Consider the following 546,225-nt stretch of genomic DNA (forward strand, 5'->3'; position numbering starts at 1 on the left):
ATCTTTGCGACCCAGGAATTGAAGCTGGGTCTCCTGCATTGCAGGCAGATCATTTACTGTCTGAGTCACTAGGGAAGCCCCGATCCTGGTTTAATGGGGACAATTCTTTCTCTCTGAGAGAGCAGCTGCAAGTGTAAGCAGGCTGGGGTGGCCGTGGTCGCCCCAGTCAGGGCCCCAGGCTCCTTCTGTAGCGTTGATCTTCCTCCCCGAGGGCGTGGCCCTTGTCTCCAGGGGCCAGGAGAGCAAACCACTACAGCCCTGCTCCAGTCCGAGGGAAGGAGGACAAGTCAGGAAGGGGAGAGCATGCTTCCTTCCTAAAGAACTCAACTGAGGGGTTGCTGAAATCACCCACCCACATCCCGTGCTCTGAATTTAGTCACATTGCCACAACCAGCTGCAAGGGAGTGTGGGAAATGGAGTATTTATTTAGGGCAACCACGTGTCCAACTAAAAATCACAGGTTCTATTAATACAATAGAAAGTATAACTGATAGTGGGGGACAATTAGCTGCTGCATCTGTCACATCCATCCTAAAAGGAAAAACTGCCACAAATTTCTTTTCTCCCCACCCCTCTCCCACACAAAACTAATCTGTAAGTACTAAATTCTGCTACAGTTTGCCACACCAGAGCCAAAAATTTTGAAGGGAGATAGTGGTGGGTGGAGCTTCAGACGGGAAGCAGATCTGTTTCAAGAATCTAAGGGTCTTAATAAGCATCACTGATAAGGAAAGAATTCTTTCGCGATGACTTATCAAGCTCCGAATGATCATAACTTATCACAAAACTTATTATAAAGGGATCATTCAATAAACAACTATGGAGCACCACTCTGTGGCTGGTTAACGTCCTTGTTTAAACCCTTCAATCTGAAAGCTCAAGACAATAGTTTCCATTCCCACGTGGCCCAACCAGCTCTATCTCCTCCCACGGCTAAAGGCGATTCCAAAACACACATCAGTTATCTCCTGTGCATACAGTGCTGGTCACAAAAGGCAATGGAAGGACAGATAACAGGAGACAGAGGCAGGAAGGAATAAATGGCTGGGATTCAGAATGCTGGACAAGCAGGGCAAATCCATTATTACTATGTGTCTACTGTATCCCTTATGTTACAATACAGAGTAGCCCCTACTTTGCACGTGATGTTACCAGGCAATGTGAGGGGTACATAAGGAACAGAAAACATGACCATTCATTTAAAAAGTATCATCTGTTTAGAGGGTATCAGGGTTTGTTACACAAGTTGATTTCTAGGTGATCTGCAAACACAGGTGGCATACAGCTGACTGGATGCATACGTGCCAGCGAAGTTCAGAAAAAGGAAGGCAATTCCATGCTGCTCTGTTCCTGGGAATGCTTCTCTGGCCTGTCTGCTTCTCTGATTTACCCCTGGTGAGGGGTAAATCCTCTTCAGCCTTCGGGACACACACAAGCATCACCTTTCCTTCCGACCTTGCCTATACCATCTTCTGTCGCTTCACTTTTCCTGCTTGGCCACTGAACTGTCTGTCTCCCCTACTGAGAGAGTGGAAGCTTCTTGAGAGCAGGCACCTCATTGTTTCATCCACAGCTCATGACAGAGTTCTGGTCCAGCACCAGCTTGGAGGAATAAAGAATCTCTCAGGGCGGCTGTGGGAGGTAGTGCTAAACTTGATGTGAGGTGTGACTGAATCCAGCTCCAAGACTATACAGAAGATTATATGTCCCAAGATTATTTAGAAACCTAACGTGAGATGAAATCTAATCTCAGGTAGTTTTTTTTTTTTTTTTTTTGAGAAGGTGACTTTTAAATAAATCATCTTTAATTTGATAGAATTTGGATGAATGGAGCATAGGGCATCCCAAGAAGAATAGCCTCCAAGAAGAATAGCCTCTCTTCCTCTAATAGAAGAGGAAACTGGTATTGTGTGTGTGTGTGTGTGTGTGTGTATGTGTGTGTGAGAGAGAGAGAGATTCAGGAAGGGCAGGGGGGTGGGGGAAAGAGCAGAGTTAAAGGAAATGGCCTGACTAGACCAGCAGAATTACTCAAAAAACTAATAAAGGAAATATTGAATAACCAAAGTAGAATCACATGATGCAGGGCTTTACATATAGGGAAGATACATTTATATTTTATCTAATATGCAATAAGACATGGTAGGTCCTTAAGCAGAAAAAAATGGTATGAACATAAGCATTTTAGAAAAGTTACTTTGATAATTCTATGGAGAAGCTATGATACAGGTATCAAAACCCCTGAATAGGTCAGAACAGCTTTAATCCAGGAATGGGATGATGGTTTGGTGGTTGAGGGAGCCTAACCAAGTCTCAAGAGTGAGAGTAACTGTCAGGTCAGTGTCAGGGTGTAACGACTGCATAACCATGGAGCTATCTCAAGGGCTAGGAAATGGAATGAAGAAGAACTGGAAACTGAAGAGGCAGTTGATAGACCGAACTGAACCTGGGGACAATCCCAGAAAGGCCTTATGAGGGAGATGGAAGTTTGACTCCAAGACGGTTTCCTCTCACTGATACACTTGGAGATGGTGCCCCTGATAGAAACAGGCAGTCTTTCAGGGGAGCCTGCTCCAGGCAGGGAAAGAAGAGATGCTCGATTTATACACAGACCTGTGGGATCTGTCTGTGCTACAAACACGTATTTGCTGAGAAGATAAAGGGTGGAGCCATGAGCCTGGAGAGAGACCTAGTGGCCTATGGTAATAAGAGGGAGAAAAAAGACTTACTCAAAGTCAGTGGCACCATTTGCAGACAAAAATGATAAAACTCCTTTAAAATCTCCCTTACTCATTGCAGGACTGTATTTGACAAATCCTTTCATCATAGATACAGCAAAGGGAAATGTCATCCCAAACCACATGGAATTACGATGAATTCCAAATACACAGGGCCAACAAAGAGTGCAAATTAATCATGTTTTACTATATTTCAGAAAAGTTTTTCTTTTTAATGGTCCTTGTGACTCTAAAATGTAAATATCTTGCTCATTCCATATTACGAACAAGACAAATATCTATGTAATAGCAGTTATCTTTCTTCTGGCAAAGAGTTACACGGGATTTCTGATGCTTTCATCTTCAAAACCAATACTTGTATCAGGATCAATTTTATTCTCAAGTAAGCTAATCTTTACGATGTCAAATACCTGTTAATGACTTTTATTATTAGAAAATTATTTTTTGCTAATTCCTAGAGATAAGTGCACTAGAATTTGAATTTTAAAAGTGGGGCACATTATCCCATTTTAACAAATTACTCAGAAGTTTCTCGTGTATGTTACTGAAACACAGAACCATCTAACTGATTTTTCCTTCAAGCCGTCCAGAACCTTTTCAGAGGTTTTTTTCTCTTTGCTATCTTAATGCAAGTAAAAATGGACTCTTAGATTCAAAGGCACTTCTAAATTAAAGTTGATGATTCTCGCGGAGACCTACAATTCACATGCTTTGTTAAAAACCACCAAGACCTAAAAATTAATTCTATAATGAGTATGGCCAAGTCAGTGCTCATCTGACAAGTGAGTGGCTGGCAGCAACGTTACCATCTGCTCTTCATTCATGGGTGACAGACACAGAGGGGAAAGTTGATGGAATGCTTACCAGGCTCCAACTGCCTGCTGGTGAGAGCTGCCTTTCCTCACAAGGACAAAGCTCTCTTTGTCATTTGTTCTGCCAAAATCATAGCCACCAACACAGAACGTGTTAGGAGAGGGTCCTGGGGCCAGGCTCAGAGAACCAAGCTCAGCTCCTCCACCAGCTGTGATATCTTGAATCAATTATTTTAAGGTCTCTAAACTTCAGCTTTTGCATTTATAAAACAGTAGGTGGTAACAGTAACTATCTTCGACACTTGGGAGGCTGGATGAAGTTGTGGCCGGTATTATGGTGCGTTACGGAGGGGTAACGACTGCCACTATTTACTGAGTGACAACCAGGGATCAAAATGCTTTAAATGTCTATTTATTAACTTAGTTACTCCTTATAATGACTCTGTTATTAGCTCCATATTACAGGGGAAGAAACCGAGGCAAGGTAACTTGTCTGAGATCTGATAAAAGGCAATGCCAAAATTTTAACCCATGCATTTGGCTCCACAGTCCACGCTCTGAGCTGTTACACCATATTGCCTAAAGGCACAACAGAAAAGTTCTCAGCCGCCTAAGAAGCAAACCCTGCCAGTGAGGGCTTAGAATATTAGCTTGCCCCCAGAGAGAGAGTGATGACCTCAGTTATTTCTTAGTTACTGTCCTTACCAGAGACAACAGAGACAGCCAGCTACCCAAAGACTATATATTGACAGATGTCATGGTGACATCCTTCTCCCTTAAGAGATATGAGGGCAGCTGGCTTTAAAAACTAAAGGGACTATCTCACACCTATTAGGATGGCTACTAGGAAACAACACAAAACAATACCAAAAATAACAAGTGTTGGTGAGAATATGGAGAAACTGGAAGTCCTGTGCACTGTTGATGGGACAGTAAAGTTGGGCAGCAGCTGTGGAAAACAGTATGGAGGACCCTCGAAAAATGAAAAACAGAATTACTGTGTGACCCGACATTTCTAGTTCTGAGTAGATACCCCAAAGATCTGAAAGCAGGGACACAAAGAATTATTTGGCATGCTCCAATTCATAGCAACATTATTCACAATATCTAAAAGGTAAAAGCAACCTCAATGTTCTCTGAGGGGTCAGTGGACAAACAAAATGTGCTATATACATATAATGGGATATTATTTAGACTTCACAAAAGAAGGAAATTCTGATACATGTTACCTCATGGATGATCCTGGGGGGCATTATGCTAACAGAAATGAGTGAATAGCAAAAGGACAAAAACAGTATGATTCCACTTATGAGACATATAGAGAAGTCAAATCCAGAGACAGAGAGCAGAAGGGTGATTTTGTGCTGGGGGGGAGAAAGGGATGAGGAATTATTGCTTAGTGGGTGTAGAGTTTGTTTTGCAAGATGAAAGGACTTCTGGACATGGATGGTGGTGATGGTTGCACTACAATGTGTATATATCAAATGCCACTGAACTGTAAACTCAAAAGTAGTTAACATGGTAAATTTTATGTGATGTATATTTCACAATGGATAATAATAATCTGGAAAAAAAAAAAAAAAACCTAGAGGGAAAACATCTGTTAATAGGACTAACCCATGATGTGGGAGGTGACTGAAAATGACCTCCAGCAGCCTCCATTACCAAAGTTCACCACAGTGTTCACCAAAAGAGTAAGGAGTCTTGGCAGTAGGATAGTGGTGGTCCAGAAACCACAAGCAGAAGTCCCAGCCTCTCCCAGGGAAGTTCTGCAGACCGCCACGGGCCTGGCACCTACTGCATTTGCTCCACTTCAGTGGATGTGACCTTCTAGGGAGCTTAAGACCAGCAGCCAGAGACAGACAGTCCACTTTCACCCAATGACTCCAAAGGGCAAACTAGAATTGTTTCTTTTTAAGCCTAAACATGCAGTCTCCATGGCAATTTTCTGGTTCCAAAGGTGAAGTTAAAGAGCCTATGTTTCTTCTAAATGAGGGGATCTTTAGGGCTCACACATATTCAAGATACGCACTCTTTTTAACTGTAAGGTTTACTTTAGCCACTTGACTTCACCAGGCCCTGTGGGGAAAAAGATGGAAAATTCATTTCAACTCTAAGTAGGGTTCCCTGCAGGCCATAAGAGATTGGAAGCAAGCATGGTTTCTGCAACTTACAGGTTTCCCAAGGAACAAGGTCTCCCTCTTGTGGCCAGAGGAGAAACAACGGTTCCACAAGCAGGTTTTTTTCCTTACATGAGAAAAGTGGGTCTATAATTCACTTCTGAGGACAAGAGTGGGGATGGTTTGTTTCTGCTCCATGATGTCTGGGGCTACAGCTGGAGGGAAATCAACAACTGGGGCCTGTAATCATCTGAAAGCATCTTCATTTACAGGTCTACCTGGAGGTCCACAGGGACCTCAGCTGAGCAGCGGGCCACAATATTTACATATGTTCTTTTCATGTGGTTTCTCTGTGTGGCTTTCTCACCATATTACACCTGGATTCTGAGCACATATTTTAAGGGAACCAGGTGAAAATGCGTGGGATTTTTCAAGATTCAGCTTCAGAAGTCACAGAATAGCTTTCCTACCATATTCTATCAGTTGTTTTGCTGTTGTTTAGTCACTAAGTCATATCCAACCCTTTTGCGACCCCATGGACTGTAGCCCACTAGGCTTCTCTGTCCATGGAATTCTCCAAGCAAGAATACTGCAGTGGGTTGCCATTCGCTTCTCCAGGGGATAGTCCCAACCCAGGGATCGAACCCATGTACTGTGCATTGGCAGGTGGATTCTTTACCACTGATCCACCTGAGAAGCCCAAATGCTTGTCCAGATTCACAGAGAGGGAACTAGACCCTGCTACTCAATGGAAAGCACATCAAAGTCACATTGTAAGAAGAGTATGTGGGATGGGAAGCACTGGTGGCCTTCTTCATTAAATATAACCAGCAGTATGTCTTCCTGGATATTTAGTGTCTCATCTGCAGCGGATACTCACCAGTGGACCTGGACGTGGGACACAAAGATGCACACACTTTTGCCCACTACCTGGTTCCCTGCACATGTCTCTTCCCAGATCTCCTTGCTATTGAACTTCAAACATTATATCTTCTAGGCCCCTGGCCCACTCAACCACACAATTCACTATTGCTCAGGGCTCAATTTATCCTGAGCTCATGCTCTCTCTCTCCCCATTCAAAGGAGATAACTAAATGTACACCTTGAGGTTCTGCCTACGGGAAGGATTCGCCTCACTACTATCCTTCAGGACCCCTCCCTCGTGGGCTGCAGTGCAGTAGCAGTCCATTTTCAGCTCTAATAACATATCAGGCCTGAATCACTTGTGAATATTTCCACCATTATCATCAGCTGGTCACAGGGAACACCTCATGAAGCGATAGGCACGAGTAAGGAATACAAGACACAGAGATCTTTGCCACCTGTTAATGTAAATTACAACCTCTGGACCTGCTTAGATATGATCCCATGTATAGCATTTCTGTTTTTCACTTACAAAACCTAGGTCCAGAAGGGCAGCTCTGGTAATCTATTCATTTGATGCCCCACAGTCAAATGCTTAGTTTCGGCTAGAACCCTGTATGTCAGTAGCTGCCTTCTGAATAGTTGGCTGATCAAGGCATCACTTCAGATCAGTTCAGCGGCTCAGTCTTGTCCAACTCTTTGCGAGCCCCTGGACTGCAGCACGCCAGGCCTCCCTGTCCATCACCAACTCCCAGAGCTTACTCAAACTCATGACCATTGAGTCAGTGATGCCATCCAAGCATCTCATCCTCTGTCATCCCCTTCTCTTCCCGCCTTCAATCTTTCCCAGCATCAGGGTCTTTTCCAATGAGTTAGTTCTTCAAATCAGGTGACTAAAGTTTTGGAGTTTCAGCTTCAGCATCAGTCTTTCCAATGAATATTCAGGACTGATTTCCTTTAGGATTGACTGGTTTGATCTCCTTGCAGTCCAAGGCACTCTCAGGAATCTTCAACACTACAGTTCAAAAGCATCAATTCTTCGGCACTCAGCTTTCTTTATAGTCCAACTCTCACATCCAAACATGACTACTGGAAAAACTGAAGTCATGACCATACTCTAAAACCCTAGGAGTTGTGCTGTGGTTCTCCTTTCAGGTCCTGCCAGTCTCTACACGGCATCATTACCTATCACCCAGCACCATGGAATCTGCCATATCATTATGAACTAAGGAGAAGAGCAGCTTGTTCACAGCCAGGACCAACTGCTGAGTTTTCTCTTCTTTTGCCCTACTCAAAACTGGCAGCCTTTTGACTCCACTGATAAGTGAGTTAGAGCAGTATTTCCCAGTATGGCATAGGTTAGGTGTAAAATCTAAACAAATGCACCAAATGCTGTTTTCTATTTCTTGCATAGGTAGTAGGTGGTCAATAAAAGATGCAGTAACTTTTCCTAAATCAAATCCCTTATACAGTGGAAGTGACAAATAGATTCAAGGGATTAGATCTGATAGACAAGAGTGCCTGATGAACTATGGATGGAGGTTTGTGACATTGTACATGAGGCAGTGATCAAGATCATCCCCAAGAAAAAAAAATGCAAAAAGGCAAAATGGTTGTCCAAGGAGGCCTTACAAATAGCCTAGGTGGCGGGGGCGGGGTGGGGGGGAGATGCGAAAGGCAAAGGAGGAAAGGAAAGATATAACCATTTGAATGCAGAGTTCCAAAGAATAGCAGGGAGAGATAGGAAAGCCTTCCTTAGTGATCAGTGCAAAGAAATAGAGGAAAATAATAGATTGGGAAAGACCAGAGATCTCTTCAAGAAAATTAGAGATACCAAGGGAACATTTCATGCAAAGATGGGCGCAATAAAGGACAGAAATGGTATGGATCTAACAGAAACAGAAGATATTAAGAAGAGGTGGCAAGAATACACAGAAGAACTACACAAAAAACGTCTTCATGACCCAGATAACCATGATGGTGTGATCACTCACCTAAAGCCAGACATCTTGGAATCTGTAGACAAGTGGGCCTTAGGAAGCATCACTACGATTAAGCTAGTGGAGATGATGGAATTCCAGTTGAGCTATTTCAAGTCCTAAAAGATGATGCTGTGAAAGTGCTGCACTCAATATATCAGCAAATTTGGAAAACTCAGCAGTGACCACAGGACTGGAAAAGGTCAGTTTTCATTTCAATCCCAAAGAAAGGCAATGACAAAGAATGTTCAAACTACCACACAGTTGCACTCATCTCACATGCTAGCAAAATAATGCTCAAAATTCTTCAAGACAGGCTTCAACAGTACATGAACCATGAACTTCCAGATATTCAAGCTGATTTTAGATAAGGCAGAGGAACCAGAGATCAAATTGCCAATATCCGTTGGATCATAGAAAAAGCAAGAGAGTTCCAGAAAAACATCTACTTCTGCTTTATTGACTACGCCAAAGCCTTTGACTGTGTAGATCACAGCAAACTGTGGAAAATTCTTCAAGAGATGGTAATACCAGACCACCTGACCTGCCTCCTGAGAAATTTGTATGCAGATCAAGAAAAACAGTTAGAACTGGACATGGAAAAATAGACTTGTTCCAAATAGGGAAAGGAGTACATCAAGGCTGTATACTGTCACCCTGCTTATTTAACTTATATGCAGACTACATCATGTGAAATGCCAGGCTGGATGAAGCACAAGCTGGAATCAAGATTGCCCAGAGAAATATCAATAACCCGGATGTGAAGATGACACCACCCTTATGGCAGAAAGTGAAGAACTAAAGAACCTCTTGATGAAAGTGAAAATGGAGAGTGAAAAAGTTGGCTTAGAACTCTACATTCAGAAAACTAAGATCATGGCATCCGGTCCCATCACTTCATGGCAAATAGATGGGGAAACAATGGAAACAAGGAGAGACTTTATTTTCTTGGGTTCCAAAAGCACTACAGATGGTGACTGCAGCCATGAAATTAAAAGACGCTAGCTCATTGGAAGAAAAGCCAAGTCCAACCTAGACAGAATATTAAAAAGCAGAGACATTACTTTGCCAACAAAGTTCTGTCTATTCAAAGCTATGATTTTTCCAGTAGTCATGTATGGATGTGAGAGTTGAACCATAAAGAAAGCTGAGAGCGTAAGAATTCATGTTTTTGAAGTGTGGTGTTGGAGAAGACTCTTGAGAGTCCCTTGGACAGCAAGGAGATCCAACCAGTCCATCCTACAGGAAATCAGTCCTGAATATTCACTGAAAAGACTGATGCTGAAGCTGAAACTACAATACTTTGGCCACCTGATTTGAAGAACTGACTCATTGGAAAAGACCCTGATTGATGCTGCATGGCAAAGATTGAAGGCGGGAGGAGAAGGGGACGTCAGAGAATGAGATAGTTGGATGGCATCACCACCTCTAAGGACATGAGTTTGAGTAAGCTCTGGGAGTTGGTGATGGACCGGGAACCCTGGCTTGCTGTAGTCCATGAGGTTACAAAGAGTCGGACAAGACTGAGTGACTGAACTGATTCTGATTCATCCTCATCAAATTGAGAGTCTCGGTCCTTTCTGAGAATGCATTCCCATCATTAGCTTAGACCTTTACTCTTACATGCAGTAGTTTCTCAAGTTGGTGAACTCTGGAAGGCGGGATCATATCATATTCATCTTTAAACCAGTATTCAAAACACAGTGCCAGGCACACCGCGTGTATTTAATGCATTTCTGTATGGCTTTCACCTCAGTGTCTGTCCTGAAAAGTATCGTCCACACTTAGTTTCCAGCTGGCCCCAGCACAAGGCGCCAAGCAGCCATCTCTGCCACTTCAGGACGTGAGACCAGCATTGTAGGTCTCTTACCCAAACTTGGGCAGCAGTTGGCTCCTTTCTTCTTCCCTTGTTTCACAAAACCGAGAGGGGTCGGCGCAACCGAAGGGCATGTGGGGAAGTCGACTCTGAAACCCTGATTTCTCGGGTCTGTCCGTGGGCAATCCCTTCTGGACCAGGGAACATTTTCTTCCCTCATACCGTATTAAAAAACAACAACAGTACTCTCATCTACCACAAAGGTCCAAAATTCATGGTCATGACTTGGGTACGTTTTTCAAAAAAGCAAACAGTGCAAAAGACAGACGCCCAAACTGTAACACACGGACGAAAACACATCCACGTGCTACGGTCTTCTCCCGCGACCCAAAGCCTTTGAAACTGAATGGAGAAAAACTGTCTTAGCATTCTGTCTCCCACATTCGACAATATCTATTCGGCAGGAATAAAACCTAAACAAAAAGTTTTAAAATAAGAATTTAAAAATCTGATACAGTTTTATTTTTATTTACGTGTCTTCTCTTCTTTTGGCTTTTGTAGGGGTTTATTTTAAGTCTTCAAACTGATCCTGCTCCTCCACACTGGTGTAGAAACTGCGACGAGCTGGACTCGGCGGCCGGGGAGGCGGGGCCGATGTTATGACGTCATCGCCACGGGGCGGAGGCGACCGTGTCTGAGGAGAGGCTCCGCGTGCTGCAACGCCCGCTTCCCGGCTCTGAGGCAGCGCGAATCCCGGCTAGCGCCTGCTCGTCCCTGGTGGTCCGCCCCGGCCGAGTCCCGCGTGGCGATGGCAGACGACCTTGGAGACGAGTGGTGGGAGAACCAGCCGGCAGGAGCAGCCAGCAGCCCAGGTACCCACTCTGCCCGCGCTCCTGCGGGGCCTCGCGCACCCCCAGCCCTTCCGTGAGCCTCAGCCCGCGCCGGCGCAGCCGCTGGCGGTCGCCGCGGTCGGTCCCGCGGCGGTGCGCGCCGCTGTGGGAGCGCGCGAGCGCTGCGGAGCAAGTGGGGCAAGAGATCTACTAACACGTGAAACACACAAGAGTGACAGTAACCCAGATCTGCCCTCTAGCCAGGAGGAGTCCCTTCCCTAGCTGTTTTCTGTTTTTCCTTATTTCTTAATGGATAAGACTGGGAGTTTGAGCGTAGCGGTTAGGGGTTAACTCCTGGATTAGATTCAGGCTGCTTCTGTTAGGTCGCTCCTACAGCCTTTTAATACTGTTTCACTTCCTTTCCCTCATCCGTAAAATAAGGGTAATGATGCCAGTTTTGTACGATTGTCGTGAAGATTAAATGAAGATAACACAAATGATGCCCTTTAGCACAGTGCCTGGTACATAACATGTGCGCAGTAAATAAAAGCTTTAGGTTTTCTTGCTATCATCATCATCATCATCATGTAATTTGGACTCTTAGAATCATCATCATCATCATCATCATCATGTAATTTGGACTCTTAGAACCTGCGACTTGGAGATTCGCTTGGACTCACGCATTTGACAGCTGAGGAACATGAGACCTAAAGATGTCAAATAACATGACAATTTCACAAAGCTGGTTGGTGTCAGAAACAAGACTAGAATTCAGTTAACACAATTTGAATAGTGTTTATTATGTTGTGTGTACCCACTGCCAGTGCAGTGAACATTTTATCCTTGAGTAGATAGCATCAAATAAAGCATTAAATAATTTCTAATCACAAGCTGGCCTTGAGTTTTTCAAGTCCCTGGCTTAATATACAATTGTTTTTTAAAAATCATTCTTCAAGGTCTGCCTCTCTTCTTTACTAGATTCTAAGATTTTTTGAAGAAAAAGCCAAAGCCTGATTTATGTCTGTAGAGTCCACAGGGCCTTGCACGTGATTGACAGTTGATACATAATTTGCTACAAATACTAATGTTGAAATATCAGTTGAGAAATAGCCATTAAAAACAACAGAATTCTGTTTTCTACAGCATTGTTTCCAGAAGGACAGGCTTTAGGTACATCCAGAGCAGATGGCATTTTTACAAAGGTTGACAGTATAATACTTCCTTGATTAAACTTCTTGACTCTTTTTGTGGCTTTGGTTTTAGCAGATGTATGTGCTTGAAAGCACAGATACCTTTTTTTGCCTGTTGTGGTATCTCACGTTTAATAACCCCTGCCTCTCATAACTGAGGTGTTAAAAACTATATTTCATGGCATGATTCAAGGATAAAGGCTAATTAAGAAGTAAAAATTTTTTGAGTGGTGAAGGGGATCTTAATTCTTGGTTCTAGTCCTTTCTCTTGCCCATTGCCAGCTATGTGTCTCTGAAGTTAGTCACCCTTTGAAAAGAAGGAAATTAACATGTATTGAGTATCTACTGTATGCCAGATGTTTTCATAAATATGAATTCACTTAATCTTCATAACATGCTTAAAAAGTAAGCATTTTCATTTAATATTCATAACATGCCTAAAAGGTAAGCATTTCAATTTAATATTCATAACATGCCTAAAAGGTAAGTGTTACCTTCATGTTTGAATGACAGACAAGGGAGAGATCTGGCAAGAGGTTAGTTAAGAGCACCTGACTTTCAAGGTCACACTTTTCTCACGTTACTGTGTGGCTTCTCTGGTCCTCAGTGTCACAAACTGCAAAGTGAGGGATCCTTAGAGATCACCTTTTTAAGGATCTTACCAACCAAGAGTTTTAAACTTTGAACCTAGATAGAACTGTGAAGTGCTACAGCCTCTCTCATCTAAGTTGCCAGGATTCCCATCAAGGTATGTTGCAGTCTCCAGGATCACCCTACTTTTTAGGTTCCTTCTAACTGTAAGTCTGAGCTTTGAAAATTGCCAACGTTAAATTTACCAGAGGCCTTTGCTTTGTTACCTGCTCTGAAGAATGGTAAGTATATGTGCTTCCTTGAGATCTGCTTGGTTAATTAGTTATTGGTGATTTGTCTAACTAATCTGAATAATGTTTCTGATTCAGAAGAAATCACAGGTTTCAGGTTTCCTAATCCTACCAGTGTTAATCGAGGAACATCAGTCTAAAATGTGTGAATTATATTTTGTTTTGAAACTCAAAAGAGAAATAGTGCCTTAAGTCACAGAAAGAAAAGATAGTTGTAATATGCCTTTATTCCTGTATGTGTTACACTGTGTGTATGCTCAGTCATGTCCAGCTCTTTGGGACTTCATGGACTGTAGCCTACCAGGCTCCTCTGTCCATGGAATTTTCCAGCCAAGAATACTGGAGTGGGTTGTCCTTTTCTACTCCAGAGAATCTCCCCAACCCAGGAATCGAATGCGCGTCTCCTGCATTGGCAGGCGGGTTCTTTTTAAAACTGATGTGTTATGCTACTTGTCTATAAAAGTAAACATCTTTCCTTGAAGATCCCCTGTTCCCAGTTCATGCTTATGGTGGCAAGGTGATGGAGCATTTACTCATTTATTCAGAAGTCCACGTTTATCTACCACAAAAGCCTAACATTCGTGGTTATGAATTCTTATGTACATTTCCTAAGAGGAAGCTATATATACACATGGATGCCCAAACCCTGACACATACTGCATAAAATACTCATCCGGCTATCTGTTGTCAAGTAAATAAACCGTTTTTGCTGTTTTCATGACTTCTTGGATGTGCTTTGTAATTCAGAGTCCATTACTAAAGATCTTGATCTACATATGACCTTTTTTTGCATACATCTTTTGGCTTTTCATGGAGAAGGCAATGGCATCCCACTCCAGTACTCTTGCCTGGAAAATCCCATGGATGGAGGAGCCTGGTGGGCTGCAGTCCATGGGGTTGCAAAGAGTTGGACACAACTGAGCGACTTCCCTTTCACTTTTCACTTTTCATGCATTGGAGAAGGCAATGGCAACCCACTCCAGTATTCTTGCCTGGAGAATCCCAGGGATGGAGGAGCCTGGTAGGCTGCTCTCTATGGGGTTGCACAGAGTCGGACGCGTCTGAAACGACTTAGCAGCGGCAGCAGTTTGACTTTTCATAACCTGTTGTTTTTCTAGAGTCATTCCTTTTTTTTGCACTTTGTCGTGCTTCACAGATACTACATTTTTTTAAACAATTGAAGGTTTGCATTGACCCTGTGTTGGTTAGCCTTTTTTGGCAATAAATTATTTTTTACTTAAGGTATGTACTCTTTTTATATGTAATGCTATTGCACACTTAATAGAGTACAGAATAGTGAAATGTAACTTTTATACACACTGGGAAACCAAAAAATTCATGTGACTGTCTTTATTGTGATACTCACTTTATTGTGGTGGTCTGGAACTCAACTGAAATATCTCCACGGTATGCCTGTGCTAGAATCCTGAATCGTACTGGAGCCCAACATGGGACCTGGCACTTGGTAGATGTTTAGTAGATATTAGCTGAATGAGTGAATGCATGCTACAGGACTTCTGGTGATAATGCACACAAGTAGACATACAATTTCTCATCCAGTCTAGACACTTTTGAGAGTGGAAAGCCATGCTCTTAGAATTTTGCTGGGACTGCCTACTTGAGATGTCTGGTTACCCTGTTGGCATCATCGTTGGGGATTGGAGTCATGGCCCAGGACAAGGCAACCGAGAGTTGGCTCTGCTGAAGTGGGTGCTGCGCAGTCTGCCTCAGGCAACAGAACCTAGGAATCCTCTCGTGATTTCTGATGTTTCATTTCACTTATTTCCTTCTGCTCTGCTTTATTCCTTGCCTACCTTAAGAAATTATTGACTTGCATGCTATAGTCCCTGGGGTTGCAGAGTGGGATACGATTTAGTGATTAAACAACCATACGTAATCCTACATAACACATAATTACTGTAATACACACAGTAAACAGTACATGCAGCAGAATCGTGGCTCCAAAACATTAGTGCTAAAGTGGCCGGGTGCAGTTGACCAAACCGGGCCCTTTCTCAATGTGAAGCTGAATGTTACTCACATTACAGTTTTTGTGACTTACGGAGCAGAGCAAAGAATTCCTGCTGTTGGAAGCAGTCAGTCATTAACTTACTGAAGAGAACACTGATTGTTTTCCCTTTTTATTCCAATAATATGCTCACTAAATTATCAAGTCAAGAGTCCAGTGGACAGCTGGGTTTATGAGTCTACAGCTCCAGGGTTGCATCTGGAGACATGCATTTAGGAATGACTGGCACATATATAACTTACTTTTAAAGAGAATATTTTTAGCAAACTGCAGGACTCTTCGCTTCCACTTCTTTTGAGGAGTGTTTTTTCTATGCTTCCCTGGTTATTCTAAACCTTTGATGCCATCTTACTCAGCATCTAACTAGAAAACTGAAGTATGAAGACATTTCTGTGTATGGTGCAGGGAGATCGCAGGTAACAATACTGATTTGCACTTGTTGAGTGGTGACTCTTTGCCAGATACTGTTTTGATTGCATTCCATGTACTGGCTCATTTAATCTTCACAGATTATTCTATAACCATGATATATAGGTACTATTATCTCCTTTTTTTTTTAAGGAGGAAATTGAGGCCCTAAGTAGTTAAGTGATTTGCCCAGTGTTATTCAGTTGGTAAGTGGAGAGGCAGAGATTCATAGACAGGCAGTCAGGAAGCCAGTCTGTGCACTTAAATTTCTCAAAGTTATTTAATTATCAATGATAATTTCATCTCTAAAATAATAGTTTAAAAAACCTTTTGTTTATATATGTCATTGTTGTCAAATTATCTGTTAACTCTTAGTCTTGCCAAGTGTACTGTTCTAAAGATCACTGACTACTCTGAGATGCAAATAATCTGGTTGCACCATTGGACTTTTCAGAACAGTCTCTTCCCAGATACTCATACTTGGCCCTAGAACACAAGGCTCATATACCTGGCTGTCTTCTTGAAGTCTTTACTTATTTGACGAAAATGTTAAATGTAAATGAGGCCCATCTCCTGAAGTTTTCCCCAAAGCTGCTTTTTCTCCAGACTTCCCTATCTCAGTAAATTCAGTCACCAATTAACCAATTTCACAAAGGCCTAGGAATATTCTGATTTATTCATTTACTTTTTTCACCTGTTATATCTGATCTATCCAGTCTTGTCTCTGTCTCCAAAACACATCCTGAATTTATTTTTCCTTTTATTATTATTTTTTTGCTTGTTTGTTTACATCATCTGAATATGTGCTGTCATCCTCACTTGCCTAAACCTCTGCAGTAAACTAACAGGGCTCCCAACTTCCATCTTGTCCCTCTGTTCTTCGCTCAGCAGCTGCAGTGATCAATCACATCACATTCCTGCTTAAACCTGTCAGTGGCTTCCCCCCTGGATTGCTTACCGTGGTTGCTATCTGCTGGAACCTACTTACTCTCCTCTAGGTTATTCTGTACCAGCCACACCAGCCTTCATACTGTGCCGCAACTGACCAAGCTCATTCTGTCTTATCCATTTGCAGTAGGTATTACTCTTCCTTTCTGGGCTGTCCTGAATTTTGAATGGTTGGCCTTTTCTTGACATTAAGAGCTAAGTTCAAACATACTAAATAGGAAGCCCTTCCTGATCAGTCAGTCTAGAGTAGCTATCCACTTACATTATCATGTTACAGTAATTCTCATCAGAGCATTGGTCACCAACTATTATTTTCCTTATTAAATTATTGCAGTCTCCCCACACTAGTACATAAGCACCATGTGAGCAGAGGTTTGTTTATCTTGTTCTTTGCTGTATCCTCAGGGCCTGTAGTAGTATCTGGGTACTTAGAAGACACTCATTAAGAATTTGTTCATTAAGAAATTGACTGTTAGTATTTCCCAGCCACATCTTGGAGACTTTAACATAGGATTTCCACATCTAAAGAAACTTGGTCCACTGGAAGGGTTGTCAACATCTTGCTCAGGCTTTTGTTAAACTTGGCAGATGTTGTTTTTCTCTTTCTGAAAACATATTAGAAGTTGGTGTTTTACAACTGTGTCTACTACCGTTTCATTCTAACCACATTTGGGTTTAGTTTTTAACTTATGTTTTTAAATTCTGTATTTGAAAGGACAGAAGACTTTTGCTTTGTAAATGAGCTGATAATTCCCACTGGTGATGGCTTTTATCACCTAAAATCTTTGTGAGTGTTCATTTTGTTTGAAATTACTGAAGTAAGCATTATAAATATTTTTGTTGTAATATTACTTTATCCTTTAAAAAATCACATTGCTTTATGCTAAGTTCCTTCTGGAAATGGTGAAGTTGGGGCACACCTTGGATTTTTTAAGCGTAAGTAGCTTCAGTTTTTGTGGGGTTTTTTTGCTTTTCTAACACCAAAGTGAGGCCTTACAGCATTAACTTTACCTATAGGCATCCATGCATGGTAGATATTATAAAGCATTGCCTCTGCATGTAAAATTCAGACTTGGAATATTTACAGTTGATGTTGATAACATACATCACAGGATCAATATCAGAGCATGTTGTTTTCAAAATCATTTATTGAGCCCTCATGCTTGGCCCTCTTTTAGTAATTGCAATGGAATTAGAGGAAAAAACATAATCTGTTTACCTTATGAGAGTTACACATTGATATGGTTCAATCAAAATGCAAGTAATATTATTTTAAGACAGATGTTTAAGGGCAGAAAACAGGGGTAGGATAAATTATAAAAAGAAAGAGGAGAGAGCATACAACATTTTTGTTCTGTACTTGAAGATTGTAACAAATTGACCAAGTTTTACTTGTGGTGGTGGTGGTGGAGTCGCTCAGTCGTATCCTACTCTTTGCGACCCCATGGACTGTAGCCCACCAGGCTCCTCCGTCCATGGGATTTTCCAGGCAAGAGTACTGGAGTGGTCTGCCATTTCCTTCTCCAGGGGATCTTCCTGACCCAAGGATCGAACCCGGGTCTCCTTAATGGTAGACAGATGCTTTACCGTCTGAGCCACCAGGGAAGTCCATAAGTTTTACTTCACTGTACACAATTTCTGTGATTCTTGTAAATGATTGAACAAGTGGTATGCGTATGTATGCATGCATGCTCAGTCATGTCTGACTCTTTGAGACCCCATGAACTGTAGCCTGCCAGGCTCCTCTGTCCATGGAATTTTTCAGGCAAGAATACTAGAGTGGTTTGCCATTCCCTTCTCCAGGGGATCTTCCCAACCCAGGATTGAACCCATGTCTCTTGCATCTCCTGAATTAGCAGGCCAATTCTTTACCACTGCTCCACTTGGGAATCCCTAAAGAAGTGGTTCTTGACAACAATTATGAATATTTAAAGGTGCAGATTTACACATCTTTCTCTAAATAACATGTATAGTAGTTCTGCTGTCTTAGAAAATACCAGGTATTTAGAAGGCCTAGAAATAGTTTGCTTCCCCACTCAGATTCAGCAGTTGCACATTACATTATTTTGTGACATAAATCCTTTGACCTGTTCTTATCTGATGTTCTTTAGTTGAACACTTTAGTGCAAATGTGGAAGTATACATTTTACAAAAGATATCACAAGCAAGCTTGAAATACAGTTTTTTCATTTTCATCAGCTTTTATGGAATTTTTAGTCACATTCTTAAATTGCTAGCATTGCTTTTAACAGTTAGTTGATAAAGCATTTCTTAAGTTGTTAAGTTCCTTTTTAGTCTAGATCACACTAGAACAGCAGTAAGGAAACTCTTTTTGTAAAAGGCCAGGTAGTAAGTGTTTTAGGCTGTGTTGGCCAGTGTCACAGCCACTCCACTTTTATGCTATCGTGGCGTAAAAGTGATCCTATAATCAATATGTAAATAAATGAACGTGCTGTGTTCCAATAGAATGTCATCTATACACAATGAAATCTGAATTTCATGTAATTTTCACATCTCACAAAATATTCTTCTTTTGATATTTTTTCCTATTTAAAAATATAAAAACTATTCTTAACTTGGAGAACATACAGAAAGACCGTGGGCTGAATTTGGCCTGTGGGCTGCAGATCCCTGCCTCTGACTCAGTGTCAGACCCCCAGTGTTATGACACATATCATTTGAAAAAGGTCCCAAAGAAAATTCCAGCATCACATCAGTTACTCCATTACTTAGCCCATAATTGCCAGTCATGTATTAGATCAATCAGTTTCCTGTTAAAATCAGACACTTGATTCTAAAAAGTTATAAGGAGATCAGTTCAGAAATCATTGAAGTTAAATAAATGAAGAGCTGAGGAAAGACTCCAGCATACAAATATCAGGTTATTAAACTTTTTTTCACAATTTGAATGTATCTTTGTTCACTTGTATTTTTATCTGTTTTTAAAAATTTAACCTAATGAAAGCACTCTAAAATTATTAGGATAGCTTCTTTTATTTTTATTTTTAGAAGAACCATATTTCTGCAGAAACAGGATTATGCTCAGGAGGCAGAATTCTTTATATTTTGGTTGTGTTACAGGTCAAACACCATTTGTTGAACTTTCCCTGGTTGTAAGTTGTTCATGCATTTTTGCTGTATTACACATTGCTTTAAAATAAGAAGTATAGTTTTTGGCTGGTAATCCTTTTGTTAGAATAGATTTTGTTATTTTAAAGACCTGTCTAAATAGTATTCTGTTCAGTTCAGTCACTCAGTCGTGTCCAACTCTTTTCGACCCCATGGACTGCAGCCTGCCAGGCTACCCTGTCCATCACCAACTCCCGGAGCTTGCTCAAACTCATGTTCATCGAGTCAGTAATGCCATCCAACCATGTCGTCCTCTGTTGGCCCCATCTCCTCCTGCCTTCAGTCTTCCGCAGTATCAGGATCTTTTCCAATGAATTAGTTCTTTGCATCACGTGGTCAAAGTATTGGAGCTTTAGTTTTCGCATCAGTCATTCCAGTGAATATTCAGGACTGATTCCCTTTAGGATTGACTGGTTTGATCTCCTTGAAGTCCAAAGGACTCTCAAGAGTCTTTTCTAACACCACAGCTCGAAAGCATCAATTCTTTGGCACTCAGCCTTCATTATGGTCCAACTCTCACATCCATACATGACTACTGGAAAAATCATAACTTTGACTATACAGACGTTTGTTGGCAAAGTAATGTCTCTGTTTTTAATTTGCTGCCTAGGTTTGTTATAGCTTTTCTTCTAGGGAGCAAGTGTCTTTTAATTTCATGGCTGCAGTAACTGTCCACAGTGATTTTGGAGTCCAAGAAAATAAAATCCATTTAAAGATGGATTTCTGCTGTTTGCATGCTCATCCTCAAAGTAAAATATTCACAGGGTGTTGTGTTTTTCTGTGACTACTGTTGGTGCTTGTTTTTCCTGTCTTGTTTCATGCTTCTTTCCAGTCTGTTTGGGTTCCACCCTACGAGGTTCAGTGTTTCCTCTTTGTATTAGCATAATTATCAGTGTTGAATGTTATGCAGCATAACCGCTTTTCCAAACCCTGTCATGTACCATTGCCATCTCTTAGCACATTTTCTCACTTAATTCTTGACTAAATGGCTTTTCTGTCCCTCATTCACTCATTCTCTGTTTGCTGAATATTACCTGCTAATATCAGGCACAGTCATAAGCACCCTCCACTTTTTCCCACTTCACCATCTCCCTATTACTGCCCTGTACTTCCTTCTGAACTGTCTCATATTGTTGTCATGTCAGAGGGTTATCAGCTTTTGTAGTTCATTCCTTCCATTGTTCTCTTACTGCTTTCCTTTAACTTAGACTTTTCCACTTGGTGTTTTTAATCCAATTAACCCCCCTACCCTCCCCTTATGCCACTTGCCTGCTGCCTGCTGCACGTCATCCCTCTTTTTAACTTGCATAGCTCAGTGCTGCCCAGGCTTTCAGCTCCTTTTCCTCTTCCCTGAAACTGAAGCGGGCCCCAGGGGCATTTGTATACTGACATCAGTGCGCTGGAGCGGGCTTGGCTGGATGAATGTGGAAATGGAAGTTCCCTTGCTCCTGCTCGGCTGACTGCATCCCAGGACAGTGAGCTAAAGCACTGTCCTCAACCAGGAGGGTTTCTTCCAGGATCATGCCTCCAGTTCTTGGTGCCAAAGTATAGAAAACCTTGGGTCATTCTCTTCTAGAATTTATTTATTTATTTATTTTTTGACTGAAGCTTTGTGAGATATCTGTGCCCCATGTCAAAAACACCTTATTTGTCTTAAAACATCATTGTGTCACTCTGCCCACACTAAATTACAGACACACCTTTCTCTAGACTCAGTGAGTTTTTAGTGGGAAGAAAATAACTAGTTTACTGCCAGGAACCTGAGCTCTGCCTCATAGATGATTGGTTGGATTCAGTATTCTGTAGTTGGATGTAGTCATGGATGAGCAGAACTTGAAGGAACCAGGGGAATTATTTAGCTTTTCTGTTTTTACATTCTGGAAACTCAGGGCCTAGTTTAATGAATGCCAAGCTCTGTCAAATGAGTGAAAAATTTGAATTGGAACTTGAGTCTCCTGATCACAAGCTTTTGTTGGATCAAGTGATTTTTCTACAGTGTTGATTCAGATGTAATTTAAAAATGTCATATGAGATGATAAATTTTTTTTTAAAACATCTAAGACAGTGATTCATATCTCCCTAAAAGATCGCAGAATTAGTGACCTTTGACTCTCAGATGTCCTGATTACTATAGAAAGTAGAGATGTCAATCTAAAATGGTTTGCTTTATAAGCCTAGCAGTGAGATTCCATGGCCTGGTATATACAGGGGGGGCAACTTACTAGGAAAAGAAGGACAGAAGACTGAGTGCCGGCAGCCAAGTATACACACCACCCCAGCAGTTACCAGGCAGGCCACAAAAAGGGCGTGTTTGGCTGTTACTCATTTTTGTTGTTTCTTTCTTTCTTGTAACTAAGAAGAACCACTTTTTTTTTTCTCCTCCTGGGTCAAAAGAAGTCATATTTTTAGACCTTAAAGTATGATTTAATCAGCTTGCCATTTTGATGAAGATAATCTGACTTTCTTGAAGCAGAGTAGGAATTCTTGCTACCACATATTCTTAGCAAAGTTCTGTGGAATGAAGAATTACTTCTGGGTTCGCCAGAAAATTTTCAAACTATTCCAACACATCCAGTCCTGTTTTGGGCTAATGTCCAGCTTTGGGTTGCATTATAAGAAGGCTGACGAGTTGGGAGGATTTGGGGTGTGTGTCTGGGTCTGTGATTTTATGTGTATGTGTCTGCATATACACACAGAGGTGCAAGAATTGTAGTTGTGCTGCTCCTTCAGGAAGGTATTCACCTGGCCCAGCAACCTGTGGATGAACCATCTGTCTGTCTGCTGCTTCACCATTTCCTGGAGAGGTGGCCCTTCATCTTTGTCCTTCCATGCTAATAACTCCAGCTTCCCAGATATTTCTGTCATGAATGTATCCAGGCACTGCATTGGCATAACTTACCTTTTCCCTCCCAAGTGGAGGAAAGTGTTAGAGGTGACAGTCCTTATGATGTGTAGCTTCCCACAGCCAGTCTTATCCATAGGTCCTGGGGGAGCTTTAGGGGAAGGCTTAGTGATGCCTGTAGATTTTGGTTTAGGGATCCGTGTTGGAATTCTCTGCTTGCATACCTCCTTAATCTTGAATTAAACAGAAAAACAGAAGGTAGTTAATAGTACAGTTGGTAGAGAAGCAGACATTGTTCAGGACATAGAGTCAGATTGGAGATTCTGGCTTTTTTGAAAACACTAGGTTCTAGGGACATATCAGATTAAGGATTGTCATGTTGAAGAAAAAAAATTCAGTTAAACAGTTCATCAACATGAGTTAAGTGTGTGCTGTGTTCAAGACCCTCAAGTGTAGATAATGTCAGATACAGAGATAAATAGGTTATGTTTCTTGCTTTTTAGCAATCATGGTATAGTGGGAGATAAACAAGAGAAGTGTCCCAAATTCATCTCAGAGTTTAATGAGATTGCCAGAGAAAGGTGAATTTCAACTGAGGGATCTAAGAGAGCTTCATTGAGAAAGTAACATTTGTCTTGGGCCTCCAAAGACTAGGGGCTTCCCTGGTGGCTCAGAGGGTAAAGCGTCTGCCTCCAATGCTGGAGACCTGGGTTCGATCTCTGGGTCGGGAACATTCCCTGGAGAAGGAAGTGGCAACCCACGGCAGTACTCTTGCCTGGAAAATTCCACGGACAGAGGAGCCTGGTAGGCTAACAGTCCATGGGGTTGCAAAAAGTCGGACATGACTGAGCAACTTCACTCACTCCAAAGACTAGTAGGATTGTTAACAGCAGAATGGGAGAGCATTCCAGAGTAAAGGAATACTTTTTTGACAATGTTCCTGAGGTAGGAAATTGGATACAGTTGAGAAGTGGAATGACTTTAAATTAGATTGTGTTTGAGAAACAGAATGGGAATGTAGACTAGGGCTAGATAGGGAAAATTGTACCTGATTCTATAGACTCTGTGTGTGGGGGGGGTGGTGCGGGGGTGATGGTGGTAGGGGAATAGTAAGGACTTAAGTTGAGGGAAGACATATTGTGGAGGTACAATTGAATTAATATTTATCCACAGCATATGAAGGGTGAGAGAGGAGTCACAGGTTGAATGATCTTGACTGGGAAAGTAGGTTGTGGAGTGTGAAAGAGTTAAAGACTTGACTTAGTTCATATTTGCTTAGAAATATACTCTTACTTATTTAGGAAAAATATTCTTGATTAAGAATACATGTTGGTAAAGAGATGGGAAAAAGGTCTCAGGTAACTGTAGTTCTCCCATTATAACCCACAATGATGATGATGATGAAGACAACTTCCCCCATTTTGTTGCATTGTTCCTCCCTTGCTGTGACCTCAAAAATAGAAATCTTTTAAAAATCCATTGTATTTTTCATCATAGATTTCAAATAGTGTTCTTATGGAAACCCTTTTTGTGTTGTTTTTTGTTCTATAGAAATCTGTTTACACATGTACTGATAAAAGTACAGTAAAGTCCCATGGTCTCTTTATGTAAACATTCACATTTTAAATGTCCCCTAACTATTAATAGCAACCACATTTAGGTTTTCAAATAAATACTACACAGACTTGGCTAGAAAATGTGAATCCTTCAATAAAGTATAAACTATATGAGGACTATGCTTTCTTTTGGTACAGCCTTCTCTATGCCTGGGCACGAGGAGAGTTGTTAGGCTTTGGTGTTCGTACTGACATTTTTGAATACTTAATCCTAAGCATGGCAACCCACTCAATACCTTGCCTGCAGAATCGCCATGGACAGAGGAGCCTGGTGGGCTACCGGCCATGGGCTCGCAGAGAGTGGGACACGACCGGGAGACTGAGCACAGCGCGCAAGCACAGCACCGAAATAGTGGTGCTCTGATACCAGTCTCCTGCCGGGAAGTGATCACAGATGCAGGCGAGGCACTCTGTTTTAGCATTATTTGTAACAATGAAAAACGGACAGAGTTTAAGGCTGTAAAAATCAGTGTAGAGTAAATGAATTACACTGTAATCACATGAAAATATTATGCTGTCTTTAAATAATGATGCTTTTGAAGATATAGGAGAGTGTTTACTGGAAATGTTAAAAGCAGGCTTTAAAACTCTATACATGCTTTAACTGTGTATATTTGAAGAGAAAATACTAGGAGAAAATACACCAGTGGGGAGATCAAACCAGCCAATCCTAAAGGAAATCAACCTTGAATATTCATTGGGAGGACTGATGGCTGAAGCTGAAGCTCCAGTACTTTGGCCACCTGATGCGAAGAGCCAACTCATTGGAAAAGACAGTGATGCTGGGAAAGATTGAGGGCAGGAGGAGAAGGGGATGACAGAGGATGAGATGGTTGGATGGCATCACAGACTCAATGGACATTAGTCTCAGCAAACTCCAGGAGATAGGGAAGACAGGAAAGCCTGGCATGCTTCAGTCCCTGGGGTCACAAAGGGTGAGACACAACTAAGTGACTGAACAACAACAAATCAGTGGTTAACTCTGGTTAGTGGAGTTATAGTGTTTTTTATTTTTCTTATATCTTCTATACTCCCTACGTTTTCTGTAATTAATAAGTATGTAATTAAAAAAGCACACTAAGTTATATTAAAGGATAAAAAAGGAAAGAAATACTTAAAGGGTCAGGACATTTCTGTGAATATCAACATATTGTGCAAACCATGAGTAAGTCAGCTGACCTTATAACCACAGCATTAATAATAGCCTCTACAAAATAGGTTTCAGTGATGTCCTTTTACTTTGTCAAGATTTAGATTGGTTGTCCTGTCTAGTGTACAAAAATCGGTGTTGGGATTCTACTTAAATTGTGGATTCTTGGACGTTACCTCTGGGAACTGTAATTCATTTAAATGTCTATGAATGCACCCTGGAATCCACATTTTTAATAAACTCTCAAGGTGATTTATCTGATGCAGGGTGGTCAGCCTGATATACTTTGATAGACACTGCCATAGTTGAGTCTCATTTAGATACAAGCTTTAAGGTTTCTTTCTACCTAGAACTCTTGTCTGCTTGGCTGTGGGAGGTTTCGTACTGTAGAAGGCCAGTGTTTCATGGCCCGGTGGTCCTAGATGCTCATCAGAACCACCTGGGGGGCTTTTAAAGCACTGCAGATGCCCAGATCCCTTCTCAAAATCTCCCGACTCAGATTGTCTAGGAATGTGGAATGAGCACCACAGGTTATTCAGAACTGAAATCTGTCCAATAAACTAGTCGATATTGAAGACAGTATTGATGGGTCCTGTTTCTGGTGAGCTATACTGATACGTGTTTGTAAAGACAACATGACTTGGAATGGTCATTGGTAGGCTCAGCTGCCTGGAAGTTATTGGGTTTCCATTGTTTGTATACCATTGATGCTGCAAGTTAATTTTGGTTTTCTTGATAACTCTTGATCTCACTTCATAGTTTTTACCTTTAGATGGCAGCAGAGGCTAGTTGTATTATTAGGACAACTCTAAATTTCATTCCCAAATCTTAAAAAAAAAAAAAAGAAGCAGCAATTTTTTGTTTGTTTGTTTGTATGAGTTTTATACTTGGACATGTTTCAGTAAATGAGGTAGAGAGCTTTAAAATGTGTCATCTCTTGGATCATTTTTATAGAACACTATGTCAAATAGCTCCAAGAAAACTTTACCCAAATTTGGAGACCATATTGCAAGAGGAATCGATGCATATGGCTCTTTTAAGACCACACAGTGAATAAGAATTGGCGGTTTCTGGGTTTCATCAGAAAGCAGATGTCTTGGAGGAGATTAAGCAAGTTGGAAAGCTCATTCATAGAAGAAAAGTTTGTGGGTTTTTTTTTTTTTTTTAATGTTTAACTCAGTTTAACATGGAGATTGGGGTTTGGAATGGATTGCAAGTTTGAAAGATGCTAAGTTCAGTGAGGCAGAGGCCTCACTTATATTTAGGTAACAGTAGAAAGAAAAGGAGAATTCGTTAAGTTCTTAAAATTTTACCTTGTTTACCCTGTAGGTTCTTAAAAGAAACCGAGCTGTCTATATGATTGTGATTATAGCAAGTTATTAGATGGCAGTGAGCCTTAGTGACCAAAAGAAGTACTGAAAGGTGAAAATGTTTTATTCAAAATCTCAATTCTGCAATCCAATTTCTACTTGATCCTTGTTCTCTTTCACACTATCTTGGAGGGCAAACACCAGAACAAAATTAGTTTCCTTGTATGAGGAAACTATCAGATCCTAGTTTTACAGCTGGAGTCAGGATGTTTCCTTTCCTCTAAATGAAATTAATTTGTAAGTACTTTGAACTTTTTGGAGATGTATTGGCAACATATTGTATAAGAAAGCTGTGTTCCCTCAGGAGTGTTCTTGACTCCAGGGACTGCAGGGCCCCTCATTACACCTTTAACTCTAGAGGTTGAAAGGCTCAGGACTTGCAGAGACCTTGAGTCGTTTTCATCTATGGTCACTGGGGTAGACAAGGGAGGGGCGGATTCAGGGCTGCCTGACTCACTTAGGGACCCGGCTCTGGAATGCTTGGTCAAGGCCCTGGTGTTATCAGAATGGCAGTGTTTTGTATTTTTGTTTTTATCTCTGTTTATGGGAAAGTACATAAGTAATGATGATGGATATGGTGATGAAAAGAAGGAAATGCTAAATTGAGAAAAAATGTCTTTGGAATATTATTGCCTTATTTTGTCTTTTGTATTGTTTGGTAAATCATTGCCAATTTTTTTTTTTTTTAAAGGAAACAACAGATAATGAATCTGGCAGATAGCCCAGAATTTCATATGCTGCTTTGGCTTTTTTCTCTTGATTTTCTGAGAACTTCCTCATTATACAATAAAACTTGGTCACTAAAATTTTAGTTTTATATGGCAAACGGTCCTTCAAAAGGATACTCTGTAGTTTCATTAGCTCATTCCCACTAATGTCTTGTGAGAGAACATTTGGTTTTAAATAGAACTACAGTGCTGTGACTTATATTTAAGAGTTGTCCAGTTTCTGAGGTGAAGGCTAGAGGAAATTGATGCCTTCATTTTATAATGTAACATGGTTTGTGGTTGTACCTAGTCACCTCCCAGTCTTTCTGTGGTAATTACACCATGGGTAGTACAAGAATAAGCATTGAAGTACAGTTTTCAAAAATCCTTCCCAACCTAGTTACTTCCATTTTTGTGTCCAGACACATAGCCTCCCATAACAGAATGTTAAAGTATACTAACCTGGAACTGTTTTATTTATCCGCTTTCTTTTTATTCATCTGTCAGGCTTTTCACCTCAGCTCTTTTTTCTTTTTCTTCTGTTTTAGTATCCACTCCCCTCTTTCTCATCCCCTCATATACACCCATGTAACTTTTAAAATCATTCTCCAGCTTGTATTTTACAACAGCCTTGGGTTAGTGACTAGAGCTGGCTGTGGAGCCAGATAGACCTGGGTGGGTCTCTTCTGGTCCTGCCACCACTGTCTGTGTGTTCTTGAACAAGCCTGTCAGCCTGTGGCCGACCTTAGCTTCCTCATCTTGTAACCCTTAGGGTTAGACGGCCTACTTGCAAGTTCCTTAGCGGGTAGAGATACTGTGTAGGAAAGTCCCTGGCGCGTCCAAAGTGCCAGTTTTTCCTAATGTCAGCATTATTATCTTTGCTCTTTTCTTTTTTATTTGTCTTTTTCTTTATACCTGTTCTTAAGGTACTCATTTCTTGACCATAACGATAACTTGTCCTCTGTGGTTATTTCACATTTCTTCTTTTTCGCTTGGTCCCCTGCTCCCCCACTTCTCCAGTCAGTCCTTGGACACACACTGCTCAGCGGCCGCAGCGGCTGACCGGGCAGTGCCAGTTACTGGGCTGCGTTTCTCACCGCCCCTGGCCCAGAAAACCTTCACCATCCTTTTCTGTCCTCATCCGACTTAGTCTAGTCATTGTCTTTCTTTTTTAGAGTTTACTTGAAAACATATTCTATCCTGTCCTTTGCTTTTAATTGTTCAAAAAATGAAGCCGTTATACCATCTATAAAGTCCTTTGGCCCTGACATTCAGTGATTCTATGAAAACAACGAATGCAAGTCCACTGTGGCCCCCAGGTGTGTTGTTAGACCTGTGCGCTTTTGCTCAGCACCTGTCGCCAGCAGTGCGTAAGCCCTGGATAATGTAGCTCAGTGGTCCTTAGCTTCCATAAGCCCAAGAGTGAGCCAGGCAGCTTGTTAAGATGCGGATCCCTTGCTTTGGGTTTCACAGGTCTGCGTGTGCGGAAATCTGTGGAGGACTTGGTAATTCTGATAAATGCGATCAGTGACTGCATTTTGAGAAATATTGATATGAGAGTTTCAAAAAATAAATGACAGCTTATTCTTACTCTCAAGAGATTATAGGATTATAGTGTAAGAGGGGTGACAAAAGACTATAATGAGGCAAAATTAAGTGCTATAATAAAAGTATAAACAAATGTTTTGGAAACTCAGAGGAAAATTGAGAAAAATAATTTTCTGAAGGGATTGACACTTGAGGTAGGAGGAAGACTTCAGTAAAGGAACAAAGAAAGAAGAGCATTATTGTCCGAGGAAGAGCATAAGCAAAGGCATAGTGTGAGAAGGCCTGATGGTGTGTGAGGAGATGATCAGTGCAGTGTCCTGGGGAGGGCGCACATTCTGTCCAGAGTTTCAGAGGGAGAGGAGGTGACAGGTGGAGGCCTGACTGGAAGTTTGGATTTGGGCCACTCAGTAATTTAAGTGCCAAGCAAGTACAGTTTTGAGGTGAGGGACTGGAGAATTGCCTTGGTCAGGACAGTGTTGTAGATAGATCACCAGCAACACAAGTGAAGGTTGGATTAGAGGTGTGGGGTTAAATGCAATAGTTGAACTATTTTACAGTAGCATCTGTTCTGAAGTCTGGTTTTGGGGAGTACTAGCACAAATAAAAGAGAGAGGGCAGAGGGAGAAATACCAGGGCAGAGTGGTCAGCTGGATCTAGAGGATGAGCAGAGAAGTGGAGAACAGGACTCAGATGTTGACCCTGGGTGACAGGGGAAGGTGGTGGACCACTACCAGAAGTGAGACAAAGCAATCCAGAGAGTGATCCAAGAGGGACAGAGCCCAGGCTTGTGGGCACATGCCAGGTTTGAAGTGTAGTCCCATCTTCCATGTGCAGCTGTTTAGTAGGCATTGAAAACTTGGAGATGCTGCTTTGAGAATCTTCCTAGAAAAACTGCTGATACCATTCAAGTGGTTGAGACAGCCCAGGGAGAAAATGTGATTCCTCTTCACCTGCCACTTTTTCCTTCTCCCACCGTGGGTACTTCTGTATACTTTTCCCAGAGTCTGAGAGGTGAGTTTTATGCCCACATTCCCTCTACAAGGCTGCTTGTCTTACTAATTGGTAAGAGTGTGACTAGTTCTGAGAGCAGCCCTCTAAGGAGATGTTTCTTTCCAGTCCTTGAACAATGCACAGTGATTGAGCCATTTTCCAAGCATTGATTGGCTCTCTGAGAGGAGGGAAACCCTGCCCCTCTCCTGTAGTTACCAGGCTGGCCCCTGGGCCATTATGTTTGGGCTGAACAGACAGATTACTTAAACTTGCAGTCTCTGAGGAGGTCTGCCACTCCTTAGCACAGGGGTGTTCAGTAATTACAGGATGGTCCCCCTGTAGCGCATTTCCTTCCTCATTGGCAGTCTGAGAACGCCTGGAATAGAGCCATAGTTGATAAGTTGGCCTAAGAAAATAGTACTAATTGTCCATTGTTCTCCCTAGTCCTCTCATTATGCTTCTTAGAAGCTAAAATCAGCAACTCTGGCAGCATTTTTTATATTTTCTAAAATTTTTGCAATATATATGCATTATTATAATCAGAATAAAGTTTTATATAAAAAATTGTGCTGCTTGTGTCTGTCACTGTGAGAGAGATCGTCCTTCTCAGAGTGATCCCTGCTACCCTGAAGGGACCCGTCACGTGTTTAAATGTTTGTCATGTAATGGACTCTTTAGGGATCTGTTGCAGTTTTTCGTTAACTCCTCTTTCTATAAAATGATACTTCTCTGAGGCCTCAAAACTGACTGGTATCAGTGAATTTAAGCAAGAACACCATTAAAAGACAGAAAACAGAAAAGTAATAGCTCTTTTTTAAAGAATAAAGAGAAGGGGCAAAAAGCAGCCAACTGACTACATTGTAAAGGCTGGTAATTTGTTCTTGAGGAGTTGCTTTGAGTGGCTGCACTGAAGCAGGTCTTTATGTGCACTTATTGTTTCCAGGGGCTTCCCTGGTAGCTCAGCTTCCCTGGTGGCTCAGATAGTAAAGCGTCTGCCTGCAATGCAGGAGATCCGGCTTCAGTCCCTGAGTCTGGAAGATCCCCTGGAGAAGGAAATGGCAACCCACTCCAGTATTCTTGCCTGGAAAAGCCCAGGGACAGAGGAGCCTGGCAGGATACAGTCAATGGGGTTGCAAAAAGAGTCAGACACGACTTAGCAACTAAACAGCAATTGTTGTGAGAGATACTTGGAGATCAACTTGAAGGTTTTTCTCTAAAATGACAATTTTGTTTGTGATAACTCCCTAAGTTTACAGTTATTTAATTCTGAATTGGAAGCAGAATTTAGAGACTGACAAGGTTGAACCCTGGGCTTCCCATATGGCTCAATGGGTAAAGAATCTGCCTACAGTGCAGGAGATGCTGGAGATGTGGGTTTGATTCCTGAGTCAGGACGATCCTCTGGAGGACGGCATGGCTGCCCACTCCAGTATTCTTGCCTGGAGGATACCATGGACAGAGGAGCCTGGCAGGCTGCAGTCCATGAGGTCTCAAAGAGTCGGACATGACTGAAGCGACTGAAAATGCACGCGTGCAAGGTTGAACCCTAACATTTCTCCCTCTGAGCTCAAGAAATTCACAATTCTTTTTTTGTAAAGTGATTTTGGGACCTTAAGTCTTTCCTTGTAAGTCATGATGCTGCTTGAGAAATGTAAACCCTAAATTAGGGTATGCCATCCCAGGAAGATTTTCTAGGGTTCTGCAAAAGCAGAAGTCTCACCGCCTCTGGGCTAAGCTGGTGGTGCTTGTCTTTTTGATGACTAGACCTTGATCCCTAGATTGCTTTCTCTGGACGTTTTGGGTCACTGTCAGGACTGTCAGTGTGGCCACCTGCTTATAAACTTTGATGTGTGTGGTTGTGATGTTGCTTCTGTGGATCATTGTCACTCATTTCTGATGCTTTTCACTCCAGCCACGTCTGAGGAGATCAGGTACCTCTGTTCTTCACAGACTGATAGCCTATGCAAATTCATTCTTCACTCCTGGAGTTTGTGCCTTTGCTTACAGACACCTGTTTTAGGATAGAGTGGGCTTGGACTGCAGCTTTAGTGCTCCCTGACAACTTGTACCTCTCCTTGGTCTTGCTTTCTCCCATCTTCTATCCACAGCATCATCCCCAGTCAGTCTTCCCCATGCCTGCCCATTGGTGTGGGGCTTGGCTTTCACCTTCATTATCTCTCAACAGTGGTCTGCAGATGGGAGGAGGTGAAAGAGGAGGCAGATTGCTGCTCTCATCTGTAGTGATCCTGGAAGGTTTCAGAAGGTCAGGCTTGAGCCAGACCTTTCGCTGTAGATCACTAGATTGGAGCAGAGAATTCTCTCCAGGTAGAGCAGCGGAGAGGAGGCAGGGTGTGTGTACACACAGACATGTGTGTATGCAGGCGTGTTCCCAGTGTTCTGGCTGAAGTGGCAGACTGTTAGGCAGAGCGCAGGCAGCTGATGTTAGTTGCCCTGTCTGTGTTCTGAGCAGGATTAGATGTGATTTATTATGCTTCCCCCTTGCGCTGAGACAGCTTCATCTCTAAAATTGTGATGATATCCACTTTACAGGGTTATTATGAAATAAAATAACAGTGTATAAAGCATTAGTTTTCTCTGATCTCACTACCCAGAGAACTTCTTTGAGGACAGCGTGCCCCTAGCATGGTAGTCAAGGACCTTCAGGTTCTGACAGTACTGTGCCCTTTGCATCTTGTTGTTCAGTCGCTCAGTTGTGTCCAACTCTTTGTGACCACTCCCCAGCCGTGCCGACATCAGCCACACTTCATCACTCACTGTTCCTTGAATGCTGGTTTTCTGCTCTCCTGCCTGCCCCCGTACCTCTGCTCTGAGATCCTCCTAGAATCTCTATCCCAGTTTTCCTTCTCTCGCAGACAGCTACCTCTCCTCCAGTCAGATCATATCTGTGTCTGAAACCTGACCTGTGAGCCCTGTCCAGGGTAATCTCCTCCTCCTCCAAAGGCCTGTAGAACTTGCTCTCTATAGGATTCCTTTTCTGTGGTGTGCTCTTAAGTACCTTTTAAGGTAGTTCTCAACTCTTGCCTTAGATTCTAAGTCTCATCACCTGCATAGCTGTCTTGCACAGCAATGAGTAAATATTAGGTGTTTCATAAATGTCTGTGGGTTCATTCTGTAAGTGATTTGTTGAGGAATGAATGGTGCTTGTATCCTCATAGAAGACATAGAATCACTTGTGATTATAAGCTAATACAAATGGGACTGAAACTCCTCAGAGGAGACTTTAGAAAGTTCTAAACAGTAAAGGGTTATTTCCCAAGTTCTTAGGAAATAACCTAAGGGTTATTTCCTGCTGAAACCCACCTTTCCCCCATTTTGCCAACCAAAGCAAAGTTGGTTGGTTGTCTAGTGTTCTCTCTATTTCTTCCAAAGGCATGTGAAGAATGGAAAGCTCATCTGAAAATGCTGGTTTGTAGTATGGTATCTTTGAAAGAGACAAAGGTAAAAGGTATTAATACAAATAAAAATGTTCAAATATGCATGTGCTCCAGGCCTATCTATCAAATTAGTAGAAGCAAGCCTTTTGCAATGAAACTCCTCAGTGCAGATTTTTAAAGTTGCTTTGAGGCTTGTTTTAGTCTGGTTCAAGATTCTTATCTCTGTATTCCAGACGTAGGAAGCTCTTGGAGGACAGTGAATCTTTCTCCTTAGTACCCGCCCCGTTCCGTTTGTCACTGTCAGTGGATTGATGCATTGTGTCCCTTGTGGTTCTTTGAAGAGGAGACACTAATGCTGAGATGCTGTGCATGTCACTGAGACAGGGGTGCTATGTCAGTAAACCTACTCTACCCTTCCAGAGGCCTGAAGAATGGCAGAGAGTGAGACAGCCTTTGTAGGTCTGTAGGGCCTATTGTTGATTATTCAGAGATGACTAGCCTTTGAAAAAAAAACAAAACTGATAGGCTAAAAAAAGGGTCTGTTTTAGGTAACCTCACAAAAATATCATACAGAACCATTTGGCTATGGGGGAGAAATGAACTCACTAAAATAAAACTTTCAGGCTTTCAAAAAAATTATCTCACATAACTAGATAAATTTTATTTCTCTTGACCAATAATTTTGTGACAAAAATAAATTTTAAAATGAGGCCACAAGAGGATTATCTGTCAGATTGCTGACTGCAGTGCTAAAGGTTAGCCCAGATTACATTTTTATGGCACTATTCTAACTGTTATAAAACCTGGTATCCTGATAGAATATTGACAGATTTGTATGTGTTGCCATATGAACAGCATTAATTTATTATCAGATTATAAGGTACTTAGAAGTGTGTTAGCTGGTTGACTTGCTCAGCTCCCTAAGGATTCTTTATCCTACAGCCGTGCCTTTGGGGGTGCCTGCTCTGACTGCACAGTAGAAGGATCCACCAGTTGCAAAGGAGAGGACTTGGAGCTTAATCTAAATGAAAATGAGTTTTAAGGAGTTTTAAGGTCTGGGGATTTTATTGAACCACTTATCTTCCTTATTCTTTCTTGGATTTGCTTCACTGTGGCCTAAGGTGAATGGAGTCCTTTGTTTTGGCTCATCCAAACTGCTCTCTTTAATGTGTGTTCTGGACCATTCCCAAGAAATGCTTGTAGGGTTATGTTGAGGCCCAGGGACCTGAAGGTGAAACAGAGCTTGTAGTTGTCAGACAGCCTGCTACTGCTCAAAGATTCAGACATCTTTGCTTTGCTACTGTTGTAAAACTGGGAACCTTCCCACCTTATAAGATGGCAGTTTCTATTGAGCTCTTCTTTTGAATAAAAAGAAAACCTGGAGAATAAGCCATCTGTTTGTTATGCCAGCCACTAGAGGGTGGAATGGTCACACTTCCTGAAACAGGTGTAATTCATTCTGATAAGAGCAAGACTAGAGTCAGAAGTATTTGCTAGTGTTTATCAATATATCAATAGAAATGTCGAAAACAATGGAATTCCTTCTTTGTGTGTGTGTGTGCTGAGGGGCTTTAGTCATGTCGAACTCTTTGCAGTGCTATGGACTGTAGCCTACCAGGCTCCTCTATCCATGGGATTCTCCAGGCAAGAATACTGGAGTGGGTTGCCTTGCTCTTCTCCAGGGGATCTTCCTGACCCAAGGATCAGACCTGTGTCTCTTATGTCTCCTGCATTGGCAGGTGGGTTCTTCACCATCAGTGCTGCCTGGGAAGCCCAATTCCTTCTTTAGGTACATAGTAATCAGCAGAGGAACTTGTTAAACAATGCAGCTTCCTGGGCTCTACCCTCAGAGATTGGGATTTGATAGCCCTGGGTGGGACATCAGGGGATTTTCATAATGTGTTTTGAATTTTACTTTGAGAAATGTAGATCCTATTGTTTTGGGCATGCATTATTGCCTAATTACTTTCTCTCTTAGGATTTCAAAGCAAAATGATTATCTGGAGGAAAAGACAACATCAGAGGCCAACATGTAGGGAAACTAGTGTGTTATTAAAGCTCTCTCCCTGCCTTTGTCTAACAAGTTTCAAAGGAGACTCACTTGGTAAAGATTAAGAATCAAAACAGCTGTGAAAAATGTTTTTGTGTGGAGTTATATTTTAGTCAATAAAGATCACAGAATCCTTATACTTCAAGTCTAAAAATTTTAAATTAAATACCCCTTTTATGGTCATCTCACAGTGCAATCTAGTTTATCCTTTGCCTAATGTCGTGGCATTCTGAAATGTAGTTGTAGAAACTCTCTAACTACTGATAGAATTTATATAATCCTGTCATCATCTTGAACACATAAAGAGACTTTCCTTTGTATATAAAGATCCAGTTGTAATGTACAATGTCCTTCTTGTAAGGATGAGTTAGCAGTGGCCTCCTTGGGAAAGCTTTGCAAATGGTCTTAAAAGGCAAGAAGAATGTCATTAAAATAAAATGACAAAATAAAATAAAATGTCACAAAATAAAATCATTCAAAACTGTGATAGAATGCTGCAGCGCAAAAAGTTAAAAGGATCAGGGACTGAGTAAATGAATCTTGGTTCTGAAGCTAGGACCTCAGATGAAATGAAAGGAAGATATTTTTTCAGATGTTTATAGAAATAGTCATGTCTCCTATGACCCTCTTAAGGGCCTTCTTTTCATCAAGAACACAACCCTCCACTTTCACATATCTCATATGAAGATTTTCCAGTGACATTTCCTCTCTCCTTCCTAATTTTCAGGGTTTGTCTGTGATTTTATGTGAAATAAAAAGAAAGTCCTGGAACTCACATACACATACGCACACACAAGCACACAGAGTTGTGAAGGAGTATGTTTGAAGGTAAAGCCCAGTAATCTAGTCTGTGTCGCTCTTTGCATGACTTTATGGAAAAGAAACTTTTTAAAGAGATGATGCTCTCTTTACCATAAACTTTGATTAGTAGCACTTTTAGTAATCTATATATGTTATTAATACAACAGTGTTAATAAATTTTCATGTGGATATGAATTGTTACACTGAAGTAGTCCTAGTAGAGGAACCTCTAAAAGAGGTTCAGCTCCTTGAAAGTCAGGTGGATTTCCAATAATATTAAATTACTTGGGAAGCCTATTTGTAGTTAATATCTGGAGCAGGATGATGAAATGAGAATTTGTGCATTATAATCATAGAGCACAGGACTTGGGATATTAACTTTATTATATAAAATCCTTACAAGACAGTGCAACTAATGAATGGTCCAGAGCCTCTCAAACTCTTAGTTACAAGTGTGCCAAAAATGGATCTTTTCCTCAGTACTTGGGGCAGCTGGGAGGAACCCAGGGGTGACAGGAGTCCCTCAGGTCATCGCCTCTGCCTCTTCATCCATCCAGTGTGTTTTCTGTTCGTGTCATTATGTGACAAAAGCTGGTAAGTGCTGGGAAGACTTTGTATTTTAATTCTTTCCAGTTTCTGTTTATTATTAGTTGATTATAAACTATTTCTGTTTTTTATTAGTTGATCACTGTTCACCAAAACTGTATATGTACTCTCTTTATTATTATCTTAAAAGATATCCCATGTAGCAACATTATCAGTGTCTACTTTAAAAGATGTAAAATAACAGTTGTAGTTTCTTCTAAAGTTCTAATCCAAGGTAACTTAAAAATAAAAACAGTTTTGGAAAACATTTAGACTGTCATGTATTTTGTAATACAGTTGGGTCACTGCCGATTCCCAAGATAAATGTGTTTAAACAGAAGCTTTCTCATTCATCACTAACCTCAGCTTTCATCCAAATTTATTTAATGATGATGCAAGCCCACAGTGTTGGTGTTGCAGTTCATCACCATGGAAGTGTTTCTGTCAACAAATCCTTGCTTTGCTATCATGAAATTGATTTTGCAGAGAAAGGAGGATAATTGTGAAAGATGCCTCTTACTTCTAAAGATCTTCACAGTTTTCCTGGGTGTCTAAATGAATTGTGTTTAAAATCAATAACTGGCAATAAAATTGACCACACTGAATTAACAGTTATGAGGTTGGAAAAGGGAAAATGGCAGTGAGCTACTTTGTCTGAAATCATGTTTTTGGAATGTGGCTTGGGGACCAGATTTGTAATATGAAATGTTCCTCTGAAAGCTGTTGTTCTCTGCTACAGAGGTACAGATTATGCTGACAGTCTCAGTATCAGAATTCCTAGGATGCTTTTATTTTTTTTTAAGGATTACTGAGTATTTCTCACCTACCTTGAAAATCACGTAACAATAATCACAGAAGAAACTTCCTCAACTAACATGCAGTATTTTAAAAAATATGCCTTTTCTATAACTTATGTTTGTAACTATCTTTGCTTTTTATTTGCTTGTTGGGAGGTTAAAAAAAAAAAAGTGCAACAACCTACAATTAAGTTTAAGCTTCTGAATGCAGACCACTAACAAGCAAGGTAGGAAGCAGCTACCTTAAGTAATTCAAACTGTTCTGGGAGCCAAATAGAAGAAAGGAACAATAATGACATTTTTGGTTCGAAGCAGAGTGTTCAAGAGCATGTGTTTTAGTGGCTGATTCTAGGTTTAGATGTAGACAAACATTTTAAGGGGATTTTTAATGTATGGTAGAAAGACAGTCTACTGTTCATTGTCAAGGTAACTTGTGTTTGCAAATGTGCTTTTTCTGGCTTCCTAACACACTTTTTACTTTCACCTGACATGCCTCAGCTCATACATGTTCACAAAAGCAAATTAATATTATTTTATTCAGCAATTATGAGTAAGCATTTTATTAAGTTCCTAAATTCCTAATATGTGCTAAATACTGTGCTGGGCACCAGGGATATTAGGATACATCTCAAGCGTGAAGTCAAGTTTGCTCCTGTGAGATCTTGTAGTTCACCTTGAAATCAAAGAGCCATAAAATTTTATTTATTTCAACTACTTCCTTCTCCTCTAATACGTGATCAGAAGTTGACTATAAATGGGAAATAGATCCTGTTTGTTTTTAATGAAGAATGAATAGACATTATAAACAGGAAATAAAATTCTATTATACATGCAAAAAAACACACACACACAGAATGACCAAAAGAAAATTCAGCAAGCAATGGTAAAAATAACAAATTATTTACTGCTTTATAATGTTAAAGTATTTCACCAAGACAAGTTGCAGTCAAATTAATGTGAGTTATGGAAAATGAAATACATAAAGATGTATTTAAACAAGTGCAGACTAAATATTTTCCATACAGGGTATGTAAATGAAAAGATACACAGTAAGTGCACACTTGATATGACTATGCAGGCAACACTTAGTTAGTTTCAGATACTCTTGGATAGTTCATGCATAAACCTTCCCAAAGTACAAGTTCAGCAGTCTTTGGGGGGATGTGGAGGGATAATTAAAAAGGACTGAGTTCCTTGCAATAATATCAGTATAAACCGGATAAGGAAGGGTCGTCAGTTATATATGTTACTTACTGTAATTTGTGATTGTCGAGGAAGAGGTGTGGCTGTTGGTGTGATAGTAATACTGCTGGTGACTTTATTGGTGGCTTTGTTTAGTGCCCCATTAGTTAAGCCTTGAGTTCTGTTATCCTGCAGTGGTGTTGAAGGGCTGGCAGGTCTCACGGGGCTGGCTACAGCTTGCATGTAAGGACTTCCTAAGTGAATGTGGATTTTATTATCCTCAGTAGTTATCACACTTGAACTGTTACTGTTTGAACGTTGAAACTGCCATGATGACTGCCGGTCAGGGGAGACTCTGAAAATTGCGTGCTTGGCACTGATTTCTATCGGCTCAGGAGAGCGTCCCTGCTCAGGGGAGCTAGCTGAACCAGTAACAGCCAAAACCTGAATAGGTGACATTGTCCTTTCTGGAGTTATAGAACCACAGGACTCTGGGGTCTGTGCCCTGGCAAAGGTTGCCATGGTAATTGGGGACATGCCTTGCTCTAAATTCATCAGGCCTTCAGCAGAGGTTTTTGATTTCACTGGTGTTATGGAGGCATTTTGGAGGATGGTGATCCTTTGCTTTGGGGTGCCACAGTTTGGTATCACTGCAGTGCTTGTGTAAGAGTGAGGACCCTCTGTGGTCGGACTTGTGATTTCAAGAGTGGCTGTGTTTTGGACATGGTCTGGAGTAACCTTTATGTGAAGTGGCTGCCCAGGTGTGTGGCTGAGGACTAAATCTCCGGGTTGCACGAAGCTGCCATTGGGTTTAGTCTGTATTTTGCCATTCTGAGGATGGCCCTCCTTGGACTTCATCCAAGGAATCCAGAGCTTCCTGTTAACAGGACAGGGAGTAGATGAGTTGCATTTGAAGGAAAGCACAGACTCTTCCTCATTAGGGTCCTCATCCTGGTCCTCACTCTCCTCATATAACTGACCATTGATGACTGCTCGTTCCAGAGGAATGAGGCTCTTATAATCAGGTGGCTCACTGTCTACTGCTTCTGTCTGAACTTCTTTAGAAAATACTTGAGGGTCAGAGATTCTTCTTCCGTTGAGACTGGGCCGGAGGCTCTTACTGAAGTGACGATACCGCTCTAACTCTTTAGTGAGGTTTTCAATCTCTCTTCCTAGATCTCTGTTCCTGTTCTCTTGTTGGTTGAGCTTCTTTTGCAGAACTGAGTGATCTCCCTGGAGGTGACATATCAGGTCCTCAGTCGCCATGTATTCATGAATTTTCTCTTTCAGTGCATCCACTTCTCTTGAGAGGTGACCTGACTTAGCTTCTTCTTCTTGAAGCCTTTTGAAAAGCCATTGTTCATGGCTGGACTCTGTCTTTTCTGCTAACTTGTACTTGGCAAGTTCCATTTTAACATGCTCCAGCTCTTCAGATAAAAATTGAGCTTTGTCACGTTCATTAGCATACCTTCGTTCCAGAGTCTCGTACTCATCTTCTGTTTTCATGAGGTCATCCTCGATGGCTTTCATATCCTTTAACTTCAGTTTCAGTCTATCCACTTCTTGAGAAAGCTCTTTAATCTTATTGTTCTCTTGGTGTAATGCTATTGTGGATTTACCAGAATCCTGATTTAATTTGTTTTTTGGGAAATCTTTCTCAATTGCTTCCAGGGATTGAAGCCTATTTTTCAACACATTAACCTTGGACAGGAGATCATTTCCTTTCTCTTCTTCTGCCTTCAGTTTGTTTTTTAGATCATCTCTCTCTTTGGTTACACTGTACATTTTCTCTTCCACGTCAGTTTTGGACTTCAGTGCCCTTTTAGTTTCCTCAATTAACTTCTCAGTAACTGTTGTCACTTTATTTTGCTCCACTTGAAGCTGAGAAGCAGCAGCTTGTAACTTATCTTCAGTTTGCTTTAATTTTTCACTCATTGTTTTCCGTTCATCTACCAGCATCACAGTTAATGTTTTCAATTTAGTTAAATCCTCTTTTAAGGTGAATTCTGTCTTTTCCAGACGACTTTCAATGGCTTCCAGCTCTTTGATCCTTATCTTTAAACTCTCTAGTTCCTGAGACAGTTGCTTTGTGGTCATCCTTTCTTTTTCCAAATTGCATTTCAGCGAGTAGCACTCTTGTTTGCTTTTGCTGAAAGCATCTTCTAATTTTTCCAGAGCCATAATCCTTTTATTGAGTTTTTCAACCTCAATTTTAAAGTCTTTACTCTGTGATGTTTCCTTTTCTAGCCTCTTATTGAGATCTCTGCACTGCTCCTCCATTTTTATGAGCTCTTCATCCTTCCCTTCCATTTCTAGCACACGTTTCCTGAGCTCCTCCACCTCAGCCATGATACTAGAGTTTCCATATTCTCCCTTGTTAATTTTTTCTTTTATATCTTGCAGCTCTTCTTCTGCTTTTCGTAAAGACCTGTTTGTCTCTTCTAACTCATCAATTTGCCGGCTGAGTGCTGCCAGCTTTTGTCGAAGCTGGCGATTTTGGCTGTCCTCATTGGTGAGCTTCGCCATAATTGTTTCTTGGTTCTGGTGAAATTTTGTGGTCTGCGTTTGCAGTTCGTTCTCTAGTCTGGTTGCCTTCTGTTCTTCTTCCTGAGCTCTGGCTTCAGCAAGGGCTAGTTTTGCATGTGTTTCCTTTGCACTTGTGGTTAGGTCCTGGATTTTCTGTCTTTGCAGGGCAAGTTGTGCCGTCAGCCTTTGTTGTTCGTCCACCACCATCAAAGCAAAAGACTTCAGTTTGGTCAGCTCCTCTTTCAGGGCGGTGACCCTCTTCTCTTTTTCTTGCTCCTTCTTCTCCTGGGACTCAGTTTCTTGGTCAATCAGCCTTTTTAATCTGAAAAATACAAGAGCGCATTCTATTTTGTAACTGGTGCTTTAGTAACTTATGGGCTATGAGTAAACATGTATGTAATTTAGACAGTATCAACTCATACAGTAATGGAAAGGAGTTCCTGAATTTGATGGGGGTGGGGAATCTTGGCTCTTTTTTTTTCACTTCCTGCTTTCTTCCCACCCCTCATTGATTGCTAACAGTTTTAGTTCACCAGGAGCCTTAGTAAAAGAGTAAGGACAAGAATGTTTGGTTTAAATTGCTTGTGTAAAATATAATCAATAGACACTGTAGCCTGAAGGTTGTAAAAATAAGCATAAGCTTGAGACTCACTTGCACCAAGCTTCAAGACTGGCCCTCCTCATACCAACTAATTAACCTGGGCAGTTATTTAACATCCCCTGGGCTTCAGTTTCCTCTGTGAAAACTGGAGGTGATAACTTTATTATCCAGGGGCCATTTGTGAAAATTAAATGAGATAATTCATCTAAGATTCTCACAGTGCTGACCCATAAGCATTTGAGTTTTGTTGCTGTTGATCTGCTTTATTAATGTGGTTATTATTTGTATTTATCAAATGGTTTGCTTGAAACATTATGTGATTACTAATGTTTGATTGGCTTCCTTATTCTTAGTTAAGATTAAATTTATCCACATTGCTTATAAGTTAGGCACTTTACTAATGGACCTATTTGCCAGTTTAAGCTTGGTTTACACTAGCCTGCCATTGTGTCAGGAACCCATACACATCTATGTTTGTTCCTACAGTGGATGGTAGCTGAAGGAGAGGAACTGACGAGTACCTGAAGGGGGTTAGGGTCTTCATAACATACGGGAGAGCGTGGGCTTTGATACAGAAGAGCTTGATGAGTGTCAGGTGTTAGACATGATGAAGGAAAAGATCTCATCAGGAACCTTTTTGAATCATGAGTCCTTTGAATGATGACTTTGATAACATGTTATTTTTTTTCTTTATGTTTTAAATTTGTCAACAAAACATGGAAGACATATTGCATGCAGTATAAACTCTCTTCCACACACTTTTTCCCTCAGTATTGAGGTCACAGTTTTAAATTTGTGGCACTCCTAATTACACTGGGAATGGCCTGATTATAGAGGATGTAATTACAGCTTTGCAGTATTGTTATAGAGAAGCTAAAATAGGATGGAATCCCTGAAGAATTTAACTGAAGGACTTGTCATGGGTGAAAAGTTGTAAATATTTGTTTTTTTGATCAAGCATAGAGAGTTTTAGTGTATCTTATCTACTAGGAATGAGTTAATTATCCAATGCAAGTCTTTAATCCTTGCCACAGAACTTTCTTTTTAAAATTGTTTAAGTATGTGAGAGAACATTGTACAGGGAAATTAACTTGGGGTATTCTTGGAAATAGAGTCCTTTTTGAGATTCGAATCTGCTCTTCTGTAATTACACTACGCAAGAGGCTATGTGTTTAAAATAATTGTATGATGTAAGAACTTTCAAACTTTTTTGCGGGGAGGATCCACTTTTAGTTTTTCCTGTTTTGAGAACCTGACAGGCTGGCCCAAGGGCTGTGGCCTGTGCAGTTCTGAGGAAGCCGGGGTGGGGTAGGTTGATGATCTAATCCACACTCTTGGCAGGAGGCTTGCCCAGGGCTTCTGGCCCTGTCCCATTCCCATCTGATACACATGGGAACCTGAGAAGAGAAGCATGGCGGCTCCCTCCTGAAAGGTAGTGGGACTTCACAGCTCAGCGGCAGAGTCCATGGTAAACTGTGCCGGTGGTGAAGTCATTACAGAAACTGGCGAAGTTTCCTCCCACATGAGCATTAGGATGATATTTAACAATGCTGCAGTGAAATATTTTCCCCTCTCTACATCACAGTTCTTAGAATTTTATTAGAGAATAGTTTCACAAAAGCTTTTCAGGATTTCTTTTCAGCTTATTAAACAATGCCAAGTGCTGTTTCATTTTCATAAGAAGAAGGTATGTTTTCTTAGGATACAAGGAAGGGAAGATTGTGTGGAGTATGAGGAAAAGAACCTTAAAACTGAATGGCCATCAGTGGATCCTGGCATTGCCAAAACTGGCAAAAAAGAGTTTAAAGACATTTCAGTTGTTTCCACTGTGTTCAGTGTTTTCTTGGAGCAAGCATGATGCATCTTTTTCAGCATGGTGCAAGTTCATTTATTGTTTTCTGTAGTTTCTGAAAATCAGCTAGTATCCCCATCTGTTTCCAAGCTCCATTTTACATGGTTAGATACATAAAAGTGGCAATGTGAATACATATGTCTCAGCATTTCCTTACTACTTGTTTCTTAACAACCTGCTATTTCCCTGGACCAGTCCCATGAGCACACCTTAGGCTAGTCTGGTAAAGCCTTTCAGGGAAGAAGATAGGAATTTATATGCAGAAAGAGTTACACCCCCAACCATCAACCAGTTGAGCCCATGTTAGGAGGGAGGCCCTGATGGATCCATCCCAGGGCCAGTTGGGTGCCTGTTAGACACTGTGCTTGTTACACACCATCAGCTAGGCAGACCTTTGAATACTTCCATCGTGAGCTACCTAGACATGTGCACTAAGTGGGGTAATTAAGATAATGAATAGCCTTACATCTGTTCAGGTTTCACAGACAAATTAGTTTAGGTAAGAAGGTTTGCTGTCACAACTTGGCAATTGAGGGTCCCCTGAGGCAGCTTCCTTCCTTGGGATTTAAACCAAACAGTAATAGTTTTGTTTCTTTTATCTTTCTTTGCATGTTAACCGGTTTTAGGTATTGAAGCTGACTGACTTTATATGTAACAAGGTTATCATTGACTCTGGTTTTACTAGTAACAGCAGGGAAGTAAGTCTGAGAGCTTTTAATCAGGATACTCATAATCTTGAAAGCAGCACAGATCTTGAGATATCCAGATAGGAAATTCTTCCCGTCAGAACTGTGGGGTCAAATTATGGCTCCTTCTCCCATGAATAGTTCCAATTAATATGCCTTAGTGCCTTTTCCAATTGAGAGGTTTGTGTCATCTATGCTAGGGGTTCTTCATCTTCAGCACTACATTTTGGGCCAACTCATTCTTTATGGTGGGGGGCCTTGTAATATGTTTTAGCGGCGTTCTTGGTCTCTCACCAGTTGTGACATCCAAGATTATCTCCAGACACTGCCCAGTGTCTTCTGGGGTGCAGAACCACCCCCCCGTTGAAAACCACTGTGACCTACACCTGTGTGTGTGTTGTGTGTTTATAGACATGTGCATCTGTCAGTCTGTCATTAGAAGTTAGGCTCTCTACCTGTTCTTTACCAGTACTTCTGACAGTTTAACATTCAATTGAATCACCTAGGAATCTTGTTAAATGGTGAATTCCAATTCTCAAGGCAAAGAGTGGACCTCAACATTCGCATTATAACAAGTTCCCAGGTGATGTCAGGACTGACTAAGACTTTACTATTTATGTGTCAGATGTTTTCTAGTAATGGTATTCTGGCTGAATATTAACTTACCCAATTGTTCATTATTAATAATATCCCAAACTGTGGGTGGGTACAGCCTGTATTCCTGACCTACAGGGCCATCCATTTTTCTCACGGAGAACATCCAGTAGGACTAATGACTATCTAAATCTGTTGTTATTACTGGAAAAAATGACTTAAAATGCATATCAGAAGTGTTTGAGTTAGTAACTAAGTTTTCTCCTTTAAAAAAGGCAGTAAATAATTTTAGTTTCAACCCAAAGACTAAAATGTATGAGACTGTATAATGGCTACCTTTTAGGGCTGGTGACGTGCTGCCAAGCACTGAGCTGTCTTTAACTATAGCTGTTGGTTCTGATTCTCATGGTAAGCCTACAGGATTTGAGATTATTCTCTATTTTACAGAGAAAATGAAAATGGAGAGTCAGAAAGATCAGGAAGGGGCAGAGCCTGTTCTCTTTCCCCAACCACACTGCCTCTCTAACAGGAACACCAGCTACTTCATGGACCTGCTCCACATCTGGTGTCTTTCTCAAGGGACATTCTGTGTATTAGAGAAACTTACCAGCCTAAATAAAAATTCTCATTTATCATCGTGCTTACATTCTTTTTAGTTCATATCTCATAGAGCAGTGGTTTTCAAATGTTTCCTCTTATAGCTCCTAAAATAATTTTCTATTATGTACAATTAATTTGTTCATGTAAAGAATAATGATCTTGTTGTTTAGTTGCTAAGTTCTGTATGACTCTTTTGCAACCCCATGGACTGTAGCCCGCCAGGCTCCTCTGTCCATGGGATTTCCCAAGCAAGAATAGTGGAGTGAGTTGCCATTTGCTTCTCCAGGGGACCTTCCCGACCCAAGGATCAAACCTGTGTCTCCTGCATTGGCAGGTGGATTCTTTACCACTGAGAGCCACCAGGGAAGCCCAATTATAGCACTTTCTTTTAGTGAATGCTCTTTTTTACTTACTGAGGCATAATTGAAAGGTAATATCTAAAGCATGCAATGTGGTGATATACATATGAATTATGAAAGGATTCCCGACAGTAGCTCCATCACCTCACATACTCATCTTCTGTGTGTGTGTTACATACTCATCTTCTGTGTGTGTGTGTAAAAACACTCAGTTCTACTCTCTTAGCAAATTTCAATTATAAAATATGGTATTAACTCTAGTCACATGTTATACATTGTAACCTCAGGCCTTATTCATCTTGTAACTGTAGTTTTACCAGCTCCTTCCTATTTCCCCCATTCCCATAGTCCCTGGAAGCCACCATTCTACTCTGTGAGTTCAACTTGTTTTTAGATTCCACATTTAAGCAATTTCCATGTGCCATATGTCTTTCTCTGCCTGGCTTATTTCACTTAGCATAATGCCCTTTAGATTCATCCATGTTGTCACAAATGTCAGGATTTCCTTCTTTTTTAAAGGCTGGCTAATATTCCACCATATATATGTGTGTGTGTGCATATATAAAAATGTATTTGTGTACTGTAGATATATGTTATATAGTGTATCATATGTAACATATGTGTCCATCAATATAAATGTTATACATTTATTTATATTTATATACATTTTATAAAATGTACTTTACACATATATATGTATATATGTGAACTGTTTGCATATTTACATATGTAAAATACATTTGTATTTAAACACAAATACATGCCACGGTTTCCTTATCCACTCATTCGTTGTCAGACACTGAGGCTATTTCCGTATCTTGGCTAGAATAAATAATGCTGCAGTGAACATAGTTATAGATATCTCTTCAAGATAGAGATTTCATTTTGTTCAGGTAATTTTGTTTTTAATTTCTTGAGACACCTTCATACTGTTTTCTATATTGACTGTGCCAGTCTACATTCTCATCTATAGTGTACAGGAAATGTTCCCTTTTCTCCACATCCTCTCTAGCATTTGTCATCTCTTGCTTTTTTGATAACAGACATCCTCACAGATGTGAGATGATATCTCATCATGGTGGTTATGCATGTCCCTAATGGTTAGTGACGTTGAGTACCTTTTCATACACCTGCTTATTTGTGTATCTTTTTTAGAAAAATGTCTATTTGGGTTCATTGCCCATTTTTTAATTGGGTTATTTGGATTTTCTGCTGTTGTATGAGTTCGTATATTTTGGATATTAACCCCTTATCAGATATATGTGGTTTGCAAATATCTTTTCCCATTCCATAGGTTACCTTTTCATCATGCTCATGGTTTTCTCTGTGTGCAGAAGCTTTTCAGTCTGATGTGATCCCATCTGCTTATTTTTGCTTTTGTTACCTTTGCTTTTGGTATCAAGTTTAAAAACTCATTGCCAAGACCAGTGTCAGGGAGCTTATCCCCTGTACTTTTTTCTAGGAATGTTAGTTTCGGGTTTTAGGTTCAAATCTTTAATCCATTTTGAGTTTACTTTTGTGTGTAATGTAAGATAGGAGTCCAGTTTCATTCTTTTGCATGTGCATGTCCTGTTTTTCCAGCCCCAGTTATTGAAGAGACTGTCCTTTTCCCCTTGTATATTCTTGGCTCCTTTGTTGAAGATTAACTGACCATACATGGATGGGCTTATGTCTGGGCTCTCTTTTGTGCTTCACTGGTCTCTTGCGTCTTTTTTATGCTAACACCAACTGTTGTCATTATTATAGCCTTCTGGTATACTTTGAAATCAGGATATGTGATGCCTCCAGCTTTGTTCTTTCTCAAGACTGCTTTGGCTATTCAACATCTTTTTGGTTCCATATACATTTTAGGATTGATGTTTCCATTTCTGTGAAAAAATACATTGTAATTTTGATAGGAATTACATTGAATCTTTTCATAGTTTGGGTAGTATGGACATTTTAACAATATTCTTCCAATCCATAAACATGGAACATCAGTCCATTTTTCTGTGTCTTCTTCATTTTATTTCATCAGTGTCTTACAGTTTTTAATATACAGATCTTTTACCTTCTTGGTTATTAAACTTCTAATTATTTCATTTTAAATGGGGTTTTCTTAACTTCTCTTTTGATAATTTGTTCTAAAATAATTTTTTAAACTAAGTACCACTTTGCTGGAATCTGGAATTTTGTATTCAGGGTTTAAATAACTGCAGAAGATACATATTAACATCTGCCATATAATCTAAAAGTCATCATTGGCAAACCAGTCAGCCAAACAGGCATTCAGGAAAAGTCTGGCTTTTTTTTTTTTCAACTTAAGCCAATGTGTAAATGCACATCCCTCTGGCAACCACTTCATTTGTGAGAGAGATGAGGCCCAGATGAAATGACAGATACTGTTATTTGCGTATTTCCATCCAGTGGTTGGTCCTGAAGCTGCTGACGCTCTGCTCTCATGGGACTGTGTAAGAAGTAAGTGTTCCTAGAGTTGTCCCTACGTCTGTACCATTGAGGGTTTTGCAACCCAGGAAAATGCATTCGGTGAGATTCTGTTAAGTATGACTTTTTTGAAAAGGAAGCTTTTAGAGCACAAGCATTTTTTTTTTTTTCTCCTGGCAGATCAGTCTTGGAAAGCATGTGTGAGAACTGCAGGTATAGACACTGATTCCTTCATGTTCTTCATGCTTGTGCTCTGAAAAATTCTTGTGTGCATGCTCAAGAGTATATGTACTCCAGTTTGAAGAATCTTTTCTTGGAGTACTCATATTCATGTTGAAGGACTGACACAAGAAGATTATAGGAACAGTCACTGAATCTTGTCCAGTGAAAACAGATTGTAGAAGCTGGTTTTATGGACGCAAATGCGAGGTAGTTAAATCCAAACTGGTTTACAGCAGTGGCTTATGACAGTTCTTCTTTAGAGTTTCTCTTATGGCTTGGAAATGTTATAATTTGCTGCGGTTTATCGCTATTATTATGTGCAACGCCAGCTCCTTGTTTTTTCAAAAATAATCACATCTGTCATCTTGAGTGTTCTTTGGTACTAGCCATAATGCTGGCTCCTTATTATAAATTATACATTCAGAGCATCTTTGCAGTTTTTATTTACACACAGACATGTCAGCACACATGTATGACTGTATTTTATCTCCTCTATGTAAGACTGTTAGTAATTGCATCACATAAGACATAGGAAACAGATGGTGTGTCTAAATGCTATAATGCCAGTCATACCCATAATGATTTATATATAATTCTCATCACTTTTTATTTTTGTTTTATTTATGTATACTACAATCAACACTATTAAAATACAAGCTTCTTAAGCACAGGACATATGTCTGATTGATTCATTTGTGTCTTCTACAGTGTCTACTACAAAGCCCTTACATGTAGAAGGTACCAAATGAATGGTTTTTTAAATGAATGAATGAACATTTTCCTGTGGAAAATACTGTACTATTATCCTAACTAATTTTATTCATTTTTAAAAGAAGGTGCTCTGGTGCTTACCATGAGCATGGTTTTAGGTATTTAGAAAAATTGTGTATGATTGGTTGAGTACCGTGTCCTCTGGAAAGAATCGAGACGGTTGGAGTATCTTCTCTGCCTCCTTGAGAACCCTGTGTTAGGACTCTGTGTGCTCGCTTGTCTGAGAAGGGAGAGGCTGCCAGTGTCCACATCCTAGTCCCTCCCTCTCCTTGATAATTTCATCTCTGCACACAAAGGGGTGGCTCTTTTTATTTTTCCTCAGAGCTAGAGCTCCCCTGGACAAATATGCTTGTTTACTACACAGACAACATTACATCAACAAACAAATGAAACTGAAAAGGAAATAGTCATCTCTGACCTGACCACCCTAACACACCAATTCTGGCTCTGCTTTTTCAGATTCTTTCCTAATTTTTCAGACAACCGGCCCATATAAATAAGCTTAGCATGATTATTGACCAATAAAACCAGTTTCACAAGCCATTAGTGGTACTGTGTTGTTTCTGGTAGCTGCAGAAATCAACCTATAAGTAGTGAAAAACTTCAGAGTCAGCTTAGCTTCTCATTTGTCATCCTTTAGGAGACAAATATACTGTGTGGATCTTAAATGTAAAGTTTTTGATGTTATGAATATAGCAACACTTTTGTTCATTTAATTTGCAAACAACAAAGGAATATAATACCGGGCTATACTGAGATGAAGAGGGGAGGATCCTGTTCTCCAGAGTTTGTAGGCTCTTGGGAAAGATGAGCAGATAATTTCAGTGCAACTCAGTAAAATCTCCATAGCAGCGGTTCTTAAAACTTCTTGGTCTCATGACTCCTTTATACTCTTAAAAATAATTGAGGACTCTGAAGAGCTTTTGATTGTGTGGGTTATGTCTACCAATATTTATAGTATTAGCAATTCACACCAAGATATTTTAAAATATTTATATATTCATTAAAATAGTAAACATTAATAACGTATTTTTTTTATGAAAAATCACTTTTTATAATGCCAAAACTTGGTGGAAAAGACTGTGTTGTTTTGTATTTCTACAAACTCTAATACCTGGCTTAATTGAAGGCAGTTGGATTCTCAGATCTGTTTCATACATCCGTCAGCTGTCAGAACAATGACATCACCACACATCACATCTCTGGAATACTCCTTGTGAGGGACTGAGTGAAAAAGCTAGTGTTACTGTGAAAATAGCTTTGACCTCATAGACCTCTTGAAAGGGGCCATCCCTTGAGAATCACTCTTTACCTCGAGGATAGGTGGTTGAAGCATAAATGGCAAGTGTGTCTTTCTCTGGAAAAGTCTTTGGTTTAGGCTGTCACTTCTGCAGGCTGTTACTGAGTGAGCCCTTCGCTTCATAACACACTGATGAAGTCCCCAGATTCACTGGCCTAGTCACTGCTTCAATGTTTATGTCATTAATTAAACTAATTGCTCCCCATAACAGCTAGGTGGAAGATTCCCTTCCTTCAGAAAATACCTCTTTCCCAGTTCTTAGAAAAATCCTAAATGACAAAGCTCTCTCCATAAGACATCATGTTTTGTTTCAAACCACAATTTGAAATAAGGGCATGGAAACCACTGAATGACCTGGTTCTTAAAATGGGTTCATCCACAGTGCTGTGCAGGTCAGCTGACAGTTAACTCATTTCAGACTTTTATTATACCACTGTAGTAAGCAACTACTGTGTGCAAAGTACCGTGCCTGTTATTTAACAGCTTACCTTTTTTCTGTTAAAACCTGCCTGTATATTTGCAGATATCACTCTAGTCAGAATTTAAAATAGTTGCCCATCAACAACCAGATAGTGTGATGATACCAAATCTTGTTTGGTCTTTTCTGAAGATAGACAAAATAGTGTATCTCTCATCCTAGACCTAACTGTGTAACCTCACCTTGATGGCTCTCAATGCCTATATTTGCTTTTCATTCTTTCCATGCTAGTTTAATACATTACTTTTTCTTCTTGATTTAACAAGTTAACTGATAAGCAAGAAACTACATACTCTGCTTTATTCAGTTTTATGTCTGCTCTCATGGCTAGACTTTGATAGTCTGCTTATGATGATGACCCCCTATATCTCTTAGCAATTTTTATCTAATATGTAATTTTAATTGTTGCATTGTATTGATAGCAGCTGGGTTTATGGCTAAATAACCACAGAATTCTAAGTAGTTTAGAGTAATTACATGGAATTTGTTAGAAAGCTTCCTTAGGTTGAGATAGGTTCTTGGTAATCAACCAGTAATTTGTGTTTCCTTGCTCGACTCTCTGCTTTTTCAATGGGACTTTTCACTGTTTAGTCTAATTTTTAAGAGCACTCATAAAAATAGCTACGACTAGTCTTTTTTATTCTATGTAGGCTGCTTCCTTTTATTTCTCTCAGAAGTCAAAGGTTTTTAAAAAAATTACAGCTCCAGCATACCATAGTCATAATGTAATGCTTGATTCATTTGACTTGGTCAGCAAGATATAGAAGAAACAGTAACATGTTTTTTGGCGTCTTCTAGCCATGTATGAGTATAAATCTGTGTCTGCTTTATGTCCTTATTACTGAAGATACTGTCATCATCATTGAGATCACTAGGAGACACCATAAATGGGTCCAGATCCAGGAAACTGGGTTGCTATTTTCCTTCACTGTGAAACAAGAATTGGGGCAAGAGGTGATAGAGAAGGCTTTAGTTGGTGTCAGAGAAATATAAAGTAAAAATGGGGCACGGTGAGTCAGGACTCTTCAGCATCTGAACAGTCTTGTTTGGCTCCCCAAGGGTCATAGGAAGTGAATTAATAAGATGCAAATAGTTGAACAACCTATTAATTATCAGGAGGTTAAGGAGCTTTTAGCAGAGAAACAGGATCCTAAGAGGAGCTTATAAAATCCTCAGATTGAGCAAAGGGACCAGCATTGGGAGAAAATCTTTAAAGAAATTCAAACAAAGAATCTCCTAGAAAGAAAAACTAGTGAAAGGAAAAGTTTCAGAAGCAGAGAAAGGTCCGCCTAAGAGCTCACCGGCACAAAACTTGAGGAGAACAGTCTCCTTCTGAGGCCGTGGAGTCTGGTCTAGGAGACACGGCACCCTCCAACAAACGGCCGGGCGGAGACTTAAAAAGGTGCTCAGTCTAGGGCCAGGGGAGGAAACGGAAACTTGAGGAGAACAGTTTCCTTCTGAGGCCATGGAATCTAGTCTAGGAGACACTGCACCCTCCAATCAAACGGCCGGGGGGAGACTTTAAAAGGTGCTCCGTCTAGGGCCAGGGGAGGAAACGGAAACTAACAAGGGAGTTACGATAAGGATAGCGTGTGCAAATGTGTACCAGCATAATTACTTAGAGCCTGAATTATATGTTGTTACTTCCTCAGCGCTATGTTGTCAGTTGAGTCACTTTCTAGAAAGAACTATCGGGTGATGGATGTTCATTGAATACCAGTAAGCTTGTGCTTTCTTGACGCCCATTTTAATTTTTCATATTGAAAAGTGTCTTCTCAGATGAATTTTTCTTTTCGCCATTTGCTGAATAGGTTTTTTTTTTCCTTTGCTTTGAATATATTATAGCCATCAAGAAGAAACTTTAAAAAACAATTACTTTGAGTATGCACTGAAGAGCCATTCACGTTTCATGTTCTCCCTCCCCACCGCTCTGAATGTGGTTCTTAATTATTTGAAAGCAGTTCCTCAGATCAATATTTTAACATTTTTTTCTTCTCCAGACTTTCCGTTTTGATTGCTACACTAAAAAACAAACTTAGGGAGGAAAAGGCAAACCAGCCTGTCTTTTAACAGACTGAGACTTCAGGTGCTTGGCCAACTGAAAGTTTCACCTCCCTGATCTGTCGAGGCCTGCCTGGGGCTCCCACAGGCATGGCGCCTTCCCTGGCTGCCTGTTTCTTTTCTAGAAGCATGTAAAAAAGTCCCCCAGCATGTGATGCCTTGGATTGTCACAGACAGAACTATGCATCTGTATTCCCAAGAGCACCTTGCCTGGTAGACAGCATGCAGAGCCATCTTTAACTTGATGGTAATGATGATATTGGCTTGTCCCCAGGTTGCTAACACTTTGACTGTGTATCATTCTTTCCATTTCTTCCTCCCCTCTCTGTGGGTGACTGGGTACCCGCTGTGATCTGTGTTCTTCTGTATCTTATTGGCTCCACGATGGCAGTAGCCTGCTTTAGGATAGGAATGAGGTCCTCTCTGCTGCCTGTTCCCTACTGCCCCAGCAGCAGATGGCAGGAAGCAGTGCAGGTGGCTAAGGGCAAGGGGCAGGCAGGATGACTGACGGAGCCAGTACACCCCCCAGCACTGATACACCAACGGGAAAGAGGCAGTGGAATCCTGTGGGAGGCAGGGTAGTGCTGGGGGAGAAATTGAGATTTTGGAGTTCAGTTTTCAAAGCTGAGTCAGTTTCCCCACTTCTACCCAGGGTGACGGAGCAAGCAGTTTAACCTCTACAGGTCTCATTTTCTTCATCTGTGGGACAGAGTTAATACTGGAACCTCCCTCATTACAGCACTGTTCTAAGGGTTAGGTAAAACAATCTACACAAAAGCACCTCGCACACTGCCTGGCACAGCACACGTACCAGTTGTTACTGGAGCAGGAAACCGACGATGAGGACAGTAGGGGAGAGCATCTGGGGGCAGGGAGTTGCCGCTGGTAACCACCACTTTAGGGCATAGTTGATTGTTTTTGAAAACTTACGAATGTCAGAGACAACAAAGAGATCTAACATTCATAACTCTTCACTATTTGCTTCTGAAATATATTTAGGATCAGTATTTTCCATTTCTCTTTTGTTCACAGGTCTACACCACAAGCTCTTCTCCCTTCCTGGAAGAGTACGATACTTTGAATGTGCATTATCCAGTGACATGCCAGCATACCACAATGGATGCTAATAGCTGATTCTCCCAAAGCCTCTTTGATGTTCTGTTCATGTTTCTCCTGTTCCTCGTTTCTTGCGTGTAAATGTGCAGTGCACTTTCTCTGCTGAGATAATATGCTCCTAGACAAGTAGACTTGTCTATTGGGGGACTCAGCGGTGGGGTGGGCTGACAGATCTTTTTCTGTATGTGCTACTGCTGGGTTTAGTTTTCATAGTGGAAAATGTGAAGAAGACTATTGATGATATTTTCAATTCTTTTTGAGCATTTCATTAAAAAAAGTACAGACAGGTTGAAGGATACCCAGGTTATCTAAGAAGGAGGTCATTTGAGGTTTTCATACTGTTGTATACTTAGCTTTGTAATTAAAAGTTTTCTTTGCTCAGTCTTAATTCTTCACAAGTCTGAATTTCAGTCTTTGATTTTAGATGAGCATTCCTAAATATATAAAATACATTTCAAAATATGTATATAAAGGTACAGGATCCCACGTCATCCTTCATCTACCAGTTCCTCTTCCCCAACTTATAACCACTGATACTAGCTTCTTACATGTACTTCTATAGTGTCTTTATGAGTAAACAAGAAAATACAAATAAAGATTCTTATCTACCCTTTTTTATATAAAAAATAGTTTATTCTTTATCCTTCACCTTGATTTTTGCAGTTAAGCATTTTTTGGAGATCTTTCTAGTAGATCAGTGTTCTTCAGCAGGGGCAGGATATGGGAATAAAAATCAACATGGCTACTAAATCTTTACAACTTCATGCTTAAAAAATTAAAATTTGTAGGATTTTTGAGATGAAGTAACAGAGGAAGAGGAGTCATATATTTTTGCAGTTTTGCATTTTTAACATTAAGATAAACTGTAATAGTAATATTCTTTGATTATCATGTTATGACAATAGCTTAACTGATTTATATCTGTTTTTATAATGTCTGTGTGTAGCATCTACAATTTCCTTAGTTAGGAAACTGAGGCCCAGAAAGATTAAATACCATGCAAGGCCATTATTACAGTAACCCCGGTACTGGAACACCGACTCCGATTCCCAGTCGCTGTCCAGGGTGTGATTTAGTTTATAGCAAAAAAGAAAAAAGCATGTTGAGGGTCTAGTCTGTGCCTGCTGATCTTACTTGATCCTTAAAACAACCTTATGAGGTATTATTCCTGTTTTACAGATGAGGGTAAGGACCAAAAAACGAAAATATAGAGAGATTAAATAGTTGCCAAATAGCACAAATAACCAAGCCAGAATAAAAAGTCACTGTCTGCAAAGCATGTGCTCTTTCAACTAAAGAGTCTACGCGTTCGAAAGCCCAGACAGTACTGACCTCACAAGCTTCCTCTTTCTCTCGCCTCATGCTCTCCGAGTTCGTTTGTTCACCCCCGCGCTGTGTCCCTGTCCCGTCGGCCCCCCGCGCTGTGTCCCTGTCCCGTCGGCCCCCGACCCTCCCTCGGCTCCGTCTGCTCCAGGCACACTGTCCCCGACACGGGGGCCGGTGGCTCCCGCGCCCCCGCCTCCCCAGGGGAGGCCCCTCCCCAGTGCTTGTCCTGCCGCTGGCGTGCCTACTGTCTTTCTCTTGCTTGATCACTGGCTGTCTCTCCTACTAACTGAATGTAAGCTTTGTGTGAGTAGGGAGGTAGGGATGTCTGTGTGTGTGTGTGTGTTCAGTGACAGCTCAAGTACTGGCCTGTTTTCTTCAGGGCTGTATTTTCTAGCTCAAGAACAGTGCCTAGTATGCATTTGGTACTCATTAAGTATTTGTTACATATTTGAACAAATACCTAATAGGTAGAAGTAGAGTTTACTTTTGAACTAGAGTTTTGTGACTGTAAGGAATAGACACACAGTGCTGCCACCCTCTATATCTGTGGAAGTAGACCCCACCGGTAAGGAGGGCTGACCATACTACACCATTTTATATGAGAGACTTGAGCATCTGCTGATTTTGGTATCTGTGGGAGTCCTGAAACCACTCCCACTTGGATACCGAGGGATGACTGTTAATAGTTCCTTTCTTCTACAATCATTGATTAAGCAGTTAATCATTTATTGAGCAATTACTACATGCCATGTACCATACTAGTTCTGAAAACAGTCATAAGAAGCAACTATTATTATTCTCATTTTACAGAAAAGCAGTTTGTCACCACCATGACATACATCCACACTTCCTATCTCATATGTACCATCCTCTTCAGTGAATATATGTATTGTAATATTCTGCCCATGAAAGGCACAGAGAATCATTACCACTTGCAATCTACTGTTTTGTCACTGTTATTCTCTATAAGCTCTCTATAAGGCTACTTTGAGCTTGATCATGAGACATTAGCAAATATTCCCTTAATCATTGTAATAATAAAACACGTTTAGTCATCTGGCATAAATTCATGATTATTTTTGGATAGTTTAAAAAAATTGTGACTTTGCCAGTAATAACATCTCATGTTCCCTAGAGGAGGTAGGTTTGTCATAAATACCATTTCCGTAGAACATTTCAAGGAACTTAAAGTTCTCGGAAAATATTTTTAACAGGCAGCCTTTTCTCAAACAGACTTCAAGGGCATGATGCTGTATACCCTTAAATGTGTATTGTATGTATTTTATCTTATTAATAATATTTATATGTATTTGTCCTATTGCAAAGTCCATTTATATTCAGATGTTCCTTTAGTGGATTGAGGAAAACAGAAATAAATTCTTTAGAAAAGCATTCTGATGTAGCTGCAGAATTTTGTTTTTAGTCTCTTTCATCCCTTTTTTCTCTTCCCAGATCACAGGTTATTTTCATTCATATATTGCAAATTGGTATTTTGCAAGATTAGTATAATTCCTTTCTCTTAAAGCTTATTCCTTGGTAGGTTGTTTTTCTTTCTTTTATTCTCTTTTTTAAAAAGTCACAAAGAATAATCCTTTTCTGAACCTTACTCTGAGCCAAAAAAAAAAAAAATTTTTAAGCCCCTAGTTCCTATAAGTTTTTTTTTTTTAAAAGGTCTTCCTCTTTTATTTGGCTTTCATACTGAATTCGCTGGCATTCATATTTAACATAAAAGGCCAAAGCATGGAGCAGTCATGTGCCAGAGTGGATGAGTTCACTGGTTTTCACCTCCCTGCAGTCTGGCTGCCTGTACAGAGGCAGCGGCTAACATGGTATGCTTGGGAAACCAAACGTTTCCTAACTTGTTAGTGGGAAATTTAGACTTCAGAAATTTAGAAACCACAACAACAGACGCTTATGTTTTATTGTGACTACTGAAGTCACAAAGCTTGCCGTGAGAAACAGGCTAGACAGGAACCCCGAGAATGTAAGATGTGAGACATGGTGATCCCGAGAGAACTTCCGTCTTTCCCCTTTTCCATTTTAGCTCCAGTAAATAAGTAAGTAAGGAAGGCAAAGGAAGTAGGAACATTTAATACCATTAAATAGTATTTGGAGGTCAAAGCATTTGGAAGATGAGGCTTGATGCTTGGCCTGACTGCATGCTGAACAACTGACTCGTGAAACACAGTGAACATCCTCCATCTACCCTTACTCACTTTTCCTATTAATAGTTCCTGAAGGTGATTGGTTTCTGTCTCCTACATGATGTTTGGATGAATCTGGGCCACATGTAAATTTTAATTACAGACAGGTGGGAAAGTTTCTGTTGGAATATAAAAGACCATTTTTCTTGTGGACTGTGCATGTCCTCTTGCATACATTTTAAAAATTAAAATTATTTTGGTCATCTAACCTTGTTTAATTTTCCATAACAATTCAGAGCATTGGGTTGTATTTCCCTTTTCTGCCACTTTTGAGCATTGAGAAGACAGAAAGCATGAACACAGAGTTTGATCCTATTTTCTCTCTTAGAAGTTGGGTTCTTTTAAGATGAATGTATTCTAGAGAATATTTAGCTTGTGCAGTACGGGGCAATTCCATCAAGATGTTACAGTGGTTTGCAACAGGACTGCTAGAGGTGAGAGCAGTGACTTAATACTTTACTTCCCTGGGCCCCGGGCCTGTTGGCAGTGGGTTTTGTCCTTGGGCAACAGTGTCCCCATTTAGTTATATTTATCTGCATGAGAAATTCTGTTTGTAGCAGAATTGAAGAAAAGGCTATATAGTACACCTCTGCGTGTGCTATATGAAGACCAATCTGTTTTGCCCTGACCATATCTTACTTTCGAATTTTATTTCATTTTAAGATTTGAATTTTGAGAAAGGGCAAACTATTTCACGCTTGCAGTAGTTGAAAACAGTGTCATTGTTTTTTCAAGTCATTGAAAAAAAGCACTCACTTCACTCTCCCTCACTTTTAAAGTTCACTCTCTTAAAGTTCACAGCTAAAAACAAAGAAAAAAAGCAAAACCCCAATTCTCAAACAACAGACAAGGCACTTTCGGAGGAGCCATGTATTCAATGGACAGGAATATTTGACCAAAATCTGCCATCCACTTAACTGTGTGACCTTGGCTCATCTGCGTGCTACCTCAGCTGCAACATGGGGAAAGTAATACACCTTCATCTTGATGGTTTACAAAGCCTTTAACGATCCTCAAATCCCAGTTGCACATGATAAAAACCACTACCAACCTTAAAGGGCTTTCCTCATCGCTCAGTTGGTAAAGAATTCACCTGCAATGCGGTTCCATTCCTGGGTTGGAAAAATCCCCTGGAGAAGGGATAGGCCACCCATCCAGTATTTTTGGGCTTCCCTTGTGGTTCAGTTGGTAAAGAATCCGCCTGCAATGCAGGAGACCTGGGTTCAATCCCTGGGTTGGGAAGATCTGGAGAAGGGAAAGTTTACCCATTCCAGTACTCTGGCCTGGATAATTCCATGGAGTTGCAAAGAGTCCAACTTGACTGAGTGACTTTGACTTTCACTTCATCAACCTTTAAAGTCCTTTCCCTCCTTTCTTTCCTATATAGCACTGTACACAAATTCACATGTCAAAAATGTATATTCCATTCTATCAGAAGAGATTTTGTGACTCATCTGATCTGTGGTTCATAATAGGGGAACCTTTATTGGAATTTCATGGGATTCACATTTATTTTGGGTTCTTTATATGTCAGGCATTTATTGTAGTTAGGTTATAAGTGTGCTGTAAAAGTACAGAAATAAATCATTTTAGTGTCTGACACCTAAAATGTTACGCTAAATTGAAAGTATAATTAAACTGCAAATTGAACACCTAAGAAGTATTTAGTAGTTTTTGAAAGGGAATCTTTATTGTCTGTGGCTAGGACATAATATATGCTACTTAAGCTCATGCTGGAACATCTGTCTCACCTATTTGTGTTATATGTGTGCCTCTCCAGCCTGGTAGGACTTTCAAGGTAAAACAGGGAGATTCCAAATTAGCTTTTAAGCCTTTTGCTCTCTCTCCTTGATCCTTTATTCAGTGACTTGGTTTTTATTTCAGGTGACTGCAACTTCTTTAGGAAAGTTTAAGTGGGTTTCTCATACTAGGGATTCCTTACCAGCAGAGAAATTAGGATAAAGGATAACCTCATTTTTCAGAGTGGCTAAAGTTAAGCACTAGAGACATGGATTTTCTCCAATAAGCTTAATGCTTTACTTCCCCCATGGCTGGATTACAAAACCATGAGTTCTTTGGGACTGCATCCTGCAAAGTACCTCCTGTTTGGCCCTAAGGCAACCCCTTGCACCTCAGCCTGGTGGACCCCAATAGCATCAGATGCCGATTGAGCATCATTCTTATGAGCAGACTGGCATAATATCTAGAATAGTAATAGGTACCATTTACTGAGTGTCTCCTATGGGTCTGGCATTGGGCCAACTGCTTTATCATCACTTTTAATCTTCATTTTAAGGATTGAAACCACTGTGGGGGTCCAGGTTGTTCTAAAGGCCAAACGATGGAATTAAAAATCTGACTTCGGGTATTCTGATGCTGGGTCAAGCCTTCTTTCTCTTTTTACCTCAGATTCCCTTTTCAGGGTAGACTTCCAAGGAATAAATCTGTCATTTTTTAGAATGCTACATTTACATTTCATTTTATATCTTTTCCATGAATGTTCCCTAACTTGTCTGACCCTGGCTGAGTTCCCACAGCTCTTAACGGTTTTGTGGCACAAATACTGTGTATCATTTTATACTACTTTCTAGTTTGTTATGTTGTATTAGTTTTGCTCTTGAACAACTATAACTCCTTAAAGATTTGATACCTCTGTGTTCTCCACATGGGTCTGAACTTGGTACATACTGGATGACCAAACGATTTGAGAGGTAAGAAGACCCATTTCTAAGGGGAGCATGACTCCGTCTTAGACTGAATGCCACCTAAAGTTCTCAGAGTTTACTCTAATTATTATTAGAGCAAAAGAAAGAGAAGTAGAATTTTGTTCCTCTTTTTCCTGTCACTTTTGAGGACGGAGAATCATTCAGTGACATGAAGTCACTTCAACACAAATTTAAATCAAGTTCAGATGTGGGAAAACTAGCCAGAGAATGTTAACTTTGTGTTTCTTTGCATCTTTGCTCAGGCCAGTGAATTTTATGGGACTGTTAGAAGATTACTGTGTAGCATAATTTTAGGGGACATGAGTAGAACCATAATCACTTAACAAAGTTGTTCTCATCTTTATCTAAAAGATCTTGGTCTGCCCCAGGTAGGCAGTTGTATGAAAGCCTGAAGGATAATATGGAACCTCAAACATAATGTATTTCTTTTAACAAAATGAGTGTTTAACTACTTTGATGATAAATGAATTGATATTATTCTTAAAGAATAATTAATCTCATTAGCGGCAAAGGATTACTTTTCACAAAACTCCACAGAATGATTGACATCGTCTGCCATTCCCAATTAAGTGACCAGTCCCTGTTGAGGCTGAGGGACTTACACAGTGTCTCACTGCAGGCCCTTTGTCTTCAGCAAGAAGGAACTTTCTTATGCTGTCCCCAAGCAGCTCCTTCCTTTTCTTCAAATGTAACAGCAGCGGTCACTTATGTCTTGTCAGCCCAAATGTGATAAATATTTTACATTCCTCTTATGATTCTGCTCAGAGCTTTGTTTTTGTTTTGATTCACTTAAAAAAGAATTTTAAAAAGAGAGAAAAAAACTTGGTTCACCTTTAAACTTTTGTTCTGAGACTGGCGGGCCATGAGATATGACAAATCTAGAAGGTTCACTCTTGTCAGAATCACTCATCTCGAAGGTCTGACCTCATCCTTGAGGCTGCTCTTGATAGGATGATTCGGAGCTCTCACAGGCTCAGGGCTATAGTTATGTGAATCTTGCTTCTGGCTTTAGATTGGGCTTTTCCCCTCACATTCTTCCCATTTTCTTTAGCTGATTTGTCTCTGTAATGAACGATCAGTGGGTTGTATTTTTATAGTCTTTGGCTCTACTGGACCAGAATTCCCTCGGGGCTGACTGCACACTATTCTGTCCTTTACCTAGTATTGAGAGATGCTTATAGTGGATGACATCATGTCCTTTTATAAGTTAATGGAAGCCAAGGCTACAGGAGGTTTATGCAGAGCATGGATGGCAGAGCCAAGAAGAGTAGAACTTGATTTACGAACCATCATTCCTACTCTGTAGTCTTAGTGTTGAGATAACACTATTTGTCTATCAGTTTAGTGTCACTAGTAAATAAGCTTGGAGATTGACTACATTTGTGTTGTATTCTTCTAAAAAATAGTCCCACATGGTTTATCTTTACTTAATTTTTATGTACAGCTGACCTACATTATCTTGTATTGCTTTATCAATTCAATAAAAAAAGAGCCTAAACAGGACAGTGACCAATGATTGAAACCATTGTGCAAGAGCTACTGACGATCTTAGCCCTTGTCACCGATGGTAGGTGTGGCTGTGCTAGCGACATGGTGTGGCGTGAGGAGAACTTAGTTGCTGGGCTTGCCCAGCCTTGCACTGAGCCCAGTGCCTAGTAGACACTCAGTAAAAGTTTGGCACTGATGAGGAGTCACAAGCCCTAGGCTGGCTTCACTGGTGGACACTGGCATTACCTAACTTTGAAACTACAGAAAAATCATTCCTTTTCTGTAAAACCTGGCAGATGCACTGGATAATCCACAGAAACTCTGGAATCAAAGTATATATTTGGGAAATGGGAATCTGCTAATTTCTAATCACAGTAAGGACAAACTGTTTGGTCCCCATGAATGCAGTAGGGGCGGGCATTCAGCTGAGGCACAGAGATGAGGGGGAAACAGAGGAATACCCTTCATTAAAGACAAAAGCACTGCACTCTGCTCTTTCATGTTTTGCTTCCCGTCCACTCCTTGCCCAGAGGCAATTCACCTGGTACTGTTTCAACATCTTCATTCTCATTATTCTGGGGAGGATGTTTAAGTGAAGTAGGTAGAGGTGGGTCGGGTCGACAGAGAAGCATCTGACTTGAAGTCTGCCTACACAGATATAATGTACGGTAAAAGCAGACTGCTTTGACTTCACCGCCTTGACTTAATCTGAGCCTAATTTGTTTTCTGGTTTTTGTTTGTAAGTCAGTTCTATGTGGTTTGATGAAACAGTGGCAGAGATCTGTTTAGGGCTTCTGCACAGAGTCTGAAGGGACCCTTCCTAGTCCACTGTTCCCAGAAATCCTCTTTTCTTACCAAATAAGAAGTTTCTAGGTTGTAATTTGTTCATATGTTCATTCAACACCCTTCTTGGCCTTGTGACATACCTACTAACTTAACTAGGTCTGTCTTTTCTCCAGGTGCTAGGCACAAAGTGGTAGCAAAACTCACCCTCGAGGGATTTATAGTCCAGGAGATAGATGATAAACAAATTAGCAGTTAATGTGCAGTTTAATGTCATGAGAAATGCCTGCTATGAAGGAAAGAAAAGCAAATATCACTGGAGCTTAAAGCCCACAGTAACTTCCTCTGAAAGTTTTGGGAGGGTTGTTTCAAAGGCATTGAGTCACTTTGGGTTTTTAAAGGGAACCTGCTAGCAGGGGAGGTATAGGGAATGCAGAATGCTTAGCTGGAAGGTGCTGAGAAGAGGTCACTATCATGTTAGTGGTTCAGGCCTAAATGACTTTAACTGTAAAGCATACACACTCTTTGCAGGGCACCTCTCAGCTTTTGGGCAGACAGCGAGCTTTGCCACTCAAAGGACCTGTAAGTACATTTATTATTTGTTTTCTTTGTTCTCCCTTTATCACCTCCCTTCCATTGTTGTAGCCTGGTTAAACTGTATTGATTTTCACCTCCTTCCTCTTTGTCTTCTTACTACTTGTACTTATCAACAAGAACTTTGAACCTTTCTACTTTCTTTTTTAAAACGGATTTTATATCCAAATTAACACCTACAGTACCAAGGCTTCTTCTGGGGCTTCTGTTCTCATCTTTTCCTGCCCTTCATTTAAGGGGAAACCAAAGGCTGCAGTCTAAAAATGCAGGCGGCCCTGGCTCTGCCTCTGAGCAGCTCTGTGTCTCTGAGGCAAGTCACACAGTGGACATGAATTTCTTCTGCAAGGTGAGGCATTTGGGTCGGATGGCCTCCAAGGCCTCTTCCAGGTATCAAGTTCTGTGGACATTCCCTGCTAGGGTGTGTGTGGGTGGGTGTATATGTGCACGTGCATGCATGTGTGTGTGGGTGTATATGTGCGTGCGTGCGTGTGTGTGTGTGTGTATGCACTCACTCTCTGGGGCCTGGGGCATCCCACAGTCCATAAGAATTTATCAAGGCACGTCTCAAACCACATCTGTGGGATTGAGTGCTATTCTGACATAATACACACTCTCTTTTACTGACAGTAACTGTCCTTTAGGCTGGAATCAGTAGCTGTCATAAACAGAAACAAGGAATTTACACTTCTCCCTGTCCCGGTGGTAGATACACTTAGCTACCTACTCCTCTGCATACCGTCTTACCCTTTCCCCCACACAGAGACATATCATTTCCTAAGCTACTCTTTAAAAAAATAATAATTGTACCTTTAAGAGTTAACCTTATTTTGAAACCAGTAGGGCAGAGGAATGTGAGGATGGTTAGACTGGAGAAAAAACGCTGCTAATGTGTTATTCTCTATTCTTGGGCTCAGAATGAAAACTGCTGCTGTCCTATCTAACCTGCTAAATTAGAATCTCCTGGAACAAGGATGAAAAGGGAATCCTCCCATATCTGAAAAAGAACCAAGTGACTTTCCTTGGAGAGCCTTCCCACTTTTACTTGTCTTGCAGCTTTCCCAGTCAGAGGTAATGTTAGAAGGCCAGGGGAGAGAATCTCAACTCTGTTTTTAAAAAAAGGAATGCAGGAAGACTTAGGACATTGGTGGTGATGATCTGCTAAGGAATTAGTGCACCTAACCCTCCAAGCAGAAACTAACTGGCCAGTGGATTTTCTAAGTCTTTGCAGCACACATGAAAGAAACATAAGTGATTGAGTTGGTGGCCCGTATAGACTGTAGTGATGGCAGAGGCAGCCATGAAAATGTTTCTCTGAAAGTCTTATGCTGCATATGCAGTGTCTCTTCATCTTCAAATCCTCATTTAAACACAGTTTACAAAAACTAAATCAGTTTTTATTGAAGCTAAATTCACAGTCAAATGTAAATTAAACTCTAAAAATCATTTAAAATTAATGATAAGCCCAAGAAGATAAGGTGTGTTCGATTTTTCCAAGATAATGATTGTCTATGTGGATAACAGATTTCAATTCCTGAAGCAGGTTGAGACCAATATTGCTTTACATACCCTGATATTACTTCATAATATCCAGTCTTTTATAAACAGTTCTCTTCCTGCCCCCCCTTCCTTCTTCCTTTTAATAGGAGGCTGTATTTTCTTTTCTCCATTCACCTTGTAAAAGCATTCACTTTGCCCTGAAGCAATAGATATAGATAGAACATGATCTAAGAAGAATTAATGGAATTTTATTCTTCCTCTCTCCCATTTTCATTTTTTACCTCAAAATCCATTTATTACTAAAGGCAATTTTTGGAGGGGGAGAGGTAGCAAAGAATCCTAAAACAAAATTCACAGCATTTTGAGAAAGCAGATTAATGGGAATTCCAAGTGGACTTGAGAAGTTCTAAGCTTGACTTGTATTTTCATATTGACTGTTACTACAGACTTCATTACAGCATTAGGAAAATATCACAAAAATACCAGGACTTAACAGGTAAGGTTAATCACCATAGAAAGGTAAATGAGTTTATTAATTATAAAATTAATGTTTTATTGAAGATGTAAAAATTCACACTGATTCAATCCAAAACATTTTTTCCATCATACAACTTGTCTCAAGGACTAAGAAATGCTCACTAAGAGAGTACACTGTGAGATAATGTATCCATGAAAAATCTCTTTTAACTTTCAATTTTAAAAGGGATTTTAACGGGTGATTGTTCTTTGAACTGTGCTTTAAAGTTAATAGATGGAAAATAGTGTGGAATATTGAAGTGTGTCATTTAAAATTTTTTTTACAAATTGATGCTTGCCTGTTTTAAAAAAAGTAAAATGCAGACTCTGGAAACACAGCTGTTAGAACTTTGATAGAGGTTATGATTTTCAACAGTTGAGCTATAGTTTATGATACAGATGGTACTTTGGGTAAAGCTAAAACAATAATTGATGGTTTCTGTTTCCCTCCTCCTCTATTAGATTCAAAAGAGTGGAATACCTTTTTCCCAAGACAGGAATCTTTTTCAGTTTCCAATTACAGCATATATCAAGTAAACAACTTTGCTGTTGCATATTCTGTACTTCTCTCCAGTAACCTGGGTGTTGTCCCCACTCTCTTCTCATTATGGTAGGCTTCCCTAGATTTGAAATAATAGTTTTGAGGAAATCCTGCTTCTCAATACTAACCTGCAGTTTATAAAGCCTATCTTCAGGCCAAGGAACATATAATTTTTCTTTTAGAATACTAAAACCAAAGGCCTGCATTGCTCCAAACAAAATTAGCTAACAAAACAAAAATCCTCTGAAGCAAAAATGGCAGGCACCAATGTCATATACTTTAAAAAAACTCAACCACAGAATTACTAGAAATACAGATATATTCCACATTTTGACCAGGTTAAAAAAAAAAATCTATGTTTCAAATGATAAATAAAACAAAGACTATTTTACAAGGAAAATAATTCTTTCACACACTTTTTCTTAAGTTTTGTTTTATAACATATGTTCAGACCAAATAAAATTTAAGTGATAAATCATTTTTTCATCTCATATTCCAGTGTTTTTGACATAGCATATTTTAGTTTTAATTCCTCTGATTTTTATTCTGAAAAATAAAGTAAAATAAGTCGATTTTCAGCATCTGCCACTTGTTCAGTTATCATAGTGTAAGGATTCATTTATAGCAGTAGTCTACTCGAGGTCTAGAGGTAATAAATAATGGCTCAAAATGCCACTGATTAACAAAATTCTTCTATGGGCTTTACTTTTTAAATTTATTATGTATTTCTACATCATAAACTACTGTGCAACATATTACTGTACAGAAACTAGCTTTATGTTTCATTGCAGTGCAGTTTGTCATTTACCCATTGACTGGAGTTGAAGTAAAAAGTTAGAACACAAAACTGTGATAGTTACTTTTTTGTACTAATTAAAACTTGTTTTTAAGACAGATTAGCATTTGTAGGAGTTTTCTGAATCTTAAAAAGTGCTTTACTTTTAAAGTTAGATCCATCCTAATTACAAGATATATTCCTAACAAGAGTTTTCTAGTCTTTCAGATGAAGATTTATAAAAGAGAGAGAGGACACTGGGTGGGAATCATATCCACTGCCCTGTGGTAGGTAGGTTTTCGCTTTGTGCTCTTGTAAGTCCTAAAGGACTTTGCGTCCTAAGAGAGATAAGACCAGGAGAGTTGTTGTATTACAGCAAATCCCGCACCCCCCCCCCCCCCCACCAAAGATTTCTCAATAGAGGCAGAACACAGTGCATAACTTATTTGGAAGGCGTCTGTAATACATAGTCATCCCTCACCTCTCCACATTTAAAAATAGATCCCAGATCTGTATTCTCCGTCAGAGAAAACTTTTTAAGTTTTGTGTAAATTGGGAAAGGTTTTGATTCTAGAGTTCATTGGACGCGCTTTTCGAAACCTGTTTGCAGTTCGTGATGCTGATAACTTTAAAAGCCACCTACAGACTGCCTGGCTCTCCGCTCCCCTTGCTGGAGCGGAGCGGCTCTCCCGGGCTTACCTGAGTCGCCTGCGCCGGGGCCGGGCGGGGACCGGGCGGGGGCCGCAGTCGCGCGGCGTCGCGAGCGGGCTGTGCGCGCTCCGGGAGTCGCCCGAACAATGCGAGCGGGGCGCCGAGCGCGCCCGGCCTATGGGCGTTACGTCACTGCGCTGCCTTATAAGGCGCTCCGCGTGTGCGGCGCGGGCGGCGGGGGCGCCGGTGACAGCCAGACCCGCAGCGGCGGCGCTGCAGCGCGCCCCGGCCCCGCCGACGCTCGGACCGTGTGAACGGCCCCTCGGTCCCGGCTCCCCGCGGAGGGGAATGGGCGGCGGGCCGGGGACGCTGGCGCCCTCCTGCCGGGCTAATCTAGTCTTTGGGGGTCGTGGTCGATCAGCTTGTAACTTTTATTCCTCTGGGGCGCTAAAGCTGCTGTTGTTGCTTGGGATTCTTAAATATACATCATGTTATTCTTATGTGTGCTTTGTAAATACGTTTTTCTTAAGTTTGTTTTTTGCTCGCTGGGGGCGGAGGCAGGGTGGGGAGGCGGGAGAGGGAAGCGAGAAGTCTCTTTTTTTGGTGGTGGGGCAAGACATCTCCGGGAGTGATTTAGACTTCAAACCTTCTCTTTCCTCTTTGTAAAGAGTTAGGGTCCTCAGAGGATAGTATTTTATTTCCTGATGATGTAACTACCAAACAATTCTTCAAGTGATGATGGGAAGGCCAGATGAAATCTTATTTTTTTCAGTGTTTTTCCTGAGAGGAGAACCTCATTCCTCATTTCTGCATGCCTGTATTTTAATGAAAGTAGTTAAAACTAATCAGTTTATTTGGCAGGGACAGTATTTATTAAAGAAATTTAATGTTTTGTGCTGTACTTTCAAGATAGTATAAAAATAGAACTTCAAAACTAGTTTTAATTCATCTGTTCTTTTCTACAAATTAAAACAAAATGCAAAATACCTGAGAGGAAAAAAGAAACTGACCAAGTATGACTGAGTTAAGCTTGCTACCCTTTACTCTGGGACAAATTTACTTGTTTAAAAACTTTTTCTAGTAAATGAGGATTAACCTCCTAATTGCTTTGCACATCGATAAAAGAAGTAATCTCAAAAAGTCCTAGCCAACTATATGAATCTGCTAAGTAAATTAGAGACGTGGCTGCCTCATTTATTTGTGAGTTTCAAATAAACTGAGTAGTTTAAATAACTTGAGTCTGTTTAATTTTTAAAATTACATTAAAATAGGATTGCTTCCTATTATGATGTACAATGTCTATGGAATTATTGTTTCCATATGTTTTGTCAAACAGAAATAATAAAAATAGTCTGCCTGTTTCTTTTCTTTAGCATGGAGTGGAGAAAGGCTGCTTGCAGAGGATTTATAGTTAGTGAAAATGGTGTGGAGAAAAGATGCAGGGCCCCAAAAGAAGTGTGTATCATCTTTAATAGTGGGCTCACGTTGACAGTTCTAGGTCACTCTACCTGTCTACTGAGAGGCATATTAAACTAAACCCTGCTTTTCTGTATATACTCATTTAAGAGCTGTGAATGACCATTCACTTCAGCTGAACTTAAATTTTAATATTTGATTTGCAGTTTTGTATTAACAGATGTTAGTTTGTTGGTTTTAATGGTTACTTTGCCTTCTGGTGTGTGTGTGTGTGTGTGTGTGTCTCAGTCCTGTCTGACTCTTTGTGACCGTGTGTGTGTGTGTGTGTGTGTGTGTGTGTGTGTGTGTGTGTGTGTGTGTGACTCAGTCCTGTCTGACTCTTTGTGACCCCATGGACATGTGTGTGTGTGTGTGTGTGTGTGTGACTCAGTCCTGTCTGACTCTTTGTGACCCCATGGACATAGCCTGTTAGGCTGTTCTGTCCATGGGATTCTCCCAGCAAGAATATTGGAGTGGGTAGCCATTCCCTTCTCCAGGGGTCTACTGGACCCTGGAATTGAACCTGCGTCTCCTGCATTCTTTACCACCTGAGCCACTAGGGAAGCCCATGAAGTGTATTTAAATCTTTTTTTTTTTTTTTTTTGGTGTCCTGTGCTTACCTTGTACTTATTAAACATACTTTGAGATTTTTATACTGTTACAAATGAGACAAAATGACTGTTAGGAAAGTTGCATGAGGCACAAATTTCTGAATCTCAGTTCCAAACTGGTAAGGTAAAGTACCTTTACTCAAAGCTAGCATTTTTATGACTTGTTCTGCTTCCTTTCCCCTCTGATAGATACAGAGACTTCCTCACATTTGACACTGCCTTTTATTTCTTTCTTATGTTTTTGTATTTCTGCTTTGCATTTATGTCTATGCTTTTGACTTCCCAGTTTCCCTGTAAAACTTGTCAGGATTATTTTCTCCTTTTCTTTGGTTGCAGTAACTGAAGACTAGAGAAGTTAAATGGCTGCAAGACTTGTGTAGGATTCTTGGAGCAAGAGGAAAGAAGATGAGTGCTCCTACTCCCGTTCCTTGCCTATGCTGTTGCTCCCTGGAGCACTGGTCCCTGACACAGCTATGACTCAGCCTTGCAGCTGAGGTCATGGTCTGTGACCACTCTCTTCAGGAACCAGTGAGTGACTCTCGTGGGTTGAGCTTGTAGCACACACCAGCCCGTCTTAGTGCTCTGCACGCCCGCCATCCTTCAGTCTGCATAACATTCTGAGGTGGTTTATCCATACTTTTCAGATGACAAAACACATTGGAAGGGGTAAAATTGCTTGACCAGTCACACTGCTGGTAAAGTAATGAAAAGAAAAATTTGAAGCAGTGTTTATATGTACACAGGCTTAGTCTTACCCTCCCTTAGGGATTTACTCGGAATCTCTCAGAGGTGTTGTTAGTAAAGAAATAATCAGATTTAACTGAGAAGTTTGTGTCTTTATTTTCCAGACTGAAAGTTGAACTGGGAAAGCTAAAACTCTTCAGGGTCTACACACCAAAGCCTCCCTGATTGTGTGCTGATTAACCCCCGGGAGTGTTTACATCGGAGACATTGTGGATTTGTGTATTTACTAAGATAGTTTTCTTGAGGATGCTGGCAACATGTTCTAATAAAGTTAGAATATTGTAACAGTTCTCCAGCAGTTGAAAGTCGAACATTTTGAAGAAGGAGCATCTTTATCGAACTGACACCAGGGCCCCCTGCGTCTTATAGTGCACACTTCAGCCAGCCATTGGCGTTGTGTTCCACTGCCAGATGTCAATGAGTAGAGTTTTATCTCCTTTCTTCCTTTCAGCATTTTCTTTGTGATGTAATTTTTGTTCTTTTAGCTTCTAACGTATATTTATTATGAAAAGAATAGAGATGTGACCATTGTGCCACAGTCTTGGCTAAGAAAGTTGTTACTTCCGTTTTTACTGAGAACTTTACCGCCCAATTCCCGTATGACTCTTCATTTTATAATCAAGAATTTTGTACAAATAAGTATACCTACAAATAAAAGTCCTTTCTACAGTGAGTAAGCTGATTTATAATGTAAATCAGCGATAGTTTAAGTTATCATTTGGAGATGGCACAAAGGAATTTTCCTAAGCTAATTGCTGTCTAATGTGAAAGTAGGGTTTGTAGGCAGCAAGGCTGGAAACTAGGATATATTGATTTGATTGAACTGTGTGAGGTCACTTTTGTTGAATAGTCAGAAACAGTTGAGTATCAGCAGTTTCCCGTGGGTTAAGCCACTGCCAGGGGGTTATTACAGTGACCACAGCAGCCAATGTTATTAGTGATGTCCACAATGTCATCATTACTTAACTGTTTTAAAATACCATTAACATGTTACCAAACCCAGCAGCCAGTTTCTCTTTGTGAAGTGACTGCTCTTTCTTTCTTGCCCTGTCTCTGTGCCATTGTTTCTTCTTGTGATTGGTAAAGTCTTTTAGTCATCCGAATCAGTGCCAGAGAAGCAGGATTCATCATTAGCTGAACCTTTTCTGGAGCCACCCACAGTTTTCGCTGTTGGCTCTTTAATCAGGTAAGGGGAGATGTACACTGTTCTGTGAGGCTCTGCTGTAAGCTCTGGGATGGTAACGCTAACTTTGAATGGGACACATTTGCCCCTTTGCCTCTCATAGAGTTTACGTGGAAACACTGTAACAGGCAAAGAAAAGCAACAATTTTTATTATGGGCATGGGCCTGTTATGAGAAGCTGAAGGGAACGGGGACAGATCCAGGATGGCATGGGGCGAAGCAGAATGCTGTGGTTCTCCATTGCATCAGGCTGCTGTTGGGTTGGCCAGAGCGTGAGTCTTTGGTGCTAAGACACTCCTCCTGACAGAACATTCTAACATCTCACGGGCAGACTTCATGCCACATGGCTTTGCTGCTGAGCATTGGACAAGCCTGACATGGATGTGGTACTGATGGCTTATCTGCTGCTCCACAATTTAAGAGGAAGGCTAAGGGGACTGAGCCCCACGGTGGACAGCTGTGGAACATGGAGCCAAAAGGGAAGTCTGAGGGTGAAAACGGCTTCTCTCCATGTCAGGGACAATCAGTTTTCTGACCTACCTCTTTCTTTTTACCCTTCTTTCAGCTTTCTGGTGATATCTGCCTTACTCTGTACACATAAATGCCCACATGAAATATCCCACATCCCCAGGCAGCCCATCATTTAACGTGTACACGGAGAGCTTTCACCAGCAGTTAATGGGCTGCAGTGAACTTCAGTTTACATGTAGGTCGTCTCACTTTTACCTGCAGCCCAGGTCTCCTGTCCCAGGCCTCCATATGCGTGCATGCTTAGTCACTCAGTCCTGTCTGACTCTGCAACCCTGTGGACTGCAGCACACCAGGCTCCTCTGTCCATGGGGATTCTCCAGGCAAGAATTTTGGAGTGGGTTGCATTTCCTTCTCCAGGGGATCTTTCCCACCCAGGAATCGAACCCACATCTGCTTGGCAGGCAGGTTCTCTACCACGGAGCCACCTGGGAAGACCATTCATACTTTAGCTGACTTTGACTTTAAAAAGGGACCAGTGCCTTTGAGAAATAACTTGGGCTGATAGCAACAGTATCAGTGCTAATGTTAGGAAATGGGAAATCCTTTATTCACATTAAAATGAATGCTATTTTGTGGCTTTAAAAATTAATTTAAAAATAGTTCAGTGCCCATGTCATAATTTGGAAAATGCAAAAAAGTCAAAAAGACATTTTACAACTAGTCCTACCACATGATTACTGCCAGCTATTAACAATTCCATGTACTGTGTTTCCTTTTAGTCTTTTTCTAAGCATTTGTAAAGCATGATTGTTTTCATACTGTGGGATATAATTGTATATTGTTTCTTACTCTTTTACCTTTTTATATCTATATTTTTAATTATGTTCCTGTCTTTTCTGTAGGCATTGGGTCATTTAAAAGCATTTATTTATGTATTTTCCCTAGAAATGGTGGGTCACAAAGCCAGCCACTGACATCACCATTGTTTTTTCTTCAATAAGTAAAACAAGGTAATGTGTAGTTAATGGTGACGCCTCTGCTTCAGAGACCTCCTGTTCTTGGTTTACGTGGGATGCTGTGGGTTGACTATAGGATACTAGGGAGCATGCCAGTTAGTGAGCAGGATAACTTGGAGGGGATGAAGTATTGATAATATGATGCCACCGTAAGATTATTAAATGGGAAGCAGGAAAAGCCTGCTATTTAGGTCCAGTCCTTTTGCTTATTTATTCCTGTAACATTTTGTGTTTCCTTGGTAACTAATAATAGTTTTGAGAAATTGTTGCACTCACAAGTATTACTGCAAGAGTAAAAAAAAAAAAAATCCTCGAATCACAGAAATTAGACAGAAAAGACCTATTAGGTCATCTTCATTGTCCCTTGCCAGTACAGATTGTTCTCAATACTTTGTTCAGTCCATTTTTTTAAAGGGACCTTGTAAACTAGTTTATGCTTCATGTCTTTTTTTAAGTAAGGCATTTTAAAAGCAACTTCTCTGACAGATTTTTCTGTATCATTGTGAAGCTTGATTTCAGGCTAAGTATTTTTGGAGGAAGACCTATGGATTCAAAGTCAAAGTACAGTTAAACAGGTTTTTTAGTTGAAACTCATTGGAGCAGTTCAGGATGTTACTAGAATAGTTGACTAACTAAGGATAAAACAGATGGGTGAGTTGAATTTATGTTTTCTTTTATCCCTGGAAAGTCAAATATAACAGGGCATGAGGTTAAACTTTTAATTACATAAATTCATTGAAATGGGTCTAGAAGGCCTAAGGAAATAAAGCATTTAGGAAATAAAGAGGAAATAAGAGTAAAATGGCTCATTCTAAGGTTATTTTTATGAAAGAGACTTTTTATGATCTTCCCGCCTGTCCCTGATTCTGCTTTGTCCATTATTTACAGTTGATTATTGCTTGTTGTGAAGGTGGCTTCTGGTTGTTAGATTCTTTCCCTCAGTAAGGCAACTTTTTCCAAACCATGGAGGGATAGAATAAAACTTTCTCATGGAGCAGTCAGTGGTAGTGGTACAGACTAAATGCTTCACTTCCCTACATTATGGCTAAAGATAAGATATCTTCAGCAGGATAAAATGGCAGACAAATTAAGAAATGAGAAATGTGCTTTGAGTTTTACTAGGAAGGATGATTATTTCATAAAATCACGTTTTATAGTGTAAAAGACCTCAGAAAACATCTACTCTGCTTATTACCACTCTTTGTTCTCCCTCTTTAAGTGGATGAGATAACTGGAGCTCAGAGAGGTTAAAGGACTTGCCCCAAGGTCAAACAATGAACTGGTGATCCAGCCACTGCGTTTTATGGGTCTGCATGCCTCTGTCGGGAAACATGAAAAATCAAAAGTGACTAACTAAATAATGTGATTAGAACTGTCAAAAAGAATGTATCTGAAATCCTAGTTATTGTAATACTAATGTAATCTACCATGGCTTATACTAACTACAGAACTAATATGGAACATTAATGAGCAAGTTATCTACTTTATGGATTAAAAATGCAATATTTTGTTGCATATCTTTTAAATTAAAGATCTGTATAATACTGGTAATCAACCCAAGCCACCAAGATTGGTAATGGATTGACAACCCTGGTCAAAAATATCTGAACTTTTAATGTTAATACTGCGTTATCATATAACAACATTGTCTTACATGCTTGCCAATTGTTTATTCTGTACATGAGAAATCCTTTTATAATTTATGCCACTAGGCATCCAATCTGCATCATACAATACAGGTTTGGGAGGCAGATAAAAAGTTCTGTGTTCACCCTTAAATTGGAATCGCTCTCAAGTGAGAATTTCAACCTTCTTCCCAGTAATTGGTGCATACACAGTTCAGTTGTAACTAGAGCTGAAGAGCCCCAGCAATTTGTTACTTCCTCAACAAGTCCACTCCATTCCAATCTAAAAACTGGCTTTTTCCAGCTTCCACTGACATTCCTGACCTTCCCGTGGAGCTGTGTTGAATAAGCGCATTGCTTTGACGCGACGGTTTTTTTTAAGTATTTGAAGACGGTTGTCCTCAACTGTCAGCTGTGCCTGTTTGATATGAGCCCTCTCACACCTTGTCTCTAATGGTTTGGAGCTCAAAATGAGCAGTTTACTTCTGTGTTAGGATCATCTTCCTCTTCATCGACTTACAGACTTTGTGTGTATACCTAAATTATCTAAGCATTTTAAGATAATTATCTAAGACAACGTACATCAAACTGCTGTGTCATTGAGCTTCCTGATCACCAGCCTCCTAATGAACAACCTCACACTTAAGTATTTTCATCATGCACTGCTCCTGTGATAATCTGGGTTAATCACTTCTATCCTGTGTTGGTTTTGTTCATATCTTTGTTTAATAACAACAATTATATATAACACATTTATTATTTAATGGATGCCATGAAGTGTATGCTTTACATATAATTGCAACTTTGTCCACATAATGACTCTGTGAGTTAAATAACTGAGGGATAAGCAGAGAGGTGAAGTAACTTATACAAGATCACAAAGCTAGTCAAGAATGGTACCAGGATTTGAACTGCAGACTGACTTCAGCAACCTCTGATATCACACTCAGTGTCTTTGTAGTAGAATTTGGTCTTGGAGGCAAACAGTACTAAGCCTGGAGTACTAAGCCTTTGTATCTCTCTTACCTGCCATCTAGTTCATTATTGCCCTGTAGGGTAGCAGGGGCTTCCCTGATGGCTCAGAAGGTAAAGAATTCACCTGTAATGCAGGAGACCCAGGTTCAATACCTAGGTCAGGAAGATCTGGAGAAGGGAATGGCTACCCACTTCAGTATTCTTGCTTGGAGAATTCAGTGGACAGAGGAGCCTGGTGGACTACAGATCATGGTTGCAAAGAGTTGGACAGGGCTGAGCGACTGACACTTTCACTTTCGCTTCATGGGCTAGTAGAGTGAGAATGAATCTTGGAGATCATCTGGTCAGCTTCCCTCATCTTGTAGTCTGTATAACTGAAACTCAGCTGTGCCGCAGCCTGTTGAGGGACAGGCAGAGGGCACAGTTGAGGCCTGTGTGTGCACCACGCTTCTCTGCCGCAGAACTCGGAAGTGCTTCTGCTCTGTGCAGTTTCCTCTCTCTTCTTCCTCCCTTTCCTCTTCCCTCTCTTCCTTCCTGTCTTCTTCTCTCCCTCTCCAATTATTTTTGGCATTGAAGCATTAAAACAATAACAGTAATACAAATCACATTGAAAGGACCACTTAAAAATCCTACCATACTGTGTTTTAAACTATTTTCATTTATTGCCAGCTTCTGAATCTGTAAGTTCTTTATCTTTTCAGATTATGACATAGGTTAAGAATCTTATCAAATATATTCTTAGAATCTCTCTGACTTAAGTTTCATAGTTCAAAGAAGATTTAAGGAGTGGGAAGGGAATGGCAAGGAACTGCTGTCATTTACTGAGAGCCTCATAAGTGGTGATTACTCTGCCCAGTCCTCTACCTTGATGTCTCAAACCTGCTTTCCACTCTCTGAGAGTCTATATGAGGACTGGCACAATACCCTGCACGGGGTGAGCATTCCACAAGCCTGCTGAATGAGGAAATGACTGGAAAGAAGTGCTTTGGATCCAGCAGGAGAAAGAGAAAGAGATGCTGATCATGTGCACACTATTACCACTCATTGACTCTTAGCTTTTGCATCATTTTATGTGCCATTTATTTCACATCTGTGAAGGCACATGTGTGTGCAGGATGCTATGGGATCTTATTTGCAGTGATAGATTTTGGCCTTGTACTTTTAACTCAACATGATACTGATTAAGTCTTGATCCAGAAGCTATTCTTTATTACATTTAATCAAGTTTCTTTAATTTCCTTGATCACAAATATCATTCGATAGGGAAGTTCCCCCATGGGATTGTATTTAATCATGCAAGTAGGGAAAAGTCTGTCATGATAGTGCAGACAGCCCGAGAACATGAGGAGTAAAAACTGCAGGGACAGAGTTTCCTCCTAGCACTTGTCTCTTGGCAAAACATAACTCAAAATTGAGCTGATTTCTTTTTAAATATAATAAATTCTAATGAAAACTGATCCAGTTGAGTTTTGAAACACAGAATCAATTTTCAGTTACCATGAATGGCTTCTGCCCTAGTGATGCCAGAATGTCCGTCTTCTAACTCACTCACACTGGGAATCTGGAGAGTTGCTGGTGTTGACTTTGCGTGACCTTAAATTTGGACTCTGAGATTTATCTCCAAGTGCTGATCTACTCTGATAAGATTGACAAAAATGATACGTTTATCATAAGGTTACTTATTTGTCTCATTATTAGTCTATGCCACTTAAGACAGTGCTATAAATTAATTTTAAAATAAATCCTGTGAATAGCTCAATTCTATTTCATTACCTGACCTTTCATTACAAAAATTAAAAGTTCTTTCATAAATGCAAGTATTTTAAATTAGTATGAGTTCATAAACTTATATTGGCATTTCTTCATTTCCTCTTTTTAGTATATTAGTAGGTTCAAAACATGAAAATGGCTTAGATCTTGCTTCATCTCTGATATGTGCTGAACAACTTTTGGTTAAAAGCAGACTATCCAATCATCCATCCTCTATCTATGGCTGCTGTTTGCTGAAACCTTATGGAACAGATGTCTAACTCTTCTTTCTTCCCTCCTCATTGCTTACAACCTCTTTCCCCTGGCCCTAAAACACGCACGCACTGTGTGAGTCCACATTCTGGCTTTTATGTGTGCTCACTCACAGCTACAAGAGAAAATGAAGAATAATAAAGTTCAGCTTTTTCGGTCAGGAATGAAAATCTACTTCCCAAAGGCTGTCTGTGTTACTTTTTTTGTCCAGTGCTGCTGCTGCTGCTGCTAAGTCACTTCAGTCGTGTCCGACTCTGTGTGACCCCAGTGCTAGTGACCATCAAACTGTTCCTAGGAAACGGAATTTCCTCACATTATATACTTACTCTTTATAGATGCTTTCCACCTAAATAAAGTCCCTTTATATTCATATAGCTGTATAACCTTTCTTTTGATTAGTAGCTGCCTGATAATGTCTCTTTTTCCATATAGTTGGGAATTATTATTGCTAGAATTGCTTTAATCCAGCCTGACAATCTTTGTCTTTTAATGTATTTAGTCTCTTACAGTGATTATTGATGTTTTTGGATTTACTTTTGTCATCTTATTTGATGGTTCTGTTTTTTACCACCTTTTTTTGATGTTGTTTTGTCTCATTTCTTGGCTTCTTTTGGATTTTATTTTTATTCATTTTCGCCCTCTCTACTTGGAGTTATACACTGTTTCTATTCTATTAGGAATTAATTAACCTATACATTCTGCCTCACAAGTTAAATTATCAGAATCTAAAGCTAATCACTATTTTAATCCCATCAGAAACTTTAAGGACTTCAGAGCACTTTTAAGCATATCTTCCCAATTTTTATATTATTACTGAAATACCTTTTAAACAGTTCTTTTTTTAAATTCTGTAAGATATCATCATCATCTATTTTTGTTCTTTTAGTCAATGTTGGTTTAGATGTACCAACATATGTACCACTTTCTTTGCTCATCATCCCTTCCTGTATTCCATACTTCATCTGGGATCACTTTCCTTCAACCTAAATACATACTTTTAAAGTTTCTTTAGTGGAAGTGTGCATTTTTCAGACTCCGTCTTTTTATTTTTTTGAACATGTCTTTATTTTACCCTTGTTCTTAGGAAGATTTTTACAGCAAATAGACTTCTAGGTTGACACCATTTCTGGCAGGACATTGAAAGTATTATTCCACTGACTCCCATGTTACTGTTGAAAAGTCAGTCATCAGTCTAATTGTTACTCCTTTTGTCTCTGCTTTTGTGATTTTTTCCTTTGTCTTTTGTTATTCTCCCATATGATATACTGAAGTATAGATTTCTTAATTTTATACTTTCTGGGCTTCATTAAGATTCCTATATGCATGAATCGGCATCTTTCCTGACTTCTAGAAAATTCTCAGTCAGCGTTAACTTGTCAAATATGACTTCTAAATAACTTTTTGTCTCCTTACCTTTTAAAACTTAGACACGTTAGACTATCTTACTCTATTCTTCATATCCCTTAACTATTCTTTCACTTGTTCCATCTCTTTAGTTCTTCAGGCTGCATTTTATTATTTCCTCAGATTTTTCTTGCAGTTCACTATTGTGGCTCATGTGGTAAAAAATCCATCCACAGTGCAGGAGACCGGGATTCAATCCCTGGATCAGGAAGATCCCCTGGAGAAGGGAATGGCTACCCATTCCAGTATTCTTGCCCGGAGAATTCCATGGACAGAGGAGCCTGGCAGGCTACAGTCCATGGGGTCGCCCAGAGTTGGTCATGACTGAGCGACTTACACTTGACTTGACAATTCTCTTTGCTGATCTGCAGTTATAATTTTCATTTCCAAAATTTTCTTTTTTTCCCCTAATTTATCTGATTTTTTTTGTAGTCTGTTACTCTTTAACTAGAAATTTCAATCTCCCTTTTTAATATATTAAGTAGATTTTACATGCTATTTGATAATTTAAATATCTGAGGTCTTTAAATATCAGCAGCTCTGATTCTGATTTCTCTGGCTTTCAATCATTATGCATTATTTTCTAGTGTGTTTTTGGATACTTTTAAAAATATGAATTTAAACACCTTAGACTTTTGTATGTGGGAATTCTTTGAACCTTGGGTTGAAGATGGCTTCCTCTAAAGAGGATTTACATTTATTTTTGCCAGGTGCCAGGGGATATTGTCAGCCCAGAATCTGTAGGCTTTTTATTTTTAGTTTTTGGACCACCCAGGTAGAGTGAATTTGGACTGCAAATTCTCATGTTGGGTAACATTATTATAAGTACCTAATGGAGTTTATGTCTTCACTTCCTCCCAATGCCATAGTTTAAGAAAAGTAGTTTTTCTTATCATTCCTAAAGGTTGGTTTTGTTTCTTAGTCACCTTTACACCGATGGCTTAGCTCTTTGCAATCTCAACTTTATGTGGGGCTGGGAGGACCCTGGGCTTTGTCATCTGTGCCCTCGGTGCCATAAAAAAATTTGCAGCATTCAGTGTTCTCCAAGCAAAAGCCAGCTTGGGTTCCCTGTCATAGCATTCAAACAGTGCTCTCCAAGCAAAAGCAAGCTTTTGTTCTTTGTGCACCCCGCTATACTTCTGATTTAGAAAAAGTTCATGTAATAAGCTTCCCTATTTCCTATCTCCCCAGATTTTCCCTTGCTCTTAATTCACTATCATTCCTTTACCCTTAAAAATGAAAACTAGTATTGGAATAGAAACAGAAGTAATGAAATTGAAGAGTTTGAATGGATAGAAGTGTTATTGAGGGTTCTGTTGACAGTGTTTTCTGATTTTGATAAAGCCTGAACTGTCTAGTCGGAAAAAAAATAAAAAATCATTTGCCAAAGACTTTTTGTTGAGATGTTACCATATTTTATTGCTAGATCATTGCTCTTTTTGATACGATATGGTGACTAAGTTTGTTTTAAATATCATAGGGGCTATCATTTCTGTTTGTGTATCTTTAGTTAGGTGTGAGTGCCTGCATGTGTGAGCAGGTGTTTGTTACACTAGCTGCTTGTGTGTGCATGTGTTTTCCTTATCACTGTATTGCAGGTGCCTTGTCCTCAGCTTAAGAATTGAGGGAATGAGATTCTGAAGATGGTTTTCAAGAAGGAATGATTTGAAGTCTTTAACGGTTGGGTGAACAGGTTTGCAGTCCTCATCCCAAGTCAGGTCTTCATGTTCTGTGGCCTTTGTCCGTCTTCTACGGGCCGTTCCCGGAGAAGACCGAGTGGGTGAGGTGGGCAGTGGTGACTGCGGCCCAGGGCTGGCGATGCCTTGTTGGGACGGATGTAGCAGGCTCTGTTCTGTCCCTTCAGGGCATTCCTGTGAGGAAGTCTGGGACTCCCAGGACACATCCTTCTGCTTTCAAGTATCTCCATCTTCAGAAACAGTATTTTTAGAGTCTAGGTATTTTTGAATGGGAAGCACAAAAATATTGTCCACTTTTGTAGAATCTCCACAGCTCTTTATGCTCTATAGATAATTACTTTATACTTATCACTATAAAATAGAAGTAGGGTTCCATGCTAATTGAGAACAGTTTTTGTTTGCCAGCATCCATCATAGAATATGTAGATATTTTATAGTTAGATTTTACCACCAACATCAAATGCATTTTGAAGGTAAAAAATCTGATTACCTCTTTTCTGAATCCACAAATGTTTCTATCAGATTCTTTACAGTTTTCTTTTTATTGAAGCTGGGTGAGTAGACATTCAGCTTTCATTTATTAAGTACCTGCCTAACTTAAATGACACAAATCTGAGGGAAGAAAGACATTTGACATGCAACCAGGATGTAATAGGCTCCTTTCCTGTGTGCTTTTGTAGCCAAAGTTTTGTGCTATATGGTGGAAAATAAGACAGATTCCTCACTTCAGGGAATTTACAGCTGGGAGTTGGTTAGGGAGGTATTAATATGGAAGAAGAGATAGACTGGTTAAAAGCTAAGTGAATTACACAAGGTGCTGTACTAGAAGTGCCTTCATGTGCAGATGAAGAAGTTAGGCATCTGGGAAGGTGTGAGTCAAGGTGGCGATGAGGAGCTGAGGTAAAGTTCCACCCACTTTGCTCCTCTGTTGCGGCCACGTAAGATGTGCAGCCTCTAAGGAGGAGCTGGCCTGTGCCAGGTCTGGGCCAAGAGGGCTGGAGGGCAGAGTTAGCATCCACATTACTCTTGTGTGCTCACATGCTGCTCTCTTCTTTCCACAGACAACCATTGCTTGCTTTTTTTTGCTTTTAAAGTCTGTGTTGCTTATGGTTTTTTTGCTCATGGAAGAAACCTGGGACAATGAAGAATTTATGTCGATTTTAGGGCAACTTGGATTCTTATAGCAAGAAGTAAAGTGAATATGTTCATCTTCCAAATGTAAGAATTGCCCCATTTTGCAAAAAGATTATTTGAAAGGTTCATTTGTAAGATCTTTCCCACAGAAACAATATTATTAAGTTACAAACTAGAGAATTGGTTCCCAGATTAGCACAGGGAGATTTACTAAACCCATAATAAAGCTGAAAACCTGTATTTCGGAAACTGTGATAGTATGGTAATATTGTACCACAGTCATATCATAGCTCACAAGACTTACATGTAATATGATTATTGTAGCACGTAGTGGAGAACAATATGCTTGCAAATGATAGAAATTTGAACTATATTTTGGGTCAGCTAGCTTTTTGTGGAGTAGCTGGGAGCCTGTGTTTTACATAGAACATAATGCTTATTAGTAAATGCATTCCAGGTTCCCACTTAGGATTCTCAGTGAACACTTCCCTGCCAACGTCCATGGCAGGCCCTGGCCAACTAGCCTGAGGAAAATGAAGTAGCTCTGGAAATACTCTTGCTCTCCAGGTATCATCCTTTTGAGCCGAATGTAGGTTGGCTTTTTATATAGAAGGAATGTTCACGAGTCAGGTGTTCATAACCCCGAGAATGCTGGTGTGTATTTTATGTGACTTGGAGGGTTAAGTTTAGTATATTTTATTCTTAACTCTCCCAGGTTCAAGGATGACAACATGTTCTTTTAAGCAACTTGCAGTCACCCATGTTCATGACTGGAAAATCTGAAAACATCCCCCTTTAAAGAATGAATCATAATTCAACTAGCTTTGCAGTTGGTTTCATAGATTTAATGGGTTGTGTTTTGCCATATCCCATCACATATGAATCAGTTCAGTTCAGTTCAGTTGCTCAGTCATATCCGACTCTTTGTGACCCCATGAACCGCAGCACGCCAGGCCTCCCTGTCCATCACCAACTCCTGGAGTTTACCCAAACTCATGTCCATTGAGTCAGTGATGCCATCCAACCATCTCATCCTCTGTCGTCCCCTTTTCCTCCTGCCCTCATTCTTTCCCAGCATCAGAGTCTTTTCAGATGAGTCAGTTCTTCACATCAGGTGGCCAAAGTATTGGAGTTTCAGCTTCAACATCAGTCCTTCCAATGAACACCGGGACTAATCTCTTTTAGGGTGGACTGGTTGGATCTCTTTGCAGTCCAAGGGACTCTCAAGAGTCTACTCCAACAACACAGTTCAAAAGCATCAATTCTTTGGCGCTCAGCTTTCTTCACAGTCCAACTCTCACATCCATACATGACCACTGGAAAAACCATAGCCTTAAGTAGACGGACTTTTGTTGGCTAAGTAATGTCTCTGCTTTTTAATATGCTCTCTAGGTTGGTCATAACTTTCCTTCCAAAGAGTAAGTGTCTTAATTTCATGGCTGCAATTTACCATCTGCAGTGATTTTGGAGCCCAAAAAAATAGTCTGACACTGTTTCCACTGTTTCCCCATCTATTTGCCATGAAGTGATGGGACCAGATGCCATGATCTTAGTTTTCTGAATGTTGAGCTTTAAGCCAACTTTTTCATGCTCCTCTTTCACTTTCATCAAGAGGCTCTTTAGTTCTTCTTCACTTTCTGCCATAAGGGTGGTGTCATCTGCATATCTGAGGTTGTTGATATTTCTCCCAGCAGTCTTGATTCCAGCTTGTGCTTCCTCCAGCCCAGCGTTTATCCTGATGTACTCTGCATAGAAGTTAAATAAGCAGGGTGACAATATACAGCCTTGCCGTACTCCTTTTCCTATTTGGAACCAGTCTGTTGTTCCATGTCCAGTTCTAACTGTTGCTTCCTGACCTGCATACAGGTTTCTCAGGAGGCAGGTCAGGTAGTCTGGTATTCCCATCTCCTTCAGAATTTTCCACAATTTATTGTGATCCACACAGTCAAAGGCTTTGGCATAGTCAATAAAGCAGAAATAGATGTTTTTCTGAAACTCTCTTGCTTTTTTGATGATCCAGCAGATGTTGGCAATTTGATCTCTGATTCCTCTGCCTTTTCTAAAACCAGCTTGAACACCTGGAAGTTCACTGTTCACGTATTCCTGAAGCCTGGATTGGAGAATTTTGAGCATTACTTTACTAGCGTGTGAGATGAGTGCAATTGTGCAGTAGTTTGAGCATTCTTTGGCATTGCCTTTCTTTGGGGTTGGGGTGAAAACTGACCTTTTTCAGTCCTGTGGCCACTGCTGACTTTTCCAAATTTGCTGACATATTGAATGCAGCAGTTTCACAGCATCATCTTTTAGAATTTGAAATAGCTCAACTGGAATTCCATCACCTCCACTAGCTTTCTTCGTAGTGATACTTCCTAAGGCCCACTTGACGTCACATTCCAGGATGTCTGGCTCTAGGTGAGTGATCACACTGTCGTGATTATCTGGGTTGTGAAGATCTTTTTTGTACAGCATTCACATATGAATAGTGGTAGTATTTTGTGGCATTTTCAAGGTACTGTATTTCCTTTCTGCTTATGGACAAGAGCTTATTTTTTCACCGACTTTTCCACAAGAGGCCAAGTTCCTGGTAGAGTTTGCCAGATACATAGTTCAAGGAACTTAGTTCAACAGTAGCATAACTATTAATCCATGGCAGTGTTTCTTGGTCTATAGATTGGTTTCAGTAAGCCAGAAGAAGATAATCAATACAGAATGAAATAGCATTCATTTCTTTTTACTGTACTTCTAACACCAGACTTCCCCACTTTATCTCCATAAATTCCCTTTATCTTTATTGGAAAACCCCTTCTTCTTAACTAATCTCCGTGTCATTTTCTCCTCTTGACTCAGGGCAATTGATCACCTAGCAACCTGAACCCATGGAGCAGGTGCCTTGTTAAAAAGACTGAGGCTAAATGTTGGGTAAACTCTAGCAGTGATTACTGGAAAAGAAAAGAATGTTGATAGTCGGTGAGGGTTTGACAAAGAAGCCCCTCGCCTGTGTTTGTCAGGTTGTAAGCTGTAAAGATAGGCTTTCTGCAGCAGAGCCGTGCAGTGCAGTTCTGTGGAAGAGAGAACTGTTTGCCTCCACAGGGGATTGCTGTGCTTCCCTATTCTAAAGTATGAGTCACGGATGTCTTTATGATTACACATCCCTCTTAACATATGAGGAATAAACTATGGAGAAAAGGAAGTTAAGAGAAAACAGAAGTGTGAATAACTACTAATGGTGCCGTCTCTGGCTCCGTTCCGTCTGCCATTTCATCATACATAAAGCGGGTAGTTCAGAGATTCCTCTCCTGGCAAATAAGTGGCAACATATGTTTGAAACAGTGAGTGGAAACTATAGGGAGAAAATGACAGGCATATGGCAATAGGAAGGTAAGGGAAAATTTGTGGCACTAACGTTCAGTTTAGTTCAGTCGCTCAGTCATGTCCGACTCTTTGCGACCCCATGGACTGCAGCGCTACCGTTAGCTGCACAGTTGGTGTGCTCTTCCTTCGAGGGACTGTTTTGCTTTAAAAAGTCTGCATGCCCCATTAGTACATCATTTCTGTGTATGGAGTGTATAGGTTTTCTAGGATTTTCGGTGGTGGTGTCTTTTTTTTTGTTAATGGCATTCACCTTAAACCTTCTCATTCTATACAGAGGTCTTGAGAGAAAGGTTCCCAGAGGGGAAAGACAGAATTTAATCAGGAAATAGGACGTTTTATTAAAATACCAAAAATGAAGTGTGGGAAAGCACTTTGAAACAGTCACTTTGAAGACCTGAGAATAGAAGAATGGGCCCCAAATTACTGTCTTCAGGCATCCTCTTCTTTTAAATAATTCTGCAGTGACAGTGTTTAGGATTTATTTGTTGCCATAGCAACTAAATCTGCTCAGTAGTTTGAGATTTCACAAGTTACCTTAAAGGGAAAGTGTTTGTTGTTTTGATTTCACAAACTATGAATTAATCAATATTTACCTTCTAACAAACCGAAAGCATAATAACTTACTTTGAAAAAAGTAATTTTCTCAATATTAAAGAGAAATCTGTGTATACTAAGTGCACAGAAGCCCATTTCCAATTGTGTATCATACATGACTAATAAATAAGAACTGTGCTTTAAGTCTCTAAAATTTAATTATGGCTTTTTGTTATATTAGAGATAAATACTAGAGAGAGAACCCTGTAGGAGGAAATGGTCACCCACTCTAGTATTCTCGCCTGGAGAATCCAATGGACAGAGGCGCCTGGTCGGCTACAGCCCATGGCGTCGCAAAGAGTTGGATGTGACTGAGTGCGCACACGCTAGAGAGAAGCATAATTTGTTTCTCTGCACAATTTTTTGGTTTACTTTGTTTGCATAGAAATGATTATGGAAAAAGATATTACCAACTTTTATGTGTCTAAAATTTAATTAATTTCTTAATAAGACTTAACTTCAGTTGTTCAGATTCTGGGGAATAAGCCATTCGTGTTATTATTGATTTGGGCCTTGACAATGAATAATACTAAGATGAACAAAGAACTTACTAATATGTATATATATTTGTAAATGTGTCAGTGCTACAGAACCCAATTATTCTGTACCTTCTCTCCAAGTATCCTGCTTTATTATGATTGGTATCAGTGATACATTTTTTTTTATGTCTGGTCTCATGCTTTAAAAATGGATGCCTAAGAAGCTAATGTAAACAAAGTGTTTTGTTTGTAGTCAGAAATTTCTTTATACATTTACATGTATAAGAAAGCAGGGCATGGCAGAGAGAAGACATGACTAAGCTTTATAGCCTGCCCACTATCAATTTTGGTATCAAGTTAAGAATGGTTTTTATATTTTTAAGTAATTGGAAAATAAGAATAATATTGCAAAATAAGAATAATATTTGGTAATATGCAAATGCAAACATTATATGGAATTCAGATTTTAACATCCATAAAGCTTGATTGGAAGATAACCACACCCATTTGCTTATATTACTGGTTGCTTTCCTGGTATAATAGCAGAATTGAATAGTGGAAACAAGACCATCTGGCCTACAAAGCTTCAAACACTTATTACCTGTTCCTTTACAAAAGACAGGTTGCTGACCACTGTTCTATAGCTTTGGCAATAAGTACAGTTCAAAATGAAACAAATATGTGGGGGCACCTGCAACTTTGGCTCTCTGTATCTCAACTAATTTGTGTTCATTTGCCCGACACCAAATTTTAAATTTTCTGTACTAGTACTTTTTTTGATCTTCGATCATTTATATTCTCTGAAGATTTATTAATCCATTATTGTCAAGATAATGGATGCCTTTTGGTGGAGTATTGCGGTGATGTTGATGTACCTTTGAGGAGAAATCTATTGTAGAACAGTGAAAGTAGAAAACCAAAGTTTTGTTTCTGAGACAAATGGGAAGCTGTGAGGTTTTGAACTGGTTCTATTTAGTTTCATATGTTCCAGTCAGATCACTTTCTCTTATTTTACCTTTTCTAGAAGGGGATGTCTAGAATGAGTGATGGAGATTATAGGGGAATTCTGTAAGAGACACCCCTGTATTGTGTCAAAGCTTTCTGCTAAAGTGTACATGGCAAAACAAGCCACCAGAGAAGTATGTGATGCTCATGACTAAACGAAGTTTTCCTTATTGTCTCATCACCATAAGTAAGAGTGTTAATAAAAGATAGCCTGATTCCAATTTGGAGTCCTCATACTAGTGTTGTAACTATTGTTCTACCACTGGACTTTTTTATACCTGAATAGTCATTAATATGTATTTCTAAATAGACTTAATATAATTTGTCAGACTCTCAGAACAGAAGGAAACATTCAAAAGAAGTCTTGGTTGCTTATTTGAGAGTTTAGATGTGATACATTATTATTTTTGTTTCATATTTTGTTTCATATTTCCATATTTCATCTTTTGTTTCATATTTTTCATATTTCATTGCACTTTTAAAAGGTTGTTAGACAAAGACTGTATTTCTATATTGTAGATAGCATTATTTTTAGAGGTATGTCATGTCATAGGCATATGGATTGAAAGATGTTTCAGGTAAATTGTTTTATATGGAATTACGCAATGCCCAGGGACCACGTTTGCTCTGGTTCTTTATGTCCAATCTCATCCTTTTCAAACTCACTTCCTTTAAAAATAGAAACCTAGAAATTTCAGCTAAACAAGATTTTTCTTTGCTAGTGACAGATTTCTTACAGATCAACTGTTACCATGCACACCCACACATAAACACATATATGCATTTTTCACATTGTCCTAGTAGTTTTGTTTATTTTAATAGGACTTGGAATATCACACAAGAATGTTGGAATAAGGTACAGTTAAATGAGGTGTATTCCATGAACACAGAGTCTACACTATAGAAGTTTAAGTATTCATTTCAAGCTATTCTCTTATTTGAAATACCAAGAGAAATCCAATGTGTATTAATATTATTTATTAGATGATTGTTAATATTAATTCATACACATTGGATTTCTCTTGGTATTTCAGACCACCTGAAGAAGGCTGAATATATGTAAAGAAAAAATATGAACACTCCTTTTTATTTAGGGCCTTAGAGACAGCTACAATAGATATGCTTTGGTTATATTAGATGAAAATTTTATGTGTGCATTTATTTAGAGGCCTCAACTAAAAACTCATTTCTTTTCATCCAAAAAAACCATTTTAGAGAAGGTAGATTCTGGTGTTCATTAATGTTTATATCTATAAGAAGTGTGTTCATTGGTTATGGTTTTTCAAAGCAGATTGCTGGCTTCTGATACCAAGTTATTACATTTTGCAGGTGTTTTGGTGGTTTCTTACTGTGATATATCCTTTTAACCTTAATGGGCATTAACAACACATATTTTAAGACCATATTAAGAAGTATTCCAAATAATTGTGTCTACAAAGAAGTTCTCAGTAAATTATATCGACTGTATAACTAAAATAATTAAAAGTTATTGAATATAAAGGTTTTAGGTTTTTGTGAAATCTATGTGGTAGCTGTTGTGATTACTGTTGTTACTTTTTTTTTCTAGCAGCTTCCTAGCCCCTCTTACATTCTTTAACAAAATATTTCTAAGATAAAGTGTGAGGAATAACATAGAAGGTGCACTGTTTTTAAAATTATTATGATGGACATTTTGGATTTCCACTTCCATCTTGACTATGACTCCGCCATAGTTCACCTTCAGGGCATTTTTCCTCAATGCACGTTAACATCTCAAGGGTGATAAGCAAGGCTCTGAAATCAGACTTGCTGCATTTGATCTTAAGCTCTTCATTTATTGATTTTATAACCTCTTTGTGCATCTGTTTCTTCTTCTGTAAAATGAAGACAGAGTACCTTCCTTATAGGGTTGTTGAGTATTAAATGAATTATGGCTTGTAAGTGCTTAGAATAGCACCTAAACATAGTAAGTATTCAACTAGTTGGGCTTCTCTGGTGCCTCAGATAGTAAAGTATCTGCTGGCATTGCAGGAGACCCAGGTTCAATCCCTAGGTGGGGAAGATCCCCTGGAAAAGGGAATGGCTACCCATACCAGTTTTCTTGCCTGGAGAATTCCATGGACAGAGGAACCTGGTGGGCTGCAGTTCATAGGGGTCACAAAGAATCAGATACCACTGAGTGACAAACGCTTTCACTTCCCTTTTTTTTTTCCATTCAACTATTTAGCTCTTATTATACATTCTTAAGATGCCATCTGTGGTGTCCTGGTTGTTTTGGATCTTTGAAACCCTTTTAATTCTAAGGTCAGAATCAACGTGACAGTATTTTGTTGTTAAGTCTCTAAGTTGTGTCCAACTCTTTTGCAACCTCATAGACTGTAGCCTGCCAGGCTCCTCTGTCCATGGGATTTTTCAGGCAAGAATAGTGAAGTGGGTTGCCATTTCCTCCTCCAGGGGATCTTCTCGATGAAGGAATCAAATCCTCATCTCCTGCTTGGCAGATAGTCTGACTCTTTACTGCAGAGCCATTGGGGAAGCCCTTGACAGTATTTTAGGATGAAATAAATATTAATAAAATGTTTATAAAATTAAAGGATTAATTACAATTGAAAACATTATACATAGTGTTATGTTAAATTGAGCATATCATAAACATTAGTGATGTCATTCTTAAAATTTTAAAATTCATAATGAATAAATTCTGGAAATGAAATCCATTCAACTCTTTTACATTTAGGTGAGATTATTCATCTGTGTAACATAGATGATAATAAGAATATTAATAACAACTAAAATATATTTGTGTAAAATACTGTTCTAAACATGTTACATTTATGTAGATTAATTCATTGAATCTTTATAGCAGCCTATAAGGTGAGTACTATTATCCCCATTGAATAGGTAAAGAAACTGAGTCTAAGAGATTAAATTAACCAGGATTCGGCCCAGAAAGTTTGGCTGTGGAATCTGTGCACTTAACTCTGTTGTAAATAAGTGATAGTTTCGTTATAGTTATTTAGTGCAGCCTTTTTTCTCCTGATTTAATGTTCATCCTAACAATCATTAAGTACCAAAGGTGTTGATCATTGCTTAGCTCTGCCTCTTTCTGCTCTCCTGTGCAAGACTAAAAGCACTGATCCTCAAACGGGGCTGCACACTGGAATTACTTGGAGAGCTTTCAGCACTATTGTGCCATGAGCACTGGGAGTTTTTAGAGCTCCTCTAGTGATTCTGATATCTAGCAAAGTTTTAGGTCCATTGATCTAAAGGAAAATGAAATTTGTTTGGACCGGAGAGCATGTCTGAGGGGTAGGGCCTGGAGGTAAACAGGGACCTTGGGGCATGCATGGTGTCTTGTTGAGGTTTCCTTCCTCTGCATGCATAAAGTGGAGATACTAGGTAACAATGAATTTAAAAGTTACCCAGGGATTACATTGTATATGTTGTTCTTTTAACTTGTTTTTTTAAAAAAAATCAGTTAAGCTTTCCTATTGCTTTAGTCATGGGGCCATACATGGCTATTGAAAATGTTCAGAAAACATTTGGAAAAAAACAAAATTGCTATAAGTGGGAAAAGGATTGTGCTTTCCTTTCAGGTTATAGTTTTTGTTCCAGTGAGAAGAGTAGACTGACTTTACTAAACTGTTTAGGAAAATTGATATTTATTTCAAATGTTTATGGTTTATTGTCTCAGAAGGTTAATGCCAAATCCTCAAAAATGTAGTGACGAGCAATGACTCATTTTAGCTCATGTCGAAACAATTCACTTTTGTAATTTTCCTGTCCCTGGAGAAGCTATTAAACACTAAACAAAAATGCCTCAGAATGAAACTGATTGAATGTTTTAAATTAGATACTTTTGCTTGGCTATTAGCCAGATGTTATTTGGGAAAGCTTACTGCACATAAAGACCTGTGATTTGCGCTGACAATGATCCTACACAGTTTACGCTGCTTAAATATCAGCAGTGTGTATTCTAAAGCTAAATAGTCGAGCAAAGCTCAGTCTTTTTGCTTAAATAATTTGTGTAACTCCACTCTCAGACAAGTGATTTTTATCTTTGTTAAACTCTGGGCAGAATATACCTAACAAGTAAAGTACTTTTCTCTACATTATGTTATTGGTAAGTAACACAGATTCCAAGAAGCCTAAAAATAGTTTTCTGTGTGTGTTGTATGTATACAGATATACACATATACATATATATACTTTTAAAAAAGGTTAATATATTTGTTTCTGTGTAAGTAGTACCAAATATCTTGTCCCCAGAGGAGCTCAATGTAATGTTTTGTATGTAGTTTACATATGTATATGTGTGTGTTGCTGATAATATATGATACCGATGAACAAAACAGAACATTTTCATTAATGTCCTATGGCCTGTCTGCCAATACTATATGAGCTCTCTTAAGAATCAGCATTAAGCTAACAATATCATATTTTTTAGGAACAAGATACTTAATGATAGGCTTGCTTTCACTGACTTCCTAAATAAAGAGGATATTTACAATGTTAGATGAGACATTTTTAGGAAACATTTTCATCAGTGTGATTGACCGAGTATTAGTAACCGAGACTTTCTTAGTACCATGTGGCATTTTCTGAATAGGCATTTGGGAGCACGATCTTCTGGCAACCAAAAGTATGGGCCTACTCGTGAAAGTCTGTGGCATGCCCAGCACCTAGGATAGAGTGGGTGCTCAGTAGGTGTTTGTTGAACAGACTTTCTACTCATACTCACCTCTTACATGATTAGAACCAATGTTTCAGGTGTAGTTCCATGAGAGGACATGGAAAAGGTAGTGAAAACTAAGTACCTTCAGAGTGATTCTGTAACAGGGTGATGGACCATCATTCCCAAGGAAATTATCCTCATTCATAAGGATATCTAGCTATTAGCCTATTCTAAGATGGAAAATGGTGTGAGGAGTGGTAATTCAAGCTGCATCTGAAAACTATAGTTTTGATCTAGGGAAAAAACTGGACAGCCAGAAAGGGCTAACAACAAAATGGGAAGGGATTCACACTAAATTAATAGTGTGATCTTATTTTTTATTTAAAATGTAGCATATCCAAATGTTATGTTTTCTGTCATACTAGTTTTCTGTCCTGAAAAAAGGTTTAACAAGAGTTGGAGGTTTCATGTAAGTGCAAAGTGGTAAGCTACCATTCGATTTGCAAAGTGGTAAGCTACCATTCGATCTAGCAATTCCACTCCTGGTTATTTATCCAAAGAAAAAGAAAGCATGAATTCAAAAAGGTATATGCACTCACATATGATCATTGCAGCATTATTTACAATAGCCAAGATATGGAAGCAGCCTAAGTGTCCATCAGTAGATGAATGGATGAAGAAGATGTGGTATATATACACAGTGGAATATTACTCAGCCATAAAATGAAAAAGAATGAAATCTTGCCATTTGTGACAATATGGATGGACCTAGAGACTATTACAATAAGTAAAATACGTCAGACAAAGAAAGATAAATACCATATGATTTTGCTTACACTTACATGTGGAATCTAAAAAACAAAACAAATGAACAAATATAACTAAACAGAAGCAGAGTTACAGATACAGAGGATAGAGGAGAGGGACGTGGGGGAGGAGGAAAATAGGTGAAATAAGTGAAGGAGATTAAGAGGTATAAACTTTCAGTTACAAAATGAAAGAATCACATTATATAAAATGTACAATATGGGGAATATAGTCAATAATTACATAATGTCTTTGGTGATAGATGACAACTAGACTTATGGCGATCATTTAAAAATATACAGAAATATCAAATTTCTATGTTGTACACCAGGAACTAACATAGTGTTGCTCAAAAACAGAGAAAAACACTTACAGAAAAAGAGACCAGGCTGTGGTTAGCAGACACTGTGGTGGGGTGGGGGGGCCGGGGAGTTGGGAGGAGGGGAGTTGGATGAAGACAGTCAAAAGTGGAGAGAGTTGGGCCATAAAGAAGGCTGAGCACTGAAGAATTGATGCTTTTGAATTGTGGTGCTAGAGAAGACTCTTGAGAGTCCCTTGGACTGCAAAGAGATCAAACCAGTCAATCCTAAGAGAATTCATATTCATTGGAAGGACTGATGCTGAAGCTCCAATATTTTGGCCACCTGATGTGAAGAGCTGCCTCATTGAAAAAGACCCTGATGCTGGGAAAGATTGAAGGCAGGAGAAGGGGACGACAGAGGATGAGATGGTTGGATGGCATCACTGACTCAATGGACATGAAGTTTGAGCAAACTCCGGGAGATAGTGAAGGACAGGGAAGCCTAGCATGCTGCGGTCCCTGGGATTGCAGAGTCGGACACAACTTAGCAACTGAACAAAAATAGTCAAAAGATATAAGCTTCCAGTTATTTATCTTGTAAGTACAAAGGATATAATGTACAGCATTACAAATTTAATTAACACTGCTGTATGTTGTATATGAAAGTTAGAGTAAATCCTGAGTTCTCATCACAAGGAAAAAATTTTCCTATTTATTTAATGTCATATTTATATGAAATGATGGATATTCACTAAAGTGTTAATTACTCAGTTGTTTCTGACTCTTTGTGACCCCATGAACTATAGCTTGCCAGGCTCTTCTATCAGTGGAATTCTCCAAGCAAAAATATTGCAGTGGGTAGCCATTTCCTTCTCCAGGGCATCTTACCGACCCAGGGATCGAACCTCGGTCTCCTGCCTTGCAGGCAGATTCTTTACCATCTGAGCCACCAGGGAAACCCAGGATGTTCATTGAACTTACTGTGATTACCATTTCATGATGTAAGTAAGTCAAATCATTATCCTGTACACCTTAAACTTACACAGTACTCTATATGTTAATTATACTTCAGTAAAACTGGGAAGAAAAAAGCATATGACTAAAATGTATGAAATCATAAAGAGTGTGGCAGGGCAAACACACTTGTTTACCCAGCCTAGAATTGTAAGAACTAGAACCTTGAAGGAAATGCATTTACTCAAAGAGCAGTGCACTAGAGCGCGTGGCCGCCTCGTGGTTAAGAATACAGACAAATGGTCAAACTGCTGGGTTCAGTTCAGCTCCGTGTCCGTTTCTAACTCTGTGGCCTTAATCACCTTATCGTCTCAGTCTTTAGTTTCTCCACCTAGAAAATGCTGCCGATAATAGCACCGATCTCGTACAGCTGTTAACAAGGATTGAAGATGAGGTGACAAGCACGTAAAGCAGCTGGCATAGAGTAAGCTCTGTGTGTGTGTGTGGGTACATGTGCTCGTTTTAAAGCACTTGCCATATAGATCAGGTGGGTTAAAAAAATAAGTAGCTTTAGAAGAATTACTTACATTTGAAACCCAAAATTGGCTATTTAGAGTAATTTATTTTTTAAGGTTGCATCCTCACAGGCCCCTAAGAGGTTTCCATAAGAAACAGGAATCTTGGAGTGGTTGGCTGGTTTGATCAGTGACCTGACCCAAAAAGTATTTGTTTCTGTTCTTACTAAAATGCTTCACACAGAAAACCGCGCAGCTGTTTCCCAGGCTGAAATAATGAGATAAAGATAAAGCTCTCCTTCCTGCCGCTTCATTTGCTCGTACTAATTTGTCCTAAATGAAAAACTCTTCATTTGGTAATAAAAAAGTATGACTTCCAGTAATAGAAACAAGCCCAAGCTAATTGAGTTAAGCAAGATCTTTGGCCAGGAAACGTAACTATTGAGATACGCATCTTGTTTTTCCAAGCAAATGCTCCTACTTTGGAATCTGAGTGGGCTTTAATCTGTTTACCTGGCTTGAGTTGCCCAGTTTTCAGACAAGCACTTTGCATTTCTGGCAGCAGTAAGTGTGATGAATGTTTTTGTTATTGTTGCTCTAAATGATAAGTGTGTGGTTTTTATTCTCACTAGAAAGAAGGGTCTGTAAGGACCATAGGCCAGATTGTTTAACCATTAGAATGTGCTTATTTTGTTATTTCCATCATTTGCTAGTATTTTTGTTCTAATCTTGGAATAGATCTTTCAGTACGAAGAGAAAAACATTGTTTTCCAATCAAATATTTATAACTTCTTTAAGTAGTAGAACCTGCCTGGTAAAAGTGTATTTCGTTTCTGTTAAGGCAGTTTTTTTTTGGCACTGGCATTTTTTCAATGACCAAATTAAAATAGGACCTTTTACAAATATATTGAACATGCGCCTTTAAAATAGGCTATTCCATTAAAATGAGGTCAAAGAACCTTCCGAACATTAATTTTTGTTAGTTTGACATCTCCCTGTTCTAACCCTAAGAAGCTTAGAGGTTTCCATAGTTTTCCTTTGCCGTTGTTTTCATGACTGCTCCTTCCTTCTCAGTCAACCTGAGATTCATGCTTATTTTAACTCCCCATCAGTGTCTGTAGTAACTATCTCTTTCTTGCCTCCCACGCCCACTTGTCTTCCTTGGGACTTGACTCTAGTCATCCTCTCTTGTTTCATCATCTTTCAGTCTTAATTGGCCCCTTTCCTTCAACTTTGCTATTTCTACAAGTGAACAGCCTTTTCCCTTCCCATCCCTGATGAATTTCTTGAAAAAATATCACTATACTCAGTGTGTCTACATCCTAACCATGCTCTGGTTCCTTCAAATCTGGTTTCGGCACCTGCCATTCTGATGAAATTATTCTCAGAGGTCATTGGCGATTTGATCATCAGGTCCAGCAAACTTCACCTCTGCTACTTCTCTCAGACATCGACTCCTTGAAATTCTTCCTTTGGCTTCTAAGACACTGGGCTCTTTAAATTCTCTTTCAATATCATAGACTGCTTCTTCTCTATTTTCTGTGATAGCTCATCGCCTTTTCTTATCCTCTGAATGTAGGCATTTGCTAGTACAACCTAGCGCTTCGCATTCCACGCTCCTAGATACTCCAGTCTGCTCCGAGTGTTTCAGTCCGCCTTTCCGTGCTGGAATTCCCACATCTCTGACTTTAGCTGCTGCTTGCCTGAATTCTCTCTGGTCCCATGTGTGCAGTTACTCCTAAATGTCTTCTCAGTTTCTCAAGCGCAGCATCCCAAGGTCAAACTCATCCGCCTCTCCGAATCTTCCAGTTACTGTTATGAGAACCAGTCTTCTTGTTACCAGGCCAATAAGAGTTGCTGAGTTCAGTCATTTCTACTTCTTGCACCTTCAGAATGTGTAGCATATCTCATTTCACAACTTAGAAGTAGTGTTTTTCCATTTTTTCCCTTATTGAGGTATACTTTATGTTTATTAAAGTGCACACATTAAACATGCAGGTTAGTGAGGTTTTATAGATGCATATACTTGTATAAACACTATGCATATCAAAATGTAGAATATGTCAGAGTCTGCCGTAGACCTCCTTTGTGCCACCTTCCCGCTGATAGCCACTTTCTTCCCAGGAAGTAACCACCATTTTGACATCTATTACCACGGTTTAATTTGTTTTCCTGAACTTCATGCAAATTCACTCTCATATTAATGGAAATTCAGCTTCATATAAATGGAACTTATATTGCTACCAGAAATATATATATAAGTTCCAGTTGCTCTACTTCTTCAGCAATACTTGATATTGTCCTTTTAATTTTAGCCTTTCTGGTAGGACTGTAGTGGTATCATTATAGTTTAGTTTGCTTTTCTCTGATGTATTAATAATGTTGAACTTCCTTTTCACATGATTCTTTGGTTATCCAAATAAGTGTCCTTAAGTCTTTTCCTTTTTTATATTCGTTTGCCAGTCTTTTCTTTTTAATTGATTTTTACAAGTTCTTTGTACCTTCTGGATGTTAGTCTTTTGTTGGTTATATGTATGCAGGTATCTTCTCCGGATCTGTGCTTTGCCTTTTGTAGAGGAATAGTAATTAGCCAAGATGGTGATGGTCAGGCTCTCTCACCCCACTTCCTGTAAACAATGACTTTGCATGGTTATGTAACAGCTGAGGTCATCCACAGCACTGCGCACACACATCGTGATGTAATAGCTTGGCAAATTGCCACCTTTGTTCACGTATACCTAGATTAAACCCACCTGAAACAGCCCTTTCTGGTGCGTCAGCCATTGGTGAATAAAGCATGTCTGCAGTTCCTAGGGCTTCTCTCATTTTCTTCTAGCTTCCCAGCTCACACCTTGCCTACCATGGGTTCAGCGCTTGACAAGACACCTTTTCATCTGACTATTGTTATATTTAGATTAATTTATTAATTTATAATGAATTGATTAATTTTAATAAAGTCTAATAATCTTTTATGATTAGTGCTCTTGCGTCCTTTTTAAGAAAATGTTACCCTCTTCAAGATCATGAAGATAAACTGAGGCACAGAGAGGTTAAGTGGTTTGTGCTGAGGTTGGGGTGGACTTGTTAGTTATCTTTGAAACATCGATTGGCTTTTTTTCCTTCCTGGGCTTATATGGCTGCCCAGCCAGACATTTCTACCTCTCCCTGCATTGAGAAGAGGCTGTGTGAGTTTGGATTCGATTAGTGGAATGTGAATAATAGAGATGGTCAACTCCAACTTGAAAGCAAAGTACTTTTCATGTATTTTACCCTCCTTTCCCATCCTCTCCATCCTCCATGCTCTTTAAGAGAGACATAGTGGGGTTTCAGCTTTGATCATGCAGAGGAAGACAACATTCTGAATGATCTCATGGCACTGAGCATACTTAAGTTTACTTAAATGATGTTTTCAATTATTCAATAAAGGTAGCTCAAGTGCCACTTTGTCCATGAAACCTAATCTTGTCCCCTGATTAGTATTCACCTCTTTTTTCTGCCACCTGAATGCTTTTCTGCCCCTGAGGGAAAGGATCATTTTTGTGTTTTAGTGCCTTGCACACGTTAGACACTCAGTAACTGTTTTGAAATTAGTGGGTAAATTAGACAAGTGAATTTTTCAGGATTGGGAAAGGAGTACAGCAAGGCTGTATATTGTCACCCTGCTTATTTAATTTGTAGGCAGAGTACATCATGTGAAATGTTTGGCTGAATGAAGCTCAAGCTGGAATCAAGATTGCCAGGAGAAATAGCAATAACCTTGGATATGCAGATGATACCACCCTAATGGCAGAAAGCGAAGAGGAACTAAAGAGCCTCTTGATGAAGGTAAAAGAGGAGAGTGAAAAGGCTAGCTTAAAACTCAGCATTCAGAAAACAAAGATCACGGCATCCAATCCCATCACTTCATGGCAAGTAGAAGGGCAAAAAATGGAAATGATGACAGACTTTATTTTCTTGGGCTCCAGAATTACTGCAGGTGGTATCTGCAGCTATGAAATTAAAAGATGCTTGCTCCTTGGAAGAAAAGCTGCGAACAACCTGAAGTGAAGTGAAGTGAAGTCGCTCAGTCGTGTCCGACTCTTTGAGACCCCGTGGACTGTAGCCTCCAGGCTCCTCGGCCCTTGGGATTTTCCAGGCATGAATCCTGGAGTGGGCTGCTATTTCCTTCTCCAGGGGAATCTTCCCGACCCAGGGATTGAACCCGGGTCTCATTGTAGGCAGATGCTTTACCATCTGAGCTACCAAGGAAGCCCGTGAACAACCTAGACAGCATGTTAGAAAACAGAGACATCACTTTGCCCACGAAGGGCCATCTAGTCAAAACTATGGTTTTTCCCCTAGTCATATACAGAGGCGAGAGTTGGACCATAAAGAAGGCTGAGTGCCGAAGAATTGATGCTTTCGAACTGTAGTGCTAGAGAAGACTCTTGAGAGTCCCTTGGACAGCAAGGAGATCAAACCAGTTAGTCCTAAAGAAATCAACCCTGAATATTCATTGGAAGGACTGATGCTAAAGCTGAAGCTCCAGTCCTTTGGCCACCTGATGTGAAGAACCAACTCACTGGAAAAGACCCTGATGTTGGGAAGGATTGTGGGCAGGAAGAGAAGGGGTCAGCAGGGGATGGGATGGTTGGATGGCATCATTGACTCAATGAACATGAGTTTGAGCAAGCTCCGAGAGATGGTGAAGGACAGGGAAACCTGATATGCTGCAGTCCATGGGGTCACAAAGAGTCAGACATGACTGAGCAACTAAACAACAACAAAAACTATATATATAATATTAGGAAATGTTGATCTGGTCATTTAATGAGTGTAGCCTCACTGGAAATTTAAGCTGTCTCCACACTGGTTCTATGCCTTCTCTTTGCTGTGGTTCTGACTCAGCAGTTCTGAATCAGTACTTTTGCTGTGCTGTATCACTCTCACCTTCCATAACCCAGCCTGTGTAGCTGGCTGTCCAGATACTAATTGCTGTCATAGTGTGACCATGACTTCATTTGACCTTTCAGCAGACAAGACCTTTCTCATTGCTATATAGTGAAAAGTGGTTCACATGGTAAAAGAGATGCTATTTTCTTTTCAAAGCTGATGATTTGACATAGACAACTATGTGACAACTGGCTTCACTCAGGTTCTCTTGGCATCTTAACAGAACATTTAAACCATGTTTGAGATGCCATTGTGTTCCTGTTTCTAAATGCTCCCATTGGAGATTCTGATTCAGGATATCTGGGGCTGGGCCCAGAAATCTGTACTTTTAAATTGTTCCCCTGGCAACTTTGATGATCACTTACTTAATTTTGGGAACCACTCACAGAGAAAGGTTAAGAACTCAGATTCAGGGGTCAGATAGACTTGAGTTATAATTCTTCTCTACAGTTACTAGCAGTAGTGTAACTTTGGGAAAGTTATGTAATGTCCTTAAGCTTCAGTTTGATTATTTGAATATTATGTGGACAATACCAGTCTCTACTTTAAAAGATTGTTATGAGGATTATATGAGATAATGCATTTCTTATACTAAGGACAGTGTTTAACAGTAAACATTAAATAAAATATAACTATTGTTACTATTAGTATTATCACTAATTATTGAGTTCTTTATAAAGAATTTGTATTGTTTTTATATAAAATGTACAAAGTAGAATCTACTTGTCTCTACAAAAAAAAAAAAAAAGATTCGTGTTATATGTGAGTATGTGTGGTCTTTAATAGAGTTCTTAGTTTCAGGCATTTATTTAAAAGAGTATGTGGGATTACTCTGATCCCAGTTACTCATCATGAATAATTTACCGTTAGCCACCCCCTACTGTTTTTTTGTGTGTTTTTTTTTTTAAGTACTGAGGGACTATTACTCTGGGGTTGTGTTTCTGCCTGTATAGGGGAGTATTAGAAAGAAATGCTTTCCTGGAATGTTTAAGAACTGAACGTTAATGCTATCAAAACTTGGGAGCTCAAAGTTGAGGCTTTGGCTAACAAGTACAGAGTCACCTATTTCAAATTCTGGTCTCTGTTTATAAAATTCTCTATCTGGTCCAACATCAGAGAATGGAGCAGAGATAATCTGACCTAGGGTTTGGTGATGCTAAAGAATCCACCTGCGATGCAGGAGACCTGGATTCGATCCTTGGGTTGAGAAGATCCCCTGGAGGAGGGCATGGCAACCCACTCCAGTATTCTCGCCTGGAGGATCCCCATGGACAGAGGAGCCTGGTGGGCTACAGTCCAGGGGGTCACAGAGTCAGACACGACTGAGCAACTAAGCACAGCACAGCAACTTCAAGGTAACCTGAGTTCTGGGATGTGTGTTTCATATATCAGTGGAGGAATGATGGGTATGGAATCCTTGGAGCAAGAGGGAGGGACTGGGATTAGTGAGCGTTACAGCACCAAAAGGTTTTCAAGCCACTCCCTTGTACCTTAGTTATTGTTTAAATTTACTCCCCAGGGTATCAGTGAATAATAAGTTAAACTTTGGAGCAGAAACAAGAAGATTTCTTTTTAGGTAAAGCAGAAACTTTCTAGAACAAAAGAATGAATGGATTTATCTTAACAGTCTTCTTTGCATAAAAAGGCAATGCTATGGCTAAAAGTAGGGTGTTACAAGGGGAATAAACTGTTGACCCTTGAATAACACAGGGTTGGGGGCACCAACCCTCCAATACAATTTTTTAAAAAATCCCTCTATAGGTTATAGTCAGCTATTTCTACATGTGGCTCATGCATTATATGCCTTTGATCTATGTGGATTAGTTAGCTCTTATAATAACACTATTGCTGTCATTTCTAGTTAGATAATTGAGATTGACTTCTATTTTGCCATGTTCTGATTCTGTTTGCATTCAACTGCATATTGAATTCTCAAATTGCCTGGAGAATAGGTGATGAGAGCCATGGTCTATGACTCTCACTTTAGTAAACCCTTCACAGAGTTCATTTATCACTGTCAACAAAGAACTGTTGTCATCTGACCAGAACAGATGAGAAAAACTTTAGTTCTTGGGGTAAGACCTGTATTTAGAGCTGAAATTTTAATTAAAAACAAGGTTTATTAGTTAACAGTTAAAGGCTTCATTTGGGGTTCAGATTACCCTCATTGCTCTCTCAAGCATTAGACTTTCTTAAGTTATCCAGAACCTGTGGGATTCTTAATAGAGTTAGTTTATATATAATTTCTACTCTTTGACTCATATGAACTTAAATCTTGTCTAAAAACCTATCTGGATTTCAGAGGCTTAGAGAGGATTAAAAAGGCTATAAAATTTTAAATAACTTCATCCAGTGAGCATGTTTACCTAAATGTGTCATCAGACTTCTCAGTTTTCTGGTTAGAAAACCGGTTTGGGACAGACTGACTCACCCTGTCAACTGATAGAATACAAACACATTCAGAATTCTCCTGGCAAGACCAATGCAATAAAAACAGACTTCTTTGAGCTTTTAGAGGTGAAGTGTTTCATTTCTCTAATAAATCTTCCTATCACTAAGAGCTTTCAAAATAAACAAATTCATGTCTTTACAGTTGTTACGTGCTAGAGAGGTGGCATAGGCATACTACCGTATCCCTTACCTCTTTGTGGCTCTTAAACGGCACAGTTTTTTTTTTTTAATTCAATTTCTATTTTATGTTGGGAAATAGTTGATTTCGGCTGTTAACCAAAAGGTTAGGGATTCCCTTGTGGCTCAGATGGCAAAGAATCTGCCCTCAATGTGGGAGACCCAGGTTCGATCCCTGGGTGGGGAAGATCCCCTGGAGAAGGAAGGGCATGGATACCCACTCCATTATTCTTGCCTGGAGAATTTCATGGACAGAGGAGCCTGGCAGACTGCAGTCCTTGGGTTCACAAAGAGTTGGACACGACTGGGTGACTAACACTATAGTTGATTTACAGTGATGGGTTAGTTTTAGGTGTACTGCAAAGTGGTTCAGCTATACCTATACATACATGCACTCTTTTTCAGATTCCTTTTCCATATAGGTTATTGCAGAATATTTACTAAGAGTTTCCTGTGCTATATAGTAGGTCCCTGTTGATTATGCATTTTATATATATTACTGTATATATGTTAATCCCTCACCTTTGCCCTTTGGTAACCGCAAATTTGTTTCTGAATTCTGTGAGTCTGTTTGTAAATAAGTTCATTTGTGTCATCCTTTTAGAGTCCACATATAAGTGATATCATATGATACTTCTTTCTCTGTCTGACTTACTTAGTATGATAATCTTTAGGTCCATCCATGCTGCTGCAGATGGCATTATTTCATCCTTTTTATGGCTGAATGATATTCCATTATGTATATGTACCACATCTTCATCCATTCATCTGACAGTGGACATTTAGGTTGCTTTCATGGCTTGGGTGTTGTAAACAGTGCTGTAGTGAACACTGGAGTGCCTGTATATTTTCAGATTGTGGTTTTCTCCATATATATGGCCAGGAGCAGGATTGCTGGATCACATGGTAGCTCAATTTTAGTTTTCTAAGGAACGTCCATACTCTCCTCCACAGTGGCTATGCCAGTTTACATCCTCACCAGCAGTGTAAGAGGGTTCCCTTTTCTCCAGACCCTCTCTCTGCAGCATTTACTGTTTATAGACTTTCTGATGCTGACCATTCTGAACAGTGTGAGGTAATGATACTTCATTGTAGTTTTGACTTGCCTTTTTCTCATAATTAGTGATGTTGATCATCTTTTCATGTGCTTTTTGGCCATCTGTATGTCTTTAGAAAAATGTGTGTTTATATCTTCTACTCATTTTTTGATTGGGTTGTTTGGTTTGTTTGATTTTTTTTTTTTTTTGATGTTGAGCTGCATGAGCTGTTTGTATATTTGGAGAGTTAATCCCTTGTCCATTGCTTAATTTGCAAATATTTTCTCCCATTCTCTTGGCTGTCTTTTCATTTTGTTTATGGTTTCTAAAGAAAGTAATTTTTAATAATTTTAAAAAATTTATTTAGTTTATTTTTGGCTGTCCTGGGTCTTCAATGCTGCAGGAACTTTTCTCTATTTGCGGAGAGAGGAGGCTATCCTCTAGTTGTGGTGTGCAGGCTTCTCATTGCCGTGGCTTCTCTCATTGTGGAGCATGGGCTCTAGGGCGCTGGCTTCAATAGTTGTTGTGGCATGTGAGCCCTCGAGCACAGGCGCAGTCGTTGTGGCACACAGGCTTAGTTGCTCCATGGCATGTGGGATCTTCCCAGATCAAGGATTGAACCTGTGTCTCCTGCATTGGCAGGCAGATCCTTTACCACTTAGCCACCAGGGAAGCCCCTAAAGGAAGCAATTTTTAAAGGTTATCTGGGAAATATTAGTAGTTAGCCCTTGGACTGATAATTCCTATATGTAAATAAATATTTCATTTGATTCATATTTCACTTCTGGTCCACAGATCTCAAATTCTTTGCCCAAATAATTGTCCTTATTTTTCTTAATTAGCCCTCATGCAAGAAAAGTGGTCTGGAGAAGGAAATGGCAACCGAGTCCAGTATTCTTGCCTGGGAAATCCCATGGACAGAGGAGTCTGGCAGGCTACAGTCCATGGAGTCTCAAAGGGTCTGACATGACTTAGCAACTAAACAACAACAACAAGGGAAGTGGTAGGTAGGAAGACTATTTCTGCTCATTTTGTAGATGGATACATCAGCCCAGAACTCAAGTTTGTTTTTGTTTTGTTTTTTATCAAGTTTGCTCAGGAAAATTGGGACCAAACTCAAAAGATGGCCAGAGACAGGGATATTCTGTAAGTAAGGTTAGCTAAGTAACTCTTTTCAAGGATGAAGGGATGAAATTGGAATGTTTTCTTGGCAGAGCTCAGGCTACATTCAGAATAAATAGATGCTCCTGTTCCTTTCTGTTTTCCAGTTAGTTCTATCTCTGTGCCATTTATTCACATATTGCTGTAATTAGCCAAGTTTAGGCCAGGCAAAAGGGATTAGCTAGCATATTACACACCCACATCTCTCTTCCTGGGATTTAGGATGGAATGAGATTTATTTTTCCATGTGTTTTAGTTAAATGAGCATGTACTTCTCCAATCCCATTTTACTGTTGAGTCTTTATCAGGAAGTTGTATAGCAACTAGTAACGTGGAATCCAGTTCTCAAGAGCCTTACCCTCTTTGGTGTTTGACTTATAGTAGTAGTTTATGGGTGGTGGTGTTAATATTTGTATTACCATATGTTCTTTCCAAATTTGACTCTGAACACGCCTAACACAGTGTTTTGTGAATGCTGTAGGTTCTCTGACAGATCACCCATGTCAAGTTGAGATTTTTCTTGGGCTCAGAATAAAGGGGAATCCCAGGGTAATGGCACATAGGGTGTGTATACCCTGGCCCTAAACTACTCATCTTCAACAAGACTTAACTCCACAGACTCCTCTTCTTCAGTCTTTTTGTGCCTGTGGGTATAGTTTTCTGCCTGGAATACCATTTCTTCTCTTCTCTGCCGGATAAGAGTCCACTAGGCCTTCAGGCTAATTGCTCCCTGCTGGGATGCTTTCACATTCCGTGCAGAACTAATCCATCCCTCAAATGGGATCCTGGAGCACTCTGTGCATGCTTTCATTGCAGCCCACAATTAATTACCTCATCCTACTTACGTTTTCTACTGAGACCGCAAAGACAGCCTCCATATCTTATTCATTACTTTTTCCTAAGTTCCTGGTTCCATGTATAGTGTTCAGTTAAATGAATGTCAAATGAGTGAATGAATGGGTGGTAGATATCCTCATTGTCCTTTTTTTATTTTTCCTTCCATGTAGAACAAAAATCTTTCCCCCGCACCCCCCCCACCCCACCTCCAGCAAATATTCATTTGCCTTTGGGCACTTCCCTTTGGTATATCCCCATTACCTTATTTTCAAGTCTTTGCCCTTTGGTTCAAGAGTGTGATCTGGCATTAAAAGGCCTTCCTTGTAAAATTTTAAGAAAACAACTAACCTATGACTCATGAGAAATATCTATTGTCATTAATAGTTTTATATCTATCATATTGATCACTTAGATCAGTCAAGTTTTATCCACAAAGACCAGGAAGGGTTTTATTCAACCATAAAAAGGAATGAAGTGCTTTTTAGGTGCTATAACATGGATGAAGCTTGAAAACATTATGCTAAGTGAAAGAAGTCAGATACAAAAGGCTACATATTGTATTCCATTTATATGAAAGGTCCAGAACAGGCAAAACCATAGAGACAGAAAGCATATTAATGGTTTCCAGGGGCAGGGAGGGGAAATGGAGAGTGACTGCTAACGGACACAGGCTTTCGTTTTATTTGCCAAATAGTAGTCCATTGTGTGCATATACCATAGGTTTGTTGATCATTTATGTTGATAGACATTTGAATTATTTCTGTTTGGGGCTATTTTGAATAATGCTGCTATGAATATTCATGTTTAAGTTTTTGTGTGGGCATATGTTTTCCTTTCTCTTGGAGTGGAATTTCTCTAGGAGTGGAATTGCTGGGTCATATACTAATGTTATAATTGACTGTTTGAAGAATTGACAGACTCTTTTCCAGAGCAGCTTCATCATTTTACATTCCTACAGCAGTATGTGAAGGTTCCAATTTCCCTACATCCTCACTAACACTTATTATGATCTATCTTTTTTATTATTATCATCCTAGTGGCTATAAAGTATGACTGTACTAAAAAAGACAGATCATAACAAGTGTTAGTAAGGATGTAGGGAAATTGGTCTATCCCTGGGTTAGGAAGATCCCCTGGAGTAGCAAATGGCAACTCACTCCAGTATTCTTGCCTGGGAAATCCCACGGACAGAGGAGCTGGGTGGACTACAGTCCACAGGGTCACAAAGAGTTAGATACAACTGAGCAACTAAGCATGCACATTGATTGCAGAAAGTAACATCTCATGGTTTTTATTTACATTTTCCTAATGATTAATGATATTGAACACCTTTTTCTGTTCTTATTGCCCGTTTGTACATGTTCTATGGAGAACTGGCATTATAGATACTTTGCCAATTTTTAAATCTTTTTTATTGTTGATTTGTTAGAGACTTATTTATTCTGGATACAAACCCTTTATCAGATGTAGGATCTGTAGATATTTTCAATCTTGGGCTGACTTTTCACTTTCTTTATGGAGTCCTTTGAAGACCAGACATTTTAAATTTTGATGATGTTTGTCAAATTTATTTGTTTTTGGTGTCATATCTAAGAAACCGTTGCCTAATCAATGTCACAAAGATTTATGCCTCTGTTTTCTTCTAAGAGTTTTACCATTTTAGGTGTCATATTTAGTTGGGTCTCTGATCCATTTTGAGTTAAATTTTGAATATAATGTGAGGTATAGGATCCAACTTTACTCTTGCTTGTGACTAGCACTACTCTTTTGTAAAAGTTTTTCCCCCCACTGAATTGTCTTGGCACACTTGCTAAAAATCGGTTGACCAGCAGCATAACAGTTTATTTCTGTACTCTTAATTCTATCCCACTGATCTATTTCCATATCCTTTCACCAATACCATGCTGTCTTGATTATTGTAGCTTTGTAGTAAGTTTTGAAACTGGGAAGTATCAAATATTCAACTTTGCTCTACTTTTTCAATACTGTTTGGGCTATTCTGCGCCCCATGAATTTCCATGTGAATTAAGATCAGCATCTCAATTTCTGTAAAATAATCATCTGGGATTTTAATAAGTATTATGTTGAATCTCTAGATCAATTTGGCAAGTATTACTAGCTTAACAGTATTAAGTCTTGATTCACTGACGTGGGATGGATGTCTTCTTGCCATTTACTTAGGGCTTCTTTAGTTTCTGTCAATGTTGTTTTGTAGTTTTCAGAGTTTGTCTTGTACTTCTTTTGTTTATTTCCAAATGCTTTATTTCTTTTTGGTACTATTGTAAATGAAATTGTTTTCTGAGTTTCATTTTTAGTTTGCTCACAGCTACTATGTAGAAATACAGTTGATTTTTGTGTATTTATCTAGCTTGTACTTTACAATCTTGCTGAGCTTATTTATTAGTTCTAGTAGTTTTCTCAGTGGGGTTCTTAGTGTTTAATTGTTACTACTATTATTATCATTGTTATCAGTTTAACAAAAATGTTCCAAGATTGTTCATCTTTCCTAAAAAACATTGATATTTGATCTGTGCCTAGATCTAAGTTTTTATATGACCTTGTGAGCTACTTTTGGCTTTCCAGGTGGCATTAGTAGTAAAGAACCCGCCTGCCAATGCAGGAGTTGTAAGAGACATGAGTTCAACCCCTGGGTCGGGAAGATCCCCTGGAGGAGGGCATGGTAACCCACCCCAGTGTTCTTGCCTGGAGAATCCCATGGACAGGGGAGCCTGGTGAGCCACAGTCCATAGGGTCACAAAGAGTCAAACATGACTCAAGCAACTTAGGTGCTGCTGCTGCTAGGTCACTTCAGTCGTGTCCGACTCTGTGTGACCCCATAGACGGCAGCCCACGAGTCTCCCCCCGTCCCTGGGATTCTCCAGGCAAGAACACTGGAGTGGGTTGCCATTGCCTTCTCCAGTGCATGCAAGTGAAAAGTGAAAGGGAAGACTCTCAGTCGTATCTGACTCTTAGCAACCCCATGAACTGCAGCCTACCAGGCTCCTCCGTCCATGGGATTTTCCAGGCAAGAGTACTGGAGTGGGTTGCGATTGCCTTCTCCCAAGCAACTTAGCAGGGATGCTTTATATGTATATATCATCTGTCTTAGTTTTATAGTTTGAAGAAAACTTTATTCCACCTATAAGCTGTATGAGCATACATTAACACTATTATCTGTTGAGATTTATAGTATTTTTGTAAAACTTAGTTTAGAAAAGAAAAAATTTCCTGTATCATTTTCTCTGAAAGAAGAAAGTGGCCATAGATTACAGTGGCTCACAGGTTCATATTAGTTTTTATCTCTTATTTTGCTTTATTTCTGATTTTCCAGAAAATTTCTAGGGACAGTTTGGAGTTCATGAATCATGTCCTTTTCCCCTCACAGGCAGTGCCATATCCAAATAAGTAGCATTCCTTGTTTTGGGGACAGCATAAAGAAAGTATATGTGGGCTTTACTTCTACAATCTGTTACCGTTGATGCGTCTGTGGTCACTTTGTTCACTGCATCAGGCAGATACTACTGCAAATAAGTACAAATATCATTTGAACTGCCTGAGCTTCTGCTCTTGCATCAAATCCCTGCTCTGTAGCTTTTACAAAATGGCAACCCACTCCAGTATTCTTGTGTGGAGAATCCCATGGACAGTCCATGGGGTCGCAAGACGACACAACTTAGCAACTAAACCACCACCATCACCTGATAGCTCTGAAGACCTCTTGGGGAAGTGCTGACAAGTAAATGAGTGTGGTCTGTGGACCTGACTCTGAAAGTGTCATCTCGTGCTGTCCCTGTCCTCATCCCCACTACTATCTTCTGTGATGTCTTGAGCTTCCCATGCAAAGGCTTCTTTTCTTGTGTGTTTTAGTTCTTCATTATGCCAAAAAAAGAAAAAAAAATGCAAAGTTACTAATGAGTAACTTGTTTCTGAAAGAAAGTTGGAATTAACCTACATCTGAATTTATTGAGAGTCAATTGACCGGGCAATGTATGGTAGCAAATAAAAGCAAAAAGAATACTATCTAAAGCCTGGCCAAATGAATTGCATCTCTAGAATGAAATAATATGCAGCCACTTTTTTTTTTAAGGTAGAAAGATCTCTTTTATGAATTACTTATGATATATGCTTACAGTAAATTTTTAGAAATATACACGGAAACCTATTAGCTCCAGTTTACCTTTGGGGAGTCGGAAGTGAGGAAAAGTCAGAGAAAGGTTAATTTTCATTTTACTTTTATAAATCTTCACTTTATACTTAATTTTTATTTTGTGCGTTTCTGTTGATTTAAATTTTCTAACTACGTTCTTGTGTTATTGTTTGTTCACTTCTGTGTCATTTCTAACACATAAAGATGTGGAGATGATAATATGATGAACCCCTTTGGGCCCCCCTTACAGCTTCAGTAACTAACTCTTGGCCAGTCTTGTTTCTTCTGTATCACCCTACTGAAGGGTAGCAGAATATGCCACCAAAAATATATCTCCTTAGTATAAGAAATGTTTTGAGCTGACTGTTTAAATAAACAGCAGGTATAGGAAAAGTTCTGAAAATAAGAGTAGAGTTACTCTTCTGTAAGGGAAATATACGTTTATGAAGGAAATCTCTGTGTAAGGGTATCTCCAGAGAAGGATGACTAAATTATAAGAGAAGCTTATCAGCAAAGAAGGCACCAACTTAAATCTGAATAACAACCATACACAAGCTTTTTCTGGTAACTTCCCGTAACTGGCTACCCTTTTCCTCATTCCTCACTACTCTTCTTTCTTTTGTCTTTAGATGAAGGTGGTATTTAGAATTGTAGTTTAGGTCATCTTATAGAGTTTCTCATTTTCCCTGGGTATCTCCTATGTATACATGAGGTATATATGTTAATAAACTTCTGTTTGGTTTTCTCTTCTTAATCTGTCTTTTATTTCAGTGGGTCTCAGCCAAGATCTTGAAAGGGTAGAGAGGGAATTATTTTTCCTCCACTATGCTATGCTTCTCAATCTGGATTATTTTGAAGCAAGTCCCAAACATCCTATTCCTGTCATTTTCCTTACTGTGCTGTCCCCTGAAGGCATTCGAGGCTGTAACACTGCCCCCACCCCATGCCTTTTTATGTTTACCAGGCAGTAAAAAATCTGCCTGCCAATGTAGGATACCCAGGTTGATTCCTGGGTCAGGAAGATCCCCTGGAGAAGGAAATGGCAACCCACTCCAGTATTCTTGCCTGGGAAATCTCATGGACAGAGGAGCCTGGTGGGCTGCAGTCTGTGGGGTCACAGAGTCAGACATGATTTAGTGACTAAAGAATAACAATCATTACATATTTTAAATTAAAATATTGTTAATAAGACACTATCTGTAAGAAAGTATGAATTAGCTATCACTATTTAATAAAAAGGAGAATTTGAACATCTGAAATCTAAAGAAACTTTCTTTGGGTTTTTTGCATGATTTGGTGAGTTGTGAGCATTCAGTCATGGTACAGGAACAATTCATTCTGAAGCCACAAACCTCTTTGGATTCCTGAGGCTTCTTTTTGGAACTGGAAGTGGGAACTGACTGACTGCCCCACATGTTCCCTAACAAAATAAAATCAATTTGAAAGAATACAGACTTATACAGAGAAGACAAGGAGACATGTTTCAAGATTAAACTCTTCCAGTCTAGAAGAGAATTCATTTGCTGCCATCCAGATGTTTTTTCAGGATGAAGTTTTCTCTCATTTCTCTGCTTTGTCATCATTGAGGCATCCTCACTTAGATTTCAACACAGGTGAAAATTAAGGAGTGATTTCTCCCTCTTCTAGCATTTTTGTTGTTTTGTGCTTCTTACTTTGTTTAATGATAAAATCTTATCCTTCAGAGGAACGGTGAGAGTAAGCCACTGAATTCTTCTATATGAAGAAGCCACGCGAATTCTCTATCTTTGTATCCACAAATAAACACATGAAAAGACCATTCATTTAATCTATGTGCTGTCCTAATGGCTCAATGCTGTCATGCTTGGAAGTATGTCTGTAAAACAGCTGGAGTGTTCTTGAGAAGATTATTAAGTGGAGTTTTGATTAATTGACAAATATGTTTAGAGTAAGAAGTAATTTGACATAAACCAAATGACAGATGAGCCTCACAGGGAAATGGTCTTTTTATGGCCATTTGTATTTGGTCCTCACTAATGCCATTACTGATAAATATTGCATTTTGAGATCACCTGCATATGATTCTCTTTTCCCCCAATTTTTTCTTTACATATATATGCACACATATATGTATACATATGTTTGTATACATACATATATATTGCAGTGTTTGTTATGACATGAAATGCTTTGAATGTCGTATGTATTCAGAACAAAAAAGTGAAAGTCACACAGTTGTGTCCGACTCTTTGCGTCCCCACAAACTATATAATCCACGGAATTCTCCAGGCCAGGATACTGGAGTAGGTAGCCTTTTCCTTCTCCAGGGGATCTTCCCAACCCAGGAATTGAACCAGGATCTCCTCATTGCAGGCGGATTCTTTACCAGCTGAGCTACCAGGGAAGTTAGAACCAAAAAAAAAAAAAAAAAAAGGCGTACTATGAAGTGACAGACTATATGGTAGAAATTACTTATATTGAAGAAGCACATACTCAGCCTCATAAATCCTGCAAATATGTTTCTTCTGAAACATTTTCTGAAGATATAAATTATCTGTTCACCAGGCATCTCAAATATTTCATGCTGTCATTAGGCAAGTCATGGAAATAAATGAGAAAATGCTATGGTCATAATGTATTATGCATGATAAATAGGGAAGATACGTGAGGAAGTGAGAATTGGTGGGTAGAAATTGAGTTAAATAGGAGAAATTGATTGAAAATTCTCACATACTCCTAATCAACCAAATTATTAAAAAGGGAATTTGACAAAGTGTGCTTTGGATTCCACAGAGTTAGCAAGTCAAAGTTGTCTGTGGAAGGCTACTACTATAAGCAGTATGAGCTACTGCCAGATTTGTCATGTGGTAGGAAAGGTGAGCCAGGTTCCTGACTTGGGACTTTACAGCTCTTGTGGGATTGTACAGACCTTTCAGAGAAAGAGCAACAGAAGCAGTGTTTCGGAGGATTGGTGCTGGTAGGCTATTAATTAGAATTTGAATTTGATGAGGAAAAGGAAATACACCGAAATTATATTGACATTGGCAAAATATTCCTTCAAGAAAATGTTATGTTTGAGTGTGTTTTTTATGATATGTCAGATTTTTTTTTTTTTTTTGTCAGAAGTAATACATCTTTAAAATCAAATTCCAAGTCAGTGGGAAAGTCTGATTCGGGTTATGAACATTCACTCACTTTACATGCTTTTTAACATGTTTTAAAACGAAATCAGATTCAGGATTAGTCTCAGGCAAAGTTATAAAGTAAGAAATGGGTACTCTCCTTCATTGAAAGTGATAATATAAATGGTCTATTTATATCAGTAGAATGTAACTTAGCTATAGTTTTTAAAATCCTGAAAAGTTTTATAACTTTTGACCTAGCATCGAAAACTTTATTCTATGGCAACAGTCAGGAAGGCATAAAAATTAACCGGGGTGTGAGGCTTTTCTTCATAGTGTTCTTTATAAAAGTGAAAAAGTAGAATGAAGCTAAATGCCCACAATAGGGAATTTAAATAAATTACATCTGTATGACAGTAGTATTCATGTACTTAAAAATTATAACATTCAGGAGTAGTTGGTGATTTAGGAAAATGTTCGTGTTTTCGTCAGTGAAAAAAACAAGATACAAAAACTATGCAAAGTATGAGTTGAGAGAGTTATTTTTAGAGTTATTTTTAGTTTTTTTAAATAGTTAATATTTCTGATGTTCTTAAACCAAAATTCTACCTTTGGATGGTTCTCTCCTCCAGTGCCTTGATAAAGGACCCATCCTGTTTTATATCTGCTTTCAGTAGAATAATCCCAAAGCTCTCAAGCATATTTTGCTTCCTCTACCAAAATTGACTTGTTTTATATATTATTCTCTACAGCTGGGCTAAGTGAAAAGAACTAATCTAGAAGATAATTTTTGAGAAGATATTAATGGAAAGTACTAAATTCAAATGTAACAACTTTTTCTACATTCTAGTCACTTTTTCAGTAAATATTTATTAAACTTCTCCATGCACTTGGCCCTATAGAAGGAGTTGTGAACAAAGTAAATCAGAAGCCCACTTTCCTTACTATGGGAATATTTGATTTTTTATAATTCCTTTAGTCAAGATGATGTGTTTAGTGTGGGGATCTTGTGACACTGTCTTGCCCGAGGACCAGTGGAGTCTGTTGGCGCACTTAAAAACCGTCATTTGAGGTTAGGCTTCATTTTGAGTATGTGATAGACTGTGCTTTTCATAATATCATTGCATTAACCTTTCTGTTTATGATTTCCATAAGGGGGAGATAGGTCTCCATGGTTTAGGAGATGAGGGGGAAATTATTGAGTACTATGGTGGCCAGCTCAGTGTTAAGAGTTAGATCCTTAGGACGTTCAGCAACACCCCTATCTAAAGGGAATAAGATACAACCAGGCCTAGAAAATTACCCCTTATTTGTGCCTGCTCTGTATTCTCAGCTGTCATTCTACGTGAAACACAACATGACACTTGTTTTTGTGTCTTTGTTCCCCATACCAAAGGGTGTGTCCCTTGGAAATTCTTATTCATCATCACATCCTTAGCACCAGCATAGGTTCCAATTAGGTTTCTTCCTAGCGATCCATAATCTGCCCAGTGGTGTAGTAAAGCATATGCAAATGAACTAACTTGAAGAAAGGTAAATTTGCAGAAAGATGCCAATGCATACTGACTGTCAGCCACCATACTTAGCACTTCCTATGCATTGTATAATTTAGTAATTTCAGCAACCTGTGAGATCCGTATCATTTTATTAACAGATGGTAAAATTGAGACTTAACAGAGACTAAGTACTTTGTTCAAGGTTAAATAGCTAGTAGGACCAGATGAGAGGATCGGAGCATGGTTCAAACTCCTGTTGGTTCTGATTCCAGAGCCTATGCTTTTGACCCAGTACTATATGTACACCCTTCTAAGGAAAGGCCTTCCTGTACACTGATATTTACTCATCATTTATGCCGGGCATTTCCTATTCTCATGGCTGGCCAAAGCTGTTTGGCTTCATCTTCTCATGAGATATAATATATTTGCCAGCAAAGTTTACCTATAAGTTGGAAATTCAGGATACAGCTTATTTCTAATGTTCCACCTTGATTTCCATTTATGAGGCAGAATTTTCCATTTTGACATGGCTTAATGACTCTTCTTCCTCTTGGTATTTTATAGCCAAATGGAACAGAAGTTTGGGGCTGCCTTTCCACATTCAGTTTTTGAATTCCTGTCTTATAGAGCTGTTAAGCTAGTAGCTATGGACCAGTTAGATATATTTATCCAAGACTTACTGTATGTCCTGCACTTTCCTGGAACTGTGTGGGTTGTTGGATAATTATACTTTTTAATATCCTTTTTGACTGACCTTTCATAATGTTGCAACACCAGTGTCAGTACCACAGAATGAACACCTGCATCTTCTGTAGATGTTTTATGAAGGTCTTATCTTTTCAACTGTGGTATAATTACGTCTTAACTTTCTTTGGAATAGTAGCCACAAGGGTTGAGCACCTAGTAATGATTCTGGGGAGAATATCACTCACTATGTTATCAGAGCTAGCCTCTGGTCTGGCCCTACTTCTGTTTAGCAGCAAGATTAGGGGTTTCTAACTGAGTCTTGATAGGCCTCGCTTTTCACAATTCAGAAATGAGAGGACTGGTCTTTATTGATAGATCTTTACTCATTTAAATTTAGGATTGAGAGATTTCTGTAATCTTTTATGGCTGTCTCATAGATTGATTCTCTGTGGTGGAATAAACGGAATAGAAAGGCTGTAAATTGACCTGAATTTGCAAAGGTGATATTAAGTTCAGTTTCTAATATATAACATTCAAGAAGCGATAGGATGTACCTAAATCTAGATATCCTCTAAAAATGGAAACACTGCTGACGTAGATTTGAATCTGGTGGTTGAGGTGCTATCATTCTCACTGACCTGTGTTGCTAGTGTGGCTTAGAATAATAGGATTGAAGTAAAAGATACTTATTGATAATAGTATCACGTAATCACAGTGTTTTAAATCTGAAAGAGACACACAAATATAGCCTGTTCCATTTCTTTACATACAAGGTTGGAGAAATGGAATGTGCCCAAATCTGGTCTAGCTGCAGATCCAGTTTGCAGACCAGCATCCCCTTTCTCCAAGTTCCCAGTTCATCCCTCTCTGAGCTTGTTATATTTCCTTTTAGACTGCTTTTTAACATTTGTAGTATTCTTTTGTGAGCAGTAAATTCATGAATCGTTGTACATCTAAATACCCACCCGGAATTATTTGTAAAATTTTGTTCAGCTTTCTGGGAAGGAAAAGCAATCAAATAGCATCATCATTGTAGCCGAGTTTTGACCTCTATAATTAAATGGTGTTGTATAGAAACCACTGAATTATGCAGTTACAAGGGTATGGTTTTGTGACATCTGCTGAAAGTTAAGTCATGATGTACAGTCCTAAGTGAATGGGTTTTTTGGTTATCCTCGTGAGGATATCTCTGCATCCCTACCCTTACCTCCTGTTAGATCTGAGGTATATGAACACTGGGCTGATCACACTGTGAGTCTCTGTAGAGTTGCAATATAAAATATGTTTGTGGTGGTCTCCATTTTGTTCTGACAAAGGTCAAATGGAGATCTGCCATCCATTCCACTACTTGCAAGACATAGCCTTGAGAATATGTAATACATATAACTCCTTGCCAGAAAACTGAAAGGAAATGATTGCATTTGAGTACAATGCATTCTACAACAATAGTTTAGTGTGCATGAAATTTAAAACTGCTGGCTTTCCAAATAGGATTTTTAAAAAGTAGACTTTAGCTTATTTATTTTTTTAAAAACATTATGCCCTCTGTGTTATGCTTTGTGGGATATTTTTAAAAGCTGGGATTTAAGACCAAAAAATTTGAAAATCCTAATGGTAATAGTTGCAAGATACTGGATCCTCTTAAAGTACTGTAGTTTAATGTGTTTATTGAATTCTCCTGACTATTTTATTTTCATGAATATTTAATGTATTATGTTTTTGTACCATACTGATGCTTTTTGTCCCTACCCATCATGATTTCATGGTGCCCTGAAAGCCTTGGTATCAAATCATAAAGGCTACAGTGGTGTCTCTTGTCTTACACATGCACAAATGAGTTGGGGTTATATGCCAGTGAGTAACTCATCTACTTCCTTCTCCTAGTATCTACTGTAGGACCTGGCATGTAGCAGGCATTTAATTAATTGGGGTGTTTTTGGTTTGGGTTTTGGATGGTTTTTTTTTTTTGGTATTGGTTTTGGTTTTAGTTTTGGTTTTAGTGAATGAGTAAGTGGCTGGCAGCAGTAAATAGCTAAGTAACTAGTTTAACTAAAAAATTAAATAGATTAATACACTCATTCATTTACATATATTTCAAGGGAGTATTCAAAACCTCTAGAAAGAAGATTTGATGTCTTTTGAGAGAAGTCTTTGAAAGTAATCCAATACATTCAGTTAACAGGAAAGTCAAACATGGCTCAGTGTTTCATTCACCTTTCCTGGTGTCCATCTAGAAAACAGGCCTGTCATAGTAGAAAAGAGTTAATGATAGAAATCTTTATAAAGTTGCTTCAGCCAAAGAGAAATATGTAAATGCTTTGTTCTTTACTAACGACTTAACCCAAGGTGTGGTCAAGGCAACAGCCTTGAAGCTGGTTCCTGCTGACTTTACTGCAAAGACCCTTCTGCCCCCGGAGCCACTGTTCTGTCTAGTCACACTTGGGCAGGACAGCAGCAATAAATTAATTCTGCCTGTGACTCGTTCCTTACTACGTGGCTTTTGAGAAGCTACCATTTGAAGTCCTGCTTTATAAGATCACAATTATCAGTGCTAACCTTCTTGGCCAAGATATTATGAAAAGTAATTTAAGGTTTTCAAAAAATCCATAGTTGAAGTCACAGTTTTAGACAGAGTTGCCATAATACTATTTGTTTCCCACTTCAGTGGTGGTTTCAAGGCCAGAAGTGCAATAATATATATGATTAGTATACATGGTTTGCTTTAGTGTTCTAAGAAAGAAAGTATGATTTAAAAAAAAAAAATAGGAAACATTTTTTTTTTCTTTACAGCCTTTTCCCCCATTGAAACTGAAAAAGGAAAAAAAAATTATGCAAGCTATTTTGAAAGTACAAACAAAATTGGCATTTCACTTATGGGAAAATTTTGCAAAACTGCACTGACTAAAAGTGATTTTTGTTTTGGCTTTCCTGTGAAGCCCTCCAGAAAGGCCAAAACTTACTGGCATTGCTTTTGTATAAAACCTTTCACATAGACTCCACTTGTAATTCAGCCAAGTACGTAATTCAGGTCATCAGTGACACACATATCCACACATTGGAGCTGGTTGGTGAACAGAAAGTTGTCATGAAATGTGGACATAATATTATTTTATGGACAGACCAAACTGCACAGATTACAGTGAAGGAAACTTTGTATTAACACACTTGGGAACAGGGTTTCCTGAGCTGTTCCCCGCCCCCACCCTTCTGCAGTGGGAAAGCCAATTGTTTACTGATTACAACAACGACATCACTTGGCAGACATTTTGGCCTAAACTCAGTGTGTGACATCAGCCTCCTTTAGGGTTTTCCACATAAAATGAATTCTCCAAAGAAAACACAGAAATGGAGCCTGAATTTGAAATCCATTATTACACCCTCTAAGGTCTCATTAACTATCTTCATCATGTATTTCTTAATTTTTATTTAATTTCCAAGTAGAGGTTATCTAACACTAAAAATAGGAGCTCTGAACGTTCACAGTGTTTTTTCAGAGTTCCAGTCAGAAACTATGTTATAGTTATAGAGCTATATTTATAGCTGTATTCACTCAAACCACTTTTATGGGGGTTATGATTTCTTTGTTTCTTTGTACTGAGGGTCGCTGATTCGGGGGTGGCTTACATCACTCTGTTAGAGAAGGAAGTAAACATTATTCTTTGACTTCTAAGAAAAAATTAGTCTTGTTTTTGTGAGGGGTGGCTGTATGTTTGAGAGGAAGTACTCTCACTAAAGTTAGGTTTGTGTTCTGTCATTTGTTGTCATAGAATGAGACATGTGAATGGTACTTTACTCTCTTGTGCAAACACCTCCTCAGTATATATTTACCTGAAATTGCTAGTTCCCCCATTTCCTCTTCATGAGGTGGTGTTCATTTAATATTTTTATGCACATGGCCTTAAAGCAAGTAGAAGTCAGTTATGCCTTATGAGGCCCACAGTCTCCCTGCTACAAGCATGGTGGCAGGAAGGGCCAGTGAACCAACACCGCCAAGCTACGGGAACTGTGATGTACAGGCGGAGCAGAAGTATTGTCTGTGTTATCGTGTGAGTTGAGAACAGGCTTAACACTTCCATCTGGAAGCTGTACCTGGGCAAACAGAAATAGGTGAATATTCCCATGTCTTCTGGAATGGCTAAACACGGAATGAGAATCACTGCAGTCATTTTTTTCCAATTTTGGGGATTAATAGCTTGTTTGCTTTCATTATTCTTCAAGAGAGAAAAACTTTGTGTCCTATATGGCTAAGAAAATATGATCTTTTAAAATTCTCCCCCTTAAACTACTTTGATACATGTGGAAATACCATTTTTAATATACTGAGTCCATGGTGTACAATTTACATTCATCTCACAGTTTTCATTTGCTCTAGCCATAGCGTTTATTCCTATTGCTCTTGTGTTCTCATTTCTCAGTGCTTCCCTTTTACTCTCTATTGACCTGAATAATCTTCACCATCTGCCTCCCAACTTTATAGTGTTACTTCTGGATAGCCCTTCTCAACCTTCCTTCAGAAGACATTAGAGACACAACCGTGAGCATTAGGACTATACCACCAAGAGCCTTCCACATTTCCACGCTAAATCTGTATCCTCTTGTCTTCTCTGTTAATGTTTGGTAAGCCCCTGGGGCAGGGCTTTACCTGCCTACTTCTTTGTTCTGTGGTGGGCAGCACTCTGACCCTGGTGAATAAATATTCATAATAATGAGAGATGAAAGGAAGTGTCTGTGTTCAACAAGTCAGTGCCAAGTAAGTGTGGAGGCCAAACGAGGCCATGGCCGCCAACCCACAGGGGTTCGAAACAGTATTTAATATGACATTGCCTTATTGAATACCAAATTGTATACTGTAATGTCTTAATCAAATCTTCCCTCGGTGCCAGACTTCTTTTGCTCGTTTAACTTGCCCCTGAAGATACTTCAGGTTCATGAGGGGCAAAGTAACAAGACCCCTGTCTATGTGGTGAGTAGAAAACAAACCCCTGGTGAATGTAGAGGAAGAAACTGGATGGGAGGGCCATTGATGTAATTTGGATACCTCGCTAAAATATGAATTGTAAGTAGTCAAATACAATAGTTGAGACTACTAGTATTTTAGAAAAGGGAACTCACAAGTAATTATTTTTTCTGTATTTTCCTGTGATTGTTAGAATCTAGCATCATTAGCCCTGTAACTTGTAAGAGAAGTATCCATGGAATAACAAAAGTGAAATGAAGATCCAGTAAAAATTTGAGATTGGTTATTTTCCCTCTTTGCAATACTAATAGAGAAGAGTCATTGTCCTTTCAATTTAACAGGGATGTGCAAACTTTTTAAGGAGATTCAGAATAAAGAGTCAAAGTTGAGCAAAATAATCTGCCTTCCATATGGTTATAAAATATTTACTAACCGTTTTCTCCCTTCTCTAAATACTAGTTCACATTCTAAGCTTCTGCGTTCTCATTTCTTATTTATTCTTCAGAGTGTTGTGATTTGGCTTCTGCTTTCACTGTTTTATTGAAATGCCTCACTAAGTTCTTCAGTGTCTTCCTTATTGCCCATCCTTTTCTATATTATCTGGTGCTGTTTGACTGCTCACTCTTTCTTGAGAGTCCTTTCTAGTTTGGCTCTTTGCTTTCTCTTCTGATTCTTCTAGTCCTTCACCCTTCTTTATTCTTTCTCAGCTTCCTTTCTTGACCCTTTTTTTTTTTTTTTTTTTTTTGGATAAAACCCTAACTTGATGGGTTGTTGTGTTGTTTTCTAGAGTTCCCATCTCAATATTCTCTCCCCGCACCAAACCAACACCCATAGCTTCAGCTCTCATCAGCTGCAAATACACATCACCAGCCCAGCCTTTCCCAGACCTACATTTCTAACCATAGATTGTCTATTTAGATATATTGTTCTCCCTACTGGACAGTGGAACACTCCAGGTTCTTCATGCTCAACTTGTCTGAAGCAAGACCCCCTTCCCCCTTTTGAACCAGAAACCCTGCAACAAGGAAAAGCTGTGCGCTACGCCTACATTGTGTACCCTGGTGAATAACCAGGAGTGTAACTTTCTGTTTTCCTTGCTCTGCTCTCTAGTCACATTGGTCACGACTTCATATTGACTATACCTCATAAATAATTCTCGTTACACCCTGTTATCCCTAACCCTCTAGCCATTGGAACACATATCGGCCTCCAGGTTAAAGCTCCTCCTGTCTTTCTTCTATCTTTCCTTAATGGTTCATTAAGAAAGCATCCCTAAGCAACTCATTCTCCTTCTCATAACTTGTCATTTGTTCCTTCTTGCCAACAGTATAAAATCCAGCGCCTGTGGCCAGCCTTTCCATTGCTCACACCCGTGCTATAGCCATATGGAAAGCTTGCGTTCCCTCAGTACGCATACTCTTGTCTTATCTCCATGCTGTGGCACTTATTTCTGCTGTTGCCTCGTGTGTGGTTTCCGTTCTTATTTGTGTAAGGACTAGACCCATTTCCTCCTCTCTGCAGCTTTCACAGGCACCCCCCCGAAGCAACAGGTGAGGTGCCCAGCACTTACATTTCCACAGTCCTATCACACCTGATTATTCTTGTGTTACATTGATACTGTTTTTAAACATATCCTTTTCCTCACTCTGTACCATGAGGTTTCTGAGACCAGAAGCTTCATCTGCATTGTATGTCCCTGTGTCCCTTGGTATAATGCCCAACCCACAGGGAGAGGTTAGGAAGAGTTTGCAGAACAGTTCACTATCGTCCAAAGAAGCCTTACCTTTCACATTCCTGTTCTAGCAAGCTTATGAATTCATCACTCTTCTCCATGTATTCTTTGTGTTTTCTCTTTTCTTCCTCCAATTCTACTATGGTTTGCCTGTGAGATTTTTCTACCATTAAAAGCTGTTCCAGGATTCGTCTGTGTGATTCTTTATGTTTTTCCATGACTTTGTCCAACTACAAAAGAAAATACATTAATAATCTTAAATAGAAAGCATTCATAAAACTGCCATCTCTCCTGCTTTTAGAAATGTCCAAGTTTTAACAAATTCAACAATGGTTTTCTGATTTCCTTGTTTAGCTTTTATCATTACTCTTCTTAATTTCGATACTTTTTGGTATGTTTCAACACAAGTGTAACCTTCCGTCATTTTTTTTTCTTTTTGGCCACACCACATGGCTTCTGGGATCTTAGTTCCCACATCATCATGTTTTTCTTAACCAAAAATAAAAATCAGTGCCTCTGTAGATATCTGAATATCTTTCTGCTTTTTGCTCTCCAGAGAAACCATTTTAGAGGAATGATGGAAAGTGAAGGACAGTGTTTGATTCTGCCACTCCCTTAGCTGATGGATCCTTCCCCAGCCCTCCCTAAAGTTCTCTGCCCATGTATGTTTCTTGGGTCCACAGTCAGTTTTTCACAGCATTATGTATGAAACTGTTGGCGCACTCTTTTGAAATACTTGAGAATCAATTCTCTCATGGTATAGAGTGTGAATGTGACCCAATGTAAACAGACACCAAGTCCTTTCTGTCTTACATTTGTCTGCTCTACTGGACTGTGAACTCCCTGAAAGCAGGGCCTACGTTCTATTTTTCTTAAATTCTTACCATCTAATAGAGTGATTTGCCTACAGTAGGTGCCTAGTATATGGTTACAGATTGAAAACAAAATAAGCAACAAGGAATCAAGAAAGAAAAGAGGGTTTTATCATAAATGGGTGTTGAATTTTGTTGAAAGATTTCTCTGCATCTATTGAGATAATCATGTGGTTTTCATCTTTCAGTTTGTTGATATGGTGTACCACATTGATTGATTTGTGTATATTGAACCTTCCAGGAAGTAGGTGTAGGAGGAACCTACCTCAACATAATAAAGGCCATATACAACAAACTCACAGCAGACATTATTCTCAATGCTGAAAAACTGAAAGCATTTTCTCTAAGATCAGGAATGCAAAGGTACCCTCTCTCACCACTATTATTCAGCATAGTTTTGGAACTCCAAGTCACAACAATCAGAGAAGAAAAAGAAATAAAAAGAATCTAGACTGGAAAAAAAGAAGTAAAACTCTCACTGTTTGCAGATGACTTGATAACTATATGTAGAAAACTCTAAATATTCCACTGGAAAATTACTAGAGCTAATCAATGAATATAGTAAAGTTTCAGGATATAAAATTAATCAACAGAAACCCCTTGCATTTCTATACACTAACAGTGAAAAATTAGAAGTTAAGGAAACTATCCCATTCACCATTGCAACAACAACAACAAAATACTTAGGAATAAACCTACCTAAAGAGACAAAAGACCTAAACTACTAGACACTAATGAAAGAAATCAAAGATGACACAAACAGATGGAGAGATAAAGAGTCACTATCGTGAAAATGATTATACTATACAAAGCAATGTATAGATTCAATGCTGCTGCTGCTGCTAAGTCACTTCAGTTGTGTCCGACTCTGTGCGACCCCATAGACGGCAGCCCACAAGGCTCCCTCGTCCCTGGGATTCTCCAGGCAAGAACTCTGGAGTGGGTTGCCATTTCCTTCTCCAGTGCATGAAAGTGAAAAGTGAAAGTGAAGTCACTCAGTCGTGTCCAACTCTTAGCAACCCCATGGACTGCAGCCTACCAGCTCCTCCATCCATGGGATTCTCCAGGCAAGAGTACTGGAGTGGGGTACCATTGCCTTCTCCATAGATTCAATGCAATTCCTATCAAACTACCAATGGTATTTTTCACAGAACTAGAACAAAAATTTTAAGTTTGTGTGGAAACACAAAAGACTCTGAATAGCCAAAGCAGTCTTGAGAACGAAGAACGGAGCTGGAGGAATGACCTTCCTGGCTTCAGACTGTACTACAATGGCAACAGTCATTAAGACAGTATGGTACTGGCACAAAAGCAGAAATGTAGAGCAATGGAACAAGATAGAAAGCCCAGAGATAGACCACACACCTGTGAGCATCTTCTTTAACAAAGGAGGCAAGAATATACAGTGGAGAAAAGACAGCCTGATGCTGAACTGTACGAGCTGCTTATATATTCTGGAGATTAATCCTCTGTCAGTTGTTTCATTTGCAATTATTTTGTCTCATTCTTAGGGTTGTCTTTTAATCTTGCTTATTGTTTCCTTTGCTATACAAAAGCTTTTAAGTTTAATTCAGCCCCGTTTGTTTATTTTTATTTCCATTAGTCTTTGTCTTCTTCATTGGCAGACAGGTTCTTTATCACTGGCACCACCTGGGAAACCCAGCACACACTCTAGGAGGTGGGTCAAAGAGGATCTTACTATGACATACGTCAGAGTGTACCACCTGTGTTTCTCTCTAGGAGTTTTATAGTTTCTGGCCCTACATTTAAGTCTTTAATACATTTTGAGTTTGTATGCTGTCAAGAAGTACTCTAGTTTTTTTTCTTTTACACATAGCTGTCCAGTTTTCCCAGCACCGCTTAATTATTGAGGAAATGCAAAACAAAACACCAATGAGGTATCACCTCACACTGGTCAGAATGCCCATCATCAAAAAATTTACAAGCAATAAATGTTGGAAAGGGTGTGGAGAAAAGGGAACCCACTTGCACTGTTGGTGGGAGTGTGAATTGATGCAGCCACTGCGGAGAACAGTGTGGAGAGTCCTTAAAATACTCATAATAGAACTACCGAACGACCCAACAGTCCCACTGCTGGGCATATATCCTGAGGAAACCATAATTGAAAGAGATGCATGTACCCCACTGTTCACTGCAGCACAATTTGCAACAGCTAGGACATGGAGGCAATCTAGATGTCCACTGACTGATGATTGGATAAAGAAGATGTGGTACATACATGCAGTGGAATATTACTCAGCCCTTAAAAAGAATACATTTAAATCAGTCCTAATGAGGTGCATGAACCTAGAACCTGTTATACAGAGTGAAGAGAAAAACAAGTATTGCATATTAATGCATAAATATGGACTCTAGAAAGAGGGTACTGATGAGCCTATTTGTAGGGCAGCAGTGGAGACACACACACCGAGAGCAGACTTGTGGACGCAGTCGGGGAAGGAAATGGTGGGATGAATTGGAAGAATAGCGTGGAAACGTATAAATCACCGTCTGTGAAATACATAGCCGGTGGAAGTTTGCTGTATGATGCACAGAGCGCCAGTCTGGTGCTCTGTGACAACCGAGCGGGGGGGATGGGGTGGGAAGTGGGAGGGAGGCCTAAGAGGGAGGGGACTCCTGTGCCTATGGCTGACTCATGTTGATGTATGCCAGAAACCAACACAGTATTGTAAAGCCCCAATTAAACATTTTTAAAAGAGAAAAGAAGGAAGTAGACTGATTAAAGCAAAAGTAGCGCAGGAGCTTTGGCCAGTGATGAATTCAAATCCATATAAGACCATGGTTTTTGAAAGCATGTGGCTTTCTAGATGAGCTAAACACAAAACTATAACCCATAATACTGATTAATTTTGCCATTTGCTTTTATCATAAAAGATTTAAAATTTGTGACTCTTGAATTTGAAGCCAGTTTAAATTGTACATCCTTAAAAAGCATGTATTTGACTGGGCATCCAAAGCACAAAAATGGCCAAATCATTTTGGAAAAAGAAAGGAATATAGGTATCCCAGCAGACAGAATCAGCTGACCTCTAAACGTTTAAGCTGGCTGTCTAGTTTCTAATATGAGTTTATAATGATGATTTAACACGAAAAAAATTACTTCATGTCATACAGGTGTTCATGACTTTTAATAAATGTGACCACACCTTTTGTGGAGCTGAAATTGCTTGGTTATATTGCCTGCTGGCAGAGTCACTTTTAACTAATGACCACCTTCTGAGAGGGAGGTTGTAGTATTAACTGTCCTGGGTCTCAAGAAACAATAGCTCTCTGAAAACTCCTTCCAGTTGCCCAAACATTAGACTGCATTATAAGGGAAATTCAAATCAACTGCTTTTAGAATTTGAAAGTGAAATAGTGATAGAATCAGCCTTCATTTGGAGATCTTGACATTTGACTTAGAGAAACATTCAGTTTATCACAAGATTGGCCCTAAAGTTAATAAATGAATAATTATTATTGAGGTATCTGTGTTTAGTCGCTTATTGTGTGCGACTCTTTACAACCTCACGAACTGTAGCCCACCAAGCTCCTCTGTCCATGGGGATTCTCCAGGCAAGAACACTGGAGTGGGTTGCCATGCACTCCTCCAGGACATCTTCCCAACCCAGGGATCGAACCCAGGTCTCCCGCATTGCAGGCAGATTCTTTACCATCTACGCCATCAGAGACGCTCACAGTAGGTATTTTAGTAAAGCATAAATGAATGACAGGGCAGCTTCATAAGAGAAGCTTCCTCAGATAGCTTCTTGTAGTTAAATGGACATGAATATGAAACTTTGTTCAGCCCAAAAAAGAAAAAAAAGAGAAGCTTTAGTTCATCTATTATTACCTTCCGTTGTGTTTTTCCCTACTTAGTTTGTTTGTAGGGACAAGGAAGGAAGATTGGAAAGAATCATTACCTGTTATTTATTACATAACTGTGTAAGGGCTGTCCCTTCCTTCAACCCACTGCCCCCCGCAGGCCTTCCTCATCAGTGATAGCATGATCTTCCACTGGTGGTGTAACTCTGCTCTCCCATTCAGGGCTGAGCATCTCTCACCATCTGGCCTCCTGACCTTTCTGCCCCACCCTTATTCCGTGCTTTCCCCTTTCTCACTTGGTCTTTAGCCACACCAGGCTTCAAGGAGTTCTTAAGGTACACGGCGGTGCTTCGGTACTGCTTTTTTTCAGTGTTGGAACATGGAAACCTTTTCCGCCTTCCACCCCAAATTTTTCCCGTTCTTCCTTTATAACTTTCTCTGCTCACTCCCGCGTAGAATTGTGTGTTCCTTCATATCAGTGAAATGTCGGATTCTCTGGGATTTCCTTCTCTCACCTTCCATGACTCTTGAAGGAAGGCCTAAATTTACTGCATGCTGTTTGGTGCATCAGGTAAGGACCTCATGCTGGTCAACAGCAGAAATTGGAAAGGTGTTGAATAGTGACCTTGCAGAGGGAAAGTTCCTGAAGGAAGTGTAAGTGATCCTAGAGCTATTTTAGCTTATGCTTGAAGTTTTATTCTGTTCCTTCATTTCTCCATACCCCAAATGCTTCTTAGAAATATGCCACTGGTTCTCAGTTCAGTCTCTTCTTCATTCCTGCCACATCAGATGATAGACCTGAGCTCTTCTGAACTCATTTCATTTCACACCAGTTGTGTGTGTGTACTTGCTGAAACCACTTAAGTGTTCTGTACTTCTGGGTTTTTTTTTTTTATTATAAATTTAGTGATTGGGCTTGATTTCTAAGAGCAATTGTATTGCCACAGTTTTCTCAAGGTAAAAACTATTTATTAAGTGCCTATTATGCTGTATGTACTTAGTACTATGATAGTTGCCATGGGAGAATTTTAAAGTCTCAGTGCTTATACTCTCACCAGACAGATAAGATATACACATGAAACAATTAAGAGCAGTGTAAGGTGGTGCATCCTTAAGCACTGTGGGACTATCAGAGAACCACTGCCCCTTTTTGATCTGGCCCCACTTGCAGACTGCATGAAGCCTGGGGAAGAAAACAGGAAGACTTAGTCACTTTAGGGGAGTATCAGGTGCAGAAAGATTAACATTGGCTCTTTAATGTTTACCATGCAGTGACAACCTTCCTGCTTATCATTTTAGTCTCCTTGATGTCATATCCTGCCCGCAAACCCTAACACGATCCAACTCCTTGCCAGGATGAAGAAAATTCAGTGTGTTCCAATAGGTTGGATTGTCCCAGTGGTTAAGCAGAATGAAGAACAGAGAATTTGTCAATCTTTTTGCTTTTGGTCACTTAATATATGCTTAGAAAATAATGACCTTTGTTTTAATAACTCCTGAGTCACAGATCACCCTAATTTGGGATTTGATCTTCTTTCTGAGCTATGGCTTTGGTTCTCTTTGTTCTTTTTGGTTGGCCCTTTGAAGATTGTCTTTTTCTTTGATTACCTTGAATGTAGTGGTAGAGATAAAGCTAGTTCAGACAGCTGAGAAGTTATTCAGCTGTTTTAGTAGATCAAAGGTAACCAAATATGCTATTCATAAAATGTGCCATCTTCTTCTCTGTCTTTACTGAAACCTGGTCTTCTTGGATAATAGTAGAATCCTAAAATAGAGACTGCTAATTCTCCCATTGCCTCAGGATCTGAGGCGCTGGGAATGGGGGCATGATTCTCATGGCTCTGCACCACCACTGCCAGACTCTGCTGAAAGCCCTTCCTTGTCTTATTGTCCTCTGAGTGGTGATGGTCCACTGTCATTCGTGTGCAGTCAGCTATTGAGCTTCAGGTCACTCTTGCAATCTACCTTTCTCCTGTCAATCTTGGAGCATTCTGCGTGTGCCAGCTCACCCAACCACCATCAGAAATGAAAGACCAGTATATTGCAAAATGAACACTGTGTGTCTTTTGGCTCCTAGTACTGGAAGTGTGTGGATTGTTAAAGAGAAAGGTTCAAAATATGTGGAACCAGAAGCTAGTCTCTGGAAATTGCCCTTTTCAGTTCCTGGCTTCAGGATTTCTCTAGCTCCATGTAAAGCTCATCCATGCACGTGAGCATATGCTAGATATTTTATCTAGTGTTTTTATGTATTTTTTAGTGATACGGTTTCCTCATATGTCATCCACAGCGTTGCTGGAAGTGGAATTTCTTTATGCTGTACCTGACTAACCCCTGCTCATTCTCTGGTGCTTGGCTTTCCTGATTCTCCTAACTAAACTCGATCCCCTGTTAAACTTTCTCATACTGCCTTGTGATTTTCACTACAAAAATTAACATTGTGTGTGTGTGTGTGTGTATAAAATATACTTTTTGTATGATCTTTTGTTGTCTGTCACTCTTTTAGACATTAAGCACTCTGAAGACAGAAACCACAACTATTTTTGTACAGTGAAAATTATAAAATAAAATTTAAAAGCAAAATTATACAGTTGCTTAAAATAAGTACTTTAAGAATTACCTTAAGGTAATGCTAATAAGGTAAGCATGTTGGAAAGAAATAGGAGGTTGAAACAGTCCTGGACTCGGTATTCTTCCCTCACTATCTCCCTATCCATACCCTTTGTGGGCCTATCTTGCAGACCTCCACCTTAAGTCAGTGTTCCTAACATGTGACGTAGCTGAGAACAGTTTGTTTTTCTGAGATATTTTGCATTATGAATAGATAAATCTCCTCTAGTTTGCCCTAGACATAGTTGAGATTTTTTACATTTTTTTAAAAGAACATTATGGCGGGGGGCGGGGGGGGTGGGTGGGGAGGAGAAGGATGGACGAAAACTAAATAATAAATTTTTAGTATGCACATCCTTATCCTGATGTAATAATTACAGTGCTCCCTGGTTGTAGTGGGAACACTTGTCCTCCTTTCTTTTCTTCAGCCCTATCTAGGGACTCATTGTCATACTTTTCCTTTATTGTTTATTGTCTAAATATCTCCGTCATCCATCACTTCCTAGATGGAGGAAGAGGGCAGGCAGCTGGGTGTATATGGTCTTCAAGGAACTGAAAGAGTCTTGTAGCTGAGGAGAGAAATCTATAGGAGGGACGTAGTAGGCAAGAGAAGAAAACGGACAAATCATAGATGTGGGAATATAAGATGTGTGTGTGTGTGTGGTGTATGTCAGGGGGAGGGTATTTCTTGGAAGAGTAATCAGGGAAGGTTGGACTTATAAAGCAGGGCCAAATTATGATTAACTTTCAGGGACACTTTGCAAAGTTAGGATTGCAAGCATTTGCAGAGAGGGTATTTCCAGTTTTGCAGTGTGCAGTAGTTTTTGTAACTAAAACTTTTTCCTACTGATTTCAAGATAAGTTTGAAATTATTCTGTTTCATTTTACACTGAAGTGTTGAGGGGCTATGCCATTTGTGGAGTTCTATGAGGATATGTTCAGTGATCATTAATTTGCATTTGTGAAATTTGTGCTTAATGCTGTTTCACAGTCACTGTGTTGGGAGCTTGGATACAGTTTTAACACTATTGACTTGAATGCGAGTTTGGCTCCTCTTGTTTAAAATTTGGATTAAAGCTCAATCAACACACTTTGGGTGGTCTCATCTTCACCCCTCCGAGAAGCAGATCCATATGACCAAACTCCTTAACAATTTGGCAAGACAGTAGGCTTCTCTCATGAGACACCCAAGACAAGAATAGCAGGGACATTAGAGGTCATTCCTGAGGTAGGTTGCCAGACCATGGGGGAAATTTGTCCAAAACTTGCTTTCACTCTCTTTAGCCTTAGCTTATGCTCCTAGTTGTTTCCTTTTTATAAAAATGAAGAATTATGAAATTTTCCATCAAGGTCTCAGAGGAAAATGGAAGAATAAACTAAGGATGCAAAGGAGTTTCAGAAATGTCAGCAAGTAAAAGAGCAAGCAGTGCTGTATCTGTGCAGCGATGGCCATGCTGAAACTGTTCATCTTTGCCATTGTCCTTGCTGGGCATACTTGGTGGAGGGCAAAGTCTTCACTGTCATTAAACTATTGAAAGAAAAGGAGGATATGGACTCATCTACAATGTATACTTCCTAAGACTCTGTTTCTTGGACAGTTCTTCAGATCATTTCCATTCATGCTCAGAATTTCTATGACATAATACTCCAGTGTTTTCAAATAAATTAACCTCCATGGTTGAACTTTATCTGTTTTTTATTATTGCCTTCTGATCTCTAAAAGAAGTACAGACCCGTGTGTGTGTGTGTGTGTGTGTGTGTGTGTGTGTGTGTGTGTCTGGGTCCAAGTGTCTGTGTTTCTTTGCATGTGTGTGTGTCTGTGTCTGTGTTTGTACAAGAAGAAGAGAGGGGGAGAGAGAAAGAGGGAGGAATTCTCTTGCATTTATTAGGTTTTAGTCTGATGTCAAGAAACAAACCCAGTGGGAACATCCTGCTTCCCGTCCATGATTTATTCTCCTTTTCTTTCCTGTAGAGCATGTAGTGTTTATCTACCTTGGGTAGGTTTTAAACATACAACTATAAATAACCGAGAAAGGAGTTACATGTCCTGCTCACCTGCCAGGCCCAGTGCTTTACTAGCTGGGGCGCTTACTTCATCTCCCTAGGTGCACACTCCTGATTACAATACATACCTCATTCATTGGTTTCTCGTAGATGTCCTCCTGCCAAGGGGCAGATTTTGCTTGAAAAGCATCTCGCTGGAGAGCTTCTAGCACCTTTTTTGGAGTGACAAACCCATACTGAGCTTCCAGCAAAGCCAAGTCCATTTTTTCAGCCTTTAAAACGCCTATGACTTCATCTCGAGCCTGTAGGAACAAAAGGCATTTCAGAAAGCCCACTTTATCTACGAGCAGTCTCTGCAAGTGATTTCTTGTGTTGAGTGTTTTTTCTTTTTTCTTCTCTTTCAAATATAAACATCGTATTCCGTTATAGCACCTTTTACAAAAGGTAGCGAAACCATGTCCCTTTATCCTTCTTACAATCTAGTTACACATGAATAATGCTTTTTATTGTGGCAACTAGACAACATGGAGAGAATTCTACATTTTTCGTTGTGTTTGACAAGTAGATAACATGATATTCCTCAGTGGACTGGTATTTTCATATTCAGAAATACGAAATAAGATTGTCCTGTATGTATAGCAGCTGTTTATTTTGTGTAGGTTAATGCTGGGGCAAATCTAGGAGCCAGTTCATGTGAGGTATAGAAGCACCTACTGTCATTTAAAACTGACCCAGAAGTCATCAGCTATTACTGTTACCCTTCCGTGCCTGTGTGCTGAAGCAGCGTGAGTGCAGGATGTGACCTTTCACATGTGCATGCCAATCGCATGTCATCATGACAGCCCTTTTAGATGTGATTAATTACTCTTCGTGTTGCCAGAAGGGAATTCTGGGTATGTGTCCTTACACTTTGCTTTCATGTGCATACAAGTATGAAGCACAGATAGCTACGTCTGTGGCCGCCTAGACGCCAAATTCATAAGCAGCCTTCCCCTGGAAGCATGAGGGTGATAATTCTAAGCCAGCTGACCTGCAGTTCTCCCTCCAGAATGCTGAGAAGAAATAAGAGGTCATCTCTTGAGAGGTCTTCTCCTTGGTGGCCATTGCCACTGTGTGACTTAGGACATGGAAGGATTGCACCCGACTCACTGGTGGGGTCTTTGTCTTGCTGTCTCTGCTGCTTGTCCTCAGGCCCTTGGAGACTGTGATCTTTTCCAGGTCTTGGGAATTGCTCTGGGGCGGAGCCCTCCTTGTCACTGCTTTTGGAACGCATTCTTTAAGGGCTGGAAAGAAGAAAGACAATTTGCAACGCTTAGTGGAAGTGGAATTTTAATAAGAGAACCTATTACTGCTTTGACAAGTCTGCACTCATGTTATATTTACCGAAGCCAAAGACTCAATCTTTCTGAAGTCTACAGCAGAGAAGGGTATTAGCAGATTCATAAATCACAGTCTTATTTACACTTCTGTTTTTAAAATCAACATTTTAAAAAATGTGTTCTGCTTTGATTAAGGCCACTTATGTCCATGGGTAAACAGACTGTATTTGAACTTCGTCCACCAAGCATTCCACCTGAGGGACCTGGGTCATACCTCCAACCTTGGCTTAAGTGCCTACTTAAGACATACTTAACATAATTATAAAATGGTAAATTTGCTAATTATTCTAACTTTCTGCAGATTCACATTGTGGTTCCACAAGGAAACCCTTGTGTAACTTAAAAAATGTTTTTAAATTTCTTAGCCTTTGGTGCTTTAAGATAGAATTATAAGAATTACTGCTACAAAATACTTGGGGTTATTTTGTTATGATGGTAAAGTCTAATATTAAAGGAATGAAGGCTTGGTTCCTGGCTGCATCCCTGACATTCTGCTAAAATTCCAGAACTGTCCTTGGATAAGTCAAGGTTTTATATTTAGAACCCTTATCTCCAAAATAAGAACCCTAGTGCCTATGGTAGTTGATTTTTATGAAAACTATATAAAATAAAGTAATACTTGAGGGACAATTTTAGCTGTACATCTTAGTATATAGGTATTGAAATTAATTTACAATAGCACAATAATTTGTTCCACCTTTGAGGTTTCTAATGAAAAAGGAAAATATAAATTGAACTTACAGTCTACTTCAGTGATGTTCAAAGAGATTGTTAGTTTTACTCATTCCTACAAGTCAAAAAACTATCATCATCATTGGTGCCTTGCTTTTCATTTGTAATAATATTTCTTTAAAAATCAGAAGGGGTGGAACTTCCCTGGTGGCCCCGTGGCTAAGAATCTGCCTGCCAATGCAGGGGACATGGGTTCCATCCCTGGCCTAGGAGCTGAGATTCCACATGTTGCAGGGCAGCTTAACCCGCGTGCCACAACTACTGAACCCGCGCACTGCAGCTGCTAAAGCCCGCTCACCTAGAGCTCGCTCTCACAATCAGATGAGCTACTGCAATGGGAAGCCCACACTACCGCAACTGGAGAGGAGCCCCGCTCACCACAGCCAGAGAAACCCCACGGACAGCAGTGAAGAGCCGGTGCACTGCATCATAGACCCCTACAGCCAAAATGACATTAAAAAAAATTCTGGCGGGAACTCCCTGGTGGTCCAGTGACTGGGGCTCTGGCGTCCACTGCAAGGGGGCACAGCTCTATCCCTGGATGGGGAACTAGGAATGGCCAAAAGGAAAGAAAAAATCTGGAGAAGTTCAAGCATACAGAGAGGTGTGAAAATACAGTGAATCACTACGTGCTACCACACAGATCTGTAAAATCTCTATTTATTACATATTTGGGTAATATCTTACAGATTAACCTGAACAATCCAATACATTAGAAAATAGTTTTTTAAGCAAAATATTATAGATAGAATAGAATCCCCTATGTATGTCTTCCTTAACTCACTTTCTGCATATCCTACCCCATAAGTAACCGTCTTGAATTTGGTGTTTATTCTTCCTGTGCATGTTTTATACTTTATATTTTTAATGCATGTGCATATATTGCTGAGCCATTTATAGTATTACTTTGCAGATTTTCAAACCTAATGTAAACATAGCATATTGAATGTAGCATTCTGAAAGTTTTTTTGTACTATATTTTTGAGATTCTTACTTGTTCCATTTTACTTATTTTACATATTTGACTGTTATATGGTATTACACTGTATGAATAATCCACCATTTACTTATCCATTTTACTGTTGATGGATATTTAAATAATTTACATGCTTTTAGTGTTAGAAAAAAATGCAGCTGTGAACATATTTTTACATTTTCTTCCTGTGTACATGCAGTTCTTCAGGTATTCTTTATGACGTTAAGAGTGGGATTTTTGGACTCTGCCATATTGTATTCTCCACATTACTAGGGATTACTGCTCTCCTGAGTGGAGTACCAATTTATAACAGAGTATAAGTGTTCTCCTTGCTCCATATCTTCAACAACACATGCTATTATGGAATTTATACCAATCTGGTAAATGAAATGGTATCTGATTTGCATCCTGAATTAATAAGAGCAGCATCCTTTTATGTGTTTAGATGCCATTTGAGTTTCTTCATAAATTGGTTGTTCATAGTCTTTGCCCATTTTCCTTTTGTAAATATTAGTTGTGTTTTTCTTCTGAATTTATAGGAACTCATTACATATTCTATAAGTTACTGTTTTGTTGATTAAATGTTTTGCTGTTATTTCTTCTGATAGTAGCTTAAACATTTTCACTTTATGTCTTTTGTGGTAAAGAAATTTTCAACTTAATTTAGTCCAGTTGATCGGTTTTAAATCAGTTTTTTGTTTTACAGTACTGTGTTGGCTTCCGCCATACATGAGCATGAGTCAGCCGTAGGCACACTGTCCCCTCTCTCTTGAACTGTGCCCCCACCCCACCCCACGCCTGTAGGTTGTCACAGAGAACTGGGTTTGAACTCCCTGCATCATACAGCAGATTCCCACTGGCTCGCCATCTGACACGTGGTAAACTATATGCTTCGGTGCTACCCATTCAGTTCTTCCCACCGTCTCCTTTCCCCTCTGTGTCCACAAGTCTGTCTCTATTTTTGCATCTCCATTGCTGCCCTGCAAATAGGCTCATCAGTACCCTTCTAGATTCCATATATGTGCATTAATATATGATACTTGTTTTTCTCTTTCTGACTTAACTTCACTCTGTATAATAGGCTCTAGGTTCATCTACCTTATTAGAACTGACTCAGATGCGTTCCTTTTTATAGCTGAGTGATATTCCATTGTATATATGTACCACAACTTCTTTATCCATTCATCTGTCAATCGACATCTAGGTTGCTTCCATGTCTTATCTGTTGTAAACAGTGCTGCAATGAACATTGGGGTACCTGTGTCTTTTTAAGTTATGGTTTCCTCAGGGCATATGCCCTGTAGTGGGATTATTGGGTCATATGGAAGTTTTATTCCTAGTTTTCTAAGGAATCTCCATACTGTTCCTCTTAGTGGCTGTATCAGTTTATATTCCCACCAACAGTGCAAGAGGGTTCCCTTTCTCCACAGCCTCTTTAGTCTTTACTGTTTGTAGATTTTTTTTATGATGGCCATTTTGACTGGTGTGAGATGATACCTCACTGTAGTTCTGATTTGCATTTCTCTAATAATAAATCAGTTCTTTTCTTTATAATTTGCATTGGAAACCAAAGTTTGAGCAGTGGCAGTATAATAGAATGGTTAAGACCATGAACTCTGGAACCACTCTGCCTGAGTTCATACCTCTCCTCCATTACTTACTGGCTATAAAACTTTGGCAAATTACTTGGTACCTCTCTGCCTTTCTCATCTGTAAAATGAGGAGATAATAGTAGTATATTCATAACCTAAAGTTGCTGTGAGGATTAAATTAGTCAATACATGTCATATGTTTGCCACATGCCTAATACAATATTATCACCAAATAAACATTATCTTTTATTATTAACATTATTAACTTTTCTTTTATTCCCTCCAATTTTATAGTGATTCTGTATTACCTTTATAGTTAGAAAAAAATTTAAGAACTAAAGCAAGTTTATTTGATTATCTATTTTATCTAATGAATTGTGAACCATGAATTCAGGGAGAAAGAAAAGAAGTTTGAAAGAATGGTTTTGTGTCTTTCCTGGGTACTCTATTGAAGAAGTGAGTTCCACCTTGCTGGCACCACTTGAGAAATCAGAGTACAGAAGAGTTTAGGAACCTTAAGGACTTCATAACTAACCAGCTAAGCCTCTATTCATCTCTCCACCCATCCTTCAACAAGCATTTATTGAAGGCCCACTGTGTTTCCTGCACTAAATTGGTTATTTATGGTGTGACTGTCTTAATTTTCTTAATACAGGTGGTACACTTTCAAGTGTAAAGTTTATGGAAATAGTTTGTAAATCTGGGGTCATGAAAAGTGCACTGAACTAGACAGAAGTCAGGTGAAAAGAATTCTATCACAAATCAGTTGTGGGACTTAGTTAAGACGTGACCCTCCCTGAGTGCAGTGTGTGGTTTGTGTGATTTGTGAGGTGAGGGGGTGAGGAGGTGATCTCTATGGCACCCTTTCTCCTAGGATATATAATGAGTCTTGCCACTGTGCCTTTCTTTTAGCATAGATTGTCAAAAGTGTATTTCAAAGACATGAATTTGTGGGTCTGCATCCTATAGGAAATCCACAGAAATCTAAACGCTGCATATGGATATGCAGTAAACCTGTGACTAATGGTTTTCACCAGAGTAGAGATCACAGTTAAAAGACAGCGCTTAAGGAAAGAGTCCCAGAATTAATTTTCAACTGAGAATTGTTCAGTAGCCTCATCATCATAATCAGGCTGTAAAAGCAGAACTTGAAGGTGTTAGTGGCTTACCTGTTTATTATGTATTTTGTCAGTAACAAACCAACTGTCAAGTGATACTAGTGGGACACCCTGCCTTAACGTTACAGTGTCCATCTGGGGAAATTTAAAACATTCACTTTCAAAGTTTTAACAAGTCATGTAGTATGTTTTCTCTATAATTCGTGTTCATTCTGACTTTCCTCCATCACACATTTATTTCCTCTGTTAGCTGCTAGAGATCAACAGTGATGGTGGTGATAGTGGTGGTAATGTTGATGATAGCTAATACCTAATGAGTAGTTACTACATGCCAGGCATTCTTCTAAGCATTTTACATTTATTAACTCATTCAGTTCTCCACAACAACCCTATGAAGTGTGGGGATATTATTATCTCTATTTACAATGAAGAAATGGAAGCACCAATGAAGGCTGGAAGTAAGTGGAAGAACTGGGATTTGAATCCAGACGACCCAGCTTGACTAGCTGTGCTCTTAAAAAATCGTGTCTCATGCTATCATACTGTACTGGATATAAGGCTGGATATACTGCCAAGGACAGGTGCTTATAAACGCCCTGTCTGAGATGGGTACAGACATCATGTGTGAAGAATGCTTGTAGCCTTGCTGAAGAGATGACTCATCAATAATTACAGTAGAGGTGATCAGTGATTTGTGGCAGTAGTTGTCCCTGACTGTCCACTACTTGGCCTTCCCTGGTAGCTCAGCTGGGAAAGAATCAGCCTGCAGTACAGGAGACCTGGGTTTGATCCCTGGATTGGGAAGATCCTCTGGAGAAGGGAACGGCTACGCACTCCAGTATTCTGGCCTGAAGAAGTCCATGGAGGGTATAGTCCATGAGGTTGCAAAGAGTTGGACATGACTGAGTGACTTTCACTTTCACTCCACTACATATAATAAGTCCAGGAAAGGATTTATTTATTTGAGAAATGCACAAGCATAAAGGGAGTATATTTTTATGTAGGGATGGAAGGTTAAGATATATAGAATTTTTGACTGTAGAAAGCCCCATTATGTGTATATTTGTGTACTAATAAATAATGTTCCTATACTAGCATATTAATAAATGCTGTGTTCCTTATGAAAACATATTCAAAAATAAAAAGGAAAAATATTAACAAAAAATAAGAAATCCAGTTTTTTTTCTCCCACCCCATTGGATTATCTTGATCACCTCAGGGAGATCATTACTCTGGCCTATAGGCATAATGGAAGGTTGTTAATGTAGAGTAGATATGTTTAAAACACTTAAATATTATGTACCACTTTGTTTATATAAATGTTCTCACATGAAAGACAGGCCTTCAGTTTCTTCTATCTAATATTAATAGTCTCCACTCATGTGTCCCATGGGATTTCTGACCTGGTGTTTCATACCTAACGGCTATTCAAGAAAATGACTGATTTGTTCCTTCTACTTTGTGGGCTATCCACAATTTAGGTAACATTGCTAAATAACTGTGGCTTAAAACTCTGTAGGTCACTGCATTTTCAGTCGTCTTGTGGCTCAACTGGGTGTGAATGGGCTAAGATGGGCTCACTACATATCTGACTCTCAGCTAGACAAACTTGATCTCAGCCAGATCATCTCATTTCTGCTCCACGTGGGCTTTCAGCCTCTGGTGGGCTAGACCAGGCTTCCCCATACAGCGGACTCAGGGCAGCATCCCAAGAGTATGATGAACAGTGATCTGTGGCAGTAGTTGTCACCGACTCTCCCCTGCATCGCTTATTCTCCCCTACTCCAAGTCTTCAGGTTTTTTGGTAAAAGAGCATTACAAGGCCACCCCAAATTCAGGAAGTGGGGAAACAGATTCCATTTTCTGATGGAAGGAGCTGCAGAGTCACATTGCAGGGGGCTGGGAAGAATTAACTGCAGCCATCTTTGAAAAACGCTTCGTCCGTCACACTGACAGATTCATATTGCTGTGAAAATCAAATAGAAGCCTAGTTTAAAAGAGGTCAGATGTGTTTGGTTCTTTACTTCTTTTAGTTTGAAGCTTAGGGTTATTTTTGTGACTTCTATGGTGCATTTCTGTGCTTTCGTCTTACCCAGGTAGTCAAATGTGGAACAATGGCCTACTGATAAGAATCAACTTGTATTCTGTTACTATTTAGTAAGGATTCCTCTGTCACCATTAATCTTATCCAAGGTATGCCTTCCAGAATTCCAAGATAATGTAAGTTTCTGTTTAGCAGGGTAGCTTGCTAAGCATTGCTCATAAGCAGTGCTCGTTGAGTTTAAGGCAACTCTGAACTACCACAGGGCTTCCCAGGAGGCACTCGTGGTAAAAGAACCCACCTGCCTGTGCAGGTTTCACGTACCAGACGCAAGTTCCACCCCTGGGTTGGGAAGGTCCCCTGGAGGAGGACATGGCAACCCACCCTAGTATTCTTGCCTGGAGAATCCCATGGACAGAGGAGCCTGGTGGGCTACAGTCCGCAGAGCTGCAGAGTTGGACTCGACTGTAGCAGCTTAGCATGAAGCACAGGCTGCTACAGAAAACTGAACGGATCTCCATATACACACTGTCTTCCCTCACCTCTCATTCTTTTTTTTTTAATTGAGTTATAGTTGATATACAATATTATATGTTACAGGTGTAAAATATAGTGGTTCATCATTTTTAAAGGTTGTATTCCATTTATAGTTATTATAAAATATTGGCTATATTCCTCCTCACCTCATTGTTAAAGTGAGTTGAGTGAAATCCTCCAGGAGTGCACAGATCATCTGCCAATGATGATATTTATAAGTGATTTTTTTTTTTTAAAAAGGAATGAGCTGAAACGTTTTTATGTTACGTTTATCCTTTTTAAATTGTTTAGAGCTTTTCTGAAACCATATATCTTCTTTGGGGACTAGGGAAAACAGCTTCAGCATTCTTGCTGGTGCTCAGTTGAGTTTGTGAGCAGACCCTTCTTGTGCAGACTTTGGGTTGACTGAGGAGTGTGTGTCTCCGCGTGTTTACAGTGGTGGAGTTTCCTTATGTTTCTGCCAACAACCACAAAACGACCAGTAATGAGAAGTAATTAAGTATTGAGAGGAAGACAACAAAGATGTGGATTTCATGATTCTCTCATGCTTTGTATTATCACTGACTTCATTGTTTCTCTTGGCAAATTTTTTATGCATCTGGGCTTGGCCCAGGGGTGCGTACTGAGGAAAAGAAAAACTTTGTAATAGCAGCAGTGGTTTGGGATTTTCAGGTTGCAAAGGGAAAAAATGGAATGGAAAATTGCTTTTGTTTATAACAAATTATGATGCCTTACTCTGCATAACTGTCGCTAGTGACATCATGCCTAATGGTTTTGCAAAGAGGAAACCTGCCTAGCTGTCAGGTTTAACACAGCCTAATGTGTTGATTATCTGTGACTCTCGGAGCCATAGAATGGCAGCCTTCAGAAATGTAAGAGAGTGATAGACTGGGAATCAGGAAACAGGACTTCTGATCTCAATTCTGCTTTTAATTAGCTAGGCTCTGGGTCGTAGCTCGTAAAATAAGGATATTAGGCTGGGTTGGCCCCATGAGGTCATTCAGGATGAAATAAGGTTTATTTCCTTTGACCTCTACCCTGGTCCTCACTCCCTAATGGGCCCCCCGTACTACAGAATCTGTGCCTGAGACTAGATGATCTCTGAGGTCCTGGGACTTCCCGCTTTAGAATTTTGTGCTTCTCTGTTGTCTTGTATCTATGGATACAAATACAGTGCACTTGGCCCTGAGAAGCAGATTCTGCTTTGTTTTCCTGCGCAGTGACCTCGGTCAGTTTTTCTTTGGCGTAAGCTGGTTGAAATTGTGATATATTTTGGTAAGGATGTGTTCATGCAGAAGAAGGACAAATAGAATTTTTTGCAATTATTTACTTAATTTAGTTACAGGAAATAGCCAAATGTCATTTGAGGCCCATGTTAACTACCACCTCCCCCCAGCGTACAAGCCCCTACTCAACTCCTTATTATAAATGTTGAATTTTCTTAATCATTCTTTCTTTGTATAACAAAAACTGCTTATTCGACATAATTGGATGCTACTTAGACATAATTTAGTCTCTGCATACCTGTGTATTTCCATGTTTGAATGGTGAAAAGAGGTTATTTGGCTGTATAAAAGAACTTCAAAATGCCTCAGTGAAAGAAATTGGTTGTGGTCTTGATCATTTACTATGATATCGGGTAACCAATCAAAACTACTCCAGTTTAAAGAAGAAAATAACAATGATAACTTACAGTAATCCAGTACTTAGCAAATAAATACTAAATGCTTTCTTTTGGTTAACTCCTTTAGTCTTCTCAAAAACTTTTTCTCTGTTTTGCAATAGAGGAAACTGAGGCATAGCTGCTAAGTAACTTGCTAAAGGTCATACTGCTAGAAAGTAGTGAAGCCAGGTCCCAGCATGGGCGTCTGGCTTTAGAATTCAGCAAATCACCATGCTGTATCTACTTAGGGTCTCATAAGAAGGTATACTTAGTAAAGGAAAATACCCTGCTTCAACACTGTTATTCAGTAAACATTTATGAAGTACTTAGTGTATCAGTTATCATATTTGCTAATTTGTGCAAGCTTATTTTTGTATCTGGACTAATGTCTGTTTTGTTGATGTGTTTGTACAGTTTTTTGTACAGTTGTATGGTTTTTTGTACAGTTTTTTGTACAGTTAATTCTGGCTACCCAGAATTACACAAAAATCTGAATATTAATGAATTCACAACTTCTGGCCCTTTCAGCAATCGGTCTATTCAGTAGAGATGTTTTGTTTTCATGCATCATTTATGTGCAGAAACTAAGCCACAGAGTGACTTTTCTCAGACACTTGGCTGGCATCTTGGGTGTGGGCAGAGGGGGCATGGCAAGAAAGACTGAGATTATGGGATCACATGGATCTGGATGTGAATCACTACTCCAGCATGTTAACTCTGTGGCCTTGAACAACGTACTGTACCTCTGTGAGCCTTCAGACGTAAAATGGAGATAATGCTACCTGGTCATGAGTTTATTGTTCATACTCTGTGAGCTTAGGGTCCCTGTTGTTCATGTCTGTCGCTACAGTGTTCAACAGAGTTGGACCTCAGCAGGGATTCATTGGAATGACTGAATCATGCAGTCCTCAATAGAGTTGATTGGCTATAAGTATCAATAGGGACTGCCTCATAGTAAAGATGAGTCATCTGTGAACCCTGGGCTAGAAATTCAGAAAAATGGTACTGAGAATCTGATAGAAGCAGCTAATGTGTATAGACCTCTTACCACATGCCGGGTGCTATCTTAAATGCTTTGTGTAAGTCATCATTTAATCTTAAAGAGTTTGACCCTTAGTAAAGACTGTAGGAAAGGGCATGGTGAAGCTAAACTAAGGGTGGAGACTCTCAAAGACAAAAATTAATATCAAGATGAGGGTAGTCCCCTTCATGAATCACAGCCTTGTAGCGGCAAAAGGACGTAGTGCTGTGCATGGCCATCTAAGACAGATGGGTTATAGTGAAGAGTTCTGACAAAATGTGGTCTGCTGAGGGAGGAAATGGCAGCCCACTGCAGTATTCTTTCCTGGAGAATCCCATGAACAGTATGAAAAGGCAAAAAGATATGACCCTGAAAGATGAGCGCCCCAGATCAGAAAGTGTCCAATGTCCTACAGGGGAAGAGCGGAGGACAATTACTAATAGCTCCTGAAAGAATGAAGCAGCTGGGCCAAAGTGGAAACAACACTTAGTTGTGGTGAAGGTAAAGTCCGATGCTCTAAAGAACAATATTGCATAGGAACCTGTAATGGTAAGTCCAGGAATCAGTTTACCTACTGGACGTGGTCAAACAGAGATAGCAAGAGTGAACATGGATGTCTTAGGGAATCAGTGAACTGAAATGGACAGGAATGGGCAAATTTAATTCAGATGACCATTATATCTACTACTGTGGGCAAGAATCCCTTAAAAGAAATGGAATAGCACTCATAGTGAACAAAGAGTTTGAAATGCAGTACTTGGGTGCAATCTCAAAATCAGCAGAATGATGATGATTCATTTCCAAGGCAAGCCAATTCAACATCACAGTAATCCATGTCTATGCCCCAACCTTTGATGTTGAAGAAGCTGAAGTTGACCAGTTCTATGAAGACCTACAAGACCTTCTAGAACCAACACTAAAAAAAGATGTCCTTTTCATCAAAGGGGATTAAAATGCAAAAGTAGGAACTTAAGAGACACCCGGAATAACAGGCAAGTTTGGCCTTGGAATACAACATAAGTAAGGTAAAGGCTAGCAGAGTTTTACCAACAGAACACACTGCTCCTTGGAAAGAAAACTATGACAAACCTAGGCAGCATATTAAAAAGCAGAGACATCATTTTGCCAACAAAATTCTATGTAGTTAAAACACTGGTTTTTCCAGTACCCATATACAATGTGAAAGTTGGACCATAAAGAAGAATTCCACTGAGCACCAAAGAACTGTTGCTTTCAAATTGGGGTGCTGGAGAAGACTCTTGAGAGTCCCTTGGACTGCAAGGAAATCAAACCAGTCAATCCTAAAGGAAATTAACGCTGAATATTCATTGGAAGGACTGATGCTGAAGCTGAAGCTCTAGTACTTGGGCCACCTGATAGGAAGAGCCACCTCATTGGAACAGACCCTGATGCTGGGAAAGGTTGAAGGCAAAAGGAGAAGGGGGCAGCAGAAGATGAGATGGTTGGATGGCATCACCTCACCAACTCAGTGGACATGAGTTTAATCTAACTCCAGGAGATAAAGAAGGACAGGGAAGCCTGGTATGCTAACAGTCCATGGAGTCACAAAGAGTCAAACACAACTTAGTAACTGAACAACAACAATCAGGGTAGTGCGGGTACCTCCACAAAGTTTAGTGTGTGTGTTTGCACACATGTGGGTGGAGACGGGACACTCGGTCCCCAAGACTGACTAGAAAATTGCAGTTAAAGTCACTGAATTCTCAGAACCTTTATCATACATACCCTGACCCTTGGTTCCACCTCACCCTCACCTCCCTGATTACAGGTTCACATGCGTAAAATGAGTTCAACATCCGCCACACCCCTTTTTATTTGACGGCACCTTGAACAGTCCTTAGTCCTGTTTTTATGTCTGTGACATAATGCAGTGCCATTTAAACTCATTTGTAGGAAGTTTGGGGGATGAACTGTTTTGATGGCAAGATGGCTGCATAACGCACAGTCAGTCTGTGCCAACTGGAGGACGCTCTTCGCCAAGGGACAACCTTGAAAGTGATTCAGTGCCTTAAATTTGAATGTGTTTAACATTTAGGGAGCAGACTGTTGGCTGGCTTTACATTTCCACTTGGATTTCCCCCTCTCTCTGTGTGGATCCATAAAGCTATAACTTAGTTCCCTGAAAGGAGAATGGAAAGAGAAGTAGTAAGATTATGGGGTTCTCAGCAGAGCTGGTTGAGCCCTTAATATTAACTGTCCCATGGTAAATGTGATTCATCTATGAAAATACTGGCTATAAATAGATGTTAATAGTGCTCAGTTGCAGATCAGCCAGGTTGTGCTTGCATGGCCACATTTGGGAAAAAAATCCTGTTGAGTATTTTATTGGGTTTCTCTTAAAATGAAAAAATAAAAGTTTGTTTCCTTTTATTGCCCTAGTCACCCACATTTGAAGACACTAAATTCAGCCAGCTAAGCAGAGCTATCTGATGGCTAAAAAAGACATATTGAAAACCAGATAACCTAATTTAGCAATGGCCCCCCTTTATCTTTTTCTTCCATTTTCAGTAAAAGTCATTGACACATTCCCTTAAAGGTGTTTTTACTTGTAGGGAAGGCATGAACAGGGCTTCATGAACAGAGAAGGGAATAGAACTTGGGGATCTGTGATTCAGGTCCATATTCTTAAGAATTCTGATTCCTAAAAGAAATTCAGGGTTACTTTAACATCAAGTGTGAGGTTCAGAAGGCAGTGTAGTCATCTCATCCATCTCCCATAGTATCAGTCAGTTCAATCAGTTCAGTCGCTCAGTCGTGTCCGACTCTTTGCAACCCCATGAACCGCAGCACGCCAGGCCTCCCTGTCCATCACCAACTCCCGGAGTCCACCCAAACGCATGTCCGTCGAGTCGGTGATGACTTCCAACCATCTCATCCTCTGTCGTTCCCTTCTCCTCCTGCCCTCAATCTTTCCCAGCATCAGGGTCTTTTCAAATGAGTCAGCTCTTCGCATCAGGTGGCCAAAGTACTGGAGTTTCAGCTTCAGCATCAGTCCTTCCAATGAACACCCAGGACTGATCTCCTTTAGGATGCACTGGTTGGATCTCCTTGCAGTCCAAGGGACTCTCAAGAGTCTTCTCCAACACCACAGTTCAAAAGCATCAATTCTTCGGCGCTCAGCTTTCTTTATACGTCCATACATGACTACTGGAAAAACCATAGCCTTGACCAGACGGACCTTTGTTGACAAAGTCAACGTAGTATCAGGCACTAGGTATTTTCTGTGCCCATCTACGCCATTGTTACACATCGTCCTCTGCCCATCTATGCCATTGTTACACAGCCTTAAGTGTCTGAGGGCTTCCCTGGTGGCTCAAATGGTAAAGAATCTGCCTGCAATGTGGGAGATCTGGGTTTGACCCTTGGGTTGGGAAGATCCCCTGGAGAAGGAAACGGCAACCCACTCTAGTATTCTTGCTGGAGAGTCCCATGGACAGAGGAGCCTGGTGGGCTACAATCCATGGGGTCGCGAAGAGTCAGACACAACTGAGCGACTAACACACACAAGTGTCTGAAAGTGCTTCCTTGTGAGCTGAAATACAGCTCCCAGGATCTTTATTCATTTATCCTTCTCCTGCCTCAGGAGCTAAGTCAAGCAAGGCTGCCTCTCTTGCCACATGGTGGCCCTTCAGTGGGAAGTACTCTGTTCTTTTTTCCAGATGTAACACTCACCACACCTCACGTTGTGTGGTTTAGTCTCCCTCATCCAACACACCATCTCACCACACATTTTGATTACACCCCATTTGAATTACACTTCATTAGGTTAGGTGTTTCTTAAAGAAATGCATAGAGTTGGGCATGATTTCCCAGATAATAAACACAACTAAAGTAATGAAATGGTAAGAGTAAATACTTAGGGAAGACCTCAGTCTTCTGATATTGGATCTCAGTATAGATCAGATAATTTGATAGTAGGCATTTAATGAAGACTTATTCCAGTTTTGCTTATCAGATGAGTGCTTGTAATACCTTTCATGTGTACATTGCTCTTTATATCAGTAAATAGGTATTCACCCTGTTTTTTAAGATAGAGAGTTTGAGGTTCAGAAAGCTTAAATAACTTTGGTTAATAAACCTTGAGCCAAAACTGAAAGCTCAGGCGTTCTGACATCCCTTTCTCTCCATCTCATGCTAGATTTCTCAACACTGTGCTTTTTATAAACTTGAATATGTTCTTTGGTTGCTTGTCCACAAAGTGCTCGAGTCAGAGAAGCTGCTATGCTGTAGATACAGAATAAACAGCCTGCCAATGGGGTCTAATAGAGCAGACTTACATCATGGCTTTTCTTAGCTGTGTGTTCTGAAGAAAGGACAAAAAGAAATATAAAAATCTCTGAGTATAAATAGTTGATTTATCCAAGTTTTCCATTACAAATCAGTGGCTCTTTAAATATTCTTTTCTCGTTTAAGGTTGACACAGGACTGGGAATGTTTTCCAGATCTTTGTGGAATAGAACAGAAGAAGAAAATTATTTTCATATAGTCCAAGTTAACTTTAAGTGCATTTTAAAATGCCACACTCCCAGCACTAGATCAGCGCTCTTGAAAATCATATGATTCTTTTCACAGTTTTCAAACTACATCACTTTTCATATTTCTTCCAAGTCTGCTCTCTGTTTTTTCTTAGAAGCATGGTGATATTGAGCCAGTCACTTAACCTTTCTATTCTCTTTGAATTTTTGTCTCTTTGGCTCTTGGAACCAGTTTCTTCCAATCTCCTTCTTCTGAAACCCACTGGAAATTAATGTGCCCATGGTCATGACCAGATGCAGACCCAGAAGCCAGAACTCTTGCCTACAGCTCTGTTGCTGTTTCCATAGCAACGCTACATGTTCAACAGGCCAGCCCCTACTTCTTCAGCCCTAGAAAGATATGAATCTTAAAAGATAAAAAATGCATGTTTATAGAACCCAAGTTCAGTTCAGTCGCTCAGTCATGTCTGACTCTTTGCGACCCCATGAATCGCAGCACGCCAGGCCTTCCTGTCCATTACCGACTCCCGGAGTCTACCCAAACCCATGCCCATGGAGTCAGTGATGCCATCCAGCCATCTCATCCTCTGTTGTCCCCTTCTCCTCCTGCCCCCAATCCCTCCCAGCATCAGGGTCTTTTCCAATGAGTCAACTCTTCACATGAGGTAGCCAAAGTATTGGAGTTTCAGCTTCAGCATCAGTCCTTCCAATGAACACCCAGGACTGATCTCCTTTAGGATGGACTGGTTGGATCTCCTTGCAGTCCAAGGGACTCTCAAGAGTCTTCTTCAACACCACAGTTCAAAAGCATCAATTTTTCGGTGCTCAGCTTTCTTCACAGTCCAACTCTCACATCCATACATGACCACTGGAAAAACCATAGCCTTGACCAGACGGACCTTTGTTGGCAAAGTAATGCCTCTGCTTTTTAATATGCTATTTAGGTTGGTCATAACTTTCCTTCCAAGGAGTAAGTGTCTTTTAATTTCATGGCTGCAGTCACCATCTGCAGTGATTTTGGAGCCCATAGAACCCAAAGTGTCCCACAAATTTTTGTTGACTTTCTCAACCTCTTCCTCACCCATTAGTTGACAGTAAGTCACCCTGACTGCCTTTCGGCCTCCTCTTGGCTAGACCTACCTAGTGTAATAAAGAGCTCAGAGATGAATGGGAGATTTGAGATCAAGAGTTTCCATCTACAGATTCCAAATGACATCTTTCCTTTTTCTTCTTTTATCTACTGACCTGTGACTGGAATAGAGTGATAGTGTGTTACTAAAACAAATGTTGCAGCTGGTAACATCCCAGAGCAGTACTCAACCTTGCAGCCATTTTATTTCTCCTTTCCCACATCTACCGTTACTTAGTCTATCTTCCTGTACTGAGGAACAGGTCCCAGCTTGCCTTCTGCTTGCTAGACATTTGCGTCTAGTCTGGCTCATGTACACTTGATCTTATTAGGGGAAAAGAAGGAAACTAAATTTGTAAAACTCCGATTATTTGCCAGATGATATGACTCATGCTTTCTATTCTTTACATCTCTTTTTTAAAAAAATTCAAACACATGGACTTGATATTATTCTCCTTATTTTAAAGATGAAAAAACTGACATTGATAAATTCACAATTGAATAGAAATATAGGTTCAAGACTAAATACAGAATACCAACAAATGCTGTAAATAATGTCCAATGTACAAAGTGTGTTGGGAGTATTTGAGAGGAAATGTCTAACTGTGCCAAAGATTGGTGAGTGAAAGCACCTCAGAGATTAAGTTGAACCTTGGAGGATAAGAGTAGCTGGCTCATATGTACAGGCTGAAGGTGGATGAAGAATAGTGTGTGGCAAATATCGAGTCATTCCTTATGGCTGAAGTAAAGAAGACCAACAAGGAAATTTGAATGTGTATTCTATGTATTAGATGTTAATAAAAAGTTATTGTTAATTTTGTTAGCTGTATTAGTGACATCATATTTATGTGAGAGAATGTCCTTTTTTATTTTTCTAGATATGTAGCGAAGTATTCTACTGTGAAATGATATGATGTCCTTCTCATATGTTCACATATGAGAAGACTGCAGGCCTAGGGTTGCAGACTCTAACACCTATGGAGGACAGACAGGCCTCAGACAGGAGTGACGCATGCACTTTACTTTGAAAATATTTCAGGAAAAATAAAGGCAGAGAGTAGAGGCAAAATAAGTTTGGCAAAATATTAATGGTTGTTTAAGGGTGGGTGAGTACATGGTCTTTGTCATATTCTTTTTACTTTCTATAAATTTGGAAATGTTCATGACTAAAGATTTAAATAGACACACACCAGAGACATAGTGTTGGATACATAACCTTTTAAGAAGTTTAAAGAGGAGGGGAGCAAAAGGTGCAAGGTAAAGAGAAAGAAGACACTAATTTCGGGGTGTCTGCCAGAGACAGAGAAGCAGAAAACTGAGCTGTGTCCCAGGAACCAAGAAAGAAAATGATTTCAAGGAGCAGAGAGCTGCTGTGACTTTTTTTTTAAACAACATTGCCACTGCTCAGAACAGTTTTGGAACTCTACTTTTGGAGTTTTCTGTTTTTTGGAATATCTCTCAGCCATGGCAAAATCTGGTTTGTTGAAGGTGAATTTGACTTCTTACCACAGGGAAAAGTTCCTTGGAGCCAAATCTAGTGAATGAAGTCAGGATTTGGGTCAGGAACAACAGACTGGTTCCAAATAGGAAAAGGAGTACGTCAAGACTGTATATTGTCACCCTGCTTATTTAACTTATATGCAGAGTACATCATGAGAAACGCTGGGCTGGAAGAAGCACAAGCTGGAATCAAGATAGCTGGGAGAAATACCAATAACCTCAGATATGCAGATGACACCACCCTTATGGCAGAAATTGAAGAGGAACTAAAAACCCTCTTGATGAAAGTGAAAGAGGAGAGTGAAAAAGTTGGCTTAAAGCTTAACATTCAGAAAACTAAGATCATGGCACCTGGTCCCAGCACTTCATGGGAAATAGATGGGGAGACAGTGGAAACAGTGTCAGACTTCATTTTTGGGGGCTCCAAAATCACTGCAGATGGTGACTGCAGCCATGAAATTAAAAGACACTTACTCCTTGGAAGGAAAGTTATGACCAACCTAAATAGCATATTAAAAAGCAGAGGCATTACTTTGCCAACAAAGGTCCGTCTGGTCAAGGCTATGGTTTTTCCAGTGGTCATGTATGGATGTGAGAGTTGGACTGTGAAGAAAGCTGAGCACCGAAAAATTGATGCTTTTGAACTGTGGTGTTGAAGAAGACTCTTGAGAGTCCCTTGGACTGCAAGGAGATCCAACCAGTCCATCCTGAATTAGATCAGTCCTGGGTGTTCATTGGAAGGACTGATGCTGAAGCTGAAACTCCAGTACTTTGGCCACCTGATGTGAAGAGTTGACTCATTGGAAAAGACCCTGATGCTGGGAGGGATTGGGGGCAGGAGGAGAAGGGGACGACAGAGGATGAGATGGCTGGATGGCATCACCGACTCAATGGGCATGAGTTTGAGTAAACTGCAGGAGTTGGTCATGGGCAGGGATGCCTGGCGTGCTGCGATTCATGGGGTCGCAAAGAGTCAGACACGACTGAGTGACTGAGCTGAACTGAACTGAAAACTGTTTTTGGTCAAAGAACCAATTGTGACCTTAAAATAATGAAATTGGGTTTTGTATGTGGTCTTTGAACCAATTTTGCAGATGTTTCCAAAACCTGTCAGCCATGACACATTATCAGAATAAGCTTCGTATAGAAAAACTTTGACAGAGTGACACAAATGGATTTATAACTTGGAGCTTTTGTTTTGTTTTTAATATTCCATCTACTTTGGTTATATGTCAGATCTTTGGTGTCCAAAGCTTCCGGACAAGCAAAAAAGTCGGAGACGACATGGTGTGTGGCAGGGGCAGGAGTGCAGGCCCTGGAGCTGGCCAGCCCCGCGGCGGGCCTGTCCCCATCCCTTCACGCTGTCCAGTGCGGGGCAAGTTACCTCACTTCTCGGGCTCCGTGTCTCTGCAGGGATGTTGGGAGGGTTTGAGATCATATGTATAAAATGTTGTGTGTACGACAGGGACATGTGACTTATCTCAGTAGGGACATAGTGATACAATTTTATCTCTTGATTCATCAGACATACCTTTCCTCTTGGGACATCCAGTGAGATAAGAACATAACAAATGGATTTTTGCCTTTTAGCATCATGAGGAGAATATATTACTCAGCCTTACATCGCTGAAGGCAAGGGGAGTTCTTTCAGTCACTACTAAACCTGTATTTTCAGAAAGTGTGTTATTCTGTTCGTTGCCAAGACGGAGATTGGCAAGCTGAAGAAATTGGAAATTGACCAAGAACCAGTGCCTGTTATTTAGCAGAGAGGTAATAGGGAACCATGACCCTGCCAGTCTGGAGGGACTTACATGAAGTGACTAGCTTCTCAGTCCAAACTGGCGTAACCATCCCAAACAAGATGACGAAGGCTGCTGATTCAAAGGGGCAGGCTCACCCAAGCTCTCACTGGTGTGCCTCTTCCACCAACCAAGGCGTTTAAATCTGTAATACCACGGCAACATAGAACTTCCTGTCTTCCTGGCTGGGCACTCTGCTAAAGCACTTTAGATATACTATGCCCTGATACTGGAAACAGGCTATCAGCAAATACTACTATCAACCTGTGCTTTATTGGAAATTTAAATTGAAAGAGGTAAAGTCAGTCTGCCCCTAAGCCACAGAACACTACACCAGGGCAGGAATTCCTGCTGGCTTTAGAACCCACCTAGTCTTTGCAAAGCTTGTGTTCCATTGCCTGAGTTCTTTCTCACTCGGAATAATGATCTGTGTAAAGGGGGAGGAGAAATCTCTTCAGTACTCATGGCATAAATTTGACTACACTGGCAAAATAAAAAAGGGTCAGAATCCTTTCACCAAAGACCTATATGATGAAGCAGTAAGAGAAGAGAACATATCTCCAGGGAGTAAGAAAAATTACTTAGGCTAGGTCAGATCTCATTTTGGAGCCCAGTGTGAATCAAGTTCTTGTTCCTTCACAGTTCTCCATTATTCAACTCAGAGCATCTGCCTACAATGCAGGAGACCCGGGTTCAATCCCTGGGTCGGGGAGATCTCCTGGAGAAGGAAATGGCAACCCACTCCAGTATTCTTGCCTGGAAAATCCTATGGATGGAAGAATCTGGTAGGCTACGGTCCATGGGGTTACAGAGTCGGACACGACTGAGTGACTTCACTTTAACTTTCACTTTTCTGAGTATTAGCTTGGGAGTTATGGAGCAGTTATGGATGCTTCCTGACTTCTTCTTTAGTCAGGAAGCATCAGGGAGCATCCAAAAGCGTCCAGACAACCACATGCAGCAGGGTGGACACGCAGCCTAGATAGTGTGACTGGCCTAGATCCTATGAGCTTGGGTCAGACTAATTATCAGTGTTCTTCTAACTGGTGTCAGGACTCTCTTTGTGTCCTCTAAGAAGGGTTCACCAAGCCCCTAGTCCCATTAATCTTGTGAAAGTATACATTTCCAGCACTTTTTAATTAGGGGAGACCCCTTCCCAGTCCTATTGAATAGATTTGGACCTCAGACGTGAGGACACGGGACTGGGATAGATTGAGCTCGGAGGTTCTACCCACTGTGTGTGGTTCCATGTAACCCTTAGTTTGAAAGTGCCTAAGGCAGCCAAGAGTGTGTGTTGACCAAAGAGGGTGGCTTCTGCTAGGAGCTATAAGTAAATAAATGGATGTCAGAGCTTACAATTAAGAGGGGAGGGGTGGGGAAGAGACAAAGAATCACTACCCTCCCTTGAGCATGTTGCTTTCGGTATTTTGATAATGATTGTAAAGCATTAACACAGACTAAACTAAGCTCTTTGTGTTCTTTGCAAGATGGAGAGCTTGCCAAGTCAATTTCAGCATGCAAAGCCCAGACAATTATTCTTTTGGCATGTAGGGGCCACCCTTGTTTTTGCTGGGGGGTGCAGGCGGATCGCCTATTGACACAGGAAGGCTTTATAAGGAAAAAGAAGGCAACTAAAACCCTGCATTTTTTAGAAAAGAAGTTCCCTGTCAGGGTTCTCAGCCCCTACCCACTATGCTAAACCTCTGCCACAGAGCCAACAGAAGCACCCCTTGGGCTCAGAAGTGCCACACACACTTCGAAGCCCTCAGCATGTTACTCATTCGTGACTGTTTTCATTTCCTCCACTTAGCACCTCACCATGAAATCGTGTATTTCTTTTGTGAGTGTGTGCATGAAGATGGTTGATAGCTGTATTTCCAGTGACAACCACTGGAAAGATAAAGTTCTTGAGATTCTTTATGTAACATATGCTTTGCAGTAGTGATTCTCAGCCTATGAACCCAGAACCCCTAGGAACTTTCAAAGTTGTCTAAGGAGGCTTCCAGTCATCTTCCAAAAGCATTGTGAGAAACCAAGTGTGCTGTCTCTCCAAACTGGAGGCTGTTGTGATTGAGAGCATAGAAGCCATTTAAAGGTTTTCTGAATTTGTTGTAGGCTTGTGTGGTTATGTCTGTCTTCATTCTGTGGATAGGAAAAGCTACAACTACTGTCAGTGGGGAATTAGGAAACTTTTTTTATTATGGAAAAGGAATTATCCTGGAAAGGATGAGTAAAAAGTATGTGAACTTTTTTGTAGCAGCTAAGCTCCAAGCTCCTGTTTTCTTGTTACTGAACCTTCTACTACTGTGTTTCCTGATCCTACATTGTTTCACATCTGGATCAGAACCCCCTGTTGGTTGCATTTGAAGCTGAGAAGTGGACTGAAGACATTTGGTCTTTCAAGTTGTTGATCTTAAAAACTATAAATGAAGTTTGTTTTAGTATAATAAGAGAATTCATGCATCTCCTCTCTTTAGTACAAGTTATCATACACAAGGTAATTACTTTCAGGTGAGAAATTATTGCAGTTTAACTTGGTGGTGGCTACATGCTGAGGACTGGATCCAGAGTATTCTTATTTTTAGACTTTAGTAGGGACTGCTTCTTCCAGCATGTTGGCTATAGTTTTTAAAATAGAAGTTTGCTGGCTCTATAATATAAAGGACCAAATTGCCGAGCATAGACACTTTCTTCATCAGGGGGTTATAGCATTCATTGCATAGGCGCTGACAAATGCCTGCCTTCTGCTCTGATTGATTTATTATTGTTGTATATTTCTCTTCTTCCTTTTCTGTCAACATTTCCCTTTTCTAAATAAAGAGGAAGAAAAAGAAATGCTATGCCTGATAATAAGCTCTTAATAAATATTTGAGAATTTCAAAATACATGATTAATAATAAAAAATGAAAATAGTAACTTCAAAATAAAGAAAGAAAGAAAAAAAGTCCTAATTAAAAAGCAATATATGTTAAGCACTGAAAACAGGGACACAAACATAAAGAATAAAAAAATTCATCATTAATCCAGCTGAGCTCTTCATCTTTTAGTGTAATTTCTTCCGCACTTTCTTCTCTTCTGTATCTATTATAACGCGCATGTTTGTTCATTGTCGTTTTTCCAAGCCGCAGTTTTTAATGGTTGCATTTCATTATACGACGGCGTCATTATTAATAACCATTCTCCTCCTTCTGGATATTTAGTTTACCATCCTCTTTTGAGTCCTTCCTTCCTACTCCCCAACCTTCACTTTAGAAGCCTTTATCCTGTGGATCCAGAAAGGATCCAGAACTAACAAGGATCCTTGACCACTGTCTGGATTTAATGAAACTGGCTGGAATCTGTGAAAACTGGCTTTGGCTCAGAAAAATCTCTGTTTGTGTTTTAAAGTCATGATTTTGGCCTCTGCAGGATTTAATCACAGCTCATAATTGTTATTCTATCTCCCCTCTAAATTCTTTCCCCTTTACCAAATTAAACAAGAAAAATGTTTGAATACTTTTAAGAAGGTAAAAAAAATATAGAAATCATTAGATACTGTTAGAGTAGACCACTCTACCACCTTTTCAGGCCCTGAAAATTGAGAGTTTGAAGATGAAATAAGAATTGAAATAATTTATTCAAGTAATTCATCTTTAACAGTTGAAGGATATTTACTTTCACAAATGTTTTCTCCTCATAGAAGAGGCTACTATTTTATTCACAATTTACTTTGCTACGTAGACTTGAATTCAAAAAAATGAGAATCAGGCTTGGGGAGTATATTTCATAAAGAGTAGAAGCAAAGCTGACTAGAGACTGGTGGTGGTAAGATAAATATTTTTTCCTTTAAAACAACAGCATTCTATTTCTGATCTTTGGAGTGAGTGTGTCCTCATTTTAATATTCCTTTGTTACCAAAAGACAGTACTTTGTGCATAAATATGGTTACCAAGAAATGTACCAAATATTCAATTATTTCATGACTTAGGATGTGCAGAGAAGTACCAAAATGGTCTAGAAAAGAGTCTCAGAATCATAAAACATAAATCATAAAACAGCATTGCAGTGGGAAGAGCTGGGAGATGGCCTTGCCCAGCTCTTGCAAGCAGGCAGTGAGTGGGGAAGGGACACCACTCTGGCAAGCACTTATCCTCTCTGTGAGCCTTCATTTCTCATAACTCTGTGCTTTTAGAAAACGTAGCCAGTTCTTTCAAGATGTGTCCAAAATATTTGTGCCATTTATACTTCCTATGGCACTCTTATTCACTGAATGCCACCTGATAATATAAATTATGCTGAGTAAATTTCAAGGAAGGAAGATTTCCTAAATATGAAAGATGGGGAAGATTTCCCATAAACTGAGCAAGTAGCCAGAGTGATTCTCATTAAGGATATAATTAAAAGAAAATTTTGACATTGTAAGTTCCTGGTTCTAAAAATGCTATCGCTCAGCCTACCAAGAAACTTTAGGCTGTTTCCCCAAATTCTGTTTTGGCATATTGGTACTATTCAGTCTGTTCGTTTTTAATAAAGTAACTTTAAATAAAACCTTGCATAATTGACAGCTGGCTTCCTGCTGAAATATTTAAATATGCTTTCAGTTTTTGTCCTTGAGCTTTGTCTGAATGCTCGGCTGTATGGCACGGTTTGAGTCTTCACTTGGGGAAGCCAGAAATCCATGACTGTTCATGCTTCCATCTATGATACCACCTTAAATAAGCCACTTCATTCTCTGTGCCCTTCCTTAGTTGAAAGAATGAAGAACAATCCAGTAGCAACCTTGGGCTCCTTTTCAGAGCACTAACTTGGCTACATTTCAAAGCACTTAATGTTTTCCTAAAAGGTACAAAGGACTGCATGGTGCTTACATTAGCATTTCCTAATCAAAAGGTATAACACACTTAAAAGATGGTTAGAATTGCACAATAAGACAGCTATAGTGGTTCTTTAGGCCATTCTATGTCTAAAGCATAATTTTTACTTTTTAGTTCTTCTGAGTTCTGAGATTCAGAGTAAGACTGATTTCATGTATAGAAATAATTATTTCCGTTGATAATTGTACCTTAAAGTCAATCACAGTGATTACCAGTGACATTCTTACCAGTTGGGTATGCAGATATCATTTTCTTTCTTTCCTGATAGTAAAGTCTATTTCTGATATATATTATGGGACAGAGAAACCAGGGTAAGTAGTAATAGAAGATACCGATAAGGAAGTAAATGTGGAAAAAGTCTTATCTGTAGTTATATTACATTACTTCATGTACAGTGACATGGCAGCATATGCACACGTTATGAAGTTGGGGGGGGTGTCAGACTGAGTTTTGCTGTTGCTGTTTTTTAATTTATAAATATGCCCATAATAAATTAATTCCATAAACAAAGATACATCTCTACCTTTGACTTTATGGTTTGTTTTGTTTTTTTTTTTTACCTACTTAATAGGATTGGAAATATGGTCATTTTAAGGTATTAGTCATTTTCAGTCACAAAACTAGAGAACAAAAGTCGGTAAAGGTTACAAAGCACTATAAACCAACAAGGAAGCCATGTACTATAACTACAGATAAAACTTTTTCCACCTTTACTTCCTTATCTGTATCTTCTATTACCACTTACCCTGGTCTCTCTGTCCCATAATATATATCAGAAATAGACTTTGCTATTGGGAAAGGAAGAAAATGATATCTGATCTCATACTAAGTATTAGAAACGTTTGCATGCATGTCTGTGTGCTAAGTCACTTCAGTCATGTCCAACTGTGTACAACCCTGTGGACCGTAGCCCACCTGGCTCCTCTGTCCATGGGATTCTCTAGGCAAGAATACTGGAGTGAGGTGCCATACCCTCCTCCAGGAGATCTTCCTGACCCAGGGATTCAACCCGTGTCTTATGTCTCCTATACTGGCAGGCAGGTTCTTTACCATTAGCGCTATCTGGAAAGCCCTGTTAAAAACCTGTACATTATCTGACTTAATCCTCATAACAACTCTGTGGTGGACACCTGATTATTCTCATTTTTACAAATGGGGAATCCAGAAGTCAAAAAAATGAAGTAACTTACCCGAGATCAAACAGTTACTAAATGACTGAGCCATGGTGCAAATGCCTTGTTCCCAGAATTTTTTTCTCTTTTTGGTATTACCTCCTATTTTCAATCTCTTCTGGTGCCTTTCTTTGCCTGTCAGCTACAAAGTACTGTTCATCAAATAGTATAATTGAAGTTTTAAAATTCGCTATTCCCAGCAGAAGCAGCCCCTGGCTAGATGAATATTCCTACCCACTCACCTCCCCAATTAGAAAGAGTGATGGAGGTAGCCCACATAGTTCCCTTTATGTATTATTAATATATTCACAGAAAGCTCCTGAGTAAATTCTTGTTTTTGTTTTTCAACTTACTATTTCTCCGTTTTTTTGAGGTATAGGTGATATATAGCATTGTATTAAAGATGTGCAAGTAAATTTTTTACTATTTGTCCCCTCCCCCCTTTTTTTATGCCCATTGACTATGATGAAGACTTAAGTGAATATTCAAAATAGAGTGTCTTTTGTCTCAGGATTTTAAAAAGAAGGAAAGGAGAAAAAAGTGGGAAAAGGAGAAAACTACTCCCTGGTCAAGAAAACAGAATGGCCCAAGGGAGAAAGACTGTCACACAGGAATTACTAGGTTTAACCCTGGTTAACTCACAATCTGGCCCACAATTTCACCTCATTCTCCTCCCTTCTTCACTCTTTCTGCTCCAAATATGCTGGCCACTTAGTACACCTTTCTACCTCCCACCTCCAGGCCTGCCCTGTGCTCTCCGCTTGGACGCCTTCCCTCCACTCGTCACCCAGTTAGCTCTTCCATCTCAGCCCTCCACCCTCTGCACTAGTGAGGGTTCCTGAGGAGCCCTCTCTGACCTTTCTGACTAGGTCATGACCCTATTAGACACTTTAGTGGCACTATGACCTCTGCTGTACCAATTAAAATAGCAATTTTATATACATCTGTATTAGCTAGAGAATTTTGACCTCCCCTACTGAACTGTGAGTTCCATCAATACACACATAGTACGTTTACTCGTCATTATGTCCCTGGTACTTTGCTCATAGTATGTACTCAGTTTTTTGAATGACTTACTAAATACCCGAATGAGTTTGTTTCATCATCAAAGGACCAGATTTTTAGTCCAATCTTTCTGGCCAGATTCACAGACTTGACCTAGCAGAATTCATGTGTTACAAAGCAGTTGGATATAAAATGGAGAAAGATGGGAAAAAAGCAATGACACGAGTACTAACAGGGCACTCTTTCTTCTGATACTTCACCCACCCCCCACCCCCCACTATATTTAGCTTGGCTACATGACATCTGTCTCCTAACGACATTCAGTCACTAACTGGGCAACAAATGTGTGGCCATGGCTGTGTTTCAATAAAACTTCATTTACAGAAACAGCCATGTTTTGCTGTTTTTGCTGACCCCTGCTTTAGATGATATTATGAAGCAGTCATGAAGGAACCTACAAATAAGTCAATCTGAAAGAATGATTCTCCACCCCCTTAGATGAAAGTTATTCACAAAGTCTTTATTTGTTCCTTCAGGATGTGTATAACTATGCGTAAGACCTAGGGCCAACTATGAAACTGTTAAATAGATGATGTAGATGTGGCATGGGCATCACCCAGGGTTGTGAGAGCTGTGATGTTTCATAGACCATTGTCTCCTGTCAATGCGATTCTTTTTTTTCCTCATTGATTGAATAAGGGAAATAAGGGGCAATTTCTATTTGAGATCTGATGTAGTCTCTGGTCACAAAATCTGTGTCTTAAACAAACAAGGGCAATTTCAGTGCAATTATTTTTGGCTTTAGCTAGATGTCTAAAGTGTCTTCATAATGAGCAAATTATAGTATTGCACTACAGAATTTGAACATTTTCCTCATCTGTTCTTGAGTAGTCATTCTGTCTTTTCAAATCCTGGAAACAAAAGAATTTTCTGGCTCATCCTACACACAGCTCAGAGATTTCGACTCTTAGAACCTGTGTAAAGAATTTAGGATCTATGTGGAGTTCATTCATGGTTGGTTTGGTCATTGTGGAATAAAAGCCAAATGAGATGGATCATTTATTTTCTCAGTTCCTTAAACTTCTGGTGCTGGAAAACACTATGCCACAGTTCTTATAGAAATAGATACACTGCTTTTTAAACTCACACACACACGTAAGAGAGCTATAGAAGAAGCACAGCTTTCCTTCTCCCACCCCAGATTCCCTTACGTCTTTATTTACTAGTTTTGAATGAAGAAGAAAGAAAACAGAGAAACACTTACATTTTTTATTAAATTGCTCATTAATATTCCTAAAGGGAAATACAAGAAATTTTTTCTCATGTATTTAATTTAAATTTAATTTGAGGTGGTTGAGGATGTTAATCTTTATATTTTAATTGATTTTCTGCTACATAGTGACAAAGTATACACTATAGAAATGTATTCCCAAAATGGGCAATAGCATTGTAGGTTGGTTTAGAAAGAATCCACAATAATATTTTTTTGATTTGGTTTTTGTCATTAAACCAGGTTGTCAGCAAAGGTAGGTTTTCCCACAACTGTCTACACTGTCAAGTGCCAGAACTTTTTAAAAAATAAAGTTTAAAGTTTGATAGATAATTTTAAAGGTAAAGCCATACTTTCCTGCTTATTTGCAGTTCACTGTTAGTTATATGAACAGCTACTGAAGTATTAAATTTTAATTTTGTTTTCTGCCTCCTCTGTATCATATTATAACCAGTCATTTATTTGCTCCTCTTAACCTGCTTCTACCTTCCACCTGTATCTGGTTTTTGCTTTTAGATCTACCATGGGCTAAGAAATCAGGTAACTAGCAAGGTTCTAAAGGATGAAGTAATGTTTTTGGTATAGAAGTTCTGAGAGTCATTTGAAGTGCAGATATCTTTACATCTTTCTATCTAGATTGAAGTTGTATAAAAATTGTGTCCCAGGAAGATGGCAGTAGATGTGTGTCTGTATCATGACATAGTGGACCATATTACCTTTGAGTAAGGTCCTAAATTTCTACATTTCAAAAGAATAAATCCAACCAGTCTTGTCTAAGGTGACTTTATAGGTGACTATCCAATTGTCCTGCTCATAGGAAGATGCTATAAATATCTTTGAAACACTTCTTACTCATCATTTCTGCTGGAATGTGCTTTTCATAGATGTGAAATCACACTGAGAGTCTTCCTAAGAATTCCATTGATGTTGATAGAGAACTGCCTGAAGCAGTCCACGTGAGCAGTTAGCTAGCTTGTTCAGTTATACCCATTTATGGGGACTCCTGTCTCCTCTTTGATGCCCAGATAACCTGCCGATGCTGGGATCAGAAGGCAACAAGGAACACCTTCCATACTGACCCACTCTGTAGTTGACCAGTGCATCCTTTCCCACATAATACTTCTCTTAAACCTTCCTGCGGTCTTCTTAGAAGTCACATTCCTCAGTTTTGTCATGCTCTTAAGAGAGTTACTATGTGACCCTCAAAGAAGAAAAGGAGATGGCATTGCCGTTTGTAGCAGCCTGAAGCTAAGCAAGCTCTTTGTGAGAGATTATCTCACTTGATCCTTCAGTAACTTCATGAGGTATTGTCTTCATATTTTATAGATGAGGAAACTGAGGCTCAGAGGAGTGAAGTACATGCCCAGTATCACATATCCTAACAAGAAGCAGAGCTGGGCTTTGCGCCCAGATCTTCTGATTCCACAGCCCAAATTCTCTCTAGTACTCCCACAGTCCCTCCAAGAAGGAAAATTAGATTCATGGCAGACATGCTTTGGGCCGGTGTGCTATGTAATCCTCCCATCTACCCTGTGAGGTAGGTATCATAGATTATTCCCAGTTTACTCACAGACATCTGAGTTTAGGTAACCCGATGACAGTCACACATCAGTTAAGGGCAAATTCGGAACAGGAGCTCTAACTCTTAACTTCTCTAAGCCTTAATTTCCTCACTGTAAAGATAATAACAATAATGGCACCAGTCTCTCAGGACAAAATGAGATCACTCTTGTAACGTGCTTAGCATAGTGCCTGGCACATAGTAAGCCCCTCAATAAATGTTAGCTATAATTAATTCAGCATAGCAAAGGCAGAATCACTTTGAATAGAAAAGTCCTGTTATTCCACTATCTATCTCAATATTACAAAGATTGTATTATATTAATGGTAAACGAAAGGGTGCCTTCTCTCATTTAAAACAACAAGTTAGATCAAGCGTTGGGTAATCTGTCCTTCATCACCTAAGCAATTACACAGGTGGCTTTGAGGTGTCTTCCAGTTGTGTAACTATGCCATTCTAGCAATGGAGGACCGCATTTTCCTTTAAGAAATTTGAAGTCGAACCTCCAGTGCTCTCCACAGTAAAGATGTCGTTTGCTTTCACAGAGGATTGAACAGAGCCCATTAGCAAAGCTGAGTGCTGGCTTTGATTTTCAGAGTTGTAAATGACAAGGAGTATAAACAGTGAGGACTTTGGGAGTATTTGTTTCTCATGGAAAGATAAGATACCTACAGCATTTTAAGATGGAAACAAAAGCCAGATAATTGATTTTTTTTTTTAGCAAAGGCATTTAAGGAAATATTTGCTTTGGGCTTGGCTCCAGGGAATAATAGAATATAAGTAATTATTAAACCGGAATTTAGTAGCCCAAGTTGAATCAGGAAGCCAGTTCCCCAGAACAGTTTCCAGCAAAGTTTGAGAACTCTAACAAGATATTCAGCCACAGCCAGACACTCTGTTGCTTGGGAAAGTCTGTGAAAGTTTTTGTTTTGATCATAATCCTAAGGAACTCCATCAGTTTAACTATTGGTGATCATGAAATTACATCCTCAAGCACCGATGGTCAAGATCCCTCAGTGCTCATGTGTGGAATTACTTGGTTTCACACGGGGTGTGGTTAGATACCTTCCTCATTAGTGTATCTAGGAGGATAAGGAGATGACATTCCCAATGACCCATCCTTCGTTCTCAACAGTTTATAGATAGGACTGTTTTAGTAATTTGCAACTCCCCCTCTAGGAAACTATACCCCTGGATTAAATGCATCTTCTCCCTTCTCCCGTGTATCCTATGTTGACTTCTAACAAAGAGCTTGCTATATTGCCTTGTGGTTTGTGTTCTTGCCCGACTTCCCGACTGGGCCCTGGAGTAATTCCTGGCTACAGCTGCACGGTGCCTGCACCTTTGGAGCTGCTCAGTAGATGTTCATTCACCAACTGACTGACCGACTTAAAGAACATGTTTTTAAACTTCCAGCTTCTGTGGACCCTTACTATCAATAATAGGTTCATTCCTTCCTTGTTGCTGGAATCTGTCTCGTTGCTAAACTGTGAGTTCACATCTTTTCCGTTCTTCCCACTGCCTCCCTTCTGCCCACTTACTCACCTGTCTTGCCCAGTTCCTCTGCCTTCAAAGCCTCACCCCTTCTTTAGACGTTTTCTTCTTTTCCTGTCTTAACAGAATATTCCTCTTGCTTTCCAGATCCTTTCCCTCATCTGAGCTTTGGATCACAGGCATCACCTCTGGAATCTTGCCCCTCAGATACCTCCTTTCCCTTGTGTACCTATCATTTTTTCTCACTGCTGATAATTTTCTGTAACTTCATAACTTGCCCAGTTGCCCTTTTTTCTAATATCTTGGCTTTCACTGCTACCATAGCTAACTGCCAGTTTATCTCCTGTGTTCATATTTTGTGACCTCATTCTGTTAGCCTCTTAACTTCCCACCCCGCTATTTGTCATGTAGCTCCTGTCCTCACCAGTGGCTTCCGAACTTCCAGATCCAGGAAATTCCTTTTGGTCTTCATGTTCCAGCCCAAGCTTCTAGCTGGATTTAATTATGCTCTTTTCCCCAGCTATCCAGGCTAGAAATCTTGGTGTCATTTTCTACTTACCCCTTTCCCCTTAACATACTCCCCTCTATGAGAATAAAAAGACTTGTGTTTATATTTGTAAGTTTATTTTTTAGAAGGTATACATCATCAATGCAGTGGACATGATTTTGAGCAAACCTCAGGAGATAGTGAAGGATGGGGAAACCTGGCATGCTGCAGTCCATTGGGTTGCAGAGTCGGACATGACTTAGCAACTGAACAACAATACAACAAAAGATAATGTATAAAGCAGAGGAGTGACTTAAAAATATTCATCAGAGTGATCTCATTTGGCAGTAAGATGTTGATAGAAGCAAAAGGCCAAGCCAGTGAGAAAGTATGGAAAGCGGTAAAAGTCATGAATGAACCACATGCATTGTATGCATAGCAGTGTATTCTTAAAAATTCTGATTTCCACATTCTAAGCACTGACAGAGAGTATCTAGTTGAACAAAGGCCAACCCAGCCAACACTTTGAGCCAGAGTGTTCTGGTTTTTCACAGTTATGACATTTTTTTGAAATACCAGCACAAAATTTATGTATTTGCTTATGTATACAAGATCCTCATTAAGTTTCTGTGTCACGTTATCATCAGAAGTCTGTAAGGAAGAAAGCAGTCTTTTAATCACTTTTCTGTACTGTATAGTTGGAATGCCCTCACTTGGGTGCCAACCGTGAACCTCTCGAAACCTATTCAGTCCTTGACCTGAAAGTGAAGCTATAGTGGTCAGCCTGCATGCCATTCTCCCTCTTCCTTTTACAAAACTGTCATCTGCCCCTTTGACCTCGTTTTCCCCATACCCTATAAGTCTGGTGTTTCTCTGTTCGAAGCAGACTGAAGAAGGTTTAATTTGGATTTGGGGAGTAGTAACAAAAAAGGAGAACAGTCAGCTCCCCAGAGTGTGTTTTCAGGGTGTGTGACTGTTTTCACCCAGAGCGTGTTGCCCTGCTGGGGCAGTCATGACTGCATGGAACTCGGGCTCAGCACAGCACACTTGTCAAAGCACGTGTCACTGAGGCCCAGTGGGAAAGTGCTTCCGTAGGACCCCACCCTTCCTTTCACAGAAGTTAACAGAGTGGAGAGGTTTTGTGCCAAGAAGCACTGTGCCAGTTGCAGGTGCCACGGAAGAGTCGGCGGGGCCCCTAGGGGAAGTTGTCATGGAGCATGGGGGACTGAGAGAGCATTTCAGAGAATCCTGAAGTGACGCTTCATGGGAATCTCAGTGTCTGTGCAGGGGAAGGAGGTTGCTGGGGGCAGAGTAAAGCCTCGAGGCAGGAACCAGCAGAGCTGGTTTGGAACTGAGGAGCAGGGTGTGGAGGGGCCCGTGATACAGAGGAGGCCCAGGAGGAGCAGGGGAAGATGTCAGAATGAACTGGAGAGAGGGCCATTCTTTGGGACTAACCTGTCATCTTCAGTTGTTGTTTCCTTTTTGCTTAAGGCAGTGGGAAGTCATCAGATATAGTCTTTTTTATCTGTGAGAAGGGGATAATGACCTCTGCATTACTGAGATCTTATGGGTAATAGTATAGCAAATTGTCATGCCTTAATAGACATTTCATCTTTTTTTTCTGTCAGATAAATTACTGGAATATATTATTCACAGGGCACTATACTCATCTCGTAATAGCCTATGAAAAAAAATCTGAAAAAGATTATAGATATGTGTGTATACCCCTTTACTGTACGCCTGAAACTAACATAGCATTGTAAATCAACTATAGTTCAATTTTAAAAAGAGAGAAATAGTGCTTTTTAAAAAGAATATATTATAAATCTAATCTAACTAGAAAGCATATTACGGTATGATCATAATTTTTAAAAATATATTGTATAAATGTTCAGGCAGTCCTAATTCATTATAGGGGCTGTATCAATTCTGTGGACTTTCCCAAGCCTTAGTTTTCCACATGTAAAATTTCTTTTCCAGACTGATAAATCGAATTTAGTAATCCATAGATCAAAATGTGACAGCCCATAAAGAGGCTTTAGAGATGGAAGAAACAAAATTAGATTTAATAGAAGCACTTTATTTCTAACAGACTCCAGAGATAGAATAGTAGTGGGTCTCCAGTGAGCTTCCAGATTAACTCCCAGAGGGTCTGGGATAATTGTGTAGAGAACAATTAAAGGAAAGAATTGTACTAATATGATTCTTTTAGAACTACCTAACAGTAAGATGATGAACATTGAACATGGTTCTCTGGCCAAGACCTCAAGCTCATTCACTGTGGTAGTAGTAAGACTGAGACCACCCCTAGGAAGTGCAGGGGAATGGCCTTGAGGGTTCATGTCTGTTCCTCTTGCAGAAAGAAGTGTTGGGATTATGCCTAGTTCCTTCCTTCACCTTTCATCTTCTGGCTCCCTCCTATCATCACACCTTAATTGTCTGCAGTGTGTGTAGCATCATGCCTCTCGTATTATACTGATGAGCTTCACTCTGTCCTGGGCTGAGTTCAGTTTTGGAAAAACAGTGATAGCTCAACCTGTCAGGTACCAGAGAGGGAAGTAGTTCTTTTCTCTTTGAACAGACAAATGGAATCATTGAGGGATTCTGTATTTTTCTAGTTAGATTCTTCACTTTTGCATATCTGGTTTTAGTTATTCCTGTCAAGGTTGTAATGAGGTGGGTTTTAGGATCCCCATTTTAAAGATGAGGAATAGCAAAGAGCAGGGAAGCCTGGCGTGCTTCAGTCTCTGGGGTCACAAAGAGTTGGACATGATTGAGCGACTGAGCAAGAACAACAAGGCTTAGAAAAGTTAGTGGCAGGAACTGGGTGATAATAGTAATACCAGTCCAGAGACTGTGACTCCCAACCCAGCTTCCTCTCCACGGCTACTTCTCAGTTACAACACCCTCGTGTTTGAGCACTTGGGATGCAGTGTTTCTAGTAAGGAATAAAAAAGCCCGTGGGGCTGTCCAAGCTTACAGTGTGAAATGAGGTTGTCTGCTTTTCTGCCCACCTCCTGCAGGTCTTTCCTCTTTCCCTCCCTCATTCAATCATTTTGCCTGCCTCCTAATCATTACCTTGCCCTCTGGAGTGGGAGAGTTGGAGTACTGAGGGTGGGGGCGGGGGGCGGGAAGGATTGCTTGTACATGTAGGGCTATTGTTCCTGCTTCCTTTTGGATGATGTAGTAGTTTCTCTTACTCATTTTATGTTTACTTACCATCTCAATCCATGTCAATTTATGCGCCCTTGGCTCTGAACCACCGTTTATGTATTTTTGTGTTGTTAATATTTTTAATTGGTGTTTTTAAAGTAGATGTACTCTGCTTGTTTGGCAGACCAACAAAGTGGAACGGAAAAAGCGTCGATTTTTTAAAGTAACCATATAAGGTGAAAAGTCCCTTTCTGTGTGGGTGCGTGGGTGCAGATTACAGGTTTTATCAGGCCTACTCTTCGTTAATATTTATTGTGACAGTTTACAGTGCAGCCCCTGGAGTCTCTCTGGATTGTGCACAGCCCAAATGACGTAACCTTGGAAAATGCAATAAATCTAAAGTTAAAACCGCTTCTAATGGGAAGTTTCTCGAAAGTTGTAAAGTTAAATTGCCTCCTCCAGGATGAGGGAGGTGGTGTGGAGAATGCCCCAGGGGGCCTGGCTTTGCCCTCACCAGGCTTGTCCCCTGGGTTGGAATGCTGGCTTTGGGTTGGATTACTTTGTTTTATTTAAACTTCTCTAACTATTCCTTTGCCCAGTACTCGATGGTGTGGCAGTCTTGTGGTAACATTAACATATAACCTTTGATCTCTTTTATATATTCAGCATGACTCTTATCCTATGCATGCATGCCCAGGTGCCCAAAGCAGAATTTTGTGAATCAGATTCTTAACTTTGCAAGGAGACTAGGCATTACCCAGTTCATTTTGCCAGCTCCTATATAAACCTGTCCAACTATATGCAGCTGAATACTGACCAGACTGTCTCACACTTGACATTTTAGAAAGTTGTTTGTTGTGTTGTTTTGACATATGACTCCCCAGAGTCTACAGTGTTGCTCTGGATGTCTCTCTCTGAAGCTACATAAAAGAAGTGTTCTTCTCTTTCCATGATATTTGTAGGTGTTTGAAGACAATGACAGTGATCTTGCCCCATTCCCTTTTTAGGTGTCACACATCCATACGTCTGTGAAAGTATTACATTATAGTTCATTTGTCCGTTTGTAGAGTACAAACTATGTATATGTTAGATGCAGAAACTAGGGAAGCTGTGCGAATAAAGTAGGCTGTGATCTCTGCCCTTAGGGAACTTGTGGTCTAATTAATTATAGAGTGATAAGGGCTATAGGAGGAGCACCAAATTCAGCCTTGCTGATTGGAGATTGAACTTATCAAGGAGAGTTCTCTGGTGAGGCATTGTGTAACTGAAGGCCAGAAGAGTACAAGGAGTGTCCCAAGGAAGCAGTGTGAGTGAGGCGAGGAAGGGGGCTCAGGCGAAAGAACCAGCTTTGCCAGAAAGGCCGAACGGGGTTCAGGGGGGTGAGAGTAGTCCCCTCAGGTGGGGCCGTAAATGGGGAGGTGGTGAGCGGGGATGAAAATGCAGGAGCGCTGGAAGCGGAAAGCAGGGCTAGCAGACGGAACGGTGAGGGGACGGAATCAGACACGACAGGAGAGATCGTCCTGATTAGGAAGACTATTTATTGTTCTCTTGGTTACCCAACAACTATGGGAACATAACAGGTTCTGTATGAGGTCATACAGGTTTGGAAATATTTTGTGCATTATGTTTTGTTGTTAGAGAAAGAATGTCATCCGTCATCAGGATTAGACAGGTATGGATCTTTCAGTAGCAAGACCATTTCTCTAACTGGATTTGGAGAAACAAGAGGAGGAAAGAGATAACACAGTTGTAACATTCTTATGACTGTGAGAAAATGTGGATGACTCTTATACATAGGACAAACAAGAGTAATCATAGCAAACACTTCTATATTAGTATGGGCTTGGCCCTGTTAATAGTAACAAATTTCATGCCCACATTAACTCTACAAGTTAAGTATTATCCCTAGATACAGAGAGTTTAAATAACTTACCAGAGGATAGCAAGCTAAGTGGCCGAGATAGGATTTGATTTCAAGCCCTAAGAACATGTGGAGAAAGATGGAAGTTCTAGGTAAAGGAAGTTCACTGAGCCCGCACAATTCAAAACATCTGTGGAAATGGTTCCTGGCCGCTGTTGATGGTCACAGCCACACACTTGCTGGTGTGCTCATGGCCAGAATAAACAGAGCAAGTATTCATAACTCCACATTTCATACCTAATCCACAGGCATTACTGTATGGAGGAGACCACTCTCCTGTTGGCATTCAGGGATTCGCCCTGAATGTGTCTCACTAGAAGTTACGGTTGCCCGCAACCTCAGTTGACCTCCCTGCCTCCTGCCACTTTCAAAGAGGGCTTAGCCTGCCTAGGGAGGGAAGGAGAGCTCGGGTAACAGTAGGGCTTCCCTGGTGGCTCAGAGGTTAAAGCGTCTGCCTCCAGTGCAGGAGACCTGGGTTCCATCCCTGGGTCGGGAAGATCCCCTGGAGAAGGAAATGGCAACCCACTCCAGTATTCTTGTCTGGAGAATCCCGTGTACAGAGGAGCCTGGTGGGCCACAGTCCTTGGGGTCGCAAAGAGTCGGACACGACTGAGCGACTTAACTTTCACTTTCAAACCAGAGAAAGTTTGAAATACCCTTAATTGTAAGGCTACAGAATTCCCAGGCCAGGCCGTGCTGGTAACCGTGAATGTATAGCTGTCCCACTTTTCTAGCATGCATGATTTCTTTGTTAAACTGATTGATTTCATGTTGAATATGTGCAGACAAGTGTTTCTTGGGGACAGAAGGGATGAAAATAAGTAAAAGAGAGGTTGAAGTGATGATGCATCCAGCCTGTGCTGGACAGGAAAAGAAGTGAAAATAGGTGTGGGCTGGTGCGTAAGGATCTAGTGGAGGGACTGGGGTCTCTGGGTCCGGAAAGAAGTAACGCAGGAGCAATTGCATGAAAGGACTGGAGAAATAGTGACAAATGTTCTGTGAACAGGATGTTTAAAATGTTTAAAATTTTTTTCAGAAGAGGACTCTTGGCACTCATCCTTGACTTGGTCAGTGTTATCTGAACATATACCAGTCTGTTAATAACTTAATTAAAGTATGTCTTAATGTCATATGACCTATTTAAAATAGGTCAGGTCAGAGCTCCTAGGTACAGCCAAGGTGAAGCTGATCTTTTAAGTTCATGTGACTTTGTAATCTTGGAGCACATGTTTGAATATTTGAACATGCTGTTTATTCTGTTGCATGACAAAATAAAATGAAAGGTCATAGACTAGTCTGTGATGTAAATTTTACTCTATAGATTTATATGCCCAGTGGAAAGTGCCGTTGAGGTATTATAAGCCATGATAATTCTCAGGCCTCGAAACTCATTATAGTTCAGTTAGATTTTATATTTACTCCTTGCTGTTTATCTTTATTAATGATCTTATCTCTAGCTGATTACAGCTTCCTTAAGATCAGAGGCAGCGTCTGTGTCTCCTCTGAGTTTCCCCCTACCACACCTAGCCCAATACAAGGTTTATGGCGCTCACCGTCACAGGGACCTAGGCCAATCAGCTTATGTTACAGCTGAAGCAGTTGAGGTCCTGACATTTAAAGTGATCTGCTAAGGCATCAGGGCTCAGCAGTGAGGAAGCCTGAGCCACAACCCAAGTTTTATTCCCACCTCAGCTCTTTACACCCTATCATGCTGACACAGCTAATGAGTCAAGTTCTTGCAGTGACCTGGGTTTGTGCCAAGCACCCATAGGAAGCCCATGTTCACTAAGCTGGTGCTTCCCAGCCTGTATTTCCCAATTTGGCTCACAGAGAAAATGGTGATGTTTATTTAGGACATTAGGGTAAACAATGAAGGCTTTTGGAGGGCAGCTGAAGCAAGGAGCCCTTAAGGACGCTCACTGGCCCAGGCACTGCCAAGCAGATCCAGGGATCAGATCTTCATACACTGCTCTCTCATCCACTGAGTTTCCAGCAACAGTTGGAAACCGCTTCCCTAAATTAACATTACATCACTCGGACCCAACTTTTCTGGTAAATGCCTTGAAAGATTACATTGGTTCCAGAGACTATGTTTTCTGAAGAAATTTATCTTTGACTGTACTGGGTCTTCATTGTTGCACACCGGCTTTTTCCCTAGTTGCAGCGAGTGCTGGCTACTACATGGTTGCGGGCTTCTCACTGTGGTGGTGAAAAAATATAAATCCTACTGTCCACCATGAGATTAAGGGTGTAAGCTTAGATTGTGAAACAGCAAATACCTGGGTCAGTTATTTTTCTTTCGAGGCTAAGCAGTTCATGACCTGCTTTCTTGTGTTCTTCATCTAGGGGGGCACTATATAATTTTTTTAGTCTGAGAAGAAAGGTTAGCACTCATTTTTTATCAGTGCAGGCTGCTGCATTTATCTGTGTTGCTCAGTCGGGTAAGTGGCACATGCTTTGTCCAGCATCGTATGTGTTCTGTGGATGTAGGACCTTATTCTTTGAAGGTCGTGACTGATTTTCCAGACCTTTAGAACTGAGATAAATAATAAATTTGTAGCTCTGAATTCGTCTCAGGTACTTTTCTGGATCCTTTTGTATTTTAACAGATAAATGGCTATTTATAGGGATATCTCTCCATGATATCTCTTAAGACAGCTAAATAAAATTTTCACAGTTTATAGGATATATGAGTCCTTAGAGAAATTGTAGATTGAGAGGACACCTAAGCCAACTGCAGAGGCTGGGCTTAGGAACTTGAAAGGGGCTGGGAGTTAAAGGGCAAATCTTCTGGAGTGAAGTAGGTTCATCCACCAGTGGCCCTTCTTTCTGCCTGCTCCATCACACACCTTGACTGAAAATCTGCTGATACTAAGAATACTGACTCACTTTAAACCTTGAAAATGGCACTTAAATATGCTGGCATCTTGAATAGGACTGTAAATAGAGAGGGAAGGGCATTGAAGAGCAGTAATAATAAGAGCCCCATTTGCCAAAGGTTTATAAAGTTAATGGGACTTCCCTGATAGCTCAGACGGCAAAGTGTCTACCTACAATGCGGGAGACCAGGGTTTGATCCCTGGGTCAGGAAGATCCCCTGGAGAAAGAAATGACAACCCATTCCAGTATTCTTGCCTGGAAAATCCCATGGACGAGAGTGTGGTAGGCTACAGTCCATGGGGTCACAAAGAATCAGACATGATTGAGCAACTTCACCTTCATCTATAAAGTTACTAGTGATCAGCAAATGCAGTCTGTTATTCAGCACCCGGATGTGAAGTCTCTCTTCCCGTGGAGGGTGGTGCACATTACTGAAGGTCGTTGGAGGCAGAGAAGAGGGTAGAGAGAGAGCCACAGTGAACCTGGAATAGCTGTTTCTTATCTTGGTCTGGGGTAGGGTGGGAAGAGGACAGCGGGGAGTGAAGCAAGGCACGGCATTTCGGTAAACATGGATCTGGATCACTGCCCCCGCCCCCTGGCATGCCAAGGGTGTGAGTCCAGTGGTATGTTGCAGCTGGTCCTTACTGACTCACAACTATTCAGTTTTTAAGAACTATGTAAGCTTTGTTAAGCACAGTCATTATTAAAAATTAAATAATTTTAATGTCAGATAAATGGGCAAATTCTTGAAAACATGGCTAAGAAATGCTCAAACTCGTCACTTATTAATAATTACTACACTGTGCTCTCAAGGTTATTTATGCCTCTTCTCTTCCCAGCTCTGTATTCAGTGATGTCATGTTGATAGCTTGAAATCAGCCATCATGGGAATATTTGCACCATGGAAATCAACAAATGTAGCAAATCAACTTTTTCCCAGAGAGCCAGTTGTTAACCATTTACCATCACACCAGTGGATGTTATGACCATGTGCCAACAAGTAGGAAGGAGGGATGTGGTGTTTATCCTGGTGAGACCAAGTGTGTTGTCTCTAGGTTACATATCTTCATCTTAGACAGTGCTGCCTACTTGGGTTGAGGTTAAAAAAGACAATATGCCATGCTCAGGCACTAAGTCATGTCTGACTCTTTGTGACCCCTTGGACTGTAGCCTGCTAGGCTTCTCTGTCCCTGGGATTCTCCAGGCAAGGATACTGGAGTGGGTCACCATTTCCTTCTCCAAAACAGACAAAGTGGAGGCATAATGACTTTCAGATTCCCTCCTCTCTGTTTCAGTTGTGTACAAAAATGCCTAATGGCAATTAAAGCTACCATCTCAGTGAACAGTAATAGTTCACATTTCTATTTATCTTTGTATCCCCAGTGTAAAGTATACAATGGGCCCTTAATAATTTATAAGGAAATGATATGTGTGCCCTTCTCCCAGAATCTAAACATACCATTGATCAACTATAGCACTTTAACACTTTAATTTCTGCAACTCTTCTTAAATATAAGAAACAAGTTATCAGCTTTTTTGTTGTTGTTTTGTTGTTGTTTATTACCAAGAAAAGTGTTGTTTCTCTCATCTTCTTTACTTTTTCCACTTTCTGTTCTTTTTCCTTCTCAGCCTAAGGCCTGAATCCTTCCAGACAGCAGTGACTTTTTTGACTATGTAAAGTTTTGAGAGCATGGATCTAGATATAATTCAGTCTAGCAGATTTCTACTTCCCCATAAATGATTGCTATTGTACAGGGCCCATCAAAATAGTTCAGAGACTTGGTCAGAATTGTAATAAATAAATAAATGTAGTGTGTCAGATTTGAAAAGCTGTTTGGAGAGTGGGATCGCTGTTAATTTATGCAGGCCACCTGCATGAGATGTAACTGAAGGATGAATGCAGTGGAGCATGCCGCACTTGCACGACAGAGCAATTTATTAGAACTGAATTAACTCAAGCTGGCAAAGCTCTGAGCTGCCTTGATTGGGAGCCCTGGATAAGAAGTTAAATGGAGTAAGCCTGACAGACTGTCTGTATTATACCAGATGCTACACAGGTGGGGGGTTTGATGACTGCTAGGTGACCATTGCATTCTCTTTTGGTTCCCTTTGGAGAAGGAAAATTGATAAGAAGGGAAGAGGAATAGGGCAAAATCAGTCAAAAGAAGCAGAGATAAAGTTCTTAGATTCCCTTCACACCAGAAGGAACACTTATTGAAAAGCTTGGATTAAGTCTGGCAATAAACATAAGCATAGGACTCTTGGAGTATGTTCTTGGCTCTTACCACTACCTTTGACTCGGAGCAAGTCAACTGACTTATCCACCTGTAAAATAATATTCCCTCTGACATTAATACTTACCTCATGAGGTTATCTAGAGGAGAATGTTAGTAATAATATCTTGTATTTACGTCATTCCTTTCATGGAGAGCTCAAAGCATTTTATGTATATTGAGAATGAAGCTTCTTGTGAGAAATAAATGCAAGTATTCATTTTTTGGAAATGAACTTAAGTCATAAGAGTCTGAATTTAATGTATTGCAGGAGGACATATGGTACATAGTGATCCAGTGACCAAATGAGTTTTTATTCCATAAGAGTTCCATCTTTCCTCCTTTTTTTTGTGAATTGAGAAAGTACAAGAGTCTGTATACAAGATTCTATATATGCTGTCTGGAGAAGGCAGTGGCAACCCACTCCAGTATTCTTGCCCAGAGAATCCCTTGGACGGAGGAGCCTGGTAGGCTGCAGTCCATGGGATCGCTAAGAGTCAGCCACGACTGAGCGACTTCACTTTCACTTTACACTTTCATGCATTGGAGAAGGAAATGGCAACCCACTCCAGCATTCTTGCCTGGAGAATCCCAGGGACGGGGGAGCCTGGTGGGCTGCCGTCTATGGGGTCCCACAGAGTCGGACACGACTGAAGTGACTTAGCAGCAGCAGCAGCGTATATGCCATCAGAGTGGTCTCTTGGGACTTATCCAGACCTTGAAGGACAATCAAAACACATTTGATAGCATTTTGGGACCTTGGTTGTGGCAGAAAGACACCTGGAAAATCTTAGCCCTGGAATACACAATGCCACTAAAGGGTTCCAGAGATAGAAAAGGATAATATGAGAATGTTTTCTCTGTTCATTTCAGCTCAATTCAGCCATTGTTTCTTGAGTGTCCATTATATACATCATTTTGAGGAGTGTAGAGAACGAAAGAGGCTCAGCGTACTCAAGAAGGTTACCTGGTATTAACAAGGGGTGGAGAATGAGATTTACAAGCTGATATGTGCAGCCATACTGGAGAGCTGGAAACGCATCACAGTATTTCAGGTGTTTGAAGAGGGGAAAGATTGCATTTAGCTGAGTAATCCCAAGCATTTATCTCCTATGTACCAAGCATGTTCTCTGGAGAGCCATCATTCCTGCCCTGAAGATCCAGTGGGGAACACATATGCAAATACCTAGTTTTAGCGCACCCTAGCCAATGCTGTGATGAAGGGCACTTAGCTCAGGTTGGGAATTTAGAGAAGGCTTCTGGAGAGCAAGACTTCTCTTAAAGTCTTAAAAATTGAAAACAATGCAAAACCAAAATTCCAGGCTGGAAGATTCAGAGGTCCCCAGTGTTTAGCCTTCTTTCAACAGAAAATGGCAGACCACAGAAAATCTGGTATCATTATGACCTAAGGGTTAATTAGGGCTTCCCTGGTGGTTCAGACGGTAAAGAATCTGCCTACAATGTGGGAGACCCGGGTTTGATCCCTGGGTCAAGAAGATCCTCTGGAGAAGGGAATGGCTACCCACTCCAATATTCTTGCCTGGAGAATCCCATGGACAGAGGATCCTCGCAGACTACAGTCCATCGGGTAGCAAAGAGTCAGACATGACTGAGTGACTAACACTTTCATTTTTCAAAGGTTAATTGGAAGTGGGAGTGAGAAACAGTGCTTAAGATAAAGGGTCTATCTTGCTCTTATTTACTACTAAATACTAGTATGAAGTGTGGGTCGTCAATAAATATTTTTTTACAGACCAAATGAAAAATATGTTGGGTTTAAGTCCCTGTGGGCTTTCCAAGTAAATAAATGTGACAGGCATTGGAAGAGACTCTGGACTAGAAATACAGATTTGGAAGTCACCACTTATCAATGATATTTAAAATCAGGAGCTAATGAAATTATATAAGTAGAGTATGTAGAATGAGCAGAGTAAAATACCAATGGAGAAGCCTTAAAAAATGCATTCAAGGGCAAACAAAAGAGGAACCAGACTTCCCTGGAGGATCAATGGTAAAGAACCCACCTGCCCATGCAGGGGTCTTGGGTTCAATCCCTGATCCAGGAAGATCCCACATGCCATGGAGCAACTGATCCCATGTGCCACAACTATTGAGCCTGTGCTCTAGAGCCCAGGAGCCCCAAGTACTGAGCCCACACACCACACCTACTGAAGCCCGAGCGCCCTGGAGCCAGCCCTCTGCAACAAGAGAAGCTGAGCACCACAACTGGAGAATAGCCACAGCTTACTGCAACTTGAGAAATCCTGCAAAAGTTAAAAGTAAATAAAATAAAAAATTTTTAAAAAGAAGAAGAAAAGGAACCCATGAGGGAGAGTGGAAAGAAAAAGCAGAGAAAACAGACATTTGATCCTTGTCCATCAGGATGGCATTATGAAGTTCTTTGGTGGGCTCATGAGAAAAGTTTTTCAGCCCAATGGACAGGGCAGACGTTAGACTATAGTTTGTTGTAAGATAAATGGAAAGAGTCAGGAAATTGAGATAGTGAGTGCCGACCTCTCTTTCAGATCACTTGGAAGAAAAGAGAAGGAAGGGCATGGTTCCTGGGAGGGGCAACCAGGTTCAAGAAGGAGAGAAAATTTAATATGATGAAAGATTTATGTAGGCTTCTAGGCTTAAGGGAAAAAGCAAATAGGTTGAATATTTAGGGAAAAGGGGAGATGATTGATAGAACAAGATCCTCAGAGAGATGAAAGGAGATTGGGGCCATGTGTGGAGAGCAGAGCCTTGAAGCAGAGTAAGGGATACATCATCTTCTCAACAGGAAGAAAGAGTTTAAGAATGGGTCCAGAGATATCTAGGAAGAGGCAGATGCTGACCTATGTGTGTGTGTGTTTATGTGTATATGTGTAATTGTCTCCTTGAAGTAGAAGGTGATGTCATATGCTGAGAGGGATGTGGCTTTGGCTGGAGTCTTGGGCATAATGACAATTTTGATATGTTGCTAAGTAAAATAAAAGCAAGCTAAACAAAGATGAGTGAGAGACTGAGCAGAGATTGAGGGCTGCAGATTTATAGTGGCATCAGTCTGAAAGCTGATTTTCACCAACTGTGTTTAACAGCTGGGTCATGAAATATAGAAAGTATATTTTTGAATTGATCCTGTGTTGAGATTTTGTTAAACATGTGAAGTGAGGTCCAATGTAGTTGAAGCTTTCGGTGGGTGGTTCGGGTGACGAGCCAGGCTGTCCCAGTTGAGTAAAGCAGTGAGGCCAGGAGAGGGGTCAAGAAACTGTGGTTCTCCAGGGACTGAAGAAAGGAGGTAGTTAAAGCCGAGGAGGACTGGAAGGATCAGAGATTGTCATTATCTCTGGATATGGGATGGCAAGTGAGCCCCACCTGATGATTTATTTCAGGTGACCTTGATGTGGGTGATGCTGGAGCTGAAGAAGGTAAGGAGTTGGATAGGTTTTCTAGATGAATACTGAAGTCATCCAGGATATGCTCTGACAAGGGACATGTTAAAGATTATAGCCAAGTGGCCTAGTCTTGTTTTAAAGGAACCAGCAGATTAGTAAGAGGACATCCTTGAGAAAAGACCATTGGGTGATATAAATCTCAACAGCTCATTTAGAAGCATCTATGAGAAGAAATAATCACATTTTTGGGGTGTGTACTGTTCATTAGACATTATTTTAAATGTTTGGTTGAACCATATGCACTTGCTGAGATTTGGGCATTTTGATCTATAAAAATGGTAATGTTCATGCAATAACCTCATGTGCTGTACTGTGCTTAGTCACTCAGTCGTGTCCGACTCTTTGCGACCCCATGGACTGTAGCCCACCAGGCTCCTCTGTCCATGGGATTCTCCGGGCAAGAATACTGGAGTGGGTCGTCATGCCCACTCCTCCAGGGGATCTTCCCAACTCAGGGATCGAACCCAGGTCTCCTGCCTTGCAGGCAGATTGTTTACTGTCTGAGCCACCAGGGTAATTTCATACTGTTCAGCCTCATACTGTATATGCATTAGCTCATTCATTCTCACAGCCACCTTCTAAAGTAGATTACCAGTTAGCAATTAAACATATTTAGCAGAACCACAGGAGTAATAAGTAACTTGCCCAAGGTCATCTGATAAGTATTAATAGCAGTGGTGGGGATAACTGGAGAAGAGAAGTTGACAGAAGTTGAGCCCAGCTAAAGACCTTGGCAGCCTGGCTCCAGAGCTTGCAGTCTATCTCTCAGTAGAGAATGCCCATCCTTCCCCCACTGCCCTTTAAACCTGAGCAGGGAGTGAGATATATGAGACTGAACTCTCGAGTGTGTAATAAACTGAGATAAATGCCATAAAGCAGCAGTCCTGAAGAAGGAAATAGCAACCCACCACAGTATTCTTGCCTCAAAAAATCCCAGGGACAGAGGGGCCTGGCGGGCCACAGTCCATGGAGTCACAAAAGAATCGGACAGGACTAAGCGACTAAACAATAACAACCAAACAGTCCCCAACCTTTTTGACGCCAGGGACCAGTTTCATGGAAGACAGATTTTCCCCAGCTGGGGGCGAGGGGTTGTTCAGGATGATTCAAGCACATTACATTTATTATGCTGCTGCTGATCTTACAGGAGGCGGAGCTCAAGCAGTAATACGAATGAGGAGGAGTGACTGTCAGTAAAGATGAAGTTTTGCTTGCTCAGTCACCGCTCTGCAGCCAGGTTCCTAACAGGCCATGGACCAGTATGGATCCTTGGCCCGGGGGCTGGGGACCCCTGCCGTAAAGGCAAATGAGCATAGTCTAGTCCTTCACAGAATCTCATACCAACATGCTCTGGGCTTCCCCACCCTTTCTACTGTGTTCTTCTTCACTCCCAGACTCAGTGGGAGAGTGCTCTCTCTCTCCTTAACTGAAACTAAAGTGTCCCTGGTTTTCTAGTAAACTCGAAGGGGTTTACTAGTTGACAGGGAGGAGAATTCCAAACATCTTATTTACTGGGTCATAGGAATTTGAGAAAGAGCAAAGAATTCATTCAGAAAATGACAAGGCATACTGTATTATAGGACATCAGTCAGGATAGTGGGAGAGGTAGAGTTTGTAAGACGGAGTGATAGAGGTTAAGCCAGAAGCGGGGGTGGGTCTTGAAAGACTTTTTGCCAGTTTGAAGAACTGAAACATTATTCTCCATGTTGTAGCCAACCATCGGAAAGATTTTAAGCAGTGAAATACCATGAACAAATTATACAGGTGCTTCTTGAGCAACACCGTTTGAACTCCCTGAATCCACTTATTCATGGATTTTTTTCCCAGCAGTAAGTACTACAGTACTGCATGGTCTGCAGTTGGTTGAACCCACAGGCATAAAAAGGTGGATGTGGAGTGAATACAAATATGGAGGGCTGTAAGGTAAACACAGATTTTTTTACTGTGGGGAGGGTTGGTTCCCCAAACCCCCACCTTGTTCAAGGTAGATAAATGTAAAAATGCAGTTTATGGGGGGAAAGACTAGAGGTGGGCAATTAATGAGGAAGCTGCTGCAGTTATCCATGTGAAGAAATACCTGAGTGCTCAGCTGCTCAGTTTGTGACGCCAAGGACTGGAGCCCGCAGGCTCCTCTGTCTGGGATTTCCCAGGCAAGAATACTGGAGTACGATTGTCACTTCCTCCTCCAGGGGATCTTCCCAACCCCGGGATCAAACCCATGTCTCCTGTCTGTCGAATTTGCAGACAGATTCTTTACCACTGAGCCACCTGGGAAGCCCGTGTGTGAAGGAATAGGGCTTGGCAATGATCTTAGCTTTGTAACTAAAAGGGAGGGGTATATTCCCCGAGGTACTTAACAGCAAGAATGGGCAGATTTTGGTGCCTAAGAGAGTGTGGATTCCTGAAATCAGCAACTAAGGTCACCATGCAAGAAAAGTTGATTTAGAAGGAGTCCTCTTTTTCTGTATGTTGAGTGCAAGATGTCTCTAGAATCCAAGTAGAAATACAGATCTGGGATTCAGGAACCAGGTATCATAGGAGATGCAAATGAAAATATGTTAGTATTCCCTGGTATTTCTGAGATTCACTTCCAAAATTGCCACTACCTCCATCAGTATCTACCCTGTGGCCATTCCTTGATCTAAGTACCAGAATGTGGAGACGGAGACCTGAGTGGCCTGTCGCTTTGGGCTAGGTGCCTTCCTCAGGGCCTCACCCTGTGGAATCATGCAAGGGTCCAGGGTAGGGTCTGGGACACCCAGTAAACCTCCAGCTGCTGAGAGCAGCTGTCTCCCTACAACATCATTCCCATGAAAGGGGGGAAGAGCAGCTTCCTAGTGCCTACTGAAAGAAAAATGTGCAACAGGAAACTTGTGAGTTCAGGTTTTATTCAGGTTCTTTCTGAGCACTGTGGCCTGAGAAACAGCCTCACAGATGGCTCTGAGGGACTCCCCCAAAGAGATAGGGAAGGAAACAAGTAGTCAAACACGCATCTCTGATAAAAGATCACTGCTAATCAGGAAAAACAGATATCTGAAGTTAATGATTTTAGTACTTTTCTGTGTGTGTGGGAAGATGCAAGAATCTTGGGTCATTGAAATTCCTCCTGAGATATGCATCTTAACTATCTAAGAGCCTTTTATCCTTAGCATGAAATACCTCAACCTGTGCCCCCCTTCCCCACCCCAACCTGAATTCCCCTCAGGGAGCAGTGGGATGAGATTTAACCCTTCACATATTTGGATGATGAGCAACACTCTGTTTTTTTGGGGTTTTTTTTTTTTACACTAGCATGAATGAATCGGAGTCACTGAATTTAAGTCATCCTAAAAAGCCACCTGTGTACTATTTTGGTGGGTCTGGTACAAGTTAATTGTGTAGACCTAGTTCCTGGCGCAGGTTTTGTAGCCTAGATGGAAACTGTGAATTAGGCATATAACTAGCATACCAACAAGAAATATAGTCAACAAATGGGTACAATGGTAAAATACAGATAATGCAGTCTAGCTGAGAAGTGAGTGAATCAGTGCTAATGTTATTAATGGGAAGGGGCCTGGTTCTGAGAGGAACAGAACAATATTGCACAGACATATTAAAAATCAACGAATATACAAAGCATGGGGAAAGATGCCACTCAAACAAATCATTTCATGGGCTTAATAAACATGGTAAGGAACAGGAAGACAACCAGTCTTAGGTTTCCCTGAGGTTGAAATAAACTTGGCCCAATGGAGTTCCCTAGTCCTGTTCATTTGCAGAGTTGACTTATATTCCAAGGATTTGCATGTGGAAAACTAATGCCATGGTGGGATTACCAGACTGTAAATTCATCAGGAAGCCTGGTGATATCATAAACTGTGAGAAGCCAATGTCCTGCAGCAGCATCAGAAACCTCCCAGTTTGATTTAGCACTGGTAATCCATTTTATTCCTCTCCATTAGTTATTACCGTAATAACAGATTGGCAACACAGCCCCGTTTTCTGCCTCGAGTGCTGTCTGCTGCTGGGCACAGCTGCTCCCAGTCATTCTTTCCAGTGTAAATAGTGGTTCGTGTTTCCAGGGCTGTCGCGAGATGTTGCTGTACTTGTGAAATGAGCGCATGTCACCACCCTGTTGGGGAAGATTGAAGTTACGGGTGAAGCCAAGGAAATCCCTGAGAGCCAGAGCTGCACCCCCCTCCCTGAGAGGTATATTTTGCTCTGGAGGACTTTTAGGTTGACTTTATATTAATGATGTGAATTTTCTTGAGGATGGGGCAAGCAAATTCTGTCACCTGCATCTGTCTGATGTAGGCCTTTTACTTTGTAACTTACTCTTTCATCTTAGATGTAAATAAAGAACTCCTTTGTTGTGAGAGGATGTGTTACAGGGCAGTAAACACTTCAGCAGAGAACATCTTTTGATCTTCACGCCTTTGGCAATCAAAGCTGAGAGCCAGAAATTGGCCAAAGAATTTGGGGCAGACACCACTAAAGGAGTCTCTTTTACCTATTCACAAAATTGGGTGCAGAACTATAGGCATAGTGGATGAAATGACAATTGTTAAGAAAGTTGAAGGGCAAAAAGAGTCCACCTGAATGGTAAAGCTGATTTGGAGATCGGTATTAGAACTCAATGAATTTCATGAGAATTTAGGAGCATTATGTACACATAGCATAAAGGAAAGAAATAAAAATGTTCTCTATCTCTCTTCCTGTGATCTCTATAGGAGTTAGTGGGTGTGTTAATAAGTTTTCAATACTCATTTGAGAACTCCTTATTGAGATCAGTGGGTAGATACTCAAATTGTATTGCCCAGTCTTGGTAGACATCTGTTATCTGCTATATTGTGTAGGACTTATCAACATCTCCCCTCATGCCTTATAGAATTCATATTCGCATCCTGTAGGTAACTCATAGATTGAAAAGCAAAATCCCACCATGGTAAAGGGAGTAGAGAACACACTACACACATTATAAGAGATAAATGGACTTATACTTAAACCTCGTTTTCAGTACACATCTTTCCCAGTTTGGGGAACAATGAGGAAAACAGAGATTGGGGATGCAGGTATCCTGTCACATGTTTGGTACCTCTTTTTCTAGGCCTAGTTTTGTGGTCCAGGGAGGCAGAGAGCAGGTTTGCTCAAAGTTTAGCTCTCCTTGACTGATAATATGTAATTGTTAAGCAACTGTTAATTGCTTCCCTTCTCAAGGGAAGCTATAAGAGGGCTTCCCAGTAAAGAATCTGCCTGCAATGCAGGAGACCCGGGTTTGATTCCTGGCTTGGGAAGATCCCCTGGAGAAGGGAATGGTAACCCACTCCAGTATTCTTGCCTAGAGAATCCCATGGACAGAGGAGCCTGGCGGGCTATAGTCCATGGGGTTGCAAGAGTCGGACACAACTTAGCGACTAAACCACCACCACTCCAGGCAACTGTTAAGAGATCCTGCATAGTTTCTCATTTTATTTTATCCCTTAGTGTCTTGTAGTCTGCAGTTGTAATAGCTGGCTGAATTGCTATCTGAAAACGTACCATATTCCTCCCAAGCTCTAAGACCAAGCAGGTTCTATGAATATTTTTTCAGAGACAGATTGAGGGACTGTGCTCCATCTTAATGTCCTTTTAATTTGAAAGTTAAACTCAATCCTTCTAGTTGCTTGTAGGTATTGGACAATTTGAATATTTCCATTGGATAATATGGAGAGGACAATTTATCATTGAAGTACTTGTCATTTTTATCTTAGCTGAATGGGGTGCCAGTATATACAGTTTGTGCTTTCAAATACAGGGTTGATTTATTATGGTATGGACCTGCAGTTTTTAGAGGGTTTCATTAAACTGAATTTTTTTGGTAACTTTAGTAAAGTCCTTTTTTTTTTTTTTTTTAAACCTTGTTGACTTTAAAGTTATCACTGTCAGCTCAAACAAGTTAGAAACAAGAATAAAAATCCAAATTTAGAGTAAAGAGCCTATTATTTTATGACATATAATAAAAAATTCATTCAGTTTTATTCAACTAAAGATCAATTTAGCCCTCAGGAAGCAAGATGAAGTAATGAATGCATGAAGCAAACTTCAAGGAAATAGACAATCAACAGTTCAGTGCTCTCTTTCCCACCTCTGGGTATGGGCTCTGGTGCCTGCCACATCTGGGTGGATTCAGCACAACCACTTCCTTACTCTGTAAACATGAACGTGTTGTTGGACTTTTATGAATTTGCAAAACCAGAAAATGGTCCTCACAACTTTGTTAAGAGGAGTTCATGAGATAAGGACAGTTGGTAATTATAACTAATAATATTGAATGTCTGCTAATGCTCCACAGACTATGCTGGACATCTTAGCTGAAGGCAGTGAAGCCCCTTTCAAATAGCAGGCATTCACCTTCTACCTACTTCTGCTCTTTCCCATCCCAAGTTTACCAGATTCCTCAGGCAAAAGGGATTATGCTTTGTTCGTTCATGTATTCCCCCATTCATTTGCGCATGCTGTTTCAACAAATACATGGTGAATTCCACCTAGTTCCAGGAACTATTCTGAGTGCTGGAGATACAACAGTGAGTGACTAAGAGAGACAAGGTCCCTGCTGTTGTACATGCCAGCACAGGAGACTGACAGTGGACAGGTAAATATATTTAAGACATTATATGTCATGTAATAATAAGTGCTATGAAAAAAATAATAAAATAGAGTAAGCAGATAGAAAGTGACTGCAATACCAGGAGACATGGAAGAGGAAGAAAGTTCTATTCTGGATAGTATAATCTAGGGAAAGAGACATTTCAGCAGTCTGAGTATCAGAGTCATTCCAAAAGTAACATTCTTACTCAGATGTGGAAATCAAATATGCAGTGAGTTGTAGAAAGAAAGGTTAGAAAAATCAACAACATATATTAGTGTATATTTTCTTTGGGCTAGCATGCGAACAGTAATACTATAGTGTCTCTTATTAATATGAAACACTTAGAAGGAGAACATGGTGAGGCTCTGTAAGTATGTGCTGTTTTTAGTCTATCTGAGGATAGTACAAAGATACTCTAACCTACATACACTACTCATCTCTGTTTATAACTAAACAGCAATCGCAAGAAACCATACATATAGAATACAGTTGAATGGTAATGTGGTAATATGAATTCCCTGGTGGCTCAGCAGTGAAGAACCCACCTGCCAATGCAGGAGACGTGGGTTCCATCCCTGGTTTGGGAAGATCCCCTGGAGAAGGAAACAGTAACCCACTCCAGTATTCTTGTCTGAGAAATGTCATGGATAGAGGAGTCTGGTGCGCTACAGTCCATGGGGTCACAAAGAGTCTGATGCAATTTAGCAACTAAACAACAGCAACACTGTGGTATTGTCTATTTATTGGATATTTTAGGTAAATCATTAAGCCATGTCCAAAGCAAATATATAGACACAGGAAAAGTAACTCCTCATGAGAAGTGCAGCCGGATTACTAGTAGGACTCTTGTTGGATCTAAGCTGTGTGTGCACACTCAGTTGTGTCCAACTCTCTGTAACCCATGGACTGTAGCCAGCCAGGTTCCTCTGTCCATGGGATTTTCCAGGCAAGAATACCAGAGTGGGTTGCCATTCCCTTCTCCAGGATCTAAGCTAGACTCCAAGAAAAAGTCTTAGCCTAGTGATTTTCTTTCAGCACTTTAAAGATGTCACTTGATTGTCTTCTGGCTTGCATAGCTTGTGGCAAGAAGTTTGGTACAATTCTTTTGCTTGTTCCTCTCTATTCTTTTCTTTGTTCATGTCTTCAAAATTTCCTCTTTATTTTTAATTTTGGGGAATTTGAATATATGATTTTGTAGTTGTTGTTATTTATCCTACCCAGGGTTCTCTGAGTTTCTTGGACCTGTGGTTTTATGTCTTTAATTCTATGGTGGGGGGAGCGGATTTTGACCATTTTCTTCTTCTTCTCTCCTATTCTTTCCCACCCTTCCCCCATCCTTCTCATGAGCACCTGGTGGAGAGTGGGTTTGAATGCCCTGGCGATTGCAGCTCCCAAAAGCCCTGTACTCTCAGTCTAACCGACACTTGTCCTTTAGCGATTTCTTAGCTATTTAGCTGATTTCTTCTTAACTGTGTAGTGTGTGGTGTCTCTGTGATGCCACAAGTGAGCCAGTCTACAGTTTCCAAATTTCCTTGGAGGAGCCTGTTCCTTCTTGGATTTCAGACTGCTTACCCTGTTTTCTGAACTTTCTGGACTCAAATATTATGTTTTTATGTTTTATTCTACTTTTTCTTCTTTTAATGGTGAATGTGTCACTCCAGCTTTCTATATGCTGGGTGGAATTAGAATCCTAATCCAGTGATTTTTAAATTATTCTACAGATGTGCTTTAGGAGTTCCACAAACATATAATTCAAATTTTATTTTATAAATATTTTTTTAACTGTCTAAAAATTGTAATAAAATAAATCACTAAAATGTCTTATATTCCAAAGTCACATTGGAGAACTGCCAACTTAAATAACTGTGTTGCTCTGTTAACTATTTTTTTTCAGACCTTAAGAAGTCTCTTGTCACCACTTCACACTGTCTTTGAACTTGTAGTACCCATGACATTGATTAGGAAGGGTATGACCTTGCGTATCCAAGTCCAGCCCTGTTCCCGTCTGCACATGTACAACTGCAAAGGCAGGGCTTACTCTTGGAAGCACACATACACAGCGGTCAGTTAAATGCCAGGCAGCATCAGTGACACCTGTCTTCACTGTCCCCTGGTTAGTTATGCAGGAACAAATGAATGGCTAGCATGCTGCATCATGACTCTATGTTACTAGCGCATATTGTTCTTTTCTTGATTTATTACAAGGAGTGTAAGAAGTTTTTAAATATTTCTCATAATTCTACTTGGAAAAAAGTTCCTTCTATTCCTTTGTCAACCCCTTGAATCAATTTCATTGAAGACTTTAAAAAAAACAACTACTTATCTGTGTAAATCAAGCTTGTCTTGACATGGTGCAACAAAAATGAAATATGAGAACAAGTAAGATGGAAATTGAGGATAACTGAAGTTTGTGACTATCATTTTACAAATTATAAGTTTTTATGACAAAACATCCTCTTTATGAACACAGTTAACTGTAGACTGCATCGTACATTCTAATGTATGAGATGATTTTTAAGTCAGAACTCCTTTTATCTGCTTCTTTATTGGGGTTCTGCATATTTGGTTTTCAGTAATTCCACTGCCATATATGCCTGCCCCAAGAAATAAATTTAATTTTCACTGATTTAGTAGAAAGAATAATAATATTAGCAAACACTTAAATAGACCTTACAATGAGTCACCTACTTTTCTAAGCATTTTACACATGTTTTATTAATTAAATCCTTATATCAACCCTATGAAGTAGGTACTATTATCATTCCTATTAATCAGATGAGGGAATAGATATATGGTATATATGAGATAACACAGTCCCTGGGTCGGGAAGGTGCCCTGGAAGAGAGCATGGCAACCCACTCCAGTATTCTTGGAGAATCCCATGGATAAGGAAGGGGTCACAAGGAGTCGGGCGTGACTGAAGAGACAGCACGGGCATGCAGAGTCAGTAAAGGGCAGACTCAGGACTCACAGTTAGGCAGACTGGTTCCAGAGTATGGATTTCAAACCGTGGACCATGCTGGTAGTTAGAATGTTTAAGTGGGAGTCTAAATTCATTGTGAAATTTTATTTCTTTTCCTATACAATAGCGGTCTCTGTGTGTGTGTCTGTCAATTTCGCCTTTTTTTCCCTAGCTATACTTTCATTTTTCCACTTATAGATTAAGTGATAATTATGCTATTACCCTTCAGGATGCAATGAGACTTAATATAGTAAATATTTTTAAAAATGCTTTAGGAGTCGGAAAGTAAAGGCCAGACGACTGTAGCATAATTATGGAAAGCAGGTTTGTTTTGGTCTATTTCTATTTTCTTTTCAGAGTAAATTTAGGATAGTGTATGTATCAACAGAGTCTTATTCATTCCACTACCTCCACTTGCTACTGCAGACATTTTCATTCATTCTTCATTGAACATATTCTCATTGAACACTTACTGAGTGCCAGAGGCACCGAGCAGCAAGGTCTGGAAAATTAAGTCGCTTAAGATTTGTTCCCTTACTGGTAGGCATTCCTTGTCTTGGTGCTCACAGTTGAGGCATTGTGTATGCTTATTAAGTGACAGTCAAAAGTCTTTGCTGTAGAAGAAAAGTCCCTAAGGGATAGTATTTAATTTTAATGGTTATAGTTTTGAGGTTGGGCTTTTTTAAATGGAAAAATAATATTTCTAGGGTGAAGAAATTAAGCAAAGTGCTTTTTTTTTTTTTCCTTTAAGTAAAGTAGCATTTCAGGAAAGCCAAGTCATTGAGAATCAAATTAAACTGTGGTTGGCTGGGGCTTGAAAGGACTTTAAAATCATTCATGCTTTGAAATATGCCTATCAGTTTTATTTTTGGTAAACATGGTATAATGGACAGGCGAGGAAGCCACATTGAACCTCCTGCTATCAGGTATTTCTCTATAGTTCTAGACATCTTCATTCTGAATGAATGGTGGTTTATCCTTGATAGAAAACATCACAAAGTAGTCAAAAATGGACACTTTCATAGAAAGCTATTGAAATCTCCATATCTTAGGAGACTGGATTTACAAGCTTTAGTTCATAAGGGTTAGATGGTAATAATAAAAATAAAGATATACTTAGAGAAATCATATTTCTTTCAAAAGATTAACTCTTATTATTTGGTATATATAGCATAAATTGAAGATATTCTACACATTTTTAAGAAACTTCATTTATAATTTGACAATTTCTGCTGTAGAGCATGCCTCTTTGTTGGCTAACATTTTCCATAGGAAAATTTGGCTGAAATTTTTTCTCCAAATAATGATTTTAAAAAGCTACACTGTGAAACTTTGTTAAATGAATGAAAAAAAAATGAGTGTTTTTATGGTAGTGTGATTTGTTACTGTAGAGCATTTCAGAATTTTTTGTGCTGAATACTAAACCCTGGGTTAGTTTTAGACAAAAGCAGTGTTATTTCTGGTAGGCTTCTCCTAAAAGTCATTTCTGATTAAATGTTTGGATTACAAGCACTAATGAAGGTAATCCTAATGAGTTTTCATATGGGATAGGGACCAACAGAAGTTGCCATGATGACAATGATATGAATCCAGGGAAGCCAGAGATTGGACCTCTTGTCAGTCAGTTCAGTCGCTCAGTCGTGTCTGACTCTCTGTGACCCCATGGACTTCAGCACACCAAGCTTCCCTGTCCATCACTAACTCCCAGAACCTACCCTAACTCGTGTCCATCGCATCGGTGATGCCATCCAACCATCTCATCCTCTGTCATGCCCTTCTCCCGCCTTCAATCTTTCCCAGCATCAGGGTCTTTTCCAATGAGTTGGTTCTTCGCATGAGGTGGCCAAAGTATTGGAGTTTCAGCTTCAACATCAGTCCTTCCAATGAATATTCAGGACTGATTTCCTTTAGGATGGACTGATTGGATCTCCTTGCAGTCCAAGGGACTCTCAAGAGTCTTCTCCAACACCACAGTTCAAAAGCATCAATTCTTCAGCGCTCAGCTTTCTTTATAGTCCAACTCTCACATCCATGCATGACTCCTGGGAAAACCATAGCTTTGACTAGATAGACCTTTGTTGGTAAAGTAATGTCTGCTTTTTAATATGCTGTCCAGGTTAGTCATAGCTTTTCTTCCAAGGAGCAAGCGTCTTTTAACTTCATTGCTGCAGTCACCATCTGCAGTGATTTTGGAGCCCCCCAAAAAATAGAGTCTGCCACTGTTTCCATTGTTTCCCCATCTATTTGCCTTGAAGTGATGGGACCAGATGCCATGATCTTAGTTTTCTAAATGTTAAGTTTTAAGCCAACTTTTTCACTCTCTTCTTTCACTTTCATTAAGAGGCTCTTTAGTTCTTCTTTGCTTTCTTCCATAAGGGTGGTGTCATCTGACCTCTAGAGTTGAGAATAAATGTTTACCAGAAGCTCCACACCAACCAGTGCGTGCATGCGTGCTAAGTCACGTCAGTCGTGTCCAACTGTTTGCCACCCTACGGATTGTAGCCCGCCAGTCTCCTCTGTCCATAGGATTCTCCAGGCAAGAATACTGGAATGGATTGCCATGCCCTCCTCCAGGGGGTCTTTCTGAGCCAGGGATCAAGCCCATGTCTCTCATGTTTTCTGCATTGGCATGCAGGTTCTTTACCACTAGTGCCACCTAGGAAGTCCCACACCAACCAGTGCCAATCAACAAATGTCAAGAGAGCTCATTAAATGTTTAAATTTGCTGCTATTTCTTGTTTTCTGGGTGGAGAGAACAGGCACACTGGCGTGAATTGCACACAGTTTCATTATAAGGAGCGTCTAACTAGGTGAGCAGGAAGGCAGCTCAGCATGGGAAGAAAGTATGCCACACAGTGCAGCTGACCATCTCAGAGACGATGGGAAGCCAGGGAAGAGACTTAAATCAAAAAGCAACATTAATGGGTTCACATTTTAGAGGTCATTCTAGCGTCTAAGTGGAGGACAGCTTAGGAGGGTAGAGAGACCCAGGGCAGGAAAAGCAAACTGAAACTATATTCCAGTGGTTCTTCAGCATGATATGATGAGAGCTGGTAGGCAACAGCAGCGAAGTCAGAGAGGAGGTAAATGGGTTGAATATGAGAGATGCTACGGAAGATAGTGTGTGCGTGCTCAGTCGCTTCAGACATGTCCAATTCTTTGTGGCCCTATGGACTGTAGCCCGCCAGGCTTCTCTGCCCGTGGGATTTTCCAAGCAAGAATACTGGAGTGGGTTGCCATGCCCTCCTCCAAGGGGATCTTCCTGACCCAGGGATCAAACCCAGGTCTCCTGTGTCTCCTGCATTATAGGCAAATTCTTTACCACTGAGCCACAGAGGAAGCCCAAGAAAGTTAGTAAATATACCCAAAATAATTTGTTTTCATAGGATTTTGACTTTAAAAGGAATAAAATTCTTCTTTGGTATTTCCATGAAATACATTTCAACAACAGAAGTAGTTGATTTTAGCATAGAGGCTATAAAATGTATATCACAAATAGTATATTTTAACCAAGTTTATTTAACTTCCAAATTTTTTCAGAAAAATTATAGAATGGAATCTTTTGAATGGAGCATGAGATTTCTGAGATAAGAACTGTTGGATGGATTTCTTTATGAAACAGTTTGCTTATTTTGTTTGATGGCCTAATCCTAGCCAGTCATACACTAGAATGTAAATGTAGATGGAATAAGAGGAATCCATTGCCATTGCTAGAAAGCCAGTTCAAAGCACATAATATCCATATATACATCATTAACCTAAAAGAAAAAATTGCAAGGAAAATAGGAACAGGCCAAAATTTCCATGTACAAATTATTATATCAGCTGGTCCTTTTTAAGATTATTATTCCACTTTGAAGCCCCTCATAATTCCACCTATAGCCATCCTTTACATTAAATATGAAACAGACATTTCAAAAGCAGATATTTTTAAGCCCTACCTCTGGAAAATATTAGAAATAAATTCTTAATAGTAAAGCATTTAGAATTTGTATACTCAGAATAGAATATAAATATGAACTGCTCCTTTCAATGATTCCCTCTGCCAACCAAATTCATCAAAGTGGAAAGATTCTAATAAGATGCTATATCATGTTCATTTTCCTAATAGGATAATTTCTTCTTGGGAACTAAAGTTTACAGTGACGAGCCAGCATTAGAGTCTAGATGTTCATAAGTAGAAATGGTTTATTTTTCTTTCCCTGTTTGGGGGGTTTTGTTTTGCTTTTTTAGTTCAGTCTCATAAGAAACAGGAGAAAATTCTTTCTTCATGAAAATTCCACTTGAAGATGGTAATGTTTTTAAAAGAGAAAGGTTAAGTCTGTCATTGTGTGAGTGTTAGAACATCACCTATGTACATCAATATGAAACTCGTTAATTAAAATATGGTTAGCTTTTTATTCTTGCAACCAACATTTATGGGGCAATGATAATATCCGTAGCACTTGACTAGTGCTCTGGAGATATAAAAATGAATGGGACATGGTTCCTGCCAGCTCTGAGAGGGCACAGTTTGTTTGGGACACGGGTTCACAAATAACAGTGACATGGAGTTGAGTTTGTCTGGGGCTCAGGGATGTTGTCAGGCTCAGCGGCCCCCTCCACCTCCGGTTCAGCTTCCCCGAGGTGGCCTCCTTCTCAGGGCACCCCAGCACCTTTAGGCTTCCTCCCTCCTTCCCCTAGCTCAGCTGCAGGAGAGAATTGTCTCCTAACAAAGTTCCATTCAAGGGGCTTCCCTGGTGGCTCAGATGATAAGGAATCTGCCTGCAGTGCAGGAGACCTGAGTTTGATCCCTGGGTCAGGAAGACCCCCTGAAGAAGGGCATGGCAACCCACTCCAGTATTCTTGCCTGGAGAATTCCATGGACAGAGGAGCCTGATGGGCTACAGTCCATGGGATCACAAGGAGTTGGACATGACCAAGCGACTAAAACACACACAATGCCTGGAAGAAAAGAAATACAGAGTACTATAAAGAGTGAGATACTAAACTCGTTTGTGGCTGAGGGAAACCAGACCATTATCTTGACGAACCTGACATTGAAGTTGAACCTGAAGGGATGGGAAGGAAGTATTAACGCGGCAACGGAGTGAAGGGGAATCTGAGCCAAGATTATGTAGAAGTTGGAACGCAGAGAATATGTCTTAGAAGTGATGAGAGCCTATTTCAGATGAAGCAATAAGAATAATAAAGTGAGACTTAACGGTACCTTATAGATGTCTTTGGAAGTCTTTGGAGTTTATTGGACACTCAGACCAAGTTTAACTAAAAGGTTAAGAGAGTCTAGGAACTAGTCAAATTGCGTGGGTTTGAGACCTGGGTCTGCTAAATATTAGCTGTGTGACTCTGGACAAGTTACTTAACCTCTCTGTGCTTCAGCTTGCTCATCTATGATAAGAAATAAAATTCTTATGTCAGATGTTTTGAAATTCAGAATTTTTCAGAAAGATTATATTCTATAGTGATTAGAGGTCTTAGATAACTTCCCCAACAAAGTCTCAGGCAGTGCCTCAGAACCAATGCATTTGTGTTTTCACAGCAGGCAATATGGGAATTTATAAGTGGAATAAAAATGATACATGGCCTTATATGCATTCAATTCAGGTTTTATCCAAATGAGTCTGCTACAAACTAAGGGAAAACTCCTGGATTTCAGTGCTTTTTAGATCTCAAAATTATGGATAAAGGATTAGAGTCCTGTAGTAGTACCATCTCAGAAGATTATTGTAAGACTCAAATGGAACAGTATATTTGAAGGGCTCACACCCTGCCTGGTACTTGGTAAGTGTTCACTGTTACTCTTTGTGCATTCCTAGTTACAAGTGGCATGAGAGAGTAAATGACATTTCCAAAGTCTCTAGCCAGGCTAGAGTCAGGTAGTTGAAAGCGTTTGACACTGGTGAAGTACATACTGTGTTTGCTGGACAGATGCAGTCCTTCCAACCAAATTACATGTAATGAACCTGGGAGAACAGTGAGAACAAAGAGACAGTGGACTTGGTAGAAGATATGAGGGTGAAGGAGGAAGTAAAAAGGACCCCAAGGTTTGGGAAACAAATGACGTTGCGGGTTTTCATGGGTACACCATCAAGAGCTTTGTCCCATGCATTGCTCTGGTGACCCTCACAAGCATCTGATGCTGGAGTGTGTTGCTTGTAGTTTTTTGGCACCCGACCTTGCCCTTTCACACCTCCTTACATTTAACCGTGTTACCTCTGCTGCCCCAATCTTTACTCTGCCCCCAGCCTCCTGGCCTACTCCTACTTAATCACTAGGGACAAAGCTTGGATGTTACCTCTTCAGTGAAGCCTTCCTTAAATGATTTAGGAAGAGTCACCCCTTTCTTCCTCCATCCAGGCTTCTGTCACAGCATGTTGCCTTTGTTCCTCATCTGTGTGTTCGAACAGTCTTCCCATTCCCATTAGTATTCCCAGCATCCTCAACAATACACAACTGACATTTAATACAGATTTAATCACTGTGTGAATCTCCACTTTCCAAGTGGAAAAGTCAGAGACTTTCAAAAACATTGTGCAGTCTGGTTGGAATTGGGGTTTAAACCAGGTATGCCTGTTTGTAAAGTCCATTTTATTTTCTCATCTTCACCTAACGGATGAAAAAAATGTGTATAGATATTCACTCACACATGTACATGTGTGACTACTAGTGAAGGTACATGGTAGAGTCTTATAAAGCCAAGTATGTTTTTTTGTATTGTACTTCCCTGCAGTACAATATGCCCTTTTAGTCATTTGTAAATATAAGTAGAAGTTTATGCTTTGTAACAGTTGTTTCTTTTCTTCTTCTCCTACTTCCTCTTCCTCTTCCTCACCTTCCCCTCCTCCTCCTCCTCCTCCTCCTCCTTTTTCTTGCCACTCCACATGGCTTGCAGGATCTTAGTTATCCAACCAGGGATCAAATCCCTGCAGTGGAAACATGGAGTCTTAACCACTGGACCACCAGAAAAGTCCCTGAAATAATTGTTGACTCCTAACCTGTCCTTTCACACCTCCCTATATTTTTGTAAATCTAATATGAGCATTAGTTTAAAACACTAAAACAATATAGAGAAATGGGAAGAAGTTAGTAAAAACCATGCAAGATCCACTACCCAGAAATAACCTCCTATTGCTGGTTTTAGAAAAGGCAGAAGAACCAGAGATCAAATTGCCAACATCCGCTGGATCATTGAAAAAGCAAGAGAGTTCCAGAAAAACTTCTATTTCTGCTTTATTGACTATGCCAAAGTCTTTGACTGTGTGAATCGCAATAAATTGTGGAAAATTCTTCAAGAGATGGGAATTCCAGACCACCTGACCTGCCTCTTGAGAAACCTGTATGCAGGTCAGGAAGCAACAGTTAGAACTGGACATGGAACAACAGACTGGTTCCAAATAGGAAAAGGAGTACGGCAAGGCTGTATATTGTCACCCTGCTTATTTAACTTATATGCAGAGTACATCATGAGAAACACTGGGCTAGAGGAAGCACAAGCTGGAATCAAGATTGCCAGGAGAAATATCAACAACCTCAGATATGCAGATGACACCACCCTTATGGCAGACAGTGAAGAAGAACTAAAGAGCCTCTTGATGAAAGTGAAAGAGGAGAGTGAAAAAGTTGGCTTAAAGCTTAACATTCAGAAAACTAAGATCATGGCATCTGGTCCCATCACTTCATGGCAAATAGACAGGGAAACAGTAGAAACAGTGGCTAACTTTATTTTTCTGGGCTCCAAAATCACTGCAGATGATGATTGCAGCCATGAAATTAAAAGATGCTTACTCCTTGGAAGGACAGTTATGACCAACCTAGACAGCATATTAAAAAGCAGAGACATTACTTTGTCAAAAAGGTCAATCTAGTCAAGGTTATGGTTTTTCCAGTGGTCATGTATGGATGTGAGAGTTGGACTATTAAGTAAGCTGAGCGCTGAAGAATTGATGCTTTTGAACTGAGAAGTTGGAGTCCAAATGAAGTTGGAGAAGACTCTTGAGAGTCCCTTGGACTGCAAGGAGATCCAACCAGTCCATCCTAAAAGAGATCAGTCCTGGGTGTTCATTGGAAGGACTGATTTTGAAGCTGAAACTCCAATAATTTGGCCACCTGATGCGAAGAGCTGACTCATTTGAAAAGACCCTGATGCTGGGAAAGATTGCGGACAGGAGGAGAAGGGGATGACAGAGGATGAGATGGTTGGATGGCATCACAGACTCAATGGACACGGGTTTGAGTGGACTTCAGGAGTCGGTAATAGACAGGGAGGCCTGGCGTGCTGCGGTTCATGGGGTCACAAAGAGTCGGACACGACTGAGTGACTGAATTGAACTGAGCTAAAATATAAGATGTTAGTGAGCTTCATTCTAGATATTTCTCCATGCACGAAGACCTGTGTTCATAATTTACATAAGTGGGGTTTTATGGTGTTTCAGACGACAAAGAATCCGCCTGCAATGCAGGAGACCCAGCAGACTATATCATATATATAATATATATGAACTGATAAATTCTTTAGTGATCTCAGTAATTAGAGCAGCAGATATCTTCATTTTTTACTGAAAAGACAACGAATCGTCCTGCTGTTCCTGTATGTTTCTGAAACTGGCACTGTTGGGAGATTGCTACACAGAAACTGAAGTTTGAGATTGTATGAAATATGTTTCATATCTGAACATATCCCATGCTAAAACGCTTCATGGATAATTAAAGCTTTTGTCCTGTAGACATATCAGCCTTTCTGGAAGAATTCAGAGATGAGTGCTCAGGTCAGTGATGTTTACGAGCAATTCATTCTCCATGTTTTATTCTAGTGCTAATTGATAATATTTGTTGTCTAGTTTTAAAGATTCTATTCCTATGAAGACATGTAGAAATTTGTGGTGGTACACCATAGAAGTATTTTGATATATGTACTGTAGTATATGTGCTTCCCTAGTGGTTCAGATAGTAAAGAATCTGCCGGCAGTGCAGGCAGGTTCTATCCCCACGTCGGGAAGATCCCCTGGAGAAGGGAATGGTTACCCACTCCAGTATTCTTGCCTGGAGAATTCCATGAATAGAGAAGCCTGGCAGGCTTTGTGTCCATGGGGTCACAGAGTCAGACATGACGGAAGCAACTTAGCACGCATGCACACACACACGCTCTTTAATTGTATAGAAGTACAAATATTACCTTTTCTTTGTTGTACTGTCTGTTTTTCTTATGCCAGTCATGCTTATTATACATTTTGCAGCCACCAATTTAATCTGAGACCTTATTTTTATGAGTGAGTGCAAATTTTTGTTCAGGTGATTTTTAAAACTATTTTGAACCATTAAGTTGTTTAACCATGGAACTATCCAGACCACCACTCATTTGTATGATTCTGTAATGCCATATGTAGTATTTCATAGAAAGATCCATCCTCAGTTTTCAAAAATGTGCTTATAAAATTTGTGATGACAATTGAACAACCCAACCCTATGAAATCGTAATTTATGCAGCAATAAAAAGATAAATAAATCCATGTAATGTTGGCTTGCAGCTGAAGGCAGCTGTGTTAAGCATGTTTTTTAGTCTCTTACATCAAAGTAATACATACAGTGCTGTTTGAGAATGTGTAGGGAGGATGTCTTTGAAGTACCCCCATATTAGCCGAGCTTTTGTACCCACTCTACAAATATGAGGGAATTCATTGTTCTGTGTCCATGAGGAATGAAAAACACGATAATGAACCTAATCAAAAATGCCTTTCAGATGGGTCAAAACCTTTTTTACAGCAATTGTGTTTAAAGACTTTTGAAAATAATTTCTCAAGGATATTTTTCTCTGACTTCTCTGAGTTATTGAAGTAGCCAAGAAAAATTTCTCTAGTACTGATATAGAGAAATTGAAGCATCCCATTGTTCACCTACAGTCTCCATTATCAACTGTTCAAAGCAGTTGGATCCTACAGCAGTTACTGAGAGAAGTAAAATCAGAGGATGAAAGTAAAGAAGAGACCATCTGATGGAATAATTTCAGAATGTAAAATAACTTGCCAAAAGAAGTAAGAACGTGGATTTGGTTTGAACAGGCTGGAGGAAGGCCAGATGGGGAAAAATTCCTGTACTACATGATATAAATCAGTTACCTAATAGATTTTCTTTTATTGTTTTGTTTTCTGTGATATGTTAATCAGAAGGAAAAAGATATATGTATTGTGTGTGTGTTCAGGTATAAAACACAGGGAAACATAAAACTGAGTTTTACCAAATGTTGAGGTATAGTATGATTGATCCATACTTCTGGAAGTATATCACAAAGTGACTTAAGCAGATTTTTATATATGTATATAGTGAAATTGGAATGTGATTGTTTGGGGGCCAAAAATGCATTCTTTGAGTGCAATTTTACTAGTAGCTATTCATTTATTTATTATGTAGGATGTCTTGTCAAATCAAATTAAAGGTTATATTTTGTCTTCTCCATGAGTAATCTAGAGCCAAGAGTGAAAACCACATAATATATTTTTAGGATTAAACCATTTATTACTGATAGATAATGGCAGAGCAGAAACAGAAGGCACCAGTTAGTCTGCATTAGCTCATGAGCCCTGGATAACTTTTTTGTGAACTCTAAAGGTTTGTGAAATTCTATCACTTGCATTAACTTTCTTGCAGCTTTCTGATGTGGTCAGTTGTCCTCTATCCCTGGTCACTGCAAGGGGCTTCTATTCTCAGGATCTTTGCCAAGAATTTCCTCCTTTGGGTTTGTTTTAGAAAGAATAGGTCTCCTCTCTGGCCAGCCATTTTAACCACTATGGGGACAGAATCCCAGTGTGTCGAAAGGAAAGGCTTGTGTAGTAGTAACAGAAAAGTCTATTTTCTATTCAGTATCCTTCCTGGTTGAGAAGCTCAGTTAAAGTCATATACAGCTAATACTTATTGAAGACCTTCTGTGTTGCCAAGTACCAGCCCAAGGCATAGTGTACAGAATAAATACTGAAGTGAAAGTAGCTCAGTCGTGTCTGACTCTTTGCGACCCCATGGACTATATAGTCCATGGAATTCTCTAGGCCAGAACACCGGAGTGGGTAGCCTTTCCCTTCTCCAGGGGATCTTCCCAACCCAGGGATCGAACCCAGATCTCCTGCACTGCAGGCGGATTCTTTAGCAGTTGAGCCACCGGGGAAGCATAAATACTGAAATCATCTCTTAATTCAGTGTGCATATGAAATAACACATTTTGATCTGGGTGCCATATTTTAAAAGGTATATTAACAAGCCAGTGACCACAGTGACAGGGACTTTGTACAGCTAGGATTCCAGAGTGAAGTAAATTGTGGGTTTTGATTGTGGAAGAAAAAAATTAGTGGGAACAAAATAAATCTAGTTAAATACAAATATTTAAGGTGATTGCCAGAAGGAAGGTATAGGGAGGTGGGAGTGCAGGACATATATGTAGTTAGAAATAGCATATTCAATGCCTTTTTCTGTGTAAAACATGAGTGCCAAAACTAAACTCAGTAAGACTTGGGTTAATTGAAGTACAAAGAGAGTTGAGTGAGAAATCCTAGTAGGGATCATAGTTGTTGTTGTTTTTTTTTAAGGTTAAGAGACATTGATTCAAAATATTTAAAGAGCTCCCAAATGGAATTGGTTGTCTAGTAAGATATAAGTGCCAGGAAAGTAAGCTAGCCAAACCGTTCTTTTAAAGTAAGTCTGAAATTTCCCTTCAGCCTTCTAAGTGTGTCTTATAATCATAAGAAAAGCTTTGTTTCAGAGGCCATTTCTAAACTCCTGTTGCATATATCCATGAAGCACATTGAAGACCTAAAGCCATTGTGATCCCAGGACACATTTGTATCACAATGCTTTGATACTAATTGTTGTTATTATTCAGTCCCTAAAGCCATGTCCAACTCTTTCAGACCCCATGAACTACAACATGCCAGGCTTCCCTGTCCTTCACTAGTTCCCTGAGTTTGCTCAAACTCAATGTCCATTGAATCACTGAATCCATCCAACCATCTTATCCTCTGTTTTTCCCATTCTCCTTTTTCCCTCAGTCTTTCTCAGCATCAGGGTCTTTTGATACTAATACGACCTTAATGAGATACAGTTTGCACATAGATCTAAGTCAATAGCAAGAAATGTATTCATAAAAGATATTATATTCTTTTATATCTGTTTTGAGTTTTGTAACAGGATACAAAGTAGAAAACTCTAATCATTTTTATTTTAATAAGAACCAAATATGCCAAATGTATTGAGATTATAAGACATACAGATGGCTTCCATCAACAGAGTGCTTGATGGATGGTGCTTAGGCATCAGTGTGTAAGTTGATTGTGATAAATACATCTTGGATTAGGGAGTCTTTCATGAAGCTTGGTACACTAAATATATGGCCGTCCCTCCATCTCATGATCATAAAGACATACCATTGTAAAATAAAAAGAATAAAGATATGTGTGTGTTTGGTGGTTTTTGTTGCTTTAAAAAAATAATAAAGGAGAAGTATATCACTGGCATAGGTTATTTTTAACAGCTGAGTTTAAGTGCTGGTGAACGTTTGTCTTCCTAAAAATTTCTAGTGAAAGAGAACAAGAGGAGAGTAGCTACACGAGTTATAGAATTTACTTGAGGTTGGCTGGTTAGTATGTTTACATTCGTTTAGTGGGAAGATTTGAGATGTTCGTTTGTCGAAGAGAGAAAGCACAGGTGGCAGATGGGGCAAGAGAGACGTACTAGGAAGAAATGAAGTGGTCATGGGTGTGGACCCAAGAACTCAAGTCGAGGGAGGGGAATGGGTCTTCCTCTGCTGAACGGGGCATTTGGCATGGTTACTGCTAGACATCCTACAGTGCACGGAGCCGCCCCTCACGATAGAGCATTATCCATTCCAAAACATCTGTAGTGCCAAGGCTGAGAAAGCTTGATCTAGTTGAGAGAGCAAGAATACACTGGGGGACTGTACAAAGGAATCTTGAGGTGCAAGAAATTCAAACTGAAGAAGCCTAAACCCTGAGGCCTTATTAATCTTATTAAAAACAGAAAGCCACACTTTTGACAAGCCTAATAATTCTGTTATTAACACAAAGTCAGAATTAGTTTAGCACAGTCTTGAGACCTCGGTTGTTCTCTTGATGGGTGCATGTAATAAAAGTATTTTGAAATTCCATTTTAAATTGCATGCGTATGTCCAATGAGCAAGTCAGCAAAAATGCTTTCTTTTGTTAACTTAAAAATAACACTCTAGCAGTAAACATTTCATTAACTTGATCTGGCAAACAATAATGCACATAGTTTTAAAATAGAGCCACCAATGTCTCATCCTGTTAGATTCTTAAAAGATTTCAAGGATCATATTCGTCTAGGTCATTAGTCTGTTTCTGAGGAATATCTATGTTTTGCTAATCAAATTAAAGTTAAAAGCTGGTACATCAGAATGCAAAGATGGGTTAATTTCGTTGTTTGTCAATACATGCTCATAATAAGTTTTTTTTTACTATTGTTCTATTTTAACTTTTTTTATTCCTATAATAAATGAATAAAAACTAAAAGCATTGTTATGAGGCCTTTGATTTTAATCCAAACCATATGTTTTCTCTTCTTTAGAAAGTCTGAAATTTCAGTCTTCTGAGTTTCTCTTGTAAGAAAAACTGTTTTAAAAGCCATTTCTATCAGTTTAGTTCTGACTGGTAGCTAGATGGTACAAACAAACAAAAATAACCCTTTCTGTTAGCTTCCTCAAAACATGAATACATGGAATTGTCTCGATTAGCTCTGTCCTTTTTACAGGAACACTTGTTACATATGTATGCACTTTAACTCGCACTAATGGCCAGTCGTTCGTTGTAGGGACCAGTACTCCCAGTCAGTAATCCGTGCCTTAGTCCTACATCTGGCAGGTGCCTTCACTCCCCTGGCTAAAAGCAGCTATCTTGGTTTCTATTAAAACTTATTTCATAGTACCAAGTAATTGGAAACTTTCTGTGTTTTCAGATTTTTGTGTGGGATTGTTAGTAATGTGGTGTAACTATGATTATACCTCTAGCACAGGTACATTTTCTTGTGGATTGCGAAGGAGAAATTAGTGGTGATTTTTTTTCCTCAACAAATTCTTTAATCTAACAGTGAGAATAACATTTACCTAATGATTCACAGTTTACAGAGCATTTTCCTATGCATTTTCTTGTCTGGATCTAGCAACAACTGTATGAAGGGACTGTTATCATTATACTCTTCTTGGAGATAAACGAACTGTCAATTTAAGTGAGGCTTACGGCTCAGAAACTCACAAAGTCCCAGCTGAGCCTCCGGGAGTTAGCAGCCAAGTGCTCTGGTTCCTGCCTTTTGGGCTCCAGTCCTGAGTTCTGCTCTGCCTTCTCAGGGACTCCAGGCCATGTGTTTGGGACTATAGGCAGTTCAGTAGGGGGCAGGGGAGTGGGGGGAGACAGGGGCGGCAAGGGGACAAACCAGGGGAAACCCCCTGGTCAAGAAGAGCATCTCTTCCTATGTAACAGCCTGTTTCTCCTGAAGCCCCAGTACTTTAGCACTTCCGTTTTACCCAGTTTCTCCAGGTGACTCCAGCCCTCAGTTCCATTCACTGTCCTAAGCTGCGACCCTGTCCTCTTAGTCCTTCTGTTCCTGCATTTCACTGTTCCTGCAAGGCATTCTGCCCATATAATGAAACACTTTTTAAATTGGGGAATTGTTACAGCCAAAGCAGTTTCTTTTATTAATATTCAGCAGTTTATTCTCCTTTATATCTTTTCTTACAGAAAAATAGTTAAGGTGCAAGAGTAGTCAAGTTTTAACATACTAATATGGTATTGGTGTGTTACTATTAAAAGTTAGGCATTAATGTGAGAGAAAATAAAGTAGAAATAACAAACTTTGACTTGTTCAGATTAGTTTTAGCAAGACATATTATTCATAGTCAATGTTAAGATTGACTCTTTGACTCTATGTTAAGACTGACTCTATGTTTCAGATAGTTATAGAAACTGGGGTAGTTCTTCCCTTAGTTCTAAATCATCTGGCACCTTCTTGCTAGTGGAAGAATGAATTTTACTTTACAAGAGCAGAAATGCCAGTGTTTTGTATCTGGATGTAATATTAAGAAGGCTGGGTCTTAAAATCTCATAAAAGGATTATTTTTGCAATTCCTTATTTGCATTTTATGTTTATATGTGAGAGAGAAAGAGAAGTATATTGAACTTATATTTTCTGAGTGTCTATTATATGCCAGATGGGACCTCCCATGTGGCTCAGTGGTGAAGAAAGTGCCTGCCAAGCAGGAGTTGCCCGTTCGATCCCTGCGTTAGGAAGATCCCCTGGAGAAGGAAATGGCAACCCACTCCAGTACTCTTGCCTGGAGAATCCCATGGACAGAGGAGCCTGATGGGCTACAGTCCATGAGGTTGCAAAGAGTCTGACATAACTTAGTGACTAAATACCAACAGCAAATATATGCCTGATACTATTGTAAGCCCTAGAAATACAGTGACGAATAAATCAGAAAGTGCCAGCCCTAATGACAATTCCACTGGGAGGCAGGAGAAGGAGGTCAAGAGAAGAGAGAAAGGTAAAAACAGAAATAGACACAGAGTTTCCATATCAGAACTTGAACCCACAACCGCGGTGGAACTATAGCATATCAGAGAATTTAACATTGATCTGTTCACCTACCTGCTTACTGTCCCACCAGAGTTAAACAGAGCTGCTGCCATCGGGGCAAGTGTTCCACCCCCCTAATCCCAACCACACCTCTCAACTTCTTTATTTAGTGAACACCTATTATGTGTTCCTATAGGTTTTCACTCCTGGCTACGATTAGAATTACAACAGAACCATTTAAAACAAACAAACAATGCTTATACTCCTTTTGGGCTTCCCTGGTGGCTCAGTCAGTAAAGAATCTGCCTGCCATGCAGGAGACCCGGGTTCAATTCCCGACCTGGGTCGGGAAGATCCCTTGGAGAAGGGAATGGCTACCCACTCCAGTATACTTTCCTGGAGAATTCTATGGACAGAGGAGCCTGGCAGGCTATAGCCCGTGGGATCGCAAAAAGTTGGACATGACTGAGCAACTAACACTTTCCCACATACTCCTCTTAAAACCAACTAAATCAGAACTTGGAGATGATACCCTGGCATCAGTATTTCCCCAAAGCTCCCTGGTGTGATTCTGGTATACCGCCAGGGTTGAGAGTGCATCTCCCATCAGGTGCTCAAACCGCCAGGGTTGAGAGTGCATCTCCCATCAGGTGCTCAAAGGGAGAAGACATTAAAAAATAAGAAGAAAAACCCATTCATGTTCATAAAAGGCAATACCTTTCTGGAATTCATGAAGAAGGTGGGGGAGTAGACACTTATTTTTCCTTCTATTTTTATCCAGTAAATAAACATTTGACTCCTTCTGTGAATGGAGGGGAGTTGGAAAAAGTATAAAGTATGCCCTTTCACTCCAGAAGCAAGAGAAGATGCTCTCATTAGCAATAAATATAACCATTTCAAATGGCTGATCTATTAATACCAATTTGTGAATTGTGATATCTACTTGCAGGTCACATGCCTCTCCAAAGGCTGACAACAGTCAATGAATGTTCCCAATGATATTTTTAGAAATAAATAGGAATTTATTGAAGAATATAATAATAACAGGTTTGATCTCTGGGTCAGGAAGATCCCCTGAGGAAGGGAATGGCAACCCACTCCAGTATTCTTGCCTGGAGAATCCCATGGACAGAGGAACCTGGTGGACTACAGTCCATGGAGTCACAAAGAGCCAGACATGACTGAGTGACTAAACTTTCACTTTCATAATAATACTTATAAATAGGAATACATTTATGAATATAATAATTATTTCAAGAAATATTCCTACTGTTGAAAATATAAGAAGTGATTTCACATATTATTTAATCCTCAACAAAGACATTATTGAGAAAATGAGCCAAGTCACTATTAAGTAACAAATCTAGTTTTTGAGCTTAAGTCTTCCAAGTCCATTGTTCTTTCAAATATCCAGTGGCCTTCTGTCTTAAGTACACCTCAGATTACTCAGGGAACTTTTTCAAAATTACCAGGGACCAGCTCATCAGTATTGCCTGTAATATATGGATGGAGCAGTGGGAGATGAAGACAGGGAGGGCAGCAGGGAAATAACATAGGTGCTTCAAAAATATGTATCATTTCAGTGAGCCTTAGTGTTACCTCCTTTGAAGTGAACATTAGAATAGATTAGTTAATAGTTTAAAACTTTGTATATAGCTATAAAACTAGAGAGTTTTTATGAAGAGATAAAATAAGGGTAGCATGAAGTAAGAGACTTTTGATATCCCATACATACCAAATGTCTGGTAACCTAAGTCACAAGTCACTCTTTTATTATATAAACCATATTAAAATATAAATTAAATGTAATGTATCCTGAAGAAAATGGCTTTGACAATGTGGGCTAAGGCTTTCCACATCACGAGTCAAGATCAAATTGAATAAAACTTTTCAGACCAATCACTCCAGGCTCTTGCTAGACCATAGAGTTGAAACCAGTTTAGTCTTGTATGGAAATTCAGAATCATATTGCATTACTGAAAAGTATTTAATCAAAAAAAAAAAGAAAGTATTTAAGCAAGATCTGTTTCTATCTGAAAAATTACTTAATTTCATAAAATAATACTATTTGTAAAGTATAGATCTAGCCTAGATAGTCCTAGTTTAGACTAGGACTATAGGTCTAAAAGGGTTTTTTTTTTTTTAGGTGACATTTTCTATCATGGTAGCCTATTGGAAGCATCTTTAAATAAGATGAGTTATAATCCATTTTGCGTGTGTTTAAATGTGTGTGTACCACCACAGTCTCTAAATATACTCTATAAATGGAGAGGAAGAGCTATATTTATATACATATCCAGAGAATGTTCATCTTTTAATTAGACTTTTACCAACCACAGTTTCCAAGGGAAGTAGGGTTTATGGGTGGTGCTGATTTTCTCAGGGAAAAGTACAGCCTATTTACAATTTTTTAGAGTTTAGTTCTCCTGTGGATTATGTAGACCTTTTGTTAGCCTCTTATTCCTTTCATCTCCTGATGTCTTTTGATCATATAACTTACTGAGATTTCTTTGGGCTAATTAAAGAGAGATGAAACTCAACGTTGTTAGTCTTCCTAATAATCACTTGGTATCCCATTTCTAGAAAAAGAAGGGTTCCTTCTCCTACCCACAGTGAGTTCATTTCATCTGTAATCAGTATTCTCAATTCCATAACAGCTGATTTATTCTAAAACAGACAACTTCAAGTTGGCCTTCTCACCCATGTAGCTTCAGCCTCCTCTTTCTTCCCAACATCCTCTCAAGCTAAAAACATGGCTAAGACTTTTCCATCTTAACACTTGAGCTCCCACCATACAGGTCACCTCTAGTATCCTTGTAGTCACAACTAGTAGATACTTTTTACCCTTGTTTGTCTTACTTCACCGTTTAATAACATTTATTAATCATACCATAGACCACTCTGTCCATCTTGAATTAATTCTTCCCTTGTCCTCTATAACTTCTTTTGCTCCTGTTTTCTCCCTACTCCTATGTCTGCTTTTTCTCAAGTCCATTTGATGGCTCATCTTCTTCTGTCCATCTCGTAAATGTCCGTACTTCCCAGAGTTTTATTCCCAGCTCTCTTGCTTTGCATTTAGTCCTTGGATACTTTTGTTCATTTTTGGCTTCAGTCAGTGGTGTGTTAGAGCCAGTTTGTAAGAACCAGTTGTGCACATCTCGTCTCAACTTTTTGTTCAGTAACCATCATCTTGGTAGTTTGAAATTGGCCCATGTGGGAGGATGAATGCCACAGAAACAGGCAAATGCTACAAACCGGGGAGGGGGGATTTTTTGTTTTATTTTCTGAGAGCTAGTTTAACAGCATACCACTAGCTTCAGCAATGACGTGTATGCTGCCAGTTTCCAAACCTGTGTCTCACACTTTCTGAGCTCCAGCCATTATTTCCAGCTGATTTCTGGCCAGCTTCTCTTGAATGCCCAAATGGAACTCATTATCTTCTCCCAATCCAGCGATCTCCTGCCCTAGTCCATGCTTTGGCTAACAGCCCCACCATTCTCCTATCATCCTTGCAGAAAGCCTGCACTTCTGCATCTATTGATATATGGATGTCTCCACCGTGTCTCACAGAAGATTTAGTCAACGCAACAATATGTATATAGGACAGGACAGAATAATTTCTCTCACAGTGGTAGTAAAGGAGGGGATCTGGGCAAAAGAGAAATAAGGACAAGAAAAATAGATGAACTCAGAAGTGAGATAGGTACACAGAACACATGCCATGAAGTCCAGCCAGCTACATCCTGCCAGTTAGTTCAACATCCTGAATTGCTCTGGATTCTTCTTTGCCAGCAAGGCAATATCACAGCCTCTCTATTCACCCTCCCTGCCCCAAACTGACTGCTTTCCCAGCCTCCCATTCACTTCCCACAGTGCTTCCAGAGAAATGATTCTTAAAATCAAATCTGATTACACCACACCATCTTCCCCTTCACCTTAGAAACTTTCAGTAGTTCTCCACTGCCTTTGGAACAAAGTCCAAACACCCTCTGAGAGGAAACCTCTGCTAGAAGATTTTTGGTTTATCCTTTAAGGTTTTTCTCAGACATCACTCCTCTGTGAAGCCTTCCCTGGTTCCCATAGGCACATTTTCCACTGTATGTATATCTATATTGTATAATCTTGATTTGATCACATGTTTGTGTGTATATACACACATGCATATATATATATATATATACACACACACACACATATATATATATACACACATACACATTGGATTCAGTCCACAGTTGTTGATTGCCTACTTTATGCTGTGAATTATATTTAGCATTAAGAATACCGAATGAGATAGCCCTTGTTTTTTTAAAGACCTCTAGCTGAGAAAACATATTTAAGCAGATTATAGAAAGTGTGATAAGTTTTGCATTGTAGAAGAGAAATTACAGGGAGGAAGAAATAACAGGGAGGAAGACTCGGAACACTGTCTCATAGCTCATGTTACAATTTTTTGTGATTGTTACCTATGTTTCCCAGTGGAACACAAGGCGTGCATATCCCATACATCACAGTGGGAAGTACAGAGTAGGTGTGCAATGGTAGTTATATGCCAGATGGATGGATGGATGGATAGGTGAATGAAAGGAAATTGCAGCAGCTGCCTAAAATTATTGAGATGATGGTCAAATTCTCGTGATCCTTACCCTCCTTGTCATCTGTTGCCAAATTCATTGAGAGTTAGGTGAACAGGTTAGTATGAATATGAGCATGTGTATGTCCTATCACTCTATAGGGTAGATATTTGCCATGGGAACTTCTTTTTTGCAGTTCAGCCAGTTATGAATCTGTTAGCCTTCAGGGAGGAGCTCAGGGCCTCGCCTTTTCAGTCAGCCCTTTGCTAAGTACATCAAAGGCTGTCCCTTGATGGTTCATTTGCTTTACAGCTTGCCAGAGGCCCAGGCAAAAGGTCCCAATTAAAAGATCTATGTATTGCTGTGGTCTCTTACTCAACGGTTAAGGGGAGAATCCCCAGGCCTTCATCACATGGCTGAACAATGTATCCAGTTAATCTTGATAGGTTAAAACAAAGCAGAAAAACACCCACACCATTCTAAAGGTTGCCAGGTGAGTTTCACCCATACTGTTGTTTGCGCTAATCTCTGAAGGCCTCTGCTCTTGCTGACATAGAGGTGTCTAGACTCTAGAACAGCAGTTCTCAGTCCTGGCTTTAAAAAAAGGAAAAGCAATACCTGACCCCACCTCCAGAGAGTTACTGGCCTGCAGCAGTGCCTGGGCATCAGTGTTTTCTGAAAGTGCCCCAGTTGCTTTTACTGTTTAACCAGGATTTGGCATGTGGTTCAGGCCAGAAAACCTGACACTTAGCTGGGAGTTTACCTCACATGACTGCCTCCTCCTTTTCCTTCAGGTCTCTACCTAAGTGTCAGCTTTTCTGTGGGCCCCCTCCCTTACCCTGTGGCTCAGGACATTTACCATAATCTGAAAATAACTTACGTATTTATGGATTTTTTTTGTTGTTTATTATCTGGCCCTGTTGCTAAGTTATGAACTTCTTGGGATATTTATTGGCATCTACTGTTAGAAGAGAGTCACAGTTGGCCTTCAGTAGATGATATAAATTGCAATGCCAAAGATTACCCACTGTGACCACTTCTTTATAAAAGAAAAAGAAAATACCTTTTTATTCACTAAGTAGTATATAGTGGTTACAAATTCAAGCAACACTGCTAAAAGTGAAACTTCTAACCCCCATTCTCCAGGAGTAACCATTGTTTGTAGTTTAGTGTTTATCATTTAAAGTATTTTATAATATGTACACAAATAGTATACAAGCTGGATAAAACAGAACTGAACACTTTAAAAAATGTATTACTCAGTAACTGTGATGTATGTAAACATGTAGTTAAAGCCTGGAGTTGCCCTTTGGCAAGACACCTGTCAGGGTAACTTGATTTTGTAAAAATAAAAAACCTAAGTTACTGAATGATTGAAAGTGTTCAGCTTATCTTGATTCATCTTGTATTTTACACACACACACACTTCCTGAAAATGAGTTCTTACTGTACCTACTAATAATGAAGGTTATTTTAAAATGGGTTCTCTGAAAATTGAGTCTTAGCTTTAAATTATATTAAGGGTGGTAAGTTTGGTAGTACTTCCTCAGTTTATCACAGGTTAGCTCTTTGGAAACATACTGGTTCAAAGATCAGTGAACCATGCAGCCTAAGTCTAACCCTTTGCCTGTGTTTGTAAGTAATGAACTGTGCGCATTCATTTACGTATCATCTATAGCTGCTTCTACACTGTAATGGTAGAGGTGAATATTGTGACAGAAATCACAGAACCCACAAAATCTCAAATATTTACTGTCTGGTTCTTTGGGGGGAAAGTTGGTTGATTTCTGCCCCAGTTGATTAAAAATATTATACAATCAGAAAACAATCAGAATAAGCCACAGGAGCCCAGTGGGTAAGAATGTGTTGATGGTTCTGAGGTTTTACATTTCTAGCTAAAGAAAGAATTGACTGTATATGTCTGTCCGCTTTCTGTAGCAGGGAAGTCTGCCAGAGGATGGGTGAGTGATAGGATAGGAAAGGGGTTGGGAGGCATGTTCTGTCTAGCTGGGTCCCATTTTCCTGTCAGGCAGGTCACATCTTCTCCTTTCCTACTCTCTCCCCTCCCAAGGAGGACAGTACTTGTTTACAGATGTGCCCAAAGTTTTCAAAATACCTGTAGGTTGGAGCCTTTGAATTTAGACCAGCCTGCCCTGTCTTCGCTGCCGAGCCTCATAAATCATTTGGCTGAACAGTTACAGGGCCGGGTGCTTCATTGAACGCTGCTCCAGGTGCAGCGCCCCGCACCCACCCCACACTCAGCATGCAGGGTGGGCCCCACACAGTGTCGGCTGCAGGGAAGGTCTTCGGGTTCTTTCTTCACTGAGCTTGTCCACTTCCCCCCAGATCAAGTTTGTTGAAAATGCGCCTCTCTGGAGATTCCGTTGAAAATCTTGCAGCGATAGGTCTTAAAGTGTTTGCACTGGTCAGTTTGGAAGGACGTGGCACCATGATGGAAAGCATTGTGGTGGGACAGGCTCACCAGGTCCTCCTGGTTGCTAGTGAGCGCCGCCTCTGGACTGGCGGTGTGTGAGCTTACAAACCGATAGCTCCTGACTAAATCGTGTACTTACTGGCCCTGCATTTGGTTTAGAGTTAGGGTTATAACATCTCTTTTAAATCTGAATTATCTGGAAGCTAGACTGCCCATTTTGTACCCCTGTTTCTTGTTGCATCCCTTGTGACTCTTCTTTTTTGTTTAAACCATCGCCCCTACAGAAAAGTAGGTGTTAATGCATTATATCCCCTGAGGGGCATTTACTTTTACATTTATGTGATTTGGGGGACCTCCCTAGTAGCTCAGCTGGTAAAGAATCCACCTGCAATGCAGGTAAGCCTGGTTCGATCCCTGGGTCGGGAAGAGCCCCTCGAGAAGCGATAGACTACCCACTCGTGTTCTTGGGCTTCCCTGCTGGCTCATGTGGTAAAGAATCCGCCCGCAATGCGGGAAACAGGCTTTGATTGCTGGGTTGGAAAGATCCCCTGGAGGAGGGCATGGCAACCCACTCCAGTATTCTTGCCTGGAGAATTCCCGGCCAGGCTCCCCTGTCCATGGGGTCACAAAGAGTTGGACACAACTAAGCGACAAAGCACATTACCTCAGGTATGAACATTCATATTTTCTGAACCACCAGTTCCTACCCACCAGTTTTTCTGTGCTTTAACAAGATTTGTACATAGCTACACACTCTTTCAGTATTTCAGAATGTTGATGGAGGTAGCCAAATATTTGAATGACCTGTCTGGCTGAGAACGAATAAAGCTGACTTATACAGCTAAATGTTTATCTGCCTATTGTATGGGTGTGATTGGCCTGGATTTTTAATGATGAAATCACAGAACTGGGAGGGACCTTGATGATCATCTAATTGTACAGATGTGGAAAGGGGCTAGAGACATGGAGTGACTTGTCTGAAATGATGAAGCCTAGTCCTTGAGGCCTTCAGACCAGATGGCTTAACCTGTAGTTACACATCCCACCCATAAGACTTCCCCTCTAAAGCATGATTTAAACAAAAGGAAATGCCAGAAGCTTTAGCTTGGGTTCATATTGCTCTCCGTGATGAGTATGTGTGTGTTCTAAGGCTCTTTCTACTGTCTGCAAATCAGACATTCTTGCTGGGTTGCATCAGAGTCCAGGCGACGTGATTGATGAAGAAAGGGCCGAGGAGGGATGACGTTATGGCTCATGCGGCGTTTACCTGAGAATTATCTCTAGCGGTGTACTGCTCTGTGTCCGTGTGACTCACGTGTGAGGCACTGCCATCCCTGTTGGCCAGCACTGGAGCCTCACACTTACCTCACCCTATGTTTCTCTCCTTTCCTTGCCAAATCTGATTAGAAGCACTTTTGTTTTGAGCCCATGTTTATGAAGCCATAACTGGACTTGTACCGATGACCATGTGGAGAAAAAGAAAAGAATGTTCGAATAGGAAAATTACGTACTGACTTGGTCAGATCAGCGTGATCTCTCAATAAGAATCGTTAAATGCTTACATAGCACTTACTCTGTGCCCTATAGTGTTATTGCTGATGGTTTTCTTCCTTAGGTGGCTGTTTTGTCTCAGCTTCAGTTCAACAGATTCACAGCGAACAAACCCACAGCAAGTACCTACCTGTGTCAGTGACTATGATGCATACTCTACGCTTTTTCTTGCAGACCTCAAAGCAGTTACTACTTGTACTCGGATTAGAGGTGAGGACACTGGCCCAGTTCAACTAATGTGTGTCAGAATTGGGATTGGAATCCTGGTCTCTTGACACCAAATATAGTACTTTTCCTGCTACTTAACAAATGACTTTTATTTATATAATCAAAAAAATTTTTGCCAGAAAAATATCCAGTTCTGTCTGGTTGATATTCATACTTGATCTAGTATCCACCCCTGTTCTTCTTCCTTGGGATACTAGAAGTCAAGAGAGTAGGCATGTGTATATTTACCAAAATAACCAGCCACTCAAGTCATTTGGTAGAGTTGTAGCATACAAACATTAAATTTGCATGGATTCAACTATACCTGCTCAGCAAATGAATATAAAAAGAGGAGGAATAATAATTTACATTTTGCAGACAAGTCTACTCAGGTATAAGTTACATTCAATGAGTCTGTGCCCAGGAGTGAACCTGAGATGTATATTGTTTTTTCTCAGTCCATGTCTGTTCCCGTGTTCTCTCGCAGGGTGAGTATCTTGCCTTGCTCAGTGTCCTGTTTGGTATAACCTGCATCTTAAATACAAGCCAACTATTCCATTTTGTAGTCAACCAAAGACATAATAATGTATACCAACCCCATCCCCACATGGATGGGGCCTACTGAAAGACAGTATATTGGCTTCCAGCATGGGGCCTTCCTTAGGGTATTTTCAAAGTAATTTTGACACAACTTGTTTGTTTGTTTTTTCTCCTTACATATTATTTAAAAAACCCAAACCCCGAGTAAAATGCAACTCCTCTAGGTTGACATTGGCTTGCATATAATCAGGCAGGGAATTCTTCTTTAGGTTGAGCTGACACTGTCTTGGGCTCATCAACATAGTACATATTGGTGGCTAAACATATCTTTCATTTTCTGTGTATTGTGCCAGGTTGGGAGGATTAATACCAAGCAGATCAGATGCTCACTATGTCCATGAAAGAACTGTGTTGTCAAGAGAATTTTGTCATCACTGAAATCAAGGGAAGAGAATCAATGGAAGGAAAAGTATGATGGGGTCACTCAACACAGTGGTCAGTGGTGGAGAGAGAGAGGATTAAGAAAAATCCACTGAATTTAGCCACTGGTTACCTTTGAGAGAGTCATTGTGACCAGCCATAAGGTCAGAAGCAAGATACAAGGAGTTATTGTTGTTTAGTCATGAAGTCGTATCCGACTCTTTTGCACCTCCTTGGACTGTAGGCCACCAGGCTCCTCTGTCCGTGGGATTTCCCAGGCAAGAATACTGGAGTGGATTGCCATTTGCTCTTCCAGGGGATCTTCCCGACCCAGGGATCGAACCCATGTCCCCTGCACTGGCAGGCGGGTTGTTTACCGCGGCGCCAGCAGGGAAGCACAAGGAGTTCATCGTCATCTAACAGTCGGGCAAAGTCGTCAGCAAGGTATGGGCCAGCAGGGAGTCAGGGCACAGGGTCACAGAGCTGAGGACAGGAGGTGCTGATGGTAGTACCTAAAATGTAGGATTTGGAGGTTAAAAGCAGAAGCACATGGTATCCTCAAGAAGAATCCTGGCTTCTGGGTTTGTCTGAGATTCCCCGTGTAGTGCTGGTGGGCAAGCACTGAGCCGGGGGGAGCAGAGGCAGGGAGTTTTTGGTGTGAGCTGACAAGCCGCTTCTTGTCGCTTTCTACCCCCTGCACTTTGGATCTCACACACAATTGCTTTTCTAAGTAGTTAGGTTCCAATTTGCTTGCAATTTGAGAAATCAAAGCTGGCTGTGCAAGGCTCTCATTGGGTTAGGGAAAGGGGTGCCAGAATGCAGCATACACAGCTGGAAGGCCAGTAAAGGCTCAGCTCTCATGAATAGAAAACCAGCTCATTCATAATACCAACCCTCATCACATTCAAGGAAGTGGAGTTAAAGCGGGGACACCTCCCTTTCTGTCCTGGGTTTGTGCAGCTAATAGCACCTTGCATTGTGAAAAGTGAAATCTGGCTGTTGGTCATTTTCTTTCTCTCGGGTTGCTCACTTTGTATTTTTGACTCAATGTTCTGTGTGGACTAGAGGAGATTGCTTGCTTGACTACTGCCCCTAAGAAACAGGCTGCCTTGGAAAACTTGAAGCTGGGAGGCCAGGATGCCCCAATGAGGACAGGGCCTCTGGGGGCCCCTCAACCCCCCCCACCACTGTGTGTATGAGAATCTCTTATTAAAAATGTAGATTATTAAAATAATCTTACTAAAATGTAGGTTAAAATTAATAATCTTATTAAAAATGTAGATTCCAGGGTTCCACTCTAGACCAACTAAATATAAATCCATGATCAGATGTGGCTCAAGAATATGCATTTAATAAGTGCCCCTGAGGATTCTTATGAAGCCTAAAATGTGAGAACCACTGACCTAGGAAATATATCTGTGGCATTATAAACCAAATTCTTAAAAAGTAACATTTTAACAGACTGAATTCCCGTTACTCTAAAGTTAAATTTTATTAATATAAAAATATACCCAGGCATATTTGTTTCAATGAAAATTTATAAACCTCTTTGAAACTCTTTAAGAGAAAAATGTTAATACAAACTACATGTAAAATGTTAGCAGTAGTAATAAATTAAACATGTGGGTATGAAGAAAATAAGATTGTTACAAATTCACAAAGACTGTATGTTTTGTAAAGTTTCTGTCTTTTCCCAAGAAGGGGAAGAGGCGAAAGGAGGGAAGAGCAGAGGGAGAAGCTTTCCTTCGCTTTGAAGATCCTGATTCTTTGTTCTTCTTGCTCTAAAGTACAGCTGCTTCCTACTCACTGTCCTTTTCCACAAGCCAGCTGTGTCCCATTCATCCCCACCTCCACTACGGCTTTTTCAACCCTGATGCACCAGAACTGGAGTGGATAATACTGGAACAGAGAAAAGCAATTTGATAGGAAATAGAATTGAAGTTGTATAAGTTATAGAAAGGAGGGAAGCAAGATTTCTAGTTTCTAAAGAGACTTGAAGCCTTAATTAAGCCAGAAAGCCCTTAGCCATAGCTCTTTGGATAAAATCGTGTGTTGTGGTTGTAAACTACATGGGATGTAGGCGTTTTGGGGAAGTGCTAGGGGTAGAGGCAATAAGAAAGACTGGCTCCAATTCCACTGCTCCTGTTGATAGCCTCAGAAACTAACCCAAACTAATCTCTTCCTCAACCCTCCTCAGTTCTTTGGCTCTTATTTTAAATTTTGCTTTTGTTGTCTTTGATTATTACCTTTTTATAAGTCATTTCCCTAAATAATCTCAAAGTTTCTTCAAATTATGTAGCTCCTTTGAAAACATTCAGCAGCATACTCCTTTCCTCGTTCCTTGTAATCAACATCCTTAACAACCCACAGATTGGTCAGTTTGAGTCCCTCCTTTCACCCCTTTTCAGGGGGTAATCATCTACAATTTTCTGCTCTAAAGGCTCCTTTTAAAATAATATTTATTCTACCTAGTCATGGCATCCATCATCCAAATTCCAGACATTTTAGTTTTACCCTTTTAATTTTATATTATTAAAACTTGGCTTTGGAATGATGAGAATTCAGCTTGTTTATCTTATAATTTCTCTTCCCGTAAGAAAATTCCAACTTTAAATGCACTCAACCCTTAGCATGATAACTCCTAGAATTTGCTCCTTAAGCGAAGAAATTAAAGCTAAGAGCAAGTGTTCCTGACTCTGTTTAGCATCAGATAATCAAATTAATAATTGCAACATGTCAGCCAAAGTGAGCAAGCGTTCTTGTTAGGTAGAACCGTGATGCATTGTCTTGAGCTGTTTGATTACTAAACCTCTGCAAGCTGTTAAAATTAGCTCTAATGTGCATTGTGAGAAGCAAAACAAAGCACAGACTTGTTGTTAAAGTATTTTTGTCTGGTCTCATTTTATGTACTCTTTGTTCATAACCTGAGCATAATCATCTTAATTACCTTTTCAGTATTTACTGACTTTCGTGGTGCCTTAGCTAGTATTTTTTCATATGAAGTTTATACCATCTTGTGGCCTATAATTCTCTGACTCGCTGTGTCTCTTGTGCCCTTGGCAGCCGTTACCCTACTGTCAGATGTCTGTAATGGGGGGAAAGAAGAAATCACCTGTTGTTTTCTGCTCTAAAGGCTTTACTACTTTTCCTGTTTTTATCCTCATGACCGTGAGAGTAGATAATTTGGGTTTCTTAGGTTTAGCTTTTTTATCTTTGCTTACCAAAATCAAAATGTCTTATTGCCTGAGATTTTCATTTAACTAGAAGACCATGGAGAGTAGACTGACTTGTCCACAGAAAAGTTTTAGCTGTATTCACTGATCCATTTTGTGTGAAATACCAAATCCTGAAAATTTATGCTTCTACATCTCCCACCATAAAAAGTTGGTACAATGAGACAAATCAAATGATGAAGGAAGCAAAAGTCCAGTCAGGAGAAACTAATGAGAGATCCAGTATGCAATGCAGAAAGGAGTTAGGGACAAATATACTCAGTTGGATGGCTGAGGCACAGTAAGCCTAGAATTGACCCAGAATATATACAGATTTTGCTCTTGTTGCAGGGCTTCCTTGGTGGCTCAGACAGTAAAGAACTTGCCTGCAATACAGGAGACCTGGGTTCCATCCCTGGGTCGGGAAGATCCCCTGGAGAAGGGAATGGCTACCCACTCCAGTATTCTTGCCTGGAGAATTCCACGGACAGAGGAGCCTGGCAGCCTACAGTACATGGGATCGAAAAGAGTCGGACACAACTGAGTGATATACAAGGCCAACCTCTAAGTACTTTAAATCAGACCAGTGCTTCACTGAGGGAAGCTAGAGTGTCCTACAGGCAAAATGGACCTTGTTACCTTGTTACTTTGACAGCCACCGTGATGGCTTGTCATGGGGCGGACAGGAGATGTATGAGTCATCTGGGAGCAGTAGGGAGTTGGCAAGAGCTGGCCTCTGAGGGAATAGAGGCAGATATCAAGTCATATCTATTGGTAAGCAGATTCTTATGGCCCCCACCCATTGGTTACTACTTTACTGTGGGTTAATTGGTTTTGTAAGTAGTTAGGTTCTTACTTTCTTGCAGTTTGGGCAACTGAGGCCTCCCTGGGACTTCGGGTTAGAGCTGATTTTCCTAGCACAACCTTGCCATGGGCCCTATATAACAGGGTGTTGCCCTTCTCATCCACTAGCATAATATTTTCCACCTTCCTAATCTTTGTACTAACATAATTACAATAAATTGTTGCTGCTCTTGAAGATAATCTCTCTTCTCATATCTGGGTTTAAGTCTTTCTTTAAGTAAAGCTACTTAAGCAATGGGGAGGAAAGAGCTTTTCCATAAAGTTAAGGTCTTTCCTGATAAAGGTAACGACTCCACCCCTCCTTCCCAGTTATATCCCCTGCCAGCAATAGCATAGACTTGAGTGAGTGCCAAATGTTTTAATGCCATAAGGACTCACTTGATAAAGGCTATGCATGGCAGAGGAAAAAACAAAATTCCCATTTTTTTTTTTCAAGATTTCTATATGAGATGCAGTTAGGACACCCTTCATCTAATAGTTACCCTGTGTTTGCCATAGTCATTGGTACCCTGCAATTCTCATTCTTCAGCTCTTCTAGAGATTAGAAATTATAGGAAGTGCTAGCCATGTCAAAATGGACATCTACTCTAGCTACAGAGAATTTGACAGAAAGGCAAAGACGGAGCAACGATGGGATTAATACTGCGATCATTCCCAATAATTGTCTGTTAGCAGCATTCAATGTTGTAGTTCATTGCTACATTCATATCTTGTGTGTGCTAGTTAGCTTTGCCTCCCTTATTGTTATGAAGTCTAGATAGAAGCAGCACTGTGATCTTGCTCTGGCCCTTATGTTTTGCATAAAAAAGAGGGTAACACAGAAAGTGCCAGCACAAAATAAACAGCTGCTGGGGAACTGACTGGAGGGAGCAGAATGACTCACAGATCCCTGGGCAGAGGGAAGGTTAATTAATAATCAATGATTACAAATGTTCAGACCATCCAGAAACCTGGAACACCTACCCATAAATACAAGGAAAAGGTGTTTTTTTTCTATTTGGCTGACAGTGATTTCCAGTTCTCATATATAATGACAGTTTTAGCCTCAACATCCACCAAACCTTTACCATAGTTGCTAATGAGTAATAGAGTTGACTGGCTTATGGTAGACTCAAAAGAAAAATAAAAGATCTGTGGCCTTTAGATATTAGGATGCCCCTGAGTGGGAGTTCAGATTGAGTGCAGGTGACTGAATTTAGCAAGACCTGTTTCAGTTTGACCAGTCAGGACTTTCACTTTTGTTTGAAGAAATTACGGGATTTTTAACCAAACCTGCAATTTAGTTAAGAATACAAGATTCATCTGCAGTTTATTTTTCTGTTATCCTAAAACAAAATGATGGCTGATATAAATTTCCACATAGTTAGACCTCACGGTAGTGGTAACAATAATGATAGCATTAAAAGCAGGAACAAGATTGCCTGCCCCTGTTAGCAATGTGAGTAATCAAAGGCATTAATGGACCGTGAACACTGGAGCGCTGGGGTGACCATGGGTCAGAGCTAGCACACATAGGCAAGCACAGTGTAGGGGAAGCTTTCATCACCTCAGCTACACTGAGCCTTTTCTCTCGATAGAGCAAGCTCTTAATTTCCCCTGGTTGTTAATCTGGCACCTTTCATGAACATCAGTGTTCGCTTTGGAAAATAAAAAAGCAAACACCCAAAACATCTAAGTGTTAAGAGGGAAAGAAAATCAACAGAGGGAACTACAGTAGCACTTGATACAGTGGCACCATTTTCTTGAGTCATAGGAGGTGAAATTTTTTGAAAGTTTGTAGCTTTGACAGTCTCTCTTTAAGACAGTAACCAGAAGTCTTGGGAGAGAAAGTAACATGCCGATACCGTCACAGTTTAGCTATGGCATTTATACACATATGTGTCCACATTTTCCAAAACTGACCTCTTAAAATATATATGAGTCAAGTGATTTGAAAGTAGATACCACTCCCTTTCTTCATTGCTTTTGCTCCCTGTTTGGCATTTCCTTTCTAACATTAATGACTTTTCTGAAGGAATTGGTGTTTCCTGACCTGGTATACTTTCTATTAGTTTTGGATAGTCCATCAGTTTAAGATAACTGCCATGTTTTTTAACTCTAGTCTACTGAGGGTTGAATACAATACTAAATGCTCACTTTCTTCTAACACTTTTGTTTTTTAGGTAAGTCATCTGATTGGAGAGACATTTCATTTGATGGAATTTTCCATTTGGTAAAGTATTACTATTTTTATCAAATGATATGAAGTTTGGTTTTTGTGATTTCTCAATTTGTGTTTTCCCACAACATTGACCTTTAGAATATGCTCTGTCTTAAGGACAAAAAAATTTGAGAGAGAGAGAGAGAGAAAGGGAGAAGAACTAGGAAATAAGTGAAAAGGCAAACAACTAAAGATTATTTCTATGTCAAAAAAAAACCCCACTGTTGAAAGAAACCTACATCTTTATAACTACTTTCATCAATTTTGCTCATTATAACTTCAGGAATTGAAAGAGTTATTATATTTAATTGTATTTGGAAAAGATTGGGCTTACTTCAGACAATTCAGTTGAGTTTTAGACCTGTAGTTTCTTGATTATATTTGGTGAAAATCTGACATTCCTCAAAATGTTGATCGACATCTTGGGAAAGTCATTCTGTATCATCAGAGAGCTTTTCTTTTGAATCAGAATTGTAAGTCTTCAGAATCTGTTTCATTTTAAAACATTATTATTAAGTAGAAGGAACAAACATATAATTTTAGAAGCATAAAACCAGGATTCTGTGGCACAGAGGTGACTTTCTGATTTTTCATTGTTAGTGTATAGGAATGCAAGGGATTTCCATGTATCAATTTTATATCCTCCCACTTTACTATACTCATTGATTAGCTCTAGTAATTTTCTGGTGGCATCTTTAGGGTTTTCTATGTATAGTATCATATCATCTGCAAACAGTAAGAGTTTTACGTCTTCTTTTCCAGTCTGGATTCCTTTTATTTCTTTTTCTTCTCTGATTGCTCTGGCTAGGACTTCCAAAACTATGTTGAATAATAGTGGTGAGAGTGGGCACCCTTGTCTTGTTCCTGATTTTAGAGGAAATGCTTTCACTTGTTTACCATTGAGAATAATGTTTGCTGTGGGTTTGTCGTATATGGCCTTCATTATGTTGAGCTATATTCCTTCTATGCCTACTTTCTGGAGAGTTTTTATCATAAATGAGTGTTGAATTTTGTCAAAAACTTTCTCTGCATCTATTGAGATGATCTTATGGTTTTTTATCTTTCAATTTGTGAATATGTTGTTGTTTACTTTCCAAGTCATGTCCAACTCTTTGCAACCCATGGACTGCAGCACACAAGGCTTCCCTCTCCTTTACCATCTCCTGGAGTTTGCTGAAACTCATGTCCATCGAGTTAGTAATGCCATCCAGCCATCTCTTCCTCTGTCACCCCCTTCTCCTTCTGCCCTTAGTCCTTCCCAGACTCAGGGTCTTTTCCAGTGAGTCATCTCTTCTCATCAGATGACCAAAGTATTGGAACTTCAGCTTCAAATCAGTCCTTCCAATGAATATTCAGGGTTGATTTCCTTTAGGATTGTCTGGTTTGATCTTTCAACCCAAGGGACTCTCAAGAGTCTTTTCCAGCACCACAATTTGAAAGCATCAATTCTTTGGTGCTCAGCCTTCTTGAGGATTCAACTCTCACATCCGTACTTGACTACTGGAAAAACCACAGCTTTGACTATACCAACCTTTGTTGGCAACTGACTATGTGGACCTTTGTCGGCAAAGTGATGTCTCTGCTTTTTAATACACTGTCTAGGTTTGTAATAACTTTCCTTCCAGGAAGCAAGCATCTTAATTTTATGGCTGCAGTGATTTTGGAGCCCAAGAAAAGATCTGTCACTGCTTCCACTTTTTCCCCTTCTATTTGCCATAAAGTGATGGGACTGAATGCCATGATCTTCATTTTTTGAATATTGAGTTTTAAGCCATCTTTTTCACTCTTCTTTTTCATCCTTGTCAAGAGGCTGTTTAGTTCCTCTTTGCTTTCTGCCATTAGGGTGGTCTCATCTGCATATCTGAGGTTATTGATGTTTCTCTTGGTAGTCTTGATTCCAGTTTGTGATTTATCCAGCTTGGCATTTTACATGACGTACTCTGCATATAAGTTAAATAAGCAGGGTGACAATATACAGCCTTTATCTTACTGTTTTCCCAATTTGGAACCAGTTGTTCTATGTCTGGGTCTAACTGTCGCTTCCTGACCTGCATGCAGGTTTCTCAGGAGATACCTAAAGTGGTCTGGTATTCCCATGTCTTTAAGAATTATCCACAGTTTGTTGTGATCCACACAGTTGAAGACTTTGGTGTAATTAGTGAATCAGAAGTAGTTGTTTTTCTGGAATTCCCTTGCTTTCTCTATGATTCAGCAAATGTTGGCAGTGTGAGCTCTGCTTCCTCTACCTTTTTTAAATCCAGCTGTACATCTGGAAGTTCTTGGTTTGCATTCTGCTGAAGCCTAGCTTGAAGGATTTTGAGCAATATCTTGATCACATGTGAAATGAGCACAGTTGTGCAGTAGTTGAACATTCTTTGGCATTGCTCTTCTTTGGGATTGGAGTGAAAACACCTTTTCCAGTCTTTTGGCCACTGCTGAGTTTTGCAAATTTGCCAACATATTGAGTGCAGCACTTTGACAGCATCATATTTTTTTAAGGATTTTAAGTAGCTCGCCTGGATTTCTGTCACCTCTGCTGGCTTTGTTCATAGTAATGCTTCCTAAAGCCCACTTGACTTCACACTCCAGGATGTCTAGCTCTTGGTGAGTGACTACATCATCATAGTTATCCGGGTCATTAAGAGCTTTTTTGTATAGTTCTTCTGTCTTTTCTTGCCACATTTTCTTAATCCCTTCTGCTTCTGTTAGGTCCTTACTGTTTCTGTCCTTTATCATGCCTATTCTTACAATAAATGTTCCCTTGATATCTCTAATTTTCTTGAAGAAATCGCTAGTCTTTCCCATTCTGTTGTTTTCCTCTGTTTCTTCACATTGTTCACTTAAGAAGGCTTTCTTATCTCTCTTTGCTATTCTCTGAAACTCTGCATTCAGTTGGGTATATCTTTCTCTTTCTTCCTTGCCTATCACTTCTCTTTTCTCAGCTATTTGCAAAGCCTCCTCAAACAACCACTTTGCCTTCTTTTATTTCTTTTTCAATCACATTGATTGCTTTGCATATATTAAGGAATATTTGTAACCCTGGGATAAAGCCCACTTGATCATGATATATGCTGTTTTTAATGTGTTGTTGGATACTGTTTGCTAAAATTTTGTTGAGGATTTTTGCATCTATGTTCATTAGTGATATTGGCCTGCAATGCTGGAATTTTTTAATGGAGAACTTCCCATTTTAGTCATAGCTACATTACGTTCAGCATATCCTTTTGTGTGGATTCTTTCTCATATTGAGATTCTGGTCATTCCCTATCAATAAGCATGTACCTAAATTAGATGTGTTTTGAAAACCTCTGTGAGAGGAATGTTAGGTGAGGAGCAGGAATGGATTTAACTCAAAGTATTCAAAAAACAATTTAAGCAAAACCAAAATGTTGGTTGATTCTATACCTAAGTTGAATTTTTAACATCTTCATTTATCTTCTATATTTCAAAAAGATAAAATATCTAAAAATTCTGTCTGGTCCCTTTATTAGAAAGAAGATTGGTAGAATTACTATCTTGTCAACCATTCATAAAGTCTGCTAGATATGAGTTGTATAAATATAAATTAATTTCAATGCTGTTTCCCCTTTTTCTTTGCTGAGAATCTCTCTGGTTTCTCATTAATATTATTAAAAGCCTAAAACCAAGAAAATTATTTTTGCATTTCCAAAGAGATTGGTCATCCAGAGAAAATTCCAGTGTTATAGCTTTAGAGAAAAACAGAAGCCTTTTGAAGAATATGTGTCACTTAGCAAAGGGTTAGAGCATCCAGTGATAAGAATCCTTCCTAATACTGTGAAGACTGGGAGAAGTTCTATGCTTAAAGAGGACTCCAGATTCCCCACCCCATGCCAAAGTAAGTATGCACTCATGAAGTAGACACTCAGTTCAGTTTCAGCTCAGCTAAACTGCCCGCGGTGGGGCGGGGGCGGGGGGGGGGGAGATGTATATGGCTGATAATTATGAAATGAGTTGATTTATCTACTCTTATCGAGACTAAAACACCAGTGGTGGATTGATTTCTGTATCCACTAAGCAGATTTTGGGGCTTCCCTTGAGGCTCAGCTGGTAAAGAATCCTCTTGCAATGAGGGAGACCTGGGTTTGATCCCTGGGTTGGGAAGATCCCCTGGAGAAGGGAAAGGTTATCCACTGCAGTATTCTGGCCTGGAGAATTCCATGGACTGTAAAGTCCATGGGGTCACAAAGAGTCAGACACGACTGAGTAACTTTCACTCCACTCCAAGCAGATTTTGATAGCAGTCCCACGTCAAGATCAATAAATTATATATGGAAAATATTTGAAATTAAATTTAATAGAAAATGGAATGACCATATTCTTTGTGTTTAGAAATAAGTTATTTCTAAACATTTGAAAAATATTTTTAAAGTATTCTCAATCTCAAGTGCATTGCTTCTGGAATTCTAATGGTCCTTGAAACTGAATGCTGAGATTATTGAAGTAAAATTTGCTGCAGCTATGACTGACATTAGAGAAATGGGCTCTTACGCTCACTGGGCCAAAGCCGCATGTTTAGAGATGTCTCCTTTTGTTCGTTTCTGTGTCTATGACAGTTGTCTTACTGCCAGGTCACAGGAGTCACTCACTGAGTATCTGATAGGTGAGAGGAGGTACCATAAATGTAAAATAATGTCAGCCACATTGGTGGTGGTTTAGTCGCTAAGTCATGTCTGACTCTTGTGACCACATGGGCTCCTCTGTCCGTGGAATTTTCCAGGCAAAAATACTGTAGTGGGTTGCCATTTCAAGAGTATGCATATTATTTTAACTGATTTAGATGAAAATTTTTCTAAAATATTGCCCTTCATGTGCCTTAAAAGAACATACACTAACCATAGTTAAACTTTTTTTGATATCTCAAGGTCATAATTCAGTTCATTTCAGCTTGTGTTTATTTAGCACCCCCTATGTGTGATGGCCCTCCTAGCCGCTTTTGGAAACATAGATCTTTTTACCACTATACTACACAGCTTCAGATTGCTGTGTTTTGGGACTGTCGGTATGAAGACTGGCATATTCCTGTGAGGGTAACTCTCTGAACCTTCCTCACTAGTCTATACTTCTAACCTTCTGTGAGTGTGAAGCTAAAATAATCGTTCATACAAATATGCATATAAATTAAGCCCAGACTTAAGAGGCTCTCTAGTATATGTAAATTCCATGAAATTTGTAGATTATGCTTGTTCAAGGCTCCTTTTTATCCTTTTGCTTATTTCTTGAATCGTTTGAGGTGTTTTATGTGAAATGTTGCTATGAGTTTATGAAGCACACATTTCCTTTATTCCCTTTCTTAATAGTGCTTCTAGAAACAGACTCAGGTTTTACAACACCTTGGCCTTTGTTATCCAAGGACCAAGTGAGCATTACTTGTGTCTAAAATATTAATCCTAGTGTTCTCATCAAGTTATTATAGTCCACATCTTCCTTATGAACCATTTCATATTTCCCTGAGACTTCTTTTAATTTTGAGCTACAGTGGAGACTTTTAAGTGAGTTTGTATTCATTTTTCAAATTCACAGTTTGTGAGACTGTGTGTGTATATTCTTAATAAAGGCTTTTGGGGGAGAGACAAATTAGAAGTATGAGATTAACAGATACAAACTGTTGTATATGAAATAGTTGCGCAACGTGGATATACTTTATATACAAGGAATTATAACTATTCCTATCTTGTAATAGCCTATACTGGAGTATAATCTCCCAAAATACTGAATTACTATGCTGTCCACCTGAAATGAATATAATATTATAAATCAAATACACTTCCATTTTTAAAAAGGCTCCTTTAAGAGGTTCATTTTGATTTTCTCCTTTGTCAAAATGATATGTCCTGAGAATATCTATCATTAAAAAGCAGTATTTACAGACTATTTTAAAAATCTTATGGCTCTGAATACCAGTTAAGCTGAAAATGAAGCAAGTTCTGGGGAAAAGTCGAACTCAGTCTATATATTATACAGAGCTGAAAGAACTAACATGTTAGATCAGCAAAGGATTCTGAGGGTCTGATATGGTTTAGAACAATAAAAAAAAAAAAGCTAGATGAGCTTTTTAACGTATGTTAATCATGCTGCTGTTGTTTAGTCGCTAAGTCGTGTCCAGCTCTTGCAACCACATGGACTGCAGCCCACCAGGCTCCTCTGTCCATGGGATTTCCCAGGCAAGAATACTGGAGTGGGTTGCCATTTCCTTCTCCGAGGGATCTTCCCCACCCAGGGATTGAACCTGCATCTCCTGCATTGGCAGGCGGGTTCTTTATCCCTGAGTCACCAGGGAAGCCCTCATGTTAATCATGACGGTACTGCTATTGTATCACCGGTCACTGCTAACTGTTGGTTAGCGCCTCGCATCTCTTCAGCACCTTTGTATCCTCTTTAACCCTCTGTCCTATTTGTATGCTCAAATCCACCTGACACCCACACCCACCTTACCATATGAGAGCAAGAAGCACCACAGTAACTGAAAAATGAAATTCCTCTGTATGTACTCTGTGTAACCAGCAACACGTGTACTGAGGTCTTTTCTGAAGAGTCAATTAATAAAGAAACCTGAGTCACGGGTCATCTGCCGTTTTTGTATTTTGGTCTACTTAACGACCCGTTTTTCTCTGAAATTATTTCTAGATTTCTTAACTGTAATGTTTGAATGTCTCTTTCCACCCCTTTTCTATTTAAGTCTTCTCTTTTTAAATGATATAAAGGTAAACACATGAGGGTGTAAGAGTGCCATTTATATTCTGTGGGAGTATAATCTTTCTTTCAAGCTGTTATCACAGCCTTAAAGAGTAAGAGAATTTTCATCATATTGTCATCTGATTTCATGGATTATTTTCATTTTTTTTAAATTCACTTGGAATTTATGCATAAATCTCAGAAAGCTACAGTGTTTTTTGTTTTGTTTTGTTGTCTCAGTTAGAGGAAGTGGCTAGTGTGAGATTAAGGGCAGGGGGAGTGTGGTACAAGGAGACTGGCTTGAGATGCCTGTGTATTATATGCAGTTTTATTTTCTGAGTAATATCTCTGATTCAGTAATCACCCCCTGGGTAACAGCCATACAGGTTTTCTTATTTCCTGGAAAGCCTTACTATAATGGATAACTTTGCTAGCATATCATGTACCTTGTAATTTTTATTTTCTGAAATCGTGGCGTTTGATGTCTTCATTTCCCCATGCAACCTTTCAAAAACCTTGTATCCTCATATATCTTATTTGCTCCTACACCCTCTTCTCTATTTCAGACAATTCTTTGCAATTCACTTTTCTATTCTTCAAGTAAATCTTAAATCATTTGCAGATTTTCTAAAAGCGGAATCATCTCACTTAATGATCTAGTATCGTGGCTTCTTGGTGAAAGACAGCTTTATAGCCAGAAACTGTAAGTTCAAAATCTGTGAAAATTTACACTAGAAAGCCAAAATATTTTCTCTTTGGCCCCTGAATTTCCAAAGGAAGTTAGATGCCATTGGCAAAGAAACAGAATTGATTTATGAAGCTCTGCAGTATTTTGAAGGTCTGATACGGAGTTTGTGAGGCCCAACATTGTTTTGGCCATTCTTTTTTGAGAACTGCAGATGGGGTGGTGTCTTTGCCAAGGCCTAAAAGACATAAACATGTAAATTAAAAGAGGAGCCTCTCTCATCTGTCTCTCACCAAGGGGGACATCAGGTTAGAGTTGAAGAGTAACTGATAACATTTTTTGCACATAAGTTTTAAAGTGTTTTAAAACTGTTTTTTTTAATGACTTAAAACTTACTAAGTCACTAAATGTATTGCTATTTACTTACGAAGAGCTGTTTTATTAGAAGGTAATGGGGTTTTCTTTGTATCAATATGCTCTATTTTTCAAGGCCTGTCGATTGCCTAGACCTCAGATGCCAATGCAGAATTCCCCAGCTCACTGCTCTCGCCTAGAAATCCAGAACAGTCAGCCCTTGCCACTGCTTTTCCTGGGGACCAAACAAAGCTGTTACAAGTACTTGACGTACTGGTGGCGTGCTCTAGAGCTCTCCTTAACGTAGTAAGTTCTTTATGCTTTGGAGTTTCCAAGAAATGGGATGTAATATGTTTATACCCTCAAGTCTATCCCTTTTGATTCATTTGTTCCTTCCAAGTTAGGCATCTCAACCACCTTTACTTCCAGAAGTAAGCTAATGGTACACAAGATTAAGCAAGAAGCTTCAAGAGAAAAGGAACCCTTTTCCAAATTTCAGGATTGCCTCATTTCAAAGAAAATTTGTAGAACATTTTGTTTTATTTGAAGAGTCTAAGTATTAGAGAAAACAAAGTGGTTGGAGAGGAGCTCTCTTGAGCTCTCGAGTTTGAAGCAAGATCTGCATTATGACCCTACTTTAGAAAAGTGCTGGCCGTCCATTAAGCAACAGTTTGAACAAATCAGTATATCAGATATCTTTGGTTTGTATTTTTAAAATCTCAGAACAGACATAAAGATAATTCTATAGATACGATTATTTGTAAGTTAAAGAAAAAAAAAATCTGATACTTTATAAAACTCTTATCATTTTTAATGCAGAAGGAAGTATAGCTTGGCTGCTAGCTCTGTATGTGTGTGTGTATATGTGTCTGTATTGGTCCCTTTCAGAAGGTGAGAGAAAGAGAGCAGACATGAGACAGACATAGTTCTACCCATCCTCTTTTCCTACAGAGAAGCTGTAATAGCTTGCAAACTAAACATAATCAAATTCACGTGGGGATTTTAAATAAAAATAGAGAGGGAAGACCAAGGGGAAAGAATGCTATTAGAATAACTTCGGGTACCTCGGGAGTCCTACCAGGAGTCCTACAGGTCTTTTGATTCAGGTTCAGTAGCAGTAACGTTAAGGGGGGTCAGGTGCTGTTCTGCTCTGAGGAGTAGACTTTCATAGGTCCTCCCATCCCTCATCAGCCCATGGTGAACCAGGGCCAAGCCCACTGTCAGCCACTGGCTTCACCGGGCCTGTGCATTCTCTCTTGTTCCTCTGGCTCTGCCTGCATGCTGGTGGGCCTGGCTCTGCCGGAATGTTCGTTCTGTGGCTGTGGGAAGGCCTGCAGTGTCTACAGTTGCACATCCTGTTAGGGGAACAGCACTGAGCCTAACTGGGGGGAGGGGAATCTCCTGTGCCTCTTACACTGAGCCTGAGTACTCAAGAGTCCTTCAAAACATCATTCTGTTGGCTTCACGGGTGCTTCCATAGGACAGACATAGGTGAGGAACATGGAGAAACTGCCAAAACCCAGGGGGAAGGAAAGAGAGAGATTCCATGCTGCCTGAGTCAGCTGTAATGGGTAGAAAGCCTAAAGGTCTTTTTTCTTCAATGATCATCATTTGTTTTCATTTGTTCCCATGGTTATCTTCCACTGTCCAATTGTTATTTTTGTACTTCTTTTTAAAAAAAGCATCAGTGAGTGAGCCTTAAGAAACAAAGAAGATTGAGGTGCTCTACCAGACTCAGAAAATTCAAAGTTTGCGACTAAGGTCCCACCTCTGAGCTCCTGTTTCTGCTTTGTTTCTAACTTGTATCTGGCTGATGATCTGACACTAGACGCACTGTAACCATTGGAAAGGCAGCACAATCTCTTGCTTCCTCGATCACCACTGGCATTTTTGCCTCTTAGAGTAACCACACTTTTCCATGAGTTTCTGGTGTTTTATCCATTTTGAAAGAAGAGGAGAAGGGACAAGAAGGAATTGATGATAAAGAGATGACGCCTGGAAATGGAAAGTTCACAGCTGAAAGTGCAGTACGTGTTACCTTCTGGCTCGGGCCGGGTGGTTGGGTGTGGCTGTCCTGTGCGTCCCCCATGCAGTTAGCTTTGCACTGGTAGTTCTCCCAGTGTAGCCACTCTGGAGTACTGTTCCTTGTTTTTCTATAGTGCTTGTCAGAATGCTATGACAACTGACTGGTTTTATGCAAACAGAGCCTGGCTCTCAAGAGACAGTGTGTCTGAAAGTCAAACATGGATGGCAGCCATTGGCACGCAAAGGAGTCAGAAGCCACAGATTGTTTTCTCGTTGGATGAACAGCTTAAAGCAATGTAAAGTTAATTGAAGAATTCCTTGAAAGTGAAGTCAGACTAAAAGAAATGCTCTAAGTCTATAATTTACTAAATGTGAAAGGTCTGTAAGTGGTGGTGAAACTAAAAGAGTTTTTTGGGGGGAAAAGAACGTTTTTGTAAACAGATCTGGCTTGTATTATTGCCTAGGCAGTTTTAATTATTTGCTCTAATGGTGTATTGAATAGATCTGCAGAAGAATCTCTAATTAGGTAAATCTTGATTTATGGAGTTGGCCTCATGTAAACCATGATGTCATAGTGTGCTGCAGAAAATTATAGGCCTGGTCTTGCTGTTGAAAACTATTATTTCTACCTAGGACTACTCACACTCCGCATGTCTTACTCTTACAAAACCAAAGCATCTGGGGTTCTTGTTCTCAATGCTCCTTTCCCAAGTAAATTCAACTAACATTATTACTCATTAATTTATCAAATATATAATTTTAAATTTTGAGAATGCAGGGGCAGAGTTTAGTTACTCACTTTTTACAGTTAATAACTTTTAACTAAAATCTACTAAGGTTTCTAGTTAAAGAAATCTTTACTTGGAAAGGTGGTAGAGATGAACCTGTGACTCTCTGAAGAAGTGGATCAAGGACATGCCAGACTGTCAAAAGTAGTGTCTGTGTGTCTGTCTGCCCCAGCTTCCCATGACCCTAAGCCAGTCTTCCCCTTTCCCTCTCCCTCCATAGCCACTTACTGGAAAGCTCTTTCAGTGTCGTCATTGCTTATTTCATCTGGTTTTAAATAAGAACGTGGGGGTTTGGTAGCATTTCTCCATGGTTCTTATTCTTTTTTCCATTGTAGTAGAAACCTTGATGTAGGGTCAAGACCTTTTCTTCAATTATAGATCTGCTGATTATAATTTCCTAACATTTTCCTCGCATTAATTATACCTTACTGATTGCATTTTCTGTGGCTTCCCATACCAATTTTGTAAAGTAGGAAAAGGCTTTAGAAAGAATCCTAGGTTTTTACAATGCGTTTTCCATTCTTGTAGAATTGTCTGACCTATATCTGCCTTGATAGCCATTTTAAGTGATGTGCCTTTATCAGGTCTTCTCAATTACTACGTGTAGTCTGTGTGGAAAACAACTCTGCCTTTCACTGTCATGTTTCATCAAATACATAATATTTGATTAAATTATGTAACTGAAAGTTCAACAGGCATTACCAGCCTTGGGAGCAAATACCACTCTTTAAACAGTTGGAAGAAGTTGCAGGGGGTTCAGTGGAGAATAGCCTTCTACGGAGCCCAGGGAGGGTAAGAACCTGCCCGGAGGCCCCGGCTGCGTGTCCCCGGGTATCGGACCCTTTCCGCTGCTACTGGAAGGGGGACGGACTTAATCTCCTTCTCAGAGAGCTGGGTGCTGGTGACAGAAGGGTCAACAAGGCCTGCGTGTCGCTTCTGTGCCCTGTACTCTGGTGAAGTTCTAGCCTCCAGCATTCAGCATGTGTGGGCTCGTCCCTGAGTTAAACAAAGGGACCAAATGTTATAAGTGGTGCTGTAAGGTAGGAAAACTTCTGTGTCTATGCTCTTCACACTCTCTTCATTTTACAGACAAGACCTGGCCTGGTTACAGGACTTCTGCAAGGTCACGAGACTAAATGGAAGCTGAGCTGGGTGTCCTGACTCCCAAGCCACACTTCTCCGGTGACACCAGAGGAGAACTGATATCCAAGCCCTTTGTTGTGCTTGTCCTTCTGCTGGCCGAATGCAGCTTTATAAAGTGCATTTTGATTTATTACCACAAAGTATCTGTCTTGACACTTATGTTACCCATAGTTTTGGGGTTACTGATTAGCACATGTTTTTCTTTAAATTCTCCTTGATATCAAAAATGATCCTTCTTTATTATAGGGAGTTAATCCGTGTCATGAGATTTATTGTTTCTGTGTCTAAATGACCATAATTAGGTAAGAGAGAGAGAGGCTGTGGGGAAGAATTTTCCTGGCAGGACTTACCCTCCTCCCCAATCTACAGCCCTGGCCTGTTCAGGACTGCTTTTGTGAGACAAAGCTGCTTTGGGGTTGAGGCAGGGCAGTGAGGTTTATATTATTTGATCTCTTTCACAAACTTATATATGCTACTTTTCTAATATCAAATAGGAAAGTTTTTTTTAATCACTTTCCTTTTCCCCACCCTTCCTTCCAGTGCTTCCCTCCTGCCCCACCCCCTATCAGGAAAGATTTGGTGTTGCCTAGAGTCAAAATGGCAGAAAGTGAAGACGAACTAAAAAGCCTCTTGATGAAAGTGAAAGAGGAGAGGGAAAAAGTTGGCTTAAAGCTTAATATTCAGAAAACTAAGATCATGGCATCTGGTCCCATCACCTCATGGGAAATAGATGTGGAAACAGTGTCAGACTTTATTTTTTGGGGCTCCAAAATCACTGCAGATGGTGACTGCAGCCATGAAATTAAAAGACGCTTACTCCTTGGAAGGAAAGTTATGACCAACCTAGATAGCATATTAAAAAGCAGAGACATTACTTTGCCAACAAAGGTCCGTCTGGTCAAGGCTATGGTTTTTCCAGTGGTCATGCATGGATGTGAGAGTTGAACTGTGAAGAAAGCTGAGCGCCGAAAAATTGATGCTTCTGAACTGTGGTGTTGGAGTAAACTCTTGAGAGTCCCTTGGACTGCAAGGAGATCCAACCAGTCCATCCTAAAGGAGATCAGTCCTGGGTGTTCGTTGGAAGGACTGATGCTGAAGCTGAAACTCCAATACTTTGGCTACCTCATGCGAAGAGTTGACACTTTGGAAAAGATCCTGACCCTGGGAGGGATTGGGGGCAGGAGGAGAAGGAGACGACAGAGGATGAGATGGCTGGATGGCATCACCGACTCGATGGGCATAGTTTGAGCAAACTCCAGGAGTTTGTGATGGACAGGGAGGCCTGGTGTGCTGCAATTCATGGGGTCGCAAAGAGTCGGACACGACTGAGCGACTGAACTGAACTGAACTGAGAGTCAAAAAGTGCTTAGAACTGAGCAGCTAAAACTAAAACCATTAGGATGAATATGAAGGAAAGGGGAAAATGTTGTACTTAAGTTAGTATTGTTGTTTCAATTATTGTTGGACATTACATTTAGCTCTGAGCTTCCTGATAGATAAAGCAAAACAAGATGCTTGGGCTCACCTTGTTTTTATTTGCTAAAGGGAAACACAGCGGGTCTTGCGCAGAGACTGTGTCACCAGGCGCTTTATGCTAAGCCAGTTTCATAGATAGGAATCTGAGTAAACTCGGGGAGCTGGTGATGGACAGGGAGGCCTGGCGTGCTGCAGTCCACAGGGTCACAAAGAGTCAGACACGACTGATCGACTGAACTGAACTGAGTGAAATAGGTAATAATCATAGAACATGTTTATGGTGAATCTAATTTACAAATAAAGAGAAAATATTCATAACGTGTCTTAAACATGAGGAGGCCTTATAAATGTATGCTGCATTGAGCAAAGATCATATTGATGCATTTAAATAAATCTTACTCTTTTATGGTCAAATTCTGAATTATGATCACTTTGAAATTGTAATTTATGGGTAGAGTGAGATGTGGTACTTGACCTGGTATGGTGCAGAACCATATGAACCAGAGTCACTGCTGGGCACTGGAGCCACAGACAGTCAAGTGAGTGGCATTTAGACTTGAAGTCAGAATATGCAGAAGAGGATTTTCTTCTCTTTTCACTGAGAAGAGAGACAGAGGGTAGACCTCTGTCCCAGGTTGCTATCAAATCACTAGTGGAGGGGAAAGCTAGAATAAGAGGTGTGCTGTTTATACCCTGTTTTTAAATAAATACTTTCTCAAAACTTCACTTTCTTCAGTCAGAATTATGGGCAAGTTTACGGTGTATTTTTGTGACAGTAGAGTTGTGAGACAACTTCGGGCAGAGGTCCCAAACCCAAGCTATCTGCAGCAGTCAGGCTGGCCCAAACAGCTGCTCATACAAAAAGCCAGGTTGAAGAAAACAGGGAGTAAGACCTATATGCACCAAAGGGCCAGTGGCCCCTCTCCAGGGACCAGCTGCTTCCCAGCTCCAGCTGACTTTCGTCTTGTGAAAAGCGCAGATAGACCGTTGACCGCATCTTCTAGTGTTTTGAGGGAAGATGGAAGTGTGGATTGTTAAGCCTCCTCATTTTGAATGTTGGCAACTCCTTTCTTCCACTTGCTTAAGCCAGAAACTTTTTAGTTGCCCTTGACCCCTCTCTTCCTTTCAAAACCCACATCTAATCCATCTGGAAATCCTGTTGGCTCTTCCCTAAAAATATATTCAGAATCTGATCACTTGTTAGTGATTTCCTGTTGCACTACTGTAGCCCAAACCGCCATCATCTCTCTCCAGGATTACTGCCGTAGTCTCCCACGTTTTTTTCCACCCATGCTTTCTCTCTTACAGCCGGAGGGATCTATTTACTGAAGCACAAGTCAGATCATGTTGCTCCTCTGCTCACAAGCCTCTGGCTTCCCGTCTCACTCAGAGTGAAAGCCGGAGTTCTCCCAGTGCCCCGTGAGGCTCTCTGACGTCATCTCTGCAGCCACAGTGGCCTCCTGCCAGTTTTGCTCAAATATCCCAACTCACTACCTCATCAAGACCTTCACCCTTGCTGTTCCCTTGCCTGGAATGCTCTTTCCTCGGGTATTTCTGTGACCCATTCATCCCTTCCAACCCTTTTCTGAAATATCACCTTCTCCGTGAGGCCTTCCTTGGCCACACTTTCTAAACCTGTAGCCACACGCACACAGACTCACACCCTTGCTTTCCCCCTTGGCTTTGTTTTTAGCACGTATCAGGATCTAATGCACTACACATTTTTCTTGTTTGTTACCTGTCTTCCACATGACTGTAGATTCCAAAAGGGTAGGAACTTTGAATATTTTTCTGTGCTTGGTCCCTGCTGTATAGTTAACATTATGAAAAGTACCTCAATAAATGGTAGATGCTCAATAAATGTTTGATAAATAAATGAATCTTAAAAAGACAACAGCAGGAGAAGGAAATGGCAACCCACTCCAGTACTCTTGCCTGGAGAATCCCATGGAGGGAGGAGCAGAAAAAAAAAAAAAGACAACAGCAACTTTTTCAACTTCTCAGTTCAGTTCAGTCACTCAGTCGTGTCCGACTCTTTACAACTCCATGGACTGCAGCACACCAGGCCTCGCTGTCCGTCACCAACTCCCAGAGCTTTCTCAGACTCATGTCCATTGAATCAATGATGCCATCCAGCCATCTCATCCTCTGTCGTCCCCTTCTCCTCTTGCCATCAGTCTCTCCCTGCAGCAGGGTCTTTTCCAGTGAGTCAGTGCTTCACATCAGGTGGCCAAAGTATTGAAGTTTCAGCTTTAGCATCAGTCCTTCCAATGAATATTCAGGACTGACTTCCTTTAGAATAGACTGGTTGGATCTCCTTGCAGTCCAAGGGACTCTCAAGAGTCTTCTCCAACACCACAGTTCAAAAGCATCAATTCTTCGGCGCTCAGCTTTCTTTATAGTCCAACTTTCACATCCATACATGACTACTGGAAAAACAATAGCTTTGATTGGATGGACCTTTGTTGGCAAAGTAATGCCTCTGCTTTTGAATATGCTGTCTAGGTTGGTCATCGCTTTTCTTCCAAGGAGCAAGCATCTTTTAATTTCATGACTGCAGTCACCATCTGCAGTGATTTTAGAGCCCAGAAAAATAAGGTCTGTCACTGTTTACATTGTTTCCCCATCTATTTGCCCTGAAGTGATGGGACCAGATGCCATGATCTTCATTTTTGAATGTGGAGTTGTAAGCCAACTTTTTCACTCCTCTTTCACTTTCATCAAGAGGCTCTTTAGTTCTTCTTCGCTTTCTGCCATAAGGCTGGTGTCATCTGCATACCTGAGGTTATTGCTATTTCTCCTGGCAATCTTGATTCCAGCTTGTGCTTCATCCAGCCCCGCATTTCGCATATGTACTCTGCATATAAGTTAAGTAAGCAGGGTGACAATATGCAGCTTTGATGTACTCCTTTCCTGATTTTCAACTTTTAGCCAGACAAAACTCTTCAGTGGGCCAAACACAAGTCGCCTTCTGACGCAGGGTCAAGAAGAGAGACTTCTTCAGCTGCATATAGTGGCTTGGGGACAGGTTTCGTGACTGCATCACACCTGCCCCGCCCAGAAAACAACAGAAGCGTCCCTTCATCCCTGCACACGGTGTCCTCCTGCTCCACCCCGCTGAACTTCAGAGCTTGCTTCTTCTTTTACCCTCAACACTCTTTGTCCTGATGCACTGCTGTTTAGAATCTAGAAAATGGTAGGTGGATTAGTTCAGCTTCCTGTGTGAACTTCCGAACCTCTGAAGGTAGGAAACATTTAAACAGTTTTACTTGCTTTTTCACAACGGAGTTTAGAGTTGTACAAGCAATGATTTAAGAGGAGGAGCACCATGAACTGAGTGCATGCTAAGTCGCTCAGCCTTGTCCGACTCTTTGTGACCCTGTGGACTGTAGCCCACCAGGCTCCTGTGTCCACTGGATTCTCCAGGCAGGAGTACTGGAGTGGGTTGCCACGCCCTCCTCCAGGGGACCTTCCCGACCCGGGGATCGAACCCGCATCTCTTACGTCTCCTGCATCGGCCAGCAGGTTTCTTACCGCTAGAGCCACCTGGCAAGCCCACGGGAACAGAGGGAAAATCATATATAAAAACACATGGGCAGAAAAAAGTTTGATTCTTTGGAATAGATCAAGTGAAAGTTAGAGTAAGTAGGGAGTGAAGGAGAAAAGATATAGGAAAAGGTATTGGAGAGGCAGGCAGGGTCAAATCTTACAGGCCGTGATAAGGAGTTTTGATTCTTCAGCTCAGTGGGAAGACTCAAAACTCATTACATCACTGTAAACTGTTCAAAATGGTAATTTATTTGATGCAACTTTTTACTGAAGTATGGCATATTTATATCCTGGTGATGTTTTTCAAACAAGTCAGTCAATTGTTAGCAGTCATTTTATCACCTAGACTCCATTCCTTTTGCTTTAAAAAAATTGTTTTTGAACTTAAATAGCTGAGAAAATATTGTTTATGTTCACATTTATAACTAAAATATTGAAGTTAATTTTTAAATATCTTACTTCCATAACTAAATGTATTTATTTAGCAAAAAAATAAATTTGGTTTTAGTTATATAACACTGTAGATATGGGTTATAATGGTTGTTTAGTAGAGGAAGTTTCCCCAGACACATTTAGTCTTTTTAACTCTACCCACTCTAGTTACAAAAAGAAAATGCCGAATAGTCATTCTCCTGTTGCATTTGCAACCTTTGCCAAGCTACTATCATATTAAAATATACAGCATTTTTGCTTCCAAAAAAATTTTTATATATACTTAGACTATACCAAATGTACATTGTCATTTTTATAAAAAGTATAGCATTTCTTTGAGCTCACAGTTTTTTCTGACCCATACGTTCTCATCATGAAAAAAAGAGTCAAATCAAATATTGAGCAGTTTACTAACAGTCTGTTGAAGACTGAAGACATTTTTAGTTTTGTTTAAGAACAATAAAACATTTCTCATGATCTTTTGTTTTTGTTTTTTAACTTCAAAATTTTGCAAGACAGACTAAGCCACATGGAGGGTTTTGTAGTTAAGCCTTGACTATTGAGTGACTATAAAAGGGCAAATTCTAAATCATGGTAGCATTGAGATATAGAAAATGCATGAGATAGGAGCTCTGATTAGAAAAATCAAGCTATAGGCAAAATCTGGAAAGCTGAGGTAAAGACAAAGTGTTAGGATGAAATTTAGAAAGTGTTGGAATATACAGAGGCAGCCTAAGTTTGACATAAATAGGAAATGTAAGAAGAAAGTCTACAGCTCTTTGTAGCTTTCATTTCTATAGCATAAGGTGCACATTATAGACACAGGGAAATTCAGAACTGGAAAAGGCCAGAGAGAACTGGAGAAGACCTTATTTTACAGTGAGGAAACTGAGGTCCAGAGAGCACCGGAGACTTGCTTGGTGCCACACAACTAGAGTTAATGGAGACTGAATTTGGAATTTGGAACTCCTATTTTCTGTTTCAGTATTCTTTTATCTACTTTCTTGTGCATTTTTGACTGTGTAATCACTGGAGTTGTACCAAAAGGGAGTGCGTTGGTATGCATGAGGAAGGGAAGAAATGAATAATGAGGTAGAAACTGAAAAATGGCTACCTGACATGCATGTTGACTTTCCATGAAGGAAACTTGGGTTCAGAGTCCTTTAAAAACTTTTCCAACTCTATTTTAATGAGTTTGGGTGATTTTAATAATACTTGTAGCAGAGTATTTATTTGTCCTCCGAACTTACAAAAATTATTATTCATTCTCATCTATTCTTTTTTTTTTTTTTTTTTTTTTAGTTGGAGGCTAATTACTTCACAACATTTCAGTGGGTTTTGTCATACATTGATATGAATCAGCCATAGTATTCTCATCTATTCTTGTGTCATTCACTGTAGCCTTTTCTCAGAACCTGCTTTCCCTTTGAGAGCACCTGTTCCAAAGTGACTTAGTAATGCAGTGTGACCAGAAGGAATGCCAAGACTCCCTGCCCTGTTCACCACTTTTAACGATGAGTAGTCATTGTGCCCATAACTCATTTAACCTTTTACATTAAACTGCTGCTGCTGCTGCTGCTAAGTCGCTTCAGTCATGTCCAACTCTGTGCGACCCCATAGACGGCAGCCCACCAGGCTCCGCTGCCCCTGGGATTCTCCAGGCAAGAACACTGGAGTGAGTTGCCATTTTCTTCTCCAATGCATGAAAGTGAAAAGTGAAAGTGAAGTCACTCAGTCGTGTCCGACTCTTAGCGACCCCATGGACTGCAGCCTACCAGGCTCCTCTGTCCATGGGATTTTCCAGGCAAGAGTACTGGAGTGGGTTGCCATTGCCTTCTCCTTACATTAAACTAGTATCCAATAATTAATGATTTTTTCTATCACACAGTATACATTGGCTGGATAGTTAGCAAAATGAAAATCTATGCAATGAAATCAATCACCTCTCCTACTCTATAGCAAGGAATTGGAATGATAAAAAGTTTTGGGTATTTCATAACCCAATAATGTAAAATGTATTTTTTAAATAGATGATGGTAAAAATCTCTTTACTGTGCAGTTATATAGCCTAATCTTAGCTTAGGAATGATAATGTGTAGATTCTCATTGCAGTAGAAAATGCATGAGATAGGAACTCTGATTAGAAATGTATTTGGCGTTTGATGATATCTGTATGAATGTACATATGTCTGCACACGGCTCTACTGTGAATATAAAGTTATCTCTGTTCATCCCATCACCATCCCTTTGTCCAGCTTTAGATCTGTTTTTATGCTATAATTTAGAAGATATTTTCTCAGGTATCAATATTTTCAGACTATGTAGATAACAGTCATATTTATAATAGGGAATTTCCAGAAAGTTTCATATGCCCTAACTATTGCCATAATACAGTAGAGACCAAGGTGAATTATTCGTTGTTGTAAGTATGTGATTGGGGGTTTATCTCCATAGGCTTAAAACTGAGTTTTAAACTTCCGTCCCATAGTCCTCTGGGAATACTTCATTTCCTTGGATTCTGCTGACCCTGGATTGATTTGAGGAAATGGAGTAAGGGAGGGGATGAGGGTAATATTTCACATATTATCCTGGTGATTCTGTAAGGCAGTGAAGGACTGACTTCTTCTCCAAACAAACTGAACACAGCAAGAGAGAAGCCCTGTTATAGGTCTAGGGAAGTTGGGTACATGATTGTTCAGAACAACCATAGAAATAAAACCTGAGACCCATGTCTCATGTTTCCTATGCCAGTCCTTTTTTTTTAATGTCCCATTCCACCCTTACTGAAAAGTCAGGCCTTTCCAAGGCTGGCTAGACAGGGAGGTCAAACTTATGTGTATTTGCCTCACTTTCTTTCAAGAGAAAGACCTCCTAAGGCAGTGTCAACAAATTTCAGGTGTAAAAGGTCAGATGTAAATATTTTAGGCTTTGCCAGCCATATGGTCTCTATAACAACTGCTCACCTCTATCACTGTAACACAAAAGCAACCACAGATAATATGTGAACAAATGAGCATGGATGTGTTCCAATAAAACTTTATTTATGGTCACTGAAATTTCAGTTTTGTATATTGCTCACATGTCAGGAAGGATTATTTGATTTTTTTTTTCTCAACTGTTTAAAAATGTAAAAATCATTCTTGTGGGCTATACAAAAAAAAAAGATTGTGAGCCATATTTTGAACCACTGGCCACAGTTTGCTAACCCCTGCCCTTGGGGAATAAATAATAAAATACAAGGAAGACTATAGGTGTTAAAACATGAAGAGACAAAATATGATACCTGAAGGACAGATGATTTAAATGTTGTCAGGGAAATGACTGGCAACTATGCATATATGGAGATGCGCTGACCCTTGATTCTATTTTAGGTATTCTTGGTTGGTATTTGGTCAAATTCCAGGTTGGTTATTTTGATTTACTCTCTTACGATTTGTGAAAGACAAGTTTTAACTGGCCTTCGAGAAGAAAGGCAGAAATAAGAAGAGGGCATGTGACTTAGAGTTTACCATAAGGTATGTAGCTCCAATAGACCATTTTATTAGGAATGGCAGCTGGTGGTTTTCATTATTGGTGAATCATTGTGAAATCTGTCTGAGGCAGGGAGGAAACAGCTAAGTGTATTCTTCTTTGGCAGAAACTAGTTCATGACATTGTAAAACTCACAGAATATGTTTTCTACTGTGTTGAAAGAACCCATAAAAATCTCTATTTTAATGACATAAAAACTATACTGATAAAATTTAAATTGAAAAATCTTGTAAACTCAAAACCATAAAGGACCTTTTTAAAAAACAGTATGAATGATTTACATGCTGTTGAATACAGCTTTTCTAGCTCTGTAGGTCAGCTTACTGATAGCAGCTGCATAGGTGGTAGTGGACTTATTACAACAAAGGAGCATCAATTTTATGATAATGGTAATACATACTTTTTTTTGAGCTGCTGTTACTACCTACTGCTACCTAATATACATTTATTCCCACAACAACCCTGCAAGATGGTATTACTCCCCTATTGAAGAAGAAATTGAGGCCAGGCCACACACACACGAAGTAGCAGGGCCAAATCTTTGTCTCCCTAACACAAAAATTGATGCTGTTTCCACTGCACCATTACCATGATGAGAAATGGTGTCCAAAAAGAACAGAATTTGGAAAAACCATCCTCAACTCTGTTGTTGACTATTATTATCTCATGTTAGTTTTACTCTGCATGGTTATTGTACAGTAATAGAATGGTTTCAGCCCCTTAAAACCTTCAGAAATCAAACCAATTGTGTCTTTTAACATTTGTGTTTTGCGTGTCCATTTATTGCTGCAGCCTTGAACTATTCACTGTCTGAACTTGCCCTCAAAGAATTCTTCTCCAACCCTTCCTCTATCAAGTGACAGCCAATGCAAAACCCACACGCTCGGCAGCTGCAGCTCTGGAAAGCTTCCATCGAAACGCTCATTCCCACATCCCCTTTGAAAATCACAGTTCCTAGAGCTTGCTGTTATCTTGAAGGTTATGACTAATGCTTGTAACGTTGTAAAACTTCCCCTGCAAAACACTGTCTGCAAGACCAGGATTCCTTAACTTGAGCTCTGTGTTAACTTTTCCACACCAAGACATTTACTGCCCCTCAACTGCTAGACCCTAAATTTTTACCCAGTAGTCTGGAGAGCCAGCTATTAGGATGAGAGTATTTCAGATATTCAGTAGCAAAGTTGGAAAGCTTAATGAATTTCCGATAGTGCCTCTTTGACAGATCAGAATTAAATAAAAATCCCTGGTGTACCAAGAATATGAGGTGATTTAGCCCTCTTCTTATCCCTCTCAATTTTATTCTTTCTACGAATTATGGTCAGGATTCAGGTGTCCAGTATACATGTCTCAGAGCAAGCAATTTCATTTTCTCTAAATGTGGCAATATAGTACAAAAGTAGCTGTTTTGTGTATGACTGAATGAAACCAAAGTCCAGTTTTTAGCAGTCTTTTCATATGTGAATTTTGTTATTTAATCCAGATTTCTTTGAAACTACAACCAGACGTATAGTATGTATATTCAGTTGAAGAAATATGGTTGCTGTTATTCACCCTGCCATGCTTTATTTTGCTTAAATTCAGTTCAGTTCAGTTCAGTCGCTCAGTCGTGTCTGACTCTTTGCAACCCCATGAATCGCAGCTTAATAACTTATTAATACACTTAAGAAAAAAAGTATATTTGCATCATCATCCATTGAAATTGGCAAGACTGGCTGCGGGTGATTACAGACACAAGACTCCATCAGGAGATAATTTCCTGATCTGTATGTATCACAACACTGATTTTTCTAGACTGTCCCACTAGTAGGTCAAGGAAATCAGGGAGGGAACAACACCTGCAGCTGGGGGACAAATGCGTGCTAGTGCCACTTGCTGTCTGGAGAAAACCCATGCTCATGGCAGCAATAAGAAGTTATTTGGTCTGTATTTATTTAAAATGTGCAAGCTACAGAATGTGAGCATTCTGATTGTACCCAGACGGAAAGAATTCACTAGCATTTTAACACTAGCTTTTGTAAGGAATGCACCTTTTAAATCAACATTGGAGAAAAGGTTGTCATTTAGTTTCAGAACCCTAAAAGGTTCTTTCTGTTGCCTGAATAAAGGAAAAAATGATTGGGGACCTCAAATCCCATCTGAATTGGCTATTCTTGGTCACTTAAGTCTTCCTTATCAGTCAGATTAAGCAGACATGTTGTTTTAAATGTAACAGAAAATATTGACTAGTAAGTCAGTTCAGATTTATGATGGATAAACCAGCTTTCTTGAAGTTATGCTGATCAAGAATATCAGTGTCAGTTTTCCTAACAGGAAGGAGCACTATGCTTTACAAGCCAAGACTTCCTGTTAAATAAGCAGCCTCAGGAGAATGTCCACACTCATCAGCGTGTGTGTGTGTGTGTGTGTGTGTGTGTGTATCTGTCTGAGGTGGCTGTTTTCACCCTAGAGTAGGGTATCTAAATGACTGTAGTTTTCTACTTTCTGGTTTTAATGTTTTGACTATCAATTATTTAAATTATATATAGGTGTATATATACACACATGCATACATACATACAGTGGAATATTACTCATCCATAAAAAATAAAGAATGAAATAATACCATTTGCAACAACATGAATGGATCTAGAGATTAAAGTGAGGCAGACCGAGAAAGACAAATATTGTATAATATCACTTATATATGGAATTTTTAAAATGACACAAATTAGTAAGATTATGCTCAAATTCCTTCAAGCTAAGCTTCATCAGTATGTGAACTGAGAAATTCCAGATGTACAAGCTGGATTTAGAAAAGGCCAAGGAATCAGAGATCAAATTGCCAATATCTGTTGGATCATCAAAAAAGTAAGAGATATGCAAAAAATGCCAAATCTACTTTTGCTTCATTGACTACACTAAAGCCTTTGACTTTGTGGTTCACAACAAACTGTGGATAATTCTTAAAGAGATGGGAATAGCAGACTACATTACCTGCCTCCTGAGAAATCTGTGTGCAAGTCAAGAAGCAACAGTTAGAACCAGACATGGAACAATTGATTGGTTCAAAATTGGGAAAGGAGTACATCAAGTCTGTACATTGTCACCCTACTTATTTAAGTTATGTGCAGAGTGCATCATGTGAAATGCCAGGCTGGATGACTCACAAACTGGAATAAAGATTGCCAAGAAAAATATCAACAATCTCAGATATGCAGGTGATACCACTTTAATGGCAGAAAGTGAAGAAGAGCTAAAGAGCGTCTTGGTGAAGGTAAAAGAGGAAAGTGAAAAAGCTGGTTTAAAACTCAACATTCAAAAATCGAAGACCATGGCATCTGGTCCAATCACGTCATGGCAAATAAATGGTGAGAAAGGGAAAGTGGTGACAGATTTTATTTTCTTGGGCTCCAGAATCACTGCAGACAGTGACTGAAGCCATGAAATTAAGACACTTTCTCCTTGGAAGGAAAGCTACGACAAACCTAGACAGCATATTAAAAAGCAGACCCATCATTTGCAGACAAAAGTTTGTATCGTCAAAGCTATGATTTATCCAGTAGTCATGTACGGATGTGAGAGCTGGACCATAAAGAAGTCTGAGCACCAAAGAATTGATGCTTTCAAACTGTGGTGCTGGAGAAGACTCCTGAGAGTCCCTTGGACTGCAAGATCAAACCAAGCAATCCTAAAGGAAATCCACCCCGAATATTCATTGGAAGGACTGATACTGAAGCTGAAGCTCCAATACTTGGGCCACCTGATGTGAAGAGCTGACTCACTGAAAAAGACCCTGATGCTGGGAACGACTGAAGGCAAAAGGAGAAGGGGACATCAGAGGATGAGGTGGTTGGATGGCATCACTGACTCAATGGACATGAGTTTGAACAAACTCCGGGAGAAATGTTTGTTTATACCCGTAGCATAAAAATCTGTGCTTCAAGATTCGATGAACTCTTAGAAAGCATTGTCTACCTCCTAGTGGTTGTGGAAGCATTTTCCCTGCAAAAAGCTACTGAGATGCTTAAAGAAGTGGTAGTTGGTTGGCGAGAGGCCAGGTGAACATGGCAGATGAGGCAAAATTTCATAGCCCTATTTGTTCAACTTTTTGAACTGTTTGTTGTGCAACGTATAATGGGGTGTTTTCATGGAGAAGAGTTGGGCCCATTACATTGATCAATGCTGGCTACAAGCTTTGCAGTTTTTAGTGCATCTCATCGATTTGCCAAGCATACTTCTCAGGTGTAATGGTTTTGCCAGGATTCAGAAAGCTGTAGTAGATCAGACAGGCAGCAGACCACCAGTGACCATGACCTTTTTGGGGTACAAGTTTGGCTTTAGGAAGTACTTCGGAGCTTCTTGGTCCAACCACTGAGCTAGTCATCAATGATTGTCATATAAAATCCACTTTTGTCCCACGTCACAAACCAATTGAGAAATTGTTCATTGTTGTTGCATGGAATAAGAGAAGATGAGACTTCAAAATGATGATTTTTTGGATTTGTGGTCAGCTCATGAGGCACCCACTTATCAAGCTTTTTCACCTTTCCAATTTGCTTCAAATGCCAAATGACCATAGAGTGGTAGACATTGAGTTCTTCAGCAATTTCTCATGTAATTGTAGGAGGATCAGCTTCGATGATCCTCTCAGTTGGTCATAGTCAACTCCCAATGGCTGGCCACAACACTCCTCATTTTCAGGGCTCTCATTTCCTTTGCAAAACTTCTTGAACCACCCCTGCACTGTATATTCATTAGTAGTTCCTGGGTCAGATGGATCGTTGATGTTGTGAGTTGTCTCCACTGCTTTATGACCCATTTTGAAATCGAATTTAAAAATTGCTATAATTTGTTTTTTGTCTAACATTATTTCCATGGTCTAAAATAAATATAAAGTAAACAGCAAGTAATAAGTCATTAGCAAAAAAAGATAAAGCGAGGGAATGTGCATTAAAATGATGTAAACACAACCACATTTAAGAATGTACTCCAATGTTACATGCCAAGCTCAACGATGCAAAACCGCGATTACTTTGCACCAACCTAATAACATCCATGGGGCATAGTAGCATTCGAGTGGAGAGGCCTGGTAGTCACACCTTAACCAAGTGATCAAAATTACATTCACCAGTAGTCGAACAAACTGACATCATGTGCCTCTTGATGTTATGCATTGAGAAAGACATCTGTGATATCCTTGCTCCCCCAAATGCAAAATTAATGTTAAGGAAATATCAGACAAATGCAAAGTGAAAGATGCTCTTCAAAAGTGTCAGTGTCTGGAAACCCAAAGAAAAGCTGATGAGCTATTTCAGGCTAAAGAAGACCAAAGAGAAAGGAATATTTACACGTATGTTTGATCCCAGTTTGGATCCTGGACTAGGAAAAAAGTTGCATTATTGAGATAGTAAAAATTCAAGTTAATTTTGTGAATTAAATAATAATAATGTGACTATGTAAGTCTCCTTATTGTTATTGTGCTGTCATAAACTAAGTGATTACCTTTGTTCTTAGGAAATATATATTGAAATATTTAGTGGCAAAAGAACATGATATCTGCAACTCAGATGGCTTAGGAAAACAATGTATGTATGGAAAGAGAGACTAAATTACAAAAGAAGCAGATTTTTACCACTTGGTGAATCTGGATAGAACATGGAAGAGTTTTTTATGCTATTCTTGCAACTTCTCTCTTAAGTTTGAAGTTGATTCAAAATTTTAAAAATTTAAATGCTAAAACAAAGCAGCTACACACATATGCATACACACAGGCACAGAGAGTTAGTTGTCTTCACTTTAAATAAAGCTAATTCAAAATATGGAAATCTGAAATTCATACTAAAAGATGAGCTGAGGAATATAAAGTTTTTTCTCCCAACAAATTTGCTACAGAAATCATTTAATAATTTTTCTGTTAAAAGCATAAAATTTTTAAAAATGTAATGAATATCGACAATTTCCCAAACCCCATCTGTAAAGAAAGGTATAGCTACATTTCTTTTAGCTCTCTTCCACTAAGAGTTGCTGTATCTGGCTGGCTTGCTTTGTGAAGCTCCTCACAACATAGAGTTGGTTCTATATTTGTGCTTAAATGCTTTTGAAGAAAATGAGTGTGTTTGATAACTTGCTCCAAAATACAAATTAAGGCTTTTGCAGAGCTAAGGCTGTACCTCAGATTTCTCTTTTCCAATTACCTGAGTAGTTTTTTTCAGGTCATTTGAATCCATGCCTTAGGAGAGCTGCTGTTTCCACTAACTAGCTCTGAACTTCTTGAGTTTTCCCTTCTTTCTGTCTTCTTCTCATTAAAATATAACTGTTACAGAAATAATAAGAATGGTAATGAGATAACATGTCTATTATTTTAAGGCTATCCTAAAATTATTGCTTTACTAATCACAAAAAAGAGTATGATGTTATCCAAAAACCGATTAGCCAAGACCCCGTCTTGCCTCTTCCTCTTTTTTTTTTTTTAGCTTATTTTCTGTTCATAGAGAATTGGGTTAGGACGTAGCAGCAAGCAAAAACTCATAAGACAAATGTATTTTCTTATAAACAGTTTGATTTAATTTAAAGATTAACATTGTCATAGCAAAAGATTGGAAACAACTTAAATGTACTTTGATAAGGATGTTTAATATTGGTGGAATACAATAAACAAAGACTGGAAAAGTCTTTATGTATTGATACAGAAAGTTCTCCGAAGTATAATGCTAAGTCCAAAAAGCACAGAGAGAGCAGTGTATCTTGAGTGCCACTATTTGCATATAATAAAAGGAGGAAAGAATATGTATATGTGCATATATATGTGAGTGAGTGAAGTCGCTCAGTCGTGTCTGACTCTTTGTGACCCCGTGAACTGTAGCCTACCACGCTCCTCCATCCATAGGATTTTCCAGGCAAGAGTACTGGAGTGGGTTGCCATTTCCTTCTCCAGAGGATCTTCCTGACCCAGGGATCGAACCTGGTCTCCCACATTGTAGGCAGACGCCTTACCGTCTGAGCCACCAGGGAAGTACCTATGTATATGTATGTTTGTCTGCATATGAATGAAATGTCTCTGGAAAGATACATACATACAAAATTATTTGCGTAAGGAAGTGAGAATTTGATGTTGGGGAACAAGTTCCTTAATTTCAGCATTAATGCGTGCCCAGTCACTCAGTTGTGTCCGACTCTTTGCAACCCCATGGACTGAGTCCCTCAAGGCTCCTCTGTCCATGGAATTTTCCAGTCAAGAATATTGGAATGGGTTGCCATTTCCTCCTCCAGGGGATCTTCCTGACCCAGAGATCAAACTCATGTGTCCTGCATCTCCTGCATTGGCAGGTGAATTCTTTACCACTGAGCCGCCTGGGAAGCCCAATAGCATTGGTGAGAGAAAAGTGAAAGTGTTAGTCACTCAGTTGTGTCCGACTCTTTGCAACCCCGTGGACTGTGGCCCTCCAGACTCCTCTGTCCATGGAATTCTCCAGGCAAGAATACTGGAGTGGGTTGCCATGCCCTTCTCCAGGGGATCTTCCCGACCCAGGGATTGAACCAGGTCTCCTGCATCGCAGGTAGATTCTTTACTGTCTGAGCCACCAGGAAGCCCTATAGCATTAATAGATGTTCCTAAATTTAATACTTACAGAAGAAAATAAGAAGTGGTACTTTTCACCTCTGTTTTATTGTTGTGAAAATTGCTGTCTTAAAATGATAGTTTATCAAAAACGTCCAGCTCTTTCACTGTAATGATGCAAATCATTATGCTTTTTGTCTGATTCAATTATTTCAATTCACATATTAACTTGATTGCAAAAAAGACTGATCAGTTTTTGTTTCTTAAGTGTTTTTGGTCACAGGAGTACATCCCATGAATGAACACACTCACAGGACTATTAAGAGCTGAAAAGTATAAAGCTGATTTAAGTGGGGTTCTACCAAAATACCAATTTGGTTTAATACCCCATGGGAAGTATAGGGTAAAATTTATTTCAAATTAATGTAAGGTTAGTGTAAGTAAATCAAAGAAGCCAGAGACCAAATAAGACCTAGAAATTTTTTTAGGAATCCTGAAGACTCTAGAAGAACATCCTCCCTGGAGTTGATATTTTAATATATCACCAATTTTTTTTCAACCAAAATCTCATGCTTCCCTTAAACAGGGTATTAAGTGGCACATACTAATTTTTTCCCTAATGGTTCTCTTTGCAGTTAAAAGCTTTCTTTATCAGTCCACCTGCATTTTATAAGTGGATAAATACAATTATTCCAAGCTGTCTGAATACATTTTTAGTCTGCATCTGCCAAAATCAGTGAGAAGTAAAACCTAAGACACTCTCTGGAATAGGTAGCCATCTGTTACCACTTACAACATAAAAACAAAGAGAAACTCTTCTCTTGTGGCTTATTTGCATACTTCATGGTTCTCCTGTTGTAACTCCCTCTTCTAAAAAAAAAACAAAAATCATTATTATTGAAATAAAGACTACTCATCCAGTCCATCAATTGTATATAATAAAACTTTTTCCACTGAAAATTATTTGTATAGTTCCAGTTAATAATGCGTTTTTATAGGGAAGACTACACAGATGTGGCAGTGGTTTTAGAAACAACTTAGGTGACATCAGAAAACATCTGCGCATTTCCCAGCAGCCTGAGTAACTAAGCAGTGATGTGCACAGCCTTCCTTGCATCTGCTCTTCCCTCTCTTCCTTTTTCAGCACGTCCAGATGATTCATAAACTGAACTCTCTGTATATGCATTCTGACAACCATGGGTACTTGTGAAGGTTGAGAATACACACATCACCCTGTGTTGTTATCATGAAACACCTCACTGGATGCCCTATACCAGGGCACTGTGGCCTTTGGAGAGGTTGGTGGTGGGAGCTTTGTGGGCCTCTGAAGTCAGTAATTTCTCAGCTCATAGTCAGCGGCTGGGTCAATGTCCGCTTCAGTGTGAGTAAATCAGAGAGCCAGAGACCAAATAAGACCTAGAAACTTTTTAGGATTGTACATTTAAAGGACTGATTCTTTTAACTTTGGGAAGAGAGTATAGTCTCATCTTGAGTAGTACAGTCTCATTATGTTAAAATGTAAAAAGACAGTCTTAACAGCCATTTTGTTCATTCCGTGAGTTCTGCTGACAGACCTGTCCTAAAGCATGTCTCTACTGCCAGATCCCAAGTTTCACAGTACCAAAGTTGACTCTGTGTGACCTGTTACATTTTCCATAGACCCTTGGATGCGATCACAGAAGGATGATTGCCAAGCTTTTATTTCAACTCAGATATGACTAAACGCAAGAAATCACTTCCTGACACCTTTATTCTGTCTGCCCCTCCCTAAATCACCATTTTGGGAAAAAGTTATAAGATCTACAAAACGGGCTGCCTGTGTTCCAAGTGAATTTTGAGAATGACTTTTTATGTCTGGTTTATAATCTCTTTAGAAAAGCAGAATTACGATGGAAACACTGTGACATCCTAGGCTGTAACAAATGAGCTGTTCTTAAAGATAGATGTAACTCCCTGTCTATAAAGCTAAATGTTTACTTTCCAGATGATTTAATGTATCTTTGTTCGTTTCCACCCTGAGTTTTCTCTTTTGTGTGCATCCCTTCATTTCCAAGCTACTTTTTTGTAACTGTTATATCAGTGTTTTGTGATGTTACAAAAAAGCAAAGAGTGTGAGGTCAAATTTTCCATTACATATCTCAACAGGAATGCCAGGGAACCTAGCCAAACTAAGTCTACAAAAAATAAAAATTACAGGAAAGATGATTCATTAATCAACAATTGCCCTCCCAAAAAAAAAGAAAATAGAATTTGTTGTATGTATTCATTTTGGGGAGTGGGGAATGAGTGCAGACAGCCAAGCTATGGGACGAAATGGAGTATTTTTCTGGCTACATGGCATGCTTTTAAGTCTTCTGGGGATCTTTTTAAACTATAAAATTCAGGGGAAATCTAATTCACTTTGTGCCTTGGTTTCTCTCAGCCTTTTCTTCTTTTCTCTCGTGTACACAGATCCCAGCTACAATTTGATTTTTAAAATAGTGGCCATGGAAGATTCAGTGGGAAGGCAGAGCCTGCAACTTTTGAGCTGTGAGGGCGTGAGCCCTTCCTTCCTCTGTTCTCTGTTCCAGCGTCTCCGTCGCTTCGTCTAGCGTGGGTGTGCTCAGTTGCAACGCCGTGGACTGTAGCCCACCGGGCTCCTCTGTCCATGGAATTTTCCAGGCAAGAAATAACTGGAGTGGGTTGCCATTCCCTTCTCCAGGGGATTGTCCCAGTCCAGGGATCACCCAACCCAGGGATAGAATCCACGTCTCTTGCATCTCCTGCATTGACAGGTGGATTCTTTCCCACTTGCGCCACCTGGGAAGTGCATTCTTTGTCACTTCTTCCTCTAACATAGATCTCCTTCTATGTCTTTTTTTCTCTTGCCATAAGCCCAGGATCTTGATCCTTTCCTAAAATGTTGTCGGATCAATAGAATTGCTAGACCTTTGTCTTTAAAGTTATTATCAAATATTAAAGGAGCTGAAAAGGGCAAAAATCATGACACTGAAGGAAAAAAACTTAGTCACTGAAATCAGAAAATACCCCCAAACCTTGAAACAAACAGAACTATCCAATTACAGAACTTAGTACCATAAATGTCAAAATCAATGTATAGCTTCATTTTTTTTTTTTGTATTCTAATAGAAAACCAACTAGTAGCAAATGCAGTTGGCTCTGTGACCAGCCAATAACAGATACTGTAAAGTCTGTTATCTAATGTTTCATTAGCCAGCCACTAAGCACAATCATGCAGTAAAATGATCAAAATGTTCAAACTACAGGATCTCATGCACCTTCTGATTCATCAAAAGATGACCTTAGAGTCCTGTGTCGTTTTACTACTAAGTATATGTTATTTTAATTCTTTGAACGTTGGTGCTCCGTGTGTGGTTGAGACACTATTAACCAGAGTATGTAATTAATCAGAGCAATTTCAACCATGTTGGATGACACTGAATTTACTGAAGAGTTTTGTTACCTTTTATGGAGAACATAAGGAGGAAATGGAGAACAGATTTTTTTTTTCTTTTTCTTTTGCCAAAAAGCTGATAACCTAAGTGTTATCACACCATTTCATCCTCACAAAGGGACAGCAACATGAGAAGTAAACTTTCCTAAAAAGTTCCTAATAATTGAAAACTTGGGAGAAGCTAGGACAGTTCAAGAAAATAAAAGGGTTGTAGTCGAGGAACAAAGCCAAAGTTCCCAGACCTTGACAACTAGGGCAAATGTAAGAAGTCCACATTCATTGTCGAAAAATGTGAAGTCTTGCATTTTTTAGAAGAAAATTGGATTGCATGACCAGACTCAAGGAATAAGGGCCTAAATACCCTGTGTTGGTCTTGACAGCCCACCAAGCAGAAAACATTTTTAGAAAAGTATTGATAGAGGCAACTATCCTAGGTCTCAGATGGAAAAGAAATATTCCCCATTCCTCAAAGGTCAAAGAAGCTTTCTTCAGGCATTCCCAACAGTCCATTCTTCATCCTCTTTTGCTTTATCTGTACCACATCCTACACACACACACACACACACACACAAGGAGAGAAGATATGTGCAAAAACAACCTTCAGTAATTTTTCTTCCTTCATAAAATATGATATTTTGTCTCTTCAAAATCTTCCACCTTTGCTCTTTTCAGCCTTCTTAAAGATTTGTTCCCTTGATTTTAAATCTTTTTTGTTCAGGCTTGTAGCAGCTTAGCAATCTCTAATGATCTCCCTTCTCTCATCCATACTCTCGTTTCTCTATTATGATTACTCATGAAGGTCGGTAGATGTTTTTATGTCATGTAGACTGTGGGAGGTAGTTTCCTCCCAACCCCACCTTATTCCCAGGCCCCATTCCTTTCAGCCATGTAACCATCCATCCATCCATCCGTTTCAGTCAGTCAGTACTTTGAGACTTGGGAAATTTACATCCCTAAAACTGATTATGATATGTTGAATTTATAAAGTCCTCTTTTCTGCTTTGCAAGGTTTTCAAAGAGAATGCACTTTAGGACAGAGAGATTTGGGTTCAAATCCTGTGACCCTGAGCAAGTTATTTGCCTCTTCTATTCATTTAACAGATATTGTTAATGTTCCAGGCATTACATTAGGCATGATGAATGCAGTTGTTAACAAGACAGGTATGGTCTTTCTTTACCTCGTTAAGTTTATACTCCAGTTGGGAAAGCCAAAGAAGAATAAGTTTTCAAATAAATACTTCAATAATAGTAAATATAAAAAATAAGAAACACACAGGATATTTAATTGAGTCAAAGGAGCAGGGAAAACAATTTTGTGAAGTAATATTTAAGCTGAGACTTAAATAAGTAGGAGTTGGCCAGATGAAAAGGCAGCATAGGAGCATCGCGGGCTGAGGGCCAAGCGTCCAAAACCAGAGTCAAGAAGGAACTTGATGCAAGAAAGGGCTGAGAGAGGACACGCCAGCCTAGAACCCGGTGAATGAGAGGAAAGTGGAGAGACTCCTGAGTGAAGGTGAGGGCTGGGGGCAGGGGTGTTACAGAGGGCCTTGCAGGCACTGATGAGACTTCGGGTCTTTTCTAATAGCAAGGAGGAAGCATTGAAAGGTTTTTTGTAGGGGTGGGAGGAGGATAAACATGATCATATTTATGTTTGAATCGATGGTGGCAGTCAATGGCAAGATCGATGGATTCAAGACAGATTTAGGAGATAGAGTTTACCAGACTTGATGGCTCCCTGGATTGGTGGCACTGCAGAAGACGAGGGTGTCACCGATGACTTCCGCTTTCTGACATGAGGTGCTGTTTCCTGATGTGGGAACTTTTGGAGTAGAACCTAGCCTGGGGGTGGGGTGAGATGGGGGAGGTGGGCAGGAGTAGATCCCACATTCAGTTTGAGGCATGTTTGATCTAAAATGTTTATGATTCATCCTAATGAAGATGTCGTGCAGGTATTTAATTATAAGAACAGATTTGGAGCTCAGAAGAGATGTCTAGGCTAGAGATGTAAATTGGATAATAGCTTATAAATGACATTTAAAGCTATTAGTCTAAACAAGACCCCTGAGAAAGAGTGCTTGCTTGGAGAAGAGGACCTAGGAAGCCTCTCTGAGTCTCAGCTGTCTCGTCTGTAACATGGAAGTAATGATCTGTCTGTGCAACGAGGTTGAGAAGCATGCATTTAGCACGTAGCGCTATGTCCAGCTCATAGTAGGCACGCAGTGTATGGTAATTGCTATTCCCACTGTGTCTCATAAAACCTCACAGCCTCATTCTCTGGAATGCGTTAGCACGAATGAACAGATAATAGTGTGGAGAAGAGCGAATGAGCCCATGAAGAAATGCACCTGGATCTATAGGAATGTGCCTGTGAAAATAGCGGTCATACATTACCTTCTATTATTGCCTGTATGTTAGATTTCTTTTTCTCATTTTTATTTTCTAGGCAGCCCTCCCCTTGCAGACAAGCTCTTACATTTTCTTAAATGGGAGTTTTGTACCCAAATGACTTTTGAGGCTGCCACCAGGTTCATCATCCTGGCAGGTTCTCTTCATTGTTGCTCCTGTCACTGATGGATTTGTTAAGAAATATCTAAATAGTTTTTTAGTAACACTATTTTCAGGAAGGCCAAGCCTTTCCAGTTCCAGACAGCAGCCTGGTTGTGGATGTTGGGAGACCGCAGAACTGTAACACAGTGCCCATGTGGATGAGGCCATCTGAGCTTCTTGGCATTCCTCATGATAATGATCCCACTTGGTGCAGGCAGACCCTCCCTGCAGCTGGTGTCCTTTCTGCGCAGGGATGAGGTCATTTGGTAGGGAGGGGAAAGATGGAGCTGAGCAGGGAGGATGAGGGAAGAGAAGGGGAAGAAGCTTCACATCTGTATTCTTGGTGGAAAAATAGAAACACATTCGCCACATGCTTGCTTTGTTTATTAAGAGGGAATGGAGAGACTAGGGGATGGTGAGGAACTGTTTCATGGGAGGTTCCCCTCTGCCCCCGCCCGAAGCTGCACAGTTACTAGTATTCACAGTAACAAGCGAATCAAATCTCCAGGGTACTGATAAGCCTATGAATCTAATCTCTAGAATATTTGAAATTGCTCAGCACAGGATATTACAGCAGCTTAGATCCCAGTAACTACTTTAGAGCTGTATAGAAGCCTAGTTCTAGACACTCCGCCTCTTCTCCAGCTGCTGCTGCTGCTAAGTCGCTTCAGTCGTGTCCGACTCTGTGCGACCCCGTAGACGGCAGCCCACCAGGCTCCCCCGTCCCCGGGATTCTCCAGGCAAGAACACTGGAGTGGGTTGCCATTTCCTTCTCCAGCGCATGAAAGTGAAAAGTGAAAGTGAAGTCGCTCAGTGGTGTCTGACTCTTCGCGACCCCATGGACTGCAGCCTACCAGGCTCCTCCGCCCATGGAATTTTCCAGGCAAGAGTACTGGAGTGGGGTGCCATTGCCTTCTCCATCTCCAACTGTCTAAAAAAGAGAAATTGAAAATCATCGTTCTTTGGCAAAGTAGACAAAAGTGTCAGATCATTCTTCATCTGCTTCTCAATGTCGTCAGCAAAACCAAATAAACAGCCTTTTTGTTTTTCTTAATGTAGCAGTAGTAGTCCAACTGGTGTGCCATAGGTGTATTTCTAGAACTTGTCTACACAAAGACTGTCCCAGGTTTGGAGTCCATGTTACAGTCTGTTGTTGTTGAGGGTTTTGTGAGGGGAGAGCTGAGCGAAAGAGGGGTCACTTAGGCTTCCCAGGGAAGGATCCTGGCTTGGGCACGGCCAGCCAGTCATGGTGAACCATTTGGCCATATCTTCTCAGGGTAACAGAAGTGAGTCAGCTCTGATTGAAAATACTAAAGATGCTCTCAAGATGGTTTTGAACCCATCAAAGGCAAGCTGGCTCTGATTAGCCTCTGAGGCCTCAGTGCCTCAGCCAAGGCCTGAGACAGAGTAAGTGCTCAGTGAGTGGTGAGCGTGCCAGCGACCCAGTTTGCCCGCTCCCCACGGCTCAGGAGTCCTGCTCTTACTGACTACAAACGACCGTGAGTAATGATGTGAAGGACAAAAATGTTTTCTTCTAAATGCTGGAGAGAGAGGTGGAATTATTTAGGCAAGTGTGATAGTTGACTCTGAACAGTGCTCCTGACCTGAGTTTCCAAGATATAAGAGTGCTGGAGGAGGTCCGACCCTCTAGCAAGCCCCTAAAATTTCTCAACCCCAATTTCTTGATCAGTGGGCTTCCTTGATGGCTCCGCGGTAAAGAATCCGCTTGCAGGGCAGGAGACGCAGTAGGTGTGGGTTCGATCCCTGGGTCAGGAAGATGCCCTGGAAGAGGCCATGACAACCCACTCCAGCATTCCTGCCTGGAGACTCTCATGGACAGAGGAGCCTGGCAGACTACAGTCCGTGGGGTCACAAAGAGTCGGACACAACTGAAGTGACTGAGCATGCACGCATGTGTACAGAATGGGACTAATACTTTCTCAGCCTGCCTCCTAGAGCTAGTTTCAGGATTAAATCTTATTCAGAAAGTCAAACTAATAAGAACCATGGGAGGTAAGGTGTTGTTATTGGTTCATTTTGAGAATACTGTAATCTTAAACATTTTTAGAAGAAAAAAAGATTTTTAGTTCCTTGAAGAAAAGATTCTTCAAAAGCATATTTATAGGCGCCATTGTTGTTAACTGGTAAATCCCTCCTTAAGCTTCATTCATTTAAAAAATAATGACAACCGTACGCTTTTTCTGGAAAGTATTTGTGACTTACCTCCAAATGTCATGTGTTTTAAAATCTAAAGTATAAAGTCAGTAGCTTCCTAACCCTTGCTGGTTTCAAAGGTTATTAATAATAATGGTATTTTTCAAGGTGATGAAGCTTGACTACTGACTACATACCAGTAAGTGGTCACAAATAAAACACTGCTTTTACCACATGTAAATTCTTCCCTGCGGTTTGGGTCTCTGCAGACAGTGATTCAGCTACAGGTGTATCATAGGACAGTAGAATTTTGTCCTGGAAAGAGCACAGTATGTAAAATTAAGAAACAATTAATTCCTGGGTCATTTTCTAGCAATGGCCTTAAATCATTTCACCTCTCTGAACCTCACCTTACTCATTTCTTCACTGAGAAAGCATTCACCAGGGCTTTCCTACTCTCCCCAGAAGGCATTTGAAAAGAGGGAGGACATTTATGCTTGTCAAAATGACAGGGTGTGCAAAAAATGATAGGGTGGAGGGAGTTAAGCTGTTGGTATTTAGTGGACAGAAGTAGGTCTGCTAAATTTTCTACACTGAGCAAAGCCGTCTCCTGAAAGGAAGAATTGTCTCCGTCCAGCACAAATGCGCGCTCCTAAGAAGCACCGAGTCAGAGCTGTGGAGAGTAAAAGGGAGACAGTTAATAATGCCAGAACTGTCTCCGGCAGACCGGGATGTATGGAGCACCTAGCCACAGTCCACGTCCACTTTTGTTTCCGTTGCCTTCCCCCATTCTTGTCCTGTCCTCCTTTCAAACACTGGAATCCCAAGCTCTGCTAAGCAGCCCTCGTGGAAGCAGACAGACAAGTCTGGACCGCATACCTTCTCTGTGGTCTCAGTTTTACCAGGAAGACTAGCAGCAGGGTTACACTGAGCTCACGTACCCGTCCCCGAGTTGGGTTTTGCCTTAGTCACAGAGCTCCCCTTGTTTCCCTCCTTCCCTCATCTTCAGAGCCTTGGGCTCAGCCACCAGCCCTGTGTGGCCGCTGCCTGAAACTTTAGTTGGGGGGGTGGGCGGGGGTGCAGGGGAGAAGGAAGGGACAGTGGAGCCGGCTGCAGAGAACCAAAGCAGCACGTTCTTAACTCTACTTTCTTGGACCCATTTAGACAGGGAAAACAAAACCCAAGTCAGGAATCCATTCCTCTCTTTGACATATCAGCTAAAGGCAGCCTTCAAGTCCAGGTGGGTTTTATGCTTCTTAACTCCTGTACGTGAACAGAGACTGGGTTTCCAGAATTTCCTGGCTAGCCCCCTGGGGTTTTTCTCATAGTAGTTAAGCTTACTTTCAGCTTCTTAAATTGTATCTTACTCTTTAAAGAAAATCCATTGTGCAGAATTGTATAAGGCTTGACATGATTGTCTAAACTAATTGCTTAAATATGGACATGGACAATTGTTGAAAAGCACTTTTGTTTGTGTCTTGGAATGAAAGTTACCACATACACAATAGTCTATTTTGAAACCTAAATGGATTGCATCTTAAAGAGAATCAAAGAGCACAGAAAAAAAAAAAAAACAAGCATAAATTTGTTAGACCAGAATTAAGCTGATGTCTACATTCAGTGGGAAAGAACTGTAGAGAGCTGCCTCTGATACAGTTCTCTCTCCTCTTTTCGTTTCTCTTACCTTCTCACCCTGGTGTTTAAAGTTAAGCCTTTGGGAACATATGGCTTATGTACACTATAGGAAAGTGGCAAATATAAGCCACAAGAGCAAACAGCTCAATCTCTTGTTTCATTTAATACTGCTTCAGAGGAATAGCCTCCCTTTTGAGGGACAAGCAGATCCAACAACGATCAGAGGCTTAGGCCATTGCTTTTCTAACTTTCCCATTAAACCCTAGGGTTTTCTAGAATTTACCAAAGATAGAATGGTTAATCAGGCTTCCCTGGTGGCTCAGACAGTAAAGCACCTGCCAGCAATGTGGGAGACTGGGTTCAATCCCTGAGTTGGGAAGAACCCTGGAGGACATGGCAACCCACTCCAGGATTCTTGCCTGGAGAATCCCCATGGACAGAGGAGCCTGGTGGGCTACAGTCCATGGGGTCACAAAGAGTCAGACACAACTGAGCAACTAAGAACAGAGCAGAATGGTTAATTTAGGGAGAGCTCTTTAAAAAAAAATCACTGAGTGTCATAGGAGAGGTTAGTAAGGTGTTATGGTTTTAAGAAAGATTCTTCTTTTTATTAGTCTCTTTTATACCTCACTTCTAAAGAACATACAATACAGAAGAATAAGATAAGTAGTTGAGGGAATCAGTAATTGGAATATAAAACCAGAGATGAGAATGAGAAACCGAAATATACTGTCTGGTCCTTTATGTTTGTTAGAAGTAAATCACAAATTTAGCTCTAAGCTTCCTAGTGGCCTAAGTGAAAGGGAGCATACCATTTTAATCACCCAGAGTCATCCCGTGAAATAAATTGATTAAGGGCATCACAGGGCAATGTTCAGGAGCAGTGGTTTTTTATCCGTTCATTCATTTACGAACATTCCTTGAACACCTTCTAATGTGTTAGGAGCTTATAATGACAGAGCTCTCAGGCAATTTCAGAGAAAGGCATATCTTTATTAAATTTATGTGAAGTGCTCTGTATGTAAATGTAAAATCTCTTAAAATTGATTTTAGCCATGTTTTAATGCTAAAATGGAATGTTTACCTATTTATGGATAAATCCAAATTAGATCAGGTACATTTTCATGATTTTCTTTTTTTAAGAGAAGTCTCTGTAAATTCCCCCTGTCCTCCCCGGTCTTGTTAATTATCACATAGGACCTTGGAAGATGCCTCTCTGAGACTTATTTCTTGGAACATAGAGGTGGTTCCTTGTGGATGAAAGTGTTCAGAGTCAGAATTTGGTCCAAAGGCAGCAAGGGAATGCCCTCCACAAAACATTTTCAAATGTTCTAGGGAGCAAGATTCTTTCCTCCAAACAGTCATCTACCTTCAACATACAGAATACATGTAAGTGATGTTTTATTACTCTAAATTTAATTTTACGTTGTCACAAATCTATTTATTTTCAAGACAGTTGTTGAAACCACTGAAACCCTTTCCACAAATCAGAAATTTGAATGGATATCATTCTCTGTCAGCCCCAGTATTTTATATATCATGTATTTATAAGCATATATTTTGTTTAATGATATTTTCATGATATTAAATATCAAATATTAACATTTATACATATATATTATAAATGTATAATAAATACAAATATATCACACAGGAAGCACACACAGTTTACCTATACACCCTTAAATGATCTGTAGTATTATCATGACATATGTGTTATCTGTCATGTCATTTAGGCTATCAGTAGGCATAACTTGTGATCTAAGGTGTCAGCTCTCACAGAGCTGGCCAGGATCATATGATATACCCCTGTAAATAGGTGGATGTGTTTAAACTTTCTTGATATGTAACGGAGTATGGTGCACATATGTTATAGTTGCGTAGTACCCAGGAGTTTTACATGAGCAGACACTCATAGTCTAGAAATCATTCAAATATGATATAGAGCAATACCCTTCCTAATGAACAGCACTTTTAAAAGACATTCATTTACATGTACCAAAATTGTAAGAGAGGCTTTTGGTCCAAGCTCTGTGTGGGGGTGGTAATTATAGTTGGTAGTGATAATGTGGATGAGTACATCTAGTTGGACTATAGGCCTTAATGGCTTGGTACGTGTTACTGTTGTGGTTTTATTAATTGAACCTCTAAGTGAGGTAAATGAAGCCTCTCCTTCCTTTCCCTTGGCATAGACTAGCTGATATAAGAAAAGAAGTCTGAGACATGAAATACAAAACCAAAGAAAAGTAACACTGTGAACCCATAGATAAATCAATACTATGTTTATTTCTAATATAACCAGATTTTAAAATAACTATAGTTTAAATTTTTACAAAGGCAAATGAAAAGCACCCCACCCCTCAACAATCATGTAAGTGTATATTAGGAAAACTTTCTGCATGTGAAGTGGGATAAAGTTATAAATAACTTAATATTTAATCTTGTTCTTCTGATATGTAAAGAACCTAAAATGACTTGTAGTTCTTTTTCAGGGCTTGTTTTTTTCTTCACAGAAAGGAAACTAAGTTGGAAAAGGATAAGATGACTAGAATTTTTTAAATCTGTAATGTGTAGTTTCCCTTAAATGAAATTAAATTTAGTTCAACTCTGGGATAAATGCCATGTATAACACCATTGGAACTGGAAGTTCTCTTGTTCTCTATTTGGTTACTAGTCATTATTCCTCATTTCCATTCTTTCCTAAAGCAAGGGTTTTCATGCTCTGTTGGCAGAATGTTTCCTGTGCCTTTATCTTGTACCCTCCATATTGCTCTAGTTTGGGGCATAATTGTAAGTCATTGTATAATCCACCACAGCAAGCTTTTCATTCCAGAAGTAGCTTGAAAAAAATCTCAGTTTCCTAGGGCTGCTATAACACATTATCACAAACTGGGTGTTTTATAATAATAGAAATGTGCTCTCTCAGTTCTGGAGGCTAGGAATCAGAGTGCCAGCAGGGCCATGCTTCTTCCTCCAAAGGCTTGCAGGAAGAATCCTTCCTTGACTCTTGGGGAATTTCCTGGTTGCCAGCAATCCTTAGCATTCTTTGGGTGGTGGTGGTGGCAACTCCAAAATCTGCTTCTGCCATCACATGGTTGCCTTCCTTCAATGTGTGTCTGTGTCCAAATTCCCTCTTCTTATTAAACACCAATCATTGTATCAGGGCCCCCCGCCTCCGCCCGCCGCGTCCATTATGACCTCATCTTGTTTGTATCTGGAAAGACCGTATTTCCAAATGAAGTCAGATTTACAGGGTCTCAGTGAACATGAATGGAGTGAGAAGGGGAGACGCACTAATCAACCTGGTGTAGGTGGTAGGAATCTAGTTGAATTTTGTCACTCCTCTGAGCATTTAGGGGGTCTGCACTTAAGCACCTCTACTTTCCAACCTGAAACAGAGCAGTCTTGAGCTTTCCATCCACTTGGGACATGGATAATTATATTCACTGTAATATCTCTCTTAACCTGGAAATGTATCCAAAGCCACAGAAATCCTAACTAATCAGTCCTCTGGTCACTACCATGGTGTATGCTAAGTCTGTATTATTTTGTAAAATTGCCCCCAGGGGCAGGTTTTGTTCTTCAGTATTCAAGTGCAACTTTCTACTAGAAAATCGCGTGCAGGTGCTTTCAGGCATTGACTCTGGCCCACATTTAAGTCATTCCCAGATTCTATACTTTGTTCTTTGTACATCTGGACATTAGGCTTACTTAAACTTGTGTAATTTTCTCCCCAAGGTATTAGCAGTGATGAGTTCCATTATACCAATTTCTTTTGCCGCTTGAGTGTCCCTAGAAGTCTCAGGACTGGCCAAAGGTCAGATATTTGCGTGATTTCTAGATAGCATGTCATGTTTAAATCCATTCCTTAACCAAAGTTGCAGTTGTACTGAGGAAGGGGTCCGGGAATGGGTCGAAAACTCGCTCAGACCCCAACCCCATGTTCCTCCCCATGTATGTTTTCTTTGACTTACTCAGTGGTTTTTTAGAGATTTGATTAGTTACTAACAATAACATTTCTCAGAGAAATCCAGATATCTGGCTTTTCTTGAAAACTCAGACTTGGCAACCCTGGGCCCATATTTCCACAGCTGTCCCTTCAAGCAGAGTACGATAGGCTCTTGCCTACACTGCAGACCACTCTGGACTGGACTACTTCATTTGTTCATGTCACCTGTCTGACCCAAAGGCTTAGGAGTCCAGCCTTCATTTCTTCCTCGTGTTGTTTGAAGAAACTATATGGAACACACGGGGGCAAAGGAGGGCAAATCACTGGTTTTCCCTCCCTCTGTTTTGCACCGTCTTTTGGCAAATTTCCACTAATATCCTTCAAGGACGCTTCAGTATCCTTTACAGGACCTCTGGATTCCATAGCCTTCCCACCCTTATTTTTTCTCACCATCTGTGGTGTTACAGTTGAATTCATATGCAAGAACTGAAATTTTCAAATTCAAATTAATTTCAGATTCAACCTCACATTTCTCTAATGAAGTTTGGACTTCATCAGTTACAGCATAGGCCCTTCTAGACACTTTTAAATGCCCTTTTCTAGCCTGTGGACCCTCCTTTGGCCCTTCTTACTCATCCACACTGCTTCCACGCTCCACTCTTTACCCCTTGCCCCACAGTACTTTGACTTTACGTCACAACTGTCTTTCTGGAAGTCTCTTATCTCAGACTCTTACTGGTGTCTTCCCTGCAGAACATGTCTGGTTTTGGAGTCTCCCGTTCTCCCTGTCTTGTCACCAGTTTCTTTTTGTGCTCACAGCCCTTCAGTAGAAGCCTGTTACCTGAGGCACTGACCCTGGAGTCCTGAACAGTGCCTCTCTTGCTTTCCCCAAAAGTGTCGATAACACTAAAAGATTCAGTTATTCATTATCCCCAACACCACTGGCGTGCTCGATCCCTACAGCCCATGGAAAATTGTATTTATTATATGATTTTTGTGACCACATACTCCTCCTAGAAATTCACAGGATATATTATCATGTTATGGCAATCACCAGCTGATGTTAGAAGAACCCTAATTTGTCTTTCATCAAATGTTTGGAAGATCTCATCTGTATCTTTATCTTACAGCTTCTTGGAATTTCTTTCTGCTTATCAGAGTCACATGTTCACTGTAGAGGGTGTGGAAAATACACAAAGATGCAAAGAAAAAGATCAAAATTACCCGTAACCATAGCACCTAGACTGCTAGCATTTTGATATGTTTGTTTTTATTTTAATTTCATCTTCACTTTAATCTCTTTTACATTTTAATCTCTTCCTTTCCCACTTCTTTAGTCCTCAAATAATACTAAAGGAGGGTCCACAGGCTATCCTTGAGAGAAGGATAATTTCTGTGATTAGCCCAAAAATTTAGAAGAAATAGTTATGTAGCTCGAGAAAATTCTAGCCTTAACCATTTCAGAATGTTCTCAACATTATATACATTCTTGCTTGTTTTATGTTAAATTATTTTAGCCTTCCACAACATGAGTCTAGATTTTTCCTGACTACCCCCAAGGAGTCTACAGAGGATCTGTGTAGTCCTCTCGTTTTCTGGTGTAGGATAGATTGTATCATGGACAACCCATGTGTGTAGAGTCCTGACTTAGACTTAGACCTCTGTTATAAACCAAACCGTGCTCCCCTCCCCAAGTTTGCATGTTGAAGCCCTACCCTCTTCCTGAATGTAATGATGTTAGGAGGTAGGACCTTTGGAAGGTGATAGAGATTAGATGAGGTTATGAGGGCAGAGTCCTCATAAATGAGATTAGTGCCCTTGAACGAATCATGAGAGAGATTCCTTCCTCTCTCTACTCTTCACTGTGGAAAGATATGAAAAGTCAGTGATCTACAATCCAGACAAGAACCCTTACCAGGACATGACCTTGCTGACACCCCAAGCGTGGACTCCAGCCTTTAGAACTGTGAGAAATAAAACTCTGTTGTTTGTAAGTCTCTCAGTCTATGGGATTCTATTTGAGCAGTCTAAACTAAGACAGTATTCAAGAAAGGGATCCTGACTAATCTGGTTGTGGATATAAGAAGATTCATGCTTGAGAAAGGTAGTATGTAGAACCAGATGCATGGTAGTGTCAGCTATGATGGACCAAGATCTTAAGGTGGGGTTTCAAGAGAAAAGGCAGGGAATAGAGAGAAAAGCCATTTAGGTGCATTTTAAATAGAAAATGTTAGGGTACCAAGAATTATTACTGGCTGAACGTGTGACATGACTGGTTACTGTGGTGAGTCTCAGTCCAGTCTGTCTGCAGCAAAGTAAGCAGGCAGTGGAGATGTTGCTTTAAGGAAAGATGACGTGATCTCTAGTTCCGAGTTTCTTGTCCAGCCTTAGATTTGTCAGTTTCAGACACTCATTACATCATCAGGGAAAAAGGCCAGTAAAAGCCCAGACCTCTCAGGCTGTAGAATCTGCTTATAAATTGGAATGGACAGAGTAGCTGTGTTTTTTCCAAACTCTGAAACATTACATGTTCTTGGGTCTTACTGAAATGCATTTTGTGTTCTGCATCTTATTAAAGTGTTCATGCTATGTCCCTGTAAAAGTCTGCTGGTCTTCTGCAAGTTGGGAGCTTGCCTTTGATTATCTCTTACCAGTTAGCTCCACTAGGTAAAACTCAGGGCTGTGGGACAGGCCCCGTGTGGGACAGCTGGCTTCCCCCAGAGCAGCTTCCCCTTGCCTGGCTGGTTCAGAAATGCATATATCTGATCACAGAGGGCAGAGGTGTGAGCGTGGCCAGCTCAGCATAACCTCCCTCCTACTGGAAAAATCACTTCCAGCCCAAGTTCTGACAGGAGTTACTGACCTCATCCTTGTTTAGAATTACGAACTGTGAGCAATATGCCCAGCCAATTTATGAACTCCTCGAAGATCCTGATGACCTTTCACCCAGCTGACCATCTGAATTTTCCTGTTCTGTGAGAGACCCTGATGAAAACAGCATGTTCGGGGTGGCCAGCTCCCTGCAGGGTGCTGTGACAAGCCGTCTGCACACGCTCCTCACTCACACCTCAGAGTCATCCCATGCAATTGTATTATTTTTATTCTCCTTCTGGGGGTGAGAAAAGTGTGGCTGGAAGAAGTTACCTGACTTTGCTAGGGCTGCAGATCCTCTGACTGGCAGAGTTAGGGCTCCACCCCAAGTCTTGCCTGACCCCAGAACCCATGCTGTTACCGCCACACTCTGCTGCCTCTCAGGACACCAGGATTTTGGGAGACTATGATAAGCCCCCGCCTACAGAATGAAAGTTTGCACAATCTGATGCTTATAAGTGGGTATGGGTTTTAAGTTGTAATTTCTTGAAATGAAAAAATGAGATCGCCTCAGCAGGCAGACTGAAGAAAAAATTTGACGAAGAGTCAAGTGAGGCAGATGTCTGTTCTTGGATGCCTCTACACATCTCCCATTAGTGAGTTCCTCTCTCCCAGCAGCTTGAGATACTCACATCCCAGACCTAAAGCTTTTCTCAGCTTTAGTTCCTCAAACTTCTAGCTCAAACACGAACTCTCATAGTGGACAAGTTGAAGTCTCTCCGCTTCGTCTCTACCCAGCGCCTCAGTGCCAGCTCCACTCACTTCATGCCTTCGAACCCAGAGGAGTCGAGGCATCAGTAAGACCAGTTTCTCCCTCCTGTTCCCTTCAAAACAGAGTTCAGAGACTTTTTAGAGAAGAGGAAGGCTGTAAAACCTCCGGTGTTAGAACGCTGAGTTAAGGCCCAACCTCTCTGGAACCACAGGTTCATCTGTGAAGTTTAACTTCAAGTTCAGTCATTGAATGACGTGTCCAGTATTCTGGAGCCCTGCCCTTCCTAATCTTCTGAACTTCACTCTCACTTGAGTGGAAAGGGGCAGCTTGGATGCCACCCAGGAGGAATTTGGTGCAAGTTCAGAAAAACGTCCTTGGTAACACGCATCTCTTAAACAGTGTATTTCTTTTGAGATTTTGTAGACAGATGTGAAGTGAAGGCAGCCTTTAGGGTCATTTCTCTTACCTAGTCAGCAGTACAAAGTAAGGCTTAAAGTTTTGTGGTTTTTCTTTTAAGAAGGACAGACTGACTCATTTCACTATTGACATAGTAAAGTACACTCAGAGCTGAAGAGCCTCACTAGATAATCTGAGTTTCTCTTGTCCCGCTTCTGGGAAATTATCATTTTAAAAACAAGGTACCTCTTTTTATTTTCTAAAAGAGCTTTATGAATCACTGCCATTTGAAGCTATAAAGGGGGTGTTGGGGTTATTTTCTGGTAGGACTAACATGTCACTAAAGCAGGACTTTTGATATATTAAAAAAGATTTAAAGCAAAACAGTTTGGATTTTAATCATATTTGTAGGATTTCTAAAGTCTTGGTTTCACATCCTTTTTGAGGCCCTGGAAAACACTTCATCATTTGTCCTTAGCCTTGGCCTCCTTTAGCCCTCATCTCCCTATCACTTTCATCTGCTTCTTCAATTCTGGCCTTCCATTCAGGAAGTATTTTTTCAGCACCTGTTATGTAAATAACAGTGCCTCGGTTCAAGGCACTGAGGAGGTGAGGAAATGAAGACAAAGACCGTGTCCTCCAAGGACATAGGGTGTAGTTCAGAGGTTGCAAGTTTAAATGACTGCAGGAGACGGGAAGGCCTGTGAGATCAGGAAGGGGCCTGGCGCAGGTCAGAGGCGTAATTCGGACCCTGCCAAGGTGGAAGGGACACCACCACTCTGAAGGGACCATCATGACTCCACTCGCAGCTCCAGCTGATTGGAGCCATCCTAGAATACCAGCCCAGCATTGTCAGAGCCTCCGGCTTGTCAAGAGAAGTCACAAAATCAAATTTTTATGATATGCCATCTCCTGATTTTTAAAAAATTCTGGCAACTAATTCAGATTCTTCAAAAACATTGTGTGGGCCAAACAAAACGTGTTGGTGAGCTGAATTCAACCCATGGGCCTCCAGTTTGGGGAGTTCTGGCCTGGCTAGTGAGATAAATCATACATGTATGAAATCATTAATTTAAAATGTGGCTTCTATGACTAAGGCCTAATGAGTGACACAGACAGTGCCTGCTGGAGAAGTTCAGAGAAAGGAGAAGAAGGACCAAGGAGAGGGGAGAAAGAGGGCCCCGGGGGCTGCAGCAGGCAGGTAAGGGGCGTGAGGAAACCGGGGTGTGTGTGTGTGAAGGATGTGGAGACCCACTGTTGCCGTGTGGAGGTGGGAGGCCTCCAGGGCCAGGCTGAGGAGCTTGGACTCGACTTCCCAGGTGCCAGGGAGCCACCGAGGATTTGTTGATGTGCTGTTTCAGAAAATGAAAGCCGTCGGCGAGTAAGGGGTAAAGTGGCATGCAAGAAGAAACCATCAGCAGACTCTTGCCATCGTGCTTTCCTGTTCTCCACACCACTTCCTCTTCCACCTCTCTGCACACATCCCCAAACTGTCCACCTAATGTACTTCTAAGAGAAGAAGCCACCCTCTAGCAAGATAGCTTTAAAGTATGCCAGTGCCCTAAAGCAGAACAGGAAAATGAAATCAGACCAGATAAAATGGCACCCGCACCGAGGATAAAAAGACACACTCTAGCCACCGCCTCTCCCTAAGGGGGGCGGGGAGGGGGAACACGGTTTAAAAAAGAAATGGGGCATTTCTCTGAGACACAGATCTATGTAATAAGCAAGGCCTACATGGCTCTCAAATGGGCACGGGAAGGTACAGACCTGCATTCTCATTGGGTATACTAGCTGATCAGGACTAGCTCAGCCATAGCCACGGTCGGAAACCACCTAACATGTATTAGCAAAATTTTCTTACTTAAGTGACCAATAGATGTGCGCACAGAATACAGAAAGGTGCCATTATAAGAGGGGAAGGCACCCATTTTCCGATGTTACAATATATAGCCATCTTGCAGATAATCCTAAAGTACCAAAGATGAGTCATCGCTAAGTACAGAGTATGTCTGTGAGATGACGGGCTCTTCTTGTACATCAGTGGACCGTTCCCTGTGTCCCACCTCGGACACTCGGCGTTGGTTAGCTCAGATGGGGCCAGGCTTGTGGACTTTTAAACATCTTCATAGCTGGTTCAGGACCCTACACAATTTTGCTTGGCGGTTGGAATCTAAATGTCCAGTTGATGTAGGCAGTTGTTGGTTATTCCAGATTGGATCATGCATGGTATTAATTTTCTGAGGCCCTTATTTTACTTATCCTTATTCTTTCTGCTTTACTTCACTTTAACCATCTCTTTTGCCTGCCTAATGATACTTAGAGATCTGAAACAGTCCACCACACTCTGTGGTAAAACTGTCTTCTTTTAATACAGAGGATTTAATACTTACTATTATTAGCATCCATTCCTCCCCAAACCTGCCCTCTGAGCCACTGTGTGCTTTACAGTCAATCCCTCACAGAGTCACACCAGCCCCTCCAAGCTTAAAAATGCCCCTACCTCTTCCTAGGGCTTCCCAGGTGGCACTAGAGGTAAAGAATCCACCTGCAATTCAGGAGACGCCAGAGACAAGGGTTCGACCCCTGTGTCAAGAAAATCCCCTAGAGTAGGAAATGGCAACCCACTCCAGTATTCTTGCCTGGAGAATCCCATGGACAGAGGAGCCTGGCAGGCTACGGTCCATGGGGTTGCCCAGAATCAGACACGACAGAGCACTCACACACACACCTCTTCCTAGCAAATTGTGTTGGCACCTGCACAGGTATTGACAGCTACACTACCTCTCCAGCCTCTCTTTTAGTTAACTGGTAACCTGCATCCTGATCGCCAACTTTCTTAAACTATAGAAGTTTAAAAGCCATGTATCTTAGGTTTGAGGAAATCCAGTCTTCTTCCAGGCCAAGGTATCACTTGAAGTAGCTTTGCACTGGTCCCTCAGCATTCCCCCTACCTCCACTCTGATCCAAGCCTCATCTCTCCAATCTAGATTACTGTCATAACCGGCCTCCCAGTTCTCAGTTGCTTGGACCAACTAGACATCTTAAAACCTGGTTCTGGTTCTATAAGCTTGAGCAGCTCGTTTAATCTCTCTGAGCCAGTAGGCAGTTTGTTCAGCAAGAGAGGAGCATAGAAATAGATGTTTCCTTTTGAGTCATGAGACTAAGATTCTAGGAGTTCTCAAGCATCTTCAAGATGGAATTTGGAGGGCATTGCCGTCAAAGTCAGAAGAACTTCAAGCTAGAGTTAAGTTTCTTTGTCGTTATGGTACCCCTTAGTACCCTGTTTACTTTACTGCCAAAATACCAGTGCCCTTACCTGCTTGTTGGTCGCTGAAAACCTGTTTACCCCGAGATGCTCTCTCTGTTCTCTTTATTCTCAAATAACCCCTGGTATTTCTTCTCCTTTCCCCCTGTCTTCCCAGTTTAAAGCAAAAATTTTTAACAGAAAATTTTAAAATTGACTTCATCCTTAATAATGATATCAGTCAACCAGTATGAATCTGAATGTCTTATTACTGTATATCTGAATAGTTGTATTATTACTGTGAATATAATTATTGTTACTGTCTTATTATTTTTACTATTGTCTTATCCAAACAGCTTACTACTATAATTCAAAGACGAGAAGGAAATGGCAACCCACTCCAGTATTCTTGCCTGGAGAATCCCACGGACAGAGGAGCCTGGCAGGCTATAGTCCATGGGGTCTCAAGAATCAGATACAACTTAGTGACTGGATCATCATAATTCAAAGAATGATAGTTTTAATTTTCCCTGGGCGAATTTGGGGGGGGGGGCGGTGTGTATACACATCCATACATATAGTTTTATTTTTAAAGCAACTTTATAAGCCAAATTTTAAAACTCTTGAGCTTCTACTGTACCCTGAACAACTAGCAACTAATGTACAGAGAGGAATACTTTCTTGTCCAGAGTTTGACAGTCTTTAGAAGTTATTTTAAGGATCATTTTAATTTGGGGACTTTACTTTTCATTTTAAAAAACTTGATTAGCTAGTTTTTGTTTTCTAGTTTACACGGTCATAAGAAAAGTCCGTCTGCAAAAAATCTCATTAAAACTCTGGGCTTCGGGGCACAGTGGGAAAAATAATTTTTAAAACCATCTCATTCCTTCTATCTGTAAAGAGGGTTCCAGTTGAAGAGAGAAACCGGTCTGTCCTGTTGTTTGAAGCATGGAGATGAAACCTAATCAAACGTTAAAATCTCTCCACATGTCCCCCCCACCTCCAAGATCACTGCAAATCGATACTATCAATCATAACCGTTGCTGGTACTGAGTGCTCACACCAAAGACTGGAGAAGTCGCTTCTAGTCCTGCTCTCACACTCGACTCCTGGACCTTCTGGATTCAGGTGGTAGAGTCCTTGGTGTTGTCATTGTTGTTATTTGTTTTTTGTTTTGTTTGGGTTTCGTTTTATTATTTCTAATGTCAGAGATCCCAGAAGAGTGGAATTTTATTTTATTGTTTAAAAAAATTTCTTTTAGTAAGGGAGATTTTGAAAGTGGGTTTCAGTCTGCTTTAAACCTTCTAGGCTCTTCTCTTCTGGAGTTACAGGATTTTCTTCTGAGAATGTAGTGGACTGGGAAGACAGAGGATATACCAAAGTAAACATTATACGAGCTTCTGCTTTGCAATTTACTTACTAAGTAGATAAAACCTCAGACTATTTCCTGTATATCTTAAGGAACAAATTTGTCACCAGCTCCCCAGACCCACTGCCTGTCTTTTTTCAACTACTCACCCATCTGACCCCCCACTCCACACACACACACACACACTTTTTTATGTTTAACATTAAAGCTCCTCCAGAGGCGACTTTAACATTAGAGCCACTCCACTGGTATAAGCCAGTTTTCATTCTTTACGTTTTGACATATGCAGCCCAGTATTAAATGCAGAGAGCTGACCTAAAGACCCCTTGGTTCTCTGGGGCCAGAAGGCCCTGGAAGGGAGGGAGGCAGACCCTGGCAGAGGGCTTGGAGAGTGCTCGCAGCCCCAGTGGGACTTGTGGTCTCCACGGCTGGCTTTCTTCAGCCTCAGATTCACTGAGGGCGTTTTGGCAGATCACACTCGTAAGAATGCTTTTAATAAGGTCCGTGTTGCCATCTACCACATAAGGCTGATTTTTCCAAATAACTAATTTTTTAAGAACTTCAGCGGTTAGATTTGTACGCAGTAAACAGATTGGTAGAGGGCAGATTTGAACCAAAAGAAACCTAAATAAACAATATGTTTATTCTTGTTGCTTACCCATGTATGCAGGATGTATCAACCCTAGCATACGTCATGCACTCAGCCCTGTGTGTGCATAGCAAAACACTATTCTAGACATTGTGTTTGATATAGGGAAGAAACAGACGCAGTTCTTGCTTTAGGATAAGTCTGATAGGGATGAAACCCATGAGCCCAACTGATGAAATAGAATGTGGAAAGTGATATAATTGAGATATACATTGAGAAATCTGCTTGGTGTGGTGTTTGTGGCACTGGAAGTGGGTTGCCGCCCCAGCGCTACTCAAAGTGTAGTCTTGAGAGCTGTCTGTATCAGCATCGGAGATGCAGATTCTCAGGCCCAGTCTAGATCTGCTGGTTCCGACTCTCTGGGAAGGGGATGGGCCAGTGATCTGTATTTTAAGAAGTTTTTATGTTTTAACAAGATTCCCCAGGTAATTCTTTTGCCCTCTGAAATTTGAGAACCGTTGCTCCAAGCCTTAGTTCCTCAGGCTACTCTAATTCTCCTGGTAGTTATTATCATCCAAATCACAGGTGAGGGGAAATGGGAGTGTCAGAGATTAATTTTGCCAAAAGTAACAGCTGATATTACTGTTAATAGTATCAACAGTATTAATATTGTTAACACAGTTCTGGTTCTCAGAACCAGTTCATAGAACCATATACATATGTACAGTTCATAAAACCAAATCTATGTCATGCGGTCTGTAGACCTCATGCCACCACCTGCTGTCTCATCCTAGAAAGCATCAGCCATGAGAAACATTCTCTTAAAGAGTTCTTTCTTGGTTTTCCACTTTTCATGTTCCTCTTTCTGCCTACATAGAAAGCACCGACTTTAATAACCTTGCCACTGCCGTAGTGCCCCATAGCTGTCGTCACCGTGAGGCCAAGGTACAGATAACACTTGAGATTTGTTTTCCCGGCCACGTAATCATCAGATGATCAGCTGACATCTCCAACAACTACATCCTTGTGCCTGATGGGTGCACCAGCATGTCCATACAAATCAGATTTGGGATGAGGAAGAAAACCTTATTTTTGAAGATGAATTCGATTTAATCATCATACGTTTATATATATATTCCACCTACCATTTGCCTAATGGTGCGCTCTGCATTATAAGGCAGAAGGCAATGGCACCCCACTCCATTACTCTTGCCAGGAAAATCCCATGGACGGAGGAGCCTGGTAGGCTGCAGTCCATGGGGTCGCTAAGAGTCGGACACAACTGAGCAACTTAACTTTCACTTTTCACTTTCATGCGCTGGAGGAGGAAATGGCAACCCACTCCAGTGTTCTTGCCTGGAGAATCCCAGGGACGGGGGAGCCTGGTGGGCTGCTGTCTATGGGGTCACACAGAGTCGGACACGACTGAAGCGACTTAGCAGCAGCAGCAGCTCAAAATGTGGTCCCTGGACCAGCAGGATCACCTGGGAGCTTGTTACCTATGCACATATTGGGCCTTACCTGGGCCTTCTGTCAGAAACTCTGGGGATGGGGCCCAGTAGCTTGTTCTTAAAATTCTTCCAGATGACTCGAATGCATTCTAAAGTTTGAAAACCATGAAAAACATTCTCTTGAAGAGTTCTTTCTTGGTTGTCTTCCCAGATGGTGCTAGTGGTAAAGAACCTGCATACCAGTGCAGGAGACGTGGGTTCGGTCCCTGGGTCGGGAAGATCCCCTGGAGGAGGGCATGGCAACCCACTCCAGTATTCTTGCCTGGAGAAACCCATGGACAGAAGAGCCTGGCAGGCTACAGCCCATGGGGTCACAGAGAGTTGGATGCAAACTCCCGGAACTTAGCACGTGCACACACATGCAGCACTGGAAGGGGTATGAGAGGTTAGAGACCTAGTCTTCCCTGAGAAAGATTTTATATGTGTTACCTTGCCCACCTGTGAATGGCTAAATTCAAATTGGGATTTCTGATAACTAAGAGCTCACGGGGGAGTTATGATTTTGCTTTACCAGTTTTGCTTTACTGTGTCTGCAAGATTCAGAAATGCCTTCTGCAGCAGTTTGCGGGGTTTTTTTCTTCCTCTTTTAATGAGAGTCAGTCACTTATTTATAAAACCAGTTACAGAAATTTCAACATGTTTTAGATGACAATTACACTTTTTTTCCCCTCTCTCCATGGGTCTCAATTGCAAAGAATTCTTATAGAACTGAATTGTTTTGTTGTGTAGGCGGTCATTTGCCATGTGGTGAGCTTGAAAACAGACTAAATAAATGGTCTGGATGGTGACATCATGGACAGTGAGGATTAAAGCAAAGATAATGCAGAAGGCTGTGCTCCCTAAATAACCTGAGGCCAGACCAACTCCTGAAATCCTGGGTCACAGTTAAAGATTTTTGTTTGATATATTTACAGCCAGTCATTGCTGGTTTTTTCTCAGGATATTATATTTCAAGAGAAATCCGTTTGTCTTCTTCAGAGAGACACCTGAAAATGTGGATCCCCACAGATTCCCACTCAGGTGGGCTTCGTATACAGAAGAGCAAGCCTGGACTGTGACTGGGCTGCCCAACACACGGGCTCCACATTTCACACTCCCAGTCCCGTAAGTTACAGCAGTTCTGCCCCCCTGTCGCCCTGCCTGCGTTTATGAAATAGAGAAATTGCCAGTGCTCACAGTTGGCCTAACGTGGGAGATTCTTGTTCAGACTGATTTACACTGACGCTTTACCTTCTTGCCCTTTCTCAGCATTTTCACAAGTTATTTATGGCTCTCCTGTGGAGCAGGTCAGAGTATAGAAAGAATGTGACACTCATACATTGGAAAGCTAGTAGCTATTACCCTGCTGAGGGTTTTATAAGAAAGAAAGATGACGGCTTTTGGAATGTTGTTGAATCCCTGGGTCTGGTTCATCCCATTCTTCCTTGGGTGTATATGACTGAGAATAGTGTGTGATTTGCAGGTGAAGTCTGACCTCAGTCAGTTTATCTAAAATGCTGTCATATCATCCGAGCTTTGTATTACAGGTTTATTTAATGCCAATATAAACCCATATGGGGAGGGAGGAATGTCTAGAACTAATAAGATTATCTAGCCTATCCAACAAGTCAGTGGTATACTAGTTTTGGTTAATAAATTAATGATTAGCTAGTTTTAAAACTATGTACCTTGCTCTGAGTGCTGATGAATAGTAATATAAAATACATTCCCCGGGGCCTCTCCCCAAGCCTTAAGCCATGAGGGCTGCCATTTCAGAGAGGTTTTGTTGACCCCCCTGGGAAGCCCCCAGGCTTAGTACGGCAGAGAAGCGCCGTATAGAAGCACAACAGTGCACAGACACAATCAAAGCTGTCCGCACAACTCCTCCTGCCCTTGTGTTCCAGAGACCCCGCTCGCCTCTGGGGCCCCTTTCAAGCCCCTCTGCAGCGCAGCTTAGGATTCACGGAAGGAGTCTGGAAGAACATTAAGCTCTGAAGTCAGACAGACCTGGATCTACTGCTCATGATGGAAAGTTCGGAATAACTGCTTCACAAAATTATGGAAGATTGCCTGGAGCCCGTGTAAAAATGCAGGACAATCAGAGAAATGCACGTTTAATCAAGGAAATAGCCTTTTTCGAATTTCAACTGGGTCGAATTTTGTTACTGTCATTCCTGGCATTGATGAAGGTACAGGAAATGGGTGCTCTTGCACACTGCTGTTAGTGTCAGTTACCTTAAAGGCGGCTTTGCAATGTTAGCTTAAGCCCGGATTGAGGGATGGATGGACGACGATTAGGCAGTTAGTCTTTTGATCCAGTAATTATATTTTAAGTTATTTATCCCAAAGAAGTCATAAGGGACATGTATAAAGATTTAGCTACTGCTTATCACACTACTGTTTATAATATTGAAGAACCGAGAAGCAGTTAACACAGGACTGAAACTTTGTAGTCATTGGATGAATGCTGATTCACTCCCACCTCTCCTGGAACCCCCATCCTCTGCCACTCCCACCTCCATCCCCACCACAGTGCAACCAGCAAGAAAACCAAGGCTAAAACTAGTAAGTAAGGGCCGCAAAATCAAATAATCAAGATAAATGCCTGGGTTTCAGCGTTCTAAAGGATTCCTTTCTGCTGCTTTGCCTCTTTTTCATTAAAACCAAGACTGACTTGCCACAGGTCCATAATCCTTTATCCTCAATTCTGAAATTCAAAAAGTACCCCAAAGTGCAACTTGTTAAGTTTTACACAGACTCATTTGAAAACAAAACCTGATCTGAACTGGCACAATTCTGTTTAGAGTCTCTAATCATTGGCTGTGAATATTCATTTATCTCACTGCAGGAATATTAGTGAGTCCTGCCCAAGAACCCGCTGGAAGTGTTATATAATAATGTATATACTATTTTACTTTTCTAAAATCTAAAAAATTCTGAGATTTTTTGGTCTAGGAGTTTCTGATGAGGCATTTGGGGCCTATAGCTTCTTCAGCAAGGAGAAATTGACATCTCTGTTCAAGGTTGAACAATAGTGCTTCAGACATGGATTAACTTACTTTTAACATTCCAAGTGTGGAACCCAGTGCTCTGAGTGACGGTGAATGTTTGTCTAGCCACAGCTTTTTCCTTAGTTTCCCTGAGGTTAGGTCTTCACTATTCATATGTTGAGGCTGGATATTAAATGTTCTCCTAAAGAGGGTTAGTGGCGGTTTAGTCTCTAAGTTTTGTCCGACTCTTGCGACCCATGGGCTATAGCCCTTCAGGCTCCTCTATCTGTGCGTTTCCAGGCAAGAATACTGGAGTGGGTTGCCATTTCCTTCTCCAGGGGATCGTCCCGACCCAGGGATCAAACTCTGGTCTCCTGCCTTGCAGGCAGATTCTTTACCAATTGAGCTGTCAGGGAAACCAAAGAGGGTTAATTATGAGAATAAAATTAACTTCATCTGGAAAGAACACAATGCTCTATTAAAGATAATGAAGAAAAAACATTCCTATATTAAAGGTCATGATTCAGAAGACCTGGTTGTTAAGACAGGCATGTAGTTAGTCAACATGCAAAAGCCCAAATTTTATGTTCTTGGTTTTAATGCTCCTGTTTCCTGTTTGGACGCTTCAAAAGAAAACATCACTGGACTGTGGGTGGCTAGGACAGCAGCAAAGATGAGCAGAGCTGTCCCCTTCTTTGTGAACTTGCCTCTGTGGAGAGCACCTTCCCAGTGTTTGTATACAGGGGAAAGGGTGAAGACTTTTCTTCTTTCTTTGAATTCATTATCAGTCAGTCAGTTCAGTTCAGTCACTTGGTCGTGTCTGACTCTGCGACCCCATGAACTGCAGCATGCCAGGGCTCCCTGTCCATCTCCAACTCCCAGAGTTTACTCAAACTCATGTCCATGGACTTGGTGATGCCACCCAACCACCTCATCCTCTGTCGTCCCCTTCTCCTGAATTCATAGGTTCTTTACCAATCCAGGGAACAAAGTTCAGCTCTTTCCACCCTCCCCCAGCAGGTGGCGCTGTGAAATAGAGGGATATGGCAGTGCCGTGAGCTGCCTTTCTGCTCCGCAAACCCAGTTACAACCTTAGCAAGTACCCACATGACTTTGGCACTTAATAACATGTCAGTTGAAATACTTGAAAGTCTCCTGAAGGTCTAGTGCCTCAAACAAGTTCTGTTTAGTCTCCAGTCTTCTGTAAATCTCCTTCTTCCTTTAAGATCAGCTGTGTGAAGTGCTCACAGCACTGTGACTCTAGCCTTCACCGGATGCTGAGGTCCTGTGAAAAGGTACAGTCCTGGTTCTGCCCCGAACGTTAGAATGGATTCTCTCTTCCCATTGTGGAGAAGGCCACGCTCCCCTCTTCCAGGTGTAGGCCTTATTCCCCCTCCTGCTTGGGAAAGGATCCATTAACTACTTGAATGAAATAATTGGTGTTTCAGCCTTGACTGAGCCAGTCATTACCAGCTGCCCGCCCAGATACTCGAAGCAAGCAAGTGGTTAAGAGAAAGGGGGAAGGAGCCTGTTGTGCCTCCCAGGCCTCTCCTTTCGGAAGGGCTCTTCCCTCCTCTCCTCTGATGCTTTATTTTGGAGTTCCAGTGTATCAGCCAGTTGAATCAGTGTCGTAGTCTAAGACCAGTGGTTCCTTCAGGCTGCAGTCTTCTGGGCCACCAGACAGTTTATGCTCATAATAACTTTCACTTCTTCTTCACAGGCATTAATAGTTTCCTGGCACTGCCTTTCAGGAAATGTCGTCATGGTCTGGAGGAACCAATAAAAATACAAGTAACGTGTTTTGACAGATCTCCTTTCTGCCAGAGATTTCAGACTGGCATGGGGGTGGGGCAGTGGCACGCCAGTCCACCTGTGGGTGCCTAGGAAGAAATCGTACGTTTGCCGAAAGACTGAGAGGTGATGCCTGCCCTGAGCATGAGCTGTAGATGGCTCTAAAGCTATAAACAAATTCCAGCTCGTTCTGGCAAACTTAAAAAAAAAAAAAAATCCGATGTGACAAGGCAACTCAAGTCTATGGTTCACTGGGAGATTTTTTTTTTTCCTCATTTTTCTGCCTTCTTAGTTCAAACACAATTCTGAACTCTTTTGATCCTCAAATAGAAAACTCACGCATTAAAAATTAATAGCATTTGATTATGGATGCGCATGTGGTGCTGCCATAAGGTATGCATAAAAGAGGCCACGGCTTCGGATAATTATTACCAAATGGCTAACTCCCGGCGCTCTTTGCTCACCCCTGTTATGGCCAGAGCACAGATCTGAATCTCATTAATGTAGGAGATATTGAATGTTGCTCTAGGACACTGATTGAACTTCGTTTTTGACTGTGGTAGGGATGCTCATTGCTTTTCCCATGCAAGTTTTTGAGGGAAGTTGATCACCGTAATACTAAAAGACTGTGGTCAAGACTGAAAAACTGATAAAAGACCTCAGAAAAGATTTCTGCTCTCTTCTAAACAGTGAATTAGAAGTATTTTTTCACACTAGCACTGATTTCAAATACTCTGCATGTTGCTTTACTCTCCTAATCTGCTTAAACGTCAGCCTAAGTACATCACAAGGTTATATAACCTAAAGATCAATTGTGCCAATCTAAGAGACTATATGGGGTTGTGATAAGTTACTACCCCAAACCTGTCAAAAGTTGCCCATGAAAAAATATGTTATACCAGTAATATTGTGGTTTTCTCTCTTTGTGAGTTTGCTTATTAAACTCTCTCCTATGTAGTACCCCTCTCCTAGACTTAAGAAACTTCTGTTTTTAAAGATACTAGATGCACTAACATTTCTAAACTCCCTTTCTATGTCAAGTCCTTATGACTGCCCCTGTTTCAGATATATCACCATCAATTTACGTTGGAGAAATAGGGGAAAGTATATTTGACCCTGATTTCCTCTCGCCCATTGCATCTTTTAATTAAAATCTTGCACTTGTTACACCGCTAGCTGGATATAGTGGAGAAACGCATAGGCCCAGAAGATAGTCCGGAATAGGGCTCTTCTCTGGGGACGAAATGCCTCAGCAGGTGTTCAGTCCCTGTTAAGACTGTCGACCTCTCCCATATTGCCCCCCCTGAGCAGAGCACTCAGAGTGGACATTGTTTCAGCCTTTTGGTAAACCTTCCCTGGCTGCAAGGCATTCATTAAAACCTCCTTGGAAAGGGAGATAGAGGAAGTTTAGAAAAGAGCAAGGGCGTCAGCCTCCAAGTCCTGCTTTCAGTCAGAGCCCAGCCGCGTCTTTGATGTGTGTGTGTTGGGGGGAGGACAGGCGGCCCTGGAGGCTGACGCTGAACAAGCCTTGCCTGGGCCCTGCTCAGGCCTCTCTGTCACTCTACTTCACTATCCCAGCCAACACTGTTTCTCCCTGGGTGATCCATGTCTGCCTTCCCTATGATTTCAACTCCTGTCCTCTTCTTCCTGCCCTCGTCTCTCTTTCTCTTAGCTGCCACTGGCTCTTGGTTTCCTCTAGAAGAGTCCCTGTGACAGCTTTCCATCTGGAGAGGTGATTAAAGTTCTCACACGGATTGGGCCCCCAACTGGATTTTTTCCCAACTGTGAACCAGTGAGCTATCAGTCAAGTGCCTTCTGGAGGGCTTTGCCAGATCAGCTAATTAATTACGTTTTTATAACTTGTTATGCAAGACCGAAACTTGATCCACAGACCGAAGCTGAAATACAGAGTACTCTTACCTGCAGAGGTAGAGGACTAGTCTTTCCTGTGGCAAGCTAATTAGCACATGTCAGGGTAAAAATGTCACCCTTAAACTGTCACTCTTTTAGATAAGCAAGTTGAGTGTTGCCCGGACCTTATTTTAGGACCGAGCACTCGGCAGTAGTCTGTAAATTAGAAGTTCACTGATCTTAGCCTCTTCAAATCTCATGTGCAAAGATAACTTCACCTATTGTTTCCACAAACCCATGCATTATTCAGCTGTGAAGGGAATGTTCTTAGAGGTGGGAGACAGTTTTCTCAATGGCCATCTGCCCTAGTTGATCCTCTGCATTTCCAAATCCAGACTCTTAACTTGAGCCTGAATCGGAGAGCTCCCTTTGGCTCAGGCTTGGGAATTCTGACAACAGATTTGTCTCTGGCTGGTATCTCCTCTACTTCTGATCCTAACTAACTGGTTTCTCTTTTTTTCTTGTGACTCTCACTTTGTCAACTCACTCTTTTGAATGATGTAGAAAAAGTTTGCTGACCCCTGATTGATAGAAAAATGAAGCAAACTTTCACATCACTAAAGTATACCTGTAAATACAGATGAAATAGCTTTCCTCTGCAGCTTTCTGGAAAATATTGGGGTCGGGGAGGTGAGGAGGAAGACTGATAAGCCTAGGTCAATAAAACAGAAATCTTGAGGTTTTTCCTTTAGACCTTACGTGCAAAAGCAAATAAGGAATTTGGGCTCAGGATGCAAGAAAGTGAGTCCTGTGAGCAAATATCTTCATTTGGCACATTTTGTTAGGGCTTCTTGAAAGCCAGGAAGTTTTCAGTGCCAAGCTGATCCCTCAAGGGATCCTGGGAAATAGCCTGCCTGTCTCCTTAACCTGACAGCCGGTGTTCATTCTGACATTCAAAGTGAAGAGCAGGGGGCGTGTTGACAAGACTTCCCAATTGGTGTCTCTGGGTTTTGGCACCAAGAAGACTTGATTAGGAACCCTTTCTGCTCACTCTTCTTAGGCTTTTCTTCACAGTCTGTGGGGTCACGAAGTCCGACACGACCGAGCGACTTTGAAGCCCTCGAGTTCATTCAGCATTACCTTTCTCCCTCTGATTGCTCCCTGGTGTTCTCACACACAGAGGAAGTAATGCTTTTCCTCTTTCCTTTCTGGAAGTAGTTTCTTTCTGTTCTGTGGTTCTCCCTTCTTACCTTTTTTTAATCTTGCATGTGGGTCAACTGTCTTCCATAGTCAACTGCAGGAATAGGTTTATGGGCCTTTTTTTTTTTTTTGGCCTTCCCTTCTCCACAACTGGAAAATATGAGGCAGATCCTGTTTATGTATGCTATAACCTCAAAAGGAGCTGATATGCTGTTGTCATTAAAGAAGAATTTGGAGCTGTTTATCCTGCAGAAGAGTACCAGAGCTCTAAATCGGAAAGCCCCCCTGGGCCCTCCAGGCCAACTGTGGCGAGCTCTGCTGCTCTCCCAAGGCTGTTCCAAAATGTAAGGCAGAGACTTCTGCTACGGAATCTGCCTCCTGCCCTCCAGGAACAGACAAGATGTCAGACTTGTGCCTTTATAAGTAATCAAGGGTCCTCTTCCTCTGTATGAATATGTTCTTTGAGATCTGTTTTCCGGAGGCCTTTTGTACTCTAAAATGTAACTTGAATGCATAATCTTCCTTCCATTATTTTCTCTATAGATCTTTTTATCATGTTACAGAAATCTTTTCGTAAGTCCATTTTATAGTCAGTAAGTTTGGCAAATTGTAGTACAGTGAGCTTTCTTTTTTCCTGAAAACTAATAAAAACCGTGCCTTTGGTAATACATCTTTTAAAGTTCAGGTTACAGTTTTTTTAAATCATCTCATTTTCTATGCATGTCAAACATAAGGTCTCTGATAATAAGTGTTGTTTTTTTTTTTTTAATAAAGCTGTTTTAACCTATTGTATTTTTCATGATTTATGTTATTGATCAATGTTACTTCACTTTTGTTTGTTTTGGTTTGCCTTGGGGACAGACCCAGACTCCCATTATAGGATTAGAAACTGTCAAACCAGAAATGGCCAACCTGGAAATTCTCCTTGGCCAACTCTTGCTTCTGATGCCATGTCAATGCAACACGATCACTTTTCAAATAACAGGCCCCTAATGAGATGGGAGAACTATCAAGAACATGCCAATCGCTGCCACAGAAATAGTAACAGGGATAAGCCACAATCTGCGTCTTATCCCTATGACCTTCACCCCATAGGAGCAAAAGGTGTGTGATTATAAGGCAGTGTTTTCATTTTTTTTTCCTATGTTCTCTTTCCATGGAAGCTTTATTACACTTAAAAAAAATTTTTTTTTCTTGAGAAGTTAAAAGCTAATATAAGTCAGAAAATCTAGAAGGTGGTGGAATTCTAAAACTGTCATGCGATTACGGGAACAGGAAGATGGGAGGTTTGATTTAATTTCTTTAAAACTTTGGCCAGTAGTTCTTGAGTTGTGGGAACAAGTCTGTGAGAGTTGAAAAACTATAAGAAAAATCTTTGACTGCAGCACATCATCTGGTTCTGTCTTTGTGTGTTTTACACAGCACTCTGTGCTTAGAAACAATTTAGGATTGGAGAAGAGGGCCTCATAGTACCACCCCTGTGTGGTAGCCCATCTCGTGTCCATCTCTTTCAACATAACTTGGACAAGGCCCAGAGGATTAAGCCAAAACCCAAACCTATTTATTAACCTCAGGTTCCTTTTAGGGCCAACTTCCCTCAGATGTTTTTCTTCTAAGTGTGTGTTTTGGTGAGGGATGGGGGGAGTTAGTTGTGGAGTGGATGGAAGGCCTTTCTGTTCAGACTGTGATTTAACTTCACCCATGTAGATATTATGTCATCTTCATCAGAGACTCTTTGTGATTCCTGCTCCTGCCTGTCTGAGTTTTTCCTTTCTGCCTCCTACCCCAATCTTTGTTCTCTTATTTTCTTTCATCTTCCTTCCCGTATTATTTGAAGCAACATCTAGAATATGAATTATAAATTATATTTTCAGAAAATTGCATAATATGATAATAAAGACAAGTTACAGATTCAGGAAAGGTTCACCCCCAAGTGGTGGTAACAGCCTTGGACCAGGAACCAGGACTTACTGGTGCCTGACCTTGGGCAGCTTACGTGTCTGGGTCTCAGTTTCCTTATTAATAGGAAGAGACCCTTAAGTGCTGCAAGCTTTTTAAGGCAGTTCTTCAGTATTAGGATCCAGGAGGGCTGAGTAGGAGCTAAGAAATAATTTTTAACAGGTTCTCCAGGCAGTTCTGAATTAGGTGGCCCTCAGACCTTGCCTTGAAGACAACAAAATAGATCATCTCTCACATCCCCTTTTCTGTAAAATTCTGTGATCCTGGGTCTTCTTTCAACTGCATGGCTTTGTACAAGGCTGCTGCTTCCCATAAACTCACTATTTTGTCTGCCATATGTATAACTAAAAAATATATTTATTATCTTACCTGGAAAACCCTTAAAATGTAAATAACAACTTTTATCAAAGTTAAGTACCCCTTTTGGTTATTACTCATCAGAGCTTTGTCTGATTTCTTTACTCTCTCATCATAAGCTTTGTTGTTGTTTAGTCACTAAGTCTGTCCAACTCTTTGGCAACTCCATGGAGTCCACCAGGTTCCTCTGTCCATGGGGATTCCCGGGCAAGAATACTGGAGTGGGTTGTCATTTCCTTCTCCAGGGGATCTTTCAAACCCAGGGATCGAACTCATATCTCCTGCATTGGCAGGCAAATTCTTTACCACTGAGCCCCCAGGGAAACCCCATTATAGCTTATTTCTATTTTAAAAAAAAAAAAAATCCCTTACTTCTTTCAGGCACTTTCATCTTCCTGAAAGACTGTTTAAATCCAAAACAGAAGTCCAAGTGCTCAGACTCTTGTACCCAAGAACTGAGTTCTTTTACTAACTTTTTTTCTCCCCACCACCACCATCATTTGTTGAGGCCCTCTGACGGAAAGCTTGTTATAAACTTCATACTTTGCTATGTCCATTACACAGCAAAATCCTATCTCTTCTTTGGGTTATAATATCTATCTAGTTCTTGACATGTGTTTGAGGTTCCGTCTACCCAGTGAATGTCAGTCTTCTGTGTTATTTTTTCCTGATGCTTGTACTTGACTGTGTTTTTGCCAAACTGAACTCACGGTGTACTTTACGTAGCCCATAATCTCCACAGGTCCATTAATATTATTTGGCCTCACCTCTGTCTCCTCTGGGCTTCTCTTGGGCTCAACTGTTAAAGAATCCACCTGCAACATGGGAGACCTGGGTTCCATCCCTGTGCTGGGAAGATCCCCTGGGGAAGGGAAAGACTACCCACTCCAGTATTCTGGCCTGGAGAATTCCATGAACTGTTTAGTCCATAGGTTCGCAGAGTCGGACACGACAGAGCGACTTTCACTTCAATTCTGCTCCTTTGCCAACTCTACATTTAGTGCCATCGGAGGGACTTAATATTGTAGCATCCACTCAAGCTTCCAGGTCATCAGTAAAGTTGTTAGTGAAAGTGTTCCGCAGCTTGGACATCATCCAGACTCAGTGTTTTACATCTCTGCTATTGTTTCTTGCCCAGCATTTTGTCCTGTACAGTTAAGAATAAAATCCAAAGGGTACTCTTCAGATTACAGTTCCGACAGGAGATGCCTCTTTCAAGAAGATCCTTTGCTGTCCACAAGAGAAATCAAAACCCTCATTCACATAGGCCTTTCAGTTCAAGGCTGACCAGTGTATGCTTACGTAAGCTTGTTTGCAAATTCTGGTTAGGTCTCCCAGCATCACAGACAGCTGTGTTTTGAAATTTGGGCCCTTTGAAAGAAGAGTAGATGTTGGAACAGCTCTTATTTGACATGCAAAGACCTTAGGAAAACCAGTTATGCACACATTGTTCGTAGATATATAGGTTTGTGGGAGCAAACGGCAGCACACCGTCATGCAGAGACCCTGCCGTTATCCTGTGGGCGTGAGATTTTTAAGAAGCAGACCGCTAGGAAAGTGCCAGTGTTGCCTCTCAGTTACAGTCTGAGAAGCAAAGTGTATTTTCACATCCCTAGAGTGTTTCAGGGCAGCTACTGGACTCGGCAAATGAAAGCTCTTAAACATGGAGGTGTTTAGCCACTAGACCACGGCTGGATTCCGCCTTCAAGGAGTTCATTGTGTAAAAAGTTAATACAAGGCAGTGCATATTAAGATAAGGATGATTTAGGCAAATGAAGAGGGGAGAATAACATTCCAGGTAGAGGAATTACAGAATAACCTGTATTCCTGAGTTAACTTGCTGTGTAAATAATACAGAATGAAGTAAGTTTGTTAACAAGAATAAGGATTTTTTTAATAATAAGGAATTATTAAAATAGAAATTGGATAAACGTGCTTTCACTCATTCAGACTCTAAAATAGAATGTCAGTCGGTGGTTCAGATGGTAAAGAATCCACCTGCAATGCGGGAGACCTGGGTTCAATCCCTGGGTTGGGAAGATCTCCTGAAGGGAGGGCATGGCAATCCACTCCATTATTCTTGCCTGGAGAATTCCATGGACAGAGGAGCCTGGCGGGCTGCAGTCCACGGGGTCACAGAGAGTCAGACACACCAGAGTGACTAAGCACAGCACAGTGTAATGACCAGCTAGAAGATTATTGATTATACTAGCAATATTATTCTATTGATAACTTAGAATCGGGCTTTTTTTAAGATGGTAATAAATACTGGTTTGATCATTTCATCTCAGTATTTCAGGAGATAAACATTATATTGGTGTTAATATATTTAGACCCACTTCTCAGTTGGAACAACTAAAGAAAGAGAAAAATGAACTTCTCAAAGTCTCAGTATATTGCAGAGAAGATTACAGTTCTTAATAAAATTAAATGCTCACCAGAAATAACAACCTTTCATAGTTAACATATTTTTATTTTAGCTCACAGTAGATTAAATCAGAGCAAATATGAAACATTTGTCTACTTTTTTCTCTGTTTTAGTTCTGAGACTGGGAGCAACAAAGAATGAGGTCCATGGTGGTTATTTTAGTTCTCTGTTGCGGCATAGCATACCACTCCAGGTGTTTAGAGCAACAGTTTATTTATTGATGGGGCTAAGCTAGGTGGCTCTTCTCCACATTGTGTGGCCATGGTCTCTTGAAGTGGTGTTGAGCTGAGACTTCAGCTGAGGCTGAAAACATACAAAATAGCCCCTCCTCCTCCAAGGACTCTATCCATATCCTTCTCAGTATCCAGTGGTCTGCAGCAGATTTCTTCACAGGGTGGTGATTGGCCTCCAAGAGTGCAAAAGTGAAAGCGCCAAGCCATTACAAGGCTGACTTACGGGAACTTCCCTCGTGGTCCGGTAGCTGAGACTCCACAGTCCCAATGCAGGGGGCCCGAGATCAGTCCCTGATCAGGGCACTTAGATCCTGCATGCCTCAATGAAGACGGAAGACTCTGCAGCCCACAGCTAAGACTCGGTGCAGCCAAAAAAAAAAAAAAAAAAAAGGCTAACTTATAGCCAGAAACAGCTGAGGGTCATTTTTGATGCTTCCTATTGGTCAAAGCAGTTAAAAGGCCAGCCTAGATCCAAGGGGAAAGGAAATATCCAATATCTCTTGACATCATGAATGGCAAAGAATTTGTGGCCATCTTTAATTTATCATATGGTTGCATAGTAAATATTTGTTGACTGACTATATGAATGTTATATTTGAAGTTCTTAATGTCCTTGGTTGCATTTGAGGTGATGCTTATGTTGTCACTTTGTAGGGGAAGAATTTATTTTGTATTTCATGAAAAATCAAAATTATTTCAGCATATCAGCAAGAAAGTAGATTTTTAAAAATTTTGGATAGCTACAGCTAATGTCACTTCTGGTTATTAAAATTCTTATAAGTGTGTGGAATGAAAACAGTCCTCCAAATTTTTCTGATTTTCTCTTCATTTGCAGATTCTATTACTTTTAGTGAGATCATGTGAATTCCCAAAATATTAAATACCTATGTTCATATTTCACAACAAAAATTAATTCCCTGATGAAGCCCAGACTGGGGTGGTTACTGCCATTTTAAAATTTCTATGGCTTATAACCTTTATGTTAACCTTAAAAAATAAAAATCAAGGTTTGCTATCCCCATTATTTAAAAAGAATTCACACAGAATAAAATGGACATGGTTGTGGTTTTCCTTTTTTTTTTTTTTTACTTTATTAAAGTATAACAAACTCCCTTGTTGGTGTAATATAATCTCCATCAAAGATTCCCATGGTATGTTGAGAAAGAGTAGAATCTTGGCGTGGATCAATCAAGCAACCATGTGAGAAATTCCATTTAAAAAGTGATAGTCTCAGCTTTGGGTCTTCCACAGTATTTTTTAACCTTTACTGCATCCTTCTCCTGAAATAAGTTGGCCACTATCCTTAAAGCTCTCATAACCTAGCTTAGAGGGGAAAAAAAAAAAAACTTTTTATAATTCTAGGGTTCTAAATCTCCCTGAGCAGACTCTCTCTTTACAAAAATCAAAATCACCAGGGAACATGTTAAAATGTAAATTCCTGGAAGGACCCCCACCCGCCACCCCACCCCAGACAACTCCAGTTCTGTAGTGAGAAGTGGAGCCCAGGAATATGAATGTAATCCTTCAGGTAATGCAGGTAGAGCTAATCTGTGGGCCTCATTTTGAGAAATCCCTCTGAAATTTCTCCCTACCAGTCCTAGAAAGACTGAAACTGGTGAGGTTTGGAAGGTAGATGCCTCTTTCTGGTCCCTCACTGACAAGATGCAGTTAAAGTGGCATGAAGACAGAGTATGGGTCTATGAATAGTTACAATGATGTCATTTCTTGGGCTAACTATTTCTTGGGCTTCTTCACCTAATTATTTATGTGCATTGGAGCTGGAAGGCTTGTGAGAATAGATAAGGAATGCTGTCACTTATTACCCAAATAAGGCACAGACTGGATTTTCTTGCTTGGCCCTGTTTTGGGGTACATATGTATGCTTTCCCACCGTGGTTCCCATAGCAGTCCACATGCAACTGGCTCCTGTTGCTGTCTTAAAATACGAGTTTCGACCACAGATTGCTTTTAGGTTTGTTTGCAAAAGATAGATTCATGTCTTTCTGTCATTATTATTTATTCAAGACATTTCTGTTGAGCATTTTGTATGTGGAAGGCGTTGTTTAGGTGCTGTGAACAGCCAGTGTTTTATTCATTAAACTTGCTGTTACTCTGGGCCCTCATCTGATACTCCCTAATTTTAGGGAAAAAGTTGAGGGACTTCACACCACTTCCATGGTACATAATCTGCTCCTAAAGTAAACCTTGCCTAAACTACCCAAGAGTCCATCTTCTGCTCCTAACATTTTCAAGAGATGAAGATTCTTTAGAACAATTTACAGTCTGACATTTTTCACAATCTCTGCCTGTCTTCTACTAATCTTAATCTACATTGATGCAACTAAAGAAGACTTTCTATTTTTTCTCAGCAATAACAGTGGAGAACAGTGGGTCACCTTTCATATCAAGCAAGTTATATAACCACCTTTTATTATCATCCAGCAGATATGCTGATAGTTAATTTATGTCCTTGGAAACCTAACAGTATTCTTTGAAAGCCCAGTGTCACACTCTTGCTCAGACTAATCTTATCTCTCAATGTCAACCCCTTGAAAGAGTACTTGGCACCCGTTATCTTCCATATATATATATTTGTGTAGAAAGATCTCTGTGGGTAGCTTAGGGATTAACTGCTCATGAAGATTTCTTGGTTTGGGACTGAAATCTTGTAGCTTGGCCTCTGCACCCTAACCGTTGCCTCCTTAAAGCCTCTGTGCCAGTGTAGTTTGATTTTATTAGTGTGACTGTCACCAAAAGTTCTCTAGGAAGTGTACTTTTTATATACATGAACACAAGAAAATAATAGAATCTTTAGCAGGATGGTCAAGCTGGTGCTGTTACTACATTACATCATGTTTTTTAATGATGTCGTCCCTTAGTTGTTTTAGAGCAGAGTTGGTTTCTCAGCAGCAGTGCTGTTGACATCTTGTGCTCAATATATCTAGGTTGTGGGGGTAGGGGAGTTGTTCTGTGCATTGTAGGATGTTTAGCTACATCCCTGGCCTCTACCTACCAGAAGCAAGTAGTCCCCTCCCATTGCAGCAATTAAAAATGTCTCCAGATACCACCAGAGGTCTGCCACGGACAAAGTCACCTGCAGCTGAGAACCACTATTTTAGAACATGAAGCATGGCATATTTAGACCTAAGGCTATTGGAAAAAGAACTTACTATATTCCCTCTCCTTCTTCAAAAAGGTACTGTGTAATGTTCTGAAAGTATTGTTACCCAAAGATGGCATGCTTCTAGACTTTTTTAGTTCCACTGAATCTTTAGAATGGAGGTGCAAAATACAGTACCCTCTTGATTCTTCATCATGTTGTTTCTAACACGCCAAGAACATTCTTGTTAAACTAAGGAGCCCAGTATCATAGAATAAAGTAGGCCACATGGAATTCTTAAAATAGTGTTTGTTTTTGTTTAACCCACTGAAACTGCACATGTAAAAAGTAAATATTACCTAGTAATCATATAACTCATGGGCAAAAATTTACAAATACAGTATAGCAGAAACTTAAAGGAACTCTTCTATACTGTTAGGGAGAAAAAATTTTTTTATCATTACAGATGAGAAAACTCATTCATTAATAGCTTAAGGCTGGTAATTAGTTAATGGTTTTTATTCCCTTCTATCAGCAAAATATTATTCATTTGCAGAAACGTCTCGGAGAAGATGGCCCATAAAATCTGGCTGAAACATGAGCCAGCTAGGAAGGCCTGTAATAGCAACATGGTATCCACGTTTCTGGTCATAAGAATGAGCTCTGGGAAACAGTTCCCCAGAGTAGCCACTTTTTAGTTACAGTCAAGCTCCAACAAATTTTCCTTAGGGAAACTTTATAGACACCACACAAACACACCTACTTTTTTATACCCTTGCTTAAATTTATTGTTATGTGTTTCTATTTCTGTGAGGTCCATAAATGTCACAAAGTCTGCTTGTCAGCATGATATTCAAAGACATCCTTGTTGACTTAAGACACCACCTAGTTTGAAGAGATAATTCACCCTTTGGGGTTTCTTTTGTAAGAATGACCCATCGTACATTCCACGATCTGTAGGATTGACTTGCCTGTGGTTTTGAAAGAAGAATAAATGGAGAACTCCTTGCCCTTGTGGTTTTATTTACTGTTTAGAAAAGTTCACGTTTAATATAGTAATTTAGAATGTATACATCTGACTGGCTACATTTATGAAATTGCAGTTCTTTAGCAGCAATTTAAATCTCTGAAAAGTTATGTGGGTTTTACTGTTCAGGGTCAGACATGCTGGTAGTCAGTGCCTTACCGGGGTCAAAGTTGTCTAGAAAATGATTCAAGGATAGGATTTTTACTGAATCTCAGGGGTGCTTGAACCTGTAGCTGCTTTAAAAAAAAAAAACAAAAAACTTTACCAACTAGTTAATTGCAAGAGGCTTACTGTAGATGAACTGTTCTCAAAGTATGTTACTTCCAACAGCAGCATTAACATCACCTGAGAACTTATTAGAAGTGAAAATTTCTGGACCCAACCCCAGAAACTCTGGGGTTGAGAGCCAGAAACTTTTTCAATTTAAAAATAATTTTTATTTATGTATTCTTATGTATGGCCATGCTTGGTCTTCACTGCTGTGCAGGCTTTTTCTCTTGTTGCGATGAGGGTGGCCCCTCTAGTTGCCGTGCTCTGGCTTCTCATTGCAGTGGCTTCTCTGCAAGCACAGGCTCTGGGTATGCGGGCCTCATCAGTTGAGGCCCATGGACTCAGAAGTTACAGCTCACCAGTTCTGGAGCACAGACTCCGTAGTTGTGGCGCACCAGCATAGCAGCTCCGGGGCACATGGGGTGCTTCCCGGCCAGGGACCAAACCCGTGTCTCCTGCATTGGCAGGGGACCATTTACCACTGAGCCTCCAGGGAAGCCAAGAACTTTTGTATTTTAACAAGCTCTTTGAGTGGTTCTGGTGCACACCAAGATTTGAGAACCATTGTTTTAGACTGTCAAAATCAGTGTGACTTTTTTCCCCTACCTACTTGATGGTCATTCTCTCTGATGCTATAAAAAGCAAATTTTTATCAAGAAGAAAATATAATTTACTTAGAAGTAGATCCCTTAGAGAAGGGAATGGCTACCTACTCCAGTATTCTTGGCTGCAGAATTTTATGGAGAGAGGAGCCTGGTGGGCTACAGCCCCTGGGGTCATAAAGAGTTGGATACATGACTGAGCACACACACACAATAAATGAGGTCTACATTTACTCTCATGTTTAAAAAAGATACTAGAATAATCAGTCTTAACTAAGTTCTGTTTTCAACTTTACAAAAAACGTTAAGCATCACCATTTCTTTGATTCTGCCATACATGATCTTCAATAGCTTTTTGAACAAAAGTATTACGGTTCTGAACAGAATTATAAAAATTATGTATTCTGACGCTGACAACTCGTTTACAAGGTTCATTTCACTAAGTGATAGATAATTTGTGTTACTCCTTCCTTTCCTAAAGTTATAAGAATAGTGCTTGCATTAAGGATCCAGTTACTTCATGCCAACAGAAAGGTGCTCAGTTTGGGGGGTTTAGTTGTTAAAATTATTTATTTATTTATTTGGCTGCATCGGGCCTTAGCTGCAGCACGCAGGATCTTTTGTTTGACACATGGACTTCTCTCAAGTTGCGGCGTGAAGGCTCCAGAGTGCGCGGCTCAGTATTGTGATGCACGGGCTGAGTTGCTCCTCAGCATATCGAACCTTAGTTTCCCGACTAGGGATCAAACCCACATCCCCTGCACAGGGAGGTAGGCTCTCAACCACTAGACCACCATGGAAATCCCAGAAAGGTGCTCAGTTTTAAAGGAAAACTTTGGACCCTGAGATCCATCTCATTCACTGCATGTCTGGGCTTCCAGATTCTTCATGTGTACCAAAAGCTCCATATTATTGTTTCATGCACAGGTATAAATAGTTTTAATGCAAACTTTTTGAATGGCTCATTTTTTAAAATGCCTTGTTACTTTCCACCCACTATTTCTCACTATGACATTGGGTAGAGATTTTTTTTTTTTTCATGCTACATTCTTTCAAGTATGCCAGCATTGATAAACTCAGATCAACCTACCAGGTTAATTTGGTCCTAAATGTGAATTCTGATCAGGTTGCTTGCAAATTCACATTTTGGGTTCACTTTGAGATACAAAGAAAAACGCACAGAATAGTTAAGATTTTTAAAGATTCAAAGGTTTGCTTCAAGGAGGCATCCTCCTCTAAAAACTGGAAGATAATATGATATTATGGGAAATAAGAACCTTATGGTGACTGTGTCTATTCAAGGAAGCTTTATAAACAGGAACTGCTGTGGTTTTACTCTATATTTGCAAGGGATTTGGTTATAAAAATCATAAGTTAGAGAAATCATCACTTATGTATAAACACAAGCATATGGCTATACAGGTGTTCTTCACTTTTTCCACTTAGATGTATTCCTAAAAAGTCAGATAAAAACAATATTTATAAATCAAATCATAGTTTTTAGTTGGCTCATATTATCATCTTATAGATGCTGTATCTTCCCTTTTGCTAGCTTAGCTGGAATATGGCAGCTAAAACACCTATCCCCAATTATCCCCAGCTTAGCATTAAGTTAGTGAACTATAAAATAGCCACTATATGAAGGGCCACTTTTAAGGAAAGAATCCAGGAATCATTTCATAATGTAGAAGTTTATTCCCTGTCCATTTCTTTAGCTTCAGAGTTGATCATCCTATAATCAAGTCTTATCCCCTAAAGCGGTTCACTGCCCAGACTACTCAATTGAATCACTAGAGGAACTTTGGAAACTGCTGGTGTTTGTACACAATCTGGATCAATGGCTTTAGACTCACTGGTGGTGGAATATTTTTAGGTGTTTAAGGTGATTCTACTGTGCAGGCAGAGTGGATAACTGTGCTTGAACAGAACATGGATTTTTGGAGGGGATAGCTTATTATAATACTTGATGTGACTGTAAATTAATGAGAGTATACCATAGCAAGACAGATGATGTCGTGAGTTCTCTTTAAGAATTCATTTCTTACTATGTTTTCCTCACTTAGGGGAAAATGACTGAGTTTTACGATATAGAGTCTTTTTCATATATATGTTGCCCATTTGGGACTATGCTTTTTATAGGCATTTATGATTTCTCAAAACTATGTGTCAGTCCAAAGTTTCTTTCCTCTTTTGTTCAGAAGCAAAAATGTTCCTATTCCGTCTTCCCTTATCACCAGGGCCCCTCTATGGTCCTCTTCTATCCTGCATGTCAACACAGCCCTAAGATGCAAGCAAATAACCTCCTCATACATGGGCCTTCGAACTCTCATGAGGACACTGGATGCCTTTCCTCCAACTGAAGTGTTTCTGAAGTATTCTTCAGACACCTCAGTGTCCTGTCAGTTTTGTCTGTTACCTGAGAATCAGAGCTCCATGTGTTGATGACCCCCTTCCTAAATGGGCAAATAAAAGAAATTACATATGTCTTTTATTCATTTGGTGTTTCTCTGGAGACCCCCACTAGCAGAAACAGAGGAGGTTACTTTTTCGTGAAGAGTAACATAGTCCCAAGTTGGATTTTAGTGGATAACTTTGCTCTGGGTTAGATTCTTTGGCATAAAGATCACTACATTTAATATATAAGGTCATGAGCTTTGTCATTGGACAAGTTAATCAAATGACTGCCATAGTTCAAAAGTACATCTGCATTTGGATAAAATACGATTCGTGTTAGAGAGCTAAACTTGACATTTGGTTTCCCCCAGGTAATAAAATAACTTTTAATGAAATAAACGTGTACCTTTCTGCAGCAGACCAGCGTAAAGCACATAGCGTAGTTACTTTTCTTTACTGGCATTGGCAGGAAATCTTTAACCTGCCACATGCTGCTTTATTTTATTCAGTTTCACATAGTTAACCTGTTGAGCTGATTAGCAGAACAATTCATTGTCAGCACTACAGATGAAAGGGAGCAAAAAGCCATGAAGTTGCCTGTGCTTGTTTGGACATCAACAACAATGACTGTATCATTTCAAGTTTGGTTCTAGAGAAACACCATTGACTCAGCTTCCCCCCTAGTCCAGCACCTTCCAGTTCTAACACTGTACAAGGCCCCAAACAAATCCTATTCATGGCTCTATTTGTACCATTTAATAACAGTACCTGACCCCTAGCCGACACAGTGAGTACTTTTTTTTTCAATTTAAATAATTTTTTTTAAATTTTAATATATTACCCAGCAGACTGTAATCCAAAATATGATGTCTGCTCCTATGGATCATTACAGCCATTTAGTGTAGAACCTCTTAAAAATATTTAATAAATTCACTGGAAAGTTGAGAGCAATGGGTAACTCGTCTTTTCACTTTTTAAAAAGTTACATAGACTTAAATTCACTTTATTATGTGTAGTTCTGCGATATAGACGAATGCATACTGTGATGTGACCACCACCACAATCAAAATACAGAACACTTTGATCACACCCAAGAAATTCCCTCTTGCTGGCTTTTTAAGTCAACCCCTACCCCCACTCTCAACCCTTGGCAACCACTCTGTTTCCTCCTACAATTTCACCTTTTCCTAAACGTCACATGAATCAAGTAATAGCATTTTTAATCTGGTTTCCTTCATTTAGCATAATGTACTTGCAATTCACCCAGGTTGTTATGTATACCAATAGCTTCTTCCATTTTGCCACTGTGTAATATTCCATCATATAGACATACCATAGTTTTCTTATCCACTCATTGGTTGAAGGACATTTGGGTTGTTTCCTGTTTGGAGTCATTATGAATAAAAATCACTATCAATGTTCATGAACAGGTTTTTAAGTAACCATAACTTTTATTTCTCTGGGGTGTTTCTCCGGGAGTAAGATTATTGTATTTTGTTGTAAAATGTACGTTTAACATTTTATAAGGATGTATCCCAAAGGGGCTGTAGCATTCTGCATTCCCACAGTGTATGAGAGTTCCAGTTACTCTACATCCTCACCAGCATTTGGTATTGTCAGTGTTTGGTTGTTTGGTTGGTTGGTTGGTTGGTTGGTTAGGTTTTGTTTGTTTTCTCTTGTTTTAGCTATTCTACTCTGCAAAGCATCAGTATTTGAAAGCGCCATCAAGGATTCTTTTACCCATCTTCTGCCAGTAAATATCCCAGTTTAAAAATTTGTCTGATATCATTAACATTAGGTGTTGCTGACTTAAAGGAAAACATGCAGCATGATAGTTGTGAGTTTAAGCTTTGTTCAAGGTCTTACTGAGGACTGTAGCCTGGGAGACAGCCTCTCAGCTGGCGCTGAGTAAACTGTTCCAGAGAAGTAGGGGAGGAACCAGTATGTATATGAATTTTTTTTGGCTCCGAAAAACATGTAGTGGAGCAAGTGTCTTGGTAAAAGATTACTGCTGTTCACAAAGAGCAGATTTCTCAGGTGGACACTTTAGTGCTTTTCTTTGTATGGAAAGATGCAAAAATCTGGAGTCACTGAAGTTCTTCCTAAGATCTGCATCATAACTGTCTGCGGGCCCATTTATTCAAAGCACTGCATGCCTCATCCTGTTTTTTTCCATCCTGAGCTCCCTTCTGGGGTGCACTGCCCTGTTGGTGGGTAGCGGCAGTGGGTTGTAACTTAACCCTTTGAGTTTCTGGATGGTGAGGGACACTCTCTTCCTTCTTTTATTTTTAACAGTTTCTAGACATGATTACTTTGTTAATACATTCCAGTATCTAACCCTTATTTTCAGGAGTTTAAAGAAATTTAGTCATTTTATTGTTTTGCTTTCCAATTTTCTGACTACATTTTCTCGACAGAAGTTTTTTTTTTATTTATTGAGCCTCAGTTTCATTTTCCTCATATTACTGCATGCATATCCACAGTCTAAACCATCCAAGATGTTTACATGACTTTCCAATTCTTTCCTACTTAATAATGGCTAATTTCTTAAAAACTAAATCTTTTTAGTTTTACTAACTTTATACAAGTTAGAAAAGGGGGGAGAGTGAAAAACCTGGCTTAAAACTCAACATTCAAAAAACGAAGGTCATGGCATCTGGCCCCATCACTTCATGGCAAATAGATGGGGAAACAATGGAAACAGTGACAGACTTTATTTTCTCAGGCTGCAAAATCGCTGCAGATGGTGACTGCAGCCATGAAATTAAAAGATGCTTGCTCCTTGGAAGAAAAGCTATGACAAACCTAAACAGCATATTAAAAAAGAGACATTACTTTGCCAACAAAGGTCTATCTAGTTAAAACTATGGTTTTTCCAGTAGTCATATATGGATGTGAGAGTTGGACCATAAAGAAACTTGAGCACCAAAGAATTGATGCTTTTGAACTGTGGTGTTGGAGAAGACTCTTGAGAGTCCCTTGGACTGCAAGGAGATCCAACCAGTCCATCCTAAAGGAGATCAGCCCTGAATATTCTCTGGAAGGATTGATGCTGAAGCTGAAGCTCCAATACTTTGGCCACCTGATGTGAAGAGCTGACTCTATGGAAAAGACCCTGATGCTGGGAAAGACTGAAGGCAGGAGGAGAAGGGGACAACCGTGGATGATGTGGTTGAATGGCATCACCGACTCGATGGGCATGAGTTTGAGCAGGCTCCAGAAGTTGGTGATGGACAGAGAAGCTCGGCGTGCTGCAGTCCATGGGGTCGCAAAGAGTCGGACACAATTGAACAACTGAACTGAACTGAACTTTATACAAATAATGAAGTAACCTAATTAAAAGCATTAAAGAGGAAATGGAGATAGGAAGATTTTTCTGTGTTCACTTGTAGGTCAAAGCCTTATGTCAAGCAAAAAGCATGTGAAGCAGGAAACATTTCTAAAATCATCATGCTTTAGTTTAACAAAGTGGAATTCAGCATTCTTCATTACGATTCTTTATATGGTCTTCTATGACTGCAACACGCACTTGATATCTTACCCTTGATGGAAAAGATACCTCTCTATGCAAGTAATATAAATAGTATAAACATCCATTTCATTTATATAAAGTAATGTTTCATTGTTCCTTAGTAATCTGGAGGAGAAAACACTTGGTGCAAAATTAAGGCAGATTTGGGCATGTTCTTTAAGTGGCATGAGCCGTAGAAACAGCCAGGTTCTGGTCTCCATTTTGCCACTTACTAACCAGCTGGCTAGCTGCCCTAGGGCAAGTCAGCTAGGCCTTCATTTTACATTTCCTCAGTTGCGAAATGTAGGAAGTAAATTCCATGATCTTTAAGGTCTCCTGGTTCTTAACAAAATTCAAGGAGGGTGGAAGTCACACACTTGAGTTTCCTACCCTACACCCACCCCAAAGCCAGCCATTGTTTCTCATCATACAAGTACAGGTGCGTGTGGCCACAGAAAACCTTCACATTTTCTCAAAGCTCTTTCTGCTCTGCTTTTTCACTGTGGGTGCCCCCACTGGAGCTCCTTTCACGGAGGGCTTGCTGCAGGGCCGTGGCTCCGAGGACCGGGCAACGCTCTGTGAGGGCCAGTTCCAGTCCAGCCGCAGGCGTCTGTCTGCCCAGGGCCACTGTGCAGCTGTTCTGTAAGATTCAGATTTAATTGTCCTGTGCTTCTAAGACTTTAAGATAGTCGGGGGAACATTAGCTCACTGAAAATTATTGAAAACACCTTTTAGGAAAGTGCACCTGGGAATGCAAGCATGCGATTCTGTCATGCTGAGCGTGCTTTTTCAAGGAAAAGGTTATTTCTGTACCTATTCTGTTTCTCTGTTTCTCTAATGTTTTCTAATAAATTTAGAGAAACTTCCATCTCGGATTTTCTGAGTCACAGACTTCGAGAGTAAGGCAGGCCCTAGAGATAGGTGACTTGCCCAGGGCCTCTGGGACGGTAGGTTGTAAAGCGGTTCTGGGACCTCCGGTTGGCCCCTCCCCGTGGGTTACCAGTCTCAGCCTTTCCAGAGCCACGGCAGACTGTTTGGGGGTTGCAGTCATGTTCCCTCTAGCATTTCCCACTGCCTTCCCTGCCTCACTTTGAGCATGAGTTTTGTCAGCGTGAACAACGAGATCTACATGATTAGCCTGTCTGAATGCTGAGAAAAACTTCTCTAAAGGAAACACAAAAGTTGTCTCACTGCACTCTGAGCAGAGAGGGCTCCCTGCCGGTGTACCAGTGTGATGGATCAGTCTTACCCCAGGTGTCCCCAACCCTCCCCAGGCTGGCCTACTTCATCCCATCCCACATAGTCTAAAGTATATCTTAAAACTTGAACTTAGTGTAGAGGTTAAACATTTGCAAAGAGACTTGGGCTTACAAATAATTTTAATCCATGGTCATTTGGAAAATGCCATTCTTGGTACCTTGTCTTTAAGGGGTGTGTGTGTGTATGTATATGTGTATGTGTGTGTGTGTGTGTGTGTGTCCACTTCCCTTAAAACAAAATACTTTCATAAATGTTTGTGGAATTTGATTGGAAAGACCTAGTGTTTTGTAAGGGAAGAAGCAAAGTGTGAAAAATGTTAACAAGAAAAGAGCATCCAGTTTTAAAGATACTTAGCATGTATGGCTTCTTCCATATCCCCAAGTAATAAGCATCACAAGTTATTCTGTCACCAGAAGTATAAACATGTTTTAACTTAAGTGCCTGGCATGTTTGAAAAACACATGGGCCCCTCAATTTTCCAAATAATCCTTGTATTTGAACCCAGTTGAGTATCCCAAATTCCTGTTTCCATCATCTCTGGAAGAGACGAGTAATTTTGGAAAACTAACAATTTTCTACCAGTATCATTAGGTACGAGTTAAACTTCTCTTTATGGACATTCTCCAACTTTTCCTTAAGAAAGAGTCTTTTTTTCAGTATCTTCTCTCATGAATCAGAGGTACACAGTTCTGATTCCGTGTCAGGCCTGAGTAAATATAATTGAAACCCTGAAGATAGTATGTCTTGTGGTTAAGAGCTCAGGTTCTGAGCCAGATTCTACCAGTTAGAATCTTAACTCTGACCTTCAAAAGCTGTGTGTTCTAGGGCAAGTTGCTCAACCTCTCTGGGCTTCATTTACGCTAGTTCTGTAAAATGGGGTTGGGGATATTTATATCTTATCTATTTATATTTATATCTACCTCATAGACTGTTATGAGTAGAGGTCTTGAAAATGTACTCTCAAAATAAATTTTAAAACCCGTATACATCCTCACACATTTTCAAGTTGAGATCTAAAACTTTTCATCATAGGTTTCAAAGCGTATTTTTGGTAAGAGGTAAACAGGCTTCCCAGGTGGTGTCAGTGGTAAAGAACCCACCTGCCAATGCAGGTGGACAGTAACAGACCTGAGTTCGATCCCTGGGTTGGGAAGATCCCCTGGAGGTGGGCACGGCAACCCACTCCAGTATTCTTGCCTGGAGAAGTCCATGGACAGAGGAGCCTGGGGTGCTATAGTCCACAGAGTCGCAAAGAGTTGGACACGACTGAAAACAACTTAGCACGCACACAGAAAGGAATATAACATGAACTAAGACGAGATTTGATAAGGCTGAAATAGTTAACATGATTTGAAAAAATGTTTGACCTACTTTGTTGAGTAACTCAGAGAAAACTGGAAAGAAATGAAAAAAGGTATTCATATTTTTTAAATCTGTATTTGAGTAATTTTTCATTCTCAGAAATTATACACACAACATGTAAAAAATCTGCATCTTTTACATATTCTACTCTGGCCATTGTTAAGAATTCAGAACACCTCAATATTGACCAAGTCTCACACTTAATAAAAATGAGTATGAGATAGAAGACAGGACGCTTGCTAATCACAGCATGTTTGGATTCCAGAGAGTTTGTGCACTCCAAAGACAATGCAGCCCAAGGCAGTAATTATAATACTTGTCTTGGATGAAGCATTTGCCGTTTAATAAAGAGAAAGGGCTGATATGAATGCAAGGTGAATTCTCAAGCAGTTAAAAAATAAAGCACAAATGAAAGTTAAGGTCTGGAGACTAATTTCTTTAAAATACCCTTGCCTGTGAGTATCTCGTAAAATATTTGCATATCTAGTACCTCGGTAGGAAGACCACAAGTTGGTTAAATGAATCAGTAAACGTTAAGCTCTTAGAACATTTCCTGGTATCTAATAAGCCCTGAGCAAAAAGTAAGTTATTGTAACTATTATTATTGTTAGGTTCCCCCTCCAGAAAGAATTATACCTACTTACTTTGAGTTTCTACCTTGTCCTCAAGCCTTACCTGTCTGCATTCAACATCTTTTAGAGTTAAGCCACTATCAGAAAAATCTGTTACCTCTATTAGGATCACAGTTTCATTCTTCTCCTGAGACATACTCACTCCAAGTATAACTACTGGAACTTTCTGGTCGAATTCCATTTAGTTTGGCTATTCATAAGTGTTTTATTCTCCTAGATACACATAATTTTCTTGATGTATGGATCCAGCCTAATGCTAAAAGTACCATAAATTGGGAATCTGTGAAATTTCGTAAGTACCTTAATAGATTAGATATTACCGGATAACTGAAAAAAATAGAATACTGAATAGAAAATATTGAAATGTGAAATTTAAAAAAGAAAGCTTGGCTCATTTTAAACGAGACCCTTTAAAATCTCAAAGTCAAGGCAAAGACCCCTGGTCTAACATATTACCAAGTACTCCAAGTTGGACAGCTTAAGACATAAGAACTTAGTTCTTTCCTTACAGCCAATGTCTTCCTTTTTAATTAATCAAAAACACTAAACAATTAATGTTCATTGTAGAAAAAGTCAGATAATGCAAAAGAAGAAAATAAAAGTCACTGGTTCACCACTACCTAAGGGTAAAGATTCTGATACATAGCTTCTCATTCTTTTTCTTATTTAAAAAAAATGAAATATATACTTTGATATTTTTAGTTAACTTTCTTACTCTGAGATCATTACAGATTCACATGCTGTTGTAAGAGTGATGTGGAGAGACCCCAGGTGTCCTTTACCCATTTCCCTCAATGGTAGTATCTTGCAAAGCTGTTGTACAGCGTCACAACCGGGATGTTAACATCGATGCCGCCAGCATACAGAACGTGACCTTTTATAGTTACAATCATTCCCCTGCCACCTCCACTTCTGAAATCCTAGCACCCAGTATTCTGTTCTCTATTTCAGTAATTTTATTATTTCAAGAATGTTGTGTGAATGGAATCATGTAGTATATAACCTTTTGAGATTAATTTTTTTCCATCCAGCGTAACCTTCTGGAGATTTGTCTAGGTTGCTGTGTGTCTTGATAGTTTGTTCCTTCTATTTGCCAAGTAATGTTCTATAGCGTGGTTATAAACCGTACTGCTGCTGCTGCTAAGTCACTTCAGTCATGTCCGACTCTGGGCAACCCCATGGACGGCAACCCACCAGGCTCCCCTGTCCCTGGGATTCTCCAAGCGAGAACGCTGGAGTGGGCTGCCATTTCCTTCTCCAATGCATGAAAGTAAAAAGTGAAAGTGAAGTCGCTTAGTCGTGTCTAAGCGACTCTTAGCGACCCCATGGACTGTAGCCTACCAGGCTCCTCAGTCCATGGGATTGTACTGGAGTGGGTTGCAATTTCCTTCTCCAATATACCATACTACCCACCTTCGAAGAACATTTGCATTATTTCCAATTTGGGACTGTTAACAAATGAAGCTGCCATAAACATTTGTGTATAACCTGTAGTGTGAACCTAAGCTTTCATTTCTCTGGGATAAATGCCCAGAAATGCAATTGCTGAGCCATATTTTAGTTTTAAGAAACCCAAACTGTTTTCCGGAGTGGTTATACCAATTTACATTCACACCAGCAGTGTGAAGTAATCTAATTTCTCTGAATCCTCACCAGCATTTATTGTTACTATTTTTTTTAATTTTAGCCATTCTGAGAGGCATGTAGTGATACATCATTTTGGTTTTAATTTGCATTTCCCTAATGGTTAATGATGTAGACTATCTTTTCATATGCCTATTTGCCATCTGAATATCCACAATGATGAAATGTCTGTTCCTGTCTTTTGCCTATTTTCTAATTGGATTGTATGGCTTTTTACTGTTAAATTTTGAGGCTTTATATATTCTAAACAGTAGTCCTTTGTTATATGTGTGGTTTGCTTTTTTTTTTTCCCTTCAATCTCAAGATTCTTTTCATCCTGTAAAAGGAGTTTTTCACAGAGCAGAAGCTTTTTCATTTTTATTAAACCTGATGTCTCTATGTTTGCTTCTATGCACTGTGCTTTTGGTGTCAAATGTAGGGGCTCTTTGCCTAGTCCAACCCCAAAGATTTTCACTTACTGTTTTTTCTAAGAGTTTTATGGATATATGTTTTATACTTAAGTCCGTGATCCATTTTGAGTTAAGTTTTTGTGTAAGGCAGTAGACTTAGGTTGAGTTTCATTTTTTTTCCTCTGAATGTCCAATTGCTTCAGAACTGTTTGTTGAAAAGGCATATATTTTTGTTGTTGTTGAATTCCTTCTTCGCCTTTGTTGACAATCAGTCAGTCATATTTGCATGAGAATATTTCTGGGTTCTCTGTTCTGTTCCATTGATCTGTGTGTCTGTCCCTCCCTCAATACGCACAGTCTTGATTATTGCAGCTATATAAATCTTGAAATTAAGTACACTGATAGCTCCCGCTTTTCTTCTTATTCAACAGTATCTTAGCTTCCTGGTTTCTTTACCTGCCCACATAACTTTTAGAATTATCTTGTCTGTATCGACAGAAAAAAAAAATGTGTTGAAATCTTGGTTGGAATTGCATTAAACCTGTATATCAATTGGGGGCAAATCAAAATATTTGCAGAGCTTCCCCTGTGACTCAGCAGTAAAGAATCCACCTGCAATACCGGAGATGCCAGTTGGATCCCTGGGTGGGGAAGATCCCCTGGAGTAGGAAATAGCAACCCACTCCAGTATTCTTGCCTAAAAAATCCCATGCACAGAGGAGCCTGGTGGGCTGCAGTCCATGCAATCACAAAGGAGTTGGCTGAGTGCTTAAACAATAAAATATTTGCTGTATTGAGTATCCCAATCTATGAACATAGTATGTATCTCTGTTTATATAGATCTTTGATGTCTTTCATCAGCATTTTGTAGTTTTCAGGGAGCAAGAACTTTACATACTTTGTATACATCTCAGTGTCTAACACAGTACCTTCCTAAGGGATGTTGAATTTCACAAAAATCATTGCCATATACAGGAGTGGAATCTTACCGTGAAAAGAACCCATTAGCTATAATCCCTTTTTTTAAGATGGCTTCCTTAAACTAGGAAAATGCTTTAAAGATAGCAAATGGCCCAGATAAGAAAGACTTTTCATTCACTGCCTGAAACTAGATACTTTGTAATTTGGGATTGTAAATCAAATTCCAGTTAAGAACTTATTGGATTCAGCTGTGTGTGTGGGACGTGGTGCAGAGTGGTTCAGGAAGCTGTTTTTGCTTTGCCAATTGCAGAACTCATCTTTATATATTAAAAGAGAGTTTTCATATTTCTGCCAATGATCATTTTTCATTGGTAACCAGAGGAGTTTTGAGTTGTCTTTTTGTGGGCTTTATCGGGGAGCTTAAATCCAGGATTGAATTAATCAGAGGACGCAAGATTGGGTTTCTGCATTTTCCAGTTTTGAAATCTACATAATGTTAGTAATAGACTGAACATTTATCATGTTAGTGTTCACAGTGGGGCAATGAAATATAACATTACATAATTCTTTAAAGAAGATCCTGAGAGTTTAATGTACAGTCTGATGGCAGGAGACCCTTGGGAACACAAAGAGACATTCTTCTTAGAACTGTTTGTATGTACCTAAGATGAACAAGCGATCGTGTTTCCAAATTTTCTCTTAAGTTTTCAAAGGATGTAAGTACACAGGAGTAAGGAAGGCAGGGAAGAACAGGACTGTTTTCATTGCTAGGATGGCAAGAAAAGCCCCAGCTGGCATCTATGGGCTATAATAAATAGGTATTTGTTGTGGTCTAACCAGGTAACCTTGAGTAAGTCATTAGTTTTTCTGAGCCTCATTTCCATATTTATACAGGGGGATTGTGATCATGTCTCTGCCTTCCTAAAATGATGATCAAATAATATAATGGACAGAGAAGCATATTGTAAGCTCTAAAAAAACTATACAGATGTACCATGTTATTCATTCCATAAATATTTATTAAACACCTACTGTGTGTAGACACCTACTGGGTACCAGACACCTACTGTGTAACAGTTCACCAAGGAGAGACACACGGGAGCCACTTAAGTACATTGAAACATCACACGTGTGCAGAGGTAGAACATTCCAGGGTTAGCAGTGGAACTGAATTACCGAGGTGCAGCGTGCCTTTGGAGTTGAGAAACACTGAAGACACATGATTGTAAAGATCATCTATGTTCAAGTTGAAACTACCCTCAACGTGGAGGGAATTAAGAGGAAAAAAAGCTTGATCCAGTTGCCAGTCCTTATTAAATAGGTGGAATGATGAAAAAAAATCGGTAGATGGCAGAACTGGGAATTGGACAAGCGTGCATGGGCAGATGACGTGAACCTCAAGGGAAGCGGGTGGCCGATGATGTGAAGATGGCAAGGAATGGCGAGGAAGCATCACTGTGAAGCCTGGAGAATGGTACTGCCCCAGGCTTAGTGTTTGGGCTGTGGGAGTATGACCAGTCTTCTCTTGAGGGGCTGGAAGAGTATAAGTCCTGGCGGAAGAGCTGGACAGCAAGTGGAACAGGAGGACGGAAGACGAGTATGTAAGAAGGGTAAGCGTGTGGCATGCGTGTGCATGCCCAGTCACTTCAATCGTGTTCAACTCTTTGTGACCCCACGGACTGTAGCCCGCCAGGCTGCTCTGTCCATGGGATTCTCCAGGCAAGAATACTGGAGTGGGTTGCCGTGCCCTCCTCCAAGGGCTCTTCCTGACCCAGGAGTCAAACCCTACTTTCCTGTGTCGCCTGCATTGCAGGCAGATTCCTTACACACTGAGCCACCTGGGCGGCCCTTGAGCATGTAGGGCTTCCAGTAATAGCAATAACTGCTGTTTATTGAGCACCTAGGACGTACCAGGCGCTGTGTTTGGCTGTTTTGTACAGTTAGTCCTCACAGGATGCTACAAACTAGTTCCTGTCGTCTGGATTTTACAAATGAGGACATAAGGTCCAAAGAGGTCACATGTATCATTTAAGGTCACACAGCAAGTCCACATTAGAATCTCCGTACCCAGATCTGCCTGACTGCCAGGCTGAGCTTTTGTACCATTTCACGTGTCTTCAGAGAGGTTCGGAGAGCACCATGGGAGGGATTCGGAGGGAAATCAGAGAAGGGAAGACCCCAAGGGAGGAAGCAGAGTCACATGGGAATGAAGATACAATAGAGGACTGTCGCCTAGAGATGCTTGCGTTTTTGCTGGTGGCTGAAAATGACAGGGCTGTGAGGATGAGAGCCACTGAGACCTCTGGCAGAGATGAGGCCTGGTGAGGCTAGTGACTGCCTTGCTGCAGGTCCCGGGGGAGCACTGCGGTCAAGGTATTCTAATGTCTTTTGAAGAAAATTCTCCCAGGCAGATAGTGACAAAGGTCAACCTCTCCTGGCTCTTTTACTCCCGGCGGGGTGGTCAAAGAGGCTTAGCTTCCTAAGTGAACAGTCTTGCAGCCCAGACAATGGAGGGCAGAGAAGGGCATGTGAGATGACCTCTCACTTGCATGCAGGGTGGGAGCCCATCAGATATTGAGGTGCCTTGGCCACTTTGTGCTTGGGGACCTCTGGAGCTGTGTGAGGCAAGCTGGAATTTTCATTAGACTATGGTGAAAAGCAGACACATGTGTTAACCTCTCCCAGGCGGCAGTTAGTAGTTACTGTCCAAGACAGCTTTTTAACAGAGTCTAGGGAAGAAAGTATTCTTTTCCTTCCTCAGCATCCTGGCACAGCTAATGTCCTACTTTCCTTTACTAGGGGACAGTTAATGCTGCAGCTAAAACAGCAATCCCACGTGTAGTATTATACATTGACATTTATGGGCACAGGCCAGGACCAGAGACTTTGCTGGAAGCAGGTTTTGATACCTGAGGGGAGGGGTGGCAGTCAGCTCTGCAGCCAGGTAAGAGTGGCCTCAGGTGAGAGAGATCAGGTTAGAAGACCCAAAGAAGAGCAAAGAGGACAAGTAAGTAACTGAAGAAGAGTTATGAGTCTCACAACCTTGCTTTCAGTTAAGGTCTTCCTGCTGGAATTCTTGATGGAAGTAAAAATAAACATGCCCTTCACAGTAACACATGTGCCGTCTGATCCCGTTCATCACAGGAGGGGTTGGGGCAGTGAGAACATGAAGAAGTGCCCTCAGAAAGGGGATAATAAGGAAACAGAAGTGGAAACAGCCTTAAAAGCCTGTGCTTGGCATAGGCCGCTTGCAGAAGAAGCTGGATCCTTGTTGTAAACGTGATTTCTGCTTCTTCACAGGCGGAAGGTTCTCTTTTCCCTTGAATCATGCTGGCACTTTATCTCCAGCTCTGTTGTGACATGTTTCACCTTCCACACTCTTTTGAAGTTTTTGTTTTTTCTGCTTCTACTGACCTGGTGATTCTTCAGAGGCAGCGATAGTACGCTTTCCATTTTGTACCATCTGCAGCACTTTGCATTCAGTAGCTCTTCGGTGTTTGACTGAAAGAACGAACCCAAGGACACTGTGATTCCTCTAAATTTCTTTACTGAACTCTTTACTTGGCCACCAAAGATGACACCTGACAAATCCAGCTTTCTCCTTTTTCTAGGATCAGGGACTAAAGTAGATAAAAAGTGTGCTATAATGCTTTGAGTGTGCAGAAGAGATCCTTTCTGTTTAGGGAATGTTGCTAAGCCCTCTCATCAAAAATAGCCTTTCCATCTACGTCCAAGCTCCGTCAGGGCAGAGCATATTGGCAAGGGTGGTTTCAAAGGAAAAAGCAGTGTAATGCCTTCTGCTCACAGCAGCGCAGGTGCCAGGGGAGGAGGAAAATGCGTGTGATCGCAGCTCGGGATGCTAAGTGCTGTAAAAATGGAGCCGACCGACCAGCCAAGCAGTGTGCAGAGATCTACGTGCGTCTGAAATACCTTCCCCAGGCTCCGTATAGTCCTGTGTACTCGGTGATCCCAGGCTCAGAGTCTTCCGAAAGCAGCTGATGACTAGAGGTCTCACTGTATAAGCAGAGTGAGCGGCCCATTAAGAGGGACCCACTTAGCCCAGGGAGATGGCAGACGCTCAGAATGGCAAGAGGAGAGGGAACGGGGAGAGCCAGCCAGAAGGACACACGTGGAGCCCCAAGTCCTAGGCAGAGCAGCTCCTTCCTGAGGGCTACTGTTGCTCCTTCAGGAACTGCTGCACAGACATTGACAGGAAACCAAATCAGCGACAGGACAGCCGTTTTAATGTTGGCAGAATCTACTCTGAGCATGAGTCCCTCTGTGAAACTAAAGAGCTAGAGTCTTTAGGGGTTTTTCCCCCTCAAGTCTTGAACCTGGCCTTTCTTGGAAAGTTGAAGCATCGATTGGGCAAGTAACCACAGTCATCCTGAATGTCCAGCGGAAAGGAGGGATGGACAGTGAAGGACTGAAGTTGGGATGGGGAAATGCGCGTTGCCTGCAGCATGCGTTGTACAAGAAGCTCCAGGATGGTCATACCCAGTGGTTGCTTGGGTTTGGGTGGCCTGGCTTTGGGGTAAGCATGTTTGTCCAAATAATAGATTGCTGCACTAAGATGGATCTGTCTCATCTACCCTAAAGAAAAGAATCTTCGTACCCTGTGTGTTTAAGGCATTATCAGTGATCTTTATATAAAGATCAATGTCTATTAATAAAAGCCATGAGCAGGACCCTGCCAAGATTTCCATAATTTGTTTAATCAGCTGCATCAATGCACCGGTTTTCAATTAGTAGAGGTGTCCATTTGTACCTCTTATTTGCTTATAGGTACAGAGGCCAAATCACCAAGTTGGGGCTCCTTGTGATCCTCCACAAGGAGCTGGCCTCTCACTTGCCCAAAATGGAGATAACCGCTGTGTATGTGTCTAGGTAGGAGGGGGCAGGCTCCAGGGAAGGTAACCTCTCTGCCCACCCCTCCCCACCAGTCCTGCCGAGGTGCAGGGCAGGGGCCGCGTAGAAGCTTGCTCAGGCACCTCCTGAGCGGTGGGACTATCAGAGGCTCCTTCACTGCGTGGCCACCCTGACCTCTGCCCAAAGCAAGAAAGAAAAGACAAGCTGACAGAGCTGTGGTCACACAAAGCCCGTTAACTATATTGGCTGTCTTTGTTTATTTGGGAACTCTGGACTTCTTTTTTTCTTTTTTTTTTAACAAGAAATTTGAACCACATTTTGTTTGAGATATTCCAGAAAGATGTAACAATGTGGTTACCATTTTATAAACTTTTAAACAAAACTGTTAGCGGTTCACAACTTTGTTTAAAGAACAATGGCTTTGGAGCACAGGCCAGTCTTCTCAGGACCCAGAGGACAGTGACCAAAGCAAAGAAGAATCCAGTTCAGAGCTGGCTGGCTGAGACCTGCTCTGGGAAAAGCCGGGAATCCAAATGTTACCACTGAGGGCCTCTTCCCTTTCTGCTGGGATGGCAGTGAGTTTGGCCCTGTTGCTTAGCTGATTTACACCAGTGCCCTCAGCTTGTTAACTCTCCTCAAGTGGAAGAGAAATTCAGGAAAAGTGGGGATGAAAACAATCACTTCTGGTATTTTTCCCTTACCTTGAGACCGAGCCACCGATTTTAGCATAACTAGTTCGCTACCCGACCATTGGCTTCCTCGTTTCTTGTATGCTTTCCGCTTCTGTCATCACTTTCTGTAACAGCCAGAATCTCTGCTATGCTTTCATTCTAATATTTCTATTAAAATAATCTCCCTTTATCTAACTTTTTCCTCAGGAGGTAATTTACATTTATAGGAAATCTATTTATGAGTTTTTTTTTTTCCTGCTGTTGTTGACTGTAGCTATTACTCTTTTTAGCCTTTTCTTGGAGTGCCCTCAAGAACATTTAACAGGAAGTATTATTTAAGTCTCTTAAACATTTCTCTAAAAGTATACAAATATTTATGCCTATATCAACTTTTCAAGACATTTTACAAAGCTGATTTAGTAGATGAAGTATTCTTCTGCCAAAGATTAAAATTGAAATAGCCCATAACTGGAGCTGACCAACAATGCAGATTTGGGGTTGGCAACATTCAGTTTCCAAGTACATAAGACACATAGGAATTACAAGAATTTAGTTTGGTAGAATCCCTTTTTACATGTGTTTTTGAAAACTCAGTTTACCCTCCAGAAAGACATTTCTTTTGGATCAATTGCAGTCCCTATTTAACAACGTCACAGCTTACATGTTAAGACTTTTAATTAAAATATTAAATTCTGGGGCAAAGAGACTTCCAAGAAGAGTCCGTAATCGTTGAAAAGGGTAGTTAAAGAGCTGTACAATTAGCCATTTTTAACCTTAAATATAGCATTTCTCATGTATCCTTCAGGCAGTACTGACAAGGTATTTCCCGGAGATTAATGACACTCTGGGTTAATGGGCTGAGGGAAGGTCATTAATCCTTACACAAAGGTAGCTTGGAAAGTAGGAATGAAAAACAACTGCTGGGTCAAGATGATACAGTCCCAGGAGACGTTTCAGAAGATGTTACCTTTGCAGAAGCCCATACTTAACTACTGTTCGTATCCCCCTTCTCCACAAACAAAATCTTTTTTTATTAGTTGGCTTCCTCTTCACACTCTTTCTCAAATGCAACTCATCTTGGAAGTCCTTTGTTTTCACATAGCTTCTCACCATCAGACTCATTTATTGGTGTGAACAGAGTTGTGCTTGGGAGTCTAGAAATCCAAGCGATCAGAATATATTTCCTAACGTTTTAGTTAAATAACATATCTGTGCATTCAAGGCATAAGATATGCAGGAAATATGAAGTTACTGTCAGTCAGTTCAGTCACTCAGTCATGTCCAACTCAATCATGACCCCATGGGCTTCAGCACACCAGCCTTCCCTGTCCATCACCAATTCCTGGAGCCTACTCGAACTCATGTCCATCGTGTTGGTGATGCCATCCGACCACCTCATCTTCTGTCGTTCCCTTCTCCTCATGCCTTCAGTCTTTCCTAGCATTAGGGTAGGATATTTTCAAATGAGTCGGTTCTTCACATCAGGTGGTCAAAGTATTGGAGTTTCAGCTTCAGCATCAGTCCTTCCAATGAACACCCAGGACTGATCTCCTTTAGGATGCACTGGTTGGATCTCCTTGCAGTCCAAGGGACTCTCAAGAATCTTCTCCAACACCACAGTTCAAAAGCATCAATTCTTTGGCGCTCAGCTTTCTTTATTGTCCCACTCTCACATCCATACATGACTACTGGAAGAACCATAGCTTTGACTAGATGGACCTTCGTTAGTAAAGTAGTGTCTCTGCTTTTTAACCTGCTCTCTAGGTTGGTCATAGCTTTTCTTCCAAGGACTGAGCGTCTTTTTATTTCATGGCTGCAGTCACTGTCAGTGGGAGGCTAGGGCTAATGGAACAATCAGACCTAGACACCACCTCAGTAAATCTGAAGAGGTTGATCACCATAGGACACAGAAACAAGTCAGTCTGGCCAGGATGCTGTGACAGGCAGAGTACCTGCTTCCAGACTGCAGAATACCACCAGAGCTGTGCCCTTGCAGATAATGCCAGACTTGGTGGAATCTCATTTCTCCTCCAGGCCAGTGTAGACTAAATCCATTCTGCATGCCTGCTCACCTGGATCTCTTCTGACTATGCTCCCATCTGGACAGATTCATTAATTTCAAGATTAAGCAGGGTTCAGTGTGACTTCTAGGACTGTGGTGGAGATAGTGAGAAAGAATGGCAGGAAATCTAGAGCTACCTGGTGAAGGATTCTTCCAGGAAGCCCTACTTTGGCTTTTTACCCAGAAAAGAGTTAAAAGCTAGAGAATGCTCACTGAGTTGTGGGTTTTGTTGTTGTTGTTTTTTAAGTTCTGCCTTCATGCACAGGCATCATCTTCTGTAACTGTGTGTCCTTGTGAGAGCGGCTTCCCCTGTGACTCAGTGGTTAAGAATCCACCTGCAGTACAGGAGACGCAGGTTCAATTCCTGGGCCGGGAAGATCCTCCTGTAGAGGGACATGGCAACCCACTCCGGTATTCTTGCCTGGAGAATCCCATGGACAGAGGAGCTTGGCAGGCTACAGTTCATAGGGTTGCAAAGAGTTGGACATGACTGAAATGACTTGGCAGGCAGGCACATCCTTGTGAGAGTTCTCAGTTCAGAAGTTTGTACCCTTGCTTGTGCTAGGGCGTGTTGCTCACCTTTCTGCTAGGAATGCTCGCTTCCTTTGGAATCCTTTAGACAAGTTCAGCACCATCTGATTCACTCAAGTGGTGTCTGGCTGTTCTATAATCCCAGGTTGATACTCTGATCCCCATAGTATGTTTTCACATGTTTGGAAATTTTAAAGTGCCAGAGGTTATTTTACTGTTAAAAAAAAAAAAAAAAACTGCTGAAATTTAATAAGATACCACAAGTATACTAAAGGAAACTCTAAGGAAAATGTTTTTTGGTCACTAGGGCAATGGGTTGAAATGCAAAAACCCCACTAAGATGGTGGCTGGCGTTTTGCCACTGACTGTATCTGATCTAACCCTGAAAGTATTAAGTTCTTACGGATTTTGTGACAGAGTCAAGAGAAGTAAATCTGTAGCTCCCAGTTAAGACTGAGCTACTGTTTTAGTGCTGCAAGTGCAGGTGGAAATCTTTATATTCTTCCATCCTGTTTTTAAAAAAAAAAAAATCCTTGTTTATACACAGATTAGTTCCACTAGACCTAGCTGAACTTTTGGAGTTCTTTTTTTCAACTGAAATTTCCTTGTACAAATGAACTATCCAGATGTGGATGGGAACATAATAATAGAATTACGTGCTGAAATAACTGAGATTATTTAGGTCATGATTGCAGTTTTATGATGCCATCTGGGGAAATTACTAAGTGCATGTGAATTTGAGGTAAATTGAAGTTTTTCTCCCTTCAGTAGGCATTATGGCCTCTTTTGGCACTTTTTTGGTATTGGAATTTGCTGCTTACTTTGCTTACTTTAAGAGTGATGGATCTGCAACTCTGTCACAATTTGAACTGGAGTTTTCCTTTCACACAAATGGCAGGTATTTAATGTGTCAGGACAGTCAGTCTGAAACCTGACCTAACCACTTAACAGTAAAATAGTAAAACTTGCTATTCTGTGTGTACAAATGCTGTCTTTCCAAATTAGGAAAGAAGATATAAAACCCTGTAGAAGTGCCTTTGTTTTAACAGGAGAAATTTAATGCTCTACCATTAACATTCTCCCAAGGTAATGTTACATAAATAATTACTGCCACACCGGAACAGTCATTTCCCATTCTTGGAATAATTTGCACACATTTAGGAATTTCATTGTCTCCTCAAAATCCTCTGGGCTGTGGGCCCATAAATTATCACATTTTTGATGGAACTTCCATTACACGATCTAACTTTTATGGAAGGAGAGAGCAAGAGAATTGCAAAAAAGTAGTGACTTACATATGGTTAGAGAATCTCAAGGAAAGGAAAAGAATATTCCTGCTTCTTTAACATAGGTCAAGGAAATTTGTGGTTTACTTTCAATAATCAACTTTCTGGAAATTTTTTTATGCCCAAACCACAAAATTTGGCATTTTAAATTCATACCTGTCTGTGGGCATGTAGTATCTAAAGCAGTGGTTCTTAGGGTCCCTAAGAAAATACATTATTCAAATACCAGTTCCCTTGGTTTTTAGATGACACTTCTAGCCCAAGACTTCTTAATTTGTTTCAAGGGGCCCAAATTTTGTGTCTTTGTGTATCCGGGATCTTGTAATGTTTACCAGCTTTTCAGGAAGACATTACATGCCACATTTTCAAGACTGAATTTTGTTAGACCCAATCTATAACACTGGGAATTTTCTATATTATTAATAATGATATTAATGCTGCTGCTGCTGCTAAGTCACTTTAGTTGTGTCCAACTCTGTGCATCCCCATAGACGGCAGCCCACCAGGCTTCTCCGTCCCTGGGATTCTCTAGGCAAGAATACTGGAGTGGGTTGCCATTTCCTTCCCCCAACGCATGCATGCATGCTAAATCACTTCAGTTGTGTCCGACTCTATGTGACCCTATGGACAGCAGCCCACCGGGCTCTACCATCCATAGGATTCTCCAGGCAAGAGTACTGGAGTGGGTTGCCATAAATATATCCTGATTATTGAGCACTTATTATTTGTCACTAACTATAGTTAACACTTTATATATTTCTCATTTATTGTTCCCCAGAAGACAAATACAGTTATTATCTTCATTTTATGAGGAAACTTAAAGCTTTGAGAAGCTAAGTAACTTTTTGGAGATTAAAACCCATGATGTCATCTGGAAAAAATCCATGCTGTTAGGCATTAGGCGTTATGCTAAGGAGTACATCCATTTGCTGGTTTTGTAATAACTGGCTTTTGTTTGGTATTGGTATATTCAGTTCAGACAGCCCTTACTCTGTTCCTACTCTGGTCTAGAAGTTTGGTGGACTGGTACACTCTATGCACTGTTTCCCCTTGAATTTGTGTGAACATGTGTATGTTGCCCTTGTAAAATTTTAAACAAAAACTGTACCTGTGGAATGCCTGTATAATCTTGGAGTCTTGGTTGTTTTTTGGTGGGAAGCTGAGCCAATTCACTGGGAAACTTGAACTTCCCAAGCTTCAAGATGGCACTTTATTATTATGCCTTCTGATCTCTTCTTGTGTTAGGAAGGGTGAGATTCCATAAACAGGTGAATCTTATGACCAAACCTCTCCCCACATCTTCCTAAACAAGGAGTCTGCCATGTATACGGTGCCCCAGACAGAATTAGGACACCTGGTTTCTATACCCCAATCCTTTACAGCAGTAAGGCACTATAATTTGATCATTTCAGTTGTGTGTTCTCCATTCAGGGTGACCCACTGCCCCAGTTTTCCCAGGACAATCCTGATTTTAGCGGTGAAAGTCCTGAAGCCTAGAAAATTCCTCAGTTCCAAATACAATTTGACCAATGATTGTCCTACCTCCTTTATTTTTCCAGAGCTGTATCCAAGCCCCAGATTCCAGCACTTCTGCTTTGTTGAATCTCCTGAAGAGTACAAATAAATCTTTTAAACTAACAAATTGGGAAACTCTGGCTCAGATTCATAAGTGTGTAGTGTACCATTAGAGATACAGAACTTGAACAGACCAAGAAAGACCTATATAAATTTTGGAGGAATTTTCAGATACTTAGCTTAGAAGATTTGTAAAAGAAATAATTTTTTTGTTTTATATTGCCTTCACTTTTGTTTCAACTCTATCTCTTGAGGGAGTAGGCTGAGTTTTAGAGGAAACCTTTCTCTGATTGTCAAAGTTCAAGTGGTAAATCACCGTTTGAGATTGTCAGACCATCATAAATGTCCCTAATATACAAAGATGTCCTTATCAGCAGTATTCCAAGCATAATAAGTAGAATGTAGGGTTAAATTGAGACTTATCAAGTGGTTCAGTGGTAAAGAATCCACCTGCCAATGCAGAAGACGCAAGAGATGCAGATTCTGTCCCTGGGTGGGGAAGATCCCCTGGAGTAGGAATTGGCAACCCACTCCAGTATTCTTGCCTGGAAAGTTCCATAGACAGAGGAACCTGGCAGACCACAGTCTATGGGGTTGCAAGAGTTGTACATGATTGAGCAACTGAGCACGCTGAGATTAATGGACAGTAGCACAAATAGTTATGTATTGTCTTGACTTTTCAGTTTATTTCAGTTCCGTTGCTCAGTCCTGTCCGACTCTTTGCGACCCCATAGACTGCAGCACACCAGACCTCCCTGTCCATCACCAACTCCCAGAGTTAAACTCATGTCCATTGAGTTGGTGATGCCATCCAACTATCTCATCCTCTGTCGTCCCCTTTTCCTCCCACCTTCAGTCTTTCCCAGCATCAGGGTCTTTTCCAATGAGTCAGCTCTTTGCATCAGGTGGCCAAAGTATTGGAGTTTCAGCTTCATCATCATTCCTTCCAATGAATATTCAGGACTGATTTGCTTTAGGATGGACTGGTTGGATCTCCTTGCTATCCAAGGGACTCTCAAGAGTCTTCTCCAACACCACAGTTCAAAAGCATCAATTCTTCGGCGCTCAGCTTTCTTTATAGTCCAACTCTCACATCTATACATGACTACTTTAGGCAAATGATTTTATTTATTCTTTCATATTTTTAGCCAAGTTTGCCAAACAAGAATTATAATGGAAAATGCTAGTGATTTTTTTAAATTTAAGTTCTAAATACTTTTAGTTTTATTTAAGAAACAAGTCTCCGTCTCAATTACATAATTTTTCTCCCCTAATATGAAGTTATTTTTGCATTGATTGGGGATAAATACAATAATAAGTTTTTAAACTCTGAACTACTAACTGCACCTGCTTGGGATCTAAAACTGAAATGGAAAACACAAGGCTTAACCCCACATGCTCCCTGATCAAATGCAAAGGTTCTTAAAATAGCTCCGGGTGAAGATGTTTGGAGCAGCTGAAAACCAAGGAGCTGGTGTCCCTAGTCACAACCTGGCAGTTGATACCATGGCTCAGAGGCAGCTGCCTCTGTCTCTTTCTGTCTCAAGGCCTGGAGCAGCAGCTCCTAGAAGAAGCGCAGAAACAGACTCTGCTTTACCCACATTCCTGTCCTCCTTGAACTCTACTTTCCTAGTCAGAGGATTGTCCCTGGATCCATCAAGGGGATCTAAGACATTCTGTCCAAGCCACTAGAGCAAAGTATTGGGTTGGCCTAGAAATTCATTTGGGTTTTTCCAGAGGATGTTACAAGAAAACCCAAATAAACTTTCTGGCCAACCCAATAGCTAAACACCTCCAAACAATTATAATAAACCTTAAATAGGTACACTGTAAATTCCAGGAAAAAATGTAAGGAAGAAATAAAGTGCATTTGATTGATCACAGCTAGTAGTAACAGAGAATGCTAGCTATGAGTGGTACCCTACACCCTCTTATCTTCAGTATTCCAGTTACCAGCAGATCAGTTTACTGTCTTGAAATCCATCAGGAAGACCTTCACTCAAGACTGCTTTGTTCAGCTCTGCCTATCTTGATAGAGCTCTCAGTTAGCTCATATGTCTCAGTTGATATAGCTGTCAGTTTACCATTTTCCCCCATAATTTTGTCCTGTGATATCTTCACTTGCCATTGATAAACTGCTTCTCTCAAGGGCCCACTTATGCATCCCCCAGTAGCAGGATCTGGGCTGGGTGGACAATTGATCTAATCGGATCTGACGGCTTTTTATGTTGCCAGACTTTTGGCACTAACCAGCAGTTTAAAATTCTATTTGCATTCACATGTAGATGAGTATACTATTATACTATCCTGTTCCCATCGTAAAAAGAAGAAAAAAGCAGTAGCTTATATCTTGTTTAGAAACTACACTATTTTGAGGGCCAGAGGAAAGGACTGTTGGGTGAGTGTAGAAGGGAAGTGGGGGCAGGAAGACAATGGGGTGCGGGAAAGCCTGAAACTCTCCCATGGGCAGCTTCCAGTTGGCCACCGCCGCCTTCAACCAGTGCTCAGAACTGTGGGTACTCATGTTGAAAACTCAGAATTTTTCTAGACTTCATTTGAGAAATTATTTAAGGAGACTGCATTAGAGGGAACATTAGCTGGGATGGTTCCTTAAAGTTCTAAAGCCTGGTTTTTCCATCAGCCGAACAGGGAATAATACTTGCATTTCCTATCACGCAGGGTCACCTTGGGATCAAGTGAGTGACTGATACTTGAATTCTGTACACAGTGTAGGACACCTCCCAGGTGTAAAATGACCCTGTGGTTACGAATAATGCCATTATACAAAGATTCCTCAGCCACAGTGAGAAGCACAGTACTGCCCCTCTTTCTGTCGTAGCCCCCGGTGATTGACTGCCTTTGTCAGACAAATTAGACAGACACATCTTGAACTTTCATCAGATTTGAGCCCCAGATAGCCATGAGGCTATCTAATACAAATTTTGCTCTAATGTCCTCCTTAGAGACATCTTGTCTATCCCAATTCTGAAGTTGCAAACTATCAGTATGTGAGCCTTTGTCTGACATCTGTAATTTAGAACAGAAATGTTAACATCCCTCAAAGAAGGCTCAAGTAGTTTCAGTAAAATGTATATTCCAATCTGATTATTTGGTCCCTGGAATTCTCTTCCTATCTTGCAGACACTAAATAAACCTTTATAAGTAGGAAATTTTTTTTCTAGTCTTTTAATTAGAAACAAAGGAGAAAATATCATAGTAAGCAACATGAACAGTATTAAGGTTCAAATCACTAATAATTGGCCCCTCTGTAAAAGATCTCTATACTCAGAGAATATGGAAACCACTCTTCCTCCATTCACTGCTGTATCTCTGGTAACCCAACATGTGGTAGGCACTCTAAACATTTGTTGAATGAATGAACAAGTGAGCAAACTAATTAAGCCCTACCATAAGAGTGTTTTACCTAATTATAATGAAACAAACAAAACAAAAAAATTATGTTGTTCTCTGTATGAATGGCTATTAAATGCTGGTGGCCACTTAGTTCTGTCCAGAGGCAAATAAAAGCACCATTTTTTTCTTTACATGTTTTTTAATGTAACATATTGAAGAGGCGAGGCATGTATTTCAGTAGTAATGAAAATTTTCTTTTACGTTAAGACAAGAATAACATGGCCTTTCTTCTGAAGAATACAGGGCCCTTTACTTCTGTTTTTCCCCATCCCTGAGGCTCATCCCCATCGCCCCTGAGCTCTTGGCACATTGCAGCATCTGTCCCATACAACAGGTAAATGGATCATCATTTTGAAGCCGCAGTAAATTATCTATATCTCCAGTGACAATGTCAGTACATAAGACCAATTCTTGGCTAACAAATTTTTTTATTCAACAACAGTTTAAGTGAAAAAAGAAAGCTACATACAAACTTTAACAGAAGCTAAACTCTTTAATTTTTTTTACACTTTTTTGTTTATAATCAATACTTTCTTTGTCCTAGAATTTTACAGAATATTTTTGCATTGGTAATCTTAAGAAGCCAAACTCAACATTGCTCTGGGAAATTACCTGAAAAACTCTTGTAAGCATAGACTTGTCTTTAATTGCCCAACGTATTTGTTTTAAAGAAATAGAAATAGCCATGAATATTATTGCTGCCTTTAGAAATTTTCAATAGCAAAGAGCTCTTCAAGTATTTATGCTGATTTTTAATTAAGTATAATATGAGTTTCATAATAGTGTCAACTGATGACTGTAGAGATGTATTTACTTGGAATATTTGTTTTGGGAGGATAGAAGATTGATGTATTAGAAAGTATCATCATAGGAAAAGTATTTTTAGTTGAAGCAAGAGGAGCATTGCCAAAGGTTGGAAAAGTTTTCACCAGTAGTACACTGCCGCTTGCCCTCCTTTATTACAAGTCTAATGCACACATAGAACATGGTGAATGTAGCCAAGCAGTGTATGCATTGCATTTCTTGCAGTCCTTCGTAAGACTTGCATAGATACTGAAGAAAGATGTGATCATCAGGTGTAATGAAAAAGAGTGATTGAATGTGTCACAAAAATTTTAGCTGAACACGTATCTCTTGAACTGGATCTGTATTCAGAACTATGCATTCACCCTAAACACTGACTAATACTCCCACTGAGCAAGTCCAGTGAGCAGAACCTTCTCTGGTGTCGTTTGGCAGCAGTCAGGCTTCGTTTCCCATTGACACCGAGGTTAGCTGTGCCTTAAGCATATCCAGTCATGCTTTGGGGTGATAGGTATCTTCCCAGACCTTCCAAAAACCCCACCTCAAGAATCTGCTTCTCTTCTCTGGCCCCCATTCATCAGATCTTGCCCGTTCATCAAATCTTTAGCACCAAAGATATATGAACAAAAGAAAACGAAACGGAATACCTCTAAGTTGCCATTTTAAGATGTCAATTTCTTCTGTCTTTCCATAAAAAGAAAATGCCTCCTAACCAGTCTAGCCTATCCAATACACTTCTCCATTGTTACCACATTTGGGATGATTTTCAAATTATGCATTGATCATTTACATCAGTTTGCAAAATCAAGCTATTAGCAAGCAAAAGTCATCTGCCCAAACCATTTAAGAATTTTTGACCATTTGTCTTACTCTAAAGAGGATAGCAATTTAAGATTTTATTTTGGTCTCCTTTCGTATCTCCTGTCAGGATAGTTCCTCTATTTTGCAAGCAGCTCTTCTTCATGTTAAAAAAAAAAGTCATCACCCTTCACAAGCCCTTAATCATGCCTGAGATTTACTCTCTTCCCTTGCATAACGCAGTTCCTGGACATTGGATGTCACAGACAGGTCCCCAAAGCCTCCTCTCAGTGGCACTGGGGACACTTACCTTACCGTGCAGGTGCTTCTGCTTGCTCACACCTGCAGGTCCTCTCTTCTCATCCCCACCAAATCCGACAGTGGAATCCAGGGACCAACAGCGTTTTCTTCTTTTCTTTTTGGACAGTCTCTCAGTTTTTGTTTCGTGGGCTTCAAAGTCAAGGAGAACTTGCAACCAGGGTCCCCTGGCAGTTCCGCAGAGGAGAGGCAGTGGGGAGCCCAGCAATGCCTGGGCCCAAACACTAAATATAACCCTCCTCCCTCTCCAGGCAGTGTCCTTCATACTCAGAAGGCAGGCGACCTGGCTGGATCCCTCACCCCACAGCTTGCCAGCCTCCGCAGAAGAAAGGGTCTAACTGGACTGAGGTGCAGAATGAGGCGACCCAAGACCCGGGAGCCATCTGCCCAGAGCAGACAAGTAGAGGCAGGTATAGGCTCCGTGAGGGTGCCTGGGTGTGTGTGTGTCTGTGTGTGTGTGTGTGTCTGCATGCCTGTGCCCAGCAGCTGCTCTCCAGATTAGAAGACACCACTCTTTGGCAGGCAACTCTGAAACCACCCTCTTGGGTGATTTCAAATTTATGTGCACATCTTGGCCGAGAGAAGGAACCTCCCAGGCACAACCTGGGCCCCCTTCTGTGCCCCGCCACTGCCCCAGACACAACGGTGAACCACAACAGACAGCGGTGCCAGCATCTGAGGAACAGATGCCCAGATGGACGTTAGACCGCACCTCGTTTTGTACCCTGCAACCAAGAACTGATGCAAGCCCTGTTTGAGATTTAAGTAACAAGGGCATGCCCTCTTCTTTGACAGTCACGACCCAAGGCACTGCAGAGACTCGCTGTTATTAACGCTGTGTTGAACTTCAACTTGAATGCCTGCCTGTTCCATTCAGTGTCATATGAGACATGAGGGCAAAATGCTGAGGAAACCTAAGAGCAGCATTCAAATGTATGATGATATTTATTATGACTAATCAAGGTTTCTGTTTTGTGTTATGCAGATGTTAAGAAAAATCTCATACTTCGTTAAAATTTGTTCGTTTTCTCTAAGTGCTATCACTTAATCTGATTGGCGGGGAGGGGCAGGAGAAAGGAGCTTGTTCATTTCTTGAGCAGGTATTTACTTCCTCACCAGTGAGGTATCAGGTCCTCTGCCAGGCAGACTGACCACTGGCCAGGTGCTCCATTCTATGTATTATTTTCCTTAATCAGCACAGCATCCCTTTAAGTTAGGCCTGTGCGTGCATGCTAAGTTGCTTCAGGCACGTCCGACTCTTTGTGACCCTATGGACTGTAGCCCGCCAGGCTCCTCTGTCCAGACAAGAATGCTGGAGTGGGTTGCCATGCCCTCCTCCAGGGGATCATCCAGACACAGAGACCGAACCTGCGTCTCTTATGTCTCCTGTGTTAGCACGCAGGTTCTTTACCACTAGCGCCATCTGGGACGACCAAGCTGGTCCCGAATTGGTGATCAAATGAGAAAACCAAAGCTCATGATAATTAACTCCTCCACAGTCTCCTGGGTGATAAATATCAGACTTGGGATTCAAACTTGGATCTGAGTCACACCGAAACTCATGCTCTTTATTTTTAGCTATTATCACTGAAATAATTTCAAACTTACAGAAAAGATACATGAATAGTAAAGAACTGTATACTCTTCACTCAGGTTCTCCAAATTTTAGCATTTTGCCATGTTTGCTGTCTCTCTCCCTTTTTTCCTCTAATCTCCCTCTTCCCACCTATCCCTTTGTGTTTATATATGTGTGTGTGTATGTTTTTCTGAATCAACTTATGTGCTTCAGTGTTACTATCCTAAAAGCAAGTACACTTTTCTGCATAACTATAGTATGACTATCAAATTCAGTATATTAATATTGATACCATATTATTTTCTAATCCATAGTCCCCATTCAGCTTTTTACCAAGTATCTCAAAAGTATCATTTGCAGAGGGAAATTTTATTTTTTCTTTTGTTCCAGGATTATGTATAGCATTTAGTGGTCATGGCTCTCCCTCAATCTTGAACAGTTTTTCAGTCTTTCTTCGTCTTTGGTGACGTCTTTGGTGATGTTTTTGAAGAGTTGTCTGAGGAGGCTATACAGATAGCTGAGGAAAGAAGAGAAGCTATAGACAGAGGAGAAAGGAAAAGATATACCCAACTGAAGGCAGAGTTTCAGAGAACACCAAAGAGAGATAAGAAGCCCTTCTTAAATGAACAATGCAAAGAAGTTCAGTTCAGTTCATTTTAGTTGTTCAGTCATGTCCAACTCTTTGCGGCCCCATGGACTGCAGCACACCAGGCCTCCCTGTCCATCACCAACTCCCAGAGCCTACTCAAATTCATGTCCATTGAGTTGGTGATGCCATCCAACCATCTCATCCTCTGTCATCACCTTTTCCTCCCACCTTCAATTTTTCCCAGCATCAGGGTCTTTTCAGATAAGTCAGTTCTTCGTATCAGGTAGCCACAGTATTGGAGTTTCAGCTTCAGCATCAGTCCTTCCAAAGAATATTCAGGACTGATTTGCTTTAGGATGGACTGGTTGGATCTCCTTGCTGTCGAAGGGACTCTCAAGAGTCTTCTCCAACACCACAGTTCAAAAGCATCAATTCTTCAGAGCTCAGCTTTCTTTATTATCCAACTCTCACATCCATACATGACTACTTTAGGCAAATGGTTCACTGACCCTGAGCTTCAATTTCCCCCTTTGTGAAGGTTTTGGACTGAAAGATCTTGGTTCTAGTTAAGCACTAATATTCCATGAGCCTGTCAATTGATGACCTGAAAATGATCCAGGAAAACACTAACGCTATGCCTTTTGCTCAACTCTTACTAATAGTTATTATTGTGGATGTCTGCAGGGTATTGAGAGATGTATCAGTATCAGTTCTTAAAAATATAGTGAGATTTAAACTCTTCTAAAACTGTTTGTCCTTTTTTGTCTGTTTATTTCTGTGAACTGTGAAAAGAAGTGCAGGGGTATCAGCAGCAGAGCTGGATCACCGGGCGTCCGAGACAGTGTTCCCTGGGCATGCCTCACTTCATGCTGACTCACATTCCAGACCCTTCCTTCCCACTGTCCTCTCCCGGTCCACGTGGACTATGTTCCTCCCTGGTACTCCCAAGGCGCCCAGAGCTTAACTGTACCTTACCCTCAATCCCAGTTTCATTGCAACTGCCAGCACAGTTGTCTCTCCCCCTCCCCTCTGGGAGTTCCTAGAGCGGAGAGCACCTTCTAACGCTGCAGCCGCAGCCCCGAGCACAAAGTCAGAGCTCAGTGAGTATATATACTGCATGGAGCCAGCACCGCCGGCCACGTCGGTGGATGGAGGAAGAAGCAACCTTCAAATAAAGCAGCTTTAGAATAGTGTCTCAGTGAGCTGAAAGGTCACGAAAGAAGAAAGCTCACATATTAAACCTATCAAATCAGTCATTTTTAAATTCCAGGCTTTTACGTTTTTTCCTGGTAGACATTTACCAGCAGAGAAATTGACAGATTTAAATTTCACATATTATCCTTTCTTTCATCTTCCCTAAGGGTTGGATTAATGACTTAATACATAAAAATAAAAGATCTGTATAACATGTATAACTGATTCACTTTGCTGTACACTTGAAACTTAACACGTCATTGTATAGCAGCTGTACTCCAATTTTTTAAAAAAATTTAAGAGGTGGGAAAAAATGTTCTGGATAATCCACAAAACAGAAGAGTACCTCCAGCTAAACAGGCCTGTTTAGGAAAATCTGGTACAGTGAAGGGCAGCTCTCTCTTCTTTTGAAAGCCACCGTAGACAATGTTCTAGAATTATACGTATTTTAGGGTTTCACATTTTTCTAAAGTGAGAATGATGCTAACAGGTTAACTTTTTTTAAAAGATGAGGAAAATATACTTTTGACTTCAGAATGTCGTTGTTACAAATAATTTGTACTTTTCAGTTTCCAGGTGCTATTTCTTCATATACTTCAAGAATGCCAAAATATCAGGTGACAGTTGTCTTAGTTCTAAGGCATTCCTCAAGTGTCCTACTTTAATGTCATTCTGTAAGGTTTCTCTCTTGACATAGCTATATCATCATTTAATAGCCTTGTTTATACATATCGCAGCATTGCTGTCTTCACTTTTACATCCCCATTACTTTTCCCAATGGATACTAGTTCTCCCAAAACTAGAGGAAAAAGGAGAGAATTCCAGCAACATCTCAAACTGAATCAATGTTTTCTCCTTGACTAGAAAATTCCTTTGTGAACAGGAAAATGCCTGAGTTAGAAGAATCCCTCCCCTCTCAGCCCTTCTTCTCCTGACAATGTTGTTTTAGTCCAGTCTTGTTTTCCTTTCTAATGATACATCTTACAAAGACATGTCATATCAGCAAAAAGTTGATTCCTTTCTCAGCTCAAATCTTGGCTGAGTAACTTTTGTCTTTAATAGCCAGTTATACAAGTGTGAGCACACAGTTTTTAGCCCACTTCCACAGACATCTACTGAGTGCCAGGAATATGCCATGCAAAACTCAGAATGTAGGAGGAGAGACAGTCATCACAATTATAATTTTGATGGGCTGTGCATTGTCATATAGGGCTTAACATAATGCCGTCTGAGTCTACTCAAACTGCAGTCAGGGAAGCTGCATGGGGTGGAGGCGGGGTGGAAATATTTGACCTGAATGCCCTGAGGGAGGAGGAGTGGGTTTCTGCCAGGGGCAGGGTTAAGAAGGAGAGCGTTCTCAACAGAGGACACAGTGTGAGCGCAGGCAGGCTGGCAAGAGAGCTGCTCCCATGCCCCGAGGACAGGGGTATGGTGTCCAGCCTTGTCTTAGGTAAAGTAGAATCTTTATTTGGGTCCAAAATGTTAAGAGCCTTGATGCTTTGATGCCAGATGTTATAACCGCACAGACAGTGGGGAGCCACCAGAAGCATTTTAGCAGAAAATCACGGTCAGAGAGGTATAGTGGGAAACCTTCAGGATTTGGATCTGGAAGGGCTCTGTGTGGGACTCCGGGATGTTTCTCCTGAAAAGAAGCTCAGTGCTCATCTAATTTTAGCCTCATGTTTTATTCATGAAAATTGTGTAACTCAGGTTTAAATTTCACACCCCGCGTTGCCCTCTACTTGACATGAAGCCTTAAAGAAGCCACTACGTCACAGATTCCCCAGAGTCATTCCTGGGTTTAAACAAGGTTGTCCCTGTGACCTGAGGGGACCACTAATGTCACCTCTGTGCACTTGACTGATGAAAGATGCTAGGACCTCTGCGGGGCGGAGAATGAGGAATGGGGAGGCGGCCCCAGCGTGGGGGCCGGGCAGGGTACCTTACAAGTGCAGTTATTTCAGCCCTGCCGGGAGAAGCTGGGGAGGCGGCTGCAGCGTGGTGTCAAGTGAGCTGCCTGAGGTGGGACCAGATCCCAAACAGCAGCTAGGGAATGGGGAGGAGGAGACAGGGAAAGACAGGATCTGTGCAAGGAAGCCGAACCTCATCCAAATAACTAGGTGTTGAGGGCTGTAGTCCGAGCAGAAAAACCAAATACGCTGAGGAAACCAAGGAGAAAATTTTATCCGAAGGAAGGGCTGGACCGATCAGGAGGTGATTGGAAAAAGTCTGCTCTACATCCAGTGGACGAGGAGCTGGGGCCACTGCAGGCCCTCCGGGGAGCGTCCCCAGGCAGGAAGGCCATTCTAGGCTCCCTTTCTAGTATGGCCAGACCAGTCGTGGTTCTTACGCGCCAAAGAGCCAGACAGAACAGTCCTGATATTATTTTCTAGTCACTGGGCAGAGTTGGGGAGGAAGTCCTGCTACCTAGGGTCCTTCTGAGTTTCCAGGCAGCTCCGTGGTTCAGCATCCCAGGCCAGGGCCACATGGCAGGATGACAAGGACATTCCACTCGGACCCGCTTCTTAGCAGCTTCCCAGGAGTGCCTTGTACCATCACCACCCTTACTGTTCCGGGCCTGACTCTGAGGTTCTTTTGTCATGTTTCTTGAGGAACACTGTGCTGCATGCATAATAGCAGCTCTGCTTTCAACCACAAGTATCTCTGAATCAGAAAGGGCTAATCCCCTCTTATTCAAACTGTATTGTCTGCCAAACCTGGTGCTATAAAGCAATCATTTTGAAACTTTCTAATTGTAGCCATAAGTTAGGTCTCCATTCTTTTCGCCTCTTAAGTTCAGTGAGGGTGGTCCTGGTTAAAATGAATACATGAAAAACCTCAAACAAATCCAAGATTTGCAGTAGTATAGCAGTATTTATGGTAGTAAAAACATAAAAAGATGACCCTCTTCTATTGTTTTTTCCGGTTTACTATTTGCAATTATATTCACTTCATTTGTCCATTCGACAATTACTTATTGCCTTTCTGCTGTGTCCAGAGACTATCTTGAACCCTGCAAGTATAACAGACAGACACACACAAAAAAACAGATGTTATTGGCTCCTGCCATCTTGGAATTTAAAGTCATGGTTGGATCAAATCAATAAATCAGGTAATGACAACTTGCAGTAGTGCTATGGGAGAAAATAAGAGAAAATTGAGGCAGAGGAGAGGGCCCACTTTGGATGTCAGAGGAGACCTCTGAAGAGGTGACATTGAAGCTAGACCTGAGTATTGTGAAGGAGCCAGACCAGGAGGAGCAGTCCAGGTGTGAGAACAAGAAGCATAAATGCTCCAAGGCGAAAAGGGGGTTGGCATGTTCCAGGAACCTCAGGAGGTCAGTGTGACTGGGGTGCAGTGGACCATGGAGGAGACCAAGGGAGGCAGAAGGGGTAAGTGGAGGCCAGGCATGGCAGGGCCTGTGGTTTGTGGTATGGAATATGGATGTAATTCTACGTGTAAAAGCAAACTTCTGTGGAGTTTTAAACTGGAAGATTGTATAGTCCTGTTTATGTTTTCAAAAGGTCTTTCTGGCTTTCATGTATAGAATAGAAGGGGTCAAAGTGGTTAGTGGGGGATCAGGCAAGGTACTGCTGGGTCACGCTCTGGGGTTTTCCGGAGGGTAGTGACCTGAGATCCCATGGACTCTAGACAATATCATTCATTTTTCTCCAATATGCTTTTCCTCCAAACACCCAAGCCATTTCTTTCTTTGCCTAGAGGTTCACAGATGAAAAGATGCCAGAAGCACTGTCTTTTAGGTGAGTCAAACAGTCAGATAGATGAGCTATTCAGGTAGGGTTCTTGACCTAGCACTGTTTTATAGGAATCCTCCATGTCATTTTCACTTTGCAGGTCAGTTAAATTCATACCAACTTTCCCCTGTTCTTCAGCTTTGTTCCCAGCATGCACAAAGTATTCAGTAAATGTTTTGTCTGTTAGATTGATTTGACTTGGATTCCCAGTAGTGTGAGTAGAGTGAGAATTAGAAAGGCCGATGTGGTCCTCTTTACTTCCTCTCTGGAGATGGTGTATCACTAGGGTGACAGGTCTCTTAACGAGTTAGTATTGTCAGTCTGTGGTGAATACCATTCAGGGTGAAAGAAAATGACTCCTCTAAAATAAAAGGTGCTGTGTACGTGTAAAGTTTTTTAAGAGCATCTGGTTAGAATTTAATATGACTGAAAAGCATGGCTGTTTTCTTCATGTTTCAGTTACCCAAATATGGCTAAAAGTGTGCTTTGGAGATTTTCCAAAATAAAAACTCTTGAGGTGAGAGAAATTTCAGCCCCAACAATAACTTGAAAATTGGAAGTTGGAATAGCAACTGTTTTTTCAACTGTCTTAACTCTGTCACCAACACTATGATGATTTGATTACATGTGACAAGTCTGGTTTCTGGCCATTAAACTGCACACTTCAGCTATAGGCATCAGTCTTTCCCTTCTTTTCTTTCACCGTGTGTTGATTTAGGGGCAGAAACGAGAACGATGGGAGAAAGAAAGAGGTTGGGGAACTCTGGCCTTCCCATCAGCCCCCAGGTCACACAGCTGGTGACCTTGACTCTCTCAGCAGCCTCATGATTCAGGGCCAGCAGCAAACCAGTCATGGGGTAGATGTCTCCTTTCCGTCCACCATTGTTATTTAGGTGCCACTAGCTTGTTTGAATATCAGGGACATCCCGTAAGAGGAGAAACATCCCCAGATGGCAGAATGCCCCCTGGTAGCAGTGTGGGAAGGGAGGGGACAGCACTCGTCAGCAAGGTCATAGACATAAAGCTCTTGGTGCAATGCCTGGCCCAGAGCAGTCAGAGAGCGTAGGGTGACAGCACCTGCTGACGCCATTATTTTTATTATTGATGAGTCTCACGTGGTCAGGTTCCAGCTTTCTGATCCTGTTTCTACTGTTTGTTCTGCACCCTCATCAACCCCTCGGGCAGCTGTGTGACACCTCCTTTAAGGAAGGGCTGTTGTCCTAATTTACTCCCTGTATTTGAGTCATTCCTGTTCATGCTACTCTCATTAATCCAACGTTTCCATCCGGAGAGTGCGTTCCTTTTTACTGCCACTCTGAATGTCTTTATTGGGGGAAATACGTCTTCAGAAGTCAAAAGATACATACATCCACCATTCCATTCCCACCTGGCTCCCTCCTCTTTGCCTTACAAAGGGTGGTTTTGTTAGCATCTCAGCTCTGGGCTTCTTGCAACAGAATACTGTTTCTTCAGGCATCTTATCCACTGGCTAAAGAGTTCCTTGATCTCAAGTGCCTCATTTTGCTGGAAAGGGAAGAGCATGACACATCTGATCTCTCACTTTAGAAAGGAAGGTAAATTGTTTCAGTTAGGGACCTGGGAGACACATCTATTTGTCAAAGAAAGGAGCTGCTCTTTCTCTGAATGTCTGCTTCCTTCCCTCTGCCCCCAAGCCCACACTTGGAAGTTGTGGCTGGGCATCTTGCTCAACGAAATAAATATTGGGTCAAGTAATTAGCAGGCAGAATTACATTTGGGGTGTAACCTGACTCTAATCGCTGACCTCAGAGAATTAATTTCATATGACATAGCACCTTCATGCTGGCTTAGAAGTTTCCACTCATCTTTGCCTTTCATCCAGATTGCTTTTTCTATTTCTGGGCTTGTCGTGTCAATGAGTCAGGTGGCTCCAGACTCTTCTTGTGTATGCAAGGGATATTCCAGACCTGGATTTATTTTTCTGCATACATAAGTTATAGAAAGGAAAAACTCTGTGCTTGTTCCTTGTCATAAAAGTAAGGGAAACTGGATGGTTGAGTGAAGAAAGTATAAAATAACCAATAGAAATAAAACCTGGCCTTGGGACCTGAAGGCACAAGATGCCAGTATAGAAACTGGCAGTCCCGCATAGTCATCATTAGAAACGTAAGAATTAAAAAGGTCATGTTAATATTTGCCACCAAGTGCTAATCATGAAGTTAAAATAATTTACAAAATAAGATGAACTATCACTACGAAGACCTACTTATTCCTGTAGCCTGGTAGGTAAGTGGGTTTTTTTTTTTTTTCCTGTCTCTTTCCCTTAGCAGGTATGGAAATAGTCACCCTGCCTGTCTCCCTTGGTCCTAAAGCTGTTTCAACAACTAATGAGTTCACTGGGGTCTCACCTGCTTTGGTTTCTGTAAATAGAATTTGCTACAGGAGTTCAGAGAGATGGTCTGAGCTTCTCATGTTCTTTAAAACATGACATGGTGGTTTCTCTTGTGTGAAAATCAGAATTACCTTTTAAAGCCTAGTTGTGTGCATGCTTAGTCAGTCAATCGTGTCTGACTCTTTGTGACCTCATGGACTATAGCCCACCAGGCTCCTCCATCCATGGAATTCTCCAGGCAAGAATACTGGAGTGGCTAGCCATTCCCTTCTCCAGGGGATCTTGCTGACCCAGGGATCAATCCCAGGTCTCCCACATTGCAGGCAGATTCTTTACCATCTAAGCCACCAGGTAAGCCCCCTAAGGCCTAGTTCAAAGCTGTTAAATTATAAAGGAAGTTGCTATGCATTTTGGCTTGTGTTGTAATTAAGAACCCAAAGCCATATTTCTAAGGAATTGATTGTTCTGCTGCTGCTATTAGTTTTTAGCCAGTGGCCACTCTGAATAGTGTTATGGTTTCCTTTTTTCACATTGACAACTAGAAACTTAGAGTCCAGTTTGTGCCCTATCAGTAACAAATATATATGTCATTATAACATCTTTAGTGTAACTCTTGGATTGATTTCGGTTCTAATACTTATTTTTCTTTCATATTCACTCCCACTTTTATACTATCTTTTTTTTTTCCTTTTTGTAACCTTGTAAGCTGCCTTGAAGAGAAGGAAATGGCAACCCACTTCAGTACTCTTGTCTGGAAGATACCATGGATGAAGGAGCCTGGTAGGCTGCAGTCCATGGGATCGCAAAGAGTCGGACACAACTGAGCAACTTCACTCACTCAAGTTGCCTTGAATCCTTTCTAGAATAAGATGGCCCATAGTTAACTCAAATAGCTAGATATTTTTTTAAACTGAAAGAAGGAAGTTAGGAAGGAAGAGAACTAAGGAAAAAAAGAAGGAAAGCAGGCAAACCATGCAAGTATTAGCAGTTTAACCTCCTTAAGCCTCAGTTTCCTCATCTGCCCTCCAGCATTTTCTTGGGCCTCAAAATTATTTTTAGATAACGAATGTAAACACACTTGATAGGTTACAGAGCTCTTGAAGCTTTATTGTGATTATTTTAAATCCATTATCAATTAAGGCAATTCTCCAATGCCAGTGCCAAGCCCTCTCAGTCTTCATCTCCACCCAGAAGGTGGTGCTTCTTAGGAAGTGTCTACTCTGAGATCAGAGCCTTCTTGGGATTCCTTACAGCAGAGAACCATAATCCTTGAAGCACCACAGAGGCAATATCCTCTCTTCAAGGATGTCTCTCACACCCCGAGCCTGACAGAGTTCCATAGCTCAGATGGGCCAGGGGCCAGGACCATCTATATCACCAAGCCTGGAAAATAGCTGATCAACAAATCCACTTACCTTAGGATCTCAGACTCTGCACAGAATTCCCCAGTCCCATCCCCTCCACTCCACACATGTTCCCATGTAGATTTGCAGATTCCAAAGATATCCCATCTCCCATTTAAAGACTTATAGAGCGATCATCTTGTTGCTGACCCAGTCCCCAAATTAGAACCTCTTGGCGGGGGAATATTTGTAGAATGGTGAGAAGGGCATGGAGACAGCCTTTCGTGATCACTGCTTAACCATCATTACTAATGATATTAAAAATAGTTCTCAAGGGAATTGAGGCAGGGGGAAAAAATACTGAGAACCACGGTTCAAATGATGCATCCTTGTGAGAGGCCTGTTATCTCTGTAAAGCAGATTCTGGGCAAGTAAAAGCTTCCATTAGGTCCCATCAGTGTCATAATCAAGGCCAGGCTTCTCAGGGTGGGGAACAGGAAGCAGCGCACAGCTGAGGATGAGAGTGAAAGCTGGAGCTGGGCTATCTGTGTGGGAAGGCTAACGGGCAAGAACCCTGCGTAGAGCCCTGCACCTCGCCAAACCCCGGTTCTGAAAACTGGAGATGGTTGTGGTTAAATTTAACTGTCCACATAAAGTGCTTAGCACTAGTGTGCTAGAGGGTGGCGGAGGGAAGGGGGTGGTCTTTATGGTCCGGGCCCAGCCCTCCTTTACAGCTTCATGTCCCCTGAGTGCACCTCACCCAGAAGGACATACCCCACCCTCATATCTGTGACTTTGCACATGTCATCATGGAAGGCCGTTCTTTTCCTGGTCTTTGCATTGAGCATTTCCTACTCTTTCTTCAGCATCCCGATGAGATTCACTTCTTTCTGAAGGCCTTCCCGTAACACATCCTTAACCCAGCAGAATGCAGGGTTCTGACCTCCTTGCCCTCCTACTGCTGCATACTCTGCACTTGCATTTTATGTTTGTCGTGAGATTTACTATTGGCTATTATATTTATTTCATTAAGAAATCAAAAGGAACTCTAATTTGCCTTGAAAAGAAAGTGATAACATATAGTAGACAGGTTGTTAATGTTTTCTTTTTACAACTTTAAACAATTATAAATTCTGTGTTGTGAAAGAGAAGTCAAGATAGCTAAATGCCTATTTTTTACTGAGGTGTGTAATTTACGTATATTAAGGTTCAGTTTTGACCCAGAGCATTTCAGTCACACCTGAAGTTCCCTGAGCTCCCTTCCCAGTCAATACCTGCCCCACCCTCACCCTCCCTACCAAAGCCAACCCCGATCTGATTTCTGCCATCCCATTTTAATGTCGCCTACTCTAGAAGTTTATATAAATGAACTCAAGCAGGCTGTGTTTCATTTATCCTATTTCTTTCATTCAACTTTCACTACATGCTTTCGGAGATTCATCTCCCTTGTTGCATTTATCAATAGTCCATTTCTTTTATTGCTCATTAGCGTTCCATCATACAAATATACCAGAGTTTATTTATCTCTTCTCCTTTTGTTGAACATCTATTATGTTTTCTCATCTTATTTTTTAAGTGGTTGTACAGTAAGATTATCCTTTTTTTCTTCTGACATACAGGTCTGTGAATCTTAACATGCTTACAGACATGTTATGACCATCACCACAATCAGTATGCAAATAGTCCTGTCACCTTAGAAAACTCCCTGGTGCTCCCTTTATAGTCCTACCCTCCTCCCACCCCAAATCCCTAACCACATTGCATTTTAATTGCTTATACACATGTCTGTTGTTCTCACTGTACTATCAACTTCACAGAGTAAGGATCCTACCTTATTCCTCTTGCCTCATCTGTGCTTAGCATAGTACCTGGTACATAAGCAGGTGCCTATTAATTACTTGAAGGATGAATGAATTAATGTCCATGTAGCCACATATGAGGGCTTCATAGCTCAGTTGGTAAAGAATCCACCTGCAATGCAGGACCCCAGTTCGATTCCTGGGTCAAGAAAATCTGCTGGAGAAGGGATAGGCTACCCACTCCAGTATTCCTGGGCTTCCCTTGTGGCTCAGCTGGTAAAGAATCCACCTGCAATCCACCTGGGTTCAATCCCTGGGTTGGGAAGACCACCTGGAGGAGGGAAAGGCTACCCACTCCAGTATTCTGGCCTGGAGAATTCCATGGAGTATACAGTCCATGGGGTTGCAAGAGTTGAACACGACTGAACAGCTTTCACAGCCACATAATGAATCCTCTCATAATTCTTAAGAGGCAAGAGTAAATAGAAAGCTGAAGAAAATCAATATTAACTCTGTTCTTTTTAAGAAAATCTTTAGGTCCTTTTTTCATAGCAATAATAATTTTATAATTTTACAAAATTCTAAAGAGTGCTGCCTGGTAATTGGCCACTTGAGAGAATATGTTGAGTCACACAAATGAGTAATCACCCCTAAAAGGAGTTCAACAAATGTTTGATTATACTGAAAATATTGCTACAGGTTAAGTTTAAACATGGACATTAAAAGGAAACAGTTAAACATGCTTCTTTGTCTATTACCTATCTGAGGGTATTTCAGAAGTCTAAAATTCTTCCCAGAGCCTTTAATATATTTTCCAGGTATTCTTAGGTCTCTAGGTATTCTCTGCACTGTATTTAGAGAAGCTCAGTATTCACACTATTACTTGTGACTCAAGTTTTGGTTTCCTTATTTTCCACTAAACCAGTGTCACCTTTATCTAAAATTTATTTTACTAAAGTCATTATTATTGCAAGTGATACCTGGTTCCTCCAGCCAGTTGTCTTCCCTGGAGTATATTCAGTTCTTTTCAGCTTAAGCTTTGCTTTTCTTTTTTTCCCTCCAGTGTTTATTGGTGTTTCCTTTTTCATTAATCACAGTGCTGAAATGACTCTGTATATATCCTTCTAATACTCTTAATTTTACCCACCACGACATTATCTCTTACAAACTGAGCCCTTTGCCAGCTCCATGTCACATTTCTTTAAGCAAATAAATTTTTTCCATATGCTTACCATATACCCCTGAGCCCTGTAGCCTATTCCTTTTTAAGGCAGAAATGGGGAAACAGCTGTTTCTCAATTCCTATAAAGTGTGTCCTGTTTTATAGATCATGCTGGACAGCTCTGTTTTGATGTCTGCAATATTACTTGGTCCTTGAAATTACGAATTTCCTGGACCTGAGTTTCCCTTTCACATTTGGGAAAGAAAGATTAATTCTAGTAGGCATTTCAGTGTGTTATACAGGCCATGAGGTCTTCTCTGTCGTTTGTTTTGGTAGCTACTGAAGGGTCCATGTGGAAGAAGTGCCTTCTTCCTCACAGCACAATAAAGTTTCTAACTGTTAAGATTGATAGTACACGCTCATCTCACGCAGTGTTTTCAGTAGACGGTGATTTACTGTAGCAGCCAGATGCTACGCTGCATTCAGAGCATGCAAGGCTGGAAGGACACTGGGCTCTTGGGTAGCCCGCAGTCCAGAAGGGGGTACAGACACTGCGTGATGAGTAGTCTAAGTAAGGGATACCTGAGCTGTAGCAGCTACTTAGAGGAAGAGTTGAAAAACTCTGGTCCGTTTTCTGACTGCCTGTTTCTATGTACAAAGTTTTGTTGTAACAAAGTCATGCCCATTCATTTACATGTCTTCAGTGAATGTTTATATGATTCAATGTGTAGTTTTGACAGAGACTGTAGAGTCCACACGCCTAAAATATTAACTATCTGATCCTCTAATAAAAATTTTTCCAACCCCTGGCTTAGAAGAAGGAACACCGAAAAAGTGTATGGTCACCAAAGAATAGGGTAAGTGGAGGACACCTCAGAGAATGCCAGCACTTTACGAGATAGATGAAAGAAGAGAGAGCAAGAAGTGATGCATTGAGAACCAAAGCATAGTGTGCCAGGACACAAAGGAGAAAAGGGTATCAAAAAGTTGAGGGTAACATCAGTGCCAGATTCCCCAAGGCAGTCAGGTAAGATGATGGTTATAATGACCATTTCCTGAGAATTTACTTGTGTGGTAGACTGTGCACCAAGAAATTTACGTTTATCATGTCAGGACTGTGCATCAAGCAATTTACATTTATTGTGTCCAGACTCCTTGTAATACCCCTGTAAGGTTGGCTCTATCAGTATTCCCATTTTATGGATGAAGAAATTAAGGCACAGAATGAGCAAGTAACTTTGCCAAAGTCACACAGCTTTAAAATGCAGAGGTATTGTTTTAATCTGGGCAGCCTGATTCTAGAGAGCCTGTCTTTTTAATCCCTGTCCCCTGTTAATTTGACAATTAAGGAATCATTGATGTCCTTAGCAAGAGTAACGTCAGTGGCATGATGGAAGTGGACAGTGTATCAGTCGCTCAGCCATGTCTGGCCCTTTGCAACCCCAAATACTCTAGCCCCTCAGTCTCTGTCCGTGGAATTCTCCAGGCAAAAATCCTGGGGTGCTTTGCCTTCTCCAGGGGATCCTCCCAACCCAGGGCTCGAACCCGAGTCTTCCACATTGCAGGCGGATTCTTTACCAGCTGAGCCACCAGGGAAGCCCGATGGAAGTGAAGATAGCTTCAAATAGCTAACAATAATATCTGCCATGAGCTATGCGTTGTCCTAAGAGTTTTACACTAATTCATTTAACCTCTTATCAACCTCATCTTACACATAAGGAAATCACGGCACAGGAAGGTGAATTAGCTTACCCACAGCCGAACAGCTGTGGAGTGACAGAGGTGTGGTGTCAGATTCTGGAGAGAAGCAGCTCAGCCTCTGTCCCTGCGTTCTGACTGACCTCCATCACCCATGGCGCTTTCTTCCTCCACCAGAGGTTTTGGCCTGAATCTGGTGCTCCCTGTTTTGTTACTCCCTGCACCCCAATGTTTTAGCCACTTAGAAAACTTTTTAAAAAGCTCAGTATGTCTTTTAAAATAACATGATGGTGTGGTACCTATAGAAGACTCACATGCAGATCAACAGAACCAGACCCAAGAATGTGTATGATTTGTGTTTTGATTAAATGAAAGTGCTAGAATAAGATGATGAGAGAAAAAAGAATCCTTCAGTAAGAGGTTAGGACAACTGATTAAATATGTGAAAAGATAATACATTTAGAGCTTTACTTTATATTATACAACAAAATCTATATAGGATTTAAGTTAAATGTTTAAAAAAGGATCAAATAATTTTTTTAAACTAAATAAAAGTATCTACTTTAGGGTGAACTTTGCAAAGCATAATTGCAATGAAGAAAGGTGACATATTTGATCTCATTACAACTGATAGCATCTCTAGGTCAAAAATAATTTTAAAAGTTAAGAGATAAAACAACTTCTTAAGTTAACCTTAACATTAAATGATTTATACAAATCTTTCAAAAATTTGTATTTTGTATTTCAAATACTAAGATTTATACAAAGAAAACATTAAAAGCCTTCTTGACAAGTGAACAGAGGTGAAGACCAGTCTATTCCTATAAGATATACACAAAGCTAATAAAAAGAGCAAAATACTCTCTCTTGGTCATGTCAAATGAATGCAAATTAGAATACAGTATCATTTTTATCTCTTAGCAATGTCCAAAAGTTGAGTATTTGCTGTAGTGTGATGCAAAAAGTGTTTTTATACATGTTGATGACTTTAAAATTGACCCCACACCATCTGAAAAACAGTTTAGAAGTTGTTAAAACCCTTAAGAAACGTGCATACTTTTTCACAATGTGATTTCTCTTCTAGAATTCTGCTCTAGTCATAAATGCATAAAAGTTATAAAAATGTCTATTACAGTAAATTTACAAAAGCAATGTTTAGAAATAATATAACTAATGATAGAAGAACAAATTAAATATACTGTAAGTAAGCAATAGTTTGTCATATAGCCATTAAAAATATTTTTCAGTACTACTGACGTGGGAAAATGCTCATGATATAATATTAAAAGATAAAGTATTTGTATACAACATGTAGTTCCAGATGTATATGTATATGTATTTGTTTGTGTTAAATCGCTTCAGTCCTGTCCGATTCTTTGTGACCCCATGGACTATAGCCCGCCAGCCTCCTCTGTCCATGGGATTCTCCAGGCAAAAATACTGGAGTGGATAGCCATTCCCTTCTCCAAGGGATCTTCCCAATCCAGGAATCAAACCCAGGTCTCCAGCATTACAGGCAGATTCTTTACCATCTGAGCCACCAGGGAAGCCCCATATATATACATACATATACTCATATATTGGAGAAGGGAACGGCAACCCACTCCAGTATTCTTGCCTGGAAAATCCCATGGACAGAGGATCCTGGAGGGTGGGCTATAATCCTTGGGGTCACAAAGAGTTGGACATGACTGAGCGACTAACACATACTCATGTGTGTGTGTATACACACACACACACACACACACACACACACACATATGTATAGTATATATATACATGGGCTTCCTAGGTGGCACTAGTGGTAAAGAACCCACCTGGCAATGCAGGAGACTTAAGAAACGCAGGTTCAATCCCTGGGTCGGGAAGATCCCCTGGAGAAGGGCATGGCAACCCACTCCCAGAATTCTTGCCTCGAGAATCCCCATGGACCAAGGAACCTGTCAGGCTACATACAGTTCATGGGGTCACAAAGAATCAGACCCGACTGAAGTGACTTAGCACGCATGCACACATACTCATATACACAGAGACAGAACTAAAAGTAGAAGTTATTGTATCACAATTATAAGAATGTATCTCTTATTATAGAAGGACTATCTTTTTATGGTGGTGCCAGATTTTTCTTTTTACTTTTATGTATTTTCTGAACTCTCTATGATTAGCATGTATGACTTTATATCAAGGAATTAGGTTTAAAAAATATTTTAATGATGACCCCATCAAAATGATAGCATAGGGTTGACAAATCAAGTCCTATTTTAATCTCTTATTTATTTACCCCATTTGACTGAGATTTATCCCACACTATCGTGGAAGACCTCAGAGTTACAGTTCTGGGAGATCATTCCCAACACAAACCCCTCTCGGTATATTTCCCATGTAGCTGGTAATTAGTTGATAAGTAGCTTCCCCTGTGGCTCAGCTTGTAAAGAATCCACCTGCAATGTGGGGGACCTGGGTTCGATCCCTGGGTTGGGAAGATCCCCTGGAGAAGGAAGAGGCTACCCAGTCCAGTGTTCTTGCCTGGAGAATTTCATGGACTGTACAGTCCACAAGGTTGCTAAGAGTTGGACACGACGGAGCAACTTTCACTAACATCCTTAAGCCCAGTTTGCCTGCAGGAAGCTTTAAAGTACCTTTAAAGCAATAAAGTACCTTTTCCTAAGGTATACAAAAAGGCAGTTAAGATCTGGTTTTCCATTGAGAAAGCTGGGCAAGAAGGTTAAGGATCCTGGAGCAGGCAGGGCATGTGAACATTAATTACCCCCACCTTTCACAATTCACAGGAAGCACATTAACAGCCTACATGAAGTCATCTAGTAGGTAGTTGAAGTCTCCCTGAAGGCTTAGGGCAGTCGTAACAGAAACAGTGTGCTTTTCCCTTGAACATTTCTCCTCTTGGGCTCATACTTTTTCACAAGGGTGAATGGATAGCAGGTCTAACTGCAGCCTCATAGGGCTTCTCCTTATGAAATTTCTGTTCAGGGGACATGACGTAACTCACATAATCATGTAACAGGCCACGTTCCCCTATATTTTTTTTAATGTTACCCTATACCTCTGTACTTCAACATTTCACCTCACTCTGGAAATTTTGACTTGTCCAGGCCATGCAGCGTTCTTAATAGAAACTGGCCTGAACCAGAAGAGAATCATAAGTCATAGCAACATGACTTCATCATTGCATAAACGGGAAGACTGTGGCATAAAATGAATGATTAGCCCAAGATCACAAAAATTGGAACTAGAAACTGAGACTTCTAGAACTTCCCTTTTCACTCGTCTATGCTGGAACTTCCCAAAAGGTGTGCAGAGAGTGCTGTTCTGGGAGCTGTTGACAGTTGTGCTGCAAAGAGCAGAGTTGGGGGGTCACATAAGCCCCAGGGTGATCTCATTTCCGCCCTCACACTTGGAGAGCAGTAGTGGGTATTAACACATTAAAGGATCCCTGCAATAGGACAGATGCTAAATCAGATGGGATGTGGGAAGGGCAAGCATAAACGAGGAATACCCTCGCTAAGTCAGGATGTATTTTCTCCCAAGCCAAAGTACAGGGTGGAAGCAGGGGTGGTGGGGGAGAGCTGCTCACAGGTTCTTTGTGTGTGTGTTTTGGAGGAGAGGAGCTTGTCACCAGACCAGCAGCTTCCGCCTCAGTTAGATGCTGCTGCTGCTGCTGCTGCTAAGTCATTTCAGTCGTGTCCAACTCTGCGACCCTATGAACTGCAGCCCACCAGGCTCCTCTGTCCATGGGGTTCTCTAGGCAAGAATACTGGAGTGGGCTGCCATTTCCTTCTCCAGTCAGATGAGTGTTACTCAAATGTAAGAACATATGTTATTGTTAAACTGGGCTCTGCTTACAAAGGCCTGTGATTCCGGTACCCAGCTTAATGACGGGTACCACCTGAGAGACGCCCAGTTCTCTCTCTAAGTCAGAGGCGCAGCAGTGTTGCATAATGCGCACCCGTGCTGTCGCTCCAGTCACGTCCGACTCTTTGACACCCTGTGGGGTGCAGCCCACCAGGCGCCTCTGTCCATGGGATTCTCCAGGCAAGAATACTGGAGTGGGTTGCCATGCCCTCCTCCAGGGGATCTTTCCGACTCGGGGATCGAACCCTCATCCCTGTGTCTCCTGCATTGGCAAGCAGATTCTCTACAGGAGCACCACCTGGGAAGCCCATATTGCATAACGGTTAAGAGCAAACTGAATAAAAACCAATTCGATCCAAATCCTGGTATGTTCTCTCATTAACCTTGGGCAAGTGCTTCCATCTCCACCTCTGTAAAACAGATTATATTAATAGTAACAGTACCCATGTCGTAAGACTGACGTGTGAATTAAATGAGTTAATATGTGTAAAGCATTTAGAACACTGTTGTGCTCAAAATAAGGACTGTGTTGTTATCATTAGGTTCCACGGCACCCCCAGTTTGGGCATTAAAGGTTCTTTTTTGCTGCCACTGCAGCCAGGCTTAAGTGTGAGCATTTACACAAGAGATCAGGCTCTTGTGGCTTTGGGTGTTTTACCCCTTTATGAGGAGCCTGTCCTGTATGTTTTTGTTTGTTTTGCTATTTAGTTAAGTGTGGTTTGTTTTTTTTTTTTCCTTTCTTCCAGTTTTATTGAGATCTAATTTTTAAAATAAGGTCTTTATTATTATGCAAACCAGAGCAACATGAGGCAAGTCATTATCCAGGTTGGGTGACTTGGAGACTGGAAAAATCTGTCACAAGTATCCTGTGAGTCCAACCATGTCCATAAAAAAGTAAACCTTTTCTGCCATCAAGACACAGCTCAGGCCTTCTTGGCTAAAGATGGATCATGTCCACACCTTTTCCAGGCAGAGAGGTGGACACCCATTATGGCTCTGTGTAAGTTTCGGGTATATGACGTACTGATCTGACTTACGTACATCGTGAAATGATTACCACAGTAAGTTTAGTGAGCATCTGTCATCTCATATTGTTGTTTAGTTGCTCAGTCATGCCCAACTCTTTGCGACTCCATGGACTGTAGCCCACCAGGCTCTTCTGTCCTTGGGATTCTCTAGGCAAGAATACTGGAGTGGGCTGCCATTCCCTTCTCCAGGGGATCTTCCTGACCCAGGGATTGAGCCTGCATCTCCTGCACTGCAGATGAATTCTTTACCACTAAGCCACCAGGGAAGCTCATCATCTCATATAGATATAAACTGAAAGAAACAGAATTTTTTTTCCTAATGATGAGAACTCTTCCGATTTACTCTCTTGACGACTTTCATATATAACATACAGAAGTGTTAAATAATCATGTCATACATTTCATCCCTAATACTTGTTTATTGTTAACTGGAAGTTCGTATCTTTTGGCCACCTTCATCCAGTTCTCTCTCCCACCACCCCCTCCTTCAGATGACCACAAAGCTGATCTCTTTTTCTGTGTGTTTGTTTTTTGAAGTATAATTGGGCTTCCCTGGTGGCTCAGATGGTAAAGAGTCCACCTGCAATGCAAGAGTCCCGGGTTCAATCCCTGAGTCAGGAAGATGCCCTGGAGAAGGGAATGGCTACCTACTCCAGTATTCTTGCCTGCAGAATTCAATGAACAGAGGAGCCTAGCGAGCTACAGTCCAGGGGGGTCATAAACAGTCAGACACGACTGAGCAACTAACACTTTCACTTTTCCCTGACCTGTAACATTATGTTAGCTGCCAGTCCACAACATAGTGATTACATAGTTCTATACATTACAATGTGTAATTTATAGTTACAAGTAACTGGCAGCAAATTGTGTAGTGTTTCAGATTCCCATAGAAGGTGAAATATTTTTCTTTGGTCACGTATTTTTGAGGGGATGTTATTGGTCTTAGTACTTTACCTTCTTTCAGAGTTTTAAAATGACAACAGTTTAGAGTTGTGCCATCTAACTTTAAAGTTTTCTGTGGAAACTGGAAACATATTTTATAAAGAAAGTATGGAACTGTTGCTAGGGACATCTTCAGAAAATAGGAACTTTATAGGAACATTATTGGCTGTAGCAGTTGCCACTGGAAATAGCAAAATTTAATGGGAAAAGGGATTCCCCACCCCATTCCCCCTTCCAGTTCGCAATTCGAGGAAAAGTTCTGATGGGAAGAACTCACTCACAGGGGACTTACATTCAGAAGCGTTTGTTTTGTCGAATCTTTTGGAGCAAGGAAGAGAACATCTTAAAGAGCCTGAGAGCTGGAAAAGGTGAATCATGCCCAGTTTCTTGTTGCATATGCAAATGAAAAAGAAACAGATGGTACCTCAGAAAAATGAAACAAAATCAGAGAGGCATATGCCATGCTAATGTAAAGTCTAATGCACCACCAGTAGGCTACAGAAGACTCTGAGTGGTCCAGTGTCCCTGTATCCAAGGTGGGGACTCTGCGGTCAGAAAAGGCCAGGAGGCCAAGCATTGAACCTGCCCAGGCTTCTCAGAGCAGCACTTCCATACAGCCAGGTGCCCTGGATCGGGCTCGATAGACTTGGCCTAGGGTTTGTTATTCCTCCTGCTGCTGATCATGTAATTCTTCGTTTGCATGCTGGATCCTGTTCTTTTCTCAGCATTTTCTTTAACCAGCGAAAGTTGCAGCTCTTTGCTACATTATAGCCCTAAAATATTCTTGTTTCTGTTTTTGGAAGGTCTCTACATGGGGTGGCGGTGGGGGGTGGGGGAACATGACTTGTGTTGAATTTCAGAAGGTGGGACTAAGATTTTGTTAGAGAAGGAGAAATGACAAGAGATAAAGGGAGAAGCAGGCGTTCTGCATACCAAGAGTCAATGAGAGGTCCACTTGCAGGTGTCGGATTCTTTTCTGGCAGGGACTCATTGATTGTAAGCCCTTACCTTTTGGCATACCTGTAGTAATTATTTTGGATGAAACTGCCTTCACTGCATGACTGTTAGTGCACGTGGAGTCAGAATTGAGAGCCCTCTTCTCTCATTGGCTACATTTCTCACTGTTTCTCCCTTTCCCCTCCCCCCCCCCTCCCCTCCCGCCTCCCACATCCTCTGCGCGCCCTTCCCCCTGCCCTGTGTTATTTGCTTTGGGCCTTCACTGAGTTCATTTTTCACAGGGTCCTGTTCTTTGGATGTGGGAATTGTGTTCCTTCTCAGTGATGCTGGTGGGAGTCCCTTAATGAGCTGGGAACACGGTTCTTAACGAGTAGTTCCCAGCTTGGCCTCGCCTGGCCAAATAAAACATTCTGGTTCCTAGGGATGAGTAATTTTAGCAAAACACTCTGGACTGTTGAACTACAGCTGTGTCTCCAACATGAGTTTTCAATGTGTGTAGTTAGATTTCCCAGAGAACAGCTGACCACCTCTAGAAATACAGAACACCCCTCCCCAAATTAGTGAATTTGAACTAAATTAAACGAGATGGATTTTTTAAACAAGATGGGTCCCTACATGATGATAAAAGGAAGAATCAACCAACAGGCACTTGTAACAGTTCTCCTTGCATATATCTAATATACCTATAAGATGTGTAACTAAAAACTGATAGAATTACTAGAAAACATGAAGAAATTCAAAATAAGAGTGGAAGATGTTAATATACATGTCAGTAATTGCCACTTGAGCTGCCAGGGAAGCCCAGCTGATAAAACATAGAAATTCATAAACATATAGAAGATTTGAAAAACATAATTAAGTCTATCCATAATTATGTATAGAACTGTGCCCTAGCAATTAGATACTGCATATTCTATTTTGAAAATTTTGTAATGGATTGTGTATGGAGGCAGATGGTTACTTATGTGGTGATGATTTCATAATGTATGCAAATATCAAACTACTATGTAATCTACCTGAAATCAATATGATATTGTATGTCAACTATTTAAAATATATATATATATATGTTAGATAAATATTTATCTACTAGGTCAGGAGCTGGCAAACTATGACCCATAGACCAAATCCAACCTGGATGTATTTTTGTTAATAAAGTTTGTTAGAAAACAGCCACACCCAATCTGATTTTGCATAATAGCAGAATCCAGTAATTACTGACAGAGACCTTATTGCTCTGCAAATCCTACAGTTATTTTCTGTGTGGCCCTAAAAACCTAAAAAGTGCACTGATCCCTGTGCTAGAAAATAAAACAAGTCTTTTATTAAAAAGTCTTATTAAATAAATCTTTTATTAAAAAATGCAGGCCATTTTTCCAACCACAATATAACAAAAAGGTAACTTTTGAAAAATCTGTTTGGAAATGTAACAATACACTTCTAAATAACTCATCAGTCAAAGAAAGTCATTATAGAGTCTTTAAAAATATTTAGAATTAAATAATGATGAAAATGCTATAATATTAAAGTGTATGGTATTCAGATTAAGTTATAAAGCATTAAGAAAATATATGGACTTCCCCGATGGCTCAAGAGGTAAAGAATCCACCTGCAATGCAGAAGACAGAGAAGGCAACGGTTCGGTCCCTGGTCGGGAAGACCCCCTGGAGAAGGACATGGCACCCCCTCCAGTATCCTTGTTTGAGAAATCCCATGGACAGAACAGCCTGATGGGTTACGGCCCAAAGGGTCGCCAAGAGTTGCACACAACTGAACGGCTAAGCACACACACAAGAAATTTTATATCCTTAATGCTTACATCAGATGGAGAAAAACGGTGGGCTAAACATCCAGCTACAAAAAGTAAGAACTCAATAGAGTGTACTTAAAGTGAAGAATCTTAATTAGTGCGCTAGAAATCAAAGAAGCAATAGAAAGCATAATAAAGAACCTAGTTTTTTTTTTTAAGAAATATGTCTCCAAGATAGAACAAGAAAAACAAGTTGCAAATAAAAAATGAAAGAAAAGAAAAAAGAAAACATATCTGCATAGAATGATCACCCCTCTCCAATAAATTTTAAAAGTAAAACAACAAGTTACCTGGAAAAACATTATTTACCAAAATGGAGTAAAAAAATGAAACATCTAAGTGATTATATAACCATTAGAAATTGAAGCATTTGTTAAAACATACCCACAAAAAGAATATTACACTCTGCTTCTTTTACTAACAGATTTTACCAAATATCAATAAACAAGTCATCTTAACTATATACAAATATTTCAGAGAATAGAAAGTGAGGAGACATTCCCAACTCTTTTATGAAGTTAAAAAAAGTGAAAGTGTTAGTCGCTCAGTCATGTCTGACTCTTTGCAACCCCGTGGACTGTAGCCTACCAGGCTCCTCTGTTCATGGAATCCTCCTGGCAAGAATACTAGAGGGTAGCCATTCTCTTCTCCAGGGGTCTTCCCCACCCAGGGATTGAACCCACGTCTCCTGCTTGCAGGCAGATTTTTTACCATCTGCGCCACCAGGGAAGCCCTTTTATGAAGCTAATATAGCCTCAATACTTAAACCAGACAAAAACAATACTAGGAAGGAAAATTATGTAAATAAATGTCTAAAATAAAATGGTAGCCAAAATATAACCAACATTATTAAAAAAGAAATATATCTTGACAAATTGGGATTTATCCTAGGAATAGCAAGAATGATTTATTTAACATTAGACAACATATTTTTACAGTTTTCCACATTAACAGATTATAGGAGAAGCCTATATGATCATCTCAGTAAATGCAAAAACAAAAAGCATTGCATTAAGCTTAACACCTATTCATGATTTTAAAATAAAAGGACAAACAGACCTCTCAGCAACCAGAATAGAAGGAAACGTCATTTAGCTAAACATTTAGCTGTAAGCACCATCTTCTCATGCAAGGGTAGTATGAGGGTTAAGCTTGTGGACTCAGACATTAGAAAGTTAGCTTCTATCATTATTTTTTAAAATTGGGCTTATTGAGGAATAATTTACATAGTAAATAACTTACATAGTAAAATTAGCCCATTTTTGTGTATGATTCCATGAGTTTTTTGTAATGCAGCCCACTCCAGTATTCTTGTCTGGAGAATCCCATAGACAGAGGAGCCTGGCAGGCTACAGTCCATAGGGTCACAAAGCCTCAGACGCAACTGAGCACATATTGAATGACTGACAGTTGTGTGACCACTACCACAATTAAGACATAGAATGTTTCCAACAGCCCCAGAAGTTTCCCATCTCCAGTCCCCAGTAACTGTTGATCTGTTTTTTATTCCTATAGTTCTGCCTTCCCCAGTACCACACATTATATAGCCGTTTGATTCTGGCTTCTTTTGCTTAGCGTCATGCTTTTGAAACTTACCAGGTTGTGTGTTTCAGTAATTTATTCTGCTGAGAAAATTTGAGAACCATAGGAGAGTTAAGCAGGTCTATAGCTAGGGCAGATCTAGTTTTTTGTGAGGCATAAAGCTTATGCAGTGTGGCGGGGTGAGGCCTCTTAGGAAAAGAATACAAAATTACAGATACCAAATAAGTTATGAAAGAAATTGTTATAACAGGACTGTTATAAACACAAGAATTCTGAAAAGTTTTATTTTATTCATTTTCATTAGATAAGAAAAAACTGTGTTTTTTTTTTTAAACTGTAAAATGCTTTGTCTAATATATTCCTATATGAGAGACTTTCCATTTTGAACACACAAAACGAGAACCTAATTTTCAGCTTACAGTTTTACATTTTTGATGATTAGAAGAATTTTCCACTGACTAGTTTCTGGTTTCGTTCATCCCAAATCTGCTTTCTCCTCCACTTCCTGCATTGTTCCAAGGAAGGAAGCTACAAGTGTGTTTGTGTTACAATCCACAGCTTCTCGCCCTGCACACTTTGTGTCAGATGTCTGGTAAGTTGGCATAGGGTGGCAGGAATATTCCTGGAAACATTCCTACACCAGGACAGCTAGCAGCAGTTTAACTATAGGCTTTATGATTATGAACCTTATTATAAGGTTATAATATTTCATTAAACTCAGAGTCTGTCCAATCATCTCCTTCTAATTGGATCCCCAGAATGCTCACTCCAGCTCCAACATCACTCGGTAGGAGAGCGACAGAGATGAGTTCTGAGTGGAAATAGACAGCGGTCTATTGTACTTATTTTAATCCCCATATATCTTTCTTTTGCTAATTTTTAAAGAAAAGTTAACTATGAGCCACTGCCAGTACTCTCCCTAGGGCCTTGAAGGAGTCCATGCAAGCAAATACTTAGAAGCTTACAGAAGTTGCTGAGAAATTGGATTTCTGATACTTCTCATAAAGAGGACAAAGACAGGGATTGAAGGAAAAAGATATGTGCAACTTTTAATTTTAGCTTTTTGCTCTTTTCGCCTGGGGTTGAAAAAGAACAGTGTACTTGACTCCACTTCTGGAAGAATTTAACGAATCCCATCTGGTCGTGTCCTCTTTTCTTTTCTTTTTTTTTGATGTGGCCCCTCCGGGAGTTGGAAACAAGACGGCCCCGTCGTGGTGACTCCACGCCGTGGGCTGAATCAGCTGCTAGAACTGAGTGGCACGGTCCTGGCTTCAGTTCCTCAAACGCCGGCAGTCCTGGAGGGATCCAGCGGCTGGAGCCAGGCTGGCTAGATTGGGTCCCCATGCTGTTCTTGTCATACTTTAATGGAAATCACAGAACTAGCATCTTTACTTCAGAAAAGTAGTTTTCTTTTTGCAACTGAAAAGCATCACAGGCTAAAGAAACAGTTTATTCAACCTTTGTCTGATATTAATATCTGATATATATAAATATGATGTTAATATAAGCTGATATTAATATAATTAATAGAGTATAATGTATTAATATAACCCCTGCTATTTTATCAATATATATTACATTTCATCCATCATTTTGCTTTTAGCTATACTGTTATATTTGAAATAAGTTTCTTATAAATAGCACATAGCTGCATGCATGCTCAGTCATGTCCAACTCTGCAACCCCATGGACTATAGCCTGGCTGGCTCCTCTGTCCATGGAATATTCTAGGCAAGGATACTGGAGTGGGTTGCCATTTCCTACTCCAGGGGATCTTGACCCAGGAACTGAACCTGTATCTCCTGCGTTACAGTCAGATTCTTTACCCCTGAGCCATCTGGGAAGCCCCAGCATATAGTTAGGTCATGTGCTTTAATCCGCTTTGTCAGTCTCTGCCTTTAAATTGGTGTGTTTAGATCATTTAAATTTATATAATTATTGATATGTTGGGATTCAAATCTGTCACTTTATTTCATCTTTTCTGTTTATTTGCTATTTCTTGTTTATCTTCTCTGCCTTCTTGTGAGTTACTTGAACTTTTTAGAATTCTGTTTTGATTTGTCTTAATATTTTTGAGTGTACCTCTTTGTATAGCCTTTTTAGCGGTTGCTAAGACACTCGTGTGGGGGTTGGCCTCATTACCACTGGGCAGTTTGGAGAGTCCTGATTCTCTACTAGGCTTTCTCTGACCCTAGTCGGGAAGAGGTGCCTTCGTTACTACCAGTAGGAGGTGTAAGTCCAGGCTCACAACATGTCCACTGAACTGCACTGGAGGTGGTGGGGCTAGAGAGCAGGGGTTTCCCACCACCCTTCAGGGACAAAAATCTCTTCAGGAGTTCAGTCCCTACTTGACCACTTCTGACCACCACCCTGACGGAAGGTGGAAGAGAAGTCGGGATGCCTCATTACAGCCAGACAAAGGTGGAAGCTTTGGTTCCCCTCTCAGCCTTTGCTGGTGTAGGCAGGGTCACAGCTTTTCCCTTGTGTTTGGCTGGAATAAGTAGTTGTTATCTAAAGGTTTTCAGTCTTGGTAGGCTGTCCTTTTCCTGGTCATTTTGTTAAATAGAGCATACATTTATTTGCTGGGACTCTTTTTTCTGCTCTCACTTAGCATTTCCAAGTTACTAGCTTCTTTAGCTCCAAGTCTGAGATAATGAGCTAAAAGAAAACCTACTGAGCTCACCACTGTGTTGTTCCCGTGGGCCTCCAGATCCCTAGCCCGTCTGACTTCTTCTCTCAACCTTTCAGAGATTTCCTCTGTTTGTTTTATGTATAATGTTCAGGGTTTTTTGCTGTAACTTAACAGGAGGAATAGGGGAAAATATGACTACTACTGCTTTCTTCCCAGAAACAGTTCTATAAATACTTTTAATGCCAACTTAATCATTCATTTAAAAAGCCCTGTTAATCTTCTACCTGCTACTGCTTCATTGGGTAGAGTCCTTTTTTTCACTCTACACAGTTATTAGGCAAGATTCTCCTGAAAAACAGAAGCAATAGGGAAATAGATATTTTTGCTACATATCTATCTATATTTATTGTTCTCTCTCTTTGTCTCTCTGTCGTGTGTGTGTGTGTGTGTGTGTGTGTGTGTGTGTGTGTGTGTGTGTGTGTGTGGAAAGGAGTTAGCTCATGCAGTTATGGAGGCTGTCAAGCCCCAAGATCAGCACTGGGGACGACAAGCTGGCCGTCCTGGAGAGCCAATGGTTTAGTTGCAATTCTAGTCAGAAGGCTTTGAGAACAGGAGAGCTGATGGTATAGTTCCAGCTCATTGGCCTGCAGGCTCCAGATCCAGGAACAGCCAAATGTTTCAAGTCCAAAGGCAGAACAAATTATCTTACTCAGGGTGGGTCATACTTTTAGCTCTATCCCAGCCATACCTGATTGGCTATACCCTTCCACAGAAGGAGGGCAATCTGCATTATTCCAGTCCACCCATTCAGTGTTATCTCAACCAGAAACACCTACAGAGAAACATCTAGGGTAATGTTTGACCAAGTATCTGGACCACCCTGTGGCCCAGTCAAGTTGATACATAAAACTAACCATCTCAGGACTACCGGACTAGTTAATCTGTACCTAAATATGAATTCTGACCAGTATTACTCAAGACTCACGTTTTGGGCTTGGAGATATACAGAAAAACTCAAAGGGAGTGAGTGAAGTCTTTCAAAGATTCAAAAATGTGTTCAGAGAGAACAGCCACTAAAATCTGAAAGACAGGATAGCATTATGGGAAGTAAAAAACTCATGGTTGCCATGTTTCCTTAAAAGAGCTTTTTAAACAGAAAAATTGTTAAAAACTTTTATTATTAAAAACTTTTTTCCTGATTCTTAGGATAAGAATTTACTTTTTCCAGTGTTGAAAGATTTTATAAATTTAAAATAAGAATTCCTCTTGATGTATAATCCTTTTGTCACGTTCTCTTTCGTTAGCGCTGGGGCCAGCACACAGGTGTTGAGAGGTGGCTGGGTCTCAGTACAGGCAGCATCGCTTATGGGGGAAGACTTTGGACTCAGAGAGATCTGGGTCCCCAGGTGTGTGACCTAGGGCAAATTACCTTATCCCTCCAAGCAACAACTTTTCCACCTGAAAATGGAGAGTAACTCAGTGTGTGTTCCTTAATTAAACAGTCTCAGTTTTAGATCTGAATAATCTTCATTTGTGTAGTTTTATAAGTAACGCTGCCACCTTGGTTCTTCAATCGCCATCTTCATTTTGGATCATTTTCTCAAATTCAGCTTCTTAGAGGTGAAATTATCGAGTCAAGGGACAGAGCCTTCTGAAAAGATGGTACCAAGATTACGCTAGAAATGGGAGAAAGAGCGAGGCGCTTCTCTAATTTTTAATCTTTATGTTTCCTAGGAGCATCAGATGATGAAGGAGGAGGAGACACAGAAATGGCGCAGCAGGACACAGCTCCAGGTCTTGCCCTGTCCAAGAAAAGCAAACCGGTGAGAGTCACAGTTGTTGGCTCTGAAATCAGCCTCTTCTTCCCTTCTGCAGCCTTCCCTCTGTTGCAGTGCCAGTTGTGGGTGGGCTTTGAGGGAAGCTTGTACCTTCTCTGCCTTTGAAAGAGTCAGGCTTCATTAATTACAGACCAGCAAGGTCTATTTTCCCTCTAATGTTTTTTTTGTTTGTTTGTTTTTTTATAAGAGAAGTGTATTGTACAATAATGATATCTCAGATTCTTGTAGTATATTTTTACCAAAGACCACGCCTTATTCTTTTGGGTATAGTTCATAGGAGGAGACAGATAGCATAAATATAGGCAAGATGAGCCCCACAATCAATGCATGATCATAGGGCTAAACCATACTGTGAGGAGGCTCTCAGGGCCTCATGACTGCCTAGCATCATGTCTGTTGTGTGAATTCTTATCGGAGATTCTCCACCTTCATATTACCACAAGTGGGAACCTGATAGACTTTGCTTCTTGGACTTATGGTCTTTTATTGCCTTTTCATTCTTTTTATTGGCCACTCACATCCATTTGCAGCTTTTTCACCTTATGTGTCCCTCTAACCGAATTGGTAACCATGTGTGATTTTTAAAGGACTACCTCCTGTCAGTCCAAAGTCACCATCTCCTTCTCAGGAATGACTTGTGATCTTATTCATTGTTGTGAATTCACTAAATCATATCCTACTCTTTGCGACCCTCTGGACTGTAGCCCGCCAGACCCCTCTGTTCTTGGGACTTCCCGGGCAAGAATACTGGAGTGGGTTGCTCTTTCCTTCTCTGGGAGATCTTCCCAACCCAGGGATCAAACCCGAGTTTCCTGCTTTGGGAGGCAGATTCTTTACCACTGAGCCACCAGGGAAGCCCATTCTTATTGTAGGTGGCCCTAAACTCATTCCACTAGAGGGTGACTCTACCCAAAGTTTATGACCAGGTTTAGGATAATTGTGGGAAACAGTTTTTGCATTGTGGTTACCTGCAAGCTGTGATTCCTTGGGCAAGTTAATCTCTCTGTGCCTCATCTCTCTATTGGTAAAATGGTGTTAATTGTATTTTCTTCACAGAGTTGCTCTGGGGATTAAATGATTAATACTTATTAAGCTCTTTAAATAGTGGTTGGCAGAGAGTAAGCACTGAAGTGATAAATATTATAGTGAAATATACTTCAGGTCTTTTATTTTTTCTTTGTGGGGCGGGGGATGCAGAAAAATTTACATAGTTAATGTATAATCCATCTTGGTTTTCTCTCCAGCCATTAAATATTTAACTCCAAGGTCCTATATAAATTTCAGTTTTAATCATTCTTTCTAAGACCTACAGGTTAACATCTTTAGCTTTTCAATTGATCTCACCAAGATGGGGTTTGATTTTTACCTTAACTTACTTCACTGACCACACCATAGTCGTGCCTTCTTTAACCTCTGCCTCTAATAGATGCCTCCCTGCAGAACTTGTTTCCCAGTATCCTTTGTAGCCATTGACTTTCTTTTTCCTTACTTTCTCCCGTGATTTTCTTTTTGATTACACCTCACTTTTTCTGGGCTCTTTGGTGAAAGAATAAATTTGCATTAATAAACCCACTCAGGTATGAATCTTTACTGTCTTTTTATTGGCAGAGCCTTCACCTTGCTGTATATCCACCTATTTTTTACCTTCTTCCTCCTTGAGTCTTCTTTTCCCATGATCAAGTTAGATAAATGACAGGGAACCACAGGAAGAAAAGAGAAAAATTGAGGAAGAAAAAGTTAAACACATTCTTAATTGCCATGAGCGTTCACCTATCTTTCAGCAACCCAAGTTTCAACACTAATAAAATAATTGGTTGAGCACTCAGCACAGGCGCTGTGTAAGGTCATGACTCACAATCATCACAGCTGCCCTGGGAGGGCAGGGAGATCCCATTTGACCAAGAACCTGAAGCTCAGAGTGAGGGGTACCAGGAGTCATGACCCATTTGACTGCCTTCAAGGCACCCCATGAGGATGACACTGCTCCAGTTCCCTTTCCACCTGTCCTTCCTCGTTCAGCTTGGAAAAATTAGATTTACTGTGTCATCAAGTGCTTTGTTGGTTACATACCACTGGTATTTTCTGCTAAGGGAAAAAAAAATCCCAAAAAGTTAAGATTTTATTGTTCACTTTAACCTCTTTCAACCTGCTCTGATTTCTTTTGCTAACAAATTGCTTTAAAGAATCAAGGTCCTAGGTAGACACAGTGCCCTAATCACTCGCCCAGGCCTGTCTTTACTGCCCTGATCAGAATTCACACAGGGATCTCCTTGTGCCCTCTGCCTCATTTAAGTGTTATCCATCTCACTCCCTGGTCTCCCCACCAGGCTGTACACCTCTGTGCATCTCCACTGCCCCTGGCACAGAACCTTCACTGAACTGACACTCATTTGTGAAGAGGAGGCATGAATGACTAGCCTGGAATCCCAGTTTTCTTACCACTCTTCCCGTCTCAACCCTCCATGTCCCAGCTGTGAGGCATCAGCTCCCTGACCCTTGTCCTGTCATCAGCCGCTCCTTGAAGGGTCCCCGACCTTGATGTTAGAGCTGGGAATCTTCCCTCTTCCGGCCCGAACACCACACAGTCCCTCGAGCTCCTCTCTGGCCTCCCCGTCCTGTCTCCTGATGCTCTGCTCCCTCTGGAGCTCATCTCACCACCCCAAGGACCACCTTTTCGTCTGGCTGACTGCTTTCTTGAGTCCTCCTCGAGTTGTTTATGCACATAAAGGCTGAGTCTCCAACTAGTCCATAAGCACCTTAGGGACCAGCATTTCATTTGTGTCCGCTGTGGTAACCTAGCTCAGCCGTAGGTGCATTTGGCACATATAACCAAGTATTTGTTTTCTAACAGTAATTATACTTTTTTTTGCTGGATAAAAAAGAAAAATAAATTATTTTTTGCTATATTTAAGTTTTGAATGTTTTTTCAAATTCGCTTGTTTGCTGTTCTTTAAGGTTTTTTCTGTGTTTGTTTTGTTTTGTTAAACTTGCATAGCAGCTGCCTGGCCTTATGCTGCTAGCTGTACTGTGCGTTTAGACTTTAATATCATCAGGTGAGAGTATGTGTCCAGTTGGATGGCGTTTCCTCCTTTGCCTTAGCTGGGCCTGCATTTCTCTTACTGAGTCTACATCTCCCATCTGTCCAGTTTTTCAAGCAGCAGATTTATAACTTTATAAAAGTTTTTTACCCTTACAACTACATCATCTCTAGCAACCATTTTACATCTGAATAATCATCCTTGGCCTCCTTAATAATGTGAGTATAAAGATTTGCCAAGAGTTCTGTTTTTTTTTTTCCAAATACTGCTTCCAAAATAAATCATGAACTCCCCTACTTCTAGAGATTGCATCACCCTCTTTCCTCCTAAACATCAGTCATTTCAGAGCCTGCCCTAGTGACTTTGTAATTATGGTTCCCAGAATGTAATCCCTTATGAGGGATTTCGTGACTTTTCATTGATGCCTCCATGATGTCAGTAGCCTTTTAATGGTTCCATGACCCATCCTCTCCCCCTCAGAGACCACACTGAACTTCTTTTTTCTTGAACTAGCTTTTTGTTTATCTCCTTGGATCATAAAAGAATCTTCAGCAAGAGTACTTATCACTTTCCCCTCTTACTTACCTTTCTCACTGCAGCATTTTTTTACTAATTATTTTCACAGTGATCATTTCATATCTCTCCTGCTCTTTAACTTCAGTATTACTCTTGATGAAGAAAAAAGAGGACTGTGTCCTGTCCACTCTCTGATTTACCTTCTTCCTTTCCATATGGTGTCTCAATTCTGTCTCTCTTAGTAGTAATCTCTCGTTGCATAACAAATTACCTTCAAAGTTAGTAGCTTAAAACAGAAAAGATTTCTGATCTCAGCTTCTGTTACCTATATCTCATCAGTCGTCAGTCAGGTTATGAGCTGAGGGTTAGTGGCTCCATTGTGAAGAATCCTCCTCAACACTCATTCAGGTGACTGTTGGCAGGCCTCACTTCCTTATCCTCCATCAGAGGGCAAACAGACTAAAAACCACAATCACAGAAAACTAACCAATCTAATCACATGGACTATAGCCTTGTCTAACTCAGTGAAACTCTGAGCCATTCCGTGTAGGGCCACCCAAGATGAACGGGTCATGATGGAGAGTTCTGACAAAATGTGGTCCACTGGACCACTGACAAACCACTTCAGTATTTTTGCCTTGAGAACCCCATGAACAGTATGAAAAGGCAAAAAATTAGGACACTGAAAGATGAACTCCCCAGGTCAGTAGGTGCCCAATATCGTACTGGAGATCAGCGGAGAAATAACTCCAGAAAGAATGAAGGGATGGAGCCAAAGCAAAAACAACACCCCGTTGTAGATGTGACTGGTGATGGAAACAAGGTCCGATGCTGTAAAGAACAATATTGCATAGGAACCTGGAATGTTAGGTCCCTGAATCAAGGCAAATTGGAAGTGGTCAAACAGGAGATGGCAAGGGTGAATGTTGACATTTTAGGAATCAGCGAACTAAAATGGACTGGAATGGGTGAATTTAACTCAAATGACCATTATATCTACTACTGTGGGCAAGAATCCCTTAGAGGAAATGGAGTAGCCATCATAGTCAACAAAAAAGTCTGAAATGCAGTACTTGGATGCAATCTCAAAAACGACAGATTCACAGTAATCCAAGTCTATGCCCCAACCAGTAATGCTGAAGAAGCTGAAGTTGAGTGGCTCTATGAAGACCTACAAGACCTTTTAGAACTAACACCCAAAGAAGATGTCTTTTTCATTATAGGGGACTGGAATGCAAAAGTAGGAAGTCAAGAAAAACCTGTAGTAACAGGCAAATTTGGCCTTGGGGTACAGAATGAAGCAGGGCAAAGGCTAATAAGAGTTCTGCCAAGAGAACGCACTGGTCATAGCAAACACCGTCTTCCAACAACACAAGAGGAGACTCTACACATGGACATCACCAGTTGGTCAACACCAAAATCAGACTGATTATATTCTTTGCAGCCAAAGATGGGGAAGCTCTATACAATCAGCAAAAACAAGACCAGGAACTGACTGTGGCTCAGATCATGAACTCCTTATTGCCATATTCAGACTTAAATCAAAGAAAGTAGGGAAAACCACTAGGCCATTCAGGTATGACCTAAATCAAATCCATAACGATTATACAGTGGAAGTGAGAAATAGATTTAAGGGACTAGATCTGATAGACAGAGTGCCTGATAAACTATAGACAGAGGTGCATGACATTGTACAGGAGAAAGGGGTCAAGGCAATCCCCAAGAAAAAGAAATGCAAAAAAGCAAAATGGCTGTCTGAGGAGGCCTTACAAATAGCTGTGAAAAGAAGAGAAGCAAAAAGCAAAGGAGAAAAGGAAAGATATACCCATGTGAATGCAGAGTTCCAAAGAATAGCAAAGAGGGATAAGAAAGCCTCCCTCAGTGATCAATGCAAAGAAACAGAGGAAAACAATAGAATGGGAAAGACTAGCGATCTCTTCAAGAAAATTAGAGATACCAGGAGAACATTTCATGCAAAGATGGGTTCAATAAAGGACAGAAATGGTATGGACCTAACAGAGTGAGTGAAGTTGCTCAGTCATGTCTGACTCTTTGTGACCCCATGTACTATAGCCTACAAGGCTCCTCTGTCCATGGAATTTTCCAGGCAAGAGTACTGGTGTGGGTTGCCATTTCCTTCTCCAGGGATGGACGTGAAAGAAGCAGAAGGTATTAAGAAGAGGTAGCAAGAATACACAGAAGAACTATACAAAAAAAATCTTCATGACCCAGATAACAACAATGGTGTGATCAGTCACCTAGAGCCAGACATCCTGAAATGTGAGTCAGGTGGGCCTTAGGAAGCATCACTATGAACAAAGCTAGTGGAGGTGATGGAATTCCAGTTGAGCTATCTCAGATTCTATAAGATGATGCTATGAAAATGCTGCACTCAATATGCCAACAAATTTGGAAAACTCAGCAGTGGCCACAGGACTGGAAAAGGTCAGTTTTCATTCCAATCCCAAAGAAAGTCAATGCCCTAGAACATTCAAACTACCACACAATTGCACTCATCTCACACTCTGGCAAAGTAATGCCCAAAATTCTCCAAGCCAGGCTTTAGCAATACGTGAACCATGGACTTCCAGATGTTCAAGCTGGTTTTAGAAAAGGTAGAGGAACCAGAGATTAAATTGCCAACATCTGCTGGATCATCGAAAAAGCAAGAGAGTTCCAGAAAAACATCTATTTCTGCTTTATTGACTACACCAAAGCCTTTGACTGTGTGGATCACAATAAACTGTGGAAAATTCTGAAAGATGGGAATACCAGACCACCTGACCTACACCTTGAGAAGCCTGTATGCAACAGGAAGCAACAGTTAGAACTCGACATGGAACAACAGACTGGTTCCAAATCGGGAAAGGAGTACGTCAAGGCTGTATATTGTCACCCTGCTTATTTAACTTATATGCAGAGTACATCATGAGAAACGCTGGGCTGGATAAAGCCCAAGCTGGAATCAAGATTGCCAGGAGAACTATCAGTAACCTCAGATATGCAGATGACACCACCCTTATGGCAGAAAGTGAAGAAGAACTAAAGAGCCTTTTGATGAAAGTGAAAGCAGAGAGTGAAAAAGTTGGCTTAAAACTCAACATTCAGAAAACTACGATCACGGCATCCAGCCCCATCACTTCATGGCAAATAGATGGGGAAACAGTGGCAGACTTTATTTTGGGGGGCTCCACAATTAATACAGATGGTGACTGCAGCCATGGAATTAAAAGACGCTCACTCCTTGGAAGGAAAGTTATGACCAGCCTAGACAGCCTATTAAAAAACAGAGACATTACTTTGCCAACAAAGGTCTGTCTAGTCAAGGCTTTGGTTTTTGCAGTGGTCATGTATGGATGTGAAAGTTGGACTGTGAAGAAAGCTGAGTGCCAAAGAACTGTGGTGCTGAAGAAGACTCTTGAGAGTCCTTTGGACTGCAAGGAGATCCAACCAGTCCATCCTGAAGGAGATCAGTCCTGGGTGTTCATTGGAAGGACTGATGTTGAAGGTGAAACTCCAGTACTTTGGCCACCTGATGCGAAAACCTGACTCATTTGAAAAGACTCTGATGCTGGGAAAGATTGAAGGTGGGAGGAGAAGGGAACGACAGAGGAAGAGATGGTTGGATGGCATCACCAACTCAATGGACATGAGTTTGGGTAAACTCTGGGAGTTGGTAATGGACAGGGAGGCCTGGCGTGCTGCAGTCCATGGGGTCACAAAGAATTGGACACGACTGAGCGACTGAACTGAACTGAACTTCCTCATCAAGTGAGCCTCTCCTTAGGGCTGCCTCAAAACATTGCCCCTGGCTTCCTCCAGGCCCAATGACCCATGAGGGAATGAGCAAGATCATTCAAGACTGAAACCAGAACTAATCTCAGACTCACCCAGAACTGACATCATATCACTTCCTCCATATGCTGTTAGAAGTAGACCAGTAAATCCGATCCATATTTAAGAGGAGGGGATGAATTCCAGGATATAATGTTCACTGCTCATTTCCTGGGGTCTGGCTACAGTCTGCCCTCTGACCCCTAGTGATTTACATCCCTCCCATATGCAGAATGGTTCTTCCCTGTAGCTCATCTCAGATGGTAAAGAATCTGCCTTCATTGCAGGAGACCTGGGTTCAATCCCTGGGTCGGGAAGATACCCTGGAGGAGGGCATGGCAACCCACTCCAGTATTCTTGCTTGGAGAATCCCATGGACAGAGAAGCCTGGCGGACTGCAGTCCACGGGGTCGGAAAGAGTCAGACCCGACTGAGTGACTAACACTGCTACTACTACATGAGCAGAATATGTTCACCCCTCCCAAGGCTTGCAAAAATCTCACGCCTTTACAGCGTGCGTTCAGTGCCCAGAATTTCATTGTATTCAAGTCCACGTGCAGCTGAGTTTCCTTGGATTTAGTCCCTTAAGTATAGCTTTTTGAGTATATTTCTTCTCAACCTGTGTAACTAAAGAGACAAGTTATCTAACCTCTATGTATCCAACATCAAGCAGTGAGACAAACACTGGATGACTTTATAGACATTTCTGTTCAAACCAGAGGAAGAAAGAGTCATTGGTCCACAACATTCAGAAAGTGTTGGGAGTTTCTTGATTAAGTCTTAAGGCTCAGGGTCTCATGGTTCTTGGCTCTGCTTTTTGGGTTCTTGTTATGTCCTTTGAGTCATCCTCTCTTTAAAAAAAAAAGACAAGAAAGGCAACATGTATTTGCAACTAAGCAGCTCTTTCAGCTTGCTTCTTGACAATAGAAATCTGAGGATTCATCTCTGATCCTCTCAGTTTCTGAATGTATAACTCCTTTAGGAATTTTGTGGGTTTCCTATGATTCTTCTGGGGATTTACTCCATTAGGCAGAAGTCACACCCACAAATCTTTTCCAGATAAACCATCTTTTTTTTCAAACTTTAACCTTTTTATTTAGTATCAAAGTGAAGTGAAATTAGCTCAGTCATGTCCAACTCTTTGTGACCCCATGGACTATACGGTCCATGGAATTCTCTAGGCCAGAAAACTGGAGTGGGTAGCCTTTCCCTTCTCCAGGGGATCTTCCCAACCCAGGGATCAATCCCAGGTCTCCCACATTACAGGCAGACTCTTTATCAGCTGAGCCACAAGGGAAGCCCATTTTGTATTAGGATATAGCCAATTAACAATGTTTGTAGTTTCAGGTGGACGGCAAAGGGACCCAACCATACGTATACATGTGTGCATTCCCCCCCTAAACCCAACTCCCATCCAGGTTGGCACATAACATTGAGTAGAGTTCCATGTGCTATGCAATGGAATATTACTCTGCCATTAAAAAGAATGAAATAATGTCATTTGCAGCAACATGAATAGACCTAGAGAGTGTCATACTGAGTGAAATAAGTCAGACAGAGAAGGAGGAATACCATATGGCATCCCTTATATGTGGAATCTAAAAAGAAATGATACAAATGAACTTACAAAACAAAGAGACTCGATAAAGCCTTCTATACCTTGGGCCACAGCTGAGACAATTACTGGACAAGACCCCTCAAGCTTCCTAGACTGGTGTTTGAGAGAATCGCCAAGGCACACCTTTAATTTCTTTAAAGACTTCTGTTTGTTAATTTGGCTGCAGTGTGGAGCTTGTGGGATCCTAGTTCCTTGCTGCTGCTGCTGCTAAGTCACTTCAGTCGTGTCCGACTCTCTGCGACCCCATAGATGGCAGCCCACCAGGCTCCCCCATCCCTGGGATTCTCCAGGCAAGAATACTGGAGTGGCTTGCCATTTCCTTCTCCAATGCATGAAAGTGAAGTCTCTCAGTCGTGTCCAACTCTTTGCGACCCGATGAACTGTAGCCTACCAGGCTCCTCCGTCCATGGGATTGTTCCAGGCAAGAGTACTGGAGTGGGTTGCCATTTCCTTCTCCCCTAGTTCCTTGACCAGGTATCAAACCTGGGCCCTCAGAAGTTAAAGTACAGAGTCCTAACCACTGAACTGCCAGGGAATTCCCTTTCAAGATTTCTCATGTGATTGTGTCTCTGTCCAAAAGTTTTGAACAGTGTGCTCAGATACTATCCATCTATCACCTTATTTTTGATACATTTCAAAGTAATTTGCAAAATCAGTACAGCCTGCTCAGATGCTTCAGCATGCATATTACTTTTTAAAGTTCAATATTTACTTTAAAATAAGTATTGAAAATAATTATTTTAATATTTAATATAAATATTATTAAAATATTTATAAATAAATAAAAATTTTAAAGTCCTTTTTTTCCCTTTTAAAGTAAAGTTAACATACAAAAAAATACAGAAATGTTGAATGTCCTCTTCAAAACTGCTTGCCCCTGAGGTAACCATTGTTCTGATGTTTTCCCCCCAAAATCAGTTTTCCTTTTTCTAGAATTTCACACAAATTAAATCATACAGGGTACACTCTTTTGCTCTCTACGTCTTTTATTCAGCATAGTATTATTCAGATTCATCTGTGTTGATGATGGTGGTCTTTTTTTGTTTTCTCTTTCTTTTTTGTTTTGCTGACTGTATTAGTCTGTAGTGCTGACATTACAAAGTGCCTGGGTGGTGTAAACAACAGAAATTGACTTCTCACAATTTTGGAAGATGGAAGTCCATGATCAAGGTATTGACAGGTGTAGTTTCTCCTGATGCTTTTCTCTTTGGCTTGTAAATGGCTGCCTTTTCACTGTGTCCTCATATGATCTTTCTCTGTGTATGTACATTCCTGGTGTCTTTTCCTCCTCCTACAAAGACACAAGTCCTACTGGGTTATGACCTCATCTTTATGATCTCTTTAATTGCCTCTTTAAAGGCCCTATCTCCAAATATGGTCACATTAGGGATTAGGGCTTCAGCATATAAATTATGGGGGGTCACAATTCAGTCCATAACACTAAATAATATTCAATTACATGAATGTGTCACAATTTATTATCCATTCTTCTGTTAATGGAAGCCCGTGACTATTTCTTGTTAGGGTCTGTTATGAATAAATCTGCAATCAATAATCATATACAAGCCTTTTTGTTAACATAAATCTTTATTTCTCTTGAGTAAACACATAGGAATAGAACTGCTGGATCATATTTAGTTTTGTACAAACTGCTAGAATTTTTCTCAAAATTGAGAGTTCCATTTTTCCACTTCCACTGTCAGTGTATCAGTTTTACTTGCCTTATTCTCTTATCAACTTTTGGAGTTATCAGTCTTTAAATTTAAACATTTCAGTGAGTGTATATTGAATAACTTTTGACCAAACCAAATAAGCAGTTCTAAGTTGCTTTTTTTTAAATATTTTATTTATTTACTAACTTATTTTATTTATTCTGGGGTGTGCTGGGTCCTCATTGCTGCACATAGGCTCTCTCTAGCCAGGGTGTGTGGGCTTCCCATCGAAGTGGCGTCTGTTGTTCGGGGCACAGTCTCCAGAGCTGAGGGCCCACTCATGACACACAGGCTTAGCTGCCCCACGACACGTGGAGTCTTCCCGGACCAGGGATCGAACCCACGTCCCCCACATCGGCAGGCAGATTCCTGATCACCAGGCCACGAGGAGGTCCCTAACTTGTCTTAATTTTTACAGTGAACATGCTTGTTTTTGTTATAAAATGACAATTTAACTTTTATCTTTTTAGCAAGGCAATAATCGAACACTGTTAAAGGTTTTTAGTGGAAAAACAGCAGTCCTCTTCCCTTCTCTTATCTAAGTCTTCCCTGAGTGGCAACCACTCTCAGTCTTTAGCTGTTTTTCTTATTTGCTACCTTGTATTTTATACTGCAGTTTGTTGACTTACCAATTTTTGACCTTATCTTCCTGAGGTGGCATACAAGGACGTAATCCTGTCGTCTGTGCCCTATTCCCTCTCCAGCTGCTGCCTCCTCTGCCAACACAATATTACATTTTGGTTAGAACAGTTGTCACTCTGTGATTATTATGACCATGGAAACACTGTTCAATGCTGAGAAAAAGAGAAGCTGTAATCATCTCTACTTTCTTATAAACTGTTTATTTTCATGGCATTAATAATTACCTCATTTCTTCATTTGCCTGACTTGCTGTGTTCCTATTGTTAATTGCTCCCATATGTTACAACATCTCTTCCACATGCCCATAAATAATACTTTCCATATGCTCAAGTAGAACAGTTATTATTCTTTCCTACGCATCTCCACACTTTTTTTCCACTTGGAGTTGGTTATTTTCTAGACTTGCAGAGCAACTGAGACTTCTCTTTGCTATTTCCTCAGTTGTCATCTGGATTGGTCTCTCTATTTACTGAATCCTATATCATCCTCTTTCTTGATTTAGCCCTTTATTGTGCTGGAATGGAGCCTCTAGTACCTGCAAATAGGAAGTAAATTTTTTGAGACCTTAAATATCTGAGAGTGTTTACTGAGATCTAAACATTTTCCTCTTAACTTGACTGATAGTTTTTCTGGGTATAAAAAAAAAATCTAATTTGTAGATAAATTTTCCCCATAATTTTGAAGGCTTTGTCCCACTGAGTTCTGGCTTTCATTACTGTTGTTGCAAGGTCTGACACTATTCTTTTCTTTGAACTTTTTATTATTATGTTACTGTTTTTCTTTTGAAGTTCTTAGAGTCTTTTGTTTGTCCATGATGTTCTGAAATTTTACAGTAATTTTCTTTAGTGTGGGTATTTTTCTTATCCATTGTACCATATACTTAATGGACTTTGAATTTGGAGTTTCATGTTGTAGAAAGTTTCTTTCTGTTCTGGAAAGTTTTTCTTATTTATCACTTCTTTCCCACTGTTTTATATGACTCTTACTTTCTATAATACCTTTTGTTGTCATGTTGACTCTCTTAAGCTGATTCTCTAAATTTGTTACTACTTTTTTCTTATTATTTTTCATCTTTCTGGAAGATTTTTCTACTTTTCTTTAAGCCTTCCTCCTGTATTTTTATTCCAACTTTCTTATTTGTTTTAATGTTTAATTTTTTTATGATTTTTTTCCCATGTGGATATCATCCTGTTTTTGTTTCATAGCTGGAAATTCTTCCCTCATCTCTCTGTGAATACTAATTGTAATTGTTTTGAATAATTTGTAATCATTTTGTTTGTAATTGTACTTCTAAGAATAGTATTGTAATTTGTTTCCTCGGGGTTCTTTTTTCTTTTTGTTTATTTGCTCTCATGTTAGAGACTTTCCTTAGATGTCTGATGAACTTTAGCTGTCTAGTCATATTAAAGAGAGATACGCTAAAAAGTTGATGGAAAACTTTTGTACTTAAGTGGGGCTTGTCAATTAGTAGAGCTCTTGGTAGGGTGATATGATAAGAAAGCAGGACTTTTACTATGGAACCCCCAAAGTCACTCTCTTGTAGCATTTGTCTTAGGTTATTTTATTTTTCCAGAGAAGAATTCAGTAGTGTCCTGCCTGTACTGTATAACCTGGCTTGAGACACCCTGAAAGAGGGACAAGAAAAGGAGATGAGTCTCAATCTCCGCCCTGTCTCCCCTGTGCTAGACTTCTTGGTCTTCTTATTCTCTCCAGAGCATAAATCTCCAGTCTTCTGTCAGGAAGAGCAAGATGAAAGGAAGCAGTAATAGGATAATTGCTTGGCTGCCTGGACAGAAGATAGAGCCAGATGGGAGTAGGAAGGAGGCAAATCATTTTAAGTGTAAACTTTCATCCAGTCTCTTTTTATTTCAAGCCCTTTCCCCTCAGTAGTACCCTGTACCACTCACTACTCAACCGTTTCAGGGCCCAGTAGGTGAAACAGACAGACTTATTCCTGTCTGCCGCCTCTCTAGAAACCCAGGGCCTCGCTGTCTCTCTCCCTCTGCTAAAGAGTGTCCATCCAGTTTAAACCACTTTCCATTTTTCAAAAAATTGTTGAAATATCTCCACTACTGTTGTCCTCTCTTCTGGTTTCTTGGTCCTTATAGATTTATATCTTTTCAGTTTTCTTTATTTTCATTTTAGTAATGTTTTGAAAAATGATTTGCCATGGTTAAAACCAGAAGCCTCATTCTTAAAGAATATAATTTTTGACACTTTAAGTAGTTGAAAGCGTACCCCCAATTAATTGCTTTTCTAAATGCTTAATACGTTTTTCTGTTAAATGTTTTGGAGCAAATGGTGATTCTTCTAAATCTTTAACTTCATACTCCAGGTACATATTTTAAAAAATCACTGCATAAAGAAATGACTTGACTTCAGTTCAGTTCAGTTCAGTTCAGTCGCTCAGTTGTGTCCGACTCTTTGCGACCCCATGAATCGCAGCACGCCAGGCCTCCCTGTCCATCACAAATTCCTGGAGTTTACTCAAACTCATGCCCATCGAGTCGGTGATGCCATCCAGCCATCTCATCCTCTGTCGTCCCCTTCTCTTCCTGCCCCCAATCCCTCCCAGCATCAGGGTCTTTTCCAATGTGTCAACTCTTTGCATGAGGTGGCCAAAGTATTGGAGTTTCAGCTTCAGCATCAGTCCTTCCAATGAACACCCAGGACTGATCTCCTTTAGGATGGACTGGTTGGATCTCCTTGAAGAAGCACAAGCTGGAATCAAGATTGCTGGGAGAAATATCAATAACCTCAGATATGCAGATGATGTTGCTTATTACCTGCCAAAGACAGATGCTGTTGGAATTGATTCTATCAATGGCTAGCTGGCCTGCTATGATGCTTCCTCATTTTCTTACCTAGTCTCTCTGAGGGGAAACATCAGCATTGGTAAGCCAGTTAGCAAAGTTTAAGAAGTTTCAGTACTGTGGGATTTGTATTTCTTCATAAAGTCATCTTACTTCTATGGAAATTGACCCCATAAACTTGCATCCTCCTTAGCATCCTACTGCAGTCAGCTAAAGTGACTTCTCCCAGAAAATAAATATCATACTGTATTCCCTTTAAGATGATGTAAGAATTTGAACCTAATATACAGAATCTTACAAAAGCAATTGTCAAGCCTGTTTTTATTTCCTTTGCATGATTCAGAATTGTTGTTTTTGATTTTGTTTTCCTTTCAGAATTGGAGAATCCATGTCCTTATAACTGAGCTCAATTCCACATTTAATTTCTGTTGTGTTTAATTGGCTTTGTAAACCTGGCTTGAATACAATTCCACACATTGAACATACACTCAGAGAGCACCTCCATTTGCTAAATAGGGAAACGAAATAGATTCTACATATGCTGCCCCAAAACCTTGCTACTGGTGACAAGATACTGCAGCATGCCTTGAGGCACCTAGGGATCTACTAACTGTATGCAGGCTTTGCCATAGGAGCATGAGCTGATGTTGACCTGATCTGTAACTGGACTCTTAGGACTGTCTGGCAGCTTCTGTAACATATTAGAACCTTGGCCCCGGTTCTAATTGGCATCAAATTAGAGTGTATCTGCATCCACAAGACAGTTTAACTTTCTACATAAGAGAGATCATAATATCTTTGTTTCTTTAGCGATGATGCATTTGTACTTTACAGGGTTTTTGTTTTAACTAAGAAGCAGCTGATATTTCAAGATTCCCATTTGAATCTACTTCTCTATCACTGAAATAGAGTCTAGAAACTGCTGGTCCTGGCCCCATGTCTTGAAGAAATTATATAGCATTATATTTCTCTGGCTTCAGGCCCTAGGCATTCTTAATCTTCAGACTGTCTGAAAACTTTAATAGAAAGCTTCATCTTTAATCGTTTTAAACAGAACCAGTGGAGACAAAATTGCTTTAGTTAGTAGTTTACCAGCTCAAACTGAGTGCTCTCTAGTTGGAATGGAAACTCAATGAAGAAAAAACTCAGAATAAGTTTTCACATACATTTTATATCTTACTTGGCAACGGGTTTGAAAATGTTGCATAAAAGATCCAACACAGGAAACATTTTATACAACTGCTTATGATTAATAAATATGGAATTTGAAGCATTCCATATTTATAAATCAAAGTCTTAGCCCAAATTTCCTGTTTTTCTACACTTAAAAAAAAAACCCTTAGGGTAAAAATAGCACTAAACTGTATAGGGTACTCCAGGGGTCAAGGCAACAGGCAAAATCAATTACTCAAGATGCCATGGTGCTGAGACTTTTGTCAGACCATTAGCAGAAACATTCATTTTGCAGTCACTATAGATAAGGCATTTGGTGCAGCTGGTTTTATAAAGATGTAAGAAAATATATCCTTCAGATTTTCTATGCCTATTGAGAAGAGGAAAGGAATGGATAACAAAATGATAAGTCAGTGACTTGGAAATACAGTCTCACACATTGCTCGTTCATAGACCACACCAGTCATGCTAGTCAAAGACTTTTATTTTTACTATATGTTAATTTTAACCACCTCTCTTTCTGCCTGTATTTTACAAACCTGGCCACTGTCTTCCACTTTTAATACCCTGCACCACCACCTCAAAACATATATTCACTCACTCACACATTTTGACCTTTGTTCATAGATTTTCCTGTCTTAGGTCATCTGCACTTTCTCACTTTTACAAATTCTCTCAGCCAGCCCCTGCATAATAGCCTACAGTGGATGTTGCAACATTTCTTTGTCCGTATTAACAAGACATTCTGAAGAATACATGCATGACAATAGGTACTTCGGGATTCATACCGTTAGTTGACACCTCATCATGCTAAGTGAAGTCGTGTCTGACTCTTTGCGACTCCATGGACTATACAGTCCATGGAATTCTCCAGAAATCCAGGCCAGAATACTGGCCTTCTCCAGGGGATCTTCCTCACCCAGGAATCGAATGCAGGTCTCCCACATTGCAGGCAGATTCTTTACCAGATGAGCCACCAAGGAATGGCTCATCATGCTAAGATGAAGTTTTCTCATTTACGTTTCCTTATAGCCTAAAGAATGTTTCTTGATACAACCGAAGGAAACAAATGAAGATGCCGCCAAGACCAGGAAGAGGAAAAAGGTAATATTAATTATTTTTTACAATGGTGTGGCCCTGCATGGTTCCCATCACACTGTTATATAGTGTACTTTGGTGAGGCAGTTGTTGTAATCCCCACTTCAGAGATACAAAAGTTGTAAAACTCATTGAGGTTTGGTGACTCTCTTAAGGTCATGAGTAATAAGTGTTTCTACTGGAGCTAAAAATAAATTCTTCGAATTCCTATTTCAGTCTTGTGGATTACCAGGCATCTTTGTCACCCTGTGTTTTCACTGTGGTTAGAAGTCAGACATAGGTTTCTAATTCTAGAAGGGGCCCAGAGCTGTCCTGCCCTCTGGCCCCTCTGGATTTATCCAAGAAAAGAAATTTACCAACCTTCTTTTCTTAACCATTTCATTTTTTAAAAATCTTATATCTTAGAGTATTAATAAGAAAAGATTAAGCAGATGAAAGTAACATAAGTATAAGGCATTTCTGACTCTTAAGTTTGAACCATAATTTAAAGCAAAAGACTCCCCTTGCATTTTCAGACTTGCCTGTGAACATATGGGAAACTCTGTTGCTCCTATACAGACTTTCTTATGGCTCAGCCTTGAAGAAAGTGTGGTTAGCTTTGACCTTCTACCACCGTTGTGAAAACAGCAGTGTAATTCTCTCCCTGCCAAGAAGGGTCTACTGCTGTAGTCAGCAGAGGAAATATGATTGGGATTAGAGGAAAGAAGATGGACTCAAACCAATTACTTAACAGCAAGCTTTTAGAAAACTGAGAGTGTGTGTGCATATGTTTTCCTTGCCTGCATATATCCAAATAGGAAGATGGGAGATGCCAAATTGGCTGAGGTTTGGCAAGTCCTTAAAGAAATGACTTTAACTTCTCTTTGATAGTTTGTACACTAATGGCCTCAAGAGTGTTACGTTCTTGGGGCTCAAGGTCAGAACTATAGCTAGATAGTTTAGCCTTGGCTGAGGTCTGGCTGAAATGTGCCCACTGATGACATTTTTTTTTTTTTTTTTGTAAAGTTAATTCATTTGACAGAACTTTGTTCTTGGCAGTGGTATGAAACAGAAGATAGTATGGACGGAGGGGGAAAAATGTGGTGTAGAGGCAAAAAAAGAGGCAAGGAAGGGCTCTTTCTGAATTTTTGGTGAAATATTAGAAAGATATAAGAAGGGAAGTTCATGATGAAAGTTAAATGAACAATTTGTGTTTCGAGTACATTGCAGGCATTTAGTATATGCTACACAAATAAATTCAAATCAGAATAGATGCTGTAGAGCCTTTCCTGTTCTGCTTTTCATGGGGCCAGTTCGAGATGTCTCTGCCAAGACTTGAGCGTTGAGGGTCTTAAGCGCCCTTTTTCAGCGTGCTCCTTTGCTGAGATTACTTCTGCAGCTCTTACTTTAATCCCAGAAAGCCAAACTGAAACTCAGTGCCTTAATAACCAGGTAACACAAGAAATTCTCAAACTCTACTCTCCCAGAAATACACATTGTCTGAAGCTTAGAAAGGGGTTTCCATAAGCAACAAGGTTTAGGGCTTTTAGGGCTTCCTTGGTGAAAGTCATAGTTGCTCAGTCGTGTCTGACTCTTTGCGACCCAGTGCACTATAGCCCACCAGGCTCCTCTGTCCGTGGAATTCTCCAGGCAAGAATACTGGATTGGGTAGCCATTCCCTTCTCCAGGGGATCTTCTCAACCCAGGGATCAAACCCAGGTCTCCCGCATTGCAGGCAGATTCTTTACCATCTCAGCCACCAGGGAAGCCCAAGGCGGCTCAGGGATTAAAGAATCGCCTGCCAGTACAGGAGACACGGGTTCGATCCCTGATCCGGGAGGATCTCACATGTCCAAAGCAACCAAGCCTGTGTGCCACAGCTGTGGAGTCTGTGCTCCGGAGCCCGGGCCGCAGCGGCTCCGCTCACGTGCTGAGGCCCGAGCACCCCAGGCCACACCCCGCAGAAAGAGCAGTCACCACAATGAGGGGCCAGCACACCCCAACTCAGGGTAGCCCCTGCTTGCCACAACCGGAGAAAAGCCTGTGCAACACTGAAAACCCAGCATGGCCAAAGTAAATAAATCAATAGTAAAATAAATAAAAATTCTAAAAAAGAAAAAAAAACCCACAAGGATCATTTACAGAAACTGACCACGTACCTGGGCATAATGCAAATATCAGTAACAGTTTTTAAAGAAATAGTATCATACTGACTGCAAGCTCTGTATATAACACAAGTGAAAGAATCACAAAATAAAATCAACACTTACTGACTTTTAACAGAAAATAGTACCAATTATAGACTCCTGCAAAATTTTTAGTTCTCCTAGAAATCATAGAGCAAGGAGTCTTTTAGATCATTCACTTTTCAAAGCAGTAGTTATGTCTAAAAAGTATCTTTCAAGTTTTCTCTAGTGTATTTATTAGCACTCCCGTTCACTCTTGGCCATCACCAGAACCTATTTACAGTTTAAATGCCAGAGGAATCAACCTATCCTCAGCCAAATGCCACTCTAAAAATCTGTCTTCCCATTTTTACTTCTTTCTCATCAGAAGAAAATTACTGATATTCTTGCAAAATCAGAGCCAAAACCAGGGACACCTGAAGACCTACAGCAGCTGATGAAGGACTATTATAGCACCAGTCGCTCCGTGATTGAATTAGAAGAACTAACCCTCCCAGGTACAACCAGGCTTCCTGTTGTTCTTCCCTCCAATGAATGTATTTTCCGTGTGCTAGTACTCCTTTCCTGAACCTTATCGTTTTAACTGTTGGATAATTTCTTCATTAAGATGCTAGATGGTATTTGTTCAATCTAATAGATTTGTAAATTTTTTTACTGCAAAGGTATTGGGTGTGTTTTGGGGGCAGATTTTTCAGTGAATAAGAATCTTTAATAAGGATAGAAGTTAAATAAAAATAAAGCACACATTTAAAAGTATAGATGATTAATTTACTCATCCTTTATAGACAAGAACTTTAGCTTTAATAACATTTTAGTTTTGTTGTTGCCCTCATCGTGGATGTCTAGTTATCGTCCTGCTTTTAGGGTAGTATTTTAGCTTCCAACCAAGACTTTCTCAAGTAAACTGTCTAAAGAGATGAACAAAATTCTACACTTTTTAGCAAGGCTGACACCTCACCCTGTATGATTCTTAAATCTACTATTATATGAGATCTACTATCTTAGAATATTTATAATTAAGTTAAAAATATTGGAAAATTCTTTTTAAAACCAATTTTAATTAATTTCAAAATAATGACATAATCTATTACTCTTTTGTTCCGAGACTGAAGAAAAAAGATGTCATAAAATCAAACCACAAAAGGTCGGGCACCACTGCTTCAGATAAGCTAAGGCAATGGCAACCCACTCCAGTATCCTTGCCTGGAGAATCCCACAGACAGAGGAGCCTGGTAGGCTACAGTCCATGGGGTCGCTAAGAGTCTGACACAACTGAGCGACTTCACTTTCATGCATTGGAGAAGGAAATGACAACCCACTCCAGTATTCTTGCCTGGAGAACCCCAGGGACAGAGGAGCCTGGTGGGCTGCCGTCTATGCGGTCACACAGAGTCGGACACAACTGACGCGACTTAGCAGCAGCAGCAGGAATATCTAACACCGCTTTTGGAAAAAGTCAAAGGCAGCTTGATTTCCTTTTTCCATTACAACTGTATACTTTCTGGAGACTTGAGAAGCTGAAAAACAGCCCGTTCCCTGAATTTTTATAATTCTTTTATAAAATGATGTGTGCATGGTTGTTTTTTTTTAATGCACACTGGATTGGAGACACCAGTTCCCCTGTCTGTTCCTTTTCCAAAAGAAATGCCCTGTAGAGAGTTGAAGGAACTCATTTCCACATGACTGAGTCCTGAAGTTTCCTACTTACTGAGCTCAGAAACCCCAGGAGCAATTAGAGACGGCTCTTCTAAGCACAGCGGCTCCTCCTGACTCCTCTGTCTCAGGAGCCAGGTGCTGTAACGAAGCCTCTTCAAGGTTTAACTGAAGTTTGATTTCACTGTGACTCAGAGTCAATTTCCCCTTCTAGTTCTTTGTTAGAATTGCAGAGAGTCCAAAGTCAGAAGAAATCTTTAAGGAGTCACTTGAGTTCCATAGTGAGTTTATATTATATCATCACTAGAGTTCAATAATATAGTTAGATAAGAATATGTGGTCATGATTGACTTAGGGGAAAATATTTAAAATATGTTAAAAGAAGACTGTTGTAGCCAAAAGGAACAGGTTTTCATTTTTAGTTAAGAAATTAGGCCATTCTGAGTCACAGTGTAGGAAAACATCATAGGAAGGTTTTAGAGAAAAGGCCCATCACTACACTGTCAGGGCCAAGAAAGAGGTCGTCTCTGTTATTTGAAGGAGGGACATGCCATAGGTCATCAGAAGAGTCTCAGGAAGGGGCATATATTACTTATATGGATATGAGTAATAAAATATTGTTCCTGTTTAGTTTGCTCAGTGTCTGACTTGGTTGTGGTTTGCAAGTTGTTTGTGTCTGTAGGGCAGGAACATGTCTTTTCAATTAATACTGTGCACTGTACATTGTTAATGTCATATACATGGGAACTTAATTAGAGTTTTGAAGCAAGAATCATTTAGAGCTAACTCAGCTGTCCTCCTGAGAGCTGCATTATAGTTCAGATCAGTGCGAAATGCCTGTAAGCACTGAATCACCCAGGAACTTAAAAAGCAAATTCCCAGGCCTAGCCCCAAGAAATTCTGAATTACTGTGCCAAGGGGACTCCATTCTAGGAATCTGTATCTATTGTAATGCTCTGCAGGTGAGTCTGATCACATCCAGACTTGGGAGATTACAATTTTAAGATCATCAGAGCCTCTACAACAGGATATAGAGGGCAACATCTTTGAAGTTACTCACATACTGTGAATTTGTATGCACTGGGTCACAACATAAGTCTCATTTAATTCAGCAATAGTTTACTCCCTAACACGCTGATGTTTTTATAGAGAGACTTCTTCTGGTATAAAGAATTTGGATGATAAACATGCTTTTTTATACATCTTAGGTACAGAGTTAATAATACTACTTAATTGCTAGACCATGATCATCATTGGTTGATCAAGGCCCCTATGTTTTATTGCAGTTTGTTTCATTGTCTTTCATTGTGTTGTTGTGCTGTGTTGTGTTAATGTTGTATTTTGATATATTATTCCTACTCTTCCCCACCCACACTCCAACTTCCTTTCTCCATAGGCATCAACTCTAATGGGTTACTGTTCGTTTTTAAATATGCATATGTCATGTTGTTGCATGTGGAAGCATCTTACAATTTATTTAAATGAAGTTGTGCTGAGCCTCTCATTCTCCTTCCCCCCTTAACCCTTTTTCAGGATGCCGGTATAGCTTTATGTACATGTAGTTCATTGCTTCTAAAATGCTACATACTATTCCAATCATTTCATCTACCACTTAATGCTCATGCATTTTCTCCTATATGGATGTTTAGGTTGCTTCTAGTTCTCCAGCATCACAAATAATACTTGTATGAATGTTTTGAGTGTGTCTTTATAGACTACACGAGAATTTCTTTCCATAATGTTGCTTTCTTTCCATTACACTCCAGGAATGTAATCCTGGGTTTGTAGGGTATATGCACCTTAATTTTATTACTGTCCAGCATAGCAGTACCACTTTACACTTCCACCTGTAGCTCACAAGAATTTCCATCATCCTACCTTCTCAGCAACACTTGGTAGATTGTACATCTTTTTAACAATTGCCATTCTAATGTATATGTAAAATGTTATCTCCTCTTATAGTAATTTGCATGTCTATGCTGACTGGTGAGTTTGGGCGTCTCCACAAAGATCCGTGAGCTATTTCAGGTTTACCTTTGTGTATTGCCTATTTCCATGGATTTGAAAATAAAAATGTTTCATTAATCCATTGAATGGTACAACAAGCTGCTATCTCACTACTCTAAAAAATGGTGGACAGTTAAAAGTCTTATTGTTGGTGCTGCTGTTGTTTTAAATGCTAGACAACACTTTAAAATAAATGAGTCCTCAACTCACTAATTTTGTACAAACTATTCAAGAATACATCATTCACATTTAATGTTTCGAGTGTGTGTTTGCAAAATCCCCTACAAAGTATGCTTCTCATATTTCTTAGACTCCTGCTTCCTCAAGGCCAATGATTTAACTCACAGTCTTTCATCATATCTAAAAGAAGGTAAGTAAACTCATTTTTTAAAAAACTATTCATCAAATTGTTATTTCCATTAAAACATGAGGGCTGTCTCTTTAAAATAAAAACTTTTAAAACCTCAAATTTAAAATGAAGTTTCCATCCTAAGTGGATTTTAAATTAATGTTTTTTAGGTCCATCTTGATATTAATTTTTATTTACTTTAATTTTTTCTTGTTTTTCTCTGGTTTGGGGGATTTGAGTTTTGGTCTTGTTTTTGTTGTACAGCACATTAGATGTATTGCTCTTGGAATCCAGAGAATTATATTAGTGTTCTCGTCCCAAGTACCTCATCAATTTGATGTTTGACTTGGCACAAGTTACTGAGGACTCCTCCAGGATTCTATTTTGTTATCTGAAAGACAAGGAAGTGGGACTATAATCTTGACCCAAACTCTGAGATTCTGAAATTCTGTTCCCATGTTCAGAACTCAGACCATGGCTATTGCTCAGTCTGACTTTGTCTTTTTAATTGTATGTAGGCAGTGATAATTAAATTATTCATGCTAGATAGTCATTTATTGTGAACCAATAATGAACTAGTTTAGATACATTTAACATTCTTTTTTCAAATTCTAACCAGTTCTTTTTTCAAATTCTAACCAATTCCGATGACACTCAACTTGAGTTCATAAGCCTTTCTTAGCCTCAAATACAGCAAATGTAAATGCAGGTAGTAATAGAATCAGTCTCACTGGATTATTAAGTTTTCTTTGTCTTTCTTTCTTTTTTTTTTTTTGGTACAAACTGTTTTTGCTTAGTCCTAAAACTGGTCACATTTAGCTACTTGGCATATTATATTGTGGTGTAAATTAATGATGTTCCATTTTAATATCTAGAATAACCAGAGAGTAGTATCTAAACAATGCTCGTTATGTTAAATAATAATGAAGTAGTTGGAGAATATCCAACTTTGGAGGCCTTATTTTGCTACATGTAGGGTAATGTTTTTCTTACGGTCTCTTTTCAGTCTGCCCCAAATGGGTGAAACTTCGGAAAAACCACAATGAGAAGAAATCAGTCCTAATGCTGATTATCTGTGGCTCTGCCGTCCGAGCTCTGGAGCTCATTAGGTTGGTTGGGAGCTCCACCTGTTCTACTTCGTGAATGTTTTCTAAGTAACCGATATATGCCAAGCTGATATGTTCTATTTGCTGGCAATGTAGCAATGAACGAAATACACAGAGTCCCTTCTCTCATGGAACTTACTCTCCAGTGAGGGAGACAGATGATAAACAAATAAAATACATACTATAATGTCAAGTGGTGATAAGTTATGTAAGAAAAAAACAAATCATGGCCGAGGAATAGAAGAGAATGGGGGCTGCTTTTAAAAGGATAATCGCAGAAGACCTCTCTTAGGAGACTGACATTTGGACAGAGAGTTGACCACAGTGAATGAGAACGCCAAGGAGATGTCTGGAAGAAGAGTGATCCAGGCAGAGGGCATAGTAGGTACAAAAGGCCCTGAGATGGAGTGCTACTGGAGGATTTTGAGCAGAGGAGTCATGTGATCTGAATTATCATTCTAAAGGATCACTTCGGCTCCTGTGTGAGCCTCTATGCTTTGTAGAGGGCAAGGGTAAAAGCTGGGAGATTATACAGGCAATAACCTATTTGGAGAAATAAATGAAAGAAAAGATCTATTTAAAACCATATAACAAGAAAAACTAGAATACCAACTCATAAACCTCTCAAAATTTAGATAAAGAAAATATTACACAAGGGATGCAGAACATCTTAAACAGAAAGGTGAACCATGTTGTTAAATTGGAAAATTTGACGTAAATATATGTTTACCTAGAATAACCTACACATTTCATAGATTTCCAATGAAACTTCTATAAAGGTGTTTTTTAAATTAGATAAAGTAGTTCTAAATTCATATAATACAGAAGAAATAATAGCTGTGGAAATTCTAAAAGAGAATGCTAATGAAGGCCTATAGTATCCATCAGATTGTTTTATTAATAACCATATTGCAAAGTCTCAATGATCACAACAGTATGGAACTGGCATGTGCATGACAGGTCAAAACCGTGGAGCAGAATTATAAATTCATAAGCAGACCCGTATGTATATGTACAGAATGTGGCAAAAGTGACAAGTTAGTAGGGAAAGATAGATTTTAATAATTGGTGTTGGAACAACCAGGTAGCCATCTGAAAAAATTAACTTGGATCCACATCTCACTTCTTATACCAAGATAAATGCCAAATGGACCAGAAATTTAAATATAAAAATTACATTTTATAGATAATTTGTAGGTACTTTACTAAGTGCTTTCACATACCTTTTCACTTACTGTAGCTTTTGTAGAATAAACAAACAGGCTTCCACTGAATCTGTAGTAACATTCAATATTCAAAGAGCCGTCAGAGTAAAACGGGGTTTACTGGGACTCAACCCTCTCCGGGGGCCAGGCTTTTGCTTAGCTTTGACCAGAGACAAAACAAAGGAGAATCCAAGTCCTAAAGAAAAAGGAACTTGATCAAATAGACTAAGGTGCAAAGTAGATTCTTGGTAGTTATTTAGCCTCTATTTTTCTAAATGAAGTAATCTGACCATAAGTAGTTTTTAACGATTGTCAATTGTGCTTCAAATCCTTTCCTACTCGGCACTCACATTAAATTGTAAAATTCCCTCTCAGTAAAACAGAAGTGTTCCTTTTTTCTGCTCTAAACATAATTGATCCTCAAAACTCATACTGCTTTTGGACAGCTGTGCTTGCTGGCTCTGAAATCGTTAAGAGTTCACAGTGACTGTCTTGTGTTTGAAAAACACAAGTGTTTGAAAAACTACCACTGCAGAACTTATTTCAGATTCAAACACTAGTGACAAAGGGGTTGGCCTGAAGGTGGCTTCTTAAACACAAGTCGTCGCGTTGGTTTGCGTACACAAATGCCTTTCTGAGGGCGTGGGAGCACTGTGGTGTTGGACCTCACTAGCCAACTCTCAGTGTTTTCCTGTGTCTTCAGTAATATTCCGATCCATGTCAAGGTTAGGTGATTTGCAGAAGGTGACTTCTGAGCAGGCACAATGAACCCTATTCATAAAGGTGAATATCGAATAATTCTAAATTTTGTAAGATTACCTGTTCTCTTGAGAACCACGAGCTATATTAAATATGTCCCCTAAATTGTCTTCTTAGTTAACCTCGCCACGGAGAAAGCTCACATGTAGATACAGACTCAAGTGTAACAGAATTTGTATAGAATGAGTCACCACTTTGTAAATTCATATATTCCCACTGGTCAGTAATATTTCTCAAATATAATAGTGATATATAAAGGAGAGTAATATCCCAAGCAACATTCTCCCACGTTCTCGTCCCAAACACCAACTAGAAGATTGTTCTTTTATACCCAGTTTTAGATATTTATACCCGAAGCATTTCCACATATAAAATTTTACAGATAGGTTCACTCTGCAGAGTCAGTAAAAATGGGGGGCTCCTCTGAATGCAGGACACAAGCCCGCTCACCCTGAGACCTCTGGGCAGCTACACACAGACCTTTGTACGTGGCCTTGGGCTCTGGGTAGCACAGGCTGACCTCACTGCTAAGATTCTCACAGCCAAATTTTGGGTGAGAACTATACTGCAGAGTTTGAAGATAAATTCTCTGCCAGGGATCTAAAATACAGAACTTTTGTATTAAAGATGTTAAAAAACAAAATCCAACCAAGTAAATTAAAGATCAAATCGACTTTTTCAACAATTCGTGGATCAGGCAGCATCCCATCTAGCTACTAGAAGGGCACTCTGAGGGGTTGTGCACAGTGGAAGGCTTTTTGGAAAAATGGTGGAGCAAGGGGAGAGCAGAATGACTTATTTTTAGGCCAAAACATCTTTTGGGGTAGGGGAGGAAGCAGCAAGGTTTTAGCTTCCTTTGGGGGTTGGAGAGGCTCACAGAACAGGTTACCTTGCTGGGGCTTGACCAGAAATTTCGGACTGGTTGATTAAGATTACATTTCTGAGAGAAGTTGAAACTGTAGTTAGACCAAATATTAAATCTGGGTTCAGTATCATGAGCTTTTAGCATGAGTGATACCATATTGGGACTGTGGTTTTCATTTTAATACAAGTAAAAGGCAAGTGCACATGTTTCAGTAATCAAGGAAACCTAAGTAAAGTTAACCTTGTGTCTGAAAGTTAAAAGCCAACCCAGATGCAGGCCTGAATAAAGGCCACCCCACTTTTGTTCCAGTGATGGGCTGAAAATCAGGATTTCTGTGTATGTGTGTATATCCACATATGTATATACATATATACACACATAAATGTGCATATGCTTTTAAATAAATCAAAGTGTAAGACATAAGTAGTTGGCATGGCCCTGAATGAGTGAGTTTTCTTATGAGTCAATCTATTTCTTCTCATTAGGTCAATGACCGCATTCAAAGGAGACAGCAAAGTTATGAAATTATTTGCCAAACACATAAAGGTAAGCAAGGGCCTGCGGTTCCTGGTGAGGAGTGAAAGTGATGCCTCTGGGCCCCTTCAGGCCTGTTTGTTCACTTCAGCCGCTTCACCTTAGCTCCTTAGCTAGCTCCTTGGTGCCTCCCTTACACATCTAACACCCAGTCTGGGTTTCTTTGCATTCCCTGCCTTTGTCCCCACAGCAGTCGCCAGTCCTCTGTGCTCTGATACTCCTGTCCAGAAGCTGAGGCTTGCCCAGTTTTCTAGGGAGACGTTCTCTTCTGTCTTGATGTTAACCTTTGCCCTGGAAGTTGACCCTAAACAGGAGGAGCTCCTTGTGCTGTTTAACTTTCTTAGCTTTTAGATTAAATGCTCTAAAATTGGGCTGTGGTTGAACTTTCCAATGACTCTTCTTTTCTCTCTTCTCTTCCATTTGAAATAGGTCCAGGAGCAGGTAAAATTGCTGGAGAAGCGTGTAGTACACCTGGGTGTAGGAACCCCAGGGAGGATTAAAGAACTCATCAAACAAGGTATGAAAAGAGGTAGTGATACTCCTACTCAGAGCTGAATATCCGCCTAACCCTGTGTGAGTCTGGGAAACCACGTTTGTGATGCAGGGACGCCAGACCTCTGTGTTTTTAGTTAATTCAGGGTTGGAAACTCAGCCTTTAGTCTCGAGAAAGCAGCCAGCAGCTAGTGCAGTGGGGAATGATAAGGACTGTTGCAAACGACAGTGTAGGTGCCCATCTAAATACTCACATTCCAATTGCCTTAAGCAGGTTGGTGGAGTCACAGTTTATTACACCAGTTTGCAGCCTCTGGACTTTGTAAGCTACTGTGTTGAGTGTTTCCCTCTCACTTAATTGAGTCTTGGCTCCCCAAGGCTCCCATTCCAGTTGAGGGCTGGTATAGAAAATCTGTTGAAAGAAAATGCAGTTTCTGTGGATGAAATTCAAGTATTCTAGAACACTTCTCACGAGCTCATTTCCTTTTAGTACTTTACCCAGAAAGTATTCCAGATAGCATCCACTGGTGGGTTTTTATAGTTTGATGACTTTCTCAAAGCCAGTAGCCTAAAAACCTTTTGGCCTCCTGATGAGCTTAGTACATTTTTCTACCTGCCAGACAGATTAAAGTATTTATTTTAAATGCTCATTTCCAAATGACTTGCTCAAAACTTCATTTTATAACTGTCTGGAGCTGTTCCTTGATTTCTGTGTGTCTAAAAGTAATGTGTTCATCAACATAGTATCTCAGTATAGAGATGGTCTTTTACCTGGAAGCAAAAAAGAGCTAAAAATACTAATATTTCTCGCCAGATGAAAACCAGGCATAAGCGAACCCACTATATGCAGAAGTCTGTGCAATTACAAGTGGCAATCTTGGTAGACCCAGACAAGGAGAGGGAAACAAATACTTTTTGCATTCCTACTTGTCCTGAGTGCTGTGCTAAACACCCTTACATATCTCATTTTTTTTTTTTTACAGTAGAAATGTGTCCACATTTTTTTTTCATTTATTTTTATTAGTTGGAGGCTAATTACAATATTGTCGTGGTTTTTGCCATACATTGACATGAATCAGCCATGGATTTACATGTATTCCCCATCCCGATCCCCCCTCCCACCTCCCTCTCCAGCCGATCCCTCTGGGTCTTCCCAGTGCACCAGGCCCGAGTGCTTGTCTCATGCATCCAGCCTGGGCTGGTGATCTGTTTCACCCTAGATAATATACATGTTTCGATGCTGTTCTCTCGAAACATCCCACCCTCGCCTTCTCCCACAGAGTCCAAAATTCTGTTATGTACATCTGTGTCTCACACAGCATCCTTGCAGGCTAGCATGCTTATTTCTTAAGAGAGGAAACTGCAGCTTGGAAGGGTTATGTAGCCCCTCCCAAGACCCTCTCATTCTAGGCCTTCCTGATTCCAGAGCCTTTCCCCTTCAAAGAGCTCCTGATCTGGCTGAAGAGATGAATGTACATAGAATGGGGATGACAGCAGTAAGTGCCAAGGGCCAAACCAGCTCTTGAGTCTGTATGAGTTGAAATGAAGGAGAGGTTATTTCCGCAGCTGAATCTGCAAAGAAGGCTTTATAGAGAAAGGAGTCTTTAACTGATATTTGAAGTATCGATAGGATTCAGATAGGATCTTTGAAGTGTGGAGATGTGAGAAAAGCATTCAGGAATGAGAGAACAGCTGAATCAGAAGTGGACAGGTAGATACACAGTCTATATCCAGAGGAGGCAATATGTAAGCAATACAATGTCAGCGAGAAGAGCCTCTGCTAGGGACTGAAGCCTCTGGATGCACATCCCAGGTCTGGCAGCTACCATCTCTGTGACTTGGCAAGTTTCTTAACATTTCTGAACCTATTTCTTTATCTGAATGACAGAGATGGTGAATGCACTCACCTTATTGCAAAATTAGACTTCAATTGAAGAAAGTAGGGAAAACCACTAGGCCATTAATGAATAACCTAAATCAAATCTCTTATGATGTGACAAATAGATTCAAGGGATTAGATATGATAAACAGAGTGCCTGAAGAACTGTGGACAGAGGTTCATGACTTTATTTAGGAAGTGGTGATCAAAACCACCCCCGAGAAAAAGAAATGCAAAAAGTCAAAATGGCTGCCTGAGGAGGCCTTACAAATAGCTGAGAAAAGAAGAGATGCAAAAGGCAAAGGAGAAAAGGAAAGATACACCCATCTTAATGCAGAGTTCCAAAGAATAGCAAGGAGAGATAAGAAAGCCTTCCTAAGTGAACAATGCAAAGAAATAAAGGAAAACAATAGAATAGGAAAGACTGGAGGTCTCTTCAAGAAAATTAGAGATACCAAGGGAACATCTCATGCAAAGATAGGCACAATAAAGGACAGAAATGGTATGGACCTAAAAAAGCAGAAGATATTAAGAAAAGGTGGCAAGAATACACAGAAGAAATATACAAAAAAGATCTTCATGACCCAGATAACCACGAAGGTATGATCATTCACCTAGAGCCAGATATCCTGGAGTGTGAAGTCAAGTAGGCTTTAGGAAGCATCACTATGAACAAAGCTTGTGGAGGTGATGGAATTCCAGCTGAGCTATTTCAAATCCTAAAAGAAGTGAAGGTCGCTCAGTTGTGTCTGACTCTTTACATCTATACAGTCCATGGAATTCTCCAGGCCGGAATACTGGAGGGGGTAGCCGTGCCCTTCTCCAGGGGATCTTCCCAACCCGGGGATTGAACCCAGGTCTCCTGCATTGCAGGCAGATTCTTTGCCAGCTGAGACACCAGGGAAGGACATCCTAAAAGATGATGCTGTTAAAGTGCTGCAGTCAATATGCCAGCAAATATGGAAAACTCAGCAGTGGCCACAGGACTGGAGAACTCAGCAGTGGCCACAGGACTGGAAAAGGTCAGGTTTCATTCCAATCCCAAAGAAAGGCAGTGCCAAAGAATGTTCAAACTACTGCACAATTGCACTCATTTCACATGCTAGCAAAGTAATGCTCAAAATTCTCCAAACCAGGCTTCAACAGTATTTCAACCAAGAACTTCCAGATGTTCAAGCTGAATTTAAATAGAAAAGGCAAAAGAACCAGAAATCAAATTGCCAACATCCGTTGGATCATAGAAAAAGCAAGAGAATTCCAGAAAAACATCTACTTCTGCTTCATTGACTATGCTAAAGCCTCTGACTGTGTGGATCACAACAAACTGTGGAAATTTTTTAAAGAAATGGGAATACCAGACTACCTTACTTGCCTCCTGAGAAATCTGTATGCAAGTCAAGAAGCAACAGTTAGAACCAGACTTCGGAAAACAGACTGGTTCCAAACTGGGAAAGGAGTATGTCAAGGCTGTATATTGTCACCCTGTTTTAACTTAAATGCCGAGTACATCATACAAAATGCCAGGCTGGATGAAGCACAAGATGGAATCAAGATTGCCAGGAGAAATGTCAATAACCTCAGATATGCAGATGACACCACCTTTGTGGCAGAAAGCGAAGAAGAGTTAAAGAGCCTCTTGGTAAAAGTGAAAGAGGAGAGTGAAAAAGCTGGCTTAAAACTCAGCATTTAAAAAACTAAGATCATGGCATCCGGTCCCATCACTTCATGGCAAATAGATGGGGAAACAGTGGCAGACTTTATTTGGGGGGGCTCCAAAATCACTGCAGATGGTGACTGCAGCCATGAAATTAAAAGACGCTTGCTCCTTGGAAGAAAAGCTATGACCAACCTAGATAGCATACTAAAAAGCAGAGACATTACTTTGCCAACAAAGTTTTGTCTAGTCATAGCTATAGTTTTTCCAGTAGTCATGTATGGATGTGAGAGTTGGACCATAAAGAAGGCTGAGCACCGAAGAATTGATGCTTTTAAACTGTGGTGTTGGATAAGACTCTTGAGAGTCCTTGGACTGCAGGGAGATCCAATCATTCCATCCCAAAGGAGATCAATCCTGAGTATTCATTAGAAGGATTGATGCTGAGACTGAAGCTCCAGTACTTTGGCCACCTGATGGGAAGAGCCAACTCCTTAGAAAAGACCCTGATGCTGGAAAAGATTGAAGGCAGGAGGAGAAGGGGACGACAGGACAGGCTGGTTGGATGGCATCACTGACTCGGTGGACATGAGTTTGAGCAAGCTGCAGGAGATGGTGAAGGACAGAAAAGCTTGGTGTGCTGCAGTCCTTGGGGTTGCAGAGAGTGGGACACGACCGAACGACTGAACAACGAGGGATATGTTATGCCAGTAAAAAGCTAAACACAGTGAGTGTCACCCCTTAGGAACTCAGCAAATACTAGTTACTACTTTTATTAAAGAGACCGCCTTTCTTGGTTGGAGACTTTACTGGCTGTAGTAGCCTGTACTTCCGTTGGAAAGCAAGTCAGATTTTGGAGGAAGGCCTTGCACAGTGATTGGCTGGGTTTTTGTCTTGTGGCCCCAGGAGGGTGTTGAAAGTGAAAGAGCAGATGAGAGGTGCTCATAGTCCATCCAGGAGACAGGGAGTCAGGAGAGACTGGCGGGGCAGCCGGAGGGCCCAGGGATGCTCCGTGGTTCTCCGCCGCTTAGCCGCAGGCTCACCTCTCCCTTGCTGGATTCCACATGCTTTGTACGTGTCACCACCACCGCCCCACCCCTACCCCAGGCAACAGGGTCACTGTTCTCCATATTTAATATTTAAAAGAGAGGGAGACAGAGAAAACACAGTTGTCCAGATTGTTGAAATTAGAGTTCTGCAGAGTTGTGAAAACTCACTGTGAAAGCTTACTTCATCTAAGAAGTGGAAAAATCATTTAAGGAGCTGTTGATTTTTTTATAAAAGGAAAATAACTCTTCTGATTCTGACTGAACCAATGGTTTAATATTCATTGACTACAGATGTTAGGCTATATACAAAGTGTTTAAAGAGAAACAATTCCGTCACTCTAAAAACTGAAAATTTAACAAAGTAATTCAAATGGCACATAACACATTTTATGTAGCTGTTTATGACTTGAGATGTTTATATATATGCTATATTAAGGAGAGTTTCTAAACGTCAAAGCTATCCCATAACACTTACAGACAGAATTGTATTGTTTTATTTAATAAGGGGATTTTCTAATTATAAGAGCCTTTGTAAAATGCAAAAAGATACAGAAAAAAATAAGTTACTTTCGAGATACCACTTATCAGTTAGTATTAATTATATATCTTTCAGTCTTTTTTCCTATGCATTTGTCTATATCTTTTTACAAATGGAAATCATACTGCATATCATAACTTTATAATTGTCTTCTCTACTTAATATGCTTCCCTGGTGGCTCAGACAATAAAGAATCCACCTGCAGTGTGGGAGACCTGGGTTCAATCCCTGGGTTGGAAAGATGCCCTGGATGAGGGCATGGCAACCCACTCCAGTATTCTTGCCTGGAGAATCCCCTTGGACAGAGGAGCCTGGCGGGCTGCAGTTCATGGGGTCACAGAGAGTGGGACATGACTAAGTACAGCACTGAATATGTCAGTATCTCATGAGAACTTTCCATGTCATGAAATAGTTTTATTTTTTCATTTTTAGTGGCTGCATAATATCCTGTTGAGCTTTTTTCCAGTTTAGCAGAGATATAATTGACATATATCATTGTATCAGCCGAGGTGTGCATGATCGGTGCATGTGCTACCTGTGAAATGACTACTACAATAAGTTAGGTTAACACCAGGCACTTCACATAGTTCCGTTTTTTTTATCATGGGTACATGTGCTACCTGTGAAATGACTACTACAATAAGTTAGATTAACACCAGGCACTTCACATAGTTCCGTTTTTTTTATCATGGGTACATGTGCTACCTGTGAAATGACTACTACAATAAGTTAGATTAACACCAGGCACTTCACATAGTTCCGTTTTTTTTATCATGGGTACATGTGCTACCTGTGAAATGACTACTACAATAAGTTAGATTAACACCAGGCACTTCACATAGTTCCGTTTTTTTTATCATGGGTACATGTGCTACCTGTGAAATGACTACTACAATAAGTTAGATTAACACCAGGCACTTCACATAGTTCCGTTTTTTTTATCATGGGTACATGTGATACCTGTGAAATGATTACTACAGTACATTTGGTTAACATCAGTCACTTCACGTAGTTACAATTTTTTTTTTCTTGTCATGAGAACTTTTAAGATCTACTGTCTTTAGCAACGTTCACATGTACAGAGTAGTGTTGTTAACTGTAATCACCATGCTGTATTTTACATTCCCAACACTTATTTATCTTATAACTGGAAGTTTTTACCCTTTGACCACCATCAGCTATTTTTTTCCTGCCTCTCACCCCTGGCAACCACCATCAATCTATTCTCTATAGCTATGAGTTCATTTTTTGGTTTTGTTTCTTTTTTTTTAGGCTCAACATATAAGTGAAATAATACAGTATTTGTCTTTCTCTGTCTGACTATTGCACTCAGTTTAATGCCATCAAGGATCACCCATCTTGTCACAAATGGCAGGGTTTTCTTTTTATGGCTGAATAATGTGTGTGTGTGTGTGTGTGTGTGTGTATGTGTGTGTGTAACAAAGAACATTGACATTCTTTATCCATTCATTTGTCAGTGAGTAGACACTTAGGTTGTTTCTGTGTTGTAGCTATTAGCAGTAATTTTGCAATGAACATGGGGGTACAGATATCTTTTCAAGATAATGATTTCATTTCCTTTGGATATATACCCAGAAGTGGATTTACTGGGCCATAGGGTGGTCCTATTTTTAATTTTTAGAGAAACCTCTATACTGTTTTCCATAATGGCTACACAAATTTACAATCCCCCCAGAAGTGCACATGGGTTTCTTTTTCTCCACATCCATGCCTGTACTTGTTATCTCTTGTCTTTAGGTAACAGTCATTCTCACAGGTGAAAGGTGATAGGTCATTGTGGATTTGATTTGCATTTCCCTGTTGGTTAGTGATGTTGAGCTCCTTTTATATAGCTGTTGGCCATTTGGATGTCTACTTTGGAAAAAATATCTATTCAGTTCCTACACCCATTTTTAAATCAAATCATCTTCTTTTTTTTTTTTTTTTTGCCATGGAGTTGTACCAGTTCTTTATATATTTTGGATATTGATTCCAAGTTATATGGGTGTTTAACAGTTCTATTAAGGCAGGATATTTGGGTTGTTTCTAATTTTTTTGCTCATGTAAGTGGGTACACATTTATCATCTTTTTAAGTAACCGTGCTTAAGTTTCTGGTGTTTTATTGAAATGGAAGAATTATTTTATCAAACTCCAAGCATTTTAAAGCTCATGTTACATCATGTCCAGTTGCCTTCCAGAGAAGCTGTACCTGTTTGCTATCCCACCATCAGGTCAATTATTTTTAAGGGAACGCTATTAACCCATTGTCTTTCTTCATTTATATCATTTTTAATTTACAGAGAGAGTCTTAAATAAGACGCAATGTAGTTATAAGAAGCATGAAAAAGTCTTTGGGGAGAGAGGAAATTACTGAAATAAACCAGTATTGAGGGGAAGGGCTGTGGGATAAAAGAAGGCTTTGTTATTTACGTTTCCAGGTGTGACAGCTTGGGGGCAGTGGGCAGAACGTAGGGAGTGGGGAAAAGCTAACTGTCCCATTCTGGGACCTCTGAGGAACAACCTCTGAGGTCCCCTTCCACCCCACTTTTCAATATTGTCTCTAGATAGATAGGAAGACAGTAGGAATGAGTCATTTACCAGTCTTTTCAAAGGACAGCAGACTTTAGAGCTCATTCACCTTAACTCTCTTTTCTGCCTGAAATTAACCTCCCAACCCTGTCCTCAACCTTCTGCTGATTCACCTTTTCAGAGACAGGCAGACTCTACTGGATTCAACTCCTCTGAGGGGTCCCTGCCCTGAACTGTAGGATCAGTTCTGTTCAGTTGCTCACTCGTGTCTGACTATTTGCGATCCCATGGACTGCAGCACGCCAGGCCTCCCTGTCCATCACCAACACCTGGAGTTTACTCAAACTCATGAACTGTAGGATACATCTTACCAAATTCCTGTCGGAATGAGACTTCACCCTCTGGGGCTTGGTGAAATAGAGGCCTGGGATTGATTCTTTGCCAGCCCTTGAGCATTTCACAAGCTTAGCAAGAGCAGCTTCCCCGAGAATCAGTGATAAGATTATAAGGAGAGCAAGTCTCAGAGTGCTGCATTTGTTTTCCATCAGACAGGGACAGCATTTAATGTGCAGAGATTAGTTGCCAGTGTTGGGGGGATGGGATGGGGAGAAAAGAACAAATGAGGCCAAAAAAAAAAAAAGCAACCAAAGGAATAAAAAATCCTTTTAATAAGCTTATGTCATGAGTTCTTTAATGTAGCAATTCTCTGTCTCTTTCAGGTGGCCTTCATTTGAACCCCTTAAAGTTTCTGATTTTTGACTGGAACTGGAGAGATCAGAAGTTGAGAAGGATGATGGACATTCCCGAGGTACCGTGTAACCAGCAATCCAGCACTTCCCTTTAATCTTTTTTTTTTTTCAATTTGAACTTGAGTTCAAATACAGCAATAAAGTCTTTGACATGGGGAGCCAGCACATTCTGGCCTTTGAAATGATTTCTTTTAACTCTGAAGTAACTACAATCATAGAGGCCATCTCACCCCTTACATATAACTGTATCCTTCCCATGTGTTTCATAGAAATCAGCTTTGGTTCTTCATCAAATGCCCAATGGCCTCTGCCCCACTGGGGTCCACATCTATACCTTTGGGAAACAGGAAGGTCTGGAGGACTTGGCGTATTTCCCTGTGCCTTGTTTTAGAGACATGATCATCTTTGCCTTTTTATCCTTAGAAGTGCATTTGGAGGTGAGGGGCACAAACTTGCCTCATTGCCTGCATCTCCACATACCCAAAAGCCTGCTTACATAATGAGCAATTTACATTTTGAGGAGTGGGGAAATTTTTTTGATGTCTCAGTGCATTAACAAACTGATTGAATACCTTTGTGGGACCAGCATTAGCTGATTATATATTTATGAAAGTGATTCATCATCATCATAATGTGACAATTGACTTGACACCCACCATGTTATCATGGGGCTAATCTTTCCATCTAGCCTGGTGCTTAGAAGTAGCGGCTGGAGAGAAGAGGGTTGTGCGGTAACAAACATGGCTGCCCGTCACCAGCCAGAGAGAAATCATGACAGTGACTATCAAAGACGCTTGCAACTGAGTTTCCTACACACACAAACACACACACACACACACACACACACACAGAGTCTCCTGAACTGACTGGTTTCTTGAAACCAGTTTAACCAACTTGATGTAAGGCACATGAGGGCATATTTGATGATTTTGCTTATAATGTTAAATCTGAGTAAGCCACCACTAGTTTTCTAAGTATAATAATGAGGAAGAAATAGGATTCACAAAAACCCTTTTAACCCAGACTTATTTTTATTGTGATGATGTCATTATTAGTAGTTAACCTGTATTAAAATACTGTGTATAGTCTAGACATACTTTGGATATCTTGAAACACCGTTGTGTAAGATTTTTTCTATGAGAGTTTATTTTGAAGGGCTACAAACAAGAGGACATCTACATGAAACTGATGTCTTATGTAGTTCCTCTTCCTTTAATTATGTAAATATTTCAAACCCGAATAAAATACAGGTTTTGCTCTTCCTGATTCTGGCCATAACAGCTGCATAAATACCAGGGGATCCAGATAGTTGAATTTATTCACCAAGTTCATCCTCTCTTGATCTTAAACTTTTTTTTTTCTTCTTTTCCCTCCCTTAGATAAGAAAGGAGGTTTTTGAACTTCTGGAAATGGGAATCCTCAGTCTGTGCAAGACAGAATCTTTGAAGCTGGGCCTTTTCTGAATCTGGATCCTAATGAAAAGTCCTGTTTTCCTGGTGGGATTTATATGGCTCTGGCCCATTGTAAGCACTTGATAAATACCAGCTATTGTTTATTAAGTTGACTGTATCACCAGATGGCTCACTAGGAATCTTAGGTGGGGATTCTTTTACAAAATGAATGTGTCCTTTGCCAAATCCCTTGTGTAATAAAGCATCACTGGCTTGTGTGTGATTTTTGTTAAGGAGACTGAGTTTTTCTTTCACCAGCTGGCCTCTGATGTGACTATACAAGAGATGGTATTACCAAATCACAAGTCCATATGCCCGACGCACAGTGAGGCCAAACAATACTAAAACAGGGGAGTTTGGAACAGATACAGGTTTATTACAGGTTCATGCAAGGAGATGGGTAGCTTATCCCTTAAGAACCCCAAAATTACTGAAAGCTTCCAGCAAAGCCCTTTTCTAGGAAAGGTGAGAGACGAGCGTGGTTAGTTGTTGCAGACTTCTTGGTGTCAGATCCTTTGTTCTTGAGGTCAGGTCATGATCAGGTCACGATGTTCCTATAAATCTCTACCAAACAAATGTTATTCTTTGTTCTGACAAGAAAGGGCAAGGTCCCAAGGAATAGCTATCATCCTTCAGGGTCTTGGTCCTGGCTAAGAGGAGGCAGATCTTAGTTGGCAGCTGCCTCAGAGCCAGGTTCCCACACCCTGCCCAGCCGTCATTGCTGAGGGAGCCAGACATCCAACCCAGCTGGCCCTCAGGCTCCTCAGGCCATCCAAACACGGGGTGGCGGGCGTGGCAGGTGGGACCAGGTTCCTCAGACTGCGACCGGCAGAAGGCCACTGCTATCCGGTAGCAGAGACAGGGGTGGGGGAGAGGTTCACCACAGCCTCCAGACCATGAGTGGCCCTGGGGAGGGCTCTGGAGTCCTGCTGGACACAGCCCCCAGTCTGTCCACTGGCCCAGGGCTGGCCGAACTGGAGGGCCTCCCGGAGAAGGCCTGAACTCGCCTCTCACCTCACTCTACCTGACGACCACCACCCCGCTGACTGTCGGCTCAATCACTTCCCTAATGGTCACCCACTGAAGGTTGGTTGCTTGTGGGCAGGGCCCCACTGAGGCACGGACCAGTGGGTGAGCAGCACCTGTTGCCTGGTAACAGGGTGCAGAGTCGTGATGCACAGCAATGGCCACCTGCTAAGGGCTGGGCTTTCTTACAAAGGGAAAGAGCATCCGGGCAGCCTCAGGCAAGCCCCTTCCCTCTCTGAGCCTCCGTTTCATCAGCTGTGAAATGGGAATACCACCTTGCAGGATTGCTGAGTATTTCATGAGACAGCACATGTGGGACAGATTTGTCAACTGCAGTGCCTCGTCCCAGTGTGGAGGGTGTAGTGGTGGGAAGAGCCGCAAGTCCATGCGGCAATTTATAAACTAATAAAAGACAAGAGTATAACTACAACTACCCTATTTATCTGTTCAGCTCTTTGTTTTGAGATAATTTCACAGTTACAGAAAAGTAGCAAACATAGTGTAGAGAATTCCCATATTCCCTTCCCCCAGCATCCCCCCATGTTAACATCCTGTATAATTACGTAGTACAGTTATCAAAACTAAGAAATCAACATGGGTACAATACAACTAACTAAACTACAGACTTCATTTGGATTTTTAACAGTTTTCCCACTGATGTCCTTTTTCTATTCCAAGATCCAGTCAAGGATCCCACATTGCATATAGTTGTCATTCCTTAGAAAATATATTTAGAAAAATATGTATAATCCGTCACATTTAATCATTTAGTCATTAAAATAATTCTGGAAGAAATGTCTTAGTATTTGTATTTTCTAGATGATGAAACTGAATCTCAGAAAGGACACATTAGTTTAAGTAGCAGAACCAGAAGGCAAACCCAGATCTCCCATACTCACTTAAGGACACCATGGTTATCTGTTTGGACAGTCAGGCATATACAGCAAATGAGAAAATGAAGCAAGCAGACGCCATTAGTGCATTCCACATTCAAGTTTGTGAAATTTTAAACGAGCCTAGCAGCATGGCAAATCACACTCCAGCAAATTACCTGCTTCCTCCCACCAGCCACCTGCTGCTTGTGCACCTCTGTGGGCTAGAGGCCACACACAGGAATTCCAAGGCTAATGGAGCAAGTTCCGTTCTGCAGGACCCAGATCAAACTCCACAAATTAGAGGAAAAAGAAAGAAAGCCTCCACAGAATGACAATTCGCCCAAGCTATACATAGCTCAGTGTAACCCTTGCGGGGCTGACCCTCCCCCAAGCAAGAGCGAATTCCGCCTTCCAACTGAAGCATCACCTCTTCCTGCCTGATGACCTTCAAACTGACATGCCGCCATTTCCTGGTTCTTCAGCAGCTTTTGGCCTTCAAATTCAGACTTGAGGAACATCAGTTCTCCAGATTTTGGACTTGTCAACCTCCTCCATGGTCCTGTGAGCCAATTCTTTGTGATAGATCTATTCTCTTTCTCTGGCAATCCTAATGTACTCCTGTAAAGCACCTTTGGGATTTTGGTTAGGTTGGTTTTGTTGCTTTATAAAAAGTGTAACAAAAACTGTTCTTGATTTGTTATCGTAATGACCCCTCAGGTAGACGTTACCTGTTTACTGTAATCTCACCCAATGTTGAAACAAGTACCTAGATAGCAAACACATCTGATATTTTGTAGGCCAACTCTGCACACTTAATCTAATCTCACAGGCTGTTACTGAACTAAGGTTCTTGACCACATTTACTTATTAAAACAAATAGTAGGTATGAACTAGAAGTGTTCACTACTGTCTCCTCACACAAATCAGATACCAACAGCCGTACTCATCACTACCCTCAAGCCAGATTCAAATGGCTTGCTGAAAAGTTCCAACTGGTGTTCTGCTTTTTTCCAGTCTTGCAAGGGGAAACTTTGACTCTGAATTGGAAATATCCCAGTGTAAGTAGTTGCATTTGTTCTGTTTTCCTTTAAACTAGGTAGATTTGCCAAAGTCATTTTCTTCTTTAATATAAAAAGAGTCCAGCATAGCTTCTCTGCCTAATTAATGTTAATAAAAAAGATTAGAAACTCGCATGCTGCCTAATTTTTTGAAAATCCTAATTCTACATTTTAAATGCATCTTGAAGAAGTAATTATTAATAGCCTAATGAAAATAATGTTAGTAGATTTCTAATATGTGAAAAAGCAAAACCAAACCAAACAATGATGCCATATTACAATATTGAACACTTAAAGGATTATTTTCCTGTTGCTTTCTCTTATCTCATTTGGGCTCCATCAAAGCAGGTGCTTGGAGAAAGGTTAGGAGGAGATGTTTTTCATCTACACCTTCTTACCAGAGTCCTTCTTATGTATGAGAGAGTTGGAAACTACTGAGATTAGACATCTGTGTTCTGCAATTCCTGTTTCTTTCTCCCTCCCTCACTATCACAAATAGCAAAGTTAGCTATAACCTGAGAGCATTTTCCCAACTTAGTTTATATTCATGTTAATGGACAGTCACATTTGTTGAAAGTTGACTGCACTCACTTCTATTTTTTGTATTAATCTCCAAGGATTTGGGCAAGTTCTTAAAGATAAATCCATTTTCCCCTTTCAGGAAAGGCTTGCCTTGAATTAGTCACCACATCCCAGAAATAGCCTGCTGTAACTGCTTCCCAGTGTCGCCAGATGTGGGTTTATACTGACCTGCTGGGGACTATTCCTCCTAGGCAGGGTACTTAGCACAAGGCTTTTGAACCTAAGAAAAATGTACGAAGCCATGGCTGGTTGAAGGGAGCCGCGCTCTTACTGAACAGAGGTCTGATTAAGGCATCATTCTAGGAAGCAGAGGTACTTTGCCACCACAAAGGAAGAGTCACAGAATTCTTAACATTAAGTGGTGTTACTTTGAGCAGTAATGTCATAAATGTCTGAGAAGTATATGTGGGTCACCTGCAGGACCAGAATGAAGAGGAAATCCCAGGACTGCAAGTCCAGATTGCCAGACAACTCTGCAATGAAGCAGCAGCAGCTGCCTGCCTTCCGGCTCCAGCTCTCAGCCAATGAGATCCTCTCTGGCTTTTTTGCCACAGGGGTCTTCTGCCTTGGCATGGGCATCATCCTTCTGCTGTCTGCAAAGAGCATCAGAGAAATAGAGGTTTGTCCCATCTGACATTTTAATGCATTCTAAGGATTTTAGCTTTGGGACTATAAAGAATGGTCAGTGTGAGAACTCAGCCCCTCTGTAGGGAACTAGACAAGACTGGAGCATCCCTTTTGCAGATGGTGATAGAGCCGCTGTGTGCTGTATTCATCCCTCCTCTCTCTTGAGGACAGGCACTCTCAACCTGGTCAGTTCAGCCATACTTGTTTACAGGGGCCTGGCAAAGTCAGGAGCTTTTTATGCTGGCGGAGTACCCGAGCAAGCGACTAGTAGAGGTGGGAGGAGAGGCAAGACCAGAGGACTGCCAGACACCTGTGAATCATATTGATAAAAAGTGTGAAGAGCCAAAGACACAGGTCTTCAAATTTGTGCCACTTTCAAGCATTTGCCTCTCCCTTTGCAAATAGGCTCCCTCAGATCATTGTCTTAATCCAGGAAAGGAAAGATCGCAAATCTTTCTGGCCTCTAAAGGATTCTTACTAAAATAAATCAGGTTCTACTCAGAGTGAGAAAAGCTGAAGCTAAGCTGTGACCCCCTCAGTCATAAGCCTTTTGCCAATTTGACTAACAAGCCATTGGAGAATGAGAAGCCCAGAAGCTGGTCTGGGGAGGGGAGCTCAGGTCTGGCCTGATGCCATGCCCACATTTGGTCTCATAAATTAAGTAAATGCTTCACGCCAATCAGCTCTGAGCAGATTACCAAGATCATATGACCTCTACTCCGAAGGCTGCCGTGGAAAGCTCATCTAGTCCCTCTCCCCATAGGCTAGTGGCAAAATTACCATGGAGGCCAAGTCTGGCAACACTGATTTAACATCCATGAGTGTATGCACGTGCTCAGAGTTCTTTTGGGTGTGCAGATGAGTAAACTCTAAGTAAGAGTCAATTCCTGCCTTCAGTGAGCACGATGATAGAGTAAGCAAGGCAGTGGGTGCCAGGAAGAGGGCGCTCGGCTGCGGCTGGCGTGTTTGCTGTACCCACAGCCCCTTCCTTGCACCTTGCCAGCGCATAACAGGCAGTCACTTATCAAAAGAACGGATTTGGGCAAGCAGTGGGACTTCAGAGAAGAACAATGCCATTTCCGGTCCCGCTCCTCCTGCCCACACGTCCTGCTCTGTTGCCTTTCTCCTGAAATGTCCTACTCTCCCCTCCCCCTCCTGGCAGGCTGTGTTCCCAGGGCCCCTAAGTCCTCTGGAGTCCTCCAGTGTGATCATATAAACCACCCGGCCCTCCCATGTGGCAGAGGGCAAAAAGAGAGGAGGAAAGTAAGCTTGCCTTGTTGAAGGCGGCAGCAAAGTAATTGGCTTGCAAGGTTGATGTTCATTCCCACAAAGAGCGCATCCTGTTTCCTTTTCCATTTTACTCTTCACCAACCCCTTTCTTTCTCGTTCTTCCCCTCCTCTTCCCACGTCCTTCCCGCTTCCTCCCTTCTGAGCACCCATCCCCACCCACGATGAAGTGCAGCCTCCATTACAAGGCAGCCATTGCTGAATGATGTCGCCTTATGCGTGAGAGGAGAACCTCACCCCACGGTTGGCCGAGGCCACTCTGCAGACAAGTTTCAACAGAGTGGTTTTATCATGATTTTAAGAGGATTTTTCAATCAACTGTTCTTTTCAGCCAGTTCAGCTAGGACTGTTTCTAAACGTTTTGTTTTTATACAGAAAAACCAGAAGCCACCCATGGTGTGTGGTCCTCTATTGCACATGAAAGTGTTTCATTATGATGGGTGATGAGATGAAGCGTGTATCTCAGGCCAGTGTTGTCAACACACACTTAGTAGAAGAGTCCTGAGCTGGTTTTTCTCTTCTCATGAGTGAGCCCTGAGGCACAGCAAGAAAGGGCCCTTTTTGCAATTCACTTTAAACAAGAATGATAATTCCTGCCTCTCCAAAATTCTGTGAGGAGCAGACTATGATCTTTGCTGTCATTTTAGAGCTACACGCTTACAGAAGCACTCACACAGCAAAGCAGATTAAACACATTGATTTTTGATATGTTTTTCTCATAAGATTTTTAGAGCCAGAAAGCACATTGGATGTCATCTACTCAAAAATGTATTCATCAACAAAGACGCTGTTTCCGTTTTGGCATTATAGAACTCTCACAGGAATCCGTGAAGTAGAATGTATACTGCTGCAGTGAGCTCACAAATCAATTCATTGCTAGCCAAAATGATGCTGATGAACAAAATGTGGGCCCTGGAGGTTAAGTGTTTAACTCAAGATCAGAGACTGGATGAACACAGTTCAGTGCGCTAGCTCTCAATTAGATACAGCCCTGTTCTTTATTGCTTTTTAAAAATTAGAATGCAGTTCCACAAACAGAAAAGGTGTCAGTATTTTTAAAAATAATCGTTCGAGTTTTTCTGCATACTTAAAGAATGATTTAAGTGAATATAAGCAACGGAGTACAGCTAAGTAGCCTTTTGGCTAATCTTTAATTTAGTATTCACACTTTACCCATTTGACTTCCAAACACCCAATGGCTTTGCAAGTATTCAAAATTCCCTCTTTCTTGTTAGTCTTCTCTCCCAAAGAATCTACAATCTGATTGGTAACTTACTGAGAAGAAAGCCAGCCCCTGTTCCTCTCCCATCCCCAGACTCTTCTAATTACTCCTCAGCACCCACACCACCCCCGGGTGCCCAAGACGAGTGTTCCTGGAGCAGAGGGAAGTGCGTGGCCCCATGGCCTCTCTCTCAGCCTCCTTTCCCAACTCTCCTTGCAACTCCATCTTCACGTCACTGAATCGAGCCAGAGCTCACAGGATCTGCCCATGTGGGACACACTACCCTTTTTTTTTTTAAAGAGTCCACTTATTCCATTTTGCACAGAATTTAACTTTTACAGAACATAACAGCATTTTTAAAACAATTGCTTCACGTACATCAGTAACTCTACATTTCTGAAACACTTCTGTTTCTATGTTTGGTCATTTTTTAGTAACTTCCTCAAGACATCATGCAGAAGAATTCACTAGTATAAGTATTTTCCATAGGATAACATGGAAAACCAGTGGAGTGACTTCCCCAGAAAGCTGATTCGACCTGGGCCATGGGCCCAGTTCTCCTGAGTCACTGGCTAATACTTTCCTAATGGTGACTTCATCACAACAGGCTAGACATGCAGTAGAAAGCCTGAGCTCCAGTACATGGCAGAATACTGCCGGGTGCCAAAATGAAAGGAGGCCCCTCCTCCTGCGCATCCAGGGAGCTGGTTCGTGTCCCAGACAGCATGCCCTTGACCCGGCGAGCCTGGTGACTTGAGTGTACTCGGGATTTTAAGATATGTACTCACATCCCTTTTTAATTAATAATTATCTTTTTCCCTGTCTGACAGATTAATTATACAGAAAAATGTGCAAGTTGTGCAAGACTGCGAGAAGATGCCACTAATTTTGACAAAGAATGCAACTGCTCTATTTCCTTTTACCTTCCACAGAAAATGGAGGTGAGATTCAGGAGCCTTCATTTGGCTCTATGCTGCTCTGTTCCTAATTAACACACGGCAGTGAGTTTGTGATCTCCACCAAATGCTTTCCAAAACTGAAAATACAAAAAAGTCAAGCAGGGTGGGAATGGCGGCGGGTCTTACAAAGTACTGAGTTTGTGTGCAGCTCTCGCCCTTTTACCCATTTTTTTTTTTTCGCCTTGGAATCTTCATTCTTCTTTGTGTCTAAATTTCCAGTCTTTACTCACTCAAGTTTGTAACATAATTCTTAACATCAGTCAGACAGATTGTGTGGCGAATGGAAGCACAGGAGGAGACCATAGAAATCTCTGAATTTGGCCATTCGTTTCACAGTGAGAAAATTAATGGGGTGAAAGGGTAAGTGACTTGGCCAAGGTCACACACTGAGTTAGTGTCAAGGGTCACACACCTGGTGGGACTCTCCTTGGGCCCCTCTCCAAGTCATTCTTTGCATGCAGTTGCCTAATCCCTAAGGCGACTCTTGGCCTGGCTGTCAGACGCTGTGAGAAATGCCGAAGAAATATTAAGAGCCGTCCCTGCTCTTGCGCTGATTAAAGTCTCGTGTTAGTCCAGGTCCTCCTGAGAACCAGATGCCAGGACAGGATTAGACATGCAAGAGATGTACTGAGGGAAATACGGGGCAGGCTGGGAGAGCTGTCGAACCACAACACAGCTCCCACCCCTCGGGGAAGGAGCAGGATGGGGAGAAGGAAGGATGGAGGGACAGAGGAAGAGGAGGGTAGAGAGACAGGGAGAACAGGAGGGAGGAGGGAAGGAAGGTCTTAGGTGCAGTGTATGCTTATGAAAATTTCAGCAAGGCCAGCAGAGAGTCCTTGCCTCAGGATCGCTATTGCTGAGCCGCTGGCTGGGACCAGCCACAGGCAGCATGACCTCGGTGCAAACATAGGACAACCTCGGAGCACAGCCACCAGGGAGGTCCCTTGATTCCACGCCCTGCAGTTAGGAGATCAAGAGGCTCCTTTTCAGGGCCTCCAGTCTTTCTAGGTGGCAAAGATATGATCAAATGAAAATGTATTTCCTTCAACTTTTCAAAGATCCTGTCGCCTGGACTCCACACCTCTCCCCCAGCAGCGCCCTCCTCCCCAAACTGCCTCATCCCCTCTCCTTCCCCTGCAGAGAGACTCTGCGTAGGGGTCTTCCCTTGTGGGCAGGACCTCTCTTGAGCTGATCACTGACCATCCCATCCTCAAGGCCCTGCTTCCTTCCCAAACCAGACTCAGCATCATCTCCTGAAAAAAATCCTCCTTACTTCTGGGAAAGACTCCTTACTTCTGAGAAAGATCTCATCACCAAGACTCAAAATTTCCTTCCTTAACTCCACCCTGCCCGCTCCTTTCTCATTTCATCACCTCTGATGTGTAAGCATCGGTCTATATTTTTTGTCTCTCCCAACCACTTTCTCCCTCCAGTTTCTTGGCATCACCCGAGTTCAGGCCCTCCTGGTCTTGTGTCACGGCATCCTTAACTGCACGTCTAGCCTTTGGCTTCTCCTATTTGTCTCCCATTGTTATTTGCAGAATCAGTAGACCACGCCCTGCACCCCCTCAAAATGTGCACTCTTTCAGATTGCTTTTCAACACCTGAGGACCAACTACCTTTTCATCTTTATCTCTGCAAGAGACCTTGTACTCCTGCCAAACTGACCAGTTTGCTTTTCCTTGATATAACTCTCTATGTTCTTGCTGTTCTTTTGCCTGGAAAGTCTCCCCTCTCACTTGCACTTGTAAGATCTCACTAGTTTTGAGCCTCTAATATCACCCCCAATATTCTCTGAGCCTCCTTTTCACTCATGCCTCCAGCAAGAATTTGCCCACATTTGTATTCTGGGAGCACCGTTTCCTCTCCTCTGATGGACTTACAATCAGCCGCATAATATCCCGTACTCCCTCTATTCGCAGGAACCTCCCTGAGGATAGGGACCACGCTTGACATGCCACACCACAGCTACACACCCTCTCACCTCTGTACTACGTACTCAGCCTTCCCAGCTGCGATCACAGGTGAACCACCCATGCTCCCATCTGAAGGCTCACCCGTCCACTTGTGCGGTGGATGCCAGTCTTGCTTGCCTGTATAAGGATTTAACTCAGCAGTTCTCACTTCTCATCCATCACCTTTCCTGTCTACTGGATGATTCCCACCAGCTCTTAGACACATTGTTTCACCTATCTTTAAATATATATATATATATATATATATATATATATATTTACTTTGTTTATTTGGCTGTGCAGGATCTTGGCTGCAGCATGTGAACTCTTAGCTGTAGTGTGTGATCCCCTAGCCAGGGATCAAGCCCAGGCCCCCTGAATTGGGAGCACAGGGTCTTAGCCACTGGCCCACCAGGGAAGTCCCTCACCTATCTCTTAAGAAACAAAGCATTCTTCTATTCTCCCAAATTTCCCAGCCTGCTGGCTGCACATTTCTTTCCTCAGATTAGCAGGAACTGTCACCAGAGGAGGCGTCTGTGGTGGCTACTTCTAATTCCTCTCATTCTGTCACTCAGAGAAACTGCAGACTTACCCGTGACTTCCTCCTGGACGAACCCAGGGCTCAGTCCTCAGGGCCTTGTCACACCCACTGCACACGGGTGGTCACGCCCTCTTGACACATCTTCTCTCAGAGATCTTACTCCCTGGGTCTTCCTCCTTGCTCCCTGACTGCCCTTCTTTGGTTCCTTTGCTGTTCCTCTTGTTTTCCCCAGACCCTCTCTGTGGAGAGCTTCAGGGCTGCAGCCTTGGTCTTTATCTTCTCTTCTCTGTCTGCACTCCCTAGGAAACATCACCTACCTCCTAGATTTAAACACTCTCCATCACCAGCGCTCTCTTTTCTCTCCCTATCCCAAACATCTCTTCCAATATCCACACTTGTACTTCCAGCTGCCTTCCTGATGTCAACATTCAGGTGTCTCATAGCTATCTGAAGCTTAATGTTTCTAAAACTGAATGACTATCCACTTTTTCCCCTTGCCTATTCCATGCCCCCCCCCCCCAAAATATACCATTCCAACCTACAGACTTCTCAGTCTCAGCTGGCCACAACGCTGTCCTTCTGATGCTCAGGCTAAAAGCCCAGGGTCATTCTTGACTACTTTCGTCCTCTCACAGCTCACATCCAATCCATCCTCTTGGCTCTATCTTTGGAATATATCCAGAGTCTGCTCACCTCTACCCACCTCTCAGCTCCACACCCACCTCTCAGCTCCACACTCACCTCTGACCTGGATTTCTGCCATAGCTTCCTACCAGATCTCCCTGTTATATCCAAATCTTGGATAACAGCCGGACTGAACTTTTTAAACCGTTGAGTCCTATCATATTAGTCTTTTGCTCAAAAATCCCTGCAATGGTTTCTCTTTCCAATCCATGAAAAACCGCAAGTCCTTCCAAGGCCTTACATGATCTGACTACTTATTTCCTCTCTGACCTCCTCTCTTCATTCTCTTCCCTACCCACTGTCTGACCACAGTGGCTCTTTGTTCCTCGGACAAGTCAGGCGTTCTCTTCATCCCCATGCCTGGCATCCCCTCGGCTCACGCCCCTGCTGCCTTCCGCTCCTGCTTGGCTCAGGTATCAGCTAGCCATCCTATTTCATACTGCTGCCTGTCTACTCACCCTGCCCCTGCACTCCTGATTCCCATTACCTCGCTGTAATTTCCATTTTTTCCACAATGCTATCACCTTTGAACTTACTATATAAACGAACAGATTATTATATGTATTGTTTATTGTCTGCCTCTCACCTATAACTGTTCTTCCCAGGTGGTGCTAGAGGTAAAGAACCCACCTGCCAATGCAGGAGACATTGGGTTCAACTCCTGGGTCAGGAAGATCCCCTGGAGGAGGCCATGGCAACCCACTCCAGTATTCTTGCCTGGAGAATCTCATAAATAGAGGAGCCTGGTGGGCTATGATGCATAGGGTTGCAAAGAGTTGGACACAACTGAGCAACTTAGCATGCGCACTCACCTATAACTACATCTGGCAACCTGTAGTTTCTCAGTTAATGGTTATGGGGTGAACATAAGAACCTTTGCTTCCTCCATAGTGCATAGCACAGTATACATGGTAGACGCTGACATTTTAACAAATGGAAAAAAGATGAAGTGCTTAATGTTATGGCTTTATGCTCTAGGAAGCTTTGGTTCTATGGGTCCCTTTCCCCCTTGATCCCAGATGAAAGCATGTTGGCATCAGTAATAGTATGAATACAACTGTATCTTTAATCAATTTTTGAGTAATTCAGATGGAAATTATAGGGAAATTACTGAATCACTGGCCACATGTACCATGACCTTTATTTTCAGCCTGCCTTGGGTCCCAGCTCCCATCTTTCATACTCATCCTCTTAAAGGTCCTTAGGGCGAGGCCAAATTTGCATAGCATAGGAGAATCAGTACTTGGGTTGTAAGTGATGTGTATATAAAGTCCACGGGGAAGTTTTATATCTGTGTTCTTTTGTTAGAGGTCAAGATTCTAGCTGTCTACAATTGTGTCCTTTCTTGCCTTCCTCAACTCACCATGCTACTACCACCCAAAAGTAAAGTTAGCGCTGCTTTTTTTTTTTTCATCCTTAAAACATTAGACATTTATTCTCTCATAATTCTAGAAATCAGAAGTCTGAAATCAAGGTGTCAGCAGGATTGGTTTCTTCTTAGGGGCTCAGAGTGCTTTTTTGGAGAAAAAAATCCAAAAGATAAAACCTTAAAAGGCTTCAACTTCCCATCTGTCTGTGTCCTTTGAAATCCTAAAGACAAATAAGTGTTACCAGCTGCTGACCGTTTCTTTCAGACAGAGTCTTTCTCATAAAAATCTAACCAAACTGTTCAGGGCAACCACGGGGTCTTCCCCTCGCCAGTTCACACACATTACACATGCTAGATGACAAATCCATGCAAGGCTCTCGGCCTTGAACTAGGAATCCGGCACTAAAGGAAAGAAATACCATGCAGTGCATTTGCCTCCAGGACTAATCAAAAAGATGACAATCAAGGAGGCCTTGTGAAATCTTGGACAAAGGATCACTGAAAAAAGTTTATTAAAAACACTCCTGTCTCTAAAGTGTGAGTGTTCATTGTTTATTTTGTCATGTTTATATGAACATATAACTTTGGGTAAGTAGAATTCTCTTCTTAGCTCCCAAGAAAATGTATGGCAAGTTCCATTCCATGGGCTTCCTATTTTCTGTAGTTATGGGTCATCAGTAGAGGTTACCTCTCTGTGTGAGGAAACGTAATCCATCATTCCCACTACGCCCGGCTTGTTTGCCTTCTTCCATGCTCTCCGTTTATGATGTTGCAAACTGCCTCTTTGTCAGGGCCCGGCATCTCCCCTTCTCGGTGTCCCAGAGACTTTTCTCTTACCAGGGACTAAGCTCTTCAGGCTTTGTGGTTTTCTGTCACTAGCCACACTTACTATGACCTTGCTTTTCAGCCTGCCCTGGGTCCCAGATCCCATCTCCCATACTCATCCTCTTAAAGGTCCTTAGGGCAAGGGCAGATTTGCATAGCACAGGAGAATCAGCTGGCTCAGGAAATTGTAAGGGAATACTTTTGTATTTCTAGCACTGAATATAGCACCTAACATTTAGGAGCCACTTAATAAAAACTTAGACCTTCATAGTTTTAGATGCACGCCTTTTTTATTTTGGAGATAGGTAGTATATTATTTGGGGCTTCCCTGGTGGCTCAGATGGTAAAGACTCTGCCTGCAAAGCAAGAGAACTGGGTTTGGCTTCTGGGTCAAGAAGATCCCCTGGAGAGGGGAATGGCTACCCACTCCAGTGTTCTTGCCTGGAGAATTCCATGGACAGAGGAGCCTGGAGGGCTATAGTATATTAGGTAGCTACACTGGACATTTACGTTTGCATCATATGTGCTGCTAGTAAAATCGGTAGCAAGCCCTCCCAGAGAAGACTTAGGGCCGTGGTATGTCACCACAGAGGAAGAAGCGTGATGGTAGCCTGTAAGTGGGCAGTCTCGCGGCAGCATCCATGAAAAGGCGTATCTCTCATGGCACCAAGACTACTTATTGCTAAGATGAAAATCATCTTTCTTCTAGATTAGTGAGCTATTCCATCTTTTTGTCCATAACAAATGGGTCACCATTTCTTGGTCAAGTGTTACATGCCATGGGTCTGTGTTAGATCCTAAGATAAAAGGACAACCCTGGAGCCGGGTTTATGTCTGTGGACTGTGGGCACGGCCCTGAAGCCGGGTTTTTGTCTCTGGACAGTGGGCACAGCCCTGGAGCCGGGTCTATAGACTGTGGGCACAGCCCTGGAGCCAGGTTTATGTCTGTGGACAGCGGGCACATGCACCTAAATATGCTTAGTGGCTCCAATTTAAATTATGTTTCATGGATTTGCTTTGAAACTATGTGAACTTGATGCTTACCACAACCCCTAGACAAAGCATCTTTCTTAGTGTTTTGGGAAAATATTTGAAGAATCAAATTTTATGTATTGAGAATACAAAGCCTAGTTATAAATTTTTTTTTCAAGGCAGGAATGTAGTAACCCTTATATAAACATTAAAAATAAGTTATTCATTCATTTTAATAATTCTGTATATACTATATACTAGGATTTTCCAACACTGATTTTTATTTTTTATTTATTTATTTTGTATATTGTATTGTATTGGTTTTTGTAGTGGTTTTTGTCATACATTGACATGAATCAGCCATGGATTTACATGTATTCCCCATCCCGATCCCCCCTCCCACCTCCCTCTCTACCCGATCCCTCCGGGTCTTCCCAGTGCACCAGGCCCGAGCACTTGTCTCATGCATCCCACCTGGGCTGGTGATCTGTTTCACCATAGATAATATACATGTTTCGATGCTGTTCTCTCGAAACATCCCACCCTCACCCTCTCCCACAGAGTCCAAAAGTCTGTTCTGTACATCTGTGTCTCTTTTTCTGTTTTGCCTATGGGGTTATCATTACCATCTTTCTAAATCCCATATATATGTATTAGTATGCTGTTATGTTCTTTATCTTTCTGGCTTATTTCACTCTGTATAATGGGCTCCAGTTTCATCCATCTCATTAGAACTGATTCAAATGAATTCTTTTTAACGGCTGAGTAATATTCCATGGTGTATATGTACCACAGCTTCCTTATCCATTTGTCTGCTGATGGGCATCTAGGTTGCTTCTATGTCCTGGCTATAATAAACAGTGCTGCGATGAGCATTGGGGTGCATGTGTCTCTTTCAGATCTGGTTTCCTCGGTGTGTATGCCCAGGAGGGGGATTGCTGGGTCATATGGCAGTTCTATTTCCAGTTTTTTAAGAAATCTTCACACTGTTCTCCATAGTGGCTGTACTAGTTTGCATTCCCACCAAAAGTGTAAGAGGGTTCCCTTTTCTCCACACCTTCTCCAGCATTTATTGCTTGTAGACTTTTGGATAGCAGCCATCCTGACTGGTGTGTAATCTCCAAAGAAGACATACAGATGGCTAACAAACATATGAAAAGATGCTCAACATCACTCATTATCAGAGAAATTCAAATCAAAACCACAATGAAGTACCAACACTGATTTTTAAAAACAATTTCTTGGGTTTCTATTTGAAATAAGGAAGCTTTCAGTTCCCAATCAATATTTTTGGTACTACTTAAATTTAACAAATCCCATCCATGTTTATTAATATTTCCATTTATTTTTCTTTCTTCTTACATCTTGATGTTCTCCTCCACAGGGTAATGTTTATCTGTACTATAAATTGTATGGCTTCTATCAGAACCTCTATCGGTATATTCTGTCCAGAAGTAATATCCAGCTGGTGGGTACAGATGTAAAGGTAGGGCTTTATTAAATTTGGTATAATACTCTGTTTGTTTGTTTTTTAAACCAGATAGATCTTTCAGTCTAAAAGAGCGTATGGAAAAGACAGAAATGCTCATTTCATTCTTTTGTGAACTGAAGGGGCTAAGTATTCAGGATAACTGCTGTCGAGAATGAGCCCTTTCCCTCCTCAGAACAGGAATGTGAGTCTTCTCCAATGAGATGGTTATCCTTTCATGAGTCACCCATTTTTTAGTTTAACAACATCTTATATTAAAGCCAGATACATACTGGACTGTCCAAGTCTTGGTGATAATGAATGTGTCAGAAGGGCAAATCTGCAAGTACCTTTTCAACCACAATTCAGGATTTGTTACTGTTAAGTTGATGGCATATTAGAGCTGCTTCAAACATCAGATTGCTTGCTCTTTGAATGACTGACATATGAAATAGATTTCAGTATTATTTTTGCACACTTGATTTCTGTAGTTTTCTTTAAACTTCCCCGTTTTAGTAGATGGAGGCACCAACCATTTTGACAGTAACCTTGAGTGGTTCATCTCTGTCTGGTTCACTCTGTATCCACCATTGTCTTTTTTTATAACTGGGGCCTTCAGGCAGCCTGGTTTAAGGAAACTGGGCTCTACTTGATTGAATAAAAGCCTTTGGTTTACTGACTATCCTTTCAGACCTAAGATTACAAAACTTTACTCTAGGTAGATGATATTCAACATACTGGCAAGAAAAGCTAAAGGAAACCTTTTCTATACTGACACTATATAAAAGGGATAACCAAATAGTTTTTAGCAGCCATTCTTTTTAAAATATATTCTGGTAGTTAGGTAGATGGGTTTCCCTGTGGTCTGTCATCTAGCTGTAGACCCACAATTTGTATAGTTTTTAGAATATATTATACTCCAATAAGAAAAACTTCTTAAAATGTATTCCAAGGTAGGCTTAGCGTGATATTTAGCACAGCCAGGAAAGTAAAATTTCTTCCTGCAGACATATTCAGTATGCTATGTACTGTTAATGAGGAAAGAAACTACACACATGTGTATACACACATAAATATCTTCAAAACACAAATGTTTTCTAGTCTGGGTGAGCCAGCAGCCTGGGAACAACAGGTCCATAGCCTCAGTCCATGCCAATGGATCAGTGTGGGTTGGCTTAGACCGCCAGTGTTTTCACTTCCAGCACTGTAAGAGTGTACCAAAATCACGTAATCCTGCGTCATTCTTCCTCCAGGATGTTAGAAACTGTGCTCCGTTCAAAACCTCTGACGAAGGGCTCCCCATCGCTCCGTGCGGTGCAATTGCCAACAGCCTGTTCAATGGTAGGTGACTTTTCCTGTCTCCAGCATGTTTCCTTTCGTGAGTGTGTAAAATCTAATGTCCAGAGGATTAGTCCTGCAGCTGAGTGGCAGGTTTTCTTTTTTTTTAATGTTTGTATACATTATCCACTGATTTATGATAATTCTTTGGCAAGTAAGTTCTTCACCGGAGATTTGAAGTAGTCAGGAAACATTAGTTAAATGGAGCCTAAGAGTATTTCTCAATAATCGGGGCCTTAGAAAGAAAAGGAATCGTCTTCTGATTCCAGCATCTATGGCATGCAGGCATGCGGAGAGTCTGCTCAAACCCCGCTTTTTCAGCTGTGTCTGGCTGTGCACCTCCAAGTGTGGCAAAACGTTTGCTTGAATCTCTTAACACAGTCTTTAATTTCCCCACAGATACCTTTGTTCTTTTGTACAACTTTAATTCATCTACACAGATCAAAGTCCCACTGGTAAGGACTGCAACTGCATGGTGGACAGACAAGTACGTCAAGTTTCAGAATCCAACTTACCAAAATCTTTCTCATGCATTTGAAGGTAAGATCCATACGTTAGCTCAGTATTCCCCTCTCTCTATGGAAACTTTGGTTTTGATGGGTGGGGGGATGTTTTATGATTCCTCCTTCTTTACTTCTTTGTTGATCACCTTTGTTTCTAACTTTTCCTGCCTGTGAGCACCTCCATCACATACCTATCAGAAACACAAAATGATTGGTACCCTGGTTCCTTCTATATTACCTTCAGGAAAAAGGCAATGTTTTAAGAAACTTGTTCCTTCATCTATAATTAGAGTGATCATATAATTTACTGTCCAAACCAGTGCACTCTTGCGAGTCAAAGGGGTCACAGGAATAACTAAAGTTACATATTTATTAGAAAGTGGTGTTTCTTGACCAACAAGTTGATATTACCATATTGATGGGCCAATAAAGTAATTCTATTATAAATTATTTCTAAAATGCAATTCTTTCAAAAGTTAAAAGAATATATCTGTGTACATTAAGCCAACTTTTAAAATGCTTTAAATATTACCTAAATGCTAAAAGATAACAGAATAATTATTCTGGATATGGAGTCACATACTTTAACCAGTTTCTTGGCCATATAAGTCTTAAATTACATGCCCCTGTATTTTTCTAATGAAAAATTTGAATTTTTGTGGAAAAAAAAAGTTCACAAAATTATCTACAATCTCTTTCTTTTTTTTCCCCAAATGGCCCCACTTGAGGCTCTTTGGGTTTGTTTTCATAATCATTGCGCATGCTAGAATCACACGGAGTGGCTGTTGCAGCTTGGCTCTGACTCCCCAGTGGGGCGGGTGGGAGCTACAGAGCCCACGTGGTTTGTGTGGCCTCTGGGGGTGGCTAGACGTGAGGGGTTAGAGGTCGGCAGGTTAGCAAAGCCCCAGGAATCCCTCACATAGTACGCCTTTACCCGTAGTGGCTTGTGTCTAGAGATCTCCTCCTCCTCCATTTTCCTTTCTTTCCCAAGTCTTCCCATTTCCCTGCTTGTGGCTCCTTGAACCTCTTTCACTTCTGCTTCTTACCGTTCTAGACTAGATGATGAAGGGAGCTTTCCCTTGTCCCTCATCAGGCACTAACATGGAAGCAGCTATTTAGGTCTGCCTAGGAGAAAGAGCGGAGAAGGAACTGGCAACCCACCCCAGTGTTCTTGCCTGGAGAATCCCAGGGATGGGGGAGCCTGGTGGGCTGCCAGTCTATGGGGTCGCACAGAGTCGGACACGACTGAAGCGACTTAATAGCAGCAGGGGAAACAAAGACTCCAGGTCCCACTGTGGCTTAGTTCATAGGGGGACTAAGGGGACGTGAAGGGGAAAGAAGCTATCTGCAATGAGAATGTTGTAACTAGCGGAACAGCGCACATGCCCCACCCTCAAACACCCTACTCTGAAGGCTTTTCCCTCCCTCCCACATTGCCAAGGGTCCCTCTCTCAACCTCAAAACCTCTTGCTCTTCAGCCTCAAAGGGCAGGCAGAGGCACCGTGCGTAGGAGCTACATCTCCAGGAGAAAACAGCCCACCCACCCTTAGACAAGGGAATGCCTGTGTTCATCTTCCCCACGTTCCTTGCGGGCTTTCCTGGTGTTTCAGTGATATAGAATCCTCCAGCCGGTGCAGGAGACTCAGGAGATGCCTGATGGACCCTGGGCCAGAAAGATCCCCCGGAGGAGGAAATGGCAACCTTCTCCAATATTCTTGCCTTGCAGAGTCCCATGGACAGAGGAGCCTGGCGGGCTACAGTCCGTGGGGTCACAGAGAGTTCCAGGACTGAGCGAGTGAGTGCGCGCGGGCGCGCACACACACACACACACACACACCTTACACACACACACATGTTCCACACACACACGTTCCTTGTGCCTCTGCAGCTAAGGGGCCAGAGATGGCTTGACGGGGCAGAGAAAATAATGTCTAAGAATTGAACATGCCTCACCCAGCGGCTAGAGGGACCAAGAGACACAGATTCCCGGGAGTCAGAGCCGTGGAGAGGGCAGAGAAGGGAACAGAGCTGGGATCCTTTTTCCTTTTCTGCAATGGCCAGAACTTGCCCTCAAGTTCTCAACAGCGAGGCAAACCTTCTGTTTCCGGTGCCGGCAGATCAGTGTCAGACCTCTCCTCCTCCTCAGCCTTCTGGGCATCACCAACTCTCCCCCCTTCCTCTGGACCAGGTGCCTGGTTGGTGCTGAGGATTTTTTTTGCTGTTAAGCTCGCTCGCGGCCGCCGCACGTGCAGGGGGGACCGGGTTGCACCAGCGAGGGCCTCTGAGGCTGGGTCGCCGCTGAGGAGGCAGGAGAATGAGCGCGGAGAGCCGCCGCGCCACTGCGCGCACCCGGCTCCAGGCGCGCGGATCCCCGCCCGCGGTCCTCTTCCGACCCTGTCCTGTCTGAGCCGCAGTCTTTTTTGAAGCGCATTTTATGCTTAATCACTTTCAACTGTAGCACCTCTAGTTGATCCTTCTCCTTTGACCATTTTTTTTTTAAGAAAATATCTATAGGTATTGAGATACCTATTACTCTCACAGTCATTTTACTAAATGAAGGATATTCTCATTTCCAATTCTTTTGTATTAGAATATGCTAGTATTGCAACCCAAGTGTTTTTATAGGATACGTCTTTTTTTTTAACTTCACTTTTTTTCTATGATTTTTTAAATGCTTTACTAGTTTTAGATGGTACGAAATCTTAGACTTTCTGGATATCATTTAAGTCTCATCGAGAAGAAAATTTGATCTTATTAAAATAGGAGCTCCATCAAAATATTTTTCACATAAGTTGAGATTTTCCAAAGCCCAATTATAGAATTTAAAAATTAAATCTTGTACACATTTTGAACCATCATTATATAATATGCTAAATTGTTCCCTTGCTTTCATAGGGGTAAATTTCAGTACCTTCTTGTTTGCGAACTTGATTTTTGATAATTACAATTTACTATACCTTCAAATACTAAGATTTCTGGCATTCCACATTTAGAATACTTTGTCTAAAACTTTTCAGCTATTTTGAATAAAATTTCACCAAAAGTTGGAGGGCTCATTTACCAAGAAAAAGTGCAGGCTAATTGTAGGACTCATTGTTTGATGTAGAAAATAGCTCTTTGAAGGCTCAAAGATTTCTAAAATTTTGATTGATGATGTGTAGCAAAGATAGACTACAAGTACTACCATGCTGAACCATTTCTTTAACATCTTTGTCATTGTAAAAACTTCGCAGTTCATTTTCTCTGTGAGTATATAAAAATATTTAAATTTGTGTAATTACAGCTCTCTTGATTAACAAAATATGGTAGCTTGTTTGTATATAGTTATTAATCATTTATGTTTCACAACCAACTTTAAGCCCCATCTCTCCATAAATTTCTTAATTTACTAAGAACGTTTTATTTACTCTGCCTGTACTCTTACCAAATTTGCATTTATAGTATCACTATAAAACCAAAAAATTTACACTTGATTGTTGAATATTTTAACTGAATTTATAGTAATATTTATAACTGTGTCAGAAGTTTTGTCTTCCAGTATTGAATATTGAAAATCTTTGCTTTGATTCTGTGAAAAATCAAATCAATAAAATCAAACCAATGTATTCAGAGATGAATACATCTGAAAAGACTGATGTAAAACTGGCTTCATTTAACCATTTACAAGGTTCTTTATGTGATTAGAAAGCCAAAACATTAAAACTTTCCTTTGATTACAAAAAAAAATTTTTTTTAATGACCCTAGACAGAAACTTATTTGATCTAAATGAAAAGTCATGTTCACATAATGGTATATAAATGAACTTTCTGTAGCTGCATGAGGCAAAGCACTGTTTTGAATATACTCTTTTAAAAATAAGTGCAAACTTTTGAAGTAGATTCTGATATTCTTCAGCAGATTTATATCTTTTGATTTTCACGTGATCATTGACATCATGCTGGTTCCTGTGGTAGGGAGTAAATGTCAACCAACATTGCAAGTATCACATTCATCTACTTCCTTGAAAAAACTGTACTTAATTTTTCATTGAACTTGTCTGTTCTTTTTTTAGCTCTTCGCAGCTAAAAGAATTTACTAGCAAATAAAAAAATGGATACTGAACAATAAAATAGTTATATTTTTACACCATATAATAAATAACGCTGTTGCAAGAGCGTCCCAGCTACTCTCAGCAAGACTGCTCAGGGTCTGTTTTTCATGCTATTCTCACCTTGTATATTTTTTTCACACTATATATTTTCACACTATCTGTATTTCACGCTATGTCCGTGTAGCATAAACTGCAACATCCCACTTTTTTCTATTAAGCCCAATGACTTGCAACCTGGCAGCTCCATATTAATACATCACACAGATTAGAACAGAGGCTGTGGTCTAACTGGCTGTCCTGCCAAACAGTGGCAAGGGCCATGGGGATATGTTATGTTTTGCTGTGAAAAGCCTCTGGTTATCTTCCATCAGTAACATGTTAAAGGAAGCACTCTTGTTCACCATACATAGGTATCTCTCACTACTAGCTAAGACCATGACTAGAATAGGAAGGATGAAATTATACTTACGTTATTTGCTTGGGATAAACGCTAAATCAGATGAGATAATGGACAACAAACATGAGCTGGGACTGTCCTAGGCAAACTGGCAGGTATGGTCACTGTATCTGTAATTAAATCCCTAGAGAGGAACTTGGCAACATGCTATTGTTTTGTCTTACCATAACCACAGCCAGGTAACATAAAGCATCCTTGGCTATCTTCCACCGCACTTTGTTCTTAACTTCTGTTGTAGGAGTCACCATGGTTTACTGTAATTATCCATCTGAATGCTTGTCATTACCACTTGGTGTGTTAATTCCTTGAGGAAAAGGATTAGATCTCATACAGTTTTATATCCCTGGTGCTTGATACAAGTGAGCAATCAAGAAATGCTTATTGTGGAGTAAATGGAGGGATACCAAGGACCCAGCTGAACTTGGAAAATGAAAAGAAATTGGTTCTTCCTATACTATGCTTCTCATACTCTCTGGAGACATGGGACAGGATGGGATTGGAGGTTGGTAAGGAAAGGCATGTTTGAACCTGCATTTTTCACTCCCTTGGTGATTTGGATGTCATTGGTCCACAGGACACGTTGTCTTGGAGCATGAGCTCTGGCTAAGTAAAGAGGGTGTGTGGTCCATGTGCAGGCATGCCTGCTAAGTCCCTTCAGTCACGTCTGACTCTGCAGCCCCATAGACTGTAGCCCGCCAGGCTCCTCTGGCCATGGGGATTCTCCAGGCAGGAATACTGGAGTGGGTTGCCATGCCCTCCTCCAAGAGGTCTTCCAGACTCAGGGGTTAAACCCACATTTCCTGAGTCTCCTGCATTGCAGGTGGATCCTTGACCATTGAGCTACCAGAGAAGCTCATCCACATGCAAGCACCAAAGACAATTTCAGTGTCAATCAAAATTCTTCTACCAACAACCATTGAGGTCTTCAGGAGAGCCAACATCTCCACAGTTTTTGGAGAGGAAGTTTCTCCAGCAAAGGGTTATTTCCAGAGGAAGTATAAGTCTACAAACAGACTTCAGCAGATTAATCCAACCAAACTTAGCACATGCCTTTATAAGCACTACAGCCCATGCTTAGAAATAAGACTTGTGTTTCTTTTAAGAGAAAATAGTCAGTGGTCAGAGTTAAGAAAGAATGGTTTCTTACAAATAGTAGAACCATTTTTATAGAAGTGAAAGTCTCACCGAACAACTTCTTCTTGTTGACTCTTTCAAAATTCAGAATGCTTTTTAATTATCAGCTTCTGTCAACTTTCATCATAATCGCTCATCCCTTTATCAGGCATTTATTGAACACCTACCATGTGCCAGGGACTGGACTAAATGCCAGTGAAACAACAGTGAGGAAGACATTGAACTCAAGAGTCTACTGTCCACCTTGCTTATAGTTTCCTTTGTTGTGCAAAAGCTTTTAAGTTTAGTTAGGTCCCATTGTTTATTTTTGCTTTTATTTCCAATATTCTGGGAGGTGGGTCATAGAGGATCCTGCTGTGATTTATGTCGGAGAGTGTTTTGCCTATGTTCTCCTCTAGGAGTTTTATAGTTTCTGGTCTTACATTTAGATCTTTAATCCATTTTGAGTTTATTTTTGTGTATGGTGTTAGAAAGTGTTCTAGTTTCATTCTTTTACAAGTGGTTGACCAGTTCCCCCAGCACCACTTGTTAAAGAGGTAGATGCCCATCAGCAGACGAATGGATAAGGAAGCTGTGGTACATATACACCATGGAATATTACTCAGCCGTTAAAAAGAATTCATTTGAATCAGTTCTAATGAGATGGATGAAACTGGAGCCCATTATACAGAGTGAAGTAAGCCAGAAAGATAAAGACCATTACAGCATACTAACACATATATATGGAATTTAGAAAGATGGTAATGATAACCCTATATGCAAAACAGAAAAAGAGACACTGATGTACAGAACAGACTTTTGGACTCTGTGGGAGAAGGCAAGGGGGGTATGGTTCGAGAGAACAGCATCGAAACATGTATATTATCTATGGTGAAACAGATCACCAGCCCAGGCTGGGTGCATGAGACAAGTGCTCGGGCCTGGTGCACTGGGAAGACCCAAAGGAATCGGGTGGAGAGGGAGGTGGGAGGGGGGATCGGGATGGGGAATACATGTAAATCCAAGGCTGATTCATGTCAATATATGACAAAAACCACTACAATAATGTAAAGTAATTAGCCTCCAACTAATAAAAATAAATGGAAAAAAAAAAAAGAGTCTACTGTCCAGTGGGAGAGACACATGGCCACCACTGTAAAGCGGGAAGTAGAGGACAAGAGTAAACTCAACAGACTGGACTCAAGGCGCCAGCCCTCCACCCCAAGCGCCCGCTCCTGACCCACCAGGCTCCCTGGCTTCAGAACAGGCTTGCCACACCTCTGCTCTCCACCTCCTCCCTTCTACCGATTCCTCTTCCTTGCTTCCAACTTTGCGCTCTTAGGCGCAGGTCTGCAGGGAATATCTGTGTAACACAATCTTCATGCACTTCCCATGGCCATTTCCTTAGAATGCGGTCCTAGAAGTAGAATTCCTGGGCTAAAATATATGCAAAATACATTTGATCTTTTGCTGCTTGTTCCTAGATAACCGAAGATGTCGTTAATCCATGCATCTGTCTGCTCTGTACAAGAATTCCCATTTCCACTGCCTCATGAGTGGTTATCATTCTTGTTTTCATTAAATATTAGCCCATTTTGAGGTGAAATGGTATCTTGTTTTAATTTGTTCTCTACATTACCAGTGAAGTTAAAGAAAATGTACATTACCCATGATGCTCTCATTGAGTACCAACCACCACGATTATCGTTTTGCTGTACCTATTTTTTCCATGTGCTGTTTTACATTTAATATAGTTGAACATGGGCTTCCCTGGTGGTTCAGATGGTAAAGAATCCACCCTCAATGCAGGAGACTTGGGTTCAATCCCTGGGTTGGGAAGATCTCCTGGAGGAGGGCATGGCAACCCACTCCAGTGTTCCTGCCTGGAGAATCCCCATGGCCAGAGGAGCCTGGCAGGCTACAGTCCATGGGATTGCAAAGAGTCGGGCCCAACTGAGTGACTAAGTGCAGCACAGCACATAGTTGGGTGTATAATACACAGACAACATGATATTCTGCTTTTTTTAACCCCATAACAGTATCATCAGCATTCCCCACCCCGGACATTTCCTTAGAGTCTTCATAACTATTATCTTTTTAAAATTTTATTATTTTATTTATATAGTTGTTTATTTTTGACTGCACTGAGTCAAACTCTTCATTGTTGCCAGCGGGCTTCTCTCTAGTTGTGTCATGCAGGGCCTGCTCTCCAGATGCAGGGCACGAGCTTTTCATCGCAGCGGCTTCTCTTGTTGCAGAGCAAGGCTCTAGAGCGGGAGGACTTCCGTAGTTGTGGCACATGGGTTTAATTGCTCCCTGGCACGTGGGATCGTCCCAGATCAGGGATACAACCTGGGTCTCCTGCTCTGGCAGGCAGAGTCTTTATTCCTGAGCCAACAGGGAAGCCCTATAGTCGTCTTTAAAGGTTGCATATTCATGTAGCTTACACACACATACTTAAAAAAAAAGTGTAATTTCAATTCCTCAAGAATATGAAAGTTGTTTCATTCTCTACATGTTAAGAAAAACTGAAGGCGGTAGATGATTTTTCTCAACCACATCCATTATTAACTTTCCACAGGAACTGCAAAGCCTCCAAACTGGCCTAAGCCTGTCTATGAACTAGATGAAGAGGACCCAAGGAACAATGGCTTCATCAATGATGACTTCATCGTGTGGATGCGGACAGCCGCCTTTCCCACTTTCAAGAAACTGCACCGCCGACTCCATCGAATAGACAATTTTACCGAAGGCTTGCCTGCTGGTAGCTATAGTTTCATCATAAACTACAGTATCCTTTTATTCCAGGGCGGAAGGAAAACCAGTGTCCATCTGCATACTAGTTATTGAACTATTTCATTCTATACTTCTCTATTCTCCAATCAAATCTATATACACTGTAAAAGAAATACATATTTATCTTATAGACAATACTGTCACTCCATCACCACATAGCTATTTGTCTCTACTTTATATATAATCAAATGTGCACTTTTTTTAAGGAGTAACAGTAGCAACATTAGGTAAGCAGGTATGGGTAAGTAAGGAAGGACTGTTTCTTCCCCAGGAGAAAAATTGAGTAACACTGGGCCTAGAAATCTAAAACAATGAGGAGAAAAGCCTGTTATATAGGATGGGATGACATGGAGGACCCTGGAAATAAAGATAGAGAGGATTACGAAGAAGTAGATTTGAATATGGACTAAAAGCAGTGAAAATTGAGAGAGATGGTAGAGCCTTTGATTTTAGGCGGAAGCCTCATGGGCCAAGGCAGCAGCTCTGGACTCAGGGAGCAGCTTGGGTCCCTCCAGCCCACGTGAGCTGCACCACCAGCTCTGCACCAAGGAGGCCTTGCTCTTCCTCTGCTGGTCCGACGCCGGCTAGCAGGCGCCAAGGCCTCCGTTGTGGACATGTGGCCCACATTCAGAGGCATACTTGAATATGAGATTCTGAGTGTTCTCAGTTACTTTAAGAATATAAATGTCACTCTTGACTTTAGAACAAAAAGTTCTTAACTTCAAAATGACACCAAACACTATCTTTATATATATATATATATATATATATATAATTTTTTTTAATATAATTTGTACTAACTCTGGTCTTCAGACTTAGTTTTCAAGTCCTTTCCTGATTCTCTCTGAGGCAGAATTCTCCCGGAGACAGGTCTTTCCAGGACTTGCACACAGTTTTGAGACGTCAGCCCATTAAGCATCAGCAGCCCCGTGGCATCTCAGGGCCCCTGGAGTTTTTCACAGGACCCCCAGCAGGCTAGAGGATCTGAACACCCAACTCTCTACCTCTTCTGTTTCTTTACCACTCGAGGAGTTTGCCTGAAACATTCTTGGGTCGGTGGATGATGACCTGTGTTCCAGTTCCCTGCTCCATCTTTTCTCCTTTTCTGTCGTAGAGCAGAGGTTTCCTCCCTGACAGAGGAGTGGGGATGTTCCCTGGGCAGAGATGCCTCCACGGAAGAGGCACCATCTCTGCCTCTCAGCGCATTGCTTCCTCGTGTTTGCTGACCTGGGGTACGGTTTGCCCTCAGCTGTGCCTTTAGCATGGTCGCTAATGCTAACCTCTGCAAAGGAAAGTCGGAAATGTCTCTCTATGTGTATAGATCAGAGACCAGGCCACAGAACATTACCTTTGCAACAGGACTTCAGCACCCCTCTCTCGCTCCTAGAACATTTGAGATTGAAAGCTGCTCAACAGTAGTCTTTCAAGTTGGACCTTCAGTTCTCACCAGCCTTTTCTGTGATGACCCTACCAGTAAAGCAGTTAGGGGAGCAATCAAGACACAGGGGGAGAAGCCCCCTGGGTACTGTCGCCCTCACAAGGCGCTGCGTGATTTTAAGGTTGATGGAAAGAGGGAGTCCGCTTCCAAACAAAGGAGACACCATTTCTCTGCGTGAAACACGCTCTCCTGGGATGTGTTTATTCACAGTCACATTTTAATGCTCACAACTCTCCAACCTAAATCTTGAGCTCAGAACCTCAATCCTGAGCTTCAGCCCTATGCCTGTACCACCTACGTTGAGCGCTAGTGTGAGTATTACCCGTCCAGCCTAACAGCCTGGCTAATATGCAGAGAACTAAGCCTGAGCTGCAGATAGTTCTCCCACTGACCCCATGCGAGGAAAAGACACTCTTAACGAAACCAGGGGGGTGGGGGAGGAAAGACTCAGAGGGCTGTTGAGGACCTGCCCCCAAGGAGCCCAGGGACCTGGGGACCATGAGGAATTTTGATGGAAAAGAAAGCAAGCTAGCTTTCCTAACTAGTTTCTTTGTGCCTTTAAATAGCATGTTGCCAAGTGATTTGAGGCCTTTTAAGAGCTTTGCTGGGAAATGCCGTTGCCATGAGAAGCCTTTATTTGTTTATTAGTTCGGTTTACAAAAAGCACCAGATGTTTAAAAACCTCAGGCCACATGCATAATCAAAATGACATAATTCAAATGCTAATGATAGCAAAGCCACTTCAAACACTTTCTCCCTAGCAGTGAGGGTTGCTGGCCTTTTCAAAACTTGACTGTACCACCAAAAATGTTTTGCCATCTCTCTCACTACTTTTTTGTTCTTCACTCCTCTTAAAGAATTTTCCCTGAGGTACAAATTTAAACCTTAGCCTCTAAAGGACTTGAGCCTACCCTGGGTGTCCTGATCCACAAACACAAATTTAGGCTTGCTGCACAATCTGTCTATAGGCTTTTCATTTCCTTGGGTTTGTAAATTAACTGTATTTGTTCATATTATTGAGTTATCTGTAAGTCATTCAGATCCGTTTGTGTCCGTTTCTTTCGTAGATTGCAACCATGTAGAGGGAAGGCTTGTTTTCACTTAGTTTCTTTCCAGCAAGATAAAACATACTGCTTGGTAAAGATTAGGCTAAATGAAATTGAATAGTCAACCATTTATCACCTACAAAAACAGCAATATTAGGTGTCGAGGTGGGGCTGAGAAGTGCTGAGACAGATCCTTAACAAATTTTCTTTCCTTAGACTTTCCCGTAAGCAGGTTCCAAGGACAAAAAGCACTTGTTCTCTCCACCCTGACGTGGAGTGGAGGCAGCAGCCTTTTCTTAGGCCTCGCCTATCTGGTGACGGGAGCTGTGACTTTGTTGGCCTTCTTTTCCATGATGGCAGTTCACCTGAAGCTGAAAGAAAGGAAAACGTTCTTCCTCCAGTAGTAAAGTCAAGCATTAAAAAGAAAAACAGAAAATACAGAAATGGACAGTGAAGTAATGGAGCCAAAGATCTCAAAATGGGGTCTTCTACCAAGGGGAGCTGGACTGACCGATCAAGTACTCTTCCAGAGACATACGTAATAACAGTTTCAAAGTAAAGAAAAAGAAGAGGAGGAGGCATAGTTAGGTATAGTAAAATGTCCTTGGGATGGGGAGGATAAATCATCCTTGAGTTCTAAACCAAGTCTCGGGTATTTATTTGAAGCCCTTGTGCCTGAAAATAGGTGAATGCCTAGGAGGGTAGCATCACAGATGAGAGGAAGTAAAGCTGGGGCCCCAAGATTAGGTGAGTCCTTTTAACCATCAGTCAGGCTCAGACCATGTGCCTTCCCTGGCTGGTTGAAATTATAGACTCCCCAGCCACAATTTTTGATCACTGAATTGAACAATCGGGATGATTTTTGAAAATGGATTTATTCAATGTTCTCTACTTTCTGTGGGTCAAAATGAAGTTTTCTTACTAAGAGTAAGCCAAGTGAAGGTTATGGCAGTAGTCCTCAGAACACCCAAAATACATCACTACACCAAAAAGAAAGTCCAGGAATTTCCCTAAAGCTACCCATGAGGCCAAAAAGGAAGTACTGAAAGTGACTGATGCTCTCAAAAGCTGTACTCAGCATGTGAGGGTGCAACACGGTTCTGAAACTTACATCGGAATGACACTCTAGGTAGAATGTGGGTGGCGACGCGGATTTGTGATACTTGAATTACACATTTTGAGGGAGTTGTTAGGGTCCATCTTAAAAGATTTGAAGTCCTGCTAAAGGCCACTTAAAAGGAGACTGAATGGCATGCAGCTGACCCTTGAACAGTGCAGGGGTTAGTGGCGCGGACCCCCAAGCCTTCGAGAATCCACCTATAAATTTACAGTTGGCCGTTAATACCTGTTGTTCTATCAATACATCCACGGATGCAACCAGCTGTGGATCATGTAGTACTGAAGTGTTTACTGAAAAAAATCCGTGTCGGAGTAGACACTTGCCCTTCAAACCCATGCTGTTAGAGGATCAGCTGTACTTGGTCAGGCTGCCAGGGCAGGAGACTTGATGGATCCGCATAACTACATAGCCAGTGTACTGTACTGTAAAAAACATGTTTATGTATTATTTTTATTTTTTGAGGTTGGGGGAAGCTTCACTCTATGATGACTCTAAGAGCAGAATTTTCGTTGTTAGAAATGTAGCACCAATACAGAGATGTCTTTTTAGCAGCCAAGAAAGCATTTCTTTGCTGCAACTTTCTATGTTCACTAAACGGTCAAGTACTTTTCCAAACAAGCCAAAATGGTTTCAGGTACCAACCACTGACCTCGCTTGACCAGGTTGTGGTAGGCTGAGTAATGCCCACTGCAAAGATACCCACATCCGAACCCCTGGGACCTGTGAGTGTGACCTTGTACCCAGAAGACACTAGTGTGGCTGCGTGTTCAGTCCCTCAGTCGTGTCCAACTCTTTGTGACCTCATGGGCTGTAGCCTGCCAAGCGCAGGGTTGGATTTCCATAGGATTTTCTGGGCAAGAATATTGGAATGGGATCTTCCCGACCCAGGGATTGAACCTGCATCTCTTGCATCTACTGCATTGGCAGGCAGATTCTTTACCACTGTGCCACCTCGGAAGCCCAGAAGACAGTTTGCAGGTGTGATTAAGCTAAGGATACTGACATGGGGAGACTGTACTGGATTATCTGTGTGGGCCTAATGTAATCATAAGGGTCCTCATAAAAGTGAGGCAGGAGATCAGAGGAGTGGGGGGGGATGTGTCTATGGAATCAAGAGTTTGGGGTGATACAAAGAAGGGGTTGTGATCCAAAGAATGCAGGCAGCCTCTAGAAGCTGAAAAAAAGCAAAAGACACAAGCTGTTAAAAGTCCTACTGACACCTAAATTTGAGAGCTCTGACCTCTAGAACTGTAAGAAAATTAATTTATGCTGTTTTTAGCACACGTATGGTAATTTGTTATAGTAGCGATAGAAAACTAATATATTAATACCATGGGTTGTCAATGCTCTGGTCGTCTGAACAACTGTGGTTTCTTGAGCTTAGGTGACCTATCCAGGGCAGAGAGCTAGGCAGGAACAGAGCTCACACAGGAACCAAACCCAGCAACTTCAGACCCTGGGCTCTCGCCCCTTCAGTCCACACTCCTCAGCTATGATGTTGATTGGAAAAAGTCATGAAGACATCTGTTACATCTCAGTCTTGTTTGTCAACTTATAAACTGCTGTGTTAGTCAAGGTTCTCTAGAGAAACAGATTGGAGATGTGTGAGTGTGTGTGTGTGTGTGTGTAGGGAGATTTCTTTTCAGGAAATGGCTTGCGTGATTGTGGGGGCTTGGCAAGTGCAAAATGTGATGGGGGAGACTAGCAGGCTGGATGCTTAAGAAATGGTCACAGTTCAAGCCAGAAGACCGTCTGCTAGAACGCCAGCAGGAATTGGTGTTGCAAGTGAAGCCCAAAGTCTGTCAGCTGGAGAATTCCCTTTGTTCCGGGGAGGTTAGCACTTTGTACTACAGGCTTTCCATTGGCTGCATGAGACCCACTCACATATGGAGGGCAATCTGCTTTAATCTGATTTAAGTATAAATCTCGTCCAAAAGCAGCCTCACATGCTTGCCGCATCTACTGAGCCTGCGTGCTCTGGAGCCTGTGCTCCACAACTGGAGAAAGCCCACTAGAGAAAGCGTCAACAAAGATCCAGCACAGCCAAAGTGTGAATAAATAATTAATTCTAAAAAACAGCCTCCCAGAAGCATCCAGAACAATGTTTGGCCAAGTATCTGGGCGCCATGGCCCAGTCAAAGTGAAAGTGATAGTCACTCAGTCGTGTCTGACTCTTTGCGACCCCATGGACTGTAGCTCGCCAGGCTGCTCTGTCTATGGAATTCTCTAGGAAAGAATACTGGAGTGTGTTGCCATTTCCTACTCCAGGGGATCTTCCCGACCCAGGGACCAAACCTGAGTCTCCCACGTTACGGGTGAATTCTTTACCGTCTGAGCCACAGGGAGGCCCAAGTAAACCGGAGTGGGTAGCCTATTCCTTCTCCAGGGGATACTCCCAACCCAGGGACTGAACCTGAGTCTCCCACATTGCAGGCAGATACTTTACCGTCAGAGCCACCAAGGAATAAAGGTGTAGAGTTAACCTTTATTGGAAATTTAACCAATAAACCCCTGCCTTATGCGACAAATCCACAATGCCAAGGATACCAAAGTGAGCCAGCTGGGGCCCTGGTCTCAAGGGACTCTTCTCGCATGGGTCTCTCTGTCCTTCCAAACCCATTCGCCCAGCCAAGCGTGGATCCCACAGTCGCCTAATGTGGGTCTCACGTAGCTTGCTAAAATGTCAATCTGGCCTCCAGGACTGAAGAGGGACCATGCCCCCCTCAGGATAGCACCAGCCCTCCACCCCCGCAGTGTGATCCCAGGACCCCAAAGTCCACACTGGGCACACAGAGGTGTTCTTAAGTTGATAAAAAATATAATCCTTCCCAGCCTGCACTAAAGCCTTTGTTGTGAAGCCTGGGTTTTCAGCTGGCTTGTTTCATGTAGAGGCTTTATTAACCAAATGTTAATAAAGGAAAACCAGCTTCAGACAGCTGCTGGTGGTTTTCCTTCACAGGACCGCGCTGCAGCCTGCAGTTGTCAACATTTCAGTCTCTGGATATTCCCGAGTGGTAGGACAGAAGAGCAGATTTCTTGTGGCTTCTCTACTGGGTGCAACACGGGGAAGCCCATGCCCCTTCTTGCTGCCAGGAGTCACTCAGGCTCTCAGCCCAGGGTCCCACTCCTCAGCACTGGCTCACGAGTCTGTAGCTAAATCAGCCTTAGTTTGGCAAATAAGCGCAGCACTTTGAAGTCTTTATCTCTACTAACCAGGTTTCAAAAACCTTCGTGCTCCTTGCACTGGTTTACAGTGTCAGAATCTTTGACACTTCTTAGATAAATGCATTGTAGGATGAGCCATGTTTTATCTACACTCCTCCCTGCCCGGCCCGACAGTTCCCTTTAAATAGCTAGCTATCTGGTAAACGATTAGAAGAAAGAAGGTCAAATTATGAGATTTGGATGGCAATGACCCAGTAGCAAGCAAAGCTTCTTTAGGTTGGGGGGGTTGGGGGGTGGGGAGGGGGGCTTCTCCTGCAAAGGGTCAGGCTTGAGCAGTGTCCCCGTTCTAATCCCGTGGCATTCAGCGACATGACTCAGGGCCACACCGACAAACGTAGGAACTCTTCAAAGTCTGGGGAGTGAAATATTGTCTTACACTGAATCTTCCTTTTCTGATTAGAGTGGAGCCTGTCTCCTGCTTCCAGAGACAGGATCCAGTTTTCTTATTCATTTTCACCGCAGTTGGAATGGAAAAACTGAAGTCACTGCTCCGATGGTAAGAAACATCTTGCAGCACCCACAGAGCCAGCGGTCTGTGCAGACAGGCGTGGGGGCGCCTTTCGCCCCTTTTCTCTATGGAAAGAGCTTCACTCCACTGAAACAGATGATTTTTAGTGCAGGCTAACATGGCAGAAATAGCTTAGACTCTGCCGATTTTTTTTTTCTCTTTTTTGTTTATAAAGATTTCTCTGTTTCTTTCTTATAATCAACATCCATGGGTTGACCATAAAAATATATTCCTGAGTTTGAGGTCAGGGACTTTCTTGAGAGGTCGGGGAGATTCCAAATGGTTTGTGGAAACGAGAGCCACAGAACTGCACAAAGTAGGTTGGGGAGGACGAGACGAGCAGTCCCTCGGTTTAGAAAAGATGAGCAAATCTTTTGGATTTCCATCTTTCTTCTCAAGCTGAAAAATAAGCTCTCCCCTGAAGGGGGACAAAGAGGGGAAATGAAACAAAGAATTAAGGATGTGTCTGGCCCAATTAGACGTCCAGGGGATCGCTACCTACATTACTGCATTTCATCTTCACAACAAAGGGATGAGACAGATCTGTTACCATCCCATGAATCACTTCCCTCACCCTTCTTCCCTCCCGTCAAAGCCCACTAGAGATATTCTTTGCCTTTGGGTAGGAATAGCCAAGGGATCCAGTTCTGACTATGGGACATAAGAGAACGATTCTTGGTGGAGCTGGGAAAGGAAGAGCTCTCTTGTCACCTACCCGCCACCTGTTTCCTACATATAAACGCATGATGCCTGAAGCTGTGGCAAGAGGTAAAAGACCTGAGGGCGCAAAGTTTTCATACCGAGGATGGTGGAATGAAGGATGGAAAGAGCTTGATTCTTTTTTTATAAATTATTTTTAATTGAAGAATTGTTGATTTATAAGATTGTATTTGTTTCAGGGGTACAGCAAAGTGATTATTATATATACATCTATATTTTTAGACTATTTTCCATTATAGGTTATTATATGACTTTGAGCACAGTTCCCTGTGCTTCACAGTAAATCCTTGTTGGTTATCTGTTTTATGTATAGTAGTTTGTGTTAATCCCTACTCCTAGATTATAATCTTTGATAACCGTACATTATCTTCTATGTCTGTAAGTCTGTTTCTGTTTTGTAAGTAGATTTATTTGTATTACTTTTTTTTAATTCCACATATAACTGATATCATATATTTGTCTTTGTCTGACTTACTTCACTTAGTATAAATATTTTCTAGGTCCATCAACCCTGCTGCAAATAGCAATATTTCATTCTTTTTAATGACTCACTAATATTCCACTGTATATATAACCACACCTTCTTAAGTCAGTCATCTGTTGATGAGCACTTGGGCTGTTTCCATATCCTGGCTATTGAAAAGCTTTTAAGTTTTTTTTACAATAAGCTTGGCTGTGCAAACGCTTCTAAGTTTGATTAGATTTCCATTTGTTTATTTTTGCTCTTATTTCTTGTACTTTAGGAGACTGATCTAAGAAAATATTCTGGTTTATGTCCAAGAATGTTTTGCCCATGTTCTATTTTAGGAGTTTTATGGTGCCGTGTCTTTATACTTAGGTAGTTAAACCATTTAGAGTTTATTTTTGTATGTGATATGAGGGACTATCCTAAATTCATTGATTTAAATGTAGCTGATTTCCAACACCAGTTGTGTCCAGGCTTCCCAATACCACTTGTTAAAGAGACTGTTTTCTCCACTGTGTTCTTACCTCCCTTGTTGTAGATTAATTGACCATAGGTTTGTGGGTTTATTTCTGGGCTCTCTGTTCTGTTCCATTGATCTATATCTCTGTTTTTGTGCCAATACCATGCTGTTTTGATTACTGTAGCTTTTGTAGAATTGTCTAAAGTCTGGAAGGGTTATGTCTCCAGCTTTGCTGTTTTTGCTCAGGATTGCTTTAGCAAATCTGGATGTTGTGTGGTTCCATATAGATTTTAGGATTAGCTGTTATAGTGCTGTGAAAAATGTCATGGGTACTTTGATGGAGATTGAAATAAATCTGTAGATTTCTTTGGGTAGGATGGCCATTTTAACAGTATTAATTCTTCCAATCCAAAAGCATGGAATATCTTTCCATTTCTTTGAATCATATTCTGTTTTCTTTATCAGTGTTTATAGTTTTCAGTGTTTAGGTCTTTCAACTCCTTGGTTACATTTATTCATAGGTGTTTTTTGTTTGTTTCTTGGTTTTTATGCTGGTGGTGGCTTTTTTTTTTGGAGGGGAGGCCACATCACACAACTTGCAGGATCTCAGTTCCCCAACTGGAGACTGAACGGCAGTGAAAGCCCAGAATCCTAACCACTAGACCACCAGGGAACTCCCTGACAGTTTCAAATGGGATTGTTTCTCTACCATGTCTTTCTGGTATTTCATTGTTAGTGTAAAGAAATGCAACAGATTTCTGTATGTTAATCTTATATCCTGCTATCTTATTGAATTCATTTGTTAGTTCTAATGGTTTTTGTGTTGAGACAAAAACCTGGTCAGATGACAAGCCTAGTGTCATCCACAGATAGTAGCAGTTTGTCTCTTTCCTTTCCACTTTGGATACCTTTTATTTCTTTTTCCCATCTGATTGCTGCGGGTAGAATTTCCCATACTGTGTGGAGCAGAAGTGGTGAGATTGGGCATCCTTATCTTGTTCTTCAATTAGTGGGAAGGCTTTCAGCTTTTCACCTTTGAGTGTTATGTTGGCTGTGGAGTCAATGTAAATGGCCTTTATTATGTTGAGATATGTTCCCTTTATACCCACTTTGGTGAGATTTTGTTTCTATCATGAATGGATGTTGAATTTTGTCAAATACTTTTTCTGCAAATCTGTTGAGATGATCTTGTGGGGTTTTTTTAAAGAGCTGGATTCCTCATGATATTTTTGAGACCATTGATTCAGTCTTAAAACTATCTATCTCTAGAGACTTTTTATGTGAGATTTTTTTTTTTAGCCACTTTCAGATTCTATTACTTGCAGCCAAAATCACTCTAATAGATAAAAATGTGATGATTTCCATATTACTGCACTAGGTGTGTGTCATCTGACCAGAAAATTATATTGTTGATCACTGCAGTGGAAACAAAGTGTAGTTGCTCTCTAATCTGTTGAAAATCATCTCTTGTGCAGGTCTACAGTTTTCAGCTTAGTGCATTTCCTCCTCACTGTCCATGGGTAGATGATAGCATGTTAACAGTCCCCAGGAAATGACCATGTACTGCAGATGGTAACCTTATATCCTATTATTTCTTGTGACTCAGTCGCTAAAAGATTGGCACCAGTCCTTAACCATTAGTCTTATAACTTGGCTAACACTCTTCCTAGCAAACTGATAGAAGTTCTGAGGCTGATATAATATATGAATCTATGATTATTGTCTCCTACCACGTTGATGGTACCAGATTCACAGTTTAGTATTGTTCTGTTATTCATAATGGCTACTAGCAAAGCCATCAGTTACATTTAAGCTTCCCTTCACAAATACATGTTTTACACTATATGACATTCTCAAAAAGACAAAAATAGTGATTCAAGGAAGGGGAATAATAATAAAAGAATAGAATGCAGGAGCCTTTTTAGGGAAATGGGAATGAGCTCTATACTGATTGTGGTGGTAGTTGCATGACTCTGTACCTGTGATTATTCCTAGGGCTATACATGCCCCACACTGTACATGATTACTATGTGATTATTTACAAATTAAATTCATCCCATTAAAAAGAGTTTCTAGCCAGTCATTCATCAATAAGTCCAAATTGATTTACTGTTTTATATAATTGTGAACAAGAAAGAGGATGTGCTATAGTTGGCTGTTGTTGAGCTTAAGAAAAACAGTAACTCAGTAAGGGAAGGGAATACCTAGATCTGATTGCTGTAACTGACAACAGTGGTTGGCTTCACTAAGAGATGTGGAAGAGAACAGGGTTTCAAGAAATAAAGCTGCAAGTTCTTAATTGCTGAGGCTTCTGCCAGTTGGGGGCAGGGGGTGGTAGAGCAAGAAAAAAAGCCATTTCCCTTGTTACAGAATCTCAGGGTCCATGATCTCAACTGATGTAGAAAAAAAGGCACTTGCAAAAATTCAACATCTTTCCTAATAAAAATACTCAATAAACTAGAGTTAGAAAAGGTTACTTCAACATAGTAAAGGCCGTAGATGAAAAACTTACAGCCAACATATTCAATGGCGAAAGATCGGGAATAAGGTAAGGATGCTCACTTTTGCCCCTTCTACTCAACATCATGGCTTCCCAGGTATCACTGGCGGTAAAGAACTTGCCTGCCAATGCAGGAAACGGGGGTTTGATCCCTGGGTCATGAAGATTGTCTGGAGAAGGGCATGGCAACGTGGAACTAGAAGCTCTGTTTAGAGTAGTTAAGCAAGATAAAAGAAATAAAAGGCATTCAAATTGGAAAAGAAGTAAAATTATCTCAGTCTACAAGTTATAAGATCCTATACGTAGGAAACCCTAAAGATTACACAGACACACACACACACACACCTTGTTGGAACCAATAAAAGAATTCAGCAAAGTTGCAGAATACAAAATCAACACGCAGGCGCTTTCCTGGCCATCCAGCGGTGAGGACTCTGTACTCCCAGTGCAGGAAGCACGAGTTTGATTCCTGGTCAAGTAACTGAGATCCCACATGTTGTGTGGTGCAGACACACACACGCACACACACACATGCACACACACATACATACCACACGCTCATGCACACACACATACCACACACACCACACACACACACATATACAAGCATAGACACACATGCACACACACATACCACACACACTACATACACACATACACACAAGCACAGACACACACATACCGCACACACAGACAGACATGCACACATATATACAGACACAAACACCACACACATACACACCAAACACTCAGACACACAAGCACGTGTATACAGACACACACACACACACATACACGTATACACACACACACAGAGACACACACCAGTCATGCTTTAAAAAAAATTAGTTTTGCTTCTATACACTAGCAATGAACAGTCTAAACGGAGATTAAGAAAGCAATTCAACTTACAGCATCAAAAAGAATGAAATACGTGGCAGTAAACTTAACCAAGGAGGTTAATTACACTTGAAGACTACAAAACATTCCTGAAAGAAATTAAAGGCACCAATGAATGGAAAGACATCCCATGTTCACAGATTAGAAGTTTTAATATTGTTAAGATGTCAATACTACCCAACAAGATCTACAGATTCATCAAAATTTCAATACTTTTTTCAGATAGAAAATTAATCCTGAATCTATTATGGAATTTTATCAAGTGACCTGAAATAGTCAAAACAATCTTTGGAAAAAAAGAATAACATTTGAGAGCTCACATTCCTGATCTCAAAATTGACTATAATTCTATGACAATCAAAACACACTACCATATGTGGTACTACCATAAAGACAGACATATATACAATGCAGTACAATAGAGAACCCAGAAATAAACTCTCATAAATAGGGTCAAATAATTTTCTATAAGGGTGACAAGACCATTTAATGGGGAAAAGATGGTCTTTTTAACAAATAATGTTGGGAAAACTGCATTTCAAAATGCAGAAAAAAGTTAAGCTTGACCCATACCTTATATTATGTACAAATATTAACTCAGAATGGATCAAAGACTTAAATGTTACAGCTAAAACTTAGAAGAAAACATAATAAAAAAAAAGCTTTATGATATTGGGTTTGGCAGTGATTTCCTAAATATGACACCAAAAGCACTGTCAAGAAAAGAAAAATAATTGAGTTGGACTTTATCAAATTTAAGAGCATTTGTACATCAAAACACACTATCAACAGAGTGAAAAGAGAGCCTCAAGAGTGGGATAAAATCGTCACAAAAATCACATGTCTTAGGTTAATATCCAGAATATATAATTTAAAAATGCATCCCAACAGCAAAAAACCAACAATCCAATTTTAAATGGGCAAAAGACTGGAATAGACATCTCTAAAAGTGTACAAATGGCCACTAAACACATGAAAGGATGCTCAATATCTAATCAATTGGGAAATTCATATCAAAACCATAAGCTATCACTTCACATCCAATAAAATAGTTATTGTCCAAAAAAAAAAGAGCAGAGTTACAAGTGTTGACAAGGATGTGAAGAAAGTAGAACCCATTGCTGGCAGTAATGTAAAATGGTGCAGCTGCTGTGGGAAATGGTATGGTGATCTTTCAGAAAACATAAAAATAGAATTATAAAATGATCCAGCAATTACACTTCTGGGTGTGTACCAAACAAGCAAGAACTCTTAACAGATATTTGTACACCAGATATATGTTCATAGTAGCATTATTCACAAGAGCCAAAAGGTGGCAACAACTCAAGTGTCCATCAGTAGACAAATAAATAAACAAAATGTATTGTTTGGTGTGTATGTATATACGTATGTGGACAGACAGACAGACATATACATATAGTTGATCCTTGTAAACTTAGGGTTTATGGGCATTGACCTTAGGAGTAGTCAAAATCTGCATATGACTTTATATCTGCAGTTCAGGATCCAAGGAACAGTGAACCAGAGATCATGTAATATAGTAGTACATATTTAGTGAAAAAGATCTGTATATAGGTGGATCTGCACAATTCAATTCCATGTTGCTCAAGGGTCTACTGTGTGTGTCTATATATGTGGGTATATATATTTTTATGTAAATACATACAATAGTATTTATCTGAGCCTTTAAAAGTGATGAAATTCTGTAACACATGCTACAACATGGATGTACCTAGAGGACATCATGGTAAGTGAAAACACTAAGCCAAACACAAAAAGGCAAATATTGTATGATTCCACTTTTTGGATGTACTTATGTCAAATAGAGGCGGAAAGTAGCATAGTGGTTGCCAGAGGCTGGGGGTAGAAGGGAGTGGCAAGTTGTCCTTTAATGAGTACAAAGTTTCATCTTGGGAAGATGAAGTGGTTCTGGAGATAGAGGCTGGTGATGATTGTGCAACGGTATGAGTGTACTTAATGCCACTGAACTGTACACTAAAGAAAGGTTAAAAGGGTAAATTTTATGTTATATGTATTTTACTACCAAAACAAACAAAAATCTCAAAGTCAGTGTGCCCTGCGTGGAATTTGGAATGATGGCAAAAAGCCGTTTTGAGTGGCTTTTTGCACTTGTGCTAAGCATCTGATCAAGCCAAATATCAGTAAGGAAGGTGGAGTAAAACTGGCTGTAGTTTTCAGCTGTAGTTATCTTCCAGCAAGTTAGGACAGCATGCTTGTTGTATGAGTCCTGTCTTGCTAGTTTCACTGGAAATGAATATTGTCCACATCAATGGAGAGTTTTATTAACTAGGGTTTATTGGGTTCGTTAAAACAGTCCATTATTTAGTAACTCAAAAAGTTCTTCAGCCACAGACATCTTATGTCACTACAACACCGAACAGAACTCTATCTAAGATGCTCTGTAGATAAGTTCTTAGTACAAGGAATGCATTTTCCTGGGAACACGCCGGAGCCTCCACATGGCCCCTAAGAAGACACTGACCTCTTTGAAACTGGGGCTGCAAGATCCAGGGGACTGGGGGCGACTTCCAGTTGAGCAGATTTTTTCTGAACTCTGGTTCTCAAGAAAGACTAAATGAAGGACTCATCGGAAGACTCAGAATAGAATCTGTCACATACCAGTCCTATGAGGTCATGCACGATCTTGTGGAGGCATTAGGATGAAGGAAGACAGATAATCTCAGCCTCTTTTAACATGATTTATTGGCTTCTAGAGAGACTCTAAGACTGGAAAAATTCTCTTCTATTAAAATAAATAGACCTGCTGGACTCTTTTAAACTGAAAATAACAGTTAAATCCTAGGATTAGGACTAGCATGCATTAGGCATGCATTTCTGACTCCCCAGCCTCCTTCAAGCCAGCTCAGGGGCCATGAGTCTCCCAGCCAATGCAGAGGGAGAATCTCTATTTCAGGATCTTTACCTTTGACTTCTTTCTGTCTAAAACATAAAGGAACATCATCAGGGGTTTTAGAGAGCCTATAGCTTCATGTAAGCTTCTTCAGTTAAAACCAGTGAGTTTCCCATATGGACAGAGGTCAGTTCTTGACCTCTTGAATTCGTCATATGTTATCCTCAAGGTGGCTGCTTACTTATGAATTAGCTGTGTGTTTTCTGGGATCAACCACCTCCTTGGAAAACTTACTGCATCTCATGCAAGAAACTTGGCCTCCATCTGTGCTCTCCAGAGACAGCTGTGTGAGTTTCAGGAGCAATAATTCAGGCAGAGGGTCCTCTGTGGTCAGGGGAGCCCCGAATTTGGACAAGATTTCACTTGAATATTCATTGGCTTTAGTGATTTGGTTATAGTAGGAGAAGACTCCTAATTCCAAGGGGTCAAATATCTTCCTTGAAATGAAAATGGAAAAGATGAACTGACTCATGGAAAGAATTTTGTGATAAACCTAATATCCTGGGACCACTTTTGCAATAGTACCTCCTCTTCTCATCATTCATTTCCCTTGCGTGTGTCTTGAATAATATCATTTTTAAAGGTTTAATAAAGATTTCTCTGTCAGCAACCCAAGTCAAGGCCTCTAGAGGAACTGGTATATTGTTTGAAAGATCCATGGGCCCTCTGTTTCAATGAAATGTAGGAGTAAAGAGGATGTAAAGAGGAAGGTGTTTATTGGGGACAGACAGCCTTAAGCCAACAGCATTCTGGGATTAGAATTAAGAGACATCATCCCAAGGGAGATATTTAAACAGAATGGGAGTTATATGGTGTTAGCAGTTACATTGGAGAAGGAAATGGCAACCCACTCCAGTACTCTTGCCTGAGAATCCCGTGGACAGAGGAGCCTCATGGACTGCTGTCCATGGGGTGGCACAGAGTCAAACGCGACTGAAGAGACTTTGCATGCACGCATTGGGGAAGGAAATGGCAACCCACTCCAGTGTTCTTGCCTGGAAAATCCCAGGGACAGAGGAAGCCTGGCGGGCTGCCATCTGTGGGGTCGCACAGAGTCAGACATGACTGAATCGACTTAGCAGCAGCAGCAGTTACATATACAGATGGCAAATAAGCATATGAAAGGATACTCAACATCATATGTCATTAGGGAATTGCAAATTAAAACAATGAGATGGCACTACATACCTCCTGCATACATGCTAAGTCACTTCAGTCATGTCTGACTCTTTGCGACCCTAGGTACTATAGCCCACCAGGCTCCTCTGTCTATGGGATTCTCCAGGCAAGAATGCTGGAGTGGGTTGCCATGACTTTCTCCAGGGGATATTCCCAACCCAGGGATTGAACCCGAGCCTCTTATGTCTCCTACATTGGCAGACCAGTTCTTTACCACTAGTGCCAGCTGGGAAGCCCCTAGAAAGGCTAAAATCCAGGCATTGACAATGCCAAATGCCAACAGTGAAAAGATCAGTGGTCATCACTGATTTGGTGAAGGGAAGGATGAATAAGGGGAACACACAGGATTTTTAAGGGATCTATAGGAACTCTGGGCTTCCTGTAGATCCCAGAGATATAGAGTTCCATGCGCGGGTCGGGAAGATCCTCTGGAGGAGCAAATGGCAACCCACTCTAGTTCTTGCTGGGATAATCCAATGGACTGGCAGGCTACAGTCGATAAGGTCACAGAGTCAGACACGACTGAAGCGACTTAGTGCACACACATGGGAACTCTATGTACTTTTATTTGATTTTTCTATAAATCTGAAACTTCTTCTAAAAAAAATCAAGTGTATTAAAAAAAAAACAACACAAAGGAGCTGCTGACAAGAGGGCTGAGAATCCCCTGGCCAAGCAAGAGACACAGGTTTGATCCCTGGGTCAGGAAGATCCCCTGGAGTAGGAAATGGCAACTCACTCCAGTACTCTTGCCTGGGAAATCCAATGAACAGAGGAGCCGGGTGGGCTACAGTCCAGGGGGTCGCAAAGAGTCAGGACACGACTGAGAACGCATACACACACACAAACACGCACAATGCCTATATGCATAAAGAAGGAGCCAAGCAGAGATTTGCATCTTCTCTGTGGAGTATTTGTGTGTTTGTTAAGTGGGGAAAAAAAGTGGGGCTTCTTAAAATGAGGTTCAAGAACCACCTCCATCAGAATCAACTGTGTTGACTATTAAATGAGGACTCCTGAGTCAAAACTATTGAATCAGAGTTGCTTGGAGTGGGACCTGGAAATCTGCATTTAGAACACTCCAGAGATTCTTATGCTCATTAAGGTTTATGACCTGCTAGTGGGCCCCATGCCAATCTACAATCTACCGATTGGCACACTCTACCAATCGGTATACTCTACTAATCTGTTGGCATTCTATTTTTTTAATTTTTATCCACTAAATTCTTACATATGTAACAAGTCTGTGAACTTGGGACCTGGGGATGGAAAGGGTGGGATGGACACATACAGATGGAAGCCAATGAACAGCTGTTTGGAGAAGATTGTGAGCCTGCATCAGTCAGAAATGACCAGTGGAAAATAGCTCATAAGCTTCAAGTCAAGGAGTAATAAATGATTTCCAAGAAGAGCTAGGAAAGATGCCAAGAAAAAGAAAAAAAACAAAACAAAAGCAAGAAAACCACACACACACACACACACACACACACAAACCAAAACAACCCAAAATAAAGAACAAGAATATGAAAGATGAGCATTGTCCATCCTTGATGTTAAGTTAATGTATTTGCCAGATTGTGGCTTCCTATTTGAATAAATTACTGTAACCTGAAACTGAGGTAACAAAGTAAATGAAAGTGCCGTAGGACGGAGCAGGAAGGATCTTTCTCATGTGTCCCATATCCACTTGTGTGATAAAATAAGGTCCTTTTTCTGTTTACATATGCTTTATTGTTGCTTTTAGTACATGTAGCCAGGTAGGTACCGATCTTCCTTACTCTTATTTACCCCTGAGTTCTCAGTGTCAAGGACATGGGATGCACTCTGTAAGTATATGTTTTGTTAATTCACTAATTAAAACAGCATCTCAGGATAGAGTCACACTCTCCATTGGAGTGACTGTTACATAAATGAGGATAATTAACCTTAGGAAGCATCACTATGAACAAAGCTGGTTTAGGTGATGGAATTCCAGTTGAGCTATTTCAAATCCTGAAAGATGATGCTGTGAAAGTGCTGCACTCAATATGCCAGCAAATTTGGAGAACTCAGCAGTGGCCAAAGGACTGGAAAAGGTCAGTTTTCATTCCAATCCCAAAGAAAGACAATGCCAAAGAATGTTCAAACTATTGCACAATTGCACTCATCTCACACGCTAGCAAAGTAATGCTCAAAATTCTCCAAGCCAGGCTTCAACAGTATGTGAACCATGAACTTCCAGATGTTCAAGCTGGATTTAGAAAAGTCAGAGGAACCAGAAATCAAATTTTCAACATCCTCTGGATCATCGAAAAGGCAAGAGAGTTACAGAAAAATATCTACTTCTGCTTTATTGACTATGCCAAAGCCTTTGACTGTGTGGATCACAACAAACTGTGGAAAATTCTTCAAGAGATGGGAATACCAGACTACCTGACCTGCCTCCTGAGAAACCTGTATGCAGGTCAGGAAGCAACAGTTAGAACTGGACATGGAACAACAGACTGGTTCCAAATTGGGAAAGGAGTACGTCAAGGCTGTATATTGTTACCCTGCTTATTTAACTTCTATGCAGAGTACATAATGTGAAATGCCTGGCTGGGTGAAGCACAAGCTGAAATCAGGATTGCCAGGAGAAATATCAATAACCTCAGATATGCAAATGACACCACCCTTATGGCAGAAGGTGAAGAAGAACTAAAGAGCCTTTTGATGAAAGTGAAAGAGGAGAGTGAAAAAGTTGGCTTAAAGCTCAACATTCAGAAAACTAAGATCCTGGCATCCGGCCCCATCACTTCATGGCAAATAGATGGGGAAACAATGGAAACAGTGAGAGAGTTTATTTATTTATTTTTTTTTGAGAGAGAGTTTATTTTGGGGGGCTCCAAAATCACTGCAGATGGTGACTACAGTCATGAAATGAAAAGACGCTTGCTCCTTAGAAGAAAAGTTATGACCAACCTAGATAGCATATTAAAAAGCAGAGACATTACTTTGCTGACAAAGGTCTATCTAGTCAAAGCTATAGTTTTTCCAGTAGTCATGTATGGATGTGAGAGTTGGACTATAAAGAAAGCTGAGTGCCAAAGAATTGGTGCCTTTGAACTGTGGTGTTGGAGAAGACTCTTGAGAGTCCCTTGGACTGCAGGGAGATCCAACTAGTCCATCCTAAAGGAAATCATTCCTAAATATTCATTGGAAGGACTGATGCTGAAGCTGAAACTCTAATACTTTGGCCACCTGATGCCAAGAACTGACTCATTGGAAAAGACCCTGATGCTGGGAAAGATTGAAGGCAGGAGGAGAAGGGGATGACAGGGGTTGAGATGGTTGGATGACATCACTGACTCAATGGACATGATTTTGAGTACGCTCCAGGAGTTGGTGATGGACAGGGAAGCTTGGCAGGCTGCAGTCCACAGGGTGGTTTGCAAAGAGTCGGACACAACTGAGCAACTGAACTGAACTGGCCAGACCTCACTGATTTAAAACAAGACTGGCAGTGAGGAGGGAAGGTCAGGGCCAACAACTGCAAAAAATGAGGAGGAAGATTACAATTGGTCATTCGATTTCCCAGAGCTTGAGCACTTTTGTCAGATTACAGAATAGACCCACAGTTGTTCTTGTTCTGTGAAAACCATAACCATTGTTAAATACAGGGTTTCCCCTTCCTCTCCACAGCCAACATTGCTCTAATTCTTGAAAAGAAACTCTGGCAGAATTACTCAGAAGAGCCCGCAAAGTCAGAGTAGTGGGCGTTAAAGAGATGGGGTGAATTCTGTTCTTAGTGTTTAAGTACTAACTTTGCAGAGGAAATTAGATTTGCATTTACATGAGTATATCTGCTGTGTGCTAAATTTTCCTAGCCTGTGGTGTAAAGTTGAGTTCCTTCTAGTTTTCACAAATTGGAAAGAATTAGTTTTTGTTGCCTGTAGAACTGAGGGACATAATTAGCATCCCTGAGAAACATTCTAGTAAAATTAGGGAAATGAAATTCAGTTTGGTTACTGGACTTGCTTTTATTTAGATTAATAAAGACGTAGCTTAATTAAGACTGCCCCAGAGGGCAGTAACAGTCCAAAGAGCAGCTGAAAGTAGTGAAATGGAATACACAGTGTTACCTTCAATTTACCTTAAATTACTTTGGAACAAGGCAAGCAAGTACAATAAAACTAGGAAACATCTTGGATTTGGAGGAGATTTATGGCTTATGAAATTATTTTATATATATTAAAATCTCAACAGAGAACATCCCAAGTGTTCTCAAAGATATGCAGCAACCAAATGTTTCATATATTGTTTGTGGGGGAGGTTGACTGGGTCAACTATTTTGAACAATTCCTTGGCAGTATCTACTGAAACCCAACAGACATATAAGCTATGACCAAGAAATCTCATTTTTAGGTATATACCCAACAGAAACAAACATTTGTTCTCCCATTCATAAAGCCAGGAGTAAACTCTATCCAAATGCCTATCAGCAGAGAAGTGTATAAATAAATAGTGGTATATACTTTCATAAAATGTCACTATACAACAAGGAAGCGGAATTATCCATAAACAGTATGGATGAACCTCATAAACAGAATGTTGAGTGAAACTAGTTAGGTGTAAAAGTATATACTATATGAGTCCTTTTTGAAAAAAACTTTTAATTCTTTGTTGCGGTATAGCCAATTAACAATGTGATAGTTTCAGGTTGATAGCGAAGGGACCCAGCCATACATGTATCCATTCTCCCCCAGTCTCCCTTCCCATCCAGGCTGCCACATAACATTGAGCGGAGTTCACAGTAGGCCCTTGTGATGTAAACGAACTTACTTCCAAAACAGAAAGAGGCTCACAAACTTAGAGAATGAACTTATGGTTGTGGGTGCAGGGGAATATGAGAGGGAGGGAGAGTTAGGGAGTTTGGGATGGACATGTACAGACTGCTCTATTTAAAACAGACAACCAACCATGTGAGTCCTTTTATATGACGTTCAAGCACAAGCAAAATCTGTAGTATTAGAGCAGGGTAGTGAACACTCTTTTGGAAGGGACTAGTGACTCAAAGAGGAGAAGGAAATGGCAGCCCACTCCAGTGTTCTTGCCTAGAGAACTCCGTGGACAGAGGAGCCTGGTGGGCTGCCGTCTATGGGGTCCCACAGAGTCGGACACGACTGAAGTGACTTAGCAGCAGCAGCAGCAGTGAGTTGAAGGGGAGTGGGTGATATTTCTGGGTTATGGTGGTATTCTGTTTCTCATATGTTTATCACATGAGCATGGTCATTGGTAAAAATTTATCAAGCTGTACACTTCTAAAGTGTGCACTTTTCTCTGTAATATACTCTAATAATATTTCGTTTATAATCTCAGTAGATACACAAACCCTAGGAAGTTGTCAAGGAAGCTATTATTATGTCTCTATATTATAACCGAAGAAAAATGAGGTAAAGAGAAGATAAATAACCTTTTAAAAGTACATAAATTACTTTTTACTTTGTGGATCAGGGCTAAAACAGTGCTTTATTGTATTGAAAGTGAAGAAATGTTATGCCTTGTCTTAATTATGTTTTTTTTTTCCCTCTCAGTAGGAAGTGGTGCTTCAGAATCATATGTTACTAATTATATACCAATATCTCATACATCCCAATATTCAGGTAGAAAAAAATGAGTAAAGATATATTTCACTTCTCTTAGTAGAAGTAAAAATAAAGTATATAGAAGCTTATTATTCTAAATTTACCAAAAGAAGTAACCATCTAAAATCATTGACTAGTAAATTTTTTTTCTAAACCAAACAACCAATCACATCATCAGGTAAAATCTTTATTTCATATACAAAAGTGTACACCTGAAGTTCTCATTTTCCATGTGAGAAAAACTAAGCAGTAGAGAGCTGAGATATAGTACCTGGAATTAACTACCAGGGCTAATACTAAAATAAAGCAAAAGAAAAGATGATTTCCTCCACAACCAGTCTTGGTATAAAATTAACTTGGACAAATTTTACAATTATACAACCATCAAAATGAACTAGGAGAAAGTGGCAAGTAAATGGTAGGAAAATCAACAATCTAGCACTGAATGTCCCCACAAGCCCTATAGAGTAAAATGTTAATGTGAAATAGAATTAAAATTTATAAACAAATTCCCAATAGAAGGGATTACTCGCCTCCTTTGTTAGTGTTAATCTTTCAAGTTATCACATGAAAGAGTTTATTCATTTTATTCTTTAAAATGTTTATTTTCTTACTGAAAAGCCAATAAATAAGTAAAGTCATCTCCAAGATGTTTTTGAAAAATTTAAACAACTAAAATCTCACATTTTTTTTAGCCCAATTACTATTTTCATATTATCTTTCAGGTGGTTTAAGTGTATTTACAACATGGTAATCCCATGGTACTTTTTTTCTTTTTAAGTGACAGTAGCAATATTACACATGTTCACTGAAATATTTCTAAGTAGTAGAAGCATATAAAAGTAGAGGAAAATTCTATCCCTTCTCACTCTCACTCAGGAGGAAGCACTGTTGACACACCCACCTCTTTCCTGTATACTCATACATACACACTTACTATTGTGTCTTCTGTTACTGCCACTTAACATTTGCTGTAAACATTTTCTCATGTGTCTGCAAAATTGCTATTTTAAAGGCTACATAGCATTCCTTTGTGTGGATGTAGTAATCAGGGCTCTTAATTGTAAGCGACAGAAACCCAGCTTAAACAAAAATAGAGACTTAATGGCCTATGTAACTGGAGTAGACATGAGTGGGAGAGATGTTAGGATTCAGGACTCAAATTATGTTTTCAGGAATGTGCCAGCTGAGTGTCTCTCTTCACCTCTTGGGTCTGCTTGTGTATTGGCCTTGCTTGATTTTGCTGCAGCCAGCCGGAATTTCCCCATGTGGCTGGCAATGTGGAGTTGTATTTTTCCAATCCTTGACAATAGAAGCAAAAGAATGTCTTCCTAACTAATTCTAAAGGAAAATTCCTAGGAAAGGACTTTTATTGGCTCATCCCTAAAGCAATCACTGTGCGCTGTGGAAATGGGACAATTTGATTGGTCACTTTGGGTCCTGTGCCTACCTTTATGCTTGAAAGGGATGAAGAAGTGATAGGGAAGAAACATGCTTAGCAGCCAGAAATCATATCCTTCATAGATACTGTATCCTGGACTTTGAGGCTGTTTTGGTATTTTGCCTATGATTAATAATCTTGAGAATACCTTCAAGGATGCTACTCCTATAGGATTTTTTCTTTATGAAAAAATTTTTGGTGTAGAATTCCTGAATCAAACAGTATCACACAGATATTCCTATGGTTCTGGCTATATGTTGTTTTATTGTTTTCCAAAATAGTTGTACCAAAGAAACAGCTAATAAAAAATGAGGGCTTATTAAGAATTTAAGTCCAAAGAGACACGTGCACCCCAATGTTCATTGCAGCACCGTTTATAATAGCCAGGACATGGAAGCAACCTAGATGCCCATCAGCAGATGAATGGATAAGGAAACTGTGGTACATATACACCATGGAGTATTACTCAGCCGTTAAAAAGAATTCATTTGAATCAGTTCTAATGAGATGGATGAAACTGGAGCCCCTTATACAGAGTGAAGTAAGCCAGAAAGATAAAGAACATTACAGCATACTAACACATATATATGGAATTTAGAAAGATGGTAATGATAACCCTATATGCAAAACAGAAAAAGAGACACAGATGTACAGAACAGACTTTTGGACTCTGTGGGAGAAGGTGAGGGTGGGATGTTTCGAAAGAACAGCATGTATATTATCTATGGTGAAACAGATCACCAGCCCAGGTTGGATGCATGAGACAAGTGCTCGGGCCTGGTGCACTGGGAAGACCCAGAGGAATCGGGTGGAGAGGGAGGTGGGAGGGGGGATCGGGATGGGGAATACATGTAACTCCATGGCTGATTCATGTCAATGTATGACAAAACCCACTGAAATGTTGTGAAGTAATTAGCCTCCAACTAATAAAAATAAATGAAAAAAAAAAAAGAATTTAAGTCCACTTATTAATTCAACAAACATTTGTTTAGTTATGTTCCATCCATCCAACATGTCTCAGAGTTAGGGAGTCAGTAGTGTCTAAACTCAAATCCATCTGAGCAATCCGACTACATTATAGCAGGAAGAATACACGTCAGGAGACAGTGAGTTCAGTTTACAAGTCCCTGTGGGTCCTTGTATGTGGGCAAATGGTCTTGAAACGGATCTGTCAATTGTCAACTTTCCTAGAATGGTTTTAGCCATTTTGAGTTGTCCAAATGACTATTTTTCATTCAAGACTTTATTCAAATTAACTTCACGGATGCAATATAAATTGTAATCTAAGGCATCATCATCCACAAGGTAGCTTCTTTGATTCCTTGAGGTTTGGTTTGCTCATTTCTGGCTGAGAATACCTGCCAAGCTCTCTCTTCAGGGTCGCCAAGAGGATCAAAGGTGGAGAATGAGGGGTCAAGGAGACTGGGTGCCTAAGGAGTGATGAGAAGGTTTAGAGGAGCTAATGTGGTGAATGTGATAGGAAATTTAAAAACTGAAAAAATCAATTTGGGGAGTTCCCTGCTCGCCTAGTGTTAGGATTTCACGCTTTCATTGCCAAGGCCTGGGTTTCGTTCTTGGTCAAGGAACTGAGATCCTGTCTCAGTGCCAAAAAATAAATAAATAAAACATAAATGTATTAAACTGTAAAGTGTGATAGGAATGTAAGCTATTATCGGAAGAGGTACTGCAATATCAGCTCTTTTTATATGGAAATGTGGCACAAAATTATAACTGTGGAACATAAAACTGGATTTTGAAAATATGTCATCACTTTTGCTAAAAACATAAGGAAAAAACATTTCTGAAAATGCCTCTTCCTTTAACTGGAAGTTCTTGTTAGGTTATGACCATTTTATTAAACATGTAGATAGAATGCTGAGTTAATAAAAACAAATGGATGAATTCACATAGAGTTGCTAACTTCCCTTCAGATTTGAGTTAAATGGGCAAGAATTTATCATGTAAGGCGTGAATAACAGAGCATGTGAATTCAGGTTTTAGCATTGACTAAACTTTTTCAGGGTTACAGCCATAGATTTCTTTTCCCCATGACTAAACGCAACCTTAGTGGTCATTTAGTTTGAGTTCCTTATTCTATAGACTATTTTGGTTTCATTGCTTTAGCAGAAACTTTCAATGCATGCTTCTATTTGGTTAATACTCGTCTATTTAAAAAAGACATGTTGTGGCTATTTTTGAAAGGTACTTAATAGGGAAACCACTAGAACTATTATGGAGTGGTCCAAATTGTTTAGGAAAACATTTTCATTATGGAATCATAAGATTTAAAAATAGTTGGTATTTACATGAAAATGTTCATAAAATGCTTTATTAATGAAGACCTCAGTAATCTCTAAAATGTGTTCACAGTTGTTTGGTTCCATTATAAGCAGTAGTAAGAATGGAATTCTAGAATCTCACCTCTATTGTAGTTCAATTTCCAACAATTGGTTCAAAGATTTGCATACTTTTAGGATCCATGAGCTGTCTAGAACCATCTTTCTGGTACTTGCCACATTATGTGCACTATTATCAAATGGTTGACTAAAAGTCAAATTCTGGCAGAAAGATTAATTAAGAACTTAATTATCACTATCTGCTAAGTACCATCTTGTTTAACTCGTTCTTTATAATTTTCTCACTAAGATTAGCATATGCAAATATTGTCCACTCTTATTCTCGTGGTAAGAAATAGAAGACTTTTGAATTCAAATGGCTCCCAAATGATACCCAAACATACACTGAGTCATGGATGACCTCAGACCAAGGTAAAGAAAAATTACAGTCAGATGTTTGAAGTAGAAACAGAAAATTCATGAGCTGGCCCATTATCCTTCCTATGTCATTAAGTGCATTCTTTAGAAGTAAATAAAGCAAGTGACAACTATAATTTCTGTCACCATTTTGACTGAAGTATGGTACGGAGGATTGTTTTCTTCTGATTCATATTTGGTCATGAAATTGTGAAGCTTTGGGCAGTTGACAACACTTAAAACAGACAGAGCCACATGCCATGGTACACAGTATACAGGCTTTGATGTTGAGCAGAGTCCTAACACTGACCCTTCATTTGCCATCCTGTCACTTATCTGAGCCCTCATCTAACTTTTATTGAGCATCATCTTTGTGTCAGGCATCACCTGGAAAGTGGAGCTCAAAGAAACAAATCAGACTTGTTATTTGCCCCCAAGGAATTTATATTAGCGGCACGAGATGGGCAACAAACAAATTTATAAAACCTACAAAATGGGAGTCCTGTGCAGACTGAGGTGACATCCATAAATTACTTGACATTGTCCTTAACTTGTAATAGGCATATAGCAAAACAACTTTAGTTGTTTTTCTTCATTCTACTATTCTTTCAGCAATTATTTTTAGTGCCAGATAAGCTTATGGCACTGTTCTGGGTGATGAACAAGAGTCAAGATAGTACAGGTCATAGCTCAACCCGCAAGAGTCACCATATAGGTCGGACTTCCCTGGTTGTCCAGTGGTTAAGAATCTGCCTGCCAATGCAGGGGACACAGGTTTCCATCCCTGGTCCACAGGAAGATCCCACGGTATAAATGGAACCAGAAGACAACTCAGTCAGTTCAGTCCAGTTTGGTCGCTCAGCCGTGTCCGACTCTGCGACCTCATGAATTGCAGCACGCCAGGCCTCCCTGTCCATCACCAACTCCCGGAGTTTACTCAAACCCATGTCCATTGAGTTGGTGATGCCATCCAACCATCTCATCCTCTGTTGTCCCCTTCTCCTCCTGCCCCCAATCCCTCCCAGCATCAGGGTCTTTTCCAATGAGTCAACTGTTCGCATGAGGTGGCCAAAGTATTGGAGTTTCAGCTTCAGCATCAGTCCTTCCAATGAACACCCAGGACTGATTTCCTTTAGGATGAACTGGTTGGATCTCCTTGCAGTTTACGCCAAAGCCTTCGACTGTGTGGAAGACAGCTAGACCTGGATAAAAGGATTGTACAGTACATGTGTTGGTGAACTTGGCTGTCATTGAAGTATAGTTTACCACTCAGTAGATTTACATGAATTATTTTTGTTTGTTTTTGGCTGCACCATGCAGCTTGTGGGATCTTAGTTCCCTGACAACGAGGGGTGGAACTTGGCCCCGGACAGTGGAAGCTTGGAGTCCTAACCACTGGATCTCTAGGGAATTCCCTACATGAATTTTTCCAGTAAGTTTTGGCACTCAAGTTTCAGAGGACAGAAGACTGTGGGGTGACTCAGAATTAGAAATCAGTCTGGCAAGCAGGAGAGACAATCAAAGGGTTGAGAGGAGCAAGAGAAGGCAACATTAAAAATGCCAGACCCTTGAGTACAAGCTGGTGAACCTTGCTAGAGAGGTCAGGGAAATCAGAAGGAGATGACTGTCAAGATAGGGAGGGAAAGAAGGAGAGGGGTCACAGAAGGTGGAGGGGCACGCTCACTGCTCCGAGAAGGAGTGGACAGTATCAAAGGACAGAAGTCTGCGGTCAGAGGAAGGGAACTCATAATCTTGACATATCATGATCACCTGTCTCAAGTGGTGACCCCAAGTAGAATCGTATTAGGGCCCAGTGTGGCAGACGTGAGATCTATTGCTCACATCCTCCTTTCCAGAAAGGACTTGCTATTCAGCTTCAAGAAGTGTGGTTAGCTGACAGCCTCTAGCTGTTTGCTGCTTCCATCACCTGCTCTGTGTTGGAGCTGAAGTCACTCTCTTCATGAGATTAGCCCCCGAGGCCATGACTGAGCGAGGCAGTGGTGTAAGAACTGGCCATTCCCATCCAACACGGACTCTTGGAACTGGCCGTCAGAGCTCTGTGCTCCCTGCTGGGCTGCTGAGAGAGCACTGCGCTCCGACCGCTCCCCGCCTCAATCCTGCTCACTCCCCTTTGCTTTTACGAGGGTCACACCCTCAGAAAACCTTTTTTACTCCTAACTTTATCTCACCATCTGTTTAAGAAAGAACTCACTATAGAATTTTGAGTCCTATCACGTCCATTATCTTATTTTATCCCTATAATAACTGAGGTGGTAGAGATAGTAAGAAGAACCATGCTTCACTTTACAAATGGAAAAACTGAAACCCAGGACACTTAAGTAAGCTGACCGTGCTTACACTGCTGGGTTGTACCAAAGCTGGATTAGAACCGTGCTCCAAATCATTTCCAAGTTTGGTGCTCTTTATCTTGGGGGATGTTAAGCAGAATAATGAGTGGTAACAAAAAGTCCTAAAAGAAGTCACAATTGGGGATCTGCCAAGCTTTGTAGAATTAGCATAAAGTTGAAAAGTAAAACATCATGGTTGAAAACAGTCTCACACTTAACATAGTATGTATTGTCTAAACAAGAGGAGAATTATAAATTACTCTAAATACTTGCATTCATTTTAACAGTTTCTTTCATGTATGTTTAGGAAAATTGAAATGTTAATGTGAGACTTTCAGGTGTTACTTCACTATCAGTGGATCACACCAGAGTCAAGTAATTTCTACATCCTAGGGAAATAGTACAATCTCTTTTGAAATCATACTATTATTAGCTTTTTTTTTTAAAAACCACAAACAAGGTAAGTTACAAATAGCAGTTTCTTTGCTGAAACCTGCTTGATCATTCTTTTCTCTTTCCCTCTTTTTTCTCTTGAACTTCAAAATAATAAAATGCAAAAACAATTTCATAGTCATTAAATGAAATTTGAGAAATACAGAAATGTATACAGATGACAGTAAAAGTTACCCGTAACACCACTGCTTTTAGTATTTTAGCTTTAGATCTTTACAGTCTACCAGTGTGCATACATATGTACCTTCACTCCCTTACTCTGACTCTACCACCATGCTACATCACGAAGTCGTGACTACACTTCACCCAGGACATTCATGCAAGTCCAAGATCCCTTATATTAATGGTGAAGTCACTGAAATCTATCTATTACTTCCAACATGAATCAACAGTATGAAACTTCTTGAATCTCTTCTCAGATCTCACAGGTTTGGATGCCAAACTTAGTTCCTCTATGTTTGTTTTTGTTGCTATACCCTTGGATTGGAGAAGGAAATGGCAACCCACTCCAGTGTTCTTGCTTAGGAAATCCCATGGACAGAGGGAGCCTGGCAGCCTACACTCCAGTTCAGTTCAGTTCAGTCACTCAGTCGTGTCCGACTCTTTGCGACCCCATGAACCACAGCACGCCAGGCCTCCCTGTGCATCACCAACTCCCGGGGTTCACCCAAACTCATGTCCATTGAGTCGGTGATCCCATCCAACCGTCTCATCCTCTGTTGTCCCCTTCTCCTCCCGCCCTCAATCTTTCCCAGCATCAGGGTCTTTTCAAATGAGTCTCCTCTTTGCATCAGGTGGCCAGAGTATTGGAGTTTTAGCTTCAACATCAGTCCTTCCAGTGAACACCCAGGACTGATCTCCTTTAGGATGGACTGGTTGGATCTCCTTGCAGTCCAAGGGACTCTCAAGAGGCTTCTCCAACACCACAGTTCAAAGGCACCAATTCTTTGGCGCTCAGCTTTCTTTATAGTCCAACTCTCACATCCATACATGACCACTGGAAAAACCATAGCCGTGACTAGATGGACTTTTGTTGACAAAGTAGTCTCTGCTTTTTAATATGCTGTCTAGGTTGGTCATAACTTTCCTTCCAAGGGGTAAGCATCTTTTAATTTCATGGATGCAATCACCATCTGCAGTGATTTTGGAGCCCCCCAAAATAAAGTTTGTCACTGTTTCCACTGTTTCCCCATCTATTTGCCGTGAAGTGATGGGACCGGATGCCATGATCTTAGTTTTCTGAATGTTGAGTTTTAAGCCAACTTTTTCCACTCTCCTCTTTCACTTTCATCAAGAGGCTCTTTAGTTCTTCTTTACTTTCTGCCATAAGGGTGGTGTCATCTGCATATGTGAGGTTATTGATATTTCTCCCGACAATCTTGATTCCAGCTTGTGCTTCCTCCAGCCCAGCGTTTCTCATGATGTGCTCTGCATATAAGTTGAATAAGCTGGGTGACAATATACAGCTTAGATGTACCCCTCTTCCTATTTGGAACCAGTCTGTTGTTCCTACAGGCCATGGGGTTGCAAAGAGTTGGATATGACTGAGCAACTAACACTTTCACTTTTATCCTTGGATGCTATCACTCTGGTCCTTGCATGAAGAAGTATCTGAAAGATGTTTTAGGTGACTTTTGTCAGTGAAGAAAGCATCCCCTTTGAGATAATATCCTGATCACGAAGCTCAAGGCCTGAACTCAAGCTGAGCCAGACAGCATACTTGAAATGAACCTGGACCAGAATGAACATCTTGGAAACATGAGAACAATCCGGCGGTGGGGAGCAAGGCTTCAAACAAAAGCCGCGTCTGGGTCTCCCTGTCCAGCAGCGACTCATTGCAGGGAAGAATCCCATTGGCTTGAAGTTCAGTGCTGGGACAGGGAGTCTCTGTCCTAGAAGTCACTAGTGTGCTGGCACATGACAGGGAGAACCTGGTCCTTGCTAAGGTCCTAGCATGTGCTTTTACGTCACACAAGCACGTGTGTGCAGCTCAGCCATGGCAAATGGTTTTCTCTACAGCATTTAAAAACGAGATGATGCAAAGGAAAGGACTATGAAATCTGAAGTGCATTAGTAAAAAGTAGCTGGTAAAACACAACAGACATTCACCAATTCAAAAATTCTTGATGAAAGGAGGCCCAAGAAGTCCTCATAAAACTGCATCATTTCCCAAGTTGCATTTAGCATGTCCTCGGGTCTTTTCAGGGGCAGGAGCCTGGCAGACAACACGGTCCAACCGCTCCCCATTGGAGTTACACGAGTGCCCCCTAGCGTCCCTTGTTCACGCTGAAGGGCATTTGGATCCGGTTTAACTGACCTCATCCGAGGGAACGAAAGCCTTGAGTGATTTAAGCGGCCCACATCTATCTGCTCAGCGGCTGAGCCAGGACTAGGACTCAAGCCCTGCTTCAGGCAGGACAACTGGTGATAACCCCTGGAGTTTGGGAGTCAGCAGTCCTGGGAGCTGGACTGCTGCGCTGAAGAATATTCTTCAACATAAACCTTCCAGGGCCTCGGGTGCCCCATGCATTAAACTCCTGAAAGCATACTTGCTAGTTCTGAAAGTCTTTGAGACACATGAGTGACAGAGAACAGAACCTGAAAGTTAGTAAAGGTCCCCAGGAGCGTTTAGTCTGCTGGTCCATGAACACCTGCCCCTACTCCGGCTGTCCAAGTGATCAAGCTATTTTCTACAAGCAAGTGCGAGGGTCCAAAATCCTCAGCCTTGATTCAGGGTGATGCTTCAGCCGTCCCCTTTTGTGACATCTGCCTTCAGCCTCTACCTTTGTGAACAAAGCAACTCAGACACCATCTAAGAGACAAGGGCACTGCAACCACCCAGGCTTTGATTTCCGGGAGTCTGGTGTTCTGCAGTTCTCCAAGCAGAGTTTCTGTTTCAAGATTAATCTTGGCCAATGGTACTTAATGCTGATTGCACATTAGCATCACCCAAGGAACTTTCAGAACACCCTTATGCTTGGGTCTGGCCCTAAACCAGCAGGGTCAGAATCCCTGCGGGTATATTCCCACACTTTTAAAAGCTCCTTGGGCTCCCCTTGTGGTTCAGATGGTAAAGAATCTGCCTGCAACGCAAGAGACGCATGTTCAGCTCCTCGGTCAGGAAGATCTCCTGGAGAAGGGAATGGCTACCCACTCCAGAATTCTTGCCCAGAGAATTCCATGGACAGAGACAGTCCACGGGATCGTAAAGAGTCAAGTGCGATTGAAAAAACACACTTTCCATTTCCCTTCAGGTTATTCCACTGCTCAGAAGATTGACAATCACAGTGATGGGCTGAACTTGCACTGCATAAGAGAGTAGAACAGGTATAAATAGGAAGATGGGAGACAGATAAGGTCATTTCCACCCAGGGTCTCAAATAGAAGTTAATATTCATGCATGCTAAAGTGCTCAATAAACAACCACAGAACTTGTCCAAAGAGAAATTGTAAATGACGCTGAAGGAACTAACAATCTACTAACAATTTCTGGGTTCTCTTGCTGCCCTCCATAGGAAATATCTAAGAAGAACCACAAACACACTTAAAAGTAAGAGAAGCAGGCAGAGTAAATAATACAGATCTACATTTATGTGGATTCTGCTTTATTATCCAAAAAATACTGTGGATCTTTTGAAAGAAGAAGAAAGCTTTCAAAACATGAATCCTATTAAAGGAAGGCACTCTCTGCCTTCCTTCTCTTTTCCCATTGTAAATTTCTCATTTCCACATTCAAATCATGTGTGACATTATCCAAGAACTCATGTAACAAAGGGGCCTGCTATTATATTCTGAAAGCCTGCCCTATCCTATCACTTCTCTGGAGGAAGTGACAGCTGAGCTGGGATGTGAAGTAAGAGCCAGGTGTGTGCATGTTGGAGGCTGTGTGTGTTCGGGGCTTGGGGGTGTTTTCAAGGCAGAGACGGAATGTGCAGAGGCCATGTGTTGAAAGGCTTAGCCCAGGAACAGAGGAGGCAGGTGTGAGGGGTGGGGAAGGTGCTGGGAGAGGAGGCTAGACGGGTAGGGCGCTGTCCTCTTGTTTTCAAACGTACACCCCGTGTACCTCGTGCAGTCAATTCATCTCACCTTTTCCTGCCTTGCTCCGACCTACTTTTATCTCATCTTTAGTGCCAGCGACTGAATCACCTTAACAAAGTCTGAAAGTGGTTTTCCTGACATTCCAAACTCCTATTCTTATTACAAGCATCATGCATGGTTAGTGGAAGAAAGTCTAACAATTTATAGCTGTGGAAGGTCAATGCCCCTTCAAGTCGTGCCCAACCTGAATTGTCACAGTTAACAGTTCCACGTATTCTCTCAGACCTTCCTAGCTGCATGTCCAAACACATATCTCACTGTTTTTTTGAGAAGTAGAATTGCACTAGACACATCATTTTGTAACTTGCTTTTTCGCCACCCTTTTTGTTTTACTTAAAAATAAATAAAATGGTTAACAAGATTCCTGGGGGACGGAGAAGTGACTTGCTATTGGACCCAGCTTTTCAAGGCTAGGTAGAACCAGAACAGACACCAGTGAACTGTTCTGTCAGTGGCCGGGGTGGGGATTTTAAGAGTGTTTTTTTTTTTTTTTTAATTAATCTTTTAGCTTTATTGAGCTATAATTGACAAGTAAAATGGAAAGATATTTAAAATGTACATGGAAAAGTAGTGTATGTGGTGATAATATGATGTACATATTCACTGTGAAAAGATTCCTCCCAGGACTTCTCTGGTGGTTCAGTGTTTGACCTCGCCTTCTTATACAGGGGGTGCAGGTTTGATCTCTGGTTGGGGAGCTAAGATCTCACATGCCTCGAGGTAAAAAAACCAAAGCGTACAGTGGAAACAATATTTAAACAAATTCAATAAAGACTTTAAACATGGTCCACATCATAAAAAGAAAAAAGATTTCTCACACCTAGTTATTTAACATATCTACAACTTACAACTTGCTTCTTTTCCCCCAACTTAATATATCATAGACATCTTTCTGTATCATTATACAAAGCTTTACCTCATTTTGTTTAGCAACAACATGGTATTTCTCATATACAGGTACCATCTGATGATGGACAATTTGGTTGACTCATTTTTTTTTGCCATCACAAGCCAGACAATACATCAATGAGCATCCTTGTATATGCATGCGTGCTAAGAGGCTTCAGTTGTGTCTGACTCTTTGCAACCTGAAACTGTAGATCATCAGTCTCCTCTGTCCATGGGATTCTTCAGGCAAGAATACTGGAGTGGGTCGCCATGCCCTTCTCCAAGGAATCTTGTCAACCCAGGGACTGAACCCATGTCTCTTGTGTCTCCTGCATTGGCAGGCAGGTTCTTTACCACAAGCACCACCTGGAAAGTCCATCCTTGTCCATACTCTTGTTCAACTGCACAAATATCTCTATAAGATAAATTCTACAGAGAATATTTAGGGTATGCATATTTTAGACATTGATGAGTATTTCCAAGCTCTAACCTAAAACACTGCATCAGTTCACCTCCCATAGTGGCACGTGAGAGTGCCCATTTCCTTCTCTGTCTCTTGAATCGTTACCTCTCATCCTACAGAAAGAACCAGAATCAGAATTTCACAGAATTTGTATCCTTAGACCTAACCCACGTTTTGGGCCACAGCGTTATTTCCTGCTGCCTAATATACCGGAATTCCATCAAACCTCCATCCCCAACGGATCCCCCCGAGGGCTCTGGCCCTGCTGTGGCCACTGGCGTCTGGACCACAGCCCGCTTCTCTCGTCTCTCACATCTGATCAGGAATTCCGTCTCTCATCATCTTTCTCTTCCCACAATCTTTCTCACTCATCACTTTTCTTGTGGCTCTGTGGCTCATATCCCAGTTTAGGATCTTATCGGCTCCGGGCTGACCACCCTATCTCTCTCTGATCTCTTTAACCTTCAGTCCAACTGAGCCCAGTCCCCTGGACATCTTTGTAAAACTCTCCTTGGGTCACAGAGTCCTCTCCTATTTGAGAACTTTCAGTTACTCTTCATTCCTGCCAGATCCTGGCTGAGCTGTCTCTCCTGTCACTGGCTGGGGCTTTTCTGCATTTGATGGTGTCAGTTTCTCCCTGAAGTTCTTTTCTGTATCTATCTCTGCCTACCCAGGCACTGTCCACCCAGTGAGCCATAAACATATCTGGGGAAAGAGCTTTCTAGATGGAGGGACCACGGGAGTTACAGATTATATAGAGCTTGGTAGGACATTGTCAAGACTGTGACTAGATAAAATTTAAGCATTATCATTATCTGTGAATGCAGGCTTTGTCTCTGCTGATAGATTGTCACCAAGTGCTTTATACAAATCCATGATTTAAAAAAATAATAAAAGTTTTTATGGCAAGGAGAAATTGTTTTTCTTCAGGTTAAAAATGATGACACAAGACTTTTGCCTCTCCCAGGAAAGATTTCATTAAGCAGAAGCAGGAACATCCAATTGAGCAACGGCACCTACTTGTGGTATATAAGGACCCTGATGTAATGGCCTGCCTCTTCTTCATCTTTTGTGTGTCTTCATTATTTTTTTTAATTTCATACAAACATGACAATCATTTCTACTTCTAAACAAATGCTTCTTAAATTGTAATAGAAAGTACTCGCCTATTTGATCTAACTTGTATCAGGTTTCATATTTATTCATTAGTAATTCATAAGGTTGTTGGGAGGATAAAATGAGTTAGCAGTGCTTAGAACAATCCTCTGTGTGAGTGTATGTGTATGTGCTCAGTCACTCACTTCTGGGCTTCTTGTCTTTTGCAATCCCATGGACTGTACCAGGCTCCTCTGTCCATGGAATTTTCCAGGCAAGAATACTAGATCAGGTTGCCATTTCCTTCTCCAGAGTATCTTCCAAACCCATGGATTGAACCTGCATTCTTTACTACTGTGCCACCTGGGAAATCAGAACAATGCCTAACACATAGTAAATACTCTTTAAGCGTTTGCAGTAACAATGTTACACACACACACACACAAACACACACACACAATCCATTCATCCATTTACTCATACAACAGATTACAGCTATGTATAAAATACTATGCTAGGCACTAGCAGTGTAAAGACATATTAAGCTGGTCCTAAGGATATCATGTCTAGCAGAGAAACAAATACATAAGCATCTAAAATTTGAGGTATATTTAAGGGGAAGTGAAAGGCAAAAGGCAGGGGTGAATAATTCTGCTTGAGAGAGAGGGTTACAAAGAAAATGTTGCTCAAACCAAAGGCTAAGTGTAACCAGTTGAAGGAAGTTCAAAAGGCAAAAGGCAGGGGTGAATAATTCTGCTTGAGAGAGAGGGTTACAAAGAAAGTGTTGCTCAAACCTATGGCTAAGTGTAACCAGTTGAAGGAAGTTAGACATAACAAAGTGGAGGAAGGAAGTTTTAACAAAGACATAAAGTCATGGAGCAGCAAGACATGTTGGGGGCCTGTAAACATAGAATGGCTGAAGCACATGTTGAAAGGGAAGAAGGGAAAACACTTGAGGTTCTGAGAGTACTGCTTCCATGATAAAGAACATTAGAACATTAGACATCCTCTGTAGGGGATAATGAGCAATTGAAGGATTTTAGGTAGATTTCCATTTTAGAAAATGCAGCAAAGGGCGCAAATTCAAATACCCCTGAGGACCAAGCAAATGACAAATGTGTAAGTTGGAGGCTGGTCTGAAGTGGTGGAGGAGTCAGACTGAAAAGTGTATAAAGATATTCAAGTGATTAAAAATGACAGGATAAAAGTTGCTAAGCAAATCTGAGGGCTGTCAGTATGAACACTGGATATAGAGTCTGTGTTGACTGGGGAAGACAGTGGAAGAAGTTTGGAAACTAACTAAGGAATCCGTTCATGTAAAACATAATGAGGAGCAAAGACAAGAGGAAAACCTGGTGAAGAACTACCTGACTTGAAAACTATCTAGGGAGGAAAATATGCATAGGCCCATGATGACCCATGGGAAGGAAGAAGGGAAGAAAGCTAGAAGAATTTCCAAGTTTCTGGCTTAGATGAGTAGATAAATAAATGTAATAAAACCATTTACCTCTATAGAAATGATATGGACTGGGGAGCAGGTAGACATAATGAATTTAGGTTTAGAAATACTGAGTTTGGAGTGTCTGTGGGTCATCCAAGTGCACGCTCCAGTAGATGGCTAGATTTACGATGCAAACTATAAAAGGCCAGCGTTGGAAATACAGACCTAGGAGTTATCAGGTTATAGATGGTAATTAACAACAGAGAAGTAGCTGATATTGTCCAGAACAAAGTATGAGCAAAATTATAGAGAAGAAATTCTTCATCTAAATGTTTTAAATGCTTTTATTTTCTGTGGTAATGTTCACATTCATTCCATCCTAAGAATTCTTTTTACTTAATTTTTAAATTCTTGTGTGAATTTGGAATGTAGAAATGACAATGATAAGCTGCATGGCTTCTCTTTTCTTTATTTTCTTCATTTTTAAAATTGTAGTAGAGTTGACTTCAGTGTTAAGCCAATCTCTGCTGGGCAGCAAAGTGACTCAGTTATACATGCTGCTGCTGCTGCTGAGTCGCTTCAGTCGTGTCCGGCTCTGCATGACCCCATGGACTGCAGCCCACCAGGCTCCTCCGTCCCTGGGATTCTCCAGGCAAGAGTACTGGAGTGGGGTGCCATTGCCTTCTCCGTCAGTTATCCATATGTATGTATATATATATATATATATACACTTTCTTTTTTAAAAATATTCTTTTTCCATTACAGTTTACCCTGGAGATTGGATATGGTTCCCTTGCTATATGGTAGGAGCTTGCTGTTTATCCCTACTAAACGTAGCGTTTTGCACCTACCAGCTCCACATCCGCTCTCCCTGCCCTCCTCCCCCGGGGCAGGCACAAGTCTGAGCTCTGTGTCACTGAGTCTGCTTTGTAGATAGGTTCATTTGTGCCATATTTTATTCATATTTTAAAAGATTTATTTATTTATCTTGGCTGTGGCTGTTGGGCTTCCCTTGTGGCTCAGCTGGTAAAGAATCCATCTGCAATGCGGAAGACCTGGGTTCAATCCCCGGGTTGGGAAGATGCCCCTGGAGAAGAGAAAGGCTACCCACTCCAGTATTCTGGCCTGGAGAATTCCATGGACTGTATAGTCCGTGAGGTCGCAAAGAGCTGGACAAGACGGAGCGACTTTCCCTTGTGGTGCTGTTGCTGCCCGCAGGCTTTCTGTCACTGCATGGAGCAGAGGCTGTGTGTTGCAGTGTATGGGCTTCCCCGCGCAGTGGCTTTTCCTGTTGTGGAGCATAGAGCCCGAGGCGAACTGGTGTCTTTTGCGTTGCAAGGGGGCGTCTTATCCGTTGTACCACCAGGGAGGTCTCATTTGTGCCACATTTTAGATTCCACACGAGTGATATCATATGGTATTTGTCTTTCTCTGACTTCACTCAGTATGATAACCTCTGCTGCAGGTGACATCATTTCATTCTTTTTTATTCTTTTTTATAGCTGAGTAGTATCCCCTGGTGGCTCAGTAGTAAAGAGTCCACCTGCAATGCAGAAGCTGCAGGAGACATGGGTTTGATCCCCGCACTGGGAAGATCCCCTGGAGAAGGGCATGGCAACCCACTCCAGCACTGTTGCCTGGAGAATCCCATGGACAGAGGAGCCTGGTGGGCTACAGTCCATGGGGTCACAGAGCGTCAGACACAACTGAAGCAACTTAGCCCGTAGTATTACACTGTGTGTATGTACCACATCTTCTTTCTCCATTGATCTGTTGATGGCCATTTAGATTGTTTCCATATTTTGGCAATTGTGAACAGTGCTGCTATGAATATAGGGGTGCCTATATCTTTCTGAATTGCCTGGGTATATGCCCAGGAGTGAGAGAAGCTATACAAGTTAGCATGGATATTAGAGAAATCAGTCTACAAATAACATATTCATAAAAATTGTGACACATACCTGTATTTTTACACATATTGTTAAAAGCATTTATAATGCAATGTCATCCAGTTACCTTAGGTGGTTACTTGCTAACTCTTTTATTTGAAAAGACATGTGCCCAAAAGGAAGGGTGAGTATAAGTGTGTGAGGAGAATGGAGACAGACGATACATAAAGAGCAGCAGAGTAACTACCTAAGGATATTGTTTACATGTTGTGAATGTGTGGACTCACAAAAAGCAGGAAGTTGTCTTTAAAATAAAGGCTTATTTCAGCTAACATATTGTTTACTCTCTCTGTTTCTAACCAGCAGTGTCTCAAGCCTAATGAAAGCCTTTTATCTGGAACATCTGGGAACAAATTTGGAAAGAGGAAAGAGTAAAACAGGCTCCCACTTTAAAGCATAACCATTCCAAACCCAAGAATGGGTCAATCCCTGTCCAAATGTTTACTTTGCGTCCATCCATATAGCCTATCAAGAGTCAACTTCAATTAGCAAAAACAACTACTAGAAGGATAATGGAGAAATATTATAGTTTCCAGCTCTTTTTTTTTTAATCACTGTTTTCTCAACTCTTTTAAATGAATTAAAAGCAGATGTTGAAATTGCTGCCAACTGTACACTTGTCATCTGTGGAAGGGAATTAACTTGGTTTTGTTCATCATTAAATTAAATGTTAGGCTTCAGTAGTTTAAAGAGTCTTGGAATGCTGTTCCTGATGGGGTTTTAAAATTGCAAATAACTAAAGTAATTTTGAAAATTGTGGAAAGATTTGTCCTTGTAAGATAAGGAAAATTCCTGGGAAAGTTTAGAATTCTGAAACTCTCACATGATACGTGAAGGAACAAAAATCAATCTTTTATTATTCAACAGGAACTTTTGGACACCATCTACACTTTCAGCTCTGCATTTGGTGTAGTGGAGGACACAAAAGAACTCAAAACTAGTGGTCAGTCTCAGAGTTAAAGAATATAAGATACTGTATGAACCAATGCCCAGATAAGACAGCCTGCTGCTAGTCCTTCACAAGTTCAGACGAGGCAGAACTTGAGGAGAGCTGAGATAATATAGGCAGGAATCTCAGGGGTAAGTTGATTGGACAATGAAGAATCTGTAGGGTCTAATGTTACCTCAAGTGGCATCCAGCCTCCGGGATTGCTGTAAATAATTCTTGCCTTTGAGTCTTCAAGCCTTTTTGTAGTTTCCTCCCACACTGAATAGGGCAGACCTGGGTAACCAACGATATGGCAGAAATGATAGAGTGTGACTTTTGAGGCTGGGTAATAAAAAAAAATGCTGCAACTTTGATCTTGGTCTCTCTTAACTCTCGCTCTAGGGGAAGCCAGCCTCCATGTTGAAAGGACAGTCAAGTAGCCCATGGAAAGGCTCATTTGGAGAGCACCGTAGGAATCCTGCCAACAGCCAACACCAACTTGTCAGGCATGTGAGTGAGCCACTGTCCAAGCAGACTCTTTAGCCCAGGGAGACCTTCAGATGATTGCATGACTGCAACCCTGGCCAATATCTTGGTTATAACCTCAAGAGACCCTGAGTCAGAACATCTAGCTAAGTGGCTTCTAAATTCCTGACCCACAGAAATCATGATAAATAAATGCTTACAGTTTGGAGATGTTGAGTTTCGGGATAATTTTTTATGTAGCAATAAATTAATACACATTACTAGGTGTTCATCTTCACCTAAGAATGCATGAGAATTTAGAAAAGATTGCTTGAGAAGGAATAAAAGATCAAGAGCTATGACTGCTTCTGTCTACCCTTTTAAAAGAAATGGTATGATAATACTATAATGAAAGCTGAAATAAACACTATTACCCCTAACATAAAAATTGACCACACAGATGAGGTAATAATCCTCACCTGCCTCTAGTCCCAACCAGCTGTTTCTATATTGGCGAATGACTTCATCCATTCCAAAATACTTTAAAAACATTCTTCAGTTCATTTCACAAGTATGTATTGAGAATAGACTATGTGTCATAATATGACATGTACATCTACTACAATAGGAATTACATAATTATATGGCACAGAACACCAATAAGAGATTAAACATATTTTTGGTTTTTACAGTTTCATTCAAAACAACAAACTTTAATTTTCCCTTTATGAATTTGGTTTTAGGATAATATAGAATAATACTACCCTTTCCTATTTGGGGATGAAAATACAAATAACTGTGAAGCACGGGCAGATAATACACTCTATGTGGATGACTGGATATGCATTTCTTGAAGAAATATCTTGGAATGGCTCCATTGTGTACCAGGTGGTCACCACTATTAGCATTAGCAGGTCTATGGAAAAAGAAATTCCAACTCCTTCTGTTCCAGAAGGATACCGAAGATGTACAAAAGCTGAGAGAGCTCTTAGTATCATTGATGGATCTTCTTATAATTAGGAGAAAAGAGTAATGTAAGAAAATACATTTAGATAATTTCATAATAAAATCTTCTCTAGCTCTTGAAAAAAAATTTAAGCAGAGATTTACTACTGGAATTTAACAAATTTTACTGTAACCTCATGCTTATATATCTTTTAAGTTCACCATCCAGGTGAAAGGTCGGACTTTGAGATTTTTTTAAAAGCACAAAAATACTAGGAAAGTTACAAGCATAAAAACTTGTAGCCAGCTAGAGAATGTTCTCTGGGCATAGTAATATTGTTGTCATCTCAGGAAGTGAGGCATGTTGGGGAAAATATAGATAAACTGGATCCAGATCAAGAGGAAAGATCAGAAAACTCATGAAAATGAATTTTCTCATTTTCTCTAACTCATGAGTTAAAAGACTAACTTAGCAGACTGGAGATCAACAACCGAATGTGGTGTTTGTCCTTTCAGAAGACAAGACAAGGTTAAGAGGAAGCCTGGATGACCCTGATCCAGAGCAAGAGAAAAAGGAAAAAGGGCTTATGGGCAGAAGACTCAACCACCACCAAGATCTGCAATAACTCAGTTCAGTTCAGTTCAGTAGCTCAGTCCTGTCTGACTCTGTGATCCCATGGACTGCAGCACACCAGGCTTCCGTGTCCATCACCAACTCCCAGGGCTTGCTCAAACTCATGTCCATCAAGTTGTTGATGCTTCTCCTCCTGCCTTCAATCTTTCCCAGCATCAAGGTCTTTTCCAATGAGTCAGCTCTTTGCATCAGGTAGCCAAAGTATTGGAGCTTCAGCTTCAGCATCAGTCCTTCCAATAAATATTCAGGACTGTTGTTTTTTTTTTTGACTGGTTTGATCTCCTTGCAGTCCTAGGGACTCTCAAGAGTCTTCTCCAACACCACAGTTCAAAAGCATCGATTCTTCAGTACTCAGCTTTCTTTTATGGTCCAACTCTCACATCCATACATGACTACTGGAAAAACCACAGCTTTGACTAGATGGACTTTGTTAGCAAAGTATTGTCTCTGCTTTTTAGTATGCCGTCTAGGTTGGTTATAGCTTTTCCTCCACTGAGAAAGGGTGTTTTAATTTCATGGCTGTGGTCACCATCTGCAGTGATTTTGGAGCCCAAGAAAATAAACTCTGTCATTGTTTCCATTGTTTCCCCATCTATTTGCCATGAAGGGAGGGGATGCCATGATCTTCATTTTTTTGAATGTTGAGTTTTAAGCCAGCTTTTGTACTCTCCTCTTTCACCTTCATCAAGAGGTTCTTTAGTTCCTCTTCACTTTCTGCCATAAGGGTGGTGTCATCTGCATATCTGAGGTTATTGATATTTCTCCTGGCAGTCTTGATTCCAGCTTGTGCTTCTTCCAGCCCAGCGTTTCTCATGATGTACTCTGCATATAAGTTAAATAAGCAGGGTGACAATACACAGCCTTGATGTACTCCTTTCCCTATTTGGAACCAGTCTGTTGTTCCATGTCCAGTTCTAACTGTTGCTTCCTGACCTGCATACAGGTTTCTCAGGAGGCAGGTTAGGTGGTCTGGTATTCCCGTCTCCTGAAGACTTTCCCACAGTGTGCTGTGACCCACACAGTCAGAGGCTTTGGCATCAATAAATCATCATATAAATCATCAATAAAGCAGATGTTTTTCTGGAACTGTTTTTCCTACGATCCAGCGGATGTTGGCAATTTGATCTCTGTTTCCTCTGCCTTTTCTAAATCCAGCTTGAACATCCGGAAGTTCTCAGTTCATGGACCTTTGAAGCCTCCCTTGGAGGATTCAGCAACCTGGATATCCACAAGTCAAACACAAGCAAACACTGCAAAGAATGTAGTGTGACCAGTGCAACATGTTCAAGCAAGAGGAACCAAAGGCATACCAAGTTTCAAAGACTTTAGTTAACAACCAGATTCCTAGAATTACCACGGGAGGAAGAGGATGTCATCTTGGTGGATATCATGAATTCAGAGTGAGTACTCGGTATGACACTGAAAGGTTTGATTAGTAAGGAACAGATGATATAAACACTTCAGAAGATACATCACTAAATAATTTCTATTGAAATCTTGTCCCCATGGGGTATATATCAATGTCATATTGATCCTATTGGGAATGGCTACATAATTTGTGGGGGTGCCTAGTGCAAAATGAAAATGAGGGGCCTCCTGTTGCAAAATTATTAAGAATTTCCGGGGCTTCCCTGATGGTTCACTGGTAAAGAATCCACATGCCAATGCAGGAGACATGGGTTTGAGTCCTGATCCGGGAAGACTGCACATGCCTCAGAGCAACTAAGCCCATGAGCCACCTGTGCTCTGGAGTCGGGGAGTTGCAACTACTGAATCCTGCTTGTCCTAGAGCCCATGCTCTGCAATAAGCCTCTGCAATGAGAAGTGTGTACATGGCAACTAGAGAGTAGCCCCCACTCACCACTAGAGAAAAGCCCACACAGCAACGAAGACCCAGCACAGCCAAAAAATCAAGCAATCAATACATAAATAAAATTAAAAAAAAAAGAATTTCCAGATGGCATGGAGTCCTGTGCTGTTGCACAGACTACACACCCGTGGAGCTGACCCTGGCCCTATTAAAGAGGATGGAAATTGGGAGTTTCATCTTCTACAGAATGAAAAAAATGCTTGAAAATGTCAGGTGATATATTTTTAGTGGAATAATATTTTTACCACATGGAGTATAAAGCAGTCACTGGCTTAATTGCTCTCAAGATGAATTACAGTTGAGGGTTAGGGTCACCTTAGCTGATGAGCAACTGTTTGTCACGTCACTGGCTTCACAGTTTTAAAAAACATTTTAGAAAAGCTTCTGAAAACCCACTGACGACAACTGAAGAGACCCAGTAGAGATCCTGCATATCGGGATGGTAATTTGATTCGAATCCATGCCTTTTATTCTTTTTGATAGCTGTCATCTAGACTCTCATTCCACATTAAGAGAAATTTCCCCATAGGACTGATCATCATGCAGACATCCTGGGCTTAGAAGTGGATGCAATAATGTGGCTCTGTGTTATCTTTCCTTTGGGGAAGAGAATGAACATGTTTTTGCTTAGAAGTCTAAGAGCTTATTTAATCAAATAGTTTTAAAAACTATGAAACATTTTAGATACCAAGTATAGACTCTATAAAGAATACAGAATACCTACATAGCCTCTTCTCAGCTCTTTAGAAACAAAATATTAAAAATATAATTGAAGCCATTTTCTCTCCTCCCACAAATGGAACTGTGAGAACCACAGAACTTAACAGCTCTGTCCAAACCATTGCACTAGAGACCTGATTAAACGCTAGCATCATTTTTTAGCAACTTAAGGCTGTGTCCCTAGGATGACCTGGGCCCCCACTGAACCCCATTAAAATGCCTGACTGAGGAAGTGCGATGGCTGCCAGGAGAATTTACTGTTTGATCAAGTCAACACCTGATGTTAGGCTGCTGATCTCTCTTGGAGACAGAAAAGACTCACAATTGTGAATCTGTATCTCTACAACTTAGAAGTGTCCTTCTCAAGGCCTGAGAGCCATTCCTTTGAAATGTAATCATGGAGAAGAACAGGGTCTCTGTCTCCCAGTCTCTGTGGGGGGGAAGAATCCTAACCTTGAAAATTGCCAGCTAGCAGACACTGCGGGTTTAATCACAATGACACTGACCGATGCTTTGTGATTTTTCACTTGTCTGACTCTAATGAGTCCAGCTCTCCCTGCTCCCTCATTCTCCGTTTAAAACCCCTAATCACTTCTGCAAAAATCAGAATGGAGGTCAGCCCTTTCCCCTACTGCCAGTAGCTTCTGAATAACATCGGTTTTCACTGCTTTAACTACAGGCTGTCCGTGTTTATGTTTGAGAACTGCCATTCCAATTGTTCTGTGTATCATTCTGCTACATTCTTTAAAAAAGCAGACATGTATCTATGAATAAAAAATATATTGTGCTGCCTATTTTTAAAATCAAATATAAATGACACCATACTTTACCTACTCTTGTTCATTTAACATCATATTTTCCAGATTTATCCGTATTGTTACATGTGGTTCTACTACATCAGTACTGTGTCCAGGGTTGGGAGAAGCATTTCCCTAGGTCCATCCTCCGGAGCCTCTGCCTACCCCGAAGCCCATGGATGGTCAAAGTGGAACAAAAAGCCCCTGCTTTGACGGTGATGGTGGGAACCGAGCTTGGATGTGCAGGCAGAGGTGGCCACCAACGGGGAGTAAAGGGGAAGTAGGGTGGGAAGATATAAAACGTGGCAGCTCTCTCTGCTTGGAACTCCAGAGTTCTAGATTCTAAATTTGGACTTGACTTTCTGTGTTTACAAATGAAATATGTTTATAAACATGCAATGTCAAGTCCAAATTTATCATTCTAGCCTTGGTGGCTCAGGCGGTAAAGAATCCGCCTGCAATGCAGGAGACCAGGGTTCGATCCCCGTGTAGAGAAGATCCTCTGGAGAAGGGAATGGCAACCCGCTCTAGTATTCTTGCCTGGAGTATTCCATGGACAGAGGATCCTGGTGGGCTGCAGTCCATGGGGTGGCAAAGAGTCGAATAGGACTGAACCACTTTTCACTTTCACTTCCATGTTTATATATGAAATATGTTTATAAGGATGGGAGCCTAGAACATATCTCCTTTACTGTTTAGCTTTAAACAACAACAACTTTTAAAGCATTCAGACATAAAGTATGTGGCCTCCATTTGCACTTTTGACCGCTCCACCTTCCCTGTGACATTTCCTCTCCACTCCTCCCTCCACTATTTAAAACTGTCAAATATGACTTGAAGCAGGACGCTAAGACGCAAAGAAGACGCTACCTGGACGCCAAAAAGGGACGCTCACAAGGGCCTCTGACTGGGACCCGCGCTGTCGCCAAACCCCGCCCACTGCGCCCGGCCCAGGGCCCGCGGCATCCTGGGACGTGTAGTCTTTGGAAGGGCAGCGGCGCTCCAAGTCTCCTCCGCCGAGCTGCCTTTCGCCCTCGGGACGTCGTGACGTCGCGTTCCTCCCATCCCTCGCCTCCTCCCTCTTCCTTTCCCTCTCCAGAAGCTTGGTCCCAGACTTCCGAGGACCTTTTACGACGTTGGGTATGAGTCGGTCTCGGCGCTGGGTCCACTTTTCGGCAAAGTGACGTGGACGTCAACAGCAATGGCGGAAGGAGAAGAGGTCCTGCCACTGCCGACGTCGGGCGACGAAGGCTGGTGAGTGGAAGCCCCGGGCTGCCTCGCACTGCCCTTCTTTTCCGCGTTGTCACCACCCTGCCCGTCCCCGCGGCCCCGGCAGGCGCCGACGTGGAACGGGAAGACCGGTGCTCGAAGCCCGGAGCCCTGCCCCGCCCCCTCTGCCTGCCGGGTTCCCCTCCGCCAGCTCGGTCCTGCCCTAGGTGCTGAAGCCAGACTCGGAGGGAGAGGGGTCTCGTCCAGGTGCCGGGCCTCCGTTCGGCCTTCCAGCTTCATCCGCCGGCTTCCGAAATGTGCTGGAGAAGGATGGCTTCGGGGCTGGGTTTGGCCGGAGTCCCTGGCCCGGGGAGTCAGAGTAGGCTGGTTAGGAAGGAAGTTTCGCGGGGCTGATCTCAGGCACTGGAATACTATTTGAAGAAAAGCCCATTTGAAATGACTGCGGTTGCCTTTGCCTGAGGGTTCAGAGGTTGAGCGATACACCTAGGGATGGCTCCCTCCCACACAACTGAGACATTTTCAGTCCTAGTTTTCATTTCTCATTCCTACAGTTTGTACCTTTCGTCTCTTTTACACATCTTTTTCCTTCCTGCCACTTTGCTCACAGCACGATTTCAGAGCTTTGGATGCGGTGTAGGACACCCCTCTTGGTGTCCCCAAGCCTTTGCGCGCTTACCTGATTTACAGTCAGGGTTGTGGGGAGGACTTCTGACAATTTTTGGTAGGTTTTAGTCACCCAGTGTTGTTAATCTCTGAGAAAATCCCTTATTTTTGAAATAGTTGATCTTCATAGTACACTTTTAGGGATAACATGATTTAAAAAGTGGAATCTTTAGAGGCTTGTCGAATTTTTACAATTGATCTAAGTGCATTTACCACAGGTATTAGATAGTTTTGAATTTGCCTGTTCATCATATATGTATAGCTCACTAGCACTCCATTTATCTAATAATAATAATCCAGGACATTTGTAGACATGGAGTTTAATCCCTCTGAAAGAAATGGAAATCGTTGAAAGGGATAGATAATATAGTAATGGTAATTGAAAAATTCAGCTCTCACTTAGCAGACATCAGGCATCACCTTAGCATCAATATATGTATTATTGATGTGCAAGGTGTAAGATGAAAACTTACCAAGATGTACTTTCTTTTCTCAATTGGTTTATCTTGGAGTTGGGAAGCTGTAACAGGTACACTCTAAGAAGATAAAATTGCCCTAGTTCTTTGCACGTATTAATAAAAGTGTTGTGAAAGTTCTGGGAGACAGAAACCACGTCCGCTTGGAGTCATTGGGGAAAGCTGTAAGGGGGTGGGGGTGTCTGAATTAGCCATTGAAGAATGAGTAGGATTTAGACCAGTGCTGTCCAATAGAAATGCAATGTGAACCACATACGTAATTTCAAATTTTCTAGTAGCCATGTTAAAAACTAAAAATAGGTGAAAATAATTTTAATTATTATCTTCTTTAATTGAATATATCCAAAACATTTCAACGTGTAATCATTGTTAAAAACAAACAAACAATACTTTCACATCTTTTTTGTACCAGGTCTTCAAAATTTGATGTGTATTTTACACTTACTGTACATCTCAGTCCGGTCTAGCCATGTTTCAAATGTTAAATAGCCACACGTGACTGGCAGCTAAGGTGCAGGGTCAGATTAACAGAGCAGAAAGGTCTCTGAATGAAATAATAGCATGAGCAAGGACATAGGCAAGAAAACTGATGATTTGTTTGGAGAGTAATGACTAGAATGTCATAAAGTTTGCTGTTTCGGAAGAGTGAATTTGTTGTAAACTGTCTGTCATCAACTGACTGAAGGCCAGGAGGGAAAGTATTTCTAGGGATAAGGTGTCTTTGAGCAGTTCCTAGGTTAGAAGGATTGTGAGCATGTGTCTGGTTCAGAGAGGCAAGGACCGTGGAGTGAATGGTTGCTGGTGGTAGCATTTGTTATCTTCTAGCCTTGCTGTTGAGCGACTTCACTTTCGCTTCTCACTTTCATGCATTGGAGAAGGAAATGGCAACCCACTCCAGTGTTCTTGCCTGGAGAATCCCAGGGATGGGGGAGCCTGGTGGGCTACCGTCTGTGGGGTTGCGTGGAGTTGGACACTACTGAAGCGACTTAGCAGCAGCAGCAGCAGCCTTGCTGTTTCTTTGGTGAAGCTTCCCATTTTTGCTCTTTTCATTTTCATGGGTGGAAGAACCCCGAATGTTCTCTGATTTTTATTCTCCCTCCATTCTCTTCTAATCTTTATCCTTTTTCTCTGCTCATTCCAATCACTGATACCCTCGAAGTGAATTTGAATAGAGTCAGAAAACACATTTGCATTTGGAGCCACAAATTCAGTAAAGCCTCTGTCCTTAAGAGTGCTTGTTGTATACACTGGAGCAGCTTTATTCTTTAAAAAAAAAAATGCTGTGACATATTTACTGTAATCTTTTTAGATATAAAATTTTCTGAAATGTGTTAAACATCTCATTGTGTAACCGAACTCATCTTAATGATTTAGGGTCATTCAGTTTACAAATGTGAGTGTATAAGAATAAAACTAGGTCCCTGTCCTTAAGGAATTTGTGGTCTAGTTAGAGGAGGCAGGTTTAAGAACATCATTCTTTAAGGCCTATCTAGACAGAAAGGGTAGACTGTTGCTGTTTGAATGGCCCCCTGTAGCCATCCCTCTCTGAGTTTGCCTTTCATAGTTTTTCTTGTATTCTTTGCTGTCAGTGGTGTCTCCCTGTTTGATCCTGGGCTGTGAAACTCGGTAGCTGAACTTGTTAAATTATCTGTTCATTTGTAAAGAGGCTCAGGATGGGGCCTGAAGAACTTACAAGTACAAGATGTCACTTTTACTTATTTACTGGTTTTTAGTTATGTTCTGGATCAGTGCTTTTCAGAATTTAAATGTGCACTGGGATTACCTGGAGAGCTTGTTAAAATTCAGATTCTGATTCAGTAGATTTGCTTGGGACCTGAATTCCATATTTCTGACTGACCAGCTACTGGGTGATGGCATTTCTGGTTCATAGTTTGAGGTGATGTATATCTTCAATGAGTTGGTCAGGGAAATATTTTTCTCTCTTTACTATGTTATTTTGTATCATCTAACATGTTATACTGTACATATTACATAATTATCCTTTAGTTTTAATCTGATTACATGTCTTACCACTGTTCTGTATTTTATTTATTTCTTTGTCGTTGCTTTGGGAGAACTTTGTCCAGTTGTGGCAAGCGGGCACCACTCTTTGTTTTGACGCCTGGGCTTCTCATCGCAGTGACTTCTCCTGCCTCGGAGCACGGGCGCTCGGTGCTTGGGGGTTCTCAGGCTTAGTTGCTCTGTGTCATGTGACATCTTGGACCAGGGCCGGAACCCATGTCCCCTGCACTGGCAGGTGGGTTCTTAGCCACGACAAAACCAGGGAAGTCCTGTTACTGTTCTTTAGATTGAGAACTTCTCAAGGGCAGTGCTGTTGGCAGGTGGCGCAAATGTCTATTGTCTGAAGATACAGAGTTTTGTAAAATCATGTGCAGTAATATACCAAGATATCATTTCATATAAATTTTCTGACTCCAGTGTTTTGTAAGCTGTGTTATTGTTTGCTGGTGTAATACTCATTTTTTTATGGAAATCTAGGGTTATCAGAAACTGCCTCAGCTCTCAAACTTTCTGAAATTACAGCCACGTAAACTCAGAGAGCATGGAGAAATCCTTGAAAATTGTTTACAGTTTGAAATGACTTAAATTTAATTAAATAATATAAGCTACAGATTTGAAAATAAAAGAAGTGTTAAATTATTGTAGTTCAGTGTTTGGTCATTCTTCTGGGTATTGAAGAAACCAGGTTTGCGATTGTGGCTTTCATTTTCTGAGGCTTTCTTTCTGAAATAATTCCTTAAAATCTAAAGTCTTGATTAAAAGATTTTTTTTGGTGAACACAGTGTGCAACAACTGTTGATATTTTGAGTTTGCTAAGTAAAATTTTTTGTACAGCTTTTCTTAAATTGTTGCTAAACTTTTGTTAAAATTGTAGAACTATCAGTTTCATAAAGAGGCTTCTGTTGTTGTTCATGTGAGATGTGAATAAGAATTGTTGAGAATAATGAGGTCTTTTTTGAAGTTTTGTGCGCTTTGTAAATAGTATTCTCAGTGCTTTCCATTTCATAAGCATCAAAATAGAGATTTAAATGATCACTCAGGGATTAAGTGGTAGCAATTTCAGAATGATATAATCAATAAAGAAATACATTTAATATGAAAGAGAATGAACCCTGTTGCTTAGAATATTGATAGCGTGAAGTTCTGGGAAGACTAGATATTATCTTACATAAAATGAAGAGAAAGTGAACAGTATTGGTTTGAATTAGGAGTTTTTAAGTTGACAACTGTTTGCTTTTGTGAGGGCAGACAGAAGTTAGAAATTATGAAGACTTACTCTGTTTATGCTATTTATATGAATGCTGTTATAATTCAGGTTTTACTGATTTTGGAGGCAATTCCTAAATAAGAATTCACTTGTTCCTGTGGATGTTTTAATATCCACAGGTAAGAGTTAGTAATTGGTTTTTGCATGCTAAAGAAATGTATGCAGTTAATTTATTTCCATGTATTTGTACTCACTGCTAGGAGTACAGATGCATTCCTATCTAAGTACAGTGAGGCAATTCACGTAGTTCTGCACTAATGAAGTGTGCTCCGATATACAGCCAACTCATGAGTAGGTGTCTTCTGAGCAGAATTGATAAAGTATGCCTGGCAAGTCATTTCTGCTGCTTATGGTGAAATGTGGATTCTACTTGATATAAATCAAAGGCAGTCCAATCCTCCCACACCATTAATTAAAAAGCAAAACAGAGGTTAGCAAAGCATTCTTAATTAATTCAGCTAACATTAACTAAATACTGGTTATATTCAAGCTGCTCTGTAGTGTTTAAAAAAAAATGGAAACATTTAAAACCAGAATGGTGCATTGTTCTGATTTGCTTTGGCACTTCAATTTTTTCATCATTTTATCCCTGGGAATAATACTTAAAGATATCTTTTGAAGATAACTAAGTACATGTGATATTGAAAATTACATACTCTAGCAGAGTAGAATAGGATTATACAACTTGGAAAGGGGCAGTGCTTGCAGTGACTTACTTAGATATTGAGAATTACATACAGAAAACAAATCAGCCCCATATATTAAGTTCATAAGAGCAAATTGTTGTTTGTTGGGAATGCAAGAGCAGTAAGAGCCAATTAGAAGAAAACCTATTTCCTGAAATTTAATGTATATTTATTTTTAAGGGTCTGTCTCACCTTTTTCACCTGAGTTGAGAAAAGGATGACTAATTAAATAATTTGTTTCACATCTTCCTTCTTCTTGAAGATTGAAGGAGTTTTTTCTCGTCTTTAAGCTGACACAGCATTTTGTTGGAGTTTTCATTCCAAACCGATGCTGTAATGTGTGCGTTCCTTACTTTAAAGCAGTTGTTACATAAAGCTAGTTGCTGTGGTGATATTTAATGATTTTAGTAAGAAGGAAACATGTAAGAAAATATGTTTGCATAGAACTTTACCCTTTGTATAATGCTTATATATACTATCTCATTTTGGCTCTTAGAACAATTCTATGAGAAAGGGAAATTATGAGTTACTGTCCTTTCGTTGTTAGGGATGAGAAGATAGGGATAGGGAGTTTAGACAGTAGACCCAGTTAGTGGAAAATCTGGGACTTAAACTCATGGCTCTGTAAGCCCTTTCTTTCTCAAGTTGATTGCATATACCGTGTATAGTTCACAGATACTTTAACAGACAGCTAGAGAGAACCCAGTTAGAAATATGCTAATCTTATATTCAATCACCCATGTGTTTTGAACATACAGTATTTAAAGATGTGCTCTGTTGATCACATGTGTGTATTATCTGTGGAACCTATAAGGCTGTAAGGATATGCATAGGCTGTGTGCCACATTGTCTTTCTTGCATCCACAAGAAGGGATAATTCATGATTGTTGTGGTGGGATGTGATACAGAGTGTTATATACTATCACTTCCTATCTCTTTGGTTTTCATAATCTGTTCTCATGCCTCTTGCCAAAAATCACTTAAATAGATTAGTTTTTTTGTCTTGAGATACTGTTGTTACAAATATCTAGATTATATATCTAATATTTTATATATTTAAATGTATGTGTGTAATTATATATTAAGTATATGTGCATATATAAGTAATATATTTGTATCTATGTCATTTGGAAATAAAATTATTGTTTATTTACTTATTTAGTCTGTGAGAACTCAGTAGTGATATTTAATTAGAACATATAAATAATTATATAGTTTTAATTACTATCACCTCAGTAATTTTTTTGTTGTTTATATTCAATGATGTTAGGGAAATAAGAAACTTGCTTTTAAAATAGCTTCCTTATGGTCACTATCCTCCTTTAATTAGTTTCCAGTCTCTGTTTTGAGGCATAAAAGTGACACATAGAAGGATGTATTCATCTTATGAGCAGTTGAATACCAAACATTCTTGAACTTATTTTGTGGATTCCATTTAGATCTAACCACTGACATGAAAATAAATTGAGTTCCTTTTTTATTGAATAAGTTATCACTGATAGATGGAATTCAGGTTTAAAAAAAGAAATCCATTATGTGTTTCTTTGCCCATCTCTGATCTCCGTTTGTAAAATATCTTTGGGAAGAGCTGCCTAAATGTTGTAAAATATTGTCACCTCGTTTGCAGTAACTGTTCCTTTATCTTCCAAAATAGTGGTTTCATGAAAAGGAATATCGGTGGTGTTTCTTTTCTCATTCCAGTTTTTTTTTTCTTTTTATTTATTTTTTAATTGAAGGAGAACTGCTTTACAGAATGTTGTTGTTTTCTGTCAGACCTCAGCGTGAGTCACCCATTGGTACACGTATGTCCCCTCCCTTCTGAACCGCCTCCCATCTCCCTCCCCATCCTGCCCCTCTAGGTTGACCTGGAACCCCTGTTGGGTTTCCTGAGCCAGACAGCAAATTCCCGTTGGCTGTCTATTTTACATGTGGTAATGTAATTACATGTGGTAATGTAATTAAGTTTCCGTGTTCCTCTCTCCATACATCTCACCCTCACCTGCTGCTCACCTCACATACACGCCCTCTCCTCCCCTCTCCCCACGTCCATAAGTCTGTTCTCCACGTCTGTTTCTCCGTTGCTGCCCTGCAAATAAATTACTCAGTATCGTTTTTCTAGGTTCTGTATATATGCATTAGTGTACGATATTTATCTTTTTGTGACTTACTTCACTCTGTATGATAGGCTCTAGGTTCATCCACCTCGTTAGAATTGAGTCACATGTGTCCCTTTTCATGGCTGAGTAATATTCTATTGTGTATAGGTACCACAGCTTCTTTATCCATTCATCTGTTGATGGACATCTAGGTTGCTTCCATGTTCTAATTATTGTAAACAGTGCTGCAGTGAACAACGGGACACTTGTGTCCTTCTCTCATTCCGGTTTGAGTAAAGTGGAAATTTGTAGGAGAAACAGGTAAAGTGCTGTTTTCTTCCCGTTCTTTCTCTGAGGCAAAAGAGGTACACTATTTTCAGTTTCCAGATAAACTAGTGCTTTGGTTGTTGGGCTGGGGAGAGACTGTGATGCATTTCCTTGTGCACTAAATGTGCTAGAAAATCACCTTATGTGTATAGAAAAGAGCAGAGTGTTGGGGACGTTTTGCTTTGAGGAAGCATAGAAGAGGAAAAGGATTTAGAACACTCTCTAAAGTTAACTTCTCAGTAGTGGAGAGAGAGTCCTCCTTTTTGTGAGCCAAGTCTTACAGTAAACGCATTGCACTTTTTTCTTTTAATGCTTGCACAAAAATTCCTGGGTTTATTCTTAGCAGAGGAAGGGGCACCATTGGTACACCATTGGTGCAATTTGATCTACATGGATTATGGGTCAAAAATAAGTGTATGAAAATTTAAAGCATCTGGTCCATTTGTACTGTAGTTAATTTTAGTAGTTTACAGAGCAACACAGTGCTGAAATATTGCAGCTATCATGTATGCTTGCCCTCTCAAACAGGTAGGACTAGATTTAGTACTTTCTTTATTTGGCAGAGTGAGTGAGTGAGTGAAGTGTCTGACTCTTTGCAGCCCCATGGACTGTATGTAGCCTACCAGGATCCTCAGTCCATGGGATTTTCCAGGCAAGAATACTGGAGTGGGTTGCCATTTCCTTCTCCAGGGGATCTTCCCAACCCAGGGATGGAACCCAGGTCTCCTGCATTGTAGACAGACGCATTACCATCTGAGCTACCAGGGAAGCCTGCTCCTAGTTAAATTCTGCAGAGGATTACAGTCTTTTATAGGGGAATCTCCTGAAACTGCTTTGGTAGATCTGATCCTGATAATAGCTTCACTGTTTCTTCTTTCAAGCTGGTGGAGTGGTGTTTTTCCCATCTGTATATTTTAACAAATATACGTTTTTTAAAATACTGTAACAAGTGTGGCTGACTCTGACAAGAATCCAGATAAATTCAAGATTTCACAATTAACACATTTTGCTGTCATGGACTGTGAGGTGTCATGGCCATTTCCAAACGTGTTGTCATACCGTTTGTTCTGGGAATGCTTTGGTCGTTTGGGACTGGTAGTTAAAAACATGTTGCATATTACATATTATGGTCAACTCCATCCATATCTACTGTACAGTTGAATCTGTAACAAAGCTCTCTCATTTTCACTTCTAACAAATGTCACGCAGAATAAGTTCAGACGGAGCTTTGGTGCTGGTGTCTCATGACCTGGGCATTAGAAAGCAGCCAGGAGTGCGATGGCTCAAGTTCAGTCTTGCAGCCGCAACTCAGCGTGTGCAGCTTGTCGCTGTTACACAGTTTGCTGATGCTCCCAACTAGTTAGCTGGCTGTTTCTTTAGTTTTAAATAACTGATCAGAAGCTTGTGCCATGTATGCATGGAGAAGCTGGCCTCACATTGCTTCACCTGTGCTCATAGAGGCTTCCATTCTAAACACACCAAGGGACGACTGTAGTCCTGCCGGCAGTCAGAGGTTTGGACGATACCCTGTGCAGTAGAAATAACATACTTAAGGTGTCTACACAGCAAGTGTTGGCTTTTATTGATTTCCCTAGTAATGCAGTTTTTGTCTTTTTATTTTAATCAAATAATAATGTATCTTAGAGCTTGACCACTTTGGACACAAAACTACTTTATTTTTAAAATTTGTCATTTGGGTTTTCTGTAGTTTCTCTGTACTCTGCATTTAAGCTTAGGTGACTATATACATTCTAGGTCCTAAGTGGTTTTTTTTGAACTACTATAATCTTTGATTTTTAAAATAATAATAGAAAAGGGTTAGATTTTAAAGAATTTTGAAAGCTAATAAAGCTGACATTATTTACTTGATAGACTGAGAATTAAGACAACTGGTTTCCAACCTAGAAAGTATTCTACTTTAAGTGTTTTAGCAACTTATCTCAGTAAGCTTGGGTGACAGAGTCTATTCTGAAATTGAATAGGCCATAGGAAATCATACAGGCTGTGTGATAAGTTGCTGGGAATGATTGCCTAATTCTAGAGCTACTTCATATGTATGTTATCTATAGAAAAAAACAAAACCCACGTTTCTTGAATGCTTATTTTGTCTTTGAAGATTTAATCTTGACTAAATGAAGAGTGACTTAGTATTCCTACACTCATGCTTGCTCTTCTCCTCTAATTTTAGTTTTTTCCACATTTTACTATTGTTTCCTTTGTGCCTCCTGAGTTGTGACACATGTTCCCAGCAGTGGTTCATGTGAGCTGCGACTCACTGTCTGACACTCTTCTTTTTGGGGAAACAGTGAATCTTCTCTGCCTTTGGCGTCTTGTACAAGACTGAGCAAGAAAGTTGGAAAAGAGAGAGTCAGGTAAGGTGTAGTTATTAAGATGAAATAGAAAGCAGAGAGTGGGAGTGACATTCTAGTAGAAAAGATGATAATTCATGTGCTGTATAAATTCTCTCCACCTCTTTTGATTACATGGTATCTGATTCTACACCGTTTTATAGAAGAAACTGAGTTTGTATCTTAGGTCACACAGCTGTTAAAGGTGTGTGGAATCTGATGTCACGTTTTCTGACTTTAAACTTTGTACAATTTTCTCTGTACCACACTGTCTCTAAGCCGTTATATTCCTGGTTCTTATGGCAGCTGTTTGGGTGTGTGTTTCTTTCCCACACTGGTAGTTATTTAACAAGTAGTATCAATTTGAGAAGTTAAAGAGGCAAGGCAAACTCTTTCCCTCAGCAACCCTAAGGTATGTGGTTTGGACCCTTCATGGTGATGTGCTCCTGTCATTGAAATGGTAAATGAAGACACACAAGCTTCCTCTTAAAGCCCTAAATTAAAGAGTCTCTAAACCTTTTCTGTTACTCTTTTGTTACGTTTTTAATGAGATGTAATTTATGAATCATGAAATACATGTTTCCAGTGTACAGTTCAGTGGTTTTAGTATATTTCCAGAGTTGGGCAGTCGTCACCCATGATCTAAGTTTAGAGTATTTTCATTAACCCCAAAGAAACCCCGTACCCATTAGTATCCCTCTTACTCCCCTGTCACTTCAGGCCCTGATGATGAACCTTCTGTGTGTACACACCTGCCTATCTCAGGCATCTCATGTAAATGGAACCTTACCACTTGTGGCCTCTGTGTCTGTTTCCTCTTATCCCCCTGTCACTTCAGGCCCTGATGATGAACCTTCTGTGTGTACACACCTGCCTATCTCAGGCATCTTGTGTAAATGGAACCTTACCACTTGTGGCCTCTGTGTCTGTTTTCTCTTATCCAACTGTCACTTCAGGCCCTGATGATGAACCTTCTGTGTGTACACGCCTGCCTATCTCAGGCGTCTCATGTAAATGGAGCCTTATGTTTCCTCTTATCCCCCTGTCACTCCAGGCCCTGATGATGAACCTTCTGTGTGTACACGCCTGCCTATCTCAGGCATCTCATGTAAATGGAGCCTTTCCACTTGTGGCCTCTGCGTCTGTTTTCTCTTATCCCCCTGTCACTTCAGGCCCTGGTGATGAACCTTCTGTGTGTACACACCTGCCTGTCTCAGGCATCTCATGTAAATGGAGCCTTTCCACTTGTGGCCTCTGTGTCTGTTTTCTCTTTTCCCCCTGCCACTCCAGGCCCTGATGATGAACCTTCTGTGTGTACACGCCTGCCTGTCTCAGGCGTCTCATGTAAATGGAGTCTTACCACTTGTGGCCTCTGTGTCTGTTCCCTCTTATCCCCCTGTCACTCCAGGCCCTGATGATGAACCTTCTGTGTGTACACACCTGCCTGTCTCAGGCATCTCATGTAAATGGAACCTTACCACTTGTGGCCTCTGTGTCTGTTTCCTCTTATCCCCCTGTCACTCCAGGCCCTGATGATGAACCTTCCGTGTGTACACGCCTGCCTGTCTCAGGCATCTCATGTAAATGGAGCCTTACCACTTGTGGCCTCTGTGTCTGTTCCCTCTTATCCCCCTGTCACTCCAGGCCCTGATGATGAACCTTCTGTGTGTACACACCTGCCTGTCTCAGGCATCTCATGTAAATGGAACCTTACCACTTGTGGCCTCTGTGTCTGTTCCCTCTTATCCCCCTGTCACTCCAGGCCCTGATGATGAACCTTCCGTGTGTACACGCCTGCCTGTCTCAGGCATCTCATGTAAATGGAGCCTTACCACTTGTGGCCTCTGCGTCTGTTTCCTCTTATCCCCCTGTCACTCCAGGCCCTGATGATGAACCTTCTGTGTGTACACACCTGCCTGTCTCAGGCATCTCATGTAAATGGAGCCTTACCACTTGTGGCCTCTGTGTCTGTTTCCTCTTATCCCCCTGTCACTCCAGGCCCTGATGATGAACCTTCTGTGTGTACACGCCTGCCTATCTCAGGCATCTCATGTAAATGGAGCCTTACCACTTGTGGCCTCTGCGTCTGTTTTCTCTTATCCCCCTGTCACTTCAGGCCCTGGTGATGAACCTTCTGTGTGTACACACCTGCCTGTCTCAGGCATCTCATGTAAATGGAGCCTTACCACTTGTGGCCTCTGCGTCTGTTTTCTCTTATCCCCCTGTCACTCCAGGCCCTGATGATCAACCTTCTGTGTGTACACACCTGCCTGTCTCAGGCATCTCATGTAAATGGAGCCTTACCACTTGTGGCCTCTGTGTCTGTTTTCTCTTATCCGCCTGTCACTTCAGGCCCTGATGATGAACCTTCTGTGTGTACACACCTGCCTGTCTCAGGCGTCTCATGTAAATGGAGCCTTACCACTTGTGGCCTCTGTGTCTGTTTTCTCTTAGCCCCCTGTCACTTCAGGCCCTGATGATGAACCTTCTGTGTGTACACACCTGCCTATCTCAGGCATCTCATGTAAATGGAGCCTTACCACTTGTGGCCTCTGTGTCTGTTTTCTCTTATCCCCCTGTCACTCCAGGCCCTGATGATGAACCTTCTGTGTGTACACACCTGCCTATCTCAGGCATCTCATGTAAATGGAGCCTTACCACTTGTGGCCTCTGTGTCTGTTTTCTCTTATCCCCCTGTCACTTCAGGCCCTGATGATGAACCTTCTGTGTGTACACGCCTGCCTGTTTCAGGCGTCTCATGTAAATGGAGCCTTACCACTTGTGGCCTCTGCGTCTGTTTCCTCTCACTGAGCATAGTCCGCAAGGCTCGTGCATGCATTGCGTGTGGTCAGCACTCCATTCCTTTTTACTGCTTAGTGTTCCAGTGTATGCGTGCACATTTATTCATCAGATGGTGATGCCTCTACTTTTTGGCTTTTATGAATAATACATACAAATTAGGTTACAAATTAGCTTCTGCTTTTTGGCTATTATGAACAACACATAGAACTAATTGCAGATATTCTTTAAAAGCTTTTTGTTGTTGCCTTTTTTAATGTGGTAAAACATACATAACATAAAATTTACCATTTTAGCAGGTGCAGTCAAGTGACATTAAGTACGTTTACAGTGTTGTGCAGCCATCACCACTGTCCATTTCCTGAATTTTTCATCATCCCAAACAAGAACTCTCTACCTAATAAGCAATAGTTCCCCATTGCCTCCTACCTCCAGCCTCTGGTACCCTCTGTTCTACTTTCTGTCTCTTTGAATTTCCCTTTTTTCGGTACCTTATGTGAGTGGAATCATACACTGTTTGCCCTTTTGTGACTTCTGCCCCCCCACCCCCTTAGCATTTGTCTTCAGAGTTCATTCATGTTGTAGCATGTGTCAGAATTTCCTTCCTTTTTAAGACTGATTTCATTGTCTATATATATCACATTTTACTCATCCATTCATACATTGATGATTATTTGGGTTGTTCCCACTTTTTGGCTGTTTTGTGAATAATATTTCTGTGAACATGGATGTACAAATACCTGTTTTAGCTCTTGCTTTCATTTCTTTTGGGTATATCCCCCTGAAGTGGAATTGCTACATTATATGGTAATTCTGTGTAACTTTTTAAAGAACCGCCAAACTTTTCCACAGTTGACTGCACCATTTTGCGTCATTTCCACTAGCAGTGCACAAGAATTCTAATTTCTCCATATTCTTGCCCTCCTCCCCTTTTTTGGACATTAGCTATTCTAACGAATCTGTTATGTAGTATCTTGTTGTGACTTATGTACGAGTTTTTGGTGTATGTTTTGTATTCTCTTTGGTATACTGCAAACCTAGGAGTAGAACTGCTGGGTCATATTTTTAATTATGGGAGGGTCATACTTTTAACTATTTAGTTTGTGAGAAGTGCCTCTGACTACTTACGTGAGCATTTTCTGGTTTCTTGCTTACGGTTGTGCTCCTGGAAACCACATTTGTGGTTCCCTTGGGGGCCGCATCAAAGAATCTAATAGTGGCTGTATCAACACGTTAAAAATGTATGTTTAACATTTTGAGGATCTGTCAAACCAGTTTCACAAATAGCTGTACCATTTTACATTGCTACCAGCAATGTATGATGCTTCCAGTTTCCATTAGGACCTTTTGATACTAGCCGTCCTTATGAGTGTGAAGTGGTGTCTCATTGTGGGTTGTTTTTTTGTTGTTGTTGTTGTTTTCACTGTGGATTAAAAAACATTTTTTTAATTTGTTTATTATTGGCTGTGCTGGATCTTCATTTCCTTGCTGGGGCTTCTCTGTAGCTGTGTGGTGTGTGGGCTTCTGATTGTGGTCGCGTCTCTTGCTGCAGACCGTGGCACTAGCGTGCACAGGGTCAGTAGTTGTGACTTCTGGGTTCTAGAGCACTGGGTTGGTTGCTCCAGGGCATGCGGGATCTTGCCAGACCAGGGACTGACCCGTATCTTCTGCACTGGCAGATGAGTTCTTAACCACTGGACCACCAAGGAAGTCCCTCATTGTGGTTTTGATTTGAGTTTCCCTAATGGCTAACGCTTCCCTGGTGGGTTAGAGGGTAAAGCCTCTGCCTGCAATGCAGGAGACCGGGTTCGATCCCTGGGTCAGGAAGATGCCCTGGAGAAGGAAATGGCAACCCACTCCAGTATTCTTGCTTGGAAAATTCCATGGACCTAGGATCCTGCTAGGCTACAGCTCATGGGGTCGCAAAGAGTCGGACACGACTGAGCAACTTCACTTGACACCCTTGACACTTGAATGGCTGATGATGATGTGTGCCTTTCGGGTGCTTATTGGGTAGTTGTGTATCTTTTTTTTTTTTTGGAGAAAGAAAAGTAGTCCGATGTGTTGGGAAGGTCAAATCAAGGTAAAGATTTGATCATTCGAAGTAGCATAGGGAGAGTGGTCCCCCTGGAGTTGTGGGCATTACAGAAGGAAGAATGATTGGGTGTGTAAGAGGAGGAGGTGAGTGGAAGATGAGGGAGAAGTGGTGACATGTCAAGAACACTTTCAAAAAGCTTTGCTGGGAAAGGAACAGCCAGGAGTGTGGAAGGAGAGGAAAGTTTGGAGGAGTTTTTGTGCTTGTTATTGATGCTGTTTCTGATAGCAATCCTTGAGCATTTTGGCTCAGAGGAAAGAGCAATGGCAAAAGAGAAAGTGGAAGATAGAAGAGAGGGGATAACTGGTGGCCCATGGCTCCAGAGGAGTCAGGGTGGGTCGGGCGTGGTGGGTCAGGGAGGTAAGTGAAGTTATCAGTGTTAGACTGGAGAAAGAATCCCTAGACATCTATGCATATAGAAAAGAAGGAAATGATGTCTGGGATAAAGATCAGTTACTTATTTTTATTTTGGAGAGTGGCTGAGATCAAAGGGAAGAGAAGCCTGCTGGCCTGTATTTTCTCTTTGGAATCAGAAATAATGTCACCTGGAGTAAAGTGACTGGGTGGGGGAGTCTGAAGAAAGTGGTGGATAGGAGATTTTCAGGTAGATTGATGCCTAAAAGAAATAAATGGTGCTGAATCTAGGATAGCATCATAAAGTTGTCTCTGTTTCCAGATGAAGTCCTCCTAGAGCAAAGTATGGGAACAGAGAAAGCAGAGCTGGTCAGAATAACCCAGTGTTAGGAGTTTGCAGCTTTCTGAATGTGTTAGAAAGGCGAAGGAGTGAACTTCAGGGCGTTAAGAATGTGCTTGAAGTGTTAGGCCATGGAATTAATACTGATGAAGCCACATGAAAATTCTTCTAACAAATCTGTGCCACCTTCCACCCTCTACTTCTAACTCCTTACACAGGAAGGAGGACATGGGGAGGACACCCCTTCACCAAAATTAATTTTCTTCCATGCTCAAAAATAGAACCAAGTATTTTTACAGCTTTTAACTTCCTTCAAAGTTTATCATATACTGTTTGCCTTTCTATAATTCTAAAGCAGCTTGGGTTACAATGCTTATTAGATTGGGTGATTTTGCTACAGAACGTCAACTCTGGAGAAATTTTGTTAGATTTTATTTAAATTTCAAAAATATATCATTGATAGATCATCGACAGTATACTGGAGTGGGTTGCCATACCCTCCTCCAAGGGACCTTCCCGACCCAGGAGTGGAATCCATGTCTCCTCTGTCTCCTGCATTGGCAGGGGGTTCTTTACCACAAGCGCCATCTGGGAAGCTCTAAACTATTATGCAAACAAATGTTATAGTTTCAGGGTCACAGAGGCAGGAAGACATACATTCCTGCTGCTTTGCAACCCCAAATGTTTGGATTTGTTTTATCTTAGACCTTCTGAGCAAAGACGACAATTGTTTTTTATATTTACTAAGACAATTAAACATGGCCTGTTCTTGTCTATTGTTAAGGCCTGTCAGACTGTCTAGGACATTTCTGTCAACGTTTAGCTTATAAGGATAGTGGGAAGCCACCATAATCAAAGAAGGCTTTAAAAAGCACAGCCCACTCAGTCATACTCCACCAGACATGCGTTTTTTATTTGAATGATACGTATTGCTTGTTCAAAAACGAGAAGAAACTTGCTCTGGGGGAAGGAAAATTCTGAGAGCTAAATACTGTCTCTTGATAGGAAATTGACTCTTACATGAATTATTTAGCTTCACTGGTTTCAGCTTTTTTATTACATTTATAAGCACATTTGTAATGTTGGAAGTTCTGATAACTGAGCCTTTGAACTCCTTGTTCAGAAGATAACATTACTTTTAATTATTTAGTTTGTGAGAAGTGCCTGTGACTACTTACAGTGGAGCATTTTCTGGTTTCTTGCTTATGGTGTTGTGCTCCAGGAAACCACATTTGTGGTTCCCTGGGGACAGCATCAGAGAATCCACTAGCGGCTGTATCAACAGAGAGGTGCTTGTGCATTATTATTATCATCAAGTATATTGAGGATTGGACATTTTGCCCCAAAGTACTGACTTTGTTGTCTGCAGTAGTAGGGAATTTGGCAAAGTTTAAAAAGAAACCAAAGATTTAGCACTGAAAAATGAAAAAAATTTTAGTTCTTCATTAATTTGATAAAAATAATTTCATCTCATTAAATGGTATTTTCAGCTCACTTACACATTTAATCATTTAAAATTAATTGTATTTATCCATCAAAGATGCCACTAAATTTTCTCTGTTTAATATTTACAAGCGGTCCTTCAGATTCTGATGGGTTGTCTCGTACACTTTGGCCAAACAAAATAGATGAAGCCCAGTCTGTATCAGTTATAGACCTTAACTATTTCTCAACTGTAGACTGAAGTCTCTTTCTTTCATTTTCTGGTGCAACACTTTGGTGACCAAATAGCAAAAGAATGAAATGTTTCTTGTGTGGTTACTAGTTACGTTCTTAAACATACGAATTTGTAGTAGCTTTGTTAAAATCTTTCCAATTTGATCCCAGATTATCTGTCAGATATGATCCCAAGTGATTACATTTTCATTTAATTCCTTTCCATTAATGGGACAGCACTTTAGGAAAGTTATATATTTAAACTAATATTCTTGGAATCCTATGAATAGAGGAGATTTATGTTATCTTACTGAGAGAATATGTAATGGGTGTAATTTATTTTCTTCAAGAACCAGAAACATGTGACAAAATCCTGGTTTCCTGATCCTAGTGGAATGCTTTGCCTTTTAGCCTGCTCCAAAGAATTTTAGAAATTGCCTGGCTTAGGGATTTTTATTTACACATTTCTTATGCATTGTATACTAAAATTATAAATAATGACTGGAACCATAGCTTTTGAGAACTCTGAGGGAATTAGCTATTTTAAGTAGCTATTTCCCAGATAAAAAATAATCCCTACCCTTGTGAAGGTTTTTAAGTCATTATTTCAACTTACAAATAATTTTACAAATTTTGACCACATATAAATGAAAATAAAATTTATTTCGTGCTTTTCTCCTTAAGCAACAGTTAGAGCTGGACATGAAACAACAGACTGGTTCCAAATAGGAAAAGGAGTACGTCAAGGCTGTATATCATCACCCTGCTTATTTAACTCATATACAGAGTACATCATGAGAAACGCTGGGCTGGAAGAAGCACAAGCTGGAATCAAGATTGCTGGGAGAAATATCAATAGCCTCAGATATGCAGATAACACCACCCTTATGGCAGAAAGTGAAGAGGAACTAAAAAGCCTCTTGATGAAAGTGAAAGAGGAGAGTGAAAAAGTTGGCTTAAAGCTCAACATTCAGAAAACTAAGATCATGGCATCCGGTCCTATTACTTCATGGCAAATAGATGGGGAAACAGTAGAAACAGTGTCAGACTTAATTTTTTGGGGCTCAAAAATCACTGCAGATGGTGATTGCAGCCATGAAATTAATAGACATTTACTCCTTGGAAGGAAAGTTAGGACCAACCTAGACAGCATATTAAAGAGCAGAGACATTACTTTGTCAACAAAGGTCCGTCTAGTCAAGGCTATGGTTTTACCAGTGGTCATGTATGGATGTGAGAGTTGGACTATAAAGAAAGCTGAGCACCGAAGAATTGATGCTTTTGAACTGTGGTGCTGGAGAAGACTCTTGAGAGTCCCTTGGACTGCAAGGAGATCCAACTAGTCCATCCTAAAGGATATCAGTCCTGGGTATTTATTGGAAGGACTGATGTTGAAGCTGAAACTCCAGTACTTGGGCCACCTGATGTGAAGAGCTGACTCATTTGAAAAGACCCTGATGCTGGGAAAGATTGAGGGCAGGAGGAAAAGGGGATGACAGAGGATGAGATGGTTGGATGGCCTCACCGACTCAATGGACATGGGTTTGGGTGGACTCTGGGAGTTGGTGATGGACAGGGAGGCCTGGCGTGCTGCAGTTCATGGGGCCGCAAAGAGTCGGACAGGATGAGCGACTGAACTGAACTGAACTTTCTCTTTAAACATAGTAACTGCTTGATGATTTACTTGATAATGTACTTGATGTGGGATTAGTTTGCTTTCATATGTAATCAATACAGGGATGCCATTAGAGTATTTTTTTGTTCCTCTAACATTTATTGACTGTTCACTATAAGCCAGGCACTGTTCTTGGCATGATATCTATATAGTTTTGTACTAGTATTTCAATACCTTGAATTCTTGGCTCAGTTTTATGGCTTCTCCTTCCTGCCTCTATCTGAGCATAATGTTAAGAGCATAAATTCTAGAACTAGGCTGTTAAAATTTGTATCCTGGCTCTGCTATTACTGGATGTTTGACTATAAGCTACACAACCTCCCTTCACCTCAGTTTTTGCATCTGTAAACTGGGACCAGTTTACAGAATATAACCTACTTAATAGGGTTATTGCAGGAATTATAACACACACACACACACACACACACGCACACGCAGACACACACGCGCGAAATGTTTGGAACAGTGCCTGGCACAAGGGTAGTCCTACAGAAGGTATTGGTCATTATCACTACTGTGAATATTACTATTACTATTCATTCTTAATACTGTTTGTCCTGTTTACTCTTTTAAAATTTCTTTAATCTTAGAAAACAGATAACTAAGCTTGCTTGAACTAAGTGTAAAATAAGAGTAGATTGACCATTTGAAACCTGAGATTTCCTTTCAAGAAAACAAAATGCAGTATATGCTTTGATACTACATTTTGGCTCCTGAGAACCTTTTTTTCTTGGTATGTACTGTCGCTCAGTCATGTCCAACTCTTTGCAACACTGGAAGGTAGCCCCCAGTCTCCTCTGTCCATGGGATTCTCCAGGCAAAAATACTGGAGTGGGATGCCATTTCCTTCTCCAGGGGACCTTCCCAGCCCAGGGATCGAACCTGCATCTCCTGCATTGCAGGCTAACCTTTAATAGGCCATATTTATTGAGGAAATACTGAGGAAGGAAAAAAAACAAAAATTTGTCTTAATAAAGAGGACTTGTTTTTCAGGGAAAAAGATCTCGAAGAAGCTCTGGAAGCAGGAGGCTGTGATCTTGAAACTTTGAGAAATATAATTCAAGGGAGGCCGCTGCCTGCTGGTCTGAGGGCTAAAGTCTGGAAGGTAACTGTAAACTGAAACAGGTAGAATGTGATCACTTCAGAACAATGTTTTAGGATTTTGGTTTTCAGCTGTCTTAGTTGCAGAGGACTTTATAATGTTACGTGCATTCCACATTTAGAAAATGTATAAAATAGAGCAGCTTGCTAAAGTGTGTGTTTCTGTGCAAGTGGAAAGTTTTAGTGTCTGACACCTTGAGACCCCATGGACTGTAGCCTGCCAGGCTCCTCTGTCCTTGCGATTTCCCAGGCAAGAATACTGGAGTGTGTTGCCATTTCCTTCTCCAGGGGATCTTTCTGACCCAGGGATTGAGCCTGCGTCTCCCTTCACTGTGGGCAGATTCTTCACCGTCTGAACCACCAGGGAAGCCCATGTTTCTGTAGTGTTTGGTATATTTAATAATTTAGGTTTTGAAAGGCAGTGCTTCCTTTTGTAAACATTAGAATTTATGTTTATGCAGATTATTCAGTGAAATGGGAAAATGCAACCAGTGAGTAAAATAGGATATATAATTGCAGATACGGAATTATCTCAGCTATATTTAAAAAAAAATTAAAAAGGTGGGAGAGGAAATAGTCTCCAGGTGTTAGAGTTACAGGAGATTTTCCTTTGCTCTGTTTTCTGCTTCAGCTGTTCTCTAGAACATGTGTATTATCATTTTTTTAATTTTAAACTAAGATTTTGTTACTATTAAAAAAAGTAGTTCCCATTGTTAAAACATATAAGCAAAGAATAACATAAAAAAATCATCTGTTATCTACCACTTACAGGTAAAACACACAGTAATATCTCAGTGTCACATCTTATTTTTTCCCCTCTGCACGTATGTATGTAACAGAAATGGAATTATACCTGTGCTTAGTATTCTAAATGTTACAGAAATTTAAAACTCATATAAAAACCTGGAGACTTGTTTAGTGAACCCCCATGCACCCATCACTGAGTTGTAACTATTGTCAACGTTTGGACATGTTGCTGAACCTCCAATACGTTGGCCACCTGATGCAAAGAATTGACTCCTTAGAAAGACCCTGATGCTGGGAAAGATTGAAGGCAGGAGGAGAAGGGGATGACAGAGGATGAGATGGTTGGATGGCATCACCAGCTCGATGGACATGAGTTTGAGCAGGCTCTGGGAGTTGGTGATGGATATGGAAGGCTGGCGTGCTGCAGTCCATGGGGTCGCAAAGCGATGGACACGACAGAGTGACTGAACTGAACATTTGGCTGATCTTATTTGATTAGAATTCTATCCTTTTCTCCCCACCCCACACACTGTATTATTTTAAAGCAAATCCTTGGCAGGGCACTAAAATATTTAGTATGAAAGTCTAAGACTTTAAAAGTAACCATAACACTATTAAAAAGAATTGTAATTCTTTAATGTGTTCTCACATGATTGAGGGGACAAGGGAGCTAAGTAGGGTCTTCTGTATAAGGAAGCCAGTCCCATTCATGTAGTGCTCTACTCTCAAGACTTAATCACCTCTCACAGGCCCCACCTGTAAATACCAAAACATCGGGAATTTGTTCAACATAAATGAATTTGGGGGAGGGGACACAAAGGTTCATTCTATAGCATTAATAATGTTTGCTTTACATAAAATATTATGTAAATACTTTGTGTAATTCGTTTTATTCACTGGTTTAACATAAAGTAATAAAATTTGATATAGACATTTTACTTTGTAATTTTTGAAGTATACATTATTATCCCTATATCCAGGCTTCTATTATTATTATAACATATTTTTCAAGAGTGAGAAATAACATAAGGAGCCAGTTGCGTTTTTTTGTCTTTCTTCCAGATTGCTCTAAATGTTGCAGGAAAAGGTGATAGTTTGGCATCATGGGATGGTATTTTAGACCTGCCAGAACAGAACACTATTCACAAAGATTGTGTGGAGTTCATTGGTAAGTTTAATAATTGTTTTCAAACAGTGATAAATTCTGCAAATAATAATTTTTGGATGGAGGAGTCACTGTTTAGTAGAATGAACTTGTTATAATTGGGGATTTCTTGAATTTGGAATATATTGAAAGGGCATAGTTTTAGAACATCTCTTTAGAAATTCTTATGAATTAATGTCAACATTTAAGAAAGAGAGTCTGATTTTTAGTATTTTTAAATTGTTTTTTGTGTTATTGATGATCTGTGTGATTGTATATAGCCCTCAGATTAAAAGGAGCTGTTCCAAAAGTTTCTCTGTAAGTCATAAGTCATGATCTGTTATAGAAAAGGTGTTATAGATCATGGGTGAATAGGTTTCAAATCCCCCACACTGTCTTTTGAAGACTAAATTATTTTGGTCTATATTTCTCTTTTTAAATTCATCTATAGTCCATTGGTGTCTTTTTGTTTCTCTGTCATTTTTTAGTTAGATTATTGGCTAAATAGACTTTTTTATGGGCTAACCTTAACAGAAACATTATTGCTAGGCGAAGGAAAGGGAATTGAGTGGTGGAGAGTGAATCACTTTCCCTCCCTTCAACAAAGCCATAGTGGCCGCTGCCCGTCCTGGGGTAGAGGATAATCCTTATAATCTGTTATTTAGAAAATGCTTTTTTGCTTTCCAGGAATGTGGGTGATGCCTAGTTTCCTGCTTTACATTGTCATTCTTTTACACACACACACATCCCACCCCCACACACACACCCCTCTTCCCTGGTGGTTCAGATGGTAATTGCCCACAATGCAGGAGACCCAGGTTCTATTCCTGGGTCGGGAAGAGCCCCTGAGGAAGGGAATGGCTACCCATACCAGTATTCTTGCCTGGAGAATCCCATAGACATAGAAACCTGGTGGGCTACAGTCCATAGGTTGCATAGAGTTGGACATGACTGAGTGACTAACACTTTCACTTTTCACTACTTTCATGTACATACACATCTGATGTATACATATATGAAACATGTATGTAGGTCCAGTATTAGGCTAATAAATCCTGAATAGCTAGTGAATATGAATAGGTATAAGGAAAAATATACTTTTATATAGTTTTATTTTTTCCTTGACATGCTCTAAATGCAGTAAGATCATATTATATATTTTGTAAGCAAGTATTTTGTCCAATAACTGAACGTCTAGCAGCCCCTTGGTAATTTTGACTCTTATTTTTTAGATCAGCTTTCAGTGCCAGAAGAGAAGGCAGCACAATTACTTTTGGATATTGAATCTGTAATTACCTTTTATTGTAAATCCCGTAACATTAAGTATAGCTCAACCCTTAGCTGGATACATCTCCTCAAACCATTGGTGCGTCTTCAGCTGCCACGCAGCGATTTATACAACTGCTTTTATGCGATCATGAATAAGTACATTCCCAGGTAAGACATGATTTTTTATTATAGCTGTAAAATGAAGGAAGTTCTAGTTTGTTTTCAAGTAAAGTTGTTAGGTATATTTTGATGGTAAAGTAAAAGGTTCAAGTAATTTTTAATCATAGTAATTTTGTGCCATAGTTGTTATTTGACTTTATTTTTGTGGTTACAAATATTTTTTAAAGGATTCTTTAGTTAAGAATTTGTGCTTCTAGAGTTTACGTGTGCAGTATAACTTTTCATACTTTTTGGATGATATCTCTTATCTTGATTTCTTTACTTATAAAAATAACATTATAGTGTCTAAGTAAAAGTTTTGGAGTGCTCCTATCTTCATTGAGGTGCTGGGGTTACGGCCTGGAATATAGTCCTAGAAATACAGATGTTGAAGAAGTAATTGGAAGTGCAGAGTGTTAGGAAGGTGAAATACAGAGTGCTGTGGGAATGTACAGTGGGGGTGACCTGACTTAGCCTGGAGGTCAGGTGACACTTAAATTGAGTCTAGACAGATGTGTGGGTTGTTTTGGGGGGATGGAAGAGGTGTGGGGAAGAAGGGAGGCGGGTAGGAGGAGGGGTGGAATTCAGAAAGAATTCTTGTAGTTCTCAGGTATGGATCAGGTAGTCAGAATTTTAGTGCCGAAAGGCACTTTTAACATAATCTAGAGCAGTGGTTGGGCTGCGCAGTGAGCCTCGGATACACATTGGAGTCATTGGAAGTGAAGTGAAGTCTCTCAGTCGTGTCTGACTCTTTGCGACCCCATGGACTGCAGCCTACCAGGCTCCTCCATCCATGGGATTCTCTAGGCAAGAGTACTGGAGAGTCATTGGGGGTGGGGTTAAAAAATCCTGATGCCCTTTTACATACCTGACTAATTAAATCAGGTCTCTGAAGGGGCCAGCCATGCATTGATGTTTGTTTAGATTTAGAGCTTCTTGGTTGATTGCAGTATGCACCTAAGGTAAGAGCACTGCGATTCTAGAGCTTGATAGTTAAATGACTACCATTTTTTCCCCTGCTTTTTGTGCGAAAAGCACTATGTTAACTGTGGGTGCTTTTTGTATTTTCTCACTTAACAGTGACCACTATAAGGTAGATATCTCTGATTTACAACTACAGAAACTGAAGCAAAGACAGACTTTAAATGACTTATTCAGCATTATATTTCCAGTGTATGACTAAGTCAGGATTTGAACCTAAGTTTGATTGGACACTTGTGCTTTAACTTACAAGTTTCTCCACCCTGGCTGCTTATTAGAATCAACTAAACAACTTTTTTTTGTTTTTGTTTTCTTTTTCTTTTATAGTTTCAGATATCATTCACATTATATAAAATTCATCCTTTTAATATATACAATTCCATGGCTTTTAGTATAGTCACAGAATTGTGCAGCCATAGCTACAATCCTTTTTAGAATGTTTCTGTCACCCCCATAAGAAACCCTGAACTCAAGAGCAGTCAACTCCATTTTCCCCCAGCACTCTCAGCCCTAGGCAGCCACTCATTTTTCTCTGTGGATTTGCCAATTTTGGGTATTTCATATAAATAGAGCCTTATAATATGTGGTCTTTTGTGACTACTTTTGTTCACTTAGCATTGTCTTTTAAAGATTGATCTGTATGTATTACATCATATATTAATACCATTACTTTATTTCTTTTTATTGCTGAGTAACATTTCATTGTATGTACAATGAAATAAAATAGCACATTGTATTTACTCATGTAATAGTTGCTGGACATTTGGATTGTTTTCACTTTTTGACTGTTATGAATAATGCAACTATGATCATTTTTGTACAAATATTTGTGTGGACATTGCTAGGACCTAGGACCTAGGAGTGGGATTGTTGGATCATATGGTAAATCTAGGTTTAACCTTTTGAGGAATTGCCAGACTTCTCCACAATTGCAGCATTTTACAATCCCACCAGCAGTGAATAAAAAGATCCCAGTTTCTATAGATTCTTGCCAACATTTTTTTTTTTTTAATTATGGCCAGACTGAGTGTGAAGTGGTATCTCATGGTTTTTGTTTGCATTTCCCTGACAGGTAATGATTTTGAGCATTTTTTTGATGTGCCTAGATGCAGTTTGTATGTCCTCTTTGGAGAAATGTCTGTTCAGTCAAAGAACTTTTAAAACATACTGACCCTTGATGTTTCAAATATAAGTAGACTGTGTAGAGCCATGTTGATTTTTAAATTCCCAGGCAATTCTAATACATACAAGAGTGGAGAACCTTGGTGTGACCTTGAAGCAATACAGCTTCATGTAAGGAAAGCAAACCTAGAGATGCCAGAATTCAGGGCTATGCTCATGGTAAAGCAGCAGCTGGAATTCACATTTGGGAGTCATTCTGTTATACTAATGGAGGAGGAAATGGCAGCCCACTCCAGTATTCCTGTTGGGAAAATCCCGTGGACAGAGGAGCCTGGTGGGCTGCAGTCCATAGGGTCGCAAAGAGTCGGACTCGCCTGAGCGACTATGTTATACTAAGTCTCTCAACTGCTTATATTTTTACCCCTTCTCAGTGTAACAGAACTAGTGATAGCAAGGGACTTGATATTCCGGCTTTGTCTCTACAGGATGGTGGCGGTGGTGGTTACTAGTAAAGGCTACATTGTAGAGGTTTACACTGGGCTGTAACATACCTTGTCAGGTGATTCCAGTTACTATTTCCGTGAATGCCGCGTGTAACACAGTACTCCAGCCAGAGTCAGTGTTACTACCCCTGCATAGGGCCCAGCCCCACAAAGGCTGCTCAAACAACTCCACTGTAGTATATCTTACTAGACAGTCAGACCTAACATGAGTGGGATTCTATCAGGCACAGTGCTCTGCAGTAGAGAGTAACTTTCAGCGCACAGCTATTAAATGAACAGATGCTGTTGCAGTGGCTGATCCCCTGAGATGTCCCACTTCTTCCGAGGATGAGACCCACAGACTAGGCAATTGTCCTTACTGTGTGTGTCCCTAGTCTTCTTACCACTGTGTCTGTGTGTTCTGTTTCAGCAATCTACTGCCTTGCCCTTGTAGAGTGGGGAGAGTGTTCAGATAAAGGAGGAGGTGGTCTTGTCAGTATGAATCCAGTTCTATCTTTGGGCATCTGAATTAGCAAGTTAGGGCCTTTTCTTCAAAACTTCCGTTACCTGCAGTATTAAAAATGGTAGATGAATGGTCATACCAAATCCTGGCATTGACCCTAGATCTTAGTTTTGCAGAGATTATTTTTCATTATTCCCATTTGAATAGCATTTTGAAACATTCTTTATCAGTGCTTTTCATTAATGTTTTTACATGATGTTTTTATATGAAATCTTTCACCTTACTTCGGTGTTTTTTTTTTTACAATTTGCTTTTTAAAGACTACGTCTACCAAAATACCACTAGTTCAGACATTAAATTCCATATATGGAAGGGTAGCGTGGTATAATGGTTTAATGCCCAGTCTCTGTGTACAAGTCTTAGTGCTGTCACACGTAGCTTCTTAGCTACATGACCTTGGTTGAGTTGCTTGACCACAGCGAAGCCTCAGTTTTCTCATCTGTAAATGGAGGGTGATAATAGTATCTTTCATAGAGTTGCTTGTAAAGATAAAATGAGATAACATTGTAAACTGTCTATTGTAGTGTCTGGCACATGATGTTTCCTCAGTAAATATTGACTTTTATTAAGATGGCCTGCAATTTGAGCTGTGTACATTTTTAATGATTTATTAGACACCAGGGAACAAGGCAAGAAGTAGTATAATTACTCAGTAAGGTCAGTGTTTGGCACCTCCTGGGATTTTCTCTGAGCTTCTGGTACTCAGGCCACTTCAGTCACGGCTCTGGGTCCACTCTTTTGGAATGTTTATCTGTGGCCATTTCAGACTTGGACCTTTGCTGAAGGATTCCTAATTGAGTACGTTAACTATGGTGCTAACCCGAAGCCTTCCTGGGAGATCTTTCTTATTTGGCAGAAAAATAAGGGAGCTGGACTTCCTCAGGGCTCTCCAGATTTCCCTTTGGGATCCAAAGCTTATCAAAACAACCTGAGTGGTCCCTCTGTTTTCATTGGTCCCTGTAGTCCTTTCTCCTGAGTGCTGCCTGGGCTCACCTGGAGAGAATCTTCCTAGAGTTGGCTGTAGACGTGCCCCTTCTTCCTGTCAGGTCTGGTATGTTAGGTGTAAGCAAGAGAGGCCTGCCCCGCTTGTGTCGGCTAGGCTTGCCGTGAACGCTCTTACGTCGGATGTTCTGGGGTGAGGAGGGGAGGAGGGTATTACACAAGTACTGGTTACTGATGCGATCATTTTTGACCTATTAATGCAAGAAACTTTGCTTCTCTTGTCTTTTAGGGATTGTTCCCTGAAGGGGAGACCATTTCATCTTTTCCGATTACTCATCCAATACCATGAGCCTGAGCTTTGTTCTTTTCTTGATACAAAGAAAATTACTCCAGACTCCTATGCACTCAACTGGGTAATAAAGTGAAAGTAGGAACACTTAATGAAAAATAGCTTTCTGTGAAACTATAGTTAGTTCCCTCCCCAAAGAAAAAGAAAAGTGCTAAATTATGGACCATTATTATTTAAGGCAAAGGATTAAAATTTTTAGCACTTCAAAGATTGTTTTTTTTTTTTTTTGCTCTTCCTTTAGTTTAAATTATTTAATATGAAGTTTAGCCTTTGTTGTTTTAGAAATATATGTAAATATATATATGGTATTTATCAGTTCACTTTAAAACCATGTGATTAAATTGTTGATAGTGTGTTTGAGAATTGATCTACAGTCACGAAGAAAATAACTTAAGATTATCAAATGATTGATATAAAAAAATATAAAATACATCTCAGTACTCTGTCATTCTATATTTATATTTTAAATGGTAAGTTTTATTATTTTAGGTCTGTGGTTCTCAAGCCTTTTGGTCTCAGGACCTCTTACATGCAACATTTTTTGAGGATCCATAATTCATGTGGATCACATTGATTAGAAATTAAGAAATTTTAGGTAATCATTTAAAAGTAGTGATAAATCCAATACATGTTAACATAAATATTTTAAATGAAAATGAACTATTTCCCAAAAAGAAAGAATAGTAGCATTTTTAAATTTGCAAACCTCATTGATGTTTGGTTAGATCACAGGCAACTTATGCATTCTCATATCTGTCTCTTTATTCAGCCCGTGATGATACCATATTTCGTGTAGCCTTTGGCAAATTCTGTTGTTCGTTTGTAAGAGAATGAGTATGAAAAGGGCAGAATCTGAGTGTTAGTATGAAAACAGCTTTGGTCTCACAAAGGCCCCTGTAAATACTCTTGGAGATGTCCAAGGCTCCTCAGACCACACTTTGAGAACTGCTGTTATAGGGTAGCTTGAAGATCTTTTTAAAAGTGTTTAGGTTCCAGAAGAAAACACATGTATATTCAAGAATTTTAACATGTTTCTTGATGATGTCTTACCTAACTTTTCTTCAGAAAGGATTCCATTTCTGCCATTTATTAACTGTGTTATTTAATACACTTAGCCTCTGAACTTTGATTTCTTCATCTGTAAAATGGGACTAATAATAGGATCTGTCTCAGAGGGTGATGGGATGAGGACACAATCAGGAGATGCTGACTAGAGACCCTAACTGGTTTCAGCTCTGGCATACTAAACCTCAAGCTGTAGCCGCCTGCTCTTTCGTTCCTTCATGGCTACAGTCTTGTCACTTTGAGTAAAAATAATAAAATTGTAGGTTCTCTGAGATTCATATGTTGCTATTAAATCTACTTATTTGTATCGAAGTAAGAAGTTTTCTTTTAAGAATTTGAATATTTTCACAGACGTCTTTCTGGTCACATCATGCCTAAGAAATGCCATTTCTGTGGTCAGAACTCTGGGTTAGTACTCAGTGCTGGTTGTAGGTTTTAACTGGTTTTGGAAGCAACCAGTTTCTCTTTGTCAGTTTCCCACGTAGTTCATTCTTGCTTCCAGTATCTTGTCTGTGGAATGGAATCTTTATTTTCCAGTCATGAGATAAAGCAAAACCAGTTCCTGTGATTTGAGAACTCATCTCTGAGGATGATGCGGAGGTAGCTTTAGTTTGGCTAAGTGAGGTCAATGTTGACCGTACCTTGTCTGTCTGTATTTGCATCTTCCTGATTTCTAATAGTAAATTTTAAACAACTACAAAAAACATTAGAAGCATTATGTATTGTACTTTAAAAGTTTTGTGGTCAACTGTAACAGCAGTTACATCAGCTGTGCAGTCTCAGGCCTTTTTTTTTAGTCCAGGTATCACCACTCACGAGCTCTGATGATGTTAGGAAGGTTATTTCATACAGGTTTATTTTCCTACCTATAATACAGGGAGGAAAATGTCTACTTTGAAAGGCTGTCATGAGAATATTTAAAATAAGAGACATTTAATGAAAGATATGTGGCAGTAATTTAGTACCTGGCACAAAGTATTCACTAAATGTATGTGTTCTTGTTAGTTTCCTTTATTCATTAAAAATGTTTTAAATTTAAACCTCTAGATGGAATTGTTCCTGTATCTAAGAAAAATGGAATAATCTAAAAATATCCCTAAATTCATGAATTTAAAACACAGTTGGGCCCTAGAGAAACTTACATATGTTAACAATTCTTTAATTGACGTAGAAAACCATAGAGCTCTTGAAACATTTTGCAGGACATCACTGTTGTCTCATTTGTTTCAAATTATGTACAAGTAAGCTTGGGGCACATTTGGCCTTTAAATTGTTGTTAGAATTTCATTTGGTGCTCTTAACTGAAATTACCATGCTTGACCTTCACAGTTACTTAGTGAGTTAAGTGCTATAGTAGTTACCTTATAGAGCTCATCGGTAATTACGCTAGTTATTATGCTGTGGCAGATACCTGCTAACTTAAGTTACTTTAGATATTAAGGGTTAGTTATCTTTCTCTTCACCACAGCAGTGGTAGAGCATGGGTAATAATCCTTTAAAAAAACAAAAAAAGAAGTAGAAATGTAAAGCTCGTGAGGTTAAGTGACACACCCTAAGGCACACAGCTAGTCAGGGGCTTCATTGTGCGTTGAATCCACATAGTCTTTCCTTTGGCTTACATACAGTAAAATTAGGGTCCACGTTAAATATCAGGTACGGACAGTTTGTTCTAATGTTACTTAGGCATTTGCCTTAATACTTTAAAAAGAGCAAGTCATTTCCAGTGGTTTATATTTCTCATTTCATTTCCTGATTACAGCTTGGAAGCCTTTTTGCCTGTTACTGTTCCACTGAAGTCACTCAGACAATATGGGATGGATATCTACAACAGGCGGATCCATTTTTTATTTATTTCTTAATGTTAATAATCCTTGTTAATGCAAAGTAAGTATGAAGTTGGCTGGCTTTTTCTCCTCTCTGTTCTCAGGGTGCTCTCTTAACATTTAACTCAAATTCATGTGATTCTCTTTTACAGAGAAGTCATTTTAGGGCAGGAGTCTGACAGCAAAGAAGAAGTTATCCGTAAGTATCACTTAATGTGGAGAAGACATTTTTCAAGTCACTTAATTTTCTAAAACTCAAGTTTTCTCATCAGTTATGTGAATTTAGAAGATTAGTCTAGAAGTGCTCTGAGGTTCCCTTCAGATCTTACACACTGTCCACATACAGGCCTTAAAGATGGTCTCCCCTGATTTGCTACCCTCTTTCATCCCTTACATGTTTTTTTCACTCATTCAGTTCTTTTCTGTACACTATTTCTTTGATTTCAATTTTTAAATAAACTGGTCTCCTCTCTCTCTCCCTTTCCCTTCTTTCCTTAATTTTCCTTTGAATACCCGACTCTTGTAAGTATCTTCATTGTTGAAACGTTGATCCTCCTTTTGGGTTCTCCCCACTCCAGCCCACACAGATTTAGTTGAAGTTCCTTAAGTCATTGAAGTTCCTTAAGAAATAACCATTTCTTGGTTATTTTTTATTTTCAGGGGCCCATGCATTTGTGTTTGTTAAGTAAATCACAGTATTCCAATCAAGGTTAATGAATTTGATTTGATTGCCAGACACCATCAGTCACTAATAACAGGATTATATTTAGAGTTTCAGCTCCTCTGGGGAAAATCCACATCTCTTCAAGCAGTTTTCTGTGCATCACTGTTGAAATTCCATTTATAAAACTATAATGTTGAAGATAAACCAACTTTGATGTATAAATAATATTTATTGTTGTATACTTTACAAGCAAAATTTTTTGAAAATATTATAATTTATTTATAATCCTATTTCAGAGTTCTTGGAAAATACTCCATCCAGTTTGAATCTAGAAGATATAGAAGACCTTTTCTCTCTGGCTCAGTATTATTGCAGTAAAACACCAGCTTCATTTAGGAAGGTATCGGACAGGAAATGACCTACTTCAGTATTTCACATTTTGTGCATTGTTTTATGTTTATGTTGTATCCACTTCAGTTAAAATACTCTAGGTTGTCATTCTTTCTACGTATTACAGTTTTGTGTGATTTTTTTCACTGTAAATATTCTGCTTAGTAGAGGAATAGACATTTTAAAAAGGTAGTATACAAATATGTTAGGAGCCATTTTACCTCTCCTCTGATTATTATTTCTGATCATAAGAAAATTGACTATAAGGTATTTTTTAAATTAATGCTTCCTTGACTTCAAACATTGTGTTACAGAAATCTGATTGAGGAGGTATCATTATGCCTTCTTTATCTGGAGTTAAAACTCCAACTTTTAATGATGCTGAGCTGTCTTTTATGCAAAAAAAGGGTCACTTAAGCTCCATGGAGACCTTGAACTTCTCAATCAGTCAAGTGCTTTCAAGAGAAATGACATCAGATTAGAAGTCCAAGCGCTGTGAACTTCTAGAAACTAAAACTCTATCGATTCTAAAGCTAGTAATGGAGGAAGCACGGAAGTACCATTTATAAACAAATTGTGACCTCAAGTGCTCATGAGAACATTATTGTCTTTTTTTGATTTTTAAGGCATTCTGTAATCATGATTGTTAGTTGGAAGTTATGTCCCTGAAATATTAAGATGAGATTAAATTATGTTCAGTATAGTGTGTCCAGGAGGCAGATGATGGAAACTTTTTAAGAACATTTCCCTCAAAACTAATTATAAAAGAGATTTGTTTTTCAGGACTAATTTCAGTTATTTTAATAATTGCCTTATATAGATTACCTCAGTTCAAACAATGTTGACTAAGTTAGATGGCAAGGTAGTGGTTATGATACTAGATGAAAAAGACGTCTTATCCTTTACTTTCCAGCCTTTTAAGAGAATAGTTTTTATTCTTCAGACATAGTAAATAAACTGCACTAGCAATTGCTAATTAGAGCAGGTTTTATTAGCAGCATATTACATAATTTATGCCATATTTCAACTTTTATTCAATATTAAAGTGTAAAATGTTGTGAGTAACCATTTAAAAATTTGCTATTTAAATGTATGTAATAGTATAGAAAATAGCTGTGTAGAATGTGTTATTTTTTTCTTAGTCTTTCATTTTGTGTGAACTCAAACACGGGCTTTGTATGTAGCATTTTTGTAGCTTTTAGCCTAGAAGATTTGGTATAATAAGTTAAATCACATGACTCAAAGATGTTATATAATTATTTTACCTTTTATCTTGGTCTGCTGAGAATCGTTTTAGGAGGGAAGTTTGCTTTTACTTTTTTCTTCTTAAAGTTTTAAACTCCCTCTTCACACAGGATAATCACCATCTGTTCGGCAGCACTTTGTTGGGAATTAAGGACGAGGATGCAGATCTGAGTCAGGCTCTTTGCCTGGCCATCTCAGTGTCAGAGATCCTGCAAGCAAATCAGCTTCAAGGGGTAAATTAAAAAAGCCTACTGCTCCTTAAAGGATGATCCCCTTTAAATGCAAGGAATCAATGTCTCCTCCCTGGATTATCACAAAATTCATTTATTATAACAATGTAGTTGTTTTGCTTTTTTTGAATGATTGATGTGTTAAATCTTCTGTCCCTGTGCTCATTTTTAAACTGCCAGCTTGTCTGTTATTTTATTTGTCAAACAACTCATTATTTTTGACACTAGTTTTTGTAAATTGCCAAATCGTATTTCATGTTTTAACAGGGCAACTGAATGTTATATAAAGTACTTGAAAGGGTGAATTTACTATTTCATAGTTAAATTCTAGACACTTATATAGATAATTGAATTACATGATTTAATGCCAAAAGGCATTTACAAAGGAGAATTGAGGATAATTCTTGAGGATAATTGAGGACCATAATTTTTTCTCTGTTGTATTTATGAAAATCTGATGAGCCAGTTTTTTCAACATAAGTTCTTTATTTCTAATAGTGCAGCAGTTAATTATGTGTGTATATATGAAAGGTGGGATGTATTTCAAAGACAGAAGAGGAAAGAACATGGGAAGATAGGCCTTTTACAATAGATATTTTTAAAACAAGAGTTTTGTGTGGTTTTCTCATTAGAACCATTATTTAAAAAAAAAACTTGTAATCCAGTTTAAAGAGACCCATGTGAACGTCTCCAGTTCAGATTGGCATTGGAGAACCTGCTGTCACCCCAGAAGACATTTATTTAATCCTTATGTGAATTGCCTTGTTGATAAGTTTGTGGGCTTATTTTCAGAACTAGGAATTGTATCTACATCTGTGTTTATGTATAGTGTTTTTGAAAGTGTTTAACATGATGCACATTAAGTTAGTAAATTCAAATTAGTTTTATAGCCCAAACTAACATTCTTCCTGCTATATATTTTAAGACTTTTTATCAAGGATAGTATATACAAACTGTTTTAACTACTGTTTAAAATGAATACAACTCTTTTAAGATCTTAAGGATATTTTCTTGAGTCTATACTGTATGGGACTTCCTAACTATATGTGAGATCCATTTTTTAATCCATTTGTTCCCCCCTTTTTGGTTAATCATTAATATTATATTGTGTAAAATGTGCTCCTTCTGGCAAATTTTATTATATCAAATGTTTCCCTTTTAGGAAGGAGTCCGGTTCTTTGTGGTGGACTGCCGTCCTGCAGAGCAGTATAATGCTGGGCATTTATCGACTGCTTTCCATCTAGATTCAGATCTGGTTAGTATAAATGTGATTTAACATTCGAAAAAATAAGGAGAAAATGGATTTTTTCCTTTAATCCATGAATAAATATACATGTACCAGATTTGGGGATGCTTTTCTTTCTGCTTAAAGAGGGAGTCTCTGCCCTTATTTAAGTGTTGCTCTCAGGTTTCCTTTTAACCGCGGACACCCCCTTGGCATCATAAAGGGTGGATGAGAGCCCTGTTAAGTATGGTTTCCTGTTGCTTGCCATTGTTACGTCAGTAGATTCTAAACTCCTTACTGTGAGCTGCCTCATGCAGCACTCAGCACAGTGCCTTGCACTTGGTAGGTACTCTGTGAATATTAGCTCTTGCTATGATTGGGTAGTTAGTCTAAAAGTTTTTACTGTAAGCCTCCTCCTATCATGAGTACTTGTGCATATAATAAAGTAATATGTAATAAGGGTAGTCTCTGGCATATAGGGCCTCAGTTGTTAAAGTTACTGTCCTAGGATCACTTGGATTGAAGGAATAGATGTAGATAATTATTGTCAGAGATGCTAAGAGCGTTTGGTAAGACTGGGACTGACATCATTTAAGCTCTTCTGGAGTTTTTAGAGCCTCAGGAATGGGGAAGACAGTAAGAGGAGTAACTTTGTCCCTAACTTACCTGAAAAAGTTGACGCTGAGGTTGAAAGGGCCTGTGGAAAGGCCTCAGTGGCGTCAGGAGGAAGCTCCTGGAAAATGGAGGTAAAACAACCCAGAGAGTTTGGGGTGCTATAGGTGAAGAAGGTGATTCTAGCTTGTTTGCATCCTGAATGTAAATTCTGTGACTTTCTCATCCTTTATTCATCTTGGAGGACTTAGATGTGTTGTTGTTTAGTTGCTAAGTCATGTCCAACTCTTTTGTGACCCCATGAACTATATAACCTGCCAGGCTTATCCTTCCCTGGGATTTCCCAGGCAAGAATGCTGGAGCCGGTTGCCATTTCCTTCTCCAGGGAATCTTCCCTACCCAGAAATCAGACCCATGTCTCCTGCTTGGCAGACAGGCTTTTTACCTCTGAGCCACCTGGGAAGCCCTGGAGGACCTAGATGGTCCATCTCTTATGCTTATTATTCAAGTCATTTGTGAATAACTTTGATTATTCTTAAAAAGCTCAGAGAGTATCTCAAGAGTTAACAATTATTGTCAGCTTGTTTAATCATCCAGACCTTTAATATATATTTACATATTTCTTATTCACTTTTTTTTGTCCACTTGATTTTTCACTTAACAGTTTCTTAGGAGATCTTTTCATTTTAGTACATTTCTTTTAATGGCTGTATAGTGGTCCCTGGTATAGATATACCACAATTTATCACCTGACTGATGTACAGTTAGAATGTTTTCAGTTTTCTTGTAATAAAACAATGCTGTAGTTAACATTTAGTTAATGTAGTTAACATTTGTGGACTTGTGCAAATATTTCTGTAAAATACACTCCTAAAAGTAAAATTGTTGGGGTGAGAGTTATAGAATATAGACTATAGAATGTGGGCATACAGAATGTGGATATATAGAATTGTTAGTAGAGTCTGCCATATTGCCCTTTAAAAAGGCTGTATCTACTTATACTTTACAACTGTAAGTGAGAATGATTGTTTTCATACGTAAGCATTATTGGACATCACTAATTTTCTATCTTACAAGAGTGGTGGGTGGAAAACAGTGGTCATTACTAGTGATGTTGCACATATGTTTTTGAGTGTGCTGTTAATTTGTATATTTTTTATTATAAAGTGCTTTTCTGTGGTTTGTCCATTTTTCTTTTGGATTTTCACTGTGCTTTTTATTAAAACAGTTTTAACAAATTTTTGTATTTATTGGCAAGCTTATTTTCTTGAGGGTAAGAAATGAATTTTTTCATCGTCATATCTCTAGTACTTAGAATAAGTTCTGATAAATGCTTGCACTATTTCTAACTGTCCTCTAAGAAATAACATGGTTTGCCACCTAAGTGGAGACTAAAAAATATAGCTTGTTTCAATGGATTGTTTTTGTCACGGACCCTTTCACTCATTGTTAAACTTTCCTTGTCATGATACCCTAAAGATACTGAAACTTATAAAACAAACAGCAAAACCATTTTTTTCCCTTTTTTTTTTGCATAATTTAATCTTTCCATGAATTGGCAGCTTTTGTTTTCTGATGTATTATAGATACATTTATACACATTTATTTTATCCGGGGATTTTATTTATAAGAGCCTTTATTTTGGGAATTCCCTGGCTATTCAGTGGTTAAGACTTAAGAGCTTTCACTGCCTGGGTTCAGTCTCTGGTCAGGTAACTAAGATCCCACAAGCTGTGTAGCGCGGCCAAAAAAAAAGCCTTTTTTTTTTTAAATTTTCATGGTGGGAATATAAACATTGTTCTCTCCCTAGCCCCCCGGGAAAATATTTCAAGTTTTGCAGATGTATAGAAAACACAAGCTTGCCACAGTAAATTTTTTCAATTGTCCAGATGCTCCAGAATCCATCCGAGTTTGCACAGTCTGTGAAATCCCTGCTGGAAGCACAGAAGCAGTCCATTGAGTCTGGCTCCATCGCTGGTGGGGAGCACCTCTGTTTCATGGGCAGCGGCAGAGAGGAAGAAGACATGTATATGAACATGGTCCTTGCACACTTTTTACAGGTATGCTGACAGGTTACTTCAGTTTTTCCTTGGTTTTTGCTGTCACCTTTAAGAAATTCTCCTAGACAGTTTTGTGCTGTTGTCTACCTTGTTAAATTTATCTTTTTTTTCTTTTAAACACTTTATTGGTTTTGTGTCTTGCCAAGAAGTCTTCTCCCTCATTTTTTTCTCACATGCTTTTATGATTTATTTTTTATATTTAAATCTTCTGGACCATCTAGAATTATTTTTCTGTAAGAAATGAGGTAGGACTAAAAAAAAAAAATTCCCCAAATAGCTAACCAGTTGTGCTATCAGTTTGAAATACCACCTCTTTAATAGACTGAATTCTTCAATGCGTCAGGGTCCATTTCTGGATTATGCTTTTGTTTGTTCTCTGTGCCTATTCATGCGTTAATACTTTTTACAGTTGCTATATAATTCATTTTAATATCTTCACTTTGAAATCGAATAAATATACATGTACATGTCTACACTTAACCACCTTTACTTTTTGTGTTTCAGTGTTGTCTTTAGCACAACTAATTTGTATCACTGATTTCATGCACCCTGTCCATCTACCTTTTATACACAGCCTCACTCAGTGACAGCTCTTGCTTTATAAAAATAGTTGTTTATTAGTTATTCCTTGGAGTTTATATACTAAAGTCCTCATTTTGTGTGACCCTGAACTATGGCATCACGAAGACAGGAGACACAGGCCACTCAATTTGTATCCACTTCAGTGGGAATCTGGTTTGAGAAAATCAGTCGAAAGGACAACCCTTGAAACACAAAGTCAGAAAGGGAACAAAGTATTTGGGAGAGGGATTATAAGATAATTTTATGCTTTACTGGAGTAAAGATATTTTAGTACTTTAAACAGAATAACAGAAATAGGGACTCAAATTCATTTTTCTTATAAGTTTAATTGACCTGTTCTAAAAATGCTCTGAAACAAGCTATATATTACAAAGGGTGTCAGATGGCAAGAATATGGAATATTGTGGACTTCTTTTAATAATTTGAGTTCTTGATGTGGTTTTAGAAATCCCTCCCCCTCCCCAGTTTTTAACATGGAAAATTAAACAAATTCAAAAGTAGGGAGAATTCAATTGTAAATTCTTTCTGAAGATATAATCACATTATAACTATTACACTTGATTATAAAAAATCTAATGAGTATTCAAGTTTCCTAATTTTCTCAATATCTAAAACAAGACATTGCACTTGGTTAATATCTTTTATGTCTCTTTTTACTGGCTCTGTTTCCAATTTTTTTTTCCTTACATCTGTTTGTTTGGAAAAACTGGTTACTTTGTCTTACAGTTTCCCACAATCTGGATTTTACTGATGCATTCACATTGTGGTGTTTATCAGGTTCCACCCCTGGTGTTTCCCGTAAGCTAGTGATTAGCCCTGGAGTCTCGGTAGCTGACTCTTTTTTTTTTTTTTTTTTTTGGTAGCTGACTCTTGAGGGGCGACAGGAGGTCTTGGACAGTGTGTACTTCCTCAGGCAGTGAATACTGCCCGGATACCGTTCGGGTGTCTTTATCATTACTTAGATTCATTGACTTTTAATAGTTTGTAAAATGTTGACATGCTGTCATTTCTTCATAATTAGCTGTGTTACTTGCTTTTGTATTTCCTTTTTCATAAAGAACCCAAAATATTTTTGAAAGCTTTTAAACCATTTTCATTACATCTGAAAATACAGTGTAGCTGATTTTAGTTTGACTTCTTGCACCGTTGGGACTGTAGTACGGTCTCACTAGTAACCACGAAGTTGTCCCCTTGTTCCTCTGCAAGCGCCAGATCTTACACTATACAAGGTAAATGTGTGTACTTCTCTGTGCCAAAGTCTAAAATGTAAAAAATATCCAGAAGTTTAGTATATAACTTTTTATTACATTTGTCAATGCTTATAGAACCATAAGAAATTTTAATTGAGTTGCATTTTGAAGTAATTTAAATTTTGTTTTCCACTTTAGAAAAACAAAGAATATGTGAGCATTGCCAGTGGAGGATTTATGGGTAAGATTTTAATTTATTAATTCCTTTGACCCTACTTTTCAGAGGAAATTATATGATCACTGGAGCTGATTTGGAGTGACCAAATTAGTTATTGGGTACACCTTCTTTTCAGTCATTCACTGTTTTCAGAAAAGCCAAGGCCAGCAGAACAGATAGATAAAGACAAATATAGTAGGCAGTTGCAATGAGACAATATTCAGGAGAAGACTTAAAATGGATGTCTTGTGCTGTGCTTAGTCGTGTCCGACTCTTTGCAGCCCCCATGGACTGTACCCCACCATGCTCCTCTGTCCATGGGATTCTCCAGGCAAGAATACTGGAGTGGGTTGCCATGCCCTCCTCCAGGGGATCTTCCCAAGACAGGGATCCAACCCAGGTCTCCTGCGTTGCAGGTAGATTCTTTACTGTCTGAGCCACCAGCTTGTATTTACAAATACGAGCCCCAATTAGCTTGAATTTGTAAAAAATGCTTTTGTAAAGATGAGTGAAAAACTGCCCACATGATTTGTTTTTATGGAGAGGGAGGGGTAGTTAAGACTGGGAGACGAGTAGGAGGGGTGTTTTTCACTGTAAACTCTTCTCACTTAAGACTGGGAGACGAGTAGGAGGGGTGTTTTTCACTGTAAACTCTTCTCACTGGTTGCCTTTTTGTTTTGTTCTCATTTTTTAATTACTTGAAAGTATTAGCTGATGGAAAAACATTGACTGAATGGAATAAGAAATAAGCTGATGTTTTCAACTGCAGATAATCTGGTAATTCAGGATAACAGAATCGCTACAGCAAATATTTGAGAATTTATGAAGGAGTAGGTCAGGGTAGTAAGAGTCTAAATAGAGACTTTTTTTTTTTTAAACAAATTCTGTTACTTAAGGGTACAGACTTGCAACTAGTAGGTAAATAAGTCCTGGAGTACCTAATGCATAATATAGTGAATGTGGACAGCAATATTGTATTATAATCACCAAACTTGTGCAAAGAAACTAGATCTTAATTATTTGCTCCACAAAAAAAGAAATGGTACTTGTGTGACATGCTAGAGGTGCACCTGTTGGCACTGTATATAAAGGTGTCAGGTCAGCATTTTGTATACCTTAACTTAGACAGTGTCGTATGTCAAATGTATTTTAACTAAAAGATAGCCTTTCATTAGTAAAAGAGATATAAAAATACTGAATCTGCAATTACTAGGAAAATTAATAGTAAAATCAAATTAATATCTGTTGGAGGCAGTGGAATCCTGAGTTTGAATCATAAAGTCTTATCAGGCTTAAGTTCTGCCTTAATATGATCTTATGTTATAAATTAGAAGTTTTGACAGGTTAGGGTTTATTTCAACTTGGTCTTTGTTGATATTAGCAAGAATTTTTATCTCCTATCATGGAGATACTTTGTATCATGGCCTGATGAGGCTCATACCCAGAGTGATATAAAAAAAGGGCTTATTTTAATAAGTACTGGTATTACGCAAGTATTGTCCTAAATCCTATTGTTATTTATTGGAAGTTCTGACAGCATAATGCAAAAGTTGGTTATTGTTCTCAAAAGTGTCTGAAAAGCATTCTTTTATATAGCACAGATAGGCTAGGTTTTAGGAAAAATTTTTTAAACTATGAATTATTTCTTTTCCAAGAATAATCTCGCTTTCCACAGCAGTTAATGCCTAAGACTGCTTCTTTATTACTTGGAAGGATTAACTGATATCTCCTTACGGTAAACAAAAGCCATCATAGGTTTTCCATTAATCCTTTATATCATTAGAATGATGGTAAAATTATTTATTAATACTTGAAAGATTGCCTTCCAAAGAGGAAGACATCAAACCTGTGTGTATGGTTACTGTCACCCTTAGGGCCAATTAAGAAGAGTTACATGTGTGTGGAGAGAGGGCTTTAGAAGGAAGAGGAGAGAAAGGAAAACTTCCTGTAGCCTGGCATCTTTTATTCTTTACAGAGGTGCTGTGAAAGAAATACCTGCGATTGTGCCCTTGGGTCTTTTTTGTTCCGCCTCTGTTGTTGCTCAGTTGCTAAGTCATGTCTGGCGTGTTTGTCATGCTTCTCTAGTATCGAATCTTTCCGAGGGGGGTTGACACGTCAGGATGTTTTCCCCTCTCCTCTTTGTCTTTAAGCACTGCAGCAGCGCCTGGCAGACATCAGTGTGGACGGACCAGAAAGCGGGTATGGCCACTGGATTGCTAGCACCTCAGGCTCAAGGGGCAGCGCCAGTTCTTCTGTGGATGTAAGTGTGGATGTAGAATATGTCACCAGCCTTGGCTGAATGCTCAGAAAGGATGATAAACATCCAAATACTCACCGTAACAGAAACGGAGTCAAAATATTTCAAACACATACACTAAGGAAGCATATTATTGTGAGGTTAATGAAATCACAGGAGCAGACCTGCGTATTTAAACTAGTCAGGAGTTCTGGTGGTCTCCTTGCTGAATTCAGACTTCTCCCTCCCCAGCTGCAGCTTGGTACCACTTAGTGACAATTTTCTACTTCTGCTTAAACATCAATGGAGATAATTCTGAGTCCTGTGACTAACCTGGACTTTAAAGTGAGTTGATTCTCAGACTCTCCCAATTAGTTTGTCCCAGGAGAATTGTGAGGGCAAATCCATTCTGTTCTACTTTGGAAATATTTGGGCAATAAGTCTTTTGTGTGTTTTCTGTATTTTGTATCATCTGCATTCAGTTCAGTTCAGTTTCTCAGTCGTGTCCGACTCTTTGCGAAGGCATGGATTGCAGCACGCCAGGCCACCCTGTCTATCACTAACTCCCGGAGTTTACCCCAACTCATGTCCATTGAGGCAGCGATGCCATCCAACTATCTCATCCTCTGTCGTCCCCTTCTCCTCCTGCCCCCAATCCTTCCCAGCATCAGGGTCTTTTCAAATGAGTCAGCTCTTCGGATCAGGTGGCCAGAGTATTGGAGTTTCAGCTTCAACATCAGTCCTTCCAGTGAACACCCAGGACTGATCTCCTTTAGGATGGACTGGTTGGATCTCCTTGCAGTCCAAGGGACTCTCAAGAGTCTTCCCCAACACCACAGTTCAAAAGCATCAATTCTTCAGCACTCAGCTTTCTTTATAGTCCAACTCTCACATCCATACATGACCACTGGTAAAACCATAGCCTTGACTAGACGGACCTTTGTTGGCAAAGTAATGTCTCTGCTTTTGAATATGCTGTCTAGGTTGGTCACAACTTTCCTTCCAAGGAGTAAGCGTCCTTTAATTTCATGGCTGCAGTCACCATCTGCATTGATTTTGGAGCCCAAGAAAATAAAGTCAGCCACTATTTCCACTGTTTCCCCATCCATTTGCCATGAAGTAATGGGACCAGATGCCATGATCTTAGTTTTCTGAATGTTGAGCTTTAAGCCAACTTTTTCACTCTCCTCTTTCACTTTCATCAAGAGGCTCTTTAGTTCTTCTTTACTTTCGGCCATAAGGGTGGTATCATCTGCATATCTGAGGTTATTGATATTTCTCCTGGCAATCTTGATTCCAGCATGTGCTTCTTCCAGCCCAGCATTTCTCATGATGTACTCTGCATATAAGTTAAATAAGCAGGGTGACAATATACAGCCTTTACGTACTCCTTTTCCTATTTGGAACCAGTCTGTTGTTCACGTCCAGTTCTAACTGTTGCTTCCTGACCTGCATACAGATTTCTCAAGAGGCAGGTCAGGTGGTCTGGTATTCCCATCTCTTGAAGAATTTTCCACAGTTTGTTGTGATCCACATAATCAGAGGCTTTGGCATAGTCAATAAAGCAGAAATAGACGGTTTTTTGGAACTCTCTTGCTTTTTCGATGATCCAGCGGATGTTGGCAATTTGATCCTCTGCCTTTTCTAAATCTAGCTTGAATATCTGGAAGTTCACGGTTCACATATTGCTGAAGCCTGGCTCTGTCATTAGTTTTCTTAACAAATAATGATCCTCATCTACCTGATGATCATTCTTTAAATCAGAAATAGAAGGAAAAGTCCAGTACAGTCCTGGGCTTACCAGTCAGACTTACCTGGGTACTCAGGTTTTATCTCCAGAACTTACTTTCTTCACGATCTCCAGCAAGATCATTTCCATTCTGATTTCTCCATCTGTGCAGATAGGGGTGATAATACCAGAACTGTCTTCACAATAATGACATGAGGATTAAATGTACAAGTGAACGTAAAGTGTAGTACGTGTCACTGACATACTTTTTCCTTCCCTGGTGGCTCAGATAAACTTTGTAACTCATTGGATGATGAATTGAGGCTTATCTTCAGCCTTGTAAGTCAAAGCATGTTGTTGTCAAATTGTGCAGATAAAGGTCCTCTGAGAATTAGGTTTTCAGCATGATCTTTTAGGTATCTAAGGGCTCACCATTTATTTAATAAATATTTGCTGTTTTCATTTTTAATATCTAAATACTATGGATATATTATAATTTGTTTTGTTAGTCCCTTATTGAATATTTACATTGCTTCCAGTCTTTTTCTGTTGTGTACACTACTATTAATTTTTGTACTAATGTTTGCATATGACATTATTTTGTCCTAGAAGTGAAATAACTTGATCAAAAGATTACATATCAAAATCCTTAGAATTCTGCATTATTATCAAATTGCCCTGCAAAAAACATCATTCTAATTTATATTCCCACCCACAGCACTGGATAGTCTCTCTATTGAAGTTTTTATCTTCAGATTTGAAAAGCAATGATTGAGGCTATTAAAGAAACTCTTAAAGATGTGTTATCTTCTAAAGTACCAAAGAATTACATGGTCAGTATAATTTGGTTTTGAAGTTGGATATGAAACATGATTTTTATGTTATTTAATACCTTACTTGTTTTAAAAATAAAAGTAACATATTTTAGTTAATGACTTACTTGTTTTAAAAGTAAAAATAATACATTTTAACTAATGGCTTGTTTTAAAAATAAAAAAGAATACATTTCATTGTAGCATCATATGTAAATATTAAAAATATAAAGAAAGCAAAATTAATTGTTACCTAACCATGGATAACAACTGTTCATATTTTGAAATATTTTCTTCACATCTTTTGTAATACTTTTTTTTAGTATTATATTTTAAAAGTAGTGCTCAGAGTGTACAAATAGGTTTATTTTCTGCTTTTTCACTGAATGTTTGAGCATTTTCTAGCATTTTTATTTTTATTTATTTATTTTTTTACTTTTATTTGCATTTATTTTCTGCAGCATTTATTCCCAGGCCATAAGTTTCTGTTTCTTCAGTTTCTTCTGGGATATCTTTTTCTTCTGTGCAGCCTCCTCTTCTGGTTTAGGAACAATCTGTTCTTTTTCAGTAAGGGTCGTCTCAGCGTGGCAGGGGAGCTCATGTAGGGGTTGATCCGACTGTGAGCTCTGTAAGTCCTGCTCTGCATCTTGGGGGCTTTGTTCACTTGGATGTGCTCAATGACCAGAGAATCTACATCTAAGCCCTTAAGTTCAGCATTACTATCTGCATTTTTGAGCATGTGTAGTAAAAATTCAGCACTCTTTGGGCCACCGACCCTGCGTCCAGCCCCACTGTTTGGCCTGTGCACACCTACCAACTCCAACATTGTAACGACGGAATGGGACACATTGCTTCTTTAAAGTGACATCCTTCAGATGCTTGGTGGCTTTTCGGATATGCATGCCCTTTATGGCCTGGGCAGTTTCACGAGTGTTCTTAAAGGGAACATGAAGATTTGAACCTCTTGATTTGCATGATTTTGTGGGGTTTTCTGGGTCGAGTGAATAGCGCACCATTTTTAGGGGTCAGCTCAGGCCGCTTACCAGAAAAGCCTAGCATTTTTAAATGCTTGTTTTTTAAACTTTTAAAAAAGTAGTTTAGTGACTAAATCCTAGGGCATTTTCTGATTATTTCTTTCCCATAAATCCTGAAGAGGAATTAATTGGCAGAAGATAGGCAAATTTCTAAACTTTTGACATCTGCTACCAACTTGCTTGTAGGGCAGAGGTGCAAGGCCTATTAGAAACCCGCTGCCCAGCACAGCAGGAGGTGAGTGGCGGGCAGGTGGGCCAGCAAAGCAGCTTCATCCGCCACGTCCCTTAACTTCTGAACTGTTCCCCAACCCCCATCTGTGGGAAAACTGTCTTCCACGAAGCTGGGTCCTGGTGCCAAAAGGACTGGGAGCCGCTGCTGTAGGATGTAAGGGAACAGCTGTATACGATTGAGGAATTACACTCAGATCTGTTACTCTGGGTACAGAAAGATGACTTTTCTTGAGAAATAGAGACCTAAGGAATAATGTCTTAAACAGCAAAAATTTACAAAGAATAAATGTTTCAAAATTTAGCTATATGAATGATACTCGGTAATTTTACTTATTTTTGTAGAGTTATTTGAGTTAAGAAGAGGTCAATAATTTTATTTCTTACTGAATAAAAGGTAGTTTCAGGTTCCACACATTTATGTGTGTAATACATATCCTCACTTTTCATTTCTACCTTCGATTCCTAAAATGGTTTCACCCAGTGCATCAGTCTGCTTGGGTTGCCTTAACAAAATACAATTGATTAAGTGACTTAAACAACATAAATTTATTTCCTCATTGTCCTGGAGGCTGGAGGTCTGGGATCAAAGGTTGACAGGTTTAATTTCTCCAGAAGCACCTGTCTTTGGCTTGCAGATGACATGGCCTTTTTTCTGGGCTTGTGAGTCCCTGTCTCTCCTTCATCCTGTAAGGACATCTGTCATTTTGGATCGGGCCTATCACATGACCTCATTTAACCTTAATTTACTCTCTAACGGCCCTGTCTCCACCTGCAGTCATTTTCTGAGGTATACTGGGTAATTAGGACTTTGAAATATGATTTTGTGGTAAGAGGTGCACCCAGTTCAGTGCATAACATCAAGATAACCTTCAGCAGTAGTGTGTCTTGCTAGTCATTTGGAGAGCAGTTAATTCATCAGTAAGTTCTTTTTTTTTTTTCCCCCTAGGGTGAATCTTCTAATGGTTCAAATGATAGAGGAATGAAATCATTAGTTAATAAAATGACTGTTGCTTTGAAGACAAAATCCGTTAATGTCAGGGAAAAAGTTATCAGCTTTATTGAGAATACATCAACTCCTGTGGACCGGTGAGTTACTTTTATAGTATGAATTTGTGATGAGTAATTCAAACTAAAAAAAAGTACCTTACAGTAAATGTTAGTTGAATAGAATGTGCTTTAAAAAAGGATTGTAAATTACATTTTTTAGTTAGATGACTCCAGTTTTCATTATTATCACAGAGACGTTCTTTGTTGCTGTAAAGTTTGACTATGAAGATTACTCTTTTCTCCCACTGCCCAGAATAGGTGGCATATAATTCTGCCCCTTCAAGCCATTCATTAGAAAAAAATATTCCAACACTATTATGTATATCCCACCTGTCAGGTGGTTGGAATCATCTGTTAAGTGCAGTAATCTCATAGCAGTAATCTCTTTCTTGGCTTCAGGAATTTAAAACCTAGAAAATTTAGTCATACTAAATAAAGCAGAACCCCATTTTCTTGAGTTTAAGAATTCAGATCTTCATAGAATTTTGTTCACAGCATGTGTGACCTCTCTTCTCCCATGAATTACAAATGAAGTAACCAGCTCACAAATGATAAAGAAGTTTAAGAATGTCTATTATATTGCTTCTCACTGGGATTGTGAGTGCACAATATGTTTTCTTTTTCTCCACATGTTAGTTTCATTGATCTCTCTTGTTCTTAGAGTTCAAAGCTAACCTAATAATTCCTGGGTGAAATTCGTTTCTAAGCAAGCCTGATCTTGGAAATGTGTTATAGTATTTAATTTCATCTCATGTCTTACTGGCAGTATCCTAGGAGAGTTGAAGTATTTGACTTTAAGAACTGAATATAAGGAATATACTATTTTTCATTTTTTTAAGTAAAGTACATATGCATACAGAGGTATATATATTTTTTTGTTTAGTAAATAACAAGATGTAGGTTATTTTCACTAATCCAGAAAACTATACTTTGTCTAAAGTGGGCAACTGATAAATAATGTTATAAGATTTTTAATCAAGCCTGAGAGTTTTTTTTGCTCCTTAAAATTGTGTCCGCTTTCAAAAGCTTTATTTTTAAAAATACTTTTAGTTAGTGCATTCTCAATTAGGGTACTATTATTGCTACATTTTGTAGCTGAACACTTAAAATTTTATTTTAAAATGAACTGGTGATAATACTAAGTTGAAAAGACTATACTGTTTGTTAAAGAATCACTTGAAACTGGCTTTTCTTCATTTTTCTTTGTACTTGGGATCATCAAAACATTTTCTTTTTAATATACACTCTGGGTTAGAAAAACTGATTATTCTATATTTTTGTTTTAAAGCTGTTGTGTTTTTAATAATCATATTGTTCTGTCCTCTGCCTCAATTTGCTGTAGAATGTCTTTCAATCTTCCTTGGCCAGACAGAACATGTACCGAGCGGTAAGCCAACGAGGAGCGCGGCTTTCCTGGCCCATCCTCTTCTGTAGCATGCCTCACGCTGTCTCAGCCTCCTGCTGTCCCGGCCCAGATCTCACGCAGCTGTCTCAGATGCTGAACTCGTCCCATTCTGCTTTTAGGAGTGTGCGATGCTGATGTGCTTTCCTTTTGGTTTTTTTGCTCCATCATTTAAATTTTTGTCCTTGCCTCCCCCTCAATGTCTCCTATTCCTCAGATGAAAATCACATACATTCAAACTCAACAATTTCATAAAACAAATTCCATGTCTTTATTCTAAGACAGGAAGATGAAACAAAATACGTAGTCTCAGAGTTGGGAGGCTATTAGCTTTGGAGATGATTTACTTCTGTCTCATGCCCTAACAGTGGAGAAAATTGTAGCACCTGAAGAAAAGCATAGTTTGTGGTTCAAATTTTTTGTTATTTCATGTACATTATGTAATTTGATAATATCGCTAGAATTTTCTGAATAAGATGTATGTGTTTAAGTTGGTGAGTCAACAGTATATAAATTAGTTCCAAAGAACTCCAGTTCTAGTGTTCTGCCTTTGCTTTTCCTTGAAAGAAATTAGGCCACAGTGGACATGTTAATATATAATCCATCTCTTCTCTGATCCCAGTAAAATGGGGTACTTGTTATTAAATTCCATAGGTTTAAAGTTTAGAAATCTACTGGATCTTCAATTAGGATAAACAATAGAACATTATACTCTATGGCTTTACATTTTTATATGCATGACTTTTCTATGATTTTAATTGGAATATCAATTATAGCAAGACCTATGAACATTTAAAAAGAAATTCTAGTCATACTTTGAAAAGTAAGTTAAGCTCTGGAATAATGGAGTTGACTTTTTTGGCAGATCATTTCAATGTTTTTAGTGAATTAGAAATAGCATTTTTAGCAATAGTTTACTTTCAACTTATGTATAAGAGATTTTATTTACTGTGACTACTCCTGAGTGATGCCAGTTACAGAGCTTCTATTACAATTTTATAATTTTAAAGGGGATGGCTTCTTTTAAAATTATAATCTATTTGTGAATCATCTTTCTGTTTTCTCCTGTTACATACAGGACCATTGAATTATTCTGATTTTTTTTTAACTTCCAAATTTTATCCCAAAGAATTTTTTAAAAATTCGAATTATCTTTTCTGGTTCCTAGAGATATATCCATTTTGAAAACAGAATTTAATGAAAAGTTAGAATAAATTTGGTTTGTTTTTGAGCCCAGTAAATAAAGTTAAAATCTATTCAGACTATTTTGTAGATTTTGTTTCTCCAAAAAAGCATAGATAGACTGTTTTTTAAAGAGTCCAGCCATTGAATTTAAGTTTTTGATAGTCTTTTAAGAACTTTACTAGTTATCTTTAGCCATCTTGTTTATAAAAACTGCATTGTATTATACATTTTGCTCAATAATGTATAGCTTGGTATCTTTTTTTGGATGTCACTTTATTCATATTACATTCTGGTACAAGCATTTACTGTAAACATTATCTTTGTTACTTTCTATATTATATAAGTTTAATTATGCTTTAATATCAGGAGAGAACCAATAACACAATCCCATACAATTTTATAATCTAGATGACACAAACGTATTGTTACATAAAGCGATGTTTGTCTTTGCCTTTTGTAAGAAAGCTGAATCTGAGTTGCATAGATTTACTTCAATTATTGCTTTCATTTTTTTGTCTTTAATGAGTATAATTTGTTAATTTACAGGATAACTTTACATTAGATATGCTTTAGCATAAAAATCAAATGATTTTATGATTTTAACTTAAACTGTAAGCAGTGTGTCGATTAACTTACAATTCTGTCATGCCCTTAACTTTTGTTGGTTTTCTATTAAGGGCTATTGTTTTGGGAGAAGTAAAGATTTAAGCATATTTTAACCAAATTAGGTCATGATTTTTATTGATGTTATGTATTAAGAAATTATTTAAAATATAGATTTGATCTCTGTCTTTTGGAAAAATTGAATTCTAAGACACATAAGACATCAAGAGAACTCTCTCTTGATACATGACAAGGGAAAAAACAAGCCACAGTTTTCCTTCATCATAGATTGTCTTAGCTGAACCTTATCCTACAAATAATGCAGTACTCTCTCTAGAAACATGTGATATTTTGTCTAAATATTTTAATTTTACTTCTTGTTTTATTGGAGATTACCTGAAAAGTAACAAGGTATTGATTTTTATATTGAAAAGAGAACTTCCTATAGAACTAATTAAGTTTGAGTTTACATGTTGTTTGTTTCTGCCACTTGAGAGTGAAAGGCAAGTTCATTTTCATGGTTTATTTATGTAAAAGAAGTAGCATCTTAGTTTCTATTGAAACAGAAGTAACAGTAATAAGAAAAAATGGGAGGAAAAACAGTAAGACATATGCACTCAAATGAGAAGCCGATAGGCACTCCTACTAGAATTTGAATATTTGGTTTCATAAACTGTTTTGTCTTAAGAAACATGTATGTAGCACTTGCTGTATGCCAGACATTATTTCAAGAGCTTTACCAAATATTAACTGATTTAATTTTCACAGTAACCAGGAAGAGTAGATATTGTCATTACCGTTTTACAGCTGAGGACACAGGGCACAGAGAGGTGAAGGAATGTCCCAGTGTGTTGGTTTATATGAACATTAAAATTGTTTAAACTTAATTTTTACAGATTTGAAAGCATTCTGCACACCAAGACCTTGTGCCACTTTTGCTAACATAATTTCCTTATCTTGTTTCAATTTCCTTAACATAGCTGTCCTGACACTGGGTGATACATGGTGGGGTAGGGGGTGGACAAAAAACATTTGTATTTTGTTTAATATTCAGATGATACTTGGGGAAAATCTTTAGAAACTTAAGTGATGACTTCCCTCTTACAACTCTCTGAATATAGGCATGTGAGCAGCAGTGACAGAGTGGGTAAGCCTTACCGTGGCGTGAAGCCTGTTTTCAGCATCGGGGATGAGGAAGAATACGACACAGGTGTGGTACTACGCTTCTCTGTGTATAGACTGCTTTCCTCAGGCATCAGGAGTGATTGTAGAGATCATTCTGGGACCAGATCGAAGACACAGTGAGATTCTGTAGAAGAGATTGGACAGCCGGTGGTTTTTCTATTAAGAGTTTGGTTTTAGATGCCTTAAATTATGCAGTAGAAATGCTGAATAGGCAGTAATTATAGGAGTCCAGTTGAGGAGAGATGTCTAAGCTGGTGATAATCTGGGGATTATCAGTGTATAAATAGTTTTTAAATCCATGGGATTGGATGTAAATACCCTTGATTCACCCATGTGGGGGATTAAGAGTTGTGGGACTGAAGTCCAGGAAATCTCAAAACTGAGACATCTGAAAAGAGCCTTTTGAAACTGGAGGCAATATCCTAAAGGGCCACAAGATGGGGATATTGTGCCAGGGAAATTCGTGATAGTCTTTATGTTTTAAAAAATAATTTGTTTTTGTTCATAATCCTACTGCTCAGATTACCCTGATTAAGTGATCATAATTAGTATTAATGTGTGTTGAGTTAGAAAAAATATATATTGTATTATTAAGTATATGTTGTATATAAAAGTACAAAACAAGAATACTCCCAAATCTCTTCTTGTTTTTTTCGCTTAGTAATACATGTGTATTTTCCACCTCAGCCCACAGCTGACTTCCTGTTATATACAAATGTATCATAATTAAATCATTCTTCTCCCAGTTGACCCTGGTAGTTATCCAGTGTTTTTTTTTTTTTTACTATTTCAGATAGCAGTGGCTATCTTTATGTGTGTGTGTGTGTGTGTGTGTGTGTGTGTGTGTGTGTGTATGAACATATATTCACATCTATCTAGGTGAACTTTTGCAAGTGTATCTAGAGGGTAAATACTTCACAGTAAGATTGCCAGGTTAGAGGGACTCACATTTGACATTTTAATGGATATTATAGTCACTTCCCTGAAAACTGCATTGAAGGGAAGATAATTTTCTATATGTAATTTTTTTGAAGCAGATACACAGAATTTTTATTTTTCTTCTGTATAATATTTTTATTTCCCTGTATAAAAACTCTGAAAGTACATTTTCTCTTTCATAGTGTAACAAAATAATCAGTACATTGTATTTTATTTTATAGCTTTTCCCCCAACACCTTTTCTAGCTATTCTTATCTTCTGTTTCATGCATTTCTGTATGCTATTTGTAATTGTTTGCCTTTCTCTTTTTTCCTCTGTCTCTTCTGTCATTTTCCTGTTACCGATCAGTCTGTCTCTTTCCCTAAATACTTGTTATTCCATTAACAAAGGGAGGAAGGAAATGGATGAAAAGATGTTGGTGTATTTTTACATATCATATTTGTATATATATACATAAGTATTTACACTCTGAAAAATTACACAGAAATGAAAATAAGAAAACTGGAGCTATGATTATCAACATGGCTAAAGTTTATGACGTTGGGCATAGGGTAGCAGTTGGAGAACACAGTTGAACAGTCTGTTATTTATGTTAACTTAGAATGCAAAACAGTACTGTGTATTATTTAAGAATATTCTTGTTTGATTAAAAGTAAAGATGTGACCCCAAATTCAGATAGTCACTGTTTCTTAGTGGAAAAGAAATGGGGATGTGATTGAGCAGAAACCCATGAGGGCTTTACTTTTTTATTTAAGCTAGAAGTGAATAGTTACATGAGATTTCATTTTTTTACTGTGTCTCTTGTATTTTGATTTCTTGAAAAGTGAAGAGGAGAACATCTGCAGTTAACTCTAGGGAGTGTAATTTCCTTTCTTAAATTAGAAAAAACAGAATAACAGGAATGTCTTATATTTCTCTCACAAAAAACCCCACTAAATAGACTTATTTATCCCAGGATTATTTTGTTGTTATTTTCCCCAAGAGTCAGAAGCCAGTAATTCTGTAGATGGAGTGTAATCTATTATAAAAATATTGAATCACTATGTTATACACCTGAAACTGATATAATTAGGTAAATCAACTACTTCAATAAACAAAAAAGGAAAAGAAACCAGCAAGAGAAAAAGAACTCAGCCATTTTTGCCCTCAAGATAGGTGGTAATATTATTACTGGACAATTCCACCATCCCCTACAGACTAGTCATAGATTAGAGTTACGTTGTATAAATCAAGAAAGTTGAAATCCTTCAGGTAGTTTAATATTATAATAAAAGTATATATGTAATATTTTCACTTGATTTTCTTACCATATGTAGTGGTGTTTCATCATAATACTTTTATATTAGTGTCATTGGCATAGGAAATATAGTAGCTGGGTTAGAATTGATTGTTTTGTTTTGTTTTTCAACCTGTGTGTTTTAAATACTACTGAAATTTTTTTCAGGCTATCATTTTTAAAGTTGGTGATACCCACTTTTAACATCTTAAATTCTTTACAGATGAAATTGACAGTTCTTCAATGTCAGATGATGATAGAAAAGAGGTTGTGAACATTCAGACTTGGATAAACAAGCCAGATGTCAAGCATCATTTTCCTTGTAAAGAAGTGAAAGAAAGTGGACACATGTTTCCTAGGTACTTTTTATCTAAGTTGAATTTTTTTCTAAATTTTATTTTTGGTTGCACTGGGTCTTTGTTGCTGCGCCTGGGCTTTCTGGGCGTGGGGGCTGCTCCTTGTGGCTGCGCACGGGCTTCTCATTGCGGTGGTTTGTCTCTTTGCGGAGCACAGGCCCTAGCAGTTGGAGTGTGTAGGCTCAGTGGTTGTCTCTGGAGCGGTAGAGCTCACAGGCTTCAGTAGTTGTGGCGCCTGGGCTTAGTTGCTTGATGGCAAATGGAATCTTCCTGGACCAGGGACCAAACCTGTGTCCTCTGCATTGGCAGGCGGATTCTTATCCACTGTGCCACCAGGTAAGTCCCTTGGTACTTTTTAAAATGACTTCTTCAGAAGTAAAATTGAATTTAGGGAAGTCATGATATGAAGGTTAACTGCGAAAGAAATTGTATGTATCTAAGTACAGTAAGATATAATTTCTTCTGTCAGCTTGTATTATATATCTTGGTTTTTAAAAAAATATTTCTTAGGTAATTTTTGGGGAAAAATTTAAACAGATAAGTTGAATAGTACATTGAATATAAGCCTGTCTCAGACTCACCTACTTTTAGCTTTTTTTCACACTATCCCATCTGTTTAAATATCTCTGTATACACGTACACACACACACACTTTTCTCTTGTCAAACCGCTCAGGAGAAGCTTATAAACACGACAGGTGCTTTAGCGTAAATCTCTCAAGAATATGAGTCGTCTCCTCCACAATTCCAATAACACTGTCACATCTTTAAAAACCTTAAAAATGAGCGTCATTTAACATGCAGACCACATGCAAAGTTTTCACAGTGTCTCCAAGGTATCTTTTATAGTCTTTATCCTTTTTTCCTGATCCAAGGTCTAGTCCTGTTTTACACATTGCATTTGCCTTCTCTCTCTCCTTAGTCTCATCCCTTGAACAACAGTACTGCTCCCCTCATCATACTTCCCGCTTTTCTTTGTGATGAGTGAATCCTTTGAGTCTAGGTCAGCTATTCTGCAGAATGTCCCTCATTCTGGATATCTGTCTTAGTGTATTTCATAAAAGTGTGTGAGTACTATTACCTTACTGAAAGTGAGCCGAGACACAAGGCATGGGTGGGTGTTAACAATTCTATCCTTGTTTTGTCTTGGGGACCCATTTCAGAATATCACTAAATATGTAAGGCATTCCAGGTATTGCTTAGTGGTCTTTGATATAAAGTATATAATGTTGTATGTCGCATGAGGGTAGTTTGCTGTTAAAAGTCTGAAAGGTAGTATATTTCAAATACCATGTAGAATAGATTCTGAAAATCCATTATTTTAATAATTTCTAATTATAGTTTTTATTGTATTAAATATAAACTTTACTCTTAAATAGTTACAGGATTATCTGTCAATAAAACACTTACTTTGCCTGCAACTGAAGGAAAATTAAAAGCTCCTACTAGGTTGCTTATTTAAATCAATAGTGATCCTTTGCCTACAAAAATAGTTTCATCTGGAGTTGAACATTTTTTATAATTGGGACTGTTGAGGTAACAGCTGTTCTGAATGACATTTCTTTTTGTTTTTTTAACCTTTTGTCTCTCTCAAGTCATCTGTTGGTTACTGCAACACATATGTACTGTTTAAGGGAGATTCTTTCACGGAAAGGATTGGCCTATATACAGTCTCGACAAGCACTAAATTCTGTAGTTAAAATAACATCCAAAAAAAAACATCCTGAGCTAATTACCTTCAAGTATGGAAACAGCAGCGCTTCAGGAATAGAAATCTTGGCAATCGAAAGGTAAGATTATCTTAGGATGATATTATCTGAATTACTGAATTAGTTCATTATTAAACATGATATGTTTCTCTCTTTGGGGAAGTGGATGGTGGAATAGGATACTTGAACCACTTTTATTGGTATTCCTGCTATCTTTTCCTTACAAATTTGTTGTAATATATGGATTAGGCATTAGCACATGATTTCATTAAGTGCCATAGCTAACTTCACAGACTTTGACAGAAGGGTCTTCAGGAATACTCTACACCAGTGCTGCGCTACATGCTGCTTTGCAATTAAATGAGCTTTTCTTGGAATGTAAGTCAGTGTTTTTACTTTCCTTCATCAAAAAACTCTTGTTTTGGAAAGTCTCAGTGAACTAAGCAGTATGCTGGATGATGTAGTTAGTTCACAGTCTGGGGCACGCTCCTCCTCGCCTCCTTGTGAACCAGTGACTGACAGTTCTTGGACTGGCACCAGGGCTGTGGCCACGTTGCTGTTGAAGCTAAATCATCTTTAGTCTTACAGGTAACAGTGTGAAGCCCAGAGGGATTGAGTGACTTCCAGATCTTCACACTTAGCTTGTCTTAGAACCAAGTATAGCCCTCCTGACTCCTGATCTCCAGTTCATTCCACCTTGCTCTACACAATAAGAAAAATCATTTTGCATTTGGATTTTCTTTCTTTCAAAATAGCACTTTTGAGTATATGTTGGGATAAGTGATGGGGGGAGTACATAGGCGGGCATCTGTGCTGGATGTGTGGGTTACTTCCCCATTGGAAGTGACACTTGAGTCCTCAACAGAAGGCACCGTTATGAATATGTGTTTTTCCCCCCACAGGTATTTGATTCCAAATGCAGGAGATGCTACCAAAGCCATAAAACAACAGATCATGAAAGTTTTGGACGCTTTGGAAAGTTAATGTAAACGAAAATTATTTCAAAAGAAATTAAGGCAACCAAGAGAAATACGGACATATTTCCCCGACTGAATACTAATTGGAGACTTTCATTTGCTTATGGGGGTGCTTAAATAGCCAGCCTAAGAAAGTGTAAATTATTATAATCAAACTCTGGACAGTTAAATTTTTTTTTAATTTTCTTTTGCGTTTTTGGTTTTGTAAAATGATTTCTTATAAAGGTCAGTTAGCAAATGACTTTAAAGTAGCTGACCCTGTGCCCTTATAAACTAAGGGTGCAGAATGCAGTTCTGTTTTGAAGAGCTGTTTTAAGAGAACATGCATCAGTTTCAGATTTAAAAACGACCATACACATGTGTATTTGCAATGTCTTCACTGAAAATTAGAGATAGAATTCACTGAAGAGACCCCTTTAATGGCTACATTTAGTTTTACCCACTGAGCAGTATCAGAAACTAAAAAGTATTATATAGATCAATAATTAGCTTGCCGTTTCTGTTCTTAAAAAGAGTGAAATCTTTTTAATAAAATGGATGAAGATTCCAGCCAACTCAAATTCAGACCAGCTAGTAAAATGTTGAAACATCAGTTTCTGAGTCATATTTGTACCATTAGCTAATAATCTTTAACACTGAGTGCTTTAGATACTAAACTTCATCCTAATTGTATCTAAGGAGCAGTTAAAAGCATTATAATAAGTAGGTAGGCATGTTACGATTAAAATTAACACTTGGGGGACAAAATTGTATCTTTAAAAGTGTCATTGGTCTCTATTACAAGAGGAGTATTTGATTTAGGATATTTCAAAACAGGTGCTGAGCACACATGGATTTATCTTCTGTGAGATTATGTCTGTGACCACACTAATACTGACTTAAAGAAAAGCTAGATGATTGGAGATCTGTATAAACTAGTTTTTATCATCACTTCATGAAATATTTTTCTCTTGTTTTTTGTTTTCTTATTAAAGTTCTAGTGGTTTGAAATGATTTTTATTCTCTTAATATGACAAAACTGCAAGTGGTCTGCTTTATTTTGCAGCTTTCTCAGTTTAATTCATTGAGGTTTGTGTTAGACACATTTGGTGAAAGAAATCCAGGAACACATTTGGGGCCATGGAATGACTGCTTACAAAAATCTGTTTGGGAAGTAACAAATCCTCACAACCCGCCATGTCCTAAAATGTCATGGATTATCTCTAGGGGTTGATAGAAATATTCATATGTATCCTGTTTACAGCCAGTTATTTTAATTTACTTAAAGGAAATCACGTGAGTAAAAGGCAACATAGTTCAAGATATTTTATTCTCGTATCTAAATAAAAACAGTTTGAGTGGTTGAAGACATTTGCATGAAACTGCACCTGGTACAATACTTGATATTTATAACTCCCCACGACTGTTGTATTGCATTTCCCCCTTTCTTTTGGTGCCCCTTTTAGAAATGTCCTGAAGTCTCATTTTTTGCCCATTTCAGCCATGGGACTTTTTTCATAATATTAATGTAAAGATGTTTGTGTTACTCTTTATAAATTACAGTTGTAAATAAATCAGTACAATTTGCTCAAAACTTTGTGGGTTTTTGTTGTTGTTTTTGGCCATGCCAACATGCACGTTAGTATCTTAGTTCCCCAACCAGGGATAGAAGCTGTACCCGCTGCATTGGAGGCCTTGCAAGTGCAGCCCCGTAACCACTGGACCACCAGGAACGTCCTCAAAACTTTCTTCTTAATGACAGCATCTCTCTCTTTCTCCCTTTCCACCCACTTGTAAATCTCTACAGATACCACAAAATTAGGAAATTGAGGGCTATCCTTACAGTGGAATTTAAGTGTTCCAATTTCAGGTTTGAAAGTATTAGATTCTTCTTTGTGTTCATCCACATGGGGAAGAGGAAAGAGGGAGTTTAAAACTAATGACATTACATTCTACATGTAGTCAATGACTCCCTTGAACTACTCGTCTAAAATTGTTTACTCATCTGAATAGCCCAGTTATTATTCTTGAATATCAAATGAAAATACTTGTCACTGATTGTACCAGGCACTTATGTAGCTGTATCCTCTCTCCACTGGTCTGATACCCAGAGAACTAGAATTTACTCTGGAATACCCACCTCTGTGTACCCTCCAGGATTGCAGGGGTTGCAGTATTATGAGTTTGGTTCACTTCAGTTCAGTCGCTCAGTCGTGTCCAACTCTTTGTGACCCCATGAACCGCAGCTCGCCAGGCCTCCCTGTCCATCACCAACTCCCGGAGTTTACTCAAACTCATGCCCATCAAGTCAGTGATGCCATCCAACCATCTCATCCTCTGTCGTCCCCTTCTCCTGCCTCCAATCTTTCCCAGCATCAGTCTTTTCCAATGAGTCAGCTCTTTGCATCAGGTGGCCCAAGTATTGGAGTTTCAGTTTCAACATCAGTCCTTCCAGTGAACACCCAGGACTGATCTCCTTTAGGATGGACTGGTTGGACCTCCTTGCAGTCCAAGGGACTCTCAAGAGTCTTCTCCAACACCACAGTTCAAAAGCATCAATTCTGCTCTCAGCTTTCTTATAGTCCAACTCTCACATCCATATGTGACCACTGGAAAAACCATAGCCTTGACCAGACGGACCTTTGTTGACAAAGTAATGTCTCTGCTCTTTAATATGATGTCTAGGTTGGTCATAACTTTCCTTCCAAGGAGTAAATGTCTATTAATTTTTCACTGTTTCCCCATCTATTTGCCATGAAATGATGGGACTGGATGCCATGATCTTAGTTTTTTGAATGTTGACTTTTAAGCCAGCTTTTTCACTCTCCTCTTTCACTTTCATGAAGAGGCTCTTCAGTTCCTCTTCACATTCTGCCATAAGGGTGGTGTCATCTACGTATCTGAGGTTATTGATATGGAACCTCAGTAGACCATAAGAATAGCAGAATTTGGTAGCTGGTAGTTCAGCTGGTAAGGAATTCACTTGCAATCAGGAGACCCCCGTTCGATTCCTGGGTTGGGAAGTTCCCCTGGAGAAGGGATAGACTTCCCACTGCAAATATGCTTGGGCTTCCCTGGTGGCTCAGATGGTAAAGAATCTGCCTGCAATGCGGGATTCCCGGGTTCTATCCCAGGGTTGGAAAGACCCCCTGGAGGAGGGCATGGCAGCCTACTCCAGTATTCTTACCTGGAGAATCCCCATGGTCAGAGGAGCCTGGCGGGCTACAGTTCATGGGATCACAAAGAGACATGATTGAGCGATTAAACACGCAGCACATTGAGTTTAGAAGGTTATTAAAGATCTTCCTGCTGCAAAGCCAAGTCCAGTTAGTCTGTTAAAGCTTCAAAAACCCCATAGTTACTATGTGTTTTCTCTTGAGTTTTTATCATGAAAGTGTTAAAATTTAAACTTTTTAAAACATCTTAAAATAGTACCATGAACAACTTTATGACTTTCTCCTAGATTTGGTAATTATTTGGCCATATTTGACATCTCTATATAAGAACATATTTTCTTTTTTGCTGATCATTCTCAACTCAGACATTCTGCCACTTCACCCGTAAATACTTCAGCATGCATCTTCTCAGATGAAGACTGTCTGGCATTATCACAGTTTTCACACAAAAGGCATTAAAAGCATCAAATATACAGTTCATATTTAAATGTCCCTTAATTGTCCTCAAAATGTTTTTTATAGTATCCTTTTAAAAACTTAAGATACATTTCAATATAATTTGGACTATACCAGACCATCAAAAAGGGTAGCAAATTGGGCTTCTATGGTGGTTCAGTGGTGAAGAATCCACCTGCCCGTGCAGGGGACGCCCGTTCAGTCCCTGATCTGGGAAGACCCCACATGCCACGGAGCAACTGAGCTGTGCGCCGGGATTACTGAGCCCGTGCCTTAGAGCCTGGGACCTGCAGCTGCTGAAGACCCTGCACCCGAGAGCCTGTGCTCCACAACAAGAGGAGCCACGACAGTGAGCCAGCACACTGAGACAGGTGAGTAGCCCCACTCGCCGCAACCAGAGGAAAACCTGTGTGGCAACTAGGTCCAGGACAGCCGAAAATAAATTACTTAAAAATTTTTAAAGGGTAGCAAGTTTTTGTTTTATTATTTTTTGATTCCCCGAATTTGACAAACACGCAAACACAAAAATTAAAAGTCAATCCTAAGAAATGCAAATATCCTAAAACAGCATTAGTAGATTTCAGCATATTCAGTTCAGTCGCTGTGTCGTGTCCGACTCTCCGTGACCCCATGGACCGCAGCACGCCAGGCCCCCCTGTCCATCACCAACTCCTGGAGTTTACCCAAACTCGTGTCCATTGAGTCGGTGATGCCATCCAACCATCTCATCCTTTGTCGTCCCCTTCTCTTCCTGCCGTCCATCTTTCCCAGCATCAGGGTCTTTTCAAATGAGTCAGCTCTTCTCATCAGGTGGCCAGTGTATTGGAGTTTCAGCTTCAACATCAGTCCTTCCAATGAACACTCAGGACTGATCTCCTTTTAGGATGGACTGGTTGGATTTCCTTGCAGGACTGAACTGCTGTTGACAATATTCTGTCTGAACCTAGTTTTCTCTTTTCCCCTCCTCTCATCACATAGTGGAAAAGGCAATGGCAACACAGTCCAGTACTCTTGCCTGGAAAATCCCATGGATGGAGGAGCCTAGTAGGCTGCAGTCCATGGGGTCAGTAAGAGTCAGACACAACTGAGCGACTTCACTTTCACTTTTCACTTTCATGCACTGGAGAAGGAAATGGCAACCCACTCCAGTGTTCTTGCTTGGAGAATCCCAGGGACGGGGGAGTTTGGTGGGCTGCCGTCTATGGGGTCGCACAGAGTCGAACACGACTGAAGCGACTAGCAGCAGCAGCATCACATAGCAGCCTTGTACTCCAAACCCAGAGTGCCTAAATCAACTGATATAATTCTATACTCCTTTTGGGGACTTGTTAAATCCCCCAAGGCAATCTTGTTAGATAGCATCACCAACTCATTAGACATGAATTTGAATAAACTCCAGGAGAGGTAGGGGGACAGTGGAACTTGGCCTGCTGCAGTCCATGGGGTCACAGAACGACTGAGCGACCGAACAACAATCAGTATAAGGTAAGGTATCTGGCCACAGACGTGATTCAACTAGCAAGAGGTTCAATCCTTTCGCTGAGACTCGGAGAGGCCGGTTGTTAAGCAGTTACTAGCACACCACCCCGATTTAGGTTGTCCCTTGCCTTTCTGTATCTGACTACAAGGATGTTACTGAAATAGCAAGAGATTAACAGGTATTTGAGGCGCGCTGGAAAGAAGACAACCTTTGAGCCCAGTCAAAAGGCCCAGGGACGGGGCGGGGCGAGAGGCGGGGCATCGGGCGATGAAGCCCCGCCCCCGGACGCGCCGCTTGGCTCCGCCCCTCGCGGCGGCGGCGCCGGCGCCGCGGCCTTGGCGCAGAGACCTGCGCTCAGCCGGCAGTACCCATGGTGCTTCTCGGCAGAGCCATGGCCTGTAAGTAGCGCCGCGGCCCAAGCTCGGGCTGGAGTGGAGGCTTCGGGGGCGACGCCAGCGGAGCGTCTCGCCCTTCAGCCCCTCTCTCCATCTCTCGTCCCCGCCGCGCCCTTGGCCTTCTCTGCTCTGGTGTTCGTGGGGCTGTGGGCGCGGGCGGGGCGGGGAGGAGGAGGCCGCGGAGCGCAGCGCGGCGTCCGCCGGGGACCCTGGGCTTCCGAAAGGACCCGCGGGGTCGCGGGAGCGCCAGCCCCGCGCGCCGGAAGGGCCCGCGCCTTGCTCCCCGCCCCGCGGGCTCGTGTGATACGTGAGGCAGATTCCACGAGCGTTCCGGGCCAGTCCGCACTGAATTCATCGGCGCGGGAAGGGTGCTTATTTCGAATGCAAATTCCGCACCCTCCCAGCTGGTCTTTCGTATTCCCTGCCGCCACCCCCGCTCCACGACCCGAAGACTGTGCACTTTCAGTAAAGCTGTCAGTACTTAGGAAACCTCAAGTGTGAGAGCCTGTCCCGTGGGATTCTTGGAGGTTGCTGCTAGTGTTAGATTGGTTTGAACTTGGGTTTTGCAAAGGCACCAGCCCTGATTATTTGTGATTTGAGCCCTGTCAGGGGAAAATGAAGCGCCTGTTTTCTTTGATTCGGGCTTGTGTGGTAAGTGAACTCGTTAATTTGCTCCACACTGCGCCCCCCTCACAGCCACTGGGCAATGCCGCCTTCTCTGGAACAACAACAACAAAAATGGGCAGTTTATTTCTGCACCTGGACCTTGAACTTTCAGGTTAGGTATTAACATGTTTCTTGGGGGCGTCCCAGGTGGCTCAGAGGTAAAAGAATCCACCTGCCTTTGCAGGAGAGGCAGGTTTGATCCCTGGGTGGAAAAGATCCCCTGGAGAAGGAAATGGCAACTCACCTCAGTATTCTTGCCTGGGAAATCCCACGGACAGAGGAGCCTTGTGGGATACAGTCCACGGGGTCCATAGAGTCGGACACAGCTGAGTACGCTTGTGTCACGTGTTGCTTACACATCCCCACTCAGGATCAGCCCCAGGGATGAGGTTCTGGCTCTGTTCCCAAGTCTGTGCCTGATTCTTTTACATGAGGCAGTAGAGTGCTCTGGGCTTTAAAAGCCTGGAGACCTGGATTATTACAGTCTTGGCGCAGCCCATGTCAACAAGTCATTTGATCGCTTTGGACTTCAGTTTCCCGCCTTTAAAATGAACATAAACTGTTCCTACTGAGGTCTTGCGAGTCTCTCAAGGTGGTAGTGTTTGTGGGAGTGCTCATTGATTTTCATTTCAACATCCTGGAGTGCAGTGCAAGCTGGTGCCTGAATGAACCTTCAGGACTGGAGTATAGAAGTCCTTTAACACACCTCCTTCTGAGTGAGACTGTATCTTTCAGAAGAGACTAATGAACTTAAGAGCTGTGGTTCTTGGCGGGGTTGAGGGCAGCGTTGATCTGACTCCATTGAGGAGTGTTTTCAAGTTACACGACTTCCCCCACCCACCGGGAAACAAACAAGGCGCCCCTCCTGTCTGCAGTGCCGATTTTGGCTTGATTGTGGCTGTGCCAGTTACTTTTTTGACTGGTTTCTTGGACCTTTCCCTCTGCAAGCCTCTTATTTCTTCATCTACAAAATACCGCCAACGATAACCCACAGATGCTTATGTGTGTAAAAGACCTGCGCGTTCCCTATGCTGTTTCCCTGTTGGTCTCTTTGCTTAAGATGTTTTATCCTTCCCCTTGGTGAATCCTTGATTGTTAGATTACAATGAATGTTAGCATAGCCAGGGCATGAACTATGCATTGTAATCTAACAGTCAAGGATTAGTATAGTATCGTCAGGGTACTGATGACTTCCCTGTGGCTCAGACGGTAACGTATCTACTTGTAATGCAGGAGACTTGGGTTCAATCCCTGGGTGGGGAAGATCCCCTGGAGAAGGAAATGGCAACCCACTCCAGTATTGTTGCCTGGAAAATCCCACGGACAGAGGACCCTGGTGGGCTGTAGTCCATGGGTGTTGCAAAGAGATGGGCACGGCTGAGTGACTAACACTACTACTAGGGACCAGAAAGTGAAAAGTGTGTTCATTTTGCTGTTGAGATGAAGTGACTGGGATCCCGTCCTCTGCCTCAAGGAACTCTGCTGTGGTGGAACTGTCCTGCCCTGGCCCCTCTGTGGAGTGGGTGTTTTGCACGATGGCGGCCAGTCCCCACCCTGGTCCTGGACAGCTGCCTTCCCAGTGGGAGCGGGGAGGGGAAGCCATCAGAGAGCCGTGGAGGATCTCAGCTGACCCTCCCGCAGAAGCAGAGACAAAGCCCCACCTCTCAGTTACAGTGGGGACGTCATGGGGTCTGTGATGTTCTGGTGACAGCTTGGGCTGTTTGCCCCAAAGTAATCAGTCCAGCTTTTGTTTCCTGTTTTGTTTTCATCCATTCTTTGAAACTATTTGACAAGCTGCGTTCCAGGTTCAGTTTGGTTCTTCTCATTGTATTTAGGAGAAACCAAGGAATGGACATCAAGGCTGTATATTGTCACCCTGCTTATTTAACTTTTATGCAGAGTACATCATGCAAAATGCCAGGCTGGATGAAGCAGAAACCCGGAATCAAGATTGCTGGGAGAAGTATCAATAACCTCAGATATGCAGATGATACCACCCTTATGGCAAAAAGCCAAGAGAAACTAAAGAGCCTGTTGATGAAGGTGAAAGAGGAGAGTGAAAAAGCTGATTTAAAACTCAACATTCAAAAAACTACAATCATGGCATCCCAGTCCCATCACTTCATGGCAAGTAGATGGGGAAACAATGGAAACAGTGGCAGACTTTATTTTCTTGGGCTGCAAAAGCACCACAGACGGTGACTGCAGCCATAAAATTAAAAGATACTTGCTTCTTGGAAAAAAAGGTATGACAAACTTAGCATATTAAAAAACAGAGACATTACTTTGTCAACAAACATCCAAATAGTGAGAGTTATGGTTTTTCCAGTAGTCATGTATGGATTTGATAGTTGGACCATAAAGAAGGCTGAGTGCCTAAGAATTGATGCTTTTGAACTGTGGTTTTGGAGAAGACTCTTGAGAGTCCTGTGGTCTGCAAGGAGATCCAACCAGTCCATTCTAAAGGAAATCAGTTCTGAATATTCATTGGAAGGACTGATGCTGAGGCTGAAGCTCCAATACTTTGGCCACCTGATGTGAAGAGCTGACTCACTGGAAAAGACCCTGGTGCTGGGAAAGTGAAGGCAGGAGAAGGGAACGACAGAGGATGAGATGGCTGGATGGCATCAGCAACTTGATGGACATGAGTTTGAGCAAGCTCTGGGAGTTGGTGATAGACGGGGAGGCCTGGCGTGCTGCAGTCCATAGGGTCGCAAAGAGTCAGACACGACTGAGCGACTGAATGACAACAAGGAATGGACATTGAGTTTTCCTATTTTTAGGGTTAACCCCGAGCCAAGCAGGTCTTCATCAAAGGCCAAGGTCTGTCAGTGTTGCTTCCCTGGGGATGTTTTTACAGGTACAGGAGAGATACTCAGGGAAGTCACTAAGGGTGGGATTTTTAGACTCCACAGCAGAGTTGGGGTAGGGAAGCAAGGCCAGGCCATTACAGATAATTCTGGAAGTTTTGCAGAACTTTGTGGGTTATATCTTGGCTGGGAACCTTTAATGTAGTCTTCTATCAAGACCATGAGCAGAAACTGTCAGTAAGTGTCCAGGCAGGACTTGGAAACCACACTAGTCCCTTGAACAGGAAAAGATTTATATAGAGGACTATTAACCAGTCAAGGTGATTATTGTGCGAGCTAAGAGAGAGCTCTATGGGAAAAGCATGTGTCGGATGTGGTAACAACCTCAAGAAAGGAATAACCCCGGGGGAACCGGTGACCTTGCCCCCAGGCTGACAGCAGGTCCGCTTGCGTGATTTGTGGGACTCGGTCTCCCATGAAAATGTGGAGCCCCTAGTTCAGACAGCACGAAGTGCTGTTTGGTTTTCCTTCCACGGTGTTTCAGTCTTTCATGGTGCTTTTCGTTTGCTACTTAATGGTGTGCTCCTCTGGGCACCGGGAGATTCACGGGGGGCGGGCAAGCCCTCCCAGGGTCCCCCTCTGTGGCACGTGTGCGGCCCACCGGCTGCCAGGCTCCCTGTCCGCCAGTGGCTGGACTGATGCACCGTGTCCCGGCTGGCGATGGGGATGCTTAGCTAGGCGTGGCGGCTTCCTCCGGGCTCACGGTGGGGCGGGGACTGCCAGAGAGGCTTCACCTGCTGGACTGAGGATGGACCAGGGCCCGGGGTCGCAGGATAAGGGATAGTTCCCTATTCAAGCCCAATCTCCTCTCTCCTTGTACGGGAGAGGCCGGCCCTGCTGGCTTCACTTCAGATTCTTGTGCCTAGAGAAGGCTTTGCTCAGGCTGTGGCTCTGTCTCAAGGTTGTCCAGCCCCAGCACTGTTGACGTTTACTGCTGCTGCTTTAGTCACTAAGTTGTATCTGACTCCTTGCAACCCCGTGGACCGTAGCCTGCCAGGCTCCTCTGTTCATGGGATTCTCCAGGCAAGAATACTGGAGTGAGCTGCCCTGCCCTCCTCCAAGGAATCTTTCCAACCCAGGGTGGATAATTCTCTGTCATCAGGGACTGTCGTATGCCTTGTGGCACATTTGGCAGTGTCCCTGACCTCTGCCCACTGGATATAGCCAGTAGCATGCCAGCAGTCGTGGCTATCAGCAGCATCTCTAGACGCTGCCGCATGTCCTGGGGGTCAGACTTACCCTCCTTTGAGAACTGCTGTCAGATCTCCTGACCGCTCTTCTCTTCTATCTTCCTCCTCAGCTTTCCGCTTGGCCCTCATCCAGCTTCAGGTGTCTTCCATCAAGTCAGAGAACCTCACTCGAGCCTGTGGCCTCATCCGGGAGGCATCGAAGCAAGGAGCCCAGATAGTCTCCCTGCCTGTAAGTCTGGGGTGGCCACCCCTTTCTGAGCACTGTCGTCCCAGTACTGTGGTGTCTGCTTACTCCCTTTGAACCCCAGGATGGTTCCTCGTCCATGTGGAAGATGACCTAGCAAGGGTCTTTGTGATAGGACGTGCCAGCTTGGTGACAGGTCTTTAAGTCACCTGCTCGGTTCAGAAGCCTCGGAGTCAGAGGGACTTACCTAAATCCAAAATACTCAGGGCCTCAGGTACTTATCTTCTCTGCTTGGATAATCTAGTCTTCACGAGACCAGGACACTGATTTTAGCACTGAGCTTCCAACATTTAAAAAAAAATTGTTAAAATTGTTAGGAAGCCTGTAGTTATGTAGTGAGCCAAAGGATGCTGCATTGCTTTGCTAGGTGACCTGTTTAAAACAGGATCAGCTGAAGATGGGGCCACATTTGTTTGTCAACAGGTACAGGGTCAGCCCCACGGACAGTCCCACATTGGTCAGAAGATGCACCTACCGGCCCCTTCTGCTGGCAGAGGCCTGCAGGGGTGAGCGGTGGAACTGTTCCTGACCGTCCCCGCCCTCATGGTGGGGAGGAGGCAGCCCTCTGCAAGCCCTGGAGACTCTTCAGGGCTAGCTTGTATTGATATTCTAGGCTCCGGGGGCTATTTACCAGTGAGGCCAGTGAACAGGAGTCGTCAGCAGGGGCGCTTGAGGTCTTCATGTTGCTCCAGTGGTGGGACTCACCTGTGCTTGTATCCAGTCATGGCCTCTTGCTGGTTTAGGTTGCTGGGGGTCAGAGCCTAAAAGCCAGAAGTGAAAGCACTTGAATTCTGCATGTGTCCCCCTGGACCTAACGGGTCTTCTACAAGCTGGTGATCCTCGGCCTTGAGTTTCCTAGCACAGACAAGCAGTCTCTGTGAATGTAAATGAATGAACTGGAGGTGAAATTCCATGAGTTTTCTTTTATCGCAGAGCTGTTGAGACACATTCAGGGGAGTGAGAGAGTTTGCAGGATCAGAATGATGGCGCTGGAAGGGAGCTTAGAAACATCCCCTCGTGTCCCCCATATACACGAGGAAATGTCTTAACCTCGGTGGGTTTCACAGCGTCTGTATTTTTAAAAAAACACAGGCTTTATTGCTTTACGTAGTTAATAATAGTTTTGAGACTCAGCATTCATCTTAACACCTCCAATCCTGCGAGTAAGCCCGGTGGTCGTGGGTCCTGGGTGCCCGATGCTGGGGAGGCATGGTTCTGTGGATTCAGGGAGAGACACGCGAAGCTTTTTGCCAAGGTGACAGCTTCCGGTTGAGCACAGACTCCAGCCCCATCTGAGCCTGGGGCCGAGTCCTGTCTGTGGCCACGGGCTCTTCAGCCTAAGGTGTCTGTGTTTTTCTTATCAGTGGTATTTTTTTACCTCTTTGAGAACTATGTCTTTTTACAGCAGAACTTTAAAATAAGTTTGTTTCCCCCCGCCCCCTTTTTTCTCTTCCAATATTATTCTAGGAATGCTTTAATTCTCCATATGGCACAAAATATTTTCCTGAATATGCAGAGAAAATTCCTGGTGACTCCACACAGAAGCTTTCTGAAGTGGCAAAGGAGTGCAGCATGTATGTCATTGGAGGTAACTTCCTACCTTCAAGGTATAATGGGCTAAAAAACATCTGAGAAACTATTGTCACATTTGAACCATGGAATACAAATTAGCCATTGAACACAATGAGGTAGATCTGTCTATGTAGGATTGTGGAGGGATCTTCAAGACATACTTTGGTGGAAAACGAGCAAGTTTGGTATGAAATGAACAGGTCCTTCCCTATAGATTAATGATCCACATAAAAGGCTGTGTATTTTTATATGTATTTATGTATTAAAGCATAGTGAATATTGTACAAGGACACACACCAAACGGCTGAAAATATTCTCTGGGGGTACAAGGGCAGGTGGAAATGTGGAAAGAAAAACTGTATCTGAAAGTCTTTAATACAGTGTTAAGAATTTCTTTTTATTTCCCCCATAAAGAGACCACTGACATCGAAGGTAGCTTAGAGTTTTAGGCTTAGTGAAGTAAGTCAGAGAAAGACAAATTCTGTATGCTATCATTTACATGTGAGATTTAAGACAAGAAAACAAATGAATGTATGTAATAAAACAGAGACAGACTCACAGAACAAACTAGTGGCTACCTGTGGGGAGAGGGAAAAGGGGAGGGGGAGTTAGGGATGGGATGAGATTGAAACAGCTATGTATAAAATAAATACGTAACAAGAATATATTGTGCAACACTTAGAAATAAAACCACCGTTTTGTAATAATTTTAAATGGAGTGCAATTAAAAAATTGAATCATTATGTTGTATGCCTGAAACTAGTGTAATATTGTAAATCAACTATAATTTTTAAGAAGTAGCTTTATTTATGTGGCTTGTTTAAATAAAAATGTTCTATTTGTTTACATAAAAATACAGTAAAACTCTGTTCAATACAGTAAACAAAATTATTTCTGTATTCTGACAGAGTGAGAATTAGACATAAATAAGGGGTAGAGAAAAGAGGACAGAGCAAGCAGAGATGGAACGACAGGCACCATGTTTAGTGACGGAAACACTGGCATCCCTTCCCACGTTAAGGCCTTCTTGGATACAGTTACGTTGCAGGACCTGGTGGATTTAAGTTGAGCAACTGTGAGCTCCCTGTGTTGCACTAATGCTTCAGATTAAGTGTTCTTCAAGAGCAAAGCTGAACTGAGGAATAGTTTGATTAGTTTTAAAACCTTTCTTTGGCCTCTGACTTAATTACATTTCACCCACACTCTGAAGTTGGTCTCTGAAAAATGGTACTCAAGAAGAAAAAAATCATGATTAAATAACCCCTAGAAGACAGTAAACTTTATTGCTGGACCCAAGAAGAGAGTAAACTTTAACAAGGCTCTGTCCTGTTATGAAAGGGTGCTTCATTCAGAATGTTTTCTGTGTCTCTCTGCGTCTCTTTCTGTGTTTCTTTCTCAACAAAAGGGTCCATTCCTGAAGAGGATGCTGGGAGACTGTATAACACCTGTGCCGTGTTCGGGCCTGACGGAGCTTTGCTGGCGAGGCACAGGAAGGTAGGTAGGGGGTATGCAGGTCTCACTGCCGCTCGAGAATCCGCGCTGAGGTTCCCAGGACCCGCCCCGTGGTACACCCATCAGACGCTGGATGAGTTGGCACAGGTGGTTATACGTGGCTGTTGGCCTGCTGATATAAACTGTAGACTCAGCCTGTCAATTTTGTTCAAGGAAACACCTACAGGAATTTTGATTAGGATGGTGTTAAACATATAGTGATCACTTAGGGGAGAGTTGACATCTTTGCAGTGCTAATGCATGCATATACACTTAGGATTGTTAAGTCTTCTTGGTAAATTGATCCTCTTCTCATCATGATATGTCCTTTTTTTCTGGTATACTGTTTGCCTTGACGTTTATCTCTGATATCAGTAAAGCCACTGTAGCCTTCTAATTACTGTTTGTATGGTACATCTTTTTCTAATCTATTTTCAATCTAGATGTCTCTTTACATCTAAATGCTTCTCTTGCAGACAGCATGTAGTTGGGTCTTTTTTCATTCTGACAACCTTTGCCTTTTAACTGGAGTGGTCACTCTATATTTAATGTAATTATTGATATGATTGGATTTTAAGCATGTAGACATTTAATTACTGTTTCCCTTTGTTCCTCTTTCCTGCATTGTATTGAGTTGAGTAGTAGTTTGCTTTTTTTTTCCCCTAAGTTGTTGCCCTAGGGATTACAGTATACACAGTTTATCTTGTCATAGGTTTCTTAGTTAATAATCTGCTTCTTCATGTGAAATTTATGAACCTTGCAATTATATTGGTCCATTCTTCATGCTGTGGTTGTCATACATATTGCCTCTATATACATTATAAATCCCACAAAATACTAATTTTTAATTTCAATAGTCATTTGTATTTTAAAGAAATTAAGAGAAATATTTCATGTTTACCCCACTGTTTACCATATCTGGTATTTTTCTTTTCTTCCTGAAGATCTTAGTTCCGTCTGGTATGTTTACCTTCAAACAAAAAGACCTTTAGCATTTTGAAGTGAGCATCTGCTAGGTATGAATTCTCTCAGTTTTATTTATGAATATATCTTCACTTTGCCATTTTTTAAAAGATATTTTTTATGTGGGCTGTTTTTAAAATCTTCCTGAATTTATTGCAGTATAGCTTCTGTTGCTTATGTTTTGGTCTTTTGGCCAAAAGGCATGTGGGGTTTTAGCTCCCTGACCAGGGGTCGAACCCCCACCCCGCTGCAGTGGAAGGTGAAGTCTTAGCCACTGGACCTCCAGGGAGTCTCTGCCTTCATTCTTAAAAGATGTTTTTGGTGGAATAGAATTCTGGGTTGACAGTTTTCTTTTTTCCCTCAGATGTTTGAGAGACATTATTCATTATTCAGTTATCTTCTAGCCTCTTTTTTTCCCCCTGATACAAAGTTAGGAGGGCTTCCCAGGTGGCTCAGTGGGTAAAAGAATCTGCCTGCCAATGAGGAAGATGTTGGTTCGATCTCTGGGTTGGGAAGATCCCCCAGAGGAGGGTATGGTGACCCACTTCAGTATTCTTGCCTGGAGAATCCCATGGACAGAGGAGCCTGGTGGGCTACAGTCCATGGGGTTGCAGAGTCAGATATGCCTGAAGCAACTGAGCATGCACACACGTGTGAAGTCAGTGGTGATTTGTATTCTTCTCCTGCATGTAATTCCTGTTTTTTTCTACCTGCCTTCAAGGTCTTTTCATAATCTTTAGTTCTCAGTATTTTGATTCTTATATTCCTGATACAAGTTTTTTTTTTTTTTGTATCCATCCTGCTTTGTGTTTCTTTAATGTGTAAATTTAGTTTCTCACTATATTTGGGAAACTTGGGAGCATTAAATATAGAGTGACCACTCCAGTTAAAAGGCAGAGATTGTTAGAATGAAATATTCAATAAATATTAAATATTTTTCTGTCCCATTCTCAGATTCTTATGGGACTCCAATTTTGATACTGGTCACCAAGGCTGTGGTTTTCTATTTTTGTTTTGCAGCACTTTGTCTTCTTCAGATTGCATGTTTTCCATTGATCTTTCATGTTCACTGAGTCTTCTTTAATCTCCCCTCTCCTGTAATCCAGTGAAATTTTTTTAAATGTCAGATGTTGAATTTTTCATTTCTCATATTTTTATTTCATTCTCTTTTTTACAGCTTTTATTCTCTCCTGCGTTTCCTCTTTGTTTATTTGTTAAGAGCATCTGTTTCTTTATTTTCTTGAGGTTAGTTTCAGTGGCTGCTTTATGGTCTTTGGTAGTGATCACATCTGGGTCTTACTGGGTCTGTTCCATTGCTGCCTTTTCTCCACGAGTTTGGGTCATACCTCTGTGTGTCCAATTTTTTGGGTTGTATATTGGATTATATGTTGTTGAGACTCTAACTTCTATTGCGTTCGCCCGAAAAGTGTTGAGTTTTTTATTTGAGCAGGTGGGGAGTTGGGGCGTACTCACAGACCAAACTCTTCCTCGGTGAGGTGGGTGGCAGCCACAGCTGCTCTGCCTGTTGTCAAGTTTAGCTCTAGCTGGGCTCAGAGTCTGGCCCAGACACCTTTAGTGCGTTGGTTAGTCAGAGATTTGGACAGGTTTTATATGTAAAATTTAGGGCTCTTCTTTTGCTTTCTCCTTTTAAGTATTTCCCCCTCACTTTCCAGCTGCTGTGAAGCTCTGTCCTCTGATTCCTTGGCTGGTGTGTTGGTGGGTCGTTGAGACCACCACTCCCGGCAACAGCTGGGGCCTTGCTTCCAAATAAAAGTTGTAAACAAGTGGGAAACTGACCCAACACTAGATCCTGTCTTCCAGAAGTCGACTTCTCTCTAATTTTTGCCTGATTTTGATTATTGCCAAGTGCTTCTAAGTAGTGGTATTTTTGTTTTGTTTTGTCCAGAGTTCAGGGTTACCTGTGAGAAAGCTGGTCTTACAGGAGCCGCTCTGTCATGACGGGAACCAGACCCAGCGTTGGGCTATGAGGATTGAGTTTTCCAGTCCATGAATATGTTTCTCTTTCCATTTTCTTAGGCTTTCTTTAATTTCTCTCAAAGTTTTTTAAATAGTTTTTTGGATATAGTCTTCTATCATTTACTAGATTTATTCCTAAATGGTATTTCTGATGTCCTTTCATTTTCTGATTCTTACTAGTATATAGACATACAGCAAATTTTTAAAATATTGACCTTGTATATAATACCCTTGCTTAAACTCATTCATTCTAATAATTCACCTGTGTATGTCCTTTGACATTCCTTAGGTACACAATTATTATCTGAGAATAATGGCTTTTAATTTTTTCTTTCTAATCTTTATCCTTTTTATCCTTTTCCTTCGCCTTGTTGCTTTGGTTAGGACCTCTGATCCAGTGTCAAATAGCAGGTGTACTTACCTTGTTCCTGGTCTCAACAGGAGAAGGGTTTTAATGTTTCACCTTTACATAGGTTTCTTTAGATTTTTTTTTTTTTTGCAGATTCTCTTTATCAGATTAAAGGGGTTCCCATCCTAGAAGAGTTTTTCTTTTTTATTTTTTAAATAAGAATGTTGTTCAGTGACTCAGTCATGTCCAACTCTGCGACCCCATGGACTGCAGCATGCCCAGCTTGAATAAGAATGGATGTAGAAATTTACCAAATGCTCGTTATACACCTCAGGATGATCATGTGACTTTTCTTCTTTATTATTTTCGTGTGGTAAATCCCTTTGATTTTTCAAATGTTAAATCACATTTGCTTCTTTGAATAAATCCAATTTGGAAGTTAGACTTTTTAATATATTGCTGCATTGGGTTTGGAAAACTGCCTATTTTTGATCACTCGCCCACTCTCCTTGCCAGTGTGTCAGTTTAATTCTGATTCCGAGAAGTCTTCATTTAGCATTTATATTGACTTAAAAAAGCATCATATTAATTGCTTTCCATAAGAAATCTAGACGGTGATTTGCACACCACCAAGGGAAGAAGGATCAAACAACCTACAGCGTGACTTTTCCAGTTCCCTGTGTTAGAAGTCGTTTTCATAGGATGTCAGTCAGCTTGTGGGGTGGGCTGTGGGCAGGTTGGGGCTGCCCTTTGCACAGCTGATCTTAGAACACCCCCATGGCTGGCCATGGAAAGGTGTTTGCTGTTACTGCCATGAGCCCTGCCGGAAAGGGGGTAACCGAATCCTGTATTTGTGTCGCAGCTGCATCTGTTTGACATCAATGTTCCTGGGAAAATCACGTTTCAAGAATCAGAAACCTTGAGTCCTGGTGACAGTTTCTCTGTCTTTGACACTCGTACGTACCAGATAAATTCTCCTCTTTCAGCAGGACCAGTAGACCAGGATCAGGCAGTCCTTTGTTTCTCATTATGTTGCTTCCCAACTTCTTTACAGAGACCTGACTGCAAGGCCAGGGGGGAGAAGGGCAGAGAATGGTGCGAGATCTAGAAGGCGGGGGATTTAATGGAGAACTAAGGGTTTGACATGATTGTGCTTTCCCACTGGTCACAGCCTTTATTAGTGTGATAGCTTCCGGCCTGTACCTGTTAGGCCATGACTGAACCCCTCCCACTTAGATAAGAAACATTTATTAATAATTAGAGTGAATTTCTCATTTCTGCTCTACTGACGTAAATGATGTTCTCAGGAGGCAGAATCCGTGCAGGAGCAAACTTGCACGTTCTCTCCGTCCACGGGCCCTGCATGCATGTACTCCTGCCGGTGTTCTGTGACCATGGGATCTTGGAGACTTTCCCTGGCCGCACCTGCTTCAGATTTAACTTTGTACATTTTCTGTTTGGAGAACAGCTTACTGCAGGGTGGGCCTGGGCATCTGCTACGACATCCGCTTCGCAGAGCTGGCGCAGATCTACGCACAGAGAGGTGAGGCTGCCTTGGGCTAGGTCATGTAGGTGCTCGGAGATTGGTTGGCTCTGGGCTTTGTGGGTGGAGGGAGTCCTTGGTCAGAAAACGGAGGAGGTCTTAATCTCCACGTCTGTGTGAGTTCTCAGACTGCTTCTGCGAATGGGCAGTGTGGCTTTCCGGAGGTTGTGGTTTAACACACCACACAGCTAAGGCAGGAGCCACGTTCCTAAACCAAACGTCTGCTCCGCCATCAGAGCCCTTCCTGCCGTGTCTGGAGAGGCATTGGGCCCAGCAGTAGGTCTGCCTGCACATGGCTTTCACCACTCGCTCGCCCTCGACGTTGGGAACAGCAAAAAGGTAGTCAGTGCCACTTCGGTCCAGAGGATCATCCTGCTGACTTGGAGAAGCACAGGAGAAGTCCTGGGTTTTGCTTCCAGCTCTGCCCCTTAATTGGCACAGTGCTTTGGGTAAATTAATCTCTGGAGAACTGTGGGTCTCCGTTTTCTCATAGGAAAGATGTGAGGATTACAGACAGAGAACTTCCGAAGCTCCTCATACGATACTCAACAGTACTAGCATCCTTACTAGATGCCAGAGGCACTCTGACCCTAGTTCATGTGTCACTGTAAAGTGAAGTGGGTGCAGACGGTTTGACACCTGCTCGGCAGAAGGCGGCGGGGCAAGGGCTCCAGGCTGGCTGTCTCGGTGGAGTCTTAGCTGTGAGAAGTAGAGCAATTAGTCTTCTCATTTCAGCTGATGAACGTCACAAAACATGGTCCATGACCCTAGGAGCCGTCCACACGGTGCTGAGAAAAGTCTGAATGACAGATTCTCCACGTTTTTCAAGCAAAGTCACCTTTGGTTGAAAAGTGGTTGTCAGGACCACTGTACTTGTGTGTATGTGTTGTGTGTGTGTCTCTAGAGAAATTCAGAGCCATGCATAACACTGCTGAATCTGTTCACATTGGGGGAGTTTGAGTTTGGTCCCACTAGGCAAGGAGCAGAGGGAGGGCTAATGTCTTTGGGTGTCCACCTGCATCCGTCTTCTTTGGCCTTTCTCGCCCCAAGGCTGCCAGCTGCTGGTGTATCCTGGAGCTTTTAATCTGACCACCGGGCCAGCCCACTGGGAGTTGCTTCAGCGAGGCCGGTAAGAAAGCATCTCAGTGTTTCTCTGCGAAAATGTTTGCGGTTAGGTGGAAGCATCAGCCTTCCCCGTACGGAATGCTGTCTCTGACTCGGGCCGCCCTGGCCCCCAGAGGCAGCTCCCAAAGGCGACTCTTCGTCTTCCCGTCCGAGGGGAGGGCGTCTGCTGTGGGCTCCTCCGCAGAAGCCACAGCACCAGCCTTGTGTATTCTGAGGACTGACGTCTGCATTTCCAGCAGCGTTCACTGCATCAAGCGGGCAGTGATTTGGTTTTCCTGTGTTCAGATACGGATTTGTGTCTCTGATAGAGTTGCCAGCAGGTTTTACCGAGAATTGGAGACCCACGGAGTGTACACGGCTGGAGCCAGGGCAAAGGCAGGGGTCCTTTAGTCCCACAGCCTGAGGGGGAGGCCTGCGGTCACACTCAGCATCCCTGTGCTGTGACGGGGTGCTTGTGCTACCCCGTCCTCCATGGTTTCCTGCCAGCCTTGGTACTCTGCCAAGATGCGTGTGATAGGTTCTTGTCCTTCTAGCCTCTGAGTCCTGAGCGCTGCGTGGCTGTGCTGTGCGTGGCACAGATCCTGTTTCCTTAGTCGCCCTAGGAGTGGCAAAGGGCAGATGGCAGAGGTGGGTGTAACACAGAAGGGGACAGGAATGTGACTGTGAGGTGCTCTGCAAACCGTGACATGCTGCTCAGAGATGATGGGTTGTTCATGAAAAGATTTCTTTAATTGAGGTATTATATACTTACACAAAAGTGTACTAGTTTAGGTTTACAGATCAGTGAATTTTTACATATGGATTCCCCTGTGATCAGGATCAAATCTAGAACATTTCTAGCCCCTTGGAGCGCTCCCCTTTTCCCAGTCAGTACTCTCCTCTCTCTGCCCAGGGGTGGCCACGAGGCTCACATCTGGAGATGACAGTGGTTTTTATTGGAAGGGGATGTAGAAGTGTTTGGCTGGTTGCATGATGGAAGGTGGTAGGGGTATGTGATCCCGTGAGTATTAATAAATGCTGCTTTGTTGAAAGCAGGAAAAGCTGGAGAGAGCCGGGAATGACCTGGTATGAATCTGTCGGTTGAGCCCAGAGGGCTGTGGGTCAGGTGGCCTGGTGTAGCCGCGCTACCATCTGGAATTCTTGCCTAATTTGAGGTGATGGGACTGCCCCATTGGCGTGGAAGGGCCCTGCAACCCTGCCCGGGGTATTGTCCCAGCGAGGCCAGGCCGTTCTCTCTGGTCACCTGGATTGCCCTGGTCAGAAATGGCTCCAGACCCTGGCAGAAGTCCCGTGCTGGGCAGAATGGCCCCAGTTGAGAACTAGCTTGTGCAGTAAGGTCTTTTTTGAAGAAAGGGTTCTGTGGCTTTGAATGTTTCTTCCATGTCCGAGCCAGCCTGTCCTGCGCTAGTTTTTGAAAGAAGTGTCCGGACACTCGGGATAAAAGTGTCTCAGATCTGTTCTCTGTGGTTTGCCTCTTTTCTGTCATTACTGCAGGGCTGTTGATAACCAGGTGTACGTGGCCACGGCATCTCCTGCCCGGGACGAGAAAGCCTCCTACGTTGCCTGGGGGCACAGCACGGTGGTGAGTCCTTGGTGAGTTGGCTCTGCAGGGACGGGCCCGTGGAGGAGAGAGGTGGTGCTCGGGCAGGGGGGCGTCTGGTTCCGGAGTGACCCCGCGCCTCCCTCCGCTCCCGTCTCCCCACAGGCCTGCCCGGGCACTAGCTCGCTCTGTGCGAGGAGCTTCCCCTTGAAAACCGTGCGCGAGGGAAGTGGCCCAGCTCTCCTGACTGAGTGCTCGGCCTCAGCCCTGTTCTGAGTTTCTGAGTGACGTTCACTGTCAACCAAACTTGGAAATGAGGCAGAAGTCACGGGTGGGTGGTTTTTTTAGTAAAAGAGGCTCCCAAACTCTTGGCTTTGGGTTAAAATTTAGACCGGGTCACTGGGCCTAGGGCTGGAGTGAGTTGCGGATTTTGCTCCCTGCATAATAACGCATAGAGGAGAGTGGAGGACGGGTTGGATTAAGAGGAACGGTGAACTTGTGCGCTGACAGAGGGTAAAGCATTTTGTCACTTAGGGAAATCAGCACGGAAGTCTGCCCAGATACACACAGCCGTGTGGTGACAGACGTGTCTCACCGGCATTGGTGCAGCTTACATGGTACTTTCACACACATTATCTCAATTTGAGCTCTCAGGGACTCATCTTTATTTAGCCCAGTTAATAGATGGTAGACTTGAAGTTCACAGGATGAAGTGGCTAGAATTGGTGTTTGGAGCCAAGACTTTTGAATTCAGAACTTAGATTTATTCCACACTACTTCTCAGTATGTCTGTATGATTACAGGCACACACACACAGATATGTATTTCTAAAATTTCAGGATAAACGTATCAGTAACAAGGCTGCAAAGGCTTACACGTCACTGTGGGGTTCCCAGAGTTTCTCTCTTCTGACTTTGTAGGACTCACAGTTGAATGTGTGTGGTGGGGAAGGCCTTGAGAGATAGGGCCAGTGGGAGAGTCTCGTGAGCCTCCTGCACGTTAGGATCTGGGGTGCATTGGAAGGCTGCAAGGATCGAGTTGGCTTCAGAATTTTCTTAAACTTGTCGTGGGTTCCTCTGCAGACATTAGTGATCGGCTTACTGACCTTGTGGGCAGCTCTGCTTCCCAGCTGGTTCTCCTGGTGAACCCTTACTCATCAGGCTGGCTGCTTTTGACACAATTGGTTACATAAGATTTGCCCATATTTCTTCATTTGCAGAATCTCCCCGATTTGGTTGGGAGCTGTGTGGCTTATTTGTCATTGTGATAGGTGCCTAGGGTTAATGTAGAGATCTTTGCGTGCCAGGGCAAATGGGGAAAAAAATAGAAGAAAGAGACTAGAAAAGGATTCAGGTAAGCGGCATGAATGATGATGCCTGTAGCTTATTGTGCCAAAAATCTGTGGCCCTCGATGGAACCACTTATTATATCAGGTTGTTTGTTGTATCAGATCATTTTGTTTTGTGCTTTGGATAAACTTCACAGACAGTGTTTTTTTAAATGAATGATTAAGTTTTGGCTGTGCTGGGTCTTCGTTGCTGCTTGCAGGCTTTCTCTAGTTGTGGCAAGTGGGGGCTGCTACATGTTGTGGAGCACAGGCTTAGTTGCCCAGAGGCAGGTGGGGTCTTCCTGGACCAGGGATTGCACCCGTGTTCCCTGCGTTGGCAGGCAGCTTCTTAACCGGTGGACCATCAGGGAAGTCCCCACAGCTCTGTTTTTGAAGGTCTGTTTTGGGCCAAGAGACTCAGCATTGGAAATAGTTTTCCAAATCAGGTTCTCCTCAGATTTTGTGGAGTGTTGTTGGTTCCAATGTGGGCATGGTTCTGCCACTTCTACTCAGGCCTCATAGGCCGAAATCTTTCCCTCCAAACGCAAAAGCCGTTAGCATAGGGATCCAAGGATCACAGACACGAGGCCAGAGATCCAGGCAGACCCACGCCTTCCCTCTCCATCCCCAGGGTTATGTAGCAGCCTTGGGAGGTGTGAGGAAACAGCTACACTGCCCTTGGAGAGGGGTCTTGAATGTTCTCACGACAGGGTGGAAGTAATAAATAATCTATAGTAGGAAGAGGAAAGTTTTATTCAAGCCAAACTGAGGACTGTAGCCTAAGAGACAGCTTCTCAGATAGCTATGAGGAATTGTTCTGAAGAAGCATTGTTTGCAGCAGTTTTATATCTTATCACGGCAAGGAACATCAAACACAACAGGCACATTCCTTCAAGATTAAAAAAAAAAATTATTTTCTCACTAAGTTCTCACAGAGTTCGTATTTCCACTTTATAGATTAGGAAGTTAGAGATTCCACATGGCTTGCCAGAATACCACACAGGTACTTAAGTGGTTCAGTTCAGTTCAGTCGTTCAGTCGTGTCTGACTCTTTGCAACCCCATGAATCGCAGCACGCCAGGCCTCCCTGTCCATCACCAACTCCCAGAGTTTACTCAAACTCATGTCCATCGAGTCAGTGATGCCATCCAGCCATCTCATCCTCTGTCATCCCCTTCTCCTCCTGCCCCCAATCCCTCCCAGCATCAGGGTCTTTTCCAATGAGTCAACTCTTCGCATGAGGTGGCCAAAGTACTGGAGTTTAAGCTTCAGCATCAGTCCTTCCAATGAACACCCAGGACTGATCTCCTTTAGGATGGACTGGTTGGATCTCCTTGCAGTCCAAGGGACTCTGAAGAGTCTTCTCCAGCACCACAGTTCAGAAGCATCACAGGAATTTATGCCCATATTTTCTTGTTTTAAATCTCAGATTCCTTCCTCTCTGCCCTGTGAGATAGGGAGGAAAAAGAGATAGTAAATAACAGCAAACATCAGGGAACTGACTCATTGTCCCCTGGATGTTTTTCAGGGGGGAGGTCCTCGCCAAAGCTGGCACTGAAGAAACGATCGTGTATGCAGATATAGGTAAGGTTCACTCTGGCCCAGTTTAGGTGTCTGGTGTCCGGGCTGCCCCGAGGCCAGGTTCTCCAGCTGTAGAACTCCGGGAGGGCCTCCTTTATGCCCTGCCCTCCTCGTTTATCCTTGGTTCTCTGGCTAAGCCCTGGGCTCTGTCTCAGCCTGAGTTTTCTTGGTTTGGTTTGAAATGACACCAGGGGCAGTGCCAGGCTGAATGTGCCTCCAGACAAGGCCCATGAGTAAGTTGCTGGCTCTGGTTGTTTCTGTACTGTTTGGGGAAGAATTTCCTGTTAGCGGGTAAGGAATCACATCTACTAATAGTGCACTTTTCTGTTTTTGCAGACCTGAAGAAGTTGGCTGAAATACGCCAGCAAATCCCCATTTTTAGCCAGAAGCGATCAGACCTCTATGCAGTGGAGGCCAAAAAATCCTGATGTTTCCAGCATGTCATGAAACAGGAAGATATGTTTCTACATGATAATCAACAATCTTATGAATTCTTCAGTGGAATTTTTTTTTTTTTTTTTTAATATTTTTAACCTTTTCCCTTCCTGGAAAGGGAAGCTCTGTTGGGATGCTGGAGCTGATGCTGGTATTCTCCCCACCGTATGAAACCGTCAGAAAGGACTCAGGCTGGCATTGGAGAGCAGGAGGAGGAGGGAGGGGGCGGCTCTAAATCTTCCATATTCAAGTTGTCTCAAGCAGTTATTGAAATATCAGATCCTGGTATCCTTGATGGTTGATCCACCTGATACCAGTGTATTTTTGTGGTGAACCTCTTATCTGATTGCTGGAGTTGGAATATATTATGCAGAAACCTTGGTCTTTGAGCAGTATCTTAATGTTACATTTTGGTCTGTGAGTGGTCTTTGAGCAGTATCTTTTTTTTTTTTTTTTTTTTTTGAGCAGTATCTTAATGTTACATTTTGGTCTGTGAATAATTGTGGGGTGGATCCTTGATGTTTGCTAGAGGAGATGGCAGCCCCGCCCTCCCTGGCACCCTTAGGGCTCTTCAAATTCAGGGAGGAGCTAAGGATTTAAGACCCACCCCCGCTAGTTTTAAGGGAAATGTTTCAATAATGAGCCCCCTGGCAGTGGCATAATTTGGTCAAGGCAACTGAAGTTGTGAGCTGCAAGATTCTCTTAATATGGTTGAATGTCTGAAAGTCTCTTTTTTTCCCTTCTCCTTAGTAACACTTTCAGCTTGATAAAGTCAAATTTTTAGCCTAGTGGTTTTCAGAATCCTTCTACACAATTAAAATTGAAGAATTCCATTGAGCTTTTCTTTATGTGTATTATAGCTAGTGATGGGTTGATAGATCCTTAACGACCAGCAGTCTGAGAAAGTCGATTCTGTGGAAGTATTTCCCAACTTCCAAGGTGTACTTACTACCAAATTCAAGCTATCAATACAACACCTCGAAACACATAGCTGGAAGTGTAATTAGCTCTTGTGAGCTGGTGTGAGTCTGCTGTAGCACACCACTGTTTACATGTATATAGATATTTGCCTTATTGGAAAGTAAAATTTAAAACAAAAGAATACATGAATGCACATCCCATTAGCTGTAAGAATAAAGACATTATCTGGGACTTCCCTGCTGGCCCAGAGGTTAAGACTCTGAGCTCCCAATGCAGGGGGCCCAGGTTCAATCCCTCGTCAGGGAACTAGATCCCACATGCTGCAACTAAGACCTGGTGCAGCCAAATAAATGAATAAATATTAAAAAAAAAAAAAAAGAATGACAACATTATCGAGTTCAATTTAACCTTTGAAAAACAGCACTGTATATGCAGATGGGTTCAACAGTGAAAAATCAAATGACTTTTTAAAAATAAGTGTACAGTTTGGCAAAATTTGACGTGAATATGTCCGTGAAACCACATTAGTCAAGATAATGAAAATACTCACTGCCCCTAAAAGCTTCCTTGTACTATTTTATAATCTCTCTGGCTACTCCTCTTATGCCCAGGTGATCACTGGCCAGCTTTGTCATTACATACTAGTTTGAATTTTCCAAAATTACCTACAAGTGGAATCATACTGTAGTTTTTTGTCTGTTTGGTAAATAAGTTCATTTGTATCTTTTTTTTAGATTCCACATATAAGTGATATGACATTTATCTTTGACTTCCAGTTGTATGATAATCCCTAGGTCCATCCATGTTACTGCAAATGGCTTTATGGCTGAGTAATATTCCATCATATGTATGTGCCACATCTTTATCCACTTATCTGTTCATGGACGTTTAGGTTGCTGCCATGTCTCGGCTGTTGTAGTGTTACAATTCGGGTGCATGGTTTTTCTGAATGCTAGTTTTGTCTGAGTCCATGGCCAAGAGTGGGATTGTAGGATCAAATTGGCCAGTCGTATCCGACTCTCTGAGACCCCATGGACTGCAGCACGCCAGGCCTCCCTGTCCTTCACCATCTCCTGGAGCTTGCTCAAACTCATGTCCATTGAGTCAGTGATGCCATCCAACCATCCTGTCCTCTGTCGTCTCCTCCTCCTGCCTTCAGTCTTTCCCAGCACCAGGGTCTTTTCCAGTGACTTGGCTCTTGGCATCAGGTGGCCAAAGTAGTGGAGTTTAAGCCTCAGCATCAGTCCCTCCAATGAATATTCAGGGTTGATTTCCTTTAGAATTGACTGGCTTGATCTCCTTGCAGTCCAAGGAACTCCCGAATCATATGGTAAATTACAAATGTAGTTTTTTAAAGTTCTCCCTAGTGGCGCCACCAATTTACATTTCCACTAACAGTGTAGGAGGTTCCCTTTTCTCTGCACCCTCTCCAGCTTTTATTATTTGTAGCCTTTTTGATGGCTATTCTGACTGGTGTAACGTAATACCTCATTATAGTTTTGATTTGCATTTCTCTATTAATTAGCAACATTGAAGATCTTTTCATGTGCCTTTTGGCTATCTGTATGTCTTTGGGAAAATGTCTATTCAGGTCTCATTTTTAAAAATTGGGTTGTTTGAGTTTTTTGTTTGTTTTTTGACACTGAATTGTATTAGGTCCTTATTTTGGAGGTTAATCCCTTGTTGGTCACATCGTTTGCAAGTATTTTCTCCCTTTTTGTGAGTTTTCTTTTTGTTTTGTTCATGGTTTCCTTTGCTCATGACAAAAGCTTTTAGGTTTAATTAGGTCTCATTTGTTTTTATTTTTAATTAGGAGGTGGATCCAAAAAAATACTGGCTGTGAAAAAAAAAAAAATACGGGCTGTGATTTATGTCAGAGTGTTCTGCCTGTTTTAAGAGTTTTATAGTATCTGGTCTTACATTTAGGTCTTTAATCCATTTTGAGTTTATTTTTGTTTATGATGTTAAGAGAATGTCCTCATTTCATGCTTTTCTGTCCAGCTTTCCCAGCACCACTTACTGAAGAGACTTACTTTTCTCCACTGCGTCCTTTGTCGTAGGTTAATGACTCAGTGCGTGGGTTTATTTCTGGGTTCTCTGTCCTGTCCCATTGATCTGTACTTCTCTTTTGTGGCAGTAACACGCCGTTTTGCTTAATGTAGCTCTGCAGTGTAGCCTGAAGTCAGAGCCTAGTTCCCCCAGCCCTGTGTTCTTTCTCAAGATTGCTTTGGCTATTTGAGGTACGACCCATTTTGAATTGGTAATTTTTTGTATATGGTGTAAGAGTCCAGTTTTTTTTTTTTTTTTCGCCTCTCGCTATCCAGTTGTTCCATTGAATTGCCTTGGCATCTTTATTAAAATGAATGGGCCATATATATTCTTACATATATATGAACTAACTTAACTGTGTTGGTTACTGTAACTTAGTAGTACGTCTTGAAGCCAGTATCAGTCCTCCAGCTTATTTTTCAAAATGGTTTAGACTAAGTCCTTTTATCTCCAAACTTCAGAATTAGATTGTAAATTTCTATAGAACATAAGCCTGTCTGGGTTTTCATTGGAATTGCATTGAATCTGTGGAAAATTGACATCTTACCAATATTGAATCACTGACTCAGAAATATGAGATATCTCCTCAATTATTTAGGCCTTCCTTAATTTCTTTTTTTTTTTTTTTTTTTTTTTTTCTTCCATCCCACTCACTGGCCGGCCCGCCGCGGGGCCGAATCGCTTTTAAAACCTCCTCGTCTCCTCCCCTCCCGGGCCGGGCAGGGGGCGGGGGCGGGCGCGGGGCGGGGCGGGCGCCGCCGTCATGTGCCCCCGGAGCCGGTCCGCCCCCACTTTCTCTCTCCGGTCCCCCAACTCGGTCCCGTCCCCAACTCAGCCCTAACTTTTCCCTGCCTTGTCCCAAGTCTTTCTGAGCCTAAGTCTTAGCTCAACTTCTCCCTCTGCGTCCTGGGCTCGGGAATCCAGCCCCAGTTCTTCAGCGAACGCCCTTCCTGCTGGGATTGGCGGGGGGGGGGGGGTTCCTAATCCATATCGCACCCGAAACCCCTCTTGGCCGAAGTTCTGCTCCCCTGCGCAGGGAGAGAAACCCAGGAGGCCGTGGACAAGGAGAGGGTAGATGGTGGGGGCACAGTGCCACACTGCCACTGCAGACCCCTCCCTTCCCTGGGGGGCATGGGTCCGGGGAATTCTGGGGTCCGGCCAATTACGAATCCCCACTCTATGCATTTACACAGTGCGTTCTTTAGCCTCAGGAAGTCCCTCCTTTTATCCCACCCAACCCTCTCCTGCTGCCATTGAAGACTTGCTGACCCCAGTCCAGGTGGTCCCTGGCCTAGGTCCTCCCCCCCCGCCCCTCCCCGCCAGGCTTCCCGGCATCCCCACCCCCCATCTACCCAGGGCCTCTGGGAAACTCCCAGCTCCTGGAGTATCTCTGGGAGAGAGCCCCTCCCTGCATCCCTCCCGCCTTCCCTGCGAGCCTGTCTCCTTCCTTAATTTCTGTCAACAGTGTTTGTTAATTCCAGAGTAAAGGTAATGCAAATCTTTTGTCTATTTTATTCCTAAAGCCTGCAAGTTTTTTAATGCTCACTATTCACAAAATAAGTTTTGTAAACTTATTTCTTGTTTTTTCATTGCTAGTGTATAAAATAGAATTTATTTTTATATGTGCTCTTTTATTCTGCAACCTTGCTAAACTCATTCTAGCAGTTTTTTATGTTTGTATTCTATAAGATTTTTCACATAGATGATCATGTCTGCAAATACAGTATACAAAATAAATAAGCTCCTTCCTTTCCAATCTGGTTCTTTTTTTTTTTTTTTCTGGCCTGTAACATTGTCTAGAACCTCTAGTACAGTTCTGAATAGACTCGTGAATGGACGTATTTGTGTTGGTCCTGGTTTAGAGAAAGCATTTAGTCTTTCAAAGATGCCCTCTATGATTGGGGAAATTCCTTTGTGTTCCTAGTGTGTTGAGAGTTTTTATCTGGAAAGGATGTTGGATTTTTTTTCAGATGCTTTTCCTGCCTTTATTGAGACAAACATCTTTTTCCTTCTTTTTTTTTTTTTTTTTTACTGACTAATTTTATTTTATTTTTTATTTTTATTTTTTTTATTAGTTGGAGGCTAATTACTTCACAATCTTTTTCCTTCTTTAGTCTATGTTTATACTTTGTGAATTATATTGATTTTGGAATGGTGAACCACCCTTGCATTTCTGGGATAAACTTCACTTGACCACAGTATATTAAGGTTTGCTCTTATTCTTTTTTCTTCTGTTTACTTTACGTTTCATTTGCTCTTACTTTTCTAGTTTTTTAAAGTGGGGCTTAGGTTTATTGAAGACCTTTTGTCCTTTCTAATAGAGTTGTTTTACTGCTGTAAATTTCCCTCTAAGTATTGCTTTAGTTGCATCACAAATCTTTGATATATTTTCATTTTCATTTAGTTTAAAATACTGTCTTATTTCCCTTTTAATGTTTTCTTTGATCCAAGGATTATTTGTTAATTTTGAAATATTTGAGATTTTCCAGATCTTTCTGTGGCTTTCTAATTTGATTCCGTTGTGGCCAGATAACATACATTGTATAATTTAAATACTTCTAAATTTGTTTTATGAGATTGTTTTATGGCCCATACTATGTTCTTAGTAAATGTTCCATGTGCCCTTGAAAAGAATGTGTATTCGGCTGCTGTTATACGTAGTTTTCTATTAATGTCAATTAAGTCACACTGGGTGATAGTGTTTTTAAATCTTCTGTATCTTTAGTTGTTTTTTGTCTTAATTTTTCTGTCAGTCATGAACAGAGGGGTGTTGATATCTTGGAGCATAACTGTGGATTTGTCAATTTCTCATTACAGTTCTTTCATTTTGCTTCAGATATGTTGAAGCTCTTATTAGGTGCATATTTAGGGCTGTTACGTCATCTTGTTGAATGTCACTTTTATTCATTATGAAATTAACAGTTTGTATCCCTGGAATAAATCCCACTTGATCACAGTGTATGATCTTTTTGTACATGGTTGAGTTCAGTCTGCTAATATTTTGTTGAGGGTTTTTACATCTATGTTCATCAGAGACATTGGCCTCAAATTTTCTATGTGATATCTTTTTTCTTTTTCTGGCTGACTGTGCTGCCTGCAGGGTCTTAGTTCCCTGACCAGGGATCAAACCTGTGACCCCCCCCCCCCCCCCCCCCAATGGAAGAGTGGAATTTTAGCCACTGAACTGCCAGGGAATTCCCTTTTTGTGTGTTGTGTTTGTCTGATTTTGGTATCAGGGTGATGCTGGTCTTATAGAATGAATTTAGGGGACTGTTCCCTCCTTTTCAATTTAAAAGTAATTTAAAAAATTTAAAATTAAAAAGTAGTTTGTGGATAGACATTAGCTCTTTTTTATGTTTGGTAGAATTCCCCTGTAAAACTGACCAGTCCTGGACTTTTGCTGAGAATTTTGATAAGTAATTAAATTTTACTACTGATGATTGGTCTGTTTATCAGTTTCTTCTTGATTCATTCTTGAAAGATTGTACATTTCTAGAAATTTATTTTTCTACTAGGTTTTCCTATTGGCATATAATTGTTTTTGTTTTCTTGCATGTAATTTTTTTAATCTGTGATACTGGTTCTAATTTCTCCTCTTCCATTTCTTTCATTTGGGTTCTGTTTTCTTAAAGAGCCTGGGTAAAGGCTTGTCAATTTTCTTTTCCAAAAGCTAACTCTTGGTGTATTGATTTTTTTTTTTTTTTTTGTCTCTGTTTCATTTTTGATCTTTATTAATTCCTTCTTTCTGCTGACTTTGGGCTTTGTATGTTCTTTTGTAATTCTTTTAGATGTAGGTTGAAATTTTTCTTGCTTCTTCAGGTAGGCCTGTTTTGCTATAAACTACCCTCTCAAAACTGTTTTGCTTGCTGCATCGCATAGATTCTGGAATGTTGTGTTTTTATTTTTATATGTCTAAAGTATTCTTGATTTCCTCTTTGAAAAGACATTTTCCCTTTATATAGGATTCCTACAACAGATAGTAGCAGATGGATTCTAAAGCTTTTGTATTTCATTACTAAATGTGCGTATCGTCTTTTTATTATTATCAGGTCCTCTTGCCTTCTGGTGCATTTGAACACTTGAAAGGAAGTGAATGAAGTAGGCATCTCCTATTAGGAAGTAATATTGTTTGTATTGTTAGAAACTAAGTGGCAACATAGTCTCTGATTTCACCTTGAAGAAAGTGTTATCTGATGGAAATGAACCTTGAACTTGGTCCACTTGCATTGGAAGAACATTGCAATACAGGGCCATCATAAAGGTGCTGACTGTCTCTCCTTCACCCCCTGACTTTCAGTGAGTTAGGCAATGATGCTTTTTTGTGTGAATATTGTGACGTATGCTGTCACATGTTGGACGTCTGTCCCCTGCAGTTTAGGTAAGGCAGTACATTAGCTAATGGAACTGATTCCCTCACAAGCTTGATAACAGATGCGGAAATAAATCAGGGTGTGCCGTCAGTCATGAAAATGTGACTTGACTCTAGCCGAGGTGTTTGAGCTAACAGATAACAGGTGTTGTGTTGGTTACAAATTGATAAATTACTAACATTCCATGTTTTAAAATGACTTAATAGCGGTCATGTTGTGACGTCAGGTGGGTATTTAGGGAAGGACTCCTTGCTGCCCCCAAGGTAGGTCTGTGCACAGTACACTGAGTGGAGAAGGTTTCTGAGTGAATGTCCCGCTGCGCGGGCGCTAGGTTTTGGTTTTGTTTTTGTTTTTAAGTCTCTTATGCTGCTCCCTACGCACTGCTGTATAGGTTTTGGTCGTGAGTGGGTTTGATGAAAGCCAAGAGGTGGAAAGGGAAGAGATGTGTCCCGTGATGTCTGCACTGACTGAATACATTGCCGGGGCAGCAGGCCTGATACGGGCTCTCACCGTTTATGCTGTACGCCTTCGTGTCAGAGTCCTGTCAGATTACCTTCACTTCTTGAGTGGAGACTGGAGGGTAAGTAAAGGGTAGCTGTGGAAGAAAATTCACTTTGGGGATAAAGTGGTCTTGTTAAAATCAGGAAGTAGAAAACTTGGCCCCAGATCTACAGTCAAATTACTAAAACACATACATGTGAGAACATTACCTCCTGTTCAGTGATTACTTGGTAGCTAGTTCATAATTCACCAAATGAGTATGAATCTGGAAGAATGGAATACGGTGGGCAAGGGGCAGTGTTGTGATCTGAGCTCTTTTTGACATAATTTTTCAAATGTATTCCTTTGTGTGCTGTTAATACCCTGTCTGTAGGATCAAAGTTTCTCACTCAAAACAAAAACCATGCCATCTGTAAAAAAACTCATTGTTTTTCACCCCGTTACTGAAAGGAGTCATTTCTACTCCTTAATTATTATCTTTCAGTTTCTTTTCAGATCCTTGAAGCCATATTCTCCCCCTCACCATTCTAGTGACACTTCTGTGTCAGGTTACTGGTGATCTCTTTGCAGACCTGTCCATTTGGCCTCTTGAAATGCAACACCATCAACCTGACCTTGGTCTTACCGTCTCTCTGACCACTTTTTCATTGCCGTCTGTGTCCCTTAGATGTTAATGTTTCCCAATTTTAGTACTTTTTGTGCTGGTGTAATCTCCTTTACATACATGGTCTATTCAAGACCACGCGCTGGTAATCCTCAAATGTAGTTTTACTCTTGGTGTCTCCTCACCAGTTTAAAAAAAACAGCTTCATTTTGTTGGACTCAACTTCAACTTGGATGACTTATTTTCAGCTCAGACTAACATCCCTTCACTTAGTTTTCCATGTTGTTTTGTGGTGTCCTCATCTTCCAGAAAGTTCGTGACCTAAATCTTCATTATTACGCGAGGCTTGGCGGAAGGTATTACTGGCTGTGTTTCCATGCTATAGTGTATATAACTTTATATAATTTTATGGCACCAAAACTTTGTGCCATAAAAGGGGCTCAGTGCTGGAGCTCCTTGAGCCACCTGATCGGTTTCTCGGTTAAGTGTTGAGTTGAAGTGAATTCATTCCTACAGTTTGTACTTGGACATGACATGTGCAGGTTTTCTGGTGAAATAACTTCATATTCTGGAGTGGTTCCCTTATTAAGGGATTCTAATTTGGGACGATCCAGGACATAGGGTAGCTTCATATAATTTAGAACTGGATCAGACCTTCATTTACTTAAGATCACACAGCCAGTGGAAAGCTGTAGAACCAAAGTCACCAGATGCTCAGGCCAATAATACTTCTACTTGCAGTATGCTGTTGCCCAGAATAGACACTGTAATCCTCTAAACTCATGAAAGTTAAGCTTGAGATGAAGTCATAAAAGCTAAAAACATGTAGAGATGAGTAGTCCCATTTTCCACAGGTCTCTTTAAAAGTTTCTGCATGCCTTGCAAACAGAGGCACTGATAGCTTTTCTTCCAGACTGTCCTTTCAAAGATGTCTATATAAAGTGAACAGCTTTAGAAGACAGAAACTGTCTTTTCTGGAGCATAAGATTAGACAGGTCTGTTTATAAACCAGCACAATAATAGTAATGTTTCCCGCTGATGTAAAAGTTAGGCAGGTTTTCAAGTGGCCAGTTCATTAAGATTTGGGCTTCCCAAGCTTAGAGTTTCTCAGCTGTGACACAGACCCGCTCCACATGCGACCTCCACCTAGGTTACTCCAGGTCACCTCCATGAGGCGCAGGTGCAAAGCGAACATGAAGCTCAGCTACTTACTTAGCGTGTTCTAAGTAAGGAGATCCATCATCTCTGCCCTAGGGTCTCACATCTTCCGCTAGCATTCATGAAACTACTTAGTAAGTAGGGCACAATCTGACCCTTTCCAGTTCTTGATGTAAAGCAGGTATTCTGAGAATTAAAATTGGGTAATATTTGCTTAATATAGCGGTTTGTGGATAATTTAGACCATGGGTCATCTGTGCAGACGCCCACCTGCTCTATCTGGTCCCCCCTTGCTTTAGTTTCTAGTCCCCCAGATGCTGTCCAGGAGTCTGTTTCAATTGTGGTCTTCCTCCCCTCTATGCCATAGAAATCTTATCTGTCAAACCCTCCCGTGGCCTCTAGGACAGCACTTGCAGATTCATGGTGTATTCCAGTGCTGGCAAAAGAAAAAAAAAACCCAAACTGGAGAAACCGAGTCATGTCCCTGGCCTCTGAAAGGCAGCTGTCATATTTGCCCCCAGCCTCTTCTCACCTTGAACTTCCCTCCTTTGGTTGGCATAGTTCCTGTCCCTTGAGTCCCAGCTGGCAGGAAGGTAGTCTAGAAGGGTCTACTAATACAAGCTCTCAACCCCCAACAGAATTTGTGCACTGTCTCCTTGAAATAAATGAAAACATTAGGAAATAGCATCTTA

At 40.6% G+C, this 546,225-nt stretch overlaps 5 protein-coding genes and 1 long non-coding RNA gene across 15 annotated transcripts; 5 read left to right on the forward strand and 1 right to left on the reverse strand.

The window, feature by feature from the left end:
* Positions 1-10,990: 10,990 nt before the first annotated feature.
* On the forward strand, positions 10,991-383,784 carry CMSS1 (cms1 ribosomal small subunit homolog). Of its 3 annotated transcripts, XM_043892586.1 has the most exons (11): positions 11,064-11,198; positions 225,020-225,189; positions 346,029-346,117; positions 362,511-362,582; positions 365,109-365,238; positions 368,712-368,771; positions 369,757-369,859; positions 373,171-373,231; positions 373,649-373,736; positions 382,081-382,169; positions 383,490-383,784. In XM_043892586.1, exons 3-11 carry the CDS (start codon positions 346,064-346,066, stop codon positions 383,571-383,573), a joined length of 741 nt encoding a protein of 246 aa, XP_043748521.1. In that variant the 5' UTR covers positions 11,064-11,198; positions 225,020-225,189; positions 346,029-346,063; the 3' UTR covers positions 383,574-383,784. The 3 variants fall into 3 exon arrangements, with proteins under 3 accessions (XP_043748519.1, XP_043748521.1, XP_043748520.1); XM_043892584.1 differs by lacking the exon at positions 225,020-225,189 and having other exon boundaries at positions 10,991-11,198; XM_043892585.1 differs by lacking the exons at positions 11,064-11,198; positions 225,020-225,189 and adding an exon at positions 316,205-316,436.
* FILIP1L (filamin A interacting protein 1 like) lies at positions 22,622-316,139 on the reverse strand. Of its 3 annotated transcripts, XM_043892565.1 has the most exons (6): positions 316,019-316,139; positions 131,537-131,789; positions 130,635-130,808; positions 121,250-121,428; positions 38,847-41,622; positions 22,622-22,816 (listed from the first exon to the last, which is right to left on the reverse strand). In XM_043892565.1, the coding sequence occupies exons 2-6, from the start codon at positions 131,777-131,779 to the stop codon at positions 22,637-22,639; spliced, it is 3,552 nt and encodes a 1,183-aa protein (XP_043748500.1). In that variant the 5' UTR covers positions 131,780-131,789; positions 316,019-316,139; the 3' UTR covers positions 22,622-22,636. The 3 variants fall into 3 exon arrangements, with proteins under 3 accessions (XP_043748500.1, XP_043748498.1, XP_043748499.1); XM_043892563.1 differs by lacking the exons at positions 22,622-22,816; positions 316,019-316,139 and having other exon boundaries at positions 38,477-41,622; XM_043892564.1 differs by lacking the exons at positions 22,622-22,816; positions 121,250-121,428; positions 130,635-130,808; positions 131,537-131,789; positions 316,019-316,139 and adding an exon at positions 67,514-67,646 and having other exon boundaries at positions 38,477-41,622.
* On the forward strand, positions 214,014-220,865 carry LOC122687264. 2 transcript variants are annotated; one of them, XR_006339089.1, is made up of 3 exons: positions 214,014-214,861; positions 217,114-217,163; positions 220,824-220,865. It is a non-coding gene; the product is annotated as an uncharacterized LOC122687264 (long non-coding RNA). The 2 variants fall into 2 exon arrangements; XR_006339090.1 differs by lacking the exon at positions 214,014-214,861 and adding an exon at positions 216,172-216,986.
* A 135-nt stretch (positions 383,785-383,919) lies between the features above and the next one.
* Positions 383,920-412,434, forward strand: LOC122687260 (cell cycle control protein 50C). 2 transcript variants are annotated; one of them, XM_043892573.1, is made up of 9 exons: positions 383,920-386,023; positions 386,477-386,520; positions 387,523-387,721; positions 391,069-391,179; positions 398,928-399,029; positions 400,265-400,352; positions 400,749-400,889; positions 409,095-409,304; positions 412,010-412,434. In XM_043892573.1, the coding sequence occupies exons 3-9, from the start codon at positions 387,530-387,532 to the stop codon at positions 412,195-412,197; spliced, it is 1,032 nt and encodes a 343-aa protein (XP_043748508.1). In that variant the 5' UTR covers positions 383,920-386,023; positions 386,477-386,520; positions 387,523-387,529; the 3' UTR covers positions 412,198-412,434. The 2 variants fall into 2 exon arrangements, with proteins under 2 accessions (XP_043748508.1, XP_043748509.1); XM_043892574.1 differs by lacking the exons at positions 383,920-386,023; positions 386,477-386,520; positions 387,523-387,721 and adding an exon at positions 390,861-390,945.
* A 43,319-nt stretch (positions 412,435-455,753) lies between these two features.
* On the forward strand, positions 455,754-513,144 carry TBC1D23 (TBC1 domain family member 23). Of its 2 annotated transcripts, XM_043892705.1 has the most exons (19): positions 455,759-455,948; positions 475,722-475,833; positions 477,639-477,744; positions 478,953-479,157; positions 483,488-483,611; positions 486,372-486,496; positions 486,588-486,634; positions 487,396-487,499; positions 488,845-488,967; positions 490,127-490,219; positions 492,691-492,861; positions 494,832-494,874; positions 497,001-497,110; positions 501,839-501,978; positions 503,282-503,326; positions 506,251-506,339; positions 508,754-508,889; positions 510,481-510,675; positions 511,497-513,144. In XM_043892705.1, the coding sequence occupies exons 1-19, from the start codon at positions 455,896-455,898 to the stop codon at positions 511,576-511,578; spliced, it is 2,103 nt and encodes a 700-aa protein (XP_043748640.1). In that variant the 5' UTR covers positions 455,759-455,895; the 3' UTR covers positions 511,579-513,144. The 2 variants fall into 2 exon arrangements, with proteins under 2 accessions (XP_043748641.1, XP_043748640.1); XM_043892706.1 differs by lacking the exon at positions 503,282-503,326 and having other exon boundaries at positions 455,754-455,948.
* Positions 513,145-516,945: 3,801 nt separating this feature from the next.
* NIT2 (nitrilase family member 2) lies at positions 516,946-536,325 on the forward strand. 3 transcript variants are annotated; one of them, XM_043892954.1, is made up of 10 exons: positions 516,946-517,060; positions 521,894-522,012; positions 523,495-523,615; positions 525,005-525,093; positions 529,242-529,335; positions 529,848-529,922; positions 530,973-531,051; positions 532,542-532,640; positions 535,443-535,498; positions 535,832-536,325. In XM_043892954.1, exons 1-10 carry the CDS (start codon positions 517,033-517,035, stop codon positions 535,921-535,923), a joined length of 852 nt encoding a protein of 283 aa, XP_043748889.1. In that variant the 5' UTR covers positions 516,946-517,032; the 3' UTR covers positions 535,924-536,325. The 3 variants fall into 3 exon arrangements, with proteins under 3 accessions (XP_043748889.1, XP_043748888.1, XP_043748890.1); XM_043892953.1 differs by lacking the exon at positions 516,946-517,060 and adding an exon at positions 517,597-517,835; XM_043892955.1 differs by lacking the exons at positions 516,946-517,060; positions 521,894-522,012 and having other exon boundaries at positions 523,504-523,634.
* The last annotated feature ends 9,900 nt before the right edge of the window (positions 536,326-546,225 follow it).

The sequence above is a fragment of the Cervus elaphus genome, chromosome 31, assembly GCF_910594005.1.
Source record: "Cervus elaphus chromosome 31, mCerEla1.1, whole genome shotgun sequence".
Classification (NCBI taxonomy): domain Eukaryota; kingdom Metazoa; phylum Chordata; class Mammalia; order Artiodactyla; family Cervidae; genus Cervus; species Cervus elaphus.

Bases quoted from the DNA above. Each gene is read 5' to 3' on its own strand.
- CMSS1 (XM_043892584.1), top strand. From the start codon at position 11,135: ATGGCAGACGACCTTGGAGACGAGTGGTGGGAGAACCAGCCGGCAGGA. The intron at 362,583-365,108 runs GTAATATTAATT...CTTTCTCATCAG, and splicing joins AGACCAGGAAGAGGAAAAAG to AAGAAAATTACTGATATTCT. The intron at 369,860-373,170 runs GTTGGTTGGGAG...TCTTCTCATTAG, and splicing joins CGAGCTCTGGAGCTCATTAG to GTCAATGACCGCATTCAAAG.
- FILIP1L (XM_043892565.1), bottom strand. From the start codon at position 131,779: ATGCGTTCCAAAAGCAGTGACAAGGAGGGCTCCGCCCCAGAGCAATTC. The intron at 121,429-130,634 runs GTATGTATTGTA...TTTCTTTTGTAG, and splicing joins ACGAGAAACCAATGAATGAG to TTGGACAAAGTCATGGAAAA. The intron at 22,817-38,846 runs GTAAGTAACATA...GTTTAATTCAAG, and splicing joins CTCGACAATCACAAATTACA to ATTAAGGAGGTATGCAAGCA.
- LOC122687260 (XM_043892573.1), top strand. From the start codon at position 387,530: ATGAAGAGGAAATCCCAGGACTGCAAGTCCAGATTGCCAGACAACTCT. The intron at 391,180-398,927 runs GTGAGATTCAGG...TCTCCTCCACAG, and splicing joins ACCTTCCACAGAAAATGGAG to GGTAATGTTTATCTGTACTA. The intron at 399,030-400,264 runs GTAGGGCTTTAT...TTCTTCCTCCAG, and splicing joins TGGTGGGTACAGATGTAAAG to GATGTTAGAAACTGTGCTCC.
- TBC1D23 (XM_043892705.1), top strand. From the start codon at position 455,896: ATGGCGGAAGGAGAAGAGGTCCTGCCACTGCCGACGTCGGGCGACGAA. The intron at 483,612-486,371 runs GTAATAAAGTGA...TCCTGATTACAG, and splicing joins ACTCCTATGCACTCAACTGG to CTTGGAAGCCTTTTTGCCTG. The intron at 501,979-503,281 runs GTGAGTTACTTT...AATTTGCTGTAG, and splicing joins ACATCAACTCCTGTGGACCG to AATGTCTTTCAATCTTCCTT.
- NIT2 (XM_043892953.1), top strand. From the start codon at position 517,673: ATGAAGCGCCTGTTTTCTTTGATTCGGGCTTGTGTGGTAAGTGAACTC. The intron at 529,923-530,972 runs GTGAGGCTGCCT...TCTCGCCCCAAG, and splicing joins GCAGATCTACGCACAGAGAG to GCTGCCAGCTGCTGGTGTAT. The intron at 535,499-535,831 runs GTAAGGTTCACT...CTGTTTTTGCAG, and splicing joins GATCGTGTATGCAGATATAG to ACCTGAAGAAGTTGGCTGAA.